The sequence below is a fragment of the Eublepharis macularius genome, chromosome 9 (genome assembly GCF_028583425.1).
Source record: "Eublepharis macularius isolate TG4126 chromosome 9, MPM_Emac_v1.0, whole genome shotgun sequence".
NCBI lineage: Eukaryota > Metazoa > Chordata > Lepidosauria > Squamata > Eublepharidae > Eublepharis > Eublepharis macularius.
In genome coordinates, this window is record NC_072798.1 from 32,043,487 (window position 1) to 32,468,959 (window position 425,473).

Consider the following 425,473-nt stretch of genomic DNA (forward strand, 5'->3'; position numbering starts at 1 on the left):
AGTACAAGGCAGCTTCATGTTTTTAATCACTAGGGAGATCTCCCTCCAGCAGACCCTGGCCTCAGCGGCCACTCAGTAGGCTGGGGGGGGGGGCGTGTCACTGGTTTGTTGATAGCATGACATTGTTTCTAGGACAAACTCAGAAGTGATTTTAGTATCTGTGCTGGGAGCAGATGCAAAGCGGTAATTAACAATACTTTGGAATTTGGTCACTATTCTGTACGGTTAAAAGGAAAGCACAAAAATGCAATGTACACCAGCTAATTTTTGCATAATAGGCATCTCATCCCATTTCCTGTACTGATCATTCATTTGCACTCCATATCCTAGTTTCTTCACATGAATCTCATTGATAAAAGGTGCTAGCCTTATTGTAATACATTCATAATCTTTTTCACTGTGTCCCATATCCCTACCCCCACACACCATTTTAGTTCATATCCTCCCACTTCCCATCGTTTATTTTGAGAGTGAGGACAATTCTGACAAGGGAATTATATAAGCAGAGAAAACACATATAGAACCTGGACTGAAAAATCCAAAATGCGGTGGGGATCAGAAGACTGCCTCCTAGCATTGAATCGCTTCTGTTAATCTGACCTTCTTTTCTCTTGACATGCTGTATGTATGTCGGCTTTGTATGCAGGATCTGCAAGAACCTGGATGCCTCCTTCATCTCTCCGTTCTCTCTGATGCATTATTTGCATCCATTACTTGCATACGGGACCTTGAGGGATACCCTAACAGCAACACCATGCTGAGCAGGCTTTCACCTTTCTAAGCCCAGCTTCAATTGACTTGGAAAGGAGTAACTCTTCTTAGGATGGTGCTGTGAGGATGGCTGGAATAGGAATGTGTACATGTATTCATACTTGATCAGTTTTCAAAGGACATGAATTTATGTATATACTTACTTAAATATTCCTACTCCGCTTTCAACTGCATGACCTCTAAAGCTTTTTACAATTTTACACTACAAATTGTGAGTGAAAGGGGACAGCCCTCAAAAGCTTCGCTGGTAAACAACGGAGGTAGGGAGCAATTTTGCCCATTTTCCCACTCCTTATTGCAGCTCTCCATCCTATTTGGCTTTTTGGTACACAAACAGTGCAATCCTAAACAGAGCTACTCTAGTCTAAGCCAATTGAAATCAGTGGGTTTAGACAGGAGTAACTCTTATTAGGATTGCACTGAAAGAGTCCCAGCCCCCCCCCCCCCCCATTTTGCTTTTTCAGGGGTCCCATGGGGCAGCTAAAGGAGGAGGAAGATGCTGGAAAAACAGTTCCATGAACACCTTGCACTTGTGGCTGATAGGGCTCCAACCCCTAATGTAAAGCAGTATCTATATAAAATACTTTGACAATAAAAATATGAAAACCATTAGTCCCTATAAGTCTAAAAATATTAAAACTATTGGAACAGAAGAAGTTAGATGATGCACAGTACAAGAACAGCATAAAATTGCAGATGCCATTTAAATGACCAATCAAAATGAATAGTTTTACCTGGATGCTAAATTCTATCAAAGTAGGCTTCTGATGTCGTGAGGAAGTTTTCTAGGCAGAGGGCCACCACAGATAATGTCTTCTCTCCGATTTCTAGCACTTCACCAGGGAGATGGGGAACCCAGAGCACAGCCTCCATTTAAGAGCTTAACAACAGAATCTATTTGTATAGGAGCAAGGTGACCCTTCAGATCCCCAATTCCAAGTTAGATTATTCCCCAAAAGAAATGGGCAACCAGGTAAGAGAACTGGCATGGTATGATCCATTGTGCTAGTGAAGACTCAAGCTGCTGTATTCTGAACTTATTGAAAGGCAACCCCACAATAAGTGCATTTGAGCCACCTAATCAGGACGTTACCAAGGAAGGGATAATGTGTCCAGATCTCAGTCTCATTTATCTGGGAAGGAATACTGCTGGTGCACCAACTGACACCAATGAAAAGCAGCAATTCAAGTCACAGATAATGGAGCCTTTAGTGAGTATGTAGTCCCTTCCCAAACAGTCTGAAGCTCCAATTTCTGGTCAACTATATTACCAGCCTGATAAATTTATCTAAGTGATTTGCCCTGCTAGCTTTAACCAGTTAGACAACCTGCTAGTCTGACCAGTACTGCATCCACCAGCTGTTCTGGCCTAGTTCTTACAAATGGCATTGGCAGCTGAAGAGGCATACCTGTGTCTGGGCTGTACTACTTCAGATGCCTGATTGCAGCTCACATGACTGAAAATTCCTCCATAAAAAATAAGCCCTGCACTTAGAAAAGTGACATAGCCAGGATAGGTCTAGAACCCTTTCCCTGATGCATAATTTTCTATGTGCATTTTTTTTATGGAGGAGCATTAAATCATATGTGCCTACAAATCTGAAGCAGAATAACCTCCTCTTTAGCCTCCCTACCAACAGAGGCCTGACTTCCCTTCTCGGCCCATTGTCCCGATTACTGACTCAAACTGCAGGCAGGGGAAGCTCCCTAGTTGGGGAAGCAAGACGAATCACAGTTCCAAGCTTCAAACACAGATTAGATGACAATCACAGCTTCTAGTCCAAAGGGGGTATTCCAGAGTCAAATCCACAGTTAACAGGCTAGGGTCAGAGACAAGGGAATCTGTTCCAAACACAACAGCAAGGTCAGTAGTAAGTAAGCAGACATGTTGCTTCCACACAGCCACTCCCTTCTCTGCTGCTTTTAACCCTCACAGTGCTCAGCTGCTTGTGCTATAGCATGCACCTGCCAGCTGTCTCAGTCCTGCTCCTGCAAACACTCATCATCACTAACGATGCTGGGCCTGTGCTGTGCTGCTAGCCTGGCACTGCGCCTTCTGGCTTGGAGGGCTCTTCTAGCCCTCCTCTGGCAGCGCTCCCGAGGCTCTGGTGATGAAGGGGGAGAGCTGGCCTGCACCTGGCTTTCTGTTGCCAGCCCAGGGCAGGGAAGCTGAGGGGGAGAGCTGGCTGGTGCCTGGCTCTCTGCTGCTGCCCCAGGGCTGGGAAGCTGAGGGACTGATGTGCTGGGACCTGGCTGTGGATCTATGTCTGAGCCTTCAGAGACTGCCTCCTCCTGCAGTGTCTCTGCCACTGGCTGTGGATCTGGGTCAGGTTTGCCAGCTGCCTCTTCCTCAGAAGAGTCTTCTGAGTCTCTCTGCTCTGCTGGGCCAGGTTGGTCCATGACACCCATTTTCCTCAACCTCCATGCCCATGCTGCCGTTTACTTTCTCAGCCCTGTAGGGAGCCTGAGACACATGCATAGTCTTTTTCAATGAATGAGCCAGACTGAATGTCTCATTTAAGGCTTCTGTGCGCAAGATTGGTTTGGATAAAAACAAAATTATTTTTTTAGTTTTAAATAAAATATTAAAACAGAGCAAAATGGTACAATAACAGCTTAAAAACAACATACATCAGAAGTCAGAAATCAAAACATTGAAAGACATTTGTTGATCTAATGTCTAGTCACTTACATAATTCTCCATATGATTATTTGGCATAACTTCTAGTTGTTGTTTAGTCTGAAAGTTTACTATTAATGTACAAATTGTGATTGTTTACTTGTAGTTACATATGGCAACTGATTAAATAAAAATTAAAAAAAAAAGAATTTCTAAGTAATTAAAGAACAATGTATCAACTAAATTTACAGTCATGGATAGAACTACAGCTAATAATGATATTTCTACATCATAAAAGTAGGAACCGTTTGGGGTGCGTGAAGTGGAATTTTTATTTTTAACAAAAGTGACATACCTAAGACAAACCAAATAACAAATTGCAATAGAGTTGGGTCCAAATAAAGGCTCTTTTCTGCAGACAGAAAAGCTCTTCCACTCGTGCAAGAGAGAAGAACAAGCAAATTCTTTCTTCCCATTAAGGGTCCCTGGTTCCCAGGATGTACTCTTTGGGGAATGCAGGGAGATGCAGCAGGACAGAGTAGGTAGCAAAGACATGTTCTGTAAACAGATATTATTATTATTATTTCATTCAAGTCTTTAACTGCTTATTTTTAAAATCCTGTTCCTACAGGGCTAAATGGGAGCTGCTGAATGCCCCATGGGAGCTGCTTATTCACCATGAGCAACTCCTGCGAGAACCTTTGGAATTTGCCCCTACCCACATGGCTGGGTAAGTTGACCATCTCCCATCTGTGAAAGTGCTGCTTATAGAAAGGAGATCTCATATGGCTGGGTGAATATCTATAGCCACAGATGTCCTGATGATTTGGGTAGGACAACGTCTAATCGGTTGGAAAAGAAGGCTGTTGCTTTACTCCCAGAAATTGATTATCCTAGCTGAATTTTAAGAGAAGGCACTATTGCAGTAATAGTTAGTAGCTTAGCAATAGGTTTAAATTTTTAAAAAACTATTACTCATCACAGTCGTCAAAGAAGGACCCATGTATGATCTGTTTGTACGTATGTGTGGGTAGATACATGTATGTCCGCAAGTGCATATTACACACAAGAATTTAAAAGGGTGTGGTGGACTTGTGAAGTAGCGAAGCAGTACTGGGGAGATATAATAGAAGTAATTAATGAGGTGTTACAAACCCAAATAAATAAGAACCCAGAACTGCTGCTACTAAACTTGGGAATGGAGAATGTTCCAGTGCAAAATAGAACATTGTTATTTTATATGACAGCTGCAGCAAGATTACTGTATGCGCAGAAATGGAAAGTGCAAGAAGTACCTACTGTAGAGGACTGGATTTACAAATTGCTGTACATGGCAGAGATGGATAAAATGACAAGAAAACTTAAAGACCTGGATCCGGGACAGTATTTGGCAGACTGGGCGAAACTGAAACAATTTTTGGAAAAAAAATGGGATGTGAAAGGAGAACTGTGGCAGTTTGAGAACTTTTGAAATAAGACATTTTAAACAGAAGAGAGAAGTGACTTTACCATTAAGAATTTATATCTATTTTAATCTAAGCTTGGATTATAATATAGCAGAAGAGGGGTGAAATTTAGAACTGATTTTTTAAAGAATAAGATAGGGAGATTACGATAAGTAATACCTTTCTCAGAGTATATGAATAAGGGAATAGTTAAACAAATATACTGATGGGGCATACTATATATACTATTATGTTGGTAGATCAGATTGTATATTATATAATGAATGTGCAGTATGGTGCTGTGTGCGGTGCCACATTGGTGGCAGGGTGCACAGTAGGGGTGTTAATACATATTATAATGACAATAGTATATTTGATAGAATATATGTTTAAAAGAAATAGAATATGTTTAAACTAAGACTTTTGTTATATATTATATTATATTATATTATATTATATTATATTATATTATATTATATTATATTATATTATATTATATTATATTATATTATATTATATTATATTATATTATATTATACTGGTCTGCTATATTGAGGGGTATAAGATTTATACTATATTGATAGTATAATTGATAGATGTATATTATACTGATAGAATATTTGATAGTATAATTGATAGAAGCATGCTATATTGATAGGATATTTGGTATATATGATAGAATACCTGGAAAAAAAATTATTAGAATGTGCTTAGTCTAAGGGAATTATCAAGTAATAAGAGGGGGTAAGGGTTGGAAAGCTGTTGGAAGTCGATAGAGAGGGGGGAGGAAAGGGGTGGGGGATAGGGTTAATTAGATATTGAGGGAATGTATGTATTGAATTTGAAAAGTATACTCACCAATAAAAAATTTCTAAAAAAAAAAAAGAATTTAAAAGGGTGCTGTTCCTTTTACAGAAAGACAGACTGCAGAAAAGCATTAAAAGAGCAATTACGTTCCAAATACTGATGAATGTATAAGAACATTTTTAAGTCAATGTTGACTTCATCTGTGCTTGGTCTGACTGGTAAGAGTTTGAATGGCTGCTATTTGGGGACACCATGAAAGCTATGAGATATCAGAGGGAATTGCATAACAAATTATAAGTGCCGTCTTTGCTCTGGTCCCCTAGGTTGAAATTGAAGCTCTGCTTAACTTTCACAAACCAGTGTGGCGGCAGATTAATGAATGAAGGAGTGTGACAGCTGGTGTCAAAGAGGCTGGCTCCATTACTGCTTCTGCTCAAGCTGTGCTTTTGGGTTTTGAACATAAGTTGGACGAAGTGTTAACTTTGCTAAATTATTTTATTCCATTGCAAAGGTTGCAGGCTTATTGCCCATTATTTTCTGAGATGGAGATCCTGCAGTAGCTTGATTTGGAGGCTGATGCGAATACTGCCAGAAGCAAGGGAAACTAATAATACCCACCAAGAGGGATCAGTTACAGAATAGTCTAATGGCATGGCTGAAAAAACGTATTGTTAGCCCTGACTGCCTCCCTGCTCCCAATTATGATGTTACACTGGCATATCTGATTAATTGCTAAGAGACAGTTAATTTGTCATATTTCTACAAATGTTTCCAACCTGGATGATTTCAGATACACTGTTTGAAGAAAATTAGTGGCATTGGTTGACAGCCCAAGGAAAGAGATTGCTAGAGTTGAATGTGCAGCACTCGGATGCTAGTTTAGAGGATTGTTCTATAGTTTGGTAGCTGTTACATGCCTTGGCAAGGTATTCAAATATTCATCATACAAAATTGGAAAGAAAGATCCTATAATTGCAACCAACTTTTTTATCTTTCCATTGTGATTTTTCCACATCAGCCTTGGGCAGAATTTCCCTTCCCCTCCAAAAACAGAAGTTAGAAAATATTAATGTACCTTTCATCTCAAATTTTAGTTATATTTGGAGGAAAGCTAAATAGAGGTGTTGTGTGTGTGTGTGTGTGTGTGTGTGTGTGTGTGTGTGTGTGTGTGTGTGTGTGGAATAAATAACCAGATGTGCTTCCCCAGAGAAAAGGGGAAGTAAGGTAACCAGGTACAAAGGATGATAGTGTCAACAAGGTGAAGAAGGGGAAATTTCAGTGACTTTTCCTCTTTATGATTTCATCTGCCAAAATATCTCTCTTTTATGCAGCTGTAATATAGGCTTCCTATCTGCATTTATCTCTGTGGATCTTAGACATACTTTGAATTTAAACAAGATCAGGTGAAGTAATGACAGCATCCATTTACGTGAGTTTGCATGATTGTGGTTACCCATTTGTTTAGGGGTCACAAAGACTAAAATCAGGGCTTTTTTTTCTGGGAAAAGAGGTGGTAGAACTCAGAGGGTTGCCCTAGGAGAAAATGGTCACATGGCTGGTGGCCCCGCCCCCTGATCTCCAGACAGAGGGGAGTTTAGATTGTCCTCCATGGTGCGGAGGGCAATCTAAACTCCCCTCTGTCTGGAGATCAGGGGGTGGGGCCACCAGCCATGTGACCATTTTCAAGAGGTTCTGGAACTCCGTTCCACTGCGTTCCCACTGAAAAAAAGCCTTGACTAAAATAAAAAAACCCTCACCCTCACCACTGTAGTAAGACAAATAATGAGTAATATATGCAGAACTGTAGATTCTGTGATAAGGAAGTCTGGATTTTTAAACAGATAAATTATGTTAAAATTCAATACTTAAGCATATTTGAATTTTTTTTGCATATTTCTGGTTCCAATAGATCTTTAAACAATTTCTTGATAAAGAGTCACCAAAGTGAAGAACTGAGAGGGACAAGCTATGGTGGCTGTGAAATATGCAGGCAGATCTGTGAAATAGCATGGAACCCTCTAGTATTGTAAGTCATGGCGCCTGTATCATGAGCCACTAAATTCCAGTTGTGGGATCCTGATTCCTGACTTTGCTCAATTGCCGAGAGAGTCTGTATTGTTAAAACGGAAAATGATGAACAGTTCTCGCAATGGAGGGAAGTATGTTGCGGAGTCAAGGATCAGTAGTGGGGGCGGTGCTATTTCATTTGTTCACAAATGAGCTGGAACTGGAGGTGAGAAGTGTGGTGCCCAAGTTTGCTGATGACCCATGTTATTCAGAATGGTGAAAACAAGCCCAGCTGTGAAGTGGATCTCTACAAATTGGGTGAGTGGACAACAATATGGCAAACGAAGTTCATGCAAGATGATGCATGTTGTGGGGGGGAAATCCCAGCTGCAAGTATATCCTAATGGAGTCGGAACTTGCTAAGACCGAGAGGAAAAGAGACCTTGGGGCTGCAGTGGTTAGCTCAATATAAGTGTCAATCCAGCGTGCTGCCGCAGTGAAAAAGGAAAAGTCTTTACTGGGTATTTTTAGGAACAGGATCAAAAATGAAACAGCCAATATTATAATGCTCTTGAGTAGATCCATGGTGTGGTCTCATTTAGAATACTGTGTGCAGTTATGGTCACTGTATCTCAAAATGGACACTGCAGAACTGGAAAAAGTACAGAAGAGGGCAACCAAGGTGATTAAGGGGTTGGAACAGCTTTCCTATGTGGAAAGGCTGAAGGTCTGGCACTTTTCCGTTTAGAAAAGAGACAACTAAGGGAAGGGGGCATAATAAAGGTTTATATAATTATACATAAGGTGGAAAGAGTAGACAGAAAGAACTTTTTTTCCTTTTCCAAAATACTAGAACTCAAAGTCATCCAATAAGGCTGATAGGCAGGAGATTCAGGATGGACAAATAGAAATACTTCTTTATACAATGCATGATTAAAATATGGAATTGCTATGAGAGGATGTAGTGATGGCCACAAGCACAGAGAGCTTTAAAAGGGGATTCGACAGATTAATGAAGAATAGGTCTATCAGTGGCTACTGACAACGGTGTCTAAAGAGAACTTCCGCATTTAGATGCTATAAACTTCTAAATACAAGTACCAAGAGGCAACATCAAGGTCAGGCCTCTATGCCCTGTTCTTTGTCCTCCAGAGTAATTGATTGACCAGTATGTGAGCCAGGACGCTGGACCACTGGTCTGATTGAGCAGGGCTGTTCTTATGCATACTAGTGAAGAAATCTTTATGATGAAAGCCTGTGGGAATTACCCTACTGTCTATCAAGTAACTAGGGGTCTAAAATTGTTCTAAATGGGAGCCTCTTTCTGATGCAATATGTTCTTAATGGCTGGCAGCATTGTGCAGGACTCATACGGGACATTTTCATGGGTGAAAACTGGTGACTATGCTTGTGAAGACTTGTGAAAACTGTGCTGGCCCAGATCAGACAAAGACAAGAAGTGAGGACCTAAAAGTACAATAAGACCAGATAAAAGAAGGCAAGTAAGAAGAAGGACGAGTAGTCGAGGCAGTAGGAAACAACAGTCAAAGACAGTACTGTGTGTAGAAGATGACTGTGAAGCTAGTTTTAACGACTACGGTATCTAAAATCAAGCTCCACTATTGTTATTATGATAACTGTTATATTCCGCCCCCCCCCCGCATTTTTAGTCTTTTAAAGAAGCTCTTTTCTTTGGTGTTAGAAAAAGATTTGATTTAGCACAGATTTTTTATATTTGCAGTTGGAGGCTTTCATTTCCCACCCCCCTTCATCTTCTTCCAGAAGGCCAAAGATGCGACCTGAGTCGAGCATCACTGTTTGTTGAAATCTACCAGACTTTCTACACTAGATGTAGGCAAGGTACCTTAAGATCATAGCCTGTAAACGATCTTTTGAAACGTGCATCAAAAATTATCACTGAAGAACTCAAAAGCCTGCACACTATTTTGTGTTGTGTTAGTTGCTCATAATAAAAGGTGTTACAGGGTTTTTTAAAATGTTATTTTGCTTTGCAGCAACCTGCAGCCAAAGTCTAAGGAGAAAGCCTATAGTCTGGCTACAGCAAAAGCCTGAGTGAGCCACCTGCCAGATTGCTCAGGGAATGAGGTTTTCTCATAAATGAAAGTCTTCTAATTATTGGAATGTTTCTGTTTGTTTGTAACTTGTGAAAACTAATGCTCTGTAAAGGCCTCCACTGGCAGATCAAGCAGTCTCTTTATGAGAGTAATCAAAAACCCATGTGAATGATGAGCTCTATCTTCATACTGTTCTGCCCTTCTAGACCTAAGGAGTACAAGGCTGCTTATATGACCATTTAGCCTTCCAGGACAAGCATCCTGCTTGTTTTGGTGCAGCAGGTGGAACTTTTCAGTAGCCTGCCTCAATCTCTGACACTCCTGGTGTTTTAGTTAAGTTAGTTCCAAACCTATGAGATAGCTTTGCTATTCCCCAGTTACAGTTAATCCCGCCTCATGCACCAACCTTAGCGTCTATAAAGAGAAACAGGGTGGAAAACTGAGAACACTTCTTGTAACATTCGGTGGCTACCTAGAATTGGCTCTTAGAGTCTTGTGGCATGAAAACTTTAATCTTCTCAAGAGAAGGTTACTTCATTGATGGTCGGTCATAGCAACGAAAGCTTTTACAGATGCTCTTAGAAGTTGTGACTTAAAACCCTTAGGAACTATTCATGGATAGAGCTTTGATGACATTGTTATCTTGCCAGCAATATTTATATATATTAAATGTCAAATATTTTCCAGACTGAAACCGTTATTTAACTTCACCTGTAGTTTTGGTTTTGATGCACAACATGCGGATTTTGTGTTCCTTTAAAGTGTGTGAAAAATAATTTTATAATGGTAGAGAGATAAGGCAGTAGCACCATGTCATAGGCAGGGCCAGTTGGACCATTAGGTGAATCAAAGTGGTTGCCTAGGATGCCAGCCAGATTTTGAGGTGGTGGGGGCACCAAAAAACCGAGGGTAGCCTCTTCTTTCCAGTGTGCCTTCCTGCTGGATTCAGATATGCACCTGAAAAAATAACTGGTATTTTTTTTCAGATTTGGATTTTGGGAAGAGCATAAATATTGGTATTCAATGATATTCAGGTCCCTCACCAGAGTTTTCAGATTCAGATTTGGGTTTTTCCAGGATTCCAGAATTAGTCGAATTCCCCCTATGGGGGGACTTTTGGAGGAGGATGGAGTATCTGTTTTTCAACGAAGTGAGACTAAAATTGCAGGGGAACTAGTCCTAGTTGTGCACTAAAGATCCCCAAGTTTCAAACATACTGGACCAGGGATCCATTTCTACAGGATCCTAAACAAAGTACCCCCAGCCATTCTCCTAACAGAGGGAAAAAGGTCTCTCAAGCAGAGTGTTTTCTATTCTGACTGAAAGCAGCTCTCCAGATCTCAGGCAGAGCTCTTCCGGGCCACCTACCACCTTATTTTTTAAATGAAGATACTAGAGGTTGAAGAGTAGACATGGGCACGAATGGGGAAAAAAACACCGAACACCCTGTTCATAGTTCGTTGCCATCCACAAACAATGAACAGCGAATATGGACGAACATGAACTGTTCCCAGACATGTTCGTTGTTCGTGGGGGCCAGAACCACCCCCACTCCAACCCCCCCACTTAGCCCCCCTCCCCTCAAACCCACTTACCCAGCCCTTTAAAGATCCCTTTAAACTATCAGCTGGCAGGCAGCAGGGGGGGATTCCTCCCTGCCGCCTGCCAGCTGGTAGTTTAAAGGGCCCTGTCCTGGCAAAAACAGCAGTGTCTGCTGGCAGCTACAAAAGTGACATTCCCAATGTCCAATACCCACCAAATTTGCAGGGGACATAGTCCTCACTGTCCTCTGAAGACCCCCCTCCCCAAGTTTCAGAGAGATTGCACCATGGGAAAGGCATGATCCATGGGTCTCCCTGTTGGCTGTCATTTTCTCTTCACAGTGGCAAAAACGGGACTCTCTGCTGGAAGTACTTTGAAGGGTTAAAGCCAGAAGGAAAGCCAGAAGGAGTTTAGACAGAGTTCAGTCCCTCCCTGCCTCCAGTTGCCAAGGGGATTGATTGCAGGTGCCTGGCTTGACAAACGGCCGCCAAAGGCAATGAACGAGGCTGGCAACGAATGAGGCTTGCAAGGACCACCTGTTCGTTTAGGATGGGACCTCACGAACAGCTTGTTCAAGAACAGCAGATTAGGCTGTTTGTGGGGTTTTTCTGTTCGTAATGCTGTTCATGCTCATGTCTGTTGAAGACATCTTCAGCATGCAATGCATGTGCTCTGCCACTGATCCCTGACCTCTCTGTCATTATAGGGGATTTTGTTCTTAAAGCTTTTTTCATATTTTTTTTGTTCATGTTGATATTATGCTTGTTTTATCTATCTTTATCTGCACATCATCCTGAGTACTGAGAAGGTCTGTATATAAATAACTAGTATTTTCACAAAACTCTGTCCAATCCAACAAGAGAAACCTACATACAACAACAACATCCGATATATACCCCGCCTTTCAGGACAACTTAATGCCCACTCAGAACGGTTTTACAAAGTATGTTATTATTATCCCCACAACAATCACCCTGTGAAGTGGGTGGGGTTGAGAATATGGGTGTGCATCCCAAAAAGATTCGGAAATTTTTCAGAAAATTCAGAAATTTTTACTCGCTTTGGTATGCTCCATAAATATTCGGAGCATACAGAAGTGAGAGGGAGCAACTCCCCCACCCCTACCTCCCACCCACTGGGGCAATCCCTCCATCACCACCCCACCCACTTACCTAGCTGTCAGGGAGAGGGGGAGGGTGATCAGCTGGGGGGGGGTGCTGTGGTGGCAGTGGTGGCAGCATGCACGAGGCTGCGATGGCCTGGAGCCGGCTCCTCTGCCGCCGCACCGCCTCCTCTGAGCCTGCAGGGCAGCGGGGAGGGCCAGAGCCGCCTCCTCCACTGCTCTGCGGCCCCACAGGGCAGCGGGGAGGGACGGAGCCACCTCCTCCAGCCCTTCCTGCCCCTCAAATGGCCACCATGGCAGCCATTTGAGGGGCAGGAAGAGCTTTCTCCACCTCCTCTGCTGCTCCATTCTTGAAATATTAGTATTGCCACTTTGACAATAGCTAGCTCAGTTGTTTTTTTGTACTAGCACCAAAGCATGGTGCGCAGTCTTTTCTTTCAAGTGCAGGCCATTTGGGAGCCACAGCGCTTCAAACTGCTGTATCCTCTCCCCACTAGGACACACTCTGTCACTTTACTGGTGCTCTTTACTAAGCCTCTAGGCATCTGAAGTCTTGAGTAATATTTAAGTTACAAGAACTGGAAGTGGCAGCTTGATAGATCGTATTTCGTAAAATACATGAAGCTCCATTTAAGTCACCAGCTGTGTAAAGTGGATAAACCACAATCCATTCCCATACTCTAAATAGTTTGTCTGCTACTGGAATGTGGAATGAAGAGGGGTGGGGTGGGGGAGACGAGGGTGGGAGAGCATGAGACTTCTTCAAAGGGAAAATTCTACCCTTGCACACACCCCATTTTTCCCTCTGCTACTCCTTTGGTAAGCACACATGCTTAATCCCCAAATTTATTTTGAAGATTAGGGCTTTCAAGAGCAATCTGGGTTGGATTTGTGGAGAAGGCACCTTATCAAAAGGAATCACTGGAAAAGAACTGGATATATTGAAGGAATAGACATGCACACTCCTCTTGGATCCTGTTTCAAAGCTATTAAATGGTGCAGCAGAAAACATGAAGCTGCCTGGATAGCTATAGCTGGTTCCTCCATGTTCGTATATTCTTATTTAATGTTTTACTTGATATTCAGTCATTTCAGCCACCATTGCCTGTTATAAATTGGGCTTGGTGTTATGACTAAAAATGCAAATGCCTGTTTCCTTGTATTTCTCTGGCTCATTTTGACAGATTTGTAGCCTGATCCTGTGAGCCATTATTACACACCCTAATAAGTAATAACTATTTAGGAAGGTACAAACGCTGCTCTGCTAATGGCATCAATGCACAGACATCATGTGTCAGTGCAGGATGTCATGTTATCACAGGAGCACAGGGCTACATTCCTGGCAAGAATCCCAAGCCACCATTGCCAGAAATAATGTAATGATGTTGTACAAAACAGCTGCACAATTGGACAGAGAGATATGTGGACAGAATGGCAGGTAACTTGTCTACATGCCGCTCTAAATGCATTTGGGACTCTTTCTAAAACTTCTGACTGCTTCCATTGTATTGGGAGAGCTAGAATAAAGATATATTGAGCCATGTTTAACTTAAAAAGGGAGCACTTCTTTACTTCCTCCTCTTACAGTGCAATCCTATGGAGAGTTACTCCAGTCTAAGTCCATTGAAGTCAATGGGCTTAGACTGGAGTAACTCTCCATAGGATTGCACTGTTACTTGACTAAGAGCTAAGCTAGAAGTGCAGGTTTTTAAACCCAACTCAAGTTTACTGCAGCTACACAGCAGCTTTGGGGAGCAGCTGTTAAAAATAAAGGAGACCCTAAATGGCCTCAGAATGCCTCTGTGGAGCTTGCTCACCCCTCAAGCTGTTTCCCCCTGTCAAAATAGCAGGGGAGGGAGTTTTTCCCCTTGTTTTTTCTGCTCCACGTGGAATATTCTGTGCGCGTGGCGCAGTAAAAATGGGAAATATGACAAGGGAAATGGCTTGAGGGGGGAGGAGGAGCCCTCCCCTCCCCTGTGGAGGCATTCTGAGGCCATTTGGGCTCTCTTTTATTTTTTAACAGCCATTTACTTTTTAACTACTGTATGGCTGCTGAAACCTGAGTTGGGTCTGTGGAACTCCGACCCAACTCTTTAAAAGCCTGCACATCTAGCTTGGCCCCCAAGTTCCTAAGACAATACTGGGACAAATGAAGAAATATATTACATTACCTCCACTAAGGAGGCCACATTTAGGAGCAGTGAACTGTAGATAGTTCTTTCTCATTTACCAGGAGGAACTTAGAAGAGATGTTTTGGGGTCCCCAATCCATCTGTGTATCCAAGGAAAAATGAGGTAAAATTGGGGTTAAAAAGAGATAATTCTTCCTCCATCACTTTCCCCCTGTTTTGCTACAGCAATTGGACAGACCCAATGATATACTGCAAGCAGGCTATATCATCACACCCATTCCTTTCCTCTAAATCAGGCAAGCACAATTAACTGGACAGCTAGAAAACCCACGTTGTTAAAGCTATTTTGCCTCCTCCACATGTTTCCCTGGTCTCTGCACTGGCAACTGGAAGAACAACTGATAATCCTCAAGAGGCTGATCTGGATTATTGTTTCTCTGCATTGCACTTCCCCGCTCCTTCCCCTGCATCTGGAAAGGAAAGGAAGCAAGCACATTGCAACTCTGCATTTCACAGATGAATAACAATACAAAATAAGATCACATAATTTAATTATTATATGAGGTTGCTTCCACATCAGTTTAGTCCAGTTTTGATGCTAATAAGAAACGGGTTTTTTGAAACTTCCCACACAGCGTCATGGTGCTCTCAAACTTCTCCAGGCTTTTTTGTGATCTTTCCTAAACCTGCATTATGTCAATCTTTTTTGAGAGATTGCAGCAAAGCTGCAGGGAGGGGGGGGGGGCTGCGATATGGATGGGGAAGTTCATATTGGCATATTTTTTCATGCTCCAGTCTCCCGCAGCAACCCCCTCCCCACAAACACCAGTAGCAGAGGATTTTGCAGGGTTTCTTTTTAAATTAGTAATTGATATATCACTAGTGATTTGTCAATTTCCAAATATTCCCCCCTCCATCCCCTGGTGGCACTGAGGAGTAGACTGGGGCAGGGAAAATGCAAGGATGTGAGGTCAAACTAGACATGCAGATTTTTAAAGGGCTGGGCTGGGGTGCCCCAGACCCAACTCAGGTCCCCCGCAGCCACATAGCAGCTGTGGGGGGTGGCTGTTAAAAAATAAAGGAGAACTCAAAGGGCCTCAGAAAGCCAGCATGGGGGGAGGAAGAGCTCCTGCCTTTTCCCCAAGTCAAAATAGCATGGGGGAGAGGGGAGTATTTATTTGTTTATGCTGCTCCATATGCACAGAATATTCCACATGAAGCAGCAAAAACAGAGGAAACCCCCTCTGCTTGCTAGTTTGGAAAATGGCCTGAGGGGGAGGCAGGAGCCTTCCCCCACCCCAGTGGCATCCTTTATTTATGAAACTCCAGTGAGGATCGGAAAGGAGTAGAAATAGCATTTTATTCTATTGATCTAGCCCAAAGGGAGTGGAGGCAGCATGGTAGAACCTGATCTCATCAGATGGCAGAAGCTAAGCAAGGTCAGTACTTGGATGGGAGACCACCAAGGAAGATGCTGCAGAGAAAAGTACTGGCAAACCACCTCTCCTTCTCACTTGCCTTGACAGCCCCTTGCTGGATTCGCCATAAGTCAATTGCGACTTGACTGCACATACACACTCATCTAGACCAGGATGCTGAGAAATGCAGGATGGATGTCCTACCTCATGGCTGAAAGATGGAGAAGAGGTAGGCAAGGAGAGGGGTGAAGACAGAAGGAAGGAAGTCCCTAAGAGTATAAGTTTGCACTTCAAAGGGATAGTTACAGACCAGAGAGAGAAAAGAAAGGGGCCCAGACCCTTCTATCTCTCTGACTCTGTTTAGTCCCTCCTGCCCTGTAATCTGAGGATGTCTCTATACGAGACACCGGAGTGCATGTCCACCAAGTGTCGGCAGACGGAATATTAGTTGGGAAGCATAGTTTTGAAAGACAGAGCTGGTGGATATCTGGAGAGGATGGGGATTCTCTCACAGCCCTTCGCTGCCTTTGGCGTGCTGGAGTGTCTCCCCTTCCAGAGCTTTTGCCCTGCCGTCCTCACTGCTTAAATCTTTGAATTAACTGAGCCTCAGCTGGGCAAAGGCTCCTGGGAGGGGAGACACCAGAGGTGGTGGAGGACTGTGAGAGAATCCGTCCCCTTCGGAGCAATCTCTCTTTCAAAACTACACTTCCCGGCTAACATTGCATCTCCAGATACTTGACAGACGTGTCAAAAGTATTGTGTAGGGAAGCTCTGAGACTAGGGGACAATAAGAAGTCCTTCACTTCTTACAAGGAGAATGTTTATATGACCAAGTAACAATATAGACTATTACATAAAAGTATTCCCATAATAGATACGAAACATTATACTTTTTTTGGTGAATAAAATCTGGTGTCAGGGAGAAAAATGGTGAGGAACAGATCTCTGAAATAACAAAGTTAATGTGTATGGAACAAACACAAAACATGCGAAGCCCTTTCAGTGTTGTTTACTGCAGTTCGGTTATTTTAGAGAAGGGAGTTACCTCCGGCTAAATTCATTTCCCCCATTTTCCAGGGTGGGCCTTCATTCTCTGTTTTCCATATCCCTGACCAAATAATGATACATAGGAGACAATTTTGTGTTTAGTGACAGTGTTCTTCCGGATGTGGTTTGTGGAAGCTTCATTGGTATCTTTTTGCTGTCTGCAACCGACTCATACTTTGCAGTACTTGGCTCTCTTCTAATGGCACTGATCAAAATTAAGTATAGGAAACTAATATTGAGATTAGTTGTGATTTTCCTCTTCTAGTATGGTTTGGGAGTGTCTAATAGTTGGACTACAATAATAATAATATGGTTCAAATCCCAAAGCTTCTCTTAGGAGCATTTTTCATTACAGAGATTTTGAAACATTTTACTCTACCCACCCAGCCTGTATTCTCTCCCCCACTTTTTTTGTTCATATCAGCAAAAAACCCTCTAATCTCTAAAAATTCATTTTGAAATCCTGCTAACCTAGAAGCAATTAAGGCCTAATGCTAATTAATTCAATGGATAAGTTTAGCATCCTTTTTGTAATTAATCCATTAATTGTGCATATTCTAAGGTGGTTCTTGAACTCCCATTTTGCAGTTCAGCCTATTATAATGAACTTTTGCAATACTATCTTCCTGTTTGCATGAAGCTCCTGTTCAAATGCTTCCATTTATGTGTGTATATCTGTTCTAGTAGTCTAAGTTTTTGTTTAAAAATATATTGCTTATTCTATTTAATATTTGCTCAGACATTTCCCCTAGCTAATCAGAATTGTTTGTAAGATTGAATGAAAAAATACAATAAAATGAAAATTATTATTAAAAAAAATGCTTAGGAGAACAGATATGGCCAGTTGGTGGGCTTGTTTTTGGAAGCCTTGCCACATGTATACAATGATTGTTCAAATGTTGTCCATAGTTTCACTTTGTTCTTGATGACTCTGGTTAGGCCTGATTCAGATATAGGCGTGCACTTATAAAGCCTTAAGCATCTAGTTAGCTTTCCTATATCAAACCATTTAACTCCTGGCAAGAGGTTATACCACAGATAATATTCTAGGTTCATTACCGGGTATTGTACAAAAGTAATACAATAATGGATTCCCTGCTTCCATTTTAAGCCTTTAATTATTACAAAATAATTATCCAGTATTCTTGATATCAACTCAACCAATAGATAAACATACCATCCATTATAACTAAATAGATCCTTAAAGGAGAACAATTACGTGAGTCCAAAAATGGTATCTTACCCAACGATATGAAGGTCACAGGCAAGGAGCCCCTTCTAAGAAGAAGCGCTTGATCAAGTTAGCCTGTCATATTTATAGGACTTCAAAACCTTCTATTAACAACAGCTGCCTGTACTGCTTCAAAGGCTGAGATTCTTGGCTGAATTAGTATCTTATGAATTCATACACCAAACAAGGTTATCCACATTTGAAACATCTTCTTGAAACATAACAATAGTTAGTTTAATCTTGCTACTTCTTGTTTTAACGTCTGTCTGTATAGAATTATCAATTACAAGTTTCTCATACATCTAAATATCTTTTGGCCCTCCTCCAATGAAACTATCCTCGAATAAAGTTGCAAGTCTCTATAAAGTTAGACATTCCTGTCATTCTCAGATACTCCTTGCACCTGGGCATCAGTACTTTGTATGCATTAATATGAGTTAGATGGCTCTTCTTATCTACACATGGCAATACAACTGTGTAAGTCTATTATTTTATGCTCCTCTCCAAGGCTGTTCTGTTCTAGGCCTCCAAACTCCCTTTGTGGCATATCTAATTATGAGGCAGAGCTAGCCCTGTTTCTGTGTGCGTAGGTGTCTTGAATGAGTTTCCTGGTCATGTCCAGCAACTGTTCCCCTATAGTTCTAGATATATACAGGGCTTTTTTTCAACCAGAACGCCATGGAATGGCATTCTGGCACCTCTTAAAAATACCCACATGACTGGTGGGTATTTCAGCCTGAAACGGCCAGGATTGGGCTGCTGCCAGGCGGGGAAGGGTTCTCCTGCAAGGCAGTGTCCCATTCCAAGCCGATCTGGGCCCAATCTGAGCCGTTTTGGCCATTTTGGGCCAGTTTCAGCCCACTTTGTACCTGAAGGCCAGGATCAGGCTGCTGCCAGGTGGGGAAGGGTTCCCGCACATGGCAGCAGGCCGATTCGGGCCCAATCTGGGCCGTTTCAGGCTCATTTTGGCCATTTTGGCCCAATTTGGTCAGAAATTGATAGGATTGGGCTGCTGCCAGGTGGGAGAGGGGTCCCCCTGCATAGCAGTGGCCTGTTCCAGGCCAATTAAGGCCCAATCCAGGCAGTTGTGAGCCCATTTTGGCCCAATTTGGGCCCGAAACAGCCAAGATCGGGCTGCTGCCAGGAGGGGGAGGGTTCCCTCATGTGGCAGCAGCCTGTTCCAGGCTGATTCAGGCCCAGGCAGAGCTGTTTGGGGTCCATTTGGGCCCATTTTGGCCCAATTTGGGCCCCAAACGGCCAGGATTAGGCTGCTGCCAGGCGGGGGAGGGTTCCCCCATGCAACAGTGGCCCATTCGAGGCTGATTCAGGCCCAATCTGGACCATTTAGGGCCTGATTCAGCCTAATTTGGGTCCAAAACGGCCAGGATCGGGCTGCCACTGGGTAGGGGAGTGGTCTCCCGCAGAGCAGCAGCACATTCCAGGCTGATTTGGGCCTGAATTGGGCCCCCTGTGGAGCACAGGAGCGTTCCTTGGGCAGCCATGATGATGTCACTTCCCGGAAGTGATGCCATCGTGCGGTCCCAGGAGTGCACGTGCCCTTTGCTTATGTGTGTATGGTACCCAGTGTGTTCCACCACCTCTTTTCCCGGAAAAAAAGCCCTGGCTATATCCATGACAACTTGTAATAAAAAGGGAAATGTTTTGAAAAGTTCTGAGATATCATTTTAGTGTTACATCATTCATGGAGTTTTGTGTATGATGCTCAGCTGATAATTACTCAAATACTTTACCATATGTATGAAGTGTGTATGGGAGGGTTACATCGAAGTACATTTCTAAATGAAAGAAAAATCAAAGAATTTCTCAGTCTTGCATCATCATAACCCAACTGTAGATATTTGATCTAGAGTTCAATCAATGCTCTGATGTCACATTAGAAGGACTAGGGTGTATTCAATTTATAGAGTGAGTTGTATCCTACCACCAGTCTGCCTATGCAAGAAGGAGAACTATCTTGCCCAATTCCCCTCCTTTTTGCATCCACTCAACTTATGTGTGTTTTTATCTGAGAGGCAAACTACACGAGACAAATGGCACGCGACCGAGCGAGTGTCACAAATCCCACCTTTGCGTGTCTGTCAGCCCTGGAATGGGCACAAGTCCCAGACTGGGCACACGTCTACAGTTCCCCAGTTTGCTGTGTAGCCACAGCGGCAAGTGCACAGCCCAGAATCAACAAGTCGGCATTATAGAGAGTTCTTTGTTGGCTTCCTTTTTCCGCTTCTCGTTCTCCTGCTAGAGTAATCAAGTGTGGTAGCTAGAGGGTGGTAATGCATGATGGGATACCACTCGTGACTCTTGGCATGGTGAGGAGGAAACCCGTGCCCGCGCGGACACGGGATGAGGCACAGTCTGGCAGCGCAGGCAAGTGTGCAACACAAAACACGCGGCAACACGTGTAAGTCTATTCGAGTGCCATTCGCGTGCCATTCGTCTCGTGTAGTTTGCCTCTGAGAATCCCTGTCCACTAGCAATACTAACAATGCTGTTTCCGGCACTGAAATACTATTTATTTCATACTCCATCTTGACTCTCAGCAAGAATGGCAGACTACAAATGAAGTAAATAAATACTAAGAAAAGGGGAGAGGGGAAAAGATCTGCTTCCTCCAGTGGAACAGTGTTAGAATATAGCCTAGTAAGTTATAGAGAGAGAATATTAACATTTTAATTATTTTCTAGGTTAACAGTGTCCTGTTTCTTTAAAAAAAAAACCCTGTGTTTTGCCTGATTCATGTGATTGCCCCTACTGACCCTTCACGTGTCAAGTCAGGGTTTTGAGATTGCAGCTTGGTATCCAAAAGTCTCTGAGTGCACAAAGACACTGAGTACTAGTCTAGAAATACCAGATGCAATTTGCTAGGCCTCTTTGATATGCGGAAATGCTTGGTAGTGGTAGCATAACCATCATTCCAAGAAATTAAAAAAATGTGGGTTGTGGAACTTAAAAGAAGGGTGTTTCTGGATATTCCTTGTAAAAGTTTCAACTGCCCACTTGATTGCCTTCTTCCACTGTATAGCGTTTAGCAGGAATCTATCTTATTTAATATTACACAGTGCTATGTACATTGATTGTACAGGGCTTAATAATGCATAATGCCCTTGAGAACCAAAAGTGGATGGAGATGGACAGATGAGAAAGCTGAATGCTTCACAGTTCCTTCCCCTTGTCCTTTTGCAAGACTGTATGGAATGACTACACACATACAAATTACTGCAGCTTCATCCCTTCCCATGCAATAGGTAAAAAAAAATGTTCTGCTCTTGATCCAATACTTAATCTGCATCTGCTCCCTTTGCTGTCACCACTCAGTTGGGACAGGAACAGGATGGAGTGCAGTGGGGTTACCATGGCTCAGTTGTGCATTGGCATACTTAGCTCAATCTGCATAGATCAGTTATGCATTGGCACCTTGACAGTTTTCTCCAGTTCCAGGCATAGCTTTTCAGGAAGGCCATGGATTTTCTCAGGCAATGTACTTCATTGCCCACTGCTCAGCCTCCATCATATACATCTCCATTACCCTTCTCTACCTAGTTTGATTGAGCAGTTTGGTCAGGTAGCCAGTGGGGCATGGCCACACAAACACTTCTCTGGGCCAAGAAGATATGGGATGGGACCAGACGCTCCTAAAATGCCTATTCTGTATGAAACATTGAGAATGGTAATCCTTAAATATGAGATCCTTTATTTACCCAACTAAAGATTTCAGTCACTAGGTCAAGGAAGAGTCATGAGTGCTGCTGCTTAGAGTGAACAATGCTGGGTTATATGGAACAGCATCCTGACTCAGTGTAAGACAGTATTAAATCTTCATATTATTTTGCAATCTGGATCAGTTTTAGGGCTAATTTATGCTGGTGGCTTTCCTTCTAGGGCCCTAGAGAGCTCATGAAGCAAGACGTTTATGTGACTTGTTTGCTATAAGCTCAACATTCTGTGTATCACCTTCTAATCCACACCAAGTACTTTGTGAAGGTTTATATGTATGAGGTCACAGGTATTTGCTTGTGGTACGCAAGTCACATGATCTGCTCATCTCAAGCGGGAAATGACTGAGCACAGGTTGATTAAGAAGGAGTCCAGCAGTTGGGTAGATCAGGACCTGTCTCTTTATTTGCAACCAGGGCTTTTTTCCAGCTGGAATGCAGTGGAACGGAGTTCCAGAACCTCTTGAAAATGGTCACATGGCTGGTGGCCCTGTCCCCTGATCTCCAGACCGAGGGGAGTTTAGATTGCCCTCCACACCACTCAGTGGCGCAGAGGGCAATCTAAACTCCCCTCTGTCTGGAGATTGGGGCGGGGCCACCAGCCATGTGACCATTTTCTCCAAGGGCAACCCACTGAGTTCCACCACCTCTTTTCCCAGAAAAAAGCCCTGTTTGCAACATATCTATCCCGCCTTTCTGCCCAGTCAGGGCCACCAAGACGTTGTTGTGAACACCATAGAAAAAAATCTCCAAAAAGTTCTCCTCATCTTGTCTGGCTGGCCTTTTTACTAGACTAGTTCTTGTCATTATCCTAATACTGTTAATTTAGGAAGTTTATGCTGAAGTTCTCCCAGATTTTTACCTGGGAGGATAAATCTCTTACATGACTGGCCTTGCCTGCTGAAGAATTTTGTCTATGCGGGCAGGGTGGAGAAACATGTTTATTGGTCTCTTGTAAAGAAATGGTGTTTCCTGGTATTCAGCACCTTAAGGGACAAGTTGTCTCTTCTAGTATTTCTTTTTGCATCTGAGCTCACTGGCCCTTAAGACTAAAAGCACAGGAAGGTTGAGAGGGAATTGTAAACTGGCCTCCTTACATAGCTATGTGCCAGCTCCAGCTCTACAAATATTAATGAAGAATGGTGATGTAATGTTCATTAATTGGCAATATGATTGGGGTGAGGTGAAAAATTTGGAAGTGAAGTTCTCCCCCCACCAAGCTGTGGCTATCTTGCATCCCCTTGAAAGAATAGGGGTAGATAATACATTTACACTTAACCAGCTATTGCAAGGTTCTGAAGACATAAGCAGGTTTCACGTTTCCATGTTTTCAGATGGAAGTTTTACTATGTTCAGTTATGCTTGCTCCTGTGAAAGTGTGCATAAGTTTCTGGACTGTACTGCTTAGGACTCCAGGTCCGTGCACACTGTTGGAATACTTTTCCATTCAACCTCAAACTCTTTGTTCATAGAAAGCAAGATTGGGAATATGCTAAGGCTAGCCCTCATCAATTTTTCTTTGTGGTTGGAATCAGGGCTTTTTTTTAGCTGGAACACGGTAGAATGGAATTCCGGAACCTTTTGAAAATAGTCACATGGCTGGTGGCCCCGCCCCGATCTCCAGACAGAGAGGAGTTTAGATTGCCTTCTGCGCCGTGCGGCGCAATGGGCAATCTAAACTCCCCTCTGTCTGGAGATCAGGGGGCGGGGCCACCAGCCATGTGACCATTTTCGCTGAGGGCGATTTAAACTTTAAAAAACTCCCCCCCTTGTTCCAGGTGACCCAAAGTGATGTCATTGTGTGGTCCTGTGCTGGCAACCCACTGAGTTCCACCACCTCTTTTCCCAGAAAAAAAGCCCTGGTTGGAACGTTATTGGGGAGTGCTTAATTGTGTGAAATCCTACTGTAGTTATAATTCAAGCCCTAAATGGCTTGGGACCAGGGTAGCTCAAGTACCACCTTTCCTAGCATAAACTCTGGCCCTCGTCAGTCTTTCATTACCATCAGAAGGTCAGTTGTGTGTGACAGGACCTTCTCAGTAGTGGCACCAAGATTTCTCTGGAAATGTACATTTGGCCCTGTTTCTTTCAAGATTCAAATAACAGAAGACAAAAGTTGATTATCTTCTTTTTATGGGATTTTGGTTTGAATCAGCAGCAATAGTAGAGGAGACATTCTGATTTTTTGGGTTTTATGGGATGCTGAATTTCTGACTTACTCTGCTCTTATCTGCCTTTTTAAAAACATTGTGTTTCTTTGTTGTAGGCCACTTTGAGACTGCTATTAAAAAGCAGGGCATAATTTTAAATATGAAAAAGTAATACAGCCCAAAGTATTACAGTCACAGTGAGAATTAGGCAAATACTAACAATGATTCCTGGAATATCTCCACTTTCCCCTTCGTGGTGATTTTCCTAGGGTGTTCAATGCTACAGTGAGCCCTTTGGATTTTAATGAGAGTTATTCCTATGTCAGCATACTATGTAGGCAAAAGCAGACAATGACCATCATGGAAAGAAAGGCAAATGTGGCTGGCAATGTTTTTATCTTGCTGATTTTGTGTTATTTTGTCTTTATTTCTTTGCAACTTGTTGTGGCTTTGCCAGCGACACTGAGTCCAAGGAGATAAAGCAGGACAAAAAGATTGTAAACAAATATAATAATTTATTGCAATACATTGTTATAGAATTTTACAACACCCCTATGAAGTAGGCTAGGTTGAAATATAGTGTTTTAATTAAAGTTAATGTAACTTCTCTTTGTATGGGTTCTATGGGGCTTAGGAAATAAACTTTCACACAATTTTAAGTTAAGAAAAAAAATTATAATCTTTTAACAATTAATACAATACAACTATCTTTTCTTTAACTAAACTCATAAGTGCAACCATACAGAAACTTTAAACCAACAGTGTCTTTGAAAAGGTAAAACAGTTCAACTTGTCTGCTTCCACCAAGTGAGAGAGTCCTTTTTCACAATCCTTCTAATTCGAAGCAACCGGAGTCCAGGCTTCTGTCCTCTTCTTGGGGACTTACAGCTCTGCAAAAATAATACAATCCCAGTAACACCAACCAAACACAATACAGGAATGCCACTTTTAGTCATGTTGTCCACATACAACATTTCTGATTACCTTATTCAAGGTGATAAGAGCATATTAATCATTATTAAGATCCTCAGCAACCAGCTTCTTCCTCAGCTCTAGCTCCTGACTCCACCCTACTCATATGGGTACACTAACTTTTTGAGCCGTGAGATGGGGGAGAAGGAACAAAGTCTTGGTAACAGCACCAATGTTCCAATGCTGGACGCACTACTCAGTAATATCACCAACCCTTTAAGCAGAAGTATAAAACTCAAATAAGTTGGAGTGTCTTAATCTTCACCCAGCAGCTGTCCAAGATCATCATATATAAGTCTTTCTCCCAAATGTCAATTTCACATCTATTTGCATATCCCCAAACTCTTCTTCTTGATGCCCACCACCTACTGCAAGTCCCTCACACTGCAGAAAACAAGGCAGACTGGCAAGACCAGAGAGAAGGAATGGCTTTGAAATGGAAGCATTGCCAAAGTCCACTTCCTGATATGCCTCAAAGTACAGGATGTAAAGCCGCTTGCAACCTGGAGCCATTTCATCTGTGCATCTACTAGTGTGTAAGTAACTAGTAAGGCCATACTAAAAAAAATTACAATGGAATTAAAAAGGACATAATTCTGCTTAGCCTGTGGCGATGCCCATACAATGCGCTATTGAGTCTGGTCTCAAAGAAAGGTGGGCTAAAATGCTTCAAATACAATGCCATTCAAATCCAGTAACAAAATCCCCATGCATTCTACACCACATTTATAGTTCCAGGTGGGTAGCCATGTTGGTCTGCAGTAGAAAAGCAGCAGTTGAGTCCAGTGGTATCTTAGAGACCAACAAGATTTTCAAAGCTTTTATCTGAAGAAGGGAGCTTTGATTCTCAAAAGCTTATACCCTGAACACCTTGTTGGTCTGAAACATGCCACTGGACTGAAATCCTGCTATGCCATGTCTGTATCTCCAGTTTGTGGGGGGGGGGGGGCGCTCTGGACCATTCTGGAGGCCCAAGAGACCCTGGCATTTAATGCTTTTGGTTTAATAGGCAGGCTGCAGTACCTGTGCGAATTCCAAAATATTATTTGGAATATACAGCGTGGCTTTAGTTAATCTTGTGCTGGTCAGCTGGGACTTTGAGAGAAAATACTCCCCCCCCCCCAATCTTTCTGTGCCTCACACTGACTGGCTCTTCGCCGATCCTTGTTTTGAAATGCGTGTTGCTGCTGCACCGTCCAGCCATTTAACTATGCATGCTCTAACCTGCCAGCCCTTTGGAGATTGTTCCATATACAAGCAGCGAAATGGGAGAGGAGGAACCAGCTGACAACCGATTGCAGATCTTCACCTGCAGAGAAGCCACATCTCGGAGCTCATACCAGTGCTTGGCATGTTAATATTTTCAGATCTGCAAACCAAGCGACAAGATGTGTTCTATCAAGAATCTGCAGCTGCTGCAGCCTTAAAAAAAAAACACCTCTTTTTGTTTCTAATTTTTACGACCTGCTTGACATACACGCAAGCGTGGAATCTTAGACTAGGCTTCGAAACGAAAACCTCTGCTCTCCGTTCCTTAGAGTTTTCAGCCCGTCGTCTATTTTGGAGCGGCTAAATTTATCCTGCGGGGCTTTTTCCCTTCCTTTTTCAATAGCCAGAAACAAACAATCGGAGTGGGATCCAGGGACTGAAAACAAAACCGTCCCACCGTCCCATCCCACCAGCGCCTATTAACCTGCCCCAGTCTAGTTTACGAGCGCAGATTGGAGTCGGAGGATTCACTCCGAATTCTAAAAAGTGAAGCGTCTCCGCGGCTTGCAGTGGTTGCTGGTGGGGCGGGGAGGGGGAAGAGAGCAAAAAGCAATGAAATTAATGCTAGCTACCCGATTGGCTCTCCTTTAAGGTATTTTGCATATCCCCGCCCCTCTCCTCCTCCCTTGACTTCTTCGGCTGGTTTGGGTTTGCGGGCTAGTGCAGTGCAGGAGTCCGGCGGCCGAGCAGGAAGGCGTCTGGCTGGAGGTGGCGTCTGCGCCTCCGAGTCGGGGGAAAGAGGGGCGTTCGATGCGACTTCGCCGCGCTTTCTTTCCCGTCTGTGCGGCTGGGGATTTTCTTTTTTCCTGCGTGTGACTCTAACCAGCAGACGTGCCAAACAAGAGGCTCAGCAAACCCCCTTCAAACATTCCCGGAGACTTCCCTCTTCTTCTTCTTCTTCTTCTAAAAGTTTCCTGCGGGTGCAGCATGAAGTGCAGCGATGGCAAGGAGAGGTAAGACGGTGGCGAGGACGCTGGAAGATCTGACGCTGGACTCTGGTTATGGTGGCGCCGCAGACTCCGTCCGGTCCTCCAACTTGTCCCTGTGCTGCTCCGATTCCCCCCACGCGGCTCCCCCCTATGGAGGAAACGGCTGGCAGCATCTAACTGACTCCATGCACAGTCGCCACAACAGCTTCGACACCGTCAACACCGTCCTAGTGGAAGACTCCGAGGTGCTGGACTGCTCCGGGCAGCACTGCTCCCGGCTGCTGCCTGACCTTGAGGAGGTCCCCTGGAGCCTGGACGAGGTGGAGGCGCTGCTCCTCCTCCCGCCGCGCAAAGAGCCCCGCGGGCTGGGGGCCACCGGCACCACCGCCAGCGCCGCCACCCTCAGCGGTGGCGGCGGCGCCCCCCCTGCCAAGGATGCCCTGGCCCGGCTGTCCGCCTTGGCCGGCCGGGCGCTGGTGCGGCTGGCCAGGGAGGCTCAGCGGCTGAGCCTGCGCTTCGCCAAGTGCACCAAGTACGAGGTCCAGAGCGCCATGGAGATCGTGCTGGGCTGGAGCCTGGCGGGCAGCTGCACGGCGGCCGCGCTGAGCGCCCTGTCCCTCTACAACATGAGCAGCAGCGGCGGGGACCGCTTCAGCCGAGGCAAGTCGACCCGCTGCGGCCTCACCTTCTCGGTGGGCAAGTTCTACCGCTGGATGGTGGACAGCCGGGTGGCCGTGCGCATCCACGAGCACGCCGCCATCTACCTGACCGCCTGCATGGAGAACCTATTCCGAGAGATCTGCGCGCGAGTCCTGCAGCTCGCCGCCTCGGCGCCGCCGCCGCACCACCATCACCACCACCACCTCCATCACCAGGCGCAGCCGCCGCCGCCGCCGGGCCCCCCGCAGCAGCCGCCGCCGCCGCCGCCGCCGCACCACAGGGGCCCCGGCTCCAGCGCCGGCTCCGGCGCTCCTTCCGCCGCGGCTCCCGCCGCCGCGCTGCCTCCCGCCGCGCCCGGGGCTGCCGACAAGGACCGGGAGAGCAACGGTGGCAGCAGCAGCACCGCCAGCGGCGAGGCGCCCCGATTGACGCTGGAATCCCTGGAGCAGACGGTCAACAACGACTCGGAGCTGTGGGGGCTGCTGCAGCCCTACCAGCACCTCATCTGCGGGAAAAACGCCAGCGGTGAGTCAGGCGGGCGCTGCGCAGGGCCTGCCCACCTGTTGGGGGCGCGCCGGGCCGGGAGGGAGGGGAGGGGCTGCAGCCTCTGCGCTTGCCTGCCTTGCCGGCGGCCCTGCGCCTCCCAGGGACGCCGAAGAGAAGGGGGTCCCGTTGGTTGGCTCTGGACTGTATTGATAAAGAGCAAGATTCGGGTCCAGCAGCACCTTAACGGCCAATTAGATTTCCAGGGAGAAATCGAGAGTTAGAGCTCTGATGGTCTCGAAAGCCTCGTACCCTGGAAATCTAGTTGGTGCTGCTGGACCCGAATCTTGCTCGTTTACTACAGACCAACAGGGCTACTCGCCTGAAACTGTGCATATAAGTTTACCTTGCCCAGCTTAGGTTGGCTTTCTGGAAAACGAAGGGTGTTTCTTCAGCAGTGTTGGAGTAGTTCAGGAAGGTCCTTCATCGATTTTTTTAAAGCATCCAATTCATGCTGTTGCTAAATCAACAAATGCATTGATTTGGCCTCTTCTTTCCTCTGGAATGACAAGTGTCCCTTCCACCCTTCTGAGGAGGAAGACTGTGTACTGTGCCCAGATATGTTGCCCAGGACTGAGGGTTATATACCCTGCCCACTTGTCTCTTGCACGGTGTATTTTATGCTTCCTGTCATATCTGTCCCAGACATGGTTGTACTTTTACTGCTTGTATGGTAAAAAGGTATGCTTGGCTGCTCCTCCCTCCCCCTACAGGGCTTCTCTGTTGCAGAACAGACACCAGTTCACCTGATAGATCCTCTCTATCACTGAAATTCCATGCAGGGGAAAAGATGCACTTGTTGAATTTCTGCTTGAAGACAACTTTTCTATGGGGTGGCCACTTTTTATATACTTACTGTTGATTATGGTAGCATATAAAATTATGTATATTTTATAAAGGGCTGTAGCTCATTGTACTGCTTTTTGTATATATTGCTTTGTTTTAACTACATTGTCTTCTAATTCTTGTAATCCATTTTTTGTTTTGGTTACTGTATGTCACATACTTCTTTATTGCCTCATTTTCTAATTTTGTAATCTGCCTGCAGTGTCAGGGAGAAAGGTGGACTACAAATATAGTAAAATTTTGTATCCCCTCAGTTGTGATGGTGGGGAAATAGTGCTCTGTGGGTATCTCCGGTGTTGCTGTGTATGATTGTAGTTTATGTCTACACATTCATAACAATTCTGGACAGGCCTGGCTGTGCATGTTGTTGTGGAAAACTGTATCCTGCAGTTGGGTTTTGAAGATGGTTGTATACATCGGACAGCTGTTGCTGTAGTCCTCTGTTGTACAGTGTTGGGGAGGCTACATCAAATGTCTACTGAGGGAGTAAGTTACAAGTATGCAGCAACAGTCATCTTCAGTGGTGGAATGTACTCTGTACTTTTAAGGAAGAAGACTGTGTACTGTGCCCAGATATGTTGCCCAGGACTGAGGGTTATATGCTCTGCCCGCATGTCTCTTGCACAGTGTATTTTATGCTTCCTGTCATATCTGTCCCAGACATGGTTGTACTTTTACTGCTTGTATGGTAAAAAGGTATCCTTGGCTGCTCAGCTGTAGTGCCAGTGACAACTGTTCACTTAAAGTGTTTCTGGAGGGTTGTATCTTGTCCTGCTTGCAGTGCAGACAGTGATGAACGTTAGACCCTTGTAGATGGTTGCACTCCAAGCCCACCTCTAGTGCAAACAGTGGAGATGGATTTTCATTCTACTACCAACTCTCAGGAGATCTGTACTTCTCTTATACCTTTGAGAATGCTATGGGATACACCCACCCCATGTACACTTCAGCACCTGATTCTTCCCTTCTGTGCTTATATCCTTTTGTTTACATTGTCTCGTGTTGTTCAATGTCCACCCATCCCAAACTCGACTTACTTGGGTATATGAACAACTGCTGAACTTGTCTGTTGTACTAAATTGTACCAGACTTCTCACTCTTCCCAGGTGCACAACAGCCAGTCAGGTTTTGCACACTGTCCACATCTGAGGGCGTCTCCATTAAAGCAGTGCGAAGGTGCTGACTCCTCCTCTATCTGTCAGTGACTTCAAGATAGTTCCAGCTATTGTCCATGGATCTTTGATGTTACGGCTGCTGTTAATCAAGTGATGATCTCACTTCACACAGGGTGTAATTGCAGATTTTTTAAAAGGTACCTCTACTTACAAATTCTCATTTAGTAATGGCCACTACATCCCATACCAGATGGGCAATGAGGGGAACATTGTTCCACTCTTACGCATGGAGAACCAACAGTGCACTTCCGGTACAGTGCCTCTCTTCATAAGTGATGCCGAAAGCCCCTAATGACTGAAATGCTAATGTAAATTCATCTCTGCATGTAGCCCTCATCTGATCTTGAAACCTGTATTTATGCTCATTCAGAATGGCATGACAGTCATTCACATGCACCCACAGATTGCTCTGCAGATGCTAAAAGTAATTTGTGTAACTTGTGAAAATCCCATCCGCTTTCCAGTAATGGTGTAAAGCAGAAGTCCACCGCAGCTTTCAATTTTGCTTTCCCTTAGTGGCTTAGCTGCTCCCTTGGGTAGAACTGTGACTGCCTTCAGGATTGTCTTTGAGATTCATTATGAAAACACTTCTGCTTCCTGCTCTGTTTATTTAGTCTGCAGGATCCCTCCTAATTCTGTGAAGTAGGACTGGGTGGTGGTGGAATGGATCATTGTTTTTTCATCTATCTTTGAAAAGTCCCCGTCTGTTTTTTATTTTACTGCGATGCAGTTTTAGCAGAACACAAAGAGATTGAGAATCTCATCTTAACATCAATCTCACTGTTGAATTTTGACTCTCTGTGCCTCACCCCCTTCCCACAAACCCCCAGACATGTGTGTGCAAAGCATTATGCTATGGGGCATTCATAAGGGTTTGATCATATACATCTAGAGATCTGAGCAGGGTAAGGATGGAGAATCAGGCTTTTTTTCTTGTGTGTCTCCCAAAATGATGGGGGAGAGGGTGAACGGAGGCTGTTTCAGATATTACCATCTCGTTCTTTCTATGGATGTATTGTGTGAGCAGGAAGATCTTCTCTTTTGGCACTAATGCCATATCATTTGTACAGAAGATTATGACAGGGAAGAAAGACTACGGGGACTGGGGAGAGGCAGATTTGTGGGCATCTCTGGGCATTATTTGTAATAACATCTGCAGTGAACTTCACAATTGAGTGCTTGGCTATGTAGCTCTGTTTTGTCTCTCTTCCTCTCTGTGTATATTTTTGTAGAGGCTCCTCATATGGTAGAGCTGCATATTATACATGCGTACTTCAAAAGCATTCGTTTTTCCACAGGAAATGGTAGATGTGTAACTGAAGCCGAAAGACCGAAAAGAAATAAAACTTAGTTATATGCAGTGACTTGGCTAGCCAGAGATTGCGTTGTGAGAGCTGTGAAATGCAGTCTTTTGCTGGGGAGATTTCTTTCATGTTGCTGCTTGTTTACTGAAAGCTTGAGGCAGAAGATGCAACTGAGATGATGCATCAGCTTCCCTGGGACAGGTTTTTTATAAGGTGCCCAACAATAATTGTAATGCTTTCCCTCCCTCCTCACAAATCCTGATAGCCTCAGAGTGGGAAATGCATTATGTTTTTCAGATACATGCAACAACACAGGTAAAATGGGAGCCAGGCTGTGGTGGCATGTTAACGTTTGATGGAATCCAACTCTGCTGGTGTATTGTATGACACTCCTTCTCTGTGAGATACACACTTGGTTATAACCCGAGAGGCGAAAGCAAAACAAGATAAGATGCAGAATGCTAAAATCAAGGAAACTAAATTAAAACGGCTGCCTAGAAGCTGGCTCTGTTAGTTTGCTGCCTAAAGCGGATCTTTATGTTACCTGTTATTTTAAGATACCCTTATAAGGGTGGAGGTTTTTAGAATTGTAGTTCATATTTAAGCACTTATTTGAAGGATGTGTTCATACAGAAGAGGGCAACCGAGATGATTAGAAGGTTTGGAACAGCTTTCCTATGAGGAAAGGTTGAGTCTGGGACTTTTTAGATTAGAAAAGAGACAACTAAAGGGGGGGATGTTAGAGGTTTATAAAATCATGCATGCATAGACAGAGTGGGCAAAGAAAACTTTTTCTCCCTCTTCCAAAATGCTAAAACTCAAAGGCAACCAATGAAGCTGATAGGTAGTAGATTCAGGGCAGGCAAAGGGAAATACTTCACTCAGTGAGTGATTAAAATGTGAAATTCACTGCCAAAGGATGCAGTGATGGTCACAGACCTAGACAACTTTAAAAAGCCATTAGACAGATTAATGGAGGGTAGGTTTATAAATGGCTGCTCACCATGGTGACTAAAGGGAACCTCCACAGGTTGCCTCCCAGTGCCAGGAGGCAACATCAGCAGAAGGCCTCTGCCTGCATGCTGTGTTTTTGGCCCTCCAGAATAACTGGTTGGCCACTGTGTGAGACAGGATGCTGAACTAGATGGGCAACTGGTCTGTTCCCTCTTACTATGTTCTTGGGTGTTGTGTTTCTCTCATTGATCCTTTGTCTCTGCCACTTTTTATTATCTTACTGTTGAATATAGCGAAAGATCCATGGAGCAAGAACTTGCCTTTTAGCTTGCAAAGTGCCATGTGTGTACAAAACCAGTATAAACAAAAACACGACCCCCCCCCACCCAGCTTCTGAATTCCATTCAAGGGACTGGCCCTTAATGCTTAACAACCTGGGCCTCACATATCTGAGGGACTGTTGCTCCTGGAATAAACCCAAGCACCTTTTCAGTTCTGTCCAAGTCCCCTGGTTCACTGTCCCTTTCTGGTTACCTCTGTTCACTTCCAGAAGAAACTGGACCTTTTTCTACGTTGTATTCACCTTTCTGAAACCATACACCAGGCCCCATCTTTTTGCTGTCTTTCAGAAGAACTGCAGATATCCTGGTTAGGTGGCAGGATATGGGGTTAGCAGCAGCTATTAAGGTGACTTCCTTGGTGACATCTTCCTGCCTTATATACCTATGCACTCCAGCTGTAGAGGAGAGCTGAGCAGGGCTTTTTTCCAGCAGGAACATGGTGGAATGGTGTTCCGGTACCTCTTAAAGTGGTCACATGGCTGGTAGCCCCGCCCCCTGATCTCCAGACAGAGGGGAGTTTAGATTGCCCTCCACGCCGTTCAGTCTGTCTGGAGATCAGGGGGCAGGGCCACCAGCCATGTGACCATTTTTGCCTAGGGCAATTTAAACTTTAAAAAACTTTTTAAAACTCCACCCTTGTTCCAACTGACCCAAAGTGACGTCATTCTGCGGTTTTGAGTTCCACCACTGAGTTCCACTACCTCTTTTCCCAGAAAAAAAGCCCTGGAGCTGAGGAATGTAAAATGAGTAGGGAGATAAGTGACGGTGGAGGAAAACTATCACTGACTTTGAGCATGTCATAGAGATCAGTTGGAAGCATTTGAGGTGACGATGATGATGGTGGAGAAAACCTGTGTCAAGAAGAGTAATGGCTGCTAAGTTGTGGCCTGCTGAACTCTTCCATGTACTTTGTTATCTGCTAACACCTAGATGTGTATTCATGGAGGATCTGAAGTATTACTCATGCAGGATGAATCCAGTGGCTTGCTCTGACAACCTAGTGCAATTTTCTTTTGCTGATAAACCCACCTAAGCCCCTTTTGCACTGGGGACATAACTCCTTATCCCAGAAGTCAGGCCAAAAAGCACAGAATCTGCTTGTCTGGACCCTTTCACACCTCTCATGTTTGGTCAGTGTGGTGCCGTTCTTTTTAATCTGCACCATGTCAGAATGCATCAGGATTGATGAGTGCTGGCACTTTCGTCACCAGTGCTGTCATTGGTGACGTCACAGTGCCAGCCCTGTCCTTTATTTTTTTCTTTTCTATTTTTCTTTTGCACGTGTGATGAATCGATGCATTGCTGGAATGCTGCATCAATCTGTTTCCTGGATTTTTCCCTTTCAACCCGTTGGTGTATTGATGCTACGCTGGATTTTTAATTTTTTTTAAAAAAAAATGAGTGGAAAAGAAAATGGAGAGGAAAGAGGAGAGCAGGGAAGAATGGAAAGGAGGGAGGAGGAGTGGCTGGATAGACAACAGTGACTAATCACAATGAAGTGGGTTGGCAGAGGGCGGGAGGGGGGCAGAAGACGGTGGAACACTAAAAGACAGGATAAAGAGTGTGCACGAGGAAACAGCAGGCTGGAGAACAGATTTTTTTTTAAAAGTCGGGCTATAAGCGCTCCCAGGAAAGCTGTGGAAAAGCTGCATAGTAGCTGGAGGAACTACTCATGGCAGCAAATTGGGTGCAGATGGTCACAAAAAACCTGCTGCAATATGGGAGCTGACCTGGCAGTCCCATCAGACTCCACTCTAAATGCAGAGGCAGTATCATGGGTGTCATTTTTTTAAATGGATCATTTTGGATTGATTGCACTATCATATCTAGTGCTGTGGGTTGTGAAGGCCACTGCTTACATACTGGATCTTTTTACATTGTAAAAGACAGCCAACAGGAATTAGGGGATGGCTGTTCAAAACAATTAATGCCTTATTTTCTGCAAGCGAGTAACCCTCAGTTTTAAAAAGGCAGGTTTCCACATCCCATTGAGGAATCCAACTTTGGATAGTAAAGAAATGGTCAGTTTTGGATCTGTCCCAAATGCAGGACTACCAAAATGATCCCTGTCACAACCAGATCTGAAGCCTGACTGGGAAAAGGTCCAGGCGGTTCCATTCAAGTAATTTTACCGTGGGCTCTGCCACCACTTGGTCAGGGACTTTGCCCAGAAAAGGGAGCTTTTAGAAGTAGAGAGAGGCAATTCAATGATAATAATTTTGTTAGAGGTTTCTACTGTATTTATTACAGTGGATCATGCTACCATATTAAGCCACGTGGAACAACAAGTGGGTATTTGTGGGATAGCCCTCCAGTTTATAATCTTTATGGAAGATTATAGGAAAGGGTTTTTGGAAAAATGAAACCATCCACCTGGGCCCTGTATTACAGTGAACCTCAGGGTTCAGTTTTGTCACCATTCTTGTTTAATGTTTCTACACAGCCTTCAAACAAGATTGTTTGTAGCGGTCTGGATGGTTGTCATCAATATGCCGATGACACCTAGCTCTACATCTCCTTAACAAAGCAAGCAGAAGCTGCAGTGTCTGTCCTTATCAATGCCTGAAAGCTGTGGTCAAACAAGCTGAAATTGACTGATTCCAAACAAGTTGGAAGCATTACTGGTAGGAAGGGTTTCAGTTTATTTGAAGTTGATAGCATGATGTTGTCTTTATTAACTCTGGCAATGAGTTTGGAAGTTTTATTAGATTCTGGCTTTTTATTGGGTAAACATATTGATGCCGAGACTAAACATGCATTTTTTTCATCTACATTTGGCACGAAGAAAGCTATGCTCCCTTGGTAGGGTAGACCTTGCCATGTTGATTCATGATAGAAACCTCTGGCTTGGCTACCGTAATTTGCACTACATGGAACTGCCCTTGACGACAATGTGGAAGCTTCAGCTAGTGCAAAATATGGCTTCCTGGTTTATAACTGGGTGCGTGCATAGAAGTTTCTGCAACTGCAATGGCGTCTGCTTTGCTACCAAGTTCAGTTCATGGTGCTGTTTTTGGCATAAAAGCCCTTCACAATAGAATATTTTGTTCCAACCATTGTTGCTTAGAATGAATGTTAAAATAGCTGGTCTAAATCTAATTTCCTGAGTCTTAAATCCATTACTTTTTGCCCTACCCTCGACTGATAAGGCAAGCAGTTTATCTGTATTTTTCTTATGAGAACTTTCTAGATATTTGGACAATATTATAGTTTCCTCTGTCTCCCAGTATTTTATCTATGCTGTGTGGAGATGGAGATCCTTTAACCTTTAGTATTGTAATACAAGCTCTAAATCTTTTATCATGTTTATTGCCCTTCTTCAGTTTTCTGTGTATTTTCTTAAGCTGTACTGTGTAATACTGAACATTCTGCAGATTGAGAATGTTAAAAGAAAAAAAAAAACCATATTCCTCATCACTGTGTTTAAGGCAGAAGAGTAAATTTAAACAGCCATTTTACTCTGGGTAAATTCTAAACTTTTACATAACCTTTCAGAAGGTTTATTGTTTTTATCTTAACATGCAAAGTGTTCTTCAGTCTCACCACTTGGGTTTTGCAAAGCTTATTCTTAGCAGGACTAGATTCATTGAAAAGAGGGGATTTTAGCAGGTGCTCTTCTCACCTCCACATGACAAATGGTACCTGGAGATTCACTTACATACCCAGCCTTGAAAGTACAGAAGCTCCTTTGCATCTGGTCACTACACTTATTGCAGTGGAGTGATCTCACAATGCATCTTTTACACAGTTTTTTTGATCTTTTACACAGTTTTTGTGGTGGTATCGGGAGCCTTTTTGGGTCTGAATGTGCAGTCTAGAAAACATTTTAAATAATTTAAGGAAATTAAGAGTTTATTACATTTATATGCTCTTGTTATTGCAACACTAACAAAATACAGTGTAATTGTGGGAAACAAGGTTTCAACAGGGACTATGGAAGAAGTGATGAACCCCTTCAGTAGGCAGATTCCACTAAGGCAATTCTTTTTAAAATTCAAGCCGATGTTTTTCAGTGTATGTTGTTGTTCAGTCCAGTTCTGCATATTTTGAAGAGGACTGTTGTCAGTGAAAGCACGTGCTCATAAAATAAGCCAGTCTTTTGTTTCTAGGTTTACCGAGTCTGCCTGACTGCAGCCATTGGGAGACCAAGATGCAATGCCTCTTTTTGTGGTGACTGGGTTATTTTTGCATTAAATTTTATTAACATCTGTGTTTCTCCTTAATGGGGCTTTAAACGTTATGTAAGGTTGTTCCCATTCAAAAATAGATGTTTTAAATTTAAATTGGGAAGTTTATCTAAGTACCTTTTTGAGTTTGGATTTTTGTCTTGTTAGTCTGTATTTCTGTGCTGATTGCTGAGACATATAGCAAGGACAATACATTGAAATGACTGCTGGTGAACTGTTGTAAGTTATGCTATGACTAGGTTTGCCAAATGCCCATTGATGCCTTTGGCCACCAGGACTCCCGTGGTTAGTGGGAGAATTTTTTAAAAACTCACCATCAACAGTAGCATGGCATCACTTCTGAGAAAACCCAGAAGTGAGGTCAGTCCTTTCTAGGAATTGCCAGGAACTTTAAGGTTTTACCTTAGTGTTTCCAGTGATTCCTAGAGAGTACTGATGTCACCTTCATGCTTTTCCCAGGCATGATTTAATATCACTGATGGCACATACACTATGTCTGCCCCCGTCCCGGACTCCATCCTAGCTCTCTGCTGCCTTGCAAGAATGCCGTGGCATATGCCCCAGTTCACAGTAATGTGTCTGGACTCATATTAGACCACTCAGACACAAGATGAAATGTGTATTTTCTCAGGTCTTTCCAGGAGATATTTTTGAGATTGTGCATTTTTGCTCTCCAGCACTGAAGGAGGTAGACAGGACAGTAGGCATTATGTTTGTCATCCCCTGCAGCTGTGGATTTTTTAAACCTGTTCTTGTTCTTTTATGATGTTTCCTTTGGTCTGGTTCTACAGGAGCAGCAAAATGAATCTGGTAAAAATTGACAGTTTCATTCTGCTGGTATTAGTGCCCAGAGGGAATGGCTTTTGTGCAGAAGGAGCAGAAAAGAAGCTGTTTTCTTGTTGCAACCAAAGAAGGAAAAGGCAAAGGGAGGTCAATTAGAGTTTCCAAAAGGAAAAGTGAGGTCTCTTACAATTGAGGTAGCATAACACCATCAGGACTGAGGAGGCCTAGTGGTACCCTCAGGTGGTTGTGGTTAGTTTCCTGGTACAGAACAAACAATCCAGTTCTGGACGCATGGTGAACCATTTCTGTTGTCATTCCATTCCATTCCATCTCAGACAGTGACTTGCATATCACTGAAGCCATTCAGTTGTGAGAAAACTGGTATTGAAATTACTGAAAGAAACTAGCCCTACACAGACTCTGAGCAGAACCTTCAAGGAACCTGTGCTGTGCAAGTGACGGTTCTTCAAGTATTACAAGGCAAAAATTTAGGTGCCCAACGGAGGCTGCTGCAACTTGAAGCACAGTGGATACATAGACAGAATAGCTTGACTCCTTATGGGCTTAATAATGCATTGGATTTGAGTTGTTTTCTGTAAATTTTTGGAGGTTGTTAGGTGGCTGTACCTTTAAACAAAAGACTGTATATAAGCTGTGCGAAGGTTACATCCAGGTACGATGCTAGATTGACTGGAAGGAATTGCAATGGTGGAATGAGATTGACTGTTACTTGGTCTGTGAGTTGATATGTTATAATTTGCTTGGTTAATTTTTGCTTGTAAAATGTTGAGCTAATGTTTGACTTCTATTGAATTGGATAACAGATATCTTGCCTATGAAGAAGCCTTTGGGGCGAAACGGGACTGGACTTTTTGCATGCCGGCAAACCCTGTAGGCAGCGTACATTACTCAAGAGAAGACTTCTATAACCTGGACACTACATTCTTGTGGAGAATTCTGGCTTCATATTGGACCATTAGGGCTTCCAAGCACCTTATGTATTGATGGTTGTTGGGGGTTTTCCGGGCTGTCTTGCCGTGGTCTTGGCATTGTAGTTCCTGACGTTTCGCCAGCAGCTGTGGCTGGCATCTTCAGAGGTGTAGCACCAAAAGACAGAGATCTCTCAGTGTCACAGTGTGGAAAAGATGTAGGTCATTTGTATCTACTCAGGAGGGGTGGGGTTGAGCTGAGTCATTCTGTAAGAGTTTCCCAGGGTGTGGAATGCTAATGGCGGGAGGCTTCACTGTATCCTGAGGCGGTTCTTTTGCATATGGATTGGTGCTTGATGTGCTAATCTTCTCTGCAGGGCTATTGTCGGGTGTGGAGTGTTTTGTTGGCCTGGTGTTTTTCAGAACTGGAGCCCATGCTCTGTTCATTCTTAAGGTTTCTTCTTTCCTGTTGAAGTTTTGCTTATGCTTGTGAATTTCAATGGCTTCCCTGTGCAGTCTGACAAAGTAGTTGGAAGTGTTGTCCAGTATTTTGGTGTCCTGGAATAAGATACTGTGCCCTGTTTGAGTTAGGCTATGTTCAGCCACTGCTGATTTTTCAGGCTGTCCAAGTCTGCAGTGTCTTTCATGTTCTTTTATTCTTGTCTGGATGCTACGCTTTGTGGTCCCGATGTAAACTTGTCCACAGCTGCAGGGTATACGGTATACTCCTGCAGAGGTGAGGGGATCTCTGCTGTCTTTTGCTGATCGTAGCATCTGTTGTATTTTTCGGGTGGGTCTGAATACTGCTTGAAGGTTATGCTTTTTCATAAGCTTTCCCATCTGATCAGTAATTCCTTTGATATATGGCAAAAACACTTTTCCTGTGGGAGACTGTTTTTCTTTGGTTGTTTGATTCATCCTGGGTTTGATTGCTCTTCGGATTTCATTTCTGGAGTAGCCATTTGCCTGAAGTGCGTGGTTTAGATGATTAATTTCCTCATTGAGAAAGCGCGGCTCACATATCCGTCTTGCACGATCCACTAATGTTTTCATTATGCCTCTTTTCTGTCGGGGGTGGTGATTGGAGTTTTTGTGTAAGTACCGATCAGTGTGAGTTGGTTTCCTGTAGACCTTGTGACCTAACTGAAAGTTTGCTTTGCGGATGACCAAGGTATCCAGGAATGAGAGTTTTCCCTCACTTTCTTTCTCCATTGTGAATTGTATGTTCAGGTGGATGTTGTTGAGATGATTCAAAAACTCCCTCAATTCTTCCTCCCCATGGCTCCAAATGATGAATGTATCATCCACAAACCGGAACCATACACTGGGTTTGTGGGGTGCTGATTCTAGAGCTGTTTTTTCAAAATGTTCCATGTAGAAGTTTGCTATAACTGGGCTGAGTGGGCTCCCCATGGCCACCCCATCCATCTGTTCATAGAATTCGTTGTCCCATTGGAAGTAACTGGTTGTCAGACAATGATGGAATAAGGCTGTTACATCCTCTGGGAAAATCTGATTAATCAGTGCAATAGTGTCTTTTACTGGAACCTTGGTAAACAGGGATACAACATCAAAACTGACAAGTATGTCTTGTGGATTGAGTTTCAGAGAACTGATTTTGTTGATGAAATCTGCTGAATCTTTGATGTAAGACGAGGTTTTCCCGATGTGGTCCTGCAGGAGATCTGCCAGATGTCTAGCTAATTCATATGTCGGTGAACCAATGGCACTCACAATGGGTCGGAGTGGGACTGAATCTTTATGTATTTTGGGGAGTCCATATAGTCTAGGTGGCTGTGCTTCTGTCTTGCATAGTTTGCTGTGCGTGTCGGGATGTAGTGAGGAATTCTTGATCAGCGCATTTGTTAGCCTGGTGATTTTGCAAGTGGGATCTCGTTTTAGTTTTTTGTAGGTGGAGGGGTCCAGGAGTTCCTTAATCTTCTTTTTGTATTCCTCCGTTTTCATGATCACTGTAGCATTGCCTTTATCAGCTGGTAGAATGATGATGTCTGGATCTGCATTGAGGGTCTTGATGGCATTTCTCTCCTTACGTGTTACATTGCTGGTGGGAAGCTTTGCCTTTCGTAGAATCCTGGCTGTCTCTCCTCTTATTTCCTCAGCTTCCTCTTCAGGTAGATGACGGATGGCAGCTTCTACATTTGCAATGATGTCTTCCACAGGAATTCTGGTGGGGGTGACTGCAAAGTTTCCTCCCTTTGCCAAGATGGAGGTTTCTTCTGGTGAGAGTTGACGGTCTGTCAGATTGATGACAATGCGTGCATTGTCGAGCATTGGGCTTGTCTGTCTTTTTTCCTGTAGTTTGTTAAACTTCTGCTTCTGTCTGGATGTGTGGTTGGTAAACACTTGTTCCATCTTCCTGTAGGTGAGATTATCGACCTTGTCCCAATCCTGACTTCTCATTTTATGGCTGGTGTTGATATGCAAGCAAAATAGCTCCTTGTCTGTGGCAGCAAGTTCTCTGCGGGTAGTGTGGATTCTCTCACGTAAGAGGGCCTGTTCTAGACGGTCATAAATGCGGTTCGCCTGTGTGGTTTTGAAGATTCTTTTAGTTGTGAGAAAGGATGGAATGGTTCTTGTGTCCCTGCAGCGTAGAAGAAAGGTCAAAGAACAGAGTAGATGTGCTTTCTTGTTCCGAAGTATTTCCAATCTTCGGGTCTGTTGGAATGTTTCCTCCCCGTAGAGGTGTTCGATGTATTGTCGAAGGCTTTCACGGCCGGAGAACGATGGTTGTTGGGGGTTTTCCGGGCTGTCTTGCCGTGGTCTTGGCATTGTAGTTCCTGACGTTTCGCCAGCAGCTGTGGCGAATCCAATCACCACCCCCGACAGAAAAGAGGCATAATGAAAACATTAGTGGATCGTGCAAGACGGATATGTGAGCCGCGCTTTCTCAATGAGGAAATTAATCATCTAAACCACGCACTTCAGGCAAATGGCTACTCCAGAAATGAAATCCGAAGAGCAATCAAACCCAGGATGAATCAAACAACCAAAGAAAAACAGTCTCCCACAGGAAAAGTGTTTTTGCCATATATCAAAGGAATTACTGATCAGATGGGAAAGCTTATGAAAAAGCATAACCTTCAAGCAGTATTCAGACCCACCCGAAAAATACAACAGATGCTACGATCAGCAAAAGACAGCAGAGATCCCCTCACCTCTGCAGGAGTATACCGTATACCCTGCAGCTGTGGACAAGTTTACATCGGGACCACAAAGCGTAGCATCCAGACAAGAATAAAAGAACATGAAAGACACTGCAGACTTGGACAGCCTGAAAAATCAGCAGTGGCTGAACATAGCCTAACTCAAACAGGGCACAGTATCTTATTCCAGGACACCAAAATACTGGACAACACTTCCAACTACTTTGTCAGACTGCACAGGGAAGCCATTGAAATTCACAAGCATAAACAAAACTTCAACAGGAAAGAAGAAACCTTAAGAATGAACAGAGCATGGGCTCCAGTTCTGAAAAACACCAGGCCAACAAAACACTCCACACCCGACAATAGCCCTGCAGAGAAGATTAGCACATCAAGCACCAATCCATATGCAAAAGAACCGCCTCAGGATACAGTGAAGCCTCCCGCCATTAGCATTCCACACCCTGGGAAACTCTTACAGAATGACTCAGCTCAACCCCACCCCTCCTGAGTAGATACAAATGACCTACATCTTTTCCACACTGTGACACTGAGAGATCTCTGTCTTTTGGTGCTACACCTCTGAAGATGCCAGCCACAGCTGCTGGCGAAACGTCAGGAACTACAATGCCAAGACCACGGCAAGACAGCCCGGAAAACCCCCAACAACCATCGTTCTCCGGCCGTGAAAGCCTTCGACAATACACCTTATGTATTGTTTACATGTACTGCTTGTGGAAATTTTGTGACTTGTATACCACTGTTGATGTCTAAAGGAAATTTGTGATTTCATACCATCGCTGATATTTGTTATAAGACAATTTGCATGATGGAACAATTCATATGATGGATTTATTCGCACTGAGCACTTTAAGCACCTTAAATATATGAATTTGGGATAATTGTTGATTGCATTTTCCTAAGGGCTCTTTGTATTTTGTGCTGTGCAAGTGAGCAAACCGAAGTGTATGGAATTTGTGCAAAATGTGCCTTTGCTTAGCTCACATTTGTTTTAAAAGGAATTGCACAGACAAGGAGATGTCATTTGTATATTTCCATGAAGGGTAATTTTCCTGGAGGAGGAACCCCAGCCAATAATTAGTTAATAGGTCAAAAATAACTCTTTATCTACATTTTTTTTCTTTTAGGCAAGCTGAAGAATGTGTGTAGGAAAGCCTTGATTAGTATGTATAAATACAAGAGTAACAGTAATTTTGGGGCGGTCAGATGAGTGTTTCATATGCTAATTTGTCCAACCTGCTGGAAGTTAACTGCAGTGTGAGATACACACAGTGCCGGACCTACATTTTTGGGCCCCTGAAGCTTGAACTGTTATGGGGGCCCACCAAAATAGATTCTGGCAAGCTCAGAGCCAAGCTACAAGTGACGCCTCACACAGGTTGGACACTTGTCAGCTTCCCTCAAGTTTTGATGGGAAATGTAGACATCCTGGTCTTGCAGCCGTAATGGAGTGCCAAGCTGTAAAACCAGGATGCCTACATTTCCCATCAAAACTTGAGGGAAGCTGACAAGTGTCCAACCTGTGTCAGGCGTCACTTGTAGCTTGGCTCTCAGAGAGCGCATACAGTTGGGGGTTCGGGGGCTACAAGCCCCTGTGAAAATTTTGAAATTTGGCCAATTACAGGAATATTTTGAGGCCATATGAAACAGGTATTAGAGCATATTCTAAGGCCAATATTAAGTACTTCTACCCACTGGCTTATTATTCTCTTACTTAAAATAGCCTTATTTTAATAACACTTAAAAAACCTCCATCAATTTTGTTTAAAAATTCACTCATTTTAAAAAAAAAGTTGCTTCAGAGCCCCTCCAGGATTAGGGGCCCTGAAGCTTAAGCTTCATTAGTTTCATGGTAGATCTGGCCCTGGATACACGTCATGTTGTTTGCAAGCTGCAAGTATAAGCTGTGTTTGAGCAATTTTCTGTATGTCATGTTTTCATATCTGTGTATTTATTTGGGCAACAAAGTTACTGATGGTTTATATGCATTCTGAAGAACTAAAAAGGCATTCCAGATTAACTGAGCAGTAGATTTTTTCATTTTTTAAAATTACTTTTATTGTAAGTACTTTGTAAAGTGTAGATTGCAGGTGCCATCTTAAGAGGCGTTCCCTCCCGGGTGAGAGAGATGCAGAAATGCTTCTTGTAAGATGATGCCTGCAGCAAACCAAAAGCATTGAAATTATGCTCTTTTAAAATGTAGAGCTTTTTTCTCAAAGGCAAATTGATACAGATTTAATGAATCAACTTAACCTCATGTGATTAAATGATTAAGATGCCTGTAATGGTCCAGGTAGCCAGATCTCATCAGATCTTGGAAAATAAGCAGGGTCGGCCCTGGACAGTATTTGGATGGGAGACCACCAAGGAAGTCTAGGGTCACTACATGGAGGCAGGCAATGGCAAACCACCTCTGAAAGTCTCTGGCCTTGAAAACCCTGTCGGGATTCTGTAAGTTGTCTGTGATTTGGGAGTGCACATGCGCACACCCTCAAGCTACACCTATTACCTACCCCATTCTTCCTCCAGCCAAGATGCTTAGAGAGTCAGACTTGGTACTTGTATGCAGGTGGGGTGAGACTGAGCATACTATTGAAACAGTACTACATGCTGTGCTGTAACCATGAACTGTCAGGAATGTCTTGCTAGTTAATTCCGTCATGTTTCTAGTCCACATTGTTAGCAACTCATAGCTCACCCTGCCAGCACATATCAGTGTAAGTCATTTGTGATGCATTGTCTGGAAAAAAGAGAAAATGTAGTTCTTTAAGTATTTATTAACTGCTTTTCCTAACAGAGTGGGTCCAAGGTAATTTACACATACTTAATAAGAACAGCAACACAGCATAAAACCATAATCAAAATCACAACTACTATCCATTCCATATCCATATTCAATGCAAACAGCACCAAAATAAGAAGGCCATCCCAAACAGTGCAAGAGAGGGGCAGTTGTTATCTTTCAATGGCGGCATGTTTTGAAGAGATGAAGTAATTACTGAAAATGCTCTTGGCTGGGCTGCTATCGATCATACCTCTCAAGGAGGGCACAGTTGTTTGGAGAGATAGAGTTGCCACATGGGCTTATGTAGACATTGCCCCTCACTTAAAAACAAACAAACAAACACAACAATAAAGGTTGATATAAACACTTCTGGAAACCTTTTCACACAGTGCTGTAATTTTGTACAATGTTATAATAAAGACCTGATTCATCTCGTCGCTTAAAAGATAACACTATTAATTTGCTGCAATTATGAAATTAGTGCTTACCTTGCTTAAAAATTGGTGTGCTTATGGCCACCCAAGGATAGCTGAGGAAGCAGGATGTCGTACGCACTTCAGGGAGGCCTGCTATGTTATATCGCAGTATATGGTTTCAGGCAATCTACCTTTGTTGTAACTGAAGGAGGGTCACTTTGGCTTACAAAAGGCGTGTGAGGGATATGACAGAGAGTGCAAATTTACAATGTGCTGAATGCTTCCATGGATTTTAATAATCTGTATTGTTTCATTTGGGGTACAGATTGCACCTGTATGTAGAAAGGATCACATGAAGCGACTGAGAAAAAGGAGTTAAAAAGCTTTTAAAAATTTTATATCTTTGAGATTTTAGAAGACATTTTTCATGCCAGTTCATGATTTGCGTCTTCAACTTTTAAAGTGTACTGTGGGCTTAAAGGTAAAGGTAAAGGTAGTCCCCTGTGCAAGCACCGAGTCATTACTGACCCGTGGGGGGATGTCGCATCATGACATTTTCTTGGCAGACTTTTAACGGGGTGGTTTGCCATTGCCTTACCCAGTCATCTACGCTTTACCCCCAGGAAACTGGGTACTCATTTTACCAACCTCGGAAGGATGGAAGGCTGAGTCAACCTTGAGCCGGCTACCTGAACACGGCTTCCACCAGGATTGAACTCAGGTCATGAGCAGAGCTTGGGCTGCAGTACTGCCGCTTACCACTCTGCACCATGGGGCTCTTATACTGCGGGCTTATCAATGAGATTTTTTCCTGTTTTTTCAGGGGGGGGACTTAAGCATGCACCAAAAATAAAAAGGGCGCGGGTGCCACTGCTGACAACAGCACACTCCCTTGAAAATCCTGGTTGTTTAGAGCATGTGAGGAAGAAAATAAACCAACTCCTCAACTGTTAAACTGCAGAGGGAAGGCAGATGTACCGAAGAACTCTACCCAAACTGATCTCAGTGCTTGTGGATCTACTGCTTAGAAAGTCAGGAATAAGTTGCGTGTGCAGAAAAGCCCTGAGTATCCTTAAACCCCATCCCCCCCATATGTCCTTTAAAATGTTAACAACAAAGCAAGGTCCTTCATGGGGCCTGGGAAATTAAATATTCTCCTCCTTCCCTCCAAGCCCCAACGCAAAATGAAGCTGCAGAAGCCTGCAAGAAGTTTGAGCTTCTTGTAGTTTTATTGGTATGAAACTTCAGTTGCTTTTAGGTGCCAAGCTAAAACACATCTTTTTACACTGGCTTTTAATTAGGGGTTTATCTTATCAGCTTTTCTGCTCCGTTTCATGGATAGTTCTATGCTGCTTGTGTGTATGTTTTAATGGCTCTTATTTTATACTGTGGTTTTTAATTGTAAGCCACCTCGAGCAGGACTCTATATTTTAAATAAATAAAATACAAAGCGAACTATTGGACAGAAAGCTAGAAAGACCTTTGGCGTTTTCGTTCCAAACACCATAATTAAGTAAGGTTGGCAGGATGTAGAAAAACAATGTTCAAAGGGCCTACTAGGCTGTCTCCCCAAGTTTCATGCAATCAGGTCTGCATTCAAAAGCTTAAATGCATTGGACCAAATTCTTTATATCTGGAACTTGTGAAATACTCCCTTCCCAATTGTGGGAATTGTATGGGGAAGCATGGGCACAAAGATAGGCCATAGCTGAGTGGGTAGGTGCCAGCCCCAGTTGGCCTTCCTAGTTTACCTGTGCTCCATTTTTCACCCATCTGTCACCCTTGTCTCTTGTTTCCTCCCTGCAATGTTTTCTTTTGTCCTTGCTTCCTCCAAGGCTTCAGCTTTTTTCAGGAAGGTGTATTCACCTCTCTGTGCCCCAGATTCATTCTTGACCACTGTCAGTCTTTTTCCTTCTGTTGTGTGAGGTGTATTGGTTGCTAAGGATATCAAGTAGGTCTGAGGAAATGGTGTAATGAACATTAATGTCCAAAATTGCTGATACCTTCCTAGGACAGGGAGAAATAGTGCTAGTTCCCATTTCCTTCTTAAGCAGGAGGGGTACAAGGGAGTTGTTTCCACATGAAAGTTTGCAGGTTTCCTTCCTCTCCGTTTTCTAAAAGTATCTCTCCTTTTTATATTGGCGAAGTTGTTCAGGAAGAAAATGGAGGTAGACAAACAGACCTGCTGAGCTGATATTATTAATAAGAGAATCTGAGTGTTGTAGTGGTTAGAGTGTTGGACTAGGATCTGAGAGATCCAGGTTCACATCCCCGCTCTGCCATGGAAATTTACTTGGTGGCCTTGAGCCAGTCACACACACTCAGCCTAATCTACCTCACAGGGTTGTTATAAGGACATAGAGGGGAACAATGTAAGCTGCTTTGGTCCACATTGGGGATAAAGGTTGGGTATAAATGAAGTACCCTGACCTGGCTAGCCCAGGTGAGCCTGATCTTGTTAGATCTCAGAAGCTAAGCAGGGTTGACCTTGGTTAGTAATTGGATGGGAGACCTCCAACGAAGACCAGGGTTGCAGAGGTAGGCAATGGCAAACCACCTCTGTTAGTCTCTTGCCATGAAAACCCCACCAGGGGTTGCCATAAGTCAGCTATGACTTGAGGGCACCACACACACACACACACACAAATGAAATAAATGAATAAAATGGAAATAATTATGAATTTTTGGGTCTAGATAACCTTGCTAAAATAATTGATATCAGGTTGTATTTAAGATGTCAAAAACATGGTTTGTATTTGCCTGTTTGGTTGATATTGGGTTTGAAGAAGCTTCTTAATTTTAACTAAATCAGCCTAAGATATGCAGGCACATGTGGCTGCAGTATAAATCAAGTTGCAGTCAAAACATAATTGAAACAGCTTGGAGTAAGTGGCTTTTCATTAGTGTATTGTTCTGTTCTTCCCTTTTATTAGTTTCTTTTTCTACCTTTCTTGAAAAGGGCAAACTTAAATAGAACATTTTACACCTTTCAAGGAAACACCACAAATTATGTTTAGTATTTTGAAGTTATACTCTGAGTTCAAAATAGGAGTGTATAACCAGAACTGGCCTTACCGTGAAGGATCGTTAAGCAGTAATTTTAGGCAGTAGATTCCACCTGAGATAAGCTTTAATAGGTCTTTAAAATGAATCTGGGTCCACACATGATATACAAAAAAAAAGTAGCTGACATGTACTTGTTCATTGAATAACTTGTGAAATGGGGTCATATTTAAAAATCATGAGTTTTGTCTTCAAAAGATTTCTGAAGGGGTTAAAAGCTCCTCTCATTTTCAGAATCATTTTCAGAATCAAAAGAGTCCAGTAGCACCTTTAAGACTAACCAATTTTATTGTAGCATAAGCTTTTGAGAATCAAGTAGAACTACTTGATTCTACTTGATTCTCGAAAGCTTATGCTACAATAAAATTGGTTAGTCTTAAAGGTGCTACTGGACTTTTTTTGATTTTGCTACCACAGACTAACACGGCTAACTCCTCTGCATCTCATTTTCAGATATCTGCTCTTCTAAACACGCATGCCTGCCATGTGTACACACGCACACACACAGGGCAGACGTGTTTAGAAAAGTGGATACCCAATTCCCGAGACATACATACATACATACATACATACATACATACATACATACATACATACATACATACATACATGTGTGTGTGTGTGTGTGTGTGTGTGTGTGTGTGTCCGTTTTTCTTTTTCCGTTTTTCTCCGTTTCTCGAGAATTGGGTTTTGTTTTTTCAGGTCATTCACTTGCATAGCTAAATCACTTTTGTTGGTATGGTGGGCCCACTTGCTGCCCCACTGCCCAGGGCCATCTCCTGTACAGCATAATTGCTGTTTCTGGTGACTGCCGGATTTGTTTCCCTATGTTTCCTTATATTGTTACGTGCATATGTACATATGACATAAGGAAAGTGGCATTACTGGGATGCTTGCAATCAATGGAATGTGACCCAGGGTCCTCCTGTCTAAGGCCTTGAGCAAACTGTATACCCTTGTTATCCTTTCCCCCTATTCTTTAAATTGATCTGCGTGCCTCCAGGGATGGGGAAACCAAAGAGACTGGAACAAGAAAAGTGAATTAAGTATATCTAAAAACATAATGCAAATAGTTAAAACCAGTATATAATTTAATTCAACAACTAAAAGTGCAAAAGTATAGTTAAAAACATCGTGGTTCAAGTGAAAAAGGAGGGGGCGCACCAAGTTAAAACAAAGAAGGAACAGCAATGGTGCAGGAAAAGAATGCTTTAATGTTGAGTAACCCCTACGCATTTCTCCTTCGCTTCGTCAGGGAGATCTACCAGTAAAACTGTGTGTGTGTGTGTGTGTGTGTGTGTGTGTATTAAAGAGTTCTTTTCCTGCACCGTTGCTGTTCCTTCTTCGTTTCAACACATACTCTTCATATACATACTAAAAAGTACCAATGTTTTTCTGTTATATTTCTCACACCAGTAGAAGTACAATCATAGGTCAAAAGGATGATCAATTCCCCCCTCCCCTTTTCTTTTAAATTGACCTTTGTGACCCCTGGGCCATGGAGATGTGTGATAAAGACATCAGTAGATTAAAATACACTTCTCAAACACTGCTGTAAAATTGAGATCTATTCATACAAAAATGATACTTTTATATAAGAGCAACTGTTAACTAAAACAAAATACACATTCAAAACACTGAATTGTGTTAGAGTTACCCTACTGAGTGGCAATAGGGTTACCAACACCAGACTGTGAAATTCCTGGAGATTTGGGGGGGAGGGGTAGAGTTTGGGAAGATGAGAGTTCGGGGAGGGGAGGGATCTCAGCACGGTATAATGCTGTAGAGTCTACCCTTTAAAGCAGTGATTTTCTCAGGAGAACTGATCTCTGTGGTTGAAGAGCAGTTGTAATTCCAGGAGATCTGGAGGTTAGCAATCCTAAGAGGAAACCATCACAATTGCTTTAGCAATCATTTGGACACACATGACAGAGGAATGCCTAGTGGCAAGAGCATGAGTCCCAGATGTGAAGTCTACTCCTTCTCTCCACTGATATCTGCTGCCTGTTGCAGGTAAGGAGAAAAACCACTCCTAGACAGGGGAAAGGATGCTCTGTGTACAGTGTGTTACAGCGTACTCTTTCATTCTTTTGCTAGACTCTGCTGAGCATTGTTCAGGAATTAGCTATGTGCAAATTTTCCAGCTTGTTAATTAATTTGCCTGTACTTGCACAATTTCTAATGCGATATTTATACTTTAGGAATACCGAATCAGATCTTAACTTTATGTGGGTATAACCCCTGCTGATTTCACATATCTAGGCCCCAAGATGTCTGCCCTCTTCCTCCTCTAACTAGAGGTATAATAGGGAATACATTTATAACAGGGTATTTTATAACGGCCCTTTATGCCCAACTTTGAACACTGATCAGTCATTTTCTGAACAGAATTCAAGTGACACATATCTGCTAGAGGGTAACTTTTCTTCCTTTAATGTCGAAATAATAGCTGAGTTTTAGCATTTAATTTGGATTTAAAGCAACCAAGTGACATATTTAGCCACATTGTGGAGGCCGGGCATTTTTATAGCATTGCATTCTTCTGACTGTGTGTGCAACAGCCTACCTCACACAAAGCTCAACTGCTTTCCAAGGATTAAGTGCTTATTTTCCTACTTTAAAGTTTCTTTGTTTCAAATTGGACTGAAGGAGATAAAGCACTGTCTATCCTCACAAAAACTATTTGGGCACAGATAACAAAAGATACTTGTTTTGCATATGACCGGCGAAGAGGATATGCATGCTGTTATGTAGAACATACCTTTATATTGGGGCTTAAGCTGAACCATGGTTATTGCCAGTGCCAGGACACCGCCAGATATGTGTAATGTGATAGTGATACATTGACATGATTTTTGTTTTGTTTTTTGTTCTGAAGCCATTTTAGGTCCAGCAGATTTTTCTATACACAACTACTCTGCTTATGTAGAATATTATACCCCAACTGTACAGAACGCTCATTACTTATGGTTTTGGAGCCAAGCATTTCTGTGAGTAGAAATCCATCTACCGATGGAATGTGACCTTCTTGCCTTCTGCTACAGCCCAAAATGTGCCCCTCCCATGCTGTTTGTAGGGATGGGGTCCCATGTCCCTCAGGAGCAGTACCCTACTTTGGCAAGAGTATCTCCTTTAGCAAGGCCTGCTCACATGAAATCATGTCACTTATTGAAGCAAAAAGACATTTTAAAATATTTAAATATATTTTTATTTATTTATATTTATTTAAATGTATTTTACATTTAAATAAATATAAATAATATTTAAATATTAATCCAACCACAATGTGCAAGCATCTCCAGTCAGCAAAGACTGCAGTACATAAGGCAGCCAGATAAAGGTAAAGGTGCCAATAGTTTAGGGTAAGTAAAGAGAGTCTCCTGTGCAAGCACCGAGTCATTACTGACCCATGGGGGTACATAACATCACGACGTTTTCTTGGCAGACTTTTGTTATGGGGTGGTTTGCCATTGTCTTCCCCAGTCATCTACACTTTACCCCCAGGAAACTGGGTACTTATTTTACTGACTTCGGAAGGATGGAAGGCTGAGTCAACCTTGAGCCGGCTACCTGAACCCAGCTTCCGTCAGGATCGAACTCAGGTCATGAGCAGAGCTTGGGCTACAGTGCTGCAGCTTACCACTCTGCGCCACAGGGCTCTATAAGACAGCCAGACTATGCAAATCAGACCTCTATCAAGGAATATAAATTGTTTTTGACTTTGTATTATGTCTGGTAGTATTAAAAAAACCTGTTGCTAGTTGCCCTCTTCTCCAGTAATGATGAAGTGATCCCAAACAAACAAACAAGCAAATCATAATGGATGAAAATTGATTTCAAACTATGTTCTTATGGAACAGATGTCTCTCAGGTAGCAGCACTGTCAGCTAAGAAAACACCCACAGAAAACAAGTACAGAGCCAGACCAGAGAAGTGGGAATACGTTTTACCAGGATGGTGTGCCAGCTGAAAGCAGTCAGAAGGTATCAATTAAACTTCCCCTGTGCACACACACTGCAGTTAGTATTATTCTGTCATGGTTACTATCACTGTACAGGTTATATATCTAGTGTACAACACAGGCACACCCAAACATAATGTATGAGAATGTTTTGGGGGCATGTGTGTATGGAAAAGCCAGCTTGTTATTGCACCTCCATGATCACCTACTTTGCTGCTGAAGTCATAGTTCCATGATATTCATGATGCTAATTTTCTAACACTGCTACGAACAAAGGAGAGCATGTGGAGCAATATCTGTAGATCAGCATTGGAATCAATGGCTCTCTGTGTGCCCAGAAAGGATTGCTAAATCAGGTGGCACCTGGGTGCTTTCTTCTTAAAAGAGGAACATATGTATCTTATTTGATAATGGGAGTGATCACATATTGTTCCTGTTTTGGTTGCATGTTTGATGCTCCATGTTTGATGCTTTGCAAAACAAAATGTTGCTTGGATTTGGGTTTCTCCTTTCTAGACTATGTTTAGTGACTTTCCGCTTTGTTGAATGCAGGTATTCAGCAAGGATATCTTTTGAAATGCACTTAATCTTCCACAACGAGAATGACTGACACCAGACCTAAGTATATATTACATCCAGCTTCAGTATTTCACTTCACTTAGCAATGTTCAGAGGAATGCTCTCCTCCCCTAACAAGTTTGCTGTTCCTATCAAGTGGCACAATAGCCTGTAACTATTGGATTGCCTAGTGCCTACTGACAGTAACTGCTAGCCAAGTTCCTTTCCAAATATTCAGTTTTAATAGACTCGCTGCCTTAGGGCAGCGTATCAGCTGGAATCTAGTGAGGCCAATCTTGTACAAGGATAACTTGATGTTGGGTGGAGAAAAGAACAATCCTGAATATGACTTCATTTCGCAATCCGTAGGCTTGGACCTTGTGGTGCCATTCGGTTGAGGCAGAAGCACTTCTTCTGATGGAACAGCTTTTCCATTTTTGGAAAAGGGAAGGGTGATTTAGTCAGATTTCCCTTCCCCTGCTGCAGACGCCCAATTTGCCTCAATACTGGTCCACTAACCTGAAATGACATTATTGGGGAGGAACAGTAGGGGGCACAGGGAAGTTACTTTCCTCTACCACAATGCTTGTACTTCTTAGGATCCAAGCCATAATGTTGTAGTTGACACATACCTTATAGGTGATATCAGATCATTGGTCCATCAGATCCATATTGTTTACTAACTTTAACTGGCAACAGGTTTCCTGAGGTCCTTTACAGCACTTACTACCTGATCCTTTTAACTGCTCTACCAGCTAAGCCATGGCTTCTCCTCAAAGTTATGCATTTCTTTTTAATTTTGGGATTCTTGACAGTATGACTATATAGCAAAGTTGCTGCTCTGCCCAGAATCAGTGTTTATTTATTTTAGAAAATGTATGCGCTGCCACTCGAGGCAAATATATTGAAGAATATTGCTTAGTAACAAAATTGGGTTTAATAGGCATTCTCACTTCTTTTGGGACTGTGTGATTCTGTGAGGGGATTTAAAGGTGGCAAGTGGAAAGTCCATACCATTTAATCATATGTTTAGATGCACCTTCTACCACACATCTATTTTGTAAAAAAATCTTCCATACCACCTAGCATGACCACTTTGTGACACACGACAGATGATCAGCTTACCAAGTGGCTACAAAAATACCAAGATGGGTTAGTTAGTTCTCCTTGTGATTTCCCAGGGTTCTTTGTGGGGATTCAGGGAGACACAGGTTCAAATTCTGACTGCTACAATGGAAGCTCCCTGGGTGATCTTGGACATGTCACACCCTCTCAGCCTGGATTACTTTATAGGGTCATCATTGTGAGAAAATAGAGGAGGGGAGAATGATGTTCTAAGCTGCTTTGAGTTTCCAATCAAGGAGAAAAGTGGGATATAGATAAATAAATGTAAACACAGTTATACTGATATAGCTGGTATGTCATCTTGCTCTCATGGCATCTTTCTTATTTGCCTTCATTGAATTTAGTTCTGTTTGCTGTTTAACATGAATGACTCAACATTGGCTTTTATTGGCAACTTTTCTTTGAAAGCTGGGTGGTAATCGGAATCCGTTTATGAATCTGAGTGTATGCCAAAGGAAGCAAATGTGGCTTTATGTAAGCAGACTTGGGACTGTGCGCATCACTTCCAGTTATCGTTGCCAACTTTTCTTCTTCATATACAACTACTGGATTTGAAGACAGTGACTTGCATTTGCCAGAATTGGTTGATTGTTATGTAAACACAAGAGTACTGCATGATTAATAACAAGGTGGGTCCACCATATCTTGTTCCATGGGCTTCTGCATCGGCTGGTCTCCTAAGTTCTTGCCTCTCTGTGTTTCTTCTCCTTGAGATCTTTATTGCTATTAACATGCTCTTTGACACCACAAAGCTGGCATGGCCTTTCCCCAACAGTTTCAGTGCAGACTAGATAGGTGGTAGCAAAGGAAATGCTTTGAGGTAGGCAAGGAGGTAATGTAGAAGATAGGGTGTATTACTCATGATCTCGATGGCAACACCTGTGTCATTATGAGATTTCCCCCAAATATATCAGTGCATCTGGGGGAGGAAAGGGATGAGGTGTCTTCTTCTTTGCTAATGGGTGGTGGTGGTAATGGGGATATAGAGACAGCTAAAGCTGGAAAACCATCACAATTGATAACTTGCTTTAATAGAAGCAGGGGAAGGCTGCTGAGTTAAAGTACTTTAAAACATATGTGTGGTTTTGGCAAAAGCCAACGCTTTCATTTGGCTAGTCTGTGTTTGCATCTTTGCTGGTATGACCTAGTACAAAACAGGAAGCATCCCTCTCTCAATTTCTCCCTGCCCAGATAAAGCTGTCCTTTGCATCAGACTTTTTTCTTTTTCACTCTTCTTAATGGAGCTCCATTTTCACTGGCCTCTCCTGTTCAGGGTAGGAGAAGGAATCCTTTTAAACCTGCATTTGAGGAAGTGATCATAGAACTGGTGCAAATGATAAACCTTGCCAGCATTGTGCATACCAAATTCAGCAACCTGAAATAAGCAGTGAATGGGCTCAGTCATGTCTGTAGTCCTCAGCATAATTTTGGGTATGGGAGGTGCTCCTGTTTAATAGCTTTATTGAAATTTAAGTGATGTGAGTTATAGGCACAACAAACCCATGGATAACATTGCAATGTGTACCCCCTTCCCAGTGGTACTGAGTGATCTTAGGACAACTTATGTATCATTACATTTTACTCTGTATTGTTTTTGCTGCTAGGGAGAAGCCAGATTTCTGTGCCTTGGAGCTGAGCAGATAATGGAAACCAAATGGAAATTAAACTGTGCTTGCTCCAGCTGCTTTCATGGAAGCAGAAACTGGAGGAGGAAGGAACATTCTGCTTCCAATCTTGTGAAATTGCTGGACAAGCCTCTGTCCAGCTGAGCCTGTTTGGTGGTTGGGGGTGGAGGTGCCTTTTAAAGCCCCTTTCCTCCCATAGAGCACTTGCATTTGTTTCATAGAAAGGCAATGCAGGGCGTCAGCTAAAGCAAAATGAAATTCTGATCTCGGAGTTCCTTCTGTGATTGTATGAGAATCTTGCCAAGACAGTTGACCACATCCAAAGGAGGCCCTGATCATGAGAACTATAAACGTTTTAGTCTCAATAAAGGATAAATATTTATCTTGATACAACTATATTTCAAATACTTTTCTGGGCTACCTATTGGAAATTTTTTGCTATTTCTAAATTGGCATCGTCTTCCAGTTTGAATCAGTATTAATTTTTACAAGGATGTAGTGCTGTGAAAAACCTGGCAAATAAATTGAGTGAGCAGGTCTTTTTATAACTTAGTTCATAGGCTTGTCTCCACCCTCCTCCCCTTTTTAATAAAAATTTGTGTTTGGCTTTCTTCAGTGAACAAAGCAGCAGTCTTGCCAGTTCTTCCACTATGAGAAGGAGATGGGACCCAGTTTAAGTGTCTGTTGAAATCCTACCCTATTAAACTCAATTTGAGTTTTGTAATCTTTGCTTCTATTCCAATGTTTTTACCTTCATTGAGGTTGCCTAAGAAATACTGGAAGCATGTTATTTGGTTGTGCAGTATGTTTTCATTTGGTTGCAGAAAGCTGTCATTTTAGGGAAGGAATTAGAACTTGGTAGTGGAGAGCACGTTCCTTACATGCATTAGGTCTTGGAGCCAAGCTACAAGTGACACCTTACACAGGTTGGACACTTGCCAGCTTACCTCAAGTGTTGATGGGAAATGTAGGCATCCTGGTCTTACAGCTTGGCTCTCCATTACAGCTGCAAGACCAGGACGCCTACATTTCCCATCAAAACTTGAGGGAAGCTGACAAGTGTCTAACGTGTGTCAGGCGTCACTTGCAGCTTGGCTCTTCATTTGAATCCCCAGTGCCTCCAGTTATAATGATCTCAAATGCCAATATCTCATTCTAAACCCCTGGAGATCCACTGCTATCAGACTATATTTGGCCAGATGGACCGGTGCAGTCCCTGTCCTGTATAACAGTCAGATGTGAGCTGCAAATTCTCCTCAGTTCCATTGTGTATAGCATATAAGACGAGGCAACAAGGTGTAGTAAGTAGTAGCAATTCACAGGACATGTGTGGACTTCCTTTTTGTCACATGTAGTGAAAGACAGAAGTGCCATCACCCCAGTACAGAAAATGATTATTTTAAAGGCATTTTTTAAAAAGGCTGCATGGTAAGTACAGGATCAGATTTCTGTCCAGCTCTCTAGGTGGCCAATGGCAAGTTATTTAGCCTTCTTTGATGGAAAGGCAGGATACAGATAGATACACATGTGCAATGTTATAGGCGAATTGTGGTAGAGTATTCGAATAAGCCCTCCTTCACCTCAGTTTTCCCTCTTTGGTGACAAATGTCCAAAGAACACATAAGTGAGAGGCCTCTTCTACTTCTTTGGAATTCTGAGTAAAGATGGGAGTTCCTTGCACCGGCTCTCTGAATAGTCAATAAATAGGATAAACTTCAATCACGGATTACTAACACCCCACCCATTGTTCTCAGACAGAAGAGAAGAGGCCAACTTCTTTTTATTTGGTACCATGTAAGGGCCTTTGTCAGAATCCCAACCAAGCATAGGAATTTTGCCTCATATTCAAGGCCCAAGTGTGACAATGTACCTCAGTTCTCACTCTGTTAACGTTGTCATGAACAAACAAAACATTTCAGGAGTTTGTATGTATCTGCTTCAACTACGCCAAACTCCTGTTTGAGGTGCCCTTTAGATGTTTTCCTGTCTCTTATGTGGCTGGGAAAGTATTTAGAAGACTCAACCCTTTAGATGTCACTGCTTCCCAGTATAATCCCTGCCCTCAGCAACCTCTTTCTGTATAGCACGGGAAAATCCATGTGCTCAGTCAACGGCTATATGACTGGGCCGTTTAAGTGTTTTTCAGCTTTCCTATGCAGGAGTTGTTGTCATGGAAGTGGTTTCCACATGGTCTCAAGGCCATGACAGTGGAACAATAAAGTGTGTTTGATAATTTTAACTGTTTGTATGACCACGGACACATATGTGTATACAATTTCTCCTGCCTCCAACCCACAACTCGTAGCAGAATTTAAGAACCATCATGGATTTATTAAAGATAGTTAGGCAGTATTATCAGCAACTTAGCAGGGATTCCTATTTTGCCACATTTTTTTAGTAAAACATGTTTATCAATGTTAGGTGAATTGCAGTCCATTATATATATACGTTTGAACTAGATTTTCCTGTATGACTGACAACAGAAATGTATTTTGTTCTCCCAGATTTTCAGCAAGGTTTTTCTTTCTTAAACTGTTCCTTTTCTTGTGTGCAAGACTTAATCCTCAGTTTGAGAAGTTTTATTCAGAATAAAATAAATCATAGCCTCTTCTAACAGCTCTAGAAGTTGTGTTCGGTCTAATGTGTACCATGCTGACCAATCTGCTTTTAGTTTATTGATCATTGCTTTGGTGCATCTCTTTGCGAGCTGTACTAATGAAAACCCCATGTTGCTACAGCCTCATCATCCTTTTGTATTGGGCTGGCATTTACCAAACATGGAGCACTGCACATACCATGCATTATGCAGCATGTTACTAATTAGTCGGCACAGAAAACAAGCAAGCCCATTCCATACATTCTATCTTTCCATTTGCTATTAATTATAACCCCTGCTGCTTCTGGATTCTGGCTTTCTCTGTATACCCATAGGACAGAATGTCTCTCAGGAGAAGGCTTTTGCTCCAATTGAATTTCCCTTCTGTTCATTCCTTCCTAGTTCAGACTTTTATCATTTTGAATAATCTGGGGGGGGAAAGAAAGAGACCTGCGATCCTGGATGTGGAAAATTACTAAGTACTTTTCTAGCTGTTTCATAATATTGAACCAAAGGACCTTATGGAACTCCAGGGCAAAAGGTATCATCTTAGTGAAGGCGGAGTTTCTTTAAGAAAACAGCAGCCTATTGGGGAAATGTGGAAAAAGGAGAAGTGCCTCAGCTTCTTTTTTTTTCTTTTTTTTAAAGTGCCTCAGCTTCTGATTTGCTCTTACCAGCTGCTTCTCATCTAAGGATACTGTTGGGTTATCTGCATTTTCAAGTAGTTTGGGCTTCAGGGTATCCAGTTGGTTACATCATTTTGTGTGTGACAATTCACTACAAGATAATCTTTGCTGTAATGTTTCTGTGGTTATATCTTCTTACAAATACACTGTTGTGGTGAAATTGAAACACAGTTATGGAAGAAATGGAAAACCCTTGAAAACTAATGTTGCACATTATGGAGGAAATCTGTAGAAGAAATTTTACCATGGGAATGTTAAAGATGTGGTTTCTCTGCCTCCTGATGCTGTTAATTAGCAATTTGGAGGTAAAATGGTGGGGAGGGAATGCTGTTCCTTGGACCTGCTGGCTGACGGGTTCTCATTTTATTTTATTTTTAAAGCCGTGCCAACTAGAAGTAATTTACTATGCTTTCTAGTGTGCCTGCCAATCCCTTCACCATAGAATCAAGCTTCCATGGCTTGCTTGGGCTGCTAGTCTCTTCATGCTTTCCTGCGATTGCTGGAACCCCTTACTTAATGTATTTACAGTGTGATCCTATGCAGAGTTACTCCAGTCTAAGCTTAGACTGGAGTAACTCTGCATAGGATCTTAGTTTACTTGCTTTGTATCTCCATCTTCTTGGTGCTTCCTCCCAGCTTCATATAATAACCCATCATTTAAGAGAAGCCAAGACATCGCAGGAAAGGAAAACTCTAATGGCAAAGAATGGTGCGACCCTAAAATTCTACCCTAAGAAGTCTTCAGGAGAGATAAATGACATTTTTTTAAAAAAAGGGTTTGTCTTAGAACCAAGCTACAAGTGACGGATTACACTTGCCTGGCAAGTGAACAGACTTATGTGTATTCCTCCCTGTTCACTTGCTATTCACTAGCGTTCCACTTGATCAAGTGGAGAGCAAATGAATGGCAAGTGAACTGGGAGGAATACACGTGAGTGTATTTGATCCTTTGATCGGTGTATTTGATCCTTTGATCGGTGAGCCTTTGATCGGTGAAACGCTGAGCTGGGGCTGGAATTGTTCTAGCTCCATGTCTAATGCTGAGTGTATTCTTTGTGACACAATCAGGGGTGGTCTTTTTGATTCTAGTGCCCTGAGCAAAAGTCTAGGATGGAGCCTCAGAATCACTGGAGATCTCCTGCCCCAGAGGAAGCAGGAAATCCTACTTCCATTACCAAATATATTGAGACTTACAAATTAAATTGTGAGGTCTATCAGTTATGTAATATAGAAATAGGCATTTGGAAGCATATAAAGATTAGCTTAATTCATATACTACAGTCCTGAAAAACTGTCCCATTGTTACTGGACTTGTGTCAGTGCAGAACTACTTGGATGGCACTGATGTCCTTTCATCTCTTTTTTGTCATTTAAAGAACAGAACAAAGGAGATGACTTTCAGTCACTCATTCACAAGCTCAAACGCCCACTGCAAACACTTTGCAACATGACAGGTAAAACACCTATTGCAGGATAATTTCACATTATAAACAGTAATTGTCCCAGGAGAACATGGCTGAGTTTTCTGTCTTTTTCTGAGATGCATCGTTTCACATGTGCGTGTGTAAGTGGCACTGTAAATTCTCTCTCTGAAAAATAGAAATAATTTATAAAATAATGTATTTTAAAATGTGTCCTCTAAAGTAAGAATGAGTACCTGCAAGGGACAATATGATTCATGTAACTGTTAATAGTTGGATAGAAAAGGGAATTTATAACCATAGTTTATATGGATATAGTAATTCAAGGAAAAACACTGGAATTTGCTCTGTTTTTTAAGAAAAAAAGTATCGGTATTACAGTAAAAAGGAGTTATATAATCAGATTTAGGGCTATAAATCAATGATAATAATTACAGCATTGAGAGGTTGTGGAAGGAAAAATATCTAATATATGATCTAGCTCATGTTTTCTTTATTGAAATCGGATAATGCTGCTGTCCCTTAATAAATGCCAGAAATGTAGCCATGCCAATGTGTTGCACAAAGACACGGAAGAGTCCTGTAGCATCCTAAAGACAAACAGAATTATTGTGACATAGGCTTCTAGTCCACACAAAAGCTGATGCCACAGTGAGAGCACAGCCCCTGCACATGCATGTTTGTGTCTGCATCTTGTTAACTTAATGAAACTTAATTTACGTATCAACATGTTTCAAGATTTCAGCTACAAATCTGTTTATCTTAATGGTCCCACAATCCTTTTTTCCCCCTTCATAAAGGCTCATGTTGTCAAACTACTTCCTAGATGTTGTGTTTAGCTGCTTTGCAAGTTAACACATTGTTAAAATTTGAAAGTGTATCCCCTTGTGCCCAGGTTCCATACCACATGGAGATAGTTATACATCCTTATTCTTATAACATTTAGTAACATGCTAATTGAATGATTGATTAAAAAAATTATTGAGTGAAGCCATGCAGTGAGTTTCCCTACTCCCCATGGCTGCCAATGACTTAGAATGATAAGAATTGAAAGGGGCCTTATAGGCTATCTACGAGGATTACAGAAACATGGAGAGTTGCCCAGCATTAAAGATGGCAGGAGACAAACTTGTCTTGCTGATGGAGAGTAGACATGGACACCATGAGGTTCGTGGTTTGTGGATTTTCACAAACCGAGAACCATGAGCTGGCACAGAACTGGGGCCAGTTACAAACCAGTTTGTGGTTCGTGGGGTTTAAATAACTTAAATATTGTGGGGTTTAAATATCTTAAATATTTTAACACCGAGTGTTAAAAAACACTCTGTGTTTCTGCAGCCCTCACGCTATGGCTTGCACAAGTGGAACTGTACTAAGTATACTTTCCTTGCCCTGCACACATTGCTGGATCCAATCCATATTATACTTCCTCTTTGGAGGAAGTACAGGATAAAAAATGTGATTGGAAGATAGACTCATCAGAGGTTGTAGCTTAAAAGCCCTCCAGATGAAACAGTGGAGTATGGGAGAAATGAATGAGTGACTCCTGCTCTAAGATGTTTGGTCATCACTGACATGAGAAGAGAAGTGTGCACATTTTAATCATGTTAATTAATTTTTCTTGAGGACTAGCAAAGCTGAACAATGGAAGAAAATATGCTCACCTCTATAGCTTACAATAGGACCTATTAGCGTAAGGGTTTTAAATCCCTTGTTTTCCAATAAAAAAGAATTTGTTTTCCAATAAAAAAGAATTTGTTGGAGTTCTGACTTGCAATTATACTATCAAGACAAATTATATCTCATATGTTATAGGAACTATAAGAATGAACCCTGGCGTTATAATTTCTAGTGTCAAGCATCAGCAGTGCAATCAATATTTTTGTTATCAATATCCACAGTAAACAGAAGGATGATATGTGAATACAGTCTCTAGCGGTGTAGATTAGCTGCCAGCTGTCGCAAGGTAGGTACAATGCAAGCTTTATTTTTTTTATACACAGGCTAATAATTTTTAGTGATATATGTGTGTGTGACGTTATTATGTGTGACTGCCCTGACTGATCAGGAGGCTCCCTTTGCGTTAAAACATTCTGAATAGTATGAGGTGATATTGCCTGTGTCCTGCTATTTCATTTAAACAAAGCCATGATAAACCAATTCTATAAAATAAGGTTTTTCCTTGGCAATCTAAGGCCTAGCTCGCACATAATGGGAGAATGTGGTAATGTGGTAATAGCAGAGAAGCTGGAGATGGTAGAACGGACTGCACAGACTTCAAATGAAAGATCATGGAAGATCACATTTGAAAATGCTCCTCTTTGTTAAACAAAATCCATGCAAACAGAAAAGCAGCACAGTAAGCAAAGAAAGAGAGTAGAATAGGGTTGCCAGGCCCCCTCAACCTCCCGGCAGGGGATTGGGGCCGTGCAGTTACCGCGTGTGCTTGCTCCTGCAAGTGTGATGACGTCACTTTCAGGAAGTGACATCATCACACAGCCCCTGGGAGCACGCCCACACTCCACAGGGGCCCAGATTGGGAACACTGTGGAGCATGGAAGCGCTCCTGCCCTCCACAGCAGCCCAAAGTGTGCCCGTTTCGGCCCAGATTGGGCTCATTTTGGGCCCATTTTGGCATGGATCGGGCCCGTTTTGAGCTGCTGTGGAGCGCGGGAGCACTCCTGCGCTCTGCAGTGGCTCAAAATGGGACCGATTCATGCCAAAATGAACTTGATCTGGGCCAAAATGGGCACATTTTGGGCCGCTGTGGAGGGCAAGAGCACTCCTGCGCTCTGCAGTGCCCCTGATGCAGGCCAAAACATGCCCAATCCTGGTGACTGCAACGCACAGGAGTGCGGAGCGCTGCAGGGGAGCTCACACGGAAGGTGTGCTTCCCCCCACTGGCCAGGTCAGTGGGGGTGGGGTATGGGGGGCGGGGATCCCCTGCCCACGGTGGGGGTCTGGCATCCCTAGAGTAGAACCTTTTTCTCTGCTAACCTTCAAGTCAATAATCTGCCTCTTACATTTCTAATGAGTTCCTCCTCGCTCCCCAGATTTGGGCTAACTTGTGCATGTAGCTCTTCTGTTGCTGAAAGCAGTCTTCCTCTTAACTCGCTTGTTCGGAAAGTGCCTCATTTTATACATTCCAGGCTAGTGTTTTTTTCACAGCTACAGCACAGTGAACTCCATTTCTATTTGGTTTCCACTTATCACCCCTAAATCCTTCCCTTCATTTCTGTTGTCTAAGCAAATGCCTTTCATTCTGCACTTGTGCTGTGACTTGTTTTCCCCCTAAGTGTATTACTGTACATTTATCTAAATGAAATCTTATCCTATTTGAATTTACCCAGCTCCCTTCGATCTTGGGATCATTTTGTACTTTTGGTCTCTACTGCTGCAGTGGAAAATCCCTCTCGTTTAGCATTATCTATAGACTTGATCAAGGGACAATATGCTTTATCCTCTTGGCTGTTAATGAAGGCATTGAATAGAAGCTGAACCAAGTTCTGCCTTCCTTTATCTTTGAGGTTATTTAGCTAACTTTGCAGTGAAATATTTTTAACTGGGCAATATTTAGGATGCTGAGGTTTATTTACATGGCTGTTTGAGCTCATGGCTACCACAAGACTGGTTGGTTTGTGTGAAAGCCCACTTCTACCACCACGTATTTTGTTCAGAGCAGATACTGACCTGGCCTGGCGTGCTTTCCATCAAAGCAGCTGTTTTCCCTGGTTGTGATGGTATAGGAGAAACCAGCCCAGTGCCAGCTCAGCATATGGTCGCCATGGCTTTTGCACAGCTAGCGCTAACTATGGCTGTGTGTAACACAAAGCCACAAAGAGTGGCTTGCCTATAGTTGTTAATGTTGTAGAGATCTTTTCTAGCCAATTTTTCAAAAAATATTTCACTTGCCTTGAATTTGGTGATCGAGAAATGTGATCGAGAAATTTTCAGTTTACTGTTGCTGTTGCTGAATGATTAAAAATTATGCAGCTGTGTGTTGTGAGCATACATGGTTGAAGACTACCTTGTAGCTCTAATGCTGTATTTAGGCTTTAATGTATCTAACTGTGTTTAGGCTTTATTGTATTTTACTCAGCATGTTCCAGGTAAATCTATTTTGAATGAAGAGTTACTGGGACCAAGTAATATTTCACCACGTTAATGAGAACTCTCTGTGATATCCCTCAAGGTCTCTTCTTCATACGTCTCTGCTTAATTTTAGCCTCAAGGGCACAAACTCGTTCCCGAAGAATCAGGAATTTAAGTGCATTGAACGCAGTCTGCTACTCTGACTATCTGGCAGCCATTCATATATATTAAGAATGAAGCCAGCAGAGTTCGGAGAAACAGTGACACTCATTTTTTTTTTAAAATGTATTTCATCTTTCTCCCTGATAGGGACCCAAAGCAGCTTATGTCAGTCTCCTGTTCTCCATTTTATCCTCACGACAACCCCGTGAGGTAGGTTGCTTGATATGGCAAAGGAAGCAAAGTCTAATACACTAAAACATTTAAAAGGGATAAAGTCTTCCACAAAATTGGGTAGAAGTATTCTCAAAGCATAGTATAATAAGGGGAATGGGGACATTTTTATTTATTTTACATCATTTATAACCTGACTTTCTCACCAATGGGGACCCAAAGTGGCTTACATTGCTCTCGCCTCTTTATAACAACCCTGTGAGGTAGGCGTGTGTGTGGCCCACAATCACCCAGCAAGCTTCCATGGCAGAGCTGGGATTCGAACCTGGGTCTCCCATATCCTCACTCAACACTGCTACATACACTGCCTTCCTCATGAAAATGCTGACGATGACCTTGAGATCGAGAAAAAGGATGGGATCATTTAAAGGAGAAAATGTAATAATAAGTAATTCCAACTATCCTCGCTGTAAATAATAATAATAAAATGGGGCTTACTTCAGAACAGACCTGCCTGAGATTGCTTCCTTAATCATGGAGTTGATGAGAGGGGAGATGCCTATGACTTAAACGTGAGTTTTTCTCAGGATCTGGCACCAAATGTATATATTGTTAAACTTCTCAGGAACTGTGACTACAGTTTCTACCAGATTGAACACAATTCAGTAAGGAATTAATTGACCCAACTATTGTTGTGAATCACCTAGAGTCAGTTTGGAGAGGTTTCATATTTATTTATTTGTAAACTACTGGCTAAGAGGGATTTAAAGGAAAATTAGAAAAGTTTCTCTGGGATAGCACTGTCAAGTAGTCATGACAGCTGGGACGTGATGTGGCGCCGCCCCCCCCCCCCCCCCCGTGGGTCAGTAATGATTCGGTGCTTGCACAGGGAACTACCTTTATGTACCCTAAACTAAAGAGCCCCGTGGCACAGAGTGGTAAGCTGCAGTACTGCAGCCCAAGCTCTGCTCACGACCTGAATTTGATCCTGGCGGAAGCCGGGTTCAGGTAGCCGGCTCAAGGTTGACTCAGCCTTCCATCCTTCCAAGGTCGGTAAAATGAGTACCCAGTTTCCTGGGGGTAACGTGTAGATGACTGGGGAAGGCAATGGCAAACCACCCCGTAACAAAAAGTCTGCCAAGAAAACATCGTGATGCAATGTCCTCCCGTGGATCAGTAATGACTTGGTGCTTGCACAGGAGACTCTCTTTACCTACCCTAAACTATTGGCTAAGAGGGATTTAAAGGAAGATTAGAAAAGTTTCTCTGGGATAGCACTGTCAAGTAGTCATGATAACAACTAGTATGCTTTGAAAAGCAGTTACATTTATTTGTATTCTCCCTTTCCTTCAAGAAGCACAGGGTGATGTACATAGGCTGACCCATGTTATCCTCATGCAATCCTGGTTAGGTTTGACAATCACAGTCTGCTCTTCATAGAGTTTCTGGCAATTCCTATGGCTACCCTATGTCATTGCTGGCGATACAGTGCATGTGACGTTTCCCCCCATTTCCTCGCCCCCAGACTTCCTTCAGATTGCTGATAGCCTGTCTGAGTGAGAATGTGAACTATCCTTGGTCCAAATCTAATGGTTTCTCCCATATGTTTCCAGGTTTCACTCTTCATAATACTGTCTTATAAGTCACAACAGTGTAGAGAAGCTTACAGAACAATCCTGAATTACACCTTTCTAAGTCCATTGAAGTAATTAGACTTAGACGTGTAAATCTGTATAGGATGGCACTGTCAAACTTGTAGTTTTGTCCTCCTGATATTATTAATGTAGTTTTGAATTCATTCTAATGTCATGCTTAAAACCAGTACTTGTTGGTTTAGCCTTTGTTTTCAGCTGTACTCATAGCTGGTTAGATATAAATATAATGTTAGACCGAAGAAAGTAACTTCAGATCTCCATTGGAATAAAACATGAGAACAGAATTTAATTGTGCGCATTTTCAGTCCCTTTATTTGCACAGTCTGTAGAAAGACAATCCTCTTGTGTATACTTCCTTAATACTATAGTACCTTTATATATGATGAGAACTTTGATAAAATTGCATACTTTTTTCATCTGCTGAATTTGTAATGTTCTCCCCCTGTTCTTAGGTTGGCCTGATCTGGATGGTTCTTTAGAAATACAAAGCCATATTGCCTGTGTCTTATTGTTCATAGCAACTTTCATGTAGCTTTCTTTATTTTCTCTGATACGCCAACTGATCAACAGCACTCTTTCTTTAAACTCCTTTTCTGGAACTATAGGTTTGTCCTACACAGCACTGTTGCATCCAGAAACAAAGTCATGTAAGACCTTTTGTGAAGACCAACCAAAATAACACAGTGTACAAGATTTCAGCCTTTTTGGAACTATCTTAAGGTTCTTTTGTCTGCTTTTTTTTTTTTGGTCTTAGTATCAATATTCGCTGTGGTTTTCAAGCATGGTAATTTATGGGTCTGAGATTATAGCATGCATTTTTTGTTATTAGATCATTTTTGTTCATTAGATCGTTTGCACATTTGATGGCTGATCATAATTTATATTTGCTAGCTACCTAGTCTTTAAAGTTTGGATCATCTAAATAATATATATTTCTGTGATTTAAATTGATACATTAAAGGCAGATGAAGTGAAAGAATGGCAATTTGGGATTAGCTAGACACATCTGGGTCACATTCATATATTGTGCCATTGATTTTATCTGAGTTTCACGATGGGAGGAAAATTGGCTCATTAGTTTCAAAGAGGCATTCTTTCCCTTTTTCATTATAGATTGTTTCTCCATTTTTGTAGGTTATTCATCTATGAGAACTGTGCATGTAAGCTCCCTCTTTCACCTTTTATGAGTAGAAGGAGACCAAAGTCTCTTCTGATATTACCTGGGCATTAACAAAATCTTATTCCTGTAAAAGCTTTCATGCATTAGAGCCTGCTTACTTTATATGAAAAAGGAGACATGACAGGCAGCTTATGCTGTCTTTTTGCTGCAAAAGACTAACAAAGCTACTTCTGTGGAATTATTACCTGAACAGTGTGAGAATGGCTGCAGAGTCTGTGCCTTCCTCAACATGTTTGCACACTGAGGAGTAATTGTATAAAGGGCCTAAAGAGAGTGGTGCATGCCACTGTCATAGCACTATCTTAAAGGCAAAACTATGGAAATTGTATGCATGGGTCTTCGTCTGTTCTAGGGTTGCCACTGCTCATCCGCATCTCAAACTGATACCGATGAGGCAGGATCCGGTGTTGTCCTATTGAACAGCAACACTGAATGGTAGTGGTGTGGATCTAACCAACCTCTAAGGCAGGAACCAGCCTAAGTAGCCTTCCTTCAACTTAAGTAGCTCTGGTACTGGAGGAAGAACCAGTTAAGTTGGAGGAAGGCTTCAAACTTTGCCCAGTGAAGCAGTCAGAGAGGGGTTGGATCCACTGTAGGACTTCTGCACACTATTAGGACATCTGTGAATCTTTGTTGTCACAGTTATGTGGCTCTGAAGAGATGTACCCATACACAAAAATAAATGAACCAGGGCTTTTTTTCTGGGAAAAGAGGTGGTGGAACTCAGTGGGTTGCTCTCAGAGAAAATGGTCACATGGCTGGTGGCCCCGTCCCCTGATCTCCAGACAAAGGGGAGTTTAGACTGCCCTCCACACTGCTCGGCGGCGTGGAGGGCAATCTAAACTCTTGTCTGTCTGGAGATCAGGGGGCGGGGCCACCAGCCATGTGACCATTTTCAAGAGGTTCCAGAACTCCGTTCCACCGCATTCCTGCCGAAAAAAAGCTCTGAAATGAACAATGTGCTAAATGCAAAATCTGGTGGAGCTGTTAGGGCCAGATCATTACTGCCCATCTCCCCTTTACATGTGCAGCAGTTACCATAAGGAAGCATGCACAGAAGAGCTTGTCAAGTGTGAGGGCTAGAGGAGGGCTCTGAAAATGAGCACAAAAACATCAGGGTCAAACCTAAGACCTGGCACTCATCTCTGCTTCTGATCCCAGAAGACTACTATCTGAATCCTAGAGACATTGACAGGAAACAACAATAATTCAGAAGAGCTAAGGTTGCTGGTTTGGGGGTTTGTTTGTTTTTGGTAGTGCTGCTTGGCACTCGAAGATGAGCCATATTTTGCATTGCTACATGAACCAGTAACTTCAGGGAGGAGATTCCTCACCCCCCCCCCCCCACAAACACACTTTAGTAAATTGTTGTTACAAAGTTGGCTGTGTGAGGAATGGTGTCCTTCCCTTACTGGAAATGTGGATTAGTTAGTATAGTATAGCATAGCAGAGTCCCACAGTTAAGAAAGCATGGACCCACATGCAGAAGCCTCTTGTCAGGAGGCAAGTAAGTTGTAAAAAAGAAGACTTACATTTATTGAGGTAATAACAACAAGCACAAGAACAATAACTGTTCTTATATTCCACTCTTCTAGACAGAAGAGTGCCCCACTCAGAGCAGTGAACAAAGTGACTGTTATTTATTATCTGCACAATACAGCTGGGGAGCTGGGGCTGAGAGGAGTGGGTTGCCCATGGCCCCCTGCTGAGCTCATGACAGTAGTGGGATCTGAACTAGCAGAGTGCTGATTCGCAGCCCAACCACTTAACCATTATGCAAGTTTCCAATTCACAGCATGTGGGTAGAAGGAAGTAAGAAAGAAATTTAGTCCAAAGGAGTACTTTCCCTTGACAAATTGCCAGCTTGTCTAGCATCATGTGTGTGAAGGTATGTGATGATGGCTCCATGAATAGAGAGCTATGGAGAGGCATCCTTTTCCTTGGAGAGCCACAAGAAAAAGAGAACAAAGGACACGGGAAGAGGAGGATGAGTCAGAGAGATGCTCCCAGTTTAGACAAAGAGAGGCATCCTATTAATTCTGTCCTGGGCCCTGTGTTGTTCAACCCCTTTATAAATGACTTGGATGAAGGAATAGAGAGGATGCTCATTAAATTTGCAGATGATACTAAATTGGGAGGGGTAGCAAATGCAGTGGAAGACAGAAGCAGGATTCAAGGTGATCTTGACAGGCTAGAAAACTGGGCTAAAACTAACAAAATGAATTTCAACAGAGAAAATGTAAACTTCTGCATTTAGATAGGAAAGGTCAAAGGCATAATTATAGGACGAAGGAGATGTTTCTTGAAAGTAGTACATGCAAAAAGAATCTAGGGGTCTTAGAAGATCATACACTGAACATGAGTTAGCAGTGTGATGCGGTAGCTAAAAAGGAAAATACAGTTTTAGGCTGTATCAGCGTCCAGATCACAGTATCACTTTGCTCTGCTCTGGTTAGACTTCACTTGGAGTTTTTGGGCACTGTGATTTAAGAAGGATGTTGACAAGCAGGCATCTGATATGAGAGGAGAAGTGATATGAGAGCCCTCTTCAAGTTTTTGAAGGGCTGTCACATAGAGGTTGGAGCAGAGTTGTTTTTTTATTGCCCCAGGGGGTTGGACCAGAACCAATTAGTTTTTTGTTAAACATTAGGAAGAGCTTCCTGACGGTTAGAGCTGTTCCTCAGTGGAACAGGCTTGATTTGATTTATTACATTTATAATCCGCTCTCCCCATGAACAGGCTCAGGGTGGATGACATAAATAGTAAATTTACAGTAAAATTTGCATTAAAACCATAATTAGACAATTCAGTAATAACAGCTAAAACAGACCTAGATGGTGGCTCATTTTTCCAACACACAATTAGACAATCACTTCCTCAGGAAGTGGTGGGCTCTGGAGGATTTAAGATTGGGAGGTAGAGGGCACAAAGGGATGAGCCGGTGCTAGGTTCTCATAGCCCTTTCTTATATACCCAGGCTAATGCTGGTTGCTATTTGGGGTCAGGAAGGAATTCTTCTCCGGGCCAGATTGACTGGGGATCCTGGAGGTTTTTTTTTGCCTTCCTCTGGGCATACAGCAGTGGTCACTGGGGGAGTATGGTGGGGAGGTGGCTGTGAATTTCCTGTATTGTGCAGGGGGTTGGACTAGATGACCCTTGGGGTGACTTCAAACTCGTATGTTTCTGTGTTTCTAATTAAGATGATAATTTACATGCACATAGAAATACAGTGCCCTTCCAATGTCCAGGCATCCTGAGTAGCCTCTAGGATTGCCAGGTCCCCTTACCCTCCCACCAGGAGAGGGTGCCACTTACCTTGTCTTTGCTCCTCACACGCCTGCGCAATGACGTCACAACCAGGCAAATAGTGGCGGGGTGTGGAGGGTGGGAGCAAGGGATCCCTCACTTCCACTGAGGGACTGGTATCTTTAGTAGCCTCTGTTCCAGTAGTCCTCACTTATCATTTTCTCTTGCAAGCTGCCTTATAAAAGCACTTCTGAAAGAGTATCAGGTTTAAGGAAAGATTATAAATATTTGCCAACTGGTGGCTAAAAATTAATATGCTCTTTGTCATTTAGTGGAGACACCAATTGAAGTAAGCTGTACAGGCTGATTAATAGGTTTTTCAGAAAGAGTCCAGTAGCACCTTTAAGACTAACCAATTTTATTGTAGCATAAGCTTTCGAGAATCAAGTTCTCTTCGTCAGATGCATGATACTGTATCATGCATCTGACGAAGAGAACTTGATTCTCGAAAGCTTATGCTACAATAAAATTGGTTAGTCTTAAAGGTGCTACTGGACTCTTTCTGATTTTGCTACTACAGACTAACACGGCTAACTCCTCTGGATAATAGGTTTTTGTTTGTTTTTAACCACAGTAGAAAGTTCTTAAGTTTTGTTGATGGAGTCTCAAGTCTCATGACCTATTTAACTATTGATTTATTTGTTGTCTCAGCATCTGCACATATCACTCTTTGCCAGAACAAATGACCCCGAGCCAGTGAAATACCCAAATGATGTCAATTTGCTGCAGAATCTGTGGAAGAGTCACAACCTGTGAAACCTTGTCAGCAAATTACATAGATTTAGAAATGTCTTTCATTAATTCTAGCTTTTTCTTTTACTGTATTAGAATATAAAGATCCAGAGACTTTCTCCCTAGAAAAACAGATATTTATAAAAATTATTTACTCCTTAAAAAGGGCACTGTAAAGGTACCCATTCTCCAAGGGGGGACTATGAAGGAATGACTCCCCGCAATGTTTTGAAAAGGGCAGCTCATAGTTTCAGGGCCTTTGATGAATTTATTGGTAACCTTTCATAGGTTTTGGAGAACAGAAATGTGCCCTTCTGTGACCAAATTCCCAAAACTTAAGAACTGGATCAAAAACCTGTTACATAACATAGAGCGATATTACCTCCTGCCTTCATTTCTCCCCGTCTGAATAATGTTTCCACAACTTCTGCATCTTCTTCTGCTATGGTTTCTCCAATTGGCCTCATTTCTTCCTTTTTCTCAGGAATTAGCATAACCTCCAATGTTTCACAGAAGAAAATGAGTAACAGTGGTCTCTGCCCCAGACTTTCTATGCTATACAGTGACCTCTTCCACATGGCAGAGATTTTGTGTGGTTTTCCCTTTGCCACTCCTGCTGCTGATTCAGTGCAGCAGCAGGGCTTGCACATGGCATTTTGCATGTTCCTGTCACAGTCCCCCATGTGGTCATTACTCCCCCATGCTACTGGGTGTGTGTGGCTTTTTTAGAGTTTTCAAATCAATGATTGTCATATCAGTGTAATGCTATGGAGGTAGGGCTGCCAAGTTCCTGATGGGGTGGGCCCTTTCCGCCACTGGTAGGCTGAGTGGTGGGAGAAAAATGAAACACAAAGAGGGGCTAATGTCAGCATCTCAACATGCCGACATCACTTCCAATGTGACCAGAAGTGACATCAGCATGTTGCTGGTGATATTTTAGCATTCAGTCAAAAATTGGCCATATTCTAGAGTGTCACTGGCGATGTGATAGCATCAATTTTGATCACGCTAGAAGTGACATCAGGGCATTACCAGTGACATCATTCCATCACTGGTGAGGCATCCCCCAACAGTGAGTCTCCCGCTGGTTGTCAGACTCATATTGGCAATCCTAATGGGGGAGGGGTGTGGCTTCAGGTTGCCAGGTCCCCCAGTCATCCCCGTGGGAGGTGGAGACCTTGGCATCTACTGCTCCCGGGCCCGTGTGATGACATCACTTCCGGGAAGTGTAATTATTGCATGGGCCATGGCTACCCCTGGGCGCACTCCCTCACTCTGCTGGGGGCACGAATTGGGCCGAAATCGTTTAAAGCAATACGCTCTGCAGCAGCCTGATCTGGCTGAATCCAGGCTGATCCTGGCTGGATCGGGCCAGATCGGGCCCATGGGAGCACACCCCTGGGAGGCCCTGCCTCCCCTGCCAGCCAGGTAAGCAGAGGTGGGGGGTGGAGGGAGGGAGCAGGGGACTGGCAACCCTAGTGTGGCTGCTGCAGGAGACTACACTGGAGCGTAATTGGATTTGTTGTGATTTTCCAAAAACAACATGGCAAAGTAGGTTTCAGAAAGAATGCGACAAAGCTGGAGGAATCCTGGGAGGTGCACAAAGGCATGTTTCCGAATAGCATCCGAAGTGGGACAGACAACTCGTGTGGGAAAACTCCACTGCAGAAGGCTCTAATCCATTAGCTGTATGCTTTATTCATTTAATATGCAACAACCTGCCCTGAGCTAAAAACCAAGAAGCTGCTTTGTCCTTTTTGGTTACATATATAAACATAATTATCTTTTACACTCTTGTTATCGGCTGTTCAAAATGAGCCTCCCCAATGCTATGCAAGAAATGGTGGGCGGCACAGTACGTGGTGCCTTGAAGTTAATGTTCATTTGCATGAATGTGCACTAAAGGTAAGATAATTCTCCTCCCATTTTAGATGTCTAACTTCTATGAAACTGGGAGACCAAAAAACTTAGCAACTCACAGTTTTCATAAGGCATCCCCCAAAGGCCCAGACTGGGACAGTGTGGCAGTAATGGCCCGGGGTGCAGAAAATAGCAACTTTATGTGGTCAGTACAGACAGTGGGAGATGACTGCTATCTTGGGGCTCTGCAAATCACACTTCTATCTCATTATCACTTTCTTTCCCCACCACCCTCCATCTTCATTTCCTCCTTCCAAGGCTTTGGCTGGGTGTGTAGTTTTGCACAGTCGTTGCTCTGGGATGCTCCTTTGCTTTATTTTTTAATGTGTACCTCTTTCCTTTTAAATTTAATATAGGTCTGGATTTTAATGAAATCCTTTCAGAAGGCATTAGTTTATAAATCAGCTAGTACTCATCCCAGTATTGCCGGCTGCTATTTGGATGGCAATGGTGGTTTTTTTCTTTTAAATAAAAAAAGACTGTGTTAAATACATGCAGAAACAATTCTAAATCTTATGATAAAGAAGTTGGAAAAGGTGAAAGGACATGGGAAACTTGACGTGTCTGAGGACTAGAGCAGCATCTAAAATTCTGCAAGGTCCTCCCCCCCCCCCCCCCGCCAATAAGAAGATAAAGAAAGCAGCTAGCTATTGGTGCAGAGAATTTCCACACAGGGTGTTATAAAATATTTAAAAGCTGTTATGGAAATAGTTTCGAGACCAGGCCAAGGGAGATTCCAAACTATATGATGTGTCACCAGTCACCATGAAGTTAGTACCTCTTCGTTAAATTACTAGGTTCGTTTCATGCCAAAGCCAGGGGGAACCAAAGAAAGCATTAATCAGTAATGAGGTATGGATTGCATATGGTCTTTAAAAATATATTTAGTTAAATATTATACAAAATGCTGGTAATGTAAATTCACCCTAACTGGGGAGGCAAAATTAAGACCTGCTTTTGAGTTTGGCCAGGCTTCTTGTGCTTTACTGCATTTTGCAGCAGCCAGTGCTTTAGGATTTTTATAGCCCAGTGCTTTAGGATAGCACTATTAAGCATCCTTATTCAGTAATAAACAGAAGGCTTTGCTTTCAGGCAGTAGTCAATGGCTGTTCATATACAGGCATAGGAGGAGCTAGGCCCAAAAGACAAACTCTAATGAAAACATTATTTTTTGTTATTTAACTGCACCAATTTAAGTTTTGCTCTGGATCTCTCAGATCTCCCAGATAGTTCTTGTAAATAAACAATTGCCAGCTGGTGTCTCAGATTGTGTATGCACAGTTCCCACAACACAATTGTTGCTGTAATTTTTCTGTACTCAAGACAGTTAGAAGTCCCCACTTACTGAGTAGCCGTTGTGGTGAGTATAATAGTTGTTTCCAGCAAAGATGTTGCTGTGGAGTCCAGATAATGAAAACCATATAAGCAATTTTTTAAAATGCCATTATAAAACAATAACATTATTATGAATGAATGAATGAATGAATGAATGTATCTTATTCATGGACAGTGACCAACACTTAAAATCACCAGTAAGCAGGTACCACAGAAATAAACACAAACATTAGTAAAATAATTCAAAATACATTAGATTAAAATTTAAAACACTTGATAGCACAATAAAATCTTAACATTCGTCTTCCTGAGCAGTTAAGGTTTTCCTAATCCTTGAAGCAAGCCATCCAAATTAAACAGACCGATAGCAGCAACCCTTCCCCACAACTGGTTTAACCTACGAGCAGACAGCAAATAAAATTGTGTATATTTGGGAGAGGGGGTGGTGGGCAATTTTTTTCACTTTTGATAACATGCTTCTGTCCATTTTTACTGCCACTTGTACTGTTACAGTTTCATAAATAATAGAAGTTATTATTATGTGATCATTAGGGTTTGCCAGGCCCCCTTACCCTCCGTGAGGGAGGGGGAGCTGGCACTCACCTTGTTTCTTCTCATGCACACGCAAAGCTTCGCACCAGGCTGCAGGAGTCTCCCAGGGCCTGCGTGATGATGTCACTCCTGGGAGTGCTGTCGTTACACTGCACCAGAAGCATGCCTGGGAGGCCTATTCCTCCGACTCCCCCCCCACAGGTCTGGTGAGTGGTGGCAGAGGGCAGAAGCTGGGAGCTGGGATCCCCCCCCCCCGAGGGACCTGGAAGCCCTAGTGATAATACTTCAAGAACTAGCATTATGGTTTGAGTTTTGGAATTCAGCAGTCTCACAGTTCAAAGCATATTTATTAAATTCTCCTTTCAAAAGACATCACTAAATACTAGACATGGGCACGAATTGAAACACGAATCAAATTTCATGATGAATCGGGCCGATTCATGTATTGCGAAAATGCGTTTCATGGGACTGCGTTTGTCACGAAATCCACAACTTTTTGGTCCTATTCGTTCAATTCATGAATGCTTTGTGATGCCAGACAGGCTGGTGCCGATCCATTGATTCCCTAGGCAACATAGGCCCGGAATGTCTGCAGACCTTTTGTTGCTGTGAAAACCCCAATCTTAGCTCACATAGCCTTGATAGGCAGCTCTCCCTGCCAACCTGAGATCTCCCATTCTGTTCTATGAGAGCAACAAGCAGGGGGGAGATGGGCCTTCTGTAGCCATGGGAACACCAATCTCATTCCTCTAAACCCTGTTAGATAGGTCTGTCTGTCAACCAGAGAGTGTCTGTTCTGCTCTATGTGAGCGTTTCTTATATAAGGCCCAGCTCTGTGCCTCCTGCTGTCAGTTCCAGTAGACAAAGGGAGAGGGAGGAGCTGTTGCTGGGATTTGGAGTGAGAGAGAGTGGATTTGGGAGCTTTGGGCTGGATTTGCTGCTGCTTCAAAAGAGACTGAAAAGCCTCTTTATTTTCTGCTCTTGTTCTTGCTGGGAAGGTTGTTGGGTGAGGGTGCCTTTTTTCCCTCCACCCCACCCCACCCCAGTCTCAGGACATTACCTGACTCTGGGGCCTAGCTCGACTCCCTGTGAGTTTGGCATCTCTTGGTATGAAGGGGGCCATTGTAGGGCCCCGGGATCTGATGAATCACGAACCTAATGAATCGTTTTGCAGAACAGCACAATTTCATGAAAGTTCGTGGTTCATAGAACGCGATGAACTATGAAACTCAGGCTTCATTCCCCCCGCCACCCATTTCATGCCCATCTTGAGTAAATACATTACTTTACACTGATGAGGTTTGTGAACAAAACTGAGGCATGATCTTTGTGGCAATGAAAAAAAATGTGTGGAGTTGCTATGATAGTGTGGACTTGTCTACGTGCTACTAATAAATGGCATGGGAGAAGTAGCAGCAATTTTGTTCCACAGTTGTAATCCAGTTTTCTGGTGATGCGTAATGAGGAAAGATTTCAGGTCCGTGCGGAAGCAGAACTTGGAAGTCCAGTGGACCCTTAAGATGTTAGATGTCTGGAAAATGTCAACAATGTTAAGATTAGCAAAGTAATGTGAAAGCATCAGTTTATTTGTAGGGAGTCTATAGGCAGGTAGCATCAGATGAGAGTATGAAATGAGAAAAAAAATTCCAATGTAGTCTTATAGGGATCCTATCAAAAGATATTAAAATAGCAAAGCGAAACAGTGCCATGAGATGTACCTGAGAAGCAAACACATGACACTTTACTTTCCAATTTCCTGCTCTTGTGGTTTTTTTAAAAAGCCTGTGAAGGCTATAAGGAGGTTTCTGTAGCCACTGTCATAGACCATTTATTAAACAAAATCCTGGATTTTGAAGAGGTCCACACCAATGTCTAAGAGCCGTGTTTACTGAAGGGTTGATAAATGTCTTGTTGTTGGGGCTGCAAAATCCAAGGGGAGAAGAAGATGACTGATAGTGCAATCCTAAACAGAGTTCCTCCAGTCTAATCTAATTGAAATCAATGCTTAGGATTTCACTGTGAGTTTAGGGAACAGCAGCAGATCATGAGAGGCAAACCTGTTTTTTTTAAAGTATACAATTCTGTTTTTTTCTGTTTTTCTTCCATTGGAACATTAATCCTATGAATTTTAACTAAGCAACATTTACCCCCCACAGCACTGTCCAAGGGCTGTATTTCTTTTTAATTTTGTGTTCATAGGTGAATCAGGATTTTTGAACTGTGCTAAGATCAACGGATGGATTTTTCTCAGGGGCTCTGTTTCTATTCCTTCCCTCCCCCCAAATCACATATGGGGTTACCAGCGTAAAGCTACTGCCAACTTTGTTGTTGCTGATTGCTGTTGCTGGCTTGCTACTGCTGCTTGGGCGGAGTGCCCAGAAACTGCCTTCTGCTCACTGCCATATCCATCCCATGGAGCTGGGGATGAGCAATCAAGCCACTGAGCCAGCTCCTTCTCCTTGCTGGGATTGGGGACGGGTGGGAAGCACAGCTAGTTCAAATGTTATGCGCATGGCACTGCTCGGGCACACAATTTCCAAAAGATCTGGATGACTACCCATTGTCCAGTGTGTATGTATGCATGCATAATGCACATTTGCACCAAATAATTAAAATTATTTTTATAAAAAAATTAAAGAATATGTGATGAAAAGTAGCTTTTCCCTTATGAGAACTTCCTGTTGCCTGGCTAGTGACTCAGACATTCCTTGGCTGGGTGGGCTAGTAGGAAAAAAACCAGCCATTTGGGAACCAGCTAATATCTATGAATTTTATACGCCTTATAGAGGCATATGCTGGGCCATGTACAACATAAGACACATTCCTGAGAAAGAAGTGTTAATACAATGCAATACAATTACTTGTTTATATCCAGCAATATTTTCTTAAACATGTTATGGAAATGCCAGTGCAAGGTGTCTGTTGGTATTTATTTGCTATTTGGGATAATTTGCAATTGCAATCTCTTTGCACTTCTTTTTGTTGGAGAAGAATGAGTAAGTGGAAAGATTCTGAAGATGAACAATCTGTTTAAAAAGAACAAATCAACCTCTCTTCATAGGTTTATTGATATATCCAGCGTCTCTGTTAAAGCAGCCACTATTCTTCTGCCTTCCAGAAAGCAACATAGAAGAGAAAACATATATTTGGACCATAAGACAGGGGATAGATCTACAGATAGGGTTGCCAGGTGACTGTTGGTGGTGGGCAGATTCCTGCTGGTTTGTCCCTCTGGGAGGAGGCAGGCCACCCAGTGATCGCCTGTCACCAGAAGACAGGCAGCTGGGGCAGATGGGTGTGCATGCTCCCAGCCCCTCATGCGATGGCATCACTTCTGTAAATGACATTACACGGAACGTTGTGAGTGTGTGCACTCTTCTTGCCAGGGCAAATTCTTTAAGAATCGGCCCAAAACACATACTCCCATGCTTCACAGGATAATGTCACTTCTGGAAGTGGTGTCATCGCTTGTGGGTCTGGGAGCGAACACGTGCTTTGTGCACACACAAGGGAAGTCTGGATGAGTGCCACCTCCCTTGAAGGTTACCAGAAAGACTTGGCAAACCTATCTACACAACTGGTTTTTTTCTTCTCATCATAAAGCAACCCAGGATGCTTCTAGCACCAGTATGAGCATACCTCTCCCTCTACCTGAAAAGGGCTAAAAGCAGACCAGAAGAGCATTTCTGATGTGAGAAATGGTCTGAGAGGGGAAAACTCAGCATCCTATCTAGCATTCTTGTCCTGATACATATCAGCCCTTCCCTCAGCAGCTAGAATTGTAAGATGGATTCAACAGAAATACATTTGATAAAAATTTGTCAGCCATTTGGGGACCATATGACTTGTCAAGGCGGCTCACCAAGCAGGAGACAGAGCCATGAAGTGACGCTGCTGCTGTGTGTACTTCATGCTGCTAAGGCTGGCAGGCAGATTTCCCCACCAGACAGAGAGGCAGTTTCGTGATTCTGGGGCCCTGGGCAAGGAGGCCTCCCCCACCTCATCTATTCCCAGCCAACTCACTGATTTGAATCTACCTCGTAGGGTTATTGTGAGGATAAACTGGATTTGGAGAGAATGTTATAGGGCGTGATGGAAATTTAAATGCATCACACCTGCTCCCGGCACTTGCTTGGACTGTGCTCTGGCTACTTGTTCATTTTTGCAACACCCTCCCACTGAGAAGCAGAGAAAAAGAGAAGCTGCCTGCTTTCCCCCTAATACTAGGCCAGAAGAGGCAGCCAGCTTGGAGAGGGTGGGTGTGGTGGGGCAGGCAAAGCAGCTCTCCAAGTGAGAAGGGAAAAAAACACAACACAGATGATGGGCAAAAAAAATAAAAATGCCCACCTTGCAACAGGGGACAGCCACATGTCTTAAAGTACAGGGTTGAGCCTGGAGACATGGAAAATAAAACTGTACCACTCTGTTACTTGAGGATGGGGAGCTTCTTCTCCTTCTCTCAGGGGGGGAATGATGGAAATACTAGCACCAGCTGCAGTCTGCTGTCATAGAATGATAGAATCAGAGTTGGAAGGGGTCTTATGCGTTATCTACTCCAATCTCCTGCCCATGCAGGAACAGCCTAAAGCACCCCCGACAAGTATTTGTCCAGCTGCTCCTTGAAGATTGACAGGAAGGGGGAACTCACCACATCCCTAGGCAGCCAATTCCACGGCTGGATTACTCTTTGTACCAGCCCACCCTGCATAGCCAAGCCCTAGGGGTTGAGTTATTTTATTGTTCCTTTAGTCTCTCACTATTTTAATCCTTGAGCTCTCTCCCCCCCCAACTCTGTCCATTTGAAACTGCTAGTTTCTTGGATCTCTTAATTAGAAAATCATTGGTTCACAGTGTCATGTGTAGTTTAGTCCTTGACCACTTCGTACAGTATTATAGTAGCACTGGCTATTGCTAAAAGGTGCTTCTTTATGGGAAGAGCTCTGCATGGCTGCTGTAAGTTATATGAAAAGTGCATCAGTGGCCAACCACCAAGTTGCCTGGGATTACTCTCCGTTGCAAATATGCTGGAGCCAAAGCGGGGCTGAAGATTTATTTACTTATTTTAATTTTATTCGGAAGCATCTACAGGGCAAGCATTATGGCTACAGGGAAATGAGAGGACTCGTTGATCGTTAGGGCTGCCAGTCCCCCAATAGGGGTCGGGACCCCCTGCTCCTAACCTCTTCCCCCCACCACCACTCACCTGGATGGCGAGGGGGAAAGGCCCCAGGTAGTAGACCTGGGAGGCAAAAAACATTGCAGGTCAGCATGCTGTGGGCATGCTCCCCATGAATGCAGCAACATCACTTCCTTGAGTGACATCATTGCACCCGGCGGTGACCATGCTCCTGTGCTTCCCCTGCTTTGCTTTCTGGAAGTGCTGTCATTGTGCCTGCCAGGAGTGCACGTGTGCTTTGCACATGCACAAGGAGACCAACAAGGTAAATGCCAGGTCCTCCCTCCCTCTGGGAAGGTAAGGGGACCTGGCAACTCTATTGGTCATGCCATATCATGAACTGAATCCAGCTGTAAAAGGCTGCGGGGCACAATACTGGGAGGAGAGAAAAAAATAGGGAGCCAGAAATTTCCTTTCCCTGAAAACTTCCCTGCCCTTCAAGCAGTGACTCTCTCAAATACATGGAAAACTCAGTGCCTGTTGATTCATACATTATGGAGAATACAAGTTGGATCAAGGGGGCCTCACCATATGTCCTATGCAATGGTCACACGTGAGTTATAGGTTTTTCCTCAGTTTCCCTGCATGTAGAGCCTGATTTTGATGACCAGTGTAGCTTGTGGCTTCAGCCGTTTTCCTGATCTGAAACAGTCCAGGAGGGGGGCGGGTGGGCATTATTTGATCTGTTGGGGAAACCCACATCGAGTGCGTCTGTGGGTTTCCTCACTTGGCCAAATAGCATCTCCCACAGGACCTCTGATGGTAAGGAAAATGGCACGGGGAGAAACACTTCAGCTCCATCTCCATGTGTGCCACAGTCACAGTGTAAATGGAGGAGAACTCACAACACATTTGTGACTGTTACAGGACACAGGGGTGGGGACCCCAGACCCAACCTGTGTGCTCTGTAATGTGTGAATTGCCCAACCGGATAAACTGGTATAAACCAGGGACAGACTTGACAAAACAAGGAGGATTTTATTATTTATTTAAAACTTTTCTATGCTGCCTTTCCACCCAAATAGGTTCCCAAAGAATTTTCATTCCTCTCTGCAGACTTGATTGGTCTCAAGACCCCTTGCATTTACTTGCCAGTAAGGTATGTTTCCTGCTGCATCAGGAATGATGATAGACTTTGTGCCCGTTTTATTCCAAAGACACTTCTAAAGAGGTGATCGGAGAGACTGAATAAAATTCCAAATGCAAACCATGGAAGATTAGTTGGTCATGGGAGGTGGTTTGTTACTTGCCAAAGTACCAACTACCTATTACATATAAACCCTGACATAATTTTTATATAAATGGAAAAGCAGCCTCAGGCAGCTGTAATATTCAGTAGGAGGAGTACTTAATCTGTTTCCCATCAGCTGTTTTTCTGCTCAGAATTGTCTCTGTGTCCTTTCCTTTCCACTCCCTTAGTGTGGTTCTATTTTTTGGGATCTTTGTGAGTATGTGTGTAATTTTGCATAAAAATTGATTGGCACGAATTGGGAGGGGGGAGCTTAAGAACCCCCCTGCTGCTCCTTTCTTGAAAATCCCGACCTCTTGAGCCTGCTTTTTAATATATCTACCTTAGATGCATTTTGTGCATAATGTGACATTTGTGCCTGATTTTTATTGTTTCCAAACCCCATATGTTTCTTTTTAAAGTTAATACATGAAAACTGAGATTTCCAAAGTGCTATTAAAGGATTTGTAAACTCAATTCCCATTAAAGTTAGTGTGTGGATTGGGGAAGGCCAAATCATTTAGGTGAGTTCAAAAGCAAGCATTAAATATAATTTCCAACGATTATGTTTCCTTGATAATGACTGGGATAGATGCCGTAAGGATGTAATTTGATAACTGATGGGCAAGGGGGTCGTTGTCATCTCCTGAGAAGATGAGGGGGCTTCCTATCTGGAAAACACTTTTCATGCTGTAGAAGAGTTTGCAGTACCCCCAAGTCCCTGTTTGGCTGTTTAACTAGCTTTGTGGAATGTATTTCCATTTCTTCACCAAAAATAATCAGTTTGTTTTATGACTCAATATTTTTACACAGGCAGAGAGACTGATTATCTTCTTTCATAGCAACTGCATTTCTCCCCAATCGCTCAAGCATGAGGAAGCTGGTTGCCTAATTGTTGTCTTCCTGCTTTTTAAAGCCAGATTTTAAATCCCATTCCCTGAGCATCCTCCCAACCTCCAGTAAATACATTCCTCCCAGGTTTCTACCAGGCATCCTCTGTACTTCCTTGAACAATGTTTTGCACCAGAGTCTTCTGCAAGTATTATATCTGCACCTGTTAGCTTCTCTGATTCAAATATGCACGCTTGCACAGTTACCCTGCTGTAGCAAATGAATGCACATATATTGTGGGTGTGTGGAATTATTCACTTCTAGCAATGCATGATCATTTAAGATTTTTTTGATTCTTAGAAAGAGTGCATACTCCATCTCTCCAGCATCGGACAAATGCCCCAAAGAGGCAATTAGGGCAGCAGTGTTTTCCCTGACTACTATCACCATATCAAGAGCAATGCTAATGTGACTATATAATTAAAGGGAACAGAGGTTTTGGTAATGTAATAATCTGTACACACAATTTAGGGGAGATTGGTTTTATATTTTAAACATTTGCAGCTCTGAAGACTGGAATGTTTGCATCTAAGAAGATAAGAATTTTTTTTATGAATAAAGAAAATAATAGGTGTGATCCTCTAGATGCATAGGGTTATTTATTTAATTATTGGTATCCTGCTTGTCTTCCAACAGGGACTCAAAGTGGCTTGCACTAAAAATACAATAGAAATAAGCATGATAAAGTGGGGGAGGGGAGGCTTCCGAGTACAGAGCAGGTCTTCCTTTCTCTCTTCCTTACTGGTCTTCCTATTATCTCGAGGCTGCAACCCTCAGGCTATGGGCAGAAGGATATTTAGCTTAGAAGATGCCTTTCTGCCTTGATTGCAGGAGACCAAAGGCTTGTACCTCTGAGTGCTCCTAGGTCTTAAATACCTGTGAAGCAGGAGAAGATCGTCAGCTAGATGTTATTCAGCTGCTAGCCAGCTAGCAGGCTCTTTCCTGTTTCCTTCCAATATGTGGTTATGATATGATTACGATACAGCCTAACGTGTTACATTACCAACCTTAGGATGCGGTCCCATGACTTCAATGGACTTAGACTGGAATAGCTCTCCATATAATTGCACTGTTAGAAATCAAATGGTGACATGTTCTTCTTACTTGGCAAAACTGAGAGCTTTTCAGGACCATTTTCTTGATTTCTATAGTTAGGACAACTGTGTATGGAGCAAGAGTAGGACTGGATGTAGTGTTAACAATGCTTTATGGTGAATTAAATTCTAGGATTTCCCTCTGCTTTTGGACCATGTGACATGTTCATCCACTCATGTGTGGAACTAGGCTCAGAGTGGTATTTATTCATTCCAGACACATACAATTGCAGCATAAATGGTGGCAGGGACTTTGGGAAAATGCAGAGAAATGCACGATGAAGAGATACCGAGAAGCCCTCTGTTAAACATCACTGCAAAATCTTTTCAACATCTAATTCAGCCAGCAACTTGAAAACAATGGGATCCTCTAGAGTGCTTTGATGCTCGCAAATATTTATATTTAGTTGATGATCTCCATCTGAATGTAGACAAGGGATGCGCCTCCCTGTTTTAACTGTGTTTATCAGCAGCCTTTGATACTGTGAATCATACCATCTTGTTGAGATGTTTGGATGGAGTAGTAAGGATTAAGGGCTGTACTTTGGATTGGTTTAAATCATTCCTTCTAGGCAAGACTTAGAAGGTTGCTGTTGGAGACCAGTTGTCTCCAACTGGGACTCTGCAAAGCTCAGTCCTATTTCCCATACTGTTCAATCTCTGTGTAAAGCCCTTAGGGGAAATCATTCATGGGTTTGGAGTAGTTTATCATCAATATGCTGATGACACTGAGCTATATAGCTTTTTATCCCAATCGCCTGGTGATGCTGTATAGGTTCTGAATCAGTACTTGACTGCTGTCGTTAAATGACTAAAGGAGAACAAGTTGAGTCTAACAATTTGAATCTAGACAAGACAGAGAGCCAAGCTACAAGTGACAAATGACACAGGTTGGACACTTGTCAGCTTCCCTCAAGTTTTGATGGGAAATGTAGGCAGCTTGGTGGAATGTTGTACAAGTGACAGTTGAAAAGTCCATTGGACAGCAGTCGGAGAGCCAAGCTGAAAGACCAGGATGCCTACATTTCCCATCAAAACTTGAGGGAAGCTGACAAGTGTCCAACCTGCGCCGTTTGTCACTTGTAGCTTGGCCCAGAGGTAATGTTGAGTGAGAAGGCTGAAGTCCTGAAGGATATAGTGCTTCCAAGGTATCTGGCCACATGGATCCATCCAGGCTAAACTATGGTAATGCAGTCTACATAGATCTGTCCTTTGATACAGAATGCTGCAGCCTGGCTGTTATCAGGAATGAAGCTGAACATGCATGTCACCAGGGCTTTTTTTTCTGGGAAAAGAGGTGGTGGAACTCAGGTCTGCACAATGACGTCACTTTGGGTCAGCTGGAACAAGGGAGGAGTTTTTTAAAGTTTAAATTGCCCTCGGCGAAAATGGTCACATGGCTGGTGGCCCCGCCCCCTGATCTCCAGACAGAGGGGAGTTTAGATTGCCCTCTGTGCCGCTCAGCGTAGAGGGCAGTCTAAACTCCCCTCTGTCTGGAGATCAGGGGGCGGGGCCACCGGCCATGTAACCATTTTCAAGAGGTGCCAGAACTCCGTTTCATCGCGTTCCACCTGAAAAAAAGCCCTGCGTGTCACACTCATTCTGTGGACACAGTTACCGATCAGTTTAAGGTTCTGGTTATCTGAATGTTAATGGATTTGCTGGACCACTTTTGCTGCTCTACCTCACCCCAACAGCATCACTCTTCTGCATGAAGCTTTCTGAAGGTAGGAGATCTCTCTCTGCAAATGTGTAAAATGAGCAACTGCTTGTCCATGTGTATTCTCTGCAATGGATCCCACCACGTGGAATGGCCTGCCTGATATGGTCAGGATGGCCTCAACCTTTCATTTCACAGAATGTGCAAATCAGAAATGTTCTAGGAGTATTTTTACAGAGGAATTAGAACTGTGGTATAATGGAACAGAACAGGATTTTGCTTGCATAAGGGATAGTGTTGTAGTCTATTGCACTGCTTATTGCTTGTATCGACTCTAGAGGTGGGCATGAACCGAAATAGGAACTGAAGTTCGGCACGAACCAAGCTGGTTCATGGTTTGCGAACTGGCGGTTTGTCAGAGCCCACTTTCTGCAGCAATATAAAATGCCTGAAATTGTGAAACATCCTGAGTCTAACAGCTGAGGTTGTCCATTTGACAATGTATTTGACAGTTGTCCATTTGACAATCCTTATATATAATGCATGTTCTAAAGATGTCCTTTTGCAGAACAAAATAGAACCTCATTAAAATATTACCTGGCAAAAGGGTTTAGAGTTTATCAGGCTAAAATGTTCTAATCTAGCCTAAAATCAATATTTGCAGACATTGCTGATGTGAGAGAGGATATAATCCTATTTCAAAGCAGTATAGTCAGTGCTATCAGAGATGAGGCCCTGGGAGATTAGGTAGGGCAAATAGAAATTAGCAAAAGTTGAGTCTTCTGAGATGTGAAGTTTTTACAGAGATGTAAAGGCTTTACAGAGCTCAGGAAGGCACTGGCGGTCTTCCTAATGTGGAAACTGAGCATAGAGTCTTTAAACATGCTGAATGAAGCATTTTCAGTAGCCATGAACTATGTCAGCCCCCCCCCCCCAGCCCTTCCACCAAAGTAGTTATTTGTGTATGATGATCTTATGGCATTTTTAGTCTGTCACAATCTGTAGCTTTCATTTCTGTTCCTAATTTTTTTCAAAAACGAGACAAGTTTCTCTTCCCACAGTATCATGCTATATTGTCTGAAAGCCACTGTAACATTTCAAAAATGTGCTTATTCCAGAAAAATCCTTCTTGTAATAATTTCTGGATGGCTATGCAAGAGGTTGACTTAAAATTGCGATCCTGCAATTTTGGTGTCCTCTGCAAACATTCTATGTAGAACAAGTATTTCGTCACCCATCCAATATTTTTTCTATTTTTCACCAGTGTTTTTCTCTTCACATTTTAGTCTCTTCCCCCATGTTTGTTAGATCATCTTAACAGAGGGAATCACAGGAAAAAGAGATTGATTAGTTAAGCATTAGGGAAATAAGCTCATAGTTATTTTGGTTATATTTACTTACTTCATTTAGACCCTACTAGTCTCCTAATGGGTGTCTAAAGTTGCTTATATTGTTCTCCCCTCCTTCATTTTATCCTCACAACAGCCCTGTGAGGTAGGGTAGGCTAGAAAGAGTGACTGGTCCAAGGCCATGCAGCAAACTTCCATTGCAGAGTGGGGATTTGAACTTGAGTGTTCCAGGTCCTAGCCCAACTAACCACTAAGAAATACTGTCTGTCAGAGAGTTTTCTTACAGGTTTCTGCTCTGAAGACGTGCTATAGTGAAAGAATCACAACTAAGCAATCAAATTCACGATACTTTAGACATGTGTCTGGTCACAGATGTGCATTCAGATTCACAAAACACATATCAGGAGCACTCACCGTAAACAGCACTTGTTCTCTTAGCACCGTAAGGGGGCAAAAGGAGCTTCCCAACCCCAGGGCCTGACTTGTACCGCTAGTTAGGCCCTTGCCGTGGTTGCAAGTTATGTTGTCGTTATTCAATAAACAGCCCTTTATATCCCAACTCTGGTGTCTGCCTCTTCATTCTGACTGGGGTGTGTATGCAAAAATCCCTCCACTGTTTCTGCTAGAGAAGATGAGGTGGAAGTGAAAATGGAAGCTCCTTCTGCTCCCACGGTGCTCCCTCACAGCACTAAGGGCCAAGCTACAAGTGATGAATGACACTTGCCTGGCAAGTGAACAGACTCACGTGTATTCCTCCCTGTTCACTTGCCATTCACTTGCACTCCACTTGATCAAGTGAACAGGGAGGAATACACGTGAGTCTGTTCACTTGCCAGGCAAGTGTCATTCATCACTTGTAGCTTGGCCCTCTGTGAACAAGTGCTGCTTAAGGTTAGTGCCCCCAATGTATGTCTGACTCAGGACTGGTCATGCACTGATCTGAGTGGTGGCAGGAGAAAAAAATCCAGCAATGTTGCTCTGATACTTCCAGGTACAACCAGGAAGTGACAAGGACTAGCTCTAAGAATTGTCAGAAGCTCTATGATTTTACAGTTCCTGGAAGTGATGTAGTTACATTGGTGCCATTACAGATATGCTCCCATGCGCCTACTCTAGGGTTCCCAAGTGGCTGGCAAACTCCCACTGGTTTGCCCCTGTACCCACCGACCTCGCAAAACTCGCGCGAGGAAACGCAATATTTCGCATTTTCCCCGCAACGAGGCGCGATGTCCCGGGTGAAGGTAAGCCATCTGGAAACGGCCCAGCCCTGTTGAGTTTAGCCATCTTTTTCTTCCAGTCTCACCTAATTCCACTCCTTACTTTTTCATCAGTGAAAAAGCTGTTTGGATCCAACCTATAGGCTTTTTGGCTGCGTGGATTAGCTCAGACTGTAACAAAAGCAAGCAAAAGGGGGTTGAAGCTGCCTGAACTTGATGGGTATGTTCACTTCAGTACAATTGGAGAGCTGCTGAGATTATGGAGCAAGGCAAGGACACAAGCAGGCTTCCTCAGTCTTGCTGGTAAGAAGCTTTTTGGGAGAAGCATAATGTATGAATGGTGATAATGCGCTAACAGAAGCAAAGAAAGATTCCTGAGTGGCAATTAAAGTGCTTTACAATAGATGAGTGGCTTCAGCTTTACTCAACTAGCATAATCACTGGAAAGAATAGTCAAGAAATATTCCTAACAACCTTAATCAGAAATTTTCTGAGAATCACAGGCCTTGGATTTTTCATAACTTTTTGTGTCACTTGTAGTTTTCTGTTCCTAGATATGCCCTGAGATCAGTGGCTATTTCTTCCTTTCAGTGGTGGGAGTTTCTGTCTAGAGGGTTTTGATTTATGTCTCCTTTGTCCCTGTCCCTGCCACATTTGGACTTTAATCTCAAAATACTAGCCATCTTCAGGGTATGTAGCCTTAAATTATCATGGAATCTTTTTATCTGATGAATTTTAAAGAAGGGGTTGTAAAGATTTCTGCCATGGATGGTTCAGTCTGAGTGAATCCTGCCACACTGTAATGTCGTATGACCCCAGTAATCCTATCTTGTGCTTCAGTTGTAATGTCACATCTGTTCTTGTGTTTAAAGCTGAAATTAGGCTCATTTGTCTAAAGAAAAGAGCACATTTGTTTATTTTTATTTGTTCAGAAAATGTGTATTCCATGTTTCCCTCATACAATAGTGCCCAAGGTGACTTGCAAAGATTAAAATCAACAAGAAGAGAATGAGAACAACTTGCAAAAACAAAACAATAAAAAATTGCAGAGACCAACAGCAGTGCAGCATTAACAGAACCAGAAAAGAACATCAAAGGCGAATCCAGTCAAAAATTAACAGTCCCCAAGTACATTTTGAAATAAAGACATCTTAACTAGGCACCTTAGTTATCTCTTATCTTCAGTTTTTTTAGATCAAGATGGATAGCTGTGTTAGCAGTAGAAAAGAGCAAGAGTCCAGTAGCACCTATAAGACTAACAAAATTTGTGGTAGGGTATGAGCTTTCGTGAGCCACAGCTCACTTCTTCAAATACAACTAGAATGTGAGTCCATCGATCCTTATATCTTGGACAGTGGCGTGATTGCAGAAGCCGAATGATAATGGCCGATGAATGACAATGGCAGGTGTGATTGAATAGGGTGGGGTATGCAGAGGGGTAGTGGGTGTTGAGAAATCAGCATTGGTAATGAGACAGGAAGCCTTTGTCTCCATTCAATCCAGGTGGATGCATTGTCTTGAGCTTCCTTACCAGTTGCAATTCAGCAGTCTCTCTTTCTAATCTCCCTTTGAAATTCCTCTGCAGGATAACTGCTACTTTTAGGTCAGCAACTGAATGTCCTGGAAGGTTAAAATGTTCCCCTGCTGGTTTTTGAATGTTTTGGTTTCTGATGTCAGATTTACGTCCACTTGCTCCCTTGCAGCCTAACCTCTTTCAACCCCTTTCTTTGTCGAAGGGACTGGCCAATTTGTCCAATGTACAGGGTGGAGGGGCATTGCTGACACGTGATGGCATAAATCACATTGGAGGATGAGCAGGGGTATGAACCTGAGATGTTATGGCTGATGTTATTGGGCCCACTGATCGTGTTGCTCAGATCTGTGTGAAAGCAAAATTGGCACCTTGATATGTTGCAGGCCTTGGTACCAGAGTCCATGTTAGTGTTAAGTAGTTTATCATTGTGGATGAGTAGTTTTTTCAATTTAGCAGGCTGTCTGTAAGGAAGAAAAGGTTGGCACCCCAATATGTGTGTGAGGAAAGTGTCACAATCCAGCACAGGTTGTAGGTCATTAATAATGCATTGCACTGGCTTGGGTTGTGGGCTGTAGGTGACCTGTTGTTCTTTTCTTTTTGGCTTGTCTTGTAGCAGACTGTCCCCGGATGTCATTCTGGCCTTTCCAATCATCTTTCCCACTATATCAGGGGGATACTGTAGTTGCAAAAATGTCTGTTGCAGATCCTTCAAGAGACTGTCTCTGTCTGAGGGGTTGGAGCAGATGTGACTATGGCGTAGGGCTTGGCTATACCCAGTGGATTGCTTTTTAATTTTTTTTTTTAATTCTGACCTTCCAGCAGTTTATGGTGGTTCTTTCCTCTTCCAGTTTTGTCCTTATAACTACCTTGTGAAAGAGGTTAGGCTGCAAGGGAGCAAGTGGCCCAAGGTAATCCATTAGAGTTTCATGACCGAGTGCCTAACTGTGTTACGCTTTTCCCAAGTCCTTGTAATCAAATGTGTATTGTGAGCTCTTGTGCTTAGTTCTGTGATGTGGACTTAATCTTAGGCAAGTGTGGGCCCAATCTGAATCAGGAACATAGTATGCAAGGAGAGGAGTCTTAATCCCTACCATATACTGTTTTCCTGGCCTGAAACAGTTAAAGAGAGCTGCTGTTTGCCCCACTGGGGAAACTGAGTTGCCAAGTTAGTGTTATTTTAGCCTGTATTATTTATTGTATAAGGAATATATTGGGAGAAATTCTAGAACATATTTTCTCCTTGTTTTCTTAGATTTCTTTTTGTCAGTAGCTGCCACACAAGCACATTAATTACTTTTAAGAGTTTAAATTATATAACTCCCTCCCACAAAAAAAATTATGGTATTTTAAAATAATCATGTGTGCAAAACAAGGATGTAATTCTTCTTGGGGCTTCTGTGATATCGTAAACCACATGAGCAGACCCAAAGAGGTTGGTCAAGGCATTCCGGTTTCTTCAGCTACATTGGAGAGCTGTACCAGCTGATCTTTCCGTTTCTATTACATGCTGAAAATAGCAGTACTCTTCTCAATTTTCTTCTTTGGGCCAGCTTCTAAAAGTAATACAATTGGATTACCGATTTGTGCAATCTGGAATTCCACAGGCTTCCCCCAATAGCTGTGCTTGAATACCTTTGGACAACTTCACTCTTCTAGATCATGACCTGAAATGAACAAGGTTTTTCTAGTATTTAATCTAGTTTACTTTTTGTTCTAATCATAACTCAGTCTTATGTTTTCAAACTTTCAAAAGTATTTTAATTAATTTGATTTGAAAACAACTCCTGATTTTTGTCTAACGTGTTTACTCCTGCCCCAACATTTTATTATTGTATACCTACTAGGGTTGCCTGCTCCAAGTTGGGAAATTCCTGGAGATCTGGGGGGTGAAACCTGGAGAAAATGGGGTTTGGGGAGGGAAAAGACCTTGGCATGGCATAATTCCATAGAGTCCATCCCCCAAAGTAGCCATTTTCTCCAGGTGAATTGATCTCTGTGGCCTGGAGACCAGTTATAATTCCGGGAGATCTCCAGCCACTACCTGGAGGCTGGCAACCCTAAAACCTACAAAGGCTCCCCTGCCCCAGTTTCCAAAACAAAAAGCCAACTGCCTTACTCCAAATCAGATCATTGTTCCGTTTCACTCTGGTGCCATTGGTTCTCTAGGGTCTTAGGCAGGGCCTTTTTTCTGGGAAAAGAGGTGGTGGAACTCAGTGGGTTGTCCTTGGAGAAAATGGTCACATGGCTGGTGGCCCCGCCCCCCCCGATCTCCAGACAGAGGGGAGTTTAGATTGCCCTCCGCACGCGCCGAGCGGCGCGTAGGGCAATCTAAACTCCCGTCTGTCTGGAGATCGGGGCAGGGCCACCAGCCATGTGACCGTCCCGCTGAAAAAAAGCCCTGGTCTTAGGCCAAGAAAAGTCTTTCCCAACACAGCTCCCTGTGAGCATTTGGCTGGTGGTGCAAAGGACTGAACATGCCACAGTGAAAGATTGTCGTTTTCAGTTTTTTGCACTAGATGAAACAATGTATTTTACCAGTTTTGGCCTTCACTGATTTTGCACCAAATTAAACTATGTCCGTTACTGGACTGTTAAAAGTTTTTATTTATTGTATCGTCAAACACAGACGGTCAGTTTTAAGATGACTCAGCCAATGTATAATGAATGCAATCATCTGATCTGCATTCTTGTCACACCCTTTTTCCCTAGACTGTGAACTCTTGACAGTGCTTTCCTAAGAGCAGCACCCTGGTCTTTAGAAATAGGAAGATTTTATAGTACACGTTTCCTCAGAGAAGCATTTCTCGTCTTGTGGGTACTGACTCAAAAGTAGGTTGCAAAGCCTGTGAAAGTGGGCCCCAAGCTTTTGCAGTTTTATTGATTTGTGCATGCTCTGTTTTTTAAAGTGGGTTACCATACCAAGTAACTTTGGACTTGTGGATCACCATACCAAAAGACTGGTAACCACTTCCCTAGAGCCACCATTTGAACTCCATAGCCTTAATTCAGGAAATTCTTTCATTTAGGGGAGAGGCCCCAACATTTTAAACCTATGGGAACCTTTGGAATTCTGACAAAGGGCCATGAATGCCACTATAAAATCATCTTTTTTTTGGAAGCTTGTTTAAAATGCTGCTCCAGTGGTAGCAAAAAAATGAGCGAGGAAAATGTGCGCTTGAAAAATCTCAGTGCAGACTCCAGAGTTCAAAACTATCAGCTGTTTGCTACCCTCCTCTCTCTGTGTTTTCTCTATGGGCCTAAATCCTTTCTTTCAAGTATTAGACATATGAACACCACATTCTTCAAAAGAAAGGGATCACACACGCACGGATGGTCTCTGCGTGATCGTGAACTTGGGACTCCATAAGTCTACTGGGCTGCTAATAGGAGATCTCGGAAGCTAAACAGGATTGATACTTGGACGGAGAACCACCAAGGAAGGCTGCAGAGGAAGGCAATGGCAAACCACCTCTGCTTCTCACTTTCCTTGAAAGCCCCTTGCTGGGGTCGCCATAAGTCAGTTGTGACTTGACAGCACATACATACATACATACATACATACATACATGACAGCACGTGCATACATATACACACATGCGCACGCATGCACACATACACACTTTGTACAAGTTACCTAAAATATTTTTGTAGCGTTAAAAAACATTCCTAAAAAAATATTCAAAAGGGCAGTGTAATGATGTGCAGTGTTATTTTTAGAGCATAAGTATTACCCTAAAGCGTTGTGAATAAGTCTTGAAAAATAATGAAAACTTTGTCTAAAGGAAGTACTCCATGTCAGAGGCAGATCATCAGTGTGTGACTGGTCCAAAATCAACCAGCGAGCTTCCATGGCAGAGCAGGGATTCAAATGGGGTTCCCAGATTCTAGTCTAACTCTCTTAACAACTGTACCTCACTGGCACATTAAGTAATGTAGACAACCATTTTGCCAAGTGGTAATTTACCCTGGCTATTTGGTATAACTTGGATATCTCTACCATCCCGCCAAGGGTAGAAAGAATTTTACTGCACATCTGCTCCAGTGATAAAAGTGGCAACATTCTCCTTACTCAAGGAAGTGATAAAACTTTTCTTGCTGGTTTGCAGGACGTTACTAGTATTTGGCTTTCAAATGCTTACATATGCTTCGTGATAAATTACTGTTTGATAAATGAGCATCTGAATTCATCAGGTTGCATCACACAGGAAGTATGACTCAAAGAACACTCAGCTTCAAGCATCTGTAAATAATTGCTGCTTTAAAGCCGTTGTCCCAACTAAACTTATACCAAACCCCTTCCCAAATTGTCCCTTAGTTCCCATATATGCATTAGCCTTAGGTTCATTGCAGTGACTTCAGGCTTAGACATTCTTTAGCATTGTGATGGTTTGATGGGTAGTGCGTATTTAGCACCTCAATACTTTTAGTCCAGGCTGGAAGATCTTTACCACCAGGAGAGGCCCTCCCCTTGTCTGAATGACAGCTCCATCCCAGTGCATGGCTATCAGCATGATGTAGGGAAGTCTAAAATAGGACCTGTATCTAATGATGTCCTGGTATGTCCACACACATTTTAACATCTTTGGGATGGGAGCTGAAAGTAAAGTGCATTGGTGATGGGGTAAGGTCAGAAATTTTTCTCTGAGATTATGTGGAATGCTTTTCTACTGCCTGCATTAAAGATTAATAATTAAGTTATCTGATAAATTGACGTGTTTGAGCTTTGGTTCCTCATCTGGCAGAAATTAAACTCTGGCTGCTGGCAGCAGAATGTTCACAAACAGATTTGTGAGGGAAATGAAAGGTCAGTTTGGCTGTGGTAAACCTCCCAGTGGGGCTAGCAGCAGCAGAAGTTGCATAGGCTGTAAAGGATATTGAGTAAGAATATCTGGAAGGAAGGGAAACTGAGTGAGGCAGCCCAGAAGCAAAGTGCTAGAGTTCAAGGAAGCAAAGTAATAATAGATTGAGAAGGATGTATTCAAAGATGGAATAAGCTGAGGTCTGAAATAAAGGAAGGGTAGAGGAAGCATTAAGAAAATGAATAGGCCAAAGGAAAGGGAGAAAAATCTCACACGGGATCTTTGTTTAGAATAACTCAAGAGGCCAGACTTCTATGAAGTATTATATTCTTGTACTAAAAACTGTACTTTTGCACTTTCAGCACATTACCTGTAAATTTTGTTATCATGGAGTGGGGTAGTTGTCAGCCTCCAGGTGGGGCCCGGAGATCTCCCAAAATTACGACTGATCTCTAGACTACAGAGATCAATTCCTCTGAAGAAAATGGCTGCTTTGGAGGGTAGGCTTTGTGGCATTAGACTTGATCGACGTCCCTCTCCATCCCAAACCCTGCTGTCTCCAAGAATTTCCCAACCTAGACAACAGTAATGGTTAGAAATATCACAGGGTGGAAGATGTACTCTACTTGTTCTTGGCAAATGAGAAACACAACTAGCCAGGACACTTAAGTTCCCTGCCCAGACATGTTGATATAGCAAAGCTATACTTTATTAAATAATAGCTTAGATCATTTCATTTTAAAAAAATTGACAGTGAGAGCCCTTTTTAATTATATCAGTGGTTTTTGAGGCTTTCTTTTATTTGATGGGGATAATTTAGCAGTGATCCTAAGTATTGAATTCAAGAGGCATGGGTTTTAACTCTGTTTAGGTTTGCACTCTTAAGTCTTCCTGTTGACGGCGTGAAACTTGCATTTTGTTATGGGAGCATATTGATCATATAACCTCAAAGTTTAACAACTAAGTTTTAATGTTTTTTCTCTGAAGTAAATACTGCTGAATTTCCTAGTTATTATGCAACCACAGAGTTAAATGCTATGCAGAGTTACTCTCGTCTAAATCCACTGAAATCAATACACTTATACTGGAATAACTCTGCACAAGATCTCACTGTTAGTGAAACAATAGTCAGCCACTGTTCTGGGTGCAATAAAGTGTCAGACTCATTGACCCTAGGACAGCCACATTGGGAGCGACATGTAATTCTTTGACATGCCACCTGTGGCTCTTCTAAGCACCGTTCCTCAGCGTGGTACCTGCCCCATGTTTCAGAAAAGTGTCCAAGGCCCTTGCCCAATGGGGCTTGTTGTGGTTGGCAGTTGGTTCCCTAAAGTGCAGACATTATTCCGGTGGTGCAAGTAAATGCTGTTGATGGTAATTGTGAGTGTGGCTCTCTACAAGTTGCAGAGCAAGTACCACTGGCCTCGAATATTTTCACAGTGCTGCACTCCCGCAAACAACCCTTTTGCTTAGACCAAGAGAGGTCAGTTTGCCCAAGCTGTCTGTCAATGTCACAACAGAGCTGTTTGGACTCTGGTCTCCAGGGTTCAGGGGCTTTGTGTGTAAAAAAGGCAGTCTGTGATGGCTCTTATCTTGTAGACCCCAATCCCTAGAAAGGTTCATAGGGTTCTAATTCTCAGGATTAGAAATATGGTGAATGTTTTAATTCTGAAAGGGTTTAAGGCTGCAAGGATAAATACTTTGAACTTATTTGCCATCCAGTATATTTTAGTTGTGGTTTACATTTATTGTTCTTGGTTTTATCTTCATTTTTTATTTTATTTGTAAGTTTTTGTAAGCCTCCCTAGGGGTCCAGCTCAGTCAAAAGATGACATACATGTGGAATGAATGAATGAATGAAAACAGGGCAGATGAACAAGACCCTTAGACATGACTCATGCAGTTGTTGGCAGCTGCATGAGAGCTTCTTCTCCATGGGCTCTTCACATGCCATTCCAATAATGGCTTCACCCAAGAGCCATGCAGGAGGGACTAGTGACATGCAGTGCAATCCTAAGCAGAGTTATATCATTCTAAGTAAATAGGTTTAGAAAGGTATGACTGTGCTGAGTGATGGAAAGCACCATCAAGTCACAACCATCAAGTTTTCAAGGCAAGAGACTTACAGAGGTAGTTTGCCATTGCCTGTCTCTGCAACCCTGGTCTTCTTCATAGGTCTCCCATCCAGTTACTAACCAAGGCCGAATGGCTGTGTTTAGACAAGTTGACTTGCTCAGGATTTCTCTCTTAATTGGGGAGATAGCATGGCTTGTGGATAGCATGGCTTAGAGCTCATACTTTGCATGTAGAAGGTCTTGGTTTCAGTGTTTAAAGGATCTCAGAGAACAGGTGATAGAAAAGTTCATTCTCTGCTGGAGGGTAGGCAGTGTTGAGCTAGGTTGACTATTGGTGCCCCTTGGTATAAGGCAACTTCATATGCTATAAATGCTCATGCTCTGGAGGGAAGGGGACATTCAGATGCGGGCAGAACTATGCTCATGTTTTCTTGGATGTTACCAGAGTAGCATGAGAAGGCCAAGTCAAAGCAATCCCCCCACTGCTGCTGGTAAATGATGAATTACGCCTTAAGATCAGTATGGAATTCAGAGAATGATGCAGTCTCCTGTCTTTTAGCAGAGTGAAGAAGTCATACAGATGGTGTGGCTTTCATTTTGTTCCAGGTGTTTCACTGCACAAACTAGCATCCGCAAGAAGTTGGCAGCTCTGAGCGTGTATAAGTACCTGGAGCACAATGAATAAACATCTCACCCTGTTGGGCACTGTGAACAGAGTGGTGAATTCCCAGAGCAGGTGAATTTAAAGTCCAAAGCTTTCTTGCAGTGATTCCTCTCCCTGCCCCGCCCCACCCCGCCCCTAGCCCTGCTTTTTTAAGAGTAAAAAGCAGAAGTAGTTAAGAAGGCTTCAGATACTGAAGCCCTGTGCATCAGGGCAATATTATTCATATTAACCTTTTGTAAAGAAGAAAAAGTGTTCAGGACCTCAAGATATTTGCTCTGTCCTTGACCAAAAAGAGAGAGGCATAATCAGCTATGAAATTAGACATGACATTGTAGAGAGCATTCTGCCACTTGGAAAAGTCAGTGGCAGCCCTGGATGCAGTTTTGTCTGAAGCTCTTGCTGAGTGATGTAAAGCAACCAAATCCTCCCTTGAGGGCTTCATCTCAAACCGAGCCATGATCCTCACCAGGAGCAGAGCTCAGTAGGAAACTTAGGCAGAATACTAATGATAGAGAAACATACAAAACAGAGTCATGCTTCAAAGAAGGGAGGAGGGACCCCAAGACAAATCATGAGCATCACCAGTATGAATGCATTCAAAAGAAGTTTTGTTGGAGGGGAGTTAATAATTTACAGTTTTAGCAGATATCACATACAATGGCAATGTGCTCCAAAGGCTCCCGATGCTATTAAATATGCATGGAACTGCTGGATGAGATTTCAGAGTAATTAGTATGAGGGAAAGAACCGTACTATCAATAGGTAGACTTGTGCATCAAGTCTACAGCCGTTCTTGCATTTATTTTGCCAGGGAGCAACTTCTTCCCCAGCATCATCCAAACTGAACTGTGCTCTTTTCAAAAAACAAAGCTCCCTCGATGATGATGAAGGCAGATAATTCAGGACAATGTAAATGTCACCAGGGCAGGAATCGGTGTCTAAACATTAAACCGGCACATTGCAAGACTGAATTTGTTCCAATGCTTGCCCTTCAGTTCTGTGGAAAATCACGGTTCTGTTGACTGACAGTCAGATGTCCTAAACAGAGCTATTTAACTAGATGTCAGAAGAGCACAACATTAGCAAGTACTGCTAGCTGCACAATCATCAATCCCTTTGCCAATTACATTGAAACAAATCCATCCATCCCTACTTCTCCTTCTCTCTATTGGGGACCCAGAGTGGTTTACATCGTCTCCTTTCCTCCATTTTATCCTCACAGCAACCCAGTGAGGTAGGTTAGGCTGAAAGTGTTAGACTGGCTCGAGTTCACCTAGCAAGCTTGAAACTTGCATGAGTCTTCTAGTTCCCAGTCTGATATTCTAACCATAGAAATGGAAATCGAGAGTGCTCAGTGAATTGTGCCTGATTCTGAGCTCTGTGTGTGTTGTGAACTTACGTGTTGCTGTCCCCATTTACGAAGGGGAGCCAATCTACACTCCCAATCCCATGAAGCGCATGGTCAGTGGCCAGGTTGCCTGTAGCGTGTGAGGTGACTTTCAGAGGAGCCTTTGTACTGTGCAGGCAAGTTGCTTCTTTTTCCCACTTTTGGGCCACAGATGCACTGTGGTGTGAGTAATGTGTGGTCTGTGTGGGCATGCAGAACGGTAAATGTTTCTGTTGCCTAGAAGATATTACAATGTAGCATTAACAGACATGAGATAAGGCAGTATGTAGGCATTTTGTAGACATGAAAAGGTACTTCTTCCTTCTGTGGCTTCCCCACTCCAGTGACTACAGCTTGTGGTTTTATTTTAAAGTCAAGGTAACCTGAAGAAGCTATGAATTAAAAAAAAAATTAAATGAGTCAATCTTGCAATAACACCAGGAATGCCACAATGCTGCATATGCTTGTTAAGTAGCGAATCTTGAACTAAAGTGTACATTTTATATTTCTTCGTTTTTTTTCTTCCATCTTCTCCAGTCATTTTGTCATGGCATCTACAGGAGATAGATTTACATTGAGATACAGCCTTTCAAAGTAATCATGAAAGGCTACTTCTTTTAGAAAAACTTTTTGACTTTTTGACAACTAGCATCAACCTGACCTGCACAGCACTTCTTTGAGAACCTTTTCCTTACACTGCTACTAATTTTTAATTTTCTGACCTGTTCCCATATTTCCAAATTGTCCAGTTCATGTACAGTGTCAATTTTCTGGCCAAGAATGCTAGACATTCTACATCTAGCATACCATGTAGGACGCTGTAAGTGTTAAATCAGGGATGAAACTATCTGTTTACCTGCTTGGCCTTATTCCCTAGCTTCCCTGAGAATACCAAGCAAGTAATTGTTCCAGACGTCATAAGCATGGTATGTTCTCTGGAGTGAGAACTCTTAAAAATTGGAGTAATATTGTGAAAGTGTTGGCGGGACCTGAATTTAAGGCTGCTTTCACGCACGTTGGATACTTCACTTTCAGTGCACTTGAGCAATAATTTGCAACTGGACAGGAAAATCCAGTTGCAAACACTTGCTGAAGTGCATTATCCAACATGTGTGAAAGCAGCCTTTATCTCCACTGACCCATGAAACTCGCTGGATGATTTTGGGCTGGTCACTACTTCTCAATCTAAGTTTTTGGGTTTGTTTAAGGCTAAAATGAAGGGAGAGAACCCTTATCATGTATGCCACTTTGAGCTTCTTGGAGGAAGGATGAGATAAAACTTTGATAACTCAGAGGACACTATTGGATTAGTTATCTCATAGCATGCACCAACCTCCTTTTCATAGGCTAATGAAGGAGTGGATTTTCTGTTCTTGCAGTGCATGTTTATGGGCAGGAAATGACTTTGAAAGGTAGTCCATGTGAAACCATAGAATGGTAGTTATTCCAGATTAATTCACCTGGAATGCAATAATATTATTTTGTTTGTCAGTTCATAGTACTCTTGAGAAAATAGCATGTTTTCCTCCAGTGAATATAGATCATAGGAACTGTGTATTCAATTTCCTTTGCACTTCAGTGGGAAAATAATTCTTTTTATCAATTTGAGAACATAGGATCTATGTTTATCAGGGAGTATACATTGTTGTCTCAGGGGAGCTTTGTGGGATTATTAATAATAGCCCCCCCTTCCTTTCCATTGTAGATACTGTTTAATTCTTTGCGTTAGTGTGGCTGCCATGATGTGAAAAGATTAACATTCTGTGATGGGTGCAAAGCTACAGCAGAGGTGGCTACCACACAATGTTTGTTGGGGGTTTTTACCATAATGAGCTAATATGGTTGTTAAAATGCAGCAATAGCTGAGATTCTCAGGACCGAGCAGGACAACAGCTCCTGCGATGCAATCCTTAGCAGAATTACATGTCCATTGAGGTCAATGGTCTTTAGAAGTGTGTGATGTTGGATTGGGATTGCACTATTAATTGCTGGAATTAAACCATGGCTTCAGAACCTGGAGAACCCTAGCTAGCATTTTTTGAAGATAACGTTGGTTGTGATTGTTCCTTTATTCACAACTAAAGGATAAAGGGGTAATTCACACCCAAGATGAATGGGGGTGGGTTGGATGGGAGGATGGAGCATGTGTCTCTGTGGCTAACACCTGATGTCCTACCTGTGGTTCAGAGGGAACCTCTGATTTGTCTGAACTGGCACAAAGAGGATGAAAAGAAAGGGAAAGCTGGAAGTTTGGAAGAGCAGGAATTAAAGATGATTTCTGATTGCAGCACTAACTATGAGAAAATAATATGCTAGCCAAAGTTAAAGGCATATGAAGTAAAAGAAATGCTGTAGGAAGGGATTTTCTCTAAAGAGACAAATTTACTAGTGAGTGACAAGTTATATTTGCATAGTCACGCTTGCGTATCATTCCTACATCTAGATACTCCTGAAAAGTTAATGTGTGGACATGGAATACATGAAACATGTTCCCCCAAAACCCTAGAGTAATTTCCATAAAACTGAAGCCAAGCTAGATCTGAATGGACAGGGACCATTGGGACTCAGATATGTAATCTGAGAGGCATATTTTCATCATTACGTTATCCTCTAAGACACAATTTATTATATGTTTCATAAGAATGGAGCTATGTTTGGGTCTCCAAATTAGGAAAATATATTATGTCAGTTGGGTCCCAATATCAGGACAACCACACTTGATCATAATTACGTGGGCACAATTTTTTCATATGCAAGAGGAGAGATTAAAATGCAGCACATGTAATTTTGGTGCAATCCTAAACAGAGTTACTCCAGTCTAATCCCATTGAAACTCTGTTTAGGATTGTACTGTTAATCTGCTTTAGGATGGCATTCCCATTGTAGTATTTAAAACAGTACTTGGGTCTAAAGTTCATTTGTACATGCACATTTTGGGTGCTCCCTACCAGACAGAAGTGCATTTTGGAAGTGAAATAAAATACCTATTTTAGCATTTGTATAATCCTTCTACACGACTAGTACAATCACCCATTATGCCAGTTTTCTATGGCATGTTATGAAGAAGCATGCTTATAGAAATGTAGACGGGGGGCTGGATCCTGCAAATGCTAATGCAGGCAGATTTTCCCCATTTCCCCTTTCCCAGAGCAGCGCTTTCTAACTGGTGAGAGTCAGAGACTCCCATGAACAAAAAGCCCCGAAGTATGAGGGACTGCTGCAAGGAGGAGAATCATGCAAAACCTTTCTTCTTCCAGCGTAGCCTCTTGCACTTGTGAAAGCGCCACTGGTGGCAGAAGGAGCGATTTCCTCTGATTTGCCCCTTCTCGCTATAGCCGCAATGCCCATTGGCTCTTTGTCCATAGGTGTGCCAGTCAGGACCCTAACCAAGCCTCAACTTGGTCCTCAAGGACCATGGATCCATCTACAGTCCCCACTGTACTTGAGCCTCCCTACACCCTGGAACCTCCTGGAGACCTTCTGCCTTTTCTACCACAGCAGGCCCCTGTTCAAGAGCTAGTGGAACAAGCAGACCAGGAGCTCCCAGAATTGACTCAGCTGCATGTATTATCCCCATATTCTCCCACAGGGCCCCAAGAACAAAGAAGGCAGAGATCTAGAGCCGCAGCCTGTGCGTGCCTGGCAACCGAAGGGATCCTGCAGGTGCATTGTTGACTTGAACTTCAGATGGTAAAATATGAGACCTGGCCATTTATCTTAACAATATTTGTATGTGTCTGAATATTATAACAATCGCTACTGACAGCAAATTCTTTAGAAGGGAACGGCTACAAGATTTCCCAGCTCTTAAGAGAATGTAATTACTTTGGAACAGCAAACTGCTTTAAGAAAGGCTATCTAAAGCCAAATAAATTGCTGCGCCGAAAATAGATTATTGTCTTTAAGACAAGACTGTCCATATTATGCAAATTGAAATGCTTAACATGCATTGATAGAGAGATAAAAATTGTGCAATCAATTTATCATGAAGTGCTAGATACTCAGGAGAGCTAGAAGGAATGGCACGTTCTGCATAACATCTCTTCCTCTAACATTCTTCAGCAAAGCAGTATGTAAATCATTTTCTCATTTAATTTTTAGCCAATGAGCTATTAAAAGATTCAGAGGAGAGTAAACCATCGAGCTAATGTTCATATCTCAAACTGAATACAGTTTTCAGTGGGGAGCATTGGTACACAAGACCTCTGAGTTTAATAGCTTAGTTGTGGGATTTGGAAGAGCCCTTCAGAGAACTGAACAGGCAGAACAGAGCCACGTTATTTATTATTGTTGTTGTTACAAGACAACAACCCATATCACATATGATTATCTAATAAGTATTATTTTGATTTACTTTCTTAAGTGTCATGGTAAAATCGAGGTTACTTTGGATAGGGCCTGCGAGTTTTACAAAATATTTGCAGTTTAGCATGGTTTCCTTCCAAAGCCGGAGGGTGTTTTTGATTAACCAATTATCCTGGGCCCCTTGAGGGAGATTTTGAGAATTCAGAGTGAGAAGGGAGGATAATGTGGGTGGATGAATATACAAGACTGTTCACTGCTGAGCCATCCAAAGGCAGCATTTGGGCTATAACCAGCCTACTATATAATGCAAATTAAAGGTCCATCTGAAATGTCTTCAGACAAAGAAGGTAATCATACCTGCCTGTCTTTAAAGAAGGAAAACACAGTTTTTAGAGGCTTCTTCTAGTGTTAGATGAATAGGGAATTATCCACCAAACAATGTTCCTTTACAGGCCTTGCAAAGAGAGATTGAGGTGGTGCAGCAGTGCTTCTGGGAGCTCTGGATTAAAGGATACCGAGTCCTTTTTATCAGACCGTAAAATGATGATCTTCTTGCAGCAGTCTTTCTGGCAGTGTGACAAGCTAAGAAGGGCATTGTCATGTTTAGTTGAGAATGAGTTCAAACTTCCATTCCTCAAACATCTCATAATTAATTTGTAAAATTTCACCAATACTTTTGTATATTTGCCTCCAAAAATTCCTCATCTTTTGATACTTTCAACATGTATGTATAAAAGTAACTTACCAATTATATGGGGGAAACATTTAAAAATATTTAAAGAAGGCTTCTGGGTATCAAAGAACAGCCAACAACGCACTGAGGAAGCCCCAAACATTTTTCTCAAGCGTGAAAGTGTATAATACCACCCAAAATGAACTTTTCTCTAATTTCAATGTTCTTTGATACATAGAAGTCTTCTTTAAATATTTTCTTCCCATGTCATTGGGGTTACTTCTCATTTCAGAGCCATTTCCCATCTTTTTTATACCCAGAGATGCCAACTCTGGGTTGAGAAATTCCTGGAGATTTGGGGGCAGAGCCTGGGGAGGGCAGGGGTTGTGGAAGGGAGGACCTCAGTGGGGTATAATGCCATAGAGAGTCTACACTAGCGGCCCAAATTGTGGAAACCTTTTGGAAAAAGTGTATTTTTGAGATTTGATGGCTCATACCACCACTTTTTTTTGGAGTAATACCATAAAATTATATATCAATGGAAAGATAATTTAATCAAGAATGTAATGCAATAACTTTTATGAAGGACATTTTTTTAGAACAGTAGTTATAAAGAAGAAAATTGAAACACATAGAAAAAATGAGTTATACAACAATTCTCACCATGTCAGTTAATACTTAGTTGGGTAAACTTTTGCTTTAATTACGGCCTTACAACGCCTTCCCATGGAGTGAACCAAGTTTTTTAGTTCTGCAGCTGTTATAATGTGAAACCACGATTGAGTTATTGCTTCTATTAATTGCGTTTTATTGCTGGGTTGCTTCTCATTAACCAGTTTCTTTAGTCGGCTCCATAAATTTTCGATGGGGTTAAGGTCTGGGCTATTCCCAGGCCATTCCAACAGTGGAATATGATTATCTTGGAACCACTTTTTGCACACAGCAGCAACATGACATGGAGCTGGAGCTTGTTGAAATATAAATGCTTAATTATCTTGGAAAAGATCACATATGGAAGGCTTCAGTTTGGGCTCAAGTATTTCATTTATGTATTTTGGGGCATTTATATTGCCATTTATCACACAAATTCTGCCCACACCTTTTGATGTCATACAACCTCATATCATAACACTAACTGGGTGTTTCACAGTAGGTGTAATGAAATCAGGATGCAAATCTTCTCCGATTCTTCTTCTCACGTATTTTATGCCATCACTACCAAACGGAGATTTGGTCTCATCACTCCAAACAACATGGTCCCGTTGTTCCGCTGTCCAGTTAACATGGGGTTTAGCCCAGTTTAATCTTTTCAACCTTTGTTTGAGAGATAACATTTTTTTTCATGGAATTCTAGCATTAAGACCAAATTCCTTCAGTCTGTGCCGAACAGTCCTTGCACTCAACTTCACATTGAATTGCGCCATTTTGTTCTGTATACACCCCTATGATTTTCTTCTGTCACCTAGGCTGTCTCTCAATTCTGCTATCATCCCTTGCTTGTGTGCACCTTTTCCTGCCTTTACCAGTCTGGTTTTGTAGTGACTGAGTTGCCTTATACCTCTTCAAAAATTTAGAAATGCCACCTTTGGTTAAGTTTCCACCAATTTTTCTTCTAATTTCTTCATAACTGTAGCCTTGTTCACTTAATAGTACTATTTTACATCGCTTTCTGGGTGACCAGTCAACTTTTTGTGCCATTTCTTTAATTGTATTATGTTCAATGGCTACATTCCAATGAAGGAAAGCTACTTCATATCAACCTAAGCAAGTTGTGCTTCCTTTTCCTGGTTATTTGGCTATAACATTTGATAGAATACAGATAACTGGACAAACTTTGTTGCATTACATTCTTGATTAAATTATCTTTCCATTGATATATAATTTTATGGTATTACTCCAAAAAAAGTGGTGGTATGAGCCATCAAACCTCAAAAATGCACTTTTTCCAAAAGGTTTCCACAATTTTGGCCACTAGTGTATCTTCAGAGCAGCTAGTTTCTTGAGGGGAACTGATCAGTTGTAATTCTGGGAGATCTCCAGCTCCTGTTTGGAGGTTCCAAACTCTATTTACACCCTTAATTTATTTTCTCCTTTTCCAGGAAAACACTATAATTTAGATAATAAGCCTTTCTGATATTCAGTGATCTTTATCTATCATGTGGTCTCTTCATATACTGCAAGTTAATTATCTGTAAATGCTGAAATTTTCTCAGAGGCTTGTTGCCTACTCATTTACTCATTGCCATGGGCCAGTCAGGGCGCAGCAGCACTGAGGGCTCCTCAAGAGAGGAGGAGCCCTGGGTAGCCAGCCCTGAACCAGGAACCAGCAAGCAAACTGATGAGCTGCAGGCTCATCAGGACCAACAGCCAGCAGCTGAGGCAAAGCCACTGGTGCCCCCCAGCCCGGAAGTAACAACAGGTGAAACTCAGGTGATCATTCCCAGCCATTCAGCCCAGCCCATACCCTTGGAGCACCATAGATGGAGGCTAAGGACAAGCCTGCAGGAGAGACGGCAGAGTGCACACCTCCTGGCTCAATGCCAGCTGCTTGTGGATAACAATGAGGAGTAGCTACAGGATCACTCCCAAGCAGCTGGCTGCAAGCCCAGCCCTCTGGTACCTAGATTTAAAACCCAGCCAAGGAAGACCGTGAGATGTGGAAGCAACAAGTTGCCATCCCTTTGACTCTTGCATTGGATCCTGCCTTGATTCCTGCAACTCCTTGGACTGGTCCTCTCTGTCTTTGCCTAGCCCTGGAACTTGCCTATGGATGACTCTCGGAACTCCTGACCTTACATTTTGGACTGCCCTTTGGACCAGTGGCCTTTTGACTCTGTGCAAAGACTGGACCCTGACTATGCTGTTGGGACTAGCCCCTTGCCTGAGCCATCCACACTCTGGGAATGCAGCCCACACCGCCTGGCACCTGACACTCATTTCATTCCAGGATTTGTTCTTATAAAAATCTGTAAATCTAGTAAATCCTTTAGCCATTCATATCCCAAAATAAGAAGTTGATATAGCCATTTGGAAAAGTTTATCAGTGAGAGTCCTTAATAGTGAAATATTTCCCAAAGAAATTGCCGTTAATTCTTTCCTAAAGAAAGAGCCCTGTGGCGCAGAGTGGTAAGCTCTGCAGCCCAAGCTCTGTTCACGACCTGAGTTCAATCTGGCTGGAAGCCGGGTTTAGGTACCCGGCTCAAGGTTGACTCAGACTCCATCCTTCTGAGGTCGGTAAAATGAGTACCCAGTTTCCTGGGAGAAAAGTGTAGATGACTGGGGAAGGCAATGGCAAACCACCCCATAACAAAAAGTCTTCCAAGAAAACGTCGTGATGCAACGTTCCCCCGTGGGTCAGTAATGACCCATGACCCAGTAATGACCCATGACCCAGTAATGACCCAGTAATGACCCAGTGTTGCACACTGAGTATGCAACACCTTTTACCTTTCCCAAAGAATAGTATCCTGCTTTTACAATTTGCCTCTCTGATAAGATACCAAATCCAAACATGTAAAGGAGTATCTCTCCCACTATTCTCTGTATCCCAAACTAATTCATTTTCCTCATTCCCTAACCTTTCCAATATACTTTTAAATATAGAAAGACTGTGACAACTATCAATATTTGGTACAGCTAAACCATTTTTCTCCCTTGGGGCCTAGATAATACCTCTTATTACTCTAGCTCAGGGGTCTCTAACTTTTTTGAGCTGGTGAACACTGGAATTTTGGAAGGAGATAGTGAGCGCCACCCCAAAATGGAGCCAAATGTGATACCTCCCTCCTCGCTTTGCAATAAAAATTGCAGAGGGAATAAAGGAGAGGAATGTAGAAGAGGGAATATAAGGAACAGAAGACTAAAGGGGGAGTGGATCCAGACACTGGCTAAGGAAAGCCTGGGGGCTTACCAGTCTTCCTGGTCCTGCAGCAGCTGCTACTGATATTTCAGTTGTAGAAAAACCTTTCATTTGAATGAGGGCAGCTAGGAACAAGCCTTACTTTCTAAAAAGCTCACTGGGCATCAAGGTAAGTACTAATGTGCGCCATGGTGCTCATGGGCACAATTTTTGGGAACTCTGTTCTAGCTTGCCTTTGCTGCCATATAAATCAGATAAATTCCTTTGGATTTTATTTATAATCAATTTAGGAACTACTAAAGGTATATTTAGGGTTGCCAGATGGGGTCCAGAATTATACCAGACCCTGGGGAGAGAGGAGAGTGGCACCAACTTTTCTTTTGTTAATATTCACATGTGTGCCCTGCCATCCAGTACAATGATGTAACTACTGGCAATGACATCATCTGCTGACCCACTTCTCGCGCCCCCCCCCCCAAGTTGGCTGGCTGCTCCTGGTCCATACCACACAGTTGCAGGAGGCTGTCCGGGCACCCGGGCTGCTTGACTGGCCATTCCTAGGTGGTGCCACGCAGCTGTAGGAGGCTGGGCAGCCAGGCTGGGCAATGAACAGGAGGGAGGGGCCAGGTGTCTGTTATCAGGGGAAATACAAAACTGTCTGGGTAAAAACCAGATACCTGGCAACCCAGGTATAGCATCAAATAAAAAGGCAAATTTCAGTAAAATTTTTATTTTCAGAACCACTATCCTACCTAACCATGAGATTTTACAATTTGTCACTTTTTATCTTGATTTTATTGAATAACATATTCAAATTATATATAAAGATGATTTGTCACAGATCTCAGTACTTATGCCTTCACTCAATCTTAAGCATTTACTCAATCACTGAGAACCTATCTGTTGTTCTAATAATGCCTTAATAAGTCTGTATTGTTAAACATCACTTACCTTACATAATCTTGTCTATGTAGAAGGGGTGTACTGTGCAGCCTGCTCTGTTCTCAGAGACCTTTTGTCAGCTTTACATCCATATTGTTTTCTGCTTTCATTGATGTATGAATCTGGAGTGTGTATGTGTTTAAATTCCATTCAAAAAATCTCTCCACCATGCCCCAGTTTGCTCATTGCTGATTGCTACGTGTGCTTCTCAAACCATTCAAAACATTGGTTTAAAATGGTACCGCGTGACCACAAGTTGGCTTTTAAGCAGGAAATGGAAAGGAGCAAAGGCGGCAGAGTTCAGTGTTAGCTCCCACTATGAGAATATTAATCATTCACAATCTCTTTCCTGATGAAATGCAGTTTCATAATGCTATTAATGACCACTTTACCACTGAATTACTATTTGTTAGAACACCAAATGAAGTATGCTGGGATAAAAGAAGTTATAGTTTTTTTCCATATTGTATGTATTGTGTGTGCTCTAAGATCGGCTTTAAAAACAATTGTTTTGATAAAATTATTAGTCAGCTGAAATCATTAGTAGTTCTGTTATAGACTATTTAGGATTATGTTTGGACAACAGTTTCTGTGCCATCAAAAGTTAATGTGCATATATTGATTTTGTTTAATTTATTTTGCTTTCAAGATCAAGTTTTTCAAATAATTTAGAACTTGTTTGACAAGGCTCAGGTAGCAGAAAAAAGGGAAAGAAAGGAGCAGAAGGGAATTAAGTATAGGTATAAAAGAAGATCCAGTAATGCTTTGGGTAAAATTTAGAGAGCTGGGCAGGGCATGCTGTTTTTGGACACTGGAAACCTTTCTCCAAATTGTTGACTGCTATTTCTATATTCTAGACATAGACAATCAAAAAATATCTTTATAAACTTTTGTTCAAGTTGCAGCATAAACTCTAATGATGCAAAATATCAAATTCTGTTTGTGTAATACAGCTACAGATATTATGCATTTCTTGACTTTAGTGGTGTAAGAGGGGTTTTGTTTTGATACGGATTTTGTTCAACTGAGCACAGTCTGTATTGGAAACAAAAAGATTTGTTTTACCCTTGCTAGAGTCCCTGTTTTAGAGTTTGGCTTTATATTATCAGAGATTCTGAAGGAGGTTTCAGTGGCTGCTGATTTGCTATCCTGATTCAGTGTAGAGTGACTGGCTGTGATTTCTAAACCATGCACATTTCAGAATATACCAGATAAGATCACTTTATCTTGAATTAAAAGAGAATGTGTGGTTCTTGCTTCATTTATCTAAAGTTCTCTCCTTTGCTTTCAAGACACCAGTGATTATCTTTAATGGTGTTATAAACTAGGGAAAGATGAAGCACTTAGCCGAGTGTAATCAGAATGCTAAATTATTACTCAGGTTGCTAGTCATTTGTTAAATCCTGGTGTAACTATATATTTTTGTACTCTTCAACACTAGCATGAATGTGCACCATTAGTACATAACTACCTACCAAATGTTCCATCAAATACCCCTTGTAGCACAGGAAGAAAAGGGTAAACTATAAACGATGTATAAGGGATGAGAACATGAAAGAATGAAACATGCAAACTTTAGAAATGTGACACTCAGACAGCCACTTTGCTTCTGTGGTATTTAACTCTCCTTCTCACATTTGTATCTCACTCTTCCTTTCAAGGAGTTGAAAAGCGCAAGAGTCCAGTAGCACCTATAAGACTAACAAAATTTGTGGTTGGGTATGAGCTTTCGTGCGCCGCAGCTCACTTCTTCAGATGTTGCTAATACCACAAACTTTGTTAGTCTTATAGGTGCTACTGGACTCTTGCTCTTTTCTACTGCTACCAATAGACTAACACTGCAAGGAGTTCAGGGAGATGTTCTTGGAATTGTCTCATTTCATTCGCACAATCCTACAAGGTAGCAAAGACTAGGTAAGTGTGACTGGCCTGCAGTAATCCAGTGAGCTTTGTGGCCTACTGGGGATGTGAGACAGGGTCTTCCTAGTCTGACATTACACCGTCCTGTGTCTCACTTTGGTTCTAAAAAAATAAATGGGAAATCATTTGTATTCACAGTGCTGTAATTTATTATTTTACAAGACAATTTTGGACTTATTTGCTTCTTTTTTAGACCTGTTCAGACTCTTCTGAAATAAAATTTCTAAGCTTGTTTCGCTACAATTTAATTTAGCCTAGAAAGAAGAAAGCTGTGGTTAGGAAGCAACAAACTAGACAAAGAATGTGCTATGTAATTGACGGCACCCTATGAATTTCCAAGTTTGAACACACAGGGAGAGAAATGTTTGACGGGTTGTCTGATATGGTTCTGACTCAGAGACCCATCCCTATTAATTGCACACACAAAGTATTGCCAAAATCCTTCAAGCTTCCAGGGGATCACAAACATTCTCAACTAAATAGATCCGTGTTTTAAGAAGTGGGACAGGCAGGAGACATCTGTGTTTAAATACTTGGTTCATTCAGTTGTTTTTTTAAAAAAATTGTTGGATGCCTTCTTGTAATTCATGGATTCTTGAGTTTTGCTTTCATCATAAAAAAACTGGATTTATCAGCATGAAAATAAATACCTGGTAGTCTAGAATTAATCTTTCATTAAGAAGAATGCTTCAATATAATATCTTTTATTCTGAAGACAGTGCCAAGAATAGCGATGCTCTGTTTCAGTACAGTGACCTTGCTAGAGTGCCATGCCCTAAATTTCTGCCTGGATAGTTGTCTAGAACTAAGAGTAAGAGTAAGATTCAAATCTAGTAGCACCGTAAAAAACAACAAAATTTCCAGGGTATAAGCTTTTGACAGTTAAAACTCCCTTTGTCAGAAAGTATTTGGTATCTGACGAAGGGAGCTATAACTCTTGAAAGCTTATATTCTGGATATCTTGTTCATCTTCAAGGTGCTACTGGTCTTGAATCTTGCTCTTCTACTGCAGACCAACATGGTTAACCACCTGAAACAGAACTAAGAATGTATTCCATTTTAGATGCTAAAGCGAGAGTGAAGCTGGTTGATGAAGTGAGTGACCATTTGTGTGGATGAGTTGTCCAGTTATAGCTGAGAAATGACATCACAGCTTGTTTCATGAAGTATCCCACATTTTAGAGAAATTCCAGTATCTGTTCATCCCTTGGCTTACCTACGAAGCTGCCTTGAACTAAACCTGGCTGGCAATCCATCTAGATCATCACTGTGCATTCTTACTGGCAATGTCCTTCCAATTACAGAAAGGTCTTACTTTTTTCTGAGATACTTTAACTGCACGTGACAGGGACTGCAACACAAACTTTCCATGCAAAACCTGTGCTCTGTCATTGGGCTTCAACTCCTCCTTAACTACTGTCATGGGACAGGGGGCTTTGTGGGGGCCTGTCCAATAAAAGCATCCCCTTCCGGAAGCCCTCCACTTACGGGGGAACCACTTACGGGCAACAGATTTAAGAAGGGATACATTTAAAAGCTAGGCAAAATTAACACTTAAAGGAGTCGGCAAGAAAACAATAAAGTCTCCTAACATGATGACTTGATTGGTCCCTACAATACCTGGCTCTTCCTGGATTCAGTCCACTCTCCCTGGGTGAGGGATCCTCTCTGCCACTCAGCTCCTGGGAGAAGAACACCTTCCTTCTTCAAGAAGGCCTTATATTATTTCTCCAATGGCCCAGACCCTTGGTGCTACTTAGTGATCCTTTTCCCTCCAATTTCCCTTATTCCCATCCCAGAACTGGGAAGGATCTTGGGAAATGGCCTGCAGGAGAGTTGGCAATCAGGCCTATTGAAAATTTACACTAAGCCTCAGGCTTTCTTGAGGCCTACAGGCCATGACAACTCCTCACGTAAGCAAGGTGCCCTGAGTGGGAACAATAATCCTAACACCCAAATACAGTGATCCATAGATGTTAATGATTATGTTGCTAATTGTTACAAAGCAGGGAACTCTTGATGTAATCCTCTGACAGGATATTCAGGCTACTTATAAATCATATTTACATGGTAGAGTTAGTCTGGAACTAGGTTTGCCAGATGTCTGGTTTTCAACAGAACGGTCTAATATTTCCTTGGACTGGTTGGGGTAAGTGTCCTGAAAATACAGGACACTTGGTTGAAGGGGAGGGAGGAGAAGAGGAGGAAGGGAAAAGCAGTGGAGGGAGAGCCCAGAAAGAACCGTGGTGGCACAGGGAGACCCATCAACATGCCTTCATTTTGCCACAGCAGAGGAGAGGGAAATCATAGGAAGTGCTGAGGCACCATACCCCTCCACTGTGCCCCCCCAGCCAGACAGGGACAGCCCTGAGGGTGGCTCATTGGAGGAAGTGAGCCTGAGGAGGGAGAAGGAAAGAAAGAAGGAAGGGGGAGAAGTTGAGGCTGCGGACTGGGGCAAGGAGGGGGACCACTAGGGATGACAACAGGATGATGCCACTTCCAGAAGTGATATCATTGCACTGAGGCCGGAAGTGTACATGCAGAGATCAATCCTGGGGTGAGTACCACCCTCCCCATGGTCCAGTATTTCCCCAGACCCCATCTGGTAACCCTATCTGGGACTGTACCAGTACCTTACTACAAGAAAGAGATTCACATTTTTAATTGCTTCCTTAATTTTGCCCTTTTAAAAAAAATCCCTGCATATGGAAAAATCAGGGGGAAAGAGAAAGAGAGACAGAGAGGCTGGTCTAGCCTTTTAAATAATGCACTTATTGCTGTATGCATGTGTGCATTTTTCAAGAGTCCCATTAAAGACTTGCATATTGTGCATTTTGGAATTAGGCTTCCCAGTTGTCCATCTGGCGATTGCCTGCCAATGGCAGGTAACCTGGGAAAGCACACATGGGCATGCTTCCAGCAGGACACAAGGACATTGCTTCTTGAAGTGTCATCATTGCCCTGGCCGACGATGTGCTCCTGCACTTCACTGGGGCCAATTTTGATCCCAAATGGGCCGTTCTTTGCCTCACGAAGCGCAGGAACATGCCTGTGGCTGATGTGTTGATTTCAGTTCCTGAAAGCAACATTATTACACTCTGAAAGCATGTGCGTGAGAAGTTTACCCAAGGCAAGTCCCAGGTTCCTCTCTGCCCCTGCTGAGAGGGTATAGAGACTTGGGAACCCTATTTGGAAAGCTCAACAGGGATGAACATGGTATTAACCATTATTTGTTGTAGGTGGAATATTGGCTGAGCTAATTTTGCCACTATTTGTCAGGTGGAGTAAGGTTGCCCTTATCCATAGCTATTACTGTTTAATTTATTTACTCCTTAGCTATTTTCTTCTAGGCCATGGGTACTTGATCACGACTTGAGACACATTAAAAAGGTGTGTGATTTTCAGAGATAGTTCTGCGTTTTTAAAAGATAGACTCCTTAAAAGGGTCTTGGGATTAGCTGGCAGTGATAGATTTTTTCCCCAAAGGAATGCTTGCTAGCCATAAACTGTAGTTAGAGCCTAGGTAGTTAATTCTTCTGTACTTGCTTGTCAAAACACTGAAAGTGTTTTTGAGTTGTCCATGTTTCAATAGGCAGACACATTTGGGGAAATTTAGCAGGAAGCAATCAATACAAAGTACAAAAAACCCCACTGCTTTGGGGAGCATGGCATTTACAGAAAGAGGTTTTAAAACGAGACTTTAAAAGGCTTGTAGAAAGAGGATACTAAAGAGGGTAGAATTATCTGTAACTGTGTGATGAGAAATGATGGTAAGAAGGATGAATGGATACCAGTGGGTTTCAGATTTTGTAGGAGAGAATCTAGGAATCATTGTCATGTCTGGAAAATAACAAAACCTGACATTAGCTCTTCTTGAATGTGTGTACCCTTCATTGCTCGGACTTCCATTGATAGTGCAAGGCAATTAACTACTGACTTCAGCATGGACTCCTGGTTGTTTCTGAATCTTTTTATAATATCCCTTAGTTTTTTGCTGTTCTATGTCTAAAGAGATGGAAGGTGTATATTTCTTCATTGTTAGTTTCTCAACACTGCAAATAGAATATCACTGCAAATTAAAGTCATCAATAGCTGAGCTATAATGAGGGTAACTTTATAAGCTATGGTCTCTATAATTTACGGTTCCATATACAGCAGGAGCTATCCTTATTTTCTGGTCCATAGCCCTGGTACTTCACTGTTCTAAATCTGTCCAACCTATATATCTGACTACATATAGTTTTCCCCTTCCCCAAGACTGTAAATTCCAAAATCACATGGTCACTGCTACCCAGGGTGCCCGCTACTTTCACTTCATCAACCAGTTCTTCCCTATTGGTGAGAATCAGATACCGGAATACTTGAGCATCTGTGGATTTAGCTAACATTCTGCTTGGTAGTTGTGAGCAGAGAGATGATTTTTTTTGTTTCAGTAAAAAGTGGTCAGATCAGTCAGTCACTTACTTTAAAATGATGCTGTGTTTTAAAAAAAGTCTTACCATTTGGTGTTTGTCTAAGTCTGTGTCATCCGTGTTAATAACTGCTGATCTCTTTGGCATGGCAACATTTTGCCGATGTGCATTTTTTGCACAACCTTATGCACAACTCATCATACACCTCGACAAACCAAAACATTACAACTATCAAAAAGTTGGCAGCAGGATTGCAACATACCGATTTCACAGGACCAATGGAAAGAAATTTGGTCATCACCCACACTGAACTCACAAGCAATAAATATAAAACTTCAGTCATTTAAGATCATGACACGTTGGTATCTAACACCAAAGAAACTATCATCACATCACAGAATTCACCCATGTGTTGGGAAAAGTGTGGCAATATAGGAACATTTGCTCACATTTGGTGGCAATGTCCTAAAATTAAAATATTTTGGGAAGACATACTGCAACTAATAAAACAAATAACAAGCTATGATATACCATTGGAACCTCATATAATATTTCTAAACTTATGGCAGGATAAAACCATACCACCACTAAGGTAAGATTTAATCAATAGCCTCCTAGCAGTAGAAAAATCGCTAATAGAATAAACAAGTGTGGGATCAACTTATTATTGAAAAAATAACGGACACTCTACACCAGCACTCTACTCCTATATCCTTAACACATTTTTGTGAAAAATGGTGGGCTTTTTTGAATTATATAGATAGAACGGAACTACTTCCTCCAAACCACTTATACCAAAACATTCTTAATATGTAAGACTTGTGAGAGGGTGTATAGCTTATCTTTCTTTATGCTTTCTTGACTGATAGTACATTAGCTTATGATACTTATCTGCTTATATATATCTGTGAACACAACTGTTATCTGTTTTATCATCGCCTGTAACTATTGCTTATTGTATGTTAGTGTTTATAAACTTTTAATATACATTTTAAAAAATGGGGAGTGAGTTGATATGAACGCACCTATAGGGGGGGAAAGTGACAGACTAGCACATGTTAGGGACAGGGAAAGAATGTATGTTATCATGACCTGCTTGTGATCTTTCTTGTAGCAATGAAACTGTTGGAAAGGCTGAGAGCAGGGCTGGATAAGTCATTACCCAGCATGGAAATTCTTACATTCTTAAGAGCAGTTTAAGTGCTCAAACACTGAGTTTGCAATAATGAGCCCACTTATTCTGAAGTTGTGCCATTTGCTTCAGTGTGGCCACCTTCTGAGTGTGAATGGATGGTGGATGGAGAGATTATATATAGTTTAAGAGAAACATTTGCTGTAATAAAAGACATCTAATAATAGGAGTGTTTGGACTGAGAATTGCTGATTTATCAAAAAAGCAATCAGTTAATCAGAGGCCATTTAAGAGGGAAAGGGGGGAAAGGAATTCGAAAATTAAATGAAAATAGTGTAAGTTTATGCTCAAAACCCCCAAAATCTATTCTGAGCAGCAGTACAGATTTAGCCGTGATTAAATCTTACATTTTGCAGACGGTATAAAAATGGGCCATTTAAGTTATCAAGGCTGATTACTTCTCATGCATGGTTTTCCTCCGAAAAGATGTCTTAACAGCATCTTTTCATTCTGTCACAGCAAATCTGCAGCTTCCACTCTGTAAAAACAGATGTTCGGAAATCTGCTCCGTGCCTTTCCAACTCTTAACACCTGCTTGATTAAAACATTATCCCTCAACTTGGGTTGCTTTCAGATTCTGTGCTTTCTGTATGAGTGGTGCTCTAACTCAGCCACTCACACTGTACGCATTTATCATGCTGATTTCTGTGCTGGTTGCTGCTGGCCCTGACAGAGTGCCAGGATCAGTATGCGATGAGGAAGTACATTTTCTTTGAAACTGTACGCCAGTGGTGCTACTTGGAGTGACTTACAGGAGTGCCCCTGGACTTGTGGGAGTGGAGGATGTTGAAACTCGTTCAGTTGCTGAGAGCATCTCATTAGGAATCTGCTTTTGTTCCTGTTTTTTTTTTATTTTTTGCTCAATGCTTTAAGTTTGGCATGTACATAATGATGTCGTTTTTCAATAAGGTAGTCATTTACACTTGCTCTTCTGCAGTTTTCAGTGCATTTGACCTAGTTACACATCTTTGGCTACCTTCGACTTTGTGTCATTTGCAATTTAGTAATTTCATAGATAGTTTCTCCAAAATAATTTGAAAAAATTGCAGAGAGTGGTGCACAGCTTATATTAAATTAACCTTTTTAAATGAACAGGGTACATGGAATGGAATTCAGGAAGATAATAATTAACTGTATCATGCCCAGCCTGTTGGAAATGAAGTCCACAACCAAGAGAACTGCGCCTGCTAAAGGCAAAGATGAAAATGTTCAACAGTGCTGTAGAAGGCAACATTAATTCTTAGAAAATGGCCCAATGTATTTTAAGTTTGCATCAAAGGCAAGAGGAATTTTCTTGCATAGTTCATTCTAGAGAGACCAAGAGGAGTTTAGGGAAGAAAGAGAATTTAGTGTCTCTAGAACAGGGATCACAAACCTTTTCTTTAATGAGAGATACTTTTTACCAATGAAAAATATCCCGAGCTACTCCCTTCACCCTTTCCCAGAATGATATCTACTTTTGGTCTGTCCAGAAAACAAAACTTAGACTAGGAAGAGCACAAGGAATGAAGCTAACTGCTAATCAGCATAAAGAAAAACCTTATGAAATAAAAAAAAAATTTTTTAAAGAAAGCCTAGAACAGATCTCTTCGGACCTTTCTTTTGGTCTTCTAAGGTCTGCATGAGTTACACAGCAGCAGTCAGTGAGTTGAAACCTTTGCTGTAAAAAGAGGAAGGAAAATCCCCATGCTTATGTTGAAAGCTTGAAACATGTTGGTCCTTTTTCTTTTTTTTAAAAAGAGCCCTAGTCTTGAAATGAAGTCACCTTCCAAAATCGTTAAGTTTTTCTTCATCTTGTTGGGGTGAAGCCAGCATCATGCATTTTTATCCGAGTATCTGAATGATATATAAGCCTGTGCGCAGGTGTAGTAGCAGCAGACAGCTTTGACAGAATAACCTAGAAGAATATTGTCAGTGAGCTACAAGCCTAATTTCCTCTCTTGGGACAGCCTGGTATATCTTTAGCTGGGCCTGCAAAATTAGGAAGGCTTGTTTGGGGACAAAGAAGCCTCTTCCCATTTGTCCCCAAGATAAATGCAGTCAGTGGCTGAAGTCATTGTCTGATCATGCAACATCTGATTGAAAAATATGCAGCTAATAGTTCGCTTTCCTTGCATGCAGTTTTCATTGATTTAAAATCCGCATTCGATTCTATCTCCAGGAGAAAACTATGGGAGAAATTAGTTGGCTCTTCCATAGATGGTAGACTTTTATATTTAATATGAGTTTTATTCTCCAATACATCACTTAAGGTCAGATGTAACAGGAAAGGGCATCTCTCTGATTCCATCTCAACATCTAAAAGGAGTGAAACAAAGATGTGTCTTGGCACCTTTGATGTTCATTTTCTATATAAACAACATGGTGAATAGCTTAAGTAACCTAGACTTCTATCCTCCTATGCTAGCTGACCACAAAATACCTCTACTATTATACACTGATGACTCAATTATACTGTCAGGAACCCCAGTGGGTCTTAGAAGAGCCCTGAAAACATTCATTCACTTCTGTGAAGAGAATCAATTAGTGATTAACCATCAAAAACTAAAATTACGACATTTGGCAAGAGACCCAAGATTAGGATATAGAACATAAATGGCCACAAGATAGAACAAGTGCAAGTTACAAGTATTTGGGGGTGGTGTTATAATCTTCTGGGGCAAGAAAAGCCCCCCCATGAATAAGCAGCTGAAATTGGCCATATATCTGCCCAAGCCATAGATAAATTCACACGCACTAAAGGAGGGCAATGTATTTCAGCAGCCCTCAAATTATATCAGGCCCAAACTTTGCCCTAACTCGTGTACAGCACAACATTCAGCAACAGGTGGGGGGGAAGTCCAATTCATGCATCACCCTCCTGAGGGGACCAGCAGGGCCAAGAGGTAGCAGAGTCAAAGGATGGCGTGAAAGGGTCAAGGGATAGATCCAACAGAAATACTAATTCATCTAAGGTACACAGTTCTAGCTCTCAGTGGAAATAAATGGAAGCAAAAAACAGCCAGAAACAGCTGCAGTGTTTGGAGAAGCTGTTTTTGAGGCTCAAGAAAAGCCTGGACTGAAACTGAAAGGCAAAGTTCTGGCAAGCTAGTGTTACAGAATTTAGCTACATCATGATTATAAATTCTGGTAAATACTGCATGCATCTGATAAAACAACCCAGATGCAGGTAGTTTTACCACTGCAGTGGGGGATAAATGACATGTAATGCTGGAATTCCATGACTGGAATGCCAAGTGTGAAATCTGGCCCTCAACAGACATGTGGAGCCAATCTAAATCAGAGCAATGGCAAAGGGAAAAAGTTTGTGTTTAACTATTTCTCCTTGTGCAACATTTGTGTGTTATGTGCTAAAATGACTGAACTGAGGCTATTGTTCTTTGGTCACATCATGAGAAGATAAGACTCATTGGAAAAGTCAATAATGCTAAGAAAAGTTGAAGGCAGTAGAAAAAGAAGACCCACAGTGAGATGGCTTGACTCAATAACATAAGTCACTGCCTCCAGTTTGCAAGATCTGAGCAAGGCTGTTAATGATAGGAGATTTTGGAGGTCTTTCATTCTTAAGGTTGCCGTAAGTTAGAAGCTACATCCCTAACCAAAAATGGTCCCTAGCAGTGAAAACTACTATAATTCTTGTCCTTTTATTCCCCATTAGGACTTATAGCTATTTCTGATGGGTTAATGGTTGCATGTGCATGTGGAGATGCAAGAGTTAATGGCTCCAATCCAGAACCCTTCCCAGGGTTCCTGCTTTTAGAGCTAAATTCAACATCTGGAATTCCAATCACATAACTTGGCATTGGGTACATAGGGCTCTGAGAGCAAGAGATCTAACGCTGGATGTCAAGGTTGCACGATGGCTTCTCTACAAGTGACTTCATGGGGGGTGGGGCGGGAATAGCATGGGCAGTGCAGCCTAGAAATACAGAAGTACTGTAAGGATTACTCTGCACTTTTTTTAAACCAGTGGAAATCAGCAGGATTTTTTTTTGCGACTGATATTATTGGAGTTAGAGGTTCGTCCTCAGCAAATATTCATCAAAGATGCTAGATCCTTGGATGAAAGGTTTTGTGGATGTTTCAGATATCTCCTGTGTTGAATGAGACTCATGTTCCATGCAAAGAGATGTGGGGCTCCTGGCCTAGATAGAAACATAAATCATCAAAGATGAGTTGCAAATAAAAAAAGACATCTCTCTTTCTCTCTCTCTCAAAAAAAGCCCACCTTTCTGATGCACTTCAAAGAAAGCCTCTCCTCTCTGCCAAGAATTTATGACAGCTTCTGACTCTTCCTTTTAGTGTGTGCAAGATTATAGGGTTGCTTCTCACATTACATTTGAAAACAAAGGTGATCTCCTGGTAGTCACAAAGGAGTCTCAAAGTGTACAAGCATGATGATGCGTGTTACCTTTTCTGAGAGAGGTCATGTCAGATTCAGAACTTGAAATAATGAAAAAGTGTAGACAGGTTTTGGGATAACATTTGTCAAAATCCTTCAGTCTGGCAGGGCTCATTTCGAGGGGGAATGCACAGGAATGCAGTTCCGGCAGTTCCCCAAAGAGGTCACATGTCAGGTGGCCCCGCCTACCTGACTCTCAGACATTTTGGGCCCGTTTCAGCCTGGATTGGGGCCGAAACGGCCCGGATCGGGCCTCTGACAGGTGGTGGATCACTCTCCCACTCAGCAGCAGCCCAATCCTGACCATTTTGGGCCCCTTTTCGGCCATTTTCAGCCCCTTTTTGCCATTTTGGGCCCAATTTCGGCCCTGAATGGCCAGGATTGGGTCCAAAACAGCCAGGATAGGTGATGTCAGGGGTGTGTGTCATATGCATATTAGTTATACTAATGACACACTTCCGGTGATGGCAAGGGATGTGGCATATGCTAATGAGTTATGCTAAAGATTTATGCTAATGAGTTCTTCCAGCTCTTTTTCTATGAAATGACCCCTGCAGTCTGGTGTAATGTTAATGAGCCTCCATCAGTTTTGAAGGATGGGTGAATGTGTGTTTGCATGCTAACTCTAACATAGTAGTTTTATTTCCTTCTCCCAACTTTCTCCCCACAACAGCAAAAAGAAAAAGAAAAAAAGATTGCCCAAAACTGTTCCTAGAAAACTTAAGAGAACTTGAGGTCAGGCCAACTTCATTTTCCATAACATCACATACTATTCGTTTAAGTGCAAAAGTAGTATATGGATGGGAAATATGAGCGCATGTGTGGGTGGAATTCTTCAGTGTGGAAGAGGAGGTGCAGGCCCTGAACTTGGAGCCAAGGACTCTGAAGTTTCACAATGATAGATCCAACTTACAAACACCCCTCTCCCATTAAATTCCAACACATGGAAAGGTAACTTTTTTGAGAGGTTGTTAAACATGAGTGCCCTTGTATGGATTCCAATCGACTGGCTGGCATCCCAGGAGCTTTCAGGGCAGGGTAATGGGCTAAAATGTCATATGGCAATGTCACATTTGTTCAAAAACCAGGATGTGATTGTTATGATGAGTATACCTTGATTAACGCTTGGAGATGCTCTGATCTCAGAGAAGACATTCTTTTTCTGGGAACAAAACTATAAACTTCTCAGATTGTATGCTGGGAGGAAATGAGTTTCCTTTATGGAGACAAGTAAGCAGAAAGGAGATTACCATTTGTCCACCTGACAGGAAGGCTATTTGGATATTCTGAAATGGGCCATAAAAGTTTTGGGATGTGCAATTGGAGAAATGGCACAAAGTAGTACATGTGGGGTCCACTCCAAATTTCATGGCAGGGTAAGCTGTAACCATCCCTGCTGAGACAGAAAAGGTTAAAAGTTCTGGATATCCTGTCAGAATCTCACAAGTCAAGGCCTGGGGAACATGGAGCAATGGATTGAAGTCTGTCTTGACCACCCTCTATTTTTCGTGGCTTCATTGGGCTTGTGTCCATTCCAGGGAAGGGAATGCCAAGATCTGTACAACTTAGTTGCCTCATGTTTTCTTTTCTTTTCTTAGTTCTATAACAGCCGGCTGTGTTTTGATGTAGTTTCCCAGTGTCTTTGTGTGGTAGTGAATTTTTTTTGTAAATAAAGATCTTTTCCTTTTAAAAATCTCAAATTGTAGTAAAAGTCCCTATAGGATGAACTGAAAAAAGGGAGGATTATAAAAGATTCTGCATACTTGCAATGTTATAGCAATGAAAAATAGAATACTTATTGCTCATTCCCAAGTTAGACTATATAGCTTTATTGAATGGGTAGCTTCCTCTAGGGAATGATTTATAAACATATTAACAAAAAGAAAAGTAATTCTCAGAAGAGTGTTTAGCTGTGACCTTTAGCAAAAATTTAATTGCTGTTGAACCTCTATCGTAAGTGATGTTTCTGTGTCATTTGGTAGATGCAGGGATGAAATACATGTTGGAGGAGATGAAAAACATTACTAGGTTCATAAATAGTCAGAGATGTGTATTCTTTCTTGGGAAAGTTTATAAGCAGTATAAACCTGAGTCTCAGAGCCAAGCTACAAGTGACGCCTTACACAGGTTGGACACTTGTCAGCTTTCCTCAAGTTTTAATGGGAAATGTAGGCATCCTGGTTTTACAGCTTGGCTCTCCATTACAGCTGCAAGACCAGGACGCCTACATTTCCCATCAAAACTTGAGGGAAGCTGACAAGTGTCCACCCTGTGTAAGGCGTCACTTGTAGCTTGGCTCTTAGCCTCTTTAACAGAAATGATGATTTATTTTCAAAGCTTTTGTAGGAAGTGCGTGATAACCATGTACCCACAAATTATTTGCTTGTTTTAGTTGCCACCAACCCAGTTTCTTCCCTCGTGCCCCTGGGAAAGGGGAGTTATCTAATTTCTGAGTGCCACCAAAGTGCAGTATGAATGCCTCCAAAGCAAATGTCAGAGATCAACCTTTGCTGTTCTCCTTGAGCCTGAAGCACAGGCCAGATGCAGGAATGATTGCTGATTTCTGCAGGGTTGATTTCTGATTCTTTTGTGTGTGTGTGTGTGTGTGTGTTTGTGTCCTGTACTTTGGAAGTGTTATTCATGCTTCTGGAGCACAGAGTGAAGCCAGAGACCTTGCCTCTTGCTATGGTTGCCACCTCCAGATGGGCCCTGGAGAGCTCCCAGAATTACAACTGATCTCCAGACTACAGGGATCAGTTTCCCTGGAGTAAATGGCTGTTTTGGAAGATGGACTCTATGGCATTATACCCCACTGAGGTGCTTCCCCAGGGTCTACCCCCAAATCTCCAAGGATTTCCCAACCTACAGTTGGCAAACTTGGCAATTGTACCTCTTCCATACCTCTGGGGAAGAAGTAGGATGACTTTCTGATTTTGTGTGGCACTTTAGATGCTTTGCCGAGTAATTTTCTTTTAAATGATACATGGTATCCCCAGATTATTGATTCCCATAGGTTTAATTAACTATGGCATACTGTTTAAGGAAAAATTAAGTAAAATTGTTATTAATCACATTGAGCTATAGAAAGAGATTAGATTAATAAGTAAGGAGAAATTCATGACAGTTATGAGCATACATGTACAAAGATATAACATGAGTGATGGCGTATGCAGTACTGTGTAATTGAAGACCTGGAAGGGTTTGAGTGTTGTCCATAAAATTTTTAGCAATAAGAATGTTGCAGTTGCACCCAAGGAGACCAGCCTTTATCCTCTTGATCAAAATATGATTTAGAAACAGCAGAGGAGTGAGCTAGGGTCATAAGTTATTGAGCAACCATGCTTGCTGGCATTCTCTAGCTTTATAAGGTATAAGATATTAAGCCAACTAGCCATGAAATCCTAAACAGGGTCAGCAACCTTCTAAAGTGATTTCAGTGGATGTAGATACTGAGGGTATCTTTCTACGGTGAGCATTAGGTCAACAAAGGCAAGCTACAGAGACTGACTGCTAACTTGCTTCCAGGTTTGGGATTTCTTGATGAAGGATGCTGGTGAAATGAAGCTAAGCAGACAGAGCCTCTCTCTCTTCTATAATTTGTTGCTCCTTTTGTGTTTCCTACTACAGATTTATGAGCAGTGGTGTACTCACGTTTGTTTCTTGGATGTTGCCAAATGCTTTTTTACTAATCCGGTTTAGGCAAACACAGTAAGCTTCATCAAAAGATGTGCTTTGAAACAACATGTAGCAGTAGGGGGAAACTCCTATTCCCAGTCCCCTGCTGCTTGCCCAGTGTAGCAATGGGAGAAATTTGGGTGGGAAATTGTATAACTGGAAATGAGGTCACACATTGCCAGAATGCTCTAGAAATCACTAGATTTTACAATAGTGAAACTCTAGGTTTTACCAGTTTGGGGAGATTGCTAGAGTGTCCTGGTGATGTGTGATGTCACGTCCAGTTACATGACTAGAAGTGATGTTGTGACACCTATCCCTATCCCCAGAAGCTCCTCATTGGCTGGCAATCCTACATAGCAGATGGCTGTTTACTCACAAGAAGTGTTGCCCCCCTTTCTCTTCTGGACGCTGCTTTTGTAAATCTCTAGTGGAAGCACTGCTGTAGTTCATCCACTGCTTCTCCCACTCTAAACCTTAGTCAGTAGGTAAGGAAGGATGAGCAGGTGGAAGGATGAGCAGGTACAGGAATCTTGGCTGGTTTTCTCCTTATTGAATTGGAGATGTGAAGAGCAGCATATGGCATTCATGTTCAGAGATGGCCACACTACTCATGGCCATTTGTCTGGTGCTTGCAGATATGAACTGCGTGTGCATGATCAGCAGGTGCAGAATTTTCTTGGAAGAGGAGGAACCATTAAGGGACATCTTGTTCCTCCTATGCCCAGAAAGGAATGCACCTGACAGTTTGAGTTACAGAGAAAGCCCTTGACCTATATGTCCATATTTTCTTTATTAAATCCTACGAGCCATTAATAGGTCGAGGTTGAGTTGCTGCAGTGACCCTGTTTTTCTGACTAATAGCAAGAAGAATAAGTGCCTCTAAGCTGTTCATTTGCTGTCCTTGCACACCCCTTCTCCTCTATGAGGGAGCAGAAAGTGCCTGCAGCAATTCTCTGCTCAGTACTCACCCCATTAGCTGTCAGATTCTAAAGTGGGACTCATTAACATAGAAAAGTCCCGACACTTTGAGACCTTTCCCCCCCACCCCCAGTAATACATGACTTGAGGGAGGCTGTTGGCAAACCAGACAAGTCTGCTTGGGTCAGAGGACTAAGCCAATCAGGAAGCCAAGGTTATTTAATTCCCCCAGGAGGAGGAGGAGGAGAAAAAAATTACTTGCTGGTAACTCCTTAGAGAAGTGTCAGTTAAAAGTTACATATACAAAAACAGACAGATCTTCAAATCTAGCTGCATCATCCCCTTTTTTAGGAAAAAGGCAAAGAAGCTCTACACCAGTAACCAAATAAATATGGTGCAAGAAAGAGAATATGTAGTGGACAATAACATTTTTTTAAGTTTTTTAAAAAATATTCCTATCCCTATGTGTTTCCTGTTAGCTTCACCATAAGATCTGTCATATAACATAATTCACAGTCAGTACCAGGAATTTGTTTTGACCAGGCTAACATCTATGTATATAAAAACGATCATAAGGGAACACATAACATAAAACCAAGGAATGCATATTACTCTATCATGTATCTGTCATTATAAAATATAACCACATATTAATCAATACAAACAACCCTTTTCTTACTCTAAAAAGAAATACAAAACATGAACTTGCTACTGAAAATCCAATTAAAAACGTAACAACCAGTGTAATTCTTTTAACCTGAATCTCTCATAAAATATCTCATAATTCAAACATTCAAATATAAAGATTAAAAACTACTGAAAGAATAATCCTAATAATATTATAATCTCTTGTGTTTTCCTTATCCAACTAGAGCCTTGAAAAAGAACAAACTGAGCAGAATCTCCCTCTCTTATCTACAGTAGCTATTGAAGGTCCAAATCTTCATTTAACTCTTTAGGACACAAATTGTGTAATCTAATGATAAAACTGTTGTTGAAAAAAGAAACCAAACTGATTTTAAGGTTATACATTTTGTTAGCTATATTGATTCAGATGCCCTGATGAAGCTTAACATGAAACATGTAGAGATTGGAAGATTGAAAAAAAAATCAACCTGTTATTATCCAGTAAAAACTTCCTTTTTAGGAAAAGATCTCTTGGCACTTTAAAAAAAAACACATTTAAAGGATTCCACAAATTTGTATTTTCCTATAGACTATCAGGTACAGACCATGAGTGGATACTTGTATGCTTGATTAAAAGATTTTGTTATTTAAAAATTCCGATTGAGAAAAATCTGTATTTGGCAAACTGCATTTTTCTGGATCTGGCAACTGTCAGAGACTCTGAGTAAAGATATAATACTTAAAAGATATTTGAAAGAAGAGATTGTGTTCCCAAAAGTCATACTTGGCTAAGAATCAGGCAAACAACACCTACCAGTATTGTAAATTAAACTGTCTTTATTCAGTCAAACTGGGAAAATATGTTAACAACGTAACTCTGATTAACCCCTGAAGTTAAAAGCCAAACAACCCACACTTCAGTAATTATGAATTAGTGTACTGACTAGCACTTTCAGACTTCTCAATTGACTGTAGTAGTTTATATCCAGTAGAATCTAAGAGTCATTACTTTTAACTTGTCTCTGAAAGATTTATTATACTGTCTTTCCTGAAGTCACATGAAGGCCAGTTGAAGAACTGAGCATTTTTTAATGAGAATCCATCATGGTATTTTAGGTTGCTAAGGATGTAAAAAGCACAGGTGGTGAAATCCTGAATCAGATGTTACTCTTTCTAGGAACCAGTTACAAAAGCAGCAAAACCTACCCACCCATAGACAAGGCAGGAGTTTCTTCTTTGTTGGGGGACTCCCTAGATAGGCAAAAAAAATATGACTTTGTAAATTAATCAAGATTTAAAAGCACCTCTATAAAGGAACAGACTTGCAAGCCCCCCGTTCTTTCTGGTTGGCCCCGTAGGAGGTCAGGTCAGAAAAACCCCACAGCCATCCCAAGTCTCCACTTGGTGAAGCTGCCCCTTCCCCTTGCTTCCCAGGAGTGCCGAAAACAAAATGATACCCCCGTTGCCACTGATGAGCCTGCGAGTATTTCCTAAACAGAGTTGTACATCTATCGCTCTGTACCTGTGTTGCTGTTTAAAAGCTCCAGCTAGTTGCTGCACCTTACCTGCTCTGCTCTACAAGTTAGTGTGGGGGTAATCTACCACAGCTATGCACATTGAAGCAATCATGCTCCAGGACTGGCAAGCTTCTCCACTCCCCACCCCCTGTTACCACTCTTACAGTGAAATCCTAAGCAGAGTTACTCCAGTTTAAGCCCATTGATTTCAATGTGGTATCACCAAATACCACTCCAGTTTTTGTCACTTTCCTGCCTTTTTCAGCAGCGGGAATAAAATTCTTGGATAGATTTCTGTGGCTTGGATATAAAACTCTGCCAAGTGTGTGTCTAATAACTGAGGAACGAGGTAAACTTCAAAGATGAGAGGTTTTTTTTCATTTTAAAACTGAACAAAATTGGAATTTATTGGAACTAACACAAAAACTGAGGAAATATAGTTAACATAGAGGTTAGCAGTTAACAGAGATATACAGGATTTTAGTTTTTTTGAACTGTTCATGCCAAGACAAGAAAAATGCTTTTCCGAACAGACCTTTATGCAGTGTTTTATCTAACAGATCAAACTATCACAGTGCCCTGCTGCAACTTTGGAGTGCCAATATCCGGCCATATGTAAAGGCTAAAAATCAGACACAGTCTCAGCTGGTGAATGAAGTTTGCGGAAAGGAATTAACAGTCAGCCACACACTGAAAGGAGATACGTTTAATCTACTAAGCTAACTTCCTTGAAGAAATATTAAGGATACATCTGCCTGCCTGCCTGCCTTCATTTTTTTTCTTACTAACAAAATGTTTTGCACATTGCTTTCCAAGTACAGTGCCCAAGTGACAGTAGACAGATAGTGCTGAGAAACCTAGCACTTAAGGCAGAGTATATTAGTTTTGGTGAGTCATCCATTGCTGAAAAACTTGATGACACATTACTGCAGTAACAGGTTTTAGGAACAAGTTTGTTTCCCTAAGACACAAACTGCAGTAGAAGACATCCTTCTCTTTGGCAGTAGTGGCAACGTGACAACTCTTTGTTATCTGGTGCAGTACAGCTATACGTCAAACATGCATTTTATAAGTCTACTTTTGCTTTGGTCTTAAAAGATCTTACTTCTTTTCTTTGATTGCTAACCTGTTATAGACTGAAGCTCTGAAGCTTTTAAGTGCTGGTTAGTAGCAATATTTTTAGAACTCTTGTGTTTGAACATGTTAAGTCAGTCCGTTGAGAGCCCATTAAACACATTGTAAACAAAGCTTCTGATCCACAGTAGGCAAGCAGCTGGGCACCATTGTCTACAGTGGCTCCTCCTCCCCTATGCTGTCACCATGTTTCCCTGCCATCGCATAGTGAGGTTCCAGGGAAAGAAGGTGAGAAAGCAAGTGACGGAAAGGGAGGAAGAGGAGCAGGAGGCATGGGTGGAAAGTTCCTGAAGACATGGCTTGTTTTTTTCTCCTACAGGCTTGGGTAGTATTGCATGTTTCCTTTGAAGGTGAGGAGGAAGTTGTAATCTTGGCTGGCAACCCTCAGGAACATTAAGTGGTGGGGACTCTGAAAACCAGTATAGGGCAATGTCACTTCCGGTTGCATACCTGGAAGTGATGACATGGTGCCAGCAACATTGTAGGAATTTCCCAATCTCTGTGCTGAGAGCATTGGCCCTAGCAGTCCATCTTTCCTGTTGCATTTGTATCTCATGCTACATCCAGTAATCTCAAGGTGTAAGTTCTTGTTAATTTGGTCTCCTTACTCAAGAGGCATCTGATACTGCAAGTTCTTATGAACCCGATGGGTATGTGACTTCCACAGGAACACTCACTCCGAATAAGATCAACAGACCAGCAATCCATGCTTTCCCCCATTCCATAATATCACGCAGGGCCAAACATTGGTGGAATCATCTGGAGAACGGGAACTTTTGTTTTAAAAATGCATTTGGACAGGCCGTACCTCTGAATAAAGAGCTTTCTCTAGAGGTGCTTTCAGCTCCTTGCAGCTGGCTACTCCTCCTGGAATGAAAAACAGTGGCCCCCTGTTGTAGCACTGCAGTCTCAGCAGAAGTCACGGTTCTGAGGGGAAACTATGCAGAGTCAGGGAGTGAAATCCATTTTATTTAAAGATGGAGGCTTCGGCAAGGCCACTCTGGGGCAAAAGTAACAGTCCTCCCCTCCTCAATTTTATCCCCCAAACAACCCTATGAGGTAGACTAGACTGAGCAAGTGTGGTTGGCCCCAGGTGACCCAGTCTACTTTATGGCTGAGTGGGGATTTGAATGGGATTCCCCAGGCCTAGTCTGGCATGCAACCAGTGTACCGTATCAAGTATGCCAACCTCTGATGCCAACCCTTGTTAATTCTCTCAGTAGTGCTATAAATGAGGTGAACATTATCCACATTCACAAAAACGGAATCACATGGAGACTGTGTGAGATTGACTGGTCCAAGATCACCCTGTGAAGAAATCCATGGCTGATCTAGAATTTTTGCTCCTGTCTCCTAAATCCAGTGCCAGGCCTTTCAATTCTGGGTCATTCTGACCTCCAGGATAGGCTTCTTGACTGATTTTATTCACAAAAAACATGATTCCAAATGCAGGAGCCACCTATACTTAACTGATAATCCAGTTTTATGAATCCATGCTTAATGGTGTTTGAGCTGTTCCTTGTTGTAGAGTTGGTTAGGGGGATGGGGGGACACACACAACCTAACCGTTTGGAAACTTGGCTTTCTTGGATAGAAGCAGGATTGATAGCTAGTTTCACCGGCCTTCCAGAACCAGTTAGAAAGATACTATCTACAGGGGATTATTTTCTAAAATATGTTTTCTAAGATATGAAATGAGGTCTAGCGTAGTGACACTTTGAGATTTAGGCTACGTGAGAGAAATTCTGGCTGTGTTGAAATAAATGAGGGAACTCTGAACTGACATGAAGGGGAGTGTTAAATCATCATTACCCATTTTGGGATGTTTGACATGCCAGTTTTGATGCCCAAGCACAGCGTGTATCCTGGCAGCGTCATAAACAACATGTGGGAGATGTCAGAGAGCATCTTGAACATAAGATTGGGGAAATCTTGTCCAAAATTTACTGCTACTGTTGCTGCTGGCAGTACTGCTACTACGGTTTGGCATTTTTTTTCTAGCTGTGAGCTGGGAATTGTTTAGAACAACAGATAGCTTGTGAGGTACTGGTAGTTCTCTGGCTATTGAAAAATAGCTAATAGCTTTATTTCTTGTGTTTTTAGTCCATGGTCTGTTTCTAGGATATTGGCAGGAGTTGGCAGAAGTAGCTCAGGATACTTTTCAGTACTCCAAACCAAAGTAGCTCTCTTTAAAGGAAAGGTTGGCAGCCCTTTCTTTAGAACCTAAAAGTGATACAATCTTATGTTCTATGTAAGAGGGGTGACTAGAGGGGTCTGGTATTGGCAACAAACAAATATGGATTGGAGGAAATGGTGGTGGAAGAGAAGTTAGTTAAGGGGAGGCTAGGATGGATTAGAGTAGTGGAGATTTTTTTAAAAGCAAAAGTATTGCGACTTCAGAGGAGAAAACATTGGAGCAGGAAGACGGCCTGTCAATTAATAAGGTAGGCTGCTTTATATACAATGAATAGCACAGAAACTAATGAGAGAAAGCAGTGGATGGGATCTGAAGCATGAGATGGCTTGGTTTCTGTGCTCTGTTGTTTGAGGATTGCCCTGTGGATATTGACACCCGTCTGTCTAAGGGGGATACCGTTGTGTTTTCCAGAATGCCCCATGCCAACAAAATGTATCCTCCGTTTACCAAGGGGCTTGGCAGCATTCAGTTGCTATTTCTAGAGAAATGTTTGCTGTATGTGTGGGCTCTTGTCAAGTTCTGTGTTTGACCGAGTGGCAATGGCTAAATGAAGCCTGGTTTCCTACCTTTTTAATTTAATTGCCATCTCTCCTGACCCAAAGGCAAAGCAAAACACAACACAACAATAAAACCCCTCAGCTGTTGCTAATTTGTTAATTCGTTTGAATATGGACACATTTTTAAAAATTACAGTTTGGTTATCACTGCTCACAGAATGAAAGCAAAAGCTAGCTGTTGTCCATTTATATATGTTGGCCTGTATTCAACTGTTCAGTTCTTCATCAGAATGGCATTTCAGTATGCAGACGAGAGGACACCAGTTTCTGCTGACCTCCCCCAGGAGTTAGTGAGGGTTTGTTGCCTCCCAATGGGTGGCTGCAGGAGGAGGAAATGAGAAAGTTGTACTCCCCAGAATTCTCCAATGGATGGGTATTACAGACAGGAAAGCTTATGTATATGTTGGGTTTAATCCTACCACTCTGCTTAGCTAAGTGCAGAGCTTTCCTCTAAAAGAAGAAGAACCAGACTTTTCCTATGGAGGAAGGCACCTTCTGTTAAAGAAATGTTTTAAAACTCGCTTACTAGTATAATACTTTTCAGAATAACAAAAAGCCTTTTCTGAATAACAAAAAGCCTTTAGCCACTTTAAAGATTAACCCGTTTATTGTGGAAGAAGCTTTTGTTGAGCCTGGGGTTGCCAGGTTCCAGGTGGGGGCTGGAGATCTCCTGGAATTACAACCAATCTCTAGCCGACAGAGAGCAGTTCCTCTGGAGAAAATGACTGCTTTAGAGGGTGGACTCTATGGAGTTATACCCTACTGAGGTTTTTGCCTTTCCCAAATCCCACCGTCTCCAGATTCCATCCCCAAATCTCCACGTATTTTCCAAATGTGAGTTGGCAGCTCTAGTTGAACCAGAAGCCGCATCATCAATTGCATGATCAATTCAGCTGGAAGAGACACAAAACTACAAAGAGCAGAAGGGCTGAGGAGAGAGAATTATGAGGAAAGGCCAGAAAGCCTAGGCCATATGTTTCCTAAGGCCATATGTATACTGGAGTACATTGTAGAGGACAGATGAAAACAAGATCTAACAATATCATTGTTCTTCCTTACACATTTACATACAGCATTCTGACCCATCCTGCTTTGCTAATTCATTAGCAGTTGGGAGTGGTCCACACCCACTCTTATATGATAGTTTACTCTTTTGACTGGATGGAACTCACATGTCTTGCAATACTCAGCCTTTGGGATTTTTTTCTTAGTAACTTTCTCATGCCTTCTACTGTTTATACTCTGTGTATCTGTTGATATAAATGCAAAAGAACTTCATGCATCTGATGAAGTGAGCTGTAGCTCTGATGCTTATTATCAAAATGTTTATTTTTAACATGCCATACAGCTCATTGTTATTTGTTTACTTCTCTGGGGCGTTTCAGACTTTTCAGAGATACTCTGCTCTGATAGTAAACATTCCAGTAGCACCTTTAAGACTAACCAACTTTACTGTAGCATAAGCTTTCAAGAGCCACAGCTCTCTTCATCAGATGCATCTGATGAAGAGGGCTGTGGCTCTCGAAAGCTTATGCTACAGTAAAGTTGGTTAGTCTTAAAGGTGCTACTGGACTCTTTACTATTTTGCTACTACAGACTAACATGGTTAATTCCTCTGGACTCTGCTCTGAAAATGTGTTGGCAAGGAAAAGTCAATGGAACTGAATACTTTAGTTTGAGATTATCCACCCTGGTTGGAAGTTTACATCTAAACAGAGATGTGGTCCTTGCATTTGACCTCTTGCTGATTCCCACTCTCCTTTTCCTTATAAAAATAATGGATGATAGGACTTGATTCCAAGGGCATTTGTACAATGATTGCTGGTTTTGAGGCACATGGCTACCATATACAAACGTCAGCATTTTGAGATATATGTGTGTGCGTGTATTTATTTCTTTATTTACAAAAATGTATATCCTGCCTTTCTGCCCTAATCTGGACCACCTAGACAATCATCACATTAAAAACATATATAATAAAAACACATAGTAAAGACTGTTAAAATGAAACAAAAATTCATTGTTAAAACAATTAAAACCAAAGCAAAAACAAACATAAAACCATAAAAACAACAATTTTAAAATAGGGCAGGAAAGAGCATTTGCTCAGTGGAAGATCCTCTGCTTTGTATGCGGAAAGTCTAAGGTTCAATCCCCAGCATCTCCAGTTAAAAAGAACCAGCCAGTAAATGATGCGAAAGACCTCTGACTGAGACCCTAGAGAGGCACTGCCGCTCTGAGTAGACAGTACTGACCTCGATGGGCCCAATGGCCTGATTAAGTATAAGGCAGCATCAAGTGTGTTTGTGTGTACGTTCAAGGAGGGATCACTGGGGGGAACATCAGATGAAAAACATCTTCACCTGCTGGTGAAAAATGGCAACAAAAGGAGACAGATGAGTCACCCTGGGGAGTGAGTTCCAGAGTTTTGGTGCCTTGACTGGGAAGGCCCTGTCCTGGGCTGTGACCCACTTGCAGAAAAATCCTAAACAGCATTAATCCAGTCCAAGGCCACTGAAATCAATGGGCTTAAACTGCTCTGTTTAGTATTTCATTGTTATTTGGGCAGGGCTTGGAAGATGACCAACTTAGTGCTTAGTTCTTGTGGCCCCTTCTTACATGCCTGGGGCAATGCCGATCACCACCTTGTGGTCAGGTAGCAATTTTCCCCAGGCCAGTTCGGCTAGGAATCTTGACAGCATTTTGCCTTCCTCTGGGCATGGAGCAGGGATCACTATGTGTGTGTGTGTGGGGGGGGGGGGTAGTTGTGCATTTCCTGCATTGTGTAGTGGGTTGGACTAGATGACCCGGAGGACCCTTCCAGCCCTATGATTCTGTGATTCTGTAATGGTCATGTAGGTTCGTAAGAGGGTAGGTTCGTAAGAGGGTAGATCAACTTACCTTTTCAGGTAAGTTGATCCCAAGGCATATAGGACTTTAAAGGCTAACACCGGCACCTTGAACTGTGCCTTGAAAAAGATTGGGACCTAGTGTAGATAGGCCAAGACTGGAGAGATCTAGTCCATACAGCCACTTCAGTCAGCATCCTGACTGAATCTTTCCTAAGAAGAGCACAAAAGAGTTCTTTAGAGACAATGCTGGTGGACCGCTAGAATTTTCCAAATGAACACATTATATAACTAAGGGCAAATAGCATTCTTTCTAGATTGTCCTACTTAGCTTCTTTGTACTGAATTTTTGGTTAACTTGTGAAATCGTGCGCGTGGACTTTTATCTCATTTTACCAAGACCTTAGTTGCTTCCATCCAAGCCAGAATTACATTTTGATTTCTCTCAGGGAATTGTCCAACTTAATATGTATGAGTGGATTTCTGCAGTGAGAGGAACTGCTTAGTAATGCCTTCCAGTTTTAAATATTAATCTGCAATGTTTCAGATTACCCCCAGAGGACTTAACTGGGAGGGTAGAGAGGGAGTTAGCTGACACATGCCTTTAGTTTATAAATGCACCCACAATTACTTGCCTTTTCAAATATATTAGATTCTTGGGGACAGAAATATACCAATGAAATTGATGCAGCTGAACAAAAAGTTCTGGTCTGGGACTGACTCTATAGCGTCAGTCCCAGACCAACATTTTTATAATTCCAGTTTGAGGGAGTGGAAAGTTTTCTTTCTTCATTTACAATTTTAAGTGAATTTGAATTGGCTTTTAATTCCTTTTTTCCTCTGTTCCTGTAAGCTCCTGTCATTTCTACATTTCCTTTGGGTGGCTTTCCCCCCCATTTGGAGCAGTGTATCTGAATAAATAAAACTGGTGACTTTCCCTAGTAACAAGGGGTCAGATGGGGTTATAACTCCCATATCAGCTGCCTGATTCTCAACTCGTGGCCCACCCTTCTGTATAAGATCACTCTAGGTAAAACCTTACCTGCTGTTCTAAAACACCAGTATTACCTGGAAGGCTCTAACTTAACCAACAGAAAAAGCAATGAGTTGAAGAAAGTGAATTATCTTAACAGTGTTTATTTTTAGTTCCGCCAACTGGAGTGCTTCACACCTATGAGTTTTTCCAGCTCTTGAGAGGTGGATCCCTATCTTTTAAAAAGAATGCTGGAAACCACTTAGAGATACAGAGCAAGGGGGCACAGACGGGATATATTTGGGGAAATTTTATACACAGTTCAAAAACTTTTGGGGGGGATGTTCATGTCCGAACTACCTTGTATGAGGCAGACTAACAATGCAATCCTAAAAAGAGTTACTCCAGTCTAAGCTCATTGAAATCAATGGGTTTAGACTGGAGTAACTCTTTTTAGGATTGCACAGTAAAAGTGTGCCATTACCAGATGTTGCTGAGCATCTGTTCTCTGAAAGCCAGAGCCCATTCTTTGTTGTCATGTGGCAACACTAATTCGGAGTAAACAGGATTAAATACAGTGGGATTTATTTATGTTACGGTGCTCCATGGGTGGGACCATCAGCCTGATAAAAACAGTTGTCCTGAAATGCAAGCTTCATCTGTTTCCTGGGTTCAAGGAAGTTATTTAAAGAAGAAAATGTGAGACAGGAATGTTCTTGGAAGCCTATGTACTAAAGCAATAAATGGTTCAATTAAAAAAAAAACTGTGTAGAATTTTCTCCAGCTTTTCTTCCCATTTTGCGTATGTGTGCATGTGTGTATGTCTGTTTCATTGCAATTCTAGATGGGGAGCTCTGTTTTCCAGCTTAATGTTATGCATCAGGGTGATAAGGGACTCGTATAAAGATTAAAACACTTGCAAACCTCATTTTAGATAACACTAGTTAGATGGGGGCCCAAGAGTCCTATTAAACAAGCAACATAAGTGGATGGCATAGCTTATGCATGGATTTTTTAAAAACTTTTTTTGTGCCCTGGGAAATGCATTCAGCCCCCTACCAAATTGAAAATTTTATTAAACCGTGGTTGTGGGATTTTCTTTTATTGTTTTTATTAAGCACATGGAAATTATTTTTTACTCAGGTTTCTTTGTGTTCGTTTGGAATTGTCACTATTTCTAGACAATGGCGGCCAAATTCTGAAATAAATTTCATAAATGTCCCCATTTCTTTTCATTAAGCTCTTCCTTTAGAAAGCACAGAGAGCAGATTAAACAGGGCTTCTGGTGGTTTCCCATCCAATCACACATCCGATCAACACCTGCTTAGCTTCCAACAAAGGCATCGGGTGCCTTTTGATCAAATACTGAATCAGAGTGTGTTAAGCAGAACATTAACAAAGAAATGGGAGAGGCAGACAAATGTATTACTGGAAAATATTTTTCCTAGTCCTTTTAGGTTTATATTAGGTTCATATTAGACAATGGGAGCTGGTGACTGGATTCAATAAATGGAACCACTGACCACTGCTGTGGAAGGAGGGGAATTCCTGGCTTTATGTGGAAGTGTTGGGATGTGGCGGTGGAGGCAGGGTGTGCTTCAGACACTAGTGTGCAAAGGGATATCTGATGGAAAGGCTGCCATCCTTCATGCATGCATCAGTGGGGGCAGCTAGTTAGTCATTCACTAGGGCCTTGCAGGATGCTGGTGAGGTGCAGTCTGGCTCCACTGCTGCCTCCTGGCACGTCAGAGTAAAAGAGTTCCTCTCCTTTTTTAATGCTGTCACGGTGGCCTGTAGTTAATGAACCATTTCACCAGCCACTGCTGGAATGTGGAAACAGATTTTTGTTTCCTTAAGTGTTGTGGGTATTTTACTGAGATAAAAAATTCAAGATTTGCCACCTGGAACAGGAATAAGGGCAGTGAATCAGTGCTGGAGCATGTGCTTTGTTTGCAAAGGTTCAATCCCTGGAATTTCCAGTTAACAAATCTCAGTTAGTGTGCAAAACCGAACTATCCAAAAAAGCTTTTTACTCAAATGGGAGGGCTGTATTGTAGGGATGGGGACTCAGATGCTTCACTAATGAGCTAGGGACTGTAGACTTCATCACTATGTTGCCTTACATATTTTCTCCTGCTTTAAATATGTATTCCTATGTACCACCAGTGCTCCATGTTGTCTAATGTCAGTCCTAGAATTGATTATGTTCTGTTTCAGTATTTTTTCTACTCTGTATTGGATTCTTGCTAATACTATGTCTTTTAAACTTGTATCTATTTTACTTTACGGCATTGTTTATGGAAATGTCCTTGATACTGTATTGAAATGTACTTGATACTGATTGTGCTAATCTCATACTGTGTAATCCTCCTTGAGTCTCAGTGAGAAAGGCGGACTATAAATGACATATTTTCTGCCCTAAAAGGCTGTTGTAGGCAGAGTACAATATTCAGGCTTCCCAGTTGCCCGAGTGGTGGGCAATCTCCAGAGGGTTTGTCCTGTTGTGACAACCCCGGGGGGGGGGCCCCACGGTGATTACCCACCACTGGCAGGGAACCTTGGAAAGTAAGCACTGGGCGTGCTCCCTGGGGGGCGGCGGCGGTGTGACAGCATCCCTTTCCAAAGTGACATCATTGCACCAGCTGCGGGTGTGCTCCCACACTTTGCTGAGGCCAATTTTGGTCCTAATGGCCTGAACTGACTCCGCATGAAGCGTGGGAGCATTTCTGTAGCTGGCGCAATGATGTCACTACGCAGAAGTGATGTCATTACACCTCGACAGGAATGTGCGTGTGAGTAGAAAACTCCCAGTAAGTCCCAGGTCCCCCCCCCTCCTGTCAGGAGGGTGTAGAGACCTGGGAACCCTAACAATGTTGTGCTAGGTGGACCAAGGGAGTGATTTGGTATATGGCAACTTCCTATTTAATGTGTTGACTTTAAGTCTAGTTCAACATGCTAGGTACTCCAAAGTAAGGACACCCTCCTGAAACTATATTAAATAGGAATCATGTCTGAGGCCATAGCCAGTTGTTTTTATTTATTTATTTATATTTATGTCATCTCACTGAGATTCAAGGCGAATTACACAGTGTGAGATTAGTACAGTCATTTTCAAGGACATTTCCATAAACGATGCCATAGGGTAAATAAACACAATTTACAAAGACATAGCATTAGTAAGAATCCATACAGAGTTGTCCATGTATGGGCTGTTGTTGATTTCACCCATGTGCAGGGTGGCACCTACAGGAGACCCTGTTCAGATGAGCGAAGCTGCCATGGAGGAACATAGAGAAGGAGGCGGTCCTGTCGGTATGCCGGGTCAAGGCTGTGAAGAGCTTTGTATGTGCTAACCAATGCCTTGAACTGAGCACAGTCGCTGATAGATAGCCAGTGGAGTGACTGCAGAATGGGGGTGATGTTCATGCTCCTGCTCACTTCCTTGCTGTTGCTGTTCCTGTTGCTGTTCCTTGGTGTTGGGACTTGCTTGGTGTTCCTGTTCCTGTTTTTGCTCTGTCTGACAATTTTTTTCATTTTTGAAGTTTATCATTTGATGTCCATATTTGAGGCTATGTTCAGATGCTCCCAAATTATATTAAAACTATGTAACAGTATTTTTACACTTTCTCCAACACTCCTGATCCAGCATAACACAGTTTCAAAGATGGCAAACATGATTGATGATGGATTGTCCTGATGCAGAACCATTTGCAGGGAGAAGTCAAATATCAGAATTAGCATTGAATTTCTATGGGGAGATTAGGGCTCTTATAGTTTATTTATAGTGTCTGGATCCTAGATTAAATTGAGTTACTGTCCTAGGCATATTTAGAACGCCTAGAATATTTTAGAATCCAAAAGCTTGTGGTAGGGTAGAATTCACCTTATGAGAATTGACTGAGCATAGAGATTTTGTAACAGTAACCGCCAAGAATATTAATTAATGATATGGATTTTATGACGAAGAACCAATATGGGTTTATTCTTGTAAGTTTTAACATGTCACATGGTGCCTACATATTCTGCTATTTATTTTGCTCAATTGGAGATGGATGGCTTATTTTGTCTGAGGAAAGTTTTATGTTGAAATTATTAGGCATACTTACTGGTGTATGGTATCTCATCAGCATACTTTCTTAACTTGGGACAATTTTTGATTTTTGGTTTGGGAGCATAAACTTCTAATACGTCATTTCTAAAAAGACAGTTCTTTGAGTATTCCATAAATTCTTACCCTCTTGGCATTTCAGACATAGAAAGATTGAATGAAGTTTTATTAACTGTAGGTGTAATTTCAGATACTGGTTATGCTGGAAGCTTTTTTTTTAACAGTTTGTATTCATAATGTCATGAGTTTGTCCAAGGAGATGTGATCTATAGTTTTTAATCAGCTAATGGGTTGAATTCATTTAAAAACAAAAAACAAAACGTCATAACTGCATTCAATCTTCTTAGAACAGAAAGAATATTCCAGACTTGCAGTACAGTGGTATAAATTCCAGAATAAAGCCACAAACAGGGCTATTCAGAGTGACTCAGCAACTAAGACTGAATTATCACTGAAAGATAGCACTATGTGCTTATATAGCATCTTAGAGAATTTTACAGTGCACAGGTTTTAACTTTTAGAATTAGTATGTTCTACTAGCAGAGGAAAATTTCTCCCCCATCACAGGAAAAAAGAGCAGCGGTACATTAGTGAAGCAGGGTTGCATTCATCTCTGGAACTGGAGATGGGGCAGGATTGACATGCATATACTGGCTTCTAGCTTCTTCTCATTGGTGAACAGCATGAAGTAATTTCATCTCACGGTTTGCAATGCAATATGCTTGACAGGCTCCCTCTCAGGGGGTGGGCAGACTGATGCACTAGAACCGAAGGAGGAGCAGGACAGAAGTGCCCTGTGAGGCCAAGCCTACAGGGAGAACTGTACAGGCCAGCTGCCTAGTTAGCTTATTTCAGTTGAAAAAGTGGAATAAACAAGATGCTTAGAATAATCCAAAACAGTATTCATTGAGTTACAGTTTGTCTAGTAGGATATTATCAGTCAGTTAAGACACTGCATATCTCTGCATACTCATATTTAGAGTACACATTTGCAGCTATTCACAATTTCCAATGCAATTTCAAAATAAATAAGTAGGATCCAAACCATAGAGTTGGATCCAGTGGTGCTCCTTTGCAGTGCTCATGGAAGGGGTCCTTATGTCAGTGGAAGAGTGCATTTGGTTCTAACCCTGTGTTATTTAATATTTGCCCTTATTTTGCGTAAATTCTGTAGTGAGTCTAATATTGCAATAGCAGGAGACATATTCCAGAAAGGTAAATTTAAGATACAAAGTGTTGGATCTTATACAGTGCTAGATAAAAGGCAACTTTCCAATCTCCCTGTTCTTGGTGCAGTCTTCTGTCCCCCCACCCCACCCCATGTCTCTGGGTACAGTGAATCCCAGGAACATTGTAGGGTTGAAGTGGGAGGCTGATGTTAGAGGGTGAAATCAGTGAGAATCACCCCCCACTCTGCCCCTTCTATGAACAGGAGCGGCTTCTGTCAGCAAGACATGAATATAGGATCCTATAAAAGTAAAGAAGGATTATCTGGGAAGAAGGTGTTGCACTGTAATATAGAAAGGTCTGAATAGCTCTCCTTCCAAATGTAAATTGTGCCTGGCCAATATATGAATGGAGGGGCTTCTCAACTATAATGCTTTGATTTCACTGGAAGAAAGGTAGGCTGTATAAGTAAGAAACACATACCACAGAGATATATCATTGCTTGAATGGAGTATTTTAGCCAGTCTCCTCTGAGTAACACAGAAAAACAGCCTTGCATGGAGCTATTCTTCTGGGGTGCATAAGAATCTAAGTAAAAAGCATGCCATGTTCAGTCTTCATAGGAATGCACAAGTGGGCAGACAGGTAGAAAATCTTCCAAGCTTAAGTGGAGTTGGTAGAATGCCTTCTTTGCAGCTTCATCAGCTTGCTTTTCTATCAATAAAGCTGAATAAGTATCACCCCCTAGGCTCTTAACTGAGTTAGTAAGAGTCAGTTTTACCCCATCAAAAGGGGGAAGCAGCATGTCCTCCAGGACCTCAGCCTTCCCAACTAACATTATCTTCATCTCAGGATTCAGTTTGTGGACTTGTGATATACAGATCGTGTATCTAATGAAGTCAGCTCCAGCTCTGTTTTATCATAATGATTTATCTCTTCAACTATCTACCAGGCTGATGCAGTGTAAAGTAAAAGATGGGTGATGTTTGGGTAACCACAGCCGAGAACACAAGAAATCTAATAATGGTTGAAGAAAAACGTGAGTTGGTTGCTGAGGCATAAAAGTAGTTGAGAGTCAGTGGAAGGAGCCATCTTCATGAGAATAAAGAATCAGGATGGGTTAGAAACTGAAAGGCTCAATAACAACAAAGAGCTCTTTTGGGTTAAGATTGCATGTAGCCCCCCATTTTTTTTAACTTGCTGCAGTTTCTATAATTTGTTTGCGCAGTCAGCTGGTTAATCAAAGGCTGAAATGAGTTGGAAGCAAGCAAAAGCACTCCTTGCTAATTGGGTACTCTTGGCTTGTCTCTTGGGATTCTTCTAGGGTGGAAGTGATCATGACAATATAAGCATAGTTGTTATTTCAGGTATTCAGAAGTAGATGAGTTCAGAATTCAGTGTAAGCTAACTTAGCTGGCTGTAGATGACCTCAGAAAGTAAGAGGATGAAGTCCACATACGCTTTCACGTTACAGTTGTAGTCCCTTGGCTGTTCCCATCTGTCCTCTCCTGATGATTGCAGGATCAGTGTGGGCTTTGCATTTTGTACAGCATGGATCTCACTTTGATCCTGCAAAAAAAAAGGGGGGTGGGTAGGGGGAACCTATTTCTTTAAATTACTTCATTATCCTCCTTATTAGATGTCTTATCCTATTGCTTGCATTGAGTTATATTGTCTTGAATCTATGTGAAAAAGTTGGACTATAAATAATGGAAAGAAAGAAAACTGCCACCTGGATTTCTGCCCATATTTGTTTTATGCATCGTAAAGAGACTCATATTTAATGTGGTTGGCAAATCCATAGAACTGTAATGTCCAGAATTGAGCAGGTTTGAGATGAATTTTGCGGGGAATGATTTCCCCCCCTCGCAGGCCTTAAAAAGTTTTGTAAATAGAGAAGTCTTGGTATAGAACTTTTCCAGATGTACAATACAGAGTTATTCCTTGGACCTTCTGTACCACACAAGTTTGGCAGTGAGTTTGTCCAACAGGAATCTGTCTCAGTAGATACCAGTAAACACCTGCTCTGTTCCACTATAGTAATGTTGCCAGTGAATTGCATGATGTTGTGTTTGTTGCAGTTGATCTGATTTTGTGAAATGCAGGAGTATTGGGAAAAATAGAATTTTGAGTGATCCTGTAGCAAACGGACAAGAAAAGGGATGGGTGGTCCTGGTGTTGAATATATTATTGTGAAAGCAATTCACAGCGGCCTCCCCTCCCATCATCATAATTTGGGGTGGGGGCTGTCGTACATAGCACTTGCCTTACCCTGAGTCAGAATGTTGTCCTTCTCCAGTTTTGTTACACCAGTCTTGCAGCAGCTCTCCAAGGTCCGGCAGAAGTGTTTCCCCACTTTTCCACTGAAGATGTCAAAAACTGACTTTGGTATTTTATGCATTCAAAGTGTGCAGTCTTGCACTGAGAATGACTTCCCTCCCCAAAAAACACAGTCACAGTTTGGGTAATTTTGATTTGTGCAACTCCCAGAGTTTGTTCAACTGTCCCTCTGCTCTCTGACCTGCCCACACAGGAAACCCTTTTTGCTTTGAGTTTTCGTGGCAGACAGCCTTCCTCCCATGACATGGAATCAACCTGCATCTTTAGCGATACACTTCTTGAATTTACCCAAATTCTTCACCTTGACAGTAAGATGGAGCTTTTTAAAGCATCAAACAAACTTGTCCTTTTGGCCTAAGAGAGAGAAAAAGTATACCAGGATTTGCAAATAGGGAGGCAGCCATTTGTGACTTCTTTTTTTTCAGGTCAAACAGGCTGGCTCCTGCCTTTGTTGTTGAAGGTAGTTTGTGGCAGAAGACATTTAATTGCAAAAGATCTTGTATGTTGAATCGGTGGTTGAAAATCCTCTGTGCCCTGCAGCAGATGCTTTAAAGCAGGTGGGGTGTGTCATTTTCTGTACAGTTGGTATATAGAAACCAGACATGAATAAGAAGATGGTAGGAGATCACAGGTATGCCTGCATATGTATGCTGTCAATAAGTAAAGAAACACGTGTACGATTGCTTCATGTCACAACCTGCAAGTTTTATATGTAACACTTAAATTGCTCTATCAATTGTTACACTATTACAATTAATTGGTAACCCATAATAATACATAGTAAATGTTTGCATTACAATGAAGTTGAGAATCGGCAGCCAATATTAGGAAACTGCTTTAGCAGTATCCAGTGCAACATCCATAGACCTGAATGTATCGCTCAGATTAGCAATTCAGATCCAAATCTGACAGCTGCAACAGTGGAGACTGCAAGAAGTACCTACTGTAGAGGACTGGATTTACAAATTGCTGCACATGGCAGAGGTGGATAAAATGACAAGAAAACTTAAAGACCTGGATCCGGGACAGTATTTGGCGGACTGGGCGAAACTGAAACAATTTTTGGAAAAAAAATGGGATGTGAAAGGAGAACTGTGGCAGTTTGAGAACTTTTGAAATAAGACATTTTAAACAGAAGAGAGAAGTGACTTTACCATTAAGAATTTATATCTATTTTAATCTAAGCTTGGATTATAACATAGCAGAAGAGGGGTGAAATTTAGAACTGATTTTTTAAAGAATAAGATAGGGAGGTTACGATAAGTAATACCTTTCTCAGAGTATATGAATAAGGGAATAGTGAAACAAATATACTGATGGGGCATACTATATATACTATTATGTTGGTAGATCAGATTGTATATTATATAATGAATGTGCAGTATGGTGCTGTGTGCGGTGCCACATTGGTGGCAGGGTGCACAGTAGGGGTGTTAATACATATTATAATGACAATAGTATATTTGATAGAATATATGTTTAAAAGAAATAGAATATGTTTAAACTAAGACTTTTGTTATATATTATATTATATTATATTATATTATATTATATTATATTATATTATATTATATTATATTATATTATATTATATTATATTATATTATATTATATTATACTGGTCTGCTATATTGAGGGGTATAAGATTTATACTATATTGATAGTATAATTGATAGATGTATATTATACTGATAGAATATTTGATAGTATAATTGATAGAAGCATGCTATATTGATAGGATATTTGATATATATGATAGACTACCTGGAAAAAAAATTAGAATGTGCTTAGACTAAGGGAATTATCAAGTAATAAGAGGGGGTAAGGGTTGGAAAGCTGTTGGAAGTCGATAGAGAGGGGGGAGGAAAAGGGTGGGGGATAGGGTTAATTAGATATTGAGGGAATGTATGTATTGAATTTGAAAAGTATACTCACCAATAAAAATTTTCTAAAAAAAAAAAAGACTGCAAGAAAATCAAGGTCTATTTTGTCCCCTGTAGCTTTCCTATAGGAGCTGGTGTTCAGAGATGTACTACCTTTGCATATGGAGATTCTATAAACTATCATTGCTGATAACCATTGATAAACCTGTCATTCAGTGCAGACAACTGAAGATTTTACCTAAGGGTCTATCTATACATGCAGGTTTTTAAAAAGTTGGGTCCAGGTTCTCCAGACCCAACTCAGGTTCCCAGGAGCCACACATCAGCTGTGAGGAATGGCAGTTAAAAATAAAGGAAACCTCAAAACAGCCTCCTTGGGGCAGGAAGGGCCCCTGTCTCCCCCCTCAGGTCTTTTCCCCATGTCAAAATAGCACAGGGGTGGGGGAATGTCCGTTTTTTCTGCTTCCTGTGTGCAGAATACTCCACATGGAGCAGCCAAAACAGACACCTCTGCTCGCTGTTTTGGAAAGTGGCCTGAGGGGGGAGGCAGGAGCCCCTGCCTCCCCCTGCAGTGGCATTTTGAGGCCGTTTGGGCTCTCCTTTATTTTTTAACAGCCATTTCCTGCAGCCACACAGCAGTTCTGGGAAGCCAAGTTGGGTCTTGGGAACCTGGACCCAACTCTTTAAAAACCTGCACGTCTGAGACCTTTAGAGTCTAATACAGAAGATCCGAGTTTAAAATCTGCATGAATGAAAGGTGGTCTATCTAAAGTAGGTTAAAGCAGAGGCTTTTCTCCTCACTTAGGTCATTATTTCTTTTACCAATTGTCTTTTCATTCAAAATATGTGGGATTTATTTTCCTTAAACATACACATAGCTATTTTATTGTGTGGCAGCAGTACCTTTCAGAATATAAAGGGATATGGTGGTTAAAGCAGAAGGCAGGTTAATGGCAGATATTCAGGATCTCAGTCATGATAATGTTTGTCTACCAGCCTAATACTTGTCGAATAGCTTACAGTTCATATAATAGATTCCTAAAGGTTTAATTTCTTCTTAAAGGGGACTAGACATAGCCTAAGGATATTTTTACTTTTCCACCACCTACATACAGAGTGGTGTGTATATTCCACCATCTGTCAGCTTAGCAGAGTGGGACTTTCCTGCTCTCACTGCAAGCCTCTGAAATTTTGTTTTGAGGCAGGGGGTGGGGTGGGGTGTCAGCATTGCAAGGGTGGAATTGATGGAACTTGCTGCCACCTCTTCTGAAGACTTCAGTGCTGTTGGAATATATCCGTTTATTATAAATGTGCAATACAAAAGTGACTTTTCCCTTTTGTTCCTTCTCGCCCAGGTTTTCTGATATGTCTGCCTGAGCATACTACTTGGTATGTGGCTCTCCCATTTGAGCATGTAGTATAGTCCTTTGTAGGTGTGTAGTGTTCTCTGCAGCCAACGAGGAAGTAAAAACAAAGCCCAAAACAGCACAGAGAATACAGAGAAGGAAAGCAAAATGTGACAGAAATTATCTGCAGCATTCTGTGATGCAAGGGTGAGATGAATCTACAGTGGAATCTATTGGCCCGAGGCAGTTGCGGTGTTTCCTAGCCATAGTTAACATAGGGAATGAGGAATATGTCATGTGATCCCATAATCTCTCCCTCTCTCATTTTAGTTGAGATTTCCTCCCTCCTTTCCCTCTTCAAAGCTATCCATTTTGAGAGTGTTAATGCAGTTCTTAGTTTCAAACCAAAGTTTATCTCCAAAGCTTAAAAAATGTGTGAATTCCGATTGTGGTTGATGAGTATTAATGTAACTGCTGACGTAATGCTGAACCATGGCTCAGAAAGAAAAAGAAGGCAAAGGGGAGGGAACATCTTTTGCTCTCCGGGTTAGTAGAATGCTGTAAACTCAGATGTCCCCCTCCCCTTTGCCTTTTTTTTCCATTCTGAGCCACGGTTTAGCATTACTTCAGCAGTTACATTAATACTAACCATGGTTAACCATAACCAGAAGGACATAACTCTATTTAGAATTTCACTGTAATTTTCCTACTCTTCTAATGAGAGACATAATGTTGAACCATGGCTAACAATGAAAAAGAAAGCAAAGGAGATGAGAGTGTCTGAGATATAACTGACATGGAAATTTGGCTTAGAACACATTATTCCTTAGCAATACATGTGTATTCTAGTGAACTTTGTGTGAACTTAATATAGTTTTTTTCTAACAGGTTGTATAATAACACAGATGTCCTTTTCATCTTTGACAGCCAATTAGAAATAGTGAACGGCAGCTGATAAATTGTTCTGTTAGACTGATGATCTATTCACTTAACTTTTCCTGTCATCTTTAAAGATTTATCTTGCATCTGGACATAGCATCACTTTTTGGCTAAGTAGAATGTCACATGATTGAAAATCTGGATAATTAACTAAATCGTAAACCAATCATAATTTTATATTGTTGTCATGTGTAAAACATCTTAGATTTCTTCACAAGGGCTGATTCTGCACACGTTGGATAATGCACTTTCAATGCACTTTATCAATCATTTGAGATGGATTTTTTGTTCCGCACATTAAAAAAATCCATTCCAAATGATCTATAAAGAGGATTGGAAGTGCATTATCCAACGTGTGTGGCATCACTTAAGGTATCATATGTCAATTACTATAAAAGATAGTACTCAGATAAGGAGTTAGGATCTTGCTGGAAGAAATCTCATGAAGATCTAAATGAGAACATTGTAATTGTCTCTGTGCTGATGGAAATTCAATGCATTTCATAGTAAACTTGATTTTGAATCAATCTTAGATTTAATTGAGAGATGCTAAGTGAGTTAATCCTTGTAGCTTGTATCGGTTCCATTTTATTGGTTCTATCTTAAAAGTACTTTATATTTTGATATCTTGATTTATTAAAAAGATTAGAGTTTATTTCAATAAAAAATAAACATAAAACTCTAATGAGAAGTCTCTGTGTCTTGGTGGGGAGATTACAAGCAAGAAGAACCCATGTAAATCATTTGTACTAATTAACAGGCTCTCAAAGAAGAGATCTCTGTTTTAGATCTCAATTCATAGGGCTTTGAAAGCTGTTTCGAGTTGTGATATAAATCTTGACACTGACCAGTAAGCATGCCCTAATGAGACATGGATAAGCATTCCGTTACAGAACTCTCTGCTTAGGATTGCATTGCTAGTTCTGAAACTGGCCATAGTGTTTCCCAGGTTTTCATTGTGATGCTGTATGGCATGAGGAGAATCCCATATGCCCCTTGCGTTGCCTGAATGTGACAAGCAGTGGATCTTGGAGCATAAAAATGTGGTTTCTCTTAGATCCTTTTGAAAGTCTTCACTGTCTACTCATATTCTTTCTGAGCTCACTGGAATGTGAAGATGAAATGAGTTAATGAATCTGTAATGTTAAACGTGAGTATTGAGAAGGAAAGATTCTCCCAGATGCAGAGTAGTTTCATGCCTCTTGGTGCTTCTGAAAGTGCCGTGCATGCCTCAAGGATGTTCCTGCCCGGGAGAAAGCATTCCCAAAGGCTGTGCCCAGACCTACCAATGTGCCTTTAATCTGAAGTGCTAGTCAAACTGCTGTTTTGCATTTTGTATGAATAAGCTCATTATAATAACAAATTCAGTATGCACCAGTCTTTCCAGCTGCCCTGTTTACATGGAAGCTTGTTGTTGTTTGACCACCTGGTTAAAGAGTGCATCTGTTTTAAATGAATTAGGTTCCACTTTTTTGTTTTTAATTAAGAGGCTTCCTAGTCCTACCCTTTGCTTCTTCTCCAGCTCTTTGTATGGGCTGACCAAAAGGAAGTAAATCATCTGGCAAATAAAAAGCAGTGTCATATTGAAGCCGAGTTACAGGAAGCGCTGCCAGAAAGAAGCACAGAGCACTGTCTGAGTCTAGCAGATATACCCCTCTGTCTTTTGACAGCATCACTGCATATAAAAAGATAAAAGAAATCCTACTCTCGTGCTGCAATAAGAAAGTGAACAAAAGCAGTGTGGCATGTATTGTCTTGCAATGAGTGAAGCAAGAGCAGGGAAGATGGGAAAAGTGCAAAATCAATGCAAGCTGGATTTCATGGTACCCTTTGGCCAAATGAGGAATCTTCCGTGGAAAGAAGACTCCTTCCACTGTAAAAAAGAATCCTCTGTAGCAGGAAGGACTTTTCTTCTAATGGAAGATTCGCCTTAGCTCAAAGGAACAATGGAATCTGATGTCATAGCAGGCTTAGAAGGATATAACTCTGCTTAGGTTTGCACAGCTAGGTAAGCTGAAAATTTTGATATCGTGAGGAATCACTGCAGCAGATCCTAGTCTGTAAACAGTTCAAGGGACCTTTGGTGGAGACAGCTGTAGTCAAATGGCTGAAAGTGAACAAATTGGACCCAGGCAAGACGGAAGTGATGCTCATTGAGAAGGCAGAGATCTTGAAAGACATTGTGCTCCCCACTTCAGATGGAGTTCATCTGACCCTTGCAGAGCTGTTAAGAGCCGACGGGTTATACTGGATCCAGTGCTATTGCTAGAAAAGCAAGTTAAGGGAATTGCAAAAAATGCTTTCCACAAACTCTGTATAGCCTGGAAGATGGCCCCATAACTGAACATGGTCAGTGTGGCCACCAGGATCCATGCCTTAGTAACATTGAGACTTAACTACTGTAATGCACTGCACTTTGGTCTCACTTCTAAATTAACTCGGCGACTCCAATTGGTGCAGAATGCTGCAGCTCAATTATTATTGGGAGCCAGGAGGAGCATGAATATTACTCCCATTCTGCAGTCACTGCATTGGCTACCTATCAGCTACTGGACTCAATTCAAGGTATTGGCTATCACATATAAACTCTTCATGGCCTTGGTCTGGCATATTTACAGGACCTCTTCTCCCTCTATGTTCCACCCATGGCAGTTTTGCCATTGGCCTTCAGCTGGTGCCATCAGTTGTCATTATTTTTCTGGAAACACTGCAACTGTGTCGAGAGTCACCCTCATTTGCCACATCATTTTAAACTCAACAGCAGGACATTCCCCAACAGCTTGTGTAAGCTGTTGGACACAAAAGGTGGGAGTAGTTGAGCTCTTTATGGGTGGAGAAGGTTATTTGTTTACATTATTTATAGTCTGCCTTTCCCACTGAGACTCAAGGTGGATTACCCAGCATGAGTTAGTAGTCAATTTCAATGATATTTTCAGCTTTGAAAATTGAAACTAGGCTCCTGTGCTGTTATAGCCCTTTAAAGAAAAATATAGGGTGAAAGACAGGCATCCATCTTTTTTTTCTTTAAATAACAGCGCAACTAATAACAGCACAGCAAGCCCAGTTTTGATAAGTGAAACCATGCAGGAGTGGACAGGTTCTGCCCTTCCTGAGCATCTGTGATTAGGATAGGGTTGCCAACTCCAGCCTGAGAAATTCCTGGATTTTGGGAGTGATGCCTGTGGATGGGGGAGTTTGAGGAGGGATTTCACAGAGACTGACCTCTGAAGCTACAAATTTCTTCAGGGGAACTGATCTTAGTAGTCTGGACATCAGTTGTAATTCCAGGAGAACTCCAGCACCGTATGGAAGTTGGCAACTGTAGTGCAGGGTTGTAATTTGCCTTTAAAGGAACTGTTATCTCTGTCATTTAATCTTACAAATGAGCTACTTGGAGCCATTCTTCCTGATATAAGATCCTCGCTCATTATTTTGCTGTTTCCAGACAGCTACAGGCAGAATTTGCCCTGCTATTCCGTTTCTGAGAAAATGGATCCTTTTCATGAAATGGTTCCTTGCATAAAATGACTTCAGATTGGTTCAGGCCTCTTGCATACAGTCCAGCAGTGGCAATCTTAGGCAGGGGTTATTTATTTGCAATGTTTATTTGCACCACTTCTTAATAAAAGTGTTCTCAAAGCAATTTATATATAAAAAGTAAAGCAAAACATTATAAAACATAAAAGTTCTTTATGTGGACTGTTTCCAGGTTTGGTGGAGAGGTACCTGGCTGCTGCTTCCCCTCCTTCTGATAGACTTAGCAATAGCTACTGAACCCCTTGAAGGCGGGGTGGTTAGTTTGCATCAGCACAAGACATATGGTGGGGTGGAGTTTGTCTGCTGCACGTTCTGACATTCTTCACACACAGTGCCTCACACTGACATTCTTATCCATTCCAGACTTTAGAAATTCTAACTTTAAAAAAGAAATACTATAGAGTCACTACATAGCGAGTTACCTCTGCTAAGTAGGGGTCTACCCTGTGAGTTATCACATAGGGTAGGGGTCCATAAACCATCCCTCAATAGCCAATATTTACTTGAAGGATCAGTGAGGTTTCCAGAAAAGTTTTTCTTGATACAAGCCCTCCCAAGTAGTACATACAGAGCCCTTCAGAGTATATCAGAGGAAGGAGGAGCATTTATTTAAAGTATTTTAATCTTTCTTTAATTAGAAGACACGCTAAATTAAAAGACCTAAGAATGATCCCACAGATGTTGACTTACTGCAAGATATTAATTGGTATAAGGAGCTAATGTTGTGCTAAGCTGAATATCTGCATTGTTCCGCTTGTACATACTGTATTAACATTTCAGCCAAGTTGACCTATATACAGTTCAGGCAGTGCATTGTTTGTCCTTCACTACTGATGTTGGGTAGGTCTTCTTTTAGAAACAATCAAGTAACCCTGCCATTCATCATCTTTTCTTCCTCTAAAGGCCAGATTCCTCCTGAACTCTTTGGAAAAACAGTATTCGGTTGTTACAGCATTGTTGGGGGAAGATAATCAGGATGCACCCAGACGGTATAGAATCACAGACAGATGCTTTCAGAAAAGCCATGCCCCTCGCTTTGAAAAACGCAGCCTGCATATTTTGTGGTTTGTGCAGTAAACCAAAAAGTTACTGCGTCTGTTCTCCGGTGTTAATCGCTGAGATGATTTGGTGTAGATGGCAGCTTGCTAAAATGAAGCCCACGATAGTTGTAACACAGAGATGGGAGAAGATTTTTGCTTCAGTGGAAGGTTATATTTCCCAGGCAAATGGAGGAACACAGGAATGAGCAAGTCTGTATGTCCCTCGGTATCATTTATTTATGAGAACAAATGAGTCCAGTATGTTCCTTGTAATTCCACCCCCCCTCAGCAAATCTAGAACCCCTGTGTAACTGAGTGCTGGTGTAAAGGAAATGTGTGCATGAAACTGCTTCTTCATTTTGCATTCAGTTATCCTAGTGGATATGTTCACAGTTTGGGTAGGCAGCAACAAACTGGGGGATCTCTTAAGAAATTATGAAGTAGGTGAGGGGCTTAGTGGTAGAGGACACACATTAAGCTGCCTTATACTGAATCAGACCATGGGTCTGTCAAGTCAGTATTGTCTGTATTGTCGAAGGCTTTCACGGCCGGAGAACGATGGTTGTTGTGGGTTTTCCGGGCTGTATTGCCGTGGTCTTGGCATTGTAGTTCCTGACGTTTCGCCAGCAGCTGTGGCTGGCATCTTCAGAGGTGTAGCACCAAAAGACAGAGATCTCTCAGTGTCACAGTATGGAAAAGATGTTGGCAGGTCATTTGTATCTACTCAGGAGGGGTGGGGTTGAGCTGAGTCATCCTGTAAGAGTTTCCCAGGGTGTGGAATGCTAATGGCGGGAGGCTTCACTGTATCCTGAGGAGGTTCTTTTGCATATGGATTGGTGCTTGATGTGCTAATCTTCTCTGCAGGGCTATTGTCGAGTATAGAGTGTTTTGTTAGCCTGGTGTTTTTCAGAACTGGAAACCATGCTCTGTTCATTCTTAAGGTTTCTTCTTTCCTGTTGAAGTTTTGCTTATGCTTGTGAATTTCAATGGCTTCCCTGTGCAGTCTGACAAAGTAGTTGGAAGTGTTGTCCAGTATTTTGGTGTCCTGGAATAAGATACTGTGCCCTGTTTGAGTTAGGCTATGTTCAGCCACTGCTGATTTTTCAGGTTTTCCAAGTCTGCAGTGTCTTTCATGTTCTTTTATTCTTGTCTGGATGCTACTAAACACTGGAAGGCGGGGTGGTTAGTTTGCATCAGCATCGGGACCACAAAGCATAGCATCCAGACACCATAGTGAATCCTGTGACCAAGAGAAATTTATACTCGAGGGATTTCTCCACGTGCAGCACCCAAAATGTGGTTTATGCAGTCAAATGTCTATGTGGTTTGCTGTATATAGGGAGCACAATTCGACCAGTGAAGCTCCGCATTCAGGAACACATGTCAAAAATCAGAAATAAAATCTTAGAAGCACCTCTTACTCAACATTTCATTCACCACCATACAAATGAACGGGAGCTACAATTTACAGTTCTCAGAGTTCTAAGCAGTGGGGGAGGTATGAATATCAGGAGATCTTTATTGAGATTAGAAACAGAATGGATTTTTAAACTTCATACCTTGGCTCCAGGTGGTCTTAATCAAGAGGCAGACTTTACACCGTTTCTGTAACGCACTGGGGGCAATTTGTAACCTCAGCACTGAAAAACACGTTTGTATATGCTATGCTCTAGTTCATATGAATATAGTATGGTTTGTGTGGCTGTTAAAATAGGAAAGTCGATTTTCAGCGTATTGGAACACGGGTCACTTTAAACAGTGTAGCACCTGGGAATAATGTTCATTAGGGGGCTGAGTATTTAGATCCCACCCAGGTTTGCAGCAGTACCTTACAGGGGATCGAGAGAGAGTAGAGGCTTTGAACCCGATATTAAATAGAGGAAATTTATGGTGGACGACTCCTGCTTTGTAATCAACATATTTATTGGTAAGCACATACGGAGGGTAGCTACTGATGTTTCATTGGCAGTTTTAAGTGATAATTCCTGTGTAAATGGTATAATTTATGTAGTTATTGTATGTATATGTATTGATTATATATATATAATTCCAGGCAATTGTACGGAGGCTTTTGAAGAAGCGTGTGTATAGTGAAACGGGATATTCAGCCGGGCATACCCGTTGCCATTCTCCCGTCGGGAGCGACCCCCCCGGGTGGTCACTCTCTGAACGGATGTTGCCAACTACGTGTGATTGTGACGTTGCCTAAGGAAAAACAGTAAAACGATATTGAGTACAAGAACTGGTTGTTCTACAACGGTCTTTTTTTGCTTTGGCCTCATTTGTTCTATGAAATGGAACACCTATACGACAGCATCCCCTCGTTCTATACTTTCTGGGTTTTCCCTTGCTTTGCTGCAGCCATTTCCAGACTTGGATTGACATGATGCTTTTGGAAGGACCATAGTCAAAAGCAACTTTACATTCTTTGTGGCTGGAAAGGGGAGCATTTTTAAGGTCCTGGGCCTGTGGGGGAGATACAGACATGAGTAAGAAGAAACTCTACGGTCACACTGTGCTGCATAGTCTGACCTGTTGAAGGTGAAGTAAAGGGATGTATTCCTAGAAGCTTTACTTTTCTTGGTATGCTCTAGTTAGTATTCCCAGTGGTGTCTTAAAACATCAACATCCTTACTGTGAACTCGTCCATGCACAGCAAGGGATGAAAATACAGACAGAGTAAGCAAAGCTGTGCTCTAGAAAGATAAAAAGATGTGTACCCAGAACAATGCTCTGTGCATATAGATTTGTCTTTTGTAATGCAAGAACATACACCTGATTGTGAATAGTTAAATTGGCTCCTCTCTTTCTTGCATCTGTTAGATCTTTTCTCACGCTCTGATGAGCATGTTTTCTTCTGCTGATCAAACCTCCAATCTCTTGTCACTCAGAAACTGCTCCTGCACCTGACATATTAAAGTACCCTTATCACTTTTTTTTCTACCCTGGGTGAAAAAAACTTAGAGATATATAAAGAGTGGAGGGAAAATTACATTAAATATGGGCAGAGCAACATTATTGTATCCTTCAACCAACAGTTACAGTTTTGGGGGGAAATATATTGCAGCAATCCTGTGCCTTTGATACGAAGATGGTTCTTCTTTTTTTTAAAACTTAATTAGTATTCAGGTACAGTCAGAGATATTTATGGGACCTGTTTTGAATTAGTGGAATTTGAAGGCTCTGTAAAATCGAGCTTTTCCTAATTCTTTTTGTGTCTCATAATTGGAGGTCAGCTAGAATGATGAGTAATGGCTCACTTTCTTCTTTTTATTTGTATTGTGTTTCTGTGAACTGATATTTGAACTATTTTTACTCAAATAAGCTGCACTAAGTCCTGTTGATTGGAAGAACAGCAGGATATAATTGTTTTAAATCCATGATAAAAATTAAAGACTCTGATGGAAAAGATGTTGAGTGGAGACTTGCATGTAAGGAAACTGCACAAAAGTTACTTGGCCTATGTGTTCTCCAAGGGCAACTAGTTGGCTGCTGTGTGAAACCGGAGGCTGGACTAGATGGATCACTGGTCTGATCCGGCAGAGCTATACTTGTGTTCAGGGCTTTTTTTCTGGGGAAAGAGGTGGTGGAACTCAGTGGGTTGCCCTCAGAGAAAATGGTCACATGGCCGGTGGCCCTGCCCCCTGATCTCCAGACAGAGGGGAGTTTAGATTGCCCTCCGCGCTGCTCCAGCAGCGCGGAGGGCAATCTCAACTCCCCTCTGTCTGGAGATCAGGGGGTGGGGCCACCGGCCATGTGACCATTTTCAAGAGATTCCGGAACTCCATTCCCCCATGTTCCCCCTGAAAAAAAGCCCTGCTTGTGTTCTTAATCTGCGTTCTCTTTTTGTTTTAATCAGTAATAGTTCCCCCCCACCCCACCCCAGTTTCAAATTGGATGGGACGGGGTAGTCGTTCATGGTCCACTCTGATCATATATAAAATAAGGTCAACTTTACTAAAGTAACAGTAGAAAAGAGCAAGAGTCCAGTAGCACCTATAAGACTAACAACATTTGTGGTAGAGTATGAGCTTTCATGAGTCACAGCTCACTTCATTTAGCTTTACTTAAGAGAGCATGGGGATGAGTTGCACTGAATCTTCTACCCTCCCATGTCTTGGCTTCTTTGAGCACTTTCCTTCCTTTCTTTCCTGCATTGGTATTTGAAGGTAAAGGGAAGGTAAAAAGATGGTTGAACAACAAAAACAACTCTACCCAGAGGTGAGGGAAAGCCTGGCTGTGGTACGGGTTCACTGCCCCCTTTCCCTTGTGCTCCGCTTTCTGTTAAAATCTCCGCTGGTAATAGGTGAACAGGGTCGACACTCGAAGTAACTCTGTTTGCCAGTGTCACAGTGAGTTTGGTCTCCTAGAGTTAGGCTATATCGAGAGAAAAAGTCAGAAGTTTCTGTTGGAATTCACAGCCCATCTTTTAGGTAGACTTTGATGCCTTGAGCAAATGAAACGGAACTGCAGTTTTAGGAGAGCAGAGTGCGTATACATGACTTGCTTTCTTTACTCCCTGTGTTGTGGTTTGGACATCCTGTGGGTTAACTGTATGGCATAACAGTCACTGAAATTCCCCCACCCTCTCATGCAAGGTTTTAAAAGGGTCTTTGTTTTGAGGTAGCTCCTCCAGCAATTCACGTTGTGGCATGGAGAAATGGACTGACTGAACATTTTTGCAAGCATTAGTGTCTGAACAAATCACGTTAAATCCAGGTTTGGAAAGATTTTGACATATGGTCGTGTAAAATCTACATTGCTGATTTTGTAGTTTATAAATTACGGTTGGGCGTTTGTTTTAAGTAAAATAAAAGTGAAAAGGTGTGGATGGTGTTACAGAATGCTAGAAAGCTCAAAAGTGTTTGTGTGGTAGAGAAAAAAAGTGGTAATCCTGGGACTAGGATTCCTAGTGCTTTCCTGTGAGGGAGGGTTCAGAGAGGTCAATATATTTAGTTGAGCACTGTTATGAAAAAGGCATGAGAACTGGAAAGGTTAAGAGCCTTTTACAGTTGCATGGATTACAGTGCAATTCTATTGCATTGCCAGCTTGAGGGGAGAGGGCTAGGGCAGAGGGAAGAGACACAGAGACCAGATTGGAAGTAAAAAGGCCATGACTTTATTGGTTACAGTTAACAGAGCCTTGACACTGCATGGGGCACTGATCCTTGATTGGCAGACCCGCCTGTCAGCCAATCACCCCCTCAGAACACCAGCTGAAGGGGGGGGCACCATGGGATGACAGTAAGCGGGAACGCACTTGGGCGAGCATCCTCGACAGCCCCTGAGCTGGGCTTGTCACTGTCCTGGCTCCCAAGAACATCTAAGGGGATCCCCTGCTATGGGGAAACCGAGCATACAGGCTGTGTTAACCTCAAATGGATCCATGCCCAATGCCCAAACCACCCACAAAGTTGTGACAAGAGATAATAACCGAAGATGAAGAACATGCCCAGTGAAACCGCACAAGGAAAGGGCAATGCCCCAAAACCAGAGCGACAAGGGAGGGCAAGGTGGAATCGCTAGCATGCAGCAAATGTGATGGGGCACGAGTCACTACATACTGAGTGTGTGCAGGGCACACCCCCTTTGCTTGGGAGGCCACTCCTGATTGGCTAGCCTGGACCTGCCCTGGGGTTGGCTCCCACATGGTCATGCAGGAGCCAGCAAGAGCTACCCGGGCTGAGCCACAGAAAAGAGCCTCTGCTATCTGCCCTTGCCCTGTTGCCCTGCAAACCGGCCTGCTGGTAAGTCAGCAGGCCATAGCTTTACAGTAACTCTAATCGAAGCCCACTGAAATGAACAAGTTTTGATTGGAACAGCTGTGCATAGGATAGTTTCAGGTGGATAGCTGTGTTGGTCTGTAGTAAGAGTAAGATTCAGGTCCAGTAGCACAGTAAAGACCAATTAGATTTCCAGGGTATGAGCTTTCGAGAGTCAAAGCTCTGTTTGTCAAATCCATGTATCTGGTAAAGGGAGGTTTGAGTCTCAAATGCTCAAATCTAGTTTGTCTCTAAGGTGCTACTGGACCCAAATCTCGAGCATAGAATTGCACTTTTAATTTCCTCAAAGCCACAAACAGGAAAGGAATGTTATGGTCCAGAGATCGGAGGCTTTCCAATAAGACCTTCTCTGATAGAAAGCTGAAGCCAGAATTACTTGCCTTGAACATTCCACAGCTTTCATAAATAGAAGTGGAACTCTTCACAGAGGTCTCTAAGAGCCAAGCTACAAGAGACAAATTACACAAGGAGGAGCATGTAAAGGGAGCCGCAATGTTAGCCAGGAAGCTGAGTTTTAAAAGAGATCTGAAGGCTTTGTCAATTTCCCCTCTCTATGGAGCCAGGGAGATGGCTGCCCAGAGGGTTTGTTAATTTCCTTTTCATCTCTTAGAAGGGGATGTAAAACTGACAAGAGCCTTCAGGAGGCAAAGAGGAAAATAACAAACCCTCTTAGCAGCATCTCCCTGGCTCTGTAGAGAGGGGAAATTGACAAAGCCTTCTGATCACTTTTAAAACTCAGCTTCCCAGCTAACATTCCGACTCCCTTCACATTCTTTTCCTTGTTTAATTCGTCTCTTGTAGCTTGGCTCTCAGGAGGAGAAAGATGCTCTAAAACCAAGATTGGTAGCTGTTCATATGTAGAGGACACACTTTGTATGTAGAATGTTCCATGCTCAATCTCTACCATCTCTGTTTAAAGGACCAACAGTATCAGGTTTGGAGAATGACTTTGCACTGCCTGAGATCCTGGAGACTTGCTGCCTGTTAGAACATACAGTACTCTTCCTGCTATGTTTTTATCACATGGTATTGTCAGAGTAAAGCTACAGGGACCAGTGGTTAGACATGGTGTACAGCAGCTTTGTATGTCCATATGTAATCCATGATCAGCCTAAGGCTGTTTGCTTCTAGCGGATATGCTACTAGCTCTGCAGTGCACATTTTCAAGCCAGAGTGATGGCCCTTTAAGCTCTTTATATCTTCACCTGATGGATTTAGCTGGGGCATATTGGGGATATTAATAGTTAATGCAGAGTTGTACAGAAAGTGTGGAATCATGTGTGGGGAAACACACTCCAAGCCAGTATACTGCAACAGATAAAACTTTTACTGAAGTTGATTCACATTCACTTGCATTTTTCTAGTAGCAGAAGAAAAATAGAAACATAATCTAAATATCATTATTCCCTATTACAAATGGCCAATTAATCTGGTTGCACTTGAGTGAGAGTATGGGTGTGCCTCTTGCAAACTTGCACAGGAGAGATCTGCAGAAAGCATCTTGCTTCTTGCAAAACCATGAGGAGAGGGGGAAAAGTCACAGAAAGAGGAGCCAGAACTTCCAGATCAAAGAGAGGCATCAAACAAATATGCAGTCTGCTTCTCATATAAAGGGGGAAGTAACATACACCCCATGTCCAGACATACTGAGTCGTCTCTATTCCCACAAAGCAGTCATCCTTCAAACTTTTGGAGTTCCACGGCTACTGTCCTTGGAAAGTCTCCCAAGTATTTATGAAATCTTATTCTGAGCTACTACCTGGAAAACAGCTACTTCATAACAAACATCTTGAAAGCAGTTCCTTCAGAATGAATGCCTATTCCTTACTGTTTTAGTTTTCTTACCTGCTACTAGTCACCTCCTGCCCCAGACTGGTTACCTTCAGGCTTTGACAATTTCTATGGCTCAAACTATTTAGGCATGGAAATGAAGTCAGAAGCAACAATTTATTGCATGTCAAAAGGCAGCAATAAGATTCCATGATGTTTTCATTAGAAATAATGGAGACAAGGGTCCGCCCAGGTGTGGGTTACAGATGCCTCAAACTGGACTGACACCAGGTGAATAACTATGAAATCATAGAGAGGAATTCTCTCTCTTTGCAGTTCTGAAAGTCTGAAAGATTTCCAGAGCATGAGAACCCCAGTCTTCCTTCACACTGAATGCTTAGTCCACTTAAACTGTTAGTTTGTAAACATGTTTTGCAGAATGCCTCTTCTCTCCCTGCAGTATGCTTTAAGTTAAAATGTGAGGAGTCCAGTGGATGGAAGTTTCGCATTTGGACAGAGTTAGACAGGCTTTTCTTGCTTCACATGTTTGAACTTATTTAGAAGATCTCCTTCACTCAATGGTTATGTGAATCCATTTTAATACACAGTAAAATGTGTATCACAGTAAAATGTATATTAAAATGTGTAAAATCTTGTTCCTCCTTTCACTTGTTCTAGCAATATTTATCCCCTGTTCTCTTACTGTAAAAAGGAGCAAGATCTAAGGTTCTAGGAAGTGATCAATTTGAAATCTTGGCAGTGTTCGCACAGTGGCCATAATGTGGGCTCCTCTTTTTCTGGATCTTTCAGCGATAACCAAATAAAATGGATCATGCTTGTGGAAACATCTGGTGTTAATTCTACAAAGCTTGTGGTAAACTACTATGGTTGACACACTCCTCAGCTTGACTCATTTGCTCCTGGTTACTGATGTGAATCTGAAGCAAGAACTAGCCTTAAGGCAGCAACAGGTTGCATTGCCAGATAATGAGGCCCAGAATTGGGAACCGTTTCCGAATTTCTCATTTCGGTAGCAGAGATCAAATGTATCAAATAGACAATGCATCTGAGTTTCAGGGGGACAGTCTGTGCTTAAGAAAATGATGTGCTTTTTCAGGGAGGAAGAAAAGGTTACAACAGGAACATTTTTGCTGACTGACTTGATGGCTGTGTGTTATATTCTTTCACTGTCTTGGTCTCCATTTCCTAAACTTGCACGCCTGCAAACAATCTAAAACAATTTTGAAATACCCTCTTCAAAAATTCAGATCCGTAATGTTTACCAAAAATTCATAACCGTAATGTTTACCAAAAAGAATTGCATACGTTTAGAACAAGAAGGGCATTAGTCTGTGTGTGACAGATTTTTGATATTAAAAATACCAGAATGGCATTGCATTCTTGGTTTCAGTCACTGTTTACTGGACCTCTTGAAGTTTCCAAATGCTTTTCAATGGTAGTATGCTATAGGATGGAAGACTACCTTGATTATGAAGTAGTGTTACGGGAACAGAAATAGGTCATGAAATCATGCATTCCTTCTCCCAATCTCAGCTCTCTAATGCCCACCCTTAGTAATTTACACACACTAACGCTGCATTGTGTGTTTGTTTGTTTGTTTATTTCAAATTTGTATTCTGCTCTCTCCGCAAGTGGGCTCAGGGCGGATAACAACACATTAAAAATACAATTAAAAATTCATGTTCATTAAAAACAATACATTTAAAACAGGATGGTGGACAGCCTTCACAGAGAGGGTTAAGTTTTATACATCCCTTTTTTCCAGGCCGGCGGAGGTCGAGCCTTAGCCATATGCCTGGTGGAACAGCTCTGTCTTTCAGGCCCGGCGAAAAGATAGTAGGTCCTGCCAGGCGCTGATTTCAGCAGACAGAGTGTTCCACCAGGTGGGAGCCAGGACCAAAAAGGCCCTGGCTCTAGTTGAGGCTAGGCGGGCCTCCTTGGGGCCAGGGACCACCAACAGCTGTTTGTCCCCTGATCGAAGTATATGGGGAATATATGGGGAGAAACAACTGAAACCTAATTGCACTCTGGTCCAAACTTTTGAAACTACTTCTGATTTGCTTAATGGTAATTATTTACCAAGGTAAATACATTGTCTCTCGCTGTAGCACCTAAATAGAACGGCAGCATCCAACTGGAAGAGCCTATCAGCACTCACTCTAGCACCCAACTGGAAGAATCTAGAAGTGTTCCATATAAAGTTAGCTGTCCTGTTCTTTAGGACATCCCCACATTTGTTTGCAAACTTATTCAAGTTGTGTTGGTAGTTTGATACTTTCAGCCTATTGACAGTGCTGAGAATTGATTTTTTTAAGTGTTTGAGGGGGTGGGGAAGGCAACACATTGCTGCATTGTGGGTATATCCTCTAGATATACCTCAATATTATGTTCTGACCAGTTGTTTATCTCCCAACATTGATATGTAATCTATCTATATATATAAAGACAAGTGTCCCGACTGACTCATCAATGCCCAGCCCAAACCCCTGGTCCTAGAAGTGTGAAATTTGGGGAGGACGTTCCTTTTGTGGTATAGGGGCTCACTAAGAAGGGATTTTAAGAAATTCACCTCCTAATGGGGTAAAAAGGGGTCAAATGTGTTTTCCCATAGGGATACAGCTTCCCTGTGTGGCTGGGAGGCTGTTCATCCCTCTCCCTCCGCCAACTGCCACTCTTCCCTGAGGTCATTTGCATATGTGGCCTTGATTGGCCATCAGCCCAACATTCTAAACAGCAGGCAGGACACATGCAGTACTCAGGACATATTCAATGATATCCCAGTCATTGAACGTGTCCTGAGGTAAAAAATACACCTCCCCTCTAGGGTAGCCAATCTCCCTGTGGGGCCTGGCTCTCCTGTGTGGCTGGCAGGCTGATGGGTCAGCTGCGGAACTGTGTTCTGAGGTAAAAATTACGTCAAGGAAACTGCAGACAGTTGAAGAAAGACAGTGCAAGACTCCTGAAACAGATTTTATATAAAAGTTAGTATGGCAGCTGAGTTTTTAAATTTTCATGGGGAGATGGTGCATGACCTTTCTAGGGGTCATTTCAATGCAAATCTCTCACATGAACCTGCCGAAGGGCCCACCATACCACCCCTCTCTCTTACTGCCCCCAAGAAGCCTCCTGGCAGACGTTGTGCAAGATAGACCAATGCTAAAAGGAAGAAGCAACTTAGAGATGCGGCAAAGAAATATGCACATTGTACTGCTGCAGTGCACTGAGCAGAAGTGGGCAAGTACCAGCAAGTCCTGAGTCCAAGGGAAAGGTGACCATCCCTGCCGGCCTGGGTACAGTAGTGACGACCCTAGCAGACCTAACAGCCACGATATACCCTGATATTGTCACTATCATGAAGAAGTCCATGGACGGGCTGTGCAAGTGGGCCACTCTGACCCCCAAGAAAGACAAGGCTGCCATCATTAATGAAACACAACAACTCCCTTGAAGGGGCAGAAATGGAGTACAGATCTGTGGACTCAGTGGTGAAAATGGATGATGTGGAGTTCCTCAACAAGCTCAGCCCTCCTGGCTTCCAGTCCCACAAGCTTCTCCTCAAAGTGGGGGCTCCAAAGTGGGGGAAAACCACCAATGAGGTCTACAAAGAGGTCCTTCAGTAGAAAAATAATGTTGTACGTATTTTTAACTTTATTTCTTGCACTACAATCTTTTCCTTTTAAAAATCTCTTCAATAAATGCTACATTTCGAAATTCATTTTATCAGTTTTAGGAATCAACATTCTTCGCTTTATTCAAACACTTTTGTGAAGCTCTGGCACTTTGCTATTATACTACAAAACCAACTCAACCCGGCCCCCTCCGCCCCCAACCAAAAACATTACTTACCCATAAATATTTTAACTGGATTTAAAGTAGTTAAATACCGTAGCAAAGCACGGGCATCAAGCTAGTGTCAAGGCTACAGTCTTGTACATAATTAGATTGTTGAAATCTGTTTAAAGTCAATGGAATGTGGATCCCGTATGTGGGATAGCATCCAAGGAGTTAAACATATCTGTTTCTTATAACATTCTTAAATGCAGACAGATGTTATAAGAGTGCTTTCCCATACATGGTAGATATATTTCAACATCAAAATATTCGAGTGTGTTCCTTGATACCCAATTTTAGAAGTTTCCCTCCTAATTCTGATTATGAATGCATCTAGAATAGTAGAACAGTTCAGACCAGAGATCTCATCATAATTAATGGCATGTTTCTAGATGCCTGCTTTCTTCCTTGAGAGAGGGAGACAGAGAAATTATATTCTGTCAAGATGGAATAAAAACCTTTGCACCTGCAAGACTCTTTTGGCAGGCATCCCTCTCCAGTGCAATATGTTGGCCTTCCCTGTCTTGGTGACAATAATGACAATGGTGATAAGAAATATCTCAGAGATACTGTGGCAGAAAAATAACTGGCAAGAAAACAACAGACAATGCATCTGAACATTTTCCTGTGTGAGGCCCAATGAAAAATAAAGAGAGCTGAACAAGTAGTTACCTTGTGTATACATAGCTTTGGCCCTGACCTGACTTGGCCTAGCCCACAGTCACAAAGGCTGGAGGAGGGAAGGTTCCCCAAGACTGGCCTGTTTTAGGGACTGTATCAGACTCTTACTGAAAACTGTGAGTTCCACTGGAGCCCCTACTTAACAGCGCTTTTTGGATGAAATATACCAGAAATGTCAGGAGCACTTCTGAAAACATGGCTCAAAACAGAGATGTGTTTTGACAACAATAAAAATCCCCCAACTGCGATGTTTGTTACCTCAGTACTGGTAAAATGCCTCAGCCATTCCAGAGAGACAAGGAAGTTAATAAAATGGGACTGCGATGGCATCATAGAGACTAACCATATTTATCCCTGCACAAGCTTTTGGTGAGACAGAGCTCACTTCCTCAGATGTATTGAAGTGTATATCTCTAAGGTCAATGCTTTCATATTCTTGTCTGAAAGGTGGGTGGGAAGGGGGACACATTAAAAAGATAGGTCAGTTTAAAAAAAGATTCAGTGAAAAAACAATCAGTTTACTCTGTGATTCTGATTACTCTTTTGACTGAGTCTCTCTATACGCAAGACATCTTACATTGGGATGCTCAAGTGAAAGATCTTACACTTGTTTTCTCGTTGTGGATAGACATGCACTGCTAGGGAGACAGAGTACACGTGAACATAAGACCACACAGAAAGTAAGTCACTTGCACATCCCCATGTAAGATGTCTTGTGTAAAAAGACTCTCAATCTTGTTTTAATCTGACTTCTTTCTAATATCCCCCCTACTTCTGCCTTTCTTTTGTGAATATTTGTCTTAGAACATATGCTTCATTAATCAAATGAAGTACTGACTCATGAAAGGTTATACTGGAATAAATTGTTAATATTGCAGTTTCTGCTGACTCCCGTTTTATTTTGCTACAGACTAACACGGCTACTTATTTGGTATGATCAAGAACTCTCATTGAGATGTTTTGTATTTTGATTCAGGTACAAAATATATGCCCCTTGCATTAGGAATGAAGAGTGTACACTTGTTTCAAAGGTGACCTTTCTTCCAAATTATTCCCTGAAAGAGAGCCTGGTTCTTACTAACTCCTTTCTTGTGGGTCTTTTGAAAGGAAAAGTCGTGTTTGAAACATGCCTCTTCCCTTTGTATCGGGAGTGATGCAGATACTGACTGTATTCTGTAAAGATAGCCAAGTACCAAATGCATGCTCATGGCATCACTTGCACGTATGTGCTTGAATTGTGTGGCATCCCCCTTTTTATTACTGCTGAACTGAGGAAAGATTCTAATTTAAGAAGCGGGATGATTTTTACAGGGTTGTCCTCTTTTTAACTGATATAAGGCTATATTTTGTATTCAAGTTATCTATAGTCCAATGCTTTAAAAAAATCTCATATGAAGAGATTGGAGTTTTTTCAGGTTCCAGTTGGACTTGAGCTTGGCTTTTTGACTGATCAGAATCGTATATAAACCTTGCTGTCTGTCTTGCATATTCTAACTGGATTCTGCTTGTTTAAAACATTCTCTGTTTCTGTTAACCCAGTTTCACAGCTGCCAAATCTTTGCTTCTATTTCCAGTCCATCTTTTGCTCCTGCAGTACACAATTCCTGCTAGATGATGGTTCCAGCTTGGCTATCTAACTATGTATGTGTTACTGTAGTTTGGTTACAGTACAAAGGAATGTGATGCAGAGATTATTGATTCTGTTTCAGATTATACCAGCATGCTTATCTCCGGATGCTTTTAAAACTTGGCAAAAATGATATTAATGTTTCTGAAACAGAAGCAGGCATAGAGTGACACTGATCCTGAAAAGCTTAGAGAGTACAAGGACATAGGTTACATATTTGGTTTATAAACCTGATGATAAATATGTAAAATGAATGGAAACTGTGGTGATACCTAGGATTTCTTTGGTATTTATTACCATATGTGTTGCATCTGCTTTTTTATTGACTATCACAAAATGCTTATAAGAATTGGAGAAGATGTGTATCAGAGTGAACTTATAACATATGAAACATTAACATGAAAAGTTAAATAAATTAAAAAAAAAATTTTAAGTACTAAAAGTGAATCAGTAACCATAAATAATTTTAATAAAGTAAAACGAAACTTAGTGGGCTTCTAGAGTAAGCTCTAAGCACTGATTGAATTGCACATTAAAGAAGCAATATAGGTGTTAAACTAGAATAGAAAAAGAATCTGGAAATGGAAATGATAAGAGTTATCAGCCTCCAGGTAGTTGCTGAAGATCTCTTGGAATTACAGCCGATCTCCGGACCTTAGAGATCAGTTCCTCTGGAGAAAATGACTGCTTTGGAGGGTAGACTCTGAGGCACTATACCTAGAGGTGCCATGCCCCTGCCTGGGGCGGGAGATCCCCTGCTCCCACCCTTCCCCCCTGTGCCCACTTACTTGGCTGGCAGGGGAGGCGCGCTTCCTGGGGTGCCTCCCATGGATGGTGCGGTGCAGCACACCTCTGCACCCTCAGCGGCCCGAATTACGCCCCGCAGTGCTCCACAGCAGGCCTGTTTTGGGCTGAATTGTGTCCGTCAGGGAGCACAGGGAACTCCCTTTGACATGCGGGGCCATCCTTTGCCCTGCGTGATGATGTCACTTCCAGGAAATGATGTCATCCCACAAGCTGGGAGTGTGCATGTGCGCGAGCAAAGACAGACTCCACAGATGCCATGGGGTAGGAGCCAGGCTCCCAATCTCCCACCAGGGGAGACAAGGGACCTGGCAACCCTAACTATATCCTGCTGAGGGTCCTCTACTCCCCAACCCCCGCCCTCTCCAGGCTCTACCCCCCAAATCTACAGGAATTTCCCAGTGTGGAGCTGACTGAGGAGAACCAGACAGGTCTGTGGCAGAATAATGAAACCATTTCCATAAATGCGTCTTACAGGAGAATTAATTAATCATAGGATTTTGAGCAGATGGTAGGTGACACCTATGCAGATTCAACACAGATATAAACAGGATAATAAGAAAAGATGTGGGGAGAGAGGCTCTCTTAAGCATATGTTGTGATTTTAATAGTTTTAGGGAAACTAGTGGAGCAGATCAAAAAGATCACAGGCCATGTTACTCCTGAAAATTAATGTTTTGAATGAAAGTAGGTTAGATCCAACAAGCCTTTCGCGCCACCCCCACAGAACTTTATTAGTTTAAAAATTCCATTCATACTCAGCAGCGCTATATGTAGTCCAAAAATCTTCCAATTTATAGACAATAGACATGTACATATTCAGCTCTCACAACTATCTGAAAGCAAAGAGGTCTTTCCTCATCTTGAAAAGCAGCCATTGAATGTTGCCCTCATTTGCTGAGTTATGCATATGTTGAAAAAAGAATGGTCTGTGCTTAAAAAGTTTGTATAAAAAGTGGTTTGCTTTGGTAATGCATAGTAGACTGTAGCCTTAATCCTAAAATCATTTTCCTTAGACCAAGCCCCATTGAACAAAATGAGACTTATTTCTGAGTAGGCTTGCCTAGGATTGCACCCTACATTTCATTATCTCACACTCTTGTAAGCCATTTGGAGAAAAAAATGGTGTGTGGGAGTGTCTGCTATAATGATACAATGTTCCTTTTTTGTTCATGAGTATGTCCCCCCCCCCCCAACATTACCTTGGGGTATAAACAAGGGCCACTTTATTGACTACAACATAACATTACCTGTCATTGCGGCAAGGGATCTAACTGAGGTACAGGTCAATCCCTGGGGTCCCTCTTGACCTGTCTGGGCAAGCCCCCGCTGCCCCAGGGGTGTTCCATCCAAAGGATGGCTGGGACCCGGCAGCCAGGCAAGTGGTTCCCCTTTAAAGCTCCAACCCCCAACCAGTCGTGGAGCCTGGGGTTGGCCTTGTCCAGGGGTCCCACCAGGCAGTCTGCCCTCGCAGCTGGCAGCTGTACAGCCTCACCAGCTGCTCCTGACAGACCCCAAATTCCCAACTAATGGGAATGTCCCAAGGGGGTCACCAGCCCGCTAATTTTATCCTATCCTGCTAGTGGCCAAACTATGTACATTAAAGACTCCCGCAGTGCAAGGTAGGTGAAAAACCACTTCCCTTGAAAGCCAATTAGGGAAGAAGAAAAAATTCTTACGTGGCCGTGGTAAACAGTGACCAGCTAATCCTGCACTGCAGGGTGGGTGGGCTGAGCACATGGTGACAATTGAAGGCCGGAGGGGCAGAGCTGGCTTAGAAACGCTTGGCTCTGCCCCCCAGCCGATGCCTGGATGCCTAGGAAGAGGCCAACTGACTTTACCTCATCCGGGTAGGCAAACCCGGTCCCCGGCCTGAGCAGCTTGGCCTGCCGGCCGGGAGGGCCACATTCTAGTAAATCAACAAAGAGCAAAACAGAAGGAAAAACAAACATTAACTATTCTAAACTCAATGTTGATTGTCCGAAACTGTAAAAAACACAATGCAAGGATTCTATGATCACAGTTTAAACATATTAAAGTCCCAGGCAGTTGGAAGAACCTAAAGGAATTAAAAAATGACACGTGAAATGCATTTAGCCCTAAAGAGGTGCAACGCATATGGAATCCAGATGTTCCTTATGCTTTCTGAAATGTAACATTCCCAGAGATGATAAAGAAGGAATTTCAGACTAAACAAACGGGGAAATTCTGTTACTGAACACAATTGGACTTTTAAGACCAGCTCCTTTGCTCAGCTTGGCTTTCCTGTGCCTGATACCTTTGCTGACCTTCAGTAGGGATGTTATTTTTTTAATTAATGTATACAAAAGATTCTCCTCCTGATTGACAGGTGGAAAACTTTCTCAGTTTGGGACTCAGTTTCATAACAACCTGAAAACCTGAAAAATAAAAAAGGAGAGCAATAAGAAATAATAAAGAACGCAAAATTGTCCTCTGCTCCATTGTTTGTCCCAGTGAGTTTGCAAAGGGCCTCTAATTCTGTCTGTCTTCTTTTTCCATGTGTTTTCCTTTAACTTCTGCTAAATAGATCAAGTATTCTTGTCACAAAATTATCAGAGCTAATTGTTCACTGGTTTCAATTACTGGCAATTTGTGTTGCAGACTTCAAGAGCTTTGTAAAAAGGGTCAAAGTATATGATCTGAGGCGACTTGGCGGCCCCAAGTCTGAAACCAAACCACTGACAGAATCATAGGCCGCACTTCTAGACAGCGTTTTAACCCTATTTAAGTAAGAAATTTAAAGTAGTATCTTCCATTGGAATTTCTGGGATTGACTTAAATGTATTTGCCTTCTTCAGGATTGTACCCGTGACTCCTTTCCAAATGAAGGGACTTTTTTGGTGCACAATAAATAGGCAATTATTCCTTTTTGTGGGCATTCTCCTATTCTTTTCAGGTAGCCCTTCACTTGTAGAAAGGTCATAGGTTTCCAGTCATTAAGAAACAATGATTTACTGCTAGGAAGATGCAATTTCTCCCCCAACAATTTGCTGCTGTTGTAAGTATTGTGTAGAAGATGCTGGTTGTGAAAGCCTCTCAAGTGGCCGGAACTAGACAGTTTCGTTACTCCCATAACAATGTGTATTATGGGGATATGAAATCTGCAAGGGAAAGGTGAAAGAAAGGTTGCTTTCCTTTGCAATTTCTCTTCAACCACACTCTCTTGATCCCACCCCCTAAACTGGGAAGACTGGAAAAATGCAGTAGCAGTTGCCTGAACATCGTGTGTAATTAATTGTATGTATTCTTCCAAAGTGCAAGGTGCAAAAGTGCTGAATAAATTTAACATGTATCATAAATACATTTACAGAATGCAAAGTCCATCCGTTAGAACATCAAATCGTCACAATTTCAAAATCACAAAGTCCATCCGTTTATAACATGAATCTTCGCCGTCCGGAATACATTTGAAACTTTAAAGTGCAAATGCTGGGTACAATGAAAGAAGCCGGTGGGTGGGGAGACTGTGCAAGGTGTTTGTTCATTCACGGTCCAGAAATAGAATAAATATTTAAAAAAACGCCGACAGGAGTTTGCAGGCAAATTGTTATTAACCCGTTTCGTGAGTAAAAAGGCTCACTTCATCCTGGGCATAAAGATAATCAGACCAGAAGTATATCCAATTACAGGTGCACGATACGCTCTCCCACCGCTTACAACAAAGAGATTTTCACGGTCAGTCCGTGAAAACTCCCGTCGGCGTTTTTTTAAATATTTATTCTATTTCTGGACCGTGAATGAACAAACACCTTGCACAGTCTCCCCACCCACCGGCTTCTTTCATTGTACCCAGCATTTGCACTTTAAAGTTTCAAATGTATTCTGGACGGCGAAGATTCATGTTATAAACGGATGGACTTTGTGATTTTGAAACTGTGACGATTTGATGTTCTAACGGATGGACTTTGCATTCTGTAAATGTATTTATGATACATGTTAAATTTATTCAGCACTTTTGCACCTTGCACTTTGGAAGAATACATACAATTAATTTCTAGATTCGTGGTTCCCCGGTTTGTTGGTTCCTGAACATAGTGTGTAGCATGGTCTTGAGTTAGGAAAATTCTGCTAGGAAAAAAATGGCAGCTGTGGGGTAAAAAGCAATGGGTTGGAATTCAGTCTCCTTTCCCACTTCTTGCAAATCCCTGGCTCTATATTAACATGAGTCAGCAAATAATATTAATATCTAGTTGTGGCCTGTGCCTGTGACATCACTAGTGTTGAATGATACAGCACTCTCCACTTTTATCCCCGTTTCCATGGTAATATTTTTTAAAAAAAATGTTTGTATCTACGTGATCTCCTGGTGCTTTGCACTGGTGTTGAGGTACTCAGTTAATGTTATTGAAATGACACCTACAACTTCTATGAAGTGAAGAAGGCTGCTCTTCTAAGCACACTCAATAGGGAGTAAACCCTTTAAGGTCAATGGGACTTACTTCTGAGTAAACTTGCACTACACAACTCCTTTTGATGGACTTGGAGCAAGCCTCCTCACTTGGTAAAAGGGATTCATAGGTTCCAAGCCATTATTTTTAAAGAGCAAGTCTGTCCCTTCTCCCTTTGCACTGCCGTATTAGGAACCTTTAAGTTGTAAATAAAATTTGTTGTCTGATGTTTGTTGTCTTGTTACTTCTTATTCACATCTACATTTTTAATCACTGATGCACACAAAATGTTGCAAACAACAAAATGGGTATTCCTCTGTTGAGTATAGCTAGCTATTTTGGCTCCCATGAAGTGTAGAAATTTTGTTGTGCTCTGAACCATTCATGATTGGGGTATATACATAATGGAATAAGATTTCAATCCAGTAGCACTTTAAAAAGCTACCAGATTTCCAGGGTATAAGCTTTTGAGAATCCTCCAGTGAGGAGGTCACATAATAATGACATACTTTGTAAACTGCTCTGAGTGGGCATTAAGTTGTCTTGAAGGGCGGTATATAAATTGAATGTTATTATTATTAATGTTATTAAGCTCCCAATCTTGTCCGTCTTTAATGTGTTACTGGACTGAAATCTTGCTCTGCTACTGCAGACTAGAGATGGGCACAAACCTAAGTATGAACCAAAAACCACCCCCAAGAACCTGCCTGGTTCGGGGTTCGCGAACCAGGGTTCGTGGAAGCTTGTTTCCACGAACTTCCATGAACTGGGCTACTGGTTCATTTGGTTCATATTAAAGGGTCAGTTTAAATGGCCATTTCCCCAGGGGAAACCCCATGAACCACGAATCCCATGGTTCAGTTTTTTTCTGGTTTGTGCCCATGTCTACTGCAGACCAACACAGCCATCCACCTTATCAGAATATAATATAATCTTATAATGGAAGAATGTTCAAGATGCATAGTTTGGAGTAAGTTAGCAAAAATTGAAAGGCTATCTTACCTTGCTCTCAGTTTTTTCGGAGGCAAGTATGTTGTTCTCCTAGCATTCTTTCAGTACTAGTTTAAGTCCTAATTCTCACATAAGGGAGAGAGAACAGAGAATGGGATGTTTTATCCAAACAAGAAAATTCTTTAACTTGTAGCCAATGCTACGCATGATGTTCAAACTTTTTTGTCCTGGTTTCCCCGCCCCCCCCCCGCCCCACCAGAGCTGCTTGCAAGCTGATAAATTTAAAGTGGATGGCTGTCATTAGCCCCTCCCCTGTTTTTTTTTCTGATAATCCCCTCCACACACATATACATAAACCTCCTTTTTGCACCAGGAGCAAACATGTTTCGAAGAGGATAGTTTACAATGGGGGAAAATAAACTACTGGAAGGAAAGGATTAAATATTTTCTCTCCCAACCCCAATCTTACAGTTTAATTTCACCACCCTACCAGAGCCAGTAGTCCATGCTTTGCATGCAGAAGATTCCATCCCTGCCTAGTATCTCTGTTTTAATACATTTTTTTAAAAAAGGGATCTCAAGTAACAATGCTGGGAAAGACCTCAGGGTCTCTGGGAGAGCCACTGCTGGCCAGGACAGACAAAATGTTGGTCTGACACAATATAGTGCAGCTTGATATGTTCCTGTCCAGAGAGAGGTAAAGGTGCTGTGTTGATTCACCTGTAATAAATGTCCCAAATACTGGAATAAGTTGGCAAGTGAAAATGGCCTTGGAGCAATGCAAGAAGGCCCCTGTGGTGCTGCAAGCCAGTGCTGCAGCAGGGGCCACTGGGCTCAGCTTACCCATGTCTTCCACCCACAAACTGGCAGCAATGCAGGAGCAGTTTTGGGTAAGCTGACCCCAGTTACTGCTGCTGATCAACAGTATGAGCCAAATGGCCCTGAGGCAGAAGTGCTGGTGCTTGGCTCAGCTAGCCACCAGGGGCCTTCTAGGGCAGGGGCCCATTGGGAAGTTGAATGGCCAGTCCCACCCTGCTCCAGTATTTATGAAGGTTTCTTGGAATTATTGGTGCATCAGCTAGAGATGTGTCCAGTGAGGAGGTCACATACTCCATCTCACTCCTTTAAACTATTTCCTTACAAAATTTTGCTGGACTGTAAAAGGATTTCTGGAATATGAGTAGCTGATAAGGGTGTGGACAACTGGTTTACAGAAGAAAATTGTCTCTGTTGGGAAAAAAGAGGGGAAAAAACCATAATAAAGGACATGGTTCTCCTGTTGGAGAATTAATGACACAGTTTATAAATGTCACACTGTCAGCATCCTCATAAATTTAAAGCAAGTCTCTGAGCAGAATTTGGACATTAATGTTTGTAGGGGGGGTTTTCTTGGAAATGTGGTGCTGCTTATTATAGCAAAGAACCTTTAAATTGACCTTAAAGTGTGTGATATAATGAGATAGCTTTTCATTAAAAGAATGCATTTTAAGCACTGGCAAAGTGGAGGGAGAAGCATATTTTCAGAATGTCCCCCTCCCCTCCATTTTTACCAGTTATTCAACTAACCTACTTAAGGGAGAGGAATCTGAATGCCTGCCTTGGTTAGACAGCAGCTCTGACAAAAGCTCTGTTTCTCTTTTGCATCCTTATGACTTCGCAATACGAAGCTTGAGTCTTGGGAATTGAAGGTGTTTTTGTTATCTCAGAGAAGGTTTGTTCATTTATTCACATTCAGGCAAGAAGCCAACAGGAATGAAAAACAGGAAGATGCTCCTCTCACCACCACCACCACCCTGCGCAAACCCAAAATGAAACCTGATGGATTTGGGGGAAATGTTGAAAAGAGGTTTTTCTGCCCTGCTTGATGAAGCTCCTGAGATCTTTGTACAGAATTATGGCCAGTGTGGTGTAGTAGTTAGAGCATCAGACTAGGATTAGGGAGACCCAGGTTCAAATCTCTTCTGTTCCATGGAAGCTTGCTGGGTGAGCTTGGGCCAGTCACACACACTCAGTCTAACCTACCTTACAAGGTTGTTATGAGGATAAAATGAAGGAGAGGAGAATGATACAAGCTGCTTTGGGGACAAAGGCAAGGTGTAAATGAAGTAAGTAAATAAATAAATGCGGCTTATACAAAGTACAAAAATCGTGTGTTCTCCACTTCCTCTGTCCCACAGAAATTGATAATATGTAAGAGTATAGCTCAGAATATCAGGGCCTAGGAGTCCGACAGCAGGAGAGCAGAAGATTGCCTTCATGCCATGCTTGTGGGCTTCCAGGCTGGACATTGTTGGAAGCAAGAAACAGGTCTAGTTGGATTTTGGTCTACTGTAGCAGGATTATTATATTCTTGTGTGTTTGCAGAAATATAAGGAAAGTAGAACAACAGTCACAGCAGCAAAAAGTAGATGGAAGCCATTATGCAGTAAGTATCACACTACTGCTATCAAATAAGAAGATGGAAAAAGTGATAAGAAACACAGACCTTATTATCAAAAAAAGTACAGCAATATTTTGTCAGTCTTTTCAGTAGTCATGGTAACAATATCATAGTGGAAGATCAAGTCAGACAAAAGAGAGAGATGCCAGATGCTCTTCTAGATGAGGTGACAAAACTCATCAAGCACATAAAAGCAAAAAGGCACGGTTGTTAGCCAAAAAAAAAAAAAAACTTCTACTGCAACTAATAAAAACTCTTGCAAGTTATTTTTGGATCAAAAATTAATATTAAACCATAAGTTGGTGGGGTATGGAAACTATGATACTGAGGTAACAGAAAAGTAGGATAAAGGTGATTTAAATAATTGTTCATCATGTGAAAGTTACTGAGTTCCAAGCATATTGTTTGTTGCATTCTGAGTTCAGTGTAATGTGACCCTTGGATGTCATTGTAGGGTAGGCTGAGATTGTGTGACTGGCTCAGGGTAACCCAGAAAGGTTCCATGGGAGAGTGGGGCTTTGAACCTGGGGCTGTCAGATCAGAGTCTATTACTCTAACCACTACATATGCTGACTCTGGTTAGAAATGTTTGCTTGTTCCAAACAAGGTTCCCATTAGGCAGAACTCCAGAATTCAACAGGGACTTTGCTGCTGAAGATTGCCTGTCTGTATACCAGCTTATTTATTTGGAAGCAATCAAGATGCACAGCTGGTGACAAAGTTTTAGAAGGCAAATTTGCAACCCAAGGCCCTTACATTTTAAAATGGCCGTAAGGGAGACAACAGAGGGAAGGGAGGACACTGGAAGTGGGGGTGAAGAGGGGAAGCAACAGTTCTACATACTTGGGGCTGGTTTGGGTGGAGGATTTGACACAAAAAGCAAGTTTTGGGAAGGGATTATAAGGAAGTGAGAGGCAGCACCACATAGATATTCTGGGAGGCAGTTCTGGGAGGCAACAGAGAGTTGGATGAAGTCATTTGGAAGAGCCAGGGACCTTTGGACAGCTGAGCACGGTAGAATTGACACCTGAGGTGCTCTGTTGAGCTCATGCAGCCACACCACAGAGCATAGTCACCATAGAGCATGGGATCGCCTTCACATCTTTTTTCTGCCCTGCCACATCCTCTCTATATCTCTGCTGTTTAAGGCTGTGACTTTAATGTCTCTGCTATGTTGCCTCTGACATTAGCACCATTCCATGGTGTTGTCTTTCCCCTAGTCTACTGAGCCAGCTTGCAGTACCACAAGTTGTAACATTGTGTCTCTGAAGTGATATATAGGTTGGATACTATCCACTTACTTTCTGGGATAGTGACTGATAGATTGCAGACAACTGGTAGATTTCAGTCTTAGTGAGAGTATACATTGTTAATTAATTTAGACTGGCCATGATCAAAAGAAACTATGCATTTGCTTCTGCAGGTACATCTGGGTTTGTGTGTGTCAGGGTCAGAATCCCACTTCTAGGCCTCAGAAAGCTACCACAGAGGGGCCCCCCCACCTTTGTGGGTAGCTTTTGGTGGAAAGCCAGTGCCCCTTCTAGAAGAGCCCAATGTCAGTCCTTTGGGTCATGCAACCCTTTGGATCATGGCTACAGGATCCAAAAGACATTTTGGTACCTTGTCACTGAGATCCATTTTCTTAATAACAACAACAACAACAACAACAACAACAACATTCGATTTATATACCTCTCTTTAGGACAAGTTAATGCCCACTCAGAGTGGTTTACAAAGTATGTTATTATCCTCACAACAAAACACCCTGTGAGGTGGGTGGGGCTGAGAGAGCTCCAGAGAGCCGTGACTCTCCCAAGGTCACCCAGCTGGCTTCAAGTAGAGGAGTGGGGAATCAAACCCAGTTCTCCAGATTAGAGTCCCGTGCTCTTAACCACTACACCAAACTGACTCTCTCTTGTTTTTGTGTGAATAATATTATAGTTCTGGAAAGATATTTTTCATTTTTTAAGTGACAGTAACCAAACACTTCCTTGCATTTTATTTTTCCCTCTTCTAGTTTAATTATGAGGTTTGATTTAGTGCTCCCTAAATATAACAACAACATTTGATTTATATACCATCCTTCAGGTTTACAAAGTATGTCATTATTATCCCCACAACAAAACACCCTGTGAGGTGGGTGGGGCTGAGAGAGTTCCTAGAACCTGTGACTCACCCAAGGTCATCCAGCTGGCTTCAAGCAGAGGAGTGGAGAATCATACCCGGTTCTCCAGATTAGAGTCCTGTGCTCTTAACCACTACACCAAACTGGTTTTGTCAAAACTGTCTTTAGTCAGGAAAAGTTTTCCCACAAATGTTTTAGCTTTGCTTTATTATTGTAACTTTCTCATGTTTAAATTTCATGTAGACCTGTTGCTTAGAAAGATGATAAACTTTTGAAATGGTTTCAAAGTTAAATATGCCCTCAGAAGTTCTTTTATATTAGAATTATAGAACAAAGGGGAAATGGTGCTTTTAACTGTAGTGAAGCCTGTGATAGACATCCATTCCAGTGGGTAGCCCTTCCTCAGTGAATCACTTGAAAGTATCCTTATGTTCTCTGCAGACTAATAGTCTAAAAAAAAACCCCAGGCTCTGTAAAATAATAAGTCTGTTCCTTTGGATTTCCCCTACTAAAGGCTCTAATATACACTTATTGTTTATTATTATTAATTATATTCATTAATTGTTATATGCCAGTTTTCTTCCATAACAGAACTCAATGTAAATTTAATAGCATTAACAAGTTTTACAAACCTGTTTAGTTTCAGCAGGGCTACTTTATTAGGTGCCTGCCATCCATCCTGGGATGGAATTACTTGTTTTTTGTACTCAAATGATCAAAAGGTTAATGCATATACAATATATATTAAAGTATATGGTATTACTTGTAACAATTCCAGTGGAGGCAGATTTGGTGTGCTTAAAGTATAATAATTCATATGATTGAACTCCTAGGCAATATAGAGAATTCATTCCAAAGTTGCTCCATCAAAATTGTAGCTCCCCATAGGGAGGAATTTTGTTTGTTTTTCAAAGTGCACTTTTGTGACCTTGAAACATCCCCCCCTCTCCAAAGGAGAATGAAAGGGCTATTGACATCAACCCCTGAAGAAGTGAGCTGTGACTCACGATACCTCATACCTTATCACAAATTGTGTTAGTCTTATAGGTGCTATTGTACTCTTGCTCTTTTCTACTGCCACATTCCTGTCATCTCCCTAATAGCTTATTAGAGAAAGCATTCATGCAGTAAACAGGAGGCATAGGTTCGAATTCTATCAAAGAAGATTTCAGTAAGAATGCAAAACTAACCTTTTGGCCAACAATCAGCCCGAAGAACAGCAAAAGAGAAGGAAGAGGCCAGATTAGAACCTGTGCCACACAGAGCCTGGAGTGCTCCTGTAAACTCACACACGGCTTGGCGTAATTCTGACAGGGAGAGGGCTGGTTGACTGGATCCAAGAGGTAGAGTTAATGCCTCCTTGCAGGAGGGGTTGGCCTCCCCAGCTTTGAAACAGGCTGTGGTATGCCCACTTTTGATGAAGCCTACCCTGAACCCAGGAGATCTTAATTTTTGACCAGTCTCAAATGCTCCATTCTTGAGCAAGTTGACTGAAGGGATCTTATTTGGACACTTTCAAGCTTTTCTGGATAAGGCAGAAGTTTTGATCCTTTCCAGTCTGGTTTTAGGCCTGGCTATGGAACTGAAACAACCTTGGTTGCCCTGGTGGATGATCTGTTCTAGGAAGTAGAGGGAGTGAGACTCTGTTGATTCTCCTGGACCTCTCAGCAGCTTTCAGTACCATCAGTTATGGTACCCTTTTGTACTGGTTTTCTGGACTGGGATTGGGATACACCATTCTGCACTGGTTCCAATCCTGCCTAGAGTGTAGGTTTCAGATGGTGATGCTGGGGGCATGCTGCTGAATCCCTTGGCTGTAGGCCTGGGGTACCACAAGGATTTAAAGCGTCACCCATTTTTTGGATGGGGTTGCATTCCCCTTGAAGGAGCAGGTCCATAGCTTGGGGTTGCTCTTGGACCCAGGTTTACCGCTGGATAAACAGGTGGCAGCTGTGCCAGGAATGTCTTTTACCAGATTCAACTGGTTAGCCAGCTGCAACCTTTCCTGAGTAGGAAAGAGGGTGAGAGGAAGGGAGTTGCTTGATGTCCCTTGAACATGCTGGCAGCACAAACTAGAGTAGCCAGTCAGCCAAGACTTAGCAAGACAGAGGAGCCTTCTGAGGTCAAGAAGAGGGGACATGGAGCTTTTAGGAACTGCTGAAGAAGACATGTAAACACCAACAGCTCAAGGCCAAGGAGGAAGCTCTGGGTAAGCAACTAGAGCATCCAGAGAGAGCAGGAAGATGAGAGGAAAGAGGAGGTAATCCTGCTTTCCTACACTGGAGCCCTGAAGGGTTCTCCCATGAAAGTGGGCCAGCCTGTCCCAGTACACCTACACAAAGAGCCAGTGTGGTTTAATGGTTAGACTGCTGGAATAGGATCTGGGCAGTCCAGGTTCAAATTTCCATTCAACTGTGAAAGCTTGGAATTTGGTGATTTGGCTGGATTCTATGTTAATAAAAGAAAATCCAAGTTATTGTGCAAGAATATGGTGAAACAAAGACAACAAGAGTTAATGGAAATCACCAACTGCGAGGTAACACATAAAGTAAAATATTTAGGAATAGAACTTACTGCTAAAAATATTGATTTATTTAAGAACAATTATGAAAAGCTATGGCAACAAATAGACAGAGACTTAATCCAATGGAATAAGTTGAATCTGTCGTGGCTGGGAAGAATAGCAGTAATTAAAATGAATGTATTACCACGGATTATGTTTTTACTGCAAACAATACCAATAATAAGAGACAATAAACAATTTGACAAGTGGCAAAGGAAGATATCGGACTTTGTATGGGCAGGGAAGAAGCCCCGAGTGAAGATGAAAGTTCTATGTGATGCCAAAGAAAGAGGGGGACTACAATTACCAAATATAAGACTATACCATGAAGCAATATGTCTGGTGTGGCTCAGGGAATGGATGCTGTTAGAAAATCCTAAACTCTTAACACTTGAAGGATACAAGAAACTCTTTGGTACTTATGGTATGATATGGTATGATAAAATCAAAGAGGACTCTATGTTTCTGCATCATTACATTAGACGAAGCCTTTACACGGTCTGGCAAAAATATAAAAAATATTTAGATGAAGGTATCCCGACGTGGGTGGTGCCATTGGAAGTTATTGACCCGAGAACAATTTACAACAGAGAGGAATGTTTGCCATATAAGGAGGTGTTGAAAATGGAGCAAAATATGATTAAGCTTAAAACAGGAGACAAACTATCCTCCCACTATGGATGGTTCCAATACAGACAGATTAAAGGCCTATATGACATGGATCGTTCAAAATCGGGATTTAAATGGAAAAATTCTGAATTGGAAGAAAGTATGCTACAAGAAGGCAAGAAAATGATTTCTAAAGTTTACAAGATTTTGCTAAAATGGTATACAGAAGACGAAACTGTTAAAGTCCAGATGGTGAAATGGGCTATAAATTGCAATAGAGACATAACAATGGAGGCATGGGAACACTTGTGGAAAAATACATTGAAGATATCGACTTGTACCAATATCAAAGAAAATGTCTATAAGATGATATATAGATGGTACCTAATGCCGAAGAAAATAGCATATGGGAACAACAAAATGTCAGACAAGTGTTGGAAATGTAAAAACCATGAAGGTTCATTATATCATATCTGGTGGACCTGTGAGGTAGCAAAGCAGTTCTGGGGAGATATTACAGAAGCTATGACTGAAATTTTACAAATCCCAATAAATAAGAACCCAGAACTACTGTTGTTAAATTTGAAATTAGAAGAGATTCCCAGGCAACAAAGAATTTTATTATTCTATATGACAACAGCGGCAAGAATTTTATATGCTCAGAAATGGAAGACGCAAGAAGTACCATCTATTGAAAATTGGATACAAAAATTGCGGTACATGGCAGAAATGGACAAAATGACTCGAAAGTTGAGAGAACGGAATCCAGAAGAATTTTTTAATGACTGGGAGAAGTTAAAACAGTATTTGGAAAAGAAGTGGGACGTAAAGGGAGAATTGTGGTTGTTAAATAACTATTAAGCTTACAGAAAGGAAGAGATACTGATCTTTACAAAAGAAGAGGGAAGATAAGTTAGAAATATAATGTAATTGATAGTTTGATGTTAGGTTTTGCTTAATTTAATATATATTATCTATCTCAGTAGTGTATTAAGACAGTTAAGAATAGAAAAGGAGATATAAGTAGTAAGTTTAGACAGCGGGTTGGAAAACTGTTGGAAGTCTTAGATTAAGAGGGGGGGAAAGGGTGGGAGAATATGGAAATGAGGGTTTCGATTGAAAATCTGTAATATTAATCTTTACTCACCCAATAAAAATTTCTTTAAACAACTGTGAAAGCTTGGGCAAGTTACTTTCTCTCAGCTTAACCTACCTCACAGGGTTGTTGTTGAGAAGATAAAATGAAGGTGGGGAGAATGATGATGTCAGCTGCTTGAGTCTCTATTGGGGAGAAAAGTGTACCTGTAATGTACCCTGTGAGTATACTACTATGTATGTCCTTGTATGAACAAGCCTTGTAACCCTTCTAACATTGGGAACTCAGGAAAGAGTAGAAGAAAAAAAAATGGCAAGCCTGAAAGAAATTATGTTGACTTAAAATGACCGTTATTAGTTTAAGGGAGATAAAACTTCGGATTTGTCACCCTTGGTTGAATCTCATTAATAGCCTTTATAATATTTCCTGAAACATTTTATTTGCTCTAGTTATCAATATTTCCTTAAGTTTTGATCATTGAACTATATCCAGTTCTTTTTTTAAAATGCCATTAGCAAGAATGAATGAGTTTTTCTTTAATGGAAACAGTGATAAAATAGGGCGCCAGAGTTTAAACAATAGCAGATGACTATGATAAATTCTTTGGCAGGGAATACAAAGAAGTGCCACTATGAATCTCTCACTAAGTCTCTGGGAGTTACTTAAGAAGTAGCAGTCATTTCCACCATTAGGAATGTGTATCTCAAAGGCAGCGTATCTCAAAATACTAGTTGCTAGGGCTCTTTTTATGTTCTTATGATAGACTGCTTGAATAAAGTGCTTTCAGCATAGGGCAAGAGATGGATTTATCAAACTGCAGGTTGTTTTAAAAAGTGTTTTTCACTCTCTACTGTGCCGTCATCTGTAAGTTACTCAGGATCTTTACAGTCAACATAATTTTGCTGCAAAGGTATCTCTAATCTTCCCAGATGACACTTCTCAAGCAGGCATTGCTGTTAATGGAAAATCAGCTTCATGCCACTAACTGCATTTGTTGGGAAATGTCTTGCCCCACCAAGGACAGCAGGTGTGCATGACGGAAATCCTTTGCTTTCCCATCTTTAACATTTCAAAAGCTGAAATGTAGTGGTTGGAATGTAGTGTAGTGATTGGAATATATCTAGGGAGTCCTGGGTTCTAATGCTTCCTCAGGCACGAGGTTCATTGGATCAGTTACTTTCTCTCAGTTTAACCTGCCATGTGCCCAGTGGGAGTGCAGGCTTGGCTAATTGGCACTTTAGTGGCTGGTGAAAGAAAGGGGGGGGGGAATCACAGTCAGGAACAGTGTTAACATCACTTCCGGGAAAACCCAAAAGTGATGTCACACCTTTCTAGGAATCACCAGAAACTCTGTGGTAAAGCCATAGCATTTCTGGTGATTCCAAGAGAGGTGCAACATCATGTCCCTATATAACCACCCCATCCTGTTTAGGTTGTTGTATGGATAAAATGGAGGAGAGGAGAACTCTGTAAGCCACTCTGAGCTCCTTGAAGGAAGGGTGGAATAAAAATATAAATTAGAATAAATTGATTTGAGTAGCCCAACAATCTTGGTCAGCTCTTCTACAATTTTCTTTTCCTTTTTTTCATTACATGCAGTTAATAAAAGATACACCCATCACACAAAGCAATCCTTTCCCACTTTGGTTATGTAAAGATGCGACCATTGCTTCCTGTAACTAACACTACAGAAACTATAAGGCAGAGAAATCTTATTGTCATAAGAAAATAAGTCTCTGGAAATATCACCCCAGTGTGTTTAAGGATTCCTCCCCAGATCATTTACACATTTATATTTTATTACAAGAAAATAGAATTTTTGTGCTATGTTGAAGGAAGTTGCTCTAAATGTTTATTTCAAACTCAAGCACTAAAAAGCCAGAAAGTGCAAGTTAAAAAGAGATTTTTTAGACATTTCCTTATTGAACACTGCAGATCTTGACATCATGGACAAAACTAGAAGGAGGGCACGTTGAAATCTGCCAGGCTGAAATTAGATATATTCATTGGCATTAGAGGGAAAAAAGAACAAAGACATAAGATGATGCATTTCTTAATTTGCCCAACAGTGAAGGGATTTGTATGGATATTGTTGGGCTATTGGGCATAAAGACATTTATTTTTTTCATCTGCCTTTGTAGAACTGCATATAATATATTTCTCTTGAGCACAGACAGATGTTAAAAGAAAAAGTCACATTCCTTCACACAGCCAAATGTAATTTCCCTCCTTTCATTTTTGACTATATCTAGATTTGTATCATTTGGAACATGTCTATAAATGTCTCCTCCCCCACCTTAAAGCAGTTTTTGCCACATCAAGATTTGCACACAGAGCATTTTGGGGATTTACGACCAAGGAACAATGCCATGGGAAATTGTGAAATTTTGTGTTTTCTGCTTTAGTTTTGGCTTCAAGGTTTTTAATTTCCTGTTTTTGGGGGGTGGGTGGGTAATACATTTCAAGGGGTATATCAATACATGCCCTTTACCTGGAATTCTCCAAAATATAGAAACTTAACAGGGGTTGGAGACCTCTAGTAGTGCAACCTTTATGCTAGTTTACAAGACTCACAACTTTGCATGTCCTTGCAGCTTAGGGAATTTTAGAGTCGAGTTTCAATGTGAGACAGTTGATAACAGAAATATCAAAGCATTCGCTACAATGGACATTTGGTCTACAATTTGCAGGAGAATCTCCCTGGGTTTTCATTCCATCCTTTCTGTTTTCTGTCACTCACATATGGCACACATACTGTGAGAGAACCTCAAAGGGACTTTTGCACACATGATTGTGGAATGCGTTTCTTGTGCTCAATTTTTTTTTGTTTTCCAAGCTATAAAAAGAAAATGGAATGGGGGTGGGGATAGTACAGTAATATGATTTACATACTTCGCTGGTGTATCACTGAGATTAATTGTGTAATAGTTGTTAATTGCTCTCAGGATGTATAGTATAGTACTGTGTGTGTGTGTGTTAAGCATTGTTAATGTAGCTTCCTTTATTATAGTAATACATCTCACTTTATGGCTCTTATTTTCAAGAAAGCTATTTAATCCTCCTGCAGTAAAACAAAGGCGCCAGTGTACTTATCCAACGCAAGCACTGTCCCAATTTAAATGAACAAACTAACAAACTGCAGTGCTTTCCCCAGAATATACAGCTGCTCTCACCCCCAGCTTCCCCTGTCTATGAAGCCCAAATCATTAAAAAAAAACAATATTGTAGATAGCATTGGATTATTGTAGATCATAGCACTGGATAATGCTGGGGATAATTTAGGCAGCCCATTGAAGAGGCAGCAGTGTTCTTCAAAAGCAGAGTGGCTGCTTTGCCTTGAGTTAATGTGCTTTTGATGCTCAGGGATGTAAAAGTGGAAATCCTAGTGCTCTGGGAAGCCGTAGGTGGGAAGGAAGTGAACAGTATATTCCAGCCAACATGTGGGGGGCGGGGAGGGAGTTGGATGGCCATGTGTACTCCTGCTACAAATGAGTAGGATGATCATGGAAGAGTCACACAAAGCACAAAAGTGCTTCCATATATGGAATTTATCGTATGTGAAGCTGCACTAAGTGGTTTTTGCTGCTGGGTTTTTAATAGCTTGTTAAATTTTAATGACTTTTGTTGTTTTATGTTTTTATCATGTTTTACTTTGTAGGCTGCCTGGATCAGGTTCTTTGGAGAGGTGACATAGAAATGTTCTAACTAAAGACATAAAATCTGCATAGAAATGTAGTTGAATCAGCCCTCATTGTGTCAGTCATGTTGCATTGACACAGCCTATACTGCTTCCAACCCTGTTCACATTTATTTATTTTGTTCAGTGCTACTCACGCAGCTCACAGAGAGCCAGATTTGCAACAGCCATCAATCTAAAGAGCCACATGTACTTCCATCCCTGGCATGTGGCCTGCGCATCAAGGAAGCTCGCAGCCTACCTGGTTGTCTGGCAGTGGCTGTTTCACTTGCTAACCACACGGGCAACTTACCTACTTTCCTGAAACATGGCACAGATGCTAAATTGGGGAACAGTCCTCAGAAGGTGGCATGTCAAAGAGCCACAAGTGGCTCCCAAGCCACTGACTGAGTATTATTGATTCAGGGCCAAATTAGAAGTGACAACATCTACAGGTCTCACTTGTGGACAGTGATGCCATTTTAAATGCCACGGGGGCCCGTTCTTGATCAGACCCTTGTGGCATGCTTAAATCTCTTTAAAATGGTGTTATCGTTCACAGGCCTACCACGTGTATGGTGTCACATCTAGTTTGGCCCTTAGAAAGATAGCTTATCTTCCATTCCTTTTATTTAGAAAGCTTAGAATGACTTGCAGCAGGCTCTTGGTGGCTTCCCAACCAGGCTTTGCTAGTCACCACTGATTTTGGATTGATCCCAGACTAATAATAGGAATAACATAATAACATAACTTGGCCAGCAGCAGATCCTGAAGATCCTTGGCCAGCAGCAGATCCTGAAGATCAACAGCTGTGCTAAGCCCTGCACAGTAGGTTCCAGTGCCAGAACAGTGAACGACTAATGGGAGAAGAGAAGGAGAGATTACCATATAGGACTAAGGTTAAAAGCAGGGCTTTTTTTCTGGGAAAAGAGGTGGTGGAACTCAGTGGGTTGCCCTTGGAGAAAATGTTCACGTGGCTGGTGGCCCCGCCCCCTGATTTCCAGACAGAGGGGAGTTTACATTGCCCTCCGCGCTGCAGCGCGGAGGGCAATCTGAACTTCCCTCTGTCTGGAGATCAGGGGGCGGGGCCACCAGCCATGTGACCATTTTCAAGAGGTTCCGGAACTCCGTTCCACCACATTCCAGCTGAAAAAAAGCCCTGGTTAAAAGTATAGTCTGGGTAATGAATTCTTTAATTGCTTTTGATGGAACAGTTCTTGCTGCTTAAGAGGGTGTTTAAAGTCAACAGAATATTTTCAGCAGCGGGCCCAGCATGCAATTAGTATGCAGAATTCTGACACTGCACAGTTCTCCATCCTGTCCCGTCTTGGGATCCTGATCTAGGTTCAAAATGGACAAGTCTCATAATGCAACAGCAACCATTGCTGCTGCTATTTTTTTTGGTTTTCATAATATGCAGGAAAGGAGAGCTATATTGGCATTGCAGTTATATTATCCCAGAACATTATGGCTTGTCTCTTTACCATATCAGAATGTATATGCTGCCTTGTACATTTAAAGAGAAGAGAGTGCAATTCTTGCTCCTTATCTGTCTTTTTTATATCGCAGCATATTCTGTGCCTTCTTCACTCCACCTCAATCATAATTGCATTCATCCATGAAAAACCTTCTTTCTGCCTAATTCCCATGGCTCTAAAGAAATTTCAGAAAGTCTCCACTGGCTTTTCTCCTTCAGTCTTCAGCATCACATGTATTAATCATATTTTTTTCTCCTTTCCCCTTGTCTGCATAATACAATACTGGCATTTTTATCTGCTCTGTGAAAATATTTTCAAATGGTTGTTCATTTAAAGTACGTGTTTCTGTCCTTGTTATCAGCTCAGGGCCTAGGAAAAAATGAGCTGTTTCTACAAGTTCCCAAGGGCCGTCAGCATTCCAGATGCCCCAACCATGCAAACATCTCCCCCTCCAACCCCCACAACCCCTTTTTAACCCTTCTTTGAAGGGGGGGCTCCTATTCTGCATGTAGAAGGTCTGAAGTTCTATCTCTTGCATCTCTAGTTAAAAGACCTGGAGCAGCAGATGTTGGGAAGGATTTTTCCCAGTCATCTTGAGGCCCCAGAGGGCCTCTGCCAGTCCCAGCAAACAGCACTGAGTGAGGTGGTTTATTGGTCTGACTGAGCATCAAGCAGTTTCCTTTGTTCAGTCCGTGTACCCCAGTTTCCCAAACTTTTGGTACCTGTTGGACCATTTTTCTGGATCAAAACTGGGAGCTTGCTTCTCTCTTACAGTAAAAATATATCCGTCTTCATGATCAGCTCCCCAATAAAGCTCATCTTTGCATGTGCAGGATAGCCCACTTAATATTACCTCCTTGCACCCTGTTTTTCTCTTTGCCCACTCAGTCATGGCTTAGGGGTGGTGCCATGGTGAGGCTTCTGGGATTTCCTTGCATTAGAAAAGAATGCATTAGAATATAATGGTCCACCGGTATGCCCTTGGATGCTATCAATACTCAACAATTAGTGTTGCATTATGTACATATGTGTTATCAATTTGCAGCTGACTAGTGACCACAGCAAGGTGCTTTCAAGGCAAATTGGAAGTAGGGGTGGTGTGCCATTGTCTTCTTCTGCAAAAGCTTCATCAGTGGTCCCTTCAGCTTAGCTTACGAGATATGATAAGATCAGGCTATACCATGCCACCTTCCCTCCCAGTGTTGCTTTTAGGGGCAAAAATTGGTAAATGTATCCACCATGGTACTAATTTTTCCGAAGAGCATTTTATCTTTTCTTATGGTATACAGTTTGAGACTCTGTGGTCTACTCTATCAACCAGAGGTGCCACTGCGCCGCTGCTGCTTTAGGCATGGTGGCAAAGATTGTCACTTTGATTCATAAAATGAGCCACAAAAGCAGTTGTTTGGTATAGATAACACCATGATTTATAATAGTTAAACAGCAGAACTGAGGAAGCCCCAAGCATTCAAAAGTTTTCCTGCAAAAAAGTGGAAGGGTTCCCCTAATTCAGAAAATAAACCAGAGCACAAACATTAGCAAGCATAAGTGTGTGTTGAGGTTGAAATGTGAGTTGATGATAAGGCAAGTAAAAAGCCATTTGAGAAGCAACACATGAGTATTTCATTAAACATGTCTACAGCAGGAAATAAGCTAGGGGCCTTCAAATAATAAAGATGTGAAAAGAGCAGTGGAAGCAGGACTAGATAGAGGCGCAGAGGGATACGGTGAGATTTGCCCTCTCTGTGGAGAGGGAACCATATCTGAGCCATCTCAAACCCTATGCCAAGCTTCTTAAAAATGATGATGTTTTAGGGTGATCTAATGAGTAACAGATTGACAAGACACCACACATTGATGACAGCTACCTGAGAGTACTATGAAAATGTTGCAGAAATATGCAACTTATCATTATGATCAGCCTCTTTACCAGAGGAGGAATGAAAAGTAGCCAGTATAATAATTTTTTAAAAAAGAGATCCAGAGGGCATCTGGTAAAAGACAAATCTGCCAGCCTAACTTTTGTCCCTGGTGAATTAGTACAAAACATTATTAAAGGCACAATAGAAGGAAAGGCACATAAAAGGAAGCAGGCCCATAGAAGGAAAAGTCTTGTACACCTTTTACAGTTCCGCAGGGCCTGCAAGACGGAGATGTTCCACTGGGCCTTGACTAGGGGCCAGCCTTTTGTCCCCCCTTCTGACCGCCATACCCTCCTTTTACAGCCGCCCTGGAGTTACATCATGGTGGTGCCTGTGGTTTATGGTGATCCTGTAGTAGCCTGATTTGTGTGGTGGCCCCTGAATTTTATGCTATCTGGATTAATGTGTTAATAATGTTTTTATTGTATTTTAACAGTATATTTTGTTGGAAGCTGCCCTGAGCCCGCTTGTGGGAAGGGCAGAGTATAAGTTGAATTAAGTAAGTAAGTAAGGGAAGGAAGGAAGGAAGGAAGGAAGGTGACCCAGTATGGTTTTTTCAAAGGGAAGCCTTGCTTCATCAATCTTTTAGAAGCATCAACAAGCATGTGGATAGGAGTGAGCCAGTAGACATTATTTTTAGACAGATATTTGGGTTCCTGCAGAGCAGGCCTAGGCAATGACTCCAGTCTTAGCCCATAGATCTCAGTGGGCTTAAATGGAAGTAACTCTGCATAGGATTGCAGTGCTTAGTCTGTGTTTCTTCTTAGTTGCAAGTGTAAGACGGGGTTCAGCAACTAGGTAGCACCAAGAGGTATTGTTGAAGTATTGGGGCAAGTCCTTAGAAGAGACTGTTTGGTTGCCCGGTCAGCTCCTCCTTGCAACTGCTGTCTGCTCCTCACTTAGCATTTCATCATGTACATCACCAAACTACCCATGTTAACAGCCCCCTTGGTTCCACCATGTCAAGTGGCTAATGGGAGGGGCCGTGGCTCAGTGGTAGAGCATGTACTTGGCATGCAGAAGGTCCCAGGTTCAATCCCCAGCATCTCCAGTAAAAGAATGTAATTTTGGAAAGTTGGGCTTGTGAAGGTGGTCTGGAGATATGTAGGGGCATTGCTTAAAAACAAAAAAATGTGTCTCTGGTTCCCAGTTTGCTTGTCTCAGTGCGGGGATCCAACCATCCTCTAAGTAGCTGTCTTCCAACTGAAGTGGATGAAAAGCCACTTAAGTTGGAGGAAGACTCCTTAGATTGTGGGAAGACACCAAACTTTAGTGAAAATGAAAGGTGGAGTTTCTTATATACTAATAGCCAAGTGGCCCTGAACTGTGGATACTTTAATCCAGCGACTGGAGCCATTAACAGACAAGACAGATCTTTCTACACTTGAAAAATGCCTCAGTTTTGTAGAAAAATCAGAAATCTAAAAATATACATTGGAGAATTTTAAAAACCCAAAATGATAAAAGGAGTGCCTGTAGCTTTACCCAGATGCCCTCCGTGGTTGTTGCTAAGGAATCATTATAATTCAGCCAGTATTCTAGACATGGTTTTTATCAAGAAAAGGCAGGGGGAGGTGATAGGGCCCTTTCCAGGGCTGTTTGGCTTTTGAAGGAGGACTCATTGTGGCCGGACCCAGAAGAAACCACTGGGTAACTTAATACCACAGTACTTGTATGACTCATCCAGGCCCAGCTGCATGCTATTAATCAACAGTAGCCCAGTGCAGTGTAGTGGTTACAGTTTCAGAGTAGGTTCAAATCATCACTCTGTTGTGGAAGCTCACTGGGTCACACACTTTCAGCCTAACCTACCTTTCAGGGTTGTTGTGAGAATAATATGGAGGCAGGGAGAATGATGTAAGCTGCTTTGGGTCGCCATTGTGGAGAATGGCAGTATATAAATGAAGTAAATTAAGAAATATAGGTGAAGATGGGGACAAGATAAAAGTAAATTGTTTAGTGGCTTTGAAGGAGAGAAGGAAGAAAGGAAAGGTGAGAGAGGCTGCTGGAGGGGGGAAGGGGGAAAGGTGAAGATGGGGGGCAGACAAAGGTGGGCAGGAAGGAGATAAGGAAATAGGAAAAGAAGGCTATGAGAGCGCAAGTCCATAGGCAGGACTTGGTCAATGGACTACCAGCTGGCAATCAATAAGATAAGGTTGTCATCAATTAGGATGGTTTAGATTGTACAAGAAGAGCTTCTGGTAATGGAAGACATGATGATTTCAGAGCAGTAGAAAGTTCTTGGTAAGCACATGTGTTCTTTGACCTGTGTTGGTATCAAAGCCAGAAACTTATTGATAGTGGGCGGGAAGATCTGTGGGAAACATTTGATTATTATGAAGAAGGTTCAAGCTCTGGACCCCGTGATGGACTAACTTAACAGCAAGTTTCTGAAGTGCAGCATATCAGAGAGCAGGGAGGGGAAGGGTTAACTATTCCCTAAAATGGAGAGCTTGAGTGACAGGTTGCTCCCTCTTCTGTAATTGGTCAATTATAACCAGTCTGAAGGCAGTCCATTGGTTTCTGACAGTTTTTGGAGTCAGGGAGTCTGACAAGAAAATAATAAAAGTCAGGCAGATTCACCTTTAGAGTGAAGGGAGAAAACACCTTTGTCTTAACTGTAGTATTACTGTCCTGAGGACAGTTGTTATTTCTTTTTGAATGTTATACAGTCTCCAGTGCCATTTCCAACAAAAAGGAAGAGGGCTTCTGCTTTTCCCCATCAAGTTCTTGGGCTGGGCTAAAAAGCCAAAATTATGTCTGTGTGTCAGAGTGGGACAAACGGACTTTCAAACCCACTAATGTTAACATGCTACTTGGGGTTGCTCAAGTCAAAACAGGGAAACTGAATTTTGGTGGGGAAATCTGCCTCACAGTGGGGAGAGTATAGGAAGGTCCGTCATAACCCCACATTAGCATTCACTAAAATTCCACAATAGAAATGTTCTACAAAACAGGTAAAAATAGCACACTATAACAGTCAGATCCCCACCCCACCATGTGTTTGGTGTATCTCTAAAAATAACTTACGTGACACTTTCTTCTGCCAGTGGTTCTTGTAGGCAAGGATGAAAATAACCAAGGAGAACTATTAAGGAGAAGAAGAAAAACTAAAATAGAAACTAGGTGTCTGTGATACCTGAAATATCAATTTCCAGGTCTAATAATAAGTACATCACAACATTTGAGAGGCAAAGCTTCCAATATCACAATACAATATATTTTGCAGCTTTCTTCTCTCTCCTACTCCCTACATATAAATTAAGTGTATGGATTGAGCTGGTTATGATGGATAATTATGTTTCAGGTTTCATTACATTGCAGGTTTAATAAGTTCCAGGTTTCATTGTAATACGTGAAATAATGTGGGGATATCTCAAAGTTTTGCATTCGTGTGATTGGTTTTGTGATTCTCCCTTTCTTTTGAAATGGATATACGTCGATCAAAGTGGTAATGAAAGTTGAACAGAGAATTGAACCATGTGTGCTTCGTTTCATTCCAATATTATCATTAGCATTTGTATTCCACCTTTCTTCCATCATGGAGCTCAAGGTAGTGTACATTCCCAGGACATCTCTAATCATTGATCAGACCCAGATCTGCTTAGCTTCAGCAAGGATTCTGTATTGCACAATTTCCAACATTGACTCATGTGGTGGGTCACTGGTAAGGTTCCAACTACTGCTCTAAGTATCACTGCAGGGGAAAGGGAATGTAATGCCTTCACATGGGGGCACCAGGAGCTGGCACTAGAGGCACCACTGCTGCTGCAGCAGCAACATACAGGAACATGGTAAAGTCAGATAAGGGCAAGTAATATCATCACCTGCATCCACACCAGGTTCTGCTACCCATCAGTATGGCTCTGTCACCATTTCCAGATGCCCTTCAATAAATGCATCACATTTCTTTTCCCCTTTAGTGGATCCCAGTGGTGGTAGCTGGAGATTCTCCCATAGATTATCCACCATGTGAGCCATAACTAGTGCCTTCAGAGCTTGCCCTGTTCTGATATCTAGATCTTCAGTGGAAATGTTGTTTTTCTCCTTTGCAATGTATATTTCATCTGTCCCCCTCTCTTCCTTAAAAAAAACATGTAGGCTTTGAGATGGTGGTTGAATTTGAAATGCAGAATCTCTTCATCCGAATGCAAACTTTATAATATTGGCCATGACTTACATGCAGAATGCAGGATAAATCTTCATTATTGTCATAATGATATAACAATGTATTTTTATCTTTTTTCATGCTGATGAGCTGTTTATCTCATTCCAGTAATTAGACCTTAATTAGCACAATAATGTATTTGTATAGGATTAGAAATAAAAGGAGCTTGATTTGATGTATGTAGTTTATTAATCTGCTGCCATAGGAATCTTGTTGCAATGTGGGTTTCAACGGTTTGTCAATCAAACACATTTCAGGAGGTTCATGCTTCATTTAAATATACTGGAAAAGAGCTCCTGAATAACACATTCCTGTAAATAGTCTTCTGTTTGCAATAGATGAATTCAGTCCTGTCACTGGGTGAGTCTTGAGGCATAAAAAGGCATATACATTATAATACACAGAGCTTTTTATTTTGCTAGTTCTTATGAACAAGCGTGATTTTGTCTGTTTATGCTTCTAATCACAAAAGAACACACACACGCCACACACAGTTTTTATATATATAATAAATAGTGTATGTGTGTCTTGTCTTGCTCCAAGCATCTGCATGTGGAACCATCAGCGGTGAGGAAGGTTATTCTATACCCTGTGGGGAGTTGTGGAGGTGGGGTTGACATTGTTAATGTGGCAATATCTTTAAAAAAGAAACTTTCAAACAATGTTGATGTAATTTAATACTCTCCTCAGGTCACAATCACTTTGTCAAAAGATAGACTTATACAGTGCCATAAAGCAGGGAAGTAAAAACCGAAGTGAGGTGGGGATGCCAGTTTACTGACAAGGCAGTTGCTCCATAATTTTTCACTATAAAAGTCAGTTCCATCTCATTTGTGATGAACAATAATGCCCTAAACTCTTGTTGCTGATTCTTACTGTGAGCAGTCTACACCCAAGAGTGTATCTTAAGCAGGGAAAAGTTCAGGAGTTTTTTTCTGTGAAAAGAGGTGGCGAAACTCTCAAGAGGGAAATGAGGAAGAAACACATGGGATTCTTTGAAATCATATTATTTTCAAGCTCTATTGCCGAGTTTTTTCAAGAGGTGCCGGAACTCCGTTCCCCCTGAAAAAAAGCCCTGGAAAAGCTGCAAGATCAGAGTGAAAGAAGGCACTGGAAAAAGACCCATTGTCAATGACCACTTCCTGATGCCTGCTTGCCTCACCTTTTTAACTGTGGGCCAAGCAACAAGTGACGAATGTCACTTGCCTGGCAAGTGAACAGACTCATGTGTATTCCTCCCTGTTCACTTGCCATTCACTTGCTCTCCACTTGATCAAGTGGAGTGCAAGTGAACAGGGAAGAATACATGTGAGTCTGTTCACTGGCCAGGCAAGTGTCATTCATCACTTGTAGCTTGGCCCTGTGAGGAACATTCACTATTTGAACCTTGCCTAAAAATGCATGAGGCAAGTTAAATGGTTAGTTGAAGCCATCTGGATAGCATAGTTGTTTTTGGAGTAAGCAAGCCAGTCTGCATTTGTGGCTTCTTTGCTATGAAAACAATTGGATTATTTGGAGTGATGGTTGTTGTGGGTTTTCCGGGCTGTATTGCCGTGGTCTTGGCATTGTAGTTCCTGACGTTTTGCCAGCAGCTGTGGCTGGCATCTTCAGAGGTGTAGCACCAAAAGACAGAGATCTCTCAGTGTCACAGTGTGGAAAAGATGTAGGTCATTTTTTCCACACTGTGACACTGAGAGATCTCTGTCTTTTGGTGCTACACCTCTGAAGATGCCAGCCACAGCTGCTGGCGAAACGTCAGGAACTACAATGCCAAGACCACGGCAATACAGCCCGGAAAACCCACAACAACCATCGTTCTCCGGCCGTGAAAGCCTTCGACAATATTTGGAGTGAAGTAGGGGATGGCATGGGACTGTACTGAAAACCCCAAGTGTCCTGATAAGACACCAGGGCTGTATATTTAACACCCTTGCAGCAGAGAAAAGAAAACACCAGACAATGTCCAGATGGTTAGAGCTTTGATAAACAAGGAAGAACTGTAACTATATGATCAGATCAGTATGGTTCAGGTACCAGGAGTTGCTCTTAAAACAGGACTAATAAACGTCATGGTTGGTACTTACGGGGTTTATAAATTGGGGGGATTTCACGGAAAAATAATTTCTTGTCCTGTAAACTCTTCACTCCTCTCTGTGTGTTGCCTTTAGGGCTGTTCAGATTTATTCATTAATTAAATTGAATTCTCTTCACAGTGGCTCTCGGGGTGGCTTGTAACAGACAAATCATATCAAAAACAGTCTGATAAATAATTACAGTTTACAGCAATAAAATGATCACATCTGATTATTTATTTATTTTAAATGTTCGTATTCTGCTGCAACTGCACACAAAATGGGTAACACAAATATATAACAAAATGTAAAGGAAGCTCATCAACAATAAAATCAAGCTTGAATTGAAGTTGAACACTGTGGCATAGTGGTTAGAATGTTGCCCTAGGATTTGGAAGCCCAGGTTTGAATTCCCATTCTACCATGAAACTCGCTGGGTGATCTCGGGCCATCACTCTCTCTCCGCCTAACCTACCTCGCAGGGTGATGGTTGTGATGATAATAAATAGAGTCGGAGAGAATTATTGTGCAAGCCACTTTGAGTCATCACTATTGGGAAGAAAAGTGAGGTATAAATATCTAGATGCTCATTCCTGCCTATAAATACAAACATACAAGCTCAATATCAATTAAATAAAACAATTGTCCACAAAAAGTGGACTTCAGTGTTGATGGAGCTCAAAAATCCTAACCTTCGAACAGTTCACTGAAACAGATTACCTGTCTGTGGTTCTGCGTGGAAGGAATTTAATGCATCTGAGGACTGTGCTTGATCTAACTCTGTACACAGGTAAAGGAGTAAAGGAATAACTCAAACCTGCTCTTCCTTTATGACCTGTAATTTGTTCTTTGGGACAAAGTTGTTCACTAGAAGATACATATAATGGGGTAAAAGTAAAGGGGAAAAGAATATTTCAGTTTTTCTTTATTGTTATTCAGCTGTTGCCTATCATGGCACATGTGATCTGATGCAGACTATGATTATGTCACTTCCACTTGAATTCCAGTTCATTTCCATTCATAAAGTTAATCTAATCCCTCATTTCCCCATCTAGAAAGATTCCTCTTTTCCTGCATGTAGTAGAGATTCAGTGTCACAGCCTCGAGGTTCGGAGAAAGAATAGGGAAACCAAAGTTGGGAATTTTCCATCAGGGATAGCAAAAAGGCAAGAACAAAGAACGTTACTAATGGAGGGACTGCCGCAATGGTGCTCACAAAGAAAAGACCCTGTATCTTGTACTGCAGTAGATGCTTTGGGAGATATTTTCCTTAGTATGGTGGGAAAATGTTAGGGTTAGGAAAAACGGTATTGGATAGCAGTAGAACAAAGTTTGGTAAGACTCCATAGATGTTACTGTGGCATTAATATCGTAATCTGAAACTATTTCACTGTACTAGGTGATGCTGACTATTATTGAATAACTAGGTTATTCAGACTGTTATTGAGTCAGTTGAAGAGGTGCCGTTTAACTGTGTTAGCAGTTCAAATGTTCCCTCTGTCTCCATGATCCGTACATACTGAAGAAAGCATAATTATCTGTTAGGTCAGGCTGGCTACCTCTGAACATACCATTGTTACAGCACAGGAACACTATTAGAATATCATGTGTGCTGGAAGCTGTACTTCCCTCCCTCGCTCAACAGCTGCCTTTTGCATTGAAAGTAGAGCTGATTTTTGTACTGATGCAAAGTCACTTCCCTGGCATCCATCCACAAATCTTTTACTGGCTGGAAAAAATTCCCATTCCCATTAAGAATTCACAGAGCAAAAACTCTGCATGGATCAAAGGGAACACGTTTAATGCTATCTTTTTTAAAAGGATCTGATCAGCCGTACTGGTGGCCTTTACGTGAGAACATCTCTAGCGTAATAATTGGGGGGGGGGGGTTATTCAGTTGGCATCACATTTTGTGGGGGGAAGGGTGTAAAAATGAGGTTTCAGTCATGTCTTTTATGCTCTATTTTGAAGAACGCTAAAAAAAAAAAGATGGGGGAAGTGAAATGTGTGCATTCCAACAAATGTGATGGCACAGTGCTATCACCAAAGGGAAAGTGTGATCTGGCATAAGAAATAGGCACATTCAGGCGGTATTATGCCAATTAATGTGTGCATATTGAAGCGTTACTTCTGGGGTTACTTCAGGCAGTTTCAAATATATCTGATGACAATTTAGATATGGCAGCGTCCAAAAGAAAAACAGTTTTTGTGTCAGCTGTGAAACAGTCCTATTGTTCACTAATGGAGAATCTTTCAGGTGAGAAGGAGGATTAATCACGATCAGTCTAAGGGTTTAATAAAACCTTTGGACATTATTATATGAAAACATTAAAAATTAGGAAATGTAGTTTTATAAACAAACTAAGCATGTGCTGTCACGTGATAAATTAGTGCCGTTCTAAGCAGAGTTACACCACTTAAGCCCATTGATTTAAATTAAGTTCATTTAAGTGTAACTGCTTAAAATAACAGTGAAATGGTTTTGGAATATGTGTACTATTATCAGTTGTTTGTGCCAATAGCCAATAGGGATAGGGGAAGTTGCCTGACTATATTCTTAGATTTCAAAATACATGTGGAAGAAACAAACTTCCTCTCCAGAAGATATTGGCATGTGATTGTAGGCTCTAAGAAACACAAACATAGATCACAGGACAGTCTTAAAGAACATTTGTTTAACACAGACCCATGTGTTCATCTAAACAAAGATCAGATAATTTTTTTAAAAGTATTAGGAGTGGGTTTGGTGGGGAGTCTTTTATTGCCTTGTCTTATGCATCTAACCTTGTGTTATGCGCAAAACAGGACAACCCAAAATGATTTCAGAATGTATGAGATTAGGATCCATAGTTCATCAGAAAGAGAGTGTCGTCCAGTTAATATTCTGACATGTTTATTCACTTGCTGGTTGGACAGATCTAGCTTTATTATGTCTTAATTTTACTATGCTTTACTGGTTTTTGTGGCTCTCAAAGTTCTTGGTTGTTAAATAGGAAGTCATCTGTCACGTCTCCTGTGTCACTAAGGTAGCAGGCTTTATGATACAATAAAAGTACGGATGTAACAAACTTGTTTCATCATGTCCAACATGCACTACTGGAGACAGCTGTTACCCAAGATATTTTCATTTTGCAATTTTTGCCTTGAGCAAAAAGTGATTCCCTCTCGTTGCATCATTCTTGGCCCCAATGCAGATGTGACGCAGTCATCCTCTTAAATGTGTTTCAGAAGTTAGAAGTGGGTCTCAGATTTGCACACTCCACTCCTTTCCCTCCTCCCTTTTCAAGACTGGAACAGTTTCCCCAATCCCTTCCTTTCTCATCTTTAACTGCTGTAGCTTCACATGGATATAAGCCATGGTTAATGCTAAGTGGAATTTGTTCATAAATTACCCCATGGTTTAAAATTGCAAACCATGGATTCAAGCAAATCTGGTTGTCATTTACCATAGCTTGTATTCATGCACATGTAAGGCAAAGGCATGGTTATTGAAAGGAAGAGAAGAGTAAGGATAACCCCACTTGGTCAGACCAAGGGCCCATCATAGAGCATCTTGTTGCCCACAGTGACCAGCCATTTGCTTCCAGAAAGCCTATTAACAGGGGATAAAGAAACAGTCTTTCCCTTTCTTGTTCTTGTTTTAAAAAGCACATGTTCTACCAGTAAGTCATGGTCTCATTCCTAGAGAGAAGCACAAATTTACCAGAGATTACTGCATTCAATCTCTAGCATAATATAAGGACAGACTGAGCATACACCAACCTTGCAGTAAGTCTATGGATGTTACTAATCTAATAACTCATACCCAGACATATTTGTATCAATAATTTCTAGCGCATCAATGGCATGAAAGAAAAAAATGCCAATTATCTTTGGCTCCGTGATACAGAATCTGTTTTGGGTGAAGAAGCTCCTAGGTTCAGTTCCCATTTAAAAGGATGAGGTGACGTGAGATACATCAATTTGAGACCCTTTATTGCTGCTGCTGGTCAGAGTAGACGGTGTTTACTGAGATCAACAGACTCAGTATGAACCCAGTTCATGGGTTCCAATTTTTTTAAAATGGATTTACCTCGGTGTTTCGCAACCTGTGGGTGTGGACCCAAAAGTGGGTTGTGAAGCATCTGAAAGTGGGTCACAGGCTAGCCGTCCCTAATGGCAGTTCTGCCCTTTGTATCTTTATCTTTCTCTCCTCTCCTTCATTGCCAGCTTCTCCCATTCTCACCTTACCCTCCCTGTTTGTGACAATAATGGGGAGCAGGGGAGCCGTCTGGCAACCAGTAACTATAATAGTAGCTGGAAGAAGGGAGGGAAGGCTAGAGAGTAGGTGGAAGCTGTTCAGCCCATGGAAAAGAAGAAGGAAGAGGAGAGGAAAAAGTGGTGTGTGAGAGCATAGGCTGTCTTGGTGCTGCTTCTTCAGCTTCCCAACTGCTTGCTCAGCCCCCTGTAGTGTCTCCGTGCCCTCTGCCTGCTGTGGGAGATGTACTGCACTGAGTCATTTGCCATCCACTTCTTTGCCAACATCTGCCAACTTCCCAGATCTCCTTGACAGGGTGCCCCCCCCCCCCCAGCTCCTTCTCTATCTCTTGAGCCAGCCCTGGATAGGTCACCATACAAAGTAAATCCGGACTTGTGGGTTACCATACGAAAAGAACTACTACTTTATCTGATCGCCTGGGGAAAATGCTTACGTGTCATAGATGACTAGTGCAAAGGTTCTTTATGCTGTGCATTATCTACAATAAAAATGGGGTGAGTACTGCAAAGGATAATGTATATTTATAAACCCAAGAGTTGCAGTAATATAAACCATGCTTGTGGTTGCTCTATGCCATTAGAACTGGACAAACATTCTGCTCCAGAGTTAGTGCAGCAACAGTGTATATCTGGATGGTAGATCTCTTGGGAACACTGAATGCATCTACACATCACTGGACATTGTACTACTGAAACCATTTATTCCTGTATGGTCAGGAAAATCCAGGCACTGAATGATTACAGCCGCGCAGTACCCACTGATGTGTGCATCTTACCCTTTGGTATGTTGCCTGGAGTTGCATGATGGAAGACAAGTGAGATAGAACAGTGATATATAAATAAACTATTGAGGAATTGGGCCCAGAACGTGCTTCTCAAATATGCAATGTCTTGCTGAGTGGAATGAATGATGTTGCTGGGCAAAAGACTCGCATAAGAGGAAGCATCCACTACCGAATAACCGGGCAGGAGGAAGAGCGAATATTTTATTAGTATAATTTCCCAGTGACACATGAGAACCAATTCTGCAGTTTATAGAGATGTTGTGCAGCAATCTTTGATTCATAATGACAGGAGGGGGATAATATACAGCAGCAACAGCTAGGAAAACAGAAGACGCCTTTTCCATATTCAGGCCAGGGATGCATATGATTTCTACCTACTTGTCAGATTGAACAATGTGACTGAAGCAGAAAAAATATACAACTCATTAAGGCTGTATTGAAATAAGAAAGACCTTGAACTGATAGCGGGCATGTACATCAGTAACTTCTTCAGAATTGTGTGTTAAATTGTTTTTCGATTACAACAGGTCTACTTCAATCATGTAAGTTCCTAAAGAGAGCTAATGTTTCCTCAGGGTCTTGAGAGATGTAGGCTCACATTCTGGTCCCTTGTACATTTATGTACTTGTCTGCTACATGACCTTGTTTTCCTCTAAAGAGTTATATATACATGTTTTGGGGTGTTTGTAAAATGCTTCTCCTGTCTAAAGACTGATTCAAATGACCTCTTTCTGGACTTTTGCCAACCTCATCTATTTTTTTATTCTGTGAACGAACTAAACATTCTGGGTTGGATCCAACCAGCTTGTTCGCTGGTGAAAAAGCGAGGAAAGCTCCTCTTTGACCAACAAAAAGCCTATGCCAGCTATCCTGGGACCTTCATGGACAGAGGCCGTACAGAATGGGGGATGTTGTAAGAAAGGAAATTGAACGAGGTTGAGTGAAAAAGCTAGCTGGATCCAGTCCCATTGCTCTATGACAGACGCCTCTTGTGATTCATTAAGTCTATCACAGCCCATCAGCCAGGTATTGTTGCCTGTTGGATGCTTAACAATCCATATGTTTTTGCAATTTCAAATAGGCACATAATTTTACCAGGATGCCTTACATAGCTTTTGAGTTGCGTTCATCTTGGAGAATCACACTGTGCCGTCCAGCTCTATGGTTTAATATGATTCATCGGAGAATAAATATAAATGTTCTTCCTTCTTGGGTTAAACTTCTAGAAAGATATCGAGCTCTGCTTTGAGGCAAAACATAGGACCAGCAGCCACGGACTGCTGTGGATAGGCCGTGTGAAACAGCCTTCCCAAGAACAAACCACCACTTAGTTGTATGTCGTGAGATATGTGAAATAATCCACATTGCTCATGGTATGCAAGCCAACATCCAGTTCTTCTGACCAGTTTACAATGGTGTCTGTTTGTCAAAAGGTGCTGACACGATAAGAGAGATTTGCCACACATTCCCTGCAGTGCCACTTGCAGCATCTCTTGCTGGACAACACCATTTCATGTGATTGGATAATCACATGCACAATTGAGTAGGGACATATGATCTCTATATTTATACTAATTTTGTTTGGTTAAAAGTTTTGTGGTCGTATTTATTTAGTTTCAGCTCTTCCTGTGCTTTCCTTTACATAATTATTGCTATGTGCTTTCTGCAGGGCATGTTTATAATCACATATTTTCCTCATTGCTATTATTGCTTATTGGATGAACATCTACAAGAGTTGTTTTCTGTATTGAGTTCACCTTTCTTCCACAGACTAGTAAAACACCTAAATTTTACCTGATCGCTGATGCTTTCGTAAACTATGTGGCTGTTCTAAAATTCACACCCACCATTTTCTGAATGCACCGGAATTCTGAGGTTGGTGTGCACTGGCTACTTCTTGATAGATAAAACTCTATCGAAAAGCTTTTTTGAATGCAGGATTCGGGGAAACCACTACAGTACAGGGAAGTGGATTTTCTGAAGTGGCCTGACAGAACTAGAACAGTCAGATTATCTTGTGTATGGCTTGTTCAGTGTGGGATCGCTTCTCCTGATCAATCCCAAATCCTTAACATCTGGTAAACTGTATGATGATCTCTATGTGGGGATGCTGGTATCTTTAGTTTAAGCTCAGTAGTATACCAACTACAAATATCGTAAGTGTGGCCACTGGCCAACTTTGTCACAGGCAGCAGTATTGGCATTCACATCACAGAAAGGTCAGGAATTTAATGGGTCAGGTAAAATGAATTGCTCCTGTGTTGGGAACAAGATTGGGATATATTAGAGGGAAGAAAGGTGTGAGGGTGAGTGAATTTGGTTTTTTACCTAACTTCTTTTGTGATGAATGTTTAGACTTTTCTGAGCTGCTGTGAAAATTAGTGCTGGTATTTACAATGCTTTTCTCTGCATGTGTTTTTAAGATAGTGCATGTAGAAAATTATCTTAGACTCGTTCTGAATCTTTATAACTCTGGACAGACACATTTCCTACCTGTGTGGGGTGAACCAGTTTCTTAGGAACACAGAGAGAAAAACAACATGACAAACATCTCAGAAACTTCTTTTTAAAATTAAAGCTGCAGTTGCTGGTGTGTTGTATTGAACATTTCCCTTTCCTCTCCACCTCTTTTACCTCTAGGTGTTCCTTGCCTGCCTGAAAGTCTGAATCTTCACAAAGACCAGCAAAGGTCAAACAAGCCAGGGGAAGTCCAGATGTTCAGCCAATCAGAGTTACGGACCATTGAGCAATCTTTACTAGCAACGCGGGTGGGAAGTATTGCAGAACTCAGTAAGTACAAAACAATTTCTAATCTGTGATTTTTATGAGCCCTTGCTGGCTTGGTCTGTGGAAAGAACTTCTTATTCCAGGAGGAAGTCTGCTGGTTTGTAAGACAAGGCTACAGTTGAGTAATGGTTAATTGTTTTGCAACATAAGAAATTAAAACTCGATTGACAAAGCCAGATTGTTTGTTCTCAAATTGCTAGAATGTTGGCATCTAACTAGACATTAACAAGCATTCTTTTGAAGTCTAGTGGGGTGGAAACCACTGAAAGGAGAAAAATTATAGTTGGGGGAAAGGATTAAGAATCTCTCCCCTCAGTTCCTCCAATCAAAATTACACTAATCCAAAGTTGCTTTGGTATAGATTTGGTTGTGTGTGTTTGTATGAAACACGTAGTGTGATCTCTGAGCCTCCACTTCAAAACGGAGAAACTGTGAGAGGTTTATCATGAGTTTTCCTCCAGTTACACTGTAGTGATCAGTCCTGCTGTTCTCACTGGTGTATGTTCCCTATTGAACCAAGAAGAAGCCTAGTTTCCATCAAGAGTTAGAGAACAGCTAGGAGCCAGTCTGCCCCCCTTAAAAGCTGGTCCAGCATGCATATTTTCAATGATACTCGTGTATCTTGTTTATTTTAAAATGAAAAATAGAGACAGGGAGGAGCTTCCATGCCTAATGAAAAATAAGACCCCTGTCCCCCTTCTGTATAAATAGAAGTAATAGAATGAAAGGGACCGCAGCAGAATTTCACTCAGTCATTCTGCCCTTCTAATTGTCGTTGGTAGGACTTGTAAAGATCCTTTTCATCACTGTGCCACCTATTTCTTAATGCGCTGATTCTACATTTCTTTAAATAGGCAAATGAATTAGTATGTTCCATCATAAGTTGCTGTCTCCTAAAACACATATAACAGAACTGCTGTTCAGTCCAACTATTCAGGGTGCATTTATGGGCTCTGCATTTTTGAGGGGGTAACTTCAGACAGTGCAATTCTTAGTGGAAAAGTGCCAGATTCTTCAGCCTTTCCTCATAGGAAAGGTGTTCCAACCCTTTAATCATCTTAGTTGCCCTCTTCTGTACTCTTCCAGCTCTTTTTGAGGTACAGTGTCCACAACTGCACACGGTATTCCAGATGAGGTTGTGCCATAGATCTATACAGGAGCATTATAATATTGGCTGTTTTATTTTCAATCTTTTTCCAAATAAACCCCATCACTATCTTTCTATCAGGAATTCAGCCCTAGATTTTCTTCATCCTCCCAACATTGGTATATAGAAAGTTACTTCTTCTGCTTGGGATTTTAGTCCTCAGGCCACTTTTTAATATTCCCACGGAGGTCTGTGTGAGTACAATGTATAGGCAAAAGTGGTTCAAGGAGTGCAACTTTATTATGAAATGGTTTAATTCTTGAGGAGGACACATTCATCCCAAATGGAGTAACATAGAAGTGATCAACTGTTTGATATTGTATATTTTTATTTGTCAAGGAAGTTAATGCTTTTTATAGAAGAAAGTAAGAAATTGCCTGGCTGGATCAGATAACCAGTCAAAGATGCTGGCCATATGCTTCTGGAAGCTTAGAAATAACATTCACCCTCCATTATTTGTCCTTTCTGATAGACCTGTATTAGTATATGTCACTTGGCTGATGTCTTTTGGGCTTGTCTCTTTGTGTATGGCCCCAATGATGCAGGGAGCAGTATGTCTGTATTGAGAAACATACATCTGTTTACAATGCCAGAAAAGAAAACAGGCATGAAATCACTTTTTGCTGATATTGCATGTGGAAAGATGTGTGTTGTTCATAAATGTATCCCCCTATGTGTGGTGTTCCCCTTTACACACATGAAAGGTACTGTGCAGAGAAAACAAGCCCCAAACCCATAACTGAAGCCATCCTTTGCAGGTTCTGGGAATCTACAAAAACTCAGTTGTGAGTCACAGAAAATGCCACTCTCGGAGGTACTCCATTGTGTGGATCTTTCCCACCCTCAGATATGAAATATATGATTTTCCTTCACTCAAACAGCTGTAAGCACATGTTTGCAATATAGCAGTGGATTTTCTCCCTCCATCCCCTTCAGCTTTCTACCACCCCCTCCTTTTTTTCCTTCCATAAAGATATTCTTCAGTTACTGTTTGGTTTACTTTGTGACAGCCCATGTTGGGGAAATGGGGTAGTCCCTGGGAGATACAGCAGCAATGAAAGGAAAGACTGCTATTCAAGTGGAAACAAGAACGTTATTGTATATGCCGGTGCATTTCTTTAATTTCTCCCCGGTCTGACAGCCAAGCAAATGATGAAAGAGTGTGAAATTCTTTGCTTTCTATTTGCAACATAGATTATGATTATTCTTATGTAAGAATATAGATATCTCCCTGTAGCTGTTCATACAACTCTACAAAACAAGTTCCATGCTTTGGTACTCACCCTTGTCAGTTATGAATGTCCAACCAAATATTAACTTACTCAAACTGAGTACTCATTCTTTAACATTAGATATTAGTCATCCAAATTGATCAGGGCCGTTTCCACACTGCTTACCTTCATCTGGAACGCTGTGGAACATTGTGAAAAACCCACAGAAGACAGCACTTTCTCGCACGAGTTTTGCACGATGTCACACAAAACTTGGGCGAGAAAACACTATCTTCCGTGTTTTTTTCGTGACATTCCGCAGCATTCCGGATGAAAGTAAGCAGTGTGGAAATGGCCCAGTTAATGACCATTTATAACTATTTCGAAACATTTGGATCTAGCTCTTATTCTAGTAATCTACTGTCTGCTTTAACAACTCCATGAGATGAGGGAAGCAGAGGGACAGAGTGTATGATGCAACAGACAGAGGCCTCTTTCAGTCAGAAATGTTAGCGGATATATGGATCACTAAGGAAGACTTTGCTGGAAATGTTGTTTTTTTTAATATTGTATTGACTTTGTGAGATCACTATTGTATGTATCACTGCTTTTTAAGAAGAGATTTACTTATATCATTTTCCCTCAACTTTTTGGTTTTTCCCCCCAGTTTCAGTAGGTTGTTAGTCCCCCCCCTTTCCCTAACCTGTGCGCTCCATTCTTCCACCCCCCACCCCCAATTCCTTGCTTTAGGATCCCAGGGAAAGCTCACTCTTAGGCCAGGTCATACCTTCCCGTGTTTGCTGTGCAAGTAAGAATTTTAATTGCCTATGAAACAGAGATGTCTTCTCCTATCTGCCTGAAATCTGTTAGGGAGGATCTACTGGGTGAAAGGTAGAATCCCTTAGAATTTTATCCTAGTTCAGGAGTCTCTTTTACAATTAAAGAGATCAACTAAGTAAAAATTTCAGAGCAAGAGATCAAGAAAGAGCCAGCATAAGAAAGCCTATTTGCATAACTGAAGCTATATATCTTAAAGGACTGAGCCTTGGGCTCATGTCTCCAGTGACACCAAGGCCTTAAGAACCTGCATAGGTGAGAAACAAAGATCTTTTCTGCACTGGACTTTTCCATTGGTTCTAGCCTCATACTGCATCAATTTCTCTCCAAAGTTCTGCATGCATGGTCAAAACACCCAGTCTCCAAATTGCCAGATTTTATTGCATTCTGCATGGCGAAAGGCAGCATCAGTTGCAGAGTCAATTTCCCCCAGGTTTTCTGCATTTTTTCTCCCTGCTCACATACTCTGATTTTTTCCCTAGCAAAGTCAAACCAGGGCTTTTTTTAAAGTGCAGCATGCTTTCTTTGGTGTGAGGCTTGGCTCTGACCCTGCCTGTCATCCTCCCCTTTATCCCCCTGTGTCCTAATTGGTTGAACAGCAACCAATCCAATTTTTCTTTTTAAAGATTTTTTAAAAAACAACAATGGTGCATTAAAAAAAACACCAGACTTTGCAAGTTTCCTAAGCTTATCAGCTATGATATGGCTGTGAGAAATTTTAAGAATGGACTAAAAAGTGTATTCTGTATGCATGCTAACTGTGAGAGTAAAAAGTAAATCTCTTTTTAATTGTTTTAACAAAAAATGTTGCAATCTTGCAACTTTGGTGCATTAAAAAAAAAATAACCTTGCAAGTTTCCTCAGCCCATCAACTGTGGGAACTGACCTGTTCTTAGCTGATCAACTGATGAAACAGAAAACCTGCAGCAGAAACAGGGCATTTTTCTAGTGCAGAAAAAATAAACACACTTCAGTTCGACTCGTTTCAAGTGTGGCATTACAAGGGTCCAAAGTAGATCCGATCCTTGTGGACTGAATACCCAGAAAACCCCAGGTAAGGGTGCATGCAGAAAACAGCAAGCACTGCCTGGATATTACAAGCTGGCAGATGTCTTCTTCCCTCAGTTCTCCCTCAATTCCTTGTAGCAGGACATGCATTAGAATAGGAGGCTGTGTGTATTGGATAACCTGGGCAAATATTTAAAGACTTCTTTCCATATACAAATATCTGACTATTTCTGTTCCTTCCTTCCCATTCGTTTATTGCCCAGCTAATGTCCTGTGGCTTCTCATGTGTTGTACACAGAACTCACCTCTTCCTTGTACGCTCCCTTTCTGTTGTACAGCTGTATCCTATTTCTGTGTGTGCACAGTTCTCTCTAGTATATAAGGGTCACTTCACACATGCCGCAGTATCAAACACTTCATAAAAATGTTTTACAAATATAATAATTTACTCTTTCTACTTCGGTATCTCATTTGGTATCTGCTGCATCCTTGATTGGGGACCTGCTGTTGCTAGGCAACCAGTAATAAGAAATGGTCCTTGCTTGAAACTGCTTTTGGTTCTAAACAAACTAGGGAAAAGGTAGAAAGGGAAACAGAGGCACAAAAATGTGGATTTAGGAAAAATAAACAGGAGTCTTAGGACCCAAGATAATGGCCTCTAACAGCATAGTGTTGCATCTAAAAAAAAAATCCCATCATTTGCACAAACTGTCTAATGGGGCACAGTACGTACAAGCACAGATGTCCTCACTTAGCATTAGATGTGCACAAACTTTTCCTAAAAATACATAAATTTTTTGCACATGTGATGCTGAGTATTGTACATCTCAGGTTATTTCCAAAATATTTTAGTTGTGTTTTTATATGATACTGATTTGCTATTTAGTATCTATTGTTTGTTCTGGTTGTAACCCACCCTGAGCCTGCTTGTGGGGAAGACAGGCTAAATATCCAATATAATAAATAAATAAAAGTCATATTCCAAGCAACACACTTAAACCAAAAGCTTCACTGAAAGAGAAGTCACAGCCTAAATAGGAATGTTAGCTTTTTAATAAAACAGGCCTGTTAGCAACTAAGGGTCACCAAGAATACAGCCTACTAGTCACCCCTCCCCCCATTTTGGTCTGTTAGATGACTTCCCGTTTTTTCAATCTCCAAGAAGCAAGAAAAAACAACAGAAGTCTTATTAAACTTAAGATGGTCTGGTGATTTGATTTCCACAAGTTGGATGGGTCTGTGACACAAAACACATTGACAATATGTGGATCCCAACTGATAAAATTAAAAAACATAAGACCACCCTAGCTGGGTCCGACTAAAGGTCTACGTAGTCCAGCATCTGCTTCACGGGACGTTCATCTAATGGTTCTCTAGGAGGACCATAGCTACTGCCCAAGGAGAAAGGATTGCTGGAACCTTTATTAGAGGTTGTAAGGAGTTACTGATGGAATCACTTAGGCTAGCACATGGCTGTTGAATGGATTAGCAGTACTTGGTGTGGGTGAAGGTGATCTTTTTGATTGCTGATTCCAAGTTCTTTCATCTGCTCCGTAGCTGTGCCCCTGGATAGTGCTGCAGAAGTAACCCCAGCCCTTATTTTGCTACAACCTAATACATTCAGTCAAAGGCACCAAATCTCCTTCTCCCTTCAGTGATCTCCTTTCTGTGATGCAGAGGGGCCATAGCTCAGAGGCAGAGCATCTTCAAAAGGTCCCAGGTTCAATCCACATCACCTCCGGTTTAAAGGACCAGGTAATAGGGGATAAAAAGACTTTCACCTAAGACCTCGAAGAGCTGCTGCCAGTATGAGCAAAAAAATACTGACCTTGATGGACCAATGGTCTGATTCAGTATAAGGCCTGTATCCTGTGTCCATGTATGCGCATTATAGTCGTCTCAGCATCTCACTACACAAGGCTGTTCTTGATCCTGTTGCTTGGAAGCCAGATGCTTCCAGGGCAGGGAGGCAACAGTCCTCTACTGTCCTTTTCCCATCCAGTAGCTACTCCTCAGAAGTATACTGTGTGATGCTGAAGATTCCATTTAGTTATCATGGCTAATATCTACTAAAGTAGCAATTCTCCTTCAGGTTGTCTTTGAAACCATATGAGCTAATAGCCATCACCACCTCCTGTGACTGTGAATTCCCAAATTATGCTCTGCATGAAAAAGTGCTTTCTTTTTCATTCTGAATCTATTACCAATCAATTTTATTGGGTAATCATTCCTGTGTGCTCATGTTATGTGAGAAGGAGGAAACTATACTTGCTATTCACTTTCTGTGCACCATGCATATATTTTTTTAAATCTCTCCCCTGTCTCCACGACAGCCATCTTGCTTCCCCACTTAGACCTTTCTGTCTTGTATTATACATTGCCACATAGACAAAATCACATTTTATACTGCATTAATCCAAAAGAATTACCATATTCTTATTCTGTACTCTCACATATATTACGTTCTCTAATCACCAAAGAGTATTTGAATCCACACTTCAGCCATAAGCGTACTCTTTAACCATTCTGATTATAAATATAAAGGAATATTAAAATAATTTAAAAAACATAACTAATCTGTATATGGTCTTGGGTGCCCTGAACAGTAATTGATGCCCAGAAAAGTAATTCCTCATTGTCTTCAATATTTTCTACACTTTTCAGAAAGTTGTGCGATAAAAGTTTTGCTTATAAAATATTGAGTAATCATTGTGCGATTCAGAATACATCCATTTAGACCTGACTGCACACTGAATCCATTCCCTCCATTTCAGTCTAGTGGGAGTTGCAAAGCATTCTGATCGTAGTCATTTCCTGACAGCAAGAAAAGGAAAAAAACCCTTCCCCCTCCCAAAAAAGAAAGCTTTTGATTCATAAGAATATTGTAAAGTAAGCAAAAAAGCCGTGCTCTGAAATCACAGTGTTTGCCAACAACCCCTCCCCCCCGGCACATACCAGCAGATAGCTCCTGTTCTTGGTTTTAAAACTATATTTTTTCAGGAGAATTGGCCTTTGCTGTATTTTCTTGCAAATTATTTTAGCAATGGTAGCAGCTGCCTATACCCATGATACTGTTTAGATGATCATTTCTTTAGAGCAACAAGAAAGCCTTCCCCTTATTGGGGCACTAGGCTTTATCCATGTAGTTAATACTTCCCCATGCCTCTGACTATCAACAGGGGGTAAATTGATTAGCACAACCAAAAAAGAGGGAGAAGAGTACACTTCCACAACGACTTAGTACACAACAAGAAAAGGAAGTATGCCAAAAAATTATTATTATTGCAGCACTAGTAATTATACAATCAATATAAACACAACAGTTTCAATTCAATTCAATGTAACTGCAAAGTATCCCAATAGAATGAGAGAACCAAGTCCCATATATTGACGGAACCTCTTTATCACACAGTGTCAGGCTGCAAACGGTGCCAATTAAGGTTAATTGGTGGCGTCCAAGGTTTATGAAGTCCAAGGTGGCGTCCTTCATCAGGCCACCAGTGTCAGTTAATCAAAGTATTTCGTATCCAAACTCAAATGGCATTCAGGTTTACATTCAGGTTTACATTCACAGATCCAGCTCCCGAGTTGAATTGAAACTGTTGTGTTTATATTGATTGTATAATTACTAGTGCTGCAATAATAATAATTTTTTGGCATACTTCCTTTTCTTGTTGTGTACTAGGTAAATTGATTAGACCAGACTGCAGTGATATTCTGGGCTAGTTAATTTCTCTCCCAAGGTAGTAGTGATATAAAATAGAAACACAGCTAGATGTAATGCTGGCTATTTCCTCTATGTAACACGGTCAGTACGAGCTGGTGTCTTTTTGCAGAACCCTTTTTGCTAGATACTCAGGTGTAAGAGCTTTCATCCATGATTTCTTGCTAAGTTCTAACTTGAGCCCTTCCTTTCTTGGGTTCTTTTCTTTGGTAAACCTTAGAACGTTTGAGAGACCTTCTAAGATTTCATGTATTTATTAAGAAAATATATATACTGTCTCTCCAGGGACCTCATTGAAATGGATCAGAAAGTAAAAAAAACACTACAATAAAATCATGAAACATCATGATGAGAAATAATAAAGTAAGCCATAAAAACAAGCCAGGGGCATACATTTATTCAACAGCCTAAAATTATATTCATAAACAGTCTAGAAATGGATTATAAAAACAGTGGGGAAAAGATGGAACCTCTCAGTTAAAAGCCAGGGTAAAATGAAATGTTTTGGCCTGGTGTCTAAAGGACAGTAAAGTGGGCACCAGGCAGCCTCCAAGGAGGAGGCTGTTTGAAAAGTCAGATGCAGCTGCTGAAAAAAGCCCCATTCCTTGTTGCCACTTGCCTTACTGCTGCAGGTAGGGGCACAGAGGATCTTAACTGGAAGGTAAATTGTATGGAAGGATGAGGTTCTTAAGGTACCTCAGCTCCAAGCCATGTAAAGCCTTAAAAGATAAGAACCAGTGTTCTCAGTTGTGCTCAGAATCAGAATTGCAGCGATTCTAGCTCTTTCAGCTCATGGTTGATGAGATTCCCATATCCACCCGGAAAATGGAAAAGTATCTCTGTATATATAGGCATGAAACATGCAACAATGTCATATGACAAGTGTGTTCAATACATGTACAATAATATTACAGTGTATATATATAATCATAATACATTCAAGAATCTTAATTGTCTATCTCATATCCCAGTCCAATCTGGACAAGAGACTCAGCGCCCTGTTCCCATGAATCCTTTAGGAACTAGGCAAATGCTCCAGGTGTGAAAGAAATGGTAAATGCTTATTGATTTATGTCCATCATTGATTTTTCTTATATAGGTGACACTCAAGATGTTGCATCTAGGATCCCACTGGAAGCAGCCCAAACTGCAGCCGGCTAGACGGCAGATTTTGTCATCCTGACTTCCTCAGGGGCTGGAGGATCGCTGCATCATATACGAAGCAATAAAGTGCATAAAACAATGCATGTATATGTTCTCAATGTAATACATTTTATAGTCAAAAGATTTCCTTGCAAGCAACTTACCCTATATGAGTGTGAATGTTTAGCTGAGTGCAGCACTTAGTTCTAGAAGCATTAATATGCTGCATCATACACAGAGGAATAAAGTGCCTACAACAATGCATACATGTGTTTTCAATTTAGAGAAGCAATAATGTTTGCTAAATCCAAAACCTAGTTCAAGAAACATTGGTATGAAAGTTCATAATTTAGTCCACGGGGTTTAAGACTATTCAATGTAAAAATCCATTCCTTTGTGTATGATGCAGCATATTAATGCTTCTAGAACTAAGTGCTGCACTCAGCTAATGTTACTGCACCTTTAAGATGATGATGAGGTTGATGAAAGTGACTCAGCAAATGGAAAGAGGTGAGAGTCAGTATTTAATTGATGCTGACCCAGTGAATGATACGTGAGCCATTGTGTCCACGTCATTTTCTCTCTGGGTCTTGAGAAACATTCACACACATTTAGGGTAAGTTGCTTGCAAGGAAATCTTTTGACTATAAAATGTATTACATTGAGAACACATGAATGCATTGTTTTATGCACTTTATTGCTTTATATATGATGCAGCGATCCTCCAGCCCCTGAGGAAGTCAGGATGACAAAATCTGCCGTCTAGCCGGCTGCAGTTTGGGCTGCTTCCAGTGGGATCCTAGATGCAACATCTTGAGTGTCACCTATATAAGAAAAAACAATGATGGACATAAATCAATAAGCATTTACCATTTCTTTCACACCTGGAGCATTTGCCTAGTTCCTAAAGGATATATGGGAACAGGGCGCTGAGTCTCTTGTTCAGATTGGACTGGGATATGAGATAGACAATTAAGATTCTTGAATGTATTATGATTATATATATACACTGTAATATTATTGTACATGTATTGAACATACTTGTCATATGATATTGTTGCATGTTTCATGCCTATATATACAGAGATATTTTTCCATTTTCCGGGTGGCTTGCCACTTCTTTTGTTCTGGGAATAGACCGGAAATTGCCTTGTTTTTCTGTGCATCTGACAAGAACCCGGCTACCACATTTTAGATCAATTGAAACTTCCAGACAGTTTTCAAAGGCAGTGCCCCACAAAACACATTACAGTATTCTAATCTGGAAGTGATCAGAGCATGTATCACCATGACAAAATTGTGCTTTGAAAGGAATGGCCATAAGCTGGTCTGTCAGCTGAAGCTGATAAAAGATGTAACATGCCACAGAGGAGACCTGAGCCTCCAACTGTAGGCTATTTTGTTTCTTAAGGTAGAAAGTCTAAATGGCAACTCTACCCTCCAAAAACTATAACCAATGAAATGATTGACAGCCAGTCCCCCTTTAAAGGTACCTCCACACCTGTTGCCTTAGATGAGCTGCCAATAACAGGGCTGGCCCTGGATTGCCTGTTCTATCAGCTATCCCCATCCCCAGTTGTCTCTAGTACATACTGAATGTGTTTCTATATGCAGCTGATCCAGCTTGCCTTCACAGTCAGGTGTCTAGAAGGTTGTCTCAAACAAGACAAAAGTGAGAAATTCAAAACTAAGAATGATGGTAAAGAATCATAGCCTATCTGATGCTATTTATGCTAACATCACATTGTTTTAAAGCCAATTTCAGCTGCACATGTGTTCCTGTTACATATTGCTTAAATACTAGGCAAACTTTTTTTCTTTCTTTTTTTTGCAGTAAGATAGCTCTCTCAAAGAAGATTAGTGGAGGTGGGGAAAGGAAGAGAGTTTATGCTTCTTGAAATAGAGGTGGAATTTGGCCATATGCTTTCAGTCACAAGGAAAACAAATACTGTGTGCTGGAATGAATTGCTTGCCAGGAGCAACATGTTGGAATGTGTCTGGTTCCTTCTGCCAAAGGAAAGTCATCTGATTCAGAAACTGTGGCTTTTGATTTGGGTATAACATATGCTCCATGTGTGATGTCACTATTTCCTATTAAGAAAAGAGGAACAGTCTGGCAGGGATGCCTTTAAGATACGCACATCGTGTATAGGAGACCACACTTCCTAAAACAGGAACGCACGTTTGTCAACATATTTGTGTAATGCCACATGTTCAAAACTGTGTGCAGGAAAACAGCAAAATCCTGTACTTAGGCAGTTCAAACTCTGTGCAAATTATGCTAACTGGGCAGATTTGCATAGCTTCTTCTCTTGGTTAATATTTAGTTTGCATTTTCCCTATTTACATAATTTGATCTGCTTTGCTAATCATGGAAAGGGGACAAGAGCCCAACCCCAAGCTACTAGAAATTTTGTTCCATCATCTTTCGGGTCTCTGGGATTTCAGCAAATATTACAAACACATGCAAACATATTTTCATAGTCATAAGAGCTAGAAACTTCCCTTTAAAAAAAACAACCAAGTTTCATGGAAGTTGGGTCCTGTAACATATGGTCCTTTTCTATTATCCTATGGATTTGCAGCATATGCACAGCCTTGCAAATATTGCTAACCATTAGCAGCTTGTGGTTAGGTATCACAGATAAAAACTGTGCATGTACAATTAACACATGTAACAAACTACACTGGGATTTCATGCATTCTTCCTAAGAAAGAAAGAAAGAAAGAAAGAAAGAAAGAAAGAAAGAAAGAAAGAAAGAAAGAAAGAAAGAAAGAAAGAAAGAAAGAAAGAAAGAAAGAAAGAAAGAAAGAAAGAAAGAAAGAAAGAAAGAAAGGGGAAAAGAAGCAGCCTTGAGTTGAATCTGAGTTGGGAGCTGTGATTCAGAAGGCCAATAATTCATATTTTATCTTGGCTACAAATTCACTCAGTGGCCTTAAGTGAACCCCTCCCCCATCCATCTGCAGAATGGGCATCAGAAACATACAGTACTTGTAAGGTGTATGATAATATATGTGAATCACTTTGGAAGTGTTATGACTTACTATTATTTGTCACAGTCCACCAGATGTTTCGGGTGGATTTGGGGGCGGGGGGGGGGTCCATTACTAACTCAGATTTTATCCAAGAATCTAGGAGTCAGTGAGTGTTCACCTTAGTACATAGCGTATTCCAAGTAGTGCAGCTGTTTGCAACTGTCCAATTGTTATCCGCATATGCTGATATCACTTGGATGTTTAGTCCTCCTGCATGGTCTTTTCAATTTTTGCTTTCATACAGCTGTTAATTCCTGTTCTTTTGTGGCTAATAGTCTTTCTGTTTCTTTTTTCAACATCCCTTGCAATAGCTATTTCCAGTTTTTACTCTTGTCAACTTTACCCTCATTGTTGTTGTTGTTGTTGTTGTTGTTATATTTCTATGTTTATATCCCAGCTTACATCGTTTTCCTTTCCTCCATTTTATTCTCACAATAACCCTGTAAGTTAGGCTGATAGTGTGATTAGCCAAAGGCCACCATGGTTCTATGAACACTACTAATATAGCACCTGCTCCACACCTTAAGCCTCAGTAGCAACCATCTTCAGCTCAGAGTTCTGATCCACACCTGTTGGGTGACGAGTCCCTGAAGAGCCACCATTTGGGGGGGAGGGGCTGCGCAACCAGGCGTCCTGCGTCTCTTTGCAGACACGGAGAGAATTTTTTTTAGCATAGGCAGGTTCAGAGACTCCACTTTCTACAAAAGCTCTTCCTTGCCTTCTCTCTCATAGCTTGATCAGTCATCCCTGGCAATCGGCCCTCCTTTGCCTTCTGGCTCAACCACCCCTTCCGTCAGTCAGTCAGTCAGTGCTCCATGCGCTTTTGCAGCACAGAACTCCTCCTCTGTACTGGTCAAGTCATAACTCTGGCTTCTTCTCTTTCTAGCCCTGTTCACAAGCTACTGTGAGTACACATACAGTCTGTGTACAGTGTACACTTGATTGTTCTTTATATGTGTGTGGTATACAGCTGAACTCATGATATAACCCACCCACCCCCATTTATCCTGGTACCGGTATCTGGTTTAATTTGTAAAGTGAACATGTATTGGCTGTTTCTTATAAACAGATACACACACACAGACAGACAGGATGTACATACATTCACCATGTGTGAACTGAAGGATATAGACTTAATTTCACTTCCCAGGGCCTACCCTGCTGTGCCAAATTTTCTCTTGCATTCTCCTGATTACCTGCTGCTGCCAAATCCTTCCCCCCCCCCCCCGCATCCAAGCAAATCTATCTCAAGGTCCTCCTACTGCTGCCTGCTGCCCAGCTGCCCTGCCTTTTTTGTGCCACCCAGTGTTCTTGCCTTGTTCGTTCACCACTTCCTCATGTTACTATTTATTTATTTAGAATACTTCTATGCTGGCTTTTCAGAGTCCTGCTTGAGAAAGCTTACAATTAAAAACCACAGGATAAAACACAAGCCATAAACTGTCCATAACACAGAAGCAGACCATTAAGAAGCTGATAAGATACTCTTAATTAAAAGTCTGGGTAAAAAGATATCTTTTAGCCTGAAAGAATGTAAAGTAGGCACCAGGCATGCCTCAGCTCTGAAGACAGGGGCACAGAAAGCAGAGTTTAAGAAGCAGATCTTAAATGATGGGCTTAAATGGGAGGAGACAGTCCTTCAGGTATTCTGACCCCAAACCATTTAGGGCCTTAAAGATAAGAGGGAGCACTTAGAATTGTGGCTGGAATCAGATGGGTAACCAGTGCAGATCATTCTGCCCTGGGGTGATGCAATCCCTGTAACCGACCCGCCACATTTTGGACCAATAGAAGTTTCCAAACCATTTTCAAAGGCACCCCCCTATGTAGAGCTTATTGCAGTAATCTAACTTGTGATCGGTGCATGGATCACTGTGGATAGTTCATTCCTTTCAAGTAATGGTCAAAGCTGGCTGTGAAAGGTCCTTTCTAGGAAGTGAGGGGTACCCACTACCGTTTATGAATTTGGGATTTATCCCTTCCCCTCAGTTACAAGATGTTCTTAAGACAGGAAGTGTAAAGGCTGTGGTTCGCTACTGTGAGTATTGTTTTGTATTGAGCATAAAGAGTACAGAGATCACTGAAGCAGGAGGTTTGATAAAACAACAACGTTTATTTAAGTACTGGTTATGTGGTGAATTCACTTTAAAGCTTGAAGTTATCTGGTTTGTTCATCACCAGAGACAGGCCTCACAATTCTGTCCTCTTTCAGAGGCTAAACCAGTCTGATATACTACCTGGCAGAGCTACATGCGTAATTGCTTTCTTGCTGAGGCAGTTCGCACAACTTCTGCAGTATCCCTGAATTCTTTCTCAAGCTAGCTTGCGTTGACACTAAAGACAGGTCTTGAAACTTCCAAAGTCTCCCTTGCCTGTATCTGTCTAAAAGTTGACAGTTGGAGGGTGTCTCGAGGAATAATACAATCTCCCTTTGTCCAGTTTGGATGGAAAACCATGAAGGTACAGACCCAAGAAGGGGGAGAGGGGGCTTCCATTGAAACCAAAGACAATAACAAAATAGAATTATTGAAACAAAACAACTATAATGAAAGAAACAATTTAAAAAGCATATAAAACTACCCAATAATTAAACAGTTTCTTTTGGAATTAATGACATTAATGGACAAAACAAAACAAACTTCCATGCACAAATTTAGCATCCATGCCTTTGCCCTCAGCAGCTCCCTTGTCCATTGCACTCTTTTCTGTCCTGTTTGCAGTCTGCAGAGCCTCGAACTGGAGAGGGGAGGGGATTTCAGTACCTGGTTCATCCCCCTAATCCCTCCCATCTCTCCTAGACAGCCTAGAGAAAAAGCCCAGCCATGTCCTTACTGGCCTGCTTCTTATCCCCTTAGGAGGCCAGTGCGACAGACTGCATTTGCTCAATCAATTCCCCTGCAGTTTTATGAGATCTAGCAGTCTCATGAGACCCCAAGTAAATCTCAGGCTGCACCTGCATCCTTTCCCCCACTCCCATTGCCCTGGCTGAGCTAAATTGAATTGAAACCATAAATGATTGCTGCTATGTTGCCATTTCACTGTGGGGTTCCCTGTCCTGAGCTCCTATTGCCCAATGCCATCACCATAGAGTTTCTGGCAGTAAACCATAGAGTTTCTGGTGATTCGTAGAGCTACTTGCCATCACTTATGGGTTTTCATCATGCTTGCGCTGCCACCCCTACTATATCCCTGCCCCAAATCCCCCTGACAGTTGCTGGTTTTGTAGCATCCCTCCCTGTTGCCACTGTCCTGGAAGGGTTCCTTGTTGCTGGCACAGTGGATTCCCAAGTGAGCATCCTGCAACACCTGGGTATGTCCGAGGACAGCTTTGGCAATGAGGGTGTGCCTCTTCCCTGACACAATACTTTCCTCTGGCTTCTTTCATAAAATGCATCATGAGGGTGCCAAAACAATGAAAGTAGTTCTGTATATAGAAGGTACGTGGGTGAAAAGAACAGAAATAAAGTCTGTCCTTCTGAAGAAACTGGACAGAACAACCTCATGTTGCTTGCCTTTGTTTTTGTAAACATAGCTTGTAGGTTTCTTGATTCCAAAAGAAGGTTGAGGTTGAGATACAGTGATAGCCACAGTGGTGATCATACCTCTCTTTCTCCAGGTGACTTGGTGTCTCGAGCAATGCATCACCTGCAGCCGCTCAGCGCAAAGCAGCATAGCAACAGCACTCCCATGCATCACAAGCCAGGATCGCTATACTGGGAGCCGGAGGCATTGTACACGCTCTGTTATTTTATGCACTGCCCCCAGATGGAATGGGAGAATCCAAACGTAGAACCTTCCAAAGTCACACTACAGACAGAAAGGTAAGATCTGTTTTATGAACAACATTTTCTGATTGATTACCAAACACAGACTGGGCACTGTAGACTTCTTCACTCAATCTGTTTTGGTTATGATACTTTCCTTGTTGGGATAAATTTTTCCTGCCATGAAGTGTTCTGTGGCTGACCCAGAATATATCAAAAGTGACACCCAGTGGCTACATGTTGCGGATTAGTTCCAGATGTATATTTTGAAAAGATCTCCCTCCCCCTGCCCTGTTCTCTTTGTCTCTTGGCTGCTCCCATGTTTTAGAAAGGAAAATTAGGGGTTCCATTTGTAACTTAACAGGTTTGCTTTTAAATGTGTTTTTTGCAAATGTAATAGGCTTCAGCATCTGTAATTTGGAGAATGAATATACTGTAGTATGTAATGAACAAGCTGCAGAGTCTATTGTGTAACAGACATGTTGAGTTCTCAGTAGTAAACTGCCAACATTCAGAGAAAAGAGTGAAACATGTTCAGAATTTGGGCCAAGAAGAGAGAGTGCTCTGGAAGATAGTAGGGTATTCTTTGAGGCAAGCTTTTGAGGACAAAGAAGCCCCCCCCCCAAGTCCATGGGGAAAGCTGTTGAAAGAAAATGGCCTCTTGTGAGACATTATTTTGGAATACGCAACCGTCCTTGGGGAGTCTCTCCTGTCCCTCCTTTTCCAGTTCCCTCAGTCCTTCACCCATGGGGCAAGACACAGTGAAGCAAAATACCCAACTGAACCACCTCCTGCTTCCTTGACACTTTCCAAGATACGTGAAGCATCTCTGGGTTGTGACCTAGGAACTCTAAGGAAGGGACTGACAAAGAAAGTTGTGAGAATGCAGCCAGAAGGCCAGGGTGACAAAATGTGCTTTGTTTGCTTATACTCTGGTTTTTGGTCATCTGTTTTTCAAAAGCAAAAAGAGTCCAGTAGCACCTTTAAGACTAGCCAATTTTATTGTAGCATAAGCTTTCGAGAATCACGTTCTCTTCATCAGATGCATGGAGGGCAGAAGGAAACCGGCCAAATATAGAGGAGGAGAGGGGGGGAAAGGGGGGAAGGAGGAGAGGGGGGATGTAAACAACTCCTTTGATATGGAGATGCAGACAGCTCCTTTTGGTGTGGGGATCAGTTTGCTTGTGTAAAGATTCAAAGGAGTTTGCCGTGTTAGTCTGTAGTAGCAAAATCAAAAAGAGTTCAGCAGCACTGCAGCACAAGCCCTTGATAACCTCAGTCCTCCCTGCCAGATGCATCTGACAAAGAGAACCGTGGTCCTCGAAAGCCCACGCCAGGTGCCACTGGACTCCCCCTGACCCGCCTCTGTAAAGGAAATCAGTTACCTGTGATAATGAGATAACCATTCATAGTCCCTATTCAGTCCCAGCTTGACAGAGTCAAATTTGCATATGAATTCCAATTCAGCAGCTTCCCGTTGGATTTTGTTTTTGAAAGGTTTCTGTTGAACTACAGTGACCTTTAAGTCTTTGATGGAATGTCCTAGTAGATTGAAGTGTTCTCCCACTGGTTTCTGGACGTTGCCATTTCTAATGTCAGATTTGTGTCCATTTATTCTTTTGCATAGAGGTTGGCTGGTTTGTCCAATATACAGAGCAGAAGGACATTGTTGGCACATGAGGGCTCTTTTTTGCATAGTCCCATTATTCTCTGATGTTTATGTGTTTTTGAGTAGTTAAAAAAACTTGATCAGACTACTTTTTAAACTTTGTAACTAAGTAGCTATCCCTGCTTTCTAATGTAGGTATACCACTATGTCTATTATCTTCTTGATTAGTTAATATTAATGAAGTAGTTGGAACTGAGATTATATTTAAAGCAGAGGAAGATCTGTTCTTCTTTAATTCCTATGTGACAAATTCTGTTTTGCTGGAAAGCCACTTTAGGAACTGTGGTAATGTGGTAAAGGCCAGAGTAAGCTTTCTGTATTGTTTCCAGGAACCTGTGGTTGGCTTTGGAAAGAACAGAGATTCCTTCTACTGCCTAATCAGATGTGCTTTGGTGTTTAATACCAGAAGTCTCAAGTGCAGGGGATATTATAGAGGCCCAGATATTTCCACTGTACTGAGTTATATAATGTGAAATTACTTTTCTGTTCCAGCTCTTGTGCTGCCTCACAAAAGAAATTCATTAAAGTGGCTTCTATTTATGTTTTGAAAAGTTTTCTTCTGTATTTTTATTTCCACCAAGGGGCTACTAATGGTATTCCCTATTGCAAGTCATTATTTCTGGTGCATGATCTATTGCTAGCATTTCCCCTTTAGAACAGAGTTTGTCCTTTCTCAGTGAGAGGAGGCAGGATTTCCTTTCTTTGGTCTTGATGCAAAGCTAAGCAGTTTTTTAAGATGGTGGAGCTTGAATAAGAATTGTCTGCTTGCGGAGGGCAAATTGACTAATATCTGTAATCAGAACTGCATCAAGGTATTGGCTGGACCCCATTACTTATCCTATCTTAAGTAGAAGCAACTGGAAACACATCGTGTGATAAAAAAAATCCCTGTTCTTCAACTACAGATTCACTTTAACATTACAGTAAATTATGTCCATCCTACATCTATTGCCCATCAACTTAATTGGGTGCCCCCATGGCCTTATATTATGGGAATGGGATAACTTTTTTAGAATTCTGAAAAATCCATTGTTCCAGTGACTACAGCATACCAAATAAGAACTAAAGACGAGCCCTGCCAGACCAGACCAGAGATCAGCATCCTGTTTCACATAGAGGCCAACCAGCTGCCCTGAAGTGCCAGCCAAGAGGGCATAAAGGCCAAGGCATCAAAGGTGCTGCCTCGTAAAAGTTTACTTGTCTGAATGTAAAGGATCCTCTTAGTCACCATGGCTAGCCTGTATCTAAGATATGTTTTTTTTTTTGCCAGTGTGCATCACCTTGCACTTATCTCTCACAGGTTACTACCTGCCTAATCTCAGAAGGGCACCCAAAGCAGGGGTTTTTATCTACATGCTTGTGTTGCTCATCTCAATGCAGTTCAAAAGTTTGGGGAGGCAGGACTTCTTTTGACCAAGCCATGCTGATTTTCCCTTCTCAGGCTTTGTTCTTCTATGTTCTTTATCATTCAGTCCCTGTGGTTGGCAGGGAAGGGTGAAGTGAACCTGGGACATAGTGCTGAGTCAGAACATAGGGCAGAGTTTATTTTTATGCTGTTAAATCTGGCTTTTATCATTATTTAATGTACTATTTTATCAATGTGTTTTTATCTGTAGGTTGTAATCCACCCTGAGCCCATCCAAGGGGAGGGTGGACTATAAATTAAATAAATAAATAAATAAATAAATAACAGCTTCTGCTAATTTACACAGAATTGATGTTAGGCTAATTGGCCTGTTTGATGGATCCCCCCGGAACGCTTCTTAACAGTGTAACATTTGCTGCTTTCCAGTTAGGAATCTCATTCCCCCGGTGGGGGGCATGGGATCCCCCGTTCCCAGCCTCAGCCCCCTCCCCCTCTCACCCGGCCAATGAGGGGGAAAGGCATGGGAAAGAGTCAGGAATCCCCCAGAGCACGCTCCTGAGCGTTCTGCAAGCCTTCCACATTGCACCGAGGATGACGCCATTCCTGGTGTGATGTGGAAGCACAAGATTGTGTCAGGAGCTGATTTGGTAAAAATCTGCTCCCAACTCTAGATTGGGGGTTCATTTTTACCAAATCTGTCCCTAGTACAACCTGTCGCTTATGTGTCATGCTGGGAATGATGTTATTCCTGGCTTGATGTGGAAGTATTGCGGAGCACACGTGCCATTGTGCCCCCTTCTCATAACCCCTCATCCCGTAGGTTGAACTCTGGGGCACCTGGGGCACCTACCTCAGAGGCAGTTATTAGCAATAAGTTACATATACTTGTTAGAAAATCAACAATTTCACATTAAGTTATTTACAAACCTCAAGGTGTATGATCTGGATTTGGAGACATATTCTTATTTTGCCCAGCAGACCTAGAAATTTGTATCTTGACACTTCAGTTTACTCATTTCTTTAGACAACATGAAATAGCAACTTCATCATGGCTTGGCAGCCCACATTTTCCATAGTGAATACATACAAAGATTTCATTCAATTTCTGTGCCATCTCTCTGTCTTTCTTAAGCAGTCCTTTAACCTCCAGCAGTCCAACAGCCTCCCTGGCCAGTTTAATGCTCGTAACATATTTGAAGCAATGTGTAAAGTTTGTCTTGATGTTTTTAGCAGTCTGATCCTCAAATTATCTTTTTTTGTCTCCTTATTATCAACTTAAATCAGGTTTGTCATAGAGTTGGTTCAGGTTGGAAAATTTCTGAGATTTTGGGGGCAGAGCATGGAAAGAGTAGGGTTTATGGTGGAGATAGGCTTCTGCAGGATATAATGTCATAGAATACAGCCTTCCAAAGCAGTGATTTTCTCCAGGGAAATGGATTTGTTGCCTGGAGATCAGCTGTAATTTCTGGGAGATCTCCAGCCACCACCTGGAGGCTGGCAACCCTATTTGCTAGAAACTGTTACTTTCCAGGCTTTGAAATGGAGCCTCAGTTAACGTAGATTTGAATTGCTTCCAAGCATCCTCTTGTTTATCACAGTTGCCGAAACCCAGTTCTGAAATAATTCTGGTGCAATATTTAACTGCTGATATTTACAGTGCAATCCTATGCAGAGTTACTCCAGTCTAAGCCCATTGAAGTCAATGGCCTTAGGCTGGAGTAACTCTCCATAGGATTGCACTGTTAGACATCTACTTTGGTTGTTTGATAAAACTTTGTGCACCAGTTTCTGGGGAAAGAATGATTAAGGTTTGTAACATTAAAAATTGTGTGGAGCCTGGGTAATCATTCTGGGAACTGAGTAGGAATATGAACCTGGGCTTCTCCACCAAAGTCCAACACTCTATTACACTACACAGCCCCAAATTATCTGAACGATGTAGATTATAATTAGGTATGGGGAAGTAGAAACTGCATCCTCTCTGCCCTTTTGAACATGGGAAGAGCTTGATGCAGAGGGAGGGCTGCTCCTCCTGACTTGATCAAGCTTTGTGAGTAGAAGGTACGTTGCCTTCCTCTGTGCTTGTCCCTTTAAGGTACGTGTTCTGGCAGGGTAATTTTCAGCCTCATTCCCTCGTGTGACTTTGCCATCTCTCCAGCACCTCAGGGACAAGTATTTCCCCGATCGAGTGGAGCCCTCTGTTCCCTGAAGCTGGCTCCCCGTCCTCACCCATTGAGACAAGTTACTCTACTTCTGAGTAACAATCTGAGTCCTGTCAGCCACCACTGTGCATCTCAGACCAGTAGGGGTCTTGGTGCCTTGGCCTTTCCACCAGCCTCTGAATCTTTGCCCAGTCTGCTGCTGACATCTCTCTCAGCTCAGCAGCCAAGGCTTCAGCCCAGTTGGCTTCTGCTTGCCTGAGCTTGGAGCTACGTAGCTCTGCAGCAAATGGACAGCTGCAAAGCTGTCTGGCAAAAGTGCCAAGGAAGGAGTTGTGAGCCATTTTAAACCATCTCATGCTGGACTCCCACTGGCTGACACACATGCAGCTGCAGCAGTACCTGCTGTCCATGCCTCCACCTGTGTGGAGGGCGAGAGGAGTGGACAACTGGGACTAGGGTTACCAGATCCTCTTACCCTCCTGGCAGGAGGGGATGGATCTGGCACTCACCTTTGCACTATCCTGGGAGTCCTTCCAAGAAGTCACGTCATCAGACTGCCCTGGGAGCGTGCCTGGGAGGCCTGTTCCCGCGCCTTTCCCTCCTGCTGGCCAGGTGAGTGGTGGCAGGGAAGGGTGGAAGCAGAGGATCACCTTCCCCCACCAGGGGACCTGGGATCCCTAACTGGGACAAGTGGCAGCAGTACTGCTAGAGAAAACATTACCATGGCCTGGTGGTGGGCCTCAGATGGTGATGGCAGTGGGCCCCAGGCAGCTGCCCGATTTGCCCATTGGATTCTGCTGAGCGTTTTAGAAAACCCCTCAGTCTCTGGAGCAGTTTTGCAGCTCTTTTAAAGATGTTTATAGGAGTGTTTGTCTGTATGTGTAAAAGGCAAAGAATGAATAGAAAACGAGAAAAAGAGAGAGAGAGAGAGAGAGAGAGAGAGAGAGAGAGAGAGAGAGTTTCACCCAACAGGTAAATAGCCAAAAGTGACGTCTTTTGTTATGCCACATTTTTAACGCACCGTTGGTGTCTCTCTCCTCTTGGCCATGCCTGATGTTGGAATGCAACAGATGGAGGTGATATGACAGTACTTTATGTGCATCTCTTACTCAGTGGACAGCATGATGGATATTGTCACTGGCTCTCGTTTCTGCAATATGGTTTCAGTGCTCTTAGTTGGCATCAGGAAGGTTTCTGTTTCTTGCCAGTGTATACTCAAAAACAGACAGAACTGGTGGTTCTGGAACAATGTGTTATATGGGAAAGGCAGGCCGTAATGTGAGCTAGCGTTGGCCGTGGCACTCAGTTTCAGCCTCGTAACATGTCAAGTGGGATAATCATGATTATTTGCAAATGGATATATCTAACTAACCTTCCAAGACTAGCTAGCACTTTCCCCAGCTTCTGCTGTTCTGCTCTCAAATGGGATATGCAGGAATACAGAAAAGAATCTTCTCCTCCAGACAGGTTATTTTTCCAGCACTTTCTCTCGTTGAGTTTAGAGCAGAAAAAGCTAAAGCAAAGGGGGTGAGTGTTAAAGGTAGGCCATCATCAATGAGCAGAATCGCCCAATTACCATATTTTTTCCAAAAGAAAGATGACCCATGATGTAAGATGATACACCTTAAAAGCATTATCAACAATGTTTTTTTTCTAATTACTGTACATAACTATAACTTGTTTGAGAAAGACCCTGTTTTTTTTAATGGCACATGTGGAAAAATACCTAGTCTCCATTTCAGAAGTTGGAGTACTTGGGGGAAAAGCCGCATGCTCTTGGAGTTCTGTGGGGAACAGGGTACCCCAGTACCTTGGCAAGCATCTTTACTGTGTTCAGTCCAAAGCTGCTTTCTTTTCCAGGACTGAACTCTCTCCAGAGTCGCAGGCAATGTAGATCTTTCCCAGTTCTCTCTGCTTGAGAACTTTTAAATTGGAGATGTCAAGTGAAGAACCTGGGTCTTGGTAATCCTTGAAAACTGATTTAGACAATAATGTGTTGAAGCCACATCCAATAAAGGACTATAACCCTTTGTTTCAGCCGTGTGTTCAATTTTACGTTTGTATTCAAATTTTATATATATATATATATATATATATATATATATATATATATATATATATATCTGCCACCATCTTTTGTTGTGAATATTTTAATTGATTAGAGTTTTTGAAACATCCATTCAATCGGATAGAACTATTTTTAGAGGGAGCATGAGTGGGACTGATCACTCTCCTCCTAGTACCATGTAATAAAATGTAATATACATTCTATAAATGGGAGCCAATTCACATGTTACAACCTACAATTTATGTTTGGGGTTTCAGTCAGATGTGAATTGCTCGTTCCCTTCAAATTACAGGTAGGTTTCCCCCTTGAGGCAAATAGCAACCCCTGGGCCTTTTCAGGTTGTAAAAATAGCACGTGACCTAAGACCCCTTCTCCCTACGTGCACTGGTCCTGATTTGCTTGTGTGGGAATAGCAAAGAACCCTCAACTCATGTCAAACTGGAAGACAGAGTAGGAGTCAAAGATGCAACCTGTGTAAACCATAATGTGCAAATCATCACCAACTCGCTTTACAAAATTCCCCAGTGATCTGTTGCAATTAGTTTTGATCCTGAATACTCCACATACTTAGCAATTGAATAGTGCACTCATGAATAATATAGAAATGGGCAGTGCATTACTGTGGTGACACTGACTAGTTTCTAGACAATATCCTACCCCCCACCCCCCATGAGCAAATAGTATCCTTCCCAAGTCTAGCATATTTCATTTCTTCCCCGTTACATCACAGCCTGCTTGCATTTATCTTGACATGAAAAGATGTCTTGCTGCTTTATAGCTGAAACCATTTCCTTTTATAATAGTTCTAGTTGTGTCAGTCAGTATATCAGAGAGTGTGTGTGTTTTCTTTCTACAATGTGCTGCTATCTCGGTATGCTTCTAAAATGATTACAGGAGGTTCCTTTAAAGACCTGTGAAGGACAGCGTCTTTCCCTGCTAATTTTTATGGTGTTTCTTTTTCCAAGAGGTGGTTTGCTTTTTATGAAAGAACTGTATTGACAAGACCCTCAGTGCCACCGGAACCATGGTATAGGATTATTTTCCAATGAATGTCTCGCTGAAAATGCATTTTTAGTAGCAGTTGTGGTACCAACATTAATTTCATTCAGCAGCTCTGTGCTTTTTTCCTGTGTGTGTGTGTCCGTCCGTCCATGGGCCTTGGGCACAAAAGGTCATTCCTGTATTATGCTGTCTGCCTTTTGTCTTTTCCCTTCAAGCCTTAATTGATTTGAGAGATTCTCTCTGCCAACTCTGTTCTTTGCACCACCTTTTCTTTTTCAGCCTGCTTTTAATTTTTTTTTTTTTGCTTCTTTGAACAGGGTGTTGAATGTTGATCAACCTTATATGAAAGCAGTGTTTATTTTTGAATCTTTAGTGAGCAGTAGGAAAGGCAGGAACAGTAAGATGAAAAGTTAAGGGGAAGGAGCCAGCAAGAAGCTTTTTAAAAGGTTGCAGACTCGTTTACTTAACAACAACAAATTGCTGGAATGCAATGTGATCATTTTTAATGGGATCATAGGTGATCATTTTTAATAGCAGTGATACTGTTGCCTGGGTTGTTGTCATACAGGAAACACTATACTTCATGCTAGCAGTGGACATAAGCACTGTTTTGTATGACTGAAGGTGCTTACCTTGTAATATACTTTATCCACAATGAGTTCATTATTTTAATACCACAGCTGGTGTTATGTTTTGCAAGGGAATATATCTATGGCTGGTACCCCTTTGAGAGTTTATGCATGTATCTGTAGCTGAACTTTGACCAAAATTTTCCTACAGATGTCAGTTATGCACCGTAAGAAAAACATACCTCTTTCTTTTTTTCTTACACACATGCCTCCTCTAAACTACACATTTAACAGTCATTTTCAAAAGAAGGCACATGTAGGTTCTCTGTGGAGCTTTCTCCGCTCTACATAAAACCACATTTCCCAAGGATCCTTGGGGAAATGTGTGACAGTTAAACTGGTTGAGATTTGTAGCATATTCAAAGTCTTCGGGTCTTAATTAATTACTAAAATGTATAAGCTTACTATTAGCTCTGAATATCTCATAAGGATTGTGTTGGATGGAGTAAAATTTTAACATTTGAAATCTATTTGTAGTTGTAAGAGAACATGCGAAAAAGCAAAATAGATAATAGCATCTATGGACTTAGCATCTGGGTTTTTTTAATTTAGTGTTTTCCAATATTCAGATATTTTCTCAGCTGCCTGCCTTACACTGAATTGCACATGTTATTGTGGGAAATGTCTCAGGTGGTGTCTGCTGCTGTTCAACTGTCAGATGTTACATGCTGGCTGTATAGCACGTGTTAATAGTTTATAAAATGGAAAAATTCCTTGTGGAGCTAAATTAGCCATCTTACTCCACAAAGATTAAGATTTGGCAGTCTGGTTATTTTAGAGGGCAATCCTAAACAGGTTTGCTCAGAATCCTATTGCAGTCTACTTAGTGGGGCTTTTTCCCATTAGAAAAGAACAAGACAAAATTTGTGTTTATCTTACAGGTGCGACAGGACTCTTGCTCTTTTCTACCTCTGCAGACAGAATAACACGGCTACCTATCTTGATCTTTTCTCCATTAATTAGGCTCAAACTAGACGATATCACATACCCAAGTCCGCCACAGGGCTGTGGCACCATTTTAGAGCCTGAATTGTTACTTTTCAAAATACCATGGTCGCCGGATCCTGCTGGAGACTGCAGAATGGGAGCATGAAGTGCTTCTGTCTCCTCCCCGTGCTGCAGCCTCTGTTGCATTTCAAAAAGTAAAAATCCAGTCTGTAAAATGGTGCTGCCCACATCCCCTTACTCCTTGCCTTGGTACAAATGCATGGCAGAAGTGTCTGCACATATCCTCCCTCCCTATAATTGGGGGTGGGACTTTCCTGATCATGGGGAGGAAGCAAATGCATAAATTCTTCCTCCATGTGATTGCAATCATCTGAGAAATTGGTGATGGTATGTAGGCAGAGAATAGAGACTGCACACTCATGCTCTCTTTGTGCATTGACTGAAAGCTCAGAGAGGTCGTGTGCGCAAGACTCATTAAAGAGGTATGTCATTAAAGAGGTTAAAAGCTGCTTTTTGTTTTGATTATTTTAAAATTTACATTGCACTTTTTGCTAAAAAAGGGAGAGAGGGGTCTTTTGTAGTACAGTCTTAAGCAGCATTTCTGTCTTCAGAGTCCACTGAATGGGCTTAGATGGGAGTAACACTGTCTAAGGTTGCACAGTAGATGGCTTAAAACAAGGCCCAAACTACAAGTGATGCTAGCAGATCCATAACTTGAAATGCTTACAACTGTGCTGTTGTACGTACGTACGTAAGCGTGCGCACACACACACACAAATCAATGAATCAGACCAAATTTAATTACAAAGTGCAGCAGAAGAAAACTGGGAAATCAGCTTTGAAGAAGCTTTTTTTTTTTTTTTTGGCTTGAGATCATGAAGGCCAAATAAAATGTTATTAGCATGGTACAAAAATATTGAAGCCTTTGGAAAACATGTTTCCCAATGCATTGGGCTGAAGTACTTGCACTAATTAGATTTTAAGGTTCACATTTCTGATGGTGTGTGTGTGATTGGTCTCCAGAAAGAAAACCTGACATGTCTCGTATCCTTTGTTCTCAGAGCCTTTGCACCCTTACATCTATTCAGCTATTTATCAGGATTTGGGTGGCTGAGGCAGAAAATAAAAATGGCAGCTCTCCACATGAAAAGTTCTTATGTGCAAGGAAAGCCACTATAAAATGGATGGGACTTGCCCCTAAGAGCAAGGTGTTTTTGCCTTCTCATCCAGTGAAACCAAAAGAGAAAACTAGATTCTGAGAACACGTCCTGTATAGAGCTTCAGGCTGTAATCTCAAAGTCGAGGAAACCAGGCTTTCAATGCAAGGTCCCTTTTTTGTGCCGTCAGCATCTGGCACCCGCTGTACAGGATGCCTAATGTATACCGGTCGAGTGCTCACTGCTACTTGCAGCATGCACAGGAGGGGACAGCTTCTAATTAATACAGAGGCTAAAATACACACAATCGTTGTGAGCAGCTGGACTGATCTTATGCAGTGAAGAGAAACCGGCTATGTGCACTGCTAATGCCACATGGCATTTTCCAACAGTATGGCAAGGAAAGTGATTTTTTGCTTGCTACGCAGTGTTTCAGTAGAGAGGTACACTTTAGTCTGCCTTAATTTTTAATGTAGGGTGCTGTACGCAATGAAATAAATTCTTCACATTTTCGTATCATTTTAATCTATATTCAGTCAATGTATACAGCCAGTCTCTAAATCACATGTCAGGCCTACAGAACATGTGGCCTGGCCTATGAGCCATTTGCATTGATTCTTCAGTAATACCCCCTCTCCCCCCCATCCCACACACACACCTGGTCTTTGCAATATCCAGACACGTAGTAAATACAGTCTGTAAAGCTCGCAGTAGACTACTTTTGATTTGGTGAATAATCAGTTGTGCAGACCTGTGCTCACTATGCTTTTAAAAAATGTCTTTAACTAAAATTTCCCATTCAGCTCTGCAAAGATCTGTTATTTCCTGTGTTACTAGGAATTTTACTTAGGATTTATTTTAAACTACAGTATCTCAGCCACTTTTAGCTGCCGTATGATTCAAAGATAATAGAGCACTTTCCATTCCACGTGTAGCCATGTTGGCTGTAAGGGAGGTTGGTAGAGTTTTGCCCCTAGCCCTAAAAAAAAGAAAAGAAAAAGAGGATGCATGTTGCAGTGCATAGGAAGGGAAGTGCAAAGCTTGCAAATAAAGGATTCACCTGGGAATTGACAGTCCTGAGGCAAAATTGAACAAAGCCCTCTGACAGTTACACCTTGGCAGCAAATCCAGCATATAAAGTCTCCAGGTGAAGTCAGAAGAATGGCTTCTGTGTGTGAACCTACTGGCTTTTCTCACCTTGTGCCTATAAATTAACAAGGAGTTAGGGCATCTTCTGTAAAAAAGACTCATTAGAGCACTTGGGCTTTTTAATCAAGAGAAAAATAACAGAAAAGTCATGAATATTGCAGGGAGAGTGGCTAAAGAAAAATTTCTGTCCCTTTCTCTTCTGGCTTTCTCTTTCAGAGAGCTGAAGGCAATGTGATAGAGGGATGGCTGCTTATAGTATGTACATTTTTTTCTGGTCTGGTCCAGCAAGGCAATTGTTATAATGTTCTCTTCTTTTCAAGATAAGAATGCTTGATGTTATGAGTGTCTCCAACATTTTGAATTCACCTCCCCGCCTTTGGAACTGCCACTGCCTTCTGCAGTCCCAACCAGGGGTGTGCAGTGCCAGAAAGATTTGGGTTTCCCACTTTGGTATTTCCAAAGTGGGAAAAATATTCAGAAACAAGCAATTTCCGAAGTGGCAACCGGCTTTCTGGGGGCCTGGGGCGGCCATTCTCTGTTTGAATCATACCAAACTTGGTGCGGATCTTTTCCTAACTGTCCTCTAATGACCCCCAAGTTACAGAACAATGGGACTTCCTGGGGCCATATCATGGCCCCCCAAAGCAGGTGCCCCTATCCACCTCCACTCTTCATTATTCCCTATGGGGGAAAACAAAGAGTCTTTCTAGGTGGCTTGGGGTGGCATTTTGCAAGCCAAATGCACGAAATTTTCAAGGGACCTGCTCCTGCCTGTCCTTCCATGCCCCCAAGTTTCAGGGAGGTTGGACTTTGAGGGGGCATTTTATAGCCCCCCCCCCCCCGATGTGTTTCCCATGCCACACCATTTATTTCTACTGTGTGGAAAACTTCCACACAGCAGAAACACATGGATCATGGCTGCCAATGGCCACAGCCACAGTTCTGCTTACAATCTACTCCCTCAACAGCCCAACAGAACCAAACACACACCCAAAATTCCCCATCACCCCCAGAACAGGCTGGCCAGCCACTCTTCATCATTCTCTATGCCGAGAACTTTTAAAATTTCTTTCCCAGGGGCACTTATGCACAGGGCAAGGGTGCCACAGTAGAGGGACACTCCTGAATGCAAGCTCATCCCTGGGAAAGCACAACAGAACCAAACACTCACGTCCCAAAATTTCCCATTACCCCCAGAGCTGGCTGGCCAGCCACTCTCCATTCTTCCCTATGAGGGCCAACCATCACACCAGAGAATCACACACACAAAATATTAATTTTCAAAATTTTTATTTTTTAGATTTCTTGCCAGGCCTTCCCACAAGTGGGTTGAGGGTAGGTAACAGCATTAATAGTACATTAAATTACTATTCAATCACAACATACAGTCCTAGATTAAAACAATTCAAAATACAGAACTAAAATCTTACAAAGCAAAGAATAGTCAGGAACTGGACCCCCCAATCCAACAGGACCAAACTGAAGCCACCCAGGAAACACCTAGAAAGCAACCCCAGAGCAGGCTGGCTTGGCTCCATTGTTCTCTATAAGGGCCAGCCATCACACCAGAGAATCACACACACACACACACAAATTAATTTTTTTAATTAATTTTTTTAGATTTCTTGCCCACCCTACCCACAAGTGGGCTGAGGGTGGGTAACAGCATTAATGGAACATTACATTACTATTAAATCACAACATACAGTCCTAGATTAAAACAACACTTACCATTACACCAGAGAATCACACATACACACAATTTTGTTAAAATTTTATTTTTTTTAGATTTCTTGCCTGCTCTACCCACAAGTGGGCTGAGGGTGGGTAACAGCATACAACAACATTAGTACAGTCTTGATTACATCTCCCCAATAGAACCAAAGTGATTCAAAGGGAACTGCACTATAGTATCACATCCATTCCACCCAAACCAAACTGAACCAGGTGACACTCTTGCAACTTAGTCCAGCAGAACCATTGTAATTTACTTCAGCCAGGCTCTGAGTTCAGCCAGTGGGGAAACACCACAGAGCAGAACCAGACAGTACCAAGACACAAGCACAACACAATGGCATTTGTGGAGCACTGTTGCAGAGGAGTTCCCCCTCCCCTCCAGCTTCAGACTGAATACTGCCTGTGAGACAGTGTTGGGATCTAGCCTTCATCATCAGCTGGTGCCCACACCATTCGTCCCTGCTCTCACCCCTGCAATGAGAACATTTAACAGCAACGCAACAACACATAACAACATGCTCCAACCCATGCAGTGAGTAAACTTGAGTTTACTCTGCATAGCTTAGTTTTGTCGAAGGCTTTCACGGCCGGAGAACGATGGTTGTTGTGGATTTTCCGGGCTGTATAGCCGTGGTCTTGGCATTGTAGTTCCTGACGTTTCGCCAGCAGCTGTGACTGGCATCTTCAGAGGTGTAGCACCAAAAGACAGAGATCTCTCAGTGTCACAGTGTGGAAAAGAAGTTTTCCACACATCTTTTCCACACCGTGACACTGAGAGATCTCTGTCTTTTGCTGCTACACCTCTGAAAGATGCCAGTCACAGCTGCTGGCGAAACATCAGGAACTACAATGCCAAGACCACGACTATATAGCCCGGAAAATCCACAACAACCATAGCTTAGTTTGGCTGCTTCTCTGGGTTTCCTGTGATACACATTGTGTGTCCCTCTCTAGTTTACCTAACCCCCCTCTCTTCCCATTCCAGTGGCAATCAACATTTTAAATGTTTTATATGGAATGTTTTAAATGTTTTAATTGCTGTTATCTGCCCTGAGCCTGCTTGCGGGGAGGGTGGAATACAAATACAATAAAATAAATAAATAAATAAATAAATAAATAAATAAAATTTCTGGGGCCTCTGTTCTCAAATATCAGAATAAATTTGAGCCTGCTGGGATTGGGGCAGTTTTGCATTGCATGTGTGTGGTTGGGGGGCGGGGGTGGTCACATTGCAGGGTGAATTCCTTTTGCCACTGAGTTCCACTCTCCTCCCGCTGTTGTTTTACCTCATTTTACTTTGGGGAAGAAAAAAATAGCAGGAAGCTTGAAAGCAGCAGAACTTTGCTGGCTATTTGCAAATGCAAATGCAAACAGCCAACCAAGTGCTGCTGGCTGCTTCTGAAGCTTTCCGAAGCGATCCAAATTGCTTCGGAAAGCTTTGCTTTGGTATCTTCGAAATGCCCAATTTGGACATTTTACCCAGTTTGGAAACTCGAAGCGCACACCCCTGGTCCCAACCCAGTGTTAACAGCTGTTGCACAGACTAGCATGCAAAATGTTGGTGTACATGCAGCATGGTGTTGTGTGTGAGGTCTATGGGTTGATGTACTGATTTGAAGAATAGATAAGGCATTTCCAAAGCTTTTTAAAAGCCATGTTCAGGACTGTATCGGCCCAAAGCAGCAGCTCTTCTTCTCAAATCAGGTTGGGCTAATGAGGAGGGCAGGTAGAAAACAGTGTCTGTTTCTCTCTGCCAACAGATCCACTTTGAATCAGGGAGGCTTCTCTGCCAGAGTGGCATTCAAAGTACCAAAGTTTTGGTTGGTGAAAGGAGGAATATTCAAACTGCCTAGGGATCATATGCTTCCTTGGACCTTCCTGCTTTCCCTTCAGGTGTCGCCACAGACTCCAAGGGGATGCCCCCCAATTTGAGAACTCCTACATTAACATTGCATCTGGGCACAGGCACAGAGGGATGTATTGTGCAGGTTGTTATTAATGGCACTATGGCCACTATTCAATAGATGCCCTTGTTGTTTTCACATCCAGTGCCTCTGTGTTATGGAAAGAATAATATTTTCAGCTTTAAGTATCTTGCTAACTCATCTGTCCCGGTTCTGTGGGGTTTTTTTTCTTTCTTACAGTTGTGTTAGTTGGGATAATAAAATGTTAAGATTTTGGAACCTTTAGAACTACTCTTTATGCCTAGAAGATTTTTACTTCATTCCTTGTTTTTCTCCTCCATTCCCATAACAAAGGCTATTTACTTGTTCATCTGTCATTTATGGAAATTTTTAGATCCCAAAGTTTAATGATTCTACCAAACAGACCCTGTTAATCTTTGGCTACAAGCATACATACTAATCAGTACTTCTATAATCCACCAAACTTCTTTAGTACCATATTTCCAGCCAGTTTCAAAAATAAATTTCTAAAGGAATTCTTCCAGCATTGAGTGGAACCAACCATTGTCAGCCCAGCCATTCCAATGGCTGGAAGCAACACTTGTCAGTCTTTTAAGAAACTGATTAGCTGCATAAATTGATTCGTTGCATAAAGGTCTTTGCAGGTGTTCACCTTTAGTATGAAGTGGTGGTAGGCAAGAAACAAACAACTTAGTGTGTGGCAAAAATGGGGGAGGGGTTCAAAAAGCCATCCTTGGATTATAAACACAGAACTGTTCCTGATATCATGAGTAGAGGTAGTGCTGGTATTACATAAATCGACTAGTACGTTGGAACAAGGGCCCTTGTGGTGACAGCCTGGAGATGACCAGTTTTTAGACTAAAGAACTAGCTACCCTAATAACATGGTGCTTGTTATTAGTTTCTACAACTACCCTGTGAGGTAGTTCTTTACTCCTGTTCTACAAATTTAGGAAATGCCTCTGCAATGCCTCCCCCTACCGTTGCCACTTTAGGTGGTGTGCATTCAAGACCAGTTCACCTAACACACTGAATTTATGACTGCACCAATCACTTGGTTGACATTATGCTGTGCTGTGCGGAGTCCCCTCCCCTGCCGTCATATTTTCTTCTGGGGAAATTCAGTACACAAATATGTGAGGTATATGTTTTCATGTAATTGTTTTGAGCACTCTTAATATAATTGGCGATGATTCCATGATCTGAACACACCTTTATTTATATGTTTGTTTCGTTATACCCATCTTTCTCCCCAAAGTGGACCCAAAGCGGCTTACATCACTTTTCTCTCCTCCATTTTATCCTCACAACAACCCCGTGAGGTAGGTTTGGTTGAGGATGTGTGATTGGCCCGTGGTCACTCAGAAAGCTTCCATGACAGAGTGTGGATTCAGGCCTGGGTTTCCCAGACCCTAGTCCAGCACTCTAATCACTGTACCATGCTGGCTCTCAAAATCTCCCTTTTTTGTAGATCTTTGCAGTGTTTTCTCCAGCTTATGTATACTAGGGGCCTCCTTCAGTCTGGAGTACAAAAAAGATTACTTTAGGCAACCTGTGACTCCATTTCTTCCTTCAGAGATATTTTTGTAAAAGAAAGACATCTACATCTGGTTGGAACAAGAAGACAGAATCTACTTCTGTCAAAAAGACACTCCTATAGTTGCCAATTGGGTCAGCAAAAAACTGGTCTAGTCAGTTTGAATCTTGCTAGGTAGTTATTTACAGCAAAGAGTTCTGTGTGATACATACTCACTCAAGCGCAGACATGCTGTGTGATACAAAGGGGAACGGGATAGAATAGGGAGACACTGTGAAGAGCCTTAAGATTAAGTATCAAAAACTTAACAGAAGGAATTCTAGGAGGTGGCTAGGAATTTTGAATCGCCTAAATGGAAATTTGAGAAGAAACTAGTTGGAAATAAAGGTCTTAATATGGTCCCCCATTTTGAATAGTTCACGCACAGACCACAGGGTAGGTTTCTAGAACTTTGACAGAAGTGAAGAACACACACATTCTTCATGACTGGTACACTGCCACACTCATATGAGCCAGAGGGAAGGAAGGCAAGCACAAAGATACAGTCTCTCTCCATCCTTTAATCGTAGCAAAGTGCATCAAGGTGGAATTCTCTCTCTCTCTCTCTCTCTCTCTCTCTCTCTAAGGATGGGTTTGCTCCTACCCTCTCAAACAGAAGTAGGTCATTCCAGCAGTAACTTCACCAGCTAAAATTCTTCATCTTAGTAATTGCCGATGCACAAAAGTAGTTTACTCCCCACTGCACTGGCAGTGCAGAGAAAACAAAAGTTAAGTACTTTACTGCTTCAACTTATAGCAGAAATAAACAATTTATTTAAAAGTTACCAAGAATAAGCATTCTTACATTTGTTTCAGGAGTTATTTTCCTAATTTGCTAAGTAGTTCCCTGTCTTAATCTCTGTGACAGTAACAAGAGAACAGAGAGGGAATGTGTTCACTTGGTTAGGTTCACGCATAGAACAGAGCGACATACCAGCAAGGAGAAATGATGTGAGTGGCCACCCCTGATTTCAGTCAATGTTCTAGAGCACCATTCCTCAGTGGCACCCATGGGTGCCATGCTGCCTGCCAGTAGTTCTCCTGGCACTTGCCAAACATTTCAGAAAGTTTGTAGGGCTGTTGTAAAATATGGTTTCGTTTCGTTAGCTGCCCTCATTCAAAGGAAAGGGAAAACCCTTTTTCCATTGCTGCAGTAACAGCTGCAGGCAGCCATGGAGGATCAGGCAGACTGGTAAGCACCCAGATTCCCTTAGTCAGTACGTGGTTCTAGTCCTCCTTCATGCTTTCCTTCTTTTTATTTCCCCTTCTCTTTCTCCCTCCATCACCTCACACTTTCCATCATTAAATTTTTATTTCTCTTCAGTGATGTTTTTTTTTTGCAACATGAGAAGGGAGTTATTGCATTTGGCTGTACCTCCTACAGCAGCCATTTTGGAGTGGAGCTTACCAGCCCCTTTCTAAATTCCAAAGGTGCCCACAGGTTGGAAGGCTGGGGACCCTCTGATCTAGAATCTTCTGCTCTATGGATAAGAATACAGAATTCTATATTTATAACAGAGCAAATAGAGGTAATTTTGTTCTTTAAAATGTTTTTGGGAAACACAGTAATTTTGCTTCCTGCCTTTTGGCTACTATAAAATACCATCACGTTTCCTAGTTGCAAAATGTAAAATGTTTTCTTTTAATATAGCTGGAAAGGTTTAGAAGGGCCCTGGGGGGGGGGCAGGGGGAATCTAGGGACAGCTATTATTACTTAAACAGTACAAAACTGTTGTTTTGTACTGTTACTTTTTGCCTATGTAAAAAGATGGATTTGATTTACCTGTTACCATTCCTTCCATTTTCTCCTTCTGACAGCCCCATGAGTTTATGGCTGAGGTAGTGAGTGACTCAAGGTCATCCTACATGGATGAGCAGGGATTTGAACTTGGATCTCAGACTGATTTTCAAATCAGCACCTGTTATAACTGGAAAGCCTCTTTTACAGGTGTTCGTGGCTTTGCATGCATTCAGTGTGGCTTTTACTGACATCCCCAGACTAAGCCATCTGCCTGTATGCCACAGCACAAGTTTTTAAGGAGGGAAAGAGACCAATCTGCTGCTTCTAACGTCAGGAGCCTGGAATTACAGTAGGAATCTCTCTGCACCTGTGGATCTCCTCACTTGCAGGCAATGCTATAATTCTGAAAATAATTTGTTCTAGTGCATGGGATGGATGAAAACTAAACGGGCAATTTCCACCAATTCCCCCTTCCTGCTGCAAGAACCCCCTCATGCCACATGGTCCCCTGTCTTCCAGGAGCAGCAGTTTATGGAGATCAGTGAGCTGCAGTGGAAGGCAGGAACGTTTCATTCCACTTCTGGAAATTTTAGTCTGGTCCAATTCCATTCATTTTGACTTTATCTTTAAAAGAAATATTGGCTATTGCTGAAAAACTATAGTGATGCCACATAAGGGCCACCCCATAATAGTATTAGAATACTGCATTTTTAACATCAGGCAGACATATGTTCAATATTTGGGTGAACATTTAATACTACTTTCATTTGAATGCAAACATTACATCCCTTGGTTTTTAAGCTTCTCTTGTATTTGAGGAAGGGAAGAAATTGTCTTGTCTCTCTCAGATCCCTTATTTTGATCTAGGGAAAGAGCTTTGGCTATATTCTTTTCTCTCTTTTTAAAAAAAATGTTCACTAGCTATTTTCGTTCTAACTAGGGTCCTCTGATTTCTTCTGATTGCTAGCAAGGTTTGCAAATCCCAAAAGGAAACACATATGAACTGGGAAGGAACACTTATAGAACTGCGAGAAAAGATTTGGGATATGTTGTTTCAGGGAACATTCTTGTTAAGCAAAGAATTGTAAACTCTGGTTTGCTTTTGGTTTTGCAATTGATAACAAAGCTGAAACAGCTTCTCCTGTTTTGCTTTTCGTAGGCCTTTCATAGTGCTGCCACCTCTGATGGAATGGATAAGAGTCGCTCTGGCTCATGCAGGGCACCGCCGCAGCTTCTCGGTGGATAGCGATGATGTACGGCAAGCAGCCAGACTCTTGCTGCCGGGAGTTGACTGTGAACCTCGACAGTTAAAGTAAGTCAGAGAGAAGAAATAATATGATTCAATAATGCAGCAGTTCAGTATATATTCAGTGTGCATATGTGCAAGCTGGGTGGGGTTTTTTGCACATTTAGCTTATGAAATTAGCAGCTGTATTGCTTTCACATGGCTGTGTGACAATATGCTAGCTTCACATACCTGTATGTTTAAATAGCTGGGTCAAGCTTTTCTTTTGAATTCTGTTTATAATCCCCTCTGCCCACCTTTGCCATCGGATGCTGTTTTCCTAACAAGAGACTGAACTGCTCACCTAATTATCTGTGTCTTGCTGTGCAAAATTCGGAGGTGTTATTTAAAAGGCTGCAGAGCTGGCTACTCTCTATTCTCTGTTGCAGTTTAAATAGCATCTTTGCACCAAGAAGTACCTTCAGCTCCTGCTGTAAGATTCTACTGAAGTCAGTTTTGGGAACAGAGGTTATGCTGCTAAAGGCTTGGAATCATATTTTAATACAATAAGTAAGGAGTGGCTAGGAATTTCCTAACACTGCTATTAATCTTGATTTCTGAACATTTTATGTATAAAAAAAAAGCTTGATGCAGTTGCATATGTGGAGAGACAAAAGCACTGGGTTTTGATGCATACTTCCAGTGTGGGAGAAATGTTTCTTTTTTACTGTTTATATGGGATGATTTGTGCTTCAGCATCATAGACCTGTGAAAGAAGAAATTAGTTCTCCAGTTGTTTGGCAGATTTTGAACACAGAAGAGCTGATATTCCTTTCTACCTTAGAATACCAGCTCAACTTCCTATATAATTTTTTGCCAACTGCTTTAACAATAAATTGTAAAAGATCCTCTCATTATAGGAGGAAAGGGTTGTATGCCTATCCCCCCATAGCAGCCAACTCAACGCAAGTTCAGATGTTTCATGCTGAATGCAAAAGTAGTCTATGCTTCTTGTGCTATTTAAAAGTATAAAATTTCCTATGTGATTCTAGGTATGAGCAGCATGCCATCACTGATTAATTTGATAGAAGTTTTTTAATATAAGAGGCGTCTCAGATGAATGAGGTGCCCCCCCGCCCCCCGCTTATCGCATTATGCATGTAATAGATATAACCTTGTGCCTCCTCCTATTTTTGTATTTTGGGTCTGGCTGCACTAAGGCAGCAGTGGGGGTATCTTGGCAGTTGTTCTTAACTCTGCTTCTCACATATATTTGTGCATATCATTGAAGATCCAGTAAATCTTATTTATTTACTTTAGTCATCACCAAAGATACAGGCACAACCAGCAAAGCTAAAATCAAAGGCTTCAATGTTTCATATACTGCCTGGGAGTTTTTACATTTACCATTAAATACTGGAGTGCTGAAACAGTTGAATTGTTGGAAGACCAGTGACTGGATCTTTAGCAGGTATCTCCATTGTAAAGAGGAGTTGTAGGAAGGCCTGGTTTATATGGGGACCGTGTTGCTAAAGAAAGGAGGGTTTCTATTGTTTCTCCTTGCACCATTTTCTGACTTCAGTGGGTCTTCTAGAGTGGATAATTGCTTTTTGGGGAGAAGCATACAGGCACCAGAAAACCAATCTACATGTTTTCTCCAGTCAGGCAAATGGCAGATCTGAGGTGGGATGGGGAGTATTACGTCTGTGACAACAGCATGTCTGGGGAGGAGGGTGTTAAAACCTCCCTCTCTGCATGGTCCCAGTCTGTGCACAAGAACAGAGGTGGCAGCCCCCCCCCCCCCGCATTTACCTAGTACAGAGGAACATTTAGCAGGGGGCAGCCTCATCCAGGCATCACAAGGACAGGCAACTCAACCAGGGACTGTGGGGAAGGAAACAAGTGTGGTGCTGTGCCCAGAGGGGTGCCCCAGCAGCAGACTCAGAGTCTTGCAGGCCCTATTCATGACTTAGGAAAGATGTGGGACTCAGGTGATAGGCTGCAGCTGGGAACAGGTCAGAGAAGGAGATTGGCAGAGCCTGGGGCTTCTTGGGTGTTATTTCTTGGGGCAGGCAGGCAGGCAGGCACAGCAGCTTCTTAAAACCTCTGAGGAGAGTGGGGCAGGAGTAGGGTTCTCAGATCCCTATGCCCACCTGGTGAGAGGAGAGGACTCAGGAATTACTGGCGATACATGATGATGTCATTTCCGGGAAGTGACTTTATATGGAGCCTGTTTGGGGCCAGTGAAGTGTGGGAGCACCTCTGTGGTGCAATGATGTCACTTCGAGAACTGACATTGTTGGGCCCTGCTGGAAGCGCTCTCAGTGCATGCTTTTCTGAGTTGCCTGCCAGTGGTGGCTGATCACTGGGGCGTTTGCCAACTCCTGCCGATCACCAACTATTGGCGGGCAATGGGGCAAAACTAGGAAGCATAGGCCAGATTTCCATAAGTTAATTTTTTGTTGTGTACTTGCATTTTGTATTATTTACTTGGAGTACATTGTCTGTCCTGAATGTACTGCCTGTCAATTTTGCTGGGTACTCCCAAGTTCTACTACTTTGAAGAAAGAGAGAAAAGGCTATTTTGCTATCTACTTTCTTCACACTGTTCAGAATCTTAGAAATCTCTATTGTGTCCTTTCTAAGTCATGTTTTTTTCCCAGAACTAAAAAGCCCCAAACACCATTTTATGGTGAATTTCCAAAATCTGTTGAATTTTATGTGTGAATCTTGACAATCCTGGAAACATATAATGAATATCATCATTTGCAGATGGGACATATTCTAACCTAAAAAGGGGGGAGAGTCACAGTAAAAGTACTAGGCACGCAGTGCCATGACCAACTTAACTAAGAAGAAATAACCATAATAAATAGATTAAGAAATGTCTTATTGGGTACTACTTTCACAACACTCTATTGAGTGTTTTAAAGATGCAAAGTATGCCAATATCAGTATGTTTCAGAGACTGTCAGGATGCAATAAATCAATAAAGAACGACAAACTATGTAACATCTTCGAAGTCGTTATCCAACTACAATAAAATGCTATGTGCTTATAGAACAAATATGAATAATTTTCACATATTTAACACTGCAAAAAATAGTTTAAATGAGTGGCAGGGCCTCATAGGAAATATAAAGATGCCACATTACAAAGACATATATTATCCAAGATTCATACATATACCAACTATATTCAATTCATTCAAATAGGAGTCCAAAAGTCCAATGGGGATACTTCTCCAACTTGCTCTGCTTTGTAACTGCATGGGACATATTCTGGCTTGACTACTGTAACAAACTCTACTCTGGGGCTTCCCTTGAAGACAAGTTAGAAACTTCAGTTTGTACAAAATGTCGCAGTCTATCTTTTAGTAAGGTGGGACACAGGAATCTATCACATCTGTTTTGCAGTCTTGGCATTGGTTGCCTTTTGGTTTCCAAGTTCAGTTTGAAGTGCTGCTACTTACCTTTAAAGCTCTTCATTGCTTGGTACCCACATACTTGGAAGATCCTCTCTTTTGATATGAACAAAAGCAGCAACTTTGCTTGGTACAGCAGCATCTGCTGGTTATCCCAAACTGTGATGCCGTATTTTATTTATCACGCTCATGGGTTTTCTCCTTAATGGAGCCATCTCTATAAAACAGCCTTCCAGAAAATACTAGAGAGCCCTCATCTCTTTTCTAATTTCAGAAAGTCTATCAGATGGAACTTTTAAGACAGCCTTTGAAGTCTCTTGAGGGTTTCTGTAGTCTTTTGATTTTTAAAGGTAGGGGTTCCTTGAGGATGGTATTTGTAAGGTTTCTGTTGGCTATTTTAATAGTTTGAGGTTTAGGGATCAGATATGAGCACTGATCCAAAATATCACAGGTTTTGAGACAATAAGGGATCCTAAAATATTGTTACTTGGATTTTTGAAAGAGTGTTGGACCTGGTTATACAGAATGAGTAACAGTTTTGGTAACAGCAATGAGGTTGTTCGTGTCAAATATGTGGAAATCATAACACATACTGCCACTTCATAGAATGGTATAGGAGGATCTGGAATGTGGTTTGTCTATCTAAATTAATTTATTATAAAAGTGAAGGATGAGAATCCCAATCAAATAAGTTTGCTATAAACTGGATATTGTCAGTTGAACTCTGGAACACACTTTGTTGATTCTGTGAGACTATATGTATTCTCTCTGATGTAATCTGTATAATAGTCTGGTGTTTTAATGTTTATATGATTTCTATACAGTTTTTAATCTCTTACCTGCCTTGGGTCCCAATTGGCTGTAAGAAAAATGGGTTTATAAATGTTCTAATTAAGTAAATAAAATCACTGCTGATGAATCTTTTGGTGACTGTAAACATTCACTGGCATTTTGCAGAGTTTTTAAGACGTTCATGTGAACATGTAAATGTTAACGTTCACCACATTTTGGACATTCTGTATAAGAGATATACATATAAATCAATGTATAGCCTTCTCCGTGAAGGGCAACAGGGGTTAAAATATGCAAGTAGTTGGCAACTATCTATTTGGGCACTAAGTGCCTTCTTGACTTGCTCATTATAGTTTTGCTGGAGTTTACAGACCCTCTTAGCTTATGTTAATGGGTCATTTATTATTCCAGAGTATTACAGTTCCATAGGACAAAGCAGCTATCCCTGGGGTTTGTCTGCACAAGGCTTTTTTCCAGATCTGCTCCAAGCCACATGACAACCAGCACTAATTCTTCCACTTGACATACTGGTAGATGCAAGAAACTGTGAAACAAGGATTTTGGTTGTACAGCAATTTGCAAAGGAAGAGTATTGGTGTTCAGGCCTCTTGCTGTTGTACTTGCTTCCCTTGGTTCTGTTTTAATACGAAAGTACTGTACTGGAAGATCCTTTGCACATAAACCTTTTATTGCTAGTGTGACACGCAGTCTACAATGTTGGGTTCACACCTGAGAAATCCCCAGGTACAAATCCATACAAAACAATGAAGATCAGAGGGTAGCCCAGAGCTTATAATTTGGACTCTGAGCCATTCTTACCTCACACGGTTGTTTGGGGGTATAATGACATTCTGAAGTCCTTGTGATAAATGTTTTCTCACATTCAAAGTCCAGTTCTAAGAAAATGAAGACCTCCAGTGGTGGCTAATATAAATGCAGCTATAAAAGGATGCACAGGAAAATATTCAAAAGGAGCAGCAGAGAGCCCACTGCAACTTAAAAGTAAACTGAGAAGACTCAAAGCCAAGCTATAAGTGACGAATTACACTTGCCTGGCAAGTGAACAAACTCACATGTATTCCTCTCTGTTCACTTGCCATTCACTTGCTCTCCGCTTGATCAAATGAAGCGCAAGTGAATGGCAAGTGAACAGGGAGGAATACACGTGAGTCTGTTCACTTGCCAGGCAAGTGTAATTCGTCACTTGTAGCTTGGCTCTAAAAAATAAACAGAAGAGCAGACTCACAATTGTGGTCCTTATATAGCCTTAAATATTTATATAAAGAGCAAGGTGCAAAGGATCCACATTCTGATACCTCTATTACAGTAATAAACACTGGTTCCATAACCGTCAATCATTCAAGGTAAATTACAAAGTCCATATCAAAAATTAGCATCACATATGCTACTTCGACAAGCCGCTGCCATCTGGCCACGAATGTTTTGGTTCCGATGTGAGCAGTGAGAGAAAATGCACAAGAAGATGCATGCCGAATGCATTTCCTGAGGAAGCTTTGCGAAACAAGGAAAGAAAGCTGGTGTCTTGTTGAAGTGGCTTGGCAAAGCTGTGGAGTCACTTTGTTGTTTTCGTCTGAAAGATACAAAGCAAAGGACATATGAGACACAATTGCTCATTTTTGATATTGACTTTGTAACTTACCTGGAGTGATTGCATGAGAATGTTTTGGAACCAATGTTTCGACTGTTACTGTAATGTTGCACCTTGCACTTTATATAAATATTTAAGGCTGTATAAGGACCACAATTGTGAGTTTGCTCTCCTATTTATTTTTAGTCTTCCCAGTTTACTTAAAAGTTGTAGTGGGCTCTCTACTGCTCCTTTTGGCATTTTCAGTACTCCGAACACTCTTTGTTTTTAGCTTTCTCTGAAATATTCAAGCAAAAACAAAAGGCCCTTACTTTGCAAAGATATAATACTTAGTGAACTTTGATTTTGTGTTTTGGTCTCCTGGGCAACCCCATAATATTAAACATACATTTTTCTGATACGTAGAAATAGGCTTCATTCGCACAGCAAAGATTTTCTATGTTCCTTCTCTGGGTGATTGACATACTGCTATACCTTAATAGTACAGCAACATGTCAGCTACTGGTTATAAAGCCCCTATATTGGTATAAGTGTGTGTGTGTGGGGGGGTGCAGTCAGGAGGCAGGAGCAAGGAAAATGGCACTGTTGTGCTGGGACCTGTAAAAATGAGCACCTTCACATACACACAGTGCACAAAGAAGTTTTCATAAATTGCAGCAAAGTGGAAGGGGGGCATGGAAAGTAGACAGAGGATCACATCCTGTGGATGCTCTCCCCATCAAAAACCTGCTCCAGTTTAAACATGAAACTAGAGAAAAACTTCTATGTGGTGGCAGCCATAAAAACAGTTCTGGAGTCCAGAGGAGTAATTTGTCCTTTAAAAAAATTGGGAACGTAGCACTATGAAAGGGGATGTTAACTTTTTCCCCATTATCCATTCCCCTGATTGAAATACACCTCATCTATTACTTGATTCTTTTAGCTGGAAATGTTGAGGATTGAACTTGGGACCTTCTGCACACAAAGCATGTGATCTGCCACTGAGAAACAGACCCACCCTTAACAAGCACATGAAGCTTCCTTATATTGGGTCAGCCCGTTGATCTGTCAAGGTGATTATTATTTACTGGCCGTGGTTCTCTTGGCGTCTCGAGTGGGGGGCCTTTTACTTCAGCTTTGGCCCCTGCAACAGAGAAAACACTGGTCAAAACTATGCATAGTTCACAATGTCATTTTCCTACATGTGGGCTGTTTCCAGTGTGCACCCAGTGGGTTGGCTCCAAACCATGGGGTTGAATCCAAAGGTGGTTTTCCGGGGATGAAAGACTTTCCTTCCATGAGGTGAAGGACATTTTTAAATTCAAACCCATGGTTTGGATCCGTCCCAGTGTACATATGTTGAGAGCTTTAGTCAATCTCCAAGTATGTAGAGCAAAACTCTTCATGGTCACATGTTAAGATCTGCATGCAGGTTTCTTGCAAATGATTTTCTAGAAATGTGTTTTGTATATGAACTTAGTAATATGTAGAACTTGGGCTTAAAACAAGGACAGTCCTTGAAAAGAGACCATTTATAACACTGTTCCTTTAAAATACACGAGGTGGGATGGAGAAGCAGGAGTTCTTTAAAGGGCTGGATAACAGTGGAAGATATTTTTTCCATCTAATTAGCTCCAGCATGACTTTCATATGCTTCTCTCCTTGAGTGTCCTTGTCCTCATCCCAAATTTTGACAAATCCTCTAATACCAAGCATGACTGCTGCAATAATTAGGTACAAAAATGCCAACCCAGCTTGTGGCTGCAGACAGACTCCTTGAGCAAACTCAGTAGCCCCTTGGCACAGATGATTCTGGAGAATAAAGGGGACTTGAATACTTATAAGGCCATATACAGGTCTCCTGATGGGAATCTCATCCTGTTTTGCTAACCTAGCATTGAACACTAATAAGGAAGCATTAGTGTTGTCTCTCTCCCCCTGTATTTTACTTCTATATCAGTACAGAGTGTATAATGAATATTCTGTGCTATCCCTTTCATGCCTTAACCTTATGAAATAAGTTTTGACCCTAATACAAACATGGGTCCAAGTTATTCATGTTCATTCATGCTCTGCATCTTCCTTCTGTTTGCAAATTCTGCTAATGAGATTTGCTGTGTGCCATGTGCCGCCTCAGCCTTCCTCTGATGGGCATTGTACAAGGGAAGTTGAGAACAGCTGCAGTTCAGGATTCTCTTTATGTACAGTATTGATCTGGACATGAAGCTGTCATGCTCCCAGTTTGACGTCTGATTCCACCACCTGGAGTATGAAGTAAACAAGCTTCTCCACAACCACCACCCCTGCTAAAAAGGCAGGATATAAAATAGGATTTTATGTGCAGGCATCGCTCCTTCCCCTCTGCTAGCTGCCTAACTTGTCAACAATTGATATTGCCCACATATGCTATGGCAAAAAATGTGCAGAGGATTGCTATGATGAGTAAGCAGTTCCTCCTGTGCCCTCAAATAACATGCAAACAGGTCTTCATTGGGAAGCATTTCTCTCTCTCCCTTTCCTCCCACTTTAAGCAAAGGGAGCACAGCAGTATAATAATAATTATATAATATTTGTACTTAGGACAAGAGCTATATGAAGAGCTTAAAGTGCTTCACATTCATCCAGTAGCTCTTATAACAACTGTGTAACATAGCAAAATATTATTATCCTTGTATTTCAGATTGGGAATGGGGTGGGGGTGAGGCTGAGAGGTAATGGTTTGCCCAAGACACCTAGTGAGTTCTACCTGAACTGAGATTTAAACCACAGACTTTCAGCTCAAAGCTCATGCTCTCAGTCAGGGTCTGAAGAGGGTTCAGTCATAAGGACCATTTCACGCCTTATGGGCATAATCCAGTAGAGTTGCCAAATCGGCTTCGGGAAATTCGAGAGATTTGGGAGTGGATCTTGTGGAGGGTGGAATTTGGGAAGGGGAAGGATCTCATTGGAATATAATTCTGTAGACTCCAGGGGAACTGATCTCTGTGACCTGGAGATCAGTTGTAATTCTGAGAGATCTCCAGGTTCCACCTGGGGGATGACAACACTATTCCTGCCAGAGGCTCCTGTGGAGTAGGTGAGTGCAGGGGTGGGGCTGCCACCCCCTGACAACCTTCCATGTGAAATCTCCCAAGTGCAGTACAGTGCCACTTTTTAAGATTTAGATATAAAACATTTTTGTGTACAATGAAGATGAAACCACTGTAAGATGAAACATGTACAAGTGACAAACATGTATATACAGATACAGGTGCCAGAGAACCAGTACTGGCTGCTGCTCTCCCCCGCCCCATGGATACTTAATGGAAATGAGGAAATAGGCATTTGCCTATAAAGTGTGAAGTAAAGCAGATTTATTGCTACAGTTTATTGCTTCTATTGCCCTCCCCAAAACGCAGTTTTCTTAACGTTACTTTTAACAAATCGCTCCTAATTATTATTTTTGTTTTACAACTGCCCCTGTTTGATCAATGGTGATCCGTTTTAAGGCATTTTCACTGGGATCAAGGAAGAATGTGCGTGCTGTTTAACAACAGGGAACAAATAAATGAACCACAAAATATCTCTGACTCCTAACATCTATTGAGAATCTGCTGACGTCCATGCAAGCAGTAACTTTGTGCAACCTGAATTTTCTAAGGAGCTACTGATGTAGAAATATCCACAGATAATTTTAAAAAGCCCTTTCTTCAATCAAATGTGTTTTAATAGAAAGTTGTACACAGTTATTATTACACAGCTCCCTCCACTTGCTTGCTTCCAAAAGCTGGAGCAGTATGCTAACAGCGTGGACAAATTGCCAGTAAATCAATAGGAGCTGAGGATCCCTCCTGTTAAGAGCACCACAATTAATTGCAGGGTAGATGCCCTTATGCACAGAGTAGAGATTTCTTTTACAGGTAATCAAAAAACAAAGAGGGAAATTCTGCTGGTTTGAACAAGCTTGTTAATTTCCTGCCATTTATATACACAGTGCAGCTGTGCATATGGAATGGGATGCCCCAAAGGACATAGATGATTTTTTAACTCTCGCACCAGCACCATATTTAGGCCTCCTTCACGTGTGTGCACACACACACACACAGAGACAATGACCGATTATGTCCTTAATGTGTGAAATGGTCCTTGTTAGGATATGACTTATTACTAGGATTGTAACCTCCAGATGGGGCCTGCAAATCTCCTAAAATTATAGTTGCTCTTCAGTCCTGAGAGATCAATTCCCCTGGAGAAAATGGCAGATTTGGACGGTGGATTCTGTGACATCATATCCTGCTGAAGTCCCACCACAGGCTCCACCTCCCCCAAATCTCCAGGAATTTCCCAACCTGAAGTCGGCAATCCTATGTATTGTTCAGCAGATACTGAGCCCATCTACAATACAGTATCAAACATCATGCTGAAATAGAAAAGAGTCCAGTAGCACCTTTAAGACTAACCAACTTTACTGTAGCCTAAGCTTTCGAGAAACATCATGCTGAGACCATGTGCTTTGAGCCAATTCAAATCTGACCATTTGAATGAATGAAAACCTCCTTCTTTTAAATGGTCATAGATCCAGAGGAGTTAGCCGTGTTAGTCTGTAGTAGCAAAATCAAAAAGAGTCCAGTAGCACCTTTAAGACTAACCAACTTTATTGCAGCATAAGCTTTCGAGAATCACAGTTCTCTTCATCAGATGCATGGAGGGCAAGAAGAAACAGTTCCCCTGGAGGTTTTTTTGGGGGGGGGGTCAAGAAATGATAATGGAATTAGGAAGGACAAGGTATGGGCAAAGTATGTATGGCCTAACTACATGATACAGTTTTCCAGGAAATGTCCCTTGGTCCAGTTGAAGAAATGGTCTTGGAGTTGTGAGCATCCTAAACTTGATTTCTTCTTGCCCTCCATGCATCTGACGAAGAGAACTGTGATTCTTAAAACCTTATGCTACAATAAAGTTGGTTAGTCTTAAAGGTGCTACTGGACTCTTTTTGATTTTGCTTCTTTTAAATGAAAGAGCAAAAAATAGTTTGCAGTATGTTTGTGTTAGTAAAGAACTGTTTCCAGCTGCACAGACAGTATTCATGATACCCAGTTCCTAACACAACAGTTGATTCTGGGATAGAGTAAGTATCTGCAAAAGTCTCCATTGTTCTGCTGGGTGTTTCTCATGACTGACAGTGTAATCCAATCCTGTGCTGAGTGACTCCAGTCTAAGCCCATTCAAATGAATGCATGTAGGCTTTGCATAGGATTGCACTATAAGTCATATACATGTATGTCACACACTGACCTATCACGAAACAATTTGCAGGTGAAGCACAAGTCTGGTCTCCCTCAAAAGACTGTGCAGTTTGAAACTGGTTCCCACATACATGTAATTTGCTGCGTACATCCCCTGAGTCTGGGGGAGTTTCATGCTTCCTAGGCACATGCAGGCCCAATCCAAATCAGGAACACGACATGTGGGGAGGAGAGTGAGCTTCAAAAATTCATCCCCATTTTGCTGACCTGAAATGGCCCAAGAGAGCCACTACTTGTCCAGCTGGAGAAACCTAATATGCCCATCTGCACATTTTAAGTTTCCCCAGCAGAGCAATAGTGGCTTCCCAGGTCAGTTCCAAGTCAGGAAAACAGGATGGAAGAGAATACTTAAGCCCCTTCCTCCCTGTGTGTCATGGTCCCAGCGCAAATGGGACAATACAAGTTTGGGATGCTCAGAACTCGAAGACCACTTCTTCAACTGGACCAAGGGACATTTCCCGGAAAACTGTATCATGTAGTTAGGCCATACATACTTTGCCCATACCTTGTCCTTCCTAATTCCATTATCATTTCTTGACCCCCCCCCCCAAAAAAACCCTGCCAAAAATATTAATAGAAAACAACACATGCAAACTGGATGGATTTTTTTCAAAGTAAGAACAATGGTTTAAAGGCTTTTAATTTGCATAATATGTGCTGAAATCAGTTTATGATTTTGTGGATGTAGAATTCTGCAACAGAGTAGAAGGCCCTGTCTTTAGGGAGCATTCCATAATTGCTAGCAAAAGAAATTAAGAGCTAAATTATCTGTGATTCTTGAAAGCTGATGTGTAGCTCATATTGCATCAAGTTTGGTTACTGAAGAAAAGTAGGCAGTTCTTTCATTCATTTTTAATTTTTTTTTTAAGTATTCTGCCCTTGTTTCAGTAAGCTAAAGGCAGCATATATTGGTTATCCCATATATTGATTATTCCATTTTAGATTCAAAATAACCCAATAAAGTCAGTTAAGCTAAGAGCCAGTTGTTCAAGGTCAGAAATCTGAACCCATGATTTCCCAGGCCAAGTCTTATCGCTCTGGCCGCAGTACCACATTGGCATTTCAGTTCCATTCTCTACATTTATAGAGGGGCAGGAAAGAACGGAAGCACTTTCATATTTAAACACTTCTTTAAAAAACCGAACATTCAAGGACTTAAACTCAATTTTGGGACCTGTTACTGTGGCTTTTACAGGTGAAACAGCCATAGTACATTAAATAAGAGGCAATGCATTATGAAGTTAAGACTTCTTTGCAGTTCTTTGATGTGTCAGCAGCTTTTCTTGCCAAAGCAAACCTATTTCTTGCAAATAGCATTATTCCTGAACAGATGGCTCTAGAAAGCAGCCCAACTCCATGTTGTATTGCAAAACTTGCAAGCAATCAAAGTAAATCCATCAATCCAATCAACTGCATTTGGGTAGTTCTGCTTTATTTGTGTTGGCCAACTTCCTAGCCCTTATTTGACTTGATGGTTCAACAGAACTTGGAGAAAGTTTTTCCTTTGCATGCCCAATTTCATACTTCATTACCTCAACATGCCGTTCTGGAACACATACTCCTCCATGTTTGCTTTGCTTAACCACTTCTTGTAGACCTTTTCAATATGCTTCTCATTCTCCCCCCCCCCCTCCTCCAAACAGTGTATTGCTGAGGCCTCTGTAGATGTAACAGGTAACTTTGAGATTGAGAGAAGCGACAGAATGCATACTCCCCTAAACAGCCCCTCCTTCAGGCAAATTATATCTTCCAAGATATCGAAGATGCAGGTGGTTCAGAATGCAGCAGCAACATTATTCTCAGGGACTAGCCAATGAGAACATACCTTGCTTGTTTTGAAACACCTGCCTTTACTGCCCACTTGTTTCTAAATCCAATTCAAGGTGCTGGTTTTTAAAGACTTTCATGGTCTTCGACCTGCATATCTGAATGACCACCTCTCCCTTATGTCCTCATGTGTCAATTACTGTCTAGAAGCTGTCACCTTCTGCTCACCCTCCCTCCCACTCACTTAAGCTTGCCTGCCTGGCATCTGTCACAACCTGTTCCTTTTCATTAGTGGCTCTCATCTTATGAAACCTCTCTGAGGAGGACACTCTGGCAATCACCCTTCTGGCAAAGTCCCACCCATCTGAACCAAGCCTTGTGATTTAAACCTTATGCAAATCCCAGTGATTGCCAGTTGGTCAGAGCCTCTGGAACTCCACTGGATGGCAGGGTGGGGTGAGCCAGCTTGTCTTAAGAAGGGAAAAGAGATAATCACAAATGTGAAAAAATATAACCTCTGGGGAGTGCAGTTGAGAGTCAGTTGTATATTCCATTCTGATTATTCCACACTAAACCTTTACTGTGTTACACCATATTTTCTGTAAATAAATGTTTGTTGTTCAGTTTCATCTGCATCTTTTCTATCAAGTCAAATAGCTGTGTGAAAGTGTTTATACTTACTTCACAATAAAGTACCATATTATTTTTGTAAGGACAAAATAAAATAAGAACTGATTAGGGAAACAAAACTTATATGCTACCAACCAGTTTGGTAAAGCTTGTATCACCCGTTTTTACTTATTGTGGGTGGTTAAGGGTGGTTTAAACAAACACAAGGAGAAGCCAGTGTGAGATATGGACAGCCATAAGTCTGCCCCCACCCCATAAAAAGTCTGCCAAGAAAATGTTGTAATGTGACGTCCCCCCATGGGTCAGTAATGACTTGGTGCTTGCACAGAGGACTACCTTTACCTAAGGGTGGTTTAAACAAACACAAGGAGAAGCCAGTGTGAGATTTGGACAGCCATAAGTCTGGAAGGCAGTTACCTCAGACGTTTCCCTCTCCTCTCCCGTCTCATCATGGTTGCTGCTACAGTGCCATCCTTAGAAGTTTTTAGGTGGAGCTGTAAGCTGTGTTTGCTAGGGCTTTTGATGCGGTTTGAGTGGCAGACATTTTCATAGGGGGGATTAATGGGGTTTTATGTATGGCTTTAATTTATAATTGAAAGCTGTCTTGAGAATCAAGGGAAAGGCATGGTATAAATATTTCAGTAAATAAATAATAAATTAGAAAAATAGCTTGGGAGAACTACTTCACAGTTCAAATAGTGGCAAATACATATGGTAATAATAGCCTACATTTAAAGAAGTGTAGCTCTGTGCCTGAGGTTCACAGTGAACCAGAATGGTAACGTGGTCATAATGTTGGATGTCAAGGACCATGGAAGATCTCTGTGTGTCTGCCGCTATGCATAGAAAGTTGCATATGATCCAGGGTTGTTACAGGCCTATATGTGAGGCATATTTGTGGCTTGTAGCTGTGATTTCTAACTTACAGCCATTTTTGGAGATGAAAAGACAGGTAACACATTATTGCCTGCACATGGAAGCAAGCACACACAATCTGGAGGTCCATATGGATAGATCTTACTATATTTGGCAGCATGTAAACCAGACCACCATAAACATAAGCTGTTCACAATGGCATCCTAAGCAGAGTTACACCCTTGTAAGTCTATTGAAGTCGATGGTTGTTGTGAGTTTTCCGGGCTGTATAGCCGTGGTCTTGGCATTGTAGTTCCTGACGTTTCGCCAGCAGCTGTGGCTGGCATCTTCAGAGGTGTAGCACCAAAAGACAGATCTCTCAGTGTCGCAGTGTGGAAAAAAACAACAACACTGTGACACTGAGAGATCTGTCTTTTGGTGCTACACCTCTGAAGATGCCAGCCACAGCTGCTGGCGAAATGTCAGGAACTACAATGCCAAGACCACGGCTATACAGCCCGGAAAACCCACAACAACCATCGTTCTCCGGCCGTGAAAGCCTTCGACAATACATCTATTGAAGTCAATGGGCAAAAGGGTGTAACTCTGCTTAGGATGCCATTGCCAGTGTTAGCAGCTGTGTTATATGAGAATTACTGATGAGTACTTGTATGGTGCCATGGGTTGTGTTTGGACTTGCTGTTGGGTTTTATATGAGACATTCGAGTTCAAGTCCCTGTTCAGCCATAAAGCTCACCGATTGGCCTTGGGCAAATATCTCTCTACATTTCATTTAACTTGCAGGGTTATTGTGAAGCTAAACTACTGCCCAGAGCTCCTTGGAGAAATTGTGGATATAAGTAATAATAAGATGATATCAGTAAATATTCCTAAACCTTCAGTCATAGAATAAAAATAAAAAGAACCCTGACATTCTTCAGATTCGTCTGATGAAGTGGGTTCCAGCCTATAAAAGCATCTGCCACAATATATCTCTTAACTAACATATATGCATATAAATAAAATTACTACTACTACACACTTGATCTTATCCAAAAGGCCAAGAAACAATAAAATTACTATAAAATGCATTTTACCTAAAATGTAAACATTAAACAACATTAAAACCGAATGGTTTCTAGCAGCTTATAAAACAACAATCTATATCAGGTGTTTACTCTCCTGGTTACCACATTTGCCCTTATTTTCCTAGCAGCCAGGACATAGAGGGCCATCCTATTCAAAATAAAAGGGTCTGTATCTGAAAGTATAAAATTTAGTTTATCAAAGTCAGACAGAAGATGGAGGCCAGATAGAATATTCGCGAGAAATTTTCCACTTGGTTCCTGGTATAAGGGACAGTTTAAAACATAGTGTGGTAAGTCCTCGATTGAGGATCCACAGATACATATCCGCTGATCGATGGGGTTTTTTTGGACTCGCCCGAGTAGCATCTCAGTTGGCAGAGACTGGAAGCGTAATGACGTATACCAACCCTGATTCTTGCGAATGTATCTGAATATAGCTCACGTATAAGAAGCAACAGTCTCTTATCTATGTTAGTCTATGCAAGCTTCTCCCAAAGCCATCCCCTGTCTATAGAATTGAAAGCTGAGGCCAGATCAATGAATGCCACATATAAGGCTTTGGTTGGGCCATTCATACCTGCATAAGTCAGCTGGAGAAGTGTTTGACAGTGATCTGTCATGCAATGGCCTCTTCTGAAGCCTGCTTGATTGGGGTGTAGTATGTTGTTGTCCCTTATCCAATCCTCCAATTTTTGGAGAAGTTATTTACCATATAATTTGGAGACTGTGTCTAAAAGACTAATAGGCTGGTAGTTGTTTGGATCCGATTGATCTCCCTTTTTGTAGATAGGGACCACTACACTAGTCTTCCATCCTGCTGGAAAAACACCTGTGTTGTTCAAGTGGGAAAGCAGTTTAGCAAGTATTGGGAACCACCAGCTGGAAAATGTTTTTATCAGGTCTGCTGGGATCAGATCTTCCCCTGGAGATTTTCCTGAAGCTAAGGAAGCTATAAGATTTCCAGCTTCAGCTGCTGTCACAACAGGCCATTCCAGTAGCATCTGCGCTTCTATGGCAAATGACCAGTTCCTTAATTTCTGCTTAGCTGGGAGTAGTGGAGATTGGTATATTTACATAAAATGTTCACACCAAATATTCCCAGGAATTTGGGCTTCTATTTGATAAAGAGACCTACCCGTACCAAACGAGACTAACTCCCAAAACCAGGATTCTCTCTTTTCAGCAACAGCCTGAGCCAGCTCATTCCAAACTAACATATGACTCCTGTTGTTTTGGTGCAGCAGCCTAAATGGCTTCTCTAGAATATGAATCATAAAATTATCATTGCTACCTTTTCTCCTGATTGTGAGTCAAACAACCTTTTTTATGCTGAGAGGCAAAAATCAAACTGGTACTTGATGCTATTGCTACATCATCCTGCTAGGAAAAAAAATCTGTAACTGTTGAATTTCTGCTAGCTGATTCATAAATGGCAACCATATCTAGGAAGGGCTGGTAAGGATAGCTTTTGTAGGATTTACTATATCTAAATTCTACTTGACAGATTATTATATAGGTTGTTTGAAGCAATAGCGGTATGTGCTATTTAAAACCAAATGTAGCTGGTTAAATGACTGGTCTTATTTGTTTTGTTTTTTTAAAATGCTTCCTAATTGTTTCTTCGTTCACAGGATTGATGATTGTTTCTGCGCTTCTCGGAAGTTGGATGCTGTAGCCACAGAAGCAAAATTCAAGCAAGATTTGGGATTCAGAATGCTGACCTGTGGCCGAACAGATCTGGTCAAACAGGCCATAGCTTTACTGGGGCCTGATGGAATTAACAGCATGAGTGAACAGGTACAAAATTGAAAACTGATTAAAGGAATAGCCCTCCCACTCCCCAAAATGTTCTCTCATTTATAGGCACGAGGTTCTTCAGCTCTTCCCATTATTCTCTCTTCCAAAACTAGTAATTTTGATAAGGGTAGAACTCCACGTCATGTGTAGTTCCATAACCATTTTTAAGAGCACACCCTTTATAGATTACAAGTGTTGGAACTGTGATTTTCAGATGTCCAGCAGGGAAATTGCAGGTGTGGTGTCTGCAATTTGAGAAAGAAAGATTTTTTTTTCCAAATGATAATGGAACTTCATAGAACGTGGAGTTCTACCTTATTTCTGTGTTTTGGAATCTGGGACAAAAGCTCAATTAAATGAGACACAGAAGATCTATGATTTGATCTCCCAATGTTTTTAATTTTATTTACAAGCAGCCATGGACGGTGGGGATGGGGAGATAGATTGCAAATATGGTGCTGGGGGTGTTAACCCTTTTCCCCAATCTAAATAGCCCTGCTAGCAGGTAACATTAAAAATGTTTAATGCTCTGCCATGCTGTAACCCCAGTCTAGTTGAGGGCCTGCCTCAACTACTTTTATATAAAATTAAAGATGTTGGGAGATCTCTTTTCTCCTGCTGAATATAAGAAATAGTTATTTCCTTTTTCTGTCTGTGCTGTATTTAATTCTCTATCACTATCTAATACCATTTTCAGTGTAACACTAATCATAATGGATAAGTTGATCAGCAGCTCTGGGTATTTCAGATTAATACAAGTTGCAGCCAGGAATCTCTGTAATGAAGGGTCAGCTAATTTAGTTTTCTTCCAAACAGGGCAGCATTTCCCTAGAGCTAGCAACTTTCTGCTGTGTTGCCTTGGCATTTCATTTAAAATTAAATCACTATGTACCATGGATGAGTGCAGAAAAGCATCTACTCCTCCAGCTGTTTACTGTATAGGCAGTGAGTATAAAATGCTCAAGTCTAACCTGTCAAAAAGAAGCTCATTAAATGGCTAAAGGAACATTTTTTATGAGACGAAGGCCTAGCATTCTGATTTTTAGTCAAGGAAAGAGATTATCATTTCGACTATACAGAAGACAATGGGATTTAAATTTCCATCTCTGTAAAGACAAGACTCCATTCAAACAGAAGCTAACGGATAAATTTTGTTTAAGAAGGGTTTTAAGACATATTATGCACATTTCAGTGAAGACAGTTGCCTGATTTACATATTTATCTGGGCCAAAGATCCTGTCTGTATCAGGGAGATGATGAGTACAGCCACTCCACTACCTTTTACGAAGTATTGTAGGAAATGGATTGTCATGGGCCAGTCAGGGCACAGCAGCATTGAGGGCTCCTCAGGAGAAAAGGAGCCCTGGGTAGCAAGCAGACAGATGAGCTGCAGGCTCATCAGGACCAACAGCCAGCAGCTGAGGTAGAGCTGCCCGCCCTCCAGCCCCGAAGCAACAGCCAGTGAGACTCCGTTGATGGTTCCCGGCCCTCCTGCATCGTCCACACCTTTGGAGTGCCACAGATAGAGGCGAAGGACAAGCCTGCAAGAGAGACGGAGAAGCACACGGAGAAGCCTCTTCACAATTTGGAAGAAGTATAGAGATTACCTACAGGAAGGAATTCCCTCCTGGGTGGTTCCTTATGAAGTAATAGATCCGAGAACTGTCGATAATGAACAACAGTGTTTAACGTACAAGGAGATAACACGAATAGAATCTTCTAAACTAAGAAAAAAGACGCAAGATGAGTTGTCTCCAAGTTACGATTGGTTTCAATATAGACAGATTAGAGATCTTTATAACTCGGACTGTGTGAAAGGAGGGGTAAGAATGGAGAATTCGGAATTAGAGGAGGCAATTCTACAAGAGGATAAAAGGAAATCTCTAAGACTTATAAAGTGTTGCTAAAATGGTACACAGAAGATGAGACAGTTAAAGTGCAAATGGTGAAGTGGGCTATAAACTTTAATAAAGAAATAACAATGGAGGCGTGGGAATACTTGTGGAAAAATACATTGAAGATCACGACATGCACTAATATTAAAGAGAACGTCTACAAAATGATTTATCGTTGGTATTTGACACCAAAGAAAATTGCGTTAGGGAATTTAAACGTCTAATAAATGCTGGAAATGTAAAAAGCATGAAGGATCTTTGTATCACATGTGGTGGACCTGTGAGGTAGCTAGGCAGTACTGGGGGGAAATAATAAGAGTGATAAGTGAGATTTTACAATTTTAAGTTAATAAGAACCCAGAACTCCTGCTACTGAACTTGGGAATGGAGGATATTCCAGCACAATACAGGACATTGTTATTTTACATGACAGCAGCGGCTAGACTTTTGTATGCGCAAAAGTGGAAAGTACAAGAAGTGCCAACTATCGAGGACTGGATTTATAAATTGCTGTACATGGCGGAAATGGACAAAATGACAAGGAAACTAAGAGACCTTGATCCAGGACAGTTCAACATGGATTGGGAAAAGTTGAAGCAATATTTGGTGAAAAAATGGGAGGTGGGAGGAGAACTGTGGCAGTTTGAAAATTACTGAAATACAGCAAAAGAAGAGGGAAGTGACTTTACCGAGGGGAGGAGAGTTAAATGAGAAATTCTAAGCAAATATTTTATTTGACTACTATATATAGTATTAAGTAATAGAGGTGTTATTATAAGAATTATAAGGATAGAAACTAACTAATTTTATTCCTGGCAGATAATTGTATAATGGAGAAATTATATAACTAAAATAGAATGAATATAAGACAGAAGGAAGTAAAGAGCAACATATAGAGTACAAGTTAAATTGATTGACTTATCGTGAATGTATGTAATGCTTATAGAAGTACTTAAAGTTATGTAGAATAAGGGACAAATTGTTTGTCCCATATTGATGAGACAAGAATGAATAAGATAGAATATAGAGTACAAAATTAGACAAATGATTGTTATTATTAAAGAATATATGCCAGGAATGTAATATTTAGTTGATAAGTTAAGTGGGAAAGGGAATAGAGATAGCACTGTGTTATAATAGAGAAGCTTAGAAGAGAGTGAAAGTATATGTTTAATAGAATAAAATAAGTTTGAAATGAGTAGGGGGAAAAACAGATAAGGGGTTGGAAAACTGTTGGAAGTCAACAAAAGGGGGGGGAAAGGGAGGGGGTTAGAACTGGAATATTTAAAGGAAATTGATTGTAATGGATATTATAGTGATTTCTAATCCAATAAAAAAAATTTTAAAAAAGAGAGAGAGACGGCGAAGCACAACCCCCCTGGCCCAAAACCAGCTGCTGGCTGATAGCGATGAGGAGCAGCCACAGGATCACTCCCAAGGAGCTGGCTGCAAGCCCAGCCCTCTGGTACCAAGCTTTAAAACCCAAGAAAGACCGTAAGATGTGGAAGCAACAAGTTGACTCATGCATTGGACCCTGCCTTGTTTCCTGTGACTTTGGGACTGTGCCCTGTGCCTTTGTCTAGCCCTTGAACTTGCCGGAAAGCCCTTGACTGTGCCTTTGTCTAGCCCGTGAACTTGCTGGTAACAGACCTTTGGACCTTGCTTTTTGGACTGACCCTTGGACCAGGCTGCTACTGGCTTGTGGACTCTGTGTTTTTGACCTTTGACTGGACTTTGACTACGCTGCTGGAACTAGCCTCTTGCCTGAGCCCTCCACATTTGGGAATGTGGCCTTGCGCTGCCCCCATCTGGCTCCTGACATGGATGCTCTGCATAGATGCCTACTTGTATATGACTAAATTGCTCTCCTTCTGTTATCTGAGGCTCTGTGAACATCTGTGCAGAATGCACACATCACATGTAATGTTTTAACTATATGTCCACCATAGAAACAAGATCCTTAGCTAAAGTAGGCAATTTAATCCAGCCCAAATTAATGAGAAGAATGTAATGTCTAGGGTTTTTTTAACTGACAATGCATAAAGGCCAAAGAAAGAACTATGAATGATTTGCAGTTCAACCCTCAGGCCCACTTCATATGTCCAAGAAATGACACGCGCCATATGCAAAAAGCACTTCTCAGAGGCCAGTGTGCATGGCAAGCTGTTTGCGTGCCTGTCCCCATGTGCAATTCTAGTGTTTCAAACCATGCCAATACAAACTGTGCATTTTGAGTTTCAAGCAGCTGGACATACAGCTGTGCTCATGTACTTAGAATAGCTATACCCAAAAGCTTTGTCAGTACCATCATATGAAGTGTGGTGACATGTTAATATTGCAGTGGTATTATTGCTGTGAAGCGGGCAATGCACTCTTGCACAATGTTTTAGCTACATGCATTAAAACATATCAGATTTTAAAGCTTTTAAAGCTTATGGCTGCAATCCTAAATATGATTGAAAGTCATGTTGAAATGAATAAGACTTTACTTCTAACATCAATATGTTTAAGATAGATCTGAAAAAGGGGTTTGTTTTCTATTAGGCATGCATGCCATGTTTCCCCTTAAGATGATATGCTTAGGGAACTTCCTTTGAATACAACCATTCCATTGTAAATGTACCAGTGTTCTGAAATTGATATTCACACAGGGCATGACTCCACTGATGTACGCTTGTGTGAGGGGAGATGAGGCCATGGTCCAGATGCTACTGGATGCAGGAGCTGATCTAAATGCTGAGGTGAGACCGTTGTTATGGTTACACGTATATTTACATATTTTAGAAATATGTTGCAGAAGCCTTCAAGAACCCCAGTATTAAGGATGCTACTGTCTGAAACTGGAATGTTCAACTTGTATTGAGAAAAAATGTACTCAATAGGACTATTTAAAAAAAAATCATTCCCAGTGTCAGTTCAGGATTAAGCATCATTTCTTCTCTCCTTCTTTCCTACATATATTCAGGAGACCCGAATCTGAAGCGCAGATGCCACTTTCCTTTCTCTGCAGTGTATGATTGGATGGGTGAGAGGCAGCATCCCTTTAGGGGGGGTCCAAGCTCCCTGAGATGGGAGACAGTGGTCAACTGACAACCCCATCAAAGGCCTAATCTCAGAGTCAAAATATACCATGTCTCTGATATATTTTATTTATTTATGTCATTTATAATCCGTCTTTCTCATTGAGACTCAAAGTGGATTACATAGTATGAGATTATACTGCAACTGGAACTCCTAAGGACTCCTAAGAAGATGGATCATGATTCCCACAGTGGTCAACCACATACTGTGGAATGTTCACAGCAGGGGTGCAGAGGCCAAAGCCTTCGCCCAATTACTGCTCACAAGCTACTGACAGTGAGGTATAGAGAAGGGCAAGAAATGGGAAAAAACGAAACAAGCGTTTCGTGTTTTGTCACATTCCACGAATCACAAACTTTCATGAGAATGTCCTGTTTCGCGAAACAATTCATTAGTTTCGTGATTCGTCAGAACCCAGGGCACTTCAGTGGCCCCCTTCATACCCAGAGATGCCAAATTCGCAGGAAGACTTCAGGAGGCTCTCCTCCACCCACCCTCACCCAACAAACCAGCAAGAACAAATGCTCTAAATAAGAATATAAGCAAAGAAAATTAAAGAAAAGAAGGTAGGTCTCAATCAAGCTAGGCCCCAGAGCCAGGCAATGCCCTGGGGTTGGGTGGGGTGAAGGAAAGAAGGCACCCTCACCCAACGACCTTCCCAACAAGGCCAATAGTCTCTTTTAAAGCAGCAAATCCATCCAAAAGCTCCCAATCCATTCTCTCACTCCAAATCCCAGCAACAGGTCCTCCCTCTCCCTCTGTCTACTGGAACTGAAAAACATGAGGCAGAGAGCTGTGCCTAATATAAGAAATGCTCACATAGAGCAGAACAGGAGGTCTCTGGTTGGCAGACAGACCTGCCTAACAGGGTTTGAAGGGATGAGATTGGTGTTCTCATAGCTACAGAAGACCCATCTCCTCAGTTGACTAGGGGATTAACCCCCCTGCTTCTTGCTGTGTAGGGCAGAATGGAAGCTCTCCAGTTGGCAGGGAGAGCTGCCTATCAAGGTTATGTGGGCTAAGATTGGGGTTTCCAATGGTAACAAAAAGTCTGCAGACATTCCAGGCCTATGTTGCCTAGGGAGTCAATGGATCAGCACCAGCCTGTCTGGCATCACGAATCATTCACGAATCGAATGAATCGGCCCCATAAGTCGTGAATTTTGTGAAAACCGTAGCCCCACGAAACATGTTTCGTGAAACACAAATCGGCCTGATTCGTCATGAAATTTGATTTGTATTTCAATTTGTGCCCATGTCTAGTGAGGTATATTGCCTGAGGACATGAAGTTTCATTTAGCCACCATAGTCAATTAATTTGCCTAATTTCCCTTTTGAATCTATCAAACCTAATGGTCATCACTGCATTCTATGGCAGTGGTTCCCTCGAAGTTGTGTTCTGTGAAGAATTACATTATTTTGTCTATCCTGAATATACTGCCCATTAGCTTCTTAGGGAATCCCTGATTTCTGTTTTTTTGAGAGTCATGCCAAGTTCTTTCTCCACATCATGCATAATTTTATATATCTGTCACAACCCCTTTTCTCCAGATGTGTACTTTAGCCATCAAAAGTAGCTGTATTGTGTGTGTGTGGAAGGGATGATCTGGACTGGAGTCTCAGTGCTACAGAAAAGGAGTGTTTCTTCCTATTCTGTTTTCCAAATCAGGAGCAGCCCTCCAGATTGCTTGGAGTTCCAATTGGAAAAATAGACGGGTACCCTCTGTTCTGCCTGTCTCTTTTCCCTACCAGGGCTTAAAGCAGCCCGGGACACATTTCTGATTATAAAAATGGCACAGGAAAGAACCAAAGACATATTGAGCCCTTCAGAGTTGCTTTTGAAGACCAAAAGACATAGAACTGCCATATCAGTTTGGTGCTTCCTCTGGTGATAAACCTATGTTTAGGTGGTACTACTTCACAATTCAGAGTCAGGCTTACATAATTTAATGTTCCTCCATTAAAAAAATCTTTCCATGTAGAAAACTAGATATCAGGAGGAAGAGTTCTAGCCTAGCCATCTCCTGTACACATTATAAATAGAGGCCTGGCTGCTGCCACTCTTTCCTCATCAGCCTCATGGATGACAGTTGGTAGGTAGAAGATGTGGAGCCCTCATCTGGAGGGGGATTGGTAGGGCAACTTCCCTGTCTGCAGGTTTAATTTAAAAGGATCATGCAGCAGGTGATATGAAAGACCTATCTTTGAGACCTTGGAGAGTCGCTTCCTTTCACAGTAGACAATACTGACCTTGACCAATGGCCTGACTCAGAATAAGTCATCTTCGTGCGTTGTGTCCATGAGTACCTGGCTGTTCTCTGCCTTCCCTGATCAGTGGCAACAATGGCATATTGTTAAAACCTTAACATTTTGTTTTCTAAGGAAATCTTGAGTTGAAAGATCTTCCTTAATGGAATTTAATATTGGCATTTTTAATTTAATATAGGCAGAGGGGGGCAGTCTAAGAGATACAGAGATAGGTTAGGGATCTGTGCATCCTTGCTTTCAACTACCCTGATGCGAAGTGCAGATTGTATTCACAGGGACTTCTTCCTTGCACAACATCTTCCTCTTGTTCCTCTTCTCCATCTAGACACTATGGATGCAGGACCTGCCATCCACTGGCATCTTTAGGCTAGAAAGAATCCTATCTCTTTCCTTTCCTATCCTGAATGGAGTTTCTTTTCTAAAGCTTAACCAAGGCTCTGAGTGTTAGTTTTTGGTTTTTTTTGTCTATGAACACAGTCTGCCCCTTGGGCTCACAGACACACTCTTCTCTGCATACTATGCAACTCTGCTAACAATTATACTTATTTATTATACTGGACAAGTTTGGGTTTCCAAAGCAACCATGTGGTGGAAGAATTTGAATTGTGGCTGTGACACTGTGGCAAGAGGAGTGTAACAACTCCCCCGTGAACATGTGTTGTTTTCTCCCATGCAGCTGTTAGTCCTCATGAGGAAGAAAAAAGCCTGGTTTCTTTCCCTGGCTGGCCTAATATGTCCTTGTGGTAACTGATTTCTGTCCAGGAAATGGCACCAAATGACCTACTCTGTCCAAGCACCTGATCCAAACTGCCACCATCCCGCTGCCTCTTTTAAGAAAATTCTCTTGTGTCTGGTGGTGCCTTCAACTTAACCATCAATATATCAAAACAGTACATTGTCCCTGACAATAATCATAATAATTGAGCCAGGATGGTGTAGTAATTACAGTGTTGGACTAGGACATGTTCAAATCACTACTCTGCCATGGAAGCTCACTAGGTGACCGTGGGCCCATTCTCTTTCAGTGTAAACTGTCTCACGAGGTTGTTGTTATAAGGATAGAAAGCAGGAGGGGAGACTAGTGTTGTAACTTGTAAGCCATTTTGGTTCCCCATTGGGGAGAAAAACAGAATATAAATACCTAAACAAATTATTTGATTGTGTTAAGATTATGTTAAGTCTGATTCACTTATCTGTTTTGCTTTCATTATCTTCAGAGAGATGGTAGTTTGTCTTAAGTTAATTTGGCAAGATTTATAGAAAATGTACAGTACGACCCCTGGTGGTTTTTTCATGGCAAGAGACTAACAGAGGTGGTTTGCCATTACTTGCCTCTGCAGTCCTGGTCTTCCTTGGAGGACTCCCATCCAACTACTGCCATTGAATTCCATTGAAGCCTTCTCTGGAATGCTCCGCTGAGAATGCTCTCAGTGTGGGATAGGACGTGGGAAGCTCTTTAAAAATAGACTGTATTTTCTTGCTTTGTTGTGGCTTTTAGCATTCAAGTATAGGTGTAGACAATGCAAAAAAATCTTTTTAAAGAATCAAGTTTGAAATTTTCCTTACAGTTGATTTGTGTGACCAATAAATCGGATTATCGTGTGATAGTTTGGCAGAGTACAAAACAGCTGTCACATATTAGCAATCTCAGAGCCTTTCCCACCATGTGTGACAGGAGTCTTTGCTGTTGGGAAGCAAACAGATTATCTCTTTCAGGCTGCCAAGAGCCTGTATTTTAAAAAAACAACAACAAATTGTCTAAGCACATACCATTATCCTTTTTTTAAAAAAGGGAAATTTGGGGGGAAACTAGTGAGTCTTGAGGTAACTGTAGAAACTGTCATCAAAAGGATGGGGTGAGTTAGTTGATAGACTAGAACTGTGGTACTTAATTGTTCCTTTGTACAGTCTAGTGCTTCAGTCTTGCTGTCCTAGAACTGCCTAACCCAGTACACTCCATGGCTGTCTTATCAGGCACTGTATCCCATTCCACCCCCACCCCTGTCCTTGAGGCTAAGCGGAGTTCATGATTTGCTTGTGATTTAGATCAGGAAATCAGCCCAAAAGAGAATGGTTAACTCCTCCATTCCCTATTGCTGTTTCAGCACTCATATTCAGTCTCCCCCAAGCAGGTATGTCACATATCTTCAGTATAACATGCAGTCTTGGCTCTTAGGTTCCCCAGAAGACTTCACCTGACTTTTCAGAGGTATATACCAGCATTCCTCTATTGCTGCAAAACAACCAAGAGTCTTTTGTTACTTAAAGATGAAGGGCTGGATCCTATGGTTGTGTGAGTGGGAGGCATTTATGGAGGTGGATCTTCCTCGCCTTCCCTTCCCACAGCAGCCCCCAGAGGGTATTGCTGAGGCTTGTGGGATCTTTGTGGATCAAAAGCCACTATAGGCAAGGGGCTGTGGTGAGGAGGGGGAACTGGGTAATATTATCCCCACGTTGGTCTTCTGTTAGCAAAGGAAGTGTAGTGAAACAAACTTTCTGTTAACACAAGGGTGGGGGATTAACACAAGGGTGGGGGAGCTTTCACCTGATTCCCTCTCCACTGCAGCTTCTTCTGCTCCTGGTTGCTTTTTGTCTTGAGGGGGGGGGTCCTGTGATTCTCAGCAATCTCTTTTTAGGGCTCACAGTGGGCTACTGGGGGAAGGAGAAGATGGAGAAAGATATGCAAGCTCTTCCATTTGTACAATCATAGGATGCAGCCCTAAAGTTTTTATTGTGGTATTAATAGTTGTAGGACAGAACCTACTTTATCTGATGAAGCAGATAAAGTGTTTAGATTTTGCACACAGGTTTTCCTGTGATTTTTAGGGGGGGGATCTGTAATAGGCAAGAGTGCAGTGAAAAAATTTACTTCTGCTTTTGACATTGTCTCTCTGTTGGACACATGGAATGCATATCTCATTCTCTCATGTGTCCGGGGTCTGGGTCCCAGCCCCCAGACTTGGTAGGAGGGAACAGCGGGTCAGCCGGGCTGACGGGCAAACAGAGGGGGCAGCCAGCAGACAGCAGGTCAACTGGTCAGCCAGCTGACAGCAGGTCAACCGGTCTGACTGGCAGGCAGAGGGGGCAGCTGGGGGACAGCAGGTCAACCCCTCCCACAGGCAAATGGAGCCAGAACCTGCCGGTGCCAGGGGCAAGGGGCAAAAGCCCAGGGCCTCAGGAGGCAGGGGGAGACAGAGAGAGGCCAGCGAGTCCCACTCCCCTAGGGAGGGAAAGGGGGCTAGGCAAGGCGGAAGGGGGCAAGGGCAGAGGGATTGGGAGCCCAGCAGTCACCCACCCAAAGACCTTACCTGAGGAGGAGAAGCAGCAGCAGCCCCAACAACCCAAAGCCATGCCCCAGCTAGAAAATAGTAGCCTGGCCCAGGAGTTGCCAAAAGCCAAGCCACTCCAGGTGGGGCTATTGGAGGCACTCTGCAGGAAGCCCTGGGCAACCAGCCAAGGAGCCGCAGCTGGACCCACCTTCAGCCATCAGCTCTGCCAGGGAGGCTGGGCTGCTAGCCAGGGGACTGCAGCTGGACATGCCTTCAGCAATCAGCCAAGGCAGGGAGGCTGGGCAGCCAGAGAACAAGGCACAGCTGGTGCTGGTCAGTGGGGCCAGATCAGCTACCCCAGCTGCAACTGCTTGGTGCAGCCCAAGGCCAGGCTGGAAGAGGGGTGGGGCAGTAGAAGGAAGCCCTATAAAAGCTGGCTGGGAAGAGCCCTGTGGTGGTGGGTGTGAGTGAGGAGTGATGATGTGGAGTGAGAGCAGTAAGATGCAAGGGTGGAGGTTTGGAGGAGAGTTCTGGAAGGAGGAGATGAAGGAGGACGCAGAGGGTAAGCAGGCCAGGTTGAGCAGGCCAGCGAGTGGACTGAGAGGGAGTCTGGGTGAGGTATACCGCCCCTCCTTCCACAGAGCAGGGTCCTGCAGAATCCCTGGCCCCCCTGTGACGTCAGGAGCAGACCGCCCAGTGCCACGCCCAGCGGCAGCGGCGGCAAGCCCTGACATCATGCATGGTTTTGAACTGAAATGAGAGCTGTAAATACAAAACTATGTTTCTAATATTATGCTCGCCTTTTTTACTTCCTTTAATTTCAAATTCGACTCAGCATGGGAGCGCTCAGAATAGCAACTGAGATTTGTATTTATTTATGTTTAGAGAATTTCTAGGCTGCCTTTCCATTCAAAGAATGCTCAAGGCAGCTTATAGAAAATATAATTGCATAATTAGAAACTAAGACAAATTAACAATAAAACACTGCCATGCCAAAAGTAATATCCCACGTGCCCAATTCATGAGCATCTTTATTATATCTCAAACAATTGCATAAATGGGTTGACAGCTGTTCTGGCAAGTTGAGAAATGAGCTACTCACCTACAGAGCTATTCTCAGGATTTAGCTAGGGCAAGACATTCTGATGAGGAGTTGATGTAGCCAGCATGTTGTAGCAGTTAGGGGACTGGACTAGGATCTTGAAGATGCCGGTTCAAATCTCTATGCTGCCATGAAACTTACCAAGTGGTCTTAGGCCAGTCAGTCTCTTGCAGCTTTACTTACAGGGTGGTTAAGTTTAAATGGAGGCGAGGAGAATGATGTAAACTCTCTTGAACTGCTCAGAGAAGTTGCATAATAAACATGTACATGAATGGGGGGAGTCAACTGTAACCTAGTACACATCTGCTGAAATAATTTCTTAAAAAAACATGTTATGGATTAAGGAATTTTAGGGCAGATCATGACATTTGAACTCTACAGGCCAGAAGATGGCCCCGAAACTATCTTCAGGGGAATTTTTCAGCACTGGCTGCTCTACTGAAGAAGTTGTGCATGTTAGCCATAGAACGGTTGCATGTTGCAAATAATTCTGGGGCATGTTCTATGTGCACACTCACTTCCTGCAGTGTGCTGTTGGGCCTCACCCTTGCTTCATGCGAACTGAAAGGGCTCCCCAGAATACACTTAGTGCTGCTCTCTTTCTACTGTAGGTTGCAAGGGGAAGGTAAGCGGAGTTGGGTGAGCTGTTTTTTGTGGGAGCTTGCCTTCTGTTTCTGATCTGTCATTAAAGAACTCTGGATAAACTTTCAAGGAAGGCCAGAGTTCTCTAGAGCACAGTCTGAAAACTACCTTCAACTGTAGCTAGTAGCTTAAACTGATGCTATTAACCAGTGGGTTAGAAAGAATAACTGGCACAGGCCTCTTTGTTGAAAGGTGTTGAAGAGTGGTAAGAGAATATAAGTTGGATCCCACAGAACACATCTATTAAGCAGTAATGCTTTCCTCTGGAACCAAGAGCCTTCCCCAATGCAAGAAGTCCTTCTGGGTCTCTCATGTCAGAGGAGGGCTCTTCATGCCAGGGGAATTCCTCTGCAGTATCCAACCCATGTTTTTGTCAAGTTTTGTCTAGCAAAAAGAAGAAAACTGCAGAGCTGATCACTCTCTACAGTGTCTTTTGCATGCTTGCTTGGCTTTTCTGTAAATCTGTGTGCCTGGCATTTTAGCACGTTTGTTTTTTATTACATAGAGCTTTACTTGAGAGCCATTTATATAAAAAAATTACTTTATCTGTTTATAGGTTGTCAGTACTCCTCATAAATATCCATCCGTCCACCCCGAGACCCGCCATTGGACAGCTCTGACATTTGCTGTGTTGCATGGACATATTCCTGTAGTTCAGGTATTGCTGTATTTCCCTTTGCTCCATCCCATGTTTTATTTGTCATCTTTAGGTTTGAATTGGCACTCCAACCCATAATTGGCAGCATTCTCATATTGGTTACTCTTTGCTTTTTCTTGGTTTGCTATGTTTATATATAATACTGCTATTATATATATCTACAGTTAAGCCAATATGAAACTTAAATAGGGTAATTTTACAATGAAGTCACACCAGTAAAGTCCGATCAACTCTCTCTGTTTCTTCTTGGCCGTGTCTTTTATGTCTCTGTTTGTTTGTAACTTTTTCCTAATATCAGTGAAAATAATGTTAACTCTTTTCTCCTCATCTATTTTCTTGTGTTCTACAGCAAAAAGACAAAACTAAATACCTTCACTTGTGCCATAAAAAGCAGGGATGAATAATGCTGTATGAGTCCAGTGAATGAACAGAAAGACATTTTTCTCTGAAAATGCTAGAATTTAGGGTTGTCCAGTGAAATTGATTGGCCTACTGCTTAATGAACTAGTTGACTGAAGCAGTTTTAAACTAGTTTCTAAAAGTGGTTTCTAAACAGTAAACTATGTGAACCCATACGTTTGATTTTTCCTTGAAATATAACTTGATCTGTTACGACAATGACCTGTTTATAAGCCTAAATGAGAGAAGAGCATGCCAGTCTCCTGGCACTGGCAAATAGACAAGCAAAAAGGTGGCTCTTTCACTGTGGTGTATCAACAACTGAATCCAAAAAAGACAAAGAATATTTGAAGGCAGAATCAGATCTTTTCGACTAACACATGGTTCCAGCCTCACAAAGAAAAAATAAAACTCTCTTGGGGTGCCATTTGCAGTGGGAAGTCAGCAGGTGGAGAAAGAGTTAAGCCCCCCTCCCCAACTACCGATTACCTCTGCATGTATCTCCAGTGTTAGTATTAAAGAAGGTAACAAAGTGCTGGAACCCTGTCTTTCTTTTATAACACACTGTTCTGCTCAATTGTTCAATGAAATCCCTGGGATTTAAGTGTGCAGAGAAGTCATGTCCCACTGAAGGCCTGTTCACCTATTTTGTTGTCCTGTGGATAGCACCAGTGATGCTCTGAATTGGGCAAGGCCCACATAAGTTTAAACAACTGGATTCTTCTGCAGCAAACTTGGAAACAGAGGTTTCTGTTGCAAAGTAAAATGGGAAAGTAAAATGGGAATTGGCTCTTACTTTACATTGGAGCTTTTTACAAGCCTGGATTCTATGTGCCCAAGGTGAAGTTGCTATCTGATCACTCCATCACTGCTCAGACTGTAACTCAGCACATCACTGGTCAGCCCACTTTGGGATTGCTCACGACAGTGCTTGAGTTACAGTTTGTGCCTGTGATGCCAATGCTTCACTGATGACTCCCTTACAGGCAATAGAGCATGTGAACTGTCAATCACTTTTTGAAGTCTTCTTGATACTTCCATGCTACCCTATAAGTAATCACGTTAATGCTTTTCACACATAACTCCATTCATCATGCAAGTCAAATAGGAGGCCGCGTGGTAAAAGGAGGAATTAGAGAGGCACCATTCCCGGTAAACCTCAGAAGGGGCAGTTGTCTCATGGGTGCTGTGTAAGAGCCTCCTGTGCCAAGAAAAATCAGCAGAAGGGCCATAAGGAGGTCCATTGGAGACTAGCTGAATCAAACTTCAAGCCAACTGATAATGTCATTTTGGATTTAAACTCTACATTGGGCTGCCTGAAGACAGCCTGGAAACTATGATTGGTTGAGAATGCGGCAGACCAACTGTTGTCAGAAACTAGCTGACGGGAACACATCTCTCCTATTATAAAACAGATTCATGAGCTGCCAGTTTGTTTCCAAGTTGAATTCACGGTGCTGGTTATTACCTTTAAAGCCCTTCAAGGTTTAGGACATGCATATCTGAAGGACTGTCTCTCCCCATAAGTCCTTGTACACCAACCACAGCCTTCTGGTTGCCACATTCCTCTTGTTCATTTGAGGTGGCCTGCTTGGCCCACTATTCTTTTATACAGCAGCTCCCACCACATGGAACAAGCTCCCTGAGAAGCTGAGAGCATCATGGTCATCAGAAGTTTTTAGGAGACACTGCAAGGCCATTTTATTTGTGAAGGCTTTAATGGGGCTGAGCTGCAGACATTTTCTTGGGGAGTTTATGGGTTTTTTATTTTATATGTTTTTACTCTTGGAATGGTAAGCTGCCTTGAGCTAAAAGGAAAAGTGAGGTATAAACAACCAGATCAGCATCCCTAAATAGCACATTTCCTTTATAGCTGTTGCTGGATGCAGGAGCCAAAGTAGAAGGTTCTTTGGAACAAGGAGATGAAAACTATTCTGAAACTCCTTTGCAACTTGCAGCAGCTGCTGGTAAGGATTTTCATACAGACGTATTCCTTTGCTAAGAAAATGTGATTTAAGGAAGCCAAAAGCATAGTTTTTTTAAAAAAAACTGCCCTAATTGTGATTGTTCTACAGGTAATTTTGAGCTGGTTAGCTTGCTTTTGGAACGAGGTGCTGACCCTATGATTGGAACCATGTATCGGAATGGAATTTCCATGACTCCTCAAGGTGATATGAACTCCTTCAGCCAAGCCGCTGCCCATGGACACAGGTAAACAGCACTAACTAAGTGGGTTGTAGGATCAGTTCTACTGCAATGGGGTTAAGCAATGCAAAATGTATGAACAAATCCTCAGGTACAAAAGTATCTACAGAGTTGACCTTGTACCGCAAAAAAAAAAAGGCTTTAAAACAAGCATTAGATAAAGGGTTACACAGATTCATGGAGAATAAGATCATCAACAGTTATTAACTAAGATAGTGAATGGAACTGTCATGTTCAGCAACAACATATCCACAAAAGCCTGTGGGCAAGCAGCAGCAGTGATTTTTATTTCCAACTTGTAATCTCCCCAAACTATCTGACTAGTCACTCCTGGGCAAATGTACTGGACTAGATGGATCTGGAGTCTGTTCCAGCAGTGTTCTTATGTTCTTTTAATAAAACGTCTGCTGAAGGCAGAATGCATATTCCATCTATCTATCTTCTGTAAATAAAAGTGAAGACATTGCTCATGATCTCATAATTCATACATGCTCCTGAACCAGGTTTCCTCCTTAAATTTCAAAGCAGCAACTCCTAGCATCATAATATTAGGCTTGGAGGAGGAGTGGAAACCTGGGGTACTTCCCATTGGCAAAGGCACAGTGGGTTATGGACTCTAGGCTTTTGCAGAACAGAAGAATCTCAAACATGCCTCCAATTTACAGTTAAGTAGCTTGTCAATAGAGCCAAACATTAGGAATGGACAATGAGATCCAGGAATGATTTCAAGGAGCTCTGCAGGATTCAGTCTTAAAGAACAGGCAGAACTCCAACTGAATGCAAGACCTTTCAACTTTGGGGAAAGCAGCTGAAACCACCAGAACCATAAAGAACTATCAGACTGGGCAATCCAAATAAGGGCATGAATAACACGAGGAGGAGAGTGAAGAAAGATTGAAAAAATGGATGAGTAATAAAAAATAAAGTCACTTTAATATAGCGGAAATGGTAGGAATAAGCATGTCAGATGCACATGTCTCATGCATGTGTGTGGGAGAGAAAGTTCTAGGTCTGGTTCACACCTGCATGTGTTTCAGTAGGATATTCAACACTAAATGACTGACAACTGAATGTGTAAACTGTGTCTACCAAAAAGTATTAAATCTGAAGTTGACATTGAGAGATAGGAAAGTTCTGGTATGTGAAGTGAAATCTGTAACGCATAAATACGTGTAAGACAACGTATGTGATAACGGGGGCAAGGCCTGTGTATGTACCGTTTGAATAGGCATAGGTTCTGCACCCATGTTACGGAGCGCATATGTCTGGGATGATGGCGAAGCACGTACACTAACAGGGAACTCCTAAACAAGTTATTCCAATCTAAGCCCATTTATTTCAGTGGTCTTAGACTGGATTAACTTAATCCTAGATGGGCCAGGGCCAGTGTGCTTTACCCTTTTCCTCCCCTATGTGCGTTATCCTGTATTCTTCTGTGTTGTGAATGCATGTGAATCATTCATGTATGTCAATACATACGTGAACCATCTCCTGGAGAAAGAGGGAGAATTTCTTCATCTGTGCAAGGTGTACAGGAGGTTAGTCTGTAGAAGAGCCAGTTGAAAGTCTAACATCCTTGATTCGCAGAAGCAAAAACTTGAAAAGTTCTTTCTCATTGTCACCAATCCATCTTTTCTCTTTTACTCCCTGAACTTTAATTTCAGTATTTGATAATTACAACTTCCACTCCCTCCCTGAAAACCACCTGAGTGCTTTATTCTCTCAGGGGCTAATCTGACACGACATTAAAGAAATAGCTCAGCTGTCAAAACTTATGAGTTTATACATCTGTGCTACACATGTGCCCTCTTTGTACTCAGCAGACAATAGAATTGCATGGCACATGGTCAACTTTTGGGCCCTCTCACAACTCCTGTCTACAGAGAAAACTAGGAATTTACAGGAATTCAAATTATTTGTCTAATAGTCAATAATACACTGAATGCTAACCAGAAAACAGGAAATCAACAGCTTTACCTGTACTATGAAATAAAAATTTGCTACAGCCTCACACTGTCTCAAAGCAAAGGCTGGCATAACATTTGCAGACTTTAAGGAGCAGTTCAAAGTACTCTCATGACATTTGGTGAATATATGCCTTTCTTCTTCCAGGCATTTGCTCTGAATAAAAGATTCCTGCAAGTGTGCAGTAAAACCTGTCCATGAGCAATGCCAGCTGGTTAGCACCTGTATTGTCACCTCCCTCAACCACACAACAGTTTGCAAGAGTTCTTAAGATGTTTTAGTTTTTTAAAAAAAATAAACAAAGGATGAATGTATAAATAAATAAATAAATACATGTTGTGCTTTAAACAAAAGGCAGCCCTCTTGAAGCAAAGAAGTGGCAAAACTGATGGAAAACTCAGAGCCAAGCTACAAGTGATGCCTGACACAGGTTGGACACTTGTCAGCTTCCCTCAAGTTTTGATGGGAAATGTAGGCATCCTGGTCTTGCAGCTGTAATGGAGAGCCAAGCTGTAAAACCAGGACGCCTACATTTCCCATCAAAACTTGAGGTAAGCTGACAAGTGTCCAACCTGTGTAAGGCATCACTTGTAGCTTGGCTCTCAGTATTCAGCTCAATACATCTATCATGTAAATTGCAACCCAGCAGTAAGCTAGATTCATGCACAGACTGAAGAATATGCTGTGGCATCTCTTTAAATACTATGTCCATCTTTACCCCCTAAGATCTCTGGATTATGTTATCATCTGGGTCAGCAAAGTTTACACTGTATGACATAATGTAACCATCATCTTGATCAACAGATGATGTATCTTCTTCCATGCCCGCTATGCACACACAGAGACACAATTTTTAGCCCATTTGCTCTGGATACATTGCTTATTCTATCCCCCACAGGACTGAACATGTGCAGCTAGCAAGATCTAAGCATATAAGGTAGGTGGGAGGTAAGGGAGTAGATGCGCACTGGATTTGATTGATTGCTTCTAATAGTACATCAATTAGGAGTGACTCCATTGAACTTTAATGGCATCACACAGGTGTAAAGACTGTTGATGATCAGAATATGGAGTCTCTGCTTTCGATGATGGACCTTGCAGCTGCAGGCCCAAATTAATGATACTGTGCAAAAAAAAATATTATAAAGCATTGCTTGAAAGCTGGTTTGCTAGATATAGTTAGATGAACTAACTTGATTAAGCATCCACTAGACGATTTATAGCTCTGGCTTCAATGTTAACAGTTCCAATCTGGTGGCTTTCCCCCTTTTCTCTCTCTTTTTGCCTCGTGATTGACAGAAATGTTTTTCGTAAGCTGCTTGCTCAGCCAGAAAAGGAAAAAAGTGACATCCTGTCCCTGGAGGAGATACTGGCTGAGGGAACTGACCTGGCAGATGGTGCTCCAGCTCCTTTATGTGCCAGCCGCAATAGCAAGGCCAAGCTGAAAGCTCTGAAAGAAGCTATGTATCACAGTGCCGAACATGGTTACGTGGATGTGACCATCGACATCAGGAGCATAGGTCAGTCGTAGTTTCCTGTGTACTTTCTCAAGAAAAAAGGCTGTCCGGAAGTGTGGTTCAATGGGAGGGGTCTCTGTCAGTCATACTGACAATTTCTCATTTGTTCCTGATTTCTTTTCAAGGCAAAAAGAGAAAAATCCAAGCAACTTTTAAATGTTGTCTGGGAATGCAGAAGAGGATTTAAATTTTGAAATGAAACTTAGCAACTCCACTAAAGTTTTCCAATTCCGTTCCCTCTTGGAAATCAGTTATTTTGGGAGTCCTTTCCTGTATTTGAACCTGGCAATGTTAATTTTCAGAACTGAATTAATCGATATGCTAAATATGCTGTATAGTGGGGGCCTGATCCTGTTGAAGCACCTGCTCAAATGATGATGTCATAAGCGCCGCTGGCTCTTTTTCTCTTATTTGTGTGAATTTTCTCTTTGCCTCTCCTATGACTAGTGCACATTTGTGACTGCAAATGTGTCACAGACACAAATAATAACACAAGAATGGATTTAAGTAGGCGTTCCTGCCTGTCATATCAAGTGGTAGACTGTGGTGTTTGCTCATAAATAGTGCAGAAGTCTCCATAGTACTGCAAAGTGGAATCCTTTCTTAAAACTGCTGATTTGGGGAAGTACCAGTTTTACTTTGGCGCAGGGGAGGAATGTCTCCCTTTCCCTGCTGAATGAAATCGACTAAATGAGGGGTGCTTTAAAAGCTCTTTGCTGGAACCCTGGAAACTCCCCCCCCCCCAAATACACACACAAGGCTAAACAGCTATTTAAAAACAGACAAGAAAAGGTGAGTAGACAAAACAGAAAGAATACTGAATTCTCGGCATGGCCAAATCTGGGGGTACTTAAATCTGGAAATTGGAACTATAAACAGACAAGACTGATCTTTCTACAAATTTAAGAAAATCCCCGGCTTTGCTGAAAAATCTGAAATCTAAAACACAAAGGACTCAAGGAAGGATCAAACTCCACCCCCAGAATAATAAAAGCAGAACCAGTAGCTTTAAGAAACAAATGACCTCTGTGGCAGTTGCTGGCTACCTCAGCAGTATTGCTAGGTGAAGCCTTGGTTTCTGTCAGCCAGGACAAGGGGAGGGGTCCTTTCCAAGGCTGCTTTGGCCTCTGAAGGAGGACTTCTTGGGGCCAGGCATGGCAGCAGCCACCAGGTGACTTGCTGCCACCAAACTTATATGACTCATCCAGGCCTGGTTGCTGCAGCAGCCACTCACAAAAGCCAGCATGGTGTAGTGGTTAGAATTCAGACTAGGATCTGGGGGACCCAGGTGCAAATCTCCAGTCTGCCTTGGAAGCTCATTGGGTGATCTTGGGCCAGTCATATACTCTCAGTCTAACTTGCCTCACAGGGTTATTGTGAGGAGAAAATGGAGGCGCGTGAAGTAAATTGCTTTGAGTACCCATTAGGGAGAAAGGTAGATTATAAATGAAGTCAATAAATAATAAATGTAGCTGAAGATGAGGGGATTAAATAAAACATAGATGGGTGAGTGGGAGGCAAGGGTAGAAGGAAGCAGAGAAAGGTGAAAATATGGCAAGAGGTTGGGGAAAAGGAAGTAGTGTGAGAAGGGAGATACAAGGGGAAATGAGATGCCCTACGCATGTCGTTGTGGGTTCCCCACCATGCAGCTGGGCCTAGCCTGGTAGCCCGCACTACACACCTCAACCAGACTTTTCCCAGGGAAAAGCCAAGGGGAGGGAAGGAGGAAAAACTGAAGGGGGGCATGGAGATACAAGTAAGTTAGCTGGTGGATGAGAAAGAGAGAAGGAGGAGACTCCATGGGGGCTTTCAGGGAAGGGAAAGAGGAAATAGTGGGGGAAGAGAAAGTATGATTCTCCCCTCACCCCCCAAGCCCTTGCAGATCTCCTGCTTGTGTACTTTCTTTCTAACACATCTCAAGGGGAGTTATTTTTTTTGAAGAGACAAAGATTAATAAAGCTGTGATTAATATTAAAATATAATGTTTTAAAACTCTGTTATAAAATTGATGTGTATTAATAGATGAATGCCTCTCAGAAACTGTAATTATTTATGGGATGGATTTGAGATATTAATATAGACCAAACGATGCTAAGTTTAAGTCTTTTTAATGTCATATTCTTAATCATCAAAATATATCAGTGGCAAATATAATAGATCTTAATTATATTACATTTTTATCCCATCCATCCCTCAAGGACTTCTTTCCCTATTTTATCCTCACAGCTTCCCACTGTGGTAGGTTAGATTAAGAGAGTGTGACTGGCTGAAGGTCATCCTGTAAGCTTCTATGGTAGAGTAGCAATTTGAACTTGGGTCTTCCCAGTTTTATGACTTGGTCCTATGACTCCCTTCTGCCAAGACTTCCTCCAACAGAGAAAGACTTCCTTCAACAGAGAAAGACTTTTCTCCATCAGGGGAAGCCTTCCTCCATCAGTCTTCTCCATTTCAGAAACCAAATGTACTTCAGAAAAATACAGGGATCTAAAGCTGGTTGAGATTTTGAGAAAAGTGTGATTGTAGCAGAGGAGATGGTATATATGGGATGGGAATCCAGACTGTTTTCCAGGATAGGTGGAGGAGCTATTGTATTAATGGATGTTCAAGAGAGATGGAAATCTTTACATTTTTTTCTTAAATTTTAAATAGGTGTCCCATGGACACTTCACACATGGCTGGAGTCCTTGCGAACAGCCTTCCAGCAGCACAGAAGGCCTCTCATCCAGTGCTTATTGAAAGAATTTAAATCGATTCAGGAGGAAGAATACACTGAAGAACTCGTCATACAAGGGTTGCCTTTGATGTTTGAGATATTGAAAGCAAGCAAGGTATGTATGAAACGACATGCTATAAAACTCGCCTCAAAGTTCAGATACTGTCTAGCTCTTTGCTGTTCACCTGTGTGTGTGTACATTTGGCATTTTTCCCTTCTTGTTTCCAGATTTGCAGCATACAGGGTGAGGGTTTTGTTTGTTTGTTTTAAAGGAGACAGCTGACAACCTCCCTTCACTGCAAGGACAGCTTAATAGTGACACTGACAGCGAGCAAGTGAAAAAATAGAAGCCAAAGCCTTGCGAATTGTTCAGGGCAGGGGTAGGCTGAAAAGTAAGATAGCTGAGAGAATAGTGTTATCCAGATGATTATTTAGAACAGCACAAAAAGGCCACTATGCACATATATTTAGAATTTTTTGTGGCAGTTTCCAACTCCCAAGAGTATCCTGAGGTCTGCTACACAGTTGTTATTTTTGCCCTGGCTTGGATGCTGTTGAGAAAATGTGTTTTTTTCTCCCATTTCCCCAAAGCATTGAGGTGTCTCCATGTACCTTCTGACTTTTCTTCAATCTTTTCCAAATCTGCTTTGCTGCAGTGTTTTGGCAAAATTGCAGCCAAGTTAGGGTGGCCCTTGCGTGGATAAGATCCTCTCGGTCCTACCCACATTGGTGTTATTTCCCCTGCCCTAGTTTCCATTGCAGCCATTTCCCTCTGTGAGCATTGAGGGCTTTCATTTAAAAATTGTCAGTTTTCATATCCTTATGCTATTATAATGAGCTGTCTATCAGGTTCTCTGAATTCCCACCTTCCACTTTAAAACCTGCCGTGTGGCAGACCACTGCTGCTGCACTATATCGGCAGCCACGGCAGCAGCAGGGAAACTTCACAGTCTAGTCCCCATGTGGAAAACACCTAACTCTGGATGGGGGAGAGAGTAATGTTATTCCATAGGTTTTATGAAAACACCCATTAGAAGTTTCCTGAATTTTTTTTTTCATGTTGAATCTCCTTAGATGAAGCCAGGATGGTTTCCTTTTGAAATACAGTCATGTGGCACAGTATAAAGATGTTGCTAATGGAGATATACAGTTGCCAAAATATGATGCTCGAGGGCAGGTTGTTGGAAGATTTGATTCAGAATTTTTTAGGGGAATAAATTTAAGTACATATAATTTATCAACTCTAAACTTTATTTGCCATTTGAAGAACATTACATACATGATAACTTAGATAGATGTAAGAAGGCTGTACTAGGTATTCTTTCATGGGTTACCCCCCACTCACGATGTGCATCACAGGTTTTCATTGCTTGAATCACTTTTCAAAACTGGAAGTGAACCCGGCTGATGGGTCAAGTGCTTGAATAACAGCAGAGCAAGGCAAGGCAGGAGAGAGTTAAAGATTTCACTTCCCTCACCTGAGTACTCATTTTCTATTAAAAAATAAAATCCAAGTGGAGCAAACATTGCTGTCTCACTATGTCAAATTTGGCTGCAAGAAAATAAGATGGAAATGAAATGTCTCCATTATATCTTTAGGCATCTGGGAGATGATGAATTGTGCCATGCATTCCATGTTGTCATACTTGGTTGTCAACACATATTGTTTCAATATCTACCAAGAGGCAGAGAATGAAAATATAGTCTCCCCAGCTTCTTGGTATACTATGAATTCCTTGTGTGTTCTGTTTGACACCCTTTATTCCTGACAGTAAAATATATCAAAGTGCATGTTGATATTTGGTGAGAGTCTGCTTTAATTTTACACATTTCCTTATCAGCCATTAATCTAATAATGTAATAGTTTAGCTCAAAGAGTAAGTTGCAACTATTGACTGATGCTAAAAAGTGTGAGTTGATCACACATTTTATTTTGTCTCGTACAGAGGCATTAAAAGAAGCTTTACTAAGAATTGTTCCTGGAAATAACTTTGAACAAAGTTACCAAGGCTGTTTTTCTCAGGCATAGAGCAACCTTTGCTTGCTGACAGAGCTTTGCATATCACACTGGAGTCGTTAATTTTGTCAGAGGCAGGTTCTTGTGCATGCTGGTGACCTTGGCATATAGTGGTACCTGTGATCATTTGTAGTACTTCTGTATCTAAACAGTTCAGAATAACCAGGACCCGAATTCTTCCTACATGTACATCTTGCATTCTCCATATGAGAAGTGAACATCAGGTATAGCAGAGTGGCATGCTACTATCGAGTTGGATCCAGCCAGCTTTTCCTTAGTGAAAAGGGGAGGAGGGATCCCCTTTGACCATCTAAAAAAGGCTGTGCTGAAGACTATTGGACCATGTGGGATGGGGGCTGTAGTATGATGGGGACCTGGGGTGAAAAAGTTGTCTGGACCCAAACATAATGTGCAATTAACAACTGTCACAATGATTGTGTGTAGCAGCATGGATTCATTTGAAGACTAACATCATATCTGGCTAATTTAGATTAGTTTACACTTAAATTCTTATGCACAATATCTCACAAAGGAAATTTCAGCAGTGGATCCGCAAATGCCAACTGTTTTTTTTTTTAAAGAAAAAAGAAGTCAAGACTTGAATTAGAACTCTGGTGCACTGATGTTAGTTGTGTCCTTTTCTAGTCTGATCTCCATGGATTAGATTCTCTTCCTAGATATGAGCCTTCTGTACACAATACAGAACTGAAGAAGTTCTTTCAAAGTAGCTTTGGCATTACTCCCAGTTGCTGCTAAGGGACAATTTGTATATCACTTGTGATGAATTGTGCTGTGTTGTGGAAGTGTCTTAGCATAACTCCAGCTAACATGAAAGCCGATTTTGTCAAACAGTACATTACCTCTAACTGTTTTCTCCAATCTCTTGGGCTTTTCTAGCTTGCAAATGTTGACTAATATTAATGATATTTATATGCCTCTTAATCATGTATTGAGCAGTCTTCCACAGCAGCACTTAATCATATTTCATTCAGTTTATATACTGAATTGTACTAGAGAATCTATAGGAAAAAGAGAAAACCCATAGAAATGGTAAGGGAAATTCTGTCACTCGAGTAGGATTCCTGTGTAGACAGCTTCACAGTGCCCTTCTGCCTGCCTTCCGTGGTTAAATAAATGACTAGCTGTCATTTGCAATGCATAAGTATGTTATCAAGTGAGGTTCCAAGAGTCCATTCTTAAATGACAAGTAAGGCTCAGTGATGCTGTGCTGTTAGAAGAACTGGCCTGTTTCCCCCAGATATCATATACCGTTTGGTTAAGAAGTATATCTTGTCTCAACCAATTGCTTGAATTGCTCCCAGGTGACTAGTTGCTTAATGAGACAATGGAGTTAATAAGCATGGTAGTCTACACTAGTTAATAAGAATGGCTGCCTTGGATTTTAAAAATCTGAATTGAGGAATGGTTCTCTTGTCCAGCACATCCATTTTAATGAACCATATGACTCTGTTCTTGTCTTTGATTTTGAACATACCAAATTTATATACGTTAGAACACAATCTTGGTCAAGTTCCTTTCTTACAAGCAAGCTTCCTGTTCATTTATTAGTTCGGTGAGCTACTCACAGCAACAAATTGGTCTGGTCACTGCTGTTGCTGGTGGTGGCCTGGTATGTCATTGGAAGACACAGGCTTGCATCAGACACAATTAGTGTGCAGAGCCTACCAAGGCCTGCAGGCTTGTGAACAAGAATGCTCTTCTTTTAATGACTTGCCTCGTACTCCCTCCAAGTCTTGGATGGAAAATTTAACATTAATAACATCTTCACAACTTCCTCTTGTTCCTTTAACTTTGTTACTTTGTTGAACCATCATTTGTGAGTTGGGCTCCTGTAATGTCTTTCACAACACCATTCCTGGGTGAAACTTCACAACTAGGCATAATAAACAATGTCTCTCTGCTGAGAAATGGTATTTGTAAGGGATGCAGTGCTCTTGTTGATACATAACCTCTGCCCCTCCTTTCTTCCAGTAATTGATTGAGTAGTGGCTTCTACCACCAAGGCAAGCGACTATCTTTTCTTCAATGTCTTTCCGTTTTGTTCAAATTGGGAGCAGGTCTATATAGGAGCCTAGATATGGGGGGTGGGGTGGGTCAGACATCAAGGCGGGGAGTAGGAGAACTGACAGAAACAACTTTCCATGTCTTATTGATTAAAAAAATATAAATAGTCAAGTCTCGGTGATTTCCAAGGTGTGAGCTGCAAGTTTTGATCAGTTTGGAGCGATTACTTGCAAAGCAATATTTGAAGTACATTCCCTCCTAACTCTTTGCGTGTGGGATCTCCCAAACTCTCCTCATTTCTATTCAAATTAATAATGTTACTTAGGCACACGTGTTTATTGTGAGGAAAAAAATGGAAAAAATTTGTGAGAGGAGAATGATGTAAGCCACTTTGGGTCCCATTTGGGGAGAAAGTCAGGTCATAAATTAAATGAAATGTTGAACTTTTAGAACTACAGTGGTATAGAATGCTTAATATGAGAAAGCTGGATTACACAGTGTGAGATTAGTACAGTTAGTATCAAGGGCAATTTCAGAAAGTAAATAAATATAGCTTTACAAAGACATAACATTAGCAAGAATCCAATACAGTGTTGAAGAAATGCTGAAACAGAACATAAGCAATTCTAGGGCTGACATAGGAACACATATTTAAAGCAACAGATAGTACATAAGGCAACACAGCGGTATGTAAGACAACAAAATGGTAAAATCTATGGGTGAAGTCTGTGGTCCCTAACTCATTAGCGGAGCAACTGAGACCCCTCGCTACAATACAAAAGCCTTTTTGATTCGGTTTTGCATTGTTTGTAAAGCAGGCTGTGCAAACAGGGAAGGGGCTACCACAGAGAAAGCCTGTGTATGGGCTGCTGTTGATTTTGCCCATGTGCCGAGTGGCACCTGCAGGAGACCCTGTTAAGGTGAGCAAAGCTGCCATGGAGGAACATACGGAGGGAGGGAGTCCCGTAGATATGCTGGGCCAAGGCCATGAAGAGCTTTGAATGTGATAACCAATACCTTGAACTGAGCACGGTAACTGATAGTAGCCAATGGAGTGACTGCAGAATGGGTGTGATGTTCATGCTCCTGCTCGCTCCTGATAACAGTTCAGCCACAGCGTTTTGCATCAATTGGAATCTTCTAAACTTAGATGAGAGACCTATGTATAATGCATTACAGTAGTCAAGTTTTGATGTTACCATAGCATAGATCCAGGTGGCCAGGTCCGCCATGTTGACGTAAGAAGCCATCTTCCAGGCTAGAGTGAGGTTGTAGAAAGGTGCTACTGGACCCAGATCTTTCTCTTCCACTACAGACCAACATAGCTACCTGAAACTTAATATGAGAAAGTATTTTATTGGGAAACCCAGAGAGATCTAAAAAAAGAAATACAAGCAATTTAGAAAAGAATCCAGTTTATATTTACATCCAGATAAGGAACACAGTAACAGCATCTTCCTGTATGGATGTTTATGATCTCCTTTCATGGGGGTGAGGGGAACCTTTGCCTATTCCGAAAGGACACTCTTGAGGCAGAACTTTGCTTTAGGATTATTGGCCAATCAGTACCATATATTAGAATAGTTTACATTGGTGTGTCTGGGTTCCCTGCTATGTCTTTCAGTCAGAAGTGAATTTCTGCTCAGTTGCAGCATGTGTGATACCCGATTCAGATCGGATTTGGACTCAAATGATGGAGAAGTTAAGTTTGAAGCGAGACAGACCTGCCAAGTTTCATTATGAGTTACCGAAGGCAAGAAGGGAAGAAAGGAGATAATTACCTAACAGGACATAGATGTTGCTTAATGAGCATGATATGGATGGGCACATCATTCCTTTGACCCCTCGGGCTGGCAGGAAGTGGGTTTGAAAACACAATGGATGTGAGAGAAACTCCATGGGGCACATTAGTTGTCTAAACAGAATGTATTTCTTGCAATCCTGGTCCTAGTTTTAAGTTATTTATAGATAGCATTTCCACATATAACTTTCCTAGGGCTGATCCCCATTTTCAGATGAATAGCATGCTAGAAACCTTCTGGGGTAATTCCACTTCAAATTCCAGGTCTGGCATGCAGAAAACTCTTAACATGTGTAAATGCAGCCCTTTTCTTGGATATTTTAGTTTTCCACAGAGGTTTTATATGGGGCTGCGTTTCAGACGTGAATTCCCTTGCCTGTAATCAGAAGTGGAACAATCTCGAAGGGTCCATAATCTGATTTTTGTTCTTGAAGAAGTGGCTCAGCCATACCTTTGATACATTTTTTCCTAAGTACTTCCCTGGTTTGAGTTGGTGGAGAGTCTGTGCCTCACAGGTGCAGGTGGGCTTGATTTGCATCAGGACCAGGTGTGGAGGGAAAGGGAAATTAGGTGCTCCCTGGGGTTGTTCAAGTCGAGAAAATGGCACAGGGGGACTTAAGTCCCCTCTCCTTGCATACCATGGACCTGATCCAAATCATGCCCGGGAGGGCATGGACTCTGAAAACATGTCTGTCAACGCATCTAAGAGACATACCTAGGGAAAATGTATTGTGTAGTTAGGCCCATCACGATTTATATGTTTTTGCATCCTTCTTCATGTACTACATTCTACACTCAATGTTTGAAACTAATTGCATTCACAGTGTGCAGTTCATCTAGCATTTTTTGTGGCTTTCTTCCTTGATTTCCCGATCACATGATGATCATTCCTCCTACAGGCCTTTCCTCCCTTTGCTCTTCCATTGAATAGAATGAACTACCCTACAACTTTTATTCTCCAGGCTTCTCCGGGCCACACAATGTATGATGCTGGATAGACACCATGATCTTCAGACTTTGGCAGGATGAGATAGCCCCCCCCCCCGCCGCCCAATATCCCATTTCTAGAGCCTGTTGTGCTTATGTTGTGACTCTTCCTGAGTAACTTTTCAAATCTGCTAGCTGTACCTTTCATGTTGTATTTTGTGTTTGTTTTAGAATGAAGTTATTAGTCAGCAGCTGGCTGTCATTTTCACTCATTGCTATGGACCCTATCCTATCCCAAAGCTTGTTGAAATCAAACGCAAGCAGACTTCTCGTTTAGGTAAGTGTGCAGTGAGTGGAATTTGCGTCATGTGGCATCATCAGCTGGGCTGGGCTCTTGTGCTTGGTTACTGGGAGAAACCAAGTTTGATAAAAATAATGACAACAACAGCATAAGCACAACCGTTACTGAAATTTCATAGAATCCAAGGATAGAAGGGACTATTAGAGCCTCCAGTCACAGCTGAAGTTAGCTTATCTTGTAGTATTCTTCTGACACATCCAGGTGCGCTGATCATGTTGCTTGAAACTTTTACACACACACACGTGCATTATAGAGTGCGTCCTTTCTGTTTTTGCCCCTGCACCCCACCAAGGGTAGCCTCTTCATTATCCCTTCGTACATCAAATATAAATGGTGAGATTCCACAGAAAAGCATACCTGGTAGCTCCTCTGCAGTTGGGGGCCTGTCTTCCTTTGGAAACCAACAGAGTTGGAGGCAGAAAAAAATGTGTCTGCATCCAGATTTTTTCCATCCATTGAAATTTGAGAGAAACAGACTGCTAAATTTTCAGTTTGTTTTCCAGATTTGTTTTGATGCAAATGACATGGCTATATTAATGCCAGGCAGCCTTGCAATGTTAATGGCGTCAAAAGGGTATAAAATTTAGTGACTACACAAGGAAAGAGAAATTGGTATTGCCATGCATAAATTCCTGAAAATATCTAGTCAGTGGGAAAGAACAATGGAAAAGGCTGAGAGTATTGGAAATTATTGAAAAGGGCCTGATAGTAATATGGCCAGTATCATAAGGCCTTTATAGAAATATGTGGCATGGCTACACTTGGAATACTGATCCATCTTTTGTATCCAACCCATCTTTTGATCCAACCCACACCTCCACCCTTTTCTTCCCTTGGGTATGGTGGGCAGGGAAAGGGGGAAGGGTGTCCCATTTGGAATGTGGATATCCATGAGATGTTATTTTATTGGTTTTACTTATTGTATCTTATTTATGATTGTGACCCGCCCCGAGTCTGCTTGCGGGGAGGGAGGGCTAAAAATCTAATAAATAAATAAATTAAATAATAAATTAAAAAAGGATGAAGGATTTGAGACTTTTTAGAGTTTTTTTAAGTAGGACACCATAAAGGCCTATGAAGATATAATGGTATAGAGTGGAGACTGGAAGAGATTTCTTATTTTCTTTGAGATCACCCAATGAATTGATTGTCAGTAAGTTTAGAAGAGATAAAAGCTAAATAATATTTGGGAAGGAATCATAGCATAGTGGTAGAGCACACACTTGGCCATGCATAAGGTCCTAAATTCAAATGCAGTCCTAAATTCAGTCCTAAATTCAATCCAATTAAAAGGATAGAAAAAATTAAAAAGACCTTTTTCTGAGATCCTGGAGTGCCACTGCCAGTTGGAGCAGAAAATACTGGACTAGATGGACCAATGATCTGACTAAGTATAAGGCACCTTCATATCTTCATGTGTCCGTACTATGTACAGACACATGTGGAATTCACTGCCGCGGGATGAGTTGATGGCCATTACCTTAAATGGATTTGGAAAAGGGCTGAATGGTACCATTACCAGTGGTTATTAGCCATGGTTAGGCATTTCCATGTTGAACTGTAACATGCCTCTGAATACAATAGAAGAGAGCTGTTGCCTTCATGCTCTGCTTGGGCAGCTTCTTGGAGGCATCTGGCTGGCCACTGTTGAAAAGAAGACACTGGTCTAATTAGACTCTTGGACTCATACAGCAGGGCTGGATGTGAACCTTAATAATGTTTTCTTAACAATATTTATTTGTATATTTTATTTTACAGAATCTATATCCTGCCTTTCTGCCCTGACAAGGGGCCACAAATTGAAGCATACATAATAAAACTACGTTTTAAAATCATTAAAACCAGCAAAAACACGATCATTAAAACCATTAAAACTAGAGCTAAAACAATGGATCACTACCCCTTTACAAACAAATTTCTGGGGAAAATGGTTTCTGTTCTATGAATACTTAGAATCCAACTGTTTGCAACCCACTTCTCACAATTATTTTTTGCTGTATTAAACCTTAAAAATTGATATTGTTTAATATTGGAAGTCACCTTGTCTAACCACTAATGTTCAATTGTAAATTGTTGTTTTGATTTGATGTTGTTGTTATATTTAGAAAATTCAATAAAAATATTAAAGAAAAAAACTAGAGCTAAAATAGATACATCTCTGTATCTGTGATGCTTCTGAGGAAAGGGAGTAGGTAGAACAGAGGATAGACAACTTCTTATTTCTGCTGCTGTTGCAAAAACATTTTCCTAAGAAATAAGAATATTAGAGCTATCGCTTTACATTTTGAATCATTTTGTATCTGCGGACCTGAGACAACCTGGGAAGCATAACAATAAAAACTTTAACTATCAGAGCTAACAAAAAATGTTAGTCTTGTATATTTCATCCTCTACTTTCATTACAATCAGTGGATCGACTACAAATGAGGTCCCTAGTTTTCTATTTTGGGCCTTTTTCTCAGTTACAACACTGCTCGGTTGGCAAAACAGAGCAAATTAAAGCAATTGTCCATGCTAATGTAGGCACACAAGTGGGCCAGCATTCTATTTATCTTGGATGTTACATCACATTTTAAGCTCCTTTCTTCTGCTAAAGTAATAGGGAAAGAAATAATTTAAAGAAGGATGCGAATGCTGAGATCAGTTTTAGCTAAAGAGAAGAATAGCCAGCTTTGGAAGAATAGGTCAAGAACTTTTTTCAGAATCATCTCTTTGTCCAGAAATGCTACATATGAAGGATGCATATTCCCTTTAAAAGGATTAAAAACATGCTTCAAAGGTTTTGAGTATACTTCTTATAAATTCTATTAGAATATGAAACAGAATATATTCCATCTCAGACACTTCTCCAAAATAATTTCAGAGGTGGCGTGTGCTGCAGAAAAACAGGTATCCTTAAACTGTTGCCTTTTACCTCTGATAAAGGATCAAGCATGCCAGTCTTCAACTTGCTTTCTCCTGCTCATTGTCTTTTTTATTCCAGATCCCCATTTTCTTAACAATAAGGAAATGTCAGATGTTACATTCCTTGTAGAAGGAAGACCTTTTTATGCACACAGAGTGTTATTATTTACTGCATCCCCAAGGTAAATTTATGTTTATATCTAAACATGACCAAATTCATGCGATTATCGGGGGGAAATATATATTTTACATAACAGGAACTTGCAGTGGAAGGCTATTTCATCAGAACAGATGTTTTCAGAAGCCACATACATTCCTAATGGCTTACATTCTTAAACTAAAGACTGGGCAAGTTTGAGGCAGTGATGTTAGCTTATGGTTGTTGTGGGTTTTCTGGGCTGTATTGCCGTGGTCTTGGCATTGTAGTTCCTGACGTTTCGCCAGCAGCTGTGGCTGGCACCTTCAGAGGTGTAGCACCAAAAGACAGAGATCTCTCTCAGACACTGAGAGATCTCTGTCTTTTGGTGCTACACTTCTGAAGATGCCAGCCACAGCTGCTGGCGAAACGTCAGGAACTACAATGCCAAGACCACGGCAATACAGCCCGGAAAACCCACAACAACCATCGTTCTCCGGCTGTGAAAGCCTTCGACAATACATCGATGTTAGCTTAGGTAAGAAAAAAATCTGATAGAGACCAGAGTAAGGGTTTCAAGGTATGAGGAATGGAATGCAAAGGGAGAAAGGAAGATGTGATCTTGGATACCTGCCTTAGGAAAGACAATATTAAACCCATCGAAGAAATAAACTGCTGCAATTAGGGATGCTTATGCAATCTGCCTTCTGAATATCACCCTAGATTTTGGGGTTCTGCATTAACAGAAATGTTTTCCAGGACAGTTGTCATCAAGTCTGAAAAGGCTATAGTTCTGGAATGGAAAAAAGGGGAGGGGACCCTTTCAAGCCTAACTAATTAATTTTAACATTCTTTCTCTTTTATGCAACAGAAGAGCAGTGGAGATGATCTTCTCATCCCTAGTTAAAATATACCAATTTGGCTACCACTGGCAAGAGAGCAGGGCTGGCCCAACCACATAGACAAACTAGGCAGTCACCTAGGGTGCCAGGCTTTGAAGGGTGCCAAATTAGGCAGAAGTGATTGTAATGGAAAGTTTTAAAAAATCAGTATCTGTTATTATTTTTACATTGTTCACTTTGAATGCCAAGGAAATAAAATAGTAAAGAGTCCAGTAGCACCTTTAAGACTAACCAACTTTATTGTAGCATAAGCTTTCAAGTACCACATTTCTCTATGTCAAATACATGACACATACATCGGACAAAGAGAACTGTCTCGAAAGCTTATGCTACAATAAAGTTGGTTAGTCTTAAAGGTGCTACTGGATTCTTTACTATTTTGCGACTACAGACTAACACAGCTAACTCCTCTGGATCTACGGAAATAAAAGTAAAAATTCATTGTAGGCTTCCAGTATCTCTTTGTACTGAACTGAGGGGTGGGGGGTATCAAAGTCATAATTTGCTAAGAAAGCCCAAAATCCTTGCTTTGGCACTGTCTGTGAAACATAAAACACTGTGATGTCAGGCCATACTAACCATTGAGAATGGAGAGGGGGAACGAGAAATTAGACTGTTGCTTTTGGTAGTTGCCAACTCTGGGTTGCATAATACTTGGAGATTTTGGAGATGGAGCCTGGGGAGGGTGAGGTTTGGGGAGGGGCAGAGCTTAGGAGGGTATAATGCCCTAGACTCCACCCTCCCAAGCAGCCATTTTCTCCAGGGAATTTAGCTCTATCATCTGGAGAGCAGTTGTAATTCCAGCAGTTCTCCGTCTGGATGTCAGCATAGACATGTATTATTTGTTCAAGCCTGAATGATCTCTGTTGGAAAAAAATGTTTCTTTGGGGATTCTGAGCCCATCAATAAAAACCCTTTCCATTAATCTCTCCACCTTTAGTGGCTGGCTACAAAGAACAAGGCCCTCTCTGGAGTGGTATCCTCCTCCTTATAAAACTGTTGGTTGTGGAGGCCTGACCCACTCACCATCTTTCATGGTCTATCTAAGACCTTCCTGTTTGTCAGGGCTTTGGTTAACTGGTGCTGTTATTTCTGCTTCTCTTGGATGTTTTGACTGCTATCTTGATTACAGTTTTTTAAGTTGTTTTAATTACATTAAGTACCCCATTGCATTTCACAGGCAGTTTTTTCCCCTCCTATATTCTTTAGTTAAGAAAAATTAAATAGCTCCACTAAAACAAATACCTTTAATGCTGAATTTGCCCAGTATCATTTTAGGGATTTCTGCCTGCTGATACAATTTTTTAAAAAAAAATTGGGCATGGCAGTAAAAGATTTAAAATGTGCAAGCACGAATATAAAAATGTCTAAGCTACTGGGATTTTTCCAGCAACACATACAGGCCTGGTTTCTCAGTGTTACCATCTCGCTCAGGTTTCTCGTTGGCTATAAAAAGTTGTCTTAACCTTTTCCTATGACTTTAACAGAGGTTTCATATGCAGAAATCAGCAAGCAAAACTTTTCATGGTGAGGAGCTAAACATTATCACCTGCCAACTGCTGTAAATCAAACTACCACTAACGGGCTAGACTTGGTGACTGTTTCCAAAATTGGCAACTCACATTTTTCTGCATTTGATAACCCAATCGTAAACATTTTGCAGTACTGAAGTAACATCCTTGTAATGCTGATATAATTTGCTTTTTACATTGACATACTAGTGTATATAACCTTTTGTACCCAACTTAAGGATTTGTTTGCTGGCAATTATTTTCACAATCTACCTTGATACATTATCATAACAGAAACTTTTGTGTTTGCATGGTTTTGCCTAGGTTTAAAGCCCTATTGTCCAGCAAACCAGTATCTGACAGCACTTGTATCGAAATCAGCTATGTGAAATATCCCATTTTCCAGGTAAGAGCTGAGTTCCTAATGTTTTCTACTTAGTTCAGAACAAACAGATGATTTTAAAACATCAGCAAAACTTTCACTCCTTTTAAATAGGAGCATTTGACATGCTTTAAGCTAAATCATAAATGAATACTATTTATCTGTTATATGGTCTATATCAGCAGACCATGAAATAGTTAAATACCATTCATGTATATTCCATATGATAGTGCAACATCTGTGCTGGACTGGTACAAAGCTAAAGAAGTCAGAACTGCACACCAAGATACCTCCATATCAGGAAAGAACAACTACAATCTATAGATTGTGACAATTAAGCAAATTGTAGCAGCCAAAATCTACACAAGTTCCTGAAGATTCACAAGGAAACCTTAGAATTGCAACTAGCTTCTGAAATTCTCTCAGGTTTACTCATATCTTTTCAGGTCTGACTTCAATTTATAGGATATATGGATAGCTAGCAAGATCTTGGAAACTAAGCAGGCTCAGCTCTTGTTAGTACTTGGATGGGAGACCATCAAGGAAGTCTAGGGTTGCAACACAGAGGCAGACAATGGCAAATCATCTATGAACATCACTTGCCTGGAGTCACTATAAGTGGGCTGTGACTTGACAGCAAAAAAAAAAAGATTTTTTAAAAACCTGAGATTGTTGAGATGCTGGATTCTGCATCCAATTTGTGTGTTATCTCTCTGGATTTATTGTTTCTTTTGCCCCTGCACAGACTTGAATTTTAGATGTAGTAATTCATTTTCCTTGTTGAATGGAATGGATCTCTAGTAGTCATACAGTCCCTAGTTAGATCATATGTTGGACCCTTGCTTGTATGTATGGCGGAAATAGATCATAGCGGTTGACCACATGAACCAAGAGAGTCTGAGATCAGCACGGGAGTTTCCATCTTATTCATTTATACTTGCATTTAGGGGGACCTTATTGGTTTGGAGCTAAAGTACTAAACCAGTCATACATGTGTGTGTACACACACAAAATAAAAATCTCCCTTGCAAGCTTCTTGATTGTTTTTTTAAAGATTATACCCAAGAAGCCTGACTACAGTTTTTTAAAGGACTCCTGTGCTTTTTTAACATCAGTGTGACAGACATTAATCCAGTAGATTAAGCTTTCCCCGTTGTTGAATCTACATGCCAGGAAAGGTTTACCTACTGGATTTCTTCCTGCCATGTGTCCATAAAGGAACAGGACATCTGCCAGAAAACAGTTTACATTCATATGGCATTACAGCCAAAGGGCTCAGAATGCATTATGTTCTACCAAGGAAATCTGCTCAGAGGCCTGATGATGCTTTGATGCTTTTATGCACTATCAGCTGTCCCAATGCACAAAGATAAAACTGTGGCACCACCGTATTTTATCTAATAAGTTTGTGTGTTTATTAAAATATTTATATCCCACCTTTTTTCCTGGTTCAAAGTGGCTTATAAATGACAGTCTAAAACATTACAATTTAAAACATACATGGCAAAGCTCTAAATAACCTCCCTTTCTCCCCAAAGATGCCTTCACTTTATATCCCTTTAAAATCCTTGGCAAATAAAATGGCCTTGCAGTGCCTCTTGAAATTGTCTATAGACAGTGACCCCCCCCCCACCCCCCATCTCCTCAGGGAGCCTGTGCCATAAAGTGGGAGCTGCAGTGGAGAAAGCATAGGCTTTGGCTGATGGCAGGCAGGCTGCCTTGGGTGGAGGTTTCAGTTTCAGCTTCAGCACCACAATTGGTGCACAGGGACTTATGGGAAAAGATAATCCTTTAGACATGAAGGTCTTGGGCCTTAAAGGTTTAAGGGTCATAACCAGCATCTTGAACTGGACATGGAAACAAACTGGCAGCCACTGTAGCTGTTTTAAGACCGGCAAGATATGTTCCCATCAACCTAGCCTCGAAAAGTAGTTCAGCTGTCTCATTCTGGGTTGTTTTCAAGAGCAGCCCTACATAGGAGGGCATTACCGTAATCTAACCATGTAGTTACCAAAGTAAGGATCTGAGTCTAAGAAAAGAAAGTCAGCAAACTAAATGCAGCTAATGGAAGTTTCTCCGACATTACATCAGCCTCCTTTTCAAACAGCAGGGCTGGGTCCCTGAGCACTCCCAAGTTCTTAACCTGTTCTATAGATGCCAGCTCCACTCTATCCACTACCACTGGATTCAGTCCCTCTAAAATATCATCCTTCCCAACCAGTATCACCTCTCTTGTGTCCGGATTCAGCTCCAGCTTGTTTTGCCTCGTCCACTTGAGAAAGCCTCAAAGCACTGGTTCAGGCCTTTTCTCCTTTGCATTTTGAAGCAGTGTCGTTGTTCTGTTGGTGCACAACAATTTCTAAAGCAAAGATTGCCCTGATCATAACCAAGTGGTACAGCTCTGGGGAGGGAGAGGAAGCTGCAATTGCACTGTGGTGCTCAGTCCACTTCTTTGTTTTGTTTTCAGCTTATTATGCAGTATCTCTATTACGGAGGTGCAGAGTCACTTCTCATTAAAAACAATGAAATAATGGAGGTAAGAGGCAATTTTTATCAACAAGTGATTAGCTACTTTTATAAATACGCAGAGTAACAGTCAAATCAATAAAGAATTTCTGCAGATTGTTTTTATTATTTCTTCTCTTGCAGTCTCAGATGTAAGAAGTAGTTGTAACTAAATAACTTGCAGAATATCTAGTAAATATGTAAAAGTAACAGGAGAATAATTAAACAAGGAAAAGTTCATTCATGTAGCTCAAAGAAGAATCCATAGACAAAAACTTCACTTACAGTTCAATCCTAACTCCTGCTGGAGCGGTGTCGTGCGGCCGCCCATGTAACGTTGGTGCCATCAGTTCTCTCCCAAAGGGCTTTCAGGAAGGAGTTATGCTGGCAGCTGAGCCTGGCCAGATGCAGCCAGCAGAGCGCACTCTCTTGTTGCTATAGAAACTCAAGCATCCACCAGTCACAAGAGAGGCACAATTGATACCACTGAGAGTGGCAGGCAAAGGTGGACCTGATTCCAGGCTGCAGTCATGGCTGCTGCCTGCCGGTGCACTACCCTCCCCTGAAGAGAGTGGGTGCATAGGGCTTGATCACCCAGTGCCCCAACAGAGACACTTGGCTTGAGAGGTGCCCTTCCCAGCTCAGAGGGGATGTGCATCCAAGATACAGACAGGGTGCCTGCCCACCCCATTTCTGGTAAGGGCCAGGCTGGCAGTCAAAGCACCTGCAAGCACCCACCCCCATCACCAATCCAAAACACATGCACCCCTATTCTGGAAAAGTAAAAACAGAAAGGCAGCAGTACCAAGACATCCATGGCCATGCAGGAACCCATAGCCCCTGACACTCAGAACTAGCCCCCAATTCTCGGTGCCAGGTTCCCTAGAGACAATGAGACAACCGAACTGACCTGCCCCCAACTCCACTGGCACAGGGGTTTACACTCCAGGGCTGCTGGCCATGGCACCCTTGCCGCCTGTGTGAAACCCTGGCAGGGTGCCACTAATAAACTCTGCTCACATAACTTGTTTATGGCAATGTAGCTGCCAGATAAGACAGTTAGGTCCCTAAGCAATCTCCCCGCCAGGATTGCTCCGCTTATCTTCCTCTTACCTGGCTGATTCAAAGTAATGGAGACATGAAGTCAGGAGAGCCGGTTTGGTGTAGTGGTTAAGAGTGCAGGACGCTAATCTGGAGAGCTGGGTTTGATTCCCCACTCCTCCACTTGAAGCCAGCTGGGTGACCTTGGGTCAGTCACAGCTTCTAGGACCTCTCTCAGCCCCACCCACCTCACAGGGTGTTTGTTGTGGGGATAATAATGACATACTTTGTAAACCACTCTAAGTGGGCATTAAGTTGTCTTGAAAGGCAGTATATACATTGAATGTTATTATTATGAAGGTAGTATAATAGAGCTATCACAGCCCACAGACCCATGTTTGTTTCTGGAAAAAACGGTTTGGCAGGTTTTTAAAGTATTATAAAAACCTGTCAAACTCCTTTGGTCAGATATTAAAGGAGAATGAGAGGGAAGGAACATGTGGACTCTACAGTTTGCTGTTTCCTTGTCCTGTGCATTTTTGAATATCCTCATAGTTTTCCACATTTGTTCTTTTGGCTTGTCATTTATTGAGAACAGATTCACTTGGTCTGGTCTCATGATGGCATTTCTTCTTTATAATACAGAGAAATGAGTAAGGAATTATCTTATTAATGGAGCTTAAGGATTTACTGTAATTCATTTGAGGTCTGTTTTAGGATGTTAAGCAATGAACAAAAAGAGGAATGAAGTGGAAGAGAGAGGCAAATTTAAAGCAGATGCTAACAATGTGTTATCCCGCAGCCCCCAAAACAGACTGCAATAATAGTTGTTTTTCTGATTTTCAGCTTCTATCTGCTGCTAAATTTTTCCAGCTTGAAGCATTGCAACGACACTGTGAGATCATCTGTGCAAAAAGTATCAACATAGAAAACTGTGTGGATATTTATAATCATGCCAAGGTAAAATGTAACTATTAATTCATATGCACTGGACTATGTATCTTTACCTGTCTTTGCCACTATAATGGTCAAGGGACAGTTTGCTAAGAAATGAAATCAGTTTACCGTATTGTCATTATTCAGTTTGCTACTTAAATGTAGCACCATGTTTGTGACCTCTATTTTCCAGACTAATCAATTCATTCAGTTGCCTTAATAAAAACAAAAAAATGGAAGTATCTTCCTGAGATGATGATGTAACTTAAGGGCTAAGAAGAAGCTAGGAAGATGCTAGTTAAAAATCTCACCTTAGTTCTGAATTGAGTAGGTAGCCTTGAGCAACCAACGGTTCTTTCAACCTCCAGTACAACCCCTGCCCCTTCCCCCACCAAACAGTAATATGGTAACTGCATGGGGCTTTTCTGCTTTTGTCATCATAAAAATGTGTGTTTTCTGGAAATAAAAAATGTGTAACCTCTGTGCCATTTCTTATCTTTAAGATGACCTGCAGCCATGAGCCACTAGCTGCAGTTAGCTGGTGGAAGAAATAGGGTCATCATTTATGCTCACCATTAGTATGTGAGAGCTTCTGTCATTACCTGATGCCACTAAATTAAGAATTTGACTACAGGAACCACTAGTTGTTCTCCTCCCTAGCATGGAAAGAGGGCCCAGGGAAGCAGCTGCCACTCGGGGTGGGCTCACCCCCAAAATCTGGGTAATCTGGATGTGGCTTTCAGGTATTTAAAAAAATCCTGTATCCCTGAAATCCAGGTCAGATTTTTTTAATCCAGGTTAGAGAATCCCGGCCATTATTCCCTATGGGCAATAATGTCTGGGGCAGGAGGGTCTGCGGAGGGCATTTTTAAGCAATCACCACCAAATTTGCAGGGAACCTACTCCTGACTGTCTGTTAAAGACTGCCCAAATTTCAAGAGGATTGGATCTTGGGTGTCCAGTTCTATGGGGCCCTAAACAGGCTGCCCTCAGCCAATCTCAGTTGTTTCTTATGGAGGAAACATTTCTAAGCCTTTTAAACTCCATGGCTTCCCCTTCCCTTGCTTGGGATGCTTTGGTTTGACATAACTTCCTTACAAGCTTATTGTTGTCAAACCAGAAAATCCCATTGTTGAACTGGAGAATCCCAATGTCAAATTCGAGAATCCAATAAAGAATTCCTTTACTGAGGCTGAGGGGGGGGGATTAAGCCTTGCCGAGCTGTGGAGTTTAAAAGGTGGCCAGCAGCTGCTTGAAGGGGTCTTTCTGGAGCTCAGGTTGGAGAGGGCAGAGTGGGATGGGAATCAACTCTGCCTGTTGCCTCCTCCCCTGCCCTGCCAGCCTCATGCCACTCTCCTGCAATGGTGCAGGGCTTGGCTCCATTCTCGCTGCTACCCTCTCACCACGGCTTCATCTCTGCTGCAGCTGCCCACAAACAAATAATCCAGCCCAGCAAAGTGTGGGTGCCAGGATCCAATCCAGGGTTTGCATAGCCAAATTATGCAGAATTGACATAAATCTAGCTGGTTTTTTTTTACTGGTTCCCAGACCTAGATTGCACACTCCTGGCTGCTACCCTGCTAAAAGTAGAAGTGAATGGAGTCAGAGTACATGCTTGTAATGAAGTCTGGTTTCTAAGAACATCTAGCTTAATTCTGTGTTGCACAGATTCACATCCTTTACAAAATTGTTTAAGGTGTACCTGATTTGTGTTCATGCAAATCCTTCCTTGAATGATCTCTTCAGTAATCTTAAATTTCCTTCCTCTGAAGATGGTTTGGAAAATTAAACCCATCACTTTCAATAATCTGTAGCCAGGATCAAAAGAGTTTAAGGATTTGGGTAGACCCAGTGGGATCCTGAACATTTTTAATTGAATAGAAGAGCCACACACTAAGTTGTAAACTGTTCAGTTTCAAATGAATGTTGCCCATATGATGGGCTGTTGCTTCAGAACAAGCCTAAATCCCCCTTGGACATGCAGAACTAATTTTGCAGTTTAGGGGTATGCATGTTTGGATTCTGGCCTATATCTGTGCAATTATTTGAAAAAGTTATTTTGGTTTCTTTTATATCTTTTCTCCCCATTTCTTCTTTTCAGTTTCTTGGAGTCACAGAACTAGCTTCCTATTGTGAAGGTTACTTTCTAAAAAATATGATGGTTCTAATTGAAAACGAAGCTTTCAAACAGCTGCTGTATGACAAGAATGGTGACTCATCTGGCCAAAATGTACTGCAAGATTTACAGAGGACGTTGGCAGCACGGATCCAGTCGATTCATTTGTCATCTTCAAAGGGTTCCATTGTATAAAGTTCAGGAAGGGTCCGATGTTTGGAAAAGGCTCTGCAAGTGAAATTTTTCTGATGCAGTTTCTTAAGTGAACATACAACAATCTTTTTCCTATTGGAGTGGTTGTGGGCCAAAGGTGCTGTCATTTACTTGAATCTTCTCTTGGACAAGAGGTTGTGGTACATGTGGCTCCTATGGTTTTGGAACTGCAAGGATATGTTGCTATCCTGTGAATTGCCATTTGGATTTTGAACGTGGGAAGTGTTGTTGTGCAGCTAGCACCAACTGAAGCAGCCGGGTCATGCGCCCTCATAAACAGCAGAAGCCCCGCATAGAAGAAGGATGCCATGGAACAATTATTTGACAAAACCAACACATCTGGTTGTTTTTGTTACACAGTGTCATAACCTTCTGTCCAAAAGGTAGTGTCCTTGTCCCAGAGTCCAGTTGTATGATGCATTTAAGAAAGGAAAAATAACATAAGACCTGATAGGTACTGTTTAGCAAGAGTCAAAGAACTGGTAAGACTGTTAAAAATGAGAAAATATATTGGTAAATTTTTAGTAGTGGGAACTTTTTAAAATTGTTCATAAAAATGGGGTGGCCTTGTAGTTTAAAAAAACCCTATTTCTTAAGCTCCAAATTTCATTTTCAGCAGAGTTGTATTTGAGAATGTATGTGACATGTTATATTTTCTTTTTGGTTTTTTTCAATGGTAAAATGTACACTGTGTAAACACACCTGAAAAGGTTCAGCTCATAAGCTTTAACCTTAAAGTGGTATAATCTTGCCTAAATGGCTATGGTTACACGAAAGAGGTACATTACCAAGGACTCTTACAGTAGTTTGGGGTGGGGGAAATCTGCATGCTAATTGTGGTTTAAGGTTTAAAACAGCAACAAAATTCAACATGCATTTGCATGGTAACAGTACCTGTGAAATGTTACATTTGTGCTTCATTTTGCCAAGCAAAAAAATTGCTATGTTAGTTCTTAGTCAAATCAGATTTGTGGAAATATCATATTTCAGGGTTTTGTTTTCTGAACACGCACAATTTCCGCAGGGAAGAGTTTTAAATATGATGATTTCTAGTTATTATATGAAAGAGATAATTCCTGGGTCGCTATTCGAGGGAAATGTTGGTATTTTGCTACTGGACAGAGGTTAAGATTAAGATGATTTATTTTAATTATATATTGAATATGTACTATAGACTGATTTCTTGCCGTAAATTGAGAATGTGTAGAATATATGCTTATGGAGGCCAGTAACAGGCCTCAAGCTATTTAGCAACATGTTTTTATCACAACAAACCTATTAAGTGCCACACTTATTCTTGACAATTTACATTTGATCAAATTTTCACAAGAGGATTGCAGTAAAGATTTACTAGATTCATTGTCATGCTACCTTTTCCTTGGTAAAATTGTGTTGGTTTGCCAACCTCCTTGAAGAACTCATGGCCAGATCATAGTATTTAGAAGTTTTCATGGTAACAGCACAGAGTAAACTCTAGGTCTTTTATAAGGTGCTACTTCACCCTGCTAGCTTTTTGAAATGTTCCGAAAATCAGAGACAATGGAATAAGAAGTTGCTCTGTAGCTCTGAACTGCAGATTCTCTTAAGTTGTTTTAAACCATTCCTGCAACAACGCTGCACATTCTAAACTACTCATAACATTACAGAGGCAATAGCATGGCAACTTAATAATGAAGTTTTCTTTCTTTCTGCACCTGATAATATCATCTAAAATTGTATAGAATGTGTCTGTAATGGCAACTTGCCTTTCTGTGAATGTTGCAGAGCTTAGAGGGGCAAGAAGCTGGCCAGTGTTATTGTAGTTCCCCTAGGTGCTTCCACTATATTTGCTGTGCTTCCCTGGATACTGAAACCATGCTACCCAAATGAAGGGTAACTTGTAACACATCTAAGACCCTCATGTTGATTAATTGCCAAGTTGCCAAATAGTAAAGTGTTGTTTGACAATGCTGCACAAAAGACTGCGGATGTTTTCACAAGTGACACCAAGAGTCTGAAATGTATTTGTATGATACAAAGCAGGCCATTTTAAATTGAGTGCACATTCTATTAACTCTAACTTTGTGTGCAAATTTCAAAATCAAAAATCAGTTCTAAGCACTATATTGTCGAAGGCTTTCACGGCCGGAGAACAATGGTTGTTGTGGATTTTCCAGGCTGTATAGCCGTGGTCTTGGCAAGACCACGGCTATACAGTCCGGAAAATCCACAACAACCATAGTTCTAAGCACTGCTTGTGAAAAGTGGCCTAAGGATGTCCAGGCTAGTAGGACTAGCCTATGAGTACCAAAGGGAAAAGTCTACACCTGGGTCCCATTAATAAGAGATTTAGAAATCATTGGCTATTTGTTTAGAGGCTACTGCTCAACAATTGGATTGTGAACGGCAGCTTGCATGAATGTTGACCTCATCTGTCAGCCACGTATTCTGATTGTGTTAGCTTTCCAGAATTTTTTCCGTATTGTTCTTCCCCTAAGGGAAGAATAGGCGAATGGAAAGATGTTTGATTTTCCTTAAATCATTAGCTCTACAGGTCATGCAACAGATTTTAATGGAACTGAATCTGCCACTAGACTTTTTGGACAAATTAACATACATCCCCCCCACTCCCATCAATGAATTTCATCCACATCATTTTTAAAAATAAAGTCTCATGAGGGGAGACGATTCCTCAGAGGAGAGAGACATTTCAATATCTAGTTGCTAGATAAGAGGGTATCATCCCATTAGTAAGGTACTGCCATTCATCCTAAACAAAAAAGCACTCAGCCACCAAGCGTGCTTTTTTGTTTAGGGTGAATGACAGAACCTTATTAAGTGTGAATCAAGAAGTCTGTTTGCAGGGAGACGTGGAATAAAGGGTGCCAACACCATTAGCTGAGCTAATCAGAGAGCTGCTTTATTAGTTTTTACATTGGATAATGCATTCCATAGCCGTTGTGCAGTCTGGGCATTTGGTGGGATCCAGGAGAGTCAGGTCTCCTCTGTCTTTTTATCCCTGATTTCTGGGCAATCCATCCTGGCTCCAAGGCCTGAGCTGTCTAGTCCAGGCTCTGTTTTGCCAAACATTTGCCAGCGTTCGAGGGAGGCGTGCCATGGCCTTTCCCCCTAGTCAAGAGGTCTTTGGGTTGAAGATAATGGCGTCTTTCCAGAACTTCCTGTCCCAGCTCTATTAAGGCACTGAAAACCCAGGCTTCTGCTCTGAGGGCTATCTCTTCATCTTATTAGCTGATGCCTCAGAGTGCTTTCCTAAGCTTTATTTGTATCATTCAACCAACTTTACATGTATTGCTATCACCGTGTGGGGTTGGGGCCTGCTCATTGTATGGTCCTGCACCACCCTACCTGCCCTTGGTAGTCTCCATCAGGTCCCACTGCAGATTCCCCAGAAAAAAATATAACCTTCATCCAAAAGGTGCATATCATTGCCCTGTACAGGTGCTGCAGTGAATGCTTGATGTCCAGGTGTGCAGCAATATAAGCACCACCTGCTCAAACAACCTCTTTGAACAAGATAGAGCTTCAGTGATACTATTGTCCAGACCACAGATGTAATGGGCAATAAAAATAATATTAAAATGCACACACAATGCAGAATCTTTAGTTTGTCATCTGGAAGCCTCGAAAACAATCTCACTGTCCCCAAGTCAGTGTCCAGGAAGGCCAGCCTGCTAGATGGTCCTTTCATCTTGTCCTTAGCCAGTAGCATCCCGCAGTTCCCCACACAATGCATGGAATTCATACATGTTGTTTGCAATGGAGTGATTCCACAAATCACTGGACTCACAAATCATCCAAATAGCAAGCTGTGGTTGACTACTGTGACTGGAATCTAACTAGCCATTCTGACATTGTGCTGAATGTGTTGAACAATGTACCCACAGGCAGAGCTTTATCAGTGGTAAAACTGGCCCTGAAAGTCCTTTGGATAGACAGGTAGCAGAAAGGCCAACATTATATCACACTTGCCCAGTAGTAGCCCTTTTCCATAATCATGTGCCATAGGTACAGCACTATTGACTGACGAGTATTTGACTGAACAATATTCCTGGGAAATTGTATCATTGACCAACATGCCCTTCTGGTATGAGGTGGTAAATCAAGTGAAACTCCCCTGAGAATTTTAGGTCACTATCCTTAATGTGATATGGAAATTTTCCAAGGGAAGGGAATCAAACGGACAAGCTACACTGCCCTCCCATGGCTCCGTGTCAATCTTACACTGCTCTTCATCCTTCATGCCAATTACTGATTTTCAATATCTCTGCACGCTGTGCACCCTGGGATCTACTGCTAGGATTCTCAAACCTTCCACCAAAAACCATGCATCAAAACTAACAAGATAATTAGCCACCAGTCAGTGAAGCTCCAGGAGTTTAATTGGGCTGCACACCTTTTGGACAAGCATTTCCACCAAAATGGCTACCACCCCCACCCATAGTTATTTTGGCACTTGAAAAAGTAAAAGGAGGGAACAAGAGCACCTCAGCTTGCTGCACTGCAGGCTCGATCAGAATTGAGCCCTCGTGACATTTGTAATAGCTTTAAAATGGCGGCAGTTACGGCAGCATCCATGGGTTAGATCCTTGGGGGCCATCACATCTAGTTTGTCCCATTGAGTGAATAAGAACACAGAGTATTCTCCACTTTAGACTTCTAACTATCATCCCATCCCACAGGGTCTGCTTTTCTCTGTTCTTGGAAGTAGAAAATTTGTACATTCTTACAACTGGGACTGTAGCATCAAAAGAAATTCTGCTAATTGTTATTTGTTAGCAGTCCCACAGTTTCCATTGCACAAGTGAGAGTGAGTTTCAGTCTAAACATTGTTTGATAATTAACTTTGTTGAGCTTCCTTTCATTCCAGCTGGTATGTTTGTATTGAAATTTCCATTACATTGTAGAGTCACATTTTTGTTCATCATATTTCTAAAGTAAACAGGCCTTCTGATAAGAAAAAGGGTTCATTTAGAAACAGAATGCTTGGAGAGAGGAGCCTCATCTTTGAAACTAATTATCATCATCATCATTATCTTTAGAGCTAAGCCATGAAGTGACTGGTCCAAATTAGAAATAATCGATATACTTTCAGAATATCTGGTAAAAGACAAGTGTTGGTGAGCTGAAACCCAAATGACACATCATCTTTTTGTTTGCTTATTGGTTTGGCTTTGCTGCTAATAGAAAGAGATGTATTTACAATAAAGACAGAAAGGAGAGGGAAGGTGACATAATATAGCCTGATCTCTAATCTCAGAAGCCAAGCAGGGTCAGTACTTGGATGGGGGGCCACCAAGGAAGACTGCAGAAGAAGGCAATGACAGAGCACCTCTATTGCTCACTTGCCTTGAAATCCCCTTGCTAGGGTCACCATAAAGCGGTTGCAACTTGATGAGACAGATAGACAGGAAGAGCCCAACACCCTGCAACAGCTTCATTACAAGAGGTCCAAAAGGCAGTCCAACACGCAAAGCTGAGGAACATCGGCCATATCTGTATAAAGCATAGTGAGCATCTTCCCCATCACCACTCCTTCCTCTTTGAACTTCTTCCACATCTGTTTGGGCTAGTGCAGCTGCTCCTGCAGCAGTGATGCAAGTCCTGTCTTTTCCTTGTCCTTCTCCAGGGGGAGGTCCTTCTTGCCTCCTGAAAGAGCTGGACTTTCTCCTGGGCCAAACTCATGTCAGATGCCTTTGTGCCCCTCAGCATTTCCCATAGCACTGTGACCCGTCTCAGCATTGCAGAAGTTCTACTTCAGCTGAAACATCTCTTCGTACAGGTACACTGCATCCCTGTTGCTGGTCAGTCAGTTGCTGCAGTTCCTCACTGTGTTGGCAAAGAGCTTCTTGAAGGTACATTTCATTTTGCCTATGCCACTGCAAAGACTTATTCAAGTTTGTCATGTCAGCACTGTGGAATCTCTCAACCTTCAATGGCAACTCCAAATCATCTCATTGATGTACAAGCGACAGTATTTTTGCTGGCAAGTTTTCCACCTTCTCTCATGCAGCCTTCTGCCACTGGGTGGTCAGTGTTTGGGGTTTGATTGCTTGGTCATAGGTAGACTACAGGATCCTCAGAAGAAAAGATTTTCACCATAGCTGGATGATGGTCCTGTCTTTCTGAGCAGCACAGAGGTCAAGATCACAGTCTGGGCCTAGCAGGGTCTTAGGTTCACAAGGGGAGCAGAACACAGGCCATGTGAGCTGGTTCACATGGCCCAGCTTAGCCCAGAGATGAAATATCCCAGACAGGAAGGAGGCCTACCTGTTCCTGGGCTTCCTCCAGCCAGGGTTTGATTGACGCCCAATCTGGTGAAGCAATATGTTTCCAGTGATCTGGCCTAGAAGCTGGAACATGGACTTCCAGACTGGTGCTTTGTTGTCCTTAGTCTGCCTCATGGGCCCACCATCTCCGCTGCTTGTGCCATGTAGAGGAGAACCTGGGGGTGGAGGGAATGGTGGTCTGGGATCTGGCCCTACAAAGCACAGGGCTGGCTGCTCTGGGGTCTGGCACATCGGCAGCATTCTCCAGAGGCGAGTCTTATGGTGTAGGTCCATCAAGTGATCCTCAGGACTCAGGAGCTCTGGTCTGAATGGGGTCTGCTGGTGTTGGGTGCCCTGAACTTCTCCAAGGCAGACTCCTGGCTTATCTTGATCATCCTCAGATGAGAAGTCTGTTCCTGGATCAGAGTCTGGACCAGATGAGGCCATGACAGACTGAAAAGCTGGTAGGCTACCTTCTGCTGTCCCTTAATGGCAGCAAAGGTCTCCTTGGCTTCTGCTGGCTTGGATAGAACAGTCAGGATGTTTTTAGTAAATGCACTAATCTCGCTGCCAATGCCAAGAGCTTCCAAGTCTCTCTCCATCTCAGTTCACAAGACACTGCCTATGAACAAGGCCCCCAAGCAGTGCAAAAGCTGTCATGCAGGACAGCAAATTCTCCTCCTCTGAGTGATATCAGTGGCCTGTTCTTGCAGTGCAGCATGGAGAAAATCTGTAATTCCCAAGTACTGTGCCTAGACTCTCTGGATCTGTAGCAAGTCCTTGGAGAACTTCTCCATCCAGCTTTGGGTGCTCTGGAGCTCAGTTCTGGGGCTGGCCAACTGCCATCTTTGAGATCCTCCAGATAGATGTTGTGCTCTGCAGAGCTGAACAGCAGGTGTGCAACTCGTGCAATAAGTTGCATGGCTCCTGTAGACCTTAATTGTGTTCCTGCTCCTCCAACTCCTTATTCTGAGACATCCGTGTTACCTGCTCTTCCATCTTCCTGAGGACTTCTTTTTCCACCAGTTGCTGGCAGAGGACCACTTTTTCCTGGAGCAGCAACTTCTGCTCACTCTTTGCAGTGTTCTGCCTTTCCTTGTAGCAGCACCACAGTCTGCTTCCAGGGCAGTTTTTGTCCTGATCATCTGATTCACCCAATCCATCTCTTGTAGCAGGACCACAATCCTCACAGATCTCACAGATCTCCCTGGAGTAAGCAAAAAGGGTCTGTGTAGAAGTCTCATCAGCTGATTTGTTTTACCAGAAACTGGAGGCTAGCCTATAGTCAGAGAATGCAAGCACTATTTCAGCTCTTAGCGTGGGTAGTTCAAAGGGCAGCATTTTTTCCTTTTGCAGCACCAATTTACTGTCTTGTCATGAAAGTTGCTGGAAGGATCACCTTTTAAGACATCACCTTTTGAATAGCATAAATTAAAGTTGTCAAATGAAAGTCTTGCCAGATTCCAGTTGAAGTCATTGCACATATTTGTCAAAATTCCACAGAGATTGTATTCATTAAACTTTTTTTATATTGCTGTGGAACATTAAACCTTTATTATAGCTTTATTCCAAACTGAATTTTCAATGCAGACTTTTTTTTAACCGTAATGGAAGTGCTCTGATCTTCTACAAAGCCAAAGGAAGTTCTATAGAGAAAAGGTATTCTATCTATGGCATTCTGTTCAGCTCCAGGGGCTTCCATTATACATCTCACTGTGCTTTAATGGAGCTCTGTTTCATGGAAATGTATGGAGCAGTACTGTGTGATGTACTGTTACTGCTTTCTTTTGGGTTCTACGGAATCATGTCAGTTCCTGGAATTCTGATCTTTCCACCAGAAATCCAAGGACCTCTTTAGTGTTGTGGCCTCTAGAAGTGTGTTGGCTCATGTTCTTTTGATTGTATGGAATGTTCTGTGAGACAGTGACAAACCAGAAGAAATATAGTTCTAGAATCCTTCTGGAGTTTTCTTTGATCCAGGGCATTTCTCAGTATGGGTTGGATGAAGACAAAATTTCCACTCACAGAAATCACTTATAGCAGTGGAGCAGTGCTTTCCTGCCTCTCCCCTCTCTCTGCAGCTCATTGATCTCCCAAAAATGCTGCTCCTGAGGAAAAGGAGTCCTCAGGAATGGCATGAGGGGCAAATAAGGGGCGTGCAGCAAGAAGGGGAGTTGGCAGAAATTACAACTCCTCTCCTGTTAGCAGAAAATTTAGTCTGGATATAGTTCTATATGATTTTAAAAATGTATATCTAGCACCACAACATTATAATATAATGCTCTGATTCCTGTGTGTGCACATGCATGCTTACAGATCAATTGGGGAAGCCATAATCTTGGTGGCAAATTCATAATTCAGGTTTATTTACTCAACAAGATAGCCTGAAATTTCAAAAACTCTCAAGTCCTAGCAGGAAGCCAGAGCAGATGTGCTAATATTTTCCATTTCCACCCTCATCCCAATTCTACCTTTGCTGAATGTTGGGTTAGGGCAACAGTGATATTCAGAACATGCTTCTTCCTGGTGCGATAAAAGTGCCAAATAGCTATGCACCCTTGACTTTTCTGTGGCACCTTTCACTCCTCACAAAGTAGCCGCAGATCAGCTTAGGAAGTGAGAGCATCTGAGGTCTATATTTTAGTGTGGTAACTGATGAGTCACTGGGCAAAATGGTGATGCTGTGGCTGAGTGCATTGTTTCATCTGCCAAGTCTCAAAACCAAGCTAACCACTTCCCAACACCCGTTCTTGACTTTGCTATTCTTATTGGGAGTACATACATTGTTAATTGGTGTGGTCCAGTGAATAGTTACATTTGAATCAGGAAGAGCTCTGAAAGTCTGCCTCTGCCATACTGTTTCCTTGAACACTACAGCTAAGCCTCCATTCCCTCAAATGGGAATAGCAAACTACCTCACAGGAAGGCAAACACTAGCCAGCAATGTGCCTATTTGGAGCATAGCAAATCTTGGGTATGGAGTACCTAAACATGCCACCAAAATAACCCATCCTGGGCTGCACTGAGCAGCCACAGCATATGCTGTGATTCCACCTTGTCATTCAAAATGACTAGGTAAGGGGGAAAGGGATTGGCTGTTATGTTCATAGGCACTCTTGCCACTGTTGGCTACCAGGGCCAGCACACTAAACGGTAGTTCCATGTGTGTAATGCAGAGGTGGGCTGCCTGTTTTCACAAAATATGCCACAGGTCAAGACTAAAATGTGAGAGGTTACCATTGCTACTGCAGACTATATTACATGTGAAGAATCCCCATCCCATATGGTGTAGTTTCATCTGTAGCCTAATGACATAAAGGGTATAAAGTATATAGGAATTCTGTTAGTGATTGGAAGAGAATCAGTTTTTGAGGTAGTTTTCTAGAACAGTGGTTGAAACTTTAGCAGCCCAAAGACCCATTTTGAAATATTTCAGGTTCTCTCCTCTTACTGGCACATGACTCATACTAAACAGAACCTTTCCAAAATTTGTGCAGCAAACCGTTATGTGCCCCTTCCAGATTCTATCCTCAGAACAATACTGAGAGACCATTATCAGCTGTACTTTAAAAACAGACATTTCCGTGTGGTTAATAACCTCTATGTAGAGACCAGCTGATGAACAGAGGTGGGAAGGGGCCTGGAAAAAGTTTCAAAGCTACTTATGGAAAAGAAAAAGAGCAGCATCACTCAAAACCTGAATTTCTAATAGTTCAGTTGAAAACACCACCACTAGCTACAACTGTCCATAGATACAGAGGAGCATCTATGTGTGCATACGCACTAAAATCCTTTGCATTAGAAAACAGGGTGAAAACCAGTTCAATTATATACCAGAAAGTGCTATGGTAGCATGGTATTTCCTTGATGCCGCTCAACCAATTAGAGTTCCTTGGGCTGAAATACTGGATCCCAGCAGGTTTGCTGGCTGGTCATCTGAGGTGGTCTGGAAGCTAAGTGATTACAGGTGGCGGGAACTCTAGGAGCTCCTGCCCTTCAAAAGAGGGGGTAACTGATTCCATCCCCTTCTCCAATGGTAGAGAGCCCCTGCTCCCATTTCCAGAAAACAGAGGGCTCCATTATCATGTTGATCAGATGTGTGTGAAAAGGGCTCACCCTTGGTCTTTGCAAAGGACTCATGGACACTCCCACCACCAGTACTCTGGGCTTTATGAGAGATCCTGGTGCAGAAGACCTGCCAGGGTCTGGCAGATGCTTGCCAGCAGGGGGCACTGTATGCCCTCTAACAAACCTCAGACTGAGAGGGAAGAAGTTTTCATTCATCCTTGTTCTCAACCTCTTTTCCTGTTTTCAACTTGAGGAGCAAGAGCCAGTGTGTCTTCCTTGGCCTATTCCCATTTGCCCGGCTTATCCTGGGGCGAGCCCCTATGGAAGATCCACCCCTCTGGAACTCTCATGGGATGCCTGTGAGAAGCTGATGCCATCTCTTCACATCCCAGCTGTAATTCATGTACTTTTTTACCCGCCTCTGGCTCAAGGCTGCTGAGGTAGTCGGCTGTTAAAAGGCCAGCCCATGTCAAGCAACAAAGCAGCAGGTTTCACCTTAAAGAGGCACCATCTGTGTTGCCACTTTGCTGCTGGACACTGAGGGTGGGTCCCCTCGGGGTTGCAGAGCCCCGAGGTTGCTTGGATCCTAGACAGCTATTTTAGGAGCTCAGTTACCTTTTGGATGAGAGAGTGTCTTTGATAGTTTCCTGTTTAGTTACACTTTTCTGATCTGAGCAGAAATAAACAGCACTATCTACATAGCAACATTTGTCTCAAAGCAGCAGCAGCCCTACCCCTCAAAAAACTCAATTTACGCACAGAAATGGCTTTGCGGCAGCTTCAGTCTTCAGCTTTCACTTGCCACTGCTCTGACTGCTGCTAATTTGTGTGACTAGATCATTTAACTGGCTGCATGTCCATTAATTAGCATCCCTTGTTAGTGATCAATCAAGTAATGACAAAGAGTGAAGTTTGGAATAAAAGGGCAGTATGGCTTATAAATTGTTATCTGTGAATAGTACCTAGTCCAACCTATTTAAAAATGTCTGAAATTACACTAGACTGTTACTATTGTGGGTAATGATTTCACTTATTTGCAGCTTCCTGCCTGTTTTTACTCCCACTGTGCCATCATCATACTCATTAGATTGCTAAATTTTGCAGGAAATGTTGTTTTGCTACTGGGAGGCAGCAAACTGCTTCTTTCCAGTATTCACATTTTTCACCATTGGCAGTGATCCTGGGAATGGATTGAACGGTGAGGCCCATAACACTAAGAAGCAATCAAGGAAGACTGCCTCTTAGTGGCAGTTAAATGATAGGGGATGAACAATCACTGGCTATGATTTCTCAAAGATTTATCTTTATCAAAGCTTAATTTCCATCAATACTTAACATGCAATTTATAAATGGGTATCTGGATGAGACGTTTCATCTGAAGTGGAAAGTACTAACTTGGTTTCTAATTGAATTTTAAAGACTTCCTTGGTTTGGAGTGGGGGCAGTTCAATGAAACTAATAAGGTTTGCATTCCATGTAAATAAATTCAGTGTTATGGTACTCCAGTTATTGAGTAGTAATGTCCAGTACACATAACATCAATAGATAGAAATTGTTTACAATATTATTCTTTAAGTCTTTCAGATATTGTAACAGTCGACTAAACTAACAATGAAATCCTAAGCAGAGTTACTCCAGTCTAAGGCCATTGAAATTAATGGGTTTAGACTGGGATAATACTGCTTAAGATTTCACTGTAGGAAATTAACTAGTAAAGATGGCCATCAATTTCTTCTGCTTCTTCCTCAAAAGCAAAAAGGAGGATACCATGCAGCCGTGTTGCAAAGGGGCAGTGGCTCAGTCCGTAGCCTCTCCAGTTTACAGGATCAGGTAGTAGTAATGGAAAGACCTGCCTCTGAGTTCCATGGAGTTCCACGGCCAGTCAATAGAAATACCAACCTTGATAGAACAAAAACGTGACTCCGTATACGGCAGCTTCATGGGTCCAATCTTGATGTTATTTTCCTATGGTTTTCAAATGCTATCATTTAAACATTTGTTCGCATTGAATTTGTCTTTTTTTTTTAAAATGTCAAAGCAAAGGCTTTAATTTCATCCTAATATATTCAGCAGGTAGCCTGAACTGAATCATTTATGTTCAATCATGCAGTTGGATGCCAAATAGGTTATTTTTCTAGAACTGTTTTTTTAGGAGCATTCTTTGCAATATTTTAAAATGATGAGTCTCCCTCTTGCCCATTTTATTTTAAACCCTCCCAACAAGATTAAGATCCATATTCTGTCAAATGTAATTTTGCAAATCTGTTTTGCAGATCATACTGAGATGCACAGCAACATTTGAGACAGACTAGTTATCGTTTTACTAGTGTTACACGAAAAGGAGCTAATCTGATTTGCACTTCAAGTATAAAATCAGTTGCTCTTTACGTGACTTGGTTGATGCAAAGGCAAGAAGCTGGTAATATGTAAAGAAAATTTAATATGGATATATGATCCTCCTTAAAAGATTAATCTGGCCCTCTCATACAAATCTTGGTATTATTGATTAGATTTAAAGGGAATGTCACTAATAATTTTACAAAATACCTCTCCAGGAGATAAAACATCTGAAATTTCAGACCCAAGTGAATTTTCAAGTAGAATTTGAAGGATCAAATTTAAAGCCTATGTGTCTGTGAGCTGGTTGAAGTATAATAGTGGGAGGGCTTCATAATCTCACAATGCAAGTATGAATCAAATTGCTTCACATTGAGTATAACTCATATTCCCCAAACTCCAAACCATACGGTCCAGTCCTCTCTGCCAGCATCCAGGCACTGAAGAGTGATTCCGCACACGTTGGATAATGCTTTTTCAATGCACTTTATCAATCGTTTGAGGTGGATTATTTGTTCCGCACATGAAAAAAATCCGTTTCAAATGATCTATAAAGAGGATTAGAAGTGCATTATCCAACGTGTGCGGAATCACTCGTAGTCCAGGTTGTACATCCTGTTGTATGAGAACAATGTTAGCCTTGATCTCACATCCTTTGTATCCCAGTTCAAGGAGTAAATTAAAGTGCAAGGAAAGTCTGCACCCCCTGGTAAGGTTGGGCAATCTTAATTCAATGTTCTTTCCTCCTAGGTGAAGAGACCTTTTAAAAGTCCCTTTAGCTGCCTAGAAGCTTTCCCATGAGCAGATCTTACACAGCTGGGGTCAAGTTTAATAACACAATCATATGGCCAGTGGTCAGTCTTTCCATGGAATCAGCACTGCTTGCAGAAAAAACATGGCTAGAATAATGTTTAAAGGGGCTCTCAAGTGAACAGGTAAAATAGGATTACTGAGGGAAAACTCAGTGGCCCGTAATGAGATAATCAGCAATGGTGTATAGCTGAAGTACCAAGGGATTGTGAGTCATCGTTGTGCTCTTTCCTTCTTGTTCTCCATCTGTTCTCTTTTATCATTGTTCCTCTGCATATGTTTGTCTTTCTCCCTCACTGAACAAGTAAAAGAAAGGGGGGGGGGAATCATGGTGGCATGCACATCTCCCGGCATGCACATCTCCCTGTCAGTGTATGGCACAGGTATGTGCTATGATCCATCAGATGAAAACCCTCATAAATTACCTCTGAGTAAATCCAAGCCCTTGGACAGATCCACACTAATGCACATATGTACTAACACTGAAATCTGCTCTTCCATTCCCTCCTGCCTTGCCCTTAAAACTTTCTGTAGCCTTTTCCTGAACTTCCTGATGGATAGGGATATTTGTATTTTAAATTTTCTTACAGGTTGGAATTTGCCCTTTCTGTTTCCTGGTTGGTTGTGGGAGGAAGTACTCTTTTGCAAAGAATCTGACAGGAACTCAGGCCAAGGAGCAAAATGGGGAAACTCTCCTCAATAAACAGTCCATAGTCAGGAGCACTGGTCTCTCCCCCCCCCCCCCCGTTTATTTGGATAATTTATCACAGTCTAATTATTCTTTGTGCTTAATTATGTTATCTGTGTGCTTAACATTTCACAAAGAAAGGTTCTGCAGAGCTGGGGCCCCTGCTGTTCTCATGATTGTTGTGGCAACAGGTCTGACTAGGAAACCAGTATTGGAATCAGATATGCCAGCCTGGCAGTAACTTTGCTACTGACCACGTTTCTGGGCCTTTGGGGTTGTATCTTTGACTATAAGTCTCTGCCAGATTCCAGCGGCTCCACCCCTAACATTCTAAATTCCCAGGCATGCTGTGGGGGGTGGGACTGTGATTGAAATCAACCCTATCCATGAATGAATGGAAAGAGAGGCAGTCACTGGTACACAGTAATATGTGCTTGTGCCTTTTTTGCCAACTTGCCAACAGCAACATTTAGGACACATTAAAATTCTGGACATGTTATGGAGCATGACAGGGAAATAGTGGGACTAATTCGATAGTGTAAAACAACAGGAGTTTTTACATTTTGAAATGAGTGATAGTTGGCTTAAGATGTGATGCTGATTCTCTTGAAGAGTTTAACAAATCTGGGTGGGTATGTGTGACAGAGAGAGTCTTATAAAATGCTTGTAATGTTAGGACAAGGATACCTTTGCAGATATGTTTATCTGATATTTACATTGATATATATGAAAGACAAACATTTTTCTTTTTAAGACCTCATCTATAGCAAGTAAGCATGAACATACCAGATTAGTTGGTACTTAAAAAACACCTCATTTATGTCCACAAACAAGATGTGTTTGTCCTGTAGAGTCCACAACCACTGAGGTATGAACATGCAAGTTCCTTCCATCACAAAAAAAAATACCTTGTGCCAATTCAACCTTGCTTTAAATCAGTTGAGCTGTACTAGTTGTGTGTGTACTCCAATCCAATCTAGTATGTAGCAAAAGTCATGGTAACATCTATTGTTGCTTTACAAGAATGGTGCTTATAGGCAGGCCAAGAAATGGTGGCATTTGTGTTCTGTAAATGGTTGTATAGTCCAAAGCAGTTAAGCTTATGAAGCTGGACCCAAGCCACTTCACACCTGTCTGCTTCCATTCCAGCACCCAAGCTTAACAGCTCTGTTGCTCATTGCTTTAGTGACTTCGCAATAAAACAAAGAACAAAATGAAAAATCTTTGAAATGTACCAGGGTAAATAATATGTAGCACCTTGATTACTTTTAAAATAAAGGCTTGTTCGTATGTATGAATATGTATATTTTGAAAACAGAAGATACACCCAGTCATCCTCTCTGGGGTAAGCGTGGTAATGGTGCTGTGCACTGCTCCTCTTTGGGGCTTCTAGGTCGTAGAGGCTGTAAATCTAGAAGCATGGTTCTTCAAATGTTCTATCTTTTAGGGATTCTTCTCACATTGCTTTGTCTGCTAAGGAGCCTCTGACCATCTGCCATGGAATCCTGGATGCTGTAAGGGATTCTGGAGCGTGTTCTAGGGTGATCGCTAAATTCAAGCTGGGCTTCACCATCATTCTATACTCTCCTGCTGTTCTGGACTGCAGGGAAGAAAGTTAAAATTTGTAGGCAAGCTTTCTTTCAAATAAGATTCCTGCCATTGCTGATCTTCTAACTGAAGAACCCCTGGTAATTTTCCAAGGAACCCTAGAATTCCCCCAGAACACCGTTTGAAAATCACTACTCTGAAGGGTGCTAGAAACCTGAGTATATCATATCAGGCAAGAAGATCAAATATGCTTCAAAAATTCAAGGACTATGGATCAGAATTAATATTGGCTTTGGAGATGGATACTTGTGTCCCTGACCTGCCCACACTCCCAGCCAATTGTTAAGTGCCTCCTTTACAGTGATCTAAGGTTAAAATTGAAGAGTTTATGTTGGTGGTTTGTACTGGTAGTAAATATTTAATAAATCTTTAATAAGGATCTGGTGGGGTGGGGTGTGAGCAATGCTTCAATACAACTTGGAAGGGACCACAAAAACAGTGTATGTATATATTTATCAATAGCCTAATGTTTCCGTATTTGAATGGTTTTGGTAACTTGTCCACAAGTGATTGTTCTTACTGTGTTTACTGCTTTGAAATTCTTTGCATGACTTCTGGCATAATACATTCTTTAATAAGAAAGGTATCTATATACATATATCTATATTATATATATATATTGTTAGCCTGCAAAACATTTGTCAGACAGCCATGTTTTGTGCAAATTGTATATTACTGTTGTGAGCAACATTGGAATATGACCTTTATTTAGTTGTTGGCATTAAAATATGTTTTTATGGATAATAAACTTGTGGCAGTTTGTTTGGGGTGGGGCTTGGAATTCCATATTCATCAACATATTTTCAGGGCCACAAGACAGAGAGGCAAGTCCCCTTTATTTTCCTTAGAGGACTAGCTACAGCTGTTGTTGCTTTGTAGACTTCTACTGCTTCATAACTCAACTACCATCTATGGAGGCAGACAAAACATTCACGACTGACTACAGCTTTCCAGGGATTTGGGCAGAAGTCTTTCCCAGCCCTGTTTCCTGGGATAACGAGAACTCTGGCAGAGCATTTACTTAGCAACTACCAGTGAATCATGCACCAGCTCCTGCTTCTTGATTTACTCCTTACATCTCTGTGTGTGTATATATATATATCTATGTGTGTACATATATATATATATATATATATATATATATATATATATATATATATATATATATATATATATATACACATATATGTATAAACACATATATATGTGTACGTGTGTATATATATGTGTGTATACACATATATGTGTGTGTATATGTATATATAGACCAGATTGTCTTCAAAAGTCATATAATTAAAAGCCACTAAGATATACACAAATCATGTCAACAGTTGTTACCACTGAAGCAATTTCCAGGATTATTTGATGGAAGTGCAGGAATTTGGCTTTTAGAGATTCACCAGTGCTGGAGAGGCAGCATTCTTCAGCTGCTGTTGAGTTGGAAATAGGGAACAGAGGAGAACCATTGAGGAGACAATGGTGACTGAAGTCCTCAAGGCACCTGATGGTGGCAGTGTGTTTGGGGTGGGGCTTGGAATTCCATATTCATCAACATATTTTCAGGGCCACAAGACAGAGGCACCTCCCCTTTATTTTCCTTAGAGGACTAGCTACAGCTGTTGTTGCTTTGTAGACTTCTACTGCTTCATAACTCAACTACCATTTATGGAGGCAGACAAAACATTCACGACTGACTACAGCTTTCCAGGGATTTGGGCAGAAGTCATTCTGCCATAACCCTAAGCAAAATATTCTCCCTTCTCATGGAGAGCTTTACTATTCATAATTGTATGGTAAAGTTAAATGACCAATATGTATTCCTGTAATTTATCTTTGGAACAAGATTATAAATTTGTACATTGCTCTTGTATAAGAGGGTACCCTTGTAGAGGTAGCAAAGCCATGGCATAACCCGTCAGCGTAAGAAGTGACTTTTATTAGGGGGATAAAGTTTTTCTTAAGCAGTCTTGATGCCTTTGCTTGCACGTGTTGGGTTTTTTTCCTCTAAGAGCAGAACCACAAGTGACAAAAGGCACAGATTGGACACTTGTCAGCTTCCCTCAAGTTTTGATGGGAAATGTAGGCATCCTGGTCTCGCAGCTTCGCTCTCTGACTGCTGTCCAATGGACTTTTCAACTGTCATTTGTCCAACATTCCGCCAAGCTGCCTACATTTCCCATCAAAACTTGAGAGAAGCTGGCAAGTGTCCAATCTGTGCCTTTTGTCACTTGTGGTTCTGCTCTCAGTCTATAATCCCAGCCTAACTGCATTATTTTGTCTTACTAGGAATCTTTACTGTTAGATTAGAGGTGGGGTGTCATTAAATAAAACCACCTAGGGTTGCCAACTATGGGTTGAGGCGGCGGGGGGGGGCGTGTTTGGGGAGGGCAGGGTTGGGGAAGAGGACAGACCTCAGCGGGGTATAAAGCCAGAGTTCATTACCTGAAGAAGCCCTTTTCTCCAGGTAAAGTGGTCTTGGTAGTCTGGAGATCCGATGGAAACCCAGGAGACCTCCAGGCTAGCCGAATCAGATTTCGTACTAATAGTGTTAAAAGCCGAGCAGTCAGTACCCCCATCCCTTCCTTTACACCAAGGTAGGTGTAATGTCTCGGGAATTAGGCGGCACAACACAAACCTACGCAAGCCTCTCAGCTGACTCAAACGCAATTCAATATACGGGGAGCCGTCTCAAAGGGGACATTGCAAGCGCAGCTATCACCCAAACAACGCTCGTCCTCTCATTTCTCACGACGTAGGAGGAGGAGCTTCGGAAGCCAGCGGAGCGTGAGCACCACAACACGACCCCCATCGCCATCGAGTTCGCTTGCCCGGCACTGTTTGATGACATCACTTACCCATGGCCTTCCGACCTGATAGGCTATCTGCCTTGACGTCATCAGGAAGACGCTCCTGGAGAGGCGAGGGATGCGGGTTCAGCTTTCCGGAAGAGTCTTGCGCGTGCGCGCTTGGTGCTGCTTCTAGGGGTTTTTTACACGTGTTAAAGCCATGAGCTGCCCCGTTACCTGCACGGCTTGGGTGCCAAGGGGCGTTGCCAAGGAAACGCCTGACAAGGTGAGGTCGCGAGGCTCATGCTATGTCCTCGGGAGCCCCCTCCCCCCCTCCCATCAGGGGTCGCTTTCTTTGACGGTTACCCCTCGGTGTCTGCACAACCTCTCTCATGATTGAATCCAGTGGCACCTTAGAGATCCACAAGATTTCCAGGGCATGAGCATTCGAGAGTCAAAGCTTCCTTCTTCAGATACAGGAAGATCTCTGAACTTTTATATCCTAGTCAGGATGTGGGAGGAGTGAAGCAAAGAAGCAGGATGTAAAGGCACAATGCAGCTTGATTAGAGCTGGCATTATCCCCTGAAAATCTTACGGGTCTCTTAGGTGCCACTAGACTCAAATCCTGCTCTTCTGCAGACTAACATGGCTACCCCCTTGAAACTTCATATCTCACAATCTCTCATGCGTGGTTTTGTCTGGGGTAGATGGGTGGGATTTGAACCCAGAGCTCTCTGGTCATAACCTTACACTAGCTAGTACACCACACCTGCTCTTGTTTCGTTATAACTGTATGTGTCTTGCTTTGCAGGTACAACTTGACAGAGAAGAACTGAAACGTTTGATCTCTGAGGCCAAGGAAAGACTGCAGTAAGTCTTGGCTGCGGTGAAACAGGAATGTATGAGAAGCTAATGTTCTTGTGTATTGTACATAGTTACAGGCAAATCTGGCAGTTGTTTTAATGTTGAGTTAGTCAAGGCTATGCTGTGTTTTGTATTTCATTATATAGATAAGTAGTTTGGGCTAAGTTGATTAGAATCATTCAGTTTTGTAAGCTAAAGTATAAAAGGCCAGGCTGACAGGAATCTGTTTATGGGATCATTCACTCACATTCCTATCTCTATGCTCCAAAAATTCAGTAATAATTTTAAAATGCTGTTTCACGTTACAGGGTTTAGTTATGAATTCCACAGAACAAGAATAATCCTGTTTATGATTCTTGAAGAGTTTTGATTTGTTCACTGACAGGGTTTCATCATGCCAGGGAAATAGAAACTGCAGGCATACTTGTGTGATTTTTGGAGTGATTATCTTTGCAGTGTAATTCTGTTGCTTCTCAATGCCAGTAATTACATGAAACAGTGAAGTGATAAACTTGCAGCAGAATTTAATGCATACTTGAGATTTACCTCCTCATAAGGATGTTTTGGATTGCACCCCTGGTGGAACAGAGAAAATCAGAAACTGTCTAAATGACTGTGGGTGTACTTGACTTTTGCCCCACTCGTCCTCCAAGCAGCTCATGTTCATGATCTTCTCCCTTCATTTTAGATTAGGCTGAAAGTGAGTAACTGACCCAGAGTCACCCACTGAGTTTTTTGAGGCAGAGTAGAGATTTGAATCTTGCCTCCCTATAGCCACTGCATATGTTCCTGTCTGCCAGCTGCCAGTCATCTGCTGGCAATCCCACTTTTTAGGGTTTCCCATCTAGCATCGACCAGAGCTTGGGCCTTTTCTGTTGTGGCTCCTGCTTTGTGGAATGGGCTCCCTGGAGAGGTGAGGGGAGCTTCCACCTTTGAGATCTTTAGAAGATGCTGCAGAGCTTGTCTGCTTGCCAGGGCTTTTGAGGGGGTATGACAGACAGGCATCTTTTAAAGGGGGGGTATTGTTTTATTTTGATTGTAACTGTAAATATTTTTAATCTATTACTGTAAGCTGTCTTGAACCATGAGGAAAGGCGAAGTTTAAATGTTTTAATAAATAAATAAATGCACCACATTGGCTCTCCTAAACTTTAGATAGTAGTGTTTTAGGACTATTCAATTGTGCAAGGTCAGTGAAAAATTTCTTTGTATTTTGACTTCCTTTTCCGTAGAGAAGCAACAGATGCTAGTGACGATGAGTGCCATGAAGAGGCTGCAGGCGACACCATGGATGTGGTGGAGGCATCTGCTCCTGAAGAAGGGGATCCCGAGGAAGCTGAAAAGATCGATGATGATGAACTGGCAGAATATGAACTGGATAAATATGATGAGGAAGATGCAGGTAACACTCTGTTCCCAGCTATCCTCCACCAAAAGTTCGTGCATGGCTGTCTGCCCTTCCTCTCTTCTACCCTAAAATAGATTTTTGGATGAATTATTTATTTATTTATTTACATTTTTTGCCCCACCTCCAAGTTGTTCAGGGCATTATACGTGATTCCTCCATTTTATCTTCACAACAGCTTTGTGAAATAGGCTAGTTATAAGAAGAGTGACTGACCCAGAGAAGTTGATGGCAGAGTTTGATTTGAACCTGATATTCCCTGTCCTGATTCTTTAAGTGGAGCTTAAGAAAAGGCCAGGATTAGTGCTTGGATGGAGGGAAGAGGAAAGGATTGCTAGCTTTATGAGTAAAGAGGATCATTTGAAATGCCACGTATCTCTCAGCTGTTAAACTACAGCTACACTGTGGATTTTGGGCTAGAAGAGATCCAAACTCCACCACTTCTTCCTGCCCTGAGAAAGGATCTCCATACACTAGTCGCCAAAATCTTGTGTTCTATGACAGCTGTGTGACTGAAGTCAGTACTTTTTTCTTCTGTTTCTGGGGTTTGTTTGTGCCTCAGGTGTGACTGTTGTTGGTCTAATAAGTGGTGTGTCTTGACTAAGAATAAACTTTATTAAGAAATTTGGTGCTACTAATGTTTCACAGTCATGGATTTTTGGTGATTACATGCATTCAGTCTTGGAGAAGTCTGCTGCTGTATGTTCTTAAATATTTATGTGGTTTTATTGGTATATGTATTTTAAATTACTATACCGATTGTAATCTGCCCAGAGCCTGCTGATGCGGGGAGGGCAGAATATAAATTGAATTAATTTCAAACATTCTTTTGCAGCTACTGAGAGCCTTGGGGAGACTTTAGCTGGTCTTTCAGTCTATGGAAGCAATGAAAATGATCCTTATATTACTATTAAAGATACGGTGAGTAGTAAAGCATTGTTCTGTTTTGCAGGGCTAGAGGGCAGGCTCAAATGATCAGTTAAGTGCTTACAGAGAGAGGCCATCGTGTGTTTAGTCTTTTAGTATTCTCATTTGTATTCATCTTTCCAGAAGTATTTCAAATAAGATTTGTAAAGACTGACATCTCCATTTTTAAACTAGACCGTGTTAGATTTTTGCATTGGCTTTCAAAATACTTTTCAGATTTTGCTAAATTTGGCTGCTGTGGAATCTGCTTTAGAGCATCTCACATTTGGGCACCCCTGCAGGCAATTTTCAAATACTTTGGGAGGCTCTTTGCTGTCCCAATTGCAAGAGTTATATTGCTACTTGCTTGTAGTGATCCCCCCCTTTGCTTCTAGTTACAGCCTTATATAGAGCTCATTACTCTTGAGGCACCTTTATGAAATACTTGGGAGTAGGCTTGCTGTTTGCCTGGCTGCAGTGAGTAACCCTCTGCCCCAGTCCCTGGCCCTCAAGAAACAGAGGAGATGGAAAGTGGGTAGGAAATGACCTCCATTAGTGATGTTTTAGGCATTTCCTCATTTCTCTGTGATCTTTACCACAGAGATTAAGGAAAAGTCCTAGAGCATCACCTGCAAGTGACATTACATCTTCTCCACTGTCTCTAGGCACAACCCTCAAAATCTCCTAGTATTTGCTCAGGCAGTGCTGGCAACCCTACTTTGTGTGTGTGTGTGGGGGGGTTCATTTTGTTTTAATACTGTATAGGGAATGTCTGATTTAGTAATATTTGCCTTAATCATCTTATCTGATGGCTGATATAAAGAGGCCCAGGAAAAAATGTGAGTTGTTGTTTCTTCCCAAGGACTTTGTAAACTTTTCAATGGAAAAACTGGAAATTTGGGGGCAGTTATAAATTTTTTGAATGAGCAAAATGCTTTTTAAGACCAGGTTTTACTCATTCAAAATATATAGTATGAAGGTTGTTTTACATGAAATCTACATTGTTCAATAATAATTACTCTGGATACTATAGACACAGAATGTATTTTCAAGTATATTTATTGCTTACATGAGACTAATCTTGTTTTCAGTTTATCTACTATATAGTATATAATACTGTACTTTTCAAGAGTTCAATATTTTCAGCATGTAGCTTAATATCAGAATATGCTGCTAGTCCTGACTGTGTAGAAATGTTTTTGTCCAGTTAATAAACTTACCTTGTATATATAGATCTGTCAAGTGAGTGCCCGTGGACTCCAGTCCATAAATACATTTATGTGTGTTAATACCAACTTTTTTCTACTTCATGTGGCGAAACCAGTTTACGTATGTATTGGGAATAAATTGTAACAGTTTTGCTTACCGAAAATGAAGGCCTTTATACTCTTAAATTTCATAAAAATCCCAAATGCTACACTTACTATATGCTAAAGAGTTAATCCATGATGTACTTTATGTTGTTAAAGCGACAGAATTTTTGCATATATTTTGAATTTTCCCCACAATTTCAAAATTTCTGGAAATCTTACATTTCCAGCTGATCTTATTTTCCTTTGTTCTTCAGGAACAATATGAGCATGAAGACTTTACAATTAAGCCTAGTGACAATCTTGTTGTTTGTGGCAGAGTTGATAAGGACCATTGTAGTCTAGAAGTTCATGGTGAGTAGACCCTTCTTAATTTATGAAAATGCTTTGTTTATCCAGTAGAGTGAATAGTTTGTGAAATTAGTCCCTTTGTTAATTTCTCTTTGAATTCTGATTACCTCCACCGTCACATTTGAACATGATGACGTTAAAGAAAGCATGTCTGCACAATAGAAACAGCTTTGCTCTGCCCATTCTATTCTAATCTGCTTTTAATGTATTTCTCTACTTAGAAAGTTCCCAGACATCTCTCCATCGTGTCTGGTTTTTACACAGTGCAAGTTTAGCTGTGTGCTGTTCTGTCTATGATTTTATTTTCATAGGCCATCTTTTTTTTAATTTACATTTTTATTTATTTTTAACTTTTCAGATATACAACTTATAACATATAAACATGCAAAAACAATCAACTTTGTAAAAATCAACAATTAGCTTTTAGAGTAGACATTCTTGATACATTCTTCTTAGATAACACTGTTATCATAGCTACAAAATTATCATTAATACAGCATTTCGACTGTTCTCTTCTTTAGTAATTTGTCAGTAAGTTGTAATATTCCTTTTTTAGTATTGCATCTAACATTGTCCAGTTGCTTGTTAAGTGTTCAAGGATTGGTCATAGGCCATCTTGAGCTTGCCCAACTATGAGCATTTTTTTGTTTGGTGAGGGAAAGGATTCTTCCAAACAAGCTAGACTCTGAAGCACATACGTTGAGATGTGGAATAATAGAAAGACTTTGTAGGTGACTTTGTAGTAAAGACTTTGTAAATGAGGATAAATCTCATTTACCGTAACAGTGGATTGCTTTTAATAGTTGATCATTTTCCTACTTATTTAGTATCATTTGTATTATGTTCTTTCTCATCCTGGAGACAGCTGTGGCTCTTCTAGTGAGGTTCCATTGAGGGAAGAATAGGACCTACAGGATTCACATTTATGAAGCAGAGGAGTGGATAAGAATAGTGGGAATTGGGAGGATAAGGAATTTAAAAGATTGCTAGGCTTTTCAACAAAACGAGGGCCCTCCGCAGCAACAAAAATGTATCCCAAGACCCTAATGGGAAGTGCTTCTGTTCAGGGCTTCAGGCAGCTTAGAAGAGCAGCATTGTAGCACAGGGAAGGGACCTGAAGTAAATACTCGGTGGCGCTGAACTGCAGGCTGCATCTCTCTGTGTCTTCCTGCTCTTACGTTTGATTTCAAGCAGCCCTGATGACGCTGTTAGCACTCAGGCAGCTGTGTGCTTGTGTGTCATGTGTTTGTAGTAACAGTTTGCTTTGTTAACTGATTCACTTTATTCACATGAATATGTTTTAACTTCTTTCAGTTTATAATCATGATGAGGACTCCTTTTATGTCCACCATGATCTCCTCTTATCGGCGTATCCTCTAAGTACAGAGTGGCTGAATTTTGATCCAAACCCCGATGATTCTACAGGTGAATTAATCTCAGGTTGTTCTTTAATAAATCCCTGACTGCTATTTTTGGAATAAGCTTGCTGCCTGGTTTTCAGCTTCTCTTAAAAGGTTTTGTTTGAAAGAGTTGTTTTTGTCACCAGTGTGTTCTGATACTGGGAAGGAACAACATAGGGTTACTGTGACCAGTTGTTTCAAATCAACACCATGTTGTTAAGATTGAGTTCTTTTCCCAACCTCAGTTCAGTTGCTTCTGTTCTAACACACAACTGGCTCCCAAGTGGTACTCCTTTTGAATTACTAGCATTTCAGCTACAGAAATATAGATGGGGTAGCCAGCCAAAACTTAACGTTCTTGTCCTGCAACTAGAGATGCAAAGGCCCTCCAAAAACAGTAGACTTCAGACAAAAGCGTTTCTTTTCTAGGATTTTTTCAGTTTTTCCAGTGAATCCATCAAACCCCGTTCTGAATTTGGTTTATTAACTTCAGTTGGTCTTAACTATGGTTGTGTGTATTGTTTGAATGCAGACATCCTAGCTTAATCTGGGCTTCTTCTCTGGTAACAGTCTCCAAGGCTGCAGAAAAAAGGCAACAAAACTAGTGTTCCTTGAGACAAGCTAGGATCTGAGTAATCATGAGATGAATCTAATCATACTTTTGGATTATGTCTGAACCTTGCCCGAAGGTATTCTGTATTACATCTGTCCATCGGATGATTGCATGTAAATATGTTACCTGTTCAAGTGAACTTGGGACAGAAACCAGGTTGTTAACAGTTTGAATGTCCTTGTGAATCCTACACAATTACTCTGGCATGTTCCTCTTCCAGGAAATTATATAGCTGTGGCTACAATGAGCCCTGTTATTGAAGTCTGGGACCTTGACGTAGTAGACTGTTTAGAGCCAGTCTTTTCCCTTGGAAGCAAGAAAGCAAAAAAGAAGAAAAAGAAAAGCAAGAAGGTAAGTAAAAACAATTTATAATGATGTTAACCTATAAAAACTGTGGGTAAGGACTAAAGGGAGTCACTCCTCTTTTTTAGTTTTAAATGGTAAAATGCTTTCAAGCATTGGTGTAGCTGGGATTTCCGAACCTATGGGAGAGTTGTCTGTGTTTTGGAATTAGTGGGAAAGATGGTTTGGAAAGCATCTTTGGAAAAAAGAACGTGCCTCATCCATTTGGAACTTCTGCACACAGCCAGTCCAAATGTTTTTGCTGGAGAGGCTGCCAGTGCGCTTGTGAGTGAAAGGGTGGACATCGTTCATCATAGTAACTGGGTTTGAGGATGGGCATGGGTGGGGAGCAGCACTTCGGGGGCATATAAAGATGGCTAAGCATCACTTTCTAAATGTTGTTTGTGAAGAGGGTTGCCAGCAGAAGCTGCAAACAGATCAGGAGAAATTTGCACACACAAAAAATTACAATTATGTTTCTGAAGCAAGGCAAGAGATCGCACTAGAGTTTCTGCAGCCTCACCCAACAACAGAATTCCTTAAAACATGTGCTGCTCCTTGATTACAATCCATATAATAACTTCAGTTAGGACTGACCGAATAACTCATAACAGTGTACAAGTTTCTGAGTTCCCCAGAACTCTTCTTCAGGCCAGATGTCAAAAATTTAAAAAGAGATGTTCAGAAGATCTCTTCATACCAATGTACAGTGGATCAGCTGACAGGCAAACAAGAATCAGGTTACAAAATGGGTTCCTGGAGGACTTGTGGGGGAGAACCTCATCCATTTTGAGCCCCCTCCCCCTGCTTGTTGTCCCTCCTGACACCCCCCCCCCCCACTGCTTTTGTTCGTTCCCTACATCTTTGTCTCATGGACAGTGTCACCCTTCCCTCCACCCCTCAGGCACAGCAGCCAGCCAGTTACCTGCAGCCTCCTCCACCTGAGTGACAGATGCAGCAGGGAGGGGGCCTCCTGCTCTCCCCATCTGCCTGCTTGCACTGCTCCCACCTCCTCCTCCCTGTGTGCCTGCTCCCTTGCCGTTGCCCCCCTTCTGTCACCATTCCTACCACAGCTTCACCACTTTTGAGGGTATTTATGACAGTGGGGGATGGCTCTTTTCTTCTTCTCACTTGCCTGCAGCTGCTGCTGCCTGTCTGGCTCAAGCAGCAGCTCCTCCTCCTCCAACATCTGCCACACATATTGTGGCAGAAACATTCTTCTGTGTTGAAAGAAGTTAAATTCCACTCCCCCCCACCATTTTTTGAACTTTCATGTTTTTCTACAAACTTGCGGTGTCCACCCAGTTCGCCGAAAAATATCCCTTCTTTCTACGTTGCACAGACCAGTGGATTTTAAATACCCACAGGTGAGGCCATGTTGAGAATTAATGTGGGAGGGCACAACATGGTGTCGCCTCTCTAGGACCTCACCTGGCTGCTTATCAAGACCGTTGTGGTACAGTCCCAGCTTTCCTTTCTTCATCAGTCTCACTTGTACAACTCCCCTGTGGGGTACAGGCTCAGTTCCTGCTGCTGGACGCCCTTTTTGGCCAGCGCTGGCCTGCTCCTTGATGCCTGTGTTTAAGGAACATCCAAATTAAGCAGCTAATCAAGTATGTGTGTATAATACCTATGGAAGCTATAAATAACTTTTAAATGTTTTTGTATTCAGAGTTTATCTAAAGAAGATAATCATGAAGGGCATACTGATGCAGTTCTTGACCTGTCATGGAATAAACAACTCCGGTAATTGAAATTTTTAGTGATAAATGGGTGCAGTGGTGCGCTTTTAGAGAAAGTGGCATGAATAGACACAGAATAATTATCCCTTAATAATGAAAATAATTGCAAAAAATAGGTATGTAATTAGAAGAACCCTGCTTTTCACAGAGACTTGAGGCAGCTTACAGTAAGTGATGTAAATACAGAACTACTGGTATATTTTGAAATGTTTGAAATTGCCTGTAATATTTCTTCTTCTGTTTCTGCGGGCTCCAGGAAAATTGTTGCTGATTGGTAAAATGCATCTTCTCGACTCAAGTAATTGTCAGGGAACTAGAATCCAGACACAGCAGTTAACAAAGCGCTGTTTATATATATATATTTTCTAGTGGCCAAGAGTCAGGGTGGTTGTGAAGTGCCAAGGAGGAAATCTGAGCTAGACCAGTTTCCTCCTGCCTCCAAGTACAGGCTCCAGGCAGTGAAACAAATCTGTAGCCACAGGTACACTTGAGGGCTGTTGCATAAACTTCACAAATCTGAGAAACCTGATCTGTGTTTTCTGTTCAAGTGCCCCATTAGTAGTTCATGGTTTTTGTGGTGTTGTTCATCTGGATGGTGATAGTAGTCTTTTCAATAGTGTTTTCTCCTGTACAGGTCCAGAGGAGTTAGCTGTGTTAGTCTGTAGTAGCAAAACAGAAAAGAGTCCAGTAGCACCTTTAAGACTAACCAACTTTACTGTAGCATAAACTTTCGAGAACCACAGTTCTTGCATCTGACGAAGAGAACTGTGGTTCTCGAAAGCTTATGCTACAGTAAAGTTGGTTAGTCTTAAAGGTGCTACTGGACTCTTTTCTGTTTTGCTCCTGTACAGGTTAATTTTTTAAAAGCTGGAGAGAACTATGTTGTCTTAATTTCCAAGATCTGTAGACCTTTTTAGACTGTGCATGAAGGTTGCACTTATTTTCACTGAGTGGGTAGATTTTGTCTTCAGAAACTCACTATTGCAGGATTTCTAAAGGCATAATTAGTCTGTCTCCTCTAAACTTTGTCCCCATCCCCAAGGGCTCAGTAGACCTTTCCTGTGACCAATGAGTAGGCTGGGGGCACCCTAAGACCACTTATTTTATCAGATGAACCCCTGTGCTTGTTTCTTTCAGCTCCGTGTTAGCAAGTGCATCAGCTGATCACTCGGTAATTCTTTGGGACATGTCCACAGGCACCCCAGCAGCAGAACTTCCTTTTCATACAGACAAGGTATCTTAATGATTCTGGAAGGGGCAATTGGATTGCAGCAAACACAACACCAGAAGTCTTGTGGTATCTTAAAAACTATTCCATAGTTTGTGGCATTCTGTCCCTCACTGATACAATTTCTGCCATAAAGAAAGCATCACTCATATACCTACTGGCTTAATGGAGAATTTGTCTAGCTGTTTTACTCCTACTAGGTTGTTCTCCCTGCTCCCATGCCCAGGCAGCACTCTCTTTGCTTTTAACTGCTATCTGAGGAGCAAAATTCAGCAGGTGCCTCATTGCCTTGCCCAGAGATGCAATGATACCTTCTGCAGCTGAAGCTTAGCCTGTTTTACTCTTACAGCTGTTGAGAAGCCCTGCTTTATTAAAAAAGAAAAGCTGGCCATTCGTAGCCCTGGTATAACTACCATATGCTTGTAGAACAGCATCTGGTACTGCAAGGAAGGCATACAGAGAGAGGTGAAGATTATAACCCAGTTCAGCTTTATCAGCTGATGGCTGGACTGATGGTGTTCCTACTACCAGAGCCAGTGTGGTATAGTGGTTAGAGTGTCACATCCCTACTCTGTCTTGGAAGTTTGCTGGCTGACCTGGGTCTAGTCATACAATCTCCTCCATTTTGTCCTCACAGTTGCCCTGGGAGGTAGATTAGGGTCTGAAACGGTGGGCCTCAAAGTAGTTTGGGAAGAATGTTGAGTTTTAATCCCTCTGGGTGTTTTAGCACGCACACACCCCCTTTTCCCCTTTCATCAAATTAGTAGGAAGGAAAGAAGAGGTTGTCTGCAAGAGCCTGCTGAGAAGGGTTTTATAAGCCAGACGGAATTGCCTGTTGCAAGTAGGGGTCAAACAGATATGAGAACATTAAGTACATGGACTTTGAATGCCACAAACCAAAGATTGGCGGAAATGGGTCCAGTTTGGGGATTTACAGATTAAAATGCTGATCTGTTTTCCAGGCCATTCCGACCAACCTTGATTGAGGGGCTCCTGTGGAATGTGCTGATACATAAGGGATGGGCCGCTCTATGTAGCAGAGGGAATTGCAGGCAGGGCAAACTGTCTCTTTTTCTGACGCACTAGTGTGATGTGTCAGATTGCCCCTGCCTGAGATCTTCTCTTCTACAGGGATACAGGAACCATATCCTCTGCTTCTTGTAGCGCCTTAAAGCACCAGCAAGGTTTTTGTATCATTGAAACAACTACTGCAGTATTAAAAACTTTTTTTTTTTAGTTTTTAACCACTCAAGTAAAATACTGAGTGGTTAAAAACTTCTACAAAAATGTTTGCAAACTTTAGTTTCAACTGTAGCTAAACTTTTGATGATGGAACAACAAGTGGCAGTCCACTGATTAAGGTTCCTGGTTGGCTTTGGCTAGACAGTCAGAGCCTCCATTCCCAGGGTATCTAGATTGGAGGGACCAGGAGTGCTTTAGAATTGCCTTATAATTTAAATCCATGAATGTTTTCTTAGCTATGCACAAGAACGCCAATTTCTTTGTACTACATCAGCAGCTTTTAATTTCAAGATGTATATTTACATTTTAATGGATTTGCTTTTTTTGCTTGAAACTAGTAGGTTTCCAGAAAACTCTATTTGTAGAATCACTGCATATATTGGTTAGGGGTGTGCAGCAAAAAAAAAATGCTGAATTTGGAACTGGTATTCAGGAATTATCATAAGAATTTGCTATTCCAGAAATCTGGGACAGATTCTCTACTCCAGTTCAGTAAAATCAGAGAATCACAAATTTACCAGGCCATTATACCCTGTGCAGAAATCTATTTAGAGGGCATTTTCCAAGCAGACTTCACCAAATTTGCTGGGAATCTCATCCTGCCTGTCCATTGAAGACCCCCAAGTTTCAGGAAGATTGGACGCAGGGGGCCAATTCCATGGGCTTCTGAACAATGTGCCTCCAGCCACTCTCCATTGTTTCCTAGGGGAAACATTTCCAAGGCTTTACAGGCAAAGAAACCTTAAGCAAAGGGGCAACTGCTGGCCAAAAGCCAGACCCAATGCAAGTCTCAATGCAAGCTGAACCCTCAAAGCCCACCAGAACCAAAATTAAGCAAGAGGACCAACATCATGCTAGAGAATCTCACCAGAACCAGCACAATGGAACTAATGTTAATCCAGTGAATCCCACCACAACAGAACCAAACTGAAGCAAAGAAATACACGGTTGCAAGCTCAACATAACCAGTGTTACTCAAAGAATCTGGACAGGCAGAACCCAGGGCCAATGCATGCATAACAGAAGCAATCCCAAACCACAGAATTCCAATAGAACCAATGTCAAAAATCCAGATTGAAGCAAGGAGGGGGACACTGTTGCAAGCTCAACAGAACCAATATCAAACCATTACCAAACAAGTCTGGGAAGCCTGCAAATGAAGGGGACCTCACTAATTCACTCACTCCCCCTCCCGCCTGCCTCTTTCCTCACTCTCCAGGGGTGAAAAAAGCCCAGGAAAGCCTTGGAATATTGTGGAGGAGGGGAGAAAGAGCTAACATGAGCAGCCAGCCAGCTTTAGAAAGGCTGAAGCCGTGTTTGCTGGATAAACTGGAATAAATTTGGGTTATTTATTCAGTATTCTGATTTTATTTTGGATTCTCTGATGTTATACAGTATACCTGGATAATACTAAATCAACAGTTATTTGATATTATCCAGGTATACCAAATTGCACACCTCTAATATTGGGAACTGTAGAAAGAGATTGTATTTACTATGAAACTGTATTTGAAACACAGTTACACTCAAATTCAATGTTCTTTGTAGGTTCAGACGCTGCAGTTTCACCCCTTTGAAACACAGACACTGGTTTCTGGTTCCTATGACAAGTAAGAAACGCCTCCCCCCCCCCCATCACTTCAATTGTAGTGTGAGTGTAGGGAGAATACAGAAATCCTAACTGGAACAAAATCCCTTCCTGCTTTACTCTAACCACTCTATTGCAAGGTTAATATGATGCTCTCTACTCATTGACTGATTCCTCTCAAGTAGTAAGGTAATTTTGAGAATGCAGTTCCCTGTATTCTATCACTGTAGTTGTAAGTCTGATCTTCTTACATTTGCATCTTCTGGGACAGCTGTGAGCTGTTATCAGATAAAAGACAAGGGCTCTTTTATAAAGATGAAACAGTTTTTAAAGATCTAAGCGTCCTGTAGTTGTTGATAGATAGCCACATTAGTCTGTCTCTAGCAGTAGAAAAGAGCAAGACTAGTAGCACCTATAAGACGTAACAAAATTTGTGGTAGGGTGTGAGCTTTTGTGAGTCACACCTCACTTCTTCAGATACTCTTCCTCTTTTCTACTGTATTTGATGAGTAAATGCATTTTATGTATTGTCGAAGGCTTTCACAGCCGGAGAACGATGGTTGTTGTGGGTTTTCCAGGCTGTATTGCCGTGGTCTTGCCATTGTAGTTCCTGACATTTCGCCAGCAGCTGTGGCTGGCATCTTCACCTCTGAAGATGCCACCTCTGAAGATGCCACACCTCTGAAGATGCCAGCCACAGCTGCTGGCGAAATGTCAGGAACTACAATGCCAAGACCACGGCAATACAGCCCAGAAAACCCACAACAACCAAATGCATTTTAGTTCATTGTATAGAAGAGGATTATACTAACCTTGAGTAAAACAATTATTCCAGGTCAGCCATTTTATATGACTGCAGAAATCCAAAAGATAGCCGAAGAATCTGGCGGTTTAGTGGAGAAGTTGCAAGAGTGACTTGGAATCATTTTTCACCTTACCACTTCCTAGTAAGTTCTTGGCTTCTTGATGTCTTTTACTTTCATGTGCTCCCACTATGGTTGTCTTTAATGTGTGACTGTGGGGAACCAGAATTCCTCGTTTTAAGGACACATTTTGGCAATACCACTGATCTGTTTTTAAAGATTAATGTGAGGGAGGTGTAAGCAGAAGCATTAGTATTTGCTACCTTAGCCTGATTTCTGTCTTTCTTGTAATACAATGTAAATGTCACATTTTGGAGGCATCACCTGCCCCTTGATGCTCCTCCCTGCTTTGCCCTTCCCTTTTGACCCTGTGATGGGTGCTTGGGGCTAGAAGAGGCACAGGCAGTGACTGTACCCTAGTGAGCCCCTCACCTTGGATGTGGTGATCAAAAATAGGCATAGATTACTAGGCTGAAGTGAGGACGTTGGCTTAAATGCTGCAGAGGGCTAAAATTACACGCGCAGCTCCTGCAACAGAGCCAGTGTAGTGCTGTGGTTGGAGAGGATCAAAGAAGTCCAGGTTTTGATCTGCACCCTGCCATGGAAGCTTGCTAAGTGACCTTGGGCCAGTCACACAGACCCAGCCTAACCTACCTCACAGGATTGTTTTGAGGATCAAATGGAAGTGAGGAGAATGATGTAAGGTGCTTTGGGTAACCATTGGGGAGAAAGGTGGGGTACAAATAATCATAAGGAAGACAAAATGCTTTCCCTCCAACTGATAATCTTGGGTATGTCTCTCTGAGCTCATGTTCTTATCTGTAAAAAGGTAATAGTGAAAGAGTTGTTAAGTACAATCAATCTAAAGGCTTTAAAGTACATGGCACATTACAAATGGCATGCTAAGGGCAAATCATACTAGGAATTTGCTGTATTCATTGTGACCAGAAGTCTTATTTCTTGATCTTGCCAAATAGTTGAAACTTTTGGTGGGTGACATTTGTTAGTGAAGCAAATTAGTAACAGTGTGAGTTGATCTCTGAAGATGTGAATTTTGGGGACTGTTTGATGTGCCAGTGCCTTGGTCAGCTGAGGGAAAATCTTGGGCAAAAGTGGGAAAGGGAGCCCCAAGCCTAAGTCTTCCAAATAGCCTCTTACTATTGCCCCAGATGGTGGGTAGCTGGACAGCTAGGTAGCACCCTGTAGGAGAGGGGCCCAGGGGCCTTGCCTAGTGTTTTTTAATAAAACCTTGAAATGTTTCCTTTAGGCCAGCACGGAAGATGGATTTGTGTACTCCATAGACGCCCGTTCCGATAAACCAGTCTTCACACTGAAAGCTCATAATGAGGAAATATCTGGTAAACTTCATATGCTTTCCTACAAAAATTATATCTTATGTTCAGTATCTCCGTCATAAACTAAGGGATACCAGCCTTTCCTTTGTGCTCCTTCCTGCATGCGTGCCCCAAGACAACTGCTAATTTGCTCCTCTGTGGTATCAGGCAAATTTGTTCTACTCATAATTCCAGTGGTGTAGTCGTTGTAGCCTGTTATCAAATTTGCTAAAGTTTGTAATTAGTAGTAGAAATGTCACTGGTGGTAGTGGTCACTGGTGGTGGCGAACATGTCCTGGGGGCCTGATAAATATCCAGTCTCTGGACCTGGATTCTCCTTGTAGTACAAAAGTTCAAATATAAGCTTCTTAAGGATTCTCTTTTTATTACTAGGCATCTGTTTATGTTTTGCAGGACTACAGTTAAGCAGCCAAATCAAAGGATGTCTTGTGACTTCATCTTCTGACAAATATGTGAAAATTTGGGACATATTAGGAGACAAACCTAGTTTAGTTCATTCTAGGGACATGAAAATGGTAATTTGTACGTTTTTTAAAAACCTAATTAACAGACCTTAAAGCTTGTAATTTTACTTTCTCATAACGTTATAGAATAAAAAGTGGGTGTTGAGGTGAGCATGGCATATCCACTCAAAAATATCAAAACTCCAAAAGCTATTATTGTATAGATTTTACATTTATAAAAATGCTACCAACTATTGATATGCTTTTGGCTGGACTGCACTTAGCCATCAAAATATTGTATTTCATATATACAAATGTTTATGCACTATCAGCTGTTGGATCTTTACAATATTCTGAGGGGGAAATGTGTAAAGGAAAATACATATACAGCCCCTGCCTGAATTAAGCATGCAATATTTTTTGCCAGACACTGTTCATTACAAATATTAGTAAAAGCACTAGAGGTGACCCTGTTATGAGAGAGCCCATTACAAGTAGTTTGGCAGAAGATCACACAGGAATTTAGTATTTTACTATCTTTTCCTTAGGGTATCCTGTTTTGTGCAGCATGTTGTCCAGATTTACCGTTTGTCTATGCCTTTGGGGGAGAGCGGCAAGGGCTACGTATTTGGGACATAAGCACCATTTCTGCAGGTGATACATCCTCATTCATTCTTTTTGTAGTAGTTCTGTGTTGGCAGCCATCTTTTTCACTCAGTCGCACCCAATTCCCTTCCTTACTAGGGAGTGATGTTCTGTCTTGTGCTGTTGCATGTTGCTTAGAATCAGCTTTCAATCCTGTAGTTGTTCTGAGTCTGATACTTGAATTTTTATTTGTATTACAGTGAATGATGTTTTTGGAAGCAGACAGAGGTTTGTAGTTGCCCAATCAAGTACAGAAGCAAAGAATTCTGAGCAGCAGCAATAATCCAGAAATCAAAATGGAACCATGAGGCACCTTAACTGTTATGTGTGTGTACGGTCCAAATATGATGTCTGCAATGCTAGACAAGATTGTACATATGGTGAAGCAGCAGCTATTGATTAGAGTTGCTATATGTTTTTATTGATGAGCAGCAGAAAAAATGCCAAATGAGCAATAAAAAATACCCGGTCATGTCTTTTTTGTTCTTGCAAGGAGAGTTTGATCACCATCTGACCACATGGATGGTCGCGCTTCTTAAGGGCTTCACTCTAGATTTTCCACTGTTCTGTAAACATTCAGCAGGTGCCTTTTAGAATTCCAGGAGACAGTGGAAGGATAAAGCAATGTAATTCCCAGAGGGACTTCAGTGTTGATAAGGATCTGATCCTTTGAGGCATGAGACAGCTGTAGTACATGTGCTGTCATACCAATCATATTGCACGCCCATTATTCAATGGTACAAGTCCAACTTTAGCCTAAATTTGAGAGCCAGCTAGTTTAACGTATGGCAGAATAGAATCTGATAGGTTTGGTGTGGGCACCTCAGAATCATGGGTAATAAAGAGAATCATTACAGCACAAATGTGGGAATTAAGAGCTCACTGAAGATAACATAATGATACTTATCTGACAATCAGAGCCAGAAGTGCCTGCTTGTTTAACTCTTTCTGGACTATGTATTTTTAAATGAGTACCATAAGGGTTAGAGATGCTGTAACAACTAGTTTCTTGATCAGCTTGAACTATACTAGAGTCAAGGACTCTCTTTCGAGTTAGTAGGATGGTCAGGTCCCAATGGCTCATCCATTCACCTTTACAGACCGTGTCATATCGATTGAACACATCATGAGAAATATAGTATCAAGATGTTCAGTGCATGCAAATCACTGTAATCATTATGAGATCCCACTTTGATCTGGGCTTGTCCACAGCATGCGAGGCCTAACTCGAATTGCTGGAACTTAGTAAAGCAGCCCAAACAAATTAGAATTGAGCTAATATCACAATAAACTAAAAAGCAATAAATATCATTTTATTAAAACTTATAATTTAAAAAAGGACTGCCAGATAAAAGGCCAAATTGCACCCTAGTCTGGGGAACCACACTTACCACGGACATCCCAATCAAAGTGTTCATAAAGGTATGGGCTGTTTTATGTCAACAGAATATAATAATACACATCTTGCCATCAATTTTGTAATCCTCTTTTGTCTTGCCACTGACAAACCCTACTTCTCCAAGAAACTCAGGTTGTCATCCAATCATTTTTACCTCTGGGCCCAACTAGAAACCCCCTAAAGAGGATCTCAGTTGCTCCAGTTAGATCCTGACCTTCAAGATTGCTGTAGTATCTGACCTCCTCAGCATCCTCTCTTAGACCAGCCCTGTGGTACTCATAATATATAGTAACATCCACAACAATAGAAAAGAGCCAGAGTCCAGTAGCACCTACAAGACTAACAAAATTTGTGGTAGAATATGAGTTTTTGTGAGTCACAGCTCGTGAAAGCTCATACCCTACCAGGCGTTGGAAGGACGAGGTGACTCACCCGTTGGTCAGGCAGTCCAAGGTCATATAAGCAAGGCAGTCCTGGAGGAGTCCACAGGCACAGTCAAAACACAGGTAGCCGTTCCAACAGAGAGGCAGGCAGGCGCATATCCAGAGGCTAAGCCAAGGTCACAGTCCCATGTTTTTAATTCAAGGGGGAACAAAATCTAAGGCTGAGTCACAAGCTTCCAGGTGCAGAGATGCTGGTCGCAGGGAGTGGCAAACAAAATGGTTTCCACGCTTCCTTTTATGCTTGTCTTCAGGTAATGGGCTGTGGTGCAAGTGTTGCCTCTTCCTCTGAGAGTGCCTCATCTTCAGACGGTACCAAAGCCTGGCTCTGCACGCACAAGCTTCTCCATTGCTTCCAAATTGCCGCCCTTTACCGGCCTCCATCATGGAGCAGGCTCCTCAGATGACAATTTCCCCTCAGCCCCACCTGAGCCCATGGTCTTGGAGGCTTCTTCCACAGATTCCTGCTGGTCTGGTTGTGGCTCCTCTGACAGCAGCTCCATAACCAGCTGTGGCTTCCTCGTCCTCTGAGGGAGATGCAACAGCTGGTGGTGAAGTGGGGTCTGCAGGATGGCTCATGACAGTCTTCTAGGTGCTAATGGACTCTTGCTCTTTTCGACTGCTACAGACTGACTAATACAGCTACCCATCTTGATCTATCCACAACAATGGCCGCCTCACCGAGTACAAAGATCAAGTCTGGTTTCCACAGCAATCCATCAACAGTCCTCAAATGAGGCCAATGATGCACCCATCCCTGGCTCATAGCTTCCCTAGCCAGAATCTCACAAATCTTGTTATGCCAAAGGATTTGCATATTCTGTACAGCAGGGTATACCATCTTGATTCCGCTTTGCTTGGCTCCGATCGTATGGTAAGGGTCGGATCTGATGACGCTCCTTTGATCTTAGGAACCGAAGACGTCGGTTCCTAAGATCAAAGGAGCGTCCAATGCTTACGGACCTGAGCCGGATCCGAATCCACAGGGCAGTTCGCAGTCTCCGGAACATTCTTCGGGTCGGACAAGATCACACGGATCCGATCAGGAGAGCGGGATTTAGAGGTTGACGCAGCACTGCGGACTGAGCCACCACTAAGTGAAGGTGGCTTCGGGGAGGTAGAAGGGACACCGGTAGCATTCATGGCCCGATTCCACAACAAGGCTTGGAGTCTGTTCTTTCTCTCGGCCCTAGCTTTGGGCATGAAACGCTGGCAATGCTCACACTCCTCTACTTTGTGAGCCTCCCCCAAACATTCTAAACAGACCGAGTGGCCATCGGTCTTGGTCATTTTAGTAGAACAAGTCGCACAGAGCTTAAAGAGAGCCCTGTCCGACATACTGAGAACGATCTCACCAACGAAAAAGGGTCTAGATGACGCACTTCTCTCTGCAGCGGACTAATAGAACTAAACTGGTCAGCGGCAAAAGAGAAACTGAGGGTGAGGGGGCGCCGTCGCCAGATGTCGTTTGAGCGGGAAATCCCGCGCATGCGCACTCAGCGGACAAGCGCCCCCCTAGTGGACTTTTCTAGGAAAAAAAATAATCCGGTCGGCAGGCCTGCGCGTGCACAATCCCATGTGGGGCTGCACAAAAGACGGACAATGAATATAAACCCCTCTGCCTCATATCGATAGGCATGCTGTCTGTAATCTGCCCATCAAAATCCTTGAAAACGGCTGTAAAACAACAGAACCATTAGTGAGTGGCCTCCAGTTTCCAATATCCTTTAATCCTTCATTAGTCTTGGAATTAGTACAGACCTACATCTCTTAACAGCTAAAGGAACAACACCAGTAATCAACTATAAATTAAATAAGACAACAGCTTTCCTCCTGGGTCCATCCTTTTCAAATCCTTAACTCCAATACCATCAGAACCTGCAGCACTGCCCTCTCACATAGGACCCAGGTCATCCCAAACCTCCTCAGCCATTATCAAAACATGAAAACAACTACTGTCGACTCACCCAAATGATCAAAACTGCCTCAAATCCTTAAATTCCCTCTTAGCCTCAAGCTTCTCCTTGTAAACCTTATAAACTTCAGCAGGCCCTATACAACAATGACCAAAAGTCCCATCTAATTCTAATGATGCCACCTTCAAAGGATCTTTCTTATACAGCACTTGTAACCTTCCATATTGCCTCCAAGCCCACCTTTTCATCCAGCTAGTCTGCCTCTTTCCATTCTGCCCCCTACTCTTAACAAAATCTTTAGTTCGACCAACCCCCAGCTCTGGTAAAAAACAAACCATTAAATCCACAGATAAAGCCTCCACTTCTTGCCTAACATCAACCTGTCTCTTAAACCAAGCCTCAAGAACATCCTGGGCTCCATCCAACTCCTTTAGCTGAATCAAATTATCCGTGTACAGATTTCTACACTAATCATCCAATCCACTCACCTTCTTAACCTCAGAATGAGTAACCAACCTCCTATCTCAAAATGGGGACTCCACTACCTGCTGTTTCAATAACCTCCTATCAGAAATTTGCTTTGCAGTCTTACTAATCAACAACCTAGCAAAAAGCCTTGTTATAAATTTCTCATCCTTAGTTTTCCTCCAAGCACAACATCATTTTAACTTCTTCATCCATCCAACAACTCTTATGTTGCCCTCTCTTAGACAGTATATTCCTAACCAAGGCTTGCTTCCTCTCCTCATTCCTATCTCTTGGGTGTTCATGTCTTTTATGCTGAGATAAATCAATCTGGGTCTTGAACCATAAACTACACAAACTACAAAACAAAATCAACTTCTTTTACTCAACTTGCTGCACGGCACCCTTACATTTTGACAAATGCACCAATGTTGAATGGAGCCTTTCATCCACTCTACCACAAAGACCACACACAAACTTCACCATTCGATTCCTATGGCTTCTCGCTATATGCACCTGCAGGCTTGTCAGTGTACCATAGTAATCACCACACTGGACATACAGGAGCATCATAAGGCAACTACACAAAAAGCACCCCCTGCTGATCTTCCTCTACCACCTCCTGGCATTACCTTGGACATACAGCTTCACTCACCCCCAATGGTCCCTCGCAATCATTACCTCCATGTTCCTGACCATCATTAGCTGTCCTTCTCTTTACCTCTTCAGTTCCATCCTCATCCAAATTACAACTCACCTGTAGGTCAACTGTAAAACGGGATCAAATCCAGTAAAACATTGTGACATCCAGGTATGCACATCTCTCTTAAATAACTGGCTCATCAGGGCCAGTCACCTGAGCCCCTACCAAGGCCTTCTGGGCTGTCTACTTACGTAATATAGGTTGCCGTACATTTGCACTCGTTGACCATGTCAATGGGAGTGTGGTTCCCCATATAAAATATTAGGAACATTGCGGACCACACAGGTTACAGGCTGCCATACCGATACGGTAGATTAGCCTGATCACCACCAGCAGCACTAATTAAAAGAGAGTAGCACTAATTAAAATGAGAGTAGCAGGAAACACACTTGGCCAGAGTGTTACCTTTGTTACCGGCAGGGCCACGTGGAAGCAGTAAATCCAATTATAGTGCTACTCCAGTAACAAAAAGAGTCATAGTTACTCCCCTATTAGTTACTTTGTTACTTAAGGAAGAGAACTGTACTTGATGTATTACAAAGCGCAATGTTTAATTTTCCCCTAAGGAGACAATTAAAATAAAATCATTTCATAAATACATTAGCAGCATATTACCTCCTTCCCCTCCAAATTAGTTACCAAACAAGGTATATATTGTAACCACTTTTAAGGGAACATCTTAGGTATGATAAACTTCCCTAGCTAAGAATATCCCAACCTGAACCAGCACACTCTAGTTTTTTGAGAATAATCAGTTGTCTAATATGTATGGATACAACTAACTCATGGATAATGAACACTGATTTTAGCAATGTTTTTAGCAAAACTCAAAATGTATACAACAGGAAGATATTGGGCTGCTTTGATAATGGGACTTTAGAAAACACAAATCAAAGCCTTAGAGTCTCTCTATACGAGATGCCTCGGTATGTGTTCGTCAAGTGTAGAGAGACGCAATGTTAGCTGGGAAGCGTAGTTTAGAAAGACCGAGCCAGTGGAGATCACTCCTCAGAGGGTTTGTTAATTTCATATTTTCCTACCCAAAGGCTCTGTCAATTTCACATCTCCAGTCTAAAACTGTGTAGGATCACAACCAGAGGGCAGCAAGGAATGGAAATGGGCTGGAGCTGCCTTCCAGAGCCAGGCTTGAATCTGGAGAGGTTATAATGGGCTGAAGTTTCCCTTTTGGCATTTCACAGCCCCTTCACACAGCTCCAGTGTATAGCAACACCTTTGGCCTGCCCCCGGCTTTGTCCTTTTAAACTATCCTTCCTGGCTAATATTGCATCTCCTGACATGTGTTCTTCACGTGTCAGATGTCACGTGTAGAGAGACTCTTAATTTAAAAGAGGTGACAAATTCATTATTTCCAATAGTTGTCTGATCAGAACTGATTTGCAACTGCCTGTTTCATTCTAAAAGTCATGCATGACACATCAACCAAGTTGACAAGTGCACACGTTTAAAAGATAATGGTAGGAAGAATTACTCTGATTTCATTGGCTTAAAATTACTGGACAGCTCCCTTTGAAAAGTGCATAATTCATTTCCATTAAGAAGTGTGAGTGCTGATCCGTCAGCCAAGTGTTACAGAAGAGTTCATTTAATATAAACATGGTGGGGGGGGGGGGGGCAACAGTCCCTAATTTACATTTTGAGATGTCCTCCATTTCTTATTTGTGGCAAGAAAGCGTATCATTTGTCACAAACACGCTGCTGTTGAGCCTACAGTTCTCACTCCTCACAGAGTTTATCATTAATTCTTCCTCTTCTGAATCATCCTCTTCCTGGGCGGAGAGACTGGAGGTGGGTCCTTTGCAGATTTTGAGGTGACGGGTTAGGTGATACTTTGTTAAATAAGCCTTTGAGCATTTTTCACAGATATAATCCCTCTTTCCTTCGTGGGAATTTAAGTGTTTCTTCAAGTGGTTTGTCCTCAAGAACAGTTTTTCACACCGAGGACATTTGATTTGCCGTTCTCTACATAAAAAGGAAAAGCAGCATTTTAGAATGCAGGACGTTTTTAGATACTCTACCACCCTCTTCAGTTGTCCATTTTACATAGAGAACAGGGGTGTGTGAGCCAGAATTCATGATCTAGCTAAATAGTCAGTTTTATGCCGCACCAGCATAATCCAGCTATGGGGGATCACATTAGAAAATCCTGGATTATTGGTCTGCAGAAATAGTCACAGCAGAGGCAGAACAGCAGCAGTGAGCAGTGCAGAGCTTGCCTCCAATTTGTGAAGTGGAGGCAAGCTCCGTCCCATGGCAGGAGACAGGCAGGAGGCTGGTGGGCAGGACAGGAAGCAGCAGGTGGAGTGGATTCCCATCCCGCCCCTTCACCCCCACCTGAACTCCAAAAGAGCCCTTCAAGCTGCTGCCAGCTGCCTTTTGAACTCTGTGGCTCCAGCGAACCGCGCGCCCCCCCTTGCTTCAGTTTAGGAGAATTTACTGGTTTGACATTGGTTCCCTTGCTTTGTGATTCTTTAATTGGTTTAGATAATCTGATCCAGATTTCAGGGACACAAATTTTTTTGGTATACCTGGATTTGGATCACTCCAGTGGAGTACCAGATCAGATTCAAGGTTCTGGTATTGACCTATAAGGCCCTGCATGGACTGGGACCAGCATATCTACGGGACCGTCTCTCCCCATATATTCCCCAGAGGACACTCCGATCAGGGGACAAACAGCTGTTGGTGGTCCAGGCCCCAAGGAGGCCCGCCTAGCCTCAACTAGAGCCAGAGCCTTTTCAGTCCTGGCTCCCACCTGTTGGAACGCTCTGTCTGCTGAAATCAGGGCCCGGCAGGACCTACTATCCTTTTGCCGGGCCTGCAAGACAGAGTTGTTCTGCCAGGCATATGGCTGAGGCTGGGCCTCAGCCGGCCTGAAAAAAGGGGTGTATAAAATCTTAACCCTCCCTGTGAAGGCTGTCCACCACCCTGTTTTAAATGTGTATTAATACACTGTTGTTTTAATGTAGATGAATTTTTATTGTATTTTAATATGTTGTTATCTGCCCTGAGCCCACTCGTGGGGAGGGCGGAATAGAAATTTGAAATAAATAAATAAATAAATATTTTTTGGGTGCACACCCTACTAGAGAAATTAACACTTTGTTTGCACAAAGCTTGGACCTGTACAAAATGGATAAATGTGGTATGTGGTGGTAGTTAGGAATATGACTAGGCTGCAATGTAAATGATCTACATAAAAACTATTATTTAAGTTTATGGTAACAAATTAAGATAGACTAAACACAGTGCTGAACCTCTTGTGTTTTGGGAGGATAGCTACCATAAAAATGATGGTACTCCCAAAACTTCCTTTTTGAAAAGTACCCATAACCTTTTCTAGGATAGTATCAAAAGAATAGCAAAGGAAAAGCGGAGTGGCTCTCAGGGAAAGAGGAAATAGCAGGGGTGGGGGAAATGAGATGCCCCTCTCAAGTCCTTGTGGGTACCCCACTTGTTTGTAATTCTCTTCCATCTTCACATTAATAGCAGATGCTGCTGTAGAAGTAAAACATTTTGCCAATTATTCTCTGATAATGGTTTGCATGTAACTTTTGCAATCTTTAAAAGATACTACATTATCAGAGAGATGGAACACATAAGACAGTATGCATTGTTAAATGCCTCAAGCTGCCTATTATTAGGACTCTTGTCAGATGTCACATAGAGAGTTGACAGAGCCCTAGTGCTTGATCTTTTAACTGAAGCAAAATGTTGCTTGCACCAAACTGGAAAAAGACAGAAACTGTAAATATTAAGTCTTGAATTAAACAAGGTTTGGAAACTTGCCAAGTAATCCACTAACTGAATTGGTTATGAGGTGGGCTAACCACCTATTTTTCAGAAAGCTGGAAGCCTTTTTTTAACATTTGGAATAAGGCGTTACATGTTAACTGATCTGCTATCCTGGATCCATGTTATTAACCACTTACTAGCACACAAGCAACCACGAAACCAAAGAGGGTTTGTATGTACAGTTAAGTAAAATCAAGGTTCCTACTTCATTCTGTTTCTAGCATGACTTGTGTAATCTTTGGTTGTGGCTTGTTCAAAAGACATCTCTGCCCTTAGACATAAGCTCTGCCAAATGACAGCACTGTTCCATCTGGAATGGCTAGTAAATTGCCAACTTACTGTGTATGGGTGAGTACGTGCTGCTTGAGATCCTGCCGTCGCATGAACAGTTTATCACAGTAATCACACTTCAGATTTTTCTCCCCAGTGTGAATAACCATGTGTGACTCCAGGTGAGCCTTCTGAGTAAATGACTTTTCACAAAGAGCACAGCGATAGTTCTTCTGACCTAGAATTGGACACACAAAAGTTGTTTCAGACGTGTTTTAACTCTCTCCAGCTTCTAAATGTGGGTTGAAAACCCAAAACATCAGTTTTGTTCCATATACCTATTTTACAGCCTGCAATCTCCATAACTGCTCTGTGCAATTACTCCATGCCCATGAAAATGAATTTCTACCTTTATTTTGTGTCAGTTCCTGGTGAACGGAAGGCCACAGAGTTCACTTCACATTTTACTAGTGATCAGTGAGGCAGTGAGCAGTTCTGCTGTTGTCCGAGGCGAAGCCCTCCCAACCCCCCACTCAGTTTTCAGCACTTTAGAATTGGCTGTTCCCTCACCTGCCTGCTTGTTAGATTCAGGAAAGGCATGTGCTGAACTGGCTTAGACTCAGCCAAGAGCCTGAAAAATAGACATTGTGTATGCAGAGCACAGTAACTACATGGAGCTAGAAGGATCTGTGGGAAAGGGAGGGCTGTTTTGCCTAGAAAATGTGACCTGAACTACGACGAGGAAGAATGCTGTGAAACACCAAGGACCTGCACAGGTTCTTCAAGGATAAGGAAGAAAACACAGCTCATTACTGTTGCGTTCTTTCTATTCTGCACAAATGACCTGTTAACCCAGGCTTTGGTGCACCTCATTTAAGAACTGGCATTCACTTCCTTAGTATTGAGAGCTGGGCATATCCATGTACATGGGATGAGTAGATTACAGCTACTCTGTTGAGCATCTGCACATTACAGTTCTGATAAGAGCTACTTAGCTAAAAATAAAATCAAAAACACCTGAGATCAAAGGGAAGGGTAACCATAAGGCTGAAATGAAAACAATGTGCAGCTGGATCATGGGACTTTATTACACAATATAGTTCGTAACAATCCAAGCAGCAGTCACAGTTGGTATTCTAGTCTAGGAGCGAGTTCAGAATTCACAGGTTTTTAAAATCAGATTTCTTCTCTAGCTCGGATGACCCTTTGGAAAGCTTTACTCACCTGTATGTATTTTAAGATGAGTTCGGAGATTACTGGGGTCACTAAAGGCTTTGCTACAGAAATCACACTTGTGTGGCTTCATGCCCATGTGCCCCATGAAGTGGACATGAAGCTTAGAAGGAGAGATGAAAGCTTGAGGACACATGGAGCATTTCCACTTCCTTTCCTTGCTGTGGCCTGGCCCCTGGCTGCTAGTATGTCCCTGACTGGTGAGGTGGCTGTGGATATGACTCGTCAGGTGGGCCTTGAACTCGCTGTAGGAAGCACATTCTTTCCCACAGTGGCAAGTGTGCACATCAGGGTGCTCAGGAACACCTTTAAGACAGAAGGAAACTACTGAGTTAGAATCATTACAACCCTCAAACGGTGGTTGCCTTGCTATCTAGTAACTCTAGATTAAAGGGAGCATCTTTCCATTTCAGTACAAAAAAATTATACAGCTTGGCCTTATGGGTATAAGAATGCAACAGGACAATTCTGATGCCAGTTAAGAAGTTCCAAACTACAAGGCGGGTTGGTCTATAGTATGCATTGTTCATGTATAAGTATTATTGTTTAACAATGGATAAGAACCCAAAAGGTATCAAAACAATTCTAACCCACACCCTTTTCTCCAGCAAACCACATACTAATGTCCCTTAAATGGGGTCATCATAAAGTACAGCCATATGAAACTGCATATGCAATAATGTACAGGTCAGGCATTATCCAGTTTCTTCTGTGGACTAGGCTCACACTTGGACTTGATAGGTGATCTTGAGATCACAACTGAACTTCCCAGCTGCAAGATAGTGCTTTTGTAAACCATCTGTAATGAAAATCTCCAAGGACAACACACCCACAAAATTAACAAAATGATGCTAAACATTCAATATAAACTTCAACAGAGGAAAACTTGGGACCAAGTAAATCTAGAGAATAACATTCAAAAGTTAGTCCTTACCAATCTGTCGGGCATAATCTCGACTGTAATAAAAGAGGAGCTCGTGCTCTGGATGGATATCACGTGAGGTGCAGAAGTAAATTTTTCCATCATGAGGGTAAGCCACCAGATTCTGTTCTTCCCGGTTCCTATTCCATGCAGGGAATAAATTCTATTAAGATTTTATGCAATTAACTTTTAAACCATTTCATTTTTGCCAATGTCCTAAGGACATAACTATTCTCAGCACGTCAATTAAAAACCAAGAGTAACAGATGCTACTAGAAACATCCAGCTTCCTAGGGATGCAACAAAAAGGGAACCTGACAGAAGGAAAATGTCCAAGTAGTTAAAAAACTACTACTTGCTGTTTGTAATTATCTAATGGTTCCAAAACTGATAATTTCATCTCTATCCAACAGGAGGCAAGTTTCTTAGAAGATCGGGATTAAAGCAGGGCTAGGAGGCATCTCCAACTCCCTCCCCAAGAGCCTGATTTTCTCAGTTACGAACGTCTGCAGGTCTGAGTGTCTATTCCACTGCTTGAGTTTAGGCCAAGTATATCTTTTCTTTTGCTGTTTCGGCTGCAAGAACACAGACTGAAACAACTATTGAGAATACTGACCCTGGGAGACAAGAATTGCTGGAGTGAGTTTTGCACCTGCCTCTCATCACCTTCCACTACTGGGAAGAAAGACAGAGGAGCACTTTGGGATTAGTTTGTGACCCAAGTGCATCCTCAAGTAGAGTCCATCCAGGCCCCACTCCTCTCTACAACGTTTTCTGCTGTGTTGGCGATCGCCATTCCCACCGTCTACCTCAGTTCTCAGGCTCCTTGTGGTCAAATATTGGGGTAACTTATTCATAAAATTCTGGCCAAAAGAATCTTTGTGGCAGGCACATGCTGCCACAGCTGCTCTTGTGACTCATGGTGCTGCCAAAGCTCAATTGCTGGCCTCTCAGCTTGTCTGCCCATGTCTAGATTTGTAGCTCTACAGCTAAGTTGCTGGCAGTTCATTGATTTTTTGCAGCAGCACTAGAAGAAGCATAACAAAAAATAAACATCAGGTTTCAAGGAGGGATCATGGCTCAGTATGTGCAGAATGTCCGGGATTCAATCACTGATGCCTCCAATTAAAGGATCATGTAGATGGCGGAAGACTTTTCTCTGCCCAGCACTACAATCAGAACAGACAATACTAAGATAGGTTGACCACTGGGCAATTGTATGTAAAATTTCAGATCATATAAAATAGCAGTCAGCAACCTAACACAGAAAGACCAAGCATGGAAAATTGTTGTGATAACTTGGAAAACTGTAGGAGGGACTCTTCTTAAAAGAGGCCCAAGATGCTGCCTCAAGTTCACAGGTCGCCTCCTCAGCCAAGACAGGAGAACATGTCCAGCTACTTCCTCCAGCCTCGGACCTCATGAGATAACTAGATTTGCAGTCTCCCTAGTATCTAGCAGGTGTTGCAGGCCAAACTTCTAGTGCCCCCATACTAAATAGTACTGCCAAGGCAAAGACTTATGCAAGGTGTTGTGATGGGAGTATTTCTGGTTAGAATACTGCATTGTGTGTAGGAACAGCGTTCTACTTGAAATAGGTTATTGCTAAATCTGTAGTAGCTAGCTCTAGGAAGGAAGGAAGCAGAGACTCCTATTCCACTGCCACATGCATTTCCTTCTAAAGAACCCGCCTGCTAGTGGACAGAAGATATCACATCTATGGAGTACCTGGTAAATGAAAAGGAGAATTCGCAAAATTCTGTTCGACAAAGAGTGTATTAACATACTATTTTCTCCACTAAAGACACCGGCAAACATTCACTGTTCATAAGTTAGTACGGTTCATCATTTCAATTAAAGATTAACAAAAGTACTATTCAGAACACTTAACTCTTTAAAAATCTACCTGATTCTTCTGCTGCCTAAATCACAAAGGAATGTGGCTATGAATGCTTGAAGGAAATGGAAAGTTTTGTCAAGGTTTTGTCAAGGTTTAGAAAAAACAGCTTTAAAGGAACCGTTTCTTGATGGTTTAATGGCATTTCATTTTCATTAGCAACAGCCACTCAGAAAGCTTTTGCTGAGAGGATAAAAAGGCTTTAAACAAAAAAATATCATATTGTTTGACAAAATATCTGCAGCAGAGACAACCTATGCACACATTTTTAGAATGTATACTCTGTTCTCTAGTCTACAAGGGCTCCTGTAGCAAAATACAAAGTAAAAAAATGCTTTTATGCAAAAAAACAACCCCTCATAAAATAATCAAGCAGAAGCCCATAAATTGTAGTCCATCTTTACACTAGCCATCATAAATTCTGCTATGAATAGAAAGGTCTGAAGCAGCTTAAAAAATATGATGTAGGGGGTGAGGAAGATGCTGCAAATACTGCATAGGCCTTGGAGAAGCCCCCAAAGTGGACCATTCCCTGAGGAGTCTAGACAAGAAGGAGAAATTCTTTCTCTTACTTTGAGATCAAAAGCATTTGGGGCTCTTAAGGGTTAAAACAGCACTTTGAATTTCACCCATTCATTATCTAGTAATCAGCATAGTTCCTTGAGAGTAAGTGGGGTTAAAATATTAATGTCAGAATAAGAGATTTCCTTGAATCATGCCCAAGTTCAAATGATTAAACTTCAGAATACTTATTCCATCACTAACTCTTACAAAGGGAGTATATTATCTGGTCTTAAAAAAGACGAGATTCTGTTACAAGATTTCAAGTGTATCATATGACATACAATCACTAGTGTTCTGCTAATGCACTCTTTGCTTGTCACTTCTCTTTCTCACCTGGCTTTCCGCACAAACATCATCCAGTTACATTCGTTCTCATCAGTTGTGATTATGTAGAATTCCAGAACATTGTTGTGATATATCTGACAAGAAAAAGTAAGATAAAGAACTGGATTAGATAGTTCAAAATCTCCACATGAAACACCTAAGAAAACCAAGGGATGCAGCTGCTCACAAGATTCTTACGAGTCTAAATAGCCAGATAAAGCACAATGTCATATCATAGGCTACTATTTCTGTTAAAAAGAAATCACTTCCTTTCCATCCAACAATGAGCCCCAACTCATCCCCATTTCTGCAATACCCACACTTGAATCCTGCCAAAATGCCAACTTAACCAGAGCTCCCTGACAGAGCTTCGTTTTCTAAGATTCTCAGGGGTGGAGCTATGCCAAAAGTGAAAGCTGCATGATTAAATCCAGTTTTGAAGAGCAAGACAGATGTGCCCTAAGGGATCATTCATGAGCACTGTTAATAGGAAAAGTGAGGTAAGTTGTCTACCTGGAACACCTCCCCCCAAAAGAATAATAGATGAAGAATCATCATTTACACCTAATTCAGAATACTGTTTCATTATACCTAATGCCATATTGCATTTTTGAGTGTGGAAAGAGGTAATTAAGCCACCATTTCTATATAAAATAAAACCATGTGGAAAAGAACCTCAAACGAACCTTCCAAATGTGATTTGCTGCTTTATCTGTCCAATCAGCCACCTCCATGGAGTGACTCTGCTGTCCAATGAGTGGTCCAAAGCAAGTCCGCACAGGAATAGTTTCTTGAGCCCACACACCTACCAACAGTATTAAGAAAAACAATATTCCACTGACTACACAGTCAAGAATTACAACTAGTGAAAACCAACAAAAAGGGATACGGTATTTGTAATACAGGGCTCCAATGTCTACTGCTAAGCATCAGGTCATGAAAGCTTATACAAATGGGATAGTCACAGAAACAACCACCACCACATAATGCTTCTGGAGATAAGCTCAACTGTAATCACTGCATCTACATTTCTCTCATCCAATAGCAAGTAATTTACTTTCAAGTAAACTCTGAAATTGAGGTCCTGACCTCCTGCACTCATTAAAGATTGAATGGCACTTCCTGTAAAAATAGAAAAAAAATTATTTCAAAAACTGCAGAAGCACCAAGAGACTCAACAAGGCTCTCAGCTTACCAATTCTTCGTACAATTAAAATTCAACAACTTAAATTATGACTTGAATTATCCTCAGTTACTCTGCACAACATCTCTGGCCAGGTTTTGTTAGCTGCATTTCGGTTACAGAGAACAATGGCTACGCACTGTTCTTATTACGGCTTACATTTTAAATTACACAGAATCCCAGAAAACAGAGAGAAAGCCAAACTTAAAACTTTTACTATATTAACTGAACTAGAGATAAAAGCAGCTAAACTTAAGTAATAATATAAAACACTGTGGAAACTTTATTACAAAACGTCAAATACAACCCATTTCTCTTCTTTGTTTGCCAAGGCCTAATCCTAGTAATTGTTTTGAAGACATTAATAAATATATTAGAGAATTATACCTGTTAAGAATTGTTAGAACAACAAAGCTGCTAGTCTCTGCAGCTCTAAATCTTATTTTTATTTTATCAATCTCTTAATTAGCACTGACACAAGGCAGAAGTATCATCCCTTGATCTGTGGCCACAAAATGAAGACACTCTTGCCCTGTATCCATAACATTCTGTCCAGACCATTTTTCCCCATGTAGCACCTTTTTATCATTCTTACCAGATTTTTTAAAAGTTAGGATTCCCACACCCACCCCCTTCATAAAAATCTGTTGTTAACAAGATCCTTACCAGCTTCAGCTCCCATGATAGACTGCCGGATAACAAGTTGTTTGGGCACAGAAAGCCTGGCTCGACTCTCTATTGGGGTGTCTGAAACAAAGGTCACAGGCCCATGATCTGGGCAATCTGATGGGTATGCCTTGTCACAGAGTGTGCACCCTGCAAGTGAAAGGAGATAATGAGAGAAATATTCTTTTGTATTACTGCAGATCCAAAATATAAGAGTCAGATCTGGATAGTAAAGGCAAAGAGCATACATTCATGTAGTGCAGCATCCAAACTATTCTGAGAGTATGCTAACAATCTCTGGTTGGCTGGGCCAGCACCATTGCAGCTAAAATACAGTGCAACATCTGAGTCACTCCGAGTCATCCTATCATTCTTTAATACAGTTGGAGACCTAATTAGTGAGAATGACCCACAGGAGGGTCATAAAAGTGAGCAGGGTGCTGGCCGGCCTTCTGTGAGTGCTGCTAGAGCCCATGCCTACCACCAGCACTGGGTCCTAGTGTAGTTGCAACATGTCCACTCACACTAGTTTGCTTACATTTGATCCTCTGAGCTCCCACAGCACTGCTGCTGTGTAAGTAAAAAGCATTCATGATACCAGAAAAATAATGTTTGAAGATTAAAACACTGAATGAGCCAGTGCTTAATAAGCTGAGGGCAAGGGAAACATTCTGGCCATCTGAGATTTGGAAGTGGTGGCATTAAACTTGTGGTCAATGCCACAATTATTTCTGCCTCTCAAAGAATAACAACAACCAGGGCCGTTTCCAGACGGCTTACCTGGCTCCGGAACGTTGCGCCATCTTGTGGGGAAAACGCGAAATATCGCGTTTTCTTGCGCGAGTTTTGCGTGACGTCATGCGATGTCACGCAAAACTCGCGCGAGAAAACGCGACAGTTCGCGTTTTCCCCACAAGATGGCGCAACGTTCCGGAGCCAGGTAAGCCGTCTGGAAATGGCCCAGGACTTGACATTCACATATTACAAGACCACCAAACATGATAAAAATATGGCACACAGGAACATCAAGACAAACTAGTTGAGGAACAGATATTAAAAAGTATATAAAAATACAACTACTATGCTCGTATACCGGTCTTCTGGACAGGGCAGTGAACGAAGTCAGTGTACTATTATCTCCACAATACAGTTGGGGAGCTGGGCTGAGACGTGTGGCTTACCTAAGGCCACCTACTGAGCTCATGGCAGTATTGGGTTTTTGAGCCAGTAAAGGGCTGATTTGCAGTCCAACCACTTAACAACTATGCTATGGCAGGATATTGTGACACAGAGATACTGAAGTTCAAGCACAACCAAAGTACAGGCTGCTCTAAGTAGACACTGCAGCAATTTAGATATTTTGTTCTCCTTTGAGCTCTTCAGAACTCATCATCAGTACTTGAATGTTTGCAAACTGTTTTCCAGTATTTTGACTGGACTTACAAGATAGATTTTCCTGTGGACCTACACATCTTTTACAATACTTTCCCACTTCCTACTACCACAGTTGTTCTGTATCCACAAAACTAACTGTACAAAAATACAGCTCTTAGACATCCATTCTGAATCACTAGCCAATAAACTTGACTAGATTTAGGATTACTAAATGTATAATAGATGAAGAATCAGCAAGTGCAGGCCAATTTTTCTTGAATGCAAATTCTTCACCAAAAGGGACAAAGAAAAACCTCAACTTTAACAATTTCTATTTTGTGCAGGAAAACAGAGAAACATGCCTGGGCTGCCAAAACTCAAAAAATTAGATTTCTTAAAATGTATTGTACAAAGTTTAGCTCAATTTGCCCAGCTTCTTTTGACTCACTATTGGTCTTCCCCACATGACCCGGAAGAAACTAACGCCGGAATGCCACACAGAGTTACACTCTTCTAAGTCTAGTGAAGTCAGTGGCTTAGAAAATGGTAACTCTGCTTAGGACTGCACTGTAAAATTATTGCAAGAATCCTCCTGGCTCCTTTGTACAGTAGTTGCAAGGTTGGTACTACCCAGGGGTCAAGGCAAGCATATACTGGCACACACTCACATATGGTAAACAAGGTAGCCATATTTTCTTTGTTTGAATTTGAGTCTTCTATCTGCAGTGATGATGGTACAAAGGCAAGATTATCAGGAGAGACATCCACATGATCTTGTCCCATGGCTACTTCCTGGCTTATGGAAGATACTGTCACGGGTTCCAAACTCAGACCCACTTCATGTAAGGAGACAGATTCCAGGGATGTGAGGTTATGTGAGGTAGAAAGTGCAACACTCACAGAATTGCTGCTCATAGCTACTGTATGAATAGAGTCACCGAGCGTTCTGTCAGATATCCCGCTGACACGGCCTGCAATATGATCAGGCTCCATAACGACTGGAAGTTCCAAACTGCTACCGTGAATGGGGATGACACCATTATGTCCCACAGTGTCTGCAGTTAAGCTGCCACCAACAGCGTCCACAGCTAAGGGCTCGTGATTCCGGCTGCCAGCTGCAATCTGGGAATGATCTCCAGCTACATCACCCATTGTAAGTTCCTCAGCCATCCTGTCAGTAGAGATGGGACTGGTAACTCTTGAGACGCTTTCCATGGTAATCGTTGTATCCAGAGTTACCTCATGGCTGTCGCTGGGATGCAAGCTTTGAGTGCTGTGGGTGTTCACTGAACGAGAATCCATGGAGACAATGCCTGGTTCAAGACCCACCGTTCCATTCGGCTGGTAAGGATCCAAGCCAGAGGGGTTGCTGGAGACAGATAAAGCTGGATTGCTATCAACATTTATGTTGTTGGGGTGGATATACTGAGGCGGCGGTCTGTCAGCTAAGTAAGATAAAAGACCTAAGGAAGAGAACCAAAAGAAATGGGAAGAGCATTAATCTGTAGCTGGTGGTCAAGTCTTGGGTTTCCAAGTCCACTGGCAGTCTATTTGTACACATTATGTCAGAGATTTCTACCAGTTCCACTTTAAAACCAGACCACAACATTTAGTTAAAAATGAATGATATGGTCTGGTTTTAAAGTGGAACTGGAACCCTAAACTATAGAATAAACATCTTGCCAGTAAGAAATTTAAGCAACATCAACCACAAGAAAAGGAAAAAGAGATGTATATTCACAATAACTGCAGAAGCTTAAACTGTCAGCACTTACTTAGAACAGCTGTAGACCCTTCCTTTCTCCAAAAGAGCCAGGACCAAATACTCAGGGGCCCTCATGACGACTTACAACAATAAAGCAATTATGAAATCCTACAGCACTTTTTAACACACTCCCTCCATTTTGTCCTCAAAGTAGCCCTCCTGTAGGAATGCCTGCTGACCAAAGACTCAGCTCAACCATCCTCCTTCTCCCGTACCCTCCCCTAACTACACTACTCACCAGGTAGAATGTGTCTGAAATAGCTGCTTTCAAGGTGAGGGTAAGGCGGTGGAGGTAGGGCATAATTTCTCTCAGGTATACCACACATCACTCCTCGATCTCCAATGCCCATTGGAAGCATCAAAGACAATGCAGAGGGCAGAGATGGCCCCAAATTGGGAATTGCAACTGGTAATCCTACCAAGAAAACAACACAGACAAAACAGTGAAACTACAGTTTGCATATAGCAAATTATGAAAGGAACAGCAAATTATGAAAGGAAGAGAGAGAAAAAAAACTGGAAAGGTTATCAGAACTTTTGCCTTCCAAAATGAAACAAACGCTCCTTGAAATATGAATTCTGCTTCCTTGCTAGTGCACTGGAGCTTGCCTCAGGCTACAGGAAAAACATATGCACCTGAATTTCCAACACAAGTTGACCACGTCTTTTTTTGGCAGCATTTGAAGAGCATTCTTATACCTGAAAATTAAAATGAATCCTGAAACAACCTTTAGTAGTGGCATAACATAGGGAAAGCATCTAAAGACAATACTGGCTTCCTTTAGGCACAGGAAGACAACCCCTCCCATTTTCCCTAAATAGGCTTGATCAAGCACACGCCTTTCTGCTAGCTTGGGAAGCACAAAGAATTAGATAACACAATGAGCCATTATTTCCAGAGTTACCATATTACCTGGTGTTGGTATGGCATTGTGTGTTGGGGAGGAAGCCAGGCCTAGGTGGTTTCCTGAGACCGTCAGGGCACTGCTTGCAGAGGAAGCTGCCAGCTGCTCCATCCCTACGGGGCTCAAGCTCATTTCATTCATCCTACAAGAAAGAGCATTTATGAAGCTTAGAAATTATATTCAAATTTAGAGTTCTCAGAACCGCTCCTTGTCCGGTTTAGTGTTTGGCACTTGAGTCATATAATGTGCATAGGAAAACATGACACACGGAACACAGAATGCCAAAAGTTTATGAATTAAGGTGACAGATTCTCAAGAGGTTTATAAACTGTACCACAGAGAGATTAGTAGCACATTTATTATTTTTCATTTTTTTTAAAGGGAACTGACTCGAGGTTACTATTATTAGTTGATCGATTTATCTGTCTTCTTTTCTATATTGAATTCAATGCTGTTATGGCAAAAATTCTATAGAGTTCTGTGCTGTTATGGTAAAATACAGTAAAACAACTAATCATATAGCTTACAGAGGACAGCTTCTTTCTCTATATATAATATCTGAATTTTAAAAAATCATTATTATTCCAAATAACTAAATAAGATACCACTATTAAAAATAATCAATGGTTCATTATCCTATCACAGTTTTTATCTCACCAATCCTCTATCGAGTTCAGGACAGTGTACGTTTTTCTCTCACCTCCATTTTATGCTCACCAAAATACTATAAGGTAGGATAGGGTGATAGATCCAAGATCACCCAGTTTCATGGCTCAGTGGAGATTTGAACCTGTGTTCCAAACCCTAGTCAAACACTCTTAACAACTGCAGCACATTGGTTCTGTGCATTTACTTGATGTCTACCCTGCCTTTCAATTAAAAAAATACTATTCAACTGAGCTGCTTCTATCTCCTCTAACAAAAAGAACTGCTATACTTTGCCTCCCAAGCCCCAGTGCTCATTATGCCATTGTGATTACTCGCATACCCCTTTTATCTCATTTCATTCCCTGACCACTAGCAAGCAGACAGTCTCACTGGATGCCCCTTAGGACTTTTCACTGTTTAAGGGTAGAGATAAGGAGCACTTATGCCTCACAGGAGATGCTGAGTGACAGCAGTTAATGTGCAATCCTACGCAAAGCAGTAAGTCTTTGTTCCCTTCCTTGACAGCCCCCATAGTCCCCCCCCTTTCCCTCACCAGCCAACCTACCTTTACCTGCTGCCATGTCTTCAGCTTGCCCTGACCTAGGTTAGCCCGATCTTGTCAGATCTCAGAACTGAAGCAAGGTCAACCCTGATTAGTACTTGGATAGGAGACCACCAAGTCAAGCAAGGGTTGCTACATTGAGGCAGGCAATGGCAAATCACCTCTGAATGTCCCTTACCTTGAAAATCCAACGAGGTTGTTATAAGTTGACTGTGACTTTACAGCAAAAAACCCTTTCAGTTTTGCCACTTTCCCTACCCCTGGGAGCTTCTCCCTGAGAAAAGTCTGGCTGAGTTGTGTGGTGGTTGTTAGTGCTGGGCTGGGCCCAGTGCTGTCATGGTCACTGCTATTGGCACTGGGCCCAGAGTCTGGCCAGGCTGTGTGGCAGCCAGCACTGAGAAAGGGTCTACACTGGCATGGCCCAGTTGCATGTTGGCAACTGCTAGGCTGAGTTCTACGGTGGCCATAGAGCTGGACCAAGTCATCTGCGTGGGCAGTGAGTCTCTGGTAGTCACTGCTGGGCCTGTCCACAGTGAGTCCTCCTCCGTCAGGAACAAAACAGTGGAGAGGAAGGTTTGGCAGTATTATTGTGGTTGCCTAACAACTCTCAACATTTACTGAGAGTTCTCTGGACATTCTTTACTTAAAGCTACAGGTATTTTTTCTGTTATTTTGGGGAGTTTTAATTGGGGAGTTTTAATTTTTCTGTTATTTGGGGGAGTTTTAATTTTATTCCACATGACAAATTTTTCTGCAACTCAGTGACTTCCTTCAGGGTCATAGAGAAATCCTGCCCCCGAGTCTGCCCCAGCTCCATTCTATGGCTCTGTTGATCATATCCTCTGCAGTGCAGTTTGGAAATAAATATTTTGACAAGCAGGGACCTGAGAGAAACTGATGGGAAAATTCCCTTACTAGCCCTTGCTTTCTCCTCTGGCTTTTGACACCCCCTCCCCCAGCACCTTTCCCTACCACTTTTCCCATCTCCTCCTCCCATCTTTTTTCCTCCCACTCTCAACTTCTTCTCTGTCTTACCCACAACACTGATCTCCCCCTAGACTTTGCCCTCTTGCTATCCCCTTGCCCCACCCCCTGCCAACCTCCCTTGCCACCCTTCCACCTCCCCTACATTCTATAATAAGAGTAATAATGTGCTTATATTTATTTATATGCCACTCTTCTAGAAAAATTAATGCCTCTCAGAGCAGTGAACAAAATCAGTATAATTATTATCCCCACAATACAGCAGGGGAGCTGGGGCTGAGAGAAGTGGCTTAACTAAGGCCACCTGCTGAGTTCATGGCAGTAGTGGGATTCAAACCAACAGAGTGCTAATTCGCAACCCAACCACTTAACCACTATGCTACAGAAGCTCATATGCTACTATTACAGCAGCTACATTCTGCCCATCATCCTGACACTCTGAATATTTCTTTTTTCACATATCTCCTTACTTAACATGCAGCCCAACAGCAAATCCTTAATCTCTCAAGATTGTTTAGTCTAAGTCAAACCAAAGAAAAACTAATACAGGTAAGAGAAATTTAAATATGGTTGCATGAAGGGAAAAAATCAAGTTCATGAAATGCTCTATTTGTTTTATTTATCCGTACATTTATGTATCACTAACAGTCTGTTTATCAAAGGGTTTCTGTGAGGATAAAAATTGACAGGAGAATAATGTAAGCTGCTTTGGGTCCCCACTGGCGAGAAGGGAGGTATAAATGAAATAAACAAATAATTAAATATTTGACAGAGATAGATAAAATATGTCTGGATGCAGAACTATTCTTTATTTTTATTTATATTAAAAGAAAGATTATGTTATTTCGCTGAAACAAGATTACAAATATTGGCTCAGTGGTATAAAGTGGTATTCTGCCCTCCCCGCACCAGCAGGCTCAGGGTGGATTCCAATTAATAGAATTATACAAAATACAGTATCTTTAAAAACAATAAAACATCTTAAATATTTAAAAAAGAACACACACAACAAGCAATACAGCAGCAGGTTTTGAAAAACATACGGCAGCAGATTTCACAGCAACCACCACCCAACCACATCCAGAAATATATGGCAAAGGCTAGGTGGTAAATATCCCTTTGTAGGGGTACAGCTTTCTCTAAGTGGCCAGCAGGGAGTCCCAGTGTGTCAACCATATACCTGGTGGAACAGCTCTGTCTTACAGGTCCGGCGGAAGGATAGCAAATCCGGCCAGGCCCTGATCTCTTTAGACAGAGCATTCCACCAAGTTGCAGCCAGGACCAAAAAGGCCCTGGCTCTGGTCGACTCTAAATGGGCCTCCCTGGGGCCAGGGACCAGTAGCAGCTGTTTATCATTGGATCAAAGTGTCCTCCAGGGCTCATAACGGGAGAGATGGTCCCGAAGATATGCGGGTCCCAGTCCGCATAGGTCTTTATAGGTTAGTACCAAAACCTTGAATCTGATCCTGTACTCCACTGGTAACCAATGCAGCTGGCGCAATACCGGTGTTATATCTGCAGTGCAAGGCACTCCAGTGATGACCCACGCCGCCGCATTTTGGACCAGTTGTAACCGCCGGATCAGGTTCAGGGGAAGCCCTGCATAGAGCGCGTTACAGTAGCCTAACCTAGAGGTGACCATTGCTTGGACCATTGTAGTTAAGTCACGAGTCGAGAGATAGGGGGTGAGTTGCCTGGTCTGTTGAAGATGGAAAAACGACGAACTGGCAACCGCCATGATCTGGGCCTCCATTTTCAAGGAGGCATCCAGAATCACCCCCAGGCTCCCAACTCTTGGGGTCAGTGTAAGCACCGCCCCATCAAGTACAGGGAGCCGGAGTCCCAAATCCACATTCCCGCGACTCAAGTACAGGATCTCCATCTTTGAGGGGTTTAACTTCAGCCGACTCTGCCGCAGCCACCCAGCCATGGCTTCAAAAGCATGCTCCAAGGCATCTGGGGCCGATCCAGGCTGGCCATCCATCAGCACATATAGCTGGGTGTCATCAGTGTACTGATGACACCCAAGCCCGAAACTCTGCACCAGCTGGGCGAGGGGGCGATATTGAACGATAGCGGGGAGAGTACTGCCTCCTGCGGTACACCACATACTAGTGGGTGGTGGGATAACTCCTCCCCAAGCGCCACCCTCTGTCCCCGACCATGGAGAAAGGAGACAAGCCACTGTAGTACCATCCCCTGTATTCCCGTGTCGGCGAGGCGGTGGGTCAAAAGGGCATAATCGAGCGTATCGAACGCTGCTGAGACATCTAGTAAAATCAGCAGTGCCGATCCACCTCGATCCAGGTGTCTGCGAAGATCGTCCGTGAGGGCGACCAGCCATGACTTAGCCCCATGGCCTGAGCGGAAGCCGGACTGGAAGGGATCCAGGGCCGAGGTCTCCTTCAGGAAGCTCTGCAGCCATTTCTCTGCCACCTGCTCAATCACCTTGCCCAGGAACAGAAGATTCGAGACTGGGTGGTAACTGAGCGGGTCAGCAGGATCCAAAGATGGCTTCTTTAAAAGGGGCCTCACTACTGCCACCTTAAGTGCCCCAGGAAAACCCCCAGAGCCCAAGGACTGGTTAATGATGGCCTCCGAAGAAGCCTGTAGTCCATCGACACTGGCTTTCATCAGCCACAATGGACACGGGTCCAGGAGACAAGTGGTAGGCAGAATCCTGTCCACCACCTCCCCTAAGAGGGCTGAAGCGATCGAATATTAACCCCGAAGATGGCCAAGGGGCCTCTAGTTCACATACCGAATCAACTGTGGCCGGCAAATCACGGCGGAGAGACGGGACTTTCTCAGCAAAAAAGCTCACAGAAGCCTCACAGCTAATGGCTGAATTCAAATTTTGACAGCCTCCATCGGATAAGGAGACCAGTGAACATACCACATTAAATAATTTGGCTGGGCGTGAGCTAGGTGATGCAATGGAAGCTGCGTAGAATTCCTTCTTCGCAGCTTTCACTGCCACTTCATAGGATTTCATAAGCAACCTATAAGATGTTCTTGCCTCTTTGTCACAGGATCGCCGCCACACGTGCTCCAGCCGTCTCAGCTCCTGTTTCTTCCACCGAAGCTCCTCTGTATACCAAGGAGCTCAGCAGCTGCAGGGACAAAGAGGGTGATGGGGTGCGATCTCGTTGATGCCTCCGGAAAGCCAGCTGTGCCAGTCCTCCACCAGCTCATCCAACAAACCGCCCTAGAGCATCGGTTCCCGCAGAGCATTATGGAAACCAATCGGATCCATGAGTCTCCGTGGGCAAGCATAAAACCTTGCAGGGAGGGCGTGGCATCCCCAGTCGAGCCTTCAAGACTGTGTGGTCTGACTATGGTACAAACTCTATCTTATCCAGAACCACATCCAATCCCACCCCAAAGATCAAATCTAGCATGTGGCCTGCTTTATGTGTGGGAGCCAATACAAATTGAGAAAGTCCCAGTGTTGCCATGGCTGATCCCAGGTCCACGGACTGCACTGAGGTGGCATCATCAGCGTGGACACTGAAGTCCCCAACACTATCTTTCTGGGGTACTCCAAGGCCCACCCCGCAACCACCTCCAGTAGGCGCAGCAGAGCATCATACATCTGGTTCCATATTGCTGGTTTCTTACAAAGCAATAATACAAAGGATTACATTGTTTTCAGAGCTACCAAGTGGCCCAGCTTCCACTAATAAGGACTGAAAAGTCACAATCTGTGTTTGAGCACACAACTTGAAAGCACATGTCCAAGCACATGAAAGAGTACTTGCAATATATGGCTCTTCCCTCTGCCCTGCCTTTCACCTGTCACCGGTATGTCATTAAAGATGATGATAACAACAAAAACAACAACAAACAATTTATATACCATCCTTCAGGAAAATTAATGCCCAGTCAGAGCAGTTTACAAAGTATGTTATTATTATTCCCACAACAATCACCCTGTGAGGTGGGTGGGGCTGAGAGCACTCCTAGAAGCTGTGACTGACCCAAGATGGCTACAAGTGGAAGAGTGGGGAATAAAACCCGGTTCTCCGGATTAGAGTCCTGCCGCTCTTAACCACTACACCAAACTGGCAAACAGGATTGGTATGTCTAAGATGAGCTTTCTCCATCACTGTGATGAAAAAAACCACTTACTCTGAAATTTGGTCTACTTAATTTCTAAAGGAACAGGAGCCTCAGAATGACAACAAAAGACACATCTCTACCCATAGGTTCTTATAAGCTACAGCATATCTTTCATATAAACATGTTTCAATGAGATGCAGAGTAGGGAAGAAAGGGATGTCAATTCAACATGGTATTTTGGACAGTTCCATTACCCAAGATCTACAATATACCATCAAAAACATGTGCAGAAGGAACAGAGAACAAGGCATGGGGCGAAGTAATACCTTATTCTAGAAGTCAATTGAAAGGTTCCGAGGATGTGTGTCTGTTGTCCTAAGAGCATCAAACTTCAGACCAGCATTGGCCACTGCCAACTTGATTTGGCATCACTCTTAATGCTGTTAGCACTTTAGCTGCCCTATGCCTGCAGCAAGCTGCACATTCTGTCCTCATCAGAGGCCACAGCAGGAGCCTTGCCAGTTCCTCAACCACTGCTACTGTCTATTGCACCTAAAGGCAAGAGGCTTCCCCCTTACCTCACACATCCCCGTGGGTCCACAGACCCCAGTTTGAAAATTCTGATCTTTAACTCTAGCCTTGCTTTGGCTTTAAAAATGGTATAAGAACTATCACTAACAATGTGTAACCCCCTTTTATTAGAACTGTATTACAGACTGCACCTACCAACTACAGCTTTAGCTACAAATGTTTGAAATAGATTTTAGGCTACCCAGTATCTCTTTGCTCGGAATTAAACTTTGTGAATCCCAACCACAACAGCATACCAATATTGCACGGACAGGGACATGCTTGTAACATCCCTATATTCTCATACCAAACTGCTGAGGTTTTTGATTCACATACTTTGTAACAACCTGTACTGCAGCATTTTAGATTTCCAAGATATGCTTGGAAAACATAACTGTCCTATAATTTGTTATCAACAGTTCAACATTAACTCTATTAGCATGTAAAATTGTAGGCTGGTCATTATATGACATGTTCATGTAGGTGTGCGTGCACGCATGTGTACATGCATTTCAAGCAAGATTTACCCCTCCCTCCCACACACACAGATTTAATTTCTAGATGCCTTGAGGGAGTTGAATCCTGACCATTGACCATTCAAGCAACTCACATTAGCAACATTAACGGGACAAAACAGGGATAGAAACTTACCAAGGAAAGATAAAAGAAAATAGGGACTGATCCTGGTGAACAAAAAGCTGGTGTATATGAAGAGTGCCTTATACTTTTTGAAAGAAATTTTATCCTATTTTTCCTCTCTGGAGTTCAAACTAGTGTATGTTATTAGCACAGCTGGCACTTTGTGCAAGCTACATAAACCTCTTGGTGCACGAAAGCCAGTATGAAAAAAATAAAAGATTTTTATTTTACTTTATTTATACCCGTCCTTTCTCCCTCCAATGGGGACTTACAATGGTGGCTTACAAAAATAAAATACTGGTCACTAGGCAGAACAGAACCAAAATCTTGCAAGATTCAGCTGTGTACACAATTACCATGCTTATTCAACCAGATAAAAGACACTCTGAACATGCTCAGAGGCACCTCTCTCACCCTAACCTACCCATATGGGGTTGTTGAGAGGATAAATGTAGGGGAGAATAATCTACGCCACCCTAAATTCCTGGGAAGAAAGGTCGTATAAAAAATGTACCAAACAAATATTACTTTAGATATCCCAGTTCGAGTATTGGAAATGAGAACTGCCCTGGACAGACACACCAGGCACACTCTCTCCAATGCCATTTTTATTTCACCCTTCCTCTAAAGCAATATACACCCTCAATGTTATCACCTTGCTGAGAGAGAGTTGAAATGGCCTAACATCACCTATTGAGCTTCAGGGTCGAGCAAAGATTATGGGACCGCTCAAGTCCAGTAAAGGCGGGACACTATAAAAGAGTGGGAAGTAAAAATCCATCTATACATTCACACGCTCCTTTCCGGGATCTCCAAGTAGCGCGCCCGGTTCCCTCTCCCACCTCGATTCCACCCTCACGACCACCCTGCGGGGTAGCCCCGCGAGGCAGCCGTGCCCAAGTAAGCGGACACTTGAACTGCCCCACACCGCCTCTCCTCACCTGCGATGCATCTGCCTGGCGAAACCGGGAAAAGGAGAGACCCGGCGGCGGTGGCGGCGGCAGCCTTCTCCTCTTCCTCCTCCTCATCTGGTCCCCCTCTCAGCCTCCGCCCGCCAGCAGCCGGGAGCGGCTCCTCTCCGCCCCAGCCAAGCATGGGGCTGATGCCGCCCAGCCCAGCCCAGGCCTCGGAGCCGCCGCCACCGCCGGCCACAACAGCCGCGGCCTCCTCCTCAGGGCGCCAGGAAAGGAACGCGCCCCCGCCGGAGGGGGTGGCGCCGCAGCCCCAGAATAGCCCCCTCCGGAGCACCGGGGAGGGTCGCGCTCAGGCCGGCGATTGCTTCCGCTTTGTTCCGCATCCAGGAAGCGACCCCGCGCGCCGCCCTTCCTGCCGTCGCTCCATCCTCCCCCCGCCCGAAACGGCGGGCGCGTTTGGCTTGGCGCCTCCTCCCTCCGCCCCGGCTCTTCCCGCCAAAAGGGCCGTTCAGCTCCGCGCTCCCCACCCCCCACACTACTCTAGTCAGTTCTTCGTGGGTCCAGCGGCACCTCAAAGATCCACAAGATTTTCAGGGTATAAGCGAGAGTCAAAACTCCCTTTTCAGATTTCTCTGAAAAGCGGACACCCTGAAAATCTTGTGGGTCTCTAAGGTGCCGCTGGACTTGAATCCCGCTGTTCTGCTGGAGACCAACACGGCTACCCACCTAAAACTAATTTGTGAATGCGCAGCATTGTTAACTTGCAGTCACCTACCTCACTAGAACTGCACAGGCTACTTAAAAAATCCACACATTTCACTGGGAATCCAATTGAGAAACACCCCGAGCCGTAGTTCAGCTTCTTCAGGAATTTCAAAAGAAAGTGCTCCTGGATGGTGGTGTGTGCAGTTACAGGAAAGGACTTGTGTAGGCGTTTGGCTGTCTGCAACCTTTCCTTTTGATCTTAATAGGAAGCAAGTAAAATCAAAACATCTCCAGGGCTCAATGGATTAACAGTTTATAAAGGTACCAGTTTCCTTTTAGAGTAGATAATCCAGCAACATCGTTGTTCCAAGAAAATGTCATAATCCAGTCTCTTCAGGGCCTGGGCCTTTGAGCTTTGGCAACTGGTTGGCAGTTGTGTGGAACATGTTGGACTAGATGGACCACTGCTCTGATCCAGCAGGGCTGTTCTTATGTCTACACTTCCCATAAAATGAGCCAAATCCACAGTGCTGTTGGTTTCATCACAGCAGGTATCACAAAGAGGCCCGTGCTAGCCTCAGTGCAAAGTAAAAACACAACAGAACAAAAAAAAGGCATAACATAAATGGAGCAGTCATTTATAAAATGGAAATAGTGATCATCATCTATATCACTGTATTGTTGCGAGGAGGCTATTTAAAACATTTTTATTCTATGGGTAGACATAAGCAACTTTTTTGGCCCAAGTGCTGACAAGAACTGCAACATCTGCCTAGGCAGCTGTTCGCGTGCCAGCAAACAAAAAATAGGGGGGGTGAGATAAGGGTTGTAGCTGGCCCAGACACGCTTGGCGCTGCCATCATTTCAGGGATCTGCCTTGCTGTACAGATCTGAGAGGCAATAACATACTTTGTAAACCACTCTGAGTTGTCCTGAAGGGTGGTATATAAATCAAATATTATTAATTTATAAGCAGTACGTTGTTTACTTGAGTAGAGATCTGGCCCTGTGTGCCAAACAAAATCATCCGGGATACCAGTTTCGGCATGTGTACTGGGTGGTTGCCTACCCCAAAGAAAAGCCAGCCTATCCTTCGGCAGAAGTAGGTGTGTCTCCTGTTGTTGGCACAGAAACTTTCCATGTGATAGCGGTGATTTTTGAGGTGAGCCGGACAGATAGAACCTGCGTAGATTGTCTGTGCCATTATGTAGTCTGTTCTTAGTCATAACAGTAACATCAGATTTCCCAGAAAGTTGAGAGCTATTTTGAGAAACAAGACTTTGCAATGTTTGTGAACTGTGATCTACATCAGAGTAAGAGAGGAATCTAACAGTTTACTAGGAGATGGAAAACGCTATAGGAAGCAGCTGGAGGTTAGGCATTCAGGTGCACTGAAATGATCAAAGTTGGCCCTCCCTTACCCTTTGTTAAATACAGAAAGGATTTCAAGGTTCTCCATTAGGACAACTAACAAATGGGGGCCAAGATCTTAGGAGACTTTTTTTCAAATAAGAAATGCATGATTTGAAACAGGGCCCTTGCTGTTTAGCTTAATATCTGATTTACAATAAAATTACTCAAGAGTTTTGCTATTTGAACCTGAGGAATCAATTCCTGCTCCCTTTACACAAACAAGATATTACTTGCCCAATGGAGCATTTTGCATTCTGATAGAATTACATTAAAGGTGCCCCAGACTCCTGTTTATTTTTGCTGCAATAGATGAGTATGGATACCCTTCTGCAATAATTTGCTCCTCCTTGGTAGAAAGTGTACCATAAAACCTGTTAATATTTTGCTACACTTCAGAGGTTAAGTGTTCACTACGAACAACGCTGCACTACCTCTTTCAGTCTCTCAAGCATTTCATTTTGCTCATAAAATTTCCTCCTTTGTTTGTAAGATGAAAAGAAAAAACATCTTTATGAAGTGGCTGTCACGTATGCGGGCTGGAATTCATCAACTCAGAAGTAGCAGGTGAGCCTTATTTACAGTAAACATTGAAGTCTAGTGTCAAGGGAAAGGGTTTGCTTTACTGTGGAATGAAATGTAATTTTGGCTTTTGAACTCTGGCTAAACAGGAGAGAAGGAGATGCAGCCAAAGTTAGTCATATATAAGTCACACTGAAATCAGTGGAGCTTAAGATAGTTGTATCTAACTTATCCCATGAATCTGAATTGGTCTTAAGCACAACTACAGTTAGGTAGTTTTCAGCTTTTGGGAGTATCTTGCATATTGTTGCTTGGAGTGCTGTATTCCTTTGTTCTGAAATCTTGCCAACTTTTGAAAAGCTAAAAGAAAAGGGGATATATTTAGCTCCTCCCCATGATCCTTGACATCTCTTTCCCTGTGACTTGACCCAACATTATTAAACCCCCGGAATTGAATCATAGAGCAATAGAACTAGGTGACCAATCCGGGCCACTGTCTACAGCCAGCATTCCTAATGGCACAACCAGACAGTAAATTCAAGTTTTAGGTTCTTCGATTCCATTGTTTATTGTATGTATTATACTGTTCTATGCTCTGATTTTTAGAATTTAATCTCAGCAAGAAAAGTGGAATATCAGTGAAACAAGTAAACAAGGAAATAAATAAATGTATTGTGCCACAACTGGAAAGCCAGACTGAACAAGGCCCATCTTATCAATGTTTCCTGTAAAACAAGGCATTTGCACTGTAGTCTTAAGGAAAGCTGCATATTTCACAGCCCATTTCCTTCAGTGCTTAGGATGTACTGCCTGAATGATAGAAACTGTAACAGTTATGTGGAAATAAAACTCTGCTCAGTGCTGAACTCAAGGATTGAAATAAGGGATCTTTTGCACAGAAGATTACTTCAGTTACTATAACTTTAATGATTTCCTTGAGGAAGTATCCTTTTTATCAGCAAAAACCTAAAAGACAATAATCCCCTTCAATGGCTCATGCATACGTGCCTTCTCAGATATAGTTTGCAACCACGAGGGAGCACTCTTTCCCCTAATTTCATAAAGCTTACACACACATGCACGCACACACATAAACACACACACATCAGATATAATGTAACTTCACAAACTTCTCCAGGAGCTGCTTCTATTACATTAGAACCGCAGAAACAACAAAGGCTGCCCCCTTGGCTAATTTTTCAGCTGTCGGGAGACCCTTGGCTTTCAGGAAGGAGGAGCTCTGGCAACGCTTGGCAGATGTAAACTTTTCAAGTTACCCATCCTTTTGGAGACAGGTAATATCAAAGGGCACTATGGATTACAATACATGAGGAGTGTTTACAGCCTGGAAGATTATTTATGTTTGGTGTTACCTCTATAGTCACACACATCAAGCTAGGAGAAAAGGAACAGAAGGAACCCTCTCATTATCTTTTGAAATATGAAGATCAGAGGAAAAGTTGGGTTTAAAGTGTGGAGTGATGGTCCTAGAAGCCTGCTTATAAATTAGAAGGCATCTTGCCTCTGTAATAACAGATTCAGGCACAGAGCTGATTTTCAGACATAGCGTGGAAATTTGAGTTAATCATTGCTGCTGCAAACTTTGGTCATATATCTACTGCTTTGCTGTCCCAAAAACATTGTACGTTGTGAGGCAGTGCTTTCAGCAATTGGTCCTTGCCATTGATGGATTAATTCAATAGAGCTGCTTTGGAAGTTGTGGCTGCATTGCTGCAGAATGGGAAGTGGTAAAGATGATGGACTATTCAACAGGATCACATTCCCAGGACCGGCATCCCTTGGGAGCAGCCATGCAAATCCTCATGGGTTACCACTCCGAGAGCCATTTGGAGTTCCTTTCCGCTTCGATCCAACATATTGGGACCACCAATCCTACAATGGATACTCAGGAAAGTTCTCCTATTTACCTTTCTCTGGGTATGTTGGAGTCTATGACTATTCTTTCGAGCCTGCCTTCATCCGAAAGAGGAATGAGAGGGAGAGGCAACGGGTTCGTTGTGTGAATGAGGGGTATGCTCGCCTCCGGGGCCATCTTCCCAAGGAGCTTGCTGACAAGCGTCTCAGCAAAGTAGAGACTCTGAAAGCAGCCATAACTTACATCAAGCACCTTCAGAGCTTGTTGGACTATGAACCTCTGGGGGCAACTGCTAAGGCAGCCCTTCCAGCTTCAGAGGCCTCAGCTGCACCTGGTCTTAGTTTAAGAAAGGAATGCAACAGTGATGGAGAATCTAAAACATCATTGGCTTCATCCCCATACAGTGAATTTGAGGAAGTTTGCAGCTAGGAAACAGCATCTTCAGAGAAGGACACTTCGAGATCACTTTCTCTCTTTCTTCCTTCTTTTAAAGCAGCACTATTTCTAAATTTGCATGGATTTTCCCACAGGACAATATTAGTCTCCAGCAACGGATAAAAAAAGGTATCGGTTGATTCAAATGACTGTTTTCAATGTCAGCCTGGACAATCTTCAAGTGTGTAAGGGGAAAATGCTCTACATTTCCCTTACTTATGCTATTAAAAGGAATGGAATTATTATGAATGAAATCATCTTTTTAAAAACATTAAAATATTCTTTAGTTGTTATGATGTGTGTTTTGGACAGGGGGAATAATAAAATCAATGAGGTTGTTTTAGATCCTCTCCATAATTCTCTCTTTCTTATTAGGACATCAGTTATCAGATTTAGTAGGCAAATGTTGCTACAGGGTAATTAGGAAACATCCTGTCTAATTTGACATGAACATATTGCTCCTGATTCTGAGTAAGTTATACTTGTCTCTTTGAAATCAGTGGGATTTCAGATAATCACATGGAACCTGGAACAACTGGTTTCAATTAATGAATGGTGACTAACTTCATTTCAAATAGGATGGCTGGAAGCACAGCTAATTGTCTTCATATTAGAGCTTTAGCCTCTATGGTGCACTGATGCTGGAAAATATGATCAGACATTCAAGATTTATTCAATATAGTGTAATAGAAGGTAGTGTGGTATGGCGATTAGTGTCAGACTACAAATGGGGAGACCCAGGTTCAAATCTCCATGCAGCAAGGAAGCTCACTGGGTGATTTGCACTTTCTTTATTTCAGACCAACTGACCTCACAAGGGTTTTTTTGCAAGCAAAGGGTGGAATAAAACAATAGATTCCCCTCCCCCTTAATGGATGTGATTTCAGTTAATTAGATGGCAAAGACATCGTACTTACTGATTCCTTCAAGAGATAAGTGAAAGTCTGCATGTCTAGGGTGTTTTCCATGTAGAGGTGCTTTACTGTGGTTTTCCCATTGCTGCCACAGCAGTTGATTCAGTGAAGCAGCAATGGGGTTTCTATATGTCAGGTTTCCCCATTTTCTCTGCCCTAGTCCCCTGCAGTGGCCATTTCCCTCCCTTGCAAGTGCTTTTGTTAAAAAAAACCAAAACAGCAATTGAAATATTATTATAGCGCTATAACATTATAACAGTCTATTCAGGTCTCTGAATTCCCAGCTTTTGTTTTTAAAAAAGTCTTTAGCCGTTTTCCTTGTGGAGATATAAGGGGGGGAATTTCTTCAAATTTAAAGGGACTAGAAAATTTGGGTTTTTTTTTAAAAAAATCTGGGAATTCAAAGAACCTGATAGATATATTGTTATGACAGTATAACAATATGTTGGTAGCTGATTTAAAAGAGGAAAGTTCTTCACTGGTTTGGGTGGGAGAGCTGACCCAGGGGAGCGGGGCAATGAAAATAGCGCAAGTGTGGGTGAGATTGGGAAGATACAAACTGTCTGTTCTACATGGGTGCCACCTGAGTTTTGCTGCAAAACTTCATGGCAAAGCAGGTTTGGGAAAGATCAAAGGAAAGATGGGGAAAGCCCAGGAGGAGCATAGAAGCTCCACAATGCTATGGGCAGCAAGGAAAAAAGCTACTCAGGAGCATCCAAACAATACAAATAACCCATATGTAAATGTCCAATGTGTATAATCTTGCATCTTTTGGGATCAATAGATATTGTGCTATTAACAACAACAACAACAACAACAACATTCCATTTATATACTGCCCTTCAGGATAACTCTATACCCACTCAGAGCAGTTTACAAAGTATGTTGTTATTATCCCCACAACAATCACCCTGTGAGGTGGGTGGGTGGGTTAAGTTAAATTTAGTCATGCTTTTACCTTTCAAAGATAATATGAGCAGTTTTGCTCCTGAAGTTTGTGTTTCATTCATTAATAACCAACATAATATCTTGTGTATTTTGAGCTGGGCAAAGTTCCACTGGAAGGTACTAATAGCATACCAGTTCTGATGGAATACCTTGCATGGGTCTGTACTTCAGAATATGCGAGAAGCCATATATGGTGTGTGACTTAGTGTTGAGAGGAGATCTTTGTCAGGAGACCTGCAACAGTTCTTGGAAGCTCTATGTATCTTCAATATATCAGAGCTCAAGGGGAAAAATAATATATGATTACATCTCCCTAAATGGTCTGTCAGACAATATGCAAAATGCACAGAATAAAATACAGTGTTCCAATGATGAGATAAACTAGTGGGGCCGTTGATAATGTCCACAGTCCCCCGTTTGCCTCAGTTTTAGTCTCTTCCACTGATTCCCATTGGCCATGCTCCAAGCTACGTTCTTATAGGGTATATTACAAATTAATCATATTTGGGGTTATTGTAAGCCAGGCTTATATGCACAGCAATCAGGAAAGTCCCTGAGAATCTGATTTCCTTCTTCAGTTCAGACAACAATCTGTACCAAAATCACCATCAACGTCCTACTCTTATTTAGCCACACTGAAATGAGAGGAAGATAAGTTCTCATGAGCAACATATTTTCCTTTTTTTAAAAAAAAACCCTGCAGCAAGAATCTTCTTCCCCTTTGTTCTTGAGAGATGTGAGATCTAGAAAGGGAAATACTCCTCTCAATCCCAAGGCTGGACTAGTGCTTTTTCTTCCAATCCCTCCCACCAAGAAGCTCAGGATGGCAAAGATGTTTTTTCTTTTCCTATTTTATCTTCACAACAAGCCTGTGAGGTAGGCGAGGCTAACAAATTTCATGGCAAAGTGGACATATCCTCACCACCACCACCATGTGAAGTAGGTTTCCACATTGGTTAGTAGCCTTGGGTTTGCGGCTGTTGGAAAGTGCTTTTTTCCTGTTTCCCCATGGCATCGTGGTGCATTCATACACTTCCAGGATTTCCCCCATCTTTTCTCCAATCTTTCCAGACTTGCTTTGCTACCACTTCCTACTGAAGAGTTATTTTTTTAAATCAGCAGTTGACTATTGTTATAATATCATAACAATGTGTGTATCAGGTTCTCTGAAAAAAAAATCAAGCAGCATTTTTCATTTCAGAGATATAAGGGGAAAGCCATATCCCTAAAGTGAGGGGCTAGAGACTTACTTTACAAAAATAGAAGCTGGGAATTTAGTGAACCTGATTATCCGAATTGTTATAATGTTATAACAATATTCAAATGCCAGTTTAAAAAACTGAAAAGCCCTAGTGGCATGGGGAAGTGATGGCTGCTGATGGGGAATGGGACAGGGAAAATGTGGGAAAACTTACATGCAGCTGTAGCAAAAATGGAGAAACAGCACAAGCTCTCATCCCTCGGTGGGAAAAACACCATGGCTACCCATCTAGAATTAATAACATGTTTTACGTATCCACCCTGTTCAACTCACAATCAGGATAATTAAAAGAACTGTAAAATTTTGGGATTCACCTGCCATGGATTATGGGAGGAAAAAATGAAGGTTCTAACCCACAATAATGGTTACCACTTGGAGACCCTATTTGGGTAGAAAGGTGGCAGACAGATATTTTAAATAAATAAATAAAATGAATAAAATGTTGAGTGTAGAACTAGTTATTCTAGATTAATGCAGGGCATATAGGAGTGAGCTTGCCCATGTCCTATGCCTTGCATTTTATACTGAGCCCTTCTTTACTATCTATGACTAAGGTACATTTATGAATAGAAACTCAGGAGATATGCTGTGAAATTAAATTGGTAGTGAAGTAGCTTAAAGTTGAAAAGATTTAGAGGAGTGTAAGTACAATGATAATGATGATGATGAGGAGGAGGAGTAGAAATGGAAAAAGTAAACTGCTGAACTTAACTGTGCTTGTGGGAGCTTTTGAAGTAAACATATGAGGGTTCTATGCATATCATAAGAGTCTTTTCACATAGAGGTTTTCCTGTGGTTTTGTTGGGTGCTGAACTGCAGATGTTTTTCTCTGAGCTTCCTCACAAAGTTGTTTTCCAGTTGTTGACTTTTCATGGTTTCTGTATTATTTTTCCATGTTTTCTTCTAACCACCTTTGATCTGATTTGAGCAAGCACAGGACAGTTCCCCACAAGGGGTTTTTTCCATGGTGGTCCTGTTTCCAGTGCAATAGTGGCTCAATTTTCATTTGCAACAGAGATTCCACATGGCACAGGGCAATCCAATTTCTGTTTCTTGTTAGCAATGGTATCCCTTTCACTCCAGATGTGGATTGTACCCCCTCCACTGTTGTCATTCTCCATCTACTTTTCTAAAAACAAAACAGGTGCATGTGTACCATTGCTCAAGAATAGCACAATACCACACCGTAAAAACAAACATGCATTTGTATAGTGTTGCTTCAGAATAATGCAATACTTAACTCATTCAACAATGTGAATTGCTGGAAGGTAGTAGGTATGGAATCAACTATAAAGAAGTGACAGAGAAACCATGGAAAGACAACAAATGGAAAATGGCATTGTGAGGAACCTCAGAGAAAAACTGCTGCGGTTCGGTACCCAAACTTCAGGAAATCCTCAGTGTGAAGCCTTTAATTAGAGCTCAGCTTGTACCACTTCTTTTTACTGACCACTTTAACCATTATCTCTTGCAGCATAATAGTTGCGATTTATTTAAAAATCAGTTGCAAGACCTTCAAGAATGCTCTGGCTATTGGTAGACAGAACTGTTATATTAAAATTCAGGAAAAGTTTCTACCAATAATTACTTATCCTGCAAGTGCCCTGTTCTTTTATTTATTTGATGTTTATCCTGCCTTCCTCCAAGGAGCTCACATCAGCATCCCCCCTTTTATTCTAATAATGCTGTAAGGTATGCTGGGGAGAGATTTAGGAAAAATTACAGTGGCGCTGGGGAAAACCCAGAAGGGGACAACCACACGGTGATGTTGTGTGGCGCTGTCTCAGCCCTCCCTGCCAAGTGCTGCAGTTTTGGAGGCACGGTGGAACAATAGCTGCAAGTGGAAGCAACCAGAGTGACGGAGCCAAGTTTGAGTAGATATGTGAACTCTCATCTCCCTTGCCCTTTACCCATTATACCATTCTGGCTCCTTTATGCTAGAACAGACAGGCAACTGTTCATTTGTGAGGTTAGGATCAATGCTTAAATGACGGGCAGAGAAAGGTTGAAGAAAGGCTGGCCATGACTCAGCCCCTGCTGAGTCATGGCCAGATCATGCTTACGAACTCACGAAGCTGCCTTGTACTGAATCAGACCATTGGGCCACCAAAGTCAGTCTTGTCAACTAAGATTAGCTGCAGCTCTCCAGGGTCTAAGGTTAGAGGCCTTTCATGTCAACTACTACTTGATCCTTTGAACGGGAGATGCAGAAGATTCAACCCGGGACCTTCTGCGTGCCAAGCAGATGCTCTGCCACTAAGAGCTAAACTACAAAAGACAAATTACACGAGGACGCTCATGTGAAGGGAGTCACAATGTTAGCTGCGAAGCTGAGTTTTAAAAGACAGATTGGAAGGCTTTGTCAATTCCCCCTCTCTACAGAGCCAGCAAAGATCGCTCCTCAGAGGGTTAGCTAATTTCCTCTTTCCCCAAAGGCTCTGTCAGTTTCGCCTCCCCTTCTAGAAGGCGAAGAGGAAATAAACAGAAAGCCTGGTAGGATTCTAAATACACCTGGATAGGAATCCTAATCAGGTCTATTTCAGTGGAAGTTATTCCCTGGAAACTGTTTCTGGATTGCACTGCTATAGTGCAATTCTACGTGGAGTTATTCCAGTCTTTAGGCTTAAACTGGAGTAAATCATAGGATTGCATTTAGTGTCTTGGCCCTCCTGATTTGCTATACTAAGAAGTGAAGGAATTCCATCTCTTAGCAAAAGATTCAGTACATCTTGGCTCTAGCTAGCAGCCAATTCAATTTAATATTTCTTCCTGAACCTTTGTCATTACCATAACATTTCCTGTTGGTGGTGTTCCTTCAATGTAGACTCCTCTTCACGATAGTTTACCTATCAGATACAATCCAGCAAAAGAGCATGATTTGGGTCCTGTAGCAAGGGCCAACTAGATTTCCAGGGTATGAGCTTTCTAGTTGGTCTTTAAGATGCTGCTGGATCTGAATCTTGCTTTTCCACTGCAGACCAACACTTCTAGCCACCTGAAACAATCCAGAAACACTTAGCATGACTAAATCCTACCGAGATCAGCTGGAAAAATTAGGCTGCTCTCGCACAGATTGGATAATGCACTTTCAATGCACGTTAGCAATTGTCTGCAAGTGGATATTCCTGTTTCACACATGCCCATCCTTAGAACAGATAGGTAGTTAGGATCTGTCTCTCCCTCCTTTCCTATCAGAGTATGGAGCTCCTACAATAAAGAACTCTTATTTCTTTTCTAAGGGTCAAAAGTACAAGAAAACACAAGTTCTGCGTAGGACAAGATCTCCCAAACATGGATTATTCAACTGTAAATGCCTCAAAAATGAGCAAAGGCTCAAAATAAATGATACATTTGAAATCTTTCCTAAAGTGTCTTTGTCTAGACAAAGGTTTTCTTCAAAGCCTCTCGAGCATATCATTACCAAAGTTTGAAAACAGATAGTGATCCATCCTGTCACTCTTTCAGAATTAATGTTTTAATAAAAACACGGACCTGAAAATATCTCTTTACTGGCATGATTACTAGTTACCATAAAAAGACTTCATGGACTCCCTTAGCTACATGCCCAACCATTTTATATCAGCCTTCAGCATACTTTAATCTTTCTATCCAACAAAGGTAGAGGAAAAGTTCAATTAAATTACAAAACTACTAGCTCTTTGATATTATCGCTATTTTTAAGATGGTTAATCCTAACCGCAAGATTGTTTTGAATCCTTTAATGGCTTATTTAGTTAATTTTTTTTCTCCAGGAATAAGTAAAGTAAGTCCCTTTCAAGTTACATTACTCTGTGTCAATAAATTGCCAAAGAAAAACAGAAAGAACTACAATAAAGTACACAAACGCAATCAGTCATCTGATATCTCTTTGGAACTAGGGAACGAGGACAGCATGCTTCAAAGGGAAATTCTTTTGCATTTGCAAGGACCAGCTGTCCCTGGAAAACTAGACTGTGAAGCATCTTGATACACAAAGCAGACTTAAGGTGAGCCAGGTCTGCTCTCCAGAATTTGTTGACCAACTGCCTTACTTTCGGAATTGTCCCTGGCAGTAATCAACAGTTCTGTAAGGCTCTACTAGTCCCCTAAACTGGATCACTCTGAGTAGCATTGCCAAATGAAATATTCTGGTACTTGAGGGGATCCCAAGCTACATGTTACAATTTTTAACATATTGCATGCAGGGTTCACCCAACCTGACTTTGATTTATTCATGCATCAGCAGTGAGGGAACACGTTTCATCAACATGCAGGGTTCTGATTCATATTGGGACTGTGGCACACTGAGGGAGAGTAGCAGTTTCAGCCTCTGCAGTTTTCCTGACCCGAGGGGCCCTGAGAAGTTTCAGGGGTTGAATGTGTACTGATGGGATAGTCCTCTTGGCCAAAGGCAGAGCCCGGATGGGGCCAGAGGTGACACCTAATTGTTTTGGCAGGCCTGGGGGCAGAGATCAGTACAAGAAACGTTCTCTTTGTAGCTGTAAAAATGCCTGAGAAGGGAGGGAAAGCACCTTGACCCTTGCTTTTCTGGCAACTTACTCTAAACCTTACAAAGCCATTATTTCCTACCATATCCCTCCGCTGATTTTGTAAGGCGAAATCTATGAACATTCAAGGACCATCCCAAATTATTGCTTCATTGTCCTGATAAAGAACTATCATTACCTAGCTGCAGAAATTGGAAAAATCTTACCCTCAGTGTGGGAACTGCATTTTCCAAGCGCTTGAACGTCAATTTGTTCTTGTCTTACCAACGAACCCTACTTCATAAAATGGTCATGTAAACTGTGATTTAACTACTTCCAAAGAAATGTAGGGTTGCCCCCATTGATTCATTCTGCTAATGGTAGTGCAATGCCCCAGTGCAAGCAGCCTTCCCCTGGCACAAAGTTCATCCATCAGGGGAAGCCTCCCACTGGAGGGCCATGCCATCTTTAGTGTAACGGACCCTCCAAGATCCAGCTCATACTAATCAAAGCCCATGCTGCCACAGATGACAAGAAGGAACATATTCCTTCCTTGAGGAGGAATTTCCCCAGAACTAAAATGATCTCCAGGTGACAAGTATCAGTTTCCTTGGAAGATATGGCAGCCTTACAGGGCAGGATTCATGGAATTGCAACCCCACAAAATTCCCTCCCTTCCCTAACACCCCAAACACCCCCCCCCCCATATCTCTAGGAATTGCTCGAGCTGGAGTTAGCAATCCTACCACTTTTGCTTGGAAAAAAGTTCTACTCAGGCTATACATTCCACACTCCCAATGTTAGAATGTACATGTATCCTTAGTCAAAGAGGGTCGGGGAGCAGTGAACACGGAGCTTCTGCTCCTGCCACATTCCTTGAAGCAATGAACTACCATTCATCGAAAGCCTCTGCTGCACCTTTTTAACACTTTTGTCTGCACTTCTCAAGCAATGGAACCAGTATGTGCCCATGGAAGTGTGTGTGTGTGTGTGGGGGGGGGCACTCTTCATGATCAAGCATGCCTGTAAGTCCCTGCAAAATGTCCCGTCCCAGCCATGTTTGCGTGAGAAAGATCTGGCTATGGCTAACAATGTCAGAATGTTAATTGTCAAATACAGGGGGCACAACCCAGTCAAAATGAGATATTCCCAGATTTCAGAGAAGAAAATAGGGATGCTCTGGTTTACTAATAACATCTTCATCGTGCTTGAACCCTTGCACATTTCCACTGTTTGTATAATTCTACAATCTCTTAGATAATTAGCATTGCACCTAAATATTACTAGGCACTGTTCAATATCTTAAAATGAAAACCACATAGCTTGCAAGTATATGTGGTATTCATTTACCCTGCATCAGTCTGTCCTGCACTAATTTTTGTGAGCAAATCAACCATAACAATTCCTTTCATCAAACTTAAGAATGTTTAATTGCACAAAGGAGTTGGTTGCTCAGCAGAGCTGCAAATCCAATATATTTAGTAACCATTTTTGAAATGCTGGGAAGGAAATATGTTCTAAGGGAAACTAAAACACTCAGGGTGTATAATTAAATAGTTTAAAAAGACATCCACAAGATCTGTCCCAAAGGCAAACCCGGAATGTAATAGGGAAAGTAATTTTCAGGATTTAGTACCAGAAAATTATAAATTGGCACAGTTGGAACATGTGTGTTAAAGTCCTACTGACGTTCATGAGCCAGTAAGACATGCTTAAATCCCTCCTTCTTAAAAGTGATTCATTTAGGCTGGATTATATAAGTGTTCTTTTTTGTTGGCTGGGGTGGCTCTAAGTTCATATATTGTTTTTTCTTAATGTGTCCACATTCACTGATATTTCTTGTACAAAGGAATATCACAGTTAGGCTTTCCTGTCCTCCTCCCCCTCTCTTTGCTTCTTCTTTCGCAGGAGGGAGGGGGAGAAAGAGAGAGACCCCCAAGATACTACTGTTTAGCCATATCAAAAACGGCAAACACACACGCACAATCTGAGCAGCTCAGGAGGGGCCATTATTTCAGACAGAACTTTGAGGCAACACCTACACGAGACTATCAGACCCATCCATATTTTTCCCCTACCTCTTTTTCTATGGTTTCTCTATGGGAGGGATTCATTCCCTCATGAAAGACCTGGCAATACCTCTAAGGCCTGAACCCCATCCAAGTGATAATTACATCCGTTTGAAATCCCCAGAACAGAGAACCAGCCTCTAGCAATTCCACAAAGGCTCCTGCAGATCTCCTGTGATTTAGCAAGATGTTTCTTTTGTCTTTTTATTCCTGCAGAATGGTCCACACATTTTAGGTGTAGCTGGTGGCCGGCCATTATCTGTGGTCGCCTTGATTCCTACTTCTGAATCCTCTATGACACACAAAAGACCCCAAGTGAATCTTTAGGTGAATCTTTGGAGACACTCTTAATAGTAAGACTCCCCTGCTCCCCCCACAAAATACAACTTTTGGGTGTGTCCAAGCACCTCTTTGGATTCTCAAAGTCTCCAATAGCCTGATTGCGTGCCAAAGAACTTGGGGGAAAGGGTGGGTCTGTCTCTCTTGACTTGAAGTAAAAGACTCTTGTACCCTTCGGGGAGGAGTTTCCCATTTCAAGCTGGGCCTGCAGGAGTAGGGAATTATGGACCACAATAATGGGCCCATGCAACCTCATAAGTTTCAATACATCCAGTAGAACTCGTTACTTTTCATTCATAAATATATCATAATACAAGCACAGAAAGAAAACCTAACTTAGGGCTTCCTTAACCAGAAAATACTTCCCCTTCTCACCATTTTCAGTGGCTTCTCTACCTTTGCTTTCCTATATTTATTTTTAAAGCAAGTCACTAGGCCTCATATTTGTGAAGAAAAGCTTAGAAACTTTTCAGCTGGATTTGAGTTGACTGGAAGTGCTAGGTTGGAAAGGAGAAAGAAATAACAGGCAATCATATGCGAACGAACAAAAGTGAGAATATGCAGCGTGTTGCTGTCTTTGAAAGGGGCATTGAGTTGGATCCTACCAGTATTTTCCCACTGTTTCACCCAGTACCCTTCCTCACTACAGCATCCTCGTGTGCCAAGATGCCCCCCCCCCCCCCGAGAGTTGTGTCTTTGTATTCCCTGAGATTGTGACCTAGTGTAGTCCAAGGCTTGTGAGAAATTATTGTTTGATATTAAAGCAGCGTTTCTCTATTAGGGTACCTGTGAGAGGAAGGATCCTGGTTGCCATGAGTATTCTTCAGAATATTAACAAAGGTTCTTTTTGGTGAGATCTTCCAAGGTTTCTCACACCTGGCCAATAAGTAATTACCTAGGTTTGCAGGGCAATAATCTATCCTCTTAGAGCCAAGCTACAAGTGACGAATGACACTTGAACGGCAAGTGAACAGACTCACGTGTATTCTTCCCTGTTCACTTGCGCTCCACGTGATCAAGTGGAGTGCAAGTGAACAGGGAGGAATACATGTGAGTCTGTTCACTTGTCGTTCAAGTGTCATTCGTCACTTGTAGCTTGGCCCCCAGAATCTCCTTTACAATACAGACTTTGCTGGAAAATGCGTGAGAAGGGCCATCTACTGATTTTCTCTCACCCACTGTGGTAAGATATGAGTCATACCTACTGCCCAAGTAATTCAGTCATCTCAGCCATACTCATTTCCCATTTTAATTACATCACCTGGATTTATCCCATAGTATTCTTCGCAAAGGAAGGTTTCGATTACCCAGTGGCAATTTGGATTCTGACATTTCTCCCAACAAGGACACGGATTCTAAACTTTCACCAGTTTTAATGCAGATCCCAATTCCCCAATGGGAAGGCAGATCCTAAAATTTGGCCCAATAGCATTGCATATTATAACATTATACCAATTTTGTCCAATACCACTACCTGTGCTCAGGCAAATCAATAAAAGGGTTCTCTCAAGCCCCTCCAGTTTGCAGTTGGTTCTGCTTCCAAAGATTCTCTCACTGCTGACACAAACCCACAAGATTCCACCTTCAAGACAGACACAGTATGATCTATTTTCTTTCATTATACTTTCCCTCTTGAAACCTACCTTCACTGTCTTTCCCCCAACTCTTGTCTTAATTTCACCCTCCCTGACTTCCAGCCAGCCCTGTATTCTGTCACTGCCCCTAGTCCCTCCTCCACCCCCTTCCTGCTGCTGAAATTCCTTCCATGTCCATTGCTTTGTACTTTATGGATCCTTCTTGGGCAACCCACCCCTATGTCTGCTCCAGGGTGGTTGTTCTCTGGAATAGACGCATGGGAGAAACACAGTATTTTTGGACACCAGTTTAAAGGAACTACAATTGGACATTAGGTTTTGCAAAGTAGTTTATTGTCTTATCAAGTACAAATTGCTACTCTGTTGATTACTTGAACAGTTGTTTTACGGTTTCATATTGCTACTGTCTTACTTTTTTTTTTTGCTACTCTGTACACTGATTTTCTTGTTTAGGCATCTGTCTACTCCTTCCTTTCTTATCTTTCTTGGGAAGCTTAGTTTTGCTAAAAACTGGCGCTGCCTGGGGATTGATCTGGGTAATAACTGTTCCACATGGCTTTTGTCCATGCAGGTACCATAGTCCTTGGCATAGCCTTTTTTTGGTAGTCAAAGGGGATCTCCTCCTTCATTTTTCACTAATGGAAAAGTTGGCTGGGTCCAACCCACTCTATCCAACCCTTTGCATCCTAAAATGTAGACATAGTTACAGTCCACTCTTGTATCAGCCTCATCTCTTTCCAGCATCCCTGGTGAAATATCATTATACAGCTTTTAAATTTTCAAACAATACTCTAACACCAAAGTACCAATAATCAAGCGGGTCCTCAGTCTATAGTAGGTGGGACACACCCACCAGAACAGCAGTGGTAAAATGTCTCCTCAGAATGATGGCACATCAGCCCATTGATTGTAATCAAACAGAGGACTTTTAGTAATATCTGAATATATTATTTTGTATGTGTTTACACATAGAATACATTTCTGGAATAGCAACCATGCTGGACAGAAGACAGCAAGTTACCACAATGCACAAGGCTCACACCAGATTAGGCACTGCATAACTATGTGAATCCTAATCTGGTTAGGAGCACTTCCAGTGGTTCCAATAGTATGGAGGAAAGGGTTCACTGGTTGTCAATCTCTATAAATTCCAGACAGTAAACAGTAACAGATTGATTACATTTACTCACTGGGGCAGGGGGGAGGGCGGTAAGAGAGTGTCTGTGTGAGAGAGACATGAAAAGAAAACTTGCTTCAAAAAAGAAAATTTCCATTTGATGTACTTAAAATTTCAAAGCAAAGTTAAAGATCCTTCTCAAGTACAAGTCTTTCCTCCTTGGCGCTGCATATCAGTTACTTCTGATGTTTTCATGGTTTTTGGATAAACAAACACTATTTAATTGAAATTATATTTTACCACCATTACATGAGTAAAATACCTTGAAAGCGTCAGTAAGGGTAGAAAGTAGTGGGGAAAGAGACATAATTTGAAACAGGTATACCATTTTAGAGTATGCACAAGCATACCACATAATATGCAACAGGTACAGCGTGACATAGCTAATATCCTGAAACTTCCTCTAGATCTACCTGGGATGATTCATCTTGGGATGAGAGAGCAATGGAACTGTTTAATGTTTTTACAATATTTTGTTTACCAATATTCAAGAAGAACACAGGTTGAGGCAAAGAGGCATCCCACATCCGATCTCCAGAGAGAGCGAGAGATGCTCTGCCCCAAGACGTGTCAGCTGTCTGCCTCTATGTTTGTTCCCCAACTCAAACTTACTATTTCTTCTCCTACACCACCGCACCCCTGCCTTCTCCCCTCAGTTGGAAGGGGTTACCTTCTCCAGGCTCTCATGGGTGTTTTAACAGTCATCCAGGGACTAAGTGCCAACTGAAGACCATTAACATTGTTTATCATTGGCTATAACTCTGACCAGGCGTGTCACTTTAGCCCAAACAATTCTCAGTACTTAGATGGCAAGCTGACAATGATAAATTTGCCTCTTTACAAATGCACTTTTCTCTGAGTTGCCATGACCTTCTACAGGAACTAGTTTTTCAGGTTATTTTACCTGAAAATGACTCAGCCATGGTGTCACTAAGCATGTACTCTCCTCACCTTTGGGGGGGGATGTCTCTAAGTCTCAGTCCCTTTCTCTACATTACTCTCCCATCCCTGAACACTTCCTGGGTTAATTAGCCCATCCTACTCCCATTCTCCATGTATTGTTCTGTAGCCCATATCCCCCAGAAAATACATTCATTTCACAGGGGCTATTCCCAGTTGAGTTCTTCACAGTATTTTGTCAGGGTTTGTCAGGCTACATGTTCATCACATTTTAAGTAATATGATGGTACCGCTTATATGTACACATATCCTATTCTTTTTCATTGACGGGAAGGGCTTACCACTGGAAGGAGAGGTAGTTTTGATTGACAGGAGCCAAGGCTCTGTGGTAAAGCCCTTGCTTAACATGCACAAGGTCCTAGATTTTCCCCAGTTAAAAGAGCTCACATAACAAGGCTGGAAAATACTTTCCTCCTCCAGTCATGTAGAGCTGCTGCCATCAGCCATGGTATGGCGAATGGGCTTTGGAAGAGCTGATTACAAGGCAACTGAAATCCTTACATTGCTGTTTCTGAAAGGGAATCTGTTTAGGATGAAAACGTTTTTGTGTAAAAGTTATTATTGTCTCTGAGCTTAAGGCAACACAAAATGTTTTTTTTCTGCACTATAAAATCATAACCAAGCGTTTAAGTGCTTAACTTAATCCCTCAAAATTATCAGTGGCAGGTAACAGGGAGCTTGCAGGATGGCAATTATTACATTCAAAATTATCACTTTTATGTTATGTTCAAGGAAGGGGTGAAGGATGCTATTTGTGGGTGGCAAAATCCCAGAAGTAAAAAGATATACTACTCTTTGTTTTCTCAAGTGAAAAATTATCAGAATATCCATTTGATTTCTTTGCTTGTTGAACTGCCTGGTTCATCTAGAACCTGGCTCTTCTAGGAACTCTAGGAACCTGGCTCTTCTAGGAACTCAATGAAGTTGATTGGGCAGTTGGTTCAGGAAAGACAAATGGAAATACTTCTTTATAGAATGAGTAATTGAATCATGGAAATCGCGGCCAGTGGATATGATGACCACTAGCATAGATGGCTTTAAAAGATTAGATCAGCAAAATCAGCGATAGCTTCAGTCTGGAAACTAAAGAAAGTGCCAACTAAAGAGATGTGGCTCTCTAAGATATAGGACCATTTCATCCTGGATAAAATTGATGACAATATCCTCAATGCTGAACGCTTTCCTGCCAGGTCTAATTTCTATGACAAATGGTTCCCTTTTCTTGAATTTATAGACATGCATGATTTACATCCCAAAATAAGAATTGCTCAGACGTTGACTCAGTTTTCTGATATTTGGTAATATTATGTATGCTTTGATTAAAAGTTATTGTAATGTTCATTTTCTTCAAAACTTGTAAACTATTATTGATTAGTTGTTGTGTTACAGTTGATGTTCATCGTTGATTTCTATTTGTTGTATGTTATAAAGCTTAATTAAAAAATTAAAAAAAAAAGATTAGATGGCTTCATGAAGGAGTGGTCCAACAATGGCTCCTGGCCACGGGGACTGGAGGAGACGTCCATATACAGAGAGGTAGCAAACCTCTGAATGAGTATCGGTGCTAGGAGGTAGTATTGGGGAAAGCCTGGACTTCTACACTCTGTTTGTTGGCCTTCCAGAGTGACTAGCTGGCTGCTGTGTGAAACAATATGCTGGACTAGATGGACCACAAATCAGATGTAGCAGGGCTCTTACTATGCTCTTAAGTATACGGGCCAGAATGGGACAAGCTAACCCCTGCCAGGAGTATGTAGATGTTAGGTGGGATTTCTCTTCAGCAGAGAGGAAAAAAAGGGGGAGGAAGCCAAGCTAGGTCAAGGGAACACTGCAGCAGTACAATGAGGAGACACCAACTGTCTGGCACTAGGATTGCCAATTCCTAATTTGAGATTTTAACAGTTTACAGCCTATATGAGAACTGACACACTAAAGATAAGACTGAGGTGTTGTTGGCTGATCACAGAGGCTCACAGAGGAGCCTGTTCTGGGCGGGGTTGTACTCTTCCCTAAAAGAGCAGGTTTAGTCTGGGAGATCATGGTGTCTTCCAGCATCACACATAGTTTGGCCCTAAGAGCCAGTTTGGTGTAGTGGTAAAGAGCGCAGACTCTAATCTGGAGAACTGGGTTTGATTCCCCACTCCTCCGCTTGAAGCCAGCTGGGTGACCTTGGGTCAGTCACAGCTCTTCCAGAGCCCTCTTAGCCTCATCCACCTCACAGGGTGTTTGTTGTGGGGATAACAACATACTTTGTAAACCACTCTGAGTGGGTGTTAAGTTGCCCTGAAGGGTGGTGTATAAATTGAATATTATTATTATAACCCCCAAAATAATGTATTCTACTCCAGTACGGCATTCCAGTTTGGTGTAGTGGTTAAGAGCACAGAACTTTAATCTGAAGAACTGGGTTCCACTCCTCCACTTGAAGCCAGCTGGGTGACCTTGGGTCAGTCACAGCTCTCCCGAGCTCTCTCAGCTCCACCTACCTCACATGGTGATTGTTGTGAGTATAATAATAACACTTTGTAAACTGCTCTGAGTGGGCCTAAAGTTGTCCTAAAGGGCAGTATATAAATCAAATGTTATATAATGTTATAAAAAGTCCTGTCCCCTCCCATGTGCACCCATGCATGCAAACACAGGTCTAGTAGCAGATCTACTAGCATAAGACTGGGCTTGGTATCGGCCAATATTAAAATATCAGCATTTCCAAGTGGTGGCAGCAGAAAGACCCCCAGGTTTCCCCTGGTGTGGGAACTAATGGAAAATTAGCATATCAGTTGCAGCCCTTTTTTCACACAGGCCAAAATGGGACTAGGAGGCCTGCCAGTCACCTCTTGTGCAAGGCTCACCAAAGCCCCAAGTTGGCAGGAATCTTGGGTGATCGTTCACAGGTGTGTGAGCCACATTGTCTCCATCCGGACGTTGACTGCCAGGCAGTTTTTAGTGAGGGAGTGTGATTTCTGTTGTGACTAAGATGTACTTATTTTGTCTTGTCCGTTAATCCCACTGCTAGTGCAAGACGGTAACTCCCAAGGAGTCCACCTACCGCACCTTGGGAGAACTGCCACAGCTTGTCATTCTGGATCATTCAGGGTTTAGGACATAGGAGGAACTTGTAGAATCTGGCCTGCCTTGGAGGGAGGCTTTCAGACATGAGCAAGATCTTAAGAGTGCTGATTTTTTTAAAGCAACATTCCTTTACTATGATTGTTTTATTGCATTTGTATCCTGCTCTTCCACCCTGGCCAAAGTACACAATTGTTTCCCCCTATTTAATCCTCATAACAACCCTGTGAGGTAGAGAGAAGCACAAGGGAGGGGCACAGGTGTCTTAACTCCAATGTGTCTATGTGATATACCTGTAGAAGTTGGAATTTTGGAAAAATTAAAATAGCATGCTCTTTGTTTTATGCAATAGATGTATCCATCTTTTTCCTCTGGGTTGTGTTACAGACTGTTGCAATACAAAGGGCACTAAAAAAATTATTAAGAGGGCCCCACAGTAAGAAGGGGGGGGAATCTTCAAAATCAATGAATACTAACCTTTGAAGAAATGGCATATTTATAAAGGAATATATTCAGGAATAGTATTTAGAGTTTGCAGGGATCATTGTGCTTTATCACTGTAGCTCTAAGACAAAAATGTTGTTTTTCCATAGATTTTAAAAAATGTTAAAAGTGTGGTATGCAGTTCAACTTATATTTTCTTGAAACATTTTCTGAAATGTTATGTTGGGCTTGAAACAAAGCAATTAAAGCAAACTTTTTTTGGATTGTTTCTATAAATAAGATTTTTTTCCAGCCTCCTTTGAGTGTTACCTTTGTTATACTGAAGTCAAACTTTGACCAGTAATTTTAGAACCCATTTTAGCTTCCATCATTACGCTTAAAGTAACCATGCCATGCCTTAATCCGTTACCGGAAAAGGACAAAGCAAAACACCAACTACAGCCCAGGCACACTCTGTGCAGCCGAAGCCTTCCATGCAGGTTGGCACATGCTTGAAGGAAGCTATTGCTTTGAAGAGAGCAGGGAGCCAGCTAAGTGTGTTTTTACTGTGTAAGAACAAAGGACTGGCACAGTTGCCTTTGCCAAGTGAGAGTAAAAGATTGCTTGTGTAGAGCTGGACCACCAGCTGAAGGAGAAGAGGGAGTGTGAGGCATGGAAAGGTCTCCAGCCTGACTGGGGCTCCGGAACAGGGACAGAACGCCACTCTGATCTACAGGCTGCTGCGGTATATGAAGGCAGATGGGACACAAAAGTTAAACAAGGCTGGAGCACCTGTTCTATGAGGGAAGGCTGAAGAGTCTGGGATTTTTCAATTTAGAAAATAAGACAAAAGGCCACATAATAGAGACATAAAATTATGTATAGGGTGGGGGAACTGGATAGAGACAATATTACTCAAACTCAGAGGCACCCAATGAATTACATGGGTGGACAAAATGAAGAACATAAAGAATGCTGTGGAATTCAATGCCAGTGGATGGAGTGAAGTGATGGCCACGACTGTAGAAGTCTTTAAGAGGGCATTCAATTCATAGTGGAGAGGTCCATCAGTGGTTACTAGCCATGGTGATTAATGAGAACCTCCATATTCAGAGAGAGTTAGGAGGCAACACCAAGGAAAGACCTTGGCCTCTATGTTTTGTTTGTGGACCCTCCAGATGACCTTATTGGCCATTGTGTAAACAGGTTGCTAGGCTAGATGGATCACTGATGTAAACCAGCAGGGTTCTCTACATGGGATACACAAAAACATACTGATTCTGATCCAGAGCCAATGTGCTATGTGGCAAAATATGTAACAATAGTAATCTCCCTTAAATGGCATTGAAATGTTATTTGTATTGGCTAGGAAAGGACTGAGCTGTCATTCACAATTGAACATAGGGTTATTAGAATTAGACTAAATTAAATTCAAGGTTCTGAATAGGAGAAGTCTGTATTTATACTTTCCCCCATTTTGGTTTTATATTTATTTTAATGCATTAGTTTTATAATTTTTACATATTTATATATTTTATCTTCAGAGAATATTGTATGTAATTATATATTATGGTCTTATATCCCATCAAGGTGATGATTTATGATGATTATCTTGCATCTCGGGTTATTTATCATTGTATGTTATTTTAAATTGCGGATATGCTTGTCATAAGCCTATGACCTTGAGACCTATGGTCAAATGAGCCAATTAAGAAAAGGGGTTTTCAAAAAGAGTAAAAACATACTTCTGTGTGAAGACTTCCTTTTTCATAATACAATCCTGAGAATGTCCACTGAAATTGAAAAAGTCCAGAAATCATTCCAAAACACTTTTTAACCTCATGAATTAATTCACTACAAGGACTCCTTAGAACAACAACTATAGCTGAAGACTGATCTTTGCAATGCAAACATCTAGCCCTACCAGGAAATTGTAAGGGGTAGGGGGACAGAAAAGAGTTACTTTTTCTTCCCTCTTTGCCAAGGGAACAAAAATGGAATAAATGTTTTCAAGCTAATAAGGTTTAACAAGGGTAGAACATAAAAGTACCTTCAAATTTTGGCCTTAGAAAAGAAGCAATTGGATGACCTAGAGGGAGTCTCAGCAGCATAAGGCAATTTTAATTTATTATTACATTTACAATGCAATCATAAGAAGAGCTACTCCAGTTCAAGCCCACTGAAATCAATGGATGTAGACTGGGGTAACTCTTCATAGGATTGTACCGTCAAGTGTATTTTTTGTCCTTTTCCGTTTGTTTATTGAAATAGCATTTTTGTAAGGTGCTAGTCCCCACCAAGAAAAACAGTGAGACAAGAAAAACATAAATAATAACTGCACTTATTTCTGCTCTCCTAGACAGATTAGTGCCCCACTCAGAGCAGTGAACAAGTTAGTGTTATTATTGTCCCCACAATACAGCAGGGGAGCTGGGGCTGAGAGGAATGGGTTATCCAAGGTCACCTACTGATCTTGTGGCAGTAGTGGGATTTGAACCAGTAGAGTGCTGATTTGCAGCCGAACCACTTAACCACTATGCTACAGGCATCTACCATATCCTTCCTGGTCCTTCCTCTCTATCCCACGATTCCCACCCCCCTCCCAGAGGAATGTGCATCCAGTTCAGTGCTTTTAAATGCATGCAGTATCACCAGTGTTGAAGCACAGGACATTTTTTGAAGGAAAATCTTTAGACTGGGGCCACCATCATGTTTTGTAAGCTTCTACTCTTAAACTTATGTGAATGTTATCAATCTCACTGAAAATAGTTCTAAGACAGCCTACGGTGGAGGGAGGGTGAGATGCAGCTTACAGATGAGTCACACTGATGTCCTGAAGGGTAGATTTTATAGTCTTTACCAACCACTGCTCTTCTTCCATTGGCCCATGATTTAATGTTACAGTTTATTAGCCCTTTTCATTGCAATCCACTGCTGACAGCAGCAATTATCAGTTTAACCCATGTTCTCTCAACAATTACATGAAATGTAGCCAAGTAACATTCTCTACCAAGAGGCTTTTTTTTTGTGCTGCTACAGAAGGCATTATATGGCTTTCAGGGCCAAACTAGATACAGTAAGGAAATTCATGAATATTTATTTACGTCTGCCCAGCTCACATGTAAAGGGTTGAGCAAAGTCCTTTCTTTCACACAGAAAAACACAAAACAGCCCTCCTTTTATTTCTTCTTTTTTGTGCTTTGTTTTATGTATTTTTCCCCATGCTTAATTTGGCCTTTGGAACTTATTAATTTGGTGTAAGTGCTCTCTATTGACTGCAATTAAATTTTATACATGCCAGTACCTTTTTTCCCCCTTGTAAGTAAAATAATAAATAAAAGGAAATTGACTTGCAAGGTCTGAGATATTCTTCCACATTAGAAGTGAAAGGGTTAACCTGGCATTCAAACCAAACCTCCCTTTTTAAATACAAAATGTTTCTATTCTGCAAAAGTCGTTTCATGTCAGTGAAAGAAATGACAACAATCTGCATTGACCGTCTTGTCTTCTCCATTTTATTCAGAAGTTTCAAGACCTCTGTTCTGGTAAGCCACTTCCAGGATTTCAATCAAATGCAAAAGGACAAAAGACTTTGCCAGTGTCAAAGTCATACTCGTGGTCCAGATCCCATCAATCCATCACCACTGCTATCCTAAAATCATAGTGTGCCATAGTCCTTTCAACAGCCAGACCGCACCTGCTAACGGATTAACCATAGGTGTCACTGACATATACAGAAAAGCATTGCACCAGAGCAATACCTGTGCCACAGTCACTATTAGATTATGTGGCATGAGGTACACACTGCTTAGTATACCCTGGGACATGCCATGGGGCAAAATAACTTACCCTCAGACAACAGCCTCTTCTATTAGCACAGAGAGTCACAATGCACCTATCTGATCAAGGACTTTTACGTGTGGCAACTATCCAAGTCACATGGATGAGTGGCAATCTTGTAACTCAAGCATGCAAAACTTCTCTTTCAACTGTTTGGAGCATCTGTTGATAGCTGAAATAAGGTCATAGTTATAGTCATATTTCAGTCTTGAAGCAGAGGTACTTGGTTTACATCAAGAACATTTCCCTCAAAAAACATTTCCCCACAATTCAGAGGAAGAGAATGATAGAATTGGATACAGGTGTATTAACTGTACGGAGAGTGCAAGTCAACTGCAAAGGTAAAGACCATTCTTCAACACTCTGCTAAAAGAAATTCAATTAGTTTCAGTTATCACTCCATAAAATAAGAAGGCAACATGTCTTGGCTTATCCCTTTTCTCAGAACAAAGAACATTTTCTGGACACTTCTTACTTCCATGAGTTCCAACAACAAAAAGAATCTATGTCAGTTGATGTCTCCACCTAGACAGAGAATACAGTCACCAAGCACTGAAGGTCGCAAAAAGATCTTGGATACTGATAATTCTGGTCAATTTCTCTAGCCTTTGATAACTGCAATGGGTCTCAGTTTAATGGCTTTCTTGCTGATGCCAGCTGCATGGCAGGTGTTAACGACATCTGTCACGTTCTTGTAAGATTCAGGTGCCTGGGACAAATTAGATGCAAAAGTGTTAAAAGTATGCTTTCATTAAACAGTATGCTTTCATTAAATATCAATTTCTATTCGTCCATGTTTAAAAAAGCCCTTGACAGCTTACAAGATATAAAGCTGCAACTACAAGCAAATATTCACACAACAGAATTTTAAAATTCAGAAGCAATTTAATTACAAAAAGAATCTAAGCAAACCACCACTCCAACAACCATCTTAGATAAGCTCTTCAGATGCATTTTTCAAATGTTTTGCATTTCTTTAAAAAATACCCCACAAAAAGTGGGATAAGGAGGGTTTCTTTCAATGCCAAACTTCACAAGGTGAAGCCAACAATGCCCTTCTTAATCCTTTTACTGGAGCGCCCTCTACAGAACGGAGAAGTATTTCAGCAGAGAACAAAAGGTTCTTATAGGGACATAGGATGTTCTTATAGGAATAGGATGCTCCCAAACAACGAATGAATAACCTTGCTTTTGCAAACTAATTTAAAAAGAACCCCCAGTATGACTTTTTCTGTTTTTTTTAAAAAAAAACTTACTTCTTCCATGACCAGTTTTGGAGAGGCAACACGGATAGCAATCCCCATGTCGGCCAGCTTGTCTAACACGTCCTGGAAATCCAAGTTGCGTCGCGATTTAGCTCGGGACAGTGCACGGCCCTGAAGAGCAATTTTATCATTTTAATTGCTTCTATAGTTTTGACTGGAAGCCAGGACTGAACACAAATTATAGACAACTTTTAGATCTGTATCTCTCAAAATCTCATAAAAATACTCACCTCAGCTAAATTTACCAGACCTCTTTGCCCTAACCTCCTAGCTTTTTCAGCTCCTCAGCCCTTCCCCAGTGACTTAATTGCGGCTTCAGCTGTCAGGCAATGTCAGTCACATTCTTCCCTCAGTGGTATCAAAACTCAACAAGAATGTGTCGAGGTTTGACTAGTTTTAGGCCTACAAAATAGGCATAGCTAATTTTTTTTTAAAAACTGGGGCTCCCTTACTGATCAGTCAGAAGAGAGAAATATAGGAATTACAGTACAGCAATGTATGGATTCAAAAGTTATACTTGCCCAAATTCTTTTAACTACTAAAGTACAGGGTCAAGCTAGATGTTACAATGTCCATGGGTCTGACCTGCAAATGCTGATGGCATTTCAGGGCTGAAGTTGGTGTTTAAAAAGGAAGCAAGGGCCTGAAGTAGTACCAGGTGACCTTGGTGCCTCCCCCCACCAGTGTTTTCAAGTACCAGAAGGGGCTGTTCGGCCCCTTGAAAAGGAATAGAAAGGAGAGAGGGACAACATTGCCTGGCCACGCTGTGCTGTGGGCCTGATCAGGATTGGACCCTCATAACTTTTTTCGAAAATTTCCCTCTATTTTGGCCCATGGCACCTCCAGTAGTAAGCAGGATGACCATCCTTTCAATCAAACATGCAAAACTGTTTGCACTTTTATCATCTCAGACTAGGCTGCAAAATGCCCCCCTACCCAGACACGGCCGATCTGGCCACCTGGATTCACACCACAGCAACGTCAAGACTAGATTAAGATAATGCACTCAAAGTCAACTCAGAGACTCCAGTTGGTGCAGAACGCCAAAGCTTGGTTATTATCAGGAAGTAGGTGGAACATGCATATTATTCCCATTCTGCAATCACTCCACTGGCTGGCTATCAGTTGCTGGGCTCAATTCAAGGGTTTGGCTATCACATACAAAGCCCTTCATGGTCATGGCTCCTCACATCTATAGGACCGCCTCTCTCCCTATGCTTCACCACAGCAGCTTCACTCATCTGAACAGGGCCTCCTGCAAATGGGCAAAATCAATAGCTGCCTGCTCGCATACACTCCCTCCCTGTGGTAGCCCCTACTTTATGGAATAGTCTGCACGAACAGGTACGGAAAGCTCCCCCATTACTTTGGTTTTCCACAAACTATGCAAAACTGAATTATTCAGGAGGGCTTTTTCTGCTCAGGCAACAGGGCTGTACTGTGGAAATGATTCAGATAGAGACTTGGTAAAGGAGCAGGGACTGTAGACCATACTACTATTATCTGTTAATCTAGATATGCTCCTACTGAGTAGTTTCCATGGCACTGAATAGATCATGTTAAATTACTTATGTTCTGTTTCAGCAACGTTTCATCCCGGTATTTGAAATTTATGCTTATTTTCAAATTTCTGCTATTGCATACTATACTATTGTTTACTGAATGTCCCAGCTGTAGATTGCATGGACTTACACTGTGTAATCTGCTTTTAGTCTCAGTGAGAAAGGCAGACTATAAATAACATAAGAAATAAACTCACTACCCTAAGAACTCCTATGAAGACAAGATACATTACAATGCATGGCGCTGAAACAGGATACATTTACACAGCGGTCATCTTGCAAAAGCTGCATGCTGAAGTGAAGTCTTACTAGGATGCCATGAGGATTGTATACAAATGCACAATAAGGAGCGCCAGGAATAGTAGAGGTCCTGCTACTCACCGCACCATGACAGGTGGTCCCAAAAGTTTCTGTCATGCCTTGTTCTGTACCAGTAAGGACATAGCTACACGTTCCCATAGTTCCACCAATCAGCACTGGCTGACCAGTCAACTGTAGAGACAAAAAAAAGGGATATCAGATCAAGGTTGGAGATGCCCTCAAGTGCCAATATACTGCTCGGCAAGGAACTTGTACAAAGAACCATTCGAATCATGCCATGCAAGCTCAGAATCCCACTGGTGATGGCACATTTAAAATTTCTCTGCCATATTTGAAAGCTACAAAAAAAATCAGTAGTAAGTAGCTGCAATGGGTTGAGGTTGGAAGACTGGCAGAAGCTGCTGGATGTCTTTTGGGCCAACGGAGAGTGGATCACCCTGAGCTGGAAGAACCAGAGGTGTGCAGCTGATGGCCAGATGCAAAAGATGCCACAAGGAAGAATGCATACAAAGGCCTCATTGAGAGCAATTTGAAGTAGACAGGCAGCTGACCTGAGCACTAATCCAGACTGCAGTCGGGAAGAGAGGGGAAGAAAGACCTGCAAGGAGACAGGCATCACACTCTATCTAAGAGCGCTTCAATGGACGAACCAACTGGGGAATGGAGGTGTAATGTATCAACTGCTCCTTCTTTAAGGGGCCAAAGAAACGACAAGGACTAAAGTTTGGGTGGGTAGTTCTGTAGCAGCAGAACAGCAGGATTTAAGCCAAGTGGCACCGTAGAGACCAACAAGATTTTCAGAGTACAAGCTTTGTCTGACGAAGGGAGCTCTGATTCTTGAAAACTTGCATTCTGAAAATCCTGTTGGTTTCTAAGGTGTCTCTGGATTCAAATCCTGCTGTTCCACAATGACTAAAGGAATCAGACCAGTGCTGAGGTCAAGCTTTCTTCTTACTAAGTAGTGGGGCTTGGGTGCCCTGCAAAACACTAGCCCAGAGGTAGGCCTATGCCCTCTAAAGCCTAAGCAGAGCTGCACTGCCTGGGGCCACAGAAAAACCACATATGCCTGGAAAAGGAAGGACAGCTGGTAGGTGATGCAAGCATTTGGGTGTGAGGAAAGAAGTTAGGATGGCGCCCCTAAACGAAATCTACTCGTAAGAAGGTTGGTTTTTATTCTGCCCTTCCTCCAAGACATTCAGGGTGGCATTCGTAGCTCCATTCCCCATTTCTGTAATTCCTGCTAAGTCAGTTCAGCTGAGAGAGTGTGACAAGTTAACCAGCAGCTTCACAGCAGAGTGGGGAATTGAATCTGGGTCTCCTGAGTCCTAGTCCAGCATTAATCACTACATCACCATTGGCTCCCACTAGTTTTTCATGTAACTGTTGTTGCCAGTGAGAGTGAAGACGCAGCAGCAAACTCGTACTTGGTAATCAACAGCGATGAGGGGATGATGAGGAGGGAAAGCCCGGGTCGATCCTTTCCTGTGCACCAACAGGGTCCGCTCTTTCCCATCCACCACGTGCTGCTCTACTTTAGCAATGTTGTGAGATACATCATAGATCACGTGCATATCCAGATCGTCAGGGGTAGTATTGAAGACTTTTGCAAAAGCCTACAAGGAAAGAAAAAGATGTTCAAAGTGGTCCGGGGAACATTATTTGGGGGACTGGTACCTCCAAGGTGAGGGAACAGAACCGAGTTGCGTCTGAAAGCAGGTACTACTGTCATGCGGAAATCCTGCTAATCCTTTCCCAATCACTGCGGTCATGTTTCGTTTTGACTTGTGGTTCTGTTATCCCATGAGACATGCTTTAATGCTTTGTCTTAGATAACTGTTTTGTAAAGACAATGCCTATGCAAACATATGAACTGGAAGATGCCATTTATCCCTACATAAGTACTGGAGGGTGGGGTGAAGGGAAAGAACTTAGTCTGAACATCCCTCCAGTTGCCCCCCATGGCTTCACCTTCCTCTGACTCTTGCACAACATTCACAGGCTGATGACTCAATATTGTCATTGAAGAAAGAAAAGGCTCATGCTCCCAATGCACTCCCATTGGTAAGTCCTGTAGGAACACACCCTTGGAATCAAAGAGGCACGCGAGCATTTGAGACATTCTACCACTAATCTATAAGACAGTTTGGCCGGCCTACTCTTGTGGGCTTATGAGCAAAACAGATTGCAGTATGAACGCATGTCACTTTCAAATCGCTAGAGAGTTTCAGAGTCTAAACTAAGCCACCCCACTTGATATTTAGGGGTGGGGGGAAGAAATGAAATAATTTAAATCAACTATCCTTAATCCTAGAATAAAAAGAGAATCCTCCTGAAATCAGCCACAGATCAAGTAATTTCAGGCAGCCAAAGAAACACTGCCTCGTTTCCTCTGAGGCGGATGTTCTCCCTGAACTTCCTGAGCAGCAACCAACTCCAGGCTTAAACCCATCCTGGCCACAACCACGGCCATGTGGGTGTTACTAGAGCTTACAGACGCTGACTTGTACCAATCAGTGCAGTCTCTCTCCTACCTGCCTAGTGAGGAAAGTCATGGAAGAACGATTGACCCAGGCATAGTTTCCAGCTGCTGCCATTCCCTTCAAGTAATCCTGCCCCTCTTGGGAAGCAATCCTGGCACAAGCCAGCTGGCGGTCATTCACGATGATCTTGTCCCGTTTCATCGCTTTTTCCATAGCCACAAGGGCATCTAGAAGAAAAAAACGATTCAAATCAATGTAGATCCTAATTAAATCAACCTGCGTCTTGCAAGGCTTTCCAATTTGGACCAGTAGCCCCAGCTACTGTTCCAGAGATTCTTCGTATATGAAAAATATGAGGACTGTGCATTATTCTCCTTTCCCAGAAATTATAAATGAATTTGTGGAATTTTTCAAGAAAACATTAACCCACCAAAGCTTCTTCTCCAATTCCAGCGCCGTGCGCCCCCCATCCCCCAGCTGGGAGTCTAAGATTATACCTGTAGCTACTTGGTGGCCCAGGCCTCTGCTGCCACTATGGATCATCACACACACTTGCCCCTTGTGGTCTATGCCCATCTTCCGGGCTGCGTACTCGTTATAAATTTCATCCACAACCTGAATCTCAGCGTAATGGTTTCCTGCTCCCAGAGTCCCCAGCTGTCAAAAAGAAAAGAACAGAGCTAAGGATACGGGAAGGAAATAAAAAGTGCCTACCATTAGAGGATCAAGTGAACGGTCTGCCAATCTTGTATATTGTTAGAAGAAAGCAATACAGTGACAGCCTGAAGCCTACCTGATTCTCAGCTTTACCGAACTGTAGCAACTCTGCCTTGCAGTGGCAAAGCTCTAGGCAGTCTATCCCTCTATGTTTAACTATGGCTGGCCAGATGACCCTGGAAAGCTTATGAAACATTAGGGAGACACTGCCCTCCAGCACCGGGCAAATGGAAGTGTACTGGCTCTGATGGGGAGGCTCTGTTCTGAGCAATGCTCTTCTACAAAAGTGCCAATCCTTTGGGGAAAAAAAACACCTAAGCTACTTGGCCATCACAATATCTTGGGCAATTAATTCTACATTATTCAAACGTATCACAAATGACATGCTTCATTCAGTTAACATGTTAACAAAACCAATGCCACATCCTTTCGGCAAGTGGCTAGGCTTGAACTCAACTTAAAAAGGAGAACGGATACGAGAACACACAAAGGGAACCACACAGTAAATTATTTGACTATGCAAGCTGACCATCAGTTTGTCTAGATGTTTGAATGAGGGTTGCTGGTCTCTCATCAGCCTTTCCCCCCTCAGGGTATAGAACGGCACACCACCCCAGCGTAGCGCACAAAGAGCAATTACCTGGGGTAACCCCCTTTTCTTAGCCCTTGCAGAGACTTTATTTGGATCAGCCTGCAGCATCCTCCCATATTCTTCACAATGCTCTTTATCCTCAGCCCAGGCATAACCCTCACGCAGGGACCAGTCCACTCCCATCTCCAGAGCCTCTTCTAAATCCCTGCAACGAGTAAGATACTTCCTTTTAGGAGAGCAGGCAAAATACAGGACAGAACCAGAACTAACCAACCAGCCCCAGGCCAATGGCTCATTGCTACATCTCACCACACAGCTATGATACTGCTAAGCAACAATGGGGATGCGCATGTTCCCCCAAAGAACCGGTTCAGGAATTGGACATAAGATCAGAAGAGAACGAGTCACTACTGGAGTGGATCCTACCTCTATCTTACCACTCTATTAAACAAAGCTGGAAGCCTTCCTCCAAGTTAAATGTTCTTCTGTTGGAGGGAGAGACACTTAAATTGGAGGAAGGCTCCTTAGCTGATGGTTGGACCCACCCCAGTATTTCCATATCAAAAAGCACACATTAATAGCCCCAGAATTAGAGCACGTCTGGCTTCTATGAATGCATTTGCTTCTTTCCCCCTGCAAATAAAGTGGTAGCTAGAACTGGAATCTTCACATTGCCCTACAGTGAAATAAGCAGCATGGAAAACTTTCCTTTGCACTTTCCTATTGCTAGTGAGAGATAATGATAAGAGGATTTGTGTGGCTGTTGTGAACATATGCAGTGCCTGGGAACAAGAGCAGCAGCAAAAACATTTGCAAATTATTAGTATTTGATCAGCCATCCTGCCTGCATGCTTTCATACTCAACTGGGGGGGGGGGGCGGTCAGATGTCTACTGCCATACACAGATCACACTTCCCAACCTTCCTGGAAAGGGGAGAAGCATGCTCTAGTGGAGCCTTAATAACTTCACCAAAACGTTAGGACAGCAAGGTACTTGCGTGCTTCAAGATTGCCATTATTAGCATGTCAACCAGCAAAAATGGCTGGCTGAGATGTGGAAAACGGTAGCTGTACTGGCTGTCCCCTAAGAAGCGGGATATTAGATTGAAGCACAAAGGTTGCAAGTCAGATTCCATAATGCGCCTCTGTACCACAGAATCTTCACTTTTGAGGACTGTTACATCGAAGTCTGCTGCTAGACAGAAGAAAGAATTTAGGATCTGGAATTTGCAAGAAAGAGCTGTCCTGCAGTTTCTTTTTCTTCATAATAGCATCTCACCAACAAGACCACCTGGAAAATGAAGCAGCCATACTTTCTAGTAGTGGAGGTGGCGGAGGGGAAAATAAAGCCGTTCTTACTTGGCGTTCATGGGAATAACGCCCTTGGATCCTACGCCAACAGGAATGTGGTCAAACATGGACTGGGCCAGCTGCTCTTTCACAGGCTGGACATCACACTCATCAAGGTTGGTACGCAACAGCCGGACACCGCAGTTGATGTCAAAGCCGACACCACCTGTCAGAGGGGAAAAAAGCAGATCCCAATACAAAGATGACCCTGAGATGGGTTTATTATATGGTAGAATTTGGTACAAATTTACAAGAGCAACTACAATTAGACACACATCCCTCTCCTACTTTTTGACAAAGTAAAGTGATTAATCCCCTCAGCTGTGCTAGTGGGAAGGAACACAACAGTCCTGTATACCAGAATGGGAACCAGGGGGTACCTTAGAGTCTAACAGAATTTATACCAGCTTTGTGAACCAGAACTGCTGGACATTTTGAAGCCACAGGAAAAAAATCCCACCCCCCCAGAAAAACAGAAATTGTGAGGGGTGGGATTGAAATATATGGAATACTTACTTTCCTATTTCATAGAAGGTTTTTTCAGCACTCCCCCAAATTTTCAATCTTTCCATTGGAAAAACTGAAAAAAGTCCTCAGATGTATTTCATGTTAGACATTTTAACTGTGAAACTTCTTGCCTTAAGAGGTTTAATTCTAAAAGATAGAGTACTTCATAGAGGTTTCTTTTCAATGCTCCCCCATATTTATGAAACAAAATTGAAAAAAGGCTTCAGAAAACAATGGAAAAAACCCACCCACCCCAAATGTCCCCCCCTTCCCAGGGCCTCCTATCTCTATGCTGGAATAAACATTGTTAGTCTTTAAGGTGCTACACAGTTCACACAACTTGCACTTAAAGAGACTGAAATAACGACTACTATACAAACATTTCATGATGTCATCAACATCGTTACTTTTAAACAACATATGCTTATTACTCCAACTTAAGTCTACCCGTTCCTAAAGTGATGGGCTAATTGGCTTTTACCTTGATGCACAGTAACAAACGATTTTTGTTCTTGTTTAAGATTCTGTTACAAGGTTCAAGATCTTGATGTACTTTGCTTTGGGTGCTATTCCTCTATGGCAGAGAATGCAACACAGCCATTTCAAATAATTAAAACAGATGTCAGATGATGGGCTTGTTTAAACCACAGTTCTCAGCTACGGCCAACAGAGGTGAACTTAAAGATGCTTTAAAAATAAGGGAACTATCATAGCCCTTAATGTTATATACAGACAAACCTGGAACCAGCAAATGAATGACAAGGGCTATATCTGCCTTGCTTTTAGAGTACTCTGTCCAGAACAGGAAGAGCACAGAATCATCCCAAAGGTCTACAGAAACAGAGGGTTTATTATTTAAGGTCTATGGATCAATTTTATCCTGCCTTTCCTCCAAAGAACTCAGGGTAGCATTCACAGGGTTCTCCCCCCATCTCTTATATTCTCACAACAAACCTAAGAGGTAAGTTAGCCTGAGAGAGACCAGGTGCCTGTAACTTGTCCAAGGTCACCCAGTAAGCTTCATGGCTGAACAGGGATTTGACATGGATCTTTCTGGTCAAAGTCCAGCACACAAGCCACTATACTGAACCAGATGACATCTATGTGTACTAATGGCCTGCACGTTGTAAGTAAATCTACTTGCATCCGAATAGGGAACTCTGAAACGCATTTTGTTGATAGGTCAGGTTTCAACACATAGCCTAAGTTTGGAGGCTCCAAAAGAATCCTGTCTCTGTAAAGATAAACAGTACATTCAAATTGCCCATACCTGGAGATACCACTGCTTCTGGGTCATTCATATCAAAGGCAGCCATGTTACCGATGGCAAACCCATAGCCAGAATGGACATCAGGAAGCCCTATAGATCTCTGGGGAAAACAAACAAACAAAACCATCTAGTTTTGTAACACTGAGAACTTCGCTCCTGTTGCCCTACCCACATACTCAATGCAAAATGAGCACAGATCCCAAATTTCTTGAAAAGACATTAGTAGATGCATAATAGAAAGTCTGCAAACGTATACACCAACAAGGACAAACTTGCAGGTAGACAGATAAATTCACTTCCCATTTCTGCAGTCACCCTAACCATACAACTGCCACCTTGCCCGATACTGGCAGAGCATACAAGGTAAGAAACTGTCCTAACAGCAATGATGTCCGACAGCATTCCTTGAGAAACAGAATTTGCAAGAACAGCCTTTCCATCTCCTCACTACAAACGTGGACCAACATCTGCAAACTCTACATGGCTTCTGTTCTGAAAGAACTGGTGTTAGGTAAAGAAACAAGGAGCCACTCACATGGATGATGCCAGGCAGCGCAGCCACATTTCCAATTTGCTTCATGGCTGGCAGAAAGCCACCAGCACCTGAAAAAGATGAGAGTCTGTGACGAAAACTAAGCTACCCTTTCTGCACAACTACTGTTAATGCAACATCTCAACAGTAATACTGATGCCTGTCTCAAGTTTAGGATGTCTAAATTACAAAGACTGAAGGCTTCAGAGGGAGGCATGATGCAGGCCAGGTTCATGAGAACATCTGTCTAACAAAACATACGGCAAAGTCAGTGGATGTATATTCTCAATCTATTACATGTAGTATAGTAAATTATTACTGTCACCTATTCTCAAAACAAGTAAGGTTTTATGAATAATTTCTCTTCTTGAAACGTTACAAAAGCTGCATACTACTAATAAAAATATTTATATGTAAGACCTCTAATTTTTATTATATATTACGATTCACTCATGAAGACTTAAAATTCAGTTGTATTGGTAGATTATATGGTGCATTTGGATTCTTCAAGGGAGGCAGAGCAGAATTTGAAGGGTAAAATAATCAAAGAGATTGGGAGACTAATAGTGGACACTTACCTCCCCCTCGACAAGAGTTCCTTAACTCTTCAAACATCAGCTTCTCTAAAGGATCATTCACGTAGAACACACCTTCCACCTAGAGGCATTAAGAAGTATAAGGCACAGTGGGAAAATAACACATCATTGCCATGCATATTCCATTCAAGCAAAGTTGAAAGTAACTGCATATAGCAGGCTACTAAAAGGTACTTCTTCACTTCTGCCTATTTATTATTTTTATGTTTAAAATATTAATAAAGGTTTGATACCTAAAATTATGCAAGCCATACACAAAACAGATGAACCCAGCTCAAACTCAGGACTGGAAAAGGCCAGAATTCAGACTTTGGTTCCTCTCATACAATCATTCCCTCAACCAGCATTTAAGCAGCTAGAGTCATACATGCTAGTACACTTATATTTGAAATATTTCTACTCCACACTGTCACTTAATTTGCTACTAAGGTGGTTTCCAGCCTTTAACAACAACAGTTAGAATAAGACTGCACTGCTTGCATGTGTACCCATGCCAAGTCACACTGTGCCAGTGAAAAGCTGCAGTTAACATATCAACCAAAATGGGGCACAAGGTCATCTGAACCTTCACCTATAGACTTTGAGTCCAGGGGCACCTTAGAGACCAACAAGATTTTTAGCGTACTGGCTTTCGAGAGTTGAAGCTCGCTTTTTCAGATACAGGGAGTGAAGACACCTGAGCTCAGGATCTCTACTCCTCCCTGTATCTGAAGAAGGGGACTTTGATTCTCAAAAGCTTGCACCCTGAAACCCATATTGGTCTCTAGGGAGCCACTGGATTCAAATCCTGCTGTTCTACTGCAAATCAACATGGCTACGTACTTGAAACTATCCATCTGTAGGCCTGAACGTAAGGCCCGGTTAACACGTCAGAGAATGAAATGGTACCATGCTGAGGAGGAAAAATAGAATGCATCACTTCAGACACAGGGAAATAGATCCCATCTTTGAATGTTCCTTCATTAAAAAAAAACACCTTGCAAACAGAAAACCAACCCAGCAGGGAGAACATTTACACACCCTCCCTTTGCTATGGGTGCTGATTTGCAAGTGGTAGGGTTTTTTAAAAATTACTGCTGGTGCCAGGTATCCTGCGTTGGTTTGCAGTTGAACAGCAGGATCTGAATCCAGTTGGCACCTCAGAGACCAAAAAGAGTTTTCAGGGGTATGAGCTTTCCAGAGTCAGAACTCCCTTCTCCAGGGATCTCTCGAGACGAGAGCTTACGCCCTGGACATTTTGCGGGTCTCTAAGGTGCCCCTGCTGCTGTCGTTCAGCCTTAAGGACGGGGCGCCCTGCAGCTGGATATGGAGCAGTCCGGTTTTCTGCCTCATTCTTCTGCCTGGGCTAGTCAGACTTAACAGCACCCCCAAACCACGAGCCTGCTGGGGCGGGCCGAGCGCAACGCCTTCCAAGGCAGCTGGTCCCGCTTTGGGAAGTCCTTCCCCTCCCCTCTCCCCACCCTATTCACAGGGAGGGACTCTCCAGCGGCCCTGAGGGCAGGTACTCCGCACATGCTCAGAGGCAGCCCTGATGAAAACTGGTTCTGAGCTGCAGCTACCCCTCGCCTCGCCTCCCAGTCTTCAAGGGCTCCCCACTCACGTGCATGTTGGGCACGAAGCCCTTCTTGATGCGCCAAGAGTTCTTGTCCAGCTTATCCAGATATTGCAGCTCATCGTTATAGCTCCGGCTCATGGCGGCGAAAAATCCGGGCCGGCCCAACAGCCGCCGCCGATTTCGTGTCACAAAACTCAGCCACGCTCTGCCTTCAAGCAGGGCCGGGAGCCGAGGAGGCTGGCGAAGCTTTCCGAAAACAGCCGACTAGGGGAACGTCTACGGCGTCGGCGCAGGCTCAAATACTTTGTCTCTCCCTTTCCCTGCGACTACAAGGCTTCGCATGACTTTTCCTGCAGCGCCCCCTAACGCTTACAAAAAGGTAATACACTGGAAAAAATTCGGGAAAATAAAACAAGCAAACGGATAAAAATCACAAACAACCCGTTTATATTAAATAACCTGCAGTGGAAGCGAAGGGAATACTCTCTCTTTCCTGTAGCGTAATCGGCTTGTTCTCTCTTATTTCTCCCTAGACTACAGGCTGGTTTGTGCTGTCAGTGATGAAAGACTTTTCGATGTTACGCTCAAGGATTTGCTCATCTTTTAGAGTTCTTTGGCCTCTTGGCAGTTGGAAATGAAAAATTGGGAACCGAGGCACGGTGTGGGCGGCGCTGTAATGTTGTGCTTAGGCTGTTGAACAAAATCTGGGAAGACACAGCCAAATTTCATGCTCCCGTATATTTGCCGCAGTGGGTCAAATAGCAGTTCTGAGGGGCCATTTCAGGTTCGCACCATTAAAAAAAGTGATTCCTCATAGGCAGTAATTCCGGGCGGCTGAACAGAGAAAAACGGTGCTTATGCCTCTCCCCAGTCCCAACAAGAGCTAAGCATTTATTATTAAGTATGGCCAAAGCAGTTAATCTCGCAGCTAATCTTTTTATCGACATTGGGAAGTTTGATCACTGTGAGTTAATTCTAGCCATGGAAGTTAGGTGTGCATAAGTCCTCTGATGAGGAGGAAAACAACTAGCCAGGCCTTTTCCAAAGTAGATTGAAACAATCTTTCACTCTCAGCAAGGGGGCGGGCTGTGTTTTGCTGTACCACCCGATGGCCTCACAGCAGACCTGTTAAATGTGTGAGCATGCCGGTTACATAGTTCAGCCTGCCAATGTGAGCATTTCATTGCCCACAGCTTTCCTGGGAAAGAGTATCTTTTGCAGGATCAGATTTCCTGGGGATGTAATTAGTGTCATCTTTGTACCTCTCTGGAATCACAGTGGCCCTCCTATACTTGTAAAATGAATGTAAAACCATCGTGGCTTGCTTTAAAAATGGTTCTCAACTATCTGGCCTGCATTAACAACACATGCACACAATTAGCACACTAACAGTGCAAATTTAAAGAACACTTTCCTGTGAGTAAGCCCCACTGAACAGACTCGAATAGGATTCTGAGTAGACCTGTTTAGGATTGCTCACTCTTTTGCATTTCCTGCTTTTATTACAAGATGGCCGCTTTTAGTAAAATCAGTGCAAATCTGAAAAATGCCTGGGCCAAGGAACCTGTTATTGTGGTCTCTGTTGCTATTGGCATTATAGCTGTGACAGTACCCTGGGTAAGCCCCCTCACTAAATATACTGGCATGATCAGCCAAGCTAAGCCATACACATATCCAGTGCCAGTTCAAGATGATGGCAACATGCCTGGTATTCCCTCCCATTCTTGTGAAAAGGAAGGCCCACCTCGAGTGGCTGAAGAACTTCTGAGACCTTGCAAAAGGCATACTGAGCTACAGCTAAAGGGTCCACCAACCCAACTGGCACCTCACCACTACCTGCTGTTTTCTTGCAGATGTGTTAACATATCCAGAGTGTAATAAAACCCACTGTGGACTTAAAAAGGACTGCTCTCTAAAAGCTTTCTCTGTGGTGGCCCATGTCCTGTGGAATGACCTGCCTGAGGAGGTCAGGAGAGCCCCCATTCTCCTGGCTTTCCGTAAATGATGCAAAACCGAACTATTCAGAAAGGCTTTTTACTCAAATGGGAGGGCTGCATTGTAGGGATGGGGTCTCAGGTGCTTCGCTAATGAGTCAGGGACCATAGACTTCATCACTATATTGCCTTACATATTATCTGCTGCTTTAAATATGTATTCCTATGTACCACCTGTGCTCCATGTTGTCTAATGTTAGTCTTAGAATTATGTTCTGTTTCAGTATTTTTTCTTCTCTGTATTGGATTCTTGCTACTACGACTTTTAAACTTGTATCTATTTACCCTATGGCATTGTTATGTACTTGATACTGATTGTACTAATCTCATACTGTGTAATCTGCCTTGAGTCTCAGTGAGAAAGGCAGACTATAAATGACATAAATAAAATAAATCAAAGGGATTTTAAAGGCTAGACCATACATTTCCTGCAGGTGTGTTTGCATGTAATGAAGCCTTGGCAGTCTTTTAAAAATGAAAATCAATTAGCGGGGGGGGGGGGGGAGGATGCTTAACCTTTTCTTTACTGGCTCTTTTTCTGCTCCAGATCACCTACCTCAGTATTTTTTTCTGTAGGGATCCAGACGTTTGTTTGCAATGGCAAATCCACATCTGGACAGCAGAGAGAATATGCAAATGAAGACAATTTGGAATGAGGAAAATGGCTAACAGGGAAGTGGCTTCTTTATTTAAAATATTTAAATCCCACCTACCAACCTGTTGGGTTCTTGACACAGTTCACAGCCTCAAAATGCTCCTAGTACTTGAAGACATAACTGACGGTAAAACATGTAAGCAAGAGAAAAGAAGCCAATGTGGTCAAATGTATTGTGTTTTGATAGCTGGATATTAAGGGCATTTTATACATGATGTCTGAGGGCACTTTTGCACATTACACAGTAACAAGTCAAGATGTGACCATTGGGAATATATGTAACAGGAGCCACAAAAAGTCCTAGCATCTTTATGAGTATATTTGTAGAAAACATCTGATTGTAAATGCATGCTTTGTCACACTTTACTATTATAGATGTAATTCTAAAAATGCAATATAGGAAATGACCACTGAAATGGGTCTGTTTAAATAGGTCTGAAATACTGATATAAAACTTCATCTGATTTCTCTCCCACCTTCCAGTCTATTCTGCATAAACAACATTCCCATGCAACACAAATCACGTGAGGCAGGCTTTGATGAGCTATTTTAATGCAACTCTATTTTAATCTTCCTGATTTGACAGTGTCAACAGAAAGCATTGTCTTCAGGTCATTTATTCACAAATGTGCAATAAAGAATAATGCATTTCAGGAATGATACAGTTTCAGGTGGATAGCCATCTTGGTCTGTAGTAGAAGAGCAAGATTTGGGTTCAGTGGCATCTTAAAAGACCATCTAGATTTCTAGGGTATGAACTTTCGAGAGTCAGGCTCTCTTCATCAAGAATGATAATTTCTTAACTCTCGACAAATTCCAATGTAACGTAGAGTAAAAAAGTTCCATGAAACCCATTGAGTTTGATAGTACCAAAATATCCAGCAGATTTCCCTCCCATGTGAAAACCTCCATATCCAGAGCCTCTGAATGCGAGTGCTAGAAAGCAATAGGGGGAGGTTTTCTTTTCACCTCTCTACACAGAACAATTTTTTTATCTAAGTAGACTTTGGGGGGTAAATGTGAAAGGGAAATATTTAAACTTGTGGTAATTCACATGTTGTTGCCCATTGTTTTATATGGCTCTAGCAGTGAAATCCTAAAAAGAGTTAATCCTAAACAGAGTCAGTGGGCTTAGACTGGAGTAATTTTGCTTAGGATTTCACGCAACCCGCACTCCCGCTTCAGGCTGCTCCAGTCCCCTGACTGTGAGGGTGTATAATATGTGGTGTTTAGAGTTGCCAGCCTCCAGATAGTAGCTGGAGATCTCCTGGAATTACAACTGATCTCCAGGCCACAGAGACCAGTTCCCCTGGAGAAAATGGTTGCTTGAAGGGGGAACTCTATGGCATTCTACCCCACTGAGGACCCTCCCCCAAACCCCACCCTCTCTAGGCTCCACCCCCAAATCTCCAGGAATTTCCCAACCTGGACCTGGCAACCCTAGTGGTGGTGTAAGCCTTATTTGTGTTTGGATTGTGACTAAGGAACTGCAGATAAGGAACTGGCTTTTCAGACATGGGTGCTTGACACAGATGGTCATAATAATTTGGAATCCTAAAACAGGTCCATATATACCTCCTATGGAAAAATGAACCTTATGCCATTGACTCATTCCCTTTATAGATGCCCTGACCTGGATGGCCCAGGCTAGCCTAAGCTCATTAGCTCTTCAAAGCTAAGTAGAGTCAGCCCTGGTCAGTACTTGGATGGGAGCCACCAAGGAAGACCAGCGTTGTCATGCAGAGGCAGGCAATGGCAAACCACCTCTAAAAGTCTCTGCCTTGAAAACCTTGCAGGGTCTCTATAAGTTTGCTGTGACTTGACAGCATTTTCTACCACCATGAAAACAGGTCCATATATGCCTCATATGGAAGAATGAGCCTTATGCTACTGACTTGTTTCCTGTACAGATTAGAAAATCTTCTAGCACTTTCCCTATTTTTTTTTCAAGCCAGGTTGAAACTAAGATAATCTGCAATTGCCAGGAAGTTTTCAAGCTACCAGATGCATGACCCGTTCCATTTTGTGGTACTATAGCAACAGTTGTAATAAACAGCCCCAAAAGGAAGGCTAAAGCTGATCCAGAGTTTTTGCTACCCAAAACAGAAGAGGTTAAATTGAACAGCTTACTCTCAAGGACATGCCCGTTCTGATAAAGCTTAATGCTCAATGGAACACCAATCCTTTAATAAATAAGACTGAACATGCATCCTGTTTTTAAAAAATCAGGAAATTCCTTTGTGTGATTTATTGGGCCCATTTGTATCCGATTATTACGAACAACCCTATGAAGCAGCTGAGAGATAGCAGCTTAGGCAAGGTTAATCAGTTCCTTTTGAAGATTTGTTCAAAACATTTAAAAAGGCACCTGGCGTGGGCTTTTGGGGACCACAGTTCTCTTTGTCAGATGCATCTGACAGGGAGAGCTGTGGTTATTGAAGGCTTATACTACATTGGAATTGGATGGTCTAGCTGTTTTGCTGCTACAAACTAACACGGCAAACTCCTTTGAAGCCTCACACAAGCCAACTGATCTCCACACCAAAAGGAGATGTTTACATTTACTAGCAAAGGAATGTTTTGGTTGCATCCTCCCTCTCCCCCCCCCTAATTGCATTTCCTCCCCTCCTCCCCCCTCCTCTTCTATATTTGACCAGTTTCTGTACCATGCATCTGACGAAGAGAACTTGATTCTCGAAAGCTTATGCTACAATAAAGTTGGTTAGTCTTAAAGGTGCTACTGGACTCTTTTTGTATTTTTCCCTAGTAACTTAGTCCTAATGTGAAAGAATTTTGATAAGCTAAATATTTACCTTAACACCTCTATCATGTGAAATCTAGAGTGATTTACAATGTCAGTAATAAATTTCTCCTAGGACTGAAGTTTCCCAAGTCTGTAGCCTTTTAAAAAACGATTACATGAGCATACACCCACAACCCTATTCAAAAGATGTCTACTTTCCAGAAATCAAGGCAGAACCACACTTGGCAGTCATATTACTCCTTTTATCTTCAAAGCATACTACACATGTTAATTAACAATAGAAAAACTAAATTATATATCCATGTAAACCACTTGGTTATTTTATTTCCTAGTGTTATCAGAACTCTACACTTAATTTGTTTTTTGCCTCTCAGGTCAGTAGTTTTGCCAGATATTAATGGTACATGGAATAGTTTGTGAACTGCCTAATATTTGGAATGTGAACAAGTTCCTAAGAAGCTATGATTAAAGCATCTCAGTACTTTAATCTGATACCTTTAATGCCTGGAATTTTCTTTCACAAAACTCCTTCAAACTCAGTAATAGTGTTAGACAACAAAGTATAGGCCGACATATGGCTAAATTCAAATTGTCAGAACATACCTTAGTGAGAACTTTTTGGCTTGATCCTTAGCTTGCTTTCCTGTTTTTTGGGTCTGAACAGCAGCTCTCAGAATTAACAGGCCTTACTAGCTCCAAAGCAAAGTGAGTTTTTCAAATGACACAGGACTCAAGAGTTCTGCATCTGGTTGCCAAAAGTCAATTGATAGGGGTTGTTTGACTAGTGCAGGTAGAGTATTTACTCTGAGCAGTCAAAGTGCCCAAAAGACAGTACTGAACTGATATACTAATTTGGATTCAACCCAGAAGCAGGGAGTTCTTTGAGTAATGAAGTAATGAGTAATGAAGATATTTTGTTTTCATTTTTTTAATCATTTGAACATGTGTTCTCCCTAAATGCATTTCAAAGGGAAGAAGCCAAGCAAACCAGAAAAGAACTTAAATTTGATGATTAAGGTTTTTAAAGTAATAAAATCCTATTCTGTAAGGTTCTACGGTTAAAGTGATGTGATATTGGTGAACTGGAATAGAACTAAGAATTAGAGAACTGAACAGGAGAATTAATAGGGATTTTTCATTCTGATGTCTTAGGCGTTGACAACTCAGATAGTGTCAAGTAGTCAAAGAAGTTTAGTTGGTTAACCTGTTTTTGTATGGAATTTGAAAATGTAAAAGAAAACACACTCCCCTTTGTGCCTGAAAAATCTCCCTATTTTATAGCTATCCTTTCTATAATTACGATCTCTGCTAATTTTGGTTTCATTATTTAGTGAGACTGGTTAAGGATCACTTCATATTTTTAGGTCCCCAAAATGATTCTTGTCAGAAGCCATTTTTGAACAAATGCTAGATCTGGATTCAGAAATAGTCTTAAATCAGCTATTTGTGTGACCTGGCATGAGATCAGAATTCTGTAATATGCCTTGGTGTAAGGAATGGGAATTTTGAAGGCACAAGGGACAGCCAGTTTGGTGTAGTGGTTAAGAGTGCAGGACTCTAATCTGGAGAACCAGGTTGGATTCCCCACTCCTCCACTTGAAGCCAGCTGGGTGACCTTGGGCTAGTCACATAGCTCTCTGGAGCTCTCTTAGCCCCACCCACCCATAGGGTGCTTGTTGTGGGGATAATAACAACATACTTTGTAAACCGCTCTGAGTGGGCATTAAGTTTTCCTGAAGGGCGGAATATAAATCCAATGTTGTTGTTATTATTATTACTCCTCCACTTGAAGCCAGCTGGGTGACCTTGGGCTAGTCACAGCTCTCTGGAGCTCTCTCAGTCCCACCCACCTCACAGGGTGTTTTGTTGTGGGGATAACAACATACCTTGTAAACCACTCTGAGTATGCATTAAGTTGTCCTGAAGGGTGGTATATAAATCCAATGTTGTTGTTATTATTATTATCTGTTTTCTGAGAAAAAGGGAACACCCATGAAAAGAATTTATGCCAAGAAGGATATTCCATCCTTGCAAGATCTGTCATTTGATGTCACTCAGAGAGAGGGATAATGCTTTGGCAGAATCCCTGTCAGGGTATGACAATGACTGAATAAAGCTGTGTACGCTGGTTAAGATTCTGACCTATATTCTGAGCCCTGGAAAGATGTTTTATGTAATCCTGCATCTATATGATTATATTGCTGCTGAACTTTGCTACCTCTGTTATAGAAACGGTTAGGCTTGCAAGCTGCTTTGATACTATTATATACTTATCGTGTCTTTGCACAAACAAGGTAGAGGCTTGTTTACCTCTCTTGTTTGTGTGGGAGGGTGTAAAGAAATTGCCAGCCCAAAGCCAGGATTTTGGTAAAAATGGCTAAACTTGGGTTCAGAATTGTAATGCTGTCAGGCTCTGGCCTAGTTCAGATATGTGGCTGGGCTGTTTAGTATCGCATGTGGAGCAGTCTCTGAGTTCCCCACTTATTCGACCTTGGGACTGTTCTCAGAGAGGCTCCATGTTCACTCCTTAGATTTTCACACAGCTGAAATGCTAATTAGCAGCTGAGCCCTGATTGGGCGTTGAATTACCAAGTGATGTCCTGAAAAAGATGGCTAGCTTTCTTTGGCTAGGCTTAGATGATGATGCAAGTATGCCAGAGAGAAGTTGAAAGCTGCAGGCTGTTCATCATCTCAACATATCCCCATGCTGCACCAGCTAGGCATGGGAGAGGGCTTGCATTTTAATGGATTGGGTGAGATAAGCAATGAATGGATGCCAAACAGAGATACTTAGGTAGCCAGCTCTCAGGCTTTTAGATAGGCAGATTTTATGTACTAACAGTAAATTTTTCTTGTTTTAATGTCTGTTGCCTGTGCAAGCATGCTTTTTGCAAATACTCCTTAAGCTAATAAAGTTAATGTTTATTTAAGCTGAGCTTAGAATGCATGGGATAGAGTTTTCAGAATTGTAGGGGTCAAGATTTCGTGTTGTCAAAACAAGCCAGGTCAATACACACCGAGTCCAGAATTAGTCCAAATCAGTCAGAAGATGCGTTGTCCAAGTCCAAAATCCAAGTCAGTACTGAAATATCCAATAAGAAAAAAACACTCGATCACGGAGCTGTGAAGCGGGCGTTCACTTCTAGCGGCGGCAAGAAGAGAACTGAGGGAAGGGGCCGTTGCTCGCCGTTGGGAACGTGACCATTAGGGTGGGAAACGGTCACTGTGCGCTCGTGACCAACAGCCCCTTCGGATCAAAAAAGCGGTAAAGAATCTTCCGGCGGCTGGCCTGCGCCTGTGCAGTCCCATGTGTGGAGGCACAGAAGAGCGACCATGAAGCTAATAAACTTAATTTTTATTTAAGCTGAGTTTAGAATGCATGGGATAGAGTTTTCAATCTCACAAACAAAAGAGAATGCATCCCACCTGCCTGATTGCTGAAGTGGCTGTGATCAGTGCTCAGAATTAGGAGGAAGGGGGGACAGCCTTTCCTTTCAGAGATGACAATGAGAACTGCACCACTTCAGAATATACTGAGTGGATCACATAATATGCCATGCAAAAAGCTAGTACTATAGGGATAAAGGTTAAAGCCCTGCTCTCCCCCCCCCCCCCGGTTTTCCATCCTGATTTTCTGTTACTCTGATGTTTCCAGCATATCTGTGGCTGGAAATAATTAAGAAGTTATGCTTTGTTCAAGGCAAGACCCTGACACTGCCCCAGGCTAAACTTGCACAGTGGTTACAGAAGTGCCAACTGTGCAGTGACATCGGCAGGGCTTACTGTCGGTATGTCTCCAGCCAAAGCTTAGGATGGGTCTGTATACAGCAAACTATAGTGAAAAATCAATTTACAGTAATTAGGAAACCCCACAATATAGGAATATTACAGAAGGGGCCATACAGACCTTCTAGTCCAACCCCCTGCCTAATGCAGGATGAGCCTAAAGCATCTCTGACAAATATTCATCCACTCTCTTCTTGAAAACTGCCAGTGAAGTACAGCTCACCATCTCCCTAGGCAGCTGATTCCACCTTTGAACCACTCTGATGGTGAAAAAGTTTTTAATATCCAGCCAGTACCTTTCTGCATGTAATTGCCCATTGCTTTGGGTATCCTAGCCTCTGCTGCTAACTGGAACAGCTCCTTTCCCTCCTCCAAATGATAGCCTTTCAAATATTTAGAGAGAGCAAACATGTACCCCCTCAATCTCTTCTCTAAACTAAACATTTCCAACGCAGACTTTTAAAAACATTGCTTTTGCAGAACCTGCGCAAGAAATACTGTGACTGAAGATATGCTGTGGCAGCCATTTTGCGGCTGATCTGCCTCCCGCATCAGCCATTTTGTAGCTGCACCCACCATACTGTGGCAGAACTCGTCTATAACGCAAAAAGGTGGGGATTCCTGTTTTAGCTGTTTGATTATACTGTATTTTCGCTCGAACTGTATAATCCACCTTGGATCTCAGTGAGAAAAGTGAATTATATAATAATGTTTGGCATCGACCATAAGCCGAGTCAAACAAATTTAGGATATAAGCATATAAACTAGTAAGTACTTGACCAAATAAATCTCCCCTAAAAATAGCTTACAGAGCAGGCCTCGCTGTTAAAAGTATTAACCCATACATTTTAATTTCCCAAATGACCTGGAAGCTCCTGTAGAGGCAACATATTCATGTGGTGAACACACAGCTGCAATAGTTCTTAGTTCACCACATGCGAAAACTACCTAGAGGATAGGCTTGCCGCCTCTGGGTCGGGAAATTCCTGTAGATTTTGGGGGCGGAGCCCCCCAAAATGCTATTTTCTCCAGAGAAACTGATTTCTGTAGTATTGACGTCAGTTTTATTTCTAGAGCTCCAGCCTGGAGGTTGGCAGCTCTAGCTGAAAAGACTGTTGCCAAATGGACCAAGTTCCCCGCCTCCCATTTCCTCAGAAAGCAAAGACTCCCGTTATGCGCCACTTCCCGTTTTAACACTCCCCCCCCCCCAACTCGGTCGCATGCCGATGCTCTCAAACCGTCGTTCTTGCTCGGGCAACGGACTGCGCATGCGCGCAGACACAGCATGAGAGTGATCGATCGACAACAAACCCCTCCTGTTCTCTGTTCGGGGTGGGGGGAGGGAGAGGCGCTCCGATCGCTCGCCTCATTTTCCTTTCCGAGTCCGACCCCTCGGCGGGTGTGGGCGGGGCTTGATGGGGCGGCGCTTCGTGTCATCACAGGGTTGAGATGGGGGAGGGGTCAAGCAGGCAGCGCTTCACCCACCGAAAACAATAATAAAGACGACAACGACGACGACACCCAGAAGGCCCCGCGCTTGCTATTCCGCCCTCTTTGGCCGCCGAGGGAACAGGCAGTAGCGGCGGCCGAGAGGAAAGGCTCGTCCCCCGTTGTCGCTATGAAACTGCGAGTGCGGCTCCAGAAGCGGACGGCTCGGCTTGAGATACCGGGGGCGGAGCCGACCCTAGAAGATTTGCGTGCGCGCCTGTGCCAGACCCTGCTGCCCGCTTGGGGTTACAGGTAACGTGTGAATCCATTCGGCTTGGCGTGGAGAGGGAACTGGGGCGTTCGCATCGACTGTTGTGAAAGGGCGGGGAACGCGCTCGGTCTCTGCTGGCCTTTTTAACTCGGGTTGGCGTGCATTAGTTACCTTTAGCCCTCTTTAATTTTCACAACAACCTTGCGAAGTAGGCAGAAAGAGGGTGACCAGCCAGTGAGTTTCATAGCTGAGTGGGAATTGGAATCTGGGTCTGGTCAGTTCTCGCGTCCATACTACACGCGCCAGCCTGGTTTCCATGGCTCTTTCTCTTGTTCACACTGCTCGTGCCTGTCACTTTTTCTTCGGTTCGCCGTGGGCTGGCCCAGTAGAGAGTGTGGCAGAGATATTGTTAATATTTTACTTATGCAGCAGAGCGCTGTTGGCAGAAATAGGTAAGGCCTCCCTCTTCTTGCACCAGACCTTGCAATCTAAAATAGTCAATTAAAAAACACTGCCTTGGTGGGGAAAAATGTGGTGGCTACAGTTTAGTGTACTTTGATTACGGTTGGAATTCAGGACTAGGGGGCTAGATAAGGCAGGTGAAAGAGGTGGGTTTTGAAGAGGAACGAGGAAGGCAGGAGAAGTGATGCTATGTACTATTGTGGGGGGGGGGGGAGCGGTCCAAGTACGATGATATTTTGTAGCTGTTTGTTGCCAGGGTCTAGATGAGTTGGTGAGTTCCTCCCCTGCCCATTATTGATGTCAGTTGTGTGAATTATGTGCCTGGATTGAAGACATCTGAACTCATAAGAGCAGCTTTCCCCCTTAGGTCTTGAATACTAGATGATGTGGGTGGCTTTGGCTGTCTGATGCCCCATCCTCCACTCTGCAGTAATTATGCAGAGGGAGGCATGTGGGGATGGGATTGCTGGAGAATCCCTGTCATGTGGTCCCTTGACCACAAAGGCAGCTGATGGCACCAAGCACGGATGCAAAGAAATAGGAGGTGCACAAGAGATTCATTATGCCAAAAAAAGATTGACAGCTCTATTCTAAGAGTCTAACGTGGGCACAACTAGCTGGTATCCTATACTCCTTCAGCAAAGGGGAAACGTATGCAGAGAAGATGCCACTCCAGAAGTGCATTCCATAGTGGCCCTGCTGCAGTAAATTATGGGGCAGCATGCTGTTAATATTCTCTAGCAGACTGACAGGGAAGCAGCCAGCACACACACTTATGCAGCCGTAATCCTTGATGTTATCCTTTCACCTCTCGCAAGCAGAATTCAATGGATAAGGCTGGGAACACAGCATTCACCACTGTAAGGAGGATTGTGGTGGCTTGAGTGGGAGGAGCCCTGGAATGCACACACCTCATGGTGCTGTGCAAATACAGGTCTGAGACTTCCTTCAGCCTTGTTCTCTTTTGCCAGGCAGATGAACATCCAAGGTACCATGTCCACTGCAGCCACAGTGCACTTGTGAATCTGTTTCTTTCTCAGCAGAGTGCACAAAGGTTCAAGTCTGGGGTTGGGGCTCAGAAGCAACAAGGTTAGCAATGAAGGAACACACAACTGCAAATACACCAAAGGTAACGCAGAAGACAGAATTCCCACCAACGCTTTACTAGCTCATTGAGAAAAGGCACCTATGTGGCAGGCAAGGGAGCATGGGCTTAAGGGAAAACTGGGAGGAAGGCACAGCATGCCTTTTGGCCAACAACAGGCCAAGTGAAAAAGGCCTGTCTAAAAACCAATACGTTTGAGAGCGGCCTTCTGGCTACACTCCTAAATAGGTGCTTAGGAATAAGCACCTAGTGGGAAATTCCCAGCTACTACGGTATTGATACTAGCCATATAAACCAGGGCAGGGTGAACTTTAGAGAGAGGCAGTGGAAATGCACCCTGGGATATGTGGACCCTGAGAAATGATGTTAGTGGAAAGGAATTTACATTTTTTTATAGCTGGCTGTTTGCCATTTTGAAACTGAAAACAAAGTTTCACTTATTGCTACTGCTGAAATAGAAACCAAAGTGATTCCTTAACAAAACTGCCCTTATGATATGGAATATATGTCTTGAGATTCTACAGAAGCGATGGCTGTAAAGATAAAATACAAAATGAAAATCTGAGTGCCTTGAGTTTCCCTCAGAGAAGCTGTTGTTCAGTAATAAGCGAACGTATACGCGAAAGCTTTCTGATTGAGTTTTGAGGCTGAAAGTCTAGCCCCCCCCCCCCCCACACACACCTTTAAGTCAAAAATTAGTTGAAAGTATGTTGTAAAGTGAAGGATTTTGCCTCCTGGGGATGAAGAGCTAGCTGATTTTGAAGGAGACTGGTTGTACTACCTTTTCACGTTTTCTTTACATAGAACCTAATATGATTAATTTATAGGGTTGGATCCAATGAGCTTTTCTACTCAATCTTGCCCAGTTCCCCTCCTTACTATAATGTCTGCTCCACCTAGCTTTTGTCCATTCAGGTCAAGTGATCTCCAGCACACATTTCTTTGTTGGTCATAGGGGTCCCCTTCTTTTCATCGGATGAAAATCTGTCTGACCAACCCAGCAGTATAGTTATTTAAAACATATACCTGATCTTTTTGAAAAAGCTCAAGGTTGCTCTATTAACAGGATAGTACACTGTTAAAAGAAGGATAAATCACAAGTTGGATGTTTATAATTTTGTACCAGGATAGATCAACATTTTTACTCTAATTCTTTCATATCATTTTCCTAAACTTTAATTGCACTCAAGAACTTATTTTAGTTGTAGACTGTGTCTTAGTTAACTACCTGTATATTGGGACTGTGTGCTGTTACCTCTGCATTTTTCTGCTAATACAAACTCACACCCCAAAGTCCTTTAGAGTCTATTTCAGTTGAGGGGGATTGATACAACTTTTGGAGGCAAGTGAGAAAGCTATGCTGTACTGAACTACTGTGAATCCTGCTCAACACTTCTGATTGTGTACATGCTGGCGAGGAGCTAAAGTATAACAAATATGATATGAAAAATTCGTGCGTATTGTGTCTGCTCTTGCATTGTGGTAGTCGTGTAACTGGTAGTTTGGCATATAGGCTATCTGCCGACCAAATGGTGGAGATATGCCACATCTCCCATGCAGTTTTACTTTGTTTTCTCTGCAGTTCTGATATCCAGTTTGCAATAACTTTGAACAACAGAGACTCCCTCTCTGGGGACCAGGAATCTCTAGCATCATTTGGAATTGTTTCAGGCGACTTGATATGCTTGAGGCTGGAAGATGCTAACACAACACCCAACTCACCTCCACCCCCTTCCTCGTTGCTGCCTGCAGAGCAAAATATTTACGAACCTTCCACTTCAGCAGTATGTCACAATCAACCCAATACCACAGAAAACAAAAGACACAATGGGCACGTAGAAGATCATCAGGTCCAAAGTGATGAACAGATGGCTGACAATACGGTAAGAAAGAACTGAAGTCACAAGCAAATGTATAGTGTGTGTGTGTGTGTGTGTGTTGGAGGGAGTGGTCCTATCTGAATTCTCTTGTTGATTATAATGTGAAATGAAAATGGATTCTGTCTTCTGCCATTCCAGCCATTTTCTGTGTTCTTGGGTATCTTGTAAGTCACTCCATATGGAACATTGCTTCTTTGCTTTCTGTATTTCATTTGGGTAAGGTCCATATAAGGAGCAGTGCTGTCTGTGTACACTTGTGTGTTTTAGAGCGATGGTTCTGCACTGAATGAATAGAGCTGCTTTTGTTTAATACTAAATTATATCAGTTGTATTAATATAAGTAGTCAGCTGGCTTTTTTTGTATTGCTAGCCAGGGGAATACGTCTCTCATTGCTGCAATATAGTTAACAAAATATTATGACATTAAACTAGTATTATTTATGTTCTTTAAGATTAATGTATGAAGCAAGACTGTCTTCATGGTACCTCTCAATCCATCATTTCCTTGCAACAACCCTATGTGCCAAATCACTTCTTATGTTCAAAGGCCATACATTCTCCTGGTCTGGCTCCCAAACTTGAATCATAGAATCCTCAGTTGCAGGAGGGACTGGGAGTTGAGTCTGTATCTTCTCTTAAATTTAGAAGTGGCTTTGTCACAAGGAGACTTGTCAAACCTTAAAACACCAACTAGTTTTTATTCTAGCATAAGCTATTGTGCACTAAAGCCTGCTTTGTCAGATGCATATGAACTCCTGACTAGACAGATGTGTATGGTATTGTGAAGAAAAAATATTGTAAATAGGGTTGAAGTGCCATAAAATGTAGGAAGTATAGAGTGAGATGGAACCGTGTAAAATTTAAATGTAATCAAGGAAAGTAGAGACCATTCATAATGGCAGTTTAGTTTTGCTTAAGTAGTTAACACCTGGAATGGCTGAAGGATCCCAGGTCCCTGTTTAGACTTTGGGAGATGGTATCTGAATTCTTGATGGGATTTAATTCACTGGATTCTTAATGAAGTTCTTTTGCTCAAAAATGGGAACTTTTAGATCAGCTGCAGCATATTTTGATAGGGTATCCTTTTTATCTTGAGGGAAATGGAAGTTGGTGGAAACTTTCCACTATGTTTTGAATCCTCAGTTTTGGTTAAGAGCAGTTTTGTTACTATGAAATTATGTACCTAATATGGAAAGAACCAAGAATTAACTTGACGCTAGCTCTTTTTAGAGTGGACACTTCCCCCCTCACTGGAAGTTTTTGTTTCAGTGGTTTTCTTATTTATTTATTTATTTATTTATTTATTTATTTATTTATTGTCCATCTTTCTCACTGATACTCATGGCAGATTACACAGTGTAAATCAATACTATCAATGGCTGGGACACTCAATAAGAAATATAATAGGCTAATGGATTGCAGAAATTTGAAAACAAGCATAATTCCAAATACGGAGATGCAACATTGCTTAAACAAAAACATAAATAATTTGACATAATATATTAAAGAATGTGGAGACTATCCAGTAGGAGCTTATCTACATGAGTGTACAGTACCCAGCAGTGTATGGTCCCTGTCCCTTTGCCAAAGGATCTCTCTGAGTCATTTCTTACTGCACAGCCCTATTATTTGAGTGAAAAAGCCCTCCTGAATAATTTTCTTCATGGTTTTACTCAACTAGATACAATTGTTTTTGAATGCTCTTCTGTCTCTGTTGCTGTCCTTTCAAGGCAGGATCCAGCCAAGAGTTTGCTTCAGAAATGGTCTCAGATGATCCCGATCTCCAGGAAACTGTGGGTTCTTATCCTTTGGGGCCGATGCTATGCTCTGAAGCTACGGATGGGCAGGTGCCACACTCTCTTGAGATCCTCTACCATTCTGCAGTGTGTTCCAGTGCCGGTGATGCTTTGATAGTTCTGATTCATCTTCTCATGATGGAGACAGGCTACGTACCCCAAGTAAGCAACATAGTAAAAGAGCAGATAGTTCTGAAATTGAATGGGAATGTCAGGAGTCCCTTTTTGCATTTAAATAACATTTCTTGGTCCAGTGTGACTGTAATACTGTTTACCAGAAAACATTCTTGTGTAGCAGGAGCTATCTTTATAAACACAGATTCCTTTTCTCCCACTGTTTATCTCTGGAGTGATTTCCCTCCCTCCAGCCCTTTCTAGTATTAATCAGGGTTTATCAGTGTGTGCTTATTGCTACAAGTTATGGCTGAAGAAGGCCACGTTCCTTCAGGACTATGCTTTGCAGAGCTCATAAAATCTAGTGTTTCAAAGTCTGGCTTTGGAAGAAGAGATGATTTGCATTAAACATCAATTGTGTAGTTATGTCTGGGAATGGGGGCAGGCAATGTAAATTCTGCCATAGCGATTCCTCTCTGTGACAGGTAACTACCAAATACTGTTTGCTGCAAATAAGTTGCCCATTGTGGGCATGCAGAGCATAGGTTCCAACCAGCAACTGATTTTTGTGAGACAGCCACTTTTAGGAGGAGCTGAAGGGACCTATATGATAACCACATTTCTTGTTTTTCTCAGGAGACAGAAGCAAAAGCAACGGTCATGCCTGAGAAGTGGAGGAATGGTGGTGTTTATAAGCTACAGTATACTCACCCTCTCTGTGAAGAGGGCTCTGCTGCCCTGACTTGTGTGCCTTTGGGGGACTTTATTGTTGTCAATGGTAAGATTCTTTGATGGAGCTTGCACTCTTCATGTTCTGTCTTCACCCCAGCAGAGCTGCCATTGATTTTCAAGTTCCCTGCTCTGGCTTCAGGGCCTTGAGGTTTCAAAGAAAACTAAGGTGATTTGGTCAGTTGTGTTTAATCTCTGAAGGGGGTGTCGTGGGGCACAGACCTATTTTCTGTCAGCTGTGCACTTGAGGCTATTAAGCCAGCCTCTTCTCTTTTTATTGGGATTAAGCCAGCCTCTTCTCTTTTTATTGGGATTGCTGGTTTTTCTTGTAGCATATTTACTTATTTTTGCTTCATTTATACCCTGTCTTTCTCCCTGGTGGGACCCAAAGTGGCTAATATAATTCTCCTTTTCTCCATTTTCTCCTCACAACAACCCTGTGAGGTAGATTAGGTTGAGAATATGTGACTGGTCCAAGGTCATCCAGTGAGCTTGCAAGGGGATTTGAACCTGAGTCTCTCAGATCCTAGTCAGACTCTCTAACCACTACACCACACTAGAGGAAATCATTCCTAGTACTTTGGGATCCCTAGTTAAGTCTTTAGATGGAGTCCTATGATTAAGTTTTGAGTTTCAGGCTGAGAATTTTTTCCCTCTGAAATGATTGTTTAATCCAGGTTTTCTGCATCACTGCACAGCAGTAGAAAGAGAGAGGGAGCAGTGGTGTGGAAATGTGAGGCTGAAAGTGAAATAGTGCTGTTACTCATACACAAGAGCTCTATTCAAAATCCTTCTTGGAAATGGTGAGAATTTAAACAGAGAAACTCTCTTGCTATCTGCCTTTGGAAATTTAAAGCTAAAACATTTGAGCCCCCAAAGACTATGTGCCAAACAAGGTTGCCACAGGCTACCCCCATTATAGAATATTTTGGACACATCAATTACTGTTATTATCTTTATGAATTTTGAACTTGAACTCACAAACGAGCAGGCTGCCTAAATAGCATTCCTAACATAGCAAACAGAGTTCATTTGTCTCCAGTGCGGACAACATTGTTTGCATTGCAATTTTTGTCAGGTGTGTGATGCCCCGTGGTGCAGAATGGTAAGCGGCAGTACTGCAGCCCAAGCTCTGCTCACGACCTGAGTTTGATCCTGGCGGAAGCTGGGTTCACATAGCCGGCTCAAGGTTGACTGAGCTTTCCGTCCTTCCGAGGTCGGTAAAATGAGTACTTGGTTTCCTGGGGGTAAAGTGTAGATGACTGGGGAAGGCAATGGCAAACCACCCCATTACAGAAGTCTGCCAAGAAAACGTCGTGATGCGACGTCTCCCTATGGGTCAGTAATGACTTGGTGCTTGCACAGGGGACTAACTTCACCTACATGATTCCTTGTGAGAGCTAGTTCTTGAGCTAACAAATTTCTCAGTGATATAATAGAACTGATGGCTTGTATATGTGTTGCGGCCTCTCTGGAGGCTGTTTCAGAAGACAAGTTGCTTCAGAAGTGTCCCTTTACTGAATCAGTGTATTCTGTGCAGGATGCAAGATGTTCGTACTCTGATCAAACTGTATATGTCCTGATATCCACTGATTTCAGGAAAGTGTCACAGATACAAGGATTATAGCATCTTACACTAAGTAATACACATGTATTCTAGTGAACTTTTTGAACTCTGCATGAACTCTATTGTAGTTTTTTCTAACTTGTTGAATAACTACACAGGTATGCTTTCATTTTTGACAGCTAATTAAAAGTAGTGCACAGTACCTAGATTAATGTCTTCTAATCATAGAATGGACCAATGCTAGTCTACTCACTTAACTCTTCCTGTCATTTTTCACAGATTTATAGTTTTAGTTTGCAAGTTGGATGTAACATCACTTTTTGGCTAATTAGAATGTTATACACTAGAAAATTTTCTCAGGAGACAGAAGCAAAAGCAATGGTTTTGCTTAATAAATAAAGCATTAAACCAGTCATAGTTTATCTATGCTATCACACGAATAAGATCTTAGATTTTTACATAAGATAACCTATAAAAAGTGTCAACTCAGATAGTATGCCAGAGTTTTAAGTGAAAGAAATTTCATGAGGACCTAGGTGAGAATTTTACCAATGCTATGGGAATCTTAGCACATTTCATAGAAACTTTGATTGTTTTAAACTTAGAGTTAATTAGGAAATGTTAGCAAATCTAATCCTTATTGCTTTTCTGTGTTCCATCTTTGTAGGATTTATAGTAATAACCATACATGTTTTGATATCTTGCTTCTTAAAGAAGATTAGTGTTATTTCAATAAAAGAACAAATAAACTCTAGAAAGGCTCTATGTGTCTGGATGTGGAAAAATGTTGCAAGAAGAACCCAATAAATCATTTGTACTGATAAGCTGCCTGATTTAAAAAGTGAGTTCTGCTTTGCAGATTTTAACTAAGTGCTGAAAGCTGTCCAGGAATAAAAATAAATCTTTAATCTGAGACAGTGGAAGCCTTAAGTTAGACGCTGAAAAAAATTTGTTACGAAAGGAAATTGGCAACAACATGGTAAAGAAAATCAGCTGTCATTAAGAATATTTCCTGAAGCATTCTCAATTACTTCTTTTGTTTTTGCAGCAATGTTAAAGATCAGCAGTGACATTAAAAGTGAGAAGAGACTGCAGCTTCGGCCAACATCTTTTGTTTGTTTTCAAGACTCAGGTACTTAATATAATTCATTTGATTTATATTTATTTTATTTTGCTTCATTTATATCCCTATTTCTCCCCAGCGGGGAACCAAAACAGCTTACATCTCTCCTCCATTTTATGCTCTCAACAACTATGTGAGGTAGGTTGAGAGTGTATGCTTCGATCACAGAATACCACACTAACCACTACACTGCAATGGCTTTCATATAAAATTATTTGAAGACAGCAGATCTGACCTTATTGAGGAACAGCAAGAGGCTAGTGTAGAAGAGCAGTTTTGATAGTGAGCAATGATAGTAAGCATATTGTCAGATGGGGCAGTTGACCTCTGCTTAAGCATGGGGCGTGGGCAGCAGACTTCTGCCAAGGAAAGGGAGATGAAGGCACTAGAATAGCAACTAGGAGACACAGCCAGCTGGGTAATCACAGGAGGCATTCTTGTCTCTTCAATAGCTCACTGGTCACCCATGTGGCAAACAGGGACCATGAGTTTAAATCCCACTTGGATTCACTGAAAAGAAGGCAAAACACACCTTTTAGCCAGCAACTGGCTAGTCGGTAACAAAATAGCAGGAAAAGACGAGTGGAAAACACCCCTCTCATGCTTGGGAGCAGTCCTCTAACCACAGAAGTAGTAGTCACAACAAAAGGCATCTGGAATCTCCCAGCAGCGCTGACATTGACACCAGCTGTATATATAGGGATAGATACTTTTAGCTGTGTTGCTTGGAGTACTGCTTAATTTAATTAAATGCTTCATTCTTTTTTTTCCCCATGAAAATGAGCACACAAACTTTTGCGTATCTCAACACAGTGGCTTGTTCCCATCAACACTTGGGTCAGGGAAAGAAATGGCTTCTCTGTTCCTGGTTGATAGAAGGCAGTTTTTACTTGCCAAAGGAAATCAACTGAGTAGAAGTAGATACTTATAAACCTACCTTGGTATTAAAATTTTTTTGTCTTGTTTCTTTTCTGAAGCAAATATTGCTGGAGTGTATAAGGATCTTCAGAAATTATCTCGTCTCTTTAAAGATCAGTTGGCGTATCCTCTTCTGGCAGCTGCTCGTCAAGGTAAGAGAAGCACCAAAGGAAGTAGTTTGTGTATAGGGCCTCTGTAAATAATCTGGGTGCTTGTCCTATGGTGATAAACCTATGCCTTTTCAACTCCAACCAGATGAATGTTTGAAATGAGGATGAGATTTCTCTATTAGCTTCCAGGCTCTCCTTCCACTCCCCCATGTTGTCCAAAATAGAGACCCAGTAGTCTTGACACAGAAGCTAATTTGAGCTCAGTACTCCTGTGACTTGCCTGGACCACTTTGTTTTGATTGTGCCTTACCCACTGAACTATGTTTTTGGCTGCTGCCTAGGGCTACAGTATTACAACCGCAGACATTGCAAGCCTATAACTGTCTTTGTGAACTTTTAAGGAACTGCCTTCTCCCATATAAGAACTGCCTGCCTTCTCCAGTATAAATCTACCTATCCACTTTGGTCATCTTCAGAGACTCTGCTTCAGGTTCCCTGCCATCTGAGGCTAGATGGGTGGAAACCTGAGAGAGGACGTTCTTGTTGTGGAGCTAAAACTTTGGAACTCCTTCCACAGATGCGTCTGTCTTCTTCTTTGATGTCTTCCACCAGTGGTGAAGACCTTTTTATTTCATTTGGCATACCCTCAGTAACTGTTAATGGATCTCCTCCCTGGTTTTTGTTCTTGCCTTTATATGTTTTAATTAACTTATTATGTATTACTTTAAATGATGTTTTAATATTCAAACGTTTTAGTGTTTTCATATTTACTGCCTTGGGGACCTAGTCAGGTGGAAAGGCAGCATGAAAATGTAATAAATAAATTAATAAAATGATGGTTTGAAAACATAGGTCACCTGCTACTTCCTATGTAGAGTTAATTGCTGTCCTTTTCTTGAGTGGTCAAGATGGAGTCTAGAACTGAGGGGAGTTCCACAGATTACAAATATCAGAATGCAGTTCATTTCTTAAGCATGGTTAGGTGCTACATAATTACAAAAATGAAGAAACGCTGACTTTTGATTTAGGGAATGTTAATCAAACAGATAAAAATCTGATGCTGCCTTTTAAAAGTTACTTTAAACATGAACCTTTTTATGGGCAAAGATCTGCACTGTTGTTGAACCAGCTGGAGAGTCCATTTCCTTTATGGTTTGACAGTGTTAACTGATAAAAGGATAGCCTCGTTCTTTGGCTAGGCTCAGGAAAGACTACAGAATGTAGCTTAGGATAGCTGACACCATAGCTGACGGAGGAGTCTCTCCTCAGGCCTGGGAACTGTGAGGTCTTGCTAATTGTGGGTAGTTCAGAGGCCACAGAGGAGTGAGTGGTTAATGGGCAATTTTCCATGTGCCTCCTTTTTCTCTGGCTAGCTTGGCATCTTTAGTTCCCACAGGCCAAATTTATTTTATTTATTTATAGCCTTTCTCACTGAAACTGAAAGGAGATTACACAGTGTGAGTCACTACAGTCAATATCAAAGACACTGCAATAAACATGTAATGGGTATATACATGGAAATGTGCAAAGCTTTAAAAACCTGGAGAAGTCCAATACAGAGCTGAAGAAATGCTGAAACAGAGCATAAGTAAATCTGTGACTGACATATTGAACAACATAGGAACTACTCTGTAAGCCCTAGAAATACTAATGATTTGTGTGGAAAGCGGCTGGTTGCTAAAGTATTGGAGATCTTTGAGAGAAACTTTTTCTATAGCTGTAATACTTCTAACATCCCTTGATGTTCCTCAGAGGGGGAAACACTTTCTAGAAGTCCTTTACTTTATGCTTAGGTGTACAATATGCAGTTGGCTCCATTTCTTGTGACTTCTCTCTTGGTTAACACCTCTTTCCTGTAGACTCAAGTGCAGGCACGAGAAGGGGGCTGGCAGGAACCTAGACAAGTTTCTTTTTGCAATCTAGTACTTTAGTGTGACTTACGTTCAGTTCGCTTGTGGCTGTTTCTGTTTTCCAGATCACCACCTGATGATTACTTGAGCTGCTTTGATAGTTGTGTGCCTGTGGGGAGCCGTCCTTTGATAGCGATTGAGACCACTGGTCCATCTAGCCCCAGTAGTAACTTTCATGATAGAACTGCTCTTTCCATCTGTAGGAGAGGTCTTTCCTATCCTTGTCTCTAAGATCCTTTCAATGGATATGACGAGGACTGAACCTGGAACTTTTCTGTACAGTGAGCATGTGCTGTAACCAGATACAATAGGGCATCAGTGCAGCTTGGGTATCTGCTAAGTTGACAGTACTCTTTGGATTTTATTCTGAAACATGCTCTTGTGATTGTGAACTAAACTTTAGTGGTGCATTTATTTTGTTTTTTATTGCTGTTAGGAAAAATGAGAATGACCTGTCAAATTATTTGACTTATTTGTAATGTTTAGTGATGTTTAATTTTTCAGACCTCAGTTTTTAATGAGGTCTGGACATGTGCAATTTTCTCTTACTTGAAGCAGATAAAGGACAGTAGTGATAGACATAAAGGATGGCTTATAGTCTAACAAGGGGGAAAAGGTATGAATATATAATTAAATATTTTATTGCTAACTGCTAAAATAGTTTATAGATTTGGAAACATTGATAAAGTTAGGGATAAGTAGAGAGGATTGCTATATTAATCAGTTATATAAAGAGTTAAGATGAAATAGTGCAGCAATTACGGAATGAGGACTATATATTGATAAATATTGAATAAAAGCTATGATAAGATGGAAATGGTCAAATATTAATGACAAGGTAGATTGTATAATGTATTTAGTTTGTGAAGGTAAATGTGAAAATATACAGTAGCTGGAATAGTATATGTATTCTTTATTTTAATATTGATTAACTCTGATTAAGATATGTTTTGAGTACTCTGTATTTTAATAACTCTTGTAGTGCAAAATCCTACCCCTCCTTTGATCCTGTAACTCCCCCTCTTCTTTCTGTACCCTCTTTATTTTGGAAATAATAAATAAATAAATAAATTTTTTCAGGACATAAGTACTGCCCTTAATGGTCATTCAAAGTATCAGCCCTAGAGAAACTGTTCAGGGGAAAGTTCAGTGTTCATATTATTAGTGTCCATTGAATCCATAAACAGATAGGCAGTTTGTCATATTAATAACTTAGATTCGACGATGAGACCAGTCTAAAACAATGCTGATTTTGCTTTTTTTTTTTTTTTTTTACTTACTATGGTTCGTTCTTAGCTTTGAACTTACCAGATATGTTTGGCTTGGTGGTCCTTCCGCTCGAACTGAAATTCCGGATTTTCAGGCTGCTGGACGTCCGCTCACTCCTTGCTTTGTCTGCTGTTTCCCGTGACCTCTACACAGCCTCAAATGACCAGCTACTGTGGAGATTTGTATACCTGCGAGATTTCAGAGGTGACTGCTTACTTGAATAAAGTGAGAGGCTTGTTCCCAAATCTGATTTTCAGCAATTTGACAGGCCAGTTGGTTTTCTTTATGGAACCCAATAGTGCCATTTGATAAAATGCAAACACTGTTTTGGAGATAGCTTTGGTTCCAGAACAGCAGTATTCTAGACCCAGAACCCACCTTTAACCCCGAGATGGCAACATGAGACTCATTGGGGAGGGGCTGTGGCTCTGTGGTAGAGTATCTGCTTGCCATGGAAAGGGTCCCAGGGTCAGTCCCTGGCAACTCCAGTTAAAAGGATTATGTTAGGCGGTGTGAACAACCTCTGCTTGAGACCCTGGAGAGCCGCTGCTTGTCTGAGTAGACAATACTAACCTTGATGGATCAATTATCTGATTCAGCATATGGCAGCTTTGTGTTTTTGAGCTCTAAACTCATAGCAGGTATATGACATCACACCCATGGAATGTTTTCACGTGACAGGAGGAGTAGAAGCCAGAGTTAGAATTTCATTAGAGCTAGGCCAGGACTGTAGACAACTAGGGACAAGAACCACAAGCCGAACTCCAGAAAATGTACCATAATGAGAAACTAGCATAGGAAGGTTTGGAAGCCCCTCTTCTCACAAACTTGTGATTTTTGTCTCCACTCTACCCTACCCATTATCCAATGCTCCTTGCCTGTGTTTGTGGGAATAAGGCACCCAACCTACAAAAGATCAGATTTCTTCAGGATAGGGGCCTCAGTGCTGCAAGCACAGGCATGAAACCTTAGAGGACCAACCAGCAGAGGTGGGCATTGACTAGGGTGCGTATGTGCGTGCGTGCGTCTGTCTGTCTGTCTGTCATCTTGCCTTGTTGTCTTGGTGCTGCACTCAGTGCGTATGCAAACGTTCCTTTGGTAACCATGCATGCGCTGTAGCAACAGTTAATTTCTGTCTAACATTTTTATCATGCCTGACTCCAGGGCGCTGAGAGATAGAGAGACATGGTTCTCCCCATGAATCATTTCACAAGTGAGTCACTAGCTCAAGGTCACCTGGTGAGCTTTTTGGCTGAGTGGAGTTTTAAACCCACATTGCCCTAGACCCTCTACGTTGTATTCGTTCAGACCTGTCTCCTAAAAAGGAGCAAAAATGGCAACTCTGTAGGGGCCTACAGTCTGGGAGACAGGCCTTCACAACCTATCTGAATGTCCCAATCTATGGGCTGGAGACAACTGACCAAGAAGGCCTATTTATTTTAAGTTATGTGAACAAGACTTGCTCTCCAAGTTAAAGTTCTAACTCAAGAGAGACTTCCTAAATTAAGCATAATATGTTGCCTTCCAGTATTTTATAGAAACACAATACCAAATTGATGTGTCAGTCTGACTTCTCCCTTGTTTGCAGATCCTGTTTCCAGGCCACGAGACACAGACTGGAAAGAAGTAGGTGGCTGTTTAATGTGTTCTCTTGAAAGTGTTAAGAGTGGCCACAGCATAGAGAGCCAGGGGAATGCTAGACTAGGTGCTAAGGCCACTGAAACTGCAGTCATTGTAGGAGGCACGCTCTGCTCTTCTTAATTGTGCTTTAAAGAGCTTGTAAACTTCTGCCTTATGCTTGATGCCTTTGTGCTCAATTTTGGTCTAGATTCTATCATAAGTATCAAGTTAAACTTTTGCTTTAAATGAGATGTTGAACCTCAAAGGAAAGACAAGCTCCACTGGATGCTTTCCTGTAAACTAGGTAGTTCAGTTAAGCTGTTCAAAAGGTAGTATGTGGTATTGGTGGCAAGACCGCTGAGGAGGGTATTGTGGCTGTCATTAAACTACATCATGAAGAAATACAGATAGATGTGATCGGGAGACATGTGGGTGATGTTTTTAAAAACGTAGGTACTTCTGTACTTTAGGCTAAATGTTTTTGGTATTTTTTTTCTGCAGTTGTACAAGAAGAAATTGAAGCAGAAGAAGGAGGCTCTGAGGTGGAGGCACATGATGTTTCTGCCCCCTCCTCTTCCCAGCCCATTTCATCCCAATCCACTTTATCCTTTCCCTCCTAATCCTCTTTATCCCCCGATGATAATTGGTGGTGAATATGATGAAATACCAACTCTTCCTTTTATTGGTGACCCAGTCAACTCACTTTTTTCTGGTCCAGAGGAGATGCCAAGTCTGTTCCCCCCTACACTACAGCCGCACTTTGATCCAGTTGGGTTCCTTCCAGGTCCAAATTTCTCAGTTCCAGGGAGAGCCAGTGGCAATGACAGATTCCCCCCTAGGCCCAGCCGGGGCCGCCCAGTTGATAGTCGCCGTCCATTCATATGATGACTCTTGACACCAAGAGTTTAAACCTCATATTCCTGGGCTTGCTTTTTGAACTATAGGATACTCAGTTCTGGGGCCTTAAGGTGTCTCTCTTCTAATTAGGGCGATGCATAGGTACGATGGTATCCTGCCTCCAGGGACTAGGTCCAACAATTCAGTGCAAATAACTAGTGCTGTGTCCTTTAGAACTGGAGATCCTTTCAGAAAGAACTCTGTGGGATGCTTTGTTCTTCTTCCTTTTTGTCCTTTGCTGCGTCTGATAAAGAGCAATTTAAGCACAAGCATGCTGTTGGTCTGGACTGACTCATTCCCTAAATGTCTCCATTAAATGCCTGCAGTGATTATTTTTTTCTTCTGTAACTGGTCTGATTTTAAACATCTCTTTCACAAACAGCAAATTTTCTACAAACAGCCTGGATTCCCTGTAAGGTATATTAACTTAATTCTTCCTTACAGGCATCATTGCTTTGAGGGTTTTTTTCCTCTTTTTTATTACTTGGAAAACATTTTTTTAATTGGGGACTTCAGTGCACAAAGGATACAGGGTTAAGTTTTTGTTACACTGGAAAGAATAAAACACTGAACATTTCATCCTACAAACAGGTGAATAAAAACATGCCACAGTGTAACCCAGAATCTGACCAAAACAGTGAGCCTGAATGCCAAAAGCATTGACAAAATGTATTGCCTTTCTGCCTTAAAAGTTCTGCAAGTTCCAGGAAAATGCTTTTATAAAACTAAATGACATTAACCATGATGAATCATTGTGTACCTATAGTGGAAGAGAGGGAACTTAAGATTCATTGTCACCTAATTTTGCACATGATCTCAATACACTGGTGTTAAGATACTTTCTTACCTGTTCCATATCTTTGTTTGAATGACACCATATGTGTGTATTGCTTAAGAAGTGTTGCCTGTAATGCTAAATGCTCATGCAGTCAACCATTCTGTTGTATGTAGAGACTTGTCAGAGGGTCTCTCTTTAGTAAAGGATCAGCAGAGATGCACCATGCAAAGCTTTATGGGTTAGAACAAGTTTGGCTGTCACTTTTTAAAAACTTGAAATTCTCTTGGCTGGTGGCAGAATTAGATAATAGCTGCCAATCATGGGTAGCCTGTCTAACTCGTAAACTGTAGGTTTATCCATGATTCCATACTGACTCAAAGTACCAGATGATCTATTCTTTTGCTGAGCTAGAACTAACTTTACGATTAATTAGGCTAAAAATTGAGTTTTGTTCATTTTAGTTCTGGAACATCTTCGTAATGGAAAGTTTCTGGGTATGTACTCTCTAAGTGCAAGAATTTATGTGGGGGTTTTGCGGCTGAGATTGACTTACTTGGTTC

The 425,473-nt window shown here is 41.9% G+C and overlaps 6 protein-coding genes and 1 pseudogene across 9 annotated transcripts; 5 read left to right on the top strand and 2 right to left on the bottom strand.

The window, feature by feature from the left end:
- Positions 1-27,034: 27,034 nt before the first annotated feature.
- ABTB3 (ankyrin repeat and BTB domain containing 3) lies at positions 27,035-297,786 on the top strand. Of its 3 annotated transcripts, XM_054988430.1 has the most exons (18): positions 27,035-28,454; positions 200,815-200,964; positions 216,684-216,888; positions 237,120-237,272; positions 254,246-254,411; positions 258,958-259,047; positions 267,225-267,326; positions 269,599-269,692; positions 269,801-269,936; positions 272,794-272,832; positions 273,195-273,415; positions 276,062-276,240; positions 283,127-283,232; positions 286,240-286,342; positions 289,034-289,115; positions 291,559-291,627; positions 293,484-293,597; positions 295,675-297,786. In XM_054988430.1, exons 1-18 carry the CDS (start codon positions 27,281-27,283, stop codon positions 295,882-295,884), a joined length of 3,393 nt encoding a protein of 1,130 aa, XP_054844405.1. In that variant the 5' UTR covers positions 27,035-27,280; the 3' UTR covers positions 295,885-297,786. The 3 variants fall into 3 exon arrangements, with proteins under 3 accessions (XP_054844405.1, XP_054844404.1, XP_054844406.1); XM_054988429.1 differs by lacking the exon at positions 272,794-272,832; XM_054988431.1 differs by lacking the exons at positions 269,801-269,936; positions 272,794-272,832; positions 273,195-273,415.
- A 16,831-nt stretch (positions 297,787-314,617) lies between these two features.
- Positions 314,618-331,227, top strand: PWP1 (PWP1 homolog, endonuclein). Its single transcript, XM_054987811.1, has 15 exons — positions 314,618-314,751; positions 315,278-315,336; positions 316,563-316,732; positions 317,571-317,656; positions 319,209-319,305; positions 320,617-320,727; positions 321,536-321,666; positions 323,330-323,403; positions 324,537-324,633; positions 327,418-327,479; positions 328,293-328,404; positions 329,588-329,678; positions 330,069-330,190; positions 330,667-330,772; positions 330,964-331,227. Exons 1-15 carry the CDS (start codon positions 314,686-314,688, stop codon positions 331,044-331,046), a joined length of 1,467 nt encoding a protein of 488 aa, XP_054843786.1. The 5' UTR covers positions 314,618-314,685; the 3' UTR covers positions 331,047-331,227.
- Positions 331,228-336,212: 4,985 nt separating this feature from the next.
- Positions 336,213-359,834, bottom strand: PRDM4 (PR/SET domain 4). 2 transcript variants are annotated; one of them, XM_054989268.1, is made up of 11 exons: positions 359,757-359,834; positions 350,611-350,744; positions 349,936-350,112; positions 348,601-349,395; positions 346,559-346,708; positions 345,396-345,514; positions 344,719-344,804; positions 341,937-342,064; positions 340,994-341,308; positions 339,839-340,007; positions 336,213-337,666 (listed from the first exon to the last, which is right to left on the bottom strand). In XM_054989268.1, the coding sequence occupies exons 2-11, from the start codon at positions 350,741-350,743 to the stop codon at positions 337,360-337,362; spliced, it is 2,379 nt and encodes a 792-aa protein (XP_054845243.1). In that variant the 5' UTR covers position 350,744; positions 359,757-359,834; the 3' UTR covers positions 336,213-337,359. The 2 variants fall into 2 exon arrangements, with proteins under 2 accessions (XP_054845243.1, XP_054845242.1); XM_054989267.1 differs by lacking the exon at positions 359,757-359,834 and adding an exon at positions 359,009-359,353.
- Positions 359,835-362,749: 2,915 nt separating this feature from the next.
- Positions 362,750-364,155, top strand: ASCL4 (achaete-scute family bHLH transcription factor 4). Its single transcript, XM_054989236.1, has one exon. It carries the CDS (start codon positions 363,357-363,359, stop codon positions 363,921-363,923), a length of 567 nt encoding a protein of 188 aa, XP_054845211.1. The 5' UTR covers positions 362,750-363,356; the 3' UTR covers positions 363,924-364,155.
- Positions 364,156-384,642: 20,487 nt separating this feature from the next.
- Positions 384,643-397,988, bottom strand: RTCB (RNA 2',3'-cyclic phosphate and 5'-OH ligase). Its single transcript, XM_054989352.1, has 12 exons — positions 397,783-397,988; positions 396,165-396,243; positions 395,590-395,657; positions 395,055-395,154; positions 393,287-393,443; positions 391,976-392,132; positions 391,116-391,275; positions 390,670-390,845; positions 389,563-389,751; positions 388,199-388,309; positions 386,247-386,366; positions 384,643-385,699 (listed from the first exon to the last, which is right to left on the bottom strand). The coding sequence occupies exons 1-12, from the start codon at positions 397,873-397,875 to the stop codon at positions 385,592-385,594; spliced, it is 1,518 nt and encodes a 505-aa protein (XP_054845327.1). The 5' UTR covers positions 397,876-397,988; the 3' UTR covers positions 384,643-385,591.
- Positions 397,989-399,246: 1,258 nt separating this feature from the next.
- On the top strand, positions 399,247-399,505 carry LOC129335402 (NADH dehydrogenase [ubiquinone] 1 alpha subcomplex subunit 3-like; annotated as a pseudogene).
- An 8,903-nt stretch (positions 399,506-408,408) lies between these two features.
- FBXO7 (F-box protein 7) lies at positions 408,409-424,472 on the top strand. Its single transcript, XM_054989094.1, has 9 exons — positions 408,409-408,676; positions 411,785-412,085; positions 413,813-414,040; positions 414,629-414,770; positions 417,337-417,420; positions 418,389-418,481; positions 421,646-421,822; positions 423,207-423,244; positions 423,740-424,472. Exons 1-9 carry the CDS (start codon positions 408,555-408,557, stop codon positions 424,121-424,123), a joined length of 1,569 nt encoding a protein of 522 aa, XP_054845069.1. The 5' UTR covers positions 408,409-408,554; the 3' UTR covers positions 424,124-424,472.
- The last annotated feature ends 1,001 nt before the right edge of the window (positions 424,473-425,473 follow it).

What these genes read in the sequence shown, in the direction of transcription:
- ASCL4 (XM_054989236.1), top strand. Translation starts at nt 363,357, where the DNA reads ATGGGAAGTGGTAAAGATGATGGACTATTCAACAGGATCACATTCCCA.
- RTCB (XM_054989352.1), bottom strand. Translation starts at nt 397,875, where the DNA reads ATGAGCCGGAGCTATAACGATGAGCTGCAATATCTGGATAAGCTGGAC. An exon ending in GGGCCACCAAGTAGCTACAG is followed by an intron (nt 390,846 to 391,115) that starts GTATAATCTTAG and finishes TTTTTCTTCTAG; the next exon opens with ATGCCCTTGTGGCTATGGAA. An exon ending in TGACTTTCCTCACTAGGCAG is followed by an intron (nt 389,752 to 390,669) that starts GTAGGAGAGAGA and finishes CTTTCCTTGTAG; the next exon opens with GCTTTTGCAAAAGTCTTCAA.
- PRDM4 (XM_054989267.1), bottom strand. An exon ending in CAATGCCATACCAACACCAG is followed by an intron (nt 350,113 to 350,610) that starts GTAATATGGTAA and finishes TTTTCTTGGTAG; the next exon opens with GATTACCAGTTGCAATTCCC. An exon ending in CAGCAAATCACATTTGGAAG is followed by an intron (nt 344,805 to 345,395) that starts GTTCGTTTGAGG and finishes TTTTCTTGTCAG; the next exon opens with ATATATCACAACAATGTTCT.
- PWP1 (XM_054987811.1), top strand. Translation starts at nt 314,686, where the DNA reads ATGAGCTGCCCCGTTACCTGCACGGCTTGGGTGCCAAGGGGCGTTGCC. An exon ending in ATATTACTATTAAAGATACG is followed by an intron (nt 317,657 to 319,208) that starts GTGAGTAGTAAA and finishes TTTGTTCTTCAG; the next exon opens with GAACAATATGAGCATGAAGA. An exon ending in CATAAGCACCATTTCTGCAG is followed by an intron (nt 330,773 to 330,963) that starts GTGATACATCCT and finishes TTTGTATTACAG; the next exon opens with TGAATGATGTTTTTGGAAGC.
- FBXO7 (XM_054989094.1), top strand. Translation starts at nt 408,555, where the DNA reads ATGAAACTGCGAGTGCGGCTCCAGAAGCGGACGGCTCGGCTTGAGATA. An exon ending in AACAGATGGCTGACAATACG is followed by an intron (nt 412,086 to 413,812) that starts GTAAGAAAGAAC and finishes TGTCCTTTCAAG; the next exon opens with GCAGGATCCAGCCAAGAGTT. An exon ending in GGACTTTATTGTTGTCAATG is followed by an intron (nt 414,771 to 417,336) that starts GTAAGATTCTTT and finishes TTGTTTTTGCAG; the next exon opens with CAATGTTAAAGATCAGCAGT.
- ABTB3 (XM_054988430.1), top strand. Translation starts at nt 27,281, where the DNA reads ATGGCAAGGAGAGGTAAGACGGTGGCGAGGACGCTGGAAGATCTGACG. An exon ending in TTAACAGCATGAGTGAACAG is followed by an intron (nt 254,412 to 258,957) that starts GTACAAAATTGA and finishes ATATTCACACAG; the next exon opens with GGCATGACTCCACTGATGTA. An exon ending in CATCGACATCAGGAGCATAG is followed by an intron (nt 273,416 to 276,061) that starts GTCAGTCGTAGT and finishes AATTTTAAATAG; the next exon opens with GTGTCCCATGGACACTTCAC.